The 500,591-nt window shown below is 36.6% G+C and overlaps 2 protein-coding genes, 2 long non-coding RNA genes, 1 other non-coding gene and 1 pseudogene across 17 annotated transcripts; 4 read left to right on the plus strand and 2 right to left on the minus strand.

Moving 5' to 3' along the window:
- Positions 1–15,249: 15,249 nt before the first annotated feature.
- Positions 15,250–360,555, plus strand: LOC123572994 (uncharacterized). 10 transcript variants are annotated; one of them, XR_012433609.1, is made up of 8 exons: positions 15,250–15,612; positions 15,815–15,931; positions 229,723–229,860; positions 307,379–307,505; positions 323,555–332,053; positions 332,883–332,969; positions 336,584–336,683; positions 347,428–360,555. It is a non-coding gene; the product is annotated as an uncharacterized lncRNA (long non-coding RNA). The 10 variants fall into 10 exon arrangements; XR_012433608.1 differs by adding an exon at positions 284,696–284,749 and having other exon boundaries at positions 323,555–336,683; XR_012433607.1 differs by adding an exon at positions 306,107–306,224 and having other exon boundaries at positions 323,555–336,683.
- On the plus strand, positions 40,603–65,038 carry LOC135970571 (small ribosomal subunit protein eS7-like; annotated as a pseudogene).
- On the plus strand, positions 61,775–61,913 carry LOC135970740 (U4 spliceosomal RNA). Its single transcript, XR_010586601.1, has one exon. It is a non-coding gene; the product is annotated as a U4 spliceosomal RNA (small nuclear RNA).
- Positions 87,644–141,791, minus strand: FHL5 (four and a half LIM domains 5). The gene is made up of 6 exons (XM_005552323.5): positions 141,564–141,791; positions 102,406–102,576; positions 101,224–101,398; positions 100,077–100,246; positions 95,396–95,582; positions 87,644–90,635 (listed from the first exon to the last, which is right to left on the minus strand). The coding sequence occupies exons 2-6, from the start codon at positions 102,562–102,564 to the stop codon at positions 90,472–90,474; spliced, it is 855 nt and encodes a 284-aa protein (XP_005552380.1). The 5' UTR covers positions 102,565–102,576; positions 141,564–141,791; the 3' UTR covers positions 87,644–90,471.
- On the minus strand, positions 150,158–182,749 carry UFL1 (UFM1 specific ligase 1). Of its 2 annotated transcripts, none has more exons than XM_045391254.3 (19): positions 182,638–182,749; positions 181,300–181,445; positions 180,186–180,214; positions 179,193–179,290; positions 178,161–178,275; positions 175,951–176,081; positions 170,600–170,658; positions 168,554–168,700; positions 167,408–167,583; positions 166,148–166,327; positions 164,307–164,427; positions 161,998–162,120; positions 156,461–156,578; positions 155,161–155,327; positions 154,940–155,070; positions 152,700–152,780; positions 152,292–152,377; positions 151,550–151,730; positions 150,158–150,936 (listed from the first exon to the last, which is right to left on the minus strand). In XM_045391254.3, the coding sequence occupies exons 1-19, from the start codon at positions 182,712–182,714 to the stop codon at positions 150,721–150,723; spliced, it is 2,382 nt and encodes a 793-aa protein (XP_045247189.1). In that variant the 5' UTR covers positions 182,715–182,749; the 3' UTR covers positions 150,158–150,720. The 2 variants fall into 2 exon arrangements, with proteins under 2 accessions (XP_045247189.1, XP_005552382.1); XM_005552325.4 differs by having other exon boundaries at positions 182,378–182,749.
- Positions 153,261–184,118, plus strand: LOC102129188 (uncharacterized). 3 transcript variants are annotated; one of them, XR_010586316.1, is made up of 7 exons: positions 153,261–153,859; positions 154,400–155,325; positions 174,777–174,947; positions 178,509–178,625; positions 181,692–181,742; positions 182,704–182,940; positions 183,581–184,118. It is a non-coding gene; the product is annotated as an uncharacterized lncRNA (long non-coding RNA). The 3 variants fall into 3 exon arrangements; XR_276317.4 differs by lacking the exons at positions 153,261–153,859; positions 178,509–178,625 and having other exon boundaries at positions 155,205–155,325; XR_012433613.1 differs by lacking the exons at positions 153,261–153,859; positions 174,777–174,947; positions 178,509–178,625 and having other exon boundaries at positions 155,216–155,325.
- Positions 360,556–500,591: the final 140,036 nt, after the last annotated feature.

Consider the following 500,591-nt stretch of genomic DNA (forward strand, 5'->3'; position numbering starts at 1 on the left):
TATTATTATTTAGTTGGATTGTGAATACTGCTTAGAGAGAATTGGACACAAGAAAATCAACTTCCAAAGTTGAAGGAACATATATTCCCACATACCTCGTTACTTAAAAAATTAGTCATCAAATTTTGTAAGTAGTTTGTATAGATTAAAATAACATGGTGAAAAATATTAACTCAGTATCCTGAGCTTTCATATGCCCCTTATGAAAGGTAGCCAGATATGCCATTCAAACACAGTCTGAAAATAAAGGAACCTCCTTTCTTTGTGTCATAGTAGAAGCCAGCTTTAGGAAGCCCTGAACACACTGTCAATACATAATGAGTTGAGAATAAATTGAAAAGCGAAATAAATGACAGCTCATTACTCTCACTGATGAAAACAAATTAATTATAGCAACTGGTTGGCAGAAATAATGCTGTACAAGGCAGGCAAATACAATCTATTTAAGTAGCTCATTGATTGCAAAAGAAATTTAGATCATATGAAATTTCATTAAGGAGCACTAGGTGCTTAGAGTCTTTGTTACCACTGACAGCTTCATACTATGTTCTCATAGTACTTTATATTTTTCCAAATATTTTGCCTTAGTAAAAATTATAGGTTTATAGTGCTTTAAATGCAATCTGTGGACCAACTCTTGTGCTACAAGTCCCCCCACTTCTTGCAACACTCAGCCATCTTAATGATGTCAATTCTTAGCCGTTCAAAGAAAGAAAATAATTTTCGTGATGGACTAGGTGATTTTCTCTTTTCTCAATTAGATAGGCAACCTGTTATTAAACAAATATGTTCACGAGAAAACTTTAATTTTGAAGATACTATCTTAGACAACTTGCAAATGGAAATTAGGGAGGATGCACCAGTGAAATGGATGGATGATTAAATATCAGACTTGATTAAACTCATTCCACCAGACCCCAACATGGGGAGGTGATGATATTGAGGAACAGCTGACCCCCACTCAATGCTTCCCTGTACCCCACACCCCATCAGAACATGGTTACAACTCTAGGGAAATTGACTTATGTTAGGTTTCTGCTTCTTAAAGGAACAGAGATTAAAAATAATAAAGTTTCAGAAAAAATAAAATTTATGTTTTTTTGTTATTTAAGTTTGCAGACCAGTGAGGGAGAGAATAGACAGTTAACAGATTTTACACACACACACACACACACACACACACACGGTATAATGCTACTGAATTTCAGGAGATATCTCTAAATTATGTGAGCGAGAAAGGCCTATCTGAAAAGGTGATATTTAAGAGGAAACAGCCATGTGTTGCTAAATCATGGAGATATATTCTGAGAAATGTGTCCTTAGGTGATTTCTTCATTTTGTGAACATTATGGAGTTTACTTAGACAATCCTAAACCTAGATGGTACAGTCTACTACGTGCCCAGGCTATATGGTATAGCTTATTGCTTCTAGGCTACAAACCTGTATGGTATGTTCCTGTACCGAATACTGTAGGCAACTGTAACACAGTGAGAAGTATTTCAGAATCTAAACATATCTAATATAGAAATGGTACAGTAGAGATACTGTATTATAATCTTATGCAACTACCATACTATCATCATACATGTGGTCTGTTGCTGACTGAACCATCATTATGGTGCATGACTGGATGTCATAAAATTTTTGGAAGAAAGAACACTCTTGGCAGAAGCTACAGTACATGGAAAGCTTTGAGGCAAGACAGACGTTGTGCTTAGAGAATCTGCAAGATGCTTGTGTGTGTGTGTCTGTGTGTGTGCACGTGTGTGTTTGTATCATAGTGAGAGAGGATGTGAGTAGAATAGGATGAGGGGAAACACATTTCCTTCCCAGAATACTCCACCCACCGGTAGCACTGCAGAAGTAAATTTAACTTAACCAGACCCCTGATCCAACTTCAGTCATGTTCTTTCTCTCGGAAATTTGGAATTGGGACACAGATTCTGGGGCAGTCAGGGGTGGTGGGGAGCTGTGCTGCACTGTCACATTGTGTGGGCCAGTGTCAGCTTCAGGGGGAGTTAGAGCCACATGGAAGTCAATGTCATGGAAAGTCAGAAACAGCAGTTTTGAAGAAAAGGCTTTTTTTTTTTTTTTTTTTTTTCCAGAGAGAACAAAGGAGCACATGCTCAAAAAGAAGTAGGAGTGGGAGCGCCTGTGGACCCAGAGACTGACCATCAAAGAAAGTAGTTGCCTGACAATTTTCCAGTTTCTGCATTCCTGCTCTTCATACTCCATTTGAGTCTACGGTGGACTCCTCCCTCCCCATTTTGGTCTGCTTAGCACTCATTTATTTCTTCTGCTACTTATGAACTCTGGTGAGACTGTTAATTGTAGTGTCTCTCTGGCCTTTTGGTCCAGACATGGGCGTGTGACCCAGTGAGGGTTGCTCCTAGATTTGGTATGTGGGCACTGGGAGAAAAAGCTCTCTTTTCTTTTTGAAGCATGAGCTATACGGGATGTAGGTTTCCAAAGGAGCTCCTTTCTGCCATGTGTTGAGAGGTTGCCAATAGTAAAAGGATGAGGCCAAAACACAACAGAAGCCTAGACAAGTAAAGCTGAGTGGTTTGAGAAAGAGACAGAGAACCCATACAACAGTCAGAGATTCAACACACATTAGCCAAAACCTCACCCTTCTACCTGAACTATTTTGAGAGAACCTCTGTTCTTTGCAAATAAATTGTCCTTAATGGAGTACTCTGCAATCATTGAATTCAGTTTTTGTTTTATTTTGCAGATAGGAAAGTTAAGGCCCAGGGTGGCTAAGTGACTTCCTCATGACATTTCAGCATTGACTTGTGGCCTCCCAAACACAAACCTAGGACCCTGTGAATACCAAAATCTGGGGATACTCAAGTCCCTTATATAAAATGGTATAATATTTGCATATAACCCATGCATATAATCTCTAGATTACTTATAATACCTAATACCATGTAAGTGGTATATAAATAGTAGTTATACTTTATTGATTTTTATTTGTATTTTTAGCTGTTGTATTGTTGTTTTTATTGTTTTTTTATTCCGAAATATTTCCCATCTGCCATTGGTTGAATACAGGATGCAGAACTGGAGGATATGAAGGGCTGACTGTAGTTAGTAAATTCATAGATAAGGATCAATCTTATCAAAATCAAATAAATGCATGTTAAAAATGTAATGTCTTAGCTACTAAATTCATTTTCCCTAAAATTAACAATATCTAATACTAGAAGCAGCATCTTCAAAATTGGTTGTTCATCTGGGAGACTGTGGTTAAATTTCTTTTTTAGGCTTGAAGGCGTCATAATGCCCACAATATATTTATTTTCTCTCTTCTTTGGGAAAAGAAAAATTGTGACTTTCCTATTATTCTGAAGTAATTCCCACAAAGACTTCAATACACCTTCCTCGGAAAGACACATTTTGCATCACTGCAACAATAAGTATTCATACATTGTAAGGCTTGCAAACTTCCACTGAGAATGCATTGCTCAAAATATTTGCCAGTTTGAGGTTTAATGACACCTCAAGTGACATTATGTGTTTGCTGTCACTCACATTTCCTAGACGAATTTTTAAGGGATGGAAAGAAATCCTCTAGGTTGTAATAGAACCCCAGTTTTGAGGGGTTATTATTTTGGACCTACAAAAAAATTTATAATCAGATAGCTTAAATCAGTGTGGTAATATTTGCATGCTGTACTGTAATATTGTTTTGCATAAAGAATAAAGGGACAATGAAATAACACTTTGATAGTTTGTTTTAACACTTGAAATTTTAAAGTATTTGTTTCATTGTGTATTTTTCAAAATGCAGACATTAGGCCTGGCTTAAACAGTGATCCTGTTTTGGCAGGCACTCAATAATATTGTACGTGGCACCATTCTTTGGAAAATTTTTTTGTGTATCAATAACTTAAAAATATTATGGTCCGGGTGTGGTGGCTCACGCCTGTAATCCCAACACTTTGGGAGGCCAAGGCGGGCGGATCACCTGAGGTCAGGAGTTTGAGACCAGGCTGGCCAACATGCTGAAACCCCACCTCTACTAAAAATACAAAAAATTAACTGGGCGAGGTGGTGTGTGCCTATAGTCCCAGCTACTTGGGAGGCTAAGGAATGAGAATCGCTTGAACCCGGGAGGTGGAGGGTGCAGTGAGCCGTATATATATTTTTATATATATACACATACGCACACACACATATATATACACACACACATACATACACACACACATATATACACACACATATACACACACATATATACATATATATATATATATATATATATATATATTATGGCCAGCAGTCTATCAAAAAATTAGTATAAATTTTAGAAAATCTTAAATGAATGAACCTGTCCATTGCAGTAGTTTTTATAGTGATGAGCGGTATGTACTGAGATTCATGCACTACGCTGAGGACCCACAAGTGCTACTGCTTACTATAAATAAAGTAGGCACCATGATGGCACTATACACACACACACACACACACACACACACACAGAGAGAGAGAGAGAGACAGAGAGAGACAAAGAGAGAATTTATTTTAAGAAATCAGCTGACATGATTGTAAGGCTAGCGAGTCCAAAATCTGTAGGCTAGACTGGCAGGCTGGAGACCCAGAAAAGAGTTGCAGTTCTTGTGTAATTCTGACAGTCTGATGGCAGAATTTCCTGTGTGCATGTTTGTGTCCTAATACCCTCTTCTAATGAGGACACGGTCATACTGGATTAGGGCTCACTAATTTTGGTGGGCCTTATGGACAGATATGGAGTAAAAGTGATTTGCCATATCAGTAGCTACATACCAGGTACTAGGGGATGAGTCAATTTGTTCAAGTAATGGAACCACATCTGGTACAAAACTGCAATTGAAGTCAACACTTTGTTAAGCTTACAATAAACCACTGTCATCCTCCAAGATCCTGCATGGGCCAAATACACAAATTGAATTGGGGATGCAGAGGGAATCACCACCCCTGCATCCTTAAAGTCCTTGATGGTAGCACTAATTTCTGAAATCCCTCCAAGAATGCAGTATTGTTTTTGGCTAAGTATTTTTCTGGGTAGAGGCAGTTCTATTGGCTTTCACTTGGCCCTTTCCACTATAATAGTTCTCAGTCTACAGGTCAGGGAACAAATGTGAAGATGCTGTCAGCTGCTGAGTATACCTATTCCAATTATGCATTCCAGAACTGAGGAAATAACCACAGGGTGAATTCAGGGACCCAATAGGCCCACTGCAAGATTAACCTGAGTGAAAACTCCATTGATCACCTACCTGACCTCCCTAAGTCCCTACTGTGATTGGTGAGCCAGAATGATATTTTGGGTCTCCTGGAATTAATGTCAGTTCAGAGCCAGTATCAAGTAATTTTCCAAAGCTCTGAATATTTCGTTTTCCTCAATTTACAGTTACCCTGGTTAAAGGCCAGTGGTTCCTTTGGGGAAGTCCGAGAGAAAGAGTAATAGTATAAATTTTTGGTAGTGACCTGTGTCCTTCTTTAAGGGGACCCAGACTCCCCTTTATTTCTAAGGGGCCTTGGGTTTGTAAACTGGCTCAACTCTGGGAATTGATTGAGGAGCTGTGAATCTGTTTTTGTAATTCAGGTTAGACTTTTGTTCACTTCAAGTAATAATTTACTAGAGTTTCTGTCTATTTCATTTCTAGGAAGTCTGTGATAAACCTGCCAAGGTCATAGGTCTGCATGTATAGACTATTCTGATTGCTGCTTTGACTCTGTTGTCCGTTACCTGGACATGTAACCATGTCCATCTTGCTTTGGTGATAGAGTGCTGCCACTTGGCGCCTATGACCCCAGGATCTAATTACTCCCATTGCACTTAGGTTTCCCAATCCAGTGGCTACCGTCCCCATTGTAAAGTCTGGCCTACAGAGAAAAGTGATCACAGGGCTCTTCAAGGATGTTGGGCTCCTCTCACAAATTTGTTTCTCACAGTTGTGAAAAGTATGTCTTCTGGATTCTCCTAGTGTGGGGGCGTAGGTCTTTAATGACAAATTCACTCTAATATTCCAATCTCTCTAAGCTTTTAATCCCTTCCTCTATATTACATGTCTGGCATTTCCAAATCACTCATCTTTTGGTCCATGTTTTATGCAACCAACTGACCAAACTGTTAGAGCCCTTTTTTGACTTTCTGTGCTGCAATATGATATGTAGAACGTCTGTATAGTGTGCTCATTCAACCTAATCCAACTTTATCTTCCTTCAACCATAATTCCACACTCTTAATATCCATTCCCACACATGTTCCTCTGATTTGTGTCCGTAAAAATTAGAAAAATCAAATAGTTATTTTGAAGTCTAGTATGCGTTTTTATGGGTCATACTTTGTATCTCATCTTTAGAGACCTGCTGGCATTTGAGTCTACTTGTAGGTCCAGAAGCAAAGAAAAGTGATGTGGATGGGTCTTGAGGGGAATTAGCATTGTCTTACATGGCAACTGCCTCAGGGGAAGTCATACTGTTTTCTCAGGAAATGTACAGTTAATCCAATCCCCTCATACAGGGGATACCACTAGGGGTAGGGAGACTACTTTCTCTGGCAAAGAAGACTCATCAGAATTTAGGAGCTCAATGTCCCAAGCTTCATTGGGTTCTTCATACATGTCTCCATCCCAACTTATAGAATCCCATATTTTTCCCAGTCAATGCTTTCACTTTAACAGTAGACACCCTGTGAGGTTGGGAGTTCAACTTACATTGTAATTTAGGCAGTCACTGGATGAGATTTTGCATTTGACTTTCAGCAATCTCAACCCTGCAGTTACAGAAGATAAGGCTTTCCTTCAGGGCACCCATAGAAGCCTTTAAGTCATTCATACAGCACTTGAACTGGGAAATTGAATCCCTGAGCTCATCCCATCCTTTCACCACTTTGTCTAGTGACCTTAGGAGTAACCAAACAAGGTCATTATATTTGTTTATTTTCTAAAAATGTTCAAAAGTACATACCCAGTTCCTTGTCTCTTATAAGTGGTTTGTTGGGTATCCAACGCATATATTTTTCATGTCTCTATTATAATTCATGCCATGGACTATCAGTGCACTCTTTACTATTGGAAATAGAGTCATTAGTGTCCTTAAATCTAATCATATAGAGATCCAAACCCAAAACCAATTTAGGCAGCTCATTCTTAAAATTATCTTTCTCTGGAATCATTCTCAGTACTAAAATCTACTAAGGATTCTCCAGAGAAGCAGAGCCAATAGCATCTATCTATCTATCTATGTATCTATATAGATATATACATTTATCAAGAGAGGTATTTATCATAAGTTATTGGCTCATGTGATTATGGAGGTTGAGAAGTCCCGTGATCTGCTGTCTGCAAGCTGGAGATTCAGGAAAGCAGTGGTGTATGAAGGCCTAAGAGCCAGAGGACCAATGATGTAGATTCCAGTCTGTGTCTAAAGGCTTGAGAACGAGAAACATGGATGGCAGGGGAAGATTGACGTCCTAGCTTGAGCAGTCAGACTGAGAATACATTCAAACTTCCCTGTTGTGTTTTGTCCTGTTCAGGCCCTCAGTGGATTGGTTAATGCCCATCTACATTGAGGAAAGCCACATGTTTTACTCAGTTCACCAATTCAAATAGTAATTCTTTCTGGGAATGCCTTCTCGAACACCCAGAAATAATGTTTAAGCAGACATCTGGGCATCCTGTGGGCCAGTCAAGTTGACACATAAAATTAACATCATACTGGATGAATAGAAATGCAAGTTTGCCTACTTTTTCTACTCAAATTAGGAATATGTTATGCTGAGAGGAGCCGGGCACATTCCTCAGCCCCGGGCTCAAAACAAACAAGCCCAATACAAACACATCCCATCCTCCCATCCCACCACATATCGCCATATATCTCTCAAACTTCCTGAGCCCAGTACAAACACCACCTGGAAAAGTCTCCGATAAGGAGGCAGCCGTTCAAAGTTTTACTGAAAGCGCGGGAACCAAAAGAATTCCTTTGTTCCCCTGTAACTTTCGGGCTATAAAAAGCAAACACTCGCATTGTTCGGGGCCCTCTTGTATGCTGTGTAATGGAGGGACCAAGTTCGAACTTGTCATAAAGATCCTTGCCGCTTGGCTTTGACTCTGGACTCTGGTGGTCTTCTTTGGGGAATAGAGGGTCTGGGCATAACAATGCAGTCAATTTTAGCACAGTTGAGGAGTCACAATGCTATGGCAACAGCTTGACCAGGGTCCAACTCCTGGTTTTTTTTTTTTTTTTTTTTTTGAGACGGAGTCTCGCTCTGTCGCCCAGGCTGGAGTGCAGTGGCGCAATCTCGGCTCACTGCAAGCTCCGCCTCCCGGGTTCACGCCATTCTCCTGCCTCAGCCTCCCGAGTAGCTGGGACTACAGGTGCCCGCCCCTGCGCCCGGCTAATTTTTTCTATTTTTAGTAGAGACGGGGTTTCACCATGGTCTTGATCTCCTGACCTTGTGATCCGCCCACCTCAGCCTCAACTCCTGGTTTTAACTGCATGACTTAGGGCAATTTCTGAACCTACCAGCTTACTTTCTATGACATACTATTATTGACTTCATATTTGAAGCTTGAATTAGTTGATGTAGGTAGGACATTTAACACAGTTCCAGGCACATAGCTAGAGTTCAAGCAAATACTGGCTTCATTATTAAGAGGAGGCTCCCCTGGGAACTTTCTCCTGAAAACTTGGTGTAGTAGCCAGAATTACATCTTCCCATCTCCTGAAAAAAATCCACATCCTAATCCCCAGAGCCTGTGGTTATGTCAATTTACATGACAAACGAGAATTTGCATTTTTAATTAAGAACAAATATCTTAAGATGAGAAGAGTAGAGTATCCTGTGTTATTCATGTGGGCCCAATTTAAATATGAGTCTTTAAAATGAAGAAACATTCCTGGCTGGGTCAGAGGGAAATGTGACTATGTAAGAAAAATGAGAAAGGTATTTGACATTCCCGGTTTTGAAGATGGAGAAAGATGGTCACAAGCCAAGGAATGTGGACAGGCTTTAGAAGCTGGAAAAGGGAAAGGGACCTTTTCTTTTAGACCCTCCAGAAAGGAATGCAGTCACTGACAAATCTTTAGCCAAGTGAGACTCATGTTAGACTTCTGACCTAGCTTAGTAGAGAGGTTGTGGAGTGGGGAGTCTAAACATACCATATCGAGTTGAAGGACCTTAGGAGGGCTCCTGACAACTAGCTATTTTGAGTGAAGTGGCTAAATTGACATCTGATGGTATTTTCCGTTTCTGTTCATGAAGTAGGAAGATTCCCAGACTGAGCTCAAGCAGTTTCCAAGACTAAGTTTCAAACACATGTATGCATATCTAAAAACTGGTGGGTTTAACATGGAGGGGATTCGATGTGTGAGAAGAAAGGCAATCAGTGAGGTCAGTCCAGTAAGAAGGCTTGGAATTCAGAGGGGTGGCAGGACTCTGAGCACAGTAGAGCCGACTTCCCAGAATTATCTGAATTCTATAGCCAGCAGGGGGCTAAAGGTAAAACCAAGGAAGTATTTGTTTTTAGCATCAGCAGATAATAAACCAGACGGGGCAGACAGACTTCTCTTCCAGGGTCTCCCAGGTGCCTTTGGAGCTGGGCACTGTCAGGCCCTCCAGGGTTTGGGCAGTGGCAGTGCCTGCTGAGCAACTTCCAGTAGAGTGGAACCAGCAGAGCCTCGTGGACAAGATGGTGTTCAGGTGAGGAAGGCAGAGCAGCAGAGGTGAGAAAAACGTGGGTGACATACAGTAGGTGAAAGGATGTGGCTCTGCCCATAGCTAAGACCTTCTACAGAATCTTTTGAAAATAACTAAGGGCTGGGCACAGTGGCTCACACCTTTAAACCCAGCACATTGGAAGGCCAAGGCAGAAGGCTCACTTGAGACCAGGAGTTTGAGACCACCCGGGAGACAAAGTGAGACTTAATCTCTACAAAAAATTAGCTGGTCATGGTGGTATCTGTCTGTAGTCCTAGCTGCTCAAGAGGTTGAGGTGGGAGAATTGCTGGAGTGCAGGAGTTCGAGGCTGCAGTGAGTCATAATCTATGATTGTGCCAGTGCACTCCATCTTGGACTGAGGGAGACCCTGTCTCAATAAACAAACAAACAAACAAACAAACAAACAAACGGGGAACTTTGGAGAGTAAGAGGGATCATTGAAGAGAGAAGAGAAGTTCTGCAACTTAAAAACAGTTCACATAGGTACCATCTTTAGATGCAATGTTGATTTAAAAATTGATTAGATCTTCTTCCAGGACATCATGTTGAGTGACTGCAACTAGAGAACAGTGGGCTGTCCAGAATGGTACTGTTCGGGCAGGTTAATGACAAAGGAAGTCGGTTGTACCCGAACAGTAGCTTGAACACCCACCCCAGGGTTTAATTGACAAGTTTCATGAACAGCCTAGCAGTGCTCTATTGCTTCATTAAGCAGGCCAGTGAAACTCTCATATTATCAGAATATTATCAGGATTCCTTTAACAGGTACTGAAGAAGTAATTTTCTAGGAAATAAAATTCTAATGGGTGAATAAAAAATCAATGAAACAAATACACATCACCCCTGGACAAATGCCTATTTACCCTTTAGAATCAATGTAATGCAGCTTCCTACAGGTAGTCACTTTTCACTGCGTTATGATGACCAAATAAGTAATTATAAGAAACCAGGCATCTTTGACAGTCCCACTGGTACACTAATGGATTGCCACATAGGTTGTTTACAGACAAATCATCGCAGAGAGAGAATAGATTAAGAAAGAACATTCTAAGAAGACCAGATTTAATCTTGGTTGACAGAGACATTCTTACCTATGATTGGCTAATTAGAGCACATTCAAAATATTAATGTAGCATATACACCTAGGGCATAAAAATTTTCCAGAAAACTTTCCAGACACACACCAACATATTTTTAAATTAATTTTTAATTTTTGTGGTTATATAGTAGATGTATATATTTATGGGTTACATGAGATATTTCGATATGGGCATATAACACATAGTAATCACATCAGGACAAATGTAGTATCCATCACCTTAAGCATTTATCCTTTCATGTTATAGTCTAATTACACTCGTTTACCTATTTAAAAATGTACAATTAAATTATTTTTGACTATAGTAATCCTGTTATGCTGGCAAATACTAGGTCTTATTCATTCTTTCTATTATTCAAACCCATTACCCTTCTCCACTTCCCTGCCACCAACCCACTACCCTTTGCAGGATGGTAATCATCCTTAACACTCTCTATCTCCATGGATTCAATTGTTTTAATTTTTAGCTTCCATAAATAAATGAGAAAATGTGAATTTTGTCTTTCTGTGCCTGGCTTATTTCACTTAACATAATGACCTCCAGTTCCATCTATGTTGTTGAAAATGACAGGTTCTCATTCTTTTTATGGCTGAATACTCCTTTGTGTATATGTGCCATATTTTCTTTATTCCTTCATCTGTTAATGGATGCTTATATTGCTTCCAAATAATGGCTATTGTGAATAGTACTGCAATAAACTCAATAAAGAGTGCCGATATCTCTTATTTCCTTTCCTTTGGGTACATACCTAGGAGTGGGATTGCTGGATCATATGACAGCTCCATTGTTAGTTCTTTGAGGAACCTCCAAACTGTTCTCCATAGTGATTGTAATACTTTACATTTCCATCAACAGTGTACATCCTCACCAGCATTTGTTATTGCCTGTCTTTTGGATAAAAGCCATCTTAAATGGGGTGGGATGATACCTTATTGTAGATTTGATTTCCATTTCTCTGATGAGCAAGGATGTGGAGCACCTTTTCATATACCCATTTTCCATTTGTGTGTCTTCTTTTGAGAAATGTCTATTCAGATCTCTTGCCCATTTTAAAAATTTTCCTATAGAGTTGTTTGAGCTCCTTATATAATCTGGTTTTTATCCCTTGTCAGATAGGTAATTCACAAATATTTTCTCCCATTATGTGGGTTGGTTCTTCACTTTGTTTCCTTTGCTGTGCAGAAGCTTTCTGACTTGATGTGATTGCATTTGTCCCTTTTTGCTTTGGTTGCCTGTACTTGTAGGGTATTACTCAGGAAATCTTTGCCCACTTAAATGTCCTGGAGAGTTTCCTCAATGTTTTCTTGTAGTAGTTTCATAGTCTGAGGTCTTAGATTTAAGTATTTAATCCATTTTGGTTTGATTTTTGTATATGGTGAGAGATAAAGGTCTAGTTTTATTCTTCTGCATATGGATATCCATTTTTTCCCAGCACTATTTATTGAGACATATTCCCCAATGGATGTTCTTAGCACCTTTGTCAAAAATGAGTTCACTAGATGTATGGGTTTATGTCAGGGTTCTCTCTTTTGTTCCGTTGGTCTATGTGTCTGTTTTAATGCTAGTACCATGCCATTTTGGTAACTATAGCTCTCTAATATAATTTAAAGTCAGGTAATATGATTCCCCCAGTTTTGCTCTTTTTCTTTAGGATAACTTTGGCTATTCTAGGTCGTTTGTTATTCCATATAAATTTTAGAATTGTTTTTTCTATTTCTGTGAAGAATGCCATTTATAGTTTGATAGGGATTGCTTTGAATCTATAGATTGTTTTGGGTAGTATGGACATTTTAACAATATTGATTCTTCTAATCCATGAACATAAAATGTCTTTCCATTTTTTGTGTGTGTCCTCTTCAATTTCTTTCATTAGTGTTCTATAATTTTCATTGTAGTGATCCTTCATTTGTTTGGTTAATTCTTCAGTATTTTATTTTATTTGTAGTTTTATAAATGACATTACTTTTTGATTTCTTTTTCAGATTGTTTGCTGTCAATAGAATTGACATATAGAAATGCTACCGATTTTTGTATGTTGATTTTGTGTCCTGCAATTTTACTGAATTTGTTGATCAGTTCTAATAGCTTTTTGGTGGAGTCTTTAGTTTTTTTTCAAATATAAAATCATATTATCTGCCAACAAGGATAATTTGACTTCTTCCTTTCCAATTTGGATGCCTTTTATTTCCTTCTCTTGTCTGATTGCTCTAGCTAAGACTTCCAGTATTATGCTGAATAACTATGATGAAAGTGGGCAACTTTGTCCTCTTCCAGATCTAAGAAGAAAGGCTTTCAGTTTTTTCCCACTCAGTATGATACTAGCTGTTGGTCTGTTATATATGGCTTTTATTATGTTGAGGTATATTACTTCCTTTTTTAGAAAATTTTTTATTTCCATAGGTTATTGGGGAACAGGTGGTGTTTGGTTACATGAATAAGTTCTGTAGTAGTGATTTGTGAAATTTTGGTGCACCTATCACCCAAGCAGTATACACTGTACCCTATTTGTAGTCTTTTATCCCTCACCCCCTTCTCACCCTTTCCCCCTGAATCCCCAAAGTCCATTGTGTCATTCTTTTTCCTTTGCATCCTCATAGCTTAGCTCTCACTTATGAATGAGAACATATGGTGTTTGGTTTTCCATTCCCGAGTTACTTCAATTAGAATAATAGTTTCCACTCTCATCCAGGTCACTGTGAATGCTGTTAATTAATTCCTTTTTATGGCTGAGTAGTAATCCATCATATTTATACCACATTTTACTCAGTCATTGATTGATAGGCATTTGGTTGGTTCTACATTTTTGCAATTGTGAATTGTGCTGCGATAAACATGCATGTGCAAGTATCTTTTTTGTATAATGACTTATTTTCCTCTGGGTAGATATTCAGTAGTGGGATTGCTGGATCAAATAGCAGTTCTACTTTTAGTTCTTTTAGTTCTGATTGGTTTTTCTTTATAGGTTACCTGGTGCTTTGGTCTCACAGTTCTTAAAATTATTTCCTCTGTCTTAACTTTAGATAATCTGATGACAATGTGGCTAGGCATTGATCTTTTTGTGATGAATTTCCCAGATGTTCTTTGTGCTGCTTGTATTTGAACGTCTAGGTCTCTACCAAGGCCAGATAAATTTTCCTCGATTATTCCCAAAATGTTTTTCAAACTTTTAGATTTCTCTTCTTTCTCAAGAACACTGATTATTCTTAGGTTTGGTCATTTAACATAATCCCAGACTTCTTGGAGGCTTAGTTCATATTTTCTTATTCTTTGTCTTTGTTGGATTGGGTTAATTCAAAGACGTTGTGTTTGAGGTCTGAATTTCTTTCTTCTATTTGTTCAATTCTATTGCTGACACTTTCCAGAGCATTTTGCATTTTATAAGTGTGTCAATTGTTTCTTGAAGTTTTGATTGTTTTTTATTCATGCTATCTATTTCCTTGAATATTTCTCCTTTCACTTCTTGTATCTTTTTTTTCTTTTTTTCCCCCACATTGGGCTTCATCTTTCTCTGGTGCCTCCCTGATTAGCTTAATAACAAACCTCCTGATTTCTTTTTCAGGTAAATCAGGGATTTCTTCTTGATTTGGGGTCATTGCTGGTGAGCTACTATGATTTTTTGGGGGATATTAACCTTGTTTTGTCATATTACCAGAGTTGGTTTCTGGTTCTTTCTCATTTGGGCAGGCTCTGTCAGAGGGAAGGTCTGGTGCTAAAGGCTGTTGTTCAGATTCTTTGATCCACAGGATGTTCCCTTGATGTAGTACTCGCCTCCCTTTTCCTATAGTTGTGGCTTCCTGAGATCTGAGCTGGAGTTGCAGTGATTATTATCTGTCTTCTGGACTAGTCACACAGCAAGTCTACCAGCCTCTGGGCTGGTACTGGGGGTTGTCTGCACAGACAACCTGTGATGTGAATTATCTGTGGGTCTCTCAGCCGTGGATACCATCGCCTGTTCTGGGGAAGGTGGCAGCGGGGCAAAATGAACTCTGTGAGGGTTCCTAGCTTTGGCAGTTTAATGCACTATTTTTGTGGTGGTTGGCCTCCTGACAGGAGGTGGCACTTTCCAGAGAGCATCAGCTGTGGTAGTATGGGAGGAACAGATGGTGGGTGGGGCCCTAGAACTCCCAAGAGTATATGCCCTTTTTCTTCAGTACCAGGGTGGGTAGGAAAGGACCACTGGTTGGGGGCAGGGCTAGGCATGTCTGAGCTCAGACTCTCCTTGGGTGGGTCTTGTTGCAGTTGCTGTGGGGATGGGGGTGAGCTTCCCAGGTTAATGCAGTTATGTTCCTAGGAGGATTATGGCTGTCTCTACTGTGTCATGCAGGTTGTCAGGGAAGTGAGGGAAAGCCAGGAGTCACAGCCTCACCCAGCTTCCACACAATCCAAAGGGCTGGTCTCACTCCCACCGTGCCCCCCCTCCACCCAACAGCACTGAGTCTGTTTCCAGGCAGTGAGTAAGCAGGGCTGAGAGCTTTCCTCAGGCTGCCTGCCTCCCCACTGTGAAAGCAAATATGGCTTTCCTTCTTCCCTCACCTGTGGAGACTGCACACCGGATTTACACCCTTCTCTGAGTTCTGGCCAGGAATCTTCTCAACCAGCTCAAATTGTTACAAAGTTCAGCTGGAGGTTTTCTTCTCCCTGTGGCCTTTTCCCAGCACCTCTGGTTGCCCTCCTGAAGGACGACTGTGAGGCCAGGAAAAAAGACTTGCTGGGAGACTCAGTGAGCTCGCAGGGCTTTTCCTGCTGCTTCCTCTACCCTGTATTTCACTCAGCTCTCTAAATTGACTCAACTCCGGGTAAGGTCAAAATCTTCTCCTGTAATGTAGGCCTTCTGTTTCCCCAGTGGGGGTGTGTGTTCCGGGGTGGACGATCTCCCTTCCCACTTCCACAGTTTGGACAGTCACAGTATTTGTGTTGTTTCCTGGGTCCTGCAGGAGAAATCTGCTTCCTTCAGGGGGATCTGTGGGTCCTCTCAGGTTTTCTGATTTATTCCTGCAGTTGTTCTGGAGCAGAAGTTCATGACGAGCCTCCACATCCTGCTCTGTCCATCCGAGTCGGAGCTACAACGCAGTCCTGCCTCCTCTCTGCCGTGATCCTCTAGTTGAAAAAGTCAGGGTATGTTCCTTCTAGCCCCAGTTTTTTGAAGCTTTTTATTATGAAGGGGTGTTGAACACTATCAAATGCTTTTTAAGCATCAATTGAAATAATCATATTGTTTTTGTCCTTCATTCTGTTGATATGATGTACTATATTGATCAACTTGTGCGTATTGAACCATTCTTGCATCCCTGGGATAAATCCCACTTGGTCAGGATGAATGATCTCTTTAATCTGTTGTTCAATTCAGTTTGCCATTATTTCGTTGAGGATTTTTGCATCGATATTCATTGGTGATATTGGCCTATAGTTTTCTTTCTTTTCTTTTTTTTTTTTTTTTTTGCTTCATCTTTGTCTGGTTTTCATATTAGGGTAACAATGGCCTCATAAAATGAAATTGGAAGTATTCTCTCCTCCTCTATTTTTTAGAATAGTTTGAGTAGGATTGATATTCTTTAAATGTTTGGTAGAGTTTAGCAGTGAAGCCATTGGGTCCCTGGATTTTGTTTGCTGTACGAATTTTTTATTATGGCTTTGATTTCATTATTTGTTATTAGCCTGTTCAGGCTTTGGATTTCTTCATGGTTCAATCTTGGTAGCTTATATGTGTCTAGGAATTTATCCATTTCCTCTAGATTTTTCCAATTTATTGGCATATAGTTGCTCCTAGTAACCACTAATGATCCTTTGAATATTTGTGGTGTTGTTTGTAATGTCTTCCTTTTTATCTCTGATTTTATTTATTTGGGTCTTTTCTCTTTCTTTCTTAGTCTGGCTAAAGGTGTGTCAGTTTTGGTTATCTTTTCCAAAGACTAACTTTTGTTTCATTTGTATTATTTTTTTCATTTACATTTCATTTATTTCTGCTCTGATCTTCATTATTTCTCTTCTTCTACTAATTTGGGGTTTGGTTTGCTTTTGTTTTTCTAGTGTTGTAAGGTGCATAATTCGGTTGTATTAAAAGTTTTTCTACTGTTTTGATATGGGTGCTTATAGCTATAAACTTTCCCCTTTCACTGTTCCCATAGGTTTGGCATGTCATATTTTAATTATAATTTGTTTTTAAGAAATTTCTCAATTTCTTTCTTAATTTCTTCATTAACTCACTGATCATTTAGGAGCATATTATTTAATTTTCATGTGTTTGTAGGGTTTCCAAAATGTCTCTTGTTATTGATTTCTAGTTTTGTTCCATTGTGGTCGGAGAAGATACTATTTCAATATTTTGGAATGTTTTAATACTTGTTTGGTGACCTAACATATGGTCTATCCTTGACAATGATCCATGTGCTGAGAAGAATGTACATTCTGTAGCCAGTGGATGAAATATTCTGTAAATATCTATTAGGTCAATTTGGTCTATTTGGTTTCCATTGACATAGAATATCTTTTTCTATCCCTTTATTTTCATTCTATCTGCATCTTTATAGGTGAAGTGTGTTTTTTGTAGGCAACAGATGTTGAGTCTTTTTTTTTTTTTCTCTTTTTAAAATAATCTGTTCAACAACTCTATGTCTTTTGATTGGTGAGTTTAGTCCATTTTCATCCAATGTTATTATTATTAAGGACTTACTTCTGCCATTTTATTGTTTGTTTTCTGGCTGTTTTGTGGTCTTCTTTTCCTTCTTTACTTCCTTCTTGTCTTTCTTTTAGTGAAGGTGATTTTCTCTGGAGGTATAATTTCATTTCTTGCTTTTTATATACCCTGTGTATGTTTTCTGATGAGATTACTATGAGGCTTGCAAATACTCTTATAACTCATTATTTAAAGCTGTTAAGAATGTAACACTACTTGCATGAACAAACTAGCAAAAAGAAAATGAAAAAAAACTACACTTTAACTTTGTCCCCTGCTTTTTAACTTTTTGTTGATTCTATTTATACATTATTGTATTGTTCATGTCTTGAAAAGTTGTTGTAGTTATTATTTTTGACTGGTTCTTCTTGTGCTGTTTCCATTTAGAAAAAGAGTAGTTTATACACCACAGTTATAGTGTTACAATATTCTATGTTTTTCTATGTAGTTACTATTACCAGTGAGTTTTATACCTTCTTGTTGCTCACTAACATCCTTTCATTTCTGATTGAAGTACTCCCTTTAGCACTTCTTGTAGGACCGGTCTGGTGTTGGTAAAATCCTTCAGCTTTTTTTAATCTGGGAAAGTCTTTATTTATCCTTCATATTTGAAGGATATTTTTACCAGATACACTATCCTAGGATAAAAGTATTTTTTCTCCAGTAATTTAAATATGTCATGCTACTGTCTTCTGGCCTGTAAGGTTTCCACTGAAAAGTCTGCTTCCAGACATATTGGAGCTCCATTTTATGTTATTTACTTCTTTCCTCTTGCTGCTTTTAGAATCCTTTCTTTTTTCTTGACCTTTGGGAGTTTGATTATTAAATGCCTTGAGGTAATCTTCTTTGGGTTAAATCTAGTTGGTGTTTATATTAGTCCATTCTCACATTGCTACAAAGAAATACCTGAAACTGGGTAATTTATAAAGAAAAGAAGTTTAATTGGCTCATGGTTCTGCATACTGTACAAAAAGCATAGTAGCTTCTCCTTCTGGGGAGGCCTCAGGGAGCTTTTACTCATGGCAGAAGGCAAAGTGGGAGCAAGCATCGTACATGGCAGAAAGAAGACCGAGAGAGTGAGAGAGGTGCGACACACTTTTAAACAACCAGATCTCATGAGAACTCATTCACTATACCGTAGCAGGGGGATGGTGCTAAACCATTCATGAGAACTCTGCCCCTGTGATTTAGTCACCTCCCACTAGGCCCCATCTCCAACACTGGCGATTACAATTTTACATAAGATTTGGTGGGGACACAGATGAAAACTGTATCAGTGTTTTATAACCTTCTTATCCTTACATAACAGATCAAAACCATATCAGTGTTTTATAACCTTCTTATCCTTACATATTTATATCTTTCTCTAGGTTTGGGAAGTTCTCTGTTATTATCCTTTTGAACAAACTTTCTACCCTTGTCTATTTCTCTACCTCCTCTTCAAGACCAATAACTCTTAAATTTGCCTTTTTGTGGCTATTTTCTAGATCTTGTAGGTGTGCTTCATTGCTTTTTATTCTTTTTACTTTTTTGTTTTCTGACCATGTATATTCAAATAGCTGTCTTCAGGGTCACTAATTCTTCCACTGGATCAATTCTGCTATTAAGAGAACTCTGATGTATTCTTCAGTCTGTCAATTGCATGTGCCAACTCTAGAATTTCTGCTTGATTCTTTTAAATTATTTCAATCTCTTTGTTAAATTTATCTGATATAATTCTGAATTTCTTCTATGTGTTATCTTGAATTTCTTTGAGTTTCCTCAAAACAGCTATTCTGAATTATTGGTCTGATCTCTGTTTCTCCAGGATTGGTTCCCAGTGCCTTATTAAGTTTGTTTGCTAAGGTTGTGTTTTCCTGGGTGGTCTTGATGCTTGTTGATGTTCACCAGTGTCTAGGCATTAAAAAGTTAGGAATTTATTTTAGTCTTCACTGTCTCAGCTTGTTTGTACCTGTTCTTGGGAAGGCTTTCCAGGTATTCAAAAGGACTTGGGTATTGTAATCTAAACTATGTCTGCACTGGGGGAACCACAAGTGCAGTAATGCTGTGCTTCTTGAAGACTCATAGACCTATTGCCTTGATGGTCTTGGATAGGATCCAGAAGAGTTCTCTGGATCACCAGGAAGAGACTTCTTTTTTTCCCTTACTTTCTCCAAAACAAACAGTCTGTCTCTCTTTCTGTGCTGAGCTGCCTGGGGCTGGAGATAGGGTGACACAAGCACCCCTGTGGTCACCACCACTGAGACTGTGCTGGGTCATACCTGAAGCCAGCCCAGTACTGGGTCTCACTCAGTGCCCACGGCGGCCACTGCCTGGTGACTGCCTATATTTGCTCAATGCCCTCAATGCCCTAGTTGTTTACAGTCAGCAACTGGCAATACCAGCCAGGCTTATGTCTTTCCCTTCAGGGTACTGACATCCCCCAGGCCCTGGACAGGTCCAGAGATGCTCTCTGGGAGCTAGGGACTGTGATCAGAAGCCTTATAAGTCTACCTGGTGTTCTAGTCTACTAGCAATACTTTTGTCTTTTTATTATTTGTTTTCTAGCTGTTTTGTGATCTTCTTTTCCTTCTTTACTTCCTTCTTGTCTTTCTTTTAGTGAAGGTGATTTTGATTATGATTGAGTTGGTTGAGCTGGTTCTCAAACCACAAGACCCAGTACTTCTCATTCTTCCCTCCCCTTTCCACAGGCAGAGCAGCCTCTCCTGCCCCCAGTCCCTGGCAAGTATTGCCTGTCTACCACCAGTGTTCCCTTAAGGCCTAAGCATTCTTCAATTGTCTTGTGGTAAATGTTACTACCAGGCCTGGGAGTCACTCTTTAGGGAAGTGGGCTCACCTTTGTGGAACTAGCACATTTCTGGTAGCTCCAGAAATGCCATTCAAGAACCAAGGCCTGGAATTGGGGACCCCAAGAGCCTACTTGTTGCTCTACCCCACTGTGGCCAAGCTGGTACCTAAGGTGAATTCAAAGTCCCCTTTACTTTTCTCTGTACTGTTCTCAAGCAGAAGGAGTCTCTCACCATAGCCATCATGGCTGGGAATGTGGTGGGTCTCACCTGATGCCAGCATGTCTCAGAGTCTCACCCAAGGCCCATAATGTACTGCCTGAGTATCACTGCTTATTATTCAGGGCCCAAGGGCTCTTTAGTCAGCAAGTAATAGATTCTGTGTTGGGTCCTTCTCTTCAGGGCAGCTGGTTCTCTTCTGGTCCAGGGTATATGTAGAAATGTAATCTGGGAGGTAGGGCCTGGAATGGGAGCTTCACGACTCTAATCAGAACCCTATTCTTCTGTGGCTGAGCTGGTATCCAAGTTGCAAGACAAAAGTCCTCTTTACTCTTCCCTCTCCTCTCCTCACGCAGAAGGAAGGGCCCTCTTTTGGAGTTGTGAGTTTTACTGCCTGGGGTTATGGGAGGGATGGTGCAAGCATTCTCTTAGCTGCCCTGGCTGGTGTCTCAGTATGTTACGTGCCCCTAAGTCCACTGGCTCCTAGCTCAGCTTAGCACTAGGACTTGAAATCCTTGTGGCCCAGACTGCCTGCTAAGTTTACTTATTGCCCCAGAGCACTTCAGCCCATAGTGGCAAGTCTCGCTGGAAGTTAACTTCCAATGGCTGGAATGGGCAACTCTCCTCTGGCTAGGGCTGGTCTGAATGCTTCCTCTATAGGCGGGTGTCAACTGAGCTCAGCCTGGTTTTGTTTTCCCCTGTGACAGGGCTGCACTGATTTCCATGCAAAGTCTCACAGTTGCCCCCCTCTCCCTCTCCCAAGTGCAGAGATTTGTCTGTGACATGCAGCCGCTGCAGGAGGATTGGGGTGGTGGTGTTAGCAATTTGATATGGTCTTTTCTACCCTATTCAGTGCCTTTCTCAGCAATATAAAGTTAAAGGCAGGTACTGTTAGTGCTCATCTCATTTTTGGTTCTTAGGAAGTTGCTATTTTTATCTAGCTAGTTGTTGAATTTGGTTTTCCCATAGTGGGGCACAATCTGGGGCCTTCTATTCTGCCATCTTGTTTCCTGCCTTTCTTCCATTCCAACATATTAATAGTGGTAATCTCTGGGAACTCAAATTGTAAGTTACTTTCATTCTTTACACTATCTGTATATTTAAATTTTCATTGCAATGATATATATTTCTTATATAAAAAACTATAAAAACACTTTAATAACAATTTATGGGTTTTAAACTAAAAGCATTTTGAAAATATATTCTCAGCAGACATGCATTCAACAAAATATTTGTTTCTATCATGTGATGGTATGGTGACAGATATGATAACATCACTGGAAAAGAACAAAGGCAAAAATGACCCGTATCCACACTCTGGTGGGACAGATAGAGACATTTGTACATAGGCCAAGTACAATTTTACAGGCCAAGTGCCATAGGAGTACAGCAGAAGGGGAAACAGCTGGGGATTTATGAAAGGGTTTTGGAAAAGATGATTGACACAGACCTTGAGGTATTTCAACAGATGCAGAAGTGAGATGAAAATTAGTCCGAGAAGTAGAACAGTGACAGCTTGAAGTGGTGTTACATGTTCACCAACTGGAGTGCCTGTCCCAAAGAACTTGTAGCAGAGCACTTAGGGATAGGAGAAAAAGAGAGTAGAAAGCGATGCATCCACAAAGACCAGATGGAGAGGCAACATTTCCCACAGGAAAGTATGCAGCTTGCAGACAAAGAGACTGTATTATTAGTCCATTTTCACACTACTGATAAAGACATACCTGGGACTGGGCAATTTACAGAAGAATGAGGTTTATTGGACTTACAGTTCCACATGACTGGGGAGGCCTCACAATTCTGTCGAAAGATGGAAGACATGTCTCACATGGTGGCAGTCAGGAGAAGAGAGTTTGTGCAGGGAAACTCCTCTCTTTTAAACCACCAGATCTTATGAGACTCTTATTCACTATCAAGAGAAGAGCATGGGAAAGAGCTGCTCCCATGATTCAATTACCTCCTACCACATCCCTCCCACAACAGGTGGGAATTCAAGATGAGATTTGGGTGAGGACACAGCAAAACCATATCATTTTGCCCCTAGTCCCTCCCAAATCTCATGTTCTACCATTTCAAAACCAATATGCCTTCCCAACAGTCTCCCAAAGTCTTAACTCATTTCAGCATTAACTCAGAAGTCCACAGTCTAACATCTCATCTGAGACAAGGCAAGTCCCTTCTGCCTATGAGCCTGTAAAATCAAAAGCAAGTTAGTTACTTCCTAGATACAATGGGGGTACAGGCATTGGGTAAATACGGCCATTCCAAATGGGACAAATTGGCCAAAACAAATGGGTCTACAGGCCCCATGCAAGTCAGAAATCCAGAGGGGCAGTCAAATGTTAAAGCTCCAAAATAATCTCCTTTGACTCTATGTCTCATATCCAGGTCACGCTGATGTAAGAAGTGGTTTCCTATGGTCTTGGGCAGCTCCACCCCTGTGGCTTTGCAGGGTACAGTCTCTCTTCTAGCTGCCTTCATGGGCTGGCATTGAGTGTGTGTGGCTTTTCCAGGTGCATGGTGCAAGCTGTCAGTGGATCTACCATTCTGGGGTCTGGAGGATGGTGGTCTGGAGACAATTGCTCTACTAGGCAGTTCCCCAATAGGGACTCTGTGTGGGGGCTCTGAACCCACATTTCCCTTCTGCGTTGCCCTAGCAGAGGTTCTCCATGAGAACCTTGCCCCTGAAGCAAACTTCTGCCTGGGCATCCAGGCATTTCTATACATCTTCTGAAATCTAGGTGGAGGTTCCCAAACCCCAGTTCTTGACTTCTGTGCACTCACAGGCTCAAAACCATGTGAAAGACACCGATGCCTGAGGCTCACACCCTCTGAAGCCACAGCCTGAGCTCTACATTGTCCCCTTTCAGCCACAGCTGGAGTGGCTGGGATGCAGGCCACCAAGTTCCTAGGCTGCACACACCATGGGGACCATGGGCCTAGCCCATGAAACCACATTTTTCTCCTAGTCCTCTGGGCCTGTGATGTGAGGGACTGTCATGAAGAACTCTGACATGTCATGGAGACATTTTCTCCATTGTCTTGGGGATTAACATTCGGTTCCTCATTACTTATGCAAATTTCTGTAGCTGGCTTGAATTTCTCCTCAGAAAGTGGGGTTTTCTTTTCTGTCACATTGTCAGGCTGCAAATTTTCTTAACTTGTATGCTCTGCTTTCCTTATAAAATTAAAGCCTTTAACAGTACCCAAGTCACCTTTTGAATACTTTGCTGCTTAGAAATTTCTTCCACTAGGCCGGGTGTGGTGGCTCACGCCTGTAATCCCAGCACTTTGGTAGGCTGAGGCGGGTGGATCACCTGAGGTCAGGAGTTCAAGACCAGCCTGGCCAACATGGTAAAACCCAATCTCTGCTAAAAAATACAAAAATTAGCTGGGCGGGGTAGCAGGCACCTGTAATCCCAGCTACTTGGGAGGCTGAGGCAGGAGAATCACTTGAACCTGGGAGGTGGAGGTTGCAGTAAGCCAGGCTTGCGCCATTGCACTCCAGCCTGGAGACAGAGCAAGACTCCATCTCAAAACAAACAAACAAACAAACAAAAAAACATTCTTCCACCAGATACCCTAAATCATCTCTTTTAAGTTCAAAGTTCCACAAATCTCTGGGGCAGGGGCAAAATAATGCCAGTCTCTTTGCTAAAACATGTCAAGAGTCACCTTTGCTCCAGTTCCCAAGTTCCTCATCTCCATCTAAGCCTGCCTCAGCCTGGACCTTATTGTTCTTATCATTAGAAGCATTTTTGTCAAAACCATTCAACAAATCTCTAGGAAGTTCCAAACTTTCCCACATTTTCCTATCTTCTTCTGAGCCCTCCAAACTGTTTCAACCTCTGCCTGTTACCCAGTTCCAAAGTCACTTCCACATTTTTGGGTATCTTCTCAGCAGTGCCTGACTCTACTGGTACCAATTTACAGTATTAGTCCGTTTTCACACTGCTGATAAAGACATGCTCAAGACTGGCGATTTACAAAAGAAAGTGGTTTATTGGACTTTCAGTTGCACGTGGCTGGGGAGGCCTCACAATCATGGCAGAAGGTGAACGGCACATCTCACAGGGCAGCAGATAAGAGAAGAGAGTTTGTGCAGGGAAACTTCTCATTTTAAAACCATCAAATCTTGTGAGACTTACTCACTATCATGAGAAGAGCACGGGAAAGATCTGCTCCCATGATTCAATTACCTCCCGCTGAGTCCCTCCCACAACACATGGGAATTTAAGATGAGATTTGGGTGGGGACACAGCCAAACCATATCAGAGACCATGGTTGACATCTTGGGGTTGAACTCTCAAAAGATTATCAAGGAAAGAAACTACAGCCTGGTTCCATCTAAGCCCATGACTGCAATCTGAATGGACACTCACGGAAGCACATTTGGGTATTAATGGCCTCAGAAGATACATTCTATGTTGTCAATGACTCACTGCATATGGGCAGTTTGAGAAAACAGAACAGAAAAACACTGACTTGGCGATTTCTCTAAAATAGTAAGCTTGCGAGTAAGCTTATTTTTCTCTGTGTTGTTTACTACCTAAAATCTTCTGAAACCTCATACTTCTGATGATTTATTTAAAAACTCAATAAAGTTAGAGATCTCCTTTTTTTACTCTTTGCCTGACACATTTTTTTCCTTGTGTAAATCAGATGCTGTTTGCCTGACTCTTTCCTAGTGCAGCCTGCCAACTGGGACTGAGAGACAATTGCAAGCCATGCAGACTGAGAGGCTGCAGAGCTTGGCAAATCCATCCCCAGAGGGGTCTTTTGGCACCTAATAAATGTCTTATGAGATCCAGGCTCACATTTAGGCAGATCAGACATGTCTATTTTTATTTCTAGACCTTTTCCCAGTGGAACTTGCAAAGCCAACCCATAGTTATATGCAAACTAGGGATACAGATCCTGTAAATGAGAACCTACAAACTGAAGGAAAAAAGTTTAAATTTAGATTCAAATTGAAAATAGCTGAAGGACCTTGTATTTGAGATATCCTGAGCCATTCTGTTGAGGAAGATTATTATTTTGCTCTGGCTCAGTCTTTGTCATGGAATCTATAACCTATAAATGTACATACCAATCAAGGAAATAATTTGGAAAGAAGAGTTTAGTTATTTGAATGATTGAAGTGATCACTGGCACCTGGAATGTGCATTTGAAAAGACTGCAGCATCCCAGCATTCCCAGGCACTTGGCTGGGTATTCTCCAAGCAAGCCTGTGAAATCGCTCTTCCAGCCTTTCCCTGGATATCACATCCTCATCAAAACCAATACTTCTTCCTTGAGCCAGTTCCTGTAGTGCCTAATGTCTACACTCCTTGATGAATCTTTCCACCAATGCAGTAGATTCTGCAGGAGGTAGATGAAACTAGGGCGGTTCTAATCTCTAGTTGGCTTAAATCCCTGTGACTTTATTAATAAAGCAAGAAAAAAAAAAAAACCCTTTCCCTATTTCTAAAACGGGGTTTCTCAAATTGTGGTTTTCCCCAGAACTGTATGCATTAGAATTTCCTTGGGAATGCTTGTTAAATGTAGACTCCTGTGTCTTGCCAGACACACCATGTCTCCAAGGTATGGAGATCTGGAACTACATATTTAGAAAGCACTCTAGGCAATTTTTTTTTTTTCAGGCACAGGTATTTAAGAACAATTACTGAGGACTGGGTATGAAGCTACCCTATTTTCTGTCGAAGATTGCCTGGTAGTGAGTTCTTTGTCCATCAAAGTTGCCCTTAAAGTATATGAGAGGGTGGAGAAATGTTTGGGGGCAATTTTAGGGAAGGAGCAAGAAAGTTGGATGAAATAGGCGAAAATTCAAAGTCCCTTTTTCATGATGTCCTCAGGCCTTCAACTGATTGGACAAAGCCCACCCACATCATAGAGGACAATTTGCTTTACTTAAAGTCCACTGATTTAAGTGTTAATCTCATCTAAAACACCTTTCAAGTTAAAACATAAAATTAAGCATCACATGAAGATACTATGAAGGAGGAATCTTGAATTTTGTCCTATTTGATCAAACTTTCTTGTTCCTTCCCTGCCGCCAACCTCCGCATGTTCTTATGCCTTCACACGTCCTTGAACACACCTTTAAGGGGAACTTTGACGGAGAAAGAATTCATTACAAGGCAATCTGAGAGTGAAAATGGTCTCAAACACTGGTACCTGACAAAATTGCCAAGGATGATTTGTTTGTTGTTTATAGAAGAATTATATTTGTTTCAGGTGAAAGTTAGAATAGAGGTTATTGATTGTGTATGTTGTACATATGCTAGGGAATATCAAGATTATCTGCACACACACGGTACATTAATATTCATTTTATTCACATATGCATTACTTATGAGTTCAGTACTTATCCTATGTGAACATTAGGCGTTCAATGAATAATTTGTGAGTGAATACATGCTGTTTGTTATGTTTGTCATTTACTTCATGATGAGTGGTCAATCATGAATATAACCTCCAAATATGTTGCTGAATAGGTGGCGTGGTATAAAGAAAGGGACTCAAACTTTGTAAACAAATGATTGTGGTTAACATGAAACAAGATAGCTTTTAAACCACAAAGCACAGTGCTGTGTGCATAATGAATAAAAAATCAAGTTCGAGTCCCTTAAGCTTTAGTCTTAAGGGAAAAAAATGATTCCCATTGCAACATACACTCTTAAAATGCATCTTGTAGAAAGCAGAGAGCTTAGACAGACTGTGATGAGCTGATCAAAACTTATGTGAATTATAGGGCTATTCCGCCGGATGTACAGATGGCTTGAGGTACACTGGCCTTTGTCAGTAAGTGTAAGGAAGGAAGACAGAAAACCCCCAAGAACCCCCATCTGTGTGCACCCCCATCACTTTTGGGTGCACACAGATGACAAATGATGACAAATGGAACCAAACACACAAGTATTGTGGAAAGAATATACACTTCAGAGACTATCTACATAGGTAATTTTTCCTTTTAACTGTTTACCCTGGGTAACAAACAAATCTTTTATTCAAAAATTCTTTTTCCATTGATTATTGGATAAAGGTCAAAGTAGAAAAACTTTTTAGTAAAGTTATATAGACAAATTGGTAACTAGCATCTAAAAATAATGCTCAAAGAACCTAGACAATTTAATTAGCTGCCTGTTAAGCTTCAGTTCATGTCTGTAAAAACGAGAAGAATAACACTCAAAGGGATTTTGTAACTATTCAGTAAGAAAACGTACATAAAGTGTTTAGCACAAAATAAATGCTTAATAAATAAGAGCCATTTATGTTAAATAGAATAATATGGACTGACTGTGGTAATCAGAAATAAGTTATTAAAATATTGTCCTGAAAGTAAGAACTGAGGGGGAGTTGAGTCAAAATTAACCGGATTTCTTTTGACACACTAGCTATTTCTGCCAAAGCATGTGAGACGGCCTACTGCCCTTTCCTCCTGCGGGCACACAATATTTTAAATGATGAATGAGCTTTTAAACATGGTTCAGGGAAATTTGTGAATACTTGGTCATCCTTCTGAAGTTGCTGTAATAGTACCCATAAACCCCTCAAGCCAGCAATGTTCTCTGATCTGAAGAAATTGCTTTAGTGAATAATGTATAAATTCTCAACAGTAAGCCACACAGAAATTTTGATCAATATAGTTTATGGGAAAAATTGCACTTCTGGATAATGAATCTTTTCCACACAGATGTGCAGTTTGGAACAAAATTTCAGACGATGCTTAGAATTACACAGTTGCTGTGAATCAATTAAACTGGCAGAGATGAAGAAGTGAGTGGGGTCTTACTTCTTTATTTGTTTCAAATCTTGTTGTCTTTGCAAATAAATTACTAAAATATAAGAACTAGGAAAAACATTTTAAGGTATTAGAAATTATATATGCTTGTTTATAATTTGAATAGGTTAAATTCAACTAAATTAATCCATGTGTTTATTGGATTGGCTAATATAGAACAATAAGACATAATTCTTGCTCTCAAGGAGCTGGTAACACAGTACAGGAAAGAAATAATGACACAAGCAATATCTTCAGTAACAAATCAAATGAGATGTGCACAACACCATATGTGAAATAAAAAACATTATGGTGCTGGAGGCGAGAGAATGCTTCATTGAGGAGGTATAGTTGACTTGGGCTTTGGAGGTTCAGTAAAATTTGCGTGCTAGAAGTAGACATTCCACTTGTCAGAAGAGGCATATGCAAAGTCACAGAAAAGGAAACATATGGCAGATTAAGGAAACAAAAATTAGCCAATTTTGGCTAAAGCACAGGGTACAGGGAATCATATGTAATAAATTGAAATGTTAGAGTAAGGCCATATGTAAAGCATCACATCCTTTAAGTCGTAGGCAAATGACTCATTGTACTGAGAGGGGATCGTGAATAGTGACGAGGACAGCAAATAGGTTGAGAGTAACTTCTCTAGTTAATGGAAAAGGATAGCTTTATTCCACAGAAAGCTGATTGCTTCTGAGCAGAGGATTGACGTGATCAGGAAGTTAGGAGACTATTGTAATTCACTAGACAGAAATAAATGAAGGCCAGCATCTTGTAAAATATGCAAGTTAAACCCATGAATAGAACCTCTGTACCCTCCTCAAAGCACACTAAAATGACAGTAAAGGGGCACGTCAGAAAGATGACCAAGTATTCACAAATATCCCTGAACCATGTTTAAAGTATGAACCAATCATAGTTTATTCCGAGGATTTACACAAGTCTTCAGTTTTTCAATACAGACTGTAGACTATAATTTTTAGAGGAAATAGCCTCCCTTCCCCCACTTTTAGGTTTCTTTGGTGGCAAAAATTAAATTGGTTTGCATCAAACATTTTTAAAAAGTATGAACCAACAAGGACAAGGGGAGTGAAAAGAAATTGATAATAAAGATTTGGAAGCTGTCAAAGTAGGTGGATAAACAAAAAATTAACGATCTGGGACGAATGAAGAGTGAAAAATAATTCAAGTTATATGGCACAATTCTTGGCACCAAGTACATGGGTGAATTTGGGGCTATAAACAGAAGAATGAATTGAAAGTTTGTTTAGAAAGAAGATGGTCCCCTCTATTCTTTCTTTTATTGCATCCCCCTCCTTAACCATGCAGAAGAACAGAGATTTATTCTCTGAGAATGGTAAAGCAGAGGGTCTTTGGAATGGAGAGTGGCAGGCAGATTTGATGGCAAGATTACTGGTTGAAAATGGGCCATTAAGTGAAAATTTACTCTGAATCTGAGATGTTTAGTCTTCTTTCTCCTCTCATTTACTATAATGCTGTTAGGGAGGCTTATATCATTCAGGTAAAAATTGGAGATTATTCCCTGGCTGGAATATGACTAGCAAAAGGAAAAATTTTGAAGACATTGATGTCATCAGCTGTCTTCCCCCAAACCTCATCTGGCCTTCTGGAATTACCCTTTATTCAGGTTCCTCACTGACAGCGTCAACTATTCATTCAAGGTTTCCAAACTGCCCATTTGGGGGCCATTCTTAAATATCAGCTGACATAGCACTTTGGGAGGCTGAGGTGGGCAAATGACTTGAGGCCAGGAGTTTGAGACCAGCTTGGCCAATATGGCTGAAACACTGTCTCTACTAAAAATACCAAAATTATACAGGTGTGGTGGTGCACACCTGTAGTCCCAGGTACTCGGGTGGCTGAGGCATGATAATCACTTGAACCGAGGAGGCAGAGGTTGGAGTGAACTGAGATTGCACCACTGTATTCCAGCCTGGGCAACAGAGTGAGATGCTGTCTCAAAAAAAAAAAAAAATTCTGACACCCTAGTATCATCACAAATTTGAACAAAAGCTCTGATATTGAAGATAGAGACCAAAATGAAAACTAGGAGAAACAGACTATACATGGGGAAGAACGCCTCAGAGAAATCAATCATTAATATCTTCTGAGAGACAAAATAAGAGATTGCCTCTAAGAAGTAGGAACAAGTGCTATGGTCAAAAATTTTCAAAAATTAAAAATATAGCAGAAATGAAAAAAATGCCAAGAATGGTCAGAAGTAAAATTAAGAACATCTCCCATAATACAGAGGGAAAACACAGTCCAGGCAGTTTAACATCCAAATATTAGAAAATTTAAAAAGAGAAAGCAGAAAGTGAGGGGGCACAATTTTAAAAAAATATATACAGATCTGTGTACATACATATGTGTATGTATATGTATATTTAAATCTCATTATTAATATACATATCTGTGTACATACATGCGTGTGTATATATATTTAAATCTCATTATTAACAGACATAAGTTTTCACATACAAATAGCTTTCTGAGTGCTCCTCCAAATGATGAAAATAGACCCACACCAAATCACATCATTGTGAAATTTCAGAACACTGGAGACAAGGGAAAAAACCTTCCAGAGAGAAAGAAAAACAGTAGGAGGAGGGGAAGTATATTCATACAAATGATCAAGAATAAAATTGTCACTGACAATAGCAAAGCTGGAGACTGGAAGATATTGCCTCCTAACCTTGAATTCTATACTCATACATACTATCAATCAAACATGAGGGTAGAATAAAAATGTCTCAAAAATTTATGTTTTAAACATTTTTTCTCAGGATGCTACTTTAGGCAAAAGGAGGAGTTATAGCTAGAAAGAAGAAACAGAGGGTCTGGAAAACAGAGATCCAAACCAAGAATTAGGAAAAGGGAATCACTGAGATGATGGCAAAGTGAGAGCTTAATACGACAGTAGTGCAGTTGGCCAGAAAGGGAGGGGACAATCTTCACAGAGCAGATCTGAAGTTCTAGTGAGAGATGTCACTTAGGTGAGATTGAAACATGCTTGAATGTATTGAGAAGATATTGACAACCCAGGGAGAATTTGTGGTTGAATTCCTGATAGAAAATTAAGCAAATGAGACTTCAGGGGAAGCCGTTGAGTAGAGAAAGGAAAGACATCACATTATGCTACATGAATCAATAAGGGAAAGCATTTACTTAATCATAATAACGTAAACACTGATCCAACTAAAATTATAGCATATTTATAGTTGAAGAATGAAGACTATGAAGTATATGGTGAAAGGTAGGGAGAAACAGAACTGAAGCTTTGTCTTCTATTGTGAGAAATCAATAGTTAACACCTCAAATTTACAACTCAAGCAGTAGCAATATACATGTGCTATTTAGAAGTACGGATGTACGCCAAAAGAACAATTTAAAAGAGAAGAAAGTGGTTGGCTCTGGGGATCAGGAAATGGAAGTGGGAGAGTCTAAAATTAGATAAGACTGAGAGATATGGCAGCAGCAGTAAAGAAATAATAGGTAGGACTAGATGAGAGAGATGTGGTAAAATTAAATCAATAGGACTGGGCAATTGGTTGGACAGAGAAAGTAAGAAAAAAATGACAAGGGTTTCAACCAGAGTAGCTGAGAGCACAATGAAGTCACTAACAGAATTAGGAAATCTAAAGAAGACATGTGAATGGAATATAATAGAAATATAATATGATAGACAATGGAATATAATAGAAATATAATGGCTCAGTGTGTAAAGATCTAGCTTCCAGGCCTGATTCTGCCACCTTGTCCATGTGGCCTTGAGCAGACCACCTCACCTCTGTGAGCTGCACTGTCCTTATCTATAGAGCAGGGGAGTCAGGGGAGCATAGTGGTGAAGAACGCAGGCTCTGGAACTAGATTTCCCAGGTGCAAATATCAGCCAATGCCATTCTCTGGCTCTATTTACTAGCCATGTATGTGGTTTAGACCATTCATCTAACTGATGTGTGCCTCAGTTTCCTCACCTGTAAAATGGGGATAATAGTATCCTATTTATCATCATATATTGTTGGGAGAATTAAATGAAAGTGAATTGTATCATTTAACAATAGAAAATAAATAAAAACAAATAAAATAAAACACCTGATCAAGCATACATGGACTAAACTTGAAAAATAAGAAAGAGGCTGATATGGTTTGGCTGTGTCCCCACCCAATCTTATTTTGAATTGTAGTTCCCATAATCCCCACATGTGGTGGGAAGGACTCAGTGGGAGGTATTTGAATCATGGGGGTGGTTTTTCCCATGCTATTATCATGATAGTGAATAAGTTCTCACGAGATCTGATGACGAGATCTGGCTCTCATCCTTCTCCTTCCTGCCACCATGTGAAGAAAGACGTGTTTGCTTCCCCCTTCCACGTGATTGTAAGTTTCCTGAGGCCTCCCCAGCCCTGCAGAACTGTGAGTTAGTTAAATCTCTTTCCTTCATAATTTACTCATTCTCAACGAGTTCTTTGTAGCAGTGTGAGAATGGACTAATACAGAGGCCATGTGGAAGGATCAGTAGAATTTCTCCAGGTAAACACTAGATGCCATAAACAGATCATGGCAAGAACTTGAGCCTTGAACTTGAACAAATCAAGGTTTGAGTCTTAATTCTCAAGCCACGTAAACTGGGGAAATTTGTGTCTCCTACCTAAACCTATTCTTCCTTAGCTAGAAAACCCACAACAGTTATATATAAATTAAAGTACATAATATGCACAACGTGCTCAACACAGTGCATATTATAGAAAAGGCATTTGAAGGCTCCATTGACTAGAGAAGGTTTACACACATAATTGGGGTTGCCTATGACTGTGAGCCTGTGTATACCTCATGCCATCTGAAAGGTGAGCTGTTTCCTTCCAGGGGTCAATCTCTTTCCTAGGTTTCCTCTTCCATCAATCAGGTTTTCATCTCTCTTAGAGTCCCCGTGCAGCCAAAATTTTCTGATAAGTGCCCTTAATCAATGTCTACTCTGTAAGTGAGGTGAACTAACGACCTAGTTCGCAGAGCCATGACCAGGTCCAATGTAATATTTATAAAGTAGGCATAGCATTTTGCATCTGCATACTGGGTTAATGCCAGTGCTATCTTTACACTCTCGGGAGCATGGTTAGATTTGGGAGTCCTTTGGTTTGTTTATTTGAATAATGAAGGAAACTTAAATCCTGCAGAAAATTATAAGCTGACTTTCTATAGTTATATCCAGTAACTAAGAAAGTCCAGAAAACAGTCAGTTTTAATAGGGAAGATATGAAATCACCAGGGGTTGGTTGCACAATTAAGAGGGTAAAAGCAGTACATTTGTTTCATTGAATGCCCAATCTCTTTACAGCGCAAAGCATTGGTCTGTGTGCTAGAAAAAAAGGAAAATGAATTTAAATGACAACAAAATAAAACATAGTCCCTGGGTAAGGTTGATAGGCATAACTAACCACAAGTTAGGATCTGACATTAATTAGTATTATGGCAGAGTCATTATACCATTGTAATCACTATCTTTTCTATTTGAGTATTTCATGCTTCTTCAAAAAATGTTATAATATTTTTACATTTTGAAAAATATGTATGCAAGAAATCTAATGCAACTCACAGAATACCAATTATGCCCTCCAAAGTATCTGTGTAATCATAACTTTGGGCTTTGGAATCATGTCTTTGAAGAAATGGAGAAAACCATGGAAAATTCTTCATGTTCTACAGGATGTCACATTAAGCAAACCAAACTTAGAGGAAGAGAGATGCAGAAAAAGAGAGGTAACTCAAATTGCTTCGTTGTCCACCAAAAACTAAATTCTGCATTTGTCCGTTTCCAGTAAACCACAGTATGATATGAAGCTGTGGGACTTATGCTCCATTTTATGCTTCAAGTTTCACTCTACTGGTAGGAATTCAACTGATTCTAGGTAAATTGATTAGGGTTAAACCAATTCTCATTACATACTAATGATCCTTAACATTTTGTATGTGGAAGAGATGTGGCCCAGCCAAAGCTAGTCAACAGGATCAGAGTGGCCTCCAGTGCTAGAAAATATTTTATGTATAATACAGTTTTCCACAGTAAAAAATGCATTACTTAGATTCAGTAAGACATGTGAGGCATGGAAGGAGCATAGCATTGGTAGTGGAGGTAGATAATTCATGATTTGTGACTTAGGCCAATACTTAAAGTATCAGTTCCCTTACGTGTAAAATGAGGATAATATTACTTTGTGGGGCTATTGTGAAGGCTCTATGATTAAACATATAAAATGTACCCAACCCAGGGTCTGACATATCGTTAGAACTCAAAAAGTTTTCGTTATTTTGTTTATTTGTCTCTGAATGGAAAAGTGAAGCTGGTCCTAGATAAAAGGCTACAAAACTGATTTTGTCAGCCTGAAAGTAGAGAAGGGCTTGTCCCTGTACACATCAGCTCTTTTCCATTCTATTACGGACAGAGAGATGAGCGTCCATTGGCACTGCTAGCTTTAATCTCCACAACTGTTTTAGCAGGGGAGGACTCAGAAAGGCAGCCTTGGTAAAATGCCAGACACTCTTGGATGCTCAATTGATATTAATTAATCCTCAGTAGCAACATTTTGGCAACAGATCTTGACTCATGTGACCTTTCATGCTGGATGGAATTACACTCAGACGATTCTTTTTCTCAGCCAAGCCCTTTAGAACCTTCTTAGACTGTTGGCAGAATTCCATGAGCACTACAGTTCCCTGAGAATTCTGCAGTTGGCACTTTAAATGTGTCAGTGCTAAATAAATAGAAGGTGAGACATTATGTATCCAATTTTGGTGGTAGGAGATAGCCAAGTAAGTGTTATAAAGATGCAAAAATTCTCTGTTGAGTTCTGGTGATGACCAAGAGGATGGATTTATATAGTCTCCAGCCTCCTACTATCAATCATTCCCAAGGCCTGTGGTTATTCAGGATGGCCACTCACCATGACAAGGAATATTGCTGGCAAAACAACTGCTTCTCTCAGAGGATAAGCAGCTTAAATGTAGTGCCTTGGGTAACATCAGATTTACATTAGTTTTTAGTCTCCCCCCCCCGCCCTTACTTTTGCTCCTGCTGTTTATTAAAGGGCTTCTTATGTGATTTTTTTCTGTATTTAAAATGAAGGCAGCAGGAGTTAGTCTCAAAAATGAAACAAGAACTGACACTTCTCGCCCTGCCTGGGCCTCTTTGTGCTGAGACGATAGTGCCCATGCAGTTACTGTGCCTATGGACTCCCACCAGGGATTAGCGCAAACTGCTCTAAACATCTTTTACATCCCTATAACTGTATTTTCTTGTATATGATGTTTAATGTAATGGAAAAATCTACTGTGGAGATGATTCTCAGAAACTTGGTGATAATAGTATTAATTTTGTAATTAGAGATACTGTTACTACTGTTAATGCTATTTCTTTCCTGGAACTACAGCACTTATCATAATATGTTTAAATGGTAAATTTACTTTTCTCTCTCCTCCACCATATTTTAAGATTTTTTTCATTGTATCTCCAGCACTTGGAATTATGACTGGTACAGAGTAAACTGTTCAATAAATATTTGTTGCATGAGTGAATGATGAGGTACTGGAACATGAATGATAGTAATGTAGCCAAGACTTTACAGAGTTAACCTGATTAAAATTAGTATTTTTCACATGTTCAACCCACCTCCAAGCTGCTCTTGGCTAACTCCAATTTATCCTTTAGATAAAAGAGTTTCTCAGGGAAGCCTTCTTTCATGTTCTTCATCTTGCTGGTAAGCATTATGAGTACAAAGACCATGGTGATTTTTGTTTAACATAGTATTCTCAGCACTCAATAGAGAATCTGGCATGTTTTAGACACACAAAAAATATTTGTGAAATAATACTCCATGCTCTGATTTCTCCTCTTTCCTACCCATGCTACCAAATTATCTTGCATTCATCATATTTCATTTAGACCATGTCCATTATCTTCTTGTTGGACTTTCTACAGCTGCCCTTCTCCCTGCTATAATTCGTATTGGATACAGCTGCCAAAATAATTTTCACCAAACTGTGCTCAGGCTAATACTTTCTGTCCTCAAATTGCTTTTAAATTACAGTGATTTATTTATTAAGTTATAAACAACAACGTGTACTCCCCATTTTCTTTTGAAATCTCATTCTTCTATAAAAGTTTTTTGTATTATAGCCATGGTCTGAATGTATGTGATCCTCTAAAATTTATGTGTTGGAACTTAATTCCCAGTGTGACAGAATTTGAAGTGATTAGGCTGTGAGGACAGAGCCCTCATAAATGTTAAGATTAGTGCCCTCACAAAATAGGCTTGAGGGAGACTGCCCTTTTCAACAAGTGAGGACAAAAGAAGGTGCCATCTGTGAGGAATGGACCCTCACCAGATGCTGAATCTCCTGGCACCTTGATCATAAACTTTCTAGCCTCCAGAATTGTGAACAATAGTTCTGTTGTTTATATGGTCTAGTATTTTGTCATAGCAGCCAAAACTGACTAAGACAGCCACTGTACTTTGTCTTTGACTTTATCTATACTTCTGTCTAGCTATACCCAGCTTCTCTTGTCTTTCCCTCAGTCATGAAGTTTCAGGTCTGCAGAACCGTTTATATTGCACATACCATGTGCTTACATGAGTGAAAAAGACTCAGGAATGTTTTACCTCCATGAAAGATGAGCTCCCAATATAAAACAGCAAATTGCATGAGGAAATGAACCAAAGAAAGAAACAGAGAGTTTTGAAATTATTGAATAATATGAATGAAGCTATAAAATAAATATATGTATTAGTCTGTTCTCACGCTGCTAAAAAGACATTCCTGAGACTGGGTAATTTATAAAGAAGAGAGGTTTAATGGACTCACAGTTCCACATGGCTGGGGAGGTGTCACAATCATGGTGAAGGGTGAAGGGGAAGCAAGACATGTCTTACATGGCCGCAGGCAAGAGAGCGTGTGCAGGGGAACTGCCCTTTTTAATATCATCAGGTCTCAGGAGACTTATTCACTATCATAATAGCATGAGAAAGACCCGTCCCCATGATTCAATTACCTCCCACCTTGTCCCTTCCACAATATGTGTGAATTATGGGAGCCACAATTCAAGATGAGATTTTGGTGAAGACACAGCCAAACCCTATCAGTATATTTAAGTGGATTATAGAAATAAAGGGCTTCCTGTGACTCCAGCAAGGAAGAGGGAGCTAAGGAGAAAGCAGGGGTTGGGGGCCCCTACCATGCTGTGTCACTGCTGCTTTGCTGACGCTCTGAGCTGGAATGGGGAGATATAGAGGAGCGAGTCATGGAGATGAGTGGCAGCACCTTGATAGGGGTGGCAGTTGAGTGATAGCAGATCAGGGTAAACTCAGCAATCTTGGCTGCTGGAAGTGAAGGGGCCAGAGCCCCATGAGAATTAAAACAAAAATCAGAGGCCTATGCTTGAAGTCTGAAGAAATCTGTCAGTCAACATAGCTTGAATGCTATTCAAAATATTTGGTGATATTTGTGGTCTATCTATTATATATCTTAAATTTTTATTTTTAAAAAAAATTTTGACCTTTTTTTGAGTATGATGGTTTGCCTTGAAAAACAGCTACTGTTTCTTGAGGAATAGAAGATGGAGAAATACATGTTTCATTTACTAGAGACTATCAGTGTACTGCTGGCCTAAAAAATCCAACTATTCAGGTAGTTTTTTCTTCAGAAAGGAAATTATGAATATCAGTAGCTTATGGATTTTATGATGAATATAAAAGAAGACAAACTATTCAATTATGAAAAATTTCCAGAGTAACTTTTTGTAAGTATAGGTATCATAGATAAGAAATTCTGCTATCATGAAATTTATAATCCCCAAACCTTTAAATATCTATGGAGCAGCTTCAACAAATTGTAGGACCAACTTATATATCAAAGCAAACTCTTTTTTGTGATATTTTGTGAACTGTTCCTAGAAAGATGTCTGAGTCTAGGGTGAAAATGATGAGGAATATCTTTTCTATTTAGCTAAGAACTAGTTGCAAAATATTTCTGTACAAAAGATTTGAACTTACACAGGAAGCTTTTCAGTTGATTAAAGATGGTTATGAATTTCGCCAAACTATTGTGGGGAATTTGATAATTCAGGTGCCATGATAAATGTGAAAGAAATGCTTGTTTCTATTTTTTATGTATTTTTTAAGTTTCAGGAAAAATAAAGCAAAATTTCAGTAGTTTCATAATACCACCAAATGGTATAATCAAACCACAAGTGATAAATAAAAAGGCCAATTTAACACTGCTCAGTTGGGACTTTTATACAAAATGTGTAACTTTCATTTTAAAAACTGATGTATACTAGGTTTTTTTTTGTGCTCCTTTCCACATTTTTCATTTGATAAATGGCAGTTACTGGTTATAACATGCAAATAAAAGATTTTCTCTGTTCTCAAGTATAGCATTTCTTATTAAGTCAAATTCTCTATTCTATTTGTATACAACTTTATTTTCTGAAAAATGACAGCTGTACTCTCCAAGAGGTAAACATATAATTGGTTTTCGTTCATCTTTAAATTCAGCATAACTCATTATTAATTTAAAACTCCTTTTTCCCTAGTTTGTGGATGCTTAATACTAGATTTGTATGTATCAAAAGATACATACATCCTACAAAAACCATGTTAAATGTACTTTTATTCTTTAAAGTTCGTTAAAGTGTGTTTTATGGTCCAACATGTGGTCTATCTTGATGACTATTCTATGTGACTTTGAGAAGAATGTGTATTTTGCTGTTATTTGATGAAACATTCTATAAATGTTAATTATATCCAGTTGATGGATTCAGTTCAGCTGAATCCTCACTGATTTTTTACCTACTGTATTTGTCAATTATTGATAGACAGATGTGGAAATCCAGTTATAATAGTGATTCATCTATTTCTCCTTCAAGTTCTATTATTTTTTGCCTTATATATTTTGATGCAATGTTGTTAGATGCTACACATTAAGGATGATTATGTGTTCTGAATAACTGATATTTTATCATTATGCAATCTCCCTTCTTATCCCTCTTAATTTTCTTCACTCTGGAAGTTTACTTTATCTGAAATTGATGTAACTATTCCAGATTTCTCTTGATAAATGTATAGTAAGGTATGTCTTTCTCCATCCCTTACTTTTTAATCCATGCCTTTGTATTTTAAGTGGTTTTCTTATAGACAACATACAGTTGGATCTTGTTCTTTTAAAATCTATTTTTACATAGCCTTTGTCTTTTAATTGGTATATTTACATCATTCACATTTAAAGTGAGTATTGATATAGTTGGTTTAATATTATCTTATTTGTTACTGTTTTCTATTAAGTGATCTACTCTTTGTTTTTTTCATCTTCCCGTCTTTTCCTTTAATCTCCAGTTTTAATTTAACATTTTATGATTCTATTTTTTCTCCTGTCTTAGCATATAAGTTATAAATTTACAACAAATCTAAGTCCACTTTGAAATAAAACTATAACATTTTATGAGTAATGCATGTACTTCCCTCCATCCCTTATAATATAATTGTCATTAATTTCATGTATCTTCAAGCTATAATCACTGAATATATTGTTGTTATTGTTATTTTGAGAAAATTTTTATGTTAGATCAATTAAGAATAAAAATATTTTATTTTCAATTATTTTTATCTGACACTCTTCCTTTCTTTATGTAGATACAAATTTGACCTATATAATTTTTCTTCTCTCTGAAGAACTTATAAGATTTACTGCAAGGCAGGTATACTGTTGACAAATTTTCTCAATTTTTGCTTCTCTGAGAAAGTTATTTTTTCTTTACTTTTGAAGAGTAATTTTATAGATTCAGTATTCTAGGTAAATGATTTTTTCTTTCAACACATTAAATATTTCATTTCACTCTTTTTTTGCTGCATGATTTCTGAAGATTAATCTGAATGTAATTCTTATGTTTATTCCTTTATAGATTAGGTAATTTTCTTGTTTGGGTTCTTTTCTATCTTGTTTCTTGATCTTTGGTTGTCGAATTTGAATGTAATATGCTTAGATGTAGATATTTTTGTATTTATCCTGCTTAGTGTTCTCTGAGATTTCTGGATCTTTAGTTTTTTGCCTGCCATAAATTTCAGAAAATTATTAGTCATTATTAAACTAGAAAATATCCATGACAGAAAAATATCTTAAAATCAAGGAGAGAGAAAAGATAGCTTATATACAAATAGTGACAACTAGAGAGCAACTTTTCTTATATGAAATAGGTACCTGAATACAATGTGTTTATTAATGAGCTTGGGCTTAATGGATTGCTGGAATAAGATGCAAGGAATAGGAGTGAGTTGAAAATGTTACTGTTACATACAGCTGAGAATCTTTTGATTCATGGAATTATTGTTCCAGATTTCTCATCCTTCCCTATATCCATACCTTTTGATATGGGATTTTGTGGTTTCTCAAAATAGAAGTGGAATATATTTCCATGGCCCGTTGGATGTGTGACTTTGGCCAATAGAATATGAACAAGAATAAAATATGCCCAGTTCCTATGCCAAATCTTAAGAGGCACTGTGTGTTTCCTCTTACCTTCTTGTGCTTCTATCATTGCCAGGAGAAAATTATGCCCTGTGCAGGCTGTTGGTCCCAGAAACATTACAGCAACGTGGAACACACTTAAATCAATCCCACAGTCGGGAGCCAAGTCTAGATGAGTTTGGAAGAGCCATTCAAGCAGCCCTACAAATGTGTGAACGATATAAAAGATGGTTGTTTGAAGACATTGAGTTAGGATCTTTTTGGAGCATTATTACTATAATAGCTAACTGAAACCAAAGGGCTAGACTCTCAGATTAAGGCAAAAGAAAGCATGCTCCTTTTGGCAGATGGAGAAAAAAATTTCTAAAATTTAACAATTATAATGTGATTCTTAGCAAACTAGGAATAGAAGGGAACTTTCTATAGTTGTATAAGGGGTACAAAGAACATCTACAAAATAATAAAAATAAAACTATAGCATATAAGATACTTAAGGGAGAAAAGTTGTAAGAATCTTTTGTATGGTAATAGATAGCACAGGGACAGATGCTCACTACACCACATCTAATCAACATTGAACGACAGGACTGAGTCAAAGGACCCTGAGATCACTCTCAAGCTTGATAATTCACTAGAAGGAATCACAGAACTCAAAAAAACTGTAGTGTTTACAGTTACATTGTACTACAGACAAAGGATACAGGTTAAAATTAGCAAAGGGAAAAAGTAGAAGGGGTGAAGTCCAAGAGAAACTCAATTTCTTCCTGGTAGTTCAGTTCATCCACTTCAGTCATTAGGGTAATTCCCCTTTTTGTTTATTGCTTCTGTGGCATAAGACATGCCAAATGGCCAGGTAAAAGTCTCAGCTTTGATATCAGTGGATTCATTTTTGTGTTCCCAGTGGAACCATTCCCCCAAAACCTGCAGTGCTGATGTTCTGTGGCATATTAGTGAGAAGGTTCATTCTACTTTTCCTCCTAGATTCTCCACATATTTTGAATGCAGGGAGGAAAACACCATGTAATTTCCTCCTGTAAGACAAAGAGGGTGTGGCCTTCCAACTGAAGCTATTTTTAATAAGTCAATCCATCTTTCTTTCAGTCCAATCACTTCTGGAAGATGAAGTATGTTGTATGACCAGTTAAGTCCTTGAGCATAAACCCATTGCTGCAGTTCTTTACCGTATAATAATTTGAAGCAATGCTTTGCCAAATAACATGATGGTGAATAAGGCATTCTGTGAATTCACAGGTGGTGGTGTTGGCAGAAACATTGTGGACAGGGAAAGAAAATCCATCTCCAAAATGTTTGTCTATTCCAGTGAGGATGAATCTCTATCTCTTCATAATAAAAGGGGCCCAATGTAATCAACATGCCACCAAATGGCTGGCTGTTCCTCCCAAGGAAAGGTGACATATTGAGGGCTCAGTGTTGATCTCTGTTGTTGGATTCAACATTCAACAGCAATTGTAGCCAGGTCACCTTTGGCAAAAATACGTCTCTGTTGTTAAGACCACGTATAGTGTCTATTTCTTGCAGTGTGGCTACTTTTTTCTTAGGCCTATTAAGCATGCTCTGGGGTATCTGGGGAAAGGAGTGACTGACAGTCACAGAATGTGTTATTTTGTTCACTTAGTTAGTGATTGCTTCTTTTGCAGTGGATGCCCTTTGGTGAATATTTTTTTAAATGAGACACAGCCATTTTTTCTCTTTGAGGCCATTCTGAGTGGTCTATTCACATAACATTTTCCCAGACTTTTTGTTACTGATATTCCAACCCTGTTCTTTCAAAGTCTCTAATTCATCCATTTAAACAATTAGCAACAACTTATGCACCAGTGTAGATCTTTACTTTTGGCTTTCTTTCAATTCAATGGACAATCAAATGTCCCATTGAAATTCTATAATTTTTTTCTTTTGCCACTGCCCATTAGGTCCAATTCTGTAGTTATCTTTCCCATTTTAAAACCAGGATTAAGTTTTTCTTCCTCAGTCAACTGGTAATAAGAAACTACACATGAGGTTACAGGACTAGATTGAAGGACAGGAGGCAATGAAGTAGTCAGTGTAAAAGGAGATTGATCCACCACTGCCTGAGCCCAGTCCTTTTATATCGTTTTTATTTGATGTAGACTGAAAGCTACAGAAATGTTTGATAAAACATTGACTTGGAGATAAAGTACTTGTAAGAGTCCAGTTAGGAGATTAATATTATAGTAGCAATGATGACAAACAACATTGACCGCAGTGTGTGATAGACTCTATTAGAGTGCACTTGAGTACTTAGAGAAAGATAATAAGCTTGGCTCAAATCACAGTTTGAGAGCCAGAGAATTCCACAGCATTCCTAAAAGATTCCTAATTTCTTGAAGTTACAGGGCAGATACTACTGAAAAATGATCTCTTTCTCCTCAAATTGAGGCTTTTCCCTCAGACACCTTCTATTGGCAGAGCCTAGCATCAAATCAGCTGGCAAAGAAATAAAGGAGTTTATAGAATTTAGATCTAGCGGCCGGGCGCGGTGGCTCAAGCCTGTAATCCCAGCACTTTGGGAGGCCGAGACGGGCGGATCAAGAGGTCAGGAGATCGAGACCATCCTGGCTAACACGGTGAAACCCCGTCTCTACTAAAAAAAAATACAAAAAACTAGCCGGGCGAGGTGGCGGGCGCCTGGAGTCCCAGCTACTCGGGAGGCTGAGGCAGGAGAATGGCGTGAACCCAGGAGGCGGAGCTTGCAGTGAGCTGAGATCCGGCCACTGCACTCCAGCCTGGGCGACAGAGCGAGACTCCGTCTCAAAAAAAAAAAAAAAAAAAAAAAAAAGAATTTAGATCTAGCACCACAAAGTAAGGAAAAGGCAAGTGGGTTCAACCCTGAGAGGCAATAAAATATGGGCTTGAAGCAACCCTATAGCTGGAACAGATAACCAGCTTGAAATTGAAAGAAGTAAATACAATTTACATGGAAAAACATCATAGATTGCTCTGTGATTCATAATAAGAACTTTGACATTTGTGTAGAAAGGGGTAAAAAGAAATTTATGATTTAACTACTTAGCTTTGTAATCATGTTTCTAAGTATAAAAATCATAACCTTAAAATAGTGATAAATGTAGATCACCACTAATTTATGCAATTTCAGAGATGAAAAATGTTTTTTTGTTTGTTTTCTAGTCCCTGTTACTTTTGGTGTGTCTGGATTACAGAATATTTATATTAGTCCACTGAATTCAAGCCAAAATCCTTTATTTTGGGATAATGTGCTTACATGAGAGTAGAATAAGGACTTAAAGAGAGGTTAATTAAGCAAAGTCAATTTTGAAAGAATATTTAGCCACAAGCTTGCTGGGTTTTTATAGGGCAAGTGTACTGACTCCTTGAGCTCTTGGTTGTCTTATCAACAAAAGTTTTAAAGTCTAGTGACTTTATAACTTCAAACCTATGAAAGTACCTCCTAGGATTGTCCTCACTTTGTACTGGAAATAGAAGAGGTATCCGTCAGGTATAGAAGAGTATACCATGGATGACCCTTGAAAACATGCTAACTGAAATAAGCCAGCCAAAAAAAGACAAATATTGTGTAGTTCCACTTGTATGAAGTACCTAAAGTAGTCAAATTCATGGAAACAGAAAGTAGAATAGTAATATAATCAGAACCACATTTCCAGTTACCTGTTTTATCAGTCAAGTGGTAAAGAAGAGAAGAACAAAATTGTCTTTTAAGTAACCCTTGTCACAAACTTTTAATTCTGAGACTATATAGATGCACTAGTGTTTGTGAGTTTTATAGTAATGGACCAGGTTATCCTGTGTAGAGATTTTTCAACTGTCATTTTTAAATGTACGAGAAATGTCACTATAGAAGAATTGGAGAGTATTTAGCTTATTGAAAGGCATAGAAGAATTGGACAGTATTTAGCTCATTAAAAGGCAGAAACAGTAAAATACTAAATATTTTTTTAAAAGATTTAACTGTAGCACTTGTGAATTTCTAAGTTTTCAAACTCAATTATTTTCACATCCATATTCATGATGATGTGGTTTATCTGTAAATGCTACCCACTAGGTTTATTTTGGATGCTCTTGGTAACACCCTTACAAGCACTGAACTTGTAAAGTCATCTTTTCAGTAATATGGAACAAAAGATTTGGTGTGGGGATGGGGATAAGGCAAGAAAAAAAATGATACTGAGGGTAAAGGTCAGATATTAATGTTCACATATCAACAGGAAAAGATTTCAATGGTCAGAAATGAATCAGAAATTTGGGGAAATAAAAATCACAAAATACACTAGTGATTGGGGCACAAAATATTTAATTCACTGTGTTAAATTACCCAGTTATTTCAAAGAAGAAGAAAATTTCCAACTGTATTAGAAATATATTTCTCAAAGATTGTTTGAGATGTTTCTCAAAAATTGAGATATGTTTCTCAAAGATTATACCTTAAAAGGGTGCATTTGCCTCTTTATTTAAAGAAATGGATGTGTCTGAGATCACTGAAGGATTAATAATCATGCCTTTTGACCTAGGACTTTGGTTTTGATTAGTTTATTTTCTCTCATTTCTGTGAAAAGAGAACATTATGATAGAATGATAAAAATATTAAAACATGGAAACTAGATTTTGGTGACTTTTAGGGCAATCTCTTTAGGCACAACTCAATTCAATCAACAAGAGGGCATGGACAAACCTACTCCACTTATTAATTTAATTTCTATTTCTCATGTCACTGTTTTTTCAGCTTTTTCTTTTCAAAATGCTGACATGTGGGATAAATGTTTGTGTATGTGAAAGAAAGAAAAGGAAGAAAGAATCTATCTAATGTTTAAAAGTGATCATAATCTGTAAAATACTTTCTTTTTGCAATTCAATAACATTAGTAACATTTTAAAAAGTACATTCAAATATGTCTAAAAGTAACAATATCAGTTAACAGTTATATCACCAATTTGTTCATTAAATTGGGGAAGTGAGAAGTTTGGATTATTCTTCCATTTTATATTACACTTAACAGAATAGATGGCATGTGTAAACTCTTTCTGTGTTTAATTTTTTTAAGAAGAAAAGTGAATTTTTAAAATGATTAAGAAACAGTTATTACACCAATGTTCATCGTGAAACTGGTCCAATTTTTCCACAGAACTGAAATTTGAGAAACTTAAATTTGTCTTATCTGAGTTCCTTTGATGGCCAGGCCTCCTGGGTGGTATTGGGGAACTGAGGCTTTCCAGATCACCACACCAGACAGTGAGATATACCTGCTGCTTGGTATATCTTGGTATATCTGAAGTAAAAATTCACTTTTCTTCTTAAAAAAATTAAACACAGAAAGAGATATACCTGTTGATTGGCTTGTCTTTCTTACCTCTCCCTAATTTTCATTTTCCACATGTGATTAAAGAGAGATACTAGACCCCCTCATTTGACCACCTGATGCCTGTTGACCAACTCCTGTTCCTTAACCCTACTGTTTTCTTTCCATGCTATATATTAATAAAGCTCCAACTTTAGTCAGGGGAGAGAGACAGATTTGAGACTGCTCTTCCATATCTCTGGCTGACATCACACATCATAATGCCTTTCTTCTCTTACAATTCTCCTTCTTTCAGTTATTGGCTTTCTGTGCAGGTAGTAACAGGACTTAGGCCAAATACCTGGCATTCGGCAGCAATAGCAGCATTATTCATAATAACCAAAAGGTGGGACAGTCCAAATGACCACCAACCGATAAATAAATGACAAAATGTGGTTTATACATACAATGATATATCCAGTCATCAAAAAGAATAAAGTTCTGACACATGGATGACCCTTGAAAACATGCTAACTGAAATAAGCCAGCCAAAAAAAGACAAATATTGTGTGGTTCCACTTGTATGAAGTACCTAAAGTAGTCAAATTCATGGAAACAGAAAGTAGAATAGTGGTTCTCAGGGGCTGGGGGAAGGAGGAATAGGGAGTTATTGGTTAATGGAGTTTTCTGTTTGGGAAGATGAGAAAGTTCTCAAGATGAATGGTGGTGATGGGCGCAACAATGTGAATGTAATTAATGTTACTGAACTCTACACTTAAAAATTGTTAAAATGGTAAATTATATATATATATGTGTGTGTGTATATATATATATATATATACATATATATAGTTTTAAATTTCAGCTTTTATTTTAGATACAGGGGTACACATGTAGGATTGTTACATAGGTATATTGGACCCAATTCATAAGTATGGTACCCAATAGGTAGTTTTTCAACCCATGCCCCCAACCCTCCCTTCTCTAGTAGTCCATGGTGTTTATTATTCCCATGTTTATGACCGTGTGTGCTCAATGTTTGGCTCCCACTTATAAGAAAGAACATGTGGTATTTGGTTTTCTGTTCCTGAGTTAATTCACTTAAGATTATGGCCTCCAGTTCCATTCATATTGCTGCAAAGGACATGATTTCATTATTTCTATGGTTGCACAGTGTTTCATAGTATATATGCACATTTTCTTTATTCAATCCACCATTGTTGGTCACCTAGGTTGATTCTATGTCTTTCTACTGTGAATAGTGTGATGATGAACATATGAGTGCATGGTTCTTTTTGGTATAATGACCTATTTTCCTTTAGGTACATGTCCAGTAATGGGATTACTGCCTGTGTTTTAAGTTCTTTGAGAAACTTCCAAATTTCTTTTCACAGCAGTTGAATTTACATTCCCAACAACAGTGTATAAGCATTCGTTGTTTTTCAGCTTTTTAATATAGCTATTTTGACTGGTATGAGATGGTATTTCATTGTGGTTTTGATTTGCATTTCTCTGATGATTAGTGATGATGAGCATTTTGTAATGTGTTTTTTGGCTATTGTATGTCTTCTCTGAGAAGTGTCTGTTCATGTTCTCTACACATTTTTTTAGTGATTTTTTTTCTTGTTGATTTGTTTAAGTTCCTTATAGATTCTGGATATTATTAGACCTTTGCATAGTTTGTAAATATTTTCTCCCATTCTGTAGGTTGTCTGTTTATTCTGTTGATGGTTTATTTTGCCATGCAGAATAAATGTTAAATTTAAGTTCTTTAGTTTAATTAGGTTCTTTACAACAAAAAATGAAATTGACAAATGGGACCTAATTAAAGAACCGAAATTTGAGGAACTAATTCCCCAAAAGCAATTGCAAAAAAAAAAAAAAAAAAAAAAAAAATGAAATTGGCAAATGGGACCTAATTAAATTAAAGAACTGAAATTTCTCATGAACTAGTTAGTTTCTCATGAACTAGTTTCTCAAATTTCAGTTCTTGAGTTTAATTAGGTAGTATTTGTCAACTGCATTTTTTCTGCTGTTGTTGCAATTGCTTTTGGAGAATTAGCCAAAAATCCTTTGCCAAGACCAATGTCAAGAGTAGTATTTCTATGTTTTCACCTAAGATTTTTGTAGTTCAAGGTCTTACATTTAAGTATTTAATCTATCTTGCTTTAATTTTTGTATATGGTGAAATGTAAGGGTCTAGTTTCATTCTTCTTCATATGGCTAGGCAGCTATCACAGCACCATTTATTTAATAGGGAATCCTTTCCCCATTGCTTGTTTTTGTTGACTGTGTTGAAGATCAGATGGTTGTAGATGTGTGACATTATTTCTAGGCTCTCTATTTTGTTTCATTGGTCTGTGTCTGTTTTTGTAATAGTACCTTGCTCTTTTGGTTACTGTAGCTTTGTAGTATAGTTTGAAGTTGGGTAATGTGATGCCTCCAGCTTTGCTCTGATTGCTTAGGATTGCCTTGCCTATTTGAGCTTTTTTTGGTTCCACATTAATTTTAAAAGTTTTTCTAATTCTGTGAAGAATTTCATTGGTAGTTTGATAGGAAGAGCACTGAGTCTGTGAAATGCTTTGGGCAGTATGACCATTTTAATGGTATTTATTTTTTCAATCCATGAGCATTGCACGTTTTCCCATTTATTTGTGTCACATGCCATTTTTTTAGTAGTGTTTTGTAGTTCTCCCTATATGGATCTTTCACCTCCTTGGTTAGCTGTATTCCTAGGCATTTCATTTTGTTTGTGGCTATTATAAAAGAGACAGTGTTCTGGGCCTGTGGCTCACGCCTGTAGTCCCAGAACTTTGGGAGGCCAAGGCGGGTGGATCACAAAGTCAGGAGATCGAGACTATCTTGGCTAACATGGTGAAACCCCATCTCCACTAAAAAATACAAAAAAATTAGCCTGGCATGGTGGCGGGCTCCTGTAGTCCCAGCTATTCGGGAGGCTAAAGCAGGAGCATGGCGTGAACCTGGGAGGCGGAGCCTGCAGTGAGACGAGATCAGGCCACTGCCCTCCAGCCTGGGCTACAGAGGGAGACTCCGTCTCAAAAAAAAAAAAAAAAAAAAAAAAAGAGAGAGAGAGAGACCGTGTTCTGGATTTGACTCTCAGCCTGGATTTTATCATTCTACAGAGATGCCACTGATTTTTGCACATTGAGTTTGTATCTTGAAACCTTGCTAAAATCGTTTATCAGTTCTGGTAACCTTTTGGCAGTCTTTGGGGTTTTCTAAGTATAGAATAATATCATCAGCAAAGAGAGATCGTTTGACTTATCCTTTTCCTATTTGGATACTTTTTATTTCTTTCTCTTGTCTAAATGTTCTCTCTAGGACTTCCAGTATTGTGATGAATAGGAGTGGTCAAAGTGGGTATTCTTGGTTTCTTTTAGTTCTCAAGGGGAATGGTTCTAGGTTTTGCCTTTTCAGTATGACTTTGGCTGTGAGTTTGTCGTAGACAGCTCTTATTATTTTGAGGTATGTTCCTTCGATGCCTCGTTTATTGAGAGTTTTTTTTTTCTAGAAAGAGATATTGGATTTTACTGAAAGCTTTTTCTGCATCTATTGAGATGATCACATGATTTTTGCTTTTAATTCTGTTTATGTGGTGAATCACATTTATTGATTTGTGTATATCGAACAAACCTTGCATCCCAGGAATAAAGCTTACTTGATCATGGTGAACTAACTTTTTGATGTACTGCTGGATTTGCTTTGCTAGTCTTTTGTTGAGGTAATTTTTAATCTATGTTCTTCAGGTATATTTTCCTGAAGTTTTCTTACCGTGTTGTGTCTCTGCCAGATGTTGGTATTTAGCTGATGCTGGCTTCAAAGAAGGAGTTAGGGAGGAGTTTCTCCTCCGCATTTTTTTTTGGAACAGATTGAGTAGGATCAATAACAGTTATTCTTTGTAAATCTGGTAGAATTAGGCTGTGAATCCATCTGGTCCAAGGCTTTTTTTGGTTGGTAGGTTCTTTATTACCGATTCAATTTCAGAGCTTGATATTGGTCTATTCAGAGTTTCAATCTCTTCCTCATTCAATCTCACAAGGTTTTGTGTTTCCAGGAATTTATCCATTTTCTCTAGGTTTTCTAATTTGTGTGCAAAAAGTTGAATAGTATTCTCTGAGGATCTTTTGTATTTCTGAGGGGTCAACTGTAATGCCATTTTTGTCATTTCTGATCGTACTTATTTGGATCTTCTCTCTCTCTCTTTTTTTTTTTTTTTGGCTCCGTTAATCCAGCTAGCAGTCTGTCAGTCCTGTTTATATTTCTGAAGAACCTATTTATGACTTTACTGATCTTTTTGATTTAAATTTATTTTTTCTTTTCATAGTGTTGGAGTCTTGCTATGTTGCCCAAGCTGGTCTCAAACTCCTAGTTTTAAGCCATCCTCCTACCTCAGCCACCCAAAGTCCTGGGATTACAGGCATGAGCCACCGTACTCAACCTTATAGATCTTTTGTATGCATTTTCCCATCTTAACTTTATTATGTTTTTCTCTAATTTTAGTTATTTATTTTCTTGTGCTTTGGGGTTGGTTTTCTCTTTTGTTTTCTCTCTCTCTCTTTTTTTTTTTTTCTAGTTTGTTTAGGCTCAAAGTTAGTTTCTTAATTTGAGATCTTTCTAACTTCTTGCTGAAAGTCTTCAGGGGTGTAAATTTTCCTCTTACCATTGCTTTGGGTGCATCCTAGGGATTTTATTAAATTGCATCCCTATTTTCATTAATTTCAAAGAATTTTTTGATTTCTGACTTAATTTTAATGCTCATACACAAGCTATTTAAAATCAAATTGTTCAATTTCTATGTATTTGTGTAGTTTTGAGAAATCTTGATATTGAATTCTATTTTTATTTTACTGTGGTCCACAAGTATGCTTGCTATGATTTCAAGTTTTTAATTTATTGAGATTTTCTTCATGATCAGACAGGTGGTTGATTTTAGAATACATTCTGTGTGCAGATGAGGATGTATGTTCTGTGGTTGTTGGGTGGAGTGTTCTATAGATGTCTATTAGGTTCAGTTAGTCAAATGTTAGGATTTAACTCCAGAATTTCTTTGTTAGTTTTCTGCCTTGATGATCTGTCTAATGCTGTCAATGGGGTGTTGAAGTCTCCCGCTATTATTGTATTTTTGGCTAAGCCTTCTTTTTTATGTCAAGAAGAACTTGTTTTATGAATCTGGGTATTCAATTGTTAGGTGCATATATATTTAGGATAGTTAAGGCTTCTTGTTGGATTGGACCCGTTATAATTATGTAATGCCCTTCATTGTCCTTAATTTTTATTGGTTTAAAGCTTGTTTTTCTTTTTCTTTTTTTTTCTAATGTAAGAATAGTGACTGCGGCTCTCTTTTGTTTTCCATTTGCATGGTAGACCTTTTTCTATCCTTTGATTTTGAGCATGTGGGTGCGATTACATGTGAGATGAGTCTCTTGAACAACAGATGGCTGAGTCATTTCTGTTTACCAAGATTGCCACTCTGCGTCTTCTAAATGGGATGTTTAGCCAATTTACATTCAAGGTTACTATTGATATATGTGATTTTGATCCTGTCACCGTGTTGTTAACTGGCTGTTATGTAGACTTAATTGTGTAGTTGCTTTATAGTGCCTGTGGGCTATGTGCATAAGTGTATTTTTGTGGTAGCAGGTGTTCTTTTGATTTCGTGTTTAGTACTCCCTTTAGAACCTCTTATAAGGCTGGTCTAGTTGAAACATATTCCCTCAGCATTTGCTTATTTGGGAAGGATTTCATTTCTCTTTCACTTATGAATTTTAGTTTAGCCAGATATGAAATTCTTGGTTGGAATTTCTTTTCTCTAAGGACACAGAAAATAGGCCCCCAATATGTTTTGGCTTGTAACATTTCTGCTGAGAGGTCTGGTACTAGCCTAATGGGTCTACCTGTACATAACTTAACCTTTCTCTCTAGTTGCCTTTAAGATTTTTTTCTTTTGTGTTGACTTCAGTGAATCTGATGACTATGTGCCTTGGGGATTGGTCCTCTTGTATAATATCTAGGTGGGGTTCTCTGTATTTCTTGAATTTGCCTGTCAATCTCTTAGTGAGATGAGGGAAATTTTCACAAACTCTATCCTCAAGTATATTTTCCAAGTTGCTTATTCTCTCTCCTTCTTGCTCAGGAATGCTAAAGGGTCATAGATTTGGTCTCTTTACATAATCTTACATTTCTCAGAGGTTTTGATCATTTTTCTTAATTCCTTTCTCATTATTTTTGTCTGACTGAGTTGACTCAAAGAACCAGTCTTCAAGCTCTAGATTCTTTCTTCAGCATGGTCTATTCCATTGTTAATACTTCCAATTGTATTACAAAATTATTATAGTGAGTTTTTCAGCTCTAGAAATTCAGTTTGGTTCCTTCTTAAGATTGTTATTTTGCAGCCTGGGTAACATGGCAAAATCCTTTCTCTACAAAAAAATACAAAAAACCAACTGGGTATGGTCACGTGTACCTGAACCTGGCAGGTTGAGGATGCAGTAAGCCCTGATTGTGTGACCACACTCCAGCCTTGGTGACAGAGTGAGACCCTGTCTCAAAGAAAAAATAAAAAATGTTGACTACCTTGTCTTTCAGCCCTTGGGTCACCTTACTGGATTCTGTGGATTCTTTTGATTGGGTTTCAACTTTCTCCTGAATCTTGATGACTTTCCTTGCCATCCAGCTTTTGAATTTTATGCCTGTCATTTCAGCCATTTTATAATGGTTAAGAACCATTGCTAGGGAGCTAGTGGGTTCATTTAGAGGAAAGGGGACACTCTGGCTTTTTAGATTGCCTGAAGTTTCTTGTGCTGATTCTTTCTCATCTGGGAGAATTGGTGTTCCTGTAACTGTGGTTTAAGTTGAGTATATTCAGTTGGCTTCATTTCTGGATGCTTCTAGATGCCCAGGGCTCTGTAAAGGAACTTTATATTTGGGTCAATTCTTGCTCTTGGTTTCACAGGTGTATATATTTAGTGGGACAAATTTTTGGTGTTGTGGGTTGAGTTGGAATCCAGTAGATCACACTTAAGAATAATGGCCAGTAGCTAAGCTAATACCCAGTCACGTGACTCTTTTGTACTACCTTGTATTCACAGGCATGCTCTGTGGTGGCAGGGGAGAGAGACAGCCCCCTCACCAGTCCACTCCTGGGCCTTGGGGGAGCCCCTCTGATGGCTGCTGCTACACCCACATTTTTTGTTAGGTGTTCCATGTGGTGGGGCCCCCCTTGGGCAGAGGCTGTGGTAGGGAGATGTGAACACAGTCTCTGAAATGGCCTTGAGGAGGAAGGCACACTCTGTTCCCTCTCTGTCCCAGGAACCCATGCATCTCACCCTTCTCAGTGTTCTGAGGATGGGGGCTCCTTCTCCACTTAAGTGCCAGCCACAGATCTTGGCTTTGTACTCTTGAGCTGCCCGCTACAGCCCTGGGGGCAACGGGATGTTGGCTTGGGTCTGGGTTCTGGTAGTGGTGAGAGATCCAGTGTGTTCCAGGGTCCTCAGGAAAGTACTTAGGTGCAGTGACTCACTAAGGGTGTGCTGCAGGGACTGCACTGTGCACCCACTCCTGCAGGGAAGCTAGGCATAGACCCTATGAGGGAACAGCAGGCAGAAGAGCTTGCAGAGCAGATGCCTCCAGTCCTGTGGTGAAGCTGGCCCCGCCTCTGCTGGCTTAGAGGTCAGCTGGGGCCTGCACCTCCTGGAGGGGAATGGCGAGCCCTGGGGGATGGGCCTCTGTCCTCACTCTCTGCAGGAGAGTCCAGTGTGCAAAAGCTCCCAGGCTCCATCCGTCCAATGGCCTGTCTCTGACTGCTCCCTAGGGAGATCCCCCGCTAGAAGTCCATGTCCATGGGGGATACAGAGTCCTCTGTAGCTAGGATTCCACAGGTCTGCAGCAAGAGTGGGCTGTCCCTCAGTTCCCCCACTCACCCCTTTCTCAGAAGCCAATTGGAGCTGGAACTAGCCCTGGCATTAGGGTATCCTACACAGGATTCCCAGCTTCATCCCTCTTCCGCCTTGGTTCCTGCATCACTTCTCCATCCACTCTCAGCATTTTCTCTCTGAAGATCTGCCCAAATTATGGTGGTTTACTCGATAATTCAGTCTCTCTCAGTAGGAACGGCATTTTTGGGACTGCATCTAGTTGGTCACTTTGTGTTCAATTTGAAGAATGTTTAGGACATGTTTTGCTGGACAGCTCTTCAAAGCACACTGCTGGGCACTTCTACTGGGCCCATTTTGAGACTGAAATTGTAGAGCTTTTGAGAAAACAAATGCGGGCTAAAAGCTTGAATAGACATTCTCATTTCAATATTTGTCATTTAAAGCATCCCTCATTATTATCAATATAAAGTGAAAATGCCATACCCACAGTCGTGCTGCCAATCATTTTCTCTACGGAGCTAAAGACTCACAGAAATGGGATTTTTATAGTAGCCTCCAGAGACACCGAAGTGACAGTGCTATCTGCATCCAAAATAAGAATGTATCTACCACTGGCAAAATGAATTAGTATGACTAAAACTCATATGAATCTCATTTCTACCCCCTCCTCTCTTTCAGAATACTTATCTTATTTTATTGTAATTGCTTTATAAATTTCCTGCCTTTGACATTGTAAGCTAAGCAAGGGAACAGTCTATATATACATTATTTTACATTGTTTTCACAGTACTTAGTACAATGTCTGGTTCATGGTAAACTGTTAATAAGTAGTTATTGAATGTGTGTGTGTGAATGAATAATAAAATGAATCATACCATGATCTCAGTTGCTAAAATAATGCACAAGTAAATAGAGGGCAAAAATTTTACACTAGAAAACTAAAGCCCACAATATAAATAATCAAGTGATCTACTTTTCAAACAGTGGTCAATGACTGAGCAAACAATATTTAACCTATTGGGAAATTTTAAAGTTTAGCAATTAGTTAATCATCCTTCAAAAGGCACTTATTGAACACCTATTATGTACTAGTTCCTGGGAAAAGCTTTACGCTACTAATTTCTAACAGAAGCAGTACCCAACTCCCACTTCCATCCCCAGTTGTGTTTTGCAATTTATTTGATTTTTCTTTTTGCTATCATGATTTTTGGTGGCCAGGAGCCAAGCATTCTAGGTATCTTACAATTTGTGGGATAGTCCTTCACAATGAAGAATTGTTCCAGGTTCCACAGGATTTTGAAATATTTTGCAAGATATTTAAGTGCCATATTTCACTCAATCTAAGATACCATTGATTTTAAGATGTACTATAATTATATATATAACTGAGAAGGAAGAACACCGCAAATTATACTATGACACAATTCCTTCAGTACAGTTCTGCACAACACACGTGTCAGTCTCAACAGCTCTTGCTCTTCTGAAATTTCTTTTAACTACTCTGAGCGATCTACAAATTCTCCTCCTTTTTGTTACTCAGATGGATCTACAAATTCTTCTGCCTTCTGTTGCACTGAATGGCATATGATAGTTAATCTTTGTATGTATTTCATGATGAAAATGTAAGACGACATTTATTCATGGTGTCTTCTTTTTTTAATAAAAAAAAAATGTGCTTGGCTGGGCGCGGTGGCTCGCGCCTGTAATCCCAGCACTTTGGGAGGCCGAGGTGGGCAGATCACGAGGTCAGGTGATCGAGACCATCCTGGCTAACACGGTGAAACCCCATCTCTACTAAAAGTACAAAAAATATTAGCCAGGCGTGGTGGCGGGTGCCTGTAGTCCCAGCTACTCGGGAGGCTGAGGGAGGAGAATGGCGTGAACTCGGGAGGCAGAGCTTGCAGTGAGCCAAGATTGTACCACTGTACTCCAGCTTGGGTGACAGAGCGAGACTCTGTCTCAAAAAAAAAAAAAAAAAAAAAAAAAAAAAAAAAAAAAAAAAAAAAAAAAATTTCTCTAGCCGTTCGAAGTTCCTCTGGGAAAAATATTGAATGATTGTTATTCTTCCAGTGACGAATGCTTTGTAGTTTCAAAATGATGTCCACTGTCCTGCTTCCATGCTTGTGAATAATTATTTGTATTGATGTTGATTCATAGTATAATGTCTTTAAATGACATTTTATATAGCAATTAAACTCAACACATGCAATACCTGCAAAGCAGATAACCCAACTGAAGTGATGAGAATACAAACAACTCTGATCAAGTTTCCTCATCTTGGCTGCAACTGATTGAAAGAGACTGTAAGAAGCCATTGACTGTAAGATGAATTTTGTAATTTCAAAAAGGTTAAAATGTGTCTAGAGACAATAGATGAAAGATTTGTTTTTGTAGTTATTTGAGTCCAGAGTCTAACTCCATTTAACTCAAATATGCTGAGTTTTTCAAGAATGCAAATATACTATGTAAATCACAATAAGATCACCCTTGGCTTTGTTCAGAACTTACCGAGGTTATTCATCCTTCTGGAAAAGCTATTTGAGATACAGTATTTGAGTTTCTTAGGTCACATACCTATAACTGTGTTACGAGCTACTATATTCAATGTGATTCTTCATATAGTTGCAAACATCTGACTAATTTAAGACTTGTCTTCGTCAATGATTTAGTCTCATTTATTATACATAATTTTCTTATTGCTCTTATACTATGCTGATGGCATTTTGTCAATTTATTCGAGAACAGAATGCTGATTTATAGTATTTATAGAAATATATAAAACATATTTCAAAAGACTATAGCTACATTGCATATTGTGGTTGATAGTATTTAAATGCTGCTATAGTGATATTGTTTGTACAACACTTGAAATTAACACCTTCTTCATACAGATGTAGGTTTGAAATGCATGTATTTTTTGAGGGTAATACACTTTCAATCTTCTTAAGATTCTTAAGAATTTTTACACATTCTTAATCACATTAATAGTATTGTTTTTCTAAAAAGGTGGACCTTTTTTCCTAAAAAAATTATCCCCAGTGGAAGCTGTTCTTAATGATGCATGGTAACTGATAGGATACTAATGGGATTTTGACCTAGTTCTTTTTTCATTTGAAGCACAAACAAAAAACTCACCGGGGCAGACTATCTCCAAAAGACTGATCAAACCCCGAAAATATGCAAAGGCATTTCAGACAAACATTTCTAACTTTAATACTTAGATGAATGCTATAGCTTTCAATCTGAATATCTTCAGCTTTAACATCACTAATTATCTTAACTTTTTGAATGTTCTGAATTTGGAGAAAGGTCTAATTAATTTTCAGTGGCTCAGTGAGATTTAGGTATATATGAGCATTGTCCAAAATACGTACAGTCGCTTGGCTTCAGGTCTGTAATGCATGGGATCATGTGATGCCAAAAGGCACCAGGGCCCCATATTTCCTGACCCCTGGTAAAGTTCACTGTCCGCCATTAAACTGGCAACTGACCTGACACCAGAGCTATCAAAGGGAGATTTTTTTTTTTTGAGTTCTACGTACACTTGATGATTCTTTTGTCATTGTGGTTGGTTTTCATTGTGTCAATAACTTTTGGCAGTTGGTCTACTCCTTAACCTGAATAATCAGGATTCATCTCTTTGCATTCTGTCTCAAATGTCTCCACTGATGTCTTCCATAAGCTGGTTCCAAATCTGCATCTCCTGGTGGGGAATCCCAGACTGCCCCAAAAGATTTTGAGATCCATTGGCATTCCAGATTTTTACTCCCTTGGAGACAATTACTTAGCATCTGTGGATAAATCGTATATGTAACACAGTACTACAGTAACTCCTCCAAACACCTCTGCAGGATACATGTTTGGTTGCCAGCAAAGAAAACTCTTCTGTTCAAGGTACTGCATGCTGAACATGCACAGGGTGCTGGTGAGTCCTCCTCCTGAAGCCAGGGCAAACTGTGCTTGATCTTCCCTGGGCACTGCATTTGGCCTCAGAGATGCAGCCCTGGCTTCTGGTCCAAGAAGGTGAATGCTAAGAATCTGTGCTACATTCTTGCTGCAAAAGACATCAGACCTCTTGATATTTTGAGCATGTTTTTATGTAGGATATATTAACTATGGATTTCACTTTAGGAGAAGAGTAAAAGGACTAAATATATTTATAAATAGGGGGGCTTGGTCTGATAAGATTGAGAACTGCTGAACACAGATATGCTATTCCTGCTAATAGTGTCATTGAAGAGTAGACTTAGACAATTGCAGCAAAATGGGAAAAGTTTGGCGATAGTGGTAAGCACACAGTGCTATAAACGCACACAGGAGGGCACTTAGGATGGACTAGGGAAGGGCCAGGCAGGGTTCCCTAGGAGAGGTGATTTTTGAGCTGGCCTACAGAAATATTTGGAGTTATCCAGGTAAATGAAGGTTATTCTAGTTAGATGAAAAAAATGCCTTGGAGGTATAAGATGGCATAGCATTTATAAAGACCTACAAATGGATGAGGCAGTTGAATCAAGGGAAATAGTAGTGTTTCGATTGAATAAGATGCCAGGTTGTTCATAGGCAATTATTGCTTCTCCCTCCTGAGACTCCATTAAAATGAAATAAATCATTTCCCCTTCTGTCCTACTCCCATGTACAGTCGGTGTAAATCCACAGAGAAAAAGGGAATGAGAGAGGGGATGTTAGTAGATGAAAGATTGTTACAGTTTGTGAATTTAGGAAGTTCATAGAAGCAGAAATGTTATTTAAAATATTTAAAAATAAGTACGATGTGGGGCCCAAGCAATCAGAAAGAACTGCCTGTTGTCGTGCAGAAGAGTTTCCTGGAGACCCTCTGCTGAGCCAGTGGCGGGCTGCACAGTCTCTGTCACCCTTGGCTTCTCTAGATGTACTCTCCACTAAACTTTTAGAGCTGAGAGGACTCCCTTGCTTTTTGACTACCTGATGGTTCAGCTAAAGGAGGCATCAGGGGTATCAGGATCATTATTCTACTCGTTCTTTCCCTGCTGAGCCATGGTTTTGTGTGCCTGCTATCCTCTACCTAGGACCACAGTTTCTGTAGGGTAATCTATTCTATAGCTATAGCTCTGCTTGGTTGCACCAACAGTTTCCTTTCTTGCCTCTTCAGGCTTAGAGGAGGTAATAGCTTTCTAATCTTGATGATTCTGGTGTCTTGTCCCATCCCTTGTTGGTTGGTTTCCCTTAACCCTCTTCATGCCACTGTAAATGGTCTCTTCATTAAATCTTTCAATGATTCCATTTTCTGTGCACCATCTGCTTCCTGTAAAGAGTTCGTGTGGGTGCATGTGGAAAGGGGGTTTCCCAGGGAGAGAATGAGGTGGCAGGGGGTGTGCAAGGGATTCTGGAGAGGTAGCTAATAACCAAGAAGGACAATAGGATTTCTGTTTCATGAACTGTCATGGCTAACCTGGTGAATGTCAGTTAGATATCAGTTCTGGATAGGATACAAACTATGTACTTATCGAAATAGAAGCTTACACAGAATATGAAGGGCTTTGTTTTTGTCCCCTCAAATGCACAAAGGGTCAGGATGGCATATATTTCAGAATATAGAAGTAAAGTACAGAACTAAAAATGGTGCCAACAAAGGAATGCCTTACATGTCTGAATATGGAACTGGAATCTCAGCTATTATTTCTATCCAATAACTAGTTGAACCAATAACTAGATGTGTAGCTTTCAGACAAAAGATTGTAGGTTCTTTCTGTATAGGAATTAAATAGTGAATACTTGAGATTAAGGGAAAATTTAGGAATATTGACTGAAAAGCTGCACTCAAGGATGTTTGTTCTCTATTCCTATAATCCCATCAAGCCTTTGTTGCACATATTCCAGTCAGGAGACTGGAGAACTCTTCTGGAAAATAGAATGGCTTCAGGGAAAAGTTCTTCATATATTGATGTTTAGAAATCACCAGTGAAAATGTGGCTCTCCCCACCTGTCAATCCAAAGTGAAACATGTGAGTTGACATACTTCATCTATATTAGAAAGCTGCCTGTTAGCTTTTTAAGCTTTCATTTTTAATATATACTCAAACCAAAGATCTCTTGGCATAAAAGTAAGCCTCATAAATTAAAAACAAACAAGTAAAATAAACATACAGAGAAAGTGCCCAGACCAAAAAAATGTGTAAATCAGAATTAATCTCTCCCAAATAAGAATTTCACAGCTCCAACTAAAACTTTAAGGTTTGTGAGAACATGTTGTAACTGTTAAAAAGTCCCAGAAAGCAACTTTAAAAATTAACATGCAGGTAAGTTAAAAAATCAGGTGGCTAGAATAAAAAAGGGAAGATTTGGAACATAAAGTCAAGAAAATTTCTCAAAATATAATAAAAACAGAGGTGAAGGCCAGGCATGGCAGCTCACACCTATAATCCCAGCACTTTGGGAGGCTAAGGTGGGTGGATCACCTGAGGTCAGGAGTTTGAAACTAGCCTCTCCAACATGACAAAACCCCATCTCTACTAAAAAAAAAAAAAAAAATAGTTGGGTGTGGTGTGGTGGTGCATGCCTGCAGTCCCAGCTACTTGGGAGGCTGAGGCATGAGATCATGGAGGTGGAGGTGGAGGTTGCCGTGAGCCAAGATCACACCACTGCACTCCAGCCTGGGAGACAGAAAAACAGAGGTAGAAGGCCAGGTGCTGTGGCTCATGTCTGTAATCCCAGCACTTTGGGAGGCTGAGGCTGGCGGATCACAAGGTCAAGAGATCAAGACCATTCTGGCTAACATGGTGAAACCCGATTCTGCTAAAAATACAAAAAATTATCCAGGTGTGGTGGCAGGTGCCTGTAGTCCCAGCTACTCGAGAAGCTGAGGCAGGAGAATCACTTGAACCTGGAGGCAGAGGTTTCAGTGAACTGAGATCACGCTACTGCATGCCAGCCTGGCAGTAGAGCAAGACTCTGTCTCAAAAAAGAAAAAAATAAATAAATAAAACAGAGGTGGAAAATATTAGAAAAAAGAAGATACTTAGAAGATAAATATAGAAAGTTCCACATCTGACTAAGCTCCAAAAAGAAAGAAAAAATAATGAAAATGGAAGGAAGGAAATGATAAAAATAAAATACAATAAAATATTTTACAATCGAAGTGTATTAATATCCAGATATAGAAGCCTTACCAAGTTGCCAGTGCCAAGAATGGAAACGACCCACACGAGGGCACTTCATAGTGAAACTGCAGAGCACAGACGTAAAGACAATTTCAGAACACAGATATAAATACCTTCTGAGTGTCAGAAAAAAAGACACATGTAAAGGACTAGGAATCAGAATAGCGCCAAACATCTCAAAAAAAGTCTAAGAACAACGAGAGAGTAGAAGATGGTTTTCAAAATTATGAGGAAAAACTCACTCTATGTATCTATGTATCTATGTATCTATGTATCTATGTATCTATGTATCTATGTATCTATGTATCTATCTATCTATCTATCTATCTATCTATCTATCTATCTATCTATCTATCTATCTATCTATCTATCTATCTATCTACCTATCCATCCATCCATCCAGCCAGCCAGCCAGCCAGCCATCCATCCAGCCAGCCAACCAGCCAGCCAGCCACCCTCCGTCTTTCTATTGGTCTATCATCTATCATCTGTCTATCTCTATGTTTCTTACTGAGAACTTTATACTTAACAGTGAAAAGGGCAGATGAAGACCTCCTCATGGAACCTTTGTTAAGCAATTAATGGAGGATATGTTCCAGCAAAATACGGGAATAAATCAAGTAAGAGGAAAGCATAAGCTTTGCACAGGGGGAGTATGGTAGCCAGTGAGGTTTATCCCGGGTGCGATTATTGCTAATTGATAACGTTTCCCAATACCCCACGATGACAACTTGAAACATAGTCGGTATTGGCAATTTTTGACAGTCTCTAGTGACCAAGATTTAAAAAAAGAAAAGGAGGCAAACATAGTATCTAGGGAACCATGTCTCTAACAAAGGAGAATAGCAAAAGAAGTACCTGGCCGAAAACCGTTCAGAAGGCCTGCAGAGCAACCATCCTTGTTCAGAGCAGGAGAGTGAAGGTCCCCATGATGCAGAACTCCATCCAGAAAAAAAGTAGACTCAAGGGAATGGATGAAATTGTCAGTGGTAACTTAGAGATGAAGGAAAGTATTAACGATATTTAAATGAAAATTATGCAAGCAAAAAAAAAAAAGAATTTTTTAAAAAATTGACACAATAGTAAACAAAAAACTCCATAGAAAAGAATGTCTTGATCCTCTTCCTAAACCGGTGCTCAGCAAGGAGAAGGCCATGTTCATTTCGGGCGCCAAGATCGTGAAGCTCAATGACAAGAAGCTGGACTAGTTCGAGTCCAGCATCTCCCAGGCTCTTCTGGAGCTGGAGATGAACTCAGACTTCAAGGTTCAGCTCAGGGAGCTTAATATTATGGCAGCCAAGGAAATTGAAGTTGGAGATGGTCGGAAAGCTATCATAATCTTTGTTCCCGCTCCTCAACTGAAATCTTTCCAGAAAATCCAAGTCCAGCTAGTAGCAAATTGGAGAAAAAGTTCAGTGGGAAGCACGTTGTCTTTATTGCCCAGAGGAGAATTCTGCCTAAGCCAACTCGAAAAAGTCATACAAAAAATAAGCAAAAGCATCCCAGGAGCCGTGCTGTGACAGCTGAGCACGACGCAATCCTTGAGGACTTGGTCTTCCCAAGGAAATTGTGGGCAAGAGAATCCGCGTGAAACTGGATGGTAGCCTGCTCGTAAAGGTTCATTTGGACAAAGCACAGCAGAACAATGTGGAACACAAGGTTAAAATTTTTTCTGCATCTTGGCTGGCATAGAGAAACCCTGTCTCTACTAAAAATACAAAACATTAGCCAGGAGTGGTGGCGGACGCCTGTAGTCCCAGCACTTTGGGAGGCTGAGGTGGGCAGATCATGAGGTCAGGACATGGAGACCATCCTGGCTAACACAGTGAAACCGTCTCTACTAAAAATACAAAAAATTAGCCGGACATGGTGGCGAGCACCTGTAGTCCCAGCTACTGAGGAGGCTGAGGCAGGAGAATGGTGTGAACCTGGGAGGTGGAGCTTGTAGTGAGCTGAGATTGCACCACCGCACTCCAGCCTGGGCTACAGAGCCAGACTCTGTCTCAAAAAAAGAAAAAGAAAGAAAGAAAGAAAAAAAAAAATCTGGTGTCTATAAGAAACTCATGGGCAAAGATGTTAATTTTGAATTACCAGAGTTTGAATTGTAAACAAAAATGACTAAATAAAATATTTTCACAGTTTAAAAAAAAAGAAAAAATAATAATGTTTTGATAACTTTTTCTTTGCAGCGAGTTATATTTTCTGAATGAGATTATATTGATTCAACTGAAAGTAGCTTTTAACTATATTTAAGAAATAAGAGAGAGGAGGTGGGAGTATAGGAGTTAAATGCATGTGTGTCATATATGTAAATTTAAAGATAAAGTCTGAAGTATTGATAAATCTAGATAGAGAAGTATAAATCTATGTAGCAGAGACTTCTACAGGTCTCCTAGAGGCTGTCTCCCCTTGTCCAACAGGAGGCTTTGGCACATGGCTGGCCAGTGCAAGCAATACTTCTCTACCCTCCCGGCTGGGATGAAGTTTTGGCTCATGAGTTGTATGTACACGTTTCAAATGACAGCAACTAGAATCCTTCAAAGAACAGCATGCCCATGTGCCTTTGCCCTTTTCTCCATCTTGATGTCTAAAACATAGATTCTACCTCAGACCGTGAGGACAGAGGCCACATTCTAGTGGCAGTGGAATATGAACAGGGAGAAGTCTGGCTCTTTATACTGCAAGTATTTTATGTAAGACAAAAAAAAAAAAAAAAAAACAACAACGCTGTTTCTCTTATTTGAGGCATGGCATTGAACTTGTCAGAGCCAAACCTAAACTCTTTTAGCATAGTATGAGAAATATGGAGGAAATATCCAGAACCAACTGAAATAATAAAAAATGGTTGTCTCTGGAGAGTATATTTGGTGCTAAAGAGGGACAAAGGAAAGAGCTACTGTTTTCCATTATAAACTTCAGCAATAATAAGCCGAATATGAAATTGCTGTTTAGTAGACTGAAATTGGTTGAATATCAGCAATTTACTATGCTTCAATCTAATATATATATTAAACCAGGTGCATGTATTGGTATGATTAAAAAATCTTTGAATACAAAAGAAAGAAAGAGGAGACTGGGTAAGTAGACAGGAATCTAATCTTGAAAGACCTGCTGTGTCATAGTGAGGGTCTGTGGTTTAATGTGATCAGATTGGTGTTTTGAAGATCATTCCCACAGTAAAATGGAGAATATACTTTATAGTATAGCTCCATTATTTAGTAGCTATTATAAATAATTTTAAAAGGTGCCTTTATAAATCAATCAAGACAACAAATAATGAAAACTAAACTAAGGCTGTTGCAGAGAGGATCAGGTTAAGAAACAGGTTATCAATCAGAGAAAGAGAGCAGGAGATGGAAGAGAGACAGTCTGGGAAAGTGGTTAAGAATCTGGATCTGAAGTCCCTTGGACTGTCTGTTACCCTATGTGTGGCTTTGGCAAGGTTCTGTAATCAGGCTGTGCTTCCCGTTCTCATTTACAGAATGGGGATAACAATTGTACCTCCTTTTTAGAGTTGTGGTGAACATTACATGCAAGAGCACATATGAAAACCATACAGAAGTGGTGAGAGTACACGTTCTTGTCTTTTTCCGCTTCTCAAGGGGAATGCTTCCAGCTTCTCCCATTCAGTATGATGCTGGCTGTGAGCTTGTCATAGATGATTCTTGAGTACACATGGACATAAAGATGAGAACAAGAGACACCAGGGACTACTACAGGAGGGAGGGCAGTGGGGAGGCAAGGGTTGAAAGACTAGCTGCCGTGTACTAGATTCACTACCTCAGTAATGGGATTACTCATACACCAAACCCCAGTGGCACACAACTTACCATGTAACAAACCTGCACATGTACCCCCTGAACCTAAAACAAAAGTTGGAAAAAAAGGAAAAGTAACAAACTACCTGGTGCAGAATAAATACTGAATAAATGTGAGCTACTATTATTACTATAGGTTGCTTCATCCATTGGAGGAAGCGCAGGAGAAGGCACAGCCTGGGCGGTGGTAAGATACTAAGCTCTATTCTGGAATGTGGCATTTGAGGTACTGGCTATCTAAGTGGATTTGTCTGATAAAGAAGATTGACAGGACAGAAGTTGTGCTACAAATAGGATTCATTGGGACCCAGGCGGAATTTGAAGCTATGGGAATGAATTCATTCTACATCTAAGAGGAGTATGTAGAGTGAGGAGAGAGAAGAAAAAAATAGAAACACCAATATTTAAGGAAAAGGGAGGCTTCCAAGGAAATTAAGAATAACAAATCAGAGATTTGGGAGAAGGGCCAGTGGAGAACATTGGGAAGTAACAATTTCCAGGAGTGTTTCGCATGCCCAAACTGGAACGGGATGTAGACAGGTCCTTTGACTTTAGCAACTAAGTGGGTGATCACCACGTTGGTGGTCCGAGGAGCTCAGGAGTCAGAGGGCAGAAAGCAGAGGTGCTGCCAAACATGACGAAAGCAAACTGAGCCACTGGGGGCAGAGTCTTCTTTCTAGAAGCTTGTCTGGGAATGAGAAAACTGGAAGAGATTTGAGAGTGTTTGCACATGTAAATAAATAAGACTTCAGAGAGGACGGAAACAAAACAAAACAAAACAAAACACACCACAAAACAAATAGCACACATGAAAAAGCAGGGTCCCTGAGATCTGTTCTCTTCTGATTTTCCATTTTGCCTTCTCAGATAAGTAGAATGTGTGACAACAAAAAGACGAATTATGATTCTTGGTACTTAATTATGTAAGATCTGTTTCAAAGCCTCATGGGAGAGTGTTTTGTCCTGTTACGTATTCTTTTTCTGTATGCTTTCCTAAAAAGTGATAACAACATATGCAAAGAAACACCGAGAGAGAAATCAATCTGAAATGACATTGCATGTCTAGAGATTATTTTCTATGCTCAAACAGAAATAACTCTTTTTGATAGCTTTTCCCATTAACATGCCACTTTAAGGAAGAATAGGAAAGTGCCGAGCTTCACAGTCAGAAAATGCTTTCTATTTTAACTCCTTCAAAAAGGTAATGAGTAATTTCATCTGTCTACAAAACTACATGTGTGTGTATGTGTGTGTTTAAAAAGTCCCGGAGGTCAAAATAAGTCTTTATATAATTAGAAATTTTGTGACCTTTCAATAGAAAATAATCACAAATAATGGAATAAAATATGTTTTTTGATCTCAGGTGTGACAAAGTCATTTCTTATAGCAAGAAGTAAAGGCGTACAGCCACTGGAAGGTGGCTGCTGTGCTGTGGTCTCTGTTCCCACAGCCTTGTTTAGTAGCCACTATAAATAGAAACAGTGCACATAGGAGAACAGATGCACTTTTCCACATCAACATCAGACTGCTCCCAGGCAATGAATGGCCATTGTAGCTGAGCATAAGAACTGAATAATTATTCTTAAATTATTTTCAATGCATATACTGCTCGACATGTAAGGGAATGGTTGTTTACATGTATCACTTTGAGAAAACTGAAGAAAAGCTCAATAAGAAACTGCTCGACATGTAAGGGAATGGTTGTTTGCATGTATCACTTCGAGAAAACTGAAGAAAAGCTCAATAAGAAATTTGCTGCAACGTGGATCGAAGTGGAGGTCATTATGTTAAGTAAAATAAGCCAAGCTCAGTTTATTTGCATGTTCTCACTCATATGTAGGAACTAAAAGAAATGAATTACATAAAGGTAGAGAGTAGAATGGTGGTTACAGAGGCTGGGAAGGGTAGCACGGATGAAGAACACTTGGTTAAGAGGTACAAAAATACAGTAAGCTACAAGGAATAAGTTCTAGTGTTCAATAGCACTGTAGAGAAACTATAGTTAACAATAATTTTTTGTATATTTGAAAATAGATAGAAGAGACAATCAGGAATGTTCCCAATACACACACAAAATAATTGGTTGAGGTGGTGGATATCCCAGTTACCCTAATTTGATCTTTATATATTGTGTGCACATATCTAAAGAAAACCCTCATGTACCTCTCATAGATACAACTATTATGTATCAATTAAAAAATGATCATCATTTGTGATCTGTGTTTCTTGTATGAGTTCTGATTATGCTCCAAATACTATGCTATGCCCTTTAAAAAGTATTTAACATTTTAAATATTTATGATCCTATGCCATAAATACTAGTATTATCCCATTTAGCAGGGGAATAATTTTAGACTCAGTTAAATTACTTCTTATGTTTTGAGATTTGGTATGTGAGATTTAAAGCTACTACTGGAGAGAGCAGTCTTCCTCTAGTTTGAGAATTGAATGATATTTTGGGGGCAAAACAAGTAAGATATGAAGAAAATACTTAGAGGCAATAACCACTTATTAAAAGGGAATTCTTATGTCTAAGAAATTTTCATCTTGACTAAAATACTCAGCAAAGTACTGCTATTCTGACTGTATTTGCAGCCACATACATGCATATATATATACTGCATATATACATATACTGCATATCTATACTGCATATATACATATATATACTGCATATATATACTGCATATATATATCTATATAGATGTTTGACTAACTCTATTAGTATTTTTTGCAATGTCTCTCATTTTATGAAATTGATGTATTCCTCAAGAGTTGCAGGCTATTTATTTATTTATTTTTTGCTAGCTGTTTATAGCTCTATTTGAAAAGGGCCCTAGCTGTGAACACTGGGTAAATAATTGTTTTATATTATCAAGAGGACAAATGATCATTTCCCAAATAAACACACTTACGTTTAACTAGCTGTACAAATAGGGAACTGAGTGCTCCAAACCATGTGACTAAGATACAAACTAAAGAGAGTACTATGGCACATGGTACCACTAGAGATGGGACCACTCTCTGGCAAGAGGATGGAGCCAGCATGTGCCTAGGTTGTTCACAGCCTAAAGGCATGCAATCTCTTGAGTTCTTCTTGCTAAGGATTATTTAGCACAGCGTTGTATGATTCCTGCTATGTTTCCATGATTCCAAACCTTTTAAAAAATATTTTTATATACTTCCTATGGTGTCCTAAGAAAGTTTTTTTTTTTTTTTTTTTTTTTTTTTTTTTTTTTTTTGAGACGGAGTCTGGCCCTCTCGCCCAGGCTGGAGTGCAGTGGCCGGATCGCAGCTCACTGCAAGCTCCGCCTCCCAGGTTCACGCCATTCTCCTGCCTCAGCCTCCCGAGTAGCTGGGACTACAGGCGCCCGCCACCTCGCCCGGCTAGTTTTTTGTATTTTTTTTAGTAGAGACGGGGTTTCACCGTGTTAGCCAGGATGGTCTCGATCTCCTGACCTCGTGATCCACCCGTCTCGGCCTCCCAAAGTGCTGGGATTACAGGCTTGAGCCACCACGCCCGGCCAGGAAAGTTTAATGACTATATTCTCTTTTATTTCTTACGTGTTATTTTCGCATTATTTCAAACTTACAAAAAAGTGAGAACAGCACACAAAATTTCTGTTATATGTACTTTTACCCAGATACACAAATTGCTTAAATATTGACCCCATTTACTCTCTTATTTTAACTTATGCTTTCTAAGTATATGTTTGTATTTTTCTCTGAAACACTTGAGAGTAAATTTTAGACATCATGCTCATTTGTACTAAAGACATCAACGTGTTTTTTCCAGGAACAAGGATATTCTCCTGCATAACCACGATGCAATGATAAAATCAGAAAAGTTAACACTGAAACATTACTATTATCCATGGTCCATATTCAGATTTTATCAATTGTCCCAATGATATTCTGTATAGCTAATTTTTTTCCCAGTCCAGGATCCATTCCAGGATCGTGTATTGAATTTAGTTATATTTTTAAAATCTGGGACTGTTCCTCAGTCCTCCTTTGTGAGTCATATCTTGACATTTTAAAAAGTGCAGGCTAGTTATTTGGTAGAGTGCTCCTCAGTTTGGGTTTGTCTGATGTTAACTCATAATTAGAAATTAGATTATGCCTTTTTACCAAGAATGCCAAACAAATGATGCTGTGTCCTTCTTGGTGGTTTATAGCAGGTGGTTTGAGATTCAGTTGGCTCCATTACTGATGATTTCAACCTTCATCACTCATTGAAGGTGCTGTCTACCAAATTTTTCTTCTGGAAAGTTACCATTTTTGTCTTTGTAATTAAAAAACAATCTGTGGGACATTCACTGTTGACTCTTGCCTTGATGAATTATTACTATGACGTTGCAAAATGACAATTTTCTCTCATAGTTTCTGCAGCTATTAATTGATATTCCATTGCAAGGAAGGACTTCCTTTTCTCTCTCATTGTGCGTGTTTGTATGTATTATGTGTTTATATCAGTTTAGACTCATGATTTTTTATTTTATTCCATAGGTTGTAATATTTTACCATCATTATTTATTTTGATGCCAAATTGCCCCCTTTGTATTTGAATTTTTAAAAATAGCATTAACCAGTTTTGTCATGTACTTTAGTCACGTGACCTGCATTTGATAACTTCTGGCTGATTTCAAAAAATAAATATATTCTCCTGACAAGGAATTTCATTCTATTTAATACAGACGAAATGAATAATGAAAAATAATTTTGAAGAGAACTTTGTTGTAATCAGTATACAACTTCTAAAAAACAATCTACAAATGCTATTTTTTCATTGTTAGTGTTTTATAAAGTTCACTACATTCATAGGATGATGCTGCCTCTTAGATTTTAGGTTTTGGCATATTCACATTTGTTGTATTTTCTGTAAGATTTTTCTGTTTTCTCTGTTTAGACACTCTTTCGACCCAAATGAAGAACAAGCCTGAGGGGTCAGGACTGGATTAAAATATAAAATATATATAAGTTACTCCTAATTATTAATTATTGATTAATATTTTTCTGTGTAGTTTAATTCAATAGGTATTATTCATTTGAGTTCTTCATAAGTCTGTTTTGTTTGGGATATCTTTCTTCAAATCCCCCCCACAAACTGTAGTATTTTCAAGATTGGATCATATTTGCACATCAATGAACTTATGCCCCAAAGTGGAACTGTGACCATAAACTTAAATGTGAACCTATTGCTTCCCATTGCTTCCCATATTGTCATTGAACAAGAATGGCTTGGAAAGGTTTCATTGATATTGTACCCAAAAACTATATGTAAAATTGTTTAGAGACTAAACAAGAAATTTAATAATTGTGAAACTTTCTAGAGAAAAATTACCTGACCTGGAGCAAAATTAGAGTTTGGAAGGACTTCAGTTTATTAGTTTATAGTTTATAAGTACAGAAAATATGAATGCAGCAGTTTTTTGACTAGGCCTCTTTTTGCATTTAGGAAAACTCTCTGAAAGAGTCTACTGGGTGAGGGTGAGAGGCATTGAAATGGGATTAAGGTATCCATTTATTAGGTTATTTAGGGCTTATGTTAGTTTTGTGGCTAGCACAAGTAAAGCATTCTGCTGCTTGGGGAAGCATTTTCTCTAAAATATTCTAAGACCTTATTTTGTTGGTGGCTGCATGAGTGAACATGTTTGTCAAGTTCATTACAAGGGGATTTACTTGAATATGCAAATTGTTATTTTGAATGGTGAAAGCCACATTTATGTAGAACTTCACCATAAATATGGTCTTAGGTAGCACCTACTCTTAATCATATTTAGATACGTCCAATGAAAAAGGATTTTCTGTTCGATTTTAATTTTAGAGGAATGCTACTTATTTAGCAACAGCCCCATTCAACCTGTCTAAAATGTTGGTGTTGGGAACTTGACATTTTATAGTGGATTCACATTTATTTGCTGGAATGGCTGATACAAAAGGTTAAAGATCTCCATGCTACCTAGAGTAATAAATTGAAAATTAAATCAGATGACCTCCATCTATCTCCAGATTCTATGACTTTCATTCTTCTCACACTGATAAAAGCAAGGAAAAAATAAGTCAAATTGCAGTAATTGAAATGGCTTTCCTCTTCAGCCCTGCGAAGCTGGCTGGGGCTCAGTGATAACACGACAGTTCTGCAGTAGAGCACTTCAATATGAGGACGTATTGCTCACTGTAATTTTGCTGAAAAGGTCTGTATACTATTGCTGTCATCCTTTTTTCTTCAGAAGAATATGTGTATTTACTCACAATTGTTTAGTCAGGAATAAAACATCAGATGAGAAGAGGCTGTTTTGTATTATAAACTATGAGTCAATTATTTCTTCATTTTTAATGATCACTAGTTTCAAGTTAGAAGCAAATGCTAATTCACAATAAAGTCCGTTAAACACTTGCAAATGCTAAATGCAGTATAAAAGACATTAAAGCCACATTTCCTGTCCTCTAACAGCTCATAATTTAAGATGGCAAGGTAGTCATATATTCACCCTTCTGCCTTACTTACAAATTAGACCCAAAGGAGAGGGGTAATTAGGCTGCAAAAAAACAATTCATTGCCTAGTCCTTCTGAATGAAGTCAGCTTTTTGTTAAGTAGGTTATATTTGAGAATGTTTTGGGAAGGGGCAGTTGATTACAAGTGGGCACAAGGGAACATTTGGGCGATGGAAGTATCCTATGTGTTGGCTGTGTTGGTGGCTATACGAGTGAATATATTTGTCAAAACCCATCAAACTGCTATTTAAAATGCATGTATTTTAATATATTTAAATAATACTTTATCTTTAATTTAAAAAGCTATCCTAGAAATGAATATAAAGCCCAACTAACTGATAGAATATTGTTCAAAGGATGTGTGCAATCAATTCAGAGAAAAGGAAACACAGATGGCTCTGAAAAAAAATATATGTATAGATGCTAGATTCCTCTCAAAATAAAGCAAATTAAAATAACTTAAGATACATTTTTCATCTATAAATTTGGGGAAATGATTGATAACAAACACATTGTATGGGAAAATAGATACCCTCATATTTGCCTTGTTGAAGTATAAATTGCTACCATTCCTAGGGAAGGCAGTTTAGCAACAATTAACAAAAACAAATACATGTATCTCTGTTGATCCACTAATCCTGCTTTTGGGGAATTCGTCCAACAGATATACTACATGTGGGCAAAATGACATTTGTATAATCTTATTACTTGTAGAATTGTTAGTAATTGCATATGATTCTTTAAGTGTCCAAAAATCGGGGACTGGCTAAATGAATTATGGTACATCCATGTAATGGAATACTGTGTAGCTGTAAAAATGGGAAAGTCTCTATATGGTGACATAGATAACTCTCTTAATTAAGTGAAAAAATAAGGCACAGTTTCCAGGAAGGTAGAGTAGAAGTAATTTCCTCTATTCCTCTCTCTAATTACAAATAAAAATCTTGGACATTATATATGTGTTAAAAACAAAACAAAGAAAATGTAAGAAGACTCTGAAAGGTAGAGAGAAGGTAGCAGACCAGCTACAAATCTCAGGACCCAAGAAAAACAAGGCAGTAAGTGCCGTGGGTTTTCTTTCTGCCTTATATACCCAAGACTTGTTGCTAAAAAAGCTGGCGTCCTGGAAACACCGATGAGAGCAGACAAAACAAAACAAAACAAAACAAACAAAACCCTCAACAAAAGCCTGCTCTCTCTAGCGAACGGGCCAGAAAATGGGCAGGCTAGCATGACAGAAAACTTTTAGACAGTAACTGCTCCAGCAAAACACCACAGAAAAAAATGATGGCCTTACTCCCAACCCTATGAGCAAAGGCTGAGCGTGAAACTAGACTTCCATCCCTCCACTCGCCCCTCCCGGAGCTCTGGTGTCAGAGAACATATACTAAGTAGGAATCCTAAACTTTGATCTACATTTGGGGATAAATTGGACTCAGTCAAAATTTTAAAATTCTCTTTTTGAAAGACGATGTCAGTGGATGAAAAGATAAGCTACAAACTGAAAGAAAATGTTTGTAAGCCACATATCTCACAAGGACTAGTATCTAAAATATATAAAGAACTCTTAAAAGTCAACAGTAACAAACAAACAAACAAAAAATAACAAAAATAAGCAATCCAAATATAAAATAGGAAAAAGACACAGAGACATTTTACCAAAAAGGATATACAGGTGGTAAATAATGCTTGAAAATTTGTTCAACATCATTAGCCATTAGAGAAATGCAAATAAAAACCACTATAAAATATCACTGTACAACTATCAACATAAAAGATAAAATCAAAACTAATGAAAACACCAAATGCTGGTAAAGATATAGAGAAACTGAATTCCTCAAGCATTGCTTATGGGAATGTTAAATGGTAAAGCCACTGTGGAAAATAGTTTGATATTTTCTCATAAAAGTAAACATCACTATCTTATGACCAAACAATTACATCCCTGGGCATTTATCCCAGGGAAATGAAAACTTATGTTCACCCAGAAACTTGTACCTGAAAGTTTGTGGTGGCTTCATTTATAACAGACAAAAATTAGAAACCACCCACTGGGTGAAAACTTAACCGTGGTACATTACTACCTTACTATCATAGAATACTACTCAGCAATAAAAAGTAAGGAACTACTGACATATGCATCGACTTGAAATAACCTTCACAGAATCATGTTGAGTGATGAAAGTCTGTCTCAAAAGATTATATAGTACAGAATTTAATTTATATAATGTTCTTGAAATGACAGAAATTTAGAAATAGGAATACAATTTTGGTTGCCAGGGGTTTGGAGGGAGTGGGAGTGGCTAGAAAGGGGGTGTGGCTATAAAATGAACAGCTTGAAGTATTTTTGCAGTGAAGCCAGAATGTTATCAATGTTATTATCCTGGTTGCGATATTGTACTATAGTTCTGTAAGCTATTGCCATTGGAAGAAACTGGGTAAAAGATACATGGGATCTCTCTGTATTATTTCTTACAACTACATGTGACTCTACAATTATCTCAAAATAGATTTAATTTTTTAAAGTTGATGTGCAGAACAGCAAAACTTACACTACTTTATGTGTGAAATTGTGAGAAAAAATCTGTAATTGTTTTATTCTAAATGAATAATGGAATGCTGGAAAGATACATAAGAAGTTTAAAACTTAAAAATGTGGTCACCTATGGAAGAAGGGATGGAGAAAAATGAAGACAAGAATAGAAAGGAGATCACTGTACACTCTTTTAACTTTCCAATTTGTGTTTGTTTCCATTTTAGATTGTAAACTCCCATGGATCAAGTATGTGTGTTATTTCGACCATACCTGCACAGTGCCCTATGGAATTATTTAGTAATTTGTTTAATGCTTGATAACTAGTCTATAAATATGAAGATTTTCATATGATGATTAGGTGATTTTCCGGAAGGCAAATCTAATTGGATAGAAATATGGAGCATGAAGAATGGATTAAATGGATACCCCATTTGCCACAATGTGTTTTGTATTCATCACATGCCAGTATCAAAACATCTCATGTACCCTGTAAATATATACACCTACTATGCACCCACAAAAATAAACACATTAATGAAATAAATAAAACTGGCAGTTGGGTGGTGATATAGAAGACAGTAAGAAATATAAGAAAGAAACATACTTGTGACCTCTTAACAAATTTAATTATTATTTTTTCACTCTCATTTGATTCATTTGATTAACTTTTATCAGTTTGGAAATGACCTCTTCTGTCAGCTCCAGCTGCTGGGTAACTATAGTTCTTAACTCTTGAATCAATGTCCATTTTCTCTGTCTGCTTTGTTGACTCTACTTTTATCTAATATATAACTGTGTGTGTGGGTGTGTCTGTGTGTTAAGTGGATGGGCAGTAAAGAAGAAGGAAAAATGACATTTTTGTCTTTGGGCTTCTATTCATTTTTCAATTCACTTTCTATCCCAAAGGGCCCCCACATTTAAACATTTACATGCCAGGAACTATGTAAGTGTTTTATGCATTAATATTCGTAACAATGCTAGGAGGAAAGTTGTATTACTATCATACCTGTGATGTGGATAAGGAAAATAAAGCTGAGTGAGGTGAAAAACTTTCCCGAGGTCACATAGCTACTAAGGGATAGAATCAAGATTCAAATTCTGTCTGACGCCAAAGTCAATGCTCTTTACTGCTCTCCTTATTTGAGTAAGGAGTTGTAGTATGAACTTTAGGAGAGCAGATGTGGATGCTGCGAACCACATAGAACATACTTCCAGAGGCGTTAGTAAGGAAAGAGGTAAGAAATGGGTCATAAATTGGCCAGATTATAGTGGTCTATATATGAAATGCTGAGAGCTCATAAGTGCTTAGGTCATCTTGAAGAAAATACATGCTTTGCAGGAAGAATGAGGGATGGAGGAGATGTTGGTCAAAGGTCACAAAATATCAGTTAGAAGGACGAATACATTCAAGAAATCTATTGTACAACTTTGTGACTGTAGTTAAAAAATGTATTATATACTTGAAAATTGTATATTTTAAGTGTTCTCACCACAAATAAATGATAAGTATGTGAGATAATGCATATGTTAATTAGCTTTATTTAGCAATGCCAGAATGTATATATATTTGTAAACATCATGCCCTATGCTATAAATAGATACAATTTTAGATGTCAATTAAAACAAAAAATATGTAAGAATGAGGCAATATCTGCATGGGAATTTCTGGGATGAAAAGTATGTTAAAGGACCCATCTCACAAAATGAAGTCATTTTGTCAAAAAATTGAACGTGGGAGAAAAGAATGAACAAAGGATTTGATGTTTTGTACTGGGGAAAAGAATATGGTTGTACCTATTCATAGGGGAAATGGTAGTAGAGCTATCTTGGTTAAAAAAAATAAGTGCCCTGGCGCGGTGGCTCATGGCTGTAATCCCAGCACTTTGGTAGTCCGAGGTGCGTGTAGCACGAGGTCTGGAGTTCAAGACCAGCCTGGCCAACATGGTGAAACCCCATCTCTACTAAAAAAAAAATACAAAAACTAGCTGGGCTTGGTGGTGGGCACCTGTAATCCCAGCTACTCAGGAGGCTGAGGCAGAGAATTGCTTGAATCTGGGAGGCAGAGGTTGCAGTAAGCCGAGATGGCGCCATTGCACTCCAGCCTTGGTGACAGAGCGGGACTCTATCTCAGAAAAAGAAAAAGAAAAAAAAAAAAAAAAAAGAAAGAAAAAGAAAAAGAAAAAGAAAAGAAAGAAAGCAATACTTCTATCATTGGCTCTGCAAGATGTGTTAGGCTGTTATCCAGACATAAAACAAGGAAGGGGAGTGGCTATTGGACAAAAGAAGAGAAGATGTTGGTGTGAAGTATATATGGAAATCATTACTCAAGACAATTAGAATGGCTAAGAATGCTTTGACAGCATACTTGGAAAGAGAAGGACAGTGCCAGACAAAGATCAGAAAACCAGACTCTAAATTAAAGAAGTAAAGAGAAAGTTGACCATGAATCAGTACAATGATAGATTGATGGATTTGAAATAGGCCTTTGAAAGAAAACATCAGATGTTTACTATCAAATTGTGCAACTGTTTAGGATAGAACTTTTCACTGTGCTAAATTAGATCAGCGCATAATTTTCAGTTAATTTTTGACTGATGGAAATATCACTTTCATGTGGTCTGCTGTATCTGACTTCTCCTCATGTTTGGATTTCTGCTACTGAAAGTGCACTCCAGGGACCAGAGCTATAACCAAGTGCCAAGCCCCATTCCAATAATAAAATTAACCATTACGGCTCTTTAGGAATCTCCAAGATAGTCTTCAATTTTAAATTATCTCCTTTCCCTTCTATACCCCTATGCATGGTGAGGCCAGTATTTATGCCTGGCTTTCCCAGATAATTACTGGGTGGCTGCCAGCGCTAGTTGAGACAATGGTTTAGAAAAAGCCTCTTATTGATTTCAGAAAGTCTACACATACCACAGAAGAAATATTACTTGCTGTGGCCCTTACCTCCAGGACTTCATGGACCAATTGGCTACAGATTTAAAAACTTTGGGGAGACAGACTTAATGCTGATCCAATTTTCTTCGAGAGGGAAAGTCCGAGTCCAAATATCTGTTGTATCTGTTGTCGTGGTTACCTCCTTTTTTTGTGCCCTTCTCCAAAGTCAGTCTCCCTCCATTGTATTGTCCCCAGTTATGATGAAAGTTTCTCTACAGGTTAAAAATTACCACTCAATCTACAGCCTTTGGGACATAGAGGAAACTTCCGTGGCTTGTTAAATCACTATATTTCGGTATTTCACACAGTATATGCTGCTGATATTTAATCAGAAGAAACAACTTTTTTCTGAAACTAAATTGTTACTAAGGAAATTACAACTATTTGACAAGAACAAAACATAGTCTAAAGTTTGGAAAAAGTGCTAAGGGAAAATGGGGTAAACTTTGATGCAGTCACGAGGCCCTTTATACTCTTTTTGATTAAAATTTGCCTGGTAAATCACTTTCTGGAAATAAAATTTAATTCCTCAGTGCCACTCACACTCCTCAGGGTCAGGGCATTCAATAATAAATGCGATCTGGATAAAATGCATTCTTCAAATATAATTATTACTTTAAGTATCATATAATGATAATGATTATCTCGTCTTTAAAAGAGTCTTTTACTTTAAGAGATTCATACCAAAATATTTATAGATTAAATAATATGTCTTGTATTTGCTTCAAAATAATGCTTGTGTGAGTAGGAGGGAATACGTGGAAGTATAGCAAAAAGATTGAGTGGGAGATAATAATGTTTGAATCTGGGTGATGGCTACTTGAGTGTGTATTATACCACTCACTCTACTTTTGAATATGTTTGAAATTTTCCATCATAAAAAGCTCAAAAATAATATAATGGTCACCCTTAGAGTCAGTCAGTTCTCTGAACATTATTACTTTCCTGAAAGGCAAATCACTCAGAACTACGTGGCAACTGTACATTATACTCACTACTCACTTCTGGTCCCCTAGCTCTTCATTTAGCAAGCAGTGTTGGCAAAAAGTTTTAACTTTCCAAGTAAAAGCTTCAGGGAATTCAGTTTGACAGGATGAGTGTAGAAGAATTTATACGAAACTTGTATATGTTTCTGCAGAAGCCCTTCCTGCTGAATCAAGGGACCTATATATTCATATGGCAGAAACAAGGTGGGGCTCTAAAAAGAGCGGAGAGATTATGGACAGAACTTGGTTTTATTAGTCTCTATGAGCCCTGGAGTCAAAATATATGTCAAAAGATGTTTATAAGATTTACTCAATTAGAATTCTCTTGAAAATTCTATTAAGTACATTTTCAGTACTCTCTTTTTTTGCAAAATACCAGAGTTTCTGAGTTCAAGTACAATTTCACTCAGAAAAACAATAGTACTCCCAAATGTACTGATTGTTTTAGAGTTGGTCTTTGTTACATCACTGTTCACAGATATGTTATGCCAATTTTTCAACCAGCTCAGCAGCTACAAGATTAAATAATAAGGTAGAGACCATTATGGTACGTATAGGTATAATTTTAGTTATAGATGGAGAGATGGATACTGTTCATAAGTTGTTCAACTATTTATGGGAATTTTGGCATAATGTTATATATTCAGGCTGTGCTGGGTCAAATCTCAAGTCTTGACGTTCTCTCTTACAGCATAGCCTTGGGCAAGTTATGAAACCTTTCTGCATCTAGTTTTTCCCTAAGGTCTTTCATTGTGTGTAAATTAACTAAATTTATGTTCATAAAGGATCCAGAACAGAATTAGTTCTTGTGCTTATGAAGCTGATAGTAATAAACATGCTGTTAGACTTCAATCCTAGAATGTTAGAGCTTGAAGAAAAGACTATGATTGTGTAGTCTAATTCTCTTATTTTATAGTTGAAAAAGCTTGAAAAAAAATGCCAATGTCCAGGTTCCACCACCAGAGAATTGGGCCTGGGGTAGGGTCCCCAGGCAAATCTAATGTTCTCAAAGGGAAGAAAACCATGACTTACAAGTTACAGGAAACTGTCCTACTGGAGGCTTTTCAGCTTCACTCTAGTATCTGGCATCTGGATAGGTCATTCTATGTGGGCTCTCAGCCCTTCTCCCAACATGTCTGTGCATCTGCTCCTTCTATGTTACAGCAGAATAATACAAACATATAATTAGTATGTTCATACCTAATATTTATAACTGTGAAAACCTCTGATTTTTCTTTCCCAGCTTAAAAATACTGGTGTGTTTTAACATGCCACTTGTGAAAAGGCCAGCATTGCAGGGGTAGAGGTGAAAGCAATTTGCATAACTTCTGGAGCTTAGAAAGGAGACCGGACCAACCCAGTAATAGTGCTTTGGACAGTAACAATTTTCTGCCATCTAGTGGATAATTCGAAGAATAAACCATACCTTTCCTTTTAAAAAAAAAAAAAAAAAATCAGCATTTTCACAAAACTATGACTTCTAAGCATCCTGCCACTTTTTTTTTTTTGTTAGTAAAACAACTACTTTTCCACAAACAGTTCCTGGAATTTATCCTTTCATTGATTTTATTGATTGATTCTTTTAATGTAAAAAGATATTATGCCTCCTTTTAAAATGTTGCTAAAATGGTGGGGCACAGTGGCTCAAGCCTGTAATTCCAGCATTTTGGGAGGCCAAGGAAGATGGGTTGCTTGAGCCCAGGAGTTGGAGAAAATATTGATCAACATGGTGAAACCCCATCTCTACAAAAAACACAAAACTTAGCCAGCCATGGTGGCATGCACCTGTGGTCCTGGCTACTCAGGAGGCTGAGGTGGGAGGATCGCTTGAACCCGGGAGGCAGAGGTTGCAGTGAGCTGAGATAGCACCACTTCACTCCAGCCTGGGTGACAGAGCCAGATCCTGTCTCAAAAAAAAAAAAAAAAAAAAAAAAAAAGTTGCTAAAAAATGTGGACACACAAAATATAAATCCAGCATGCTCCATTTCTAAATGTTTGCCTACTTATAGGCCTGTAATACAGATCAATGTGCTTATATTTAGCTGTTTCTAAAGTTTCTCCTTTCTAATTTTGGAGGTCGTAATGTCCAAGGTTAAGAGCCTGGGCCCTAAAGCCAAAGCTCTTACTTAAAACTCTGGCCTTCTTTTAATAACTGTGGTATCTTGGAGAACTTAACTTCTTTGTGCTCCAGTTTTCCTATCTGGTAATGATAGTATCTACTGCATAAGGCTACTGGAGGGATGAAATTCATGAGGTCCTTGGTGTTCAGTGTTATTAATGCTTTTATCATGATTGTTTACATGTGTATCAATGTTTACCAGTTTTGAGGAAGAAATTCAGAAGTGACTTGTCCTGTGACTCAATTCAATTTTAAAACTCAACATTTATTTAAGTTTATTTTATACTCAACATTATGGAAACAAAGCTGAATGAGACAGTGCCCTATTTTTGAATCAATAGTTTCAGATGACTATAGGATAATTAACTATATAATTCAAAGCAAATATAATGAATATGAGACAAGAATTGTCATAAACAAAATACATATGAGGGGAGTGAATATTTCCCCTTGGAAAGGTTGACTTATGAGTGATAAATGGCTAAATTTTAATAGGGAATTAATTGCATAAATGGCAATGATAGGGAGGGCTACCCAGGTAGGAGACTATTTTGAGCAAAAGAACAAAGTTGAAGAAAATGCAGTATTTATTTTGGGAGCAATAAATAATAAGATATGGCTAAAGCAGAATGTTTCTTCATTCTTTCACCCAACACTTATTTCAGCACCTTCTCTGTACTAGGTTTTGTTCTAGGCAATGAATATTTGATGGTGAATAGAGTAGACAAAGATTCCATCCTCAAAGGTACCTATTCTAGTGGGGAAAAATACTGATAGAGTAGCCTAGGAAGAACGATGAGGCCAGATTTTGGAGGGGACCTAATGGAGAGCCAGTAAAGGCTGCTGAGCAAGATGAAGCAATAATCAGATGCTAATTAAGAAGTATTGATCTATTGATCTGGTGGAGGAAAGGTGTAGGACAGATAAAAGGATGAGACCATGGAGACACAAAAGCATATTTTGATAGGAGGTAATTTAAAGCATCTAGATGAGAACTAATGAAGCTTGAACCATGGAAGTGAAAAGGAGAAAACAGTCTTAACAGACATTTAACAAGTGAAACAGGACCTGGGACCAGCAGGAAGTGGGTATGTGGGAAAGGGGAAATGGTAACACTAGGCTTTCTGCAGAGAGTGGAGGCACCATGTGTTATTAGCGTCACGGATATCATAGACTCTGGAATCAGATCTACACGTATTGTAATGACTGGAGCCAATTATTTTCCCTCTTTTAACCTCAAATTCCTCATCGGTGCAATGAGAATAATTTAAAATACCAGTTTATTAGATTATTGTAGAAAATGAAGGCAAGTCCATGTCACATTCCTAGGGACACGGTGAGTGCTGGAGGTTCTTACTGGGGGAGGTAAAGAAAGCTAAGACAAAGCCACCTATACCTGCCTGCATTTGCTTCAGATGTATTTGAAGGGGAGATTGTTGTCACTTTAAGGTAACAATTATTCACAAAGAAGATAACTAGTTGAAGATTTTCAACAATTATTGTACGTTATGATTACAAACTAAAGGTCCTTAATATTTCTTTTGAGAATCAAAGTAGTTGTGGGTTTTGATATTACTCTCCTCACAAACTGACAAAAGCCTCATATTGGCAGCTAGAAACATATTCCTTATGAGAGATAATAGAAGATTTTATGAAAAACCCAAGAATGAGAATTAAAGTTTCAATATCCAGAGTGTTTTTATTTCTCACAGTTTTAATATCTGTCTCTGAACACTTTCTAGCTGTGGACTTGTATTTCTGTTCTTAGAAGCTATATATTGAGTTTAATATTGGGGCATAAGGCAAGAAAAATGTGGGTGTTAGTTAAGGACCAGGTAAATGGATAAAGAAATGCCTAGATGTTTATTTTCTAGAATTCCATCCAAAGTAATTATGTTAATATCCTAAACTTATATCCACTAGGAATTAGTGCACATTAAGAAAAGGAGAACACTGGAACAGGAGAGGTGAAAGTGTCAAAAAAAAAAAAAAAAAGAAAAAATGCTTAATAAGGAAGAACAAGAGAAATGAAATGCTGTACCATGGGAGGATTGAGGCAGCCTATAAATGCTGTTCTGGTATGATAAAATAATTTAATATGTCCAAAGCTACACATACTCAGCATAGGTTAAAGTAAAATTGGCTGCCTTTTTGAGAAACACAGAGAATGCATTTTGCAATTTAAGCAAAGTAAGTACAACTGCATTTCTAGCTGTCTGTACGCAAATGACACAAAACTTGGACAGATTGACTCCAAATTTGGCAGACATATTTAGGATGGTCTGGCTTAACAAAAAGCTATGCAATGCCTAAAACATCTACTGTGAGGGCCCTAGAGGAAACTTCAAATACAGGCAGTTATTTTCCAAAGCACCTGAAAATTAAGTGTCTCCAGATACCCTGTGACTGTTGGTTGAGAAAGGCATATTCTATAGATTAATAGTATATGGACAGAGGAAACAGTGGTATCAAAATAAAAACGTCAATGAAGATACTTGAAACTACAGGCATTAATTTGCCATCCAGCTGCTTCTTCCATGGGCAACTCTATACAACATGATTGAGGCCAATGGCAAAAGGGATTTACATATTAATGATGATTGTTGATAACTGACACTGGGAGAATATTATAGCAATAATATTTTCACAACTAGAATTTAATTCAGAAAGTATTTATTGGCTGTCTACCAAGTGCCAGACACTTCACTAAGCACAGAGTTTATCAAAGATGAATAAACACATGATCTAGGGTGGAGTGGGGGTGAGAAGGAAGGTGAAGATAATTGACACTTTAATAACTTTATAATATGTTGAATATGTTCCAGGTAGATGTAAAGCAGTTTGCATATATTTCATTTCATATTCACATCAAACTTTTTGAGGTTTATACTGGAAAATTGAGAAACCAAAGTTGAGAGTTCGGTAACTTAACCAATGTCATATAATAAGCTAGTGACAGAGCTGGGATCTGAACCCAGCTTTTCTGACTCCAAAAACCATCTTTTTTAAACAGGTTGTCTATCACTCCTGACTGCAATATAAACCAAGTTGTTTAAATTTCTCACAGAATTATAAAAAATAAGTTGCAGGAAATGATTAAATTTTGCTAAGGGATATTAGTAAAGATTTCACGTAAGAGGCAACTTTGATCTGGGCTTTAGAGGTTGATTAAAATTTTGACAGGCAGGCGAGAGGAAAAGAATCCTAAGCAGAGGAAACAGCATGGGCAGGAGCACATAAAAATTAAAGTGAATGGTATTTTGGGGAAACAAAATAAGTCTGCAAGGGAAAATGAAAAAATTGTGGCTTTTCTTACAGGACTCAGATGTAAGGAATTGGTGAGAGGGAAAAGCCAAGATTAAAAAATACCCAGCTTTATTGAGCTATAGTTTACATATCATACAATTCACTCATTTCAAGTCTATAATTCAATGAGTTTTAGTAATTTTATCAAGGGGTACAATCATTACGATAAATTAGTTTTAGAATATTTTCATTCTCTCCAAAAAGTTTCCTCATGAGCATTTGCAGTTAATTACCATTCATGCCCCTAACCCCAGGAAACTACTAATCGACTTTGTCTCTGTAAATTTGCCTGTTCTGAGCATCTTGTATACATGGAATCATATAGTATGTGGCCTTTTTGTCTGACTCCTTTCACTTAGCATAATATTTCCAACGTTCATTCATGTGGTAGCATGCATCAATACTTCATTCCTTTTTATGGTAGAATAATATTATATGATATGCTGTATCATACTTCCTTCATCTCTTTATCAGTTGAATACTTGGGTTTTTTCAAGTTTGGGCTGTTATGAATAATGCTGCTGTGAACATTTGTGTGGACATATATTTTCATTTCTCTTGGGTAGATATGGGTGAAATTTCTGGGCTTTATGGTAGTTTTATGTTTAGCTTTTTGAGAAACTATCAAACTGTTTTCCAAAGTAGCTGTATCATTTCCTAACATTTTCATTACTACCAGCAATATATGAAAGTTCCTGTTCCTCTACATCCTTAACAATACTTGTTACTGTCTGTCTTACTTATTATAGCCATTCTAGTCTGCGTGAAATGGTATCTCATTGCGATTTTAAGTTGCATTTCCCTAATGACTACTTTTCATGTGCCCAAGACTTGAATTCAAAAAGCTCTATTTGGATGATGCATTAACTAAGATGAGGAACAGAGGACAATAAGTAGAATTTGGAGGAAGGATAATAAAGTTATTTTTAGGTGTCTGCATGACATTGGTTTGAGATGTCCAAAAGGCAATGAGAAACTTGGGTCTGGAACTCAGAAGAGAATTCAAGGCAGAAGATGTATATTTGGAACTCAGCTATCCAGAGAAAGCAATTGAAATCATGGAATTAGATAAATTCAAATTCACCAATAGAGAAAATATAGAGCAAGGAGGTCAAGAATATTTAGGAATATTTGTTTTTAAGAAATTGATAGAAGATGGTGTGCCAGTGAAAGAGGCAGAGATTTAGGAGACATAGGAGAGAATGGTGTCATGGATGCCACTGGCAGAAAGATTTTGAAGAAGCTTGAGGAAGCCAGCAATAGCAAGTGCCTATCTCATAGCAGACAGAAAGTTGAAGAAGCAATCATTGACTTTTGTGGCTACATATTAGTTGGTGGTGTCTAAGACAGTAATTTCCATGGAGGGGAGAAGACTAACTGTAGTCCTTAAGCCCAAAATTTTATCAAACTTTTCCTTTTTTGTTCATATATTTTGCCTCTTGTAACTATCTTGTAGTTTTGGAAAGTTTTTATTACATAGGGAAAACAAAAGTTTTAAAAATTTAATTTTTTATTTTATTTCAGAAATGTCAAAATTTTTATCACCACACTCTTTTTCTCCATTTTTCTTCTATCCATACTCCTTCATTCATTTCCTGTTTGAGAGGTTGGGTTGAAGCTCTCAAATAAACAGACTTATCAGTGATGCTACAGAGGCAAACAAGGGATACGATGTCATTTGTTAAAGAAGGAGTAAGCCTTAAGGATTCAGTGTGTGGAATTCCATAAATATAAAACTTATTGTTTTTATGTGTAGCAGGAATAGCATTTAATGTCACTGTTTGAGTCATTGGATGAATGTCTGCTGAGCTCATTAACGTTCCTCATTTAGAGAACCGTTTACGGACATCCACTCCATAAGTTTGTTAACATTCGTGGGAAAATATTTGACCCAAATACTCTTTGCTCCTCGGTGACACAGATCATAATTCTATCACAGCGAGCTGTTCCCTTTCTCAACCACAGTGATATAAAATCCAGTCATTTCAAATACATGTAAACTCTGTTATTTCTTTTATAGACTCCAACTTTGAGTCTGAATCTCTTGTTTCTTTTCTCTCCTTTTTGATTTCCTCCATATTGAATAGAGTATTTGGTCTAAAGCTTATCAGCCAAAAAAATTCAGAATGATTTTAATTATCATACAAAACTTCTCTAATTCTCTCTGGATGATACAATTTTGGTACCATCTAAGAAGCCACGTGGATGACTTGAGTGGATGGACTCATTTCTAAATTCTTTTGAGATGGATGGTTCAAATGAAGACTTGATATCCTCTCTCCTTGATATCCTTTTTTAAATGTTGACATAACACAATACAGATTCAGTAAATTCTGAGAAGTCATAAGGCCATATCTATCCTGGTGATGTATTTTCCCAAGTCTTGACAGTTCTCCTTTACCTTTCCCTGAAAAGAGGACCTCAAAGTTCCCATACATTTTTTAATGGTGATCCCATTTCAGTCAGTCCTGCAATGTTTCTGGTAGGATAATGAAGATCTAAAGACTTAATACTCCTGGAAGAAGAGGTTTAGGATAAAATTAATACCTAACAACTGTAATTTCTAGTGATATTCTGACTCTTTCATTGAAGAGACACTACTCCAAGACATAAGGTTTATATTGTGGGTCCCCATAAGATCTTTACTTTTCAAAACCATGTGATTTAAAAAGTGAACTAGAAACATTTGATGAGGGTGTTCTTCCAAATATTCTTTGTGGAACAGGTTTGGACGTTAAAAGAATTCAGCATCCAAGATTAATTCTGGAGAGTAACTAACTGATACTAATAATATGGATTAAAGTTTCATGAAGATTTGTGTAATAGACATAAATTTAGCTTTAGATAGAATAAATAAGGGTTTAAAGCCACCAAGAGTTTTAGCAATTCCTTACATATAAAAATAAGAAATTAGCAAAAGACTACCTGCATCAAAGTAGAAAAATTCAATTGAAGTGGGATTTTTTTTTCATAAAATATTTTCAGAATCACAGAAGTAATAGAGGTTTTTTTGTTTTGTTTTGTTTTGTTTTTTAGTTTAGAATATTTTAACATTTTATTACTGTCGGAGCATAGCCATAGATCTCCTAGTTTAACAGAAGAGAGATTTTGTTTGGGCCAGACAATTCTGTTTTATGCCTGAAATGGTATCTGAATATATAGTTACAACTTGAATGTTGTAAAAACAGATGGGTAATAGAAGGTAAAAGTCATCATGTTCCTTTATGTAATAGAAGTAGAAACAATACAGAATTTATTCCACACCTATTTTGTTTACTAAACAGTTAATGTAAAAAATAAATCTTTAAAAATAATATGAGTAATATAGACTATGTAAAATGTAAATTTATTCAGTATAAGAGACTTCTAAAAACCAATGTATAAAATTAGCAAAAACTGTATCATTATCATAATAAATATCTATCTATAGATGTATTACAGGTTATGTGCTTGATTGAATATATGTAGAACACACTGTAACAATCATTTTCTTTTTCTCTTGAGACGAAGTCTCGCTCTGTGGCCCAGGCTGGAGTGCAGTGGCGCGATCTCGGCTCACTGCAAGCTCCGCCTCCCGGGTTTACGCCATTCTCCTGCCTCAGGCTCCCCAGTAGCTGGGACTACAGGCGCCCGCCACCTCGCCCGGCTAGTTTTTTTGTATTTTTAGTAGAGACGGGGTTTCACCGTGTTAGCCAGGCTGGTCTAGATCTCCTGACCTCGTGATCCGCCCGCCTTGGCCTCCCAAACTGCTGGGATTACAGGCTTGAGCCACCGCGCCCGGCCAAACAACCATTTTCTTATTTAAAAAACAATTAACAATATGCCAAGTAGATTAAAATTTTTTTCTTAAATTCAAAAATGGTATTGCTAACATCAAATGTGTTTTTGGATTGACTTTTCATTTGTGATATTAAATTTGGCAGTGATTTTTTTAACCATTTGTGATTAGTGTTATGCATTTTTCATAATGGTAGGCCAATATTTTACTCCAATGAACAATCTAGTGTTCCTTTTTTTTAAGTTATAGCAACGATGTGAGCTTTGAAGCCTGAATTGTAACATAACCACATTTTACTTAACCAGTGGAGCTAGTTTGTCCCAATTTAACACTTATATAAAATGCCAAGTTAAAATTGAACCCTTGGGCATCCTAGTCATTATTATTGAAGCAGAAATATATTTTTGCTTCTTTTGTCATCTTTAATCCCCAACATGACAAAACAAAATATTTTGACTTGTTGACTTTGCCAACAAATATAACTCTTGGCCTTCAATGCCTTTTTCCTCTTTCTTTTCACTTTTGTAGCCATTAACCAAACTTATTACTGCAGTAAGAAAGTTAATCCTTGGAACCTTGCTTTCTTTGGTTCTATTCCACAAAGAATCAATAGCATAATTTCCCTCAAACACTGCAATAATTACTTTCTTCCTTTACTTAAGAACAGTTGGTAACTTTCTATGGCCTGTTATATACACTTTTTATCCTAAGAGTTAATATCTCCCTTCCTCTGACTCTTTCTCTTTTAGCAGTCTTATTCTCTCCTGCTTTTCGGCACAGTCTCTGCTACTTCCAAGCCATCTGGTTGTTATTGGCACGTGGGATTTGCTTTTAACTTCTTTCCTGCCTATGCAGATGTCACCTTTGAATTACTGGGAACCCACTGTTTCCTGAGGCAGTCCATTTCATCTTTGGATAAGTCCATTAAGAGAGTTTTTCTCTTTGTCACATAAACCGTATAAATCAACTATATAATTTTTACATTTATCTTTGTGTGTATTACACAAAGACCTAACGAAGTCTTTTTTCTTAGTTGTTTTGTATATGTGTCCTGTGTCTACAGTGGTGCTTTGTTTAACCTGTAGGCAAGGATCTCTGCATCACGCACTTCTGCGTTTCCATACCCTGATCCATCCTCCTATCACTCCAGAACCACAACAGTGTAAGCTCTAACTTTTGGCATAGTATAGTACATGTTTAATGGATGTTTGATGTGTAGGATACCTTCTAAATGCAGAACTATTCGTATGTAAAAGTACATATATTTATACTTATGAAAGGATAATAAAATATTTAGGAAATGATTCTGTGAATTTTAATTGTAAGGCTAGAATACAAGTCTCATCATGTGCATACTCTCGCCCCCTCCCACACACAGTAAAGTGCCTAAACATTTCCAATTATTTAACTAAGAAAACATTACATGTTGTATACTTATCTATAATTGGTTAACAGAGAACATGTTACATGTTATATATCTATCTAAACCTAAGTGGCTTAGTTTTCACTATGTGTAATGTACTATTATTTTCTATATCATAGATTTAGTTTTACCTGTGAAATTTCATATAATGCAGAAAAAATATTGCTAGTTTTGCCTGTATTTTGCAATGAGAATATGAAAACGTATCTTGGCATTGTTAACCCCAAAATACATTTTTAGTGTTCAAATAGTCTATCTAGCAGAACATTTATTAGTATCTCTAAATTGTTAACATCCCTGAATGTTCTTGCATTTTAAACTATTTCAAATATTGTTTCCATGACAATTTTAATTGAATCTCCTGTGATGCTATTTTGGTAATTGTGATCAGCAGTATCTTATAATTAGATTTTAATCAAAACCTTTAATGCTCTAATCTATAATCTGAGAGAAGACACTTATATATCTATGCGGGCTGCTTCTCCTGACCTCCCTCTACTCCACCCAAGAGATGCTATAACCAATGTGATAACTGATCATGGAGAGCAGAGGTTGCTCTCCATTTGTCCCAAGTAATGTGGAAAATATCCAGGGGCAGCAAGGTAGGGTCACGATCAGTTAAAGTCTGGTATAAAGATAAACCTGGTGCTGGACTTCCAACTAAGGCTGTTTATTTCCTGTGTGATCAATAAACACTGACTGACTTGTAGGACGGTTGCTTAGGGTTAGGAGTGCACCTCCTGGTTATGCAGCAGATTGAAGCTGGGGGCACGATTGACTTGGGGTAAGGTGGGTGGCACAGGTGTGGGGGAAGAGTGGGGAGGGCTCCCCTACAATGCACATTATTGTGCTGCTTTGCAGGTTCGGAATTATCAGCAGTGAATTATTCTTTTTCAGTTTTTATTATTACTAGATTTCTTTAAAGCCCACTTTTATGTCTGCCCATTAATCATCTATGTAATTTTAGAAGGCAAAATGCATGAGGCACAGAGCTAATTATGCATTCTATTATGTCTTTAGATATCTGGATGAAAGTCATGTTCCAACACTCAATCCCTTCCCTAAAACTCATTTCCACAAGTGATGATTTAATGATCTATTTATTTTAAAGGTTTGCCTTTAGGGACAAAGATTATCCTGGTTAACTCCACTTGAAAGAATGACTGTTATTTCATGGAATCTGTAAGCATTTAGAAAAATCACTGTGGACTTTGAAAACACATTTAATACAAAATGTGTTGAAACCCATGGTTTGACTATCCCTAGGTAGAAATGATCCCCTTTATACCTATGCAGATTATGAGAGCCATAAAGTCTTCAATTCTCATATTCCATTGAGTAAACATGGAGCTAGCAAGCTGTGGAAACTGTGTATGAGGACAAATTGTAGCTTTGTTTTTTAATTCTAAAGTCAGTATGTGTGACCAAAAAAAGAATGATTTTTAAATCATAACAATTCTTAAATGTGATAATTGCTGATGAATTTACTTTGATCACTTTTGTTCTTTTACCATTCATAGCTAATTTATCACATTACATATAACCAGGAATGCAAACACTAGTCTCATGCATACCTCTCAGTTTGAGCTCTTAGTTTTTCTTTTACTCTTCAGGTATGAAAAACCTCATTCTTCAGGTATATGTCATATATTTGATTATGAAGAGATATTTTCCTATGTTTCTAACAGCAGAGTGCAGTATTTTGCAAGGAGAGTTGTCTTTGTGATTTAGCATATATTCATTTCTGTTCTACTGTGCTTTTTGTGCCCTTAGAATACAGTTCGATCAAACTGTGTGCAAAAACTTTTCCATTCTAAACTACATTAATATTTTCTAAAACTTAAGTCAGAAATAAGACTGCAACTGAATTCTGGCTTTAGTGACAACAAAGGCAAAGTGGATTTTAGGTGGGAAAGGACTGTCTCCTAGATGTCACTGTCCATCCCGGAGCCACATTTTTGGCAGAAGATTTCCTTGTTCTGGGTCAGGAAGCCTTTACCCACCAAGGAGACAGAGCACTTCCCGCAGTTAAAGCATTCGCTATGCCACTGGCTGTCTTGAAAGCAGATAAACTTGGCACCTGTGAGACCTGTAAAGGAATTGGAGAAAAAGATTAATCTATCCTTTCAAGGAACAGCTTGAGCATTCTATCATATATTCCTCTAGGAAATGGAGATATAGCTGTGAGCAAGACAACATAGAGGCAAGTAACCCAAAAAAGAATGCTGCTTCCTGGGCCTGTGTCCATCTGGACCTATCCGCTGTAGGAAAGTTCCACCTATGCCACCCAACCAGATTCGCAGCCAAATTCTGCCATAATCTACAGAAGAAGGCAGAATGCTGATATGCAAGTCACGTATTTTTGGAAACAGATAAGGATTGTCTAAGCCGGATAAGAAAATACAGTGTAGCGTAGTGGAAAGAAGGTATAGGTTGTAAAGCCAGAGATATCTAAGTATGAATACATTTCCTCTTTTTCTCTATATGACTTTAAGTTTTCTTAGCTGCAAAATTAAGACAAAATGAAATAAATGTGCACTTTCTAGCCTGACGTCCGATGTTGTAACGACTTTTAGTTTTCTTTCCCCTCATTTTTCTGTGCTTAGTTGTACTTAGAATACATCCTGGGGTCATATGGTTTGGGACACTATTTCTAGAAAGCCCAAAATAGAGAATTTTGTCTAATCATTCAGCTCTCCTAACGTGGTGGCCTGATTACCTCGCTCAGAGACAACTTCAGCTTTTGTTGAATCTGACCAATGAAGCCACGTTATCCAGTGATTGGTTTCTAAGGGCTTTGTCAGCCTCCTCCACTTTAACCTGGGCCTCCCTTGAGCCACACAGTTTCTTTTAAAAGTAGTAGAATTTGAATCGTCAGTGACGGTCTGATCTCTCTCTCCCTAATGTGATTCCAGGGTATAGTTCAAGAAACTGATTTTGAGAAATTCCATAAAGGGAGAAAATGTTTAGGGTTTGGGAAGAGGTTGAGATGCCCTAGGCTTGGGTCTATATTTATTTCGTGTTTTCTCCCAGTAATCTTAGTGCTATTATTTGCTTATCATCCATGGAGTGAGGCTAAAAGAGTTATATAATTCATATGTAATTCCAAATACTCCATTTGGAATGGTGATGTGAAAGGGTGAATAGCATTCTATTTCAGATACATTCTTCTTAAATAGGATAGTGAACTTTTGTTTCCATCGTAACAAACTTATTTGATGTCTTCATATATAATTTAGTAGTTTATAGAGAAATTTACATCAAATTCCTCTGCTTTCCTTGATTAAATTTATAGCTCGCTTATCTATGATGCTATCAACATTACTTCCTAATAAATATAAATTAATTATGTACTACTTAATTCCCTTAATGTTATTCAAAACGTTAATAAGCTGACTGCAAGAGTAATGTTCTGTATATACATAAATTATGCTATTCATAAAACTATTACATGTCTAGCATTTTGATACTCATGAGTTTTTCTTAATTTTATTAGTAAGCCTTGTACAAGTGGCAAATATAAAAGCAAATCTTCCAGATTTTATGAAGAAGAAAAACTAGAAGCATCTGATGACTTTAAGAAAGGGCTGAACCAACATGTGAGACATTTGCAAACTGTTCCAAAAAGGATATGTTTACTCCCTTAAGTCATGAGGGTTATTTGCAGTAAGAAAGTCATCCCTGAAGCAGGTCTCTGGCACCTGTTTTATCTGGTTTCATAGGTTTCTGACAAGTCAGTAGAATAACAGCTGGCATTTGTTGAGTGCTTGAATGTGTGCCAATCACTATTCTAAGTCTTTATGTGTGTTACCTTATACAGCCCTCACCTTACCTTCATGGGGGTAGATATTAGCATCAGTTCCACTTTGCAGACAAAAACTGAAAAATGAGAAGTTTAACCACTTGCCCCAGGTCACCCAGCTAGTAAGCAGCAGACCTACTATTTAAGCACAGGCCAGTTGTCTTTAGAGTCTCTGCTTTTAACCTCATGAAACTAAGTTTGAGTTTCTCTTTGGTAAAGAACATGGTCAGGAACATTAGCATCGCTCTCTGAAGAAACCACAACATTTGAAATTCCTTTTCCTTGAAATAAACAGAGATGGAAGAAAGCAAAGCTGCTCAATTGCTTGTTTTATAAATAAGGCAAATGAAGGCCCCCCACCCTGGAAGTGAGTTAGTCACCCATGGTGACACAGCAGTGGGGGCAGGAGGACCAAGTCTTTTGCTCCTCAGTCCAGAGCACTTTTCACTGCATGAAGCTGCTTCATTTATCCCTGATAATTTAAGGGGTTAATCCTATCTTAAAGGAGGAGAAAATATGGCAGCTATACCTGGAGTTTGTTCAAATGAAGCAGTTCAATGTGCTGGGTTTTAAAAATTATACTTGGTGATTTATAGGTAGATTTCTCAGAGCTTTTTTAAAAAATTAATGGATTAATTAATCTTAATTGACAAATACAAATTGTACATATATAATGTGTTGTTTTTGTATATGTATACATTGTGGAATGGCTAAATCAAGGCAATTAACATATCTATTACCTTATCATATACTTTTTTTGCGTGTGGTGAGAACATTTAAAATCTATTCTCTTAGCAATTTTCAAGTATATAATACATAGTTGTTAACTATAGTCACTATGTTGTACAATAGATCTCTTGAAATTATTTCCCCTGTTTAACTGAAATTTTGTATCCTTTGACCAAGAATACCTAGCTTCTTAAAGTGATATAATAATCAGATGAATGCCAATTTTCTGAAGACATGTGACAGTATCAGATTTCCAATGGTACATCAGTTCAAATAGCTCAATTTTAAAGAAGCGGTACTACAGGGTCTATAGATATTTAACAATTAGATCAAGAAATATTAAAGTGAGTTGTAAGTTTTTGCAGGCATTTCAGTCTCTGGTGTCTCAATCAAAAAGTTTAGAAAAGAGATTAAAATAGTTATTAGACATTTCCTGTGGACTGATGAGTCTGAATAAAATATATAATATTGCATTTAGATTACTTTTGGGTCAGATTGTTTGATCATCCTCATATTTTTGTGCAGAACAACGTTGTTTTTCCATCTCAACTTTAAAAGCCTGGGCTCAGTGATCTGGAACAATCTATGAGAAAAATCACTTAGGCACGTGAATCTGTGATATATCAGAATTGAAACTCAAGTTCAGGGCTTGTATAGGCTTTTTGCAGATCAGTATTAGCCATCTGGATGCCCAGAGAATTTTGAAACCTATTTTGAGTTGTTAATTTCCTTATTTTCTCATTGAAGTTCTCCTTTTCTTCTGTCCCGATTCAAGAAAAGTATTGTTATAAAATAAATGGACTGTGATTGCAGATTTTACTAGGGAGATTCTGGAGCTCCAGGTACTGTTGGATATCTGAAAGTCCCATTTTCTAACTAAAATCAGTGGAGATAGTGGCTTGTTCTCTTGGCTATAGGAATTGCCAAATTTGTAGAAGGCAGGAGAGCAGGGTGGTTAAAAGCATGGACCCTGGAGCCCAGTGGTGTGAGACTGCTAAGGCAAGTTCTTGCAAGGGCCAGGGAGGTGATCTAGCTGAGTGATGCAGACAGGGTGCAAGGAACAGAGAGGGCATGCCCAATGCAATTGAACAGCCACTAGTTCCATATGATGGTGACCCTGCTGGTTAATGTGGAGACAGTTTGCTCACCCAATGGTAGGTTCTTCCTCTACTTTTAGCTGCAGAGATGGATTTTACATTTCCAAACATGTTCAGGCCAAACATCACCTGCCTGCTGGCCAGATGTAGCCTGTGGGCCAGTGTGAGATCCTGACACACATGGTGCTCCGTCTAGAGAAATAAGACCATGCTGTTTTTTCTGGTGACGCCCTCCCTTCCCTTGCAAGTCAGTGAAAACCTGCCAAGGTGGGGCTTGCTGTGAAACTTTTTCTTTCGGTTGGAAAGTGCATGAAGACTCAACTTTTATTTTGTTACATATTTGAAGATGAAGAAGGAGGAAAGGGATAGAATCTTTAATTCTATGGTATGTAAACTGAATTAAAAATTGAAATATGATCTAAGAATACTAGGAATAGAAAGTAGATATACAGTTCTGACACATTATTAGGTGACTATAAATTGCCAGAAAGAATACCTGCTGGATTTCTCAAGTGTCATGCTAGTTTCAGTTCCTTTATTATAGGATTAGCATTTTAAAGGTGTCTCTGGGGAAAAGATGTATTTCTTTTTACCTTGAAAACCTCTTTAACATGGATCGATTTATCATTATGTTATTTTCAAATCATGTCACTTTTTTTTCAGTAAAATGCTATCTTGTTTTCTTTCATCTACTCATAAATGCACTTCATAATTGCACGTGAATAGAGAAAAGAGAGTAATACATTTGTTAGAAGCATCTTAAAATGAAGTTTAATTAATTACTGACCTATGTTACCTTAATTATTACAGCTTCAGATGTTCTATACAATAGTGGAATTTAATTAAAACCTTCCTAACTAAAGGATGCTTGGTCCTATTTTGGAATTAAGCAGGATTCTGATTTATGAGTACTCTTTCCTCCCACTCAAATCTTAATGAGGCTGCAAGCAGACCTCCTTGTGAAGGTCTTTTACTTAGAGTCAGTACCATTAGGTTTAGTAGGTAGTTACCTATACCGAGTATAGGCACCCAAATTATGCTTTCCTTGAATAATCCATGTAATATTTATGCTCATATATTTGCACCCACTTGTGTTTATCTCAAAAGGAAACGTAAATGAAAGCTTCCCATCCTTTAATCGTATTTCCTAAATTAACTAGACAGCGTTTCATATAGTCATAACTGTCTCATGGCAAGATCATATTGAACTGAAGAACTCACCACTAATGGGTTTGGAACAGGCTACACACTTGTTGGCATAAAGATGGTTGTAGCAGTCCACGCAGAATGGATAGTCGTCTCTGGACATAAACTGTTCTTCACAGAGATCTTTCCTACAGCCACTACACAGAAAACACTCTTTATGCCATAGCTGGTCACAAAATGTTATTCCACCTGAAGTTATCACCTGCCAAAGACCACAGAAAAGGCAATGACCATGGGAGCCATTACAATTCAGATCATTTCATGATTCTCTTGAGATCCTAGTATCTCTGGGGATTAAAGGAAGCAAAAAGAAAAAAAAAAGATCATTTCATGCCTTCTATGTCCACAACTGGTGCTTTCGGCTACTCTATTTTCATCTTAGGATGTTCTTTTCCTCAAAAAGTCATTAAAAAATTAATCATATGAGAAACCAAAGGTTATAGGAATTAATTAGAAGTAGAAAGAAATAAAAATTATTGTATATTTTTCTGCTACAATGAAATAGAACAGAGGCAGGGCCCTATTGGACTCAGGAAGATCGGGGAGAAAACCACACATGTTCTTTATTTACTTCCTCATACTTCTCTGAATTTTCTTAATTTTGGTTTTTAAAGATCTGCTGTTAGAGCTATTTTCTATACTATGTTCTTATAACTACCTGTCTAACTTTAGGGATGCTTAAAAGAATTTTTCTTTTTCCTGAACTTTTTACACCAGGTACAAGAATATCCAACAGCAGTAACTCTGAAGGGAATTGGTAAGCACCATTATTTGTTGTTAACAACTACCATTTCTTAAGTGTTTTTTCAGTCCTCAGCATCGTGCTAAGGATGACCTCTTCTGAATATTCTCAACACCTCTACATAGTAGAGACTATTATCTTTCCCTCTTTTCCTATGAGCAGCTACTGAGGGTTACAGTCATTAAGTTACTTGCCATCGCCACAGTGAGCTAGGATTCAAACCTGCATGGTCTGACTCCACAGCCTGTGTGCATCACCATTAATACCATACTGAGTCAAGGTTACCTTGCACAGATAAGCAGTTGAAAATCCTTGCTGAATGAATGAATAAATACCAAAGAAAAAAATAGTTGGAAAGCGATTCCAATATTGTATCTAGCAATGGGGCGTTGTGGGAATCAGAACTCAATGGATTGAGCCGTGGTTGTACATTGAGCCTTAAGGTGTTATGTGAAGTGTTTTGCCAGAGATGTAATTAGTTCTGCATAAGATAATTTTTTTCCTAAATGAATTTAATCCATGAATTCTACTTTTTAAAAGGCTGAGAAATCTTTGTTTAGAATCAGATGGATAAATATTGGGCAATTTTTCTCGTGTAACTATTTTTAAGCCATATCACCTTTTGAATTTACAGCTAATGAGCTCTTAGAGTTGCTGCAGATATTGGAATGTGTTTTTGTAAATTTTTGTAATGACTGAAGCAATGGAATATCTGAGGTGGTTCCCACAACCTTTGTATCAAATTAACTAGATAGTAAAACATAGAGCCTATTTTAAGCCACCTCCTTGTTTACAAACTCAAAAATGTTATTTGTCTGTGACATACACTTGTGAAAAAATTATTCTAAATATATTTTTAATCATATAACAAATATCTTAGAAATTAAAGATATTTGATATGAAAGATATTTTCCTAGAGGAAAAAAGCATACTATTCTGAATAAGTAAATGAGAAGCATAATGGTGTGATGGAAGTAAAGCAATTTAAAATACCCCCTACTGACTTCCAATGCCCTACAGCAGACACAGCAGAATTCATGATTCCTTTGATTTGTTTGGTCTAATGATTAGCAGGCAATGCTTAAAAGATCTGAAACTTGAAAAATGTATTCACAGCAAAATAAAACTTGATATATACACCAAAGACTGTTTAATTAGAGACAAGAAACTCTGGAACATTAGAAATAGTTTGCTTGTGATTACATTCCTTTTGAAGAGGTAGGAAGGTTAAGATGAAGTCTAATATCTAAGTTTGGTTTTCACCACTGATTGATCCCAGGATTTAGAACAAGTTTCTTCTCTGAAAAAGTGGAGGCAATAATGATTTTGCACTCAGTAGGTGACAGATGAAGAATTGAAGAAGACGTTTAACTCCTTTTGAACCTTGAGGAGTTTGAATTTGAAGGGCTTGTAGTTTAAAATCATTTGCTTTCTGGTGGAAAATAAATCTTAGTGTAACAAAATAAAATCTATGGATTTTAGAGCTTAAAAGTTCTAAGAGCCTGATTGTCAGGTCGTTTTTTCTTTTTTTTAAGAAAATATTTGGGTTTTGGTTTGGGTTGAAAAAAATTGTTTAGATTGGATCATCTTGATCAAAAACATATCCAGCTTTTTAGAAAAGGACTTGTGGTTTTAAAAACTAAATAAAAAATAATCCGGTATGTCATAATCTGTCTACTACCCAATATAAATATTTTGTAAATGTTTGGTGCCTTCAAATCATATCCTAAATATAGTTACAGCCTCCAATAACCTGGGAAACATTAGCACTTGGCCCAGACAGTGCTCAGCATGGATGTACTAAAGAAGCTTCACTCTTGAATTATTATAGCATTGAAAGAGACTTTATATTGTATCCAATAAATGATTTTAAGATAATTCTCACAAATCTCATTACTGTTTTAGTCTAAGTCTTTAAGAAATGAAGTCTAAAATTGGCTAACTCAGTTGTCTCTCAAAACAGTGAGATGAATCTATTCATTTTGTTTCCAGCATGATTTTAATTTCTTTAATTTTTAAGTTTTGTATATTTTTTAGAGATAGGATCTTGTTGTCACCCAGGCTGGAGTACAGTGGCTCAATCATAGCTCACTGCAGCCTTGAATTTCTGGACTCAAGTGATCCTCCTGCCTCAGCCTCCCAAGTAGCTGGGACTACAGGCACATGTCACCATACTTGGCTAATGTTTAAACTTTTTTTTTTTTTTAAATAGAGACAGGGTCTCACTATGTTGCCCAGGCTGGTCTTGAACTCCTGATCTCAGGCAATCTTCCCACCTTGGCTTTCCAAAGTGTTGGGATTACAGACATGAGCCACCATGCCCAACCTCCAGCATGTTTTTAAATGCTGTCATTGGTAATTCTTTGGAATTCATATGTCACATGGTCATATGGCTTGATTGCTGCTTGTAAAGTCATTTTCTAAGCTAGTGTTTTGGTAGAGTAATGAAGGTCTCAGTCATAAGATTATTTTATATCATGTTGTCATCAATTGCAATTCTCAGCCATCAACATTGTATAATTTAATAATTATAACTTAGTATAGTATATTGCTACCTCTTTAAATGAAGTACTGGTATTGGTTATGCATGTTAAACAATCACTGCATGTGTGTGTGTATGTGCATGTGTGTTCACATATGCGTGTGTAGAAAGTGGTAGTGTGACTTCCAGCTGTCCAGATATACAAACGGGCTTAAGAGTTCTCCCAAAGTGGCCCATAGATAAAAAGTACTTTGAAACCACTATACTAATTCAATGTATTTTCATGATTCAGCTTTCTTATGACAATTTATGGTGTCATTTTAAACTTATGATGCCTCAGAGATCAAGGATTTCTTTGAGAACATCCCATATATATTATATGGAATGCAGACAGGCTTCATCAAGGTGTTAGAGCTACTTTTTCACATAAAAGCTTAGAGGATAAAAAAAGAATTGGATGAAGTTTACTTCAAAAAAATCACTTTTTTTTTCTCTTAGAAAATGTTTTTTGAGTGGGAAGCCAAGTCAGAAGGCTGTACATGATCCTGGAGCTGGAGTGAAGGAACTTGCTGCCCTTAGTCTTCTTTCTGTCTTTTGTCTGCTGAAAGTCCCCCATGATCTTGGCACTCTCTTGAGCTGATTGCTCTACTCAGGAAATACAAAAGCTTCAAATCAAGAAGACATTTGCATTGCTGAGAAAGAATGTGAAGAGTTAAACACCCTGTTTAACTTGGTTCCCTTAGTCACTTTGTGAGGCAAATCCATATTTCTCTGAAACAGTTAATACTGAATGGATCAAAAATTATTTTTTAAGAAACATCTGTATTCAAAGAGAGACCTGTGCTTTCTCTCAGAATATGTGAGATCTTGTATAAAAGCAGTGAATGGGCCAGGTGTGGTGGCTCATGCCTGTAATCCCAGCACTTTGAAAGGCTGAGGCAGGTGGATCACCTGAGGTCAGGAGTTTGAGACCAGCCTGACCAACATGGTGAAACCCTGTGTCCACTAAAAATACAAAAATTAGCTGGATGCAGTGACAAGCACCTGTAATCCCAGATACTCAGAAGACTGAGGCACGAGAATCTCTTGAACCCGGGAGGCAGCGGTTGTAGTGAACTGAGATTGTACCACTGCACTCCAGCATGGGCGACAGAGTGAGAATCCATCTCAGGAAAAAAAAACAAAACAAAACAGCAACAACAACAAAAAACAGTGCAATGAACTGGAATACCAAATCACTTGAGCTGTTTGGAATATTAAATTCTTACTGTGGCTGGAATTTTATGGTTAACAAAAAAGAGATGGTTATCGTCATCATGACAATTAGTGGTTTGGACATGTTGAAAGTCCAAACTACTATGGGTGTGTGATTGCAGATATAGCGTAACAATATCAGTTCATTCCAAATATACGATACAGCTAAAAAGAAATGGTCTGAGTTTCCATAAGCTTCACCCTCTTTAGAAAATTACCTTCTTACAAAAGTTGCAGTAGTGAGCAAACTCCTTCTCAAAACATGGCACACAAAAATTGCCACTCTCTTTGGAGATCAAAGGCTTTGTCCCTATAGGTTGTCGGCAATTCTCACACACAAAACAGGTTTCATGCCAGTAGTTTCCTTTAAATTCCATTTTGCGGGAACCTGTACTCCAAAATTAAGGACCTGTTAGTATAAGTCAAGCATAATACAGATCAAATTACTTTAAGACGTTTTAAGTTAAGATGATAAATGAATTGTCCTTTTAGAAAAATAGCATTTTTTCAGGTTCAAAAAAACCCATTCATCTGAGAAAAAAAAAAAAAAAAAAGAAAAGGTTGGTAAAGTTCAGCCATGGTGATGGAGAATCACTCTTACACTGAAAAGTCTTTCAAGCCCTTCATAACCTATAATCTGGAGATGTAAAAGTACTTCGAATGAAGACTCCTAATCGTTTTACATGGTTTGGATAAATTGGGCCATCAAAATCATTACAGGGGTATTAAAAATGCCCTGAGCACAACTGCTGAGACTACGCTGTGCAGTTATGGCCTTCTAGAAAATCTCTGAATCCATAATAAGAAAATGAGAGAGAAAGAGTGAGACAGTAAGATTGAATTATGTTCTTATGCTGCTGTCCATAGAGATTGAGAAGAAGATCAAAATATAAAGAATTAGTCCTTGCCAAAAGTGGAATGATATACATGAACCCTGTCTTCCCTAAGAGAGAATAACAATGACTGATCCCCAAAACAGTTTGTGTCAAGCTACAAAATGACAGTTGGCCCCAGTCGCCTATGATGAATCACTCTTTCTGATGCCATTCATTATGCCTAGGGCACTGCGTTTAATGTAGTATTATTGCTATAAATTTTTCTTTATTTTATGGGTGAGGTTCTGGTTTGAAATGTTTCAATGAATTAGACTTTATGAAAATACACAGAACACTGTAATTTACCTATTCAAGGATAATGAATGAACAATCTTTTTATTTCTAAGGTACACGGAAGGAGATTGAGAGAGTAAGAAAGGTGTCTTTCTCAAAACCAGGGTTTTGGGAGCTGCAGCACTCCTCATGTGCTGGGACTTAATGAAAAGCATGGCAGCTTCAGTTAGAGACAGGAGCCCCCTTGAGATCCTACCAGGCATGATGGTCCTCTTGCAGTGGAAGCACTTGGAGGAGCATTCATTAGAATAGCACTCCGTGCACAGCAGGCGCTCATCCTTGGCAGCAAAAGGCTTTTCCACCAAAGAGTGATTGCATTTGGTGCACTTGAAGCATCCTTCGTGCCAGTGCCGGTCTTTGTAACAAAGATCCTTTGAGACAGTAAATAAAAGTTAATTAAATGTGGTTGTGACAAAACAGGACATTTTATAAGACAAAACTGAACACTCCTGGGACTCTCATGTCAGTAGGTTGTGCTAGTAGCTTGAGGGAAAGTTGTTACTGAAACTGTTACCCATAGAGAGGAGACTCTCTGGGGTAATTAAGAGCTAGAGCCCAGGGCTTTCTTGGTGGGTCACTTAAGGCAGCTGGGAAAAAACAAATGAATTCTCTGCTGTGTCTTCAAAATTTGCCTATATTCTTTTTATAAACTATGATAGAGGTTTTTCGTGGAATGATTTTTTAAAATTTTGGGGTACAATGTTCTATTACTTTTTGAGACTTATCTAAAAAGCAAACAAAAAAATAATATCACCTAAGTAATGCAAACGCAGAAAGAAAGGAAGAAAGACAGAGAGAGAGAGAAAGACATTTGGAGGATGGAAGGAAGGAAAGAAGAAAGAAAGAAAGAAAAAGAAAGAAAGAAAGAAAGTAAAAGAAAGAAAGAAAGAAAGAAAGAAAGAAAGAAAGAAAAGCATGTCGGAGGAATGGGTGGTAGGAGTGAGAGCTATCAGTAGGGCTTAGTAGAAATAAAGCTGATTTTACGTCAGAAAAGAGATTTTGAATCCTTACAACCTCAATTCTTTATGCATTTATTTATACCCTTGTCATTCCAGAAATAACAAACACACCCAGAGGGTTACCAAGGGCTTGGAAACAGCAGGAAAATTCTAGCTGTGTAACTTTGGACAAATAGCTTAACATCATTAATCTTTAGCATTCTCAGCTACCTTATAAGATCATGTGAGGATTAAGCATATGTTGTATTTCATAGTGCTAAGTGTAGTGGCTAGAGTTTGACTGCTGGTAACTTTTAAGATCCTTGTATATCCAGTAGCAGAGAAATGGTGTTGAAAGTCAACACTAAAGGAAAAGAGGCACTCCAACCCACTTGTTTGCGTTCATATGCAGTAATTCTGTAAATTGTGTTGAGACTTACCTTAGAATCAGATTCAATTGGTTTTTTGCACTCCTCGCAATAGTTAGAAAATACACGATCATAACATGTAACACAGAACAGACTGTCATCCTTTAGTACATATTTCTTCCCAAGAAGTGATGCTGTGCAGTATTGACAGTAAAATTGAGCAGTTGTCATTTTGGTTTGATCCTGTGAATGACAAAGTGATTCATGTATATAAAAGCAGAATTTTGCTTATAGGATAAATGATGAAACCTTAATATAATGTGAGTGAAGCATTCGGATGAATTTATATTTTCTTAAGCAAAAATCCACCAATTTAGGAAAATATGCTTCTAGTCATGGTGACATTTGGAGTGATTTAGGAAAGGTTACTTTCCCATCTTGGCAGTTCTTGTGTGTTTTGCTAAAAAAATGCATAAAACCTGCAGCTAGATTATGAAAAACATCTTGTGTTTATCATAAGCTAATGTGGAATTCAATGAGAATATGGTATCTGTTGAAACAGGATGGTTTTACCTCAAGGATATAAATATAAACTGTTGCTAGGGCTTTTAATAACTCTCATCACTTACTTCTTGCTGGAAAGTTCTAGAGGCAGATTTTGATGGAAAAACAGTCTTTTTTACTGAAATATAAATTAATAATCAATACATTGTCATTCGAGTCTTCACTGAATAAGGGCTCTGCACATTTACCCCAAGGTCTTCCTGTACCACATCCCCTCCTTAGCTGTGACTTCCACCATCCCAAATGTGCTGATGACTCCAAAATCTCTGTTTTCTACTAGCTTTAGATATCTTCATTTAAATATCTTTTACCAAGCTGGCCAAATAAAACTCCTCAGCAGGTAGGATTCTGAACAAGTGCTAGGTCTTTGTGACTATTGTTGAACAATTGCCCAAATGCAGAAGTGCATATAAAATCATCAGTGGTAGAAAACAATAATAGGTTCCTTCAGGCTTTAGGGCCAAAGTAACATGTATAGAGCATGAATAATAGCAGCAGCTATTCCATTATAGCTATGGATAAAATAGCTAGAATTCATCTGCAAGGTGAAAATCATTCTGTAAGGTGAATAAAAAAGCTGATATGAAACCTAAAGCCAGTGGTAGATAAGGATTCTGATTGTCTTGTAAATTTGGAAAGCCATTAAGAAACAACGCATATAGATTTCCAAAGGTTTTAATTAGGCGTTGAACATGAATTCTTTGTTGTTACAAAAAAAAAAAAAAAAAAGTAGTACTGCTTTTCCTCGGAAAATGAGATTTGTCATCTCAGGATTTACTGGAATATATTAGGAGCTTTGAATATTTTCTAATTCTCTCCCAACAGAATTTTTTTTTAATTTTGGCAAAATCAGAGGAGCAATTAACGATGATGATACAACAGCGTTTTTGATACTAGTTTGTACTGACTACATTTGAACTGTTATTCTCATGCGTTTTGCCTTATTCTAGTGATGAAGTTCCCAGCAGAGAGCCTTGCTAAATGCACATGATTATTAATTCTGTACATAGCAGTTTTGCTATATTGTTCTTCACTAACAAGTAGAGAAAAGGCAGAGGATTTGGAATATGTGGGTCTTTTCCCAGGAAAGATGAAATGCAGACTAGAAAGTTCGCAATGGAACATGGCCAAAATCATCTACAAGGAACATTGAATTCTCCATTTGATTAATTCCACAGAAATGTTCCTTCCTAGTGAGTACAAACACACTCAGAGGGTTACTGAAGGCTTGAAAACAGCAGGAAAATAGATCTAATTCCCTTGAAAGGTTTAAAAATAAAAGTTTTATTCACATTTACAGCAATCAAGTATTTATCACTTCATAGAAATAAAGTATGTACCTTTAACTCTCTTCACTTAATATGGAAAACGTCACTTTCATTAATATTTATTTTCGTTTTAGATGTATATAATAGCATCATGAAACATAGCCCCTCAGTGGTTAGGAACTGGCAGTCTACTGCCATTTTGTGAGGCTTTTAGTGTATTATAAAATGAATATATAAAACCACAAAAGGGATTACACCAAATTGATAATATTTCAATTGCTTATTTTAAATGACACTTGAAACATGACAACATCAAAATACCTGTAACTTATTTAGTGATCAGATCAGATGCCTAAATATAAGACAAGATGGTCCTTCTCCCATCCAAGTCCTAATAGGATAATAGGCCTGGATCCACAGAAAATTCCTTACAACATAGACCATATGTCTTAATTTATTTTTATTTATTTATTTATTTTTTTGAGATGGAGTCTTGCTCTGTCACCCAGACTGGAGTGCAGTGGTGCGATCTCTGCTCACTGCAAGCTCTGCCTCCCGGGTTCACGCCATTCTCCTGCCTCAGCATCCTGAGTAGCTGGGATTACAGGCGCCCGCCACCGCGCCTGGCTAGTTTGTTTGTTTGTTTGTTTGTTTTTGTTTTTGTTTCTTCTTGTATTTTTAATAGAGTCGGGGTTTCACCGTGATAGCCAGGATGGTCTCCATCTCCTGACCTTGTGATCCGTCCGCCTAGGCCTCCCAAAGTGCTGGGATTACAGGCGTGAGCCACCGCACCCGGCCTCTTAAAAGAAATTCACTTCTTATTCAATTCTGTTTTGTAAAAGCAACATCAGGAAGTTGGGTAGGGTGAGGACAGAATTGGTCTAATATCTCAAAACCTTGTGATTTTACACTTGTAGGACTATACAGTGGGAGGAGGCATTTGGTCCAGGTCAACACTTCTTAAATATTTACTCAGTGATTTGAACTCCCTGCCCCCTCAAGGAGTCTGGATTCTCTTAGCTTAGCCCCTGTCTTAGTAATAGTGAATGTAATTTGAAGTAAGAGAACAAACTGAATGTTTATTCTTTTCTTCTTGGTTAGAAAAAATACACTAAGAAATTAATTCCTCATTTTCATGAAGTCTATCGTTTAACTATTGATCTTTGAATATATCCAAATAGTGTTTCTTAAAAATAGAGGTATTATAACTATATAAAAGATACACATTCTATTAGAACGATATATAATTCTTAGAGAACCATTATAATAGAAAGGAGAGTGAGGAGAGACCTTTCTAGGAAGACCTTAAGGAAGTTAAGCTGTTGGAAATCTGTTAGGAAGGAAGGAAGATTGGAAGAAAGGAAGGAAGAAAAGAAGGAAGGAAAGAAAGAAGAAAGGAAGGAAAGATCAAACTTTATTGAGGAAGGGAAAAGACAAGTGAGAGAATGGCATAGGAGCTCATTTGAAGTTGGGAAATGTTTAGTCTTGAGAACAAATTTTCACCTGGGTACATTAAGGATGAAGAAGGATCTTGAAACTTGAAAGCTTTTTAAAGTGATTTGAACTTCGAATGCAAGTAGTTCTAACTGGAATGAAGCAGGCAGAACAGGTAAGAGAATGAATTTTTCCAATCTGACCACTTTTTACTATCTTATGCTTTTCTAAACATTATTCTTTACTTTTTCCTCTTTATCACTAACATTAATAGTTTAAAATTCTCAGGGAATAATTCTGTGTCCAGAAGAGCAAGCCAATTAGCTTGTTTTAATCATGCCCTAACAGGTAGAGCTGTAGGAAAGAGGATGAGAACTATGTGATTTTTGTCTCAGGAATCACCACCTGAGGAATAATTTGTCAAAGACATTGGAAAATTTTTGCTTTCAAAGATTAAAAAGTCTTGAACAAAGCTGTTCTTCATTATGAGCTGTAAGAACTATTAATATAAACAATGTACCCCCAATTGGTTAGCATTCAACTTTTCTAGGTGTGAACTCAGCAGTGCTAGTCATTCACTTGGAATGTGTCACTTAGACATTCTTCTCAAACTTCTTTCAAAGTTATTCAGCAACTAACACAACATTTAAGCCCAGAAGTTTTATCTTTGCATATTGGGATTTTAGAAGGTTTATTTAGTGGTACACTGATACATCGAAGAACATAATGAAGACAGATGAGTAGAAGACAGATGAGTAGTTCAGAAATTCAATGGCATCAATGGACTTGGCTTTGTTTTTCTAGTTCCCTCCTTTAGATTTTAGATTTCTCCCTTAAAAAGATGTAAGTTCGGCTGTGCTGTGTCTCGCCTGTAATCCCAGCACTTTGGGAGTCCGAGGTGGGCGGATCACCTGAGGTTGGGAGTTTAAGACCAGCCTGACCAACATGGAGAAACCCCTGCTCTACTAAAAATATAAAATCAGCCAGGTGTGGTGGCGCAAGCCTGTAATTTCAGCTACTTGGGAGGCTGAGGCAGGAAAATCACTTGAACTCAGGAGGTGAAGGTTGCGGTGAACCCGGATAGCACCATTGCACTCCAGCCTGGGCAACAAGAGCAAAAACTCCGTCTCAAAAAAAAAAAAAAGATGTAAGTTCATTGGTAATAGTTTCTGTAGCTGAGAATGTTATTTCTTAGGTGCTATTTTTAAAACCAGAACAATTTTGCGTCAAGTTATATTTTATGGTTGAGTTATTGATAAAAAGCCTAATACTATGAGTAATATATCCACTTAACATTTTTACTATGCTATGCAGAATGAATAGATTCACAAGAAGTGTAGTTGAGAACATTTCACGTGGGAGAGAGGCAAGGACTAGGTGCCATGCCTGGTATCTTTAATATACTATTGTTTGCAAGGCATCACACACCATCTATTTATTAATGCATTTGAAAAACATGTAAAGTACATGTCATTTGCAAAGTAATCTGCTGCAAGTTGTAAAGGATATAAAAATAGATTAGACTCACATACTGTCTGCAGAGAGCTTATGATCTAGCAGGAAGAGTAAGGACATTTCATATATCACTAAACAAAAGTTAGGAAGTGATGAGAATAAATGAAAGGTTACAAGTTTTATAGCAGTAGTTCTAAACATTGGGTACACATTAGAATTTAAAAAATGTCCAAGGTGCATCCCTGTCTCAGATAAATTAGACTTTTTGGGAGTGCACTAAAAATAAGTATTTTTCCGTTCTCAAGTAGCTCTAATACCCAGCGCGGTTGAAAACCACCCCCTTAAAGAAGGAGGAAGGACAATTACTTTCAGCTAGGAAAAATTCAGGAACAACTTGAAGCAGTGGCAACTCAATGACCTTTGTAGCAGATATTATGGATTGGCCTTCCCAAACTTGGTTTTATCCTCTTTCAAGTTGGAGAGATCAAGGAATTAAAAGCATTTCTTGGATCTTCTTACAGTGTGTGTTCAGGATGCAAATTTGTCTCTGCTACAAACACATGGGAAAATCACAGGTGGATATGAAATGAAAGACGTGTTCCTGCTGCTGTTGATGGTGGCAAATCGGCTGGCTGAGATGTGAACAGCTTCTATCCATTCAGAATTCCAGGATTCAGGTTTCCTAACTGGTGTTTTTGCTGGGAGAGACAGTTGTGGTGGTATTCGTGGCAGCAGCAGCAAGTTTATGACCTCTAGATCACCAGCAGAATGGATGTGGAAGTGGGCAAAGGGCAGTCTCTACCACCCTTGGAGTAATTTCAGAAATACTAACCATAATACTTAATACTCCTATATGTTTCCTGAACATATAGGCTGAGTCCTCTGTCAACTACTCTATGTGGATCTTTTTAAATCTTTGCAATGATCCCCTGAGGAGGTCTATTATTATTATGCTCATTTGATGGATGAGCAAACCAAAACTTAGGAGGTCAAGATCACTTGGCTGATAAAAATGCTAGGTCTAGGGTGCAAGTCTACAACTTTTAGAAACTGAAGCCGAGGATCTTAGCCAGTGTAAACCTGTCCTTTCCTTGAGATGTGGAGAAGGGCATTTAGATGCAGCAACAGAATTGGGAAGGGCACTGACACTTGTATATGTGAGGCATGCATGGAAAACAGTAAGTACCGTATTCTAAATGGCTTGCAGAGCATGAGAGGGTAAATATTGGAAGACAAATTTGAAAAGGAAGACTAGAGCAAGATCATCAATGGCTTAAGTTTCATGCTAGTTTTGAACTTTTTTCCATAGAAAAAATATAATCATTGATGATTTAGAACAGGTAAGTGCCATGTTTTGAGCTGAGACTTATGAGAATTAATTTAGAAACAGTGATAGAAGGGATTAAAGGTAGATATACCATAAACAGGAAAACTAATTCGAAACTCATTTTTCAATATGTGGTCTAATCAACAAATATTATGCCTTCTGTACAAAATGTGCTGTTTTTTGTGTTGGGGGGAGGGGATATGGAGAATCAATGAGCTATTTCCCTTAAGGGAAAATTCATTAAATAAACAAATCATAAGAATAAAATTATTAATCAATTTACATGAACAAGTAATTATATATAATATATAATGTTAAACATGTATGTACATATTAAATTATATATTGGCATATATTATATATATAAAGAGAGAGTTGCAGAGACTGTGAGATCAAGTGATAGAAGAATACAACCATGTATGAAGTCTTGGAATTCTGAGAAGCCAAAGACTGAGTCTTGTTTAAAGGGTGAGAATGACGTTGGAAATGAGGAAGGGATGGAAGCATTTGGGGTATCCATGTTGGAGGTAATGATGGCCTGATTTAGAAAAGAGTATTGAGATCATGCGCAAGATGCAGTAGGACTTAAAAAGTGAATGCATTTGGGAGGCAGAGAGAGCAGTTCTGAAATTTCATATACAGTTCCTGGTAGAATTAGTATGCCACATGGGGGGTACACAAAGAGAAACTAGTTGGAAGACAAGATGAACTCAGGTTTAGTTATATTGAATTTGAGGAACTAAACTAGATAGCCATCAAGCTGTATGTCCAAAATATTAGGCATCAAAATGTGTTAGATTAAGAAGTTTAGACTATTTTCCTGGGTGAGCTAATTAGTAGTTGAGGGACTGCAATGGTAACTGAAGTTATGAGACTGAATGAGACCATCAAATAAACCCTAGTATAGAAAAGCGAAAACAGATAAAATACAAACTCATGGATAAATGCATGTTATGTGATGGGAAAGAGATGAAGCAGATGTAGTGAAGGTCACAGTGTTTTGAAAGACAAAAGAAATGAGAACTTCAAGAAGAGAATATATGTTAATAACAATTAAGGAAAGTGTCAACAAGGAGGTAAATGATGCCTTCAGGAGAATAGTTTGGAGACACTAAATTGTCTGATGTCAGATTTCAGAGTTAAAACGTGAGTGAGGAGATGCTTATTGCTGACAGCTTAGAAAACTGCATGTTCAAAAACACACGCCTAAGGAATAAAAAACAAACAAAATAAAATGTGTTGCTGAATTGGCAAGAAAGTAAGGGAAAATCTCAGAGGCTAAAAATAAGAAGAAAGCAGGAAACTAGAAAGGTTAACACTCTCTAAAGGAGCCATCTGTCCTGAGGATGTCTTCTGAGCCATGATGACCTTGTTATCCAAGTATTTACAGCCTGAACTTATACTAACCGTAAGGTCTAAAACTCGTAGCTTTTAGTTTAAAAGGCTTAGTTTAAAATGGAACACAAGAAAATCCTCTATGAAAGAATGTCACATCATCCTAGGTCTAAAAAAATTCATACATATAAATTTTCATTAAACATGAATTCACAGTTAAAGTATTTAAAATAAGAATAAGCAATGAAAACAAGCAGTATAAGTAAAAATCCAGCAAAGAAAATAATTGGATCTCCAACAAAACAATTTAACATGAGAAATAACAGACACAAAATGGAAAATAATTATGTTTAACATATTTAAAGACATAACAGAGGGCATTATATAGAAAAATTCAGGAGAATAAAAATGGCTAGGCAGACTTCCAAGAGAACTGATAGAAATGATAGCGATAAAAATGTATCACTAAAATTAAAACTTAGATTAAGATGTGGATTAAAATCAGTTGAAGGGCCGGGCGCGGTGGCTCAAGCCTGTAATCCCAGCACTTTGGGAGGCCGAGACGGGCGGATCACGAGGTCAGGAGATCGAGACCATCCTGGCTAACCCGGTGAAACCCCGTCTCTACTAAAAAATACAAAAAACTAGCCGGGCGAGGCGGCGGGCGCCTGTAGTCCCAGCTACTCGGGAGGCTGAGGCAGGAGAATGGCGTGAACCCGGGAGGCGGAGCTTGCAGTGAGCTGAGATCCGGCCACTGCACTCCAGCCTGGGCGACAGAGTGAGACTCCGTCTCACAAAAAAAAAAAAAAATCAGTTGAAGGGAAAATTAATAAACTTGGAGATAGAACTAAAGATATACTATATAATGAAGAAAGAAAAAGAGATAGAAAATATATCAGTTAAAAAAAAAGTAGAAGATAGAGTAAAAGGATTTGACCTAAGTCTTTACAGAATTTCAAAAGAAGATAATAGAGAAAATGAGAAATACGCAAAGGTTGCAGATAGAATTGACTTTCCAAGAATTAATGACATAAATGTATAGATGCAGAAAGTAAAACAAATTTCAGGCATCATAAAAACAAACACATCATAATAAAGATGCCATACTCTAGAAACAAAGATGATCTTAAAGACATTCAAAGAGAAAAAAAAATCTAAAACACCAACAATTAGATATGAAAACAACTTCTAAACAGCAACAATAGAAACCAGAAGGAACTGAAATAATACTAAGAGAAAATAAGTAAACCCTATACCTGTATACTCAGTGAAGCTGAATTTAAAGAATAGGATGACATAAAAACATATTTAAGTTGACAAAAGCTATGTTTACTACCAAAAAAACCCTCACTGAAGGTAATTCTGAAGAACGTGGTTTGAAAAAAAGAAAGAAGAAAGGCAACTCTCTAAAGGAAGGTTTAGGAAAATGGAAGACCAAGAGAAAGAATAAGGAGCAAAGACCTTGACTAACATGCAGTTACCTAAAAATAAACATTGACTGTATGAAACAACAATAATAATTTGTGGGGTTCAAAAACACACAATAGTATCAATGTCCTGGGGAAAATAGAATTTAAGTGAGGAAAGAGTTGATTGTTAACCCTTGTATTGTTGGAAAACAATACATTAACTGAGTTACATTAAGATTAAGTATTTCTCATGTTAAAATTTTAATCATAAGCCCTTATATTTGTTAAATTTTAATGGAAAACTCTAAACATAGAAATAGAAATAAGTAAAACAAAATTGTTTCATAGAAAGTAGATATGAAAAAGAAAAATAGAAAACTGAGACATCACAACAGAAGAAGATACATGATACATTTTAAACCCGAATCAAACCAAATGGAGTGGTTAAACTTTCTTGGTTGAAAACCAAAATATTCCAAAGATGATCCAAAAGTAACTACCTACATCTGCAACCAATCTGAGTTCAAATCCCAACAAATTCTTGTCAGCTTCAGTCAAAGATTTGATGAAAGGGAAATACAGTTTTCTTTAATACCATTTGAAACAGAGGTCAGCCTAATTTAATATTTTTGTTAACTGCAACTCAGCACAACACTTGACAGAAACTAAAAGTTCTTCCCCTTGACCTAGCCACGTGACAAGAAAGGAGTGCATCCTCTGGGGGCAAAACAAAACAAAACAAAACAAAAATTGTACATGTGTATTTTGTTCCAATGTTTGGTAGGCAAAAAATTATAAGATATCTCAAGAAGTAAATATATACATTTTTTAAATTCTAATATTTATTTGATCCTTTTCCAGTTCTTTCATTTTTCTGCTGAAATCATTTATACATTCACTCATTATGTTCATTTCCTTCCAAATATTTAACATAAGTATAATAAAGTCCCTATGGGGTCTTATGTTTAAAAATATTTGTAGTAGAGAATTCAATGGATAAGATTATCAGCAGATCAAAAAAAGCAAAAGTAAAAATCAGCAAATTTGAAATGAAACAAACTAATGCATAAAGAGAAAATTCACTAAATGAAGATAGTAGAAATAATTTTTCCCCAAATAAAATTGGTGAAAGACTTCCATTCCAATAATGGTACTCTGTATAATTCAAACCATGAGGCAGCTGTGAACCACCAGAGAAGCTAGAAAAAATATATACTTAAAAAATGTACCTTGGAGGCATCATATAATTAATATCACAGTGAAGAATTAATAGGCAATGTCCAAAAGAAAGAGAAAAACATAGATGAGCTTGATAATTGGCTTTCCACAGAAGAACATGTACATTCAGGAAGATAAAATGAATAGTATGAGAAGCTGTATGGCACTTCTCACAGCCTTGAAAGGATAAGGGGACATAGATTGAGGTCTGTGGACCTTCAATGTAGCAGGCCTGGTAAGCTTATCATTGTGTAGGTGAGATTTCTATGCCCTTGGAGTAAGGCAAATTAGAAGTAAACTAGTATTTCAGAGACTGAAGCCCAGCTTTGAATTACCTCAGTTTCTAAAATTATATTAAGAAAACCTTGGAATTCTGATATCCCTAGGTGAACACCAGAGTAAACACACATCCTGTCTGAAGGAAGAAAACATTATACTAGGCCTCAATTACTTCTACACCAATGTCTAGCACTAAACAAAAATGACCATGTTCAAAAGAAGACAAGGGAACATAAAAAATAGAAACATACACGCAGGAAACCATAGATTTTGGAGTTATAAGACAGAACATAAAACTATTCTTAATATGTTCAAGGAGGTAAATAAAATAAGGAGCAAAAATGTACAGAGAATTAAAAACAATGAAAAAGAATGAAGTGTAAATTATAGTACAGAAATATACAATGATTGAAATTAGGGACATAACAGGAAATTTTAGAAAAGATTGGGTGAAATGAAAAAGATAAAATAGAAAATAAAATTAAGCATGATGATAAAAGGTATGAAAAGTATAATTAAAAAAGTAAGAAACATAGGTGATAGAATGAGAATGATAAAAGAGAAAAATATACAAGTTGTATTTGGAGAAATAATGGCCAGTCTTCCAAAACTGATAAAATACATGTCCCAAATTTTAAAAACCAAGAAACCATGAACCTTAACTGACCTGAAAAACACACTTGGACACATCAGGGTACAACTACTAAAAATCAAAGACAAATGACATATCAAAAATAGATGATAAAGTATTACTTTCAGATTAACAACAAATTGAGAAGATACCTACTTCTTCTAGACAATGGAGAGATATATGCAAATTGCTGAAAAAAATTAGCAACCAACCTAGAAGTCTATGCCCAGGTAAAAGGTCTTTTGACAGTTCAGGTAAAAGCATTTTCAGGCCATCAGAAACTAAATTTATTGATCATCCAGCCACGTTAAAATAAATACCAAAGAGTGTTCTTTGGGCAAAAGTACACATTGGAGCTCACAGGTGCAGAAAAGAGTAGGGAAAAAAATGAAAATTGTAAACATGTAGACGAATCTATGTAAAACTGACTATGTAGAACTACCCTATGTCAAAGAATTAGAAAATTTAGGTAAAATGGAAAAATCTAAAATAAATAAAACTATTAAAATTGATACAAGAAGAAATAAAAAATTATGACAACTATTAGATAAAATGAATTTGTAATTAAAAGCCTACATACAGAGTGAAATAAAGCCAAAGTGGCTTCACCAGTGAATTTTCCAAGCTTTAAAGAAGAAATAACAGCCATCTCATACAAACTAAATCAAATAAGTACAAACAGAGAACATGCTGTGGTTAATTTTGAACTCATTAACACTTTGGTATCAAAATCTAAAATCAGTATGAGAAAGGAAAATTTTAGGTCCATAATACTTCTGGCAATAAATACAAAACCCAACCCCAAATAACAAGCAATGAAATCCAGTGATATATGATGAGATTAGTATATTGTGATCAAGTTGATTTCATTTTAGGAATGCCAAGTTCAGTTTAAAATTCAAGAGAATCACTGTGTTTCAATAATTTTACCAAGAAAAGGGACAGCTGTAAAATTACCTCAGCAGCTGCAGAAAAGGCATTTGATAAAATCTTCAATTTATGATTAAAAACTCTTAGCAAACTAAAAATAAAAGAAACTTCTTCCATGTGGTTTAAAAAAACCTATAGCAAACATTATACTTAATGGTACATGTTGATAACTTTTACTCAGATTATGAATAGGAAAAGAATATCCACAATCACCACTTCTATTCAGCTTTATACTGGAAGCCACAGATTTTGCAGTAAGGTGAGGGAAAAAAAGTGCAAGAGTTAAAAGGAAACAAACTCACTATTTGCTGATGATCTAATTGTGGAGAAAATCCAAAAAATTCTATAATACCTGATTAGAATTTACAAGTTAGTTATTAGAGTTGCTCAATAAAATGTCTATATATAAAAATCAATTTTATTCCTAGCAGTAACAAAGTGAAATGAAAAAAGTCATTTGTGATATCATTTAAATTCCCTGAAACACCTTGCTATAAACCTAATAAGAATGTATGAGATCTCTACATAGAAAACTATAAAACTTTGAAGGAATAGACAGAAAACCAAAATAAATACATGGAAGGATAATACCATGCTTTTAGACTTGAAGACTTACTATTGTGAAGGTATTATTTCCCCTTCAATTGTCCTATAGATGCAAAATAAAATTCTATCAGGTTATTTTTGTTACAAGCTAATTCCATAACTTATAAAGAAATGCAGAGGGCCAGGAATAGTGTAATCACATTTGAACAAGAACAAGATTGGAAGACTTGCTAAGTCAGATATGAAGACATTATAAAGCTACTATAGTGGATGGTATTGTATAAACACAGGATTAAATGCTTAGATCACCAGAACAGAATAGAGAGCTCAAAAGCGAATCTATACATATATAACACACGACCTAAGGAACAGTGAGGGATAACAAATAATAGGAATGGTCTTTTTAGTAAATGGTGTTGGGTCAATTGTATTTGTTTCCATATGAAAAAGAGTGAAACTAGATTACTACTTCACACGACATATAAAGATTTTTTCCAGGTGAACCATAGATCTGTTAGGACAAAGCAATAATCCTTTGAGAATATAAGAGAATGTCATTATAAACTTGTCATCTGAAAGGTTTCAGAAAGAAGCCAGAAAATGTGCTGGCCATGTAGAGAAAATGTAATACACCAGGCTAAATTAAACTTAAGAACTTCTGTTTCTCAAAAAACATAAATAAGAGTAAAGAGAGAGCCAGAGTCAAAGAAGGTATTGCAATTCATTAATTAACAAAGAAGTCATATCCAAAACATGTGAAGAAGTCCAACAAATCAATAAGAAGAAAAATGGACCACCCAATAAAAGTACAAAAGACTTGAACAGATACACAGAGGATGATAACCAGCTGACTAATAAACATGACAATATTCTCAACCTCATTAACAACCACTGAAGGATAATTTAGCAAGTTCCTTGATACAAAATCAATATAAAAATATCAGCAAAATTCCTACACATCAGAAATACAATGTTAAAAACATATAACGTTCAAAAACAATGGAAATTGTACTTGTCTTAAATATAACAAGATGTGTCTAAAACCTTAATATAGTGGAATAATTTGTTGTAAATGATATAAGAACTTGTCATCATTAAGGCAGTCTAGTATTGAAACAGGATAAACCAAAGACCAATGGAGGAGAATAGAGAATCAAATCAGATCTATGCATATATGAAAATGTGATATATCAAAAATGGTATTGGTTATTTACATGGGAAAAAATAAATTGAGTCCATACCTCATACCATACTCAAAACAGTTCCATCATGAATATGAAAGGCAACCTTTAAAATATGGAAGTAAATTTCTATGATCTTATGATCATATGTTAGGAAAAAAATTTTTTAAACCATGAAAAAGACAAACCGTAAATGAAAAGGTTGATAATTTTTTCAAAATTGCTCATTAAGAGACACTTTTTAAAGACTGAAAAGACAAGCCACAATATGACAGATGATATTTGCTACACAAGTAACTGAGAGAGAGTTAGAATACAAAATACATAAAACATTCCTATGAATCAGTAAGTAAATTAAAAACAAGCTAATGGAGATCATTTTTCCATTAGCTTGTTTTAAATTCACTTATTGTGAGCAAATATGTTCTTTTGTAAATGGAAAATATTTATTTTAAAGAAAGCACAACCTACTTTTAATCAGTGAAATTTAAATTGATCTGTTCAACAAACCAAAATAAAATGCATTTATACTCACAAAATATGAAAAAAATGCTGACAATATCAAATGTTGGCGAGGATAAAGAAGTAACGGGAGGCCAGGTGCGGTGGGCTGATGCCTGTAATCCCAGCACTTAGGAGGCTGAGGCAGGTGGACCACCTGAGGTCAGGACCAGCCTGACCAACATGGTGAAACACCATATCTACTAAAAATTCAAAATTAGCCGGGTGTGGTGGCACATGCCTGTAATCCCAGCTACTTGGGAAGCTGAGGCGGGAGAATCTCTTGAACCTGGGAGGCGGAGGTTGCAGTGAGCCGAGATTGTGTCATCAAACTCTAGCCTGGGCAATAGAGGGACACTCTGTCTCAGAAAAAAAAAAAAAAAAAAAGTAACGGGAGCTCTTACACGTTGAAAATAAGAATGCAAAATGAATAGATAAAATCACTTTGAAAAACAATTTTTCATTTTATTGTAAAATTGAACATATACCTGTCACGTAACTCATCAATTTCACCCCTAAGTGTGTAAATTTGAGAGAAACGTTCAGGGATGATGTGGAACAATGCTCACAGTGACATAGTTTATACTAGCCATCCAAAAAAGTCTGAATGTCCATCAAGGGAAAAATGGATAAACAAATAGATATATGGTCACACAACACATTGTCATATGGCCACAAAAACAGATGACTTACAGGTATCTTCCTCAACACAGAAGAACTTTACAACATTGAGTAAACAAGCAAATTGTAGAGAGTAAATATACCAGAATGACATTTATATAAAGTTTAGAACAGCCAAAATTTATTATTAGGAATTATAAATATGTGCTGTTAAAGTTATTTTTAAAAAGCATAGTGATGATTAACACAAAATTCAGGATGCAATATAAGATTATCTAATTTTCATAGTTATAAAAATGGATTGGGATGTTACACAGGGGGTTTCAAATATAAAGGAGATGTTTTGTTAAGCAAATTTGTTATTTCTTACAGTTTGTGTATATATTATGAATATTTTTTTCTATATAAGGAGACTTCAAAAAGTTAATAGAAATGGAATTAAGAGATAAAAAGTAAAAATATAAATTTTATTTCTCAACATAAGCTCCATCAAGTTTGACACTTTTGTAAGTGATGATATCAGCCATATAATCCATTCCTAAAGAACTGAGGGTCCTGGGAATTTAACCATGTCAATGTCTTTTTACATCATTAACTGAAGAAAAATAGGTGCCCTTGAAAGTCTTTTTTAAGATTAGGAAACAAAAAGAAGTCAGAAGGAGCCAAGTCAGGACCATAAGATGGATGCCTAATAATTTTCCATAGAAACTCTCACAAAATTGCTCTTGTTTGGTGAGAGAAATGAGCAGGGGCATTGTGAAGAATTCTCCGGTGAAGCTTTCTTATGCGTTTTTCAGCTAAAGCTTTGGCTAACTTTCTCCAAACACTCTGATAATAAGCAGATGTTATTGTTCTTTGGCCCTCCAGAAAGCCAACAAGCAAAATGCCCTGAGCATCCCAAAAAGCTGTTGCCATGACCTTTGCTCATGAATGTTCTCCTTTTGCTTTGACTGGACCACTTCTGTCTCTTGGAGGCCATTCCTTTGATTGTGCTTTGTCTTCAGGATCAGACTGGCAAAGCCATGTTTCATCTCTTGTTACAATTCTTCAAATAAATGCTTCAAGATCTTGATCTCACTTGTCTAAAATTTCCACTGAAAGCTCTACTCTTGTCTGCAGCTGGTCTGTGCAATAGTTTTGGCACCCAAGTGGAAAGTTTGCTCATCTTATGTTTTTTAGTCAGAATTGTGTAAGCTGACCCAATTGAGATGTTTATGGTGTTGGCTATTGTTTCTGCTGTTAATTATCAGTCCTCTCCAATTAGGGCACAAAGGATTAATTTTTTCCTTGCAAATTTATGTGAATGGTCTGCTGCTGCAGGCTTCATCTTTAACATTATCTCATCCCTTCTTAAGGCAATTTATCCATTTATAAACTGCTAATTTCTTTGGGGGCATTGCCCCTATTATCTTTCCATAAAGTATACATTATTCCACCTTTCTTCCTCCCAAGCTTCACTGTAAATTTGATGTTTGCTCATGCTTCAATTTTAGGAGAATTTATGTTGCTCTGATAGAGACTCCTCAAACTGATGTCTTATCCTTCTTGATGCCTCAAATTAGATCCTTTTCAGACATGTTATAACAAATTAGTATGAGTTTATTTTGGTGTAAAAAATTTTTAAACACATGCTTAGTTTTTAAATAATATGTATTTTCCATGAACTGTTTGAAGTCCTCTCATAGATTCAATGTTTTTTAAAAAATGAGTGGATCATGAATAAGTAATAGTATGTATTAAGCCAGCCTTTATATTTCTACATCTGTTTTGATTATTTTTAATAAAAAAGGAAAGGGCTTTGTGTGCTGATAGTGGTCATGGAAGTTGTGCTCACAGAGAGCTGGAATGCTTGTGGACTGAGCAGACGAGTGAATTGTGAGGAAGACCATTGTACATGCAAGAGAGGGAAGAGAAAGACAGTAAATTTCTCTCTTTTTTTCCCTTCTTCCCTCTCCCCTCTCATTTCTCTTCCCTTTCTCAATACTCAGCTACCACGGAACTGTGCAAAACAAGAATATGTTTCCAATAAGCACAAGTTTCAGTTAACACAGCATTGTGCAAATAAATATATTACTTATATGTGCCTTATTACTTTCCTGCTACAGATTACATGTTTTTGAAGAGGACTTTTACTTTCTTATGGTAAAGTTGAAGTGCACTAGGATATAATTACAGTCTTCTGTTGATGTGTTTTTGAGGAATTTTATTTTTTGTGCTATAATTTGAGGGAGTTGAATTATCATATATTCTTATTCTAAATACCAATTATAAGTTACTACATTGATTTGATTGCAGCTTTTTGTTCCCCATGGAGATAGGTAACACCATACAAAATAATCACATTGACATGTGTCTTAAAATGAGGATATACAGTGGGGGATTTTTAAGATTACTTTTTTCTCTAATATATGATCTGTAAATTTTACTAAATAAATGCAAATAACACCATAATTATTACTTTTGCATATAAGCAAAAGTGCACTGCCCTTTAATGTAAAGTCTGGTGGGCTTTGTGGTTTAATTTTCATCTGGTTATTCAAAGTAGTTTTACCTGTATAAATATATCTATGCTCATCTGGGATTGCTGCATGGCTATCCCAGTTGCCCATTCAGGTCTTTATTTGATTCTGTAAAGTAGATTTTCCTTTAGGGAAGAACTTGGAATAATTTAAATTTAAATGGTGTAAAGAATATTAAAATGCTCTTGGGAAGGGCTAATGCAAACTGTTGAAGTCTTTGAAACTTGTGTGATTGACATGAAAAACTTGAACAGAGACAGAAACTGGATGAAGAATCTAAGTTTAATCTACAATTAACTGGATTTACCTGTGGTCATTTTCTTGTTCAGGATTTTAATCATTTGAATCATTGCTCTTAAGGGCAAGAGATGACTGATGGGCAGTCAGCAGGATTTTTGAAGGCTGATTGAGCAAGGTATACTGCTCTATTCTCTCTAAAGGATTGTAGAAACTATCTGCAGTGCATAGTTATACAATACACCTAGTCTCCTAAGGCAAATGTTTCAATGTTTCATTCTCTTTTCCTCCTTATACACCCCACACATTTATGGGTTACCACATTCTATTGATTCTACCTCAGAAGCATTATTTAAATATTAGTTTAGGCTTTCCTCACATATCTGGTGGACCATATTGGCTTACATTGAACTGAAAATATTACATATTTCTTTATGTAGAGGAACTAAGCACATGTCCATTACGTGACTTTGTTCTCTAACGATAATTAAATCTAAACTCAACTACTTAGCATAGAGATCTTTGACTATCTTCTCATTTCTACTTATCTCACTATCTCCAGCCCTTTCCCAGCCCCAGACTTTCCAACACACACACACACACACACACACACACACACACACACACACACACACACATCCCACCTGTGCTTCAGCCACTTCCAGTGACTCCCTATTCTTCAGATACACTCTGTTCCGTTATGCCTTTCAGTTGTCACACATGACTTTTCTTCTATTTCTAATTCTCTTCTCTTTGCTCCCCATCTACCTGATCCACCCAACCTGATGATTATCCTCATCGGTCAAGGTCCAGTGAAAAATCCTTCTCTCTATAGCATTTTCAGATATTTCAGGGAAGAGTGGTTGTTCTCATTAGTTCATATTTATGTCTATCTTTCTTTTGCCACATTTTGTAACAGTTGTTTTGTCCTATGTGTGTCTTTCTCACACCACTATTAGCTCCTCAAGGCTAAGGATGCTGCTTACTTTATCTCTGTATCTCAGGAGGTATAGCACGATCTCAGTAAATGTTTTAGGACTGAATAATTGAACAAATGGAAACTTCTTGTTCTCTAAGAACTTGGAATCCAAAACAAGCACTAATGAAAACACATATGCAAAGAGAATTCTATCAATAGAAGAAAGGATAAAAACTTAAGTATAAAACAGTTAAGAATTTGCATGTTATATATTCACTTGAATTGTGAATTAATTCATATATGTTATATGTATGGCAAGTATGTCAAAGGACTGAGCATAATGGCTAGGGAACAAAAGTTAAAGCCCTAAGGGCCTGCCACGGCAGGGAGAGTTTTTACTTTTTCTGTGGGGGTGACTGAAGAAGGCAGCCTTTGATATTCAATTGCCCTTTGAATATCAGCCAAGGAAGATATCAAAGAAACAGCAAAAGTAGGTGGTTAATCTGTTGACAAGATTAAAGGGTTTTTCTCTAAACTCGGGGCACCAATGAGCTTCCACTAACAGTTTAAACTGTTTGATCAGATACTTCAATTCTCTGTTGGGAGCCGCATGAGCCTTTCTGGGTCTATGCGTAAAACTTTGGAGACTGCCATATTGTGTCAGGACTGCAAAGTCATTGTCCATTGATATTTATGATGTCAAATGAAATGTTGGTGCAATGAGGGAATAAATTTGACAAAATTTAGGGGAGTTAAAGGAGTTATATGAGAAAAATAAATCCTCCACATTTATTATTAGTCTGTGTAAACTAGGCCAGATGGGATACGTGCACATTCTATAGTAGAAAAATTTTAAATTCACATATTTTAAAACTATGAAAAAGTTAGAATAATTAGTAAATAAACTCTACTTTTTGGATTTCTTTTTCTTTTCTTCCCTTGGTTCTGAGGATCAAGTTGAACAGATCTGTGTGTACTTCCTTATTTGGTTTTTGCTTGAAACCAAAGACATACATACTAAGAAGAGCATTGGGTTAAAAATCAAAAGCTACAGATTCTTGTGCTGGTGGTTTTAGCCCTAGCATATAGTTTGTCCACAGTTAAGAAAGCCATGTAACTTTTCTGGCCCTTTCTTTAACTCTGAAATGAGAACTATATTAGCTGCTTATGATCCCATTCAAGGATCAAGTAAGATGTAAGAATGGAAAAGTCATGGGTAAGTCGGTTGTAGGTATACTTGGCTTGATGGAAAATGTGCAATTAAATTATAACTGTAATTTGCATTTTGAAGAAGGAGGATGTTTCCATTCCCCCTCCCAAATGCTACTTTAAAAAAACTCAACAAACAATCTTAAAAATAGCTTAAGCCATAACTTCAGGCCATCAATCAAAAATAACCTAAAACAAGCATCATAGAATTGTGGTGGAATGTTTGATATTAGTCTCTAGGGACATATTTGCAAGCACAGTTTGTTGGAAGCTGAATGTCTTGTGTGGAATGGTTGAACACAAATTCTCCAGAGAGCTGATGAGTTACTCTCCCATGAAACAAAACAGCTGACTAGAGCTTTCCATTTGGCTAATTTGTTCTGTGGATATTAACCCAGAAAAAAAAGTGCTTCATATGGTTTTCTTGGAGAGTTTACATTTAGAATCATGGAATTATGGCAGCTGTTACTGAAATAGAACTAAAATACAGTTCATAATAGCATATAATAATATTTTATCAAACATTCTTTAAGAAATAAAAAAGAAGGGTTTTTTAAAACTACACAGGTTTAGTATCACCCTTTTTGTTCTCTCTGGGATATAAGAAAATTTTCAAGACTATAAGAGTATTGCCTTTGAAGATAAAATTAGATTATCTAGGACTCTGTCTATCCAGAGCCTAACCTTCTGCTTTTAAATCTATCATTAGTCTTGCTTCTGCAATGTTAATTCCAAAGAAACTGCAACCATTTCAGCAGACATAAGTCTTCCCTTCTACTCCCTTCAAACTTGCTCTGTTATGCATTTTAAAGGTGTTCTGGAAGAGCAGATATAGTTTCTAGGTTGCCGCAGAGTCTCCTCAAAGGCTTGTTCTAGGATCTGATTTAGTGACAAAGCTTAGGATAGATAAGGAGAAAAGCTAAAAAGATGATTTATCTAAAAGTATTTAGCATAGGCTCAGCACATGGTTGGGACAGCGTATTTCTTGTACATGAATCCTCAAATCAACACTGTTTCCTGGAGATTGAGTCTGTAGATGGATGCTATAGATCTAATATAAATCAGCAAGTATTCCCCTCCACCTCTTTATGCTCCTTGGAAAATTCGACAAGTATTTTATAATATTTTTTAAGACGATTAATTGTGCCAGGGTTTTTAAAAAATGTTTTATTTTCATTTGCTTTTTTGGAGATCACCTTCATTATCCTCTGAATTCTGGTAGCTGTTTTCAGCAGTGCAGAGTGGGCCCCTCATTGATTCACCTACTTAACATTGTTTCTACCAGCTTTCACTTGCCATTTGATGGGGAAGTGCTTCCCCTTGCATCAGATGGCAAGTGCAAGCTTATCTAGTAAGAAGTATAATCTGCCATTGCAGAAACTAAGTCTCCTGAGGAAGGACCAAAGCTGTAACACGGGCACCATCTGTAACAAACATTGCTGAGCTGAATAACTCCCACAGGGTCAGGTATTTAGGTAGCAGAAGATAACATAAACATTTTGCCATGGTCTGAAAGAGTGTGTTTTATCAGAAAGAAAGAACAATGGCTTTTGCATCTTTCATTTTCCATTCATGTGTTTAATATCATGATTTACGAAAAGATTGTAAATTGGTTACCATGAAGCCAAGATGGCTATTTTATTTTCCTAGAAATTACAAATTTTAATTTCTGTCAATGAGTGATGAGAAAAATAAATCCTTACTCAATTAAGTCACCTTAAATGGAGGACACATATATTGAATTTAATTCAATGGCTTCAGGGAAGGTTCAGTTAATAACCTGGGTCCAGGAATTTAGAGGAACTCTGCAGAGTGCTCCAATCACCACAGCTAGTCAGTTCATCTTGACCCTATATAATCTTGAAAAACTAAGAGTATACACTCCCTATAATATAGGAGAATCAAAAAATTATTTTCTATGATTTTCTTTAAAACAAATATGTTTTCAAATATAAGCAATAAACAGTGTCTCTTCTAGTAGTACATGGATAGTGTTGGAAACTGTCCAATAAAATGAAGAGTATACTTTATTTGGAAGGTGGCCAATACAAAATGATAGATGGGGTTATATATTCCTTATCTAATAGAGCCTATAAAGCAGTTTAAAAAAATCTGTGATTTACCTAGATAGCAACTCCAGTTAAACAAATTAGTTAGGAAGAGCTTTCAGCTATTCAACTAAGAGCAATAAATAAGATTTCAAAATCAATCACATAATTCTTTTCTGAGATTATGTCAAGACTAACCATATAATATATTGGTTTTCATTTATCCTGGCATTAATGTGTATTATAGATTCTGTTGGTTTATGACCTCCTTAAAATGCATAAAACATAGTGATAAAAGGAGAGTTCATTTCTGGGTCTTTTAAAAGAACAGCCTGTCAACATGTTCTGTTCCACTTCTGGCTTAAACCTTTTTCAAGTCTGAGGTTCATAAGGGCACATTTATAAGTTGTATTATTATGACATGGTTAATGAAAGCCCTTTGTGTTTCTTTTTTTTTTTCTTTTTTTTTTTTTTTTTTTTTTGAGGCGGAGTCTTCACTCTGTCGCCCAGGCTGGAGTGCAGTGGCACCATCTCGGCTCACTGCAAGCTCCGCCTCCCGGGTTCACGCCATTCTCCTGCCTCAGCCTCCCGAGTAGCTGGGACTACAGGCGCCCGCCACCGCGCCCGGCTAATTTTTTGTATTTTAGTAGAGACGGGGTTTCACCGTGTTAGCCAGGATGGTCTCGATCTCCTGACCTCGTGATCCGCCCGCCTCGGCCTCCCAAAGTGCAGGGATTACAGGCGTGAGCCACCGCGCCCGGCCTGTGTTTCTTTAGATACTTTTAATATTCTACCTTCTAATATAAATGTTCTGGAGCTTGTTGTATCCCTTCTAACTGAAATGGAAACTCATTGAGAGCAACCATTATGTCTTACTCATTTCTGTACTTCAATTAGAGCCAAGCAGTAGCCATCATATACTGGGTGATCTCTGAAAAGGTCTTGCATAAAACTGATGATAATTTGTAAAGGATTTCTACTTAAGTGAAAGTGATGATGGCTCAAGGCCAAGAAAACATGCTGCAGCACGAGGTAGAACTTTCTTTTTGGAGACATCATTATGACTTCATAGTAAATACAAGCAGTCTAGGTAAGGGTGTGGTAAGCATCCTTTCCTTGATTTATAAGGAGAAGTCTCCAGATACATTCAGTTTCTTTTCCTCTGAACTGGTGAGCGAGGTTGAAGGATACAAGTATCCTATCTCTTTGCAAGTCTACCAGCAGTTTTACTGGTGGGTGCCTCTTTAAACCTTTTTATTCTGTTTTCAGAAATAGTGGTCCCTGGAGACTTCAGACTCTTAGTGAGTCTGCAGAAGGCTGGGGAGGGAAGGGTTAGACTTTGATAACAGGAGCCCTCTCTGTCCTTTCACAGACCTGGGAAGGCCTCATCCCCAGAAACTTCTGTAGAGCCCTGCAGCCTGTCACTAAGAGTTTGTTATAAAGCATAATGTATCCCTTGTCATATACATGAAGTTTCAAACTTACCTGCCAATTCTTAACTACCAGTTGACAATTTTCTGGTAGTCAAAAATGACTTTTTGGGGATGGGTCACAGTAACAGTTTATAAAACCACTCCATTATTAGCATTATATTAGGCATTATGACAATATCAAAATACACACATGGTACACGGCAAAATCATGACATTTATAATCTACCTTGCAAGGTCAAATGTTGGAAATTATATCCACAGATGGTACCTTAGAGAAAATTAGATAGTACATATTGAAATGTTTTTAAAACTATTGTGAATTATACAAATGTCAACATTATTGACAAAATGTATAGGAAATAAGGATAACTAGAATATACAAAAATATATTATTAAAATTGTTGTGTGTATAATTTGTTATCATAATGGCACTGTAACATTTGGTACTGATCAATACCAAACGTGGCTTCCCATCAACTGATACTGAAAGTAAAAATACCAAGAGTCATTCTTGAAGAAAGTCTATGAAACAGTATGATAAAGAGACAATTAAGGAAGGTAGCAAGATTTCTTTTTTCATCATACAGAATTTGTACCTTTGGAATTTTGTACCAAATGCATGAGTTGCCTATTTCAAATACTAAATAAAATCTTCATAAGAAGACTGAACTTATTCCACTTGAGTCTCCTGTTCTTTATCATAGAATGCAAGAACTAGAAGAAATATGTTAGTTTCAAGTCCTCATTTTACAGATTTGAAAACTAGGTTCCAAAGAAAATACTAATACATTCAGTCTCTCTTTTCAGAAAAAATAGAAAAAATGAAATATATCTACAAAATGAAATTTTGTAAATAGTAGAAAATACTCACATAACTAATCCAAATCAATTTTTTTTTTTTTTTTTTTTTGAGACAGGGTCTCACTCTGTGGCTGAGGCTGGAGTGCAGTGGCGCAATCTTGGCTGACTGCAACCTCCGTCTCCCAGGTTCAAGCGATTCTTGTGTCTCAGCCTCCAGAGTAGCTGGGACTACAGGTGCACGCCACTGTAACTGGCTTAATTTTGTATTTTTTATAGAGATGGGGTTTCGACATGTTGGCCAGGCTAGTCTCAAACTCCTGACCTCAAGTAATTCTCCCACCTCGGCCTCCCAAAGTGCTGGGATTACAGGCGTGAGCCACTGAGCCCGGTGCCAAATCAGTTTTAATAAGCTGCTTTTTAGACTAGATTGCCGGTTTGCAATGATTGACTTAATTAGGACCACGTTGTTAACAGAAGTAAAAGAGAAGATCAGCTAAAATTAGATGTCAGTTTAGTGACTCATTTAAAGACAACTTACATTTATCATTTTGGTTATTTTGTACAATTTGTCTCTCAGCTTTGCTCTTTATGTCCTTATTTTTTAAGAAGAAAAAAAATTAACTTCTACCTTGCAATAAATTAATTGTGCAACCAATGAGTCTTTTCTGTAATAGTTTACTAAAAATCAAATCTCAATCATTGGAATAAGAATAACGAGAAGTAAGGAGGAAGAGGAAAGGAGGGGAAGAGCAGAGAGGAGAATTGTAGGAAAACTCAGAAAAAAGAAATCCCTCATTGGTATGGTGTAAGGTATTTACAGAAAAAGCCTCTTAATGCTGTAGTCATTTTGCTATACTTCCTCCCTATAAAAGCATACTTCTGATCCACGTCCATTTTCGCAGAACCACTAACAGCCTGGAGGGATTTTTGAAATTCTCTAGTTTCATTTACTATTCTAATCTAACAAATGAGAAAAACTGAATTCACAGAGGCGAATTGACTTTTTTCTTTTTTTTTTTTTTAAAGAAAAAGCTGCCAAACTACTTAGTAAAAAAACCTCAACAAGAATTCAGGTTTCCAAGCTTCTCACAGAGCCATTTTTTTGCTTTTCCATATAGAAGTTGGTAAAAAGCTTGTTTAAAATGATAGCTTTAGATAGGCTGTAATTTTTCAAAACATAGAAAAAGATGAAAACTTTCTCTCCTTATTTGCATCTATCCTTCTAAGTTTTAATTGTTGACCAGATCATAGCCTCATAAGCATGAATAGAGAGGTTCATTCCATGCCTAAAACCAAGCTGCTGCTAGCTGTACAAAATGAAACAGCTATCTTCAAAGGCAGTACAAATCCCCTGTAACATTCAGGGCAACTCAAGTTATTATTGGATTACTGTAAAAGTTGGAAAGATAAGCCCAAAATCATATTTGGCTTTATTTTCTGCATTCTCATCTGATAAAATGAGATTAGTGATGTGTGTACATGTGTGGTGTATGTGTATGTGAGTATTTGTGAGAAGGTGTGCTGTGGGGATGGGTGTGTGTGTGTATGTATTTGTGAGAATTTGTACTGTGTGTATATGTGTGTGGGGGGATGTTTGAGACGGGGTTGAGGGGTGGAGGTTGATGTTAACTAGTTTTTCCAGTATCTATAAATGAAGCAAAATAATCTGCCTCTTGCCAGAATGTGATTTTAAAAGGTACAAGGTAAAGCTGTATCCTGTGCTTTGGTGATAACACTAATCAATAATTACAAGCTATTCTTTTGACAGTTTAAAATGTGTTGATGATGTTGGTGGTGGGGGTTGGCCATTTGATGTTTAAAGCCAGCTTTAATTTAATTTAATTTTTATCTGTTCTCCCTCTCAGAGATTTAGGCAAAGTTGATTCTCAGCATCCATCAAAGGAAAATGATTATAGCCAAAATACTCGGAGCTTTCACTTAGCAGTTGTATGTTTGAGGCTTTGGAAGCACAACATGTTGATCTCAGGTTTTTATGCTAATTCTTTATATAAGGAAAGGGGAAAAATCTGTTACCATTTCCTTGGAAACCAAACTGTTCACAGTATTAGTAGCTAAATATTGGTTACAATTTAATGTTAATTTTCATCCCAAACATCACACGTAATATGTGAATTCTTAAGGCATGCCAGTGCATCACACAAAGCAGAGACCGTTCCTGTCCTGTTTAGAGTTGTGCCTGTGGCACCTACAAGAAAGCCTGGCACAAATATGTGCTGAATGAATGCAGAAAGGAAGAAGTCAGATGTTTGGTTCTAGAATCCTGTCTGTCTTTTTCACTTTAAACCCTATGGTATCAAACAGCTCCCTGAATATATATACTTTAGTTCTGTAGGTTTCATAAAAAGCTCTTGAGGGCCAACTCTGGGCCATCCATGGTGCTTGGCAGTAAAGTAAAGGTCTTTACCTATGAAAAGCTTATGCGATGGCCTGGGAGAGAGACATTCTTTTACTCTATCTCTTTACTCCATCTCTACTCCAGTGAAGACATCTCTTTACTCCATCATTGTACAAGATAAGGACCTGGCTGCATGTTCGTATGGTTCTTGATACTTTACCACCCGCAGTATGCTTTATCTCTGGCTAATTGTGTTTCCTGTTCGACAGAAAAGGCAGGGAAGATACTATGCTTGCCAGCAGACTCCTGGTGTCTAGTTTATTACCAGCATATGCTGAAGGCTCAGTAAATATTTGCAGATGGAAGAGACTGAAAGAAGAATGAGAGAGGACCTGTGGGAAAGTGTGAAGGTATGCACAGAGTAGTCTGGGTATTTTAGGAAGTTTCTGGAAAACTTCAGGTAAAGCTTCTTTTAGAGCTGTGCCTTGAAGGTTGAGTTAAAGGCAGTCTCTAAGACAAAGTAGGAGGAGGTTCCTAAGCTGAGGGCCGTCCGCACAGTTGTGGAGGTGATGACGGAGCATGATCAGGGGAGTGGTCTGCAAGCTCACAATCACCACTAGAACTGGAGGGTGGTATCCATACTTGGATAACAAAAAGGTCACATATAAAAACTAGTTCTTTTTACATGTCAGAGCTTTAAAAACTTAACTACACATTGCTATGGATTTATTTGGCCCACTGTTTTCTTTTTGGCCAACTAAAGACCATACTGAAAAGGTAGATCTATGACATAGTCTATTAGCTAAAAGTCTTGGCATTTCAACAATTTTCACTGACATACTAAATTTAAAACAGATCAAGAATTTTTTTTTGAGTTGAAGATCGTAACAGAGAACTTCTCATTCCCCCTGGTTTCTGTGCTTGCCCTTTAAAGGAGTTTCTCTCTTTTAAAGGATTCACTCATTCTGTGTCACTTGAGGAGTGACTTAACTGATAAATAATTGGGCAAAGGGGCACTTCATGTGGAGCCACATTCTTTCCCTTACTCCGCTGGAAGTTGCCAGTGCATGGGCCTATGTTCCCTCTCTGCAGTGAATTAACTCCAACTGCTCAGTCCCAGCTCATGAGGGAGCTCTGTAAGATCCAGGCTCTCTACTCCTTCTGGGAAGAAGCTGAATTCAGGCTGGGAAGGGAAGGGCTTGGTCTCTTACGCACGTTTTGTTTTCTACTCCCGCATTAACAATAATGATGTTAATAATAAATTGATCCGTACGTGATTTCTGTATCTATTTCTCAATTGCTTTAGAACTCTGAAAGGAGACATACATGATTAAGTGGAACTTTCCAGTCTAAACAAATGTTACAGTAAAGCTAGTTTTATCTTGTTCTGTTTGTTGTATGTATGTGTATGCGTATTGAGAGACGGGGAGAGGAGGGGAATGAGAGAGACATACATATATTAACTTTTGTTAACCAGATGTTAAATTAGGCAGCAGGACCTATTCTCTGATGATGCTAGTTATTATAGTTTAAATGAAAATAATCTCTTGGCTCAGTTAAAAAATCAAAAGCAGTAAATATTCCAACTACCTTCACTGAAATAACCATTAATTGTTATTTTAATTGTTATTTTAAATGTTTTTGAAAATTTAACTTGTGACCTATTTTCTCTTTAAAGTTTATTAGCTTTTTGGATTCTGAATATTATTTTCCCAGGTGGAATTCTGATAATAGCATAAATTTATTTCTACTAATCAATGTTTTCCAGATCATTTGGTATCTAAGTGAAGAATATTATAAGTGAAGTACCAGTATGTATTTTAATAAGAAATTATGGTTTATAAAGTGACTTTATATATATTATTTAGAATAGCGATTCTTAATCATTTTATATTTAATAATTATTTAGCATATAATAAAAGCTATTTACCTCTCCTTAAAAATATATACAAATGCATACGTTCACAGAAATTTCTCAAACCCTGGGAAGGCAGGGTTCTCGGAATCAGGCTCTACAGTAGAGATCTGTACTATATAGAGCTCAAGGGCCAAATCTAGCCACTGCCTGTTTTTGTATGGTCTGAAACCTAAGCATCGCTTTTACATTTTTTAATGATAAATAAATACCAAAAGAGGAATATTTTTGACATATGAAATTTAAATATCGGTGTTCATAAGTGAAGTTTTATTGGAACACAGCCACACTCATTCATTATCATACTATCTATGGCTCCTTTCCAGGTACAACAGTAGGCTGAGTAATTTTGAAGACTAAAATATTATCTGGCTCTTTGCAGAAAACATTTTGCTGATCCCTAATCTCAAGTTTCAAAGTACATTTTGTGCTTTTAATTGTATTTTGCTGGGTGTTTGTTAAAGTATGCTTAAGTTTAATTAGAATTTGAAAAGAACTTTCTATACACTACTTAAAAGAATATATATTTACTAAATGGTTTTAAAAATAATACTAGAAGTCATTAACATGGTGTTTGGAAGGGAATTTAATGCCATGGTGAAATGCTTATAATTCTCTAAGTGGGAAAAAAAGTGTGAATAGAATAATCAGTATGACCTCAATTATATACATTTTTGAAAAAGTAGAAACAAGTTTAGAAGAAAATATGCACAAATGTTAAGCTTCTTAATTGAAGCTAAGGAGTATTTAAAATTTTACTTTTCAGTATTTTTCAAATTGTATACTCCAATCTATCACTTCGGTAATAAGGAAACATAAGAAAAATATTGAAAAAATGGGAATATAATTGTTTAATTTTTTAAAAAATTAAAGGTCAAAAATTAGAATATTTTGTGATAGTATAACTATCAACATGTTCAAGGAAACAAGTGAATAAACTAAATATAATTACAAGACCAGAAATCATTTTTATAAATGAAATCTTAATTTAGATAGCATGACAGCTTGGTGTCAGATTTTTTTCAAATGCAAATTATACCATGAATCTACTAAAGAAGTGTTGATGTTTATGTGACAAAAAAGCTTAAACAAAATTGGAAGCATTTTAGTTCTATACTAGGAGGCATTTGGTCAAAATTGATGATAGACAGCTCCTTGTCAATAGGAGCCTCTTTCGTGTTCATTAGCACAATAGAGAATTTCATGATATAAAGAAAATTGAACACCTTGACTCTTTTTCAGTAGGTTTGTACTGGCTTGATCTAACTGATGAATAAATGAATGAAAATATGAATGAATGAATGAATTACATGTATGTATGACTTTTTGTTACTGTCAAAAATAATACATAGTTTGATACCTTGATCAGGAGAACTATTAATCTTCTTTTCAAAAGTATTAAGGGTCAGGGAGATAGCAGCAAGATAGCCAACTAGAAGCCCCTAGTGCTTACGCCCCTCTCAAAGACAGCCAGAACAATGGAAAAGCAGCTGCATTTCCATTGGGTGAGCACAAAACTCAGGATAGCTACATAGAGAATAAGGAAATGCCAGGCCTTCACCATCCCATCCCCGAAGTGGGATCAGCTGGGAGCCAGGAGGAACTTCTTATGGTGAGGAGGTAAGCAGGATGACTCCAACAACCTCCATCAATACCTTGGACACATACAGATCTCCCCACTGGTGTTTTCTGGAGTCTTCTCAGGCACCAAGCCCACCTGGTGAAGCCTGCCTGGAGTCCATATAGCTGTGCTCAGCCAGAGAAGGAGTTGACACTGTGCCCCACCTGCTGTGGCCCATGTGACTACTGTGCTATGGCATCTTGGAACAGGAACTACAGATAGAGTGAGCCTTACTCAAGGAGTAAGTAGTCATGGCTCCCCTTCATCCCTGAGACTAAACCACCCCTGAACCACCCCATCCCAAGAGCCCCACGTCCCCAGTATGTGCTGTTAGCAGTGTTAACACTGTTTCCTGTGAGGTCAAGAGGAGGTGGAATTGCTCTACCAACTCCTCCCCCTGCCCCTGCTGAAGCAGCACTCTGTCTCTTGGGAAAGCAATACCTTGGCTATTCAGACCAGTCACGTCTTCCTGGTGTCTAAGTTGAAGTGGTGCCCTGCATCCTAGGAAATGGTGCCTTGGCCACCCAGAACAGTCATGCACTCCATTACTTAATCTGAATTGATGCCCTGCATACCAAGAAAGCAGTGCTTGTGTAGCCAAGAACAGTCACATCCTTCAAACCTGAGCTGAAGTGGCACATTGTCGCTTGGGGAATTGTTGCTCTGGCTGAGCTGAGCAGAAACTGAGCTGAGACACCCTGCTCTATAAACGGAACAACTTTAGACCTTGATTCCCTGGAGCTGGCCTAGCTCTCTAGAGTCTCAGATGCTGAAGTACCCCTCTATCTAGGGAGTGGAGTCATTGCTGTGTTTTTTCCTACCCACCTGTCACCCAGGGAGCAAGCAACAGCTGTCCTCCACCATTTTGGAGTACTGAAAGCAAATGCACTTGGCCCCGCACATTCTGGGATACTGCTAAGCACCACCATCCCAGGGTCTACAATCACTACTACCCAGTGCCTCATCCCTTGGATCCTGAGTTGACACTGTGCCCTATTGACTCAGGTTCCTGAATTGCAGCCATACCCTGCTCCCCAGGCCAAAGTTCCAGAGCGCTCCTTATTCCCTGGAGTATTGAGGTCATTGCTGTGCCCTGCCCCCAGGGGTAGAATCACAGCTACAACCTGGCACCCTGAGCATGAGCTGCTAGGGGGTGCCTCAAAATCATAGATCCTGGTTCTGTAGGTAACCTACATCAAACCCTGCCACGAGGGGTGAAGCTGTACCCTAAGGCCAAGTTGTCTCAATAGCTTTATGAGATACTGAGCTGAAAACTCCTACTGCACGTAGAACCCTGATCACTGCACTAGAACCCGTGCCACTGCAGTTGCTTGTAGGTCATGTCAGACTTGACATCAAATGGGATCCCCTCAGCTAAGTCTCCTTATTTTAGAGAAAACCAGAATAGGAGGACTCCAGAAGCCCTTAACACAAAGAACATTAAAAACCTATGTTGCCAATGCCATTGCCACAAACCTCTAAGCATAGGCTATGAGGCACCCACAGTTATTTCTGACCTTGAATACAACGGAAGAAGCTGCACAGAGACTGTATCTCTATACCTGTCATGAAACAGAGTCACTATACGTTTTCTAGCTGCACAGTAAAACTCAACTGCAGGATGAAACTTTCTTCATGAAAATCACTCTAGAAAGTTTGAAAAAGGTGATTATTTCACTAGATACACAGACATCAATGCAGGGACACAAGAAACATGAAAAAGCAAGGAAATAAGAGACCAACAAAGGAACATAAAAACTCTTTAGTAATAGACTCCAACGAAAAGGAAATCAATTAATTGCCAAAAAAAAAGAAATGTAAAATAATGATCACAAGGAAACTCAATGAGATACAAGAAAATAAAGATAGACAATTAAATACAATCAGAAAAACAATTCACAATATAAATGAAAAATTCAATGAAGAGATAAAAATCATAAAAAGAACAAAACAAGAATCCTTCAGTTGAAGAATTCAATGAATAAAATATAAAATACAATAGAAAGTTTCAGAAGCAGACTTGATCAAGCAGGAAAAAGAATCTCTGAACTTAAAGTTGGGTCTTTTGAAGTTACCCAGTCAGAGAAAAGCAAAAAGAAATAAGAATGAAAATGAGTGAAGAAATCCTATAAGATTTACTGGAAAACATTACACAAACAAATATTCATATTATGGGATTTCCAGAAGGAGAAGATAAGGAAAAAGGTATAGAAAGCCTGTTTAATAAAATAATAACTGAAAACTTCCCAATTTAGTGGTGGGGGTTGTGGAGGAGGGATATTTGAACATCCAGCTTCAGGAAACTCAAAATTTCCCAAATAGATTCAACCCCAAAAAGGTCCTCTTAGAGGTGCATTATAGGCAAATTGTCATAAGTCAAAGACAGAGTTCTGAAAACAGCAAGAGAAAATTGTCAAGTCACATAAGAGAACTGCCATTAGACTAATAATAAATTTTGCTACAGAAACCTCACAGGCGAGGAGATTATAAAGTTATAAACTCAAAGTGGTGAAAGAAGAAAAAAAAATTGCTAGCTAAGAATACTATACCCAGCAAAGTTACCCTTCAGAAATTAGGAAGAAATAAAGCCTTCTTGATGTAAGAAAAAAGTGAAGGAATTCATCCTCACTTGCTTTGCCTTACCAGAAATGCCTAAGTGATTTCCACTTACATCTGGAAGTGAAAATCACTGCCATGAAAACACACAAAGAGTATAAAGCTCATTTGTAGAGCAAATATATGAGGAGAAAGAGAAAAGAGTTAAACCCTGTCACTGCAGAAAACCACCAAACCACAATGATTAAAATAAGATAAAAAGAAAGGAAAAAAAGATATACAAGAAAACAGGAAAACAACAAAATAGTGGGTGTAAGTCCTCACATGAATAATAACCTTGACTGTAAACAGACTAAATTCCCAACTGAAAAGATATAGACTAGCCGAATGAATTAAAAATAAAAGAGACCCAACTATATACTGCCTAAAAGAAAGTCATTTTGCCTCGAAAGACACATATAGAATAAAAACAAGGGATGGAAAAAAAATCCACACAAATGGAAACCAAAAGCAAAGGAGAATAGCTATACTTATATCAGATAAAGCAGACTTTAAACAAAAAGCCATAAAAAGAGACAAGGTTATTGTCACTTCAGCAAGAAGATGTAACAATTGTAAACATATATACACCCAATACCAAAACACCTAGATTTATAAAGCAAATATAATTTAACACAAAGGAGAAATAGATTTCAGTACAATAATAGTTGGGTACTTCAACACCCCTCAGCATTGGACAGATCATTCAGGCAGAAAATTAACAAAGAAACATTTAATTCAAACTTCACTTTAGACCAAATGGACCTACCAGCCATTTACAGAAAATTTCATTCAACAGCTGCAAAATACATATTCTTTTCATTAGAAAATGGAACATTCTTTAGGATAGAACACATGTTAGGCCACAAAACAAATCTTAACAAATTTAATAGAAGTCATATCAGTTATTTTTTTATGACAATATAATAAAACTAGAAATCAAAATAACAAGAGGAACTTTAAAAATTGTACAAATACATAGAAATTATACAACATGTTCCTGAATAACAAATTGGTCAATGAAGAAATTAAGAGGTAGATTTTAAAATATCTTCAAACAAATGAAAATAGAAACACAAATTACCAAAACATCTGGGATATAGCAAAAGCAGTATTAGAAGGCAAGTGTGTAGCAACAAACACCTATATCAAAAAAGTAGAAAGATATCAAATAAACAAGCTCATAATGCACTTCAAGAAACTGGAAAAGCAAGAGTAAACCAAGGCCAAAATTAATAGATAGAAAGAAATAAAAGCATACATAAATAAAATTAAGACTAAAAAATACAAAATATCAACAAAATGGAAAGTTTAGTTTTTTTTGAAAAGATAAACAATATCAACATTCCATTGGTTTGACTACCCAAGAAAACCGTAAAGCTTCCAATAAAATCAGGAATGAAAAGGAGACATTACAACCAATACCATAGAAATACAAAAAATTATCAGAGACTATTGTAAACAGCTATATACCAAAAACTTTAGAAGACCTGGCAGAAATGGGTAAATTTCTGGACACAAACAACCTATCAAAAGTGAACCAACAAGAAAGAGAATACCTGAACAGATCAATTACAAGTAATGGCATTAAGTCTGTAATAAAGTCTCTTATCAAAAAAAAGCTCAGAATATGATGGCTTCACTCTGGAATTCTACCAAAGATTTATAGAAGAACTAATACCAATTCTCCTCAAATTCTTCCAGAAATTGAAGATAAGGGAATTCTTTCAAACTCATTCTATGAGGCCATGCTACCTTGATACCAAAACTAGTCAAGAATGCAACAACAAAAAAAGGAAACTATAAGCCAATAAACATGATGAGCATAGTGCAAAAATCCTCAGCAAAATACTTGTGAACCAATCTGGCAGCACATTAAAGAGGTTATTCACCATATAGGTCAGATTTACCCCAGGGATGTAATACAGAAACGAATAAATGTGACACCTTGCGTCAACAAAATGAAGGACAAAAACCATTTGATCATCTCAAGAGATACAGAAAACATATTTGAGAAAAATCCAGCATCCCTAACAAATTCTCAACAAGTTAGGTATAGAAGGAATGTACTTCCACATAATTAAAGCCATGTATGACAAATCCACAGCCAATATCACACTGAATGGAGAAAAGTTTAAAGCTTTTCTTCTAAGATCTGGAACAAGACAATGATCTCACTTTCATCACTTTTATTCAAAATAGTACTGGAAGCCCTAGAGAGAGCACTTAGGCTAGAGAAAGACATAAGGAGCATCTAAATTGAAAAGGAGGTCAAATTGTCCTCATTTGCAGATAACAAGAGCTTCTATACAGAAAACCATAAAAGCTCCACCAAAAATCTCAGAACTGATAAGCAGATTCAGTAAAGTTGGAGGATACAAAATAAAAATACAAAAACCAGTAGCTTTTCTATACACCAAAAACAAACTAGTAGAAAAAAAATCAAGAAACAAATTGCATTTATAATAGCTACATAAAAAGCCATGTAGGAATAAATTTAACCAAGGAGGTGAAAGATTTCTACAATAAAAACTACAAAACACTGATGAAAAAAATTGAAGAGGACACACACAAAAAAATCTCATGTTCATGAATTGTAGACATTAATATTGTAAAAATGACAATACTACTAAAAGTGATCTACCAATTCAATGCAATGCTATCAAAATACCAATGACATTCTTCACATAAACAAAAAAAATTTCCTACAATGTATATGAAACCGCAAAAGACCCTGAATAGCCAAAGCAATCCTGAGCAAAATGATCAAGCTGGAGAAATCACATTGTTGAACTTCAAAATATATTTCAAAACTATAGTAACCCAGATAGCATGATATTGGCATATAAATAGACACATAGAACAATGGAACAGAATAGAGAACCCAGAAATAAATTCACATAGTTACAGCCAAATGATTTTCAACAAAGCTGCCAAGAATATTTAATGGAGAAGGAACAATCTTTTTGAAAAATGATGCTGGGAAAACTGAATATTCATATGCAGAAAAATGAAACTGGATTTCTACCTCACATAACATGTAAAAATCAACTCAAAATGGATTAAAAACTTAAATATAAGACCTGAATCTATGAAGCAACTAGAAGCAAACATAGGGGAAATACTTCAGGATGTTGGTGTGAGCAAAGATTTCATGGATAAGATCTCAACAGCACAAACAACCAAAGCAAAAATAAACAAATGAAATTATGTCAAACTGAAAAGCTTCTGCGCAGCAAAGGAAACAGTTAACAGAGTGAAAAGACAACCTGCAGGATAGGAGAAGGTATTTGCAAACTATTCATCTGCCAAGAGTTTAGTATTCATAATATAAAATGAACTCAATAGCAAAAAAAAAATTCACATTAAAAAGTAGGCAAATAAGCTGAATAGACATCTCTCTAAAGAAGACATACAAATGGCCAACAGGCATGTACAAAAAATGGTCAATGTCATTAATCATCAGGGTAATGCAAATAAAAACCACATGAAGATATTATCTCACCCTGGTTAGAATGGCTATCACCAAAGAGACAAAAAAAAAAAAAAAAAAAAAAAAAAAAAAAAAAAAAAAAAAGGGCTAACAAGGATGTGGTGAAAAGCAAACTCTTATATGCTATTTGGAATATACATATATATGTGTGCATATATATATATATATATATCCATTATGGAAAACAGTATGGAGGTTCCTCAAAAAATTAAAATAGAACTACCATATGATCCAACAATCCCATTACTGGGTATATATCCAAAGGAAAGGAAATCAGTATGTTAAAGAGATATCCATACTTCCATGTTTATTGCAGTACTACTCACAAGACATAGCCAAGATATGAAATTACCTAAGTTTCCATCAATAGGTGAATGGATTAAAAAAAGTGCTATATATCCCAATGGAATATTATTTGGTTGTAAAAAAGAACAAATTTCTGCCATTCACGGCAACATGAATGAGCTTAGAGGACATTATTTTAAGTGAAATAAGCTAGAAACAGAAAGATAAATACTGCATGTCCTCATGAATATGCAGAAGCTAAAAAAAGTCAATCTCATAGAAGGAGAGAGCAGAATAGTTCTTACTAGAAGCAAAAAAGGGTAGGGGGAAGAAAGAGATAGCCAAAGGTAGGCTAAGAAATACAAAATACAGCTAGATAGGAGGAATAAGTTCGAGTGTTCTATAGCACTATAGGGTAACTATAATTAGCAATTTATTGTATATTTTCAAATAGCTATAAGAGTAGATTTTAAATATTTCCAACTCAAAGAAATGAAAAATAAAGTTATAAATTTGCTAATTACCCTGATGCGATAATTTGTTGTATACATGTATACAAACATCACATTGTACCCCATAGATATGTACAGTTATATGTCTATAGTAATAATAAAAGCAAAAAAGAAAAAAGAAGAAAATTCTTAGAAGTCATGTGACTTATGACATGTTACTTAAATTGTTTTATGAACAATTGTAAGAAATAATTAAACAGAATCAAACTGGAAAACAAGCCCCAGAAGCATATTTCTCCACTCCACTTCCACACCACCATCTTTAGAGGATTACAATTGCAATGAAATTGTAAAAATACAAAAAGGTATATTTTTAAATGTGAGGAGACAACCTGAATTTATCAAAATAATCTACTCAGGATCCATTTGGTAAATACTCCTTTGACAAAATGAATATGCAAAGGAATAGCTCAAAGCTTTGCTAAAAATCAAGTGAGATAAATTTAAGGTCCATTGGTGCTGGAAATGCAACCGAAGAATTTGAGAAGAAAAAAAATAAAAATGACTACTGTTATTATTATTCTAATATAAAATTCTGTAATACAGCTGTTTTAATTATATCTTTAAGGTAGGGAGGCAAACTCACCTGCTCTCATTCATAGAAAACTCAGCATGAATGACACTTCAAAACCTTGACTGTCTTCTCCACATCACACTATTGCTTTCAAACAGACTCTCTATCTTTATTTATTTAATGAATGTAAACCTTGCTGTTGACATACCCTAGTATGTTCTAATCAGGGTAATTAGCCCGTGTGAAAGTTTAGACATATAGTAAAGATAAGGTAAATCCAAACCCATAAGAATGCTTTACTAGTTCATATAAAATACTAGGGTATATCATCAATAAGCTTATTATTTATTTTTATTTTAAATAGAGTCTCCCTATGTTGCCCCAACTGGTCTTGAACCCCTGGGCTCTAGTGATCCCCACGACTTTGGCCTCCCAAAGCTAGGATTACAGAAGTGAGCCACCATGCCTGGCCTCAAGCTGATTATTTTGCAGGGATTTGAGGCATGTTGGGCAAAAAGGAGTCCTCCTTCTCCTCCTCTTCCTCTACCTCTTTCTTCTCTTCCTCTTCTTCAGTGAGCTTTCAAGGGTACCAAAAAGCAACCAAGAAAAATGATGGTAATTGGAGAGGAAAAAGATAATTACGAGAACAGGGAAATGCAAGCTGGTTTAACTAATATCTGATTCAGAGCTTCCCATGCGGACCCAAGTATTCAGCTTTCATTTCTAAAGAGATCATATCCCCTCAATTGAAAACATAAAAATAAAAACAAATTAAAGCATCTCTAAATATTCTAAACTCTTATTTGTAATATTTTAGTAGAAAAGTACCCAGTCTTGTGTAATAAATACAAATTAATTCAGCTTTACTCAAAATGTTGGCAAGTGTAATGAAAATAAGAGGTAAATTTGTCAGTGAGGTGGTGTTATATTAAAACACAAATCTGCTACTCTTGCTTAGGTAGAACAGTCCCAGATTTGGCAACTAATGATAATGTGAGAATAAATAGAACAAGTGTAGAAAACAGACACCACAGTTTACCTTCCCCTTAAAGCAATTTGGATTATGGCTTTAAGCATATATCATAACACATATGTTAAGAAATATCTTGTATGATACATATGTTTGCAATACTTATGTTAAATTTTAATCCATATGCTTTGCTAATAAAAATGCTAGTATTTACACATGATGGTATTGTGGATACGAAATGAGGGCTAAAAGAGCTCAAGGATTTCCTTACATTTTATGTATAAGAGCTATGCATTTTGTTAATAATTCTTTTTAATTTCCAATTTTCTGAAGTCTGAAATGACAGCCGAGGAGCTACATTTGGTTTTCAAATGAATGATAGGTACCAAAGAGGATAGGACTAAAATAGTGAGAGAGAAAGCATTAACACATATGGCGTGTATGCTTTTTGCCTGAATAACACTACCTCTGTTTCAAGAAGTAGCACTTTAAATTGATAGAGTCTATTATATATTTCTGTGGGCTGGAAACACAGATATTTTAATTTAACCTTAGGAAACCTAAGATTATGAATTTTTGTATGCCCACTTCTGGAAAGTAGGCAGATTTTTCTTGAAAATAGCAGGAATCTCATTAACTCCTTTTACTTAAAACCTGTAAGTGACTTCAAAATGTGCTCTTGAAATATAAATCTAGTCATAAAATATGCTAAGTGATAATATTATTCATTCAAATAAACGAAGGCAAATAAAATCTCAAGAGCCCTCCTCTTCTTCCTCTTTTTACAACAATAAAGCTGTACCCTGCATTAAAACCATTAGAGAAACTCAAGAGACAATTCCAAGGAGTTATCTGGCACTATGTAACCTCCACACGCAAGTTATGAGAATGATAAATCTGAAAAGCTCAGCATATAAAATTTGATAATCTTTAGCTAAAATGGCCAAGAAACTTCAAAAGGCATACACTTTTGCCAAGCAAAATTTTTCTCTTAAGGAGTTACTGGAAAGTTTATAAAAATTTCTCATCCTTAAAAAAAAAAAATTAGAGAAGTCGAAATACCACAAAACAAAACAAAGGAAACATTTGGGGGAAAGAACTCACTTTGTCTTAAAGCCGCTTCTTCCTGTAATTTAAACAATACAAAAGGAGAATATATGTTGATTATTTTTCCTCCAATCCATATGCGTGTTAACTCCCAAAGGAACAGAAAGTCACCAGCACCATCTGAAGATCCTTTCCAACTGCATGTAGCTTTTTCAACTTTGCGGGAGAAAACAGAAGGGTCCCTGCATTTCCTCCAAGTCTTACACCATGTGCATTACTCCTACTGGGCTGAAAAAGCACTACTTGTCAATTTTTACTTGAAACTATGAGTAACAAATTCTCTGCAGGACATCCTTAAAGGGAAATTCTGCCAGGATTAGCATTCGAAGTATCTGGCTAAGCTCCAAAAAGTTTAAAATACACAACGTTCACACAGACACATACACACTTGAGAAATTTCCACTAACTAGGCTAAATTAAGGGCATATTTATAAAAATAATGCTCTAAAAGCATGATGTATTTTCTGTTTCCTCAATCTGTTTTTGGCTTTGTTTTCTTTGTTTTCTGGTGGTGATCAGAACCTTTCTTTTAGGTTGGAAATGTCTGAACTGCTGAGCTTTTCTTTTGGACTGTCTGGAAAGAGATGAGGCCCCATGCTCTTACCTGCAAAGCTATTGGTACCTTGAGAGATGACCCCCTGGGTTGTGGCCTCTATCACTGCCTTCTTGGGAAATTGGGGAAATCTGAGACATAAGTTTGAGTAGAGTACTCAAGGTAGTTCCCTGCTCTCTGGACTTGCAGTGTAGGCCCAGCCTTTCCTGCTCTGCCTGCTTCCTGGTGAGCTGGCCACAATTGTGACATCACATCCATGGCTGTATGACTTCATAAAGCATAAACTCATTGGGTTTTTTGAAATCTTCGAAACACAAAAAGTAGACAGCGATGTCAAGAGTTGGATCTGAAGAAAGTTTTGGATATTAAACCAATCCACAATAAGTATTCTCAGAGGGGCACACTGATTCATAAAGCAAGTGACATTTTCTCTTAGAATCTCCATTTGAGGCCATTTCTTCAGTTTGGAAGGCAGGATGAGAGAAGAAATTCTGCCTTAATTCCAGACCAAACTTAAACTGTCCTTGTTCTAAGTGCTAAAGGAGTGAAATGTTAGTATCTTCTAAGGTCAAACTCGGGTATATACAGTCAAAGAACTTGAGCTAGGGAAACGCAGAGCCAGTTAACTGTGTGTTTTGTTATTCACTTGACTTTACTGATTAAGACATTATGAAAATGAACATATGGTGATTAACAACAATAAATTTGGATTCAGCAAAAGGATATAAGTATATTTCATTAGTAATAGATTTTAATCCTTAGGACACCATTGCTAAGCAGGTACTAGCTGTATTTTCCTTGTTTTATGGGCAAGGAAAGCAGTCTTTGAGATGTAAAAGTGCCTGGGACCATCACCCTCTTCATTTGTTCCCCTGCTTCCTGAGAGGGTAATCTACATTCACCAAGTCATTCCAAATCTACAACATTCTGAGTTTCCTTCTCCCTCCCAACTTATTACAATCTGTCTTTCACTTGAACCACTCCAAAAAAGCTTCATTAAGATCATATACAACCTTGATTAGCAACCCAAAGAGCATGGTCTTTAGTCTTACCGAAAAATTCTCATCTCTGGCCATGTCTATTTCTTTTTGAAATTATCTTTCCTTGGTTTTGCTATGTTACACTCTTCTGATTTTCTGTTTGCTCTTAGCATCTTTAGCCTTCTCTCTATTCACCTCAGTCTTCCCTAGAGCTTTATCCTCTGTTCATTATGCTTCTCTGAAGGTTCTCCATCATGTTCTTCATCGAAACAGTGAACAATTATACAACATGATTCCCAAATGTGTACTTTCATCTGATATCACTCTTCAAGGTTCCAGACCTGTATCCCACTATCTATTAGACAACCGTGTCTAGAAGTCCCCAGACATCTCAAACTCAACAGTCCCGAATAATCCTCTTTGTCTTCTCCCCATTCCAAACTTGTTAGTTTGCTGTATATCCTACTTCAGGGAATGGCACAATCATCCACTCCTTATGTTAGAGTATTCCCTTTCCTCATCTATTCTCCACCATCCCCATCATTGTCCACCTTCTGTAGGTTCTAGTTTGTTAAATGATCTTTCTCAAATTTATCCTCATCCCTGCATTCCATGTCTCACGTTTCTCATTCAGATTATTCTATCAGCCATAAAATAACTGGCATCTGACTCAGCCTGGTCCCTTTCTATCCTTCTCTATAGAACAATATTATTTTTTTAAAAGTTTGTCAAATTATAAAATACATGCTTCTTGTAGATAATCTGGAACAGAAACTGAAAAATATATACTGAAAATGTAAAATGTAAAATGACTTGCAATCCAAGACAGCCCAGATGAAATCTTGGCGTACCTCTTTATACTTTATATTATTCATATATTAATAATAAAGAGAAATACTTACATTTTTTGTAAATATATTTACAAAATGTATTTTGTAAATTTATTTACATTAGATATTTCTCCTAATACTATCCCTCCCCCAGACCCCCATTCTGCAACAGGTCCCGGTGTGTGATGTTCCCCTCCCTGTGTCCATGTGTTTTCATTGTTCGACTCCCCTTTATCAGTGAGAACATGTGGTGTTTTCTCTTCTTGTGTTACTTTGCTGAGAATGACGGATTCCAGCTTCATCCATGTTCCTGCAAAGGACACAAACTTATCCTTTTTTATGGCTGCATAGTATTCCATGGTGTAGATGTGCCACATTTTCTTTATCCAGTTTATCACTGATGGGCAAGTCAATAAAATATTTTTAAAGTGGCTATAAAAAATAGTTGTGATATAATAAAATATATAAAGGAATAGCTCTCTCTTTTCTTTCTCTCTTTTTTCAACACTAAAAGATACACTCAGCATTTATAACATACGAATCACAGGACTGAGATTAAGATTGAAAAGAGGAAAGGAGAAAAATCTAGAACATTGACTTTAAGTACATTTACATTTATTAGGTTGTATTTAAACGACTATATTTTCTAAGTGTCGTATCTTCAAGTTCTTATCCAACTCTGAAGTCTGTATGATAGAATTAGGTTAAAGACTGCATTTTTAGATGAGTAAAGACAGACTCAGTAGTAAAACAGTTTGACAAAGCACTTTTACTTCTTTACACTGAATAACACAAAACATGAGACAACCTTTGAGACTTTTGTCTTAGGTGGACTAATCAGATAAAAGTTTTCTTTGGCAGACTAGTATCTGAATAGACTATTTCAGAGCCAAGATTGACCCGTTTCTGTGCAAGACATGGTGTCCATGTTCCTCTCTACTAGAGGCTGGGAAAAAAAGGCGTATACAGTTTTTAGTCATTTTACTTCTCAGAAAAGGCAGACATTAATTTCATGAATAATATGTACATTTTAAAGAATTTTGGTAAATTGCCAAATTGCTTTCCAGAATGTAATTTTTTTAGAAGACAAATCTAATAATTTAATTTCCCTGGTTAGTTGAACCTTTTAAAGGCTTCTGTGTTTTTGAGATAGTGGTTAAACTTTGTAGCTTAGTGTTTAAGGCATTTCACAACCCCCCATTCTCTCTACTTTATCTTACACTACTTCCCCAGATCAGTTATCATATTTCTCAGACTTCTGGGCCCCCCACATCTCATTCTTTCATTCTAATTAGCATCATAGTACTTCTGTTCCTCCTTTTCTCTGTCCCAATGTGCTCTTCTCTCTTCTCTCATTTTCACCAAGGCTAATCCTTCTTTTTTTCTCTCTGGACTCTTGGTTCAGGTGTTATTTCTAGCCTCCCCATTATGCAACACAGTCTGAATTTCATTTCTTGTCACAACACCCTCTGTGTACTTCTACCAAGACACTATATTTAACTGTAATTGTTGACTCTTGTTATCTCCTTGAAAGTAAAGCATACTTTTAAAGTTTATATGTGTCTTCCTAGTATTTACCTGTCATACAAGATCCAGTAAATTAGGCCAAGTCCATAAATTCACTATGTCCTCCCTTTCTTCTATCTCACCATCAGTGTAATCCTGTTTTTCCTGCTCCTTAAAACAAACACCCATGTTGTCTTACTAGTAATCACTTAAGAGAAATAAAGATGCAACTAGGGGCAAGTTTGATAAAACAAATAATACAACACTGGGAACTTACAAACATTGAATACGTGTTTACAGTGGTTATTCCTTCTTTTTTATGATGTAAGTGGAATACAAATTGTTTTTCTGAAAGCCTGAAAGTCAGAGTTTCATTCTTAGATGGTTTGAAAGAAGTCTCTCCTGGTTGTATTTATTCTGTTGTATGCTTAGTAGGGTCCTCAAGATAGAGCAACTTGTGTGAATTTGTAGGTCATCTAAATAGCCACTTGAACAGTGCTCCCAGATGTGTGTGGAAAATGTACATCCCAGGGGAGTTTTTTTGTGTGCTTTTATTGCATCTCCCATGTATTGGGGAAAATTATTCATTCGTCTTAGTGAAAGAAAGTAAATCTTCCATCCTCATACTCCCTCCCAACTCACATCAGTTAGTTCTTGATAGAAAAAAATTCCATTTGGTTCTGTGAAATGGTTTGGCTGTGCCTTCACCCAAATCTCATCTTGAATTGTAACTCCCACATTTCCCATGTGTCATGGGAGGAATCTGGTGGGAGGTGATTGAAATATGGGAGCAGGTCTTTCCTGTGCTGTTCCCGAGATAGTGAATGAGTCTCACGAGATCTAATAGTTTTAAAAAGGGGTTTCCCTGCACAAATTCTCTTGTCTGCCGCCATGTGAGATGCGCCTTTCACCTTCTGCCGTGATTGTGAGGCTTCCCAAGCCATGTGGAATTGTAAGTCCAATAAACTTCTTTCTTTTGTAAATTGCCCAGTCTTGCGTATGTCTTTATCAGCAGCATGAAAATGGACTAATACAGTAATTTAGTACCAGTAGAGTTGGTGCACCTGAAATGTGGAAGTGACTTTGGAACTGGGTAGCAAGCAGAGGTTGGAACAGTGTGGAGGGCTCAGAAGAAGACAGGAAAATGTGGGAAAGTTTGAAACTTCCTAGAGACTTGAATGGCTTTGCCCAAAATGCTGAGAGCAACATGGACAACAAAGTCCAGGCTCAGGTGATCTCAGATGGAGATGAGGAACTTGTTGGGAACTGGAGCAAAGGTGACTCTTGTTATGTTTTAGCAAAGAAACTGGCAGCATTTCTCCCCTGCCCTAGAGATCTGTGGAACTTTGAACTTGAGAGAAATGATTTAGGGTATCTGGTGGGTGAAATTTCTAAGCAGCAAAGCATTCAAGAGGTGAGTTGGGTGCCATTTAAGACATTCAGTTTTATAAGGGAAGCAGAGCATAAAGGTTTGGAAAATTTGCAGCCTGACAATGTGATAGAAAAGAAAAACCCATTTTCGGAGGAGAAATTCAAGCCAGCTGCAGAAATTTGCATAAGTAACAGGGAACCTAATGTTAAATCACCAAGACAATGGGGAAAATGTCTCCATAGCATGTCAGAGATCTTCACAGCAGCCTCTCCCATCACAGGCCGGGAGGCCTAGGAGAAAATGGTTTCATGGGCTGGGTCAACATGGTGTGTGCAGCCTAGGGACTTGGTGCCCTGCATCCCAACCACTCCAATAGTGGCTTTAGGGGGTGCAAGCCCAAGCCTTGGCAGCTTCCACGTGTTAAGTCTGCGAGTGCACGAAGTCAAGAATTGAGGTTTGGAAATCTCCGCCTATATTTCAGATGTATGGTAACGCCTGGATGTCCTTGCAGATGTTTGCTGCAGGGGTGGGGTCCTCATGGAGAACCTCTGCTGGGGCAGTGCAGAAGGGAAATGTGGGATGGCAGCCCCCACACAGAGTCCCTACTGGGGCACTGCCTAGTGGAGCTCTGAGAAGAGGGCCTCTATCCTCCAGACCCCAGAATAGTAGATCCACTGACAGCTTGCACCATGTGCCTGGAAATGCCACACTCAATGCCAGCCTCTGAAGGCAGCCGGGAGGCTGTACCCTGCAAAGCCACAGAGGGGAAGCTGCCCAAGACCATGGGAACTCACCTCTTGCATCAGTGTGACTCAGATGCAAAACATGGAGTCAAAGGGAGCATTAAGATTTGACTGCCTGCTGGACTTTTGACTTGCATAGGGATTGTAGACCCTTTGTTTTGGCCAATTTCTCCCATTTGGAACGGCTGTATTTTCCCAATGCCTGTACTCCCATTGTGTTTAGGAAGTAACTAACTTGCTTTTGATTATATAGATTCATGGGAGGAAGGGACTTACCTTATTTCAGATGAGACACTGGACTGTGGACTTACGAGTTAATGCTAAAATGAGTTAAGATTTTGGGGGACTGTTGGGAAGGCATGACTGATTGATTTTGAAATGTGAGGACATGAGATTTGGGAGGGGCCAGGGATGGAATATGTTTTGGCTGTGTCCCCACTCAAATCTCATCTTGAATTCTGACTCCCACAATTCCTACGTGTCATGGGAAGAACAGGGTGGGAGGTGATTTAATTATGGGAGCAGGTCTTTTCTGCTCTGTTCTCGTGATAGTCAATGAGTCTCATGAGATCTGATGAATTTAAAAGGGGGAGTTTCCCTGTACAAGCTCCTCTTCCCTTGTCTGGCATCATGTGAGACATTGCCTTTCACCTTCTGCCATGATTGTGAGGCACTCCAGCCACGTGGAAATTTAAGTCCAATAAACCTCTGTCTTTTGTAAATTGCCCAGTCTCAGGTATGTCTTTATTAGCAGTGTGAAAGTGGACTAATACACTCTGGGTCTAGTGTCGTTTCTGAGGAAGGAATGAACTGTTCCTTTTCAATCTGATTCCAGCTTCAGATCACCATTGCACCCTGACCTTATCCTTGGTGCTTTTTGGTCTGACTAAAGCATATTCTCTAATAAGTTCAAGATGGCTCTACATTCAGGTTAAACAACTATTACACTTATTGTCCTAATTTAGCATTAAGGTCTTTTCACAAAATACACTGCGATTTTGATACTATATGCCACTCTTCATTGGATCTTTCTGATGGCCAAGAGTTTCCTTTGACTCCTGAAAAACATGTAAGTCTAGAGCTGGAACACATGAACATGAATACCTAAGCACATTTCCCAATATTTCTACCCCAACTGCAATAGCAGGAATTAGCATATGCAAGAATACAGCTACACATTTGCTGAAATCTAGTTAACCGAGAAATCATTTACTAAGATAAAATGGTTCTAGAATGGCAAACTCTCAAGGAATGAAAGACACTGAGAGCTATGGAACTATTTTTGTGTAAGAAAAATAAAATCCTTTAATAATGTTCAAAATGAGAATTCAAAATATATATACATAAAATATATGCACCAATTAATCTTTGTGTTAATAGAAGCTTCAAAGTACTATAAAATTTAGTAGAATAGGTAACTTTATTTTAAATAACTTTCTTAACCCTGTCTATTAAGATCACAGTAAACATATAATAATTTTTATTAAGGAAATTAATCTTTACACACAAAATCAGCTATGTAATTTTACTTACAAAACAATAAAAACCGTTCTTTACTGTGGCAACAAAAGCAGCATTTTGACAAATGAAAAAAATGCAAACAAATTAAAACAATGCTTTTCTTTTTACTTGCTTGACTGTCTCTATTTTCTATGATCGTTTGACACAAACATGGATTACTTTCATATCTACTGAAACATAAATGATAAGGTTCTTAAAGGTTGAATTAAAAGTCTGGGCGTTCAATATTTTAGAAGCTGAATAAACAAAACGAAATTGGGGTTTGTGATTACAGAGGATTTATCATTTTTCCCTTTCCATATGAAAATATATAATAGAAAATTACCCACGGGAAACATTTTTAAATTTAATGTTGCATTCCTATCAACTTTAATAATAATGCCAAGTCAGCAATTTAATTACTTTCACTAAGGATTAATACTTTGTCTAGAATGGAGTAGAGGTAGACTGATCTTTTTGTATTCAAATATTTTAAAATATAAAGTTTAAAATGTCATAAGGAATTATATAAAATAGTATTTTTAAATATTTGAAATTTAATTTGTAATTACATTAAAAATAATTAAATTCCTTTTTGATAAATAGTAAATTGTTGCCTGAAATTCATTTGGTTGAAATTATTACTCTAAGGACCTTTTTAAGTTATTTTTAACTAATAATCTTCAGAAAACAAAAATACTTATTTTTTAATAAGGGTTTCTAGTTTTGGAAAAAAGCCTGTAATGATTTAAATGCACGTACAGATGTTCCTACCACTGGAAAAGTCATCCTATCTGTTTTTCACACTAGTATTTACAAAGTATTATGTGATAGAGCAGCTACGGAACTAAAAAAATAAAATGTACAAATGCAAACTGGATCAAAGAAAAATCTTTGTATAAAATGCTTATCCAATGTTAAATATGACTTATGCTTACTGGTAATAAATTGCATGTGTTCTCTCTCTTGTTAGTAGCTTGTTTTAGAATAGAACACAACAATGCATGGGCCACTCTAGCGTTTCTTGTGCACCTGTAAAGGCATCCTTGTGCCCCAACCAAAATCAATGTTTATTCTGCCAAAAATAAAGCAAGGGCTTAGTAATAATTTTTCTTTTTTTGTAAATTTCTGTATTTTAGTTTTGAAGTAGTGTTTTCTATTTAAAAATAAAATACGTGATTTATTTTCATTTCTGACACAGAAGTGTTTTTTTGTTTTTTTTTTTTTTTTAAAAAAGACCACATTTTAAATTTCTACTTAAATGTATTTAAAGTATACATTTAAGTATACTGGCACTCACAACAAATGAATCCTTCCCCAGGGATAAATGGATCAGAAAATTTGTTTTTCATTCAACATTTGGAAAGAAAACAAACCTGAAATATGTAATTTTTTAAATTATGTGAAAATAATGTTTATGTGAAAAATTTCATATAGTATTTATGTGAAAATAAGGTGGAAAAAAACTTCCATGAAGAACCCAATTTACAAAAATTCACATCTTTTTAAGATTTACATTTAACACAACACTACTGTTTTAACTGAATTGTGTGTGTATGAGGTGGTTTTTGCGAGGAGAGGGGAGCTGTATAGTGACTACTTTTGTGTGACCACTCACCTCCAATCTTGGGGGAAAATGTTTACTATATGACAAATGTAAATTAAGATCATTACTCTTCTGTCACAGATGATTTCCTAGATTTGAGAACAAGGTCTTTAATGGATGAAGAAAGTTCTTGAAGCTCTTTACGAGTATTGGCAACATCTTCTTGTTCTTTGCCTAATTCATTATTCAAGGGATAATCTCCCTGCCCAGTCTTCTTATTTTGACTGACTAGCTGCTTTACAACCAAACCTTGATACTTTACCAAAAGAGCATGCTGATCCTGTGAAAAAGGAAAGAAAAGTTAACCAACACAATTTAACTCTCTGTGGAACAGATAAAGTAGAATTTCTTTAACTAATACACATTGAAGGTCCTCATCTTTACAAAAAACTGGCCATGTAAGTAGCAAGTCTCATCTAGCAGTTTCTGCTCTCAAGGAGTGTACAATTTAGAAGAGATAAAACATGAATGCAAATCACTTTACCATAAGTTGACCCTGCCTGGTTCTATCACCAAAGATACAGTCAAAGGGATAGGGAAGTTCCCTTTTAGTTGAGGGGTTTTATAGGTAAAAGGGACAGGAAAAGACTTTTGAATGGGTCATTGATGGATAAGTTAAACATAAAGAAGCTGAAATGGGAGATTTGACATAATTGTATCTTTTCTGAAAGCTTAATTTCCAAATTCAGAACATTCTTGAAAGATTCTTGAGCTATGTGGAATTTTTAAAAATTAATCTCCTAATCCTCTGTTCACATTTTTGGAAATGGACTTTGATGTTAATATGTTTTATACCTGAGTGCTGACAATAATTCGTCTCAATCCACTCAAAATATTCAGAATCTAAAACTTTGAAAGTTTTGAAAGTTTCAAGTGTATTGAAAATGTAATACCTCTGGGATTTTACTATTAAGAAAAGCAATGATCTGTGGGACACATCTTCCAGGTGCATGGAGCATGGTGTGGGTTGAAAACTGAAACAACAGGACTGATGTGAGGTGCAGAATAAGAGCAGGGTCTTCCGTGACCTTCAGCTGTTCAGCCAGTGCTTGTCGATGCTGGAACAGTATCTGTCTAAAAAAAAAAAAAAAAAAAAAGGCACACAAATTCATTATCATAATTTAAGAAGTTCTCACCAATTTCAATTCATCCCTTTCTGTTAATTTTTAGCTTCTCTAGTTTATCTAATTCCATAAATATTTTAAGTTAACTTTTCAATAGAGATATATACACATAAAACCTAAATGGCATGGATAGATTAGTATGCTACAAAATTAAAGAAAAAGTTATAGAGTGGGAATACTCAAAGTATGTTTTTTGTTTTGAGTTGCTGGAGGTCAAACAAATTCACACTGATTTAGATGAGGTTTGCTGTAAGGAAAGTCCCCAAGCTAATAAAAAGTTCCTGGGCTTGATGAACTATAGGATAAAGAAACTCGCTACTTGATCCAGAGGGTCAGAGAGAAATATCTAACTATTTTAAGACTTTGAATATCTGGAAGGTCTACAGCCATTTAGATATATTAGACACATTAGATACATATTCTCTGTGTAACAGTCAGACAAATTCAAATTTCAGATATGAAAAGTCCCACATTTAAGAACACTACCAAATATATACTAATTTAATGTTACCTTTCCCTTTTTTTGTCTCCCCTTTTCACCATAATATCACAAGCTTCTGCTGCAGAATCCAGACAAGAAATAAAGTCTTCTATGCTCTGAAAAGGCATTGAATACCATAATTTACTTCTATATATAACTGCCTAAAGAAGTACAGCCATTTAATAACTATGTTGTAATTTTACAACCTAAATACAATTTTTAAAAGGGTCACTTCTCAATAAATTAGAAATTGTGATATAGAACTAAAAATGGTAAAATGCCAGTAGCTTGGTCTTCTCTTCACCTTTCAAAGAGGCAGCTGAGCGCAAAATACTAGTTTTAGATTGGATTTACAATTACTCTGATAAAAAATCTACTCCAAGATCTTTGTAACAAACTGCTAGCCCTGACATGTAAACAGAATAAAACTTTACTTACCTTTTCATTCAGAGAATTATGGAGTTTTGTAAGAGCTACTTTGGTTTCTTCTGATAATTTACTTAAAATTTTTTTTCTTATCTGTAGGGGTAAATAAAAATTCTTTCAGTACTGTGCTTTTGACAGGCAGTGGATACAAGATAAAGTGAAAAAAATACTGTAACAAGTTGCTGAGTGGAATTTATCATATTCTTGAATTTTAGATCTCAAATTAAGAGACAAAAACATTATTAGAGTCAATAGCCAATCAGCCAAACAGGCTAGATACAGCCCTGCTGCTCCCACCTGCTTCATCAATGTAAGAGAAAGACTAGAGTCACTGACCTTGTGAGAAACAGAATATTTGGGTTAAGAGGCTAATTCTTCCATTGGAGCAGGAAGAGAGTGTTTTTCTCTCCCCAGTGACAGCTGTGAAGGGCCCCACTCATAAAGACCAAGGATGCCTAGAAGATGGGAGACTGAGCTCTTGTTCGAGGTTGGATGCTTGTTATGCTCTATGGTGTGAGGATCTTTTCAGCACCTCTCTCTACATGTAAGTGTCCACTGAAGTTTTACGGTATTCTTGATCAGAGTCTTTTAGTTTCTTCTGGCATAAAATTTTGGAGCAGACTTGCTGGAACGGCTTGACAACAGGCTCTGAAGTGTATAATGTCTGGGAAGATTAGGGACTAGTTGCTCCTGTCTAGCCTCCCTGCCCCAATCACACACCAATCCTTCTGTGGCCCTTAAAGGGCATGGAACAGGATCTCCTGTATTTTCCACAGCAGAGGTTGGTACAAGGGCCGGAGACATTAAACTGTCCAGACAATTGGGAATTTGCTGCTCAAGAAGAAGGGAAGGGGGCCAGCACCTTGCTGGGGTAGGAGGAATAACCGTTCCTCTGTTTGAGGGATGGTCCTTACTGTGAGAAGTCACATGAAACTAAACAACATTCCAAGGAAACAACTTATATTGCCTATGAGGCAACGACTAACTACATCACCAAAGACCACAAACATCAGACTGATTTGGTTTGACTGTGATCAAAGCAGTGATATGTAGTCAGTCACATCAAGACACTTCTTCTTCCCTCATTTTTCCTAAATCTCCAACTTGAAGTGGACCTAGAGCGGTGAGGAAGGAGGAGGAAGAATAGGAAAGAGGAAGAGGAGGTAGAGGAGGTGGGAGGAGGATAGAAAGGAGGAGGAAGAATAGGAAAGAGGAAGAGGAGGTAGAGGAGGTGGGAGGAGGATAGAAAGGAGGAGGAAGAATAGGAAAGAGGAAGAGGAGGCAGAGGAGGTGGGAGGAGGATAGAAAGGAGGAGGAAGAATAGGAAAGAGGAAGAGGAGGCAGAGGAGGTGGGAGGAGGATAGAAAGGAGGAGGAAGAATAGGAAAGAGGAAGAGGAGGAAGAGGAGGCAGAGGAGGTGGGAGGAGGATAGAAAGGAGGAGGAAGAATAGGAAAGAGGAAGAGGAGGCAGAGGAGGTGGGAGGAGGATAGAAAGGAGGAGGAAGAATAGGAAAGAGGAAGAGGAGGCAGAGGAGGTGGGAGGAGGATAGAAAGGAGGAGGAAGAATAGGAAAGAGGAAGAGGAGGCAGAGGAGGTGGGAGGAGGATAGAAAGGAGGAGGAAGAATAGGAAAGAGGAAGAGGAGGCAGAGGAGGTGGGAGGAGGATAGAAAGGAGGAGGAAGAATAGGAAAGAGGAAGAGGAGGAAGAGGAGGTGGGAGGAGGACAGAGAAGAAAGAGGACGAGAAGGAGGGGTTGTCATCTTGGGACAGACCGCACCTTTCTTTCTCTATGCAATTGGGAGCCGTTGCTCTACATTACATCGCAGGAAGGGAATAGATGAGCTTTTGAATTTAGTTTGAGATTAGAATTTGAAAAAATTAAATTGGAATTGGTCTAAACATTGAAATGAGATGTCCTTAAAGGAAAAATAACTTCAAAGATATGGAAACGGGTCAGAATGTTATGGGATTTGCCAGTCATTAGGAAGAGGGAATGTGACATAATAATTAGGAAAAAACTGTTTATTCTAAAGTAATAAAGCATCATTATTTTTAACAGACTAGTTATACTGCCAATCCTGCTAGCAACTGTATATATTATTGTACAAAAGTTGAATTTAAAAACTTAGATTTTTTTCCTCAAACCTCTTTTACTGTATTTTATTCTCCTCTTTACTCCAAATAAGATAAGATAAAATGTGTATAGATGCAAAACAGAACACATGAAGAGCGGTAAGCAATCATTAACATACTTCACTTGTAATGGCTGCAGGATCATCTACGGCCATCATTAAATCCGAAGCTAAGAAGTTGAAAATGAGGTTAGTGATATCAGTACACACTGACTTCAGCAAGTGTTTGGTAAGAGCAGCCTGTGTGTCATCTGGAAAATAAAGGAGCTTTATTAAGACTAATTTATTCCCCAAATTATGAAAATCAATGAAAAAATAAGATTAACAAAGATTAAGTATACCTGCAAAAAACTTCATCCCTTTTTCAAATAACCTAATGTTATTGTACAGGTTTGAAACTTCTTCTTGCAAGTCCTTGATTGTGCGTTTTCTGCCCGTCCCAGAAGCAGAAGTTGTTGAAGACATGAATACTGAACGTACCACCTCGAGATAAGTTTTATTAAGAGGTCTGTGCACAAGACAAATATATTTAGTTCACTAAAATGTACTGAGTGTTTATGTAGATAAGGAATTTTGTTTCTATGGAAATAATGCTTAAGAATAGAGATCTCTATTTTTTAAACAAATAAAATTAATTTAGACACAAGTTCACTAACAATTTGTTCCCCAACCCTAGGAATTAAAACAGAAATAGATTAATTTTCTCTATTATAAAGTATTCAACGTTATTGCAATTAAGACACCAAGAACAAAACCCCCATAATTCAAAATTGCTTTTTAAAATTAATTTGGAGAATAGTAGACTATAAATCTGTTCTTCATCTTCAGGAATTCCAACTTAAAATTCTCAATTTCTAAAATATTAAAATATATTTAAAGAAAATCTTTTTATGCCTAACAAAATAATTATTTTAAAAAGCAGTGCAAAATGATTAGTAACTATTTCATTTTTTACATGTGAAAAATATAGTTCTATAATACATTTATGCACAAAAAATACTTATATTAAAAAAATTATCACCACAGAAGTTATATTTCTAAAATCAAAGTTAGATACACTGCTCTCCTGGATTGTATTTATGGAAGCGTACACAGTGAAACTAAGTTGAGGGATGACCAGGTTAGTTAGTTACTAATGGTCAAGTTATACATAATCTTCCTCATTTTTATATAAAAATACCCTTAGCCATTCACAAGGTAGGAGTGCCTAAATTTGTTCTTTTTGAAGTGAATTTGTTACTCTATATTATCCTTAAACAGTTTACTTTCTGCCAAATTAAAATAGAAAATTATCTCTTCTTCCTTTTGAATGTTATTTTTCGTGCTATAGAAGAGACCAGCCAGTGGTTAATGCCGGTGTTTTTCTCCCTAACCAAGATATGACTGTAAGATCAGTGAATGAGGACACTTTCCAGCTCCTGTCTTTTATTTCCCATACTGCTTTGCCCAAAGCACTTAACAAATAATTGTTGAATTAAACTGCTGCTGTAGGCAAACAAAATCTGAAATTTGGTGGCTAGGTTAAAGTCCAAGTTTGAAACAAAAATATCTAATACATTTGCTTTTTATGATCTTGGAAAAAATCTTACTTAACCCACTGAATTTCTATCATAAAACAGAAAAAATACATTTTATACTTGCTTTATTAAGTACTCAGCAAGTTCCGAAATAAACTCCTCGGGGGCATCTTGTATGTGTTTTCTCAAAAAATCTTCAATCTCATCCTGGAACATAAAACTGATCTCCGGCTTCTTCTTTCCTATAACAGACATGAGCAATGGCAAATAAATAAATAACATGCAACCAAATGGCAAATAGGACTCCATTAATATATTTAGTAAGACAACAATTCATTCATTACTCAACTGTTAATGTCAAATAGCAACAACTAGTAAAAACAATTTTGAAATTAGGATATATAATAAAACTTTTAAAAATATTTTATTTTATATTCAGGGGTTTCGTATGCATGTTTGTTACATGAATATAAGACATACTGGTAGGGACTGGGCTTCCACTGTACCCATTAACCAAACTGAACATTGTACCTATTAGGTAATTTTTTTAACCCTTGCCCTGCCCACACACCCTCCACAACTTCCCTCGTTTTGGAGTTCCTTCTATTATTTTCCATGTGTGCCCATTGTTTAGCTCCCATTTGTAAGTGAGAACATGTGGTATTTTGTTTTGTTTCCGAGTTAGTTCACTTAAGAGTAATGAACTAACATCCATGTTGCTGCAAAGGACATGATTTCATTGTTTTTAATGGCTACATTGTATTCCATGGTATATACCACATTTTCTTAACCCAGTCAATCATTGGTGGACACTTAGGCTGGTTCTATGACTTTGCTATCGTGAATAGTGCCTCAATGAATATATGAGTATACGTGTCTTTTCAATATAATAATTTCATTTCCTTTGGGTAGAAACCCAGCAGTGGGATTGCTGGGTCAAATAGCAGTTCTAATTTTAGTTCTTTGAGAAATCTTCATACTGTTTTCCATAGAGGTTGAACTAATTTACATTCTCACCAACTGTGTATAACCATTCCCTTTTCCCCATATCAACACTAACATCTGTTGTTTTTTGACTTTTCAATAATAGCCTGGTGTATCTGACTGGTGTATGATGATATATTGCGGTTTTAGTTTGCGTTTCTCTGATTAGTGATGTTGAGCATTTATTAATGTGTTTGTTGGCTGCTGGTATTTCTTCTTTTGAGAAATAGCTGTTCCTGTCCTCTGTTCAGTTTTCAATGGGTTTTTTCTTGAGTTCTTTGTAGACTCTAGATATTAGTCCTTTGTCAGAAATATAATTTGCAAATATTTTCTCTCATTCTGAAGGCTATTTACTCTGTTGTAATTATTTATTTTGCTGTGCAGAAACTTTTTAGTTTAATTAAGTCCTACGTGTCAATTTTTGGTTTTGTTGCATTTGCTTTTGGGATTTTTATCATAAATTCTTTGCCTAGGCCAATGTCCAGAATATTTTTTCCCAGGTTTTCTTCTAGGATTTTTATAGTTTCATGTGTTACATTCTAAATATTTACTCCATTCTAAATATTTACTCCATCTTGAGTTGATTTTTGTATATGATGAGATGGGATCCAGTTTCGTTCTTCCCAGCACCTTTTATCGAATAGGGTGTCCTTTCCTCATTGTTTATTTTTGTTGACCCTGTCCAAGATCAGTTGGTTGTAGGTATGTGGCTTTATTTCTGGATTGTGTATTCTGTTCCAAATGATCTATGTGTCCAATTTTCTAGCAGTACCATGTTGTTTTGGTTACTATAGCCTTGTAGTATAATTTGAAGTCAGACAATATGATGCCTCCATATTTGTTCTTTTTGCTTAGGATGCTTTGGCTCTTCAGGCTCTCTTTTGGTTCCATATGAACTACAGGAGTATGTCTTTCTAATTCTGTGAAAAATGATGTTCATTTTTGATAAAGATTGCACTGAATCTGTAGATTGCTTTGGGGAGTATGGTCATTTTAACAATATTGATTCTTCTACTCCATGAGCCTGGGATGTCTATTTGTTTGTGTCATCTATGATTTCTTTCATCAGTGTTTTGTAGTTACTCTTGTAGAGATCTTCCATTTCTTTGGTAAAATGTATTCTTAGGTATTTTTTTTTTTGGTAGCTATTAAAAAAAATAATATTTGGTTCTCAGCTTGAAAGGCACTGATTTATAGAAATGCTAATTTTTGTACACTGATTTGGTATCCTGATATTTTACTGAAGTCGTTTATCAAGACCAGGAGTCTTTGGAGGAATCTTTATGGCTTTCTAGGTATATGATCATGTCATCAGAACAGAGATAATCTTACTTCCTCTTTTCCAGTATGGATGCTTTTATTTCTTTCTCTTGCCTGACTGCTCTGGCTAGGATTTCTAGTACTATGTTGAATAGGAGTGGTGAGAGCGGACATCCTTTGCCTTGTTCCAGTTCTTAATGGCTCTACCAACTTTTCTCCACTCAGTATGATGCTGGTTGTGGGTTTGTTGTAAGTAGTTCTTATTATTTTGAGGTATGTTCCTTTGATGCCTAGTTTATTGAAGGTTTTTATCATGAAGTGGTAAAATTTCTTATGTGATCATTTTCTAACTTCATTTAAAAATGATTATTTTCTACAAGTCAATCAGAAAATAATAAAGGGTTTTCCCCTTTGTTAAACCTGGATGATACAAATAGCCAGAAATCAAAACAAGTATTTCAAAACAAATTTTTAAGGAAAGAATAATTTATCTTTGTTCAACAAGGAATATTGGGCAGTTTTTCCTCCTTTATAAAAATATAAATTTATTAGATATTAAATAATCCTTATAATTTAAATAAGATCTTTGGAAAGTCTTTATAATCATGTGAATCACAATTCCAATAATTGTCTAAGCTAAAATTTATCTTTTGGAAAAGGCATAGATAAACGCGGTGGCTCAAGCCTGTAATCCCAGCACTTTGGGAGGCCGAGGCGGGTGGATCACGAGGTCAGGAGATCGAGACTATCCTGGCTCACACGGTGAAACCCCGTCTCTACTAAAAATACAAAAAACTAGCCGGGCGTGGTGGCGGGTGCCTGTAGTCTCAGCTACTCGGGAGGCTGAGGCGGGAGAATGGCATGAACCCGGGAGGCGGAGCTTGCAGTGAGCCGAGATCATGCCACTACACTCCAGCCTGGGAGACACAGCGAGACTCCGTCTCAAAAAAAAAAAAAAAAAAAAAAAAATCTCAAAATTCTGTATTTTTGCTCTCACAAAAATAAGTCTATAGTATGGAAAATTTGTATGCAGCTACTGTAATGAAAATAATTGTTAACTGTGCAAATGTCATGCCTACCCATTTCCTTAGGAAAGCATGGGTTGTAGACAAAAGCAAGCTAACAATATTTCCATTAGAAATTGTAAAGGTATAAAAATGATTATTTCTAGCTTAATTAAGTTATTGATTCTACAAGCAAAAACCTTAGAAATAAAAATAAAATGGCTCAAAAATCAATTTTCACTATAAATAAAAATCTAAGGAGTTAACATCTTAGCTTCAGAGTAGACAGACAGTACTATTATTTTCTGAGATCTGCTGTCCATTCCTGATGTTCACATTAAATGATCTATGATTTCCCTGTTTAATTCCTTTATGCATTTTACAGGTTATTAAATTACATTTTCTTCTAGTAATCTTTCATACTGAGTTGATCCTATATTTTAGCTGAGAACCCAATTTCATCCTCCATTTCAGAGATTACAACACAAATTTTTTTTCAAAAGCACTGAAATTACATTTTTAAAGGTAAGATGGTTTTACTACGTTTATAGCGCCTTTCAATAATAATGTATTCACAAAAGGAGTATCACATGCCTCATTTAACAATTATTTAAGATTACAGATATTAGAGAAGTGTTTTTTTGTAATGCCTCTTCACCCACATGCCTAGTACACCTGGGCAACAGGAACATTCATTTACCAGTGAAAAATTAAAATTCACAATGGATAGTCTTAATCCTATTTAAAATAAGGATAAAGCTAGTAGTTCCTATAAAGATACTTTTCCTTTAATTAACACTGTTTTACATACATGAGGAACAGTAGTTATTTCTACCTATCGCAGAATACTTTAAAGACAAAACTTAAACAACTGTGCTATTACAAACAGCAAGTAGAACATTAATAGCTGCAGGCACATCACTTGATATCTACATCTTCCAGCTATAGCCCGTATGTAATGAATTCTGTGAAAGAGGGAAAACACAAATCTCAACCTATTATCATTTAAATTTTTTTTTTTTTTAATTTTCATTTAGGTGGGGATAAGGAAGAGGGTGGTATCATGGTTTCATTAAGTTTACCTTTTTTAAACAGAAAAATTAAAAATATCTTAATTTTAATTAGAAAAACAAAAGATGTCTCTTGCAGACTTTCTTTGCCAAGCACTAACAAGTCTAGGAAAAGAAAGATGCATATAATTAATTCTCTCTCTTAGATATAAGCAACCAACCTGTTAGGTGTTACTATGAAAGTAAAAGGTACATAAAATTAATGTTTCCTATTTAAATTTGCAAAAGTCTACTTTTCAAAAATACCCTAATACTTGTTTTGCATGGCAGTGGAAGACCATAAAAATGATCAAGGTAAGGTGAAACCATGCAAAGCTTTCTTAATAATCAATGGGAAAAATTACAATTGGTCCGTGGCATTTAAAAATTTCTGGTAAACATTAAAAGCTTTTACTGTTGGTTATAAATGTATAGGAAAATGAAAAGTAAAACTAATGTTTATAATTTAATACGCTGTATTTTAATACATTAGAACATGGAGAATGAAAGTGTTTTATTTCTGTGTAAAATACTTATCAGGAATAGTTTGAACAGTGTTTGCTTTCTTCTTATTATCAATTAACTTGCAGTATGGAGCAAGTAGTTTTCCTATGCCTTATAAATTGTTATACCACTTTCTAACTCTGAATCAGCTTCCAATGTTTTATCCCTTGCCTTTTCAATGTCTTGGAATATCTCCAAGAATTGTAAAGTTTTTGCCCATTTTCACATCTTCTAAGATGTTTTCATCCTTTTTGCCATAACCACTTTCCTCATTTTCTTGAACAATGGCAGTGTCAACATTCCCACAGTCCCTCTATAACTCCATTTATGTTTGATTCCAATTTTATTTTCAGCGTTACCACTTTTCATTTCTTTGCTGCACTTTTATCTCTGTTGGCCAATTCTCTTTATGATTATCCATTTCTGTAAAATATCACAGCGTTTATAACTGGGAGACAATTAGGCAATACAGCTACATGCTTTGTTGTCTGTGCATAAAGAATAACCAATGTGTAGTGACCAATCATTGACAAACTATATAATGAGTGGTGTGACTGTCACAGATCATGATATGCATCTGTTATTTATGTACTGATTTGTGGACTGAAGAGCTAGCAGTGAAATCTGTACTTTATACAATACTCAGTATCAAAGTATCTTTGTATCTAGTATTTAAGATAAACAGTGTTGTTACTGGACTGATATTATTTAACTAAAGTGTGGTAACTGAAATTTGTGCCACTGAAACTGCAAAACAAGGACTTCCTGTATTAGCATATATACCTAATTATATACTTCTTAAGAAAATATGTTAAAAATATCACACATACACCAAGGAAAAGTAAAGAAAAGCTACCTACCAGTGTGGGATGATTGAGTTTCATCATCACTGTCATCATCTTTTCTTCCTTTCTTCTTGACTTTTCTAATTTTGTACTCTCTGGCATTGCCCCCACCTCCTCCTCTCACGCTTCCACTGCCCTCTGGTGGGAAAATGACATTAGTTAGCATTACTTAACTAAATCATCATTTTTAGAAAATAATGATGCTATATTGTTGTATTTAACTTTACAGCAGAAAAAATAAAGGTAAAAGAAACTTTTAGACTCTTTTTAAATTTGGAGTTCCCTTATTAAAAGTTTAGTAAATCTAATAAATAAAAAATAATAAAATATGAAATCTTTTGAGCAATCCACTTAGATAGACTGACTGCTCTAAATGCATTCTCTTTCTCCTTCTCTAATGTCACCTCTTTCCTGTAACTCTCAATATTTTAACAAAAATCCATTCCTTCACTTCCTCTTCTACCTTCCCCAAAAGAAATGTGTCCTCCTTTGCTCATCTGTGTTACCACAGCCTCATCAATAACCTTCTATTACAAGACTTCACAAATTTAATTATTCTTATTTTGCCTTCTTGGTTGAAAGATTATTACCTGTTTTTAGAGGAGACATCCTGACTCATCTGCCACTCAACCAGATTATAAACTTCTGAAGAGTAAGGATCATGTGTCATTAATGTATATATTCTTTACAGAAATGCTTGAAACATAACACGTGCTCCATAAATGTTGACAATGAATATTAATTGGTTAAGTATAAAAGTATCATTACCTATTGACTATAGACTTAAAAAAAATGAAACATTGCAAACACTGTAAATAAAAATAAAAAATACTACTTCAGCATTTCCCTGCTCTTTGATATTTACATGTAAAATATCTACTCTACAAAATGGAATACTGATAATGGGTTTAAACCATTGAACATATTACAACTATATTATATTACTATAAAATAAGTAAAAGATTAGTCTTTTTAATAAAATAATCACTAGATCTTTTTCTAAATTCTAAATAGATTTGCCTTAGATTTCATCATATCCTAGAATTAAACTTCTATTAATTTATTTTCCCATGCTTTGAAAATAAAAAAAATTCTATTTTCAAAAGCATAAGTCTAAAGTGAACATGCTTTTTACATTTGGCAATAAGTTTCCTATGGCGGGGGACATTCATGATTGACATGATTCCACACACTGTAATTAAACAATTATAATACAATAGCATTATCACTGAAAATAAAACAACAAATGACCCTTAACTTTTAATAAGAAATAAAATATTAAATAGACTAGTTATACTGATGTAAGGCAAATTTATAACTGTATCTTCAAATAATATGATTAAATATCCATAGCTACGAATATTATTGTGATTTATTTAAGTAATTTATTAATTTTCCTGGAAGAATAGAGAAATTTCATAATGCTATTGAAAGGTTTTACAGAAAAAGATTTTGGATGAGGAAATAAACTAACTCAAAGAATTAGGAGTGTATTTATTAATGAAAAATGCTGAATACTGAATTTCTTCAGTTCCGATAAAGCACTAATAACACTATTCCTACTATAAAAACTATGGAAATATATGTTACTTTTCCAACGCAAATTACAAGCATACCAGTGATACCTAGAATAATTTCTAGTGACTTTAGAAAAAGAAATATAAAAATATTTCATTGAGAAATTCTTTCATTTAATAAGTATGTTTATAGGACACCTAAAATATATCAAGTGGTGCTTTGGGTATGTAGCAAGAGTACAACAATAAATGAAATCAACACAGTTCCCAAACAATAAAACACAACATGGTGATAAAGTGATGCAAATAAATTGACAAAATGAGGTAGCAGAGAGTGACTGTGGCTACTACTCAGAAGGGTTAGGAGGCCTCCCTAAGGAAGTGGCATTTAAAGTCGAGATCTGAATGAAAGAATAAACCAGCTACTAAAGTTTGGGAGAGGGCATTCTAGGTAAAAAGAACAGTGTAAAAGCTTTGAGGTGAATATGACCCTGGCAAGTTTGAGAATCAAAAAAAATAAAAGGGCTACTGGGCTGGAACGATGGGGAAAAACAAGAGATAAGCATGATGACAAAATTAAGTTTTCACACATACACACAAAAAAACAGAAAACATAATCACCAATATTTCCATTTTAATATATAAAATTTAACACATTGGCAAAATATTTGGTTGGTATTAGCTGTTTAAAGGTAAATCAATAAAATAAAAGGCCTTTCAAAGGGCATAATAAATGTGATAAATGCAAAGTTCACTGCAGCAAATATAAAACTTATCTTTGAATATTCCTTGTTAACAATTTATTACCTGTTGCTTTCCTTCTTCGCTCATCTTTTTTATCCTTTTTACTTGTACTAACGCTTTCTAAAGTGGAGATTTGTTTCAGATCTTCTTCGGTGATTAAATGCACAGGATTATTTTTCATTTCCTAAAATAAAACATGTTTTTTTTTTGGTAGGAAAAACATATAGCATTTCCAAAAGCATAAAAGTTGTTTATATACTCACTGATTATTCTTGTTTGGTTTTGTTGCTTAGAAGAACTCTAGAGCTTTGTTTCAGAGCTGTCACTCTAAGAGAAATGTTTCTCCTTGCCCAAAATAGGTCTCTTCCCTTGCTGCTCTTGACTTTTTTTGTACCCATTATTAACTAATGAGAAATCCTATCCTGTCACTTAACAACTGATTACACAGTGGCAATCAGATGCAATCCTCTCCAACTGTTACTGGCTGGTTTTACCACAGCTTAATCGATGCCCCATGCTCCTTTGCTTTTTGAGACTCCCAATTCCAATGCCACCTGGATACTTGAGATTATTAAAGATAATGAACCCTCCATCCCCTACTCCACCCAAATTACCATATGTGAGTTGCATAGTAAGTCATATAATCTTTTTTTCCCCCCTCTGGACTCATTCTTAATAATCTCTGCTTTCCAAAAGTTTATAACAACGATGAAGTATTTCCAAGTTTGGATACTGATTCTTTCTGACGGGATAGGGTCCTATAATCTCTAGTGACAGAAGTATACATTTATGATAAAAACAATATTATTTCCTTTTTGTTTTTCTAAAGGAAAATGCTTAAAATGTTGACAGTTCACACGAGATAATCACCTTTTTCTGAATTTATTTTTGTGGTTAGAGGGAGGAGCCCAAGGAAAGAAGAAAAGTGATGACCATGTTAAATTTTTACTTGAGTAAAAAATCCCAAATAAAAATAAGAGTCATTTAATAACTGGTAGTTCACATGGAACAGATGTTTTACATATATCCCTTATTTATATTTATTCTTTCCATAGTAGGCATCATAATCATTTCTTTAAAGATAAGGAAACTAGAGTTCTATTTGTCCAAAGTCATACAGAGAATACACATTTTAAATTCAGGTTTGCTGACATCAAACATGTATACTTTTTAATCTTCTCTGCTGCTTATCAGGTTAAATGCAGAAATTTATCTCATTTTTAGACTATTAAAGAGCTTAGAAGGAGAACAGCTAAACAATTTACATATTTAATAAGCCCTCATAAATTTATTAACAGTTTAAAATAAATAGGCCTATTTTACCTATTTGAGAGCAGGCTTAAGGAGGTGACGCTGCCAACTAGAAACATGAACATGAACTAAAGAGTCATTAACACAGACCTGGCAGGACTTCTATTTCAAAATACTTTGACAGTAGTTGCTCTGAGGAACTAATAAATGGTAACAAAATTTCTTTCTTCAGTAATTTACCCTGTCTGTGTACCCCAAATAGGAAAAACTATTGAGACTCTGCTAGATTAATATATTGTGTATTGATTGACAAATACACTGTATATTTGTACATATCTACAGATACTGTTTTTTGTGCATTTTGATGTTTTAAAGTTGGACCAACCTCAGGAAACTTAACTGAAAAGTGTGTAATTTCATTTATGTTATTTTAATTTATAAAGTCAGTTCACCAACTTTTAAGTCATATGTTTTGATGGGAATAAGAGAAAAAACAAATCTGGGAGAGAAAATAAAAAGGAATGATACATTAAAGGGAAATAATAAATGATACCAAGTGTTCACTTTTGCTTATCCCATTTTTCAAAAGACATCAGATGATTCTACATTGAAAATACCATTAAGATTAGCAGATAAAAGGAAATCTGGCATACCTTTTCAGCCTTCTGGTGCATCAGCTCACGGAACAGTTCTGTACAGTCATTTATAAATTTTTCACTGACTACAACAGTGTCGCTAAAGACTACAGCTGAGGCCTGTTTGCTGAATGCCCTCATCACCTGCTGAAGCAATATGGCAGCATCTTCAACTGATAAAGAAGTGGGCAGCAGAGGCTAGAATTACAAACAAAATAAAAATAAAGTATAAATGCAATATAATGCAGTGAAACCATTTGCTATATACATATATGCTCTCTCTAGGTGATCTCATTAAGTCCAGTGGCTTTTGGAACCATATTTATGCCGATTACCTCCAAATTATATTTCTGGTTTCATCACCACTCTGAGCTCTGAAATCATATATCCTATTGCCTACCTTCCCCACTTGTATGCCTAACAGACATCTCCAATTGTTCAAAACAACACCAAAACCTACAAGGCACACATAGTTCGTCTTTCTCACGATGTCACAAGCAGTCCACCAGAATATCCTGATAACCTTCAAAATGTATTTTGTCATAACTCTTCCTCCTATCTGAAATTATCTTACTGTTTTCCTTAACTATCTCTCCCTAATGAAAGTATCCCTCCTAAAGACAGCAAGCTTGTCTGGCTACCATATCCCCAACAAGTATTAATAGAATGGTGCCTGGCACACAGAAGGTAGTTTTGTTAGATGAATAAAAGAACACTTAAATCTGGAATCTTTGGGACTTTCATATCCAAAACAAAGAATTTCTGCTTTATAAAGAGGGTCTGGGCCCGACTAGAAAATAATGGATTGGCCTCATTTATTTATCTTTATCTACACTTATCTTTTTGGCATACTGAAAGGCAAGTCAACATTGAACACTGAAGTAAACACTATCAATGCCAAGGCAGCTTGTGTTAATACGTTAGAAGAGATTAATGGATAAGGAATAAACAAATGCTACACAATGCCTGATGCCAGTACAGCTGTAAATGCTTGGAAAAGATGTGAGAAGTCTCATCAATTCTTTATCACGATTAACAGGAATGTTATACTGTTTGCTTGTTTGTTTTGAGATTTATAGAATTCTGGATGTTGACTGTCCACACGTAGTAGGTCACCCGAAAGACTTTAAGCCTAAAGATTATTTTTGTTATAACAATGATTAGAATTTGCCTCCAAAGCCAAGACCATCTTTGTGTATCCTAATTTCTAAATGGTCAAATATTAGTAAAATATCAGTTGTCATTGTTAAAGAAAAGTGAGGAAAAGATAAAACATACCGCAATATCAACCCATGTTCCAGAGCTGATGGCTTCTTCTACTGATGCTTCCACTTGATCCACAAGTCCCTGACCAACACAAGCTGCTTTCAAAAACAAGAGTTGTGTAGTCTTGTATCTTTTCTTTATGTAGCTTACAGCATCTGGGATTCCAAGTCTGGATAAAGCATCAAATTCTACAAATACATCACAAAGTTGGATTAGAACTGTCAATTACATGTAAGACAAAAGTGAAAAATAAAGACTTAAAAGTTACAGCCAATAAAGTTATTAGAGATATCTACCTTCTTAACTCCTCTAACTCCACCCCAAATAATCATGGTTAAGAAAACTAGTTATAATAAAGTTCTAATCCATGATTATAATTGAAGAAACTGAAAAGTACATTTTAGGAAGTCAAGAAAACATAAGAAAAACCCAGTATTTTATACCATACGTTTAAATTGTTTATATACTAAGGACATACAGGTTTATTACTGAGGAAGGAATCTGTTATGCAGTTTGACTTGGATTATAAAATTGATTAAACTAAGCTATATATATATGTATATATATCTTATATATATGCTAATTGTTTAAATAACTAAATTCAGTCCAATTTATCCAAATGACAGTAGAACTTCAGACACAGAATTTAGAATAATTTCAATATTTCCAAAGTATTAGGTAACCAATAAAAATACCCATTGTAAATCTGATAGTCAACAAAATATTTCTAAGATGATATATCTGAAAAACTGGGCAACTTCACAAAATGTAAGATATAATTACTTATATGAATTAAAAAATACTTTTAAGTTTATAGTGCCATCTTAATAAATGTAACTGGAAGATTGGCAGCAATTAGTACCAGCTTTTAGCCTTTTTACCTTATAATTGTTCAGTAACTATAGAACTAAACTCAGTTCCAAGACCCATAGAAACTCACAGTGTGATTACTTTATACTCGAAGGGAACCATTATAATCTTCTGATCATACAGGACAGTATATGTAGACTCTAGGGTTCCCATTTTAAAATTTTTATTTATTATTATTTTTAATATGACCCACAGATCAAAGGAGAACTCTAGGGTTAGTATAATACTTTTGAAGAATGAGTTTAGTGTTAAAAAGAAATTTTAGTTTTAAAGAAATAAGAAAGTTACCTAGATAGCCATTCTGCCTGAAAAAGGAATCCACCCAAGTACTCTGTGTCCTGGAGTAGATGTCAGGGACAAACACAGCTTTATCCTGTCTCCCACCAACCACAGTGCCTCGTAAGCGTCCACTATTAACAAGTTCCTCAAGCACAGCTTAAAACAAAACCACATGAATACAAATAAATCAGAGCAGGTATAAATCTTAAAAAGTAAAATACTTTATTATGTCATAATTTACTTATTCTTAACCTTTAAAAAACCAACCTGAAGTTTAAATAGCAAAAATAAAGGTAGTATATTTTAGACAAAATTTTCCTGCCATTTATGAGAATATTCAGATTATAAATTCAGGGAAATTTTGCATTTTGGCAACTAGCTAAAGGTGTTGAACTTGTAACTCAAACTAGTTAATATTAACCTGAAATTTTTAGTTTGAGTAATTTTGGGAAAAACATAGCATGCCATTATCTATTTCATGATTCACTAAAAACAGATGATAAAACACTTGAAGAACAGGTAATACACAATTATTAGTGTTAACAAGTTCCATTTTTTAATATTAAAAAAATCAAGACACCTAGACTATATTAGCACCAGCAGTGTGAAATAAAACTATGAGCATTTTAAAGAGTTATTACATTTCCACTGTTTACATTGAAGTAAGACATTTCAGCCCCACCTAAAAGAACAGTATAATGCCTTGGTTAAGAGGATCAATTCTGGAATCAGACTAAGTCTAAACCTCAACTCTGCCACCCACTAGCTATGAAACACTAGACAAGTCACTGTCCTTATTTCTCCATTTTCGTATCTGTGAAATGGGGATAATAACAGTATCATCTTACAGAATTGTTGTATTCAAGTAAATTGCTTGGAACGGTAGCTGGCAGGTAATAAAGACTCAATAATAATTATTAACTAAGTATCACTACCATCACCACCACCACGAAGTGGAAGGTGCTGCCATTAATACCAAATTTATATTTTTATTTAAACCATAACATTTAACATTTTGTTTTAGAAACTAAAATCCTCTAAAAAGGAAAAAGCAGATGGAAGGGAGCTATTTCTAAGTGAATCAGCAAGCACATTCAAAAGATGATTGGCAAAAAGAAAGGCTAATGAAAATTAGTCTGTAACAGAAATAAAAATTAGTTTGTGCATGAATTTTAAAATTGCAATGCTGAGTAAATTAGAATACATCAAAAAAGTCCAGATTTCTCAATAGACTACAACATACAATCCTCAATTTCATGACTGTACAATGTAAATCCATTCTAAATTCTGACCAAAGTTGTGAAGTCACTGTTATGTGAAGAACTTTACATTGTAATGAAATTACACCAACCCCTAATTACATAGATTCCAAAAAATTCAGTTTAATTTTAAATCATCAAACAAAAATTTTTAAGTTCATATTCTGAATAGACAGTGAAAATTAATTTTTGGTTCAATACTTGATATTTCTTTTCCATTTTTCATTTTAGTTCTTACATTTGCACAGATAATCTGAGTTGAAAGACAAAATCATTGCTTTTAAAAATTATTTCAGCAAAGCATTAAAAACCCTCAAAACCTCCCAAGAGCTTCACAAACAACAAAGATAATGAACAAAGATTATTTTCGAGATAATATGTTGTTTCAATGATAAGAATGTACTTTTATTGCTATCAACTCTTGGTAACAATTGTTAGTGAAACACGATTTACCTTCATATTAGATAATGTAGCAAAATCATAAGAAACAAAGTAAAAACTATTCTTAATCTTACAATTTTAAATATCTATATGTACATGTATAATAGAGTGTGTGAGACATATATTTTCATTATAAATGCTTACTTTTTTTCATTATAGTGCTCTAGGGCTAACCAATATTAAATGTGTGGTGAGTATCACAGATAGTTACATATATAAAACTCGATACAGAAACTTTTTTAAACCAGGAAATATTTTAGTTATATTAACAAAGAGGAAAAAGCATTAAAGTTAGTTTTACATTAATAGCCTATTCAGCAGCTAATTAAGTAAATATAATTTAAACCAAACTCACAGTAAAGAAGCTGCTCCTGAAATCCATATTTTGAAATCAAAGAATTCACAGCTGTAGGTCTTTATGGAAAGTTAAAAAAAAAAAAAAAAACTTCTTACTCATTATAGTGTTATAGATTAACGAACTTAAAAAATAGGATAATTAGAATTTAAGAAAAATACTTAAATACTTAAAATTAAAAATAAAGTCAAAAATTACACCAAATTTTAAATCCTTAATTGGAATGTTGTTACTGAAATATCAGGGACATCAACCTGTACTTGCAATCAAGGATCAGTTTACATTCCCATTCCTCTAAATTCTCAGATTTCCATGATACGTAACTATTTGCCTTAGTCTTTAGGTTTTTCTTCAATGTTTTTTCTGTCTGGGAGGCTCGTTCCTTACTTGGGAATATTCAAGTGGATGTCATATGGTTCTATTTTCGAAGAAAAATGAGATCACATGTGCACTGAAAATGTTTGGAATGATATGAGGCTAGATTAGGGTGACTGACTGAGAGGGATCCATTTTAAATTTTTTTTTTTTTTTTTTTTGCTTTTGAGTATTTTCTATTTTCTGCACTGACTATGCATTTCTTTTGTTAACCAGTTTTATTGCAATAAGGTATAATTTAAATTACATGAAGTCTACCCCACAGTAAATGTACAATTCAATGATCTTAACACATTTACAGAGTTGTGCAACCATCGCTACAATCCAGTTTATGTTTTCATCAGCCAAAAAGTTATCTGATAGCTATCTGCAGTTAATTCCTGCTGCCACTACTAAATCTAGACAATTATCTGTTTTCTGCCTCTATAAATTTGCCTTTCTAGCCATTAACATAAATGGAATTAATATGTGCTCTCCTTTCTGTGTTTTTGAGATTCATCCATGATGAAGCATACATCAGTAGTTCATTCCTTCTTATTGATGAACAGCATTCCCTTGTATGAATATACCACATTTTGTTTATATACTCATCAGTTGACAGACGGGTGAACTATTTCCAGTTTGTGGCTATTGTGGATAATGCTCCTATGAACATTTATGTTTTTGACTTTGTATGGATGAATGCTTTCATTTCTTTGGGGTGGACCCCTATGACTGTATCTCATTTATAATACCTATAGTTTTTTTTTTTTAAAGTAAAGGATACAAGAAAATAATCTAGACTTTTTATTCTGATTACAATTTTTTTTTCTATTCATTTTAAGCCAGTATGCCTGTTCTTTCTAGTTAAGGTTGATCTGTTTTCATTTTTAATGCATATAACAAAACGACTTAAGTAATTCTAACATTTCAATCCTCCATTGTTGATGATTTAGGATAATGTAAATATTTTCTACTTCAAACTTGTGAAAGCAGAAACAGTTGTATGAAAATGAATTAACTATTTAAAACTGTGTTTTTGAGTAAATTATTATTTTTACCCAATTCTTAGGATCAATTTGCTTTTTATTAAATTGTTTTACTCAAAATTTTTAGCTATAGTATCTGGAAGCACGGCAGGGGCTTTAGTCAGTTTAGTATTGCTATAACAAAAGCCTTGAGGCTGGGTAATTTACAAAGAGAAAAGGTTTATTTGGCTCATGATTCTGGTGGCTAGAAAGTTCAAGATTGAGCAGCTACATTTTTTGAGGGTTTCAAGCTGTTCCAATTTACATAGTGAAAGAGAAAACAAAGGGGAAAAACCAAGGAAGCCATACTCCTTTAAACAATATACTCTCTAGAGAACTAATGCATTCCCCTGAGAACAAGAATTCACTCACCTGGTGGGAGGGCATTAATCTATTCATGAGAGATCCACTCCTGTGACCCAAACACTTACTAGGCCCTACCTCCCAATTCTGCCACATTGGTGATCAAACTGCAACATAAGGTTTAGTGGGTACAAACCACATCCAAACCATAGCAAACCTCCAAACCAACAAAGTCTAGGTCCTCTGTGAATTTTGCTCTCCTCTGTTTACCTTATAATTATTACAACCTCTCATGTTTTTTTATCTTTTGTTCCCTTCAACCCAAACACATCCTTACAAAAATGTAGAAAGCTCCTTGAAGGACTTCATCTTAAAATGTCTAGGTACCTAACTTATTGTGGGTGTTCAATAAACAATGAATTGAGTTGTGCAAAATTTCTAGCTTTTTTGTATGATGAAACTCTAGCTGAGTTTTTATTTCAATTTGGAATACAACGTATTTAGTATACCTACATATATCGTTCTTCTCACTAACTGCTTCCTGTGCTTCCCTCTGGCTATCCATAATAACAAGAAATATCCATAAAAACAAGAAATATAAACTTTTTAAAAGTCTGAGATGCAGGTGTCTCCTCTGAAGTTAGACTAGAGAAGTGGGATGGTTCCTTATTTTTAAGAGACAAATATGAAGATATGGTGCCTTAAATGGTACTATCTAGAAGCCACACAACCTAGCAACATCTTTTGAGGCTCAAAACTTATTTTCCTCTCATTATTTGATGGTACCTCCATATAGTGAAACTCAGGACTACTATGAATGAGAAAAACAGCTGATTTTGATGAAAATTACCATCACCACAATAATTAGTCAAAGAAAAAAGGTAAATTTTTATAAATAGGAACAAAGATATTTCTAGTTTTTAGTTTTTGACAACGTAATGAACAGGGTACAAAAAAGTTATAAAACTGAAGAATCGCTCTCCATTCCTATCACCCAGCTACCCAGTTTCTCTCCCCAGAAACAACCATCCATTTCTTGTGTTAGGAGGGTGATCTGGTGCAGGCTGTCAGAGCCTACATGGAGTAAAGAGAACACCCACATGAGAAAGGGAGCTGCAGTAGCAATGGGAAACCAGTCACATAAGGGGAATTAATCAAGTAACTAAATACATTAAGGATAATAGGAGTTAGATTTTTCCTAGTCAGTGAAGAAAGCTACAAACATGGAAAATAAGGAAACTAGAATGAAATGAAACTTACAGTATTGGACTAGAATTGGAAGTATCAGCACAAACTCACAGTTTCCAATACACATAGATAAAGATATAGAAATACAGATGTATAGAGAGGTGTATGTACATGTGTATGTGTAACTTCTAGTTCAGTGGTCCCCAACCTTTTTGGCACCAAGGACTGGTTTCATGGAAGACAAATTTTGCATGGACCCAGGTTGTGGGGGATGGTTTCAGGATAAAACTGTTCCACCTCAGATCATCAGGCATTCGGTTCTCATAAGGAGCATGCACCCAACATCCCTTGCACGCACATTTTACAATAGGGTTCACGCTTCTATGAGAATCTAATGCCGCCACTGATCTGACAGGAAGAGCAGCTCAGGCGGTAATGCTGGCTTGCCCACTCTCGCCTGTTGCACAGCCTGGTTCCTAATAGGCTACAGACTGGTACTGGTTGGCAGCCTGGGGACTGGGGGCCCTGTGCTAGCTTGTCTACTCTGAGAGGGCCTGGGAGCAGTGAGAACCCAATAGTGGTAAGTAATGTAGTATCCGGATCTTGGTTTCTAAATCCCATACTCTACTAAAAGAAAGCAGAGATCTCTGGAGAAATGGCTGATTGGAGGTTTGGGACAGGGAAAGTGTGAACTAAGCCTGGAACATCTTAAGCCAGAAAGAAAAGAAAGTTTCAAGAATGATGGGGGCATGTAAAAAGCCAACCTGCAGGCGCTACCACTAGCTACATCAGGGCCAGTATGAACATGTAAATAATGATAGCAGATTATAATCCAATAAATAGCAGACAAGCAACAATGAACATTCTATAAAATAATCGGCCTGTGATCTTCAAAAGTGTCAAGGTCATGAATGTCAAGGAAAAATCAAGTAAGTATTCCAGATTGAAAGTGACTAAGGACTCATATCAATTAAATGCAATCTGTGATCCTGAATTGGATCCTTTTTCTACAAAGAACACTATTACAATAATGAGTAAAATATAAAGGGGATCCAAGGACTAGATGGTAGTAATCAATCAATGTTAGTTTGCTGTTTTTGATGACTATATTATAGCTATATAGGATGATGCCCCTTTCCATAGGAAATACAGATTGTAGTATCTGTGGTGACAGAACATCATGTCAGCAACTCCCTCTCAAACTGGTCAGAAAAAATAGTTCTCCTGCACAGAGGAAGGGAGGGAGGAAATCATTTCATTAGAATACAACCTCTCCTTCTAACCTTCTCCCTTTTGTACCCTAGTGCCTTACATGCATTAGGTGCTCAACAAATGCTTGTTGATTGGTTGAATGACAAAAAGAGAAATCACTGTGGCTGCCATGTGAAATCACCTAAGATGACAGCACAGAACTGGGAAGAAAAGATGGCGTGAAACAACACTTTAAAGGATTGTGAAAGAAAGAGCTAGAGAAGGTAACTTAGAAGATGCAGCCAAAAGAGATAAGAAGAAATTTAAAGTGTTATGTTTAAAAAAAAGAGAATATTTCAAGAAGGAAGTTGTAACTGGACTTAAATGCTGCTGTAAAGCCAAATAAACAGAAAGTATCCATTAGACTTACAGATATTGAGACATGAGTGCTATATATGTAGTAGAAGCTAGATAGGTGGGTTAAGAAGTGACAGAAGGTAACTGAGACACTGAATGTAGATTTCAACTATCCAGAAGGTTCACTTTAAGGGAGGGAACAAACAGCATGATAGATGATATAGAATAAAGGGGTTCAGAGAGATTTGTTTTAAAATGGGAGACTTTTGGACATACTTAAATGCTGGTAGGGCATATAGCCACTGAGATGAAGTTGATGACACAGGACAGAGGAGATAATTAAGAATATAGATTTTCTGAATTCTATGCTGGAGTCTGTTACACAGATTCAAATATTTCAGAAATTTTTATTTTAGAAAAGTCAGTAACTTTGAAAGTAACATTGTTATTCATTACAATTATAGAATGCTATAAAGTAAAAAATGTTATAAAATTCTCTAGCCCCATATGATGCCCAAAGAAGTTAGGTGACTGACTTATCTGCTCAAGGTCATGTGCCTATTCTGTGATAAAGCTATGAACCAAATTCTTCTGACTTTAAATTGCATGTTCTTTCCATGATTCAAGGGTGACACTTATATACTGATCTGGGCAGCAGTTTTTAAACTGCATTCTGCCGAAGTGTATATGGGGTCACAAGGGTGGTGAAGGTAGGGAGAGGAAGGAGATGCGGACTGGAGAGAAAGGCTGCATTCTAGAACTCTGGAATCTCAATTTCTATTTTACAAAAACTGCCCTTTAATCTGTTTAATAAACTGGGGTCCTAAATGAGACTTTATTAAAACAAAGAAAAAGATTCAGCTGCTGGGAAAAAAATGCAAACTATGATCAAAGAAATGTGAAAATATATATTCTTTAAAATATACTTACCGGGTAATGGCACTGAATAGTCCACGGATACGTGCTTTATGTCGAGCTACAAAAGCTTCTGTAAAAATTACTCCTCTATTATCAAGATCAATATGTCCACTGATAATTCTACCAAGTCGCTGAGTTAGTGCCTGTGGGTAAAGATGTAAATTTTTATTAATTTAAAAGAAAATAATTACACATATGCATTTGCATAGTTATACTCAAGTCATGCTGCATGCTGAGGTATCAATCATGTGACCGAGAAATTTCAACAAGCATAAATTATAAGATATATCAACTAAAGTAAAGATTCAGTATCTAGAAAAGTTCACTATCTCATAGCAGAGCCAAGAAATGAGTCAAATTGCTTGCTTACATGTTAAAAGGTTGAGCTGTCGTATTAGCTCTTGTTAATGAGGGCTATTTCTAATATAAAATAAAAATGACTATCAATATGATGATGATTTGATATGATGGTTTCTAGATATGGGCAGCCTCCAATATACAGAGAGCCAAGACATACAAATGGGTCTTGGAGAAGACCCTTTCTGGAGCTTCTAATACTAACAGAAGTATAAGTGTTATTCCAGATTCTGCAGCATAGGGAAATGTAAGACCTCAAAAGTTATTCTCTCTAATGCAAATTTATGCCTGTCCAGAAGATCTATGGCAGATGATCTGATTTCTTGGTAACCTTCTTTCAAGTTCAGCAGAATTTTCTCCACAGCTATACTACGACTGGCATCAGGTACATCAGAAATAAGTTTGGACATATTTCACATTCTAAGTTAAATCTACTCAAGTCAGCTCAGTTCAAATTTTTATGATATAGAAAAATGTTTTTCAAACAACTTAATGAGCTTTTAGAATACTGCTATATTCAGAATGGAACTGAAAAATATTAAAAACTAGATACGTTACTAAAATGTATTCAGAAACAGTTTTATAAGAAATCATTTGGATTTGAGCTGGATACTTTAAAGAAGTATTTTAAAAATACATTTTTTGTCCTGTGATTAACGTATGTTTGCTCATGTAAAATAGAACTTCAGCTCCTGAAATACTATATAAAACAGATCTATACTATAAATGGTATTTTAAATGGAGTTAGGGAAGCTCATTTTCTTAATATGAGCAAGTAAATCTGCTTGTATTATAAATTAATCTCATGCAATTATGGTTTGGCAAATTTTGCAAGTTAGAATTTCTCAAAGTGATAGATACCTAAAGAGAGATTTGGATTTTCCCTTGTTTCAGTAAATATAAAACAGGACTAGCATTATTTAGTTTCTCCATTGTGTTAGATATTTCACTAGATTTCAATGAAGCCTATAAAAAAGACAGTATTTCCTGTTTTACAGATACGTAATGTGAAGCATAAAAGAGATGAAATGATTTTCCTAATGTCAAATAAGAAGTGGTACAGACAGTATTCAAATCAAGGTCTTTTAAAAATCTCAAAAGCTTATGTCCTTTCCGCTCTACCAAATGAATTTCTATGATTCTAAAAAAACAAACAAAAAAAACAGAAAAAAAGTAAACAAGAAAATAGCCTATGTTTTCAGGCAGCATTGTTATTACACATAAGATATTTGAGTACTGACACAAATACCTAAAGTTAAGAGAATGTCACATTCCTTGGTTCTTCTTCCCATCATTCTGACAGTTTAGAAGAGGATAAATGGTGAAATCAAAAGATGTTGGCACTACTGACATTTGGAACAAAAAAACTCTTTGTTGGGGGGATGTCCTGTACATTGTAGGATGTTTAGCAGCATCCCTGACCTTTACTCACAAGATGCCAGTAGTACCCCCTATAAATTATTATCTCTATCAATTATTTCTTGAAATTTAACTGGGCAATCAGAAATTTAATTGTCTGGTTACAGTTTCTATATAGCTGGTATCAAAAGCATTAAATAAATCCATGCACTTATTATACAATTGCTAATTGCATCAAAGCAGCCCTAGAGCTTAGTCTATAAATTAGTTTTAGGATGTCTCTCGGTTCAGGAAGATTACAATCATTTTTAAAGTGTCTCCTCAGAACCATTAATGTACAAGAAGCACCCCACAAATATACTGCTACAACATATATCAAGTCAGACACCCGCAATAAATCAACTGATGGTAAGGAAGTCTCGTTTTTTTCCCCTTCCATTCAAAGTCTTTGTTTAAAATCCTTTGGTAAAAAGACATATTGTATTATTAGGAAAAAAAATACATACCTGTGTCAGAAAGTTTCCAGGAAGATCATAGGTTTTACACAGTTCTGATATGGTGACCTGACCACTTTCTTGCAATTTATCATTTACCTCTTCTGCCAACCGATCCAAGTAATTCCTAATAGTGAAAAAAAGAAAAGAATAGAAAAAAGAATTAGGAATTTTTTTCTGTTGACTCGTTTTATGTTTAATTTCCATTGAAATGAAGTATGCCCCAAAAGTAATGAAATGTGTGTGTACATGAACACCACTCATCACTCATATTTTAAAAAATATTTTTTTCTCATTAGTGTAGCTAAATGTAAGGTTAATCAAACAATAAATTTTTTTTCTTTTTTTTTTGGCATCAAGGTCTCACTCTGTCACCCAGGTTGGAGTGCTATGGCATGATTATGGCTTACAGCGGCCTTGACCTCCTGGGCTCAAGCAATCTTCCTACCTCGGCCTCCTGAGTAGCTGGGACTATAGGTGCGAGTCATCACATCTGGCTGATTTTTTAATTAGTAAACTTAATTAGTGAAATGGGGTTTTGCCATGTTGCCAGGTTGGCATGCTGGGATTTTTTTAAGTGGAGATTTGTATTCGATTTCCATTAACATTTTTGGAACAAATTTGCTTTCAGAGTTAAGATTACATGGGAAAGAATGTAAAAGTTATGTTTTACATTTTCTTCTTAAGAAAAACATAGAAGTCTATATTATTTCTAAGTATTCCATACAATAACACTAATTTTTTTTTTTTTTTTTTTTAATTTGAGACAGGATCTTTGCTGTTACGTAGGCTGGTCTCAAATTCCTGGTCAAGTAATCCTCCAGCCTCCGCCTTCTGAGTAGCTGGGATTACAGGTACATGCCACCACATGTGGCTTAAGCACTTACTCTTAAAGTGAAATAAACCTTACCATGAAAATTAGCACTGTAAGAGTTCTAAATGAAATGTCTAACTGGCCATAATTGGCCTAAATTTAAACACTATTAAAAAAAAAAGAAAGAAAATCAACGAAGTGCTCCTAAATTTGTACTTTATTATACTTACTCATCTATCAGTTGTCCCAACACTAACTGAACATGTTTTTCTGATTTAATAATGTCACCAATTCTATTTTCAATATGAATCAGGTCCACATTAATTACCTGGAAAATAAACACAAATTCTATTAGTGATAAGTTTGCATTGTTTCTTAAGTTTGACAATATACACTTAGAACTATATTTTTAAAGAAATTGCTGGCCAGGCATGGTGACTCATGCCTAGATCCCAGCACTTTGGGAGGATGAGGCGGGAGGATCCCTTCAGTTCAAGAGTTTGAGACCAGCCTGGGCAACACAGGGAGACCCCCATCTCAAAAAAAAAAAAAAAAAAAAGAAAGAAAAAGAAAGAAATTGCTTATTCTTAAATTTTGAATCAATCTGAAATAATACAAAAAGCATTGGCCAAATAAAAAATTAGAGGTGCATTGCTTATTTATTTTTAGTTCTAAAGAATTACACTGTCACTTGCTAGTAAGTTTATATAAAGCAGTAAATTACATATTTATATAACAGACAGCATTTTACAGAAAATTTTCTGGCTTCTTGTTTATAGTGTACCTTGGTAATGACATATATATTTGTATTTTTTGAAAGTAGCTTCTGCTTTTAAAAATATTTCTCTATTAGTTTCATATACTAAAAACATATAAACCTGAAACTGGTGATTTTTCTCCCAAAATTACATAAACTTACATAAGATGATAACTATGACTTCATTTGGTAAAAAATTAATAATAAGAAAGCCAACTGGGGAAGAGTTGGCCAACTCTTTAATAAGGCCAACTTATTAAATAATTTCAATAAATCAAAATTTATTAAATCATTTCAATGTATCAGAACTTATTAAATCAATTCAGTGTATCAGTGAGACTTACATAACTATTTCTTTACAAACACTATACAAAATATGATACCAGCATTAGTGAATACTTTAACAAATTCACAGTATCAAAAAATTGAGAAATTAAAGCAAAAATTTTATAAATTTAAAACTTACCTGTTGTAGATCAACAATGTTTACTCGACCTTTGAAGAAAAGACATCCATTTATTTTAAATGACATATGAGTACACACCAACCCAAAGCTATAAATTCTAACATTTAAGTTTTGGTCAAAGTCCTTCTGCATAGAACAGAAAGCCAGAATAATTAATGTCTTCAAACACACACCATTAGCTGATGGCTGAGTAAGTCTTCATGGCTGAAGCCACAAGCAATAATTTACTTTCCAAAAATTTTTTTTTTTTTAAAATAACATCAGGCCAATTATGAGCACCAACTGGCACACAAATTGGCTATATCTATGGATATATTCATTTCTCTTCACAACTCAGAATTTATCTACTGTGATCAAAGAGATATTGACAGCTAAATTAAGATGAACGTTTTTCAATTATTTGATACTAAACGTTAGGTTTCTACATATCAGCATAAGAATATCTGTTAAGAATTTCAAATTATAACTCATATTTTAAAGGGACTGTGAAAGAAAATTGATAAAAAAAAAACAAAAAACAAAGACCAATGTTACCCTCTGATAATATGAAGAGATGCTTTCATAGTTAATTCTATTTTAATCAAATAGTATTCAAATATGCCTGGTACTCTGTTCAAATTTTAAGAAGACAAAGGAAACTAACTTTGTGTGTGCTTTTAATAGTATTTCATACAATATGATTGGTGTAGTACCACACTGGATTGAGTTATCTAATTTGTAAGTATAAGTAAGCCTTAAAAAGAAATACAGCCTTGATTTTCAAAAACCTATAATCCTGTAAGATACTGTCCCCCTTCACAATTACCACCTAATAACAGGCAGCTGAATACCCTTCCCTGAGTCATGCAATAAATTAAGGAATTGTAAAAAGAAACAATTCACATATAGTACACATAACTCAAAATGATAAACTATTTTGTTAAGTGATAACATTTGAGTTCATTTAAATTATATGACCATGTTTACATGAACCCCCAAAATATTAAGCCTGATTATCAACAATTGAAAAGGATATCTTATAATCTATAATTTAGTATGCAATGACATGTTTACAGGTTTTTGTTTTGCCCCTTCCAAAAATTCAAGAAAAAAAAACCACTAAAGAATTACCTACCACCTCGGAGATGTAGCTCATCTCTCATTTCCTTACTAATTTGGGCTGGAGTAATATATTCCTTTCCATCGAGTGTATGAACTACTTCTAGCTGTTTCTGAGCAATCAACTTATTAACAATCTCAATGCAGTTTCGCTCGGACAACCTGAGGGAAAGAAAAACAGTTAAGTTTCAAAAGTCCACTTGATACACTGGTGCTCAAAACTAACACAGGCTTTTAAAAAGTTTGTGTAGTCACTAATTTCTACATCACAAAATCTATGTTTTTCACTAACTGATTCAATGTTAAAAAAAAAACTTTCAGAGTAAGTAGGTTTACATATGCTTAAATCATTTATTTAATTGGTACACATCCTCCTATCACAAATTTCAAGTCTGTTGTCTCTTACAGGCCTGCTTCCAATCTTCAAATCTGAATAGAAAATTGAAGACATTTGCTGAGGTAGGAAAAAAGAAAAAAGAAAAAACAAACAAAAAGAATGCCCTACTTTAATTTCCAGTTTAATCAGAATTTTCTTTTAAATTAAGTGCATAATTGCCTCACTTACACACATGGTCTACAAGCAGGCAGGGGATGTGGCCTAATGAAATCATAACTGCTACTGGTAAGTTACCCATGCAGTTACGAGTTTGCTATCAGTGGTAGAAAATACAGCATAAGGCGATTGCTGTCTTCCGGCTCAAAATAAAACATCGCAGGTAGGAAGTGGTCAAAGAATAGAAAGGCTTCTATTAGCGTTATTTTAAAAAAGCAGAGTTAGGCTGCTCTGGACACATCCTCCAAAGGTTAGTGGGCTGGTAGAAAATGTCAGTGACCTGAATGACAGATGGGGTCATGGGTCTAGCCCTAGGTCTGTTACGAGAGATAAAAAGGCAAAAAGTTTTAAGGGTCAACATACTATTTGCCAACTACTGTACTGGGGTCGGGGGGCGGGGCGGGGAGGGGAGGAATTAGCCTCTTCTTTGGAGCTCATTCTAGATCAGGAAGTGTGTAACAGCCAAGATGTCACAGTGATTTGATGGCTGGTGGGTAAGGGAGGGTCAGAGGAACTCTCAATAAAGGCAGCTCGAAATCACCTGCCCCGTCCATGGTGGGGCGGGGCGCGCCAGCGTCTCGCTGAGGCTGGGGGGCTCCAGGGCGTCCTAGGCTGCGGACTTGCCGGCCGAGCGTTGGACTTAGAACTGCGATCCAGGCTCGGGGCGGAGGGAGGAGGAGGGAATGGTGACAAGCAGTGAGAAGATCCGGGATGCAGGGCCGCGGGTCTAAAGTCCCAGATACAGGAGTGTCAGCCCACGGCCTAATTTGGGCTCCACAAAAGAGAGGGAGGGTCAGGCACCTCTGCGTGGCCTCGGCGAACTGCGCCCGCTGGAAGTCGGCCGCCAACCGCCTAATCTCTTCCCAGGCGTCCGCCATCACGGCCTGACTCGCAGTAGACGCGGAGGAACTGCAGACACGTCAGCCGACAGGCGGTGGGAGGAAAAGAAAGGCGGAACGGGCCGCGCAGAGGGACAAGAGGCTCCGCCCCAGACGCAGACACACCAAACGTTTGCGCCGCTCGAGGTGCGGAGGCGCGCCGAAGTGCTTTGGTGCTGTCGCGGCGCTGGGGATTCTTCCCGGCTGGTGGGGCCGCCGCGGTTAGGTGGGTGGTGCGCAGCTAGGTGGGTGGCTGAGGGGGTCGTGGGCAGGATGCAGGGCTCAGTTCAGCCGGGCGCGGTGGCTCAAGCCTGTAATCCCAGCACTTTGGGAGGCCGAGGCGGGCGGATCACAAGGTCAGGAGATCGAGACCACAGTGAAACCCCGTCTCTACTAAAAAAAATACAAAAAATTAGCCGGGCGCGGTGGCGGGCGCCTGTAGTCCTAGCTACTCAGGAGGCTGAGGCAGGAGAATGGCGTGAACCCAGGAGGCGGAGCTTGCAGTGAGCCGAGATCGCGCCACTGCACTCCAGCCTGGGCAACAGCATGAGACTCCGTCTCAAAAAAAAAAAAAAAAAAAAAAAAAAAAAAAAAGAAGTTTGTTTTCACTACCCCTAATATTTCCGTAGAGTAATAGTTGTAGTAACTACTATGTTTTTTTTCTTCTGTCCGCCATTTGTTTTGGGGGAGGGTGCGGAGGGATAAGCCTGGGCAAAGACTGGCACCTCTCTTCTCTAGCTGTTAACTCTTAAGAATTCCTGTTTGTATAGGCTTTCGTGTTAATTTTTACATGCACCCAGACGTGTGCCTTTTGGGAGATACATGGGAGACACTACAGAAAGTAATTACTTTTTTTTTTTTTGCAGAGTGAATAAATTCGCATGTCATAAAGGCTGTATAATTGCTTTCCTGTGGAGTTCTAGAGTCTTTCCTAGTTCTTATTTTGATGATTAGCTTCATCAAACAATGAGGAATATAAACATAAGCGCGCATGGCTATCAAGGAAACAGGGGAAGCAAAGAGAACATGTATCCTGCTTCCTTGTTGAGTAGTTATTTACTCAGGTGTACCTTTCTCTTTTGTATCTGTGAATGGAAAATCTTGGGACTCCAAAATCACTAAGCTAAAGGGAAAAGTCAAACTGGGAACTGCTTAGGGCAAATGGGCCTCCCATTCTATTCAAAGTCACCCTTCTGCTTACTAAGATAAATGCAAGTCTTATTTCCTCCTTTGGAAAGGCTCATCAGAGAATGCAACTGTCTCTTACCTACCTATGACATGGAACCCTCCTCCCCACTTGGAGTCCTCCTGCCTTTCCAGCTCAAACCAATGTTTATCTTACATGTATTGATTGCTGTCCCATGTCTCCCTAAAATGTAAATAAACTTTCTGAGTTGATTGGGACCTGGCTCAGATATTTGGAGTTCATATGTCTTAGTCTTTACTATTTAAAAAATATTGTTCCAGTTAGAATAATTTCAACTATTTGATAGCACAACAGCGTGACTGTAGTTGTCAGAGGCGTTTGAACAAGAGCAACTCCATCTTGAGGGGCTGGGTAAAATAAGACTGAAACCTACTGGGCTGCATTCCCAGGAGGTTAGGCATTCTTAGTCACAGGGTGAGATAGGAGGCCCGCAGGGAGAAAATACAGGTCATAAAGACCTTGCTGATAAAACAGGTATCCACCTTTTTATTTATTTATTTATTTATTTATTTTTTGGTGTATCCACCAAAAACCAAGATGGTGAAGAGAGTGACCTCTGGTCATCTTCACTGCTCATTATATGCTAATTATAACTCATTAGCATCTTAAAAGACACTCCCACCAGTGTCATGACAGTGCACAGATGCCATGGCAACATATGGAAGTTACCTTATATGGGTCTAAAAAGGGGAGGAACCCTCAGCGCTGGGAATTGCCCACACCTTTCCTTGGAAAACTTGTGAATAATCTACACCTTGTTTAGCATGTAATCAAGAAATAACTGTAGGTATCTTTAGGCCAGCAGCTCAGGCCGTTGCTCTGCCTATGGAATAGCCATTCTTTCATTTCTTTGCTTAATAAACTTGCTTCACTTTATGGATTTGCTTTCAATTTTTTGTTGTGCAAAATCCAAAAACCTTCTCTTGGAGTCTGGATCGGGACACCTTTCTGGAAGCATAGTCAGTAATAATTCAATTGTACATTTTAAAAAACAAAGTACAAATGGATTGTAACACGAAGGAAATGCTTGAGGTAAGGGATGTTACATTTACCTTGATGTGATAATTACATGCTGTATGCCTGTATCAAAATATTTCATGTACTCCGTAAATATATACACCTACTATGTAGCCACAAAAATTAAAAACTAAAATAAAAATAAAAATATTCCTTTTAATCATATATTGATAGAGTTGGTAAAGGGGAGCTATTTCAATTTCTTTTCCATCTAAGTACATTACTGTGGGCAACTCAAATCCAATGCCATAAACGTATTTGTCTATTAAATTCCCCAGCTTTATTTAAAAGACAGGTCACTCAGTCATAAAACATTTCACTAAGTACTGCTAGAAAATGACAATGGCTACCTGATTATGGACCAAGAGGGAAAACACCAGAAGTCAAAGAGGTAGTTTGGAAGATGGTGGGTAGTGTGGTTCCAGAGAGAATCAAACTTCAAAACAAGCAGAAACGTTCATTCCTAAAACACATTTATTAATTCTCTATCAGATGCCATGGAGCACAATGCGGATAAGGAAGATATGGTCTGGCCGTAACCATTTAGAAATCTAATGAAGCAGATTAAAAAGATAAGTACTTAGAATAAAAGTGTAAAAATTCTAACAGTAGGGGAAGTTTAGGGCAGTATGTGACCACTTGGCAGCCAAACTTCTGGCTTCCAATATAAGACTCTCACAATCAGACGAGCCTACTTTCTGGCAACATCTCTGCTGCTGCACAACACATGGAGAAGAGTCTTCTGTATCCTAGCCTCACGAAGCCCTTTCAGGACCCCCTGTCTTTACTAGAATGCCTGTCCACTTCCTCATGCCCCCCAACCCTCGTCCCTGCATATTATTTTGTAACATATTTCTTCATGGTGTCCCAGCTTAAAAGTCTTCAATGAAACCTTGAAACCTTATTCTATATGTTGTGTTTCCACAATTCTTTATTTAGATGACTTTAATAGCAAGAATTGTAGTTTATATTGTAGTTTATTAACTTATTTACTGCATCTCTCAATATTCTGAGCTCCTAAAGGAACTCCTGAAAGTTCTTCAGCACTTAGCATGACAACTAGTACATAGTACCTGTTGTATTCTGTGAATGTCCTTTATATGAGTAAGTCAGTGTAAATGTTTTGGTGCAGCGGTATACTTTGGCACAATAGTACTATGTTAATGCTACTAACATGTACATTTATTCCTAAGAAAGGAAACCATAAGAATAATTGATGGTTATATTTTCTAGAGACTAGGCTTGTTTCATCCCATGTGTACTCAATAGATGTATGAAGCTATTTAAATGTAAATTAATTAATATTAAATAAAATTGATAATGTGGTCCTTCAGTTGCACTAGGCACATTTCAGATTCTCAGTAGTCATGTGTGCCTCATGGCTATCATATGGGATAGTTTAGAAAAACATCTTCATCTTCACTGAAAGTTTTATTGTACAGCTCTGGTCTAGACCATTGATGGGATGCACAATTTGTTCAGACTCTGAGATCATATAACTTAAATATCTCCACCTGGCAACCATATACTCTAACTACACTTTCAGTTATTTTGAATGGGTAATAAGCATTTGAGTGGAGGATATTTCAGTGTTGGCTAATATCTGATATTAAGTAGAGCTTTAATAAATACAGTTCATGCCTAGAATAATGGTAAGAATCCCAAGTGGCTATTTAATAACAGATGAGAGATTCCTTTGAAGAGCAAGCTTTGTGTAGACTTGGGAAATAGAACTTCCATTCTCGGCCGGGCGCGGTGGCTCAAGCCTGTAATCCCAGCACTTTGGGAGGCCGAGGCAGGTGGATCACGAGGTCAGGAGATCGAGACTATCCTGGCTAACATGGTGAAACCCCGTCTCTACTAAAAATACAAAAAACTAGCCGGGCGTGGTGGCGGGCGCCTGTAGTCTCAGCTACTCGGGAGGCTGAGGCCGGAAAATGGCGTGAACCCGGGAGGCGGAGCTTGCAGTGAGCCAAGATCACGCCACTGCACTCCAGCCTGGGAGACACAGCGAGACTCCGTCTCAAAAAAAAAAAAAAAAAAAAAAAGAACTTCCATTCTCTACAAAATATTCTAATAGTTGTGGTTGTGTCTACAAACTTAAGTTGATTTTTGATATGTAGATGATGGGGGAGGATTGATGGTATCTTCAGCTGCGCTCTGTACATGATTTGTGACACTATCCTTAGACTCACTTTAAAATATGAAGGGCAATAAAGTATTGCCTCATGTATAATTTGAATTGATGGCCACCCTGATAGTTTATCAAGTGTGATCTGGTAAAGTTCCTCCACGATAAACTTAAAAAAATAAAATTTGAAGCATTTTCTCCTTGTCTGTCAGGAAAATACAACTATAAACTTTGAAATACTTTCCCCAGGTCAACTAGGAAAATAAAACTAAGTAACTACAATTGGGTATTGTCAAACAAATCAGTATTCACTGTTTGTCACATAGGGAAATTACGAAGACATAGTGTTAATTGTATCACTGACATTATCCTATTGTAATAAAGATTTAAAAATTATTCTAATCCCATAATCAAAAATGGTAGTGAAAATCTAAACATAGCAAGTATTAGTGCCTTAGGAAAACACTATGATTCATGAGTGGAAGGAGAGGAAAAAGGCCACTGAAAAAGAGGAAAGTAATTAGAGAAGCAAAAAATTATAGAGGAAGGATAGTTAACAATAACTACAGAGTCAAGGAAAAGGAAAATAATTCGGGACCACTGGCTATTACAGCAAAAAGGTTATGCCTTTTACTTTATTTATTTATTTATTTTTAAAAATAGAGATGAGATCTTGCTCTGTTGCCCAGGTGGGTTTCAAACTCCTGGCCTCAAGTGATCCTCCCACCTTGGCCTCTTTAAGTTCTGGGATTACAGGTGTGAGCCATCGTGCCCAGCCAGGGTGTGACTTTTGACAGGGGATTGTTTCTTTTTTTCCTGCCATGGTTGCAATAGAAGTCAGATTGTAGGATCATAAAGAAGCCGTATTAGTGTGGAGACAAAAGTGACTCCACCTGAAATGCTAATCTGCTATAATGATTTTTGAGTATCCTCAGTCCCATGAATGCCTCCTGATTCCTACTTTATTTACTGTCCCTGGAGAAAAAACATGTCAATCTTGATGTTATCCCACATTTTACAGGCTGTGACAAATATATATCTTTGTTGCCTGTTCTGGAGGATTGCCTTTAATTGTCTTGCATAGAGAGCACTTATACCCTTTCACTGTAGTATATAAGCTCTGGGTTGGGAGGTAACAGGTTTAAAGATCTATCTGTCTTGCCGCTGCCCAAGACCACACTTCCATCTGTAAGTTACCTCCGTTACTGACAAACTGGATTTTTCTACCTCATTCTTTGATTTCTCAGCTCCTCTGGCATTTGGGGGGAACTTTGCATATATGGGTGGCCCTTTCACAGAACAGTCAGGGTTCTCCAGAGTAACAGAGAGATTACAGTAATTGGCTCAGGTGATTATGGAGGCTGAGAAGTCCCAGGATCTGACAGCTGGAGAACCATAGAAGCTGGTGGTGTAATTCAGTCTGAGTTTGAAGGCCTGTGAACCAGGAGTGCTGATGTCTGAGAGGAGGAGAAGATGGCTGTTCCAGCTCAAGCAGAAAGCAAATTCACTGTTCTCTGCCTCTTTATTCCATTCAGGCCCTCAATGGATGGTACGATGCCCATCGAAATGTGTGAGAGCATCTTTTTTACTCAGTCTACCAATTCAGATACTAGTCTCTTCTGTAAACACCTTCACAGACATAGCCAGAAATAATGTTTTACCAGGTATCTCGGCATCCGTTAGCCCAGTCAAACTGACACATAAAATTAACTATCACAGAAGGACTACCTCATTAGCAACTAAGAACAATGGGGGCTTAGAAGAAAGATAGACCTCATCAGGTATTAAATTGGAAGAAGATACATTAATGAAAAGAAATGTTATGATACTGTTGAAGATGGAGGCAACAGGACCCTCCAAGGCCATAGAAAAATAGAATACTAAACCCAGAAAGGCTCTTCAAGTTATCTATGCTAGTGTTCTACCTAACACAGGAATAATTTCTTTGCAAAGCCCCTGGCAGATTATTTAGTTTTGCTTGGATCCTTAAGGTGATGAAGTGTTCCGTTTTTAGCAAGGTAAATGAATCTGTTTTTGGACAGATGTAACTCTTAGAAATTTCTTCCTGGTACTGCTAAAGCAAGATCTGTTTCCCATATGGTTTCCTTAAGAGATAAACAGACTGACTGTAATATATCTTTCCTATGACAGCCCTCCAAATATCTGAAGCATGTCCCTCCTACCTGTTTTCTTTTTTTAAGTTAAGCATCCCAGATTCTTCAATTGTATGTCCTGACAAGATTATCAGACCTCTTAATATTCTGGCTGCCCAATCAGAATAAAGTTGTTGAACTCTAGTTTGCCAGTGTCAATTTTAAAAAGTAATGTCCAGAAGGAATTTTGTATTTTACATGTAGTCTGACTGGAACACATAAGAGACAGTGAGATTAATTTTGTTAGATATTTTACCCTTGTTCATTGGACTCTTGGCCTAAATTGAACCAGTAATGAACTGCACCTGTCTGGTATTTATCTAAATTACCATCAAACCAGGTTTAGTCTATTCTGTAGCTGAAAAAATTAATTTTATTTGATAAATTTTACCTTGTTAGTTTTGACCTATTCATTCATTTATTCATTCATTGTTTCAACCAATACTTTTTGAGGTCAGCAGTGGGGCCGTCTTTGTTATGCCCTGAGATTACTGCAAAGTACAAGTTATTCCAATTAGTTGAACAACTTGAGATCATTTCAAAATGTAAATCTAATATTCGACATTGTTATTTCTGCATCACCTATCATCTATAAATTTCATAAATATGATTATATCTTTACTCAATTAATAAGATTGATTAATAAAAAATCAAGGACATATTGTGATAAGGTGGTGATTTTGAATCATTAGGATTCTAGATTTAAAAGTTTTTGGATATAAAGAACATTTAACAGTGTGATGTATTTATTTTATAGAAGAGAGTTAATATATAACTTAGAGTTTGATTGTCTTAAATACCATATTTCTCTTTATGTCCCAGGGGAAGATCACAGAATGCTGCCTTGCTTGTGGAATTATAGAATTCAAATCTATCAGTTTTACAGGGAGTAATTTTTCAAGACTTAAAGGAACTCATACTGATTCCTAATAATCATCATTTTCTTAACCTAAATCCCACAAAGCCATCCATTTAATCATTTGTTTTAGAATGTTTCCTGCTTTCCTATGTATTTCTTTTTCTTCTCACTTTAAAACAAGGTTTAAACATCCCTTTTGATATTTTTAGTTTTTGTCGGGGTGTAGGGAGCAAGGTTCTGCTCACTGTGACCTTTGCCCTGCAGCAATAAAGCAATAACTAGCATCATTTCTGCTTTGTATTGTTTTATCACTTATACATCATGTTTGTAGTCTGACAAATGAAGTCAAATGCATATAAATGCTTTGTAAACTATAAAGTTCTCCATTTATATATATTTCTGCCCCATTTATTTCTCATTAATGTTACTTGTGATTATATTATCAGAATTCCACTGTAGAGCCATGTTTTTGTGAACATTGTGCTGCAAATATATTTATTTATTTTAAAGCGCTAAGTATATTCTTTTGTTCCCAAGAAAGCAAATTCTATATGAGTCCTCTCTGGCTCTGTTTTTTTTTTTTTTTCCCAATCTCTTCACAATATTGTATTTAGAGCCAGATTTATCAGCCCCAGGCATCTCTTGCTTTCTTGTGTCTACTTCTTCACAGTATAGCTCTCAGGCAAAATGACAAAAAGGCAAATTCACAAAGGAAAAAGTGAGTGTTCTTGTCAGTGCTTGGGTTCCATTCTCAGAGGAGCTGAAAATTCTTCTATTTCATCAACAGAATGTGATTTAAAGGGATATATTGCCAGCTTGTATCACTGCTAAACAGTGGTGTGTCACTGTAGAGCAAATAGTCACAAGAACACATTCTAAAGAAATATATAGTTATATCTATGCTTCCTGTCAAGCAAGGAAAAACCCAGACTGGCTCAAATCTCCAGAAGTGACTTGTATCCTTCTTCTTTATCTCTTACTCCAAAAGCGACTTGTATCCCTCTTCTTTATCTCTTGCACCTTTTCTTTTCTTCATCTTCTTTCTTCTTTCTCCATGTCCTCCTCCTGCTTTCACAATTTCCTCCTCCTTCTTATTCTCCTTCTCTTTCACCTCCCCATCTTCTTCTGTATGCATTAATAATTATGCCAGTAAGATGATATGTTGTAAAGAAATGGAATACTTTCAGCAGATACCACACTATAGCCACAGCAGTGACATCTGGAATTTGTGAAGAGCCACAATTGGCATCCCTAAAATTAACCTGCCTGGATTCCATTCTGAGAAGATTGTGTCTGCAGGAAAGCCTGGTCAAGTTCCTAATAGAGGCAAAATCAAGGGTAGTTGGCATCTATCCTAGTTAATGTGAAAGTTAGAATTGTTTTCAGATACTTAGATACATAGATATACAGGCTATGTTATTACAAACTCTCAAGGCAATTCTTATATTCTTATGTATTTATTTGCTTTTTGAATTATAAAACTTATGCTTATATTTTAAGCAGATAGAGTTTGTTTATGAAGAAGCGATTATTGCTGATACCCGTTATTATACATCAGAGTAGTTATATTTCTATGTAATTTTTGCATGGAGTAGGCATTTATGGTCTTGCTCTACATCTGTTTGACCATTGCAATTCCAATTGATTTCACAGGGTCAGCAAATACACAGCACATAAGCTAACACTCTTCCTTCTTGTAACCAGGGTAGACCTCTAATCAATTATGGCATTTGTCTTGCTAAGCCAGGAAACAGCTTCAGAATCCTTCTCAAACAATGTTTCAGACAGCTGTTATTAATATGTCAGAGTTGGCACTTGAGAAATACAGTTGCCATTCCAGAGTAAGGCCACCCTCCCTCCGAAAATAGCCTAATAAAAAGACTTCTGGGCAGTGGCATCAGAAATATAAGGGTCACTGATGGAATATGTCAGGAATGTAAGACAGAGAGAGATCCTAATTTCTCAGGAGCCAATAACTGAGAGTGGATAATTCTGGTTTGGACTTAAGTAGATGTAGGATGGAAGTAAAAAAGAAAACATACTTTGGGACTGGGTCCTTAGATCTATAAATTGTTTATTTGGGTAGCCATTACTCAGATTCCTCTCATTTTATAAAGTGTTTTTTTAAAGTTTCACAGTGGTACCTAATTGACATCATGGGTCTTTCCTATGATTAGTGAACCAATGGAATAATGAAAAGGAAACTATTTCTTTTTGTACAACATAGAGGCATGAGCTCCTTCTTTTAACCCATTGTTTCTCACACTTTGATTTTGAGAAACTTGTGGTCTTAAACCTTCTGAAGACCCCCAAAGGGCTTTTGTTTATATGGCTATATCTATCAATATTGATCATATTTAAATTAAAATGGAAAAAATGTTAGAATAGTTATTGAAAATGAAAATAGTAAATGCCTATTCACCTAAATAATATTTAATCTCACAGATCCCTTGAAAGATTTTGGGGACACCAGAGTTTCCTGATTGGCACTTTGAAAATTGCTGCTTTAACCCATTCTGTGATGACTGCTGACTTGATTTAAGATGAATGCAGAAAGTCTCTTGCTAGGGCTCTCCCTAGCATTGCCTCATTCACAAAATTTCAAACACTATATATATCAATTCAGATAATTCATTTAGTTAAATGTTTATTAAATATATTTTCAGAATTTTTATTGAAATAGAACTAATTATTCTATCAAGGACACATAAAATAATTAGGTATAGAAAAAATGAGAAAGAAAAGAAAATCAAGGTTAGGAAAAAGTAACAATGCAGATATTCAGGCCATATAGTCCTGTAAAGTTTGCTAATGTGTTTACTGAGAACCTGTTCTAGACATAGGAAATGCATGGATGACTACAGTTACTCCAGTTGTTATCTCACTGAGGTTACATTATATTGTAGTTGTAAAATATGCACCCCCACTCATGGCTTTAGGCACAACAAATGACCAAAAACAAAAACTAACCAAACAAATATATGAGTTAAAAGATCCTTGACCAAAATGTTAAATGGAGTACTCTGAAGAAGCAAAGAGTTTTGGAGATATGCAAAATAATTTTCTTATAGTACATTTCCTGATTGACTTTATAAAGCTGTTTCTTATAGTCTTCATTAATGAAAGTTAAAGAGGCATGAGGACAAAGTGCTGCTGAGAATAGTATATCAATTAATTTTTGTGAAAACAAAAGTATAATCAATTTGTTGCCAATATTATCAGACTGTGATTCTAAAGTGAAACTACCTTTCTTTTTTACATCCGTATTTTCATAGTATAAGCCCCTCCTGGTCCATTAAAAATGTAGTACTGCCAACCCAAAGTTAGTCCCAGGGCTTCACCTTATAGCAACAGAGTTGAGAAATGTCAGGGAGCACAGATCATTTGATGAGTAGTAAATGCCTGATATAGCTGGTAGTTTGAAGTAGTAGCTCTTTAGATTATTTTTTTTTCCAGAATGGGGAAGAGTGCTATGTGTTATAGATGGAATTCTGTCCTTCCAAATGTATATGCTGAAGTCCTAACTCCCTGTACCTCAGAATGTGACTATATTTGTAGATAGGGTTTTTAAACAGTAAGTAGGTTAAAATGAAGTCATTAGGGTACTCTAATCAAATATGCCTGTTGTACTTATAAAGAGATATGCTTAAGACACAGATACCTACAGAAGGAAAACCACGTGAAAACACAGGGAGAAGAAAGCTATCTATAAGCCAAGGAGTGAGTAAGACCTCAGAAGAAAGCAAAGCCTGCCAACACCTGGATCTTGGATTCTAGCCTCTGGAATCATAAGAAAATAGATTTCTGTTATTTAAGCTACTCAGTCTGTGGTACTTGGTTACAGTAGCCCTAGCAAACTCATGTGATTCTGTGATGAGGGGAAAGAACTGTTGAAGAGTGAACAATCAAAGATACAAGGAAAAGGGAAAGGGAGGCAGAAGAGAGGTAGGGATCAGAGCAAGAAAATATCAGAGGGGGCAGAAAAGTATGGGGTAAAGTCATAGATAGATGGTATGTATATTAGTCCATTCTTGCATTGATATAAGGAACTACTTGAGACTTGAGTAATTTATAAAGAAAAGAGATTTAATTGGCTCAAAGTTCTGCAGGCTGTACAGGAAGCATGGCTTGGGAGGCCTCAGGAAACTTACAACATGGCAGAAAGTGAAGAGGAAGGAGGCATGTCTCACATGGCTGAAGCAGGGGGAAGAAAGAGGGAAGGGGGAGGTGCTACAGACTTTTAAACAACCAGATCTCTTGAGAGCTAACTTACTACCACAAGAATATAAAGGGGGAAATTCTTCTTCCATGATCCAATCACCTCCCACCAGGCCCTGCCTCCAATACTGGGGATTACAATTCAACATGAGATTTGGGTGGGGACACAAATCCAAACCATATTATTCCACCCCTGACCCCTCCCAAATCCCATGTTCTTCTCACATTGCAAAATACAATCCTCCCTTCTCAACAGTCCCCCAAGTCTTAATTCATTCCAGCATTTACTCAAAAGTCCACCATCCAAAGTCTCATCTGAGACAAGGCATTCCCTTCTGTCTATGATCCTGTAAAACTGAAAGTGAGTTATTTACTTCCAGGATACAACATGAGTGCAGGCATTGGGTATATACACCCATTCCAAGAGTGATAAACCAGCCCAAAACAAAGGCACTGCAGGCCCCATGCAAGTCCAATACCCAGAAGGGTAGTCATTAAATCTTAAAGCTCCAAAATAATCTCCTTTGGCTCCATGTCTCACACCCAGGCCACATTGATGCAAGGGGTGGTCTCCCAAGGTCTTGGACATCTCTGACTCTATCTCTTTGCGGGGTACAGTCCCCTCAGCTGCTTTTACAGGCTGGTGTTGAGTGCCTGTGGTTTTTCCAGGCACATAGTACAAGCTGTTGGTGTATATACCATTCTGGGGTCTGGACGGCACGGCAGTGGCCCTCTTCTCACAGCTCCACTAGGCAGTGCCCAGTGGGGACTCTTGTGTGGGGCCTCCAACTCTACAATTCTCCTCTACACTGCTATAGTAGAGATTCTCCTGAGGGTTCCACCCCTGCAGCAGACTTCTGCCTGGATATCCAGGTGTTTTCATACATCCTATGAAATCTAGGCAGAGGCTCCAAAGCCTCAACTCTTGCCCTCTGTGCACCCACAGGCTTAGCACCACATGGAAGCCACCAAGGCTTGCAGCTTGCCCCCTCTGAAGCAGTGGCCTTATCTATATCTGGGGCCCTTTTAGCCATGATTGGAGCTGGAGTGACTGGAACACAGGGAGCAGTGTCCCAAGGTTGTTCAGGGTATCAAGGCCCTGGGTCTGGTACACAAAACCATTATTTATTCCTAGGCCTCTGGGCCTGTGATGGGAGGGGCTGCCATGAAGTTCTCTGAAATGCCTTTCAGGCATTTTCCCCATTGTCTTGGCTACTAACATTAAGCTCCTCTTTACTTTTGCAAATTTCTGCAGCCAGCTTGAATTACTCCCCTGAAAATGGGTTTTTGTTTTCTATCACTTGGCCACATTACAAATTTTTAAAATGTTTATGCTCTGTTTCCCTTTTAAGTATATGTTCCAACTTCAGACCATCTCTTTGCTCATGAATATGAGCATATGCGTTAGAAGCAGCCAGGATACTTCTTGAACACTTTACTGCTTAGAAATTCTTCTACCAGATACTCTAAATCATCTCTCTCAAGTTCAAAGTTCCACAGATCCCTACAGTGGGGGCACAATGCCACCAGTCTTTGCTACAGCATAGCAAGAGTAACCTTTACTCCAGTTCCCAATAAGTTTCTTATCTCCATCTGAGACCACCTCAGCCTGGACTTCACTGTCACAACAATTTAACAAGTCTCTAGGAAGTTCCAAACTTTTCCTCACATTCCTGTCTTCTTCTGAGCTCTTCAAACTGTTGTAACATCTGCCCATTACCCAGTTCCAAAATTGCTTCCACATTTTCAGGTATCTTTATAGCAATGCCCCACCTCTCTGGTACCAATATTCTGTATTAGTCCATTCTTGCATTGCTATAAAGAACTGCCTGAGACTGAGTAATTTATAAAGAAAAGAGATTTAATTGGCTCAGAGTTCTGTAGGCTGTAGAGGAAGCATGGCTTGGGAGGCCTCAGGAAACTTACAAGCATGGCAGAAGGTGAAGAGGAAGGAGGCATGTCTTACATGGCTGAAGCAAGGGGAAGAGAGAGGGAAGTGTGAAGTGCTACAGACTTTTAAACAATCAGATCTTATGAGAACTCACTCACTATCCTGAGAATAGCAAGGGGAAAATCTAGCCCCATGATCCAATCACCTCCCACCAGGCCCCACCTCCAACACTGGGGATTGCAATTCCACATGAGATTTGGGTGGGGATATGAATCCAAACCATATCAGTGTGGTGGGCTAAAAAATAGCACCAGGCTGGGCATGGTGGCTCACGCCTGTAATTGCAGTACTTTCAGTGGCCAGGGTGGGTGGATTGCTTGAGCTCAGGATTTTGAGACTAGCCTCAGCAACATGGCAAATCCTGTCTCTACAAAAAATACAAATATTAGCTGAGTGTGGGGTTGTATGCCTGTAGCCCCAGCTACTTGGGAGGCTGAGGTGGGAGGATGGCTTGAGCCCAGGTAGCAGAGGTTGCAGTGAGCCAAGATTGTCCCACTGCACTCCAGCCTGGATGACAGAGCCAGATCCTGTCTCAATAAATAAATAAATAAATAAATAAATAAAGCAAAAGCACCAAAAGACATCCATGTCAAATTCCCGAAACTTGTGATTTTTACCTTATATGATAAAGGATGGGATAAAGTCAAGGCTCTGAGAGGAAATGTTTATCCTGGATTATCTGAGTCAGTCCTAAACACAATCATGTGTATCTTTATAAGAAAGGAGGGACAGTTGTAAGACAGACACACAGAGGACAGACACACAGAAGAGGAGAAGGTGATATGATGTTGCCTCAAGCCAGAGAACACTTGGCACCCCCGAAAGCTGAAAGAGGCAAGGAGAGAAGAAATTTCTGTTGTTTTAAGCCACCAAGTTTGTGGTCATTTGTTACAGCAGACACAGAGAACTAATACAGATGGACTGAGCTTGGATATCAGAAAATAAATTTCTTCCTTTCAGACATGGGGTAGAAAAGTAAGGATGTTTACACACTGATTATCTTGGTGGAGGTGGTAGTGGTGATATTGTAGGTAAAGTAATTACAGACTATTCATTTTGTACATAATAATGCATCAAGAACTTTTCTGATTTTGTATTTGTTAGAAAACTCAGAGTTTAGACCAAACCCCGAATATAATAGAAAACATTGAGTTTTTTAAAAAAACTTTTGACCATTTATACCAACCAACTGTAAAGCTTCTTTTACATCTTTAAGCATTTAGCTGTAAATAATGAATCAGGGAACAAAGGGCCAATAATGACATAATGAACTCCTCAAGGTACGCATAATGTTTCATAAGTTAAGTTAGAAATTTCCAATTGCTTTTTCTGAAATGGAAACAACTTTATAACAAGACTGCTTCTTTGAAATATTGTAAGAGTATAATGTTCTAGATTGTGATATACTGCAACATATTAAACCCTAATGGATTTTCCTCATAAAAATCTGTAATACTGCTATGATTGAATACTTCTTCAGAACTTGGTAAACATGTTGCTTTTTAAAAATCTTGTATTTGTCATAGTACTTATTCTGGCAGGTGGGGGGACATTTGGGTGATGCTTGTTGTTAACAGAAGGATAAATTAGTTTTGCAGCATGAATTGGCATTCCATAAAATTCATTCACAAAATAATTGCTTGCTGGGGATTTTCATCATTATAACTGAGAAAGAGGAGGCACATCTGTGCTGTTTTGCAATATGAGACAATCATCTTTCAAACAAATGATACATGCAACAATAGATAGGAATATGGTGGGAAAAAGATTCAGTGGTTCTATTTGAACCCATGATTCCAATACTAGAGGCAGGATTGAGATTCAAGTCTGTAACTGTACTAGGAAAAGTCATAATAAGGGTATAGGGGTTGACACATTTAACTTCTGTCTATAACAGCTTTCTTTGGATAATTTGGTAGAAAAAACCAACATGAAATAAAAACATCTTTAGAAGTCTTAGACGTATTACTGATTATTTGTGGGATTGATTTCAGAAATCTGATACTTTAACATCTTAAACAAAAAAGGAAAGCCAGGTACAGTGGCTCAGACCTGTAATCCCAGCACTTTGAGAGAGCAAGGAGTGCAGATTGCTTAAGGCCAGGAGTTCAAGACAAGCCTGGGCAACATAGTGAGACCCCCATCTTTACAAAAAACAAAACAAAACAAAACAAAAAACCAAAAACCTAGCTGGATATGGATATGGTAACATGTGCCTGTAGTCGTAGCTACAGGAGACTGAGGTGGGAGGATTGCTGGAGCCCAAGGGTTCAAGGCTATAGTAAGCCATGATCAGCCCACTGCACTTCAGCCTGGGTGACAGAGTGAGATCTTGTCTTTAAAGAGAGAGAGAGGGAGAGAGAGAGACAGACAAAATGAGAGAGAGAGGGAAATACTCTCAACAGGCAACATGAAATCATGTTCTAAATCCATACTTTTTTTTTCCTGAAGATATTTGTTCAATAACATATGAGCCAAATAATGGAAACTGACATCGTGTGTGTGTGTGTGTGTGTGTGTGTGTGTGTGTGTGTGTTGGGTAGGGGCTAGGTATGCAGGAGAACCAACCACCAGGGGAATCTCCTAGCACTTCCTGAATCCCAAAGGTTCTTTTCCTCTAGTATCTGACATCTTTCACTTCCTTTCCCTTCTCTTTGCAACCACCAGCAACTTGACTTACATGTTACTTGGGTTTAGATACAATGTCATTAGTTTTTTTGTTTGTTTTGTTTTTCCATGGCGTTCTCTCTTGTTGCCCAGGCTGGGGTGCAATGGCGAGATCTCAGCTCACTGCAACCTCCACCTCCCAGATTCAAGTGATTCTCCTGCCTCTGCCTCCTGAGTAGCTGGGATTACAGGCATGTGCCACCACGCCTGGCTAATTTTGTATTTTTAGTAGAGACGGGATTTCTCCATGTTGGTCAGGCTGCTCTCGAACTCCCGACCTCAGGTGAGCTGCCCACCTCAGCCTCCCAAAGTGCTGGGATTACAGACGTGAGCCATCGTGCTCGGCCAATGTCATTAATTTTTATATCGACAGATATACATAGCCCAGTACCTTGAAGTGAAATATTAAATTGCCACTTTATACATGGATTATTACAATTGCTATTTAACTGTTTTGTGGATTCCAGTTTACATTTTATAATATATTTAAATTAAAACCATAATTATATTGAATGTAATTCAAGTGATGCCAGTTGTGCTTTTAAAATCATTTAAATGTTTTGTGTGTTTTTAAAATGTTAATGACTCTTTAGTGGTCAAATAAATGAAGTGTAGGACTCCGAAAAATATCCTGAAATAGCCCAACCCAATCTATCCCCAAATTAGTCTCCCGATTGCAGCCTAATCTTCTCAGCACCCTTCATGAAGGCTGGCGTTCAGCCACATGCCACATTATTGCCTTTCTGGAAATGTGCCAGATTCTTTCGGAGCTCTGAATATTTGCAAAGAATGTTTTACCTTTCTGAAATACCCTTTCCTTCTTCTTCAGTCCTGGCAAAGTTAGTTTCTTCCTCTTATTTTTTCATTAGGTTTTATCTACTCTCCTCTTAAACAGTGTAAGAATATGGAAAACTTTAACCTTTCCACTTAAATAATTTTTAAACTTTATTCCATTATTTTTTACTCCCCAAATTCACGATAAATTTATCCAAAGTTTAACATCTATTTTCCCCTGAGTTTTACCTTTCATCTACTATTTCTTTCTTTCTTGGTTCCATTTTTTCATTGTAAAAAAATAAGGTGGATTTGATAGTAGTTTTTTCTGCAAAAGGTTAGTAGTAGTAAAACTATTATAGTCTATATTTGTCCAGCATCAAGTCTATCAGAATGGCTAAAATTAAAAAGACTGTCAGAAACAAGTATTGATGAGTATGTGAAACACTGCTGGTGGAAATATAAGTAAATACAACAATTTGGAAACATTATTTGGTATTATTAACTAATGCTGAACATAACAAACATCTTATACCCCAAGGTAAAATCCAACAGAAATGCATACATATTGAGGCAGGTTGAATAATCATCCCCCAGAGATGTCTATATCTTAATACTCATAACCTGTGAATGTTACCTTATATGACAAAATAAAATTTGCAAGTGTGATTAAGTTAAAGATATTGAGATGGGGAGATTATTCTCGATTATCCTATTATCTGAGTGGTGTCAATGTAATCACAGGGATCCTTATAAAAGGGATACAGGGGAAGTCAGAGTTGGAGAGAAAGCAATTGATGACTGAAGCAAGCAGAGCATGTAGTGATGTGGCCACACAGGTCAATGAATACTAAGTCTAAAAGCTGGAAGGGTCAAGGAACAGACTCCTCCTGGAGACTCCAAAAGAAATCAGCCCTGCTGACACCCTTATTTGAATCCCATGAGCTCCATTTCAGGCTCTGACCTCTAGAATTGTGAGAGTGGCAACTTTATTTACTTTCATTAATAGGAGGTACCTATGCCTAGACAGTGTAAGTGCTCAATAAGAATTGTTGAACAATGACAAACTGTGTGAATGAATGAATTAGTGCAAATGTCTTTATTTCACTCTTATTTTGATGAGTAAATTGGCATAGTATAGAATTCTAGTTTGATGACTATTTTTTTCAGCACTTTAGAGAGGTTTCTGGCTTTTCTTTTATTATTTTCCCAGCCATTATCTCTTTGAATATTGTGCCTCCTTCATTTTCTCAATTCTTTCCTTTTGTAACTGTTACTGGACTTTCTAGCCATAGTGTCTTTAAATCTGTCTTTCATTTTATCCATCTCTTTGTTTCCTCGTGTTGCTCTCTGGATATTTTGTTCAGATCACATCCAGTTCATTTACAGTTTTGTTTAACTCATCCACTCAAAGTGCACAAGTCACAAGGGTGAATCTCAACAAACTATTACAAAGTAAACACATGCTGTAACTAGGTCAATAAATAAAATTCTGTCATTGCCAAGAAGTTCCCTCATGCCATCTTCCAATCATTATGACTTTCCTTCTATCTAGAGGTAATCAAATAAAGCCCCAGATGTTTGCCACTTGCCTGTCCTAGGCAGGCAATGAACTCCAATTTTTGTTTCCTTGGCACCATGAATCTGCTCAAAGTTTTGCAAAGCTCCTGATTCTCTCAGGTGCCTCTTCTGGCATGAGCATGGACATCTTTAATGAGTATGGACATTAAAAAAAAAAAAAATGGCACCAGTTGCAGAACTCTTCTGTCTTTTTCATTTTCTCCCCTAAATATCTTGATCTTTTAATTCACCCCTGTCTTTAATGTTCAAATGACGTAGAACAGATTATAAAAAATTATTTTGCAAGCATTAATAGTTGCTCTGAGCCTGAAGCTTGATCTGATTTACTTTGTTTGCAATTACTGGAAGTCAGGAGCAATTGCAAGATATTCACAGCTACAAGTTCTATTCTATTCTTTTAAAAATTTTCTTCTTTTAAAATAGATTCTTCTTCTATTTTTATGTCTTGATTTCTTTCATAGTTCTTCTATTTTTATTCTAACAATAGCTATTTTATACCGTCTGGTCAACATTTATGTTATTGGAGGTTAGAGGATATAACCCTATTGTTTATTTTGGATTTTTTAAAAAGGAGCTCGAAGTGCACATATTAGTTCTATCCCTTAATTTTTATGGCCTTAATCAATTTGCTTATTTTTTTTAAGGTTTAGTTTTCCCCATCTCTCTGAAACGGAAATTGTGTTAAATATAATTTTCATAGTTAACTGTGCGACATAGTTTTATTAACCTGTTGTTTTGATATAAATGGTAAAGAATCCTGGATTAATTTTTTTTCTACCAAAAAATGAATTAAAATATAAATGTCTTATAGGATATGAAACTTGGTATTTTGGAGCTCTCTGTGATCACAGTTATTCATTACAACATTATCTTGACAGACAGTACTCCCATCTCTAATGATAGAGAAACATGGGAATGTCTGCTTCCAGCAATATAAAAAACTAGATCACCTACTATGAGATGTGCTATATATAATTCAACAAATTATTTAAATTCACAAGGGAATTCCCTATTGTCTGAAAAATTTTAAAAAGTAGGAATTTGGTATGGTAAGCCAATACCAGACTTGTGACTGCATGACAGTATTTTATGATGCCAAGAGACTTGTGTTTTCATGATTCATTAATAACCTTATGCCTAACCAAGGTGGTTTATATAGTCAGTTCCTTCAAAGAGATTTTTTTTTTTTTTTGATGGAGTCTTGCTCCGTCACCAGGCTGGAGTGCAGTGGCATGATCTTGGCTCACTGCAACCTCTGACTCCCTGGTTCAAGTGATTCTCCTGCCTCAGCCTCCCGAGTAGCTGGGATTACAGGCATATGCTACCATGCCCAGCTATTTTTTGTATTTTTAGTAGGGACAGGGTTTCACCATGTTGGCCACGATGGTCTCAATCTCCTGATCTTGTAATCTGTCTGCCTCAGCTTCCCAAAGTGCTGGGCTTACAGGTGTGTCTCAACGCACCCAGCCCAAAGGGATATTTCCACAGTGAAAAGACAAACCAGGAAAAAAATAAGTCTACCCAACAGCAAAGACACATGACAAGGTTATTTGTTTGTTCTAGGCCCTGACTCTAGGTAGGACAAATATAATGTATTTCTTGAGTTTATACATATAGCCCTGGCCTTGTATGGAATTGGTATTTGGATTTTTATACTCATAAATCTAAAAATTAATTTAATGTGATAATGAGTATTTGGCAGAAGAGAATACAATTACTCTCCAGAAATATCTACATTTAACTCAGACTCCCTCAATATTTCCATAGATTTAGATTAACTCTAAATTCCAAACTATAAAACTGATGAAACAAGATATCATGAGTGAGAAGTAGCATGAAAAACCAAAAATAGAATTAGAAATGCTGCATGGCGTTATTGTTTGCTTTACTTTGTGTTGTTTTTTAAAGACAAAATAGACTGAAGCATGATTATAGGTCAAGAGGAACACAGATTTGTTAAGGAAGAGCCTGGGGAATAATTGATGGGAATCTTGGAGTAGACCAGAAGAGAGAGGATCAGGAGTAGAGACTGGAGGGAGACAACCCATGCATCCCCTGAGGAAGGGAAGCTGATGTTGAAATGTTAAATTAAAAATGGTCAGGAACGATCTCTGTTCCAAGATGGCTGAGTAGGAACAGCTCTGGTCTGCAGCTCCCAGTGTGATCGATGCAGAAGACAGGTGATTTCTGCATTTCCAACTGAACACCTGGTTCATCTCACTGGGACTGGTTGGACAGTGGATGCAGCCCATGGAGGGTTAGCCAAAGCAGGGTGGGGCATCACCTCACCTGGGAAGCACGAGGGGTTGAGGAATTTCCCTTTCCTAGCCAAGGGATGCGGTGTCAGACTGTACCTGGAAAAATGGGACACTTCAGCTCAAATAGTGCTCTTTTCCCATGGTCTTAGCAACTGCCAGACCAGGAGATTCCCTCCCATGCCTGGCTTGGCAGGTACCGCACCCATGGAGCTTTGCTTACTGCCAGCGCAGCAGTCCGAGATCGACCTGCAAGGCAACAGCCTGCTGGCAGGAGGGGTGTCCGCCATTGCTGAGACTTGAGTAGGTAAACAAAGCAGCCAGAAAGTTCGAACAGAGTGGAGCCCACCACAGCTCAGCAAGGCCTACTGCCTCTATAGACTCCACCTCTGTGGGCAGGGCATAGCTGAACAAAAGGCAGCAGAATCTTCTGCAGACTTAAACGTCCCTGACTGACAGCTCTGAAGAGAGCAGTCGTTCTCCCAGCAAGGCATTTGAACTCTGAGAATGGACAGAGTGCCTCCTCAAGTGGGTCCCTGACCCCCGTGTAGCCTAACTAGGAGACACCTCCCAGTAGGGGCCGACAGACAGCTCATACACATGGGTGCCCCTCTGGGAAGAAGCTTCCAGAGGAAGGATCAGGCAGCAATATTGCTGTTCTGTACCCTCCGCTGGTGATATCTAGGCAAACAGGGTCTGGAGTGGACCTCCAGCAAACTCCAGCGGGGACTAGCAGGTCCCTGCAGCTTAGGGACCTGACTGTTAGAAGGAAAACTAACGAACAGAAAGGGATAGCACCAACATCAACAAAAACGAGATCCACACCAAAACCCCATCTGTAGGTCACCAACATCAAAGACCAAAGGTAGATAAAACCACAAAGCTGGGGAGAAACCAGAGCAGAAAAGCTGAAAATTCCAAAAACAAGAGCACATCTTTTCCTCCAAAGGATCACAGCTCCTCACCAGCAATGGAACAAAGCTAGACAGAGAATGACTTTGATGAGTTGACAGAAGTAGACTTCAGAAGGTCGGTAATAACAAACTTCTCCAAGATAAAGGAGCATGTTATAACCCATTGCAAGGAAGCTAAAAACCTTGAAAAAAGGTTAGACCGAATGACTAACTAAAATAAACAGTGTAGAGAAGACCTTAAATGACCTGATGGAGCAGAAAACCATGGCACGAGAACTTTGTGACACAGGCACAAGCTTCAATAGCCTATTAGATCAAGTGGAAGAAAGGATATCCGTGATTGAAGATCAAATTAATGACATAAAGTGAGAAGACAAGGTTAGAGAAAAAAAAGTAAAAAAAAAACAACGAAAGCCTCCAAGAAATATGGGACTATGCGAAAAGACCAAATCTATGTTTGATTGTTGTACCTGAAAGTGACAGGGAGAAAGGAACCAAGTTGGAAAACACTCTTCAGGATATTATCCAGGAGAACTTCCCCAACTAGCAAGGCAGAACAACATTCAAATTCAGGAAATACAGATAACACCACAAAGATACTCTGTGAGAAGAGCAACCCCAAGACACGTAATTGTCAGATTCACCAAGGTTGAAATGAAGGAAAAAATGTTAAGGGCAGCCAGAGAGAAAGGTTGGGTTACCCACAACTGGAAGCCCATCAGACTAACAGTGGAACTCTCAGCAGAAACATTACAAGCCAGAAGAGAATGGAGGCCAATATTCAACATTCTTAAGGAAAATAATTTTCAACCTAGAATTTTATATCCAGCCAAACTAAGCTTCAAAGTGAAATCCTTTACAGACAAGCGAATGCTGACAGATTTTGTCACCACTAGGACTGCCTTACAAGAGCTCCTGAAGGAAGCACTAAAATGGAAATGAACAGCTGGTACTAGCCACTGCAAAAACATGCCAAATTGTAGAGACTATCAATGCAATGAAGAAACTGCATCAATTAATGGGCAAAATAATCAGCTAACATTATAATGACAGGATCAAATTCATACATAACATATTAACCTTAAATGTAAATGGGCTAAATGCCCCAATTAGAAGACACAGACTGGCAAATTGGATAAAGAGTCAAGACCCATCAGTATGTTGTATTCAGGAGACTCATCTCACATGCAGAGATACACATAGGCTCAAAATAAAGGGATGGAGGAAGATCTACCAAGCAAATGGAAAGCAAAAAAAATCAGAAGTTGCAAACCTAGTCTCTGATAAGCCAGACTTTAAACTAACAAAGATCAAGAGAGACAAAGAAGGCCATCACGTAATGGTAAAGGGATCAATTCAACAAGAAGTTGTCAAAGGCCTTTTCTGCATCTATTGAGATAATCATGTAGTTTTTTTCATTGGTTCTGTTTATGTGATGAATTACGTTTATTGATTTGTATATGTTGAACTATCCTAAATACATATGCACCCAATGCAGGACATCCAGATTCATAAAGCAAGTCCTTAGAGACCTACAAAGAGACTTAGACTCCCACACAATAATAATGGGAGACTTTAACACCCTACTGTGAATATTAGAAAGATCAACGAGACAGAAGATTATCAAGGATATGCAGGACTTGAACTCAACTCTGCACCAAGTGGACCTAATAGACATCTACAAAACTCTCCACCTGAAATCAACAGAATATGCATTCTTCTCAGCACCACATCGCACTTATTCTAAAATTGACCACGTAATTGGAAGTAAAGCACTCCTCAGCAAATGTAAAAGAACAGAAACCACAACAAACTCTCTGAGACCACAATGCAATCAAATTAGAATTCAGGATTAAGAAACTCATTCAAAACCGCACAACTACATGGAAACTGAACAACTTGCCCCTGAAAGACTAGTGGGTAAATAACAAAATGAAGGCAGGAACAAAGATGTTCTTTGAAACCAATGAGAAAAAAGACAAAACGTACCAGAATTTCTGGGACCCATTTAAAGCAGTGTGTAGAGGGAAACTTATAGCACTAAATGCCCACAAGAGAAAGGAGGAAGGATCTAAAATCGACACCCTAACATTACAATAAAAAGAACTAGAGAAGCAAGAGCAAACAAATTGAAAGCTAGCATAAGGCAAGACATAACTAAGATCAGAGCAGAACTGAAGGAAATAGAAACACAAAAAACCCTTCAAAAAAATCAATGAATCTAGGAGCTGTTTTTTTTAAAAAGATCAACAGAATTGATAGACTGCTAGCAAGACTAATAAAGAAGACAAGAGAGAAGAATCAAATAGACGCAATAAAAAATGATAAGGGGAATATCCCCACCGATCCCACAAAACTACAAACTGCCATCAGAGGATACTATAAACACCTCTAAGCAAATAAAGTAGAAAATCTGGAATAAATGAATAAATTCCGGGACACGTACACACTCCCAAGACTAAACCAGGAAGAAGTTGAATCTCTGAATAGACCAGTAACAGGCTCTGAAATTGAGGCAATAATTAATAACCTCCCAACAACAACAAAAAAGTCCCGGACCAGATTAATTCTACCAGAGGTACAAAGAAGAGCTCGTACCATTCCTTCTGAAACTATTGCAATAGATGGAAAAAGAGGGAATCCTCCCTAACTCATTTTATGAGGCCAGCATCATCCTAATACCAAAGCCTGGCAGAGACACAACAAAAAAAGAGAATTTTAGACCAATATCCCTGATGAACATCAATGCAAAAATCCTCAATAAAATACTGGAAAACCGAATCCAGCAGCATATCAAAAAACTTATCAACCATGATCAATTCGGCTTCATCCCTGGGATGCAAGGCTGGTTCAACATACACAAATCAATAAACGTAATTCATCACATAAACAGAACCAATGAAAAAAACCACATGATTATCTCAATAGATGCAGAAAAGGCCTTTGACAAAATTCAACAGCCCTTCATGCTAAAAACTCTCAATAAACAAGTTATTGATTGAACGTATCTGAAAATAATAAGAGCTATTTATTAAAAACCCCACAGCCAGTATCATACTGAATGGGCAAATCCTGGAGGCATTCCCTTTGAAAACAGGCACAAGACAAGGATGCCCTCTCTTAACACTTCTATTCAATATAGTGTTGGAAGTTCTGGCCAAGGTAATCAGGAAAGAGAAAGAAATAAACGTTATTCAACTAGGAAAAGAGGAAGTCAAATTGTCCCTGTTTGCAGATGACATGATTGTATATTTAGAAAACCCCATTGTCTCAGCCCCAAATCTGCTTAAGCTAGTAAGCAACTTCAGCAAAGTCTTAGGATACAAAATCAATGTGCAAAAATCACAAGCATTCTTATACACCAATAACAGACAAACAGAGAGTCAAATCATGAGTGAACTCCCATTCACAATTGCTTCAAAGAGAATAAAATACCCCTAGGAACCCAACTTACAAGGTATGTGAAGGACCTGTTCAAGGAGAACTACAAACCACTACTCAATGAAATAAAAGAGGACACAAACAAATGGAAGATCATTCCATGCTCATGGATACGAAGAATCAATATAGTGGAAATGGCCATACTGCCCAAGGTAATTTATAGACTCAATGCCATCCCCATCAAGCTACCAATGACTTTCTTCACAGAATTGGAAAAAACTACTTTAAAGTACATATGGAACCAAAAAAAAAGAGCCCGCATTGCCAAGACAATCCTCAGCAAAAAGAACAAAGCTGGAGGCATCATGCCACCTGTTTTCAAACTATACTACAAGGCTACAGTAACCAAAACAACATGGCACTGGTACCAAAACAGATATATAGACCAATGGAACGGAACAGAGGCCTCAGAAATAACACCACACATCTACAACCATCTGACCTTTGACAAACCTGACAAAAACAAGAAATGGGGAAAGGATTTCCTATTTAATAAATTGTGCCGGGAAAACTGGCTAGCCATACGTAGAAAGCTGAAACTGGATCCCTTCCTTACACCTTATACAAAAAATAATTCAAGATGGATTAAAGATTTAAATGTTAGACCTAAAACCACAAAAACGCTAGAAGAAAACCTAGGCAATATCATTCAGGACATAGGCATGGGCAAAGACTTCATGACTAAAACACCAAAAGCAATGACAATGAAGCCAAAATATACAAATGGGATCTAATTAACCTAAAGAGCTTCTGTGCAGCAAAAGAAAATTACCATCAGAGTGAACAGGCAACCTACAGAAACGGGGGAGAAAGTTTTTGCAATCTACCCATCCAACATAGGGCTAATATCCAGAATCTACAAGAACTTAAACAAATTTACAAGAAAAAAAACAAACAACCCCATCAAAAAGTGGGCAAAAGATGTGAACAGACACTTCTCAAAAGAAGACATGTATGAAGCCAACAAACATATGAAAAAATGCTCATCATCACTGGTCATCAGAGAAATGCAAATCAAAACTACAATGAGATACCATCTCACACCAGTTAGAATGGCAATCATTAAAAAGTCAGGGAACAACAGATGCTGGAGGGGATGTGGAAAAATAGGAATGCTTTTGCACTGTTGGTGGGAGTGTAAATTAGTTCGACCATTGTGGAAGACAGTGTGGCGATTCCTCAAGGATCTAGAACTAGAAATACCTTTTAACCCAGCCATCCCATTACTGGGTATATACCCAAAGGAGTATAAATCATGCTACTATAAAGACACATGCACATGTATGTTTATTGTGGCACTATTCACAATAGCAAAGGCTTGGAACCAACCCAAATGTCCATCAATGATAGACTGGATTAAGAAAATGTGGCATATATACACCATGGAATACCATGCAGCCATATAAAAAGGATGAGTTCATGTCCTTTGCAGGGACATGGATGCAGGTGGAAACCATCATTCTCAGCAAACTATCACAAAGACAGAAAACCAAACACTGCATGTTCTCACTCATAGGTGGGAATTGAACCATGAGAACACTTGGAAACAGGGCAGGGCACATCACACACCGGGGCCTGTCACGGGAAGGAGGACTGGGGAAGGGACAGCATTAGGAGAAATACCTAATGTAAATGACGAGTTGATGGGTGCAGCAAACCAGCATGGCACATGTATGCCTATGTTACAAACCTGCACCTTCTGCACATGTACCCTGGAACTTAAAGTATAATTAAAAAAAAAAAAAAAAAAAAAAAAACAGACAAGAGCTTTAAAGACTCTTGGCCTAATTTTCTATTTATTTATTTATTTATTTATTTATTTATTTATTTTATGCTTTAACTTTTATTTTAGGTTTGGGGGTACTGTAAATTTTTGTCACATAGGTAAACACATGTCACAAAGGTTTGTTGTACCTATTATTTCATCACCAACCTATTAACCCCAGTACCCAATAGTTATCTTTTCTGCTCCTCTCCCTTTTCCCACCTTCCTCCCTTCTGATAGACCCCAGTGTCTGTTCCTTCTTTGTGTTCCTAAGTTCTTATCATTTAGCTTCCATTTATAAGTGAGAACATGAGGTATTTAGTTTTCTGTTTCTGTGTTAGTTTGCTAAAGATAATATCCTCCAGCTTCATTCGGGTTCCTGAATAAAACATAATGTCATTCTTTTCTATGACAGCATAGTATTCCATGGTGTATATGGGATACTATACATATACACCATGTATATGCATATACCTTTTCTTTATCTAATCTGCCATTGATGGGCATTTAGTTTGATACCTTGTCTCTGCTATTGTGAATAGTGCTGCAATGAACATTCACGTGCATGTATCTTTATGGTAGAATAATTTATATTTGTCTGGATGTATTCCCAGTAATGGGATTGCTGGGACAAATGGTAGTTCTCCTTTCTCAATGTATTAGGTAGTGTAAAGGAAGTGAGAGTGGCTAGTTTAGTTGGAAGCTTGAGGACATGGGTAAAAAGTTTACATTCTGCATGGAGAATCTAAAAGAGATAGATAAGAAAGGACTCTCAGAAAAGACTTCTTCATTCTGCATGTCGAATCAAAGGAAGATTAAACAAGAAAAAGTAGGACAACTGATCAGTGTTGAGAGCACAAGTTATGGACATGATAATTTGAATGATATTCGTTCTGTGAGGTTGTGTGGCATTTCCTGTCAGCTTTGGAAAGATGGAGAAGCTGTTAAAATCCACAATTACAACTGAGGGCACATTTAGAGCAAGAGCAAATATGTAACTGAATTATGTCAAGAAAAAGATGAAATTTCATTCAATATTCAGAGTTTAAGGAAGAATGAATTGCACATGAGAATTCTGAAAACTTTTGTTGAAGTTGAAATGATTAAACATTTTAAAGTTTTCATGCCAGAAAGAATAAACATTAGCTACCAAAAAATTCATTTAAATGGATAAACACTGAATAAATGAACTCTTCCTGGATTTCTTTACCTATTACCTGATTAAATTGATTGGCAAAAAATTTAAATGTTTTTCTTTCTCTCCAAATCTATATGTCAAAGTAAGAAACCAAAAATGATTAATCAACCTTATAACTCATTTAAGCAAAATATTCAGAAATTGTTTAGGTGCTAAGCTTGTTAAATTTGAGCTCCTGACAGCAAAAGAACAAGTGCATGTATGCATTTTAAGTGGTTTCCTATATCATTATTTCAGTGCTACTGGAATGATTCACTGTGTTAGGTGTTCTAATCATTTATTGACCTTCCGGTAACCAGCATAGGAGCTGCAACAAAAGCCCCACCATGTTTCTGTCTAGAATCGCTGCTGCCCCATAGCACCTGCTGTGAAGAAAATTAAGTATGGATGAGCAATCCTTGTTGATTTCACTCCCAGCATGGACAAAAAATAATTTGATTCAGGAGATCCTGAAATAAGAGATAAAATAAAGAGAAATGATGGGTATCTGAAATAATAAAAAGTAAACTGAATTGAAAAAGGTAAACAAGAAAAAGTTTTTTAAAATGGTAAAATTCAGAGACTACGAGGAGAAAGAGAATCTCCAAAAATGGTTTAGGGAGTGAGTTAGGCTTGGGAAGTGCCTCAAGTCAAGGGAAGCAGGAGTTGATCTGATTCCACTGCTCTTGGTATATCTCTTACAGCTCTTTGACAAGCAACACTCCTCTGGAGGCTGCTAACTGCTTAGTACCCCTCGGGGGAGTTTATAAAGAACATTAGATAATATAGAGGCTTGTTTAACTTAGCTGCTGCATTTAGTTTTGGTATTGAGGATTTCATAGGTTGCCAATACTTTCGTTTTGTTATTTTATTATTGTTATTTTTATTATTGTTTATTATTGTTATTTTATTATTGTGGTGTTTGTTTCAAAAGACTGAATGTTAGAATGAAGTATATTTTAGGCCTGACTAAAATGTTATCAGAGCCAAGAAATTTGGTGAGATTTCTTTCAACAAAAATCTCTTATGTTCATTAGTGCAACTCAATTCTAGGAAGCTCAAGAAAGCTACTAGTTTCAACTCATCCAGTTGCCAGATGCTAATCTCTTGATAGCGTGCTGCTTCAGCATTCATTCATCTATTGCTTGCTTTGGTTTCTGCCTTAGAAAAAGGCAGGACTGAATGTAGAGAAACTGAAAATCAAACAGAAGCATACTTGCTGAGAATATAGTTAAAGGAAATAAGGTTTTTATTTATGAATGCGGCAAAGGTTACTGTTTCTTACAAAATAATAGTAATATAAAATAAAAACAACCACTCTGAAAAGAATGCAAAATAAGCATCTCAGTGTTTAAACTCGCATCATAAATCCCATGGGTTTTATTTTATAGGAAACCCCTTAAGTCCTGATTCAGAGCCTACTTACTGTGTTTTATATAAAATTCCTACATGCCTAATTATTGACTTTTTGAGCTTACAGATGGTATATGGAATGTGTATATCTAGGTAATCCTGAGAAAACCACTAGAGTATAAACTCCATGAGAGCAGAGACCATATTTATTTTATTTTATTTTGGATTTCCAGTGTTTAGCCCATTTCTGCTATGTAGTAGCTGGACAAGAAAAATTTAACAAATAAATGAATGATAATTAATTAGAGGTAATCAGGGAATCTAGACCTGTCTTAATGAACCAGATGTGAGATATATCCTCTGAAGCCTGAAAAATCCAAGTGGTGATGCTAACAGTGTTGCCTTTTAGAGATAGTTGGCGTGGAAAAATATTTATTTTTTTCTGAGGTCTGCCAGTTCTGTCTTGAATGACCTAAACCATGAAATTTATACCTCAGAATATTGGGAACTATTTAGATCAAACCAAACTCAACCATATTCAAAAAAGTGACCTTTCAGAGAAGGTTGCTGTTCTTTTATTGACCTCTTAAACCAAACTTATTTTTAATGTGCCCTACATGTTTAAAAGATAGTCTGCATCAAACTTAACTCCAAATTATGATGCATCTGAACCTAAATATTGTCTCAACCGAAAACTGTTGATCAAAATAACAGTGCACTTACTGACTTAGTTCAACATATGGGAGCTGATGTTTCTGAACCCTGCAGGCTAATCCCATGATAGCAATAGTCCTTGAGTAGTGTAGATTCTGTTGCTTCTATTGTTGAAGAAAGGTAATGAATATAAAGGAATATAAACATTGGAGTTCTACTTCATTAAAATGTGGTTTAAAATGAGATGAAAAACTGTCAGAATACTCTTATTATCACATGTTATGAACAGAGTATGCAAGGGAATAATTTATTCATCTAGAGTGAGAGTGCTAACTCTAAAACCCATTGGTTAAAAGCACAGACTCTGAAGCAGTCTAAAGTGCTTAAACCTTGGCTGTGTCACTTACCAGCTATGTTACCTTGGTAAAACTTCATCTTTTTGGGCCTCATTTTTCTCATTTGTGAAATGATGGTAACAATTTTACCTATTTAACAGGCTTGTTGTGAAGATTCAGTGAATTAATATGAAGTTCATAGAAAGTGCCAGGCCTGGTAGCTCACACCTGTAATCCCAGCACTTTGGGATGCCGAGGCAGATGAATCACGAGGTCAGGAGATCTAGACCATCTTGGCTAACACAGTGAAACCCCGTCTCTACTAAAAATACAAAAAATTAGCCAGGGGTGGTGGTGGGTGCCTGTAGTCCCAGCTACTCAGGAGGCTGAGGCAGGAGAATGGTGTGAACCCGGGAGGCAGAGGTTTGCAGTGAGCCGAGATCGCACCATTGCACTTCAGCTTGGGCGACAGAGCAAGACTCCGTCTCAAAAAAAAAAAAAAAAAAAAGAAAGTACCTGGAATATAATAAGTGCTAAGTAAGTGTTTGGTCACCCACTCTTTCTCATAAAGTGACACAAAAATTTTTTTTTTAATTTATTTATTATTATTATACTTTAAGTTGTAGGGTACATGTGCATAACGTGCAGGTTTGTTACATATGTATACTTGTGCCATGGTGGTGTGCTGCACCCATCAACTCGTCATTTACATCAGGTATAACTCCCAATGCAATCCCTCCCCCTCCCCCCTCCCCATGATAGGCCCCGTGTGTGATGTTCCCCTTCCTGAGTCCAAGTGATCTCATTGTTCAGTTCCCACCTATGAGTGAGAACATGCGGTGTTTGGTTTTCTGTTCTTGTGATAGTTTGCTAAGAATGATGGTTTCCAGCTGCATCCATGTCCCTCAAAGGACACAAACTCATCCTTTTTAATGTCTGCATAGTATTCCATGGTGTATATGTGCCACATTTTCTTAATCCAGTCTGTCACTGATGGACATTTGGGTTGATTCCAAGTCTTTGCTATTGTGAATAGTGCTGCAATAAACATACGTGTGCATGGTGACACAAAATTTTAACCATTCTTTGGAGAAAGTTATGTGAAAAGGAAGAGCAGCACACAGTCATAACATTAATTCCATCAATGCCTTGGCTGTCTCTCTGTGCAATTAGGCAATCGTTTTACTGCTAGTCCTGTTCCAAAGTTATTTCACTTCAGTGGGCCTAGAAAGGCTTTAATGCTGACTTCTTTCCCATCATGAGCAGAGTATTGGGTCCTTTGTATACCCTTGGTGTAGCTCACTTGGCTTAAATTAATGTACTCTGTTCAACCAGTCACACCTTCCTCACTCCCAGGACCCCACAGCATCTCTCATTCTTGCCATCACCAAAGCAGCCTGCCAGCTTGTACTCGCCCCTTGAAGTTCCCAGGCAAAAGTCAGAGAAAAGGTTCCCTGTGTCCTTTTAACTCCATGGTATGTGTCGACACTTACATGTGCAGTCCCTCTTTTTCCCTTGACTCACAGCACCCTGGCAACTCTCACCAAAGAAATCCACCTTCCAAATCCTTTCTCCAGTCTTATTGTTAACCCCTTATTACTCACCATATGGGTTTTAGGCTTGTCTAACTAGTTCTCAGCCATACCACTTGGAAAATGTGTAAGTACTACTGGATGTTGTCCCTTAACTCATTTTAATATCTGATGTTACATACCTTGGTGCCTCAGTTAAAATTGCTTATTTTATCTTGTTTTAGAAGCAGTAGCTTGGTTCTATAAAGACATTAATTATATATTTTTAAAAAGGTTTTAATCCAGTCTTTCTGTTCCTACAAATTCCTTTTGTGCAGTGTGTGTTTTTCTCTGCTCTTTATCCTTGATCCTGCACCCTTTTTTCAAGAGTCTGGTGGTCCTCAACTGCCCTTATTTCAGAGAGAGGAACTGAATACTGACTGGAAGCTCTCTCTGCATGTGTTGATTGGACTGTACACTGTGGTCTCTCTGCAGGGTAATCTAATTGGCATTTCCACTGTGGAACACTAGCAAAAATGAATTGGTTAGGTCTTTCATCCAGGGATGATTATCCCAAGAAAGGAATCCTCCAATTTTCTGCTTTTGAAGTATGGGTGGTAGATGGGATCTGGATTGTCAGTTTTCTAATCCAAGGTGAAGGAGACAAGGATTTCACCATTCATAATGTAGACTTGGCTTATTCTCCTGTTTCAAGTATTGCATCTCACTCTTGCCCTCAGCTGTGATGTTATCTCTAAATCATGAACCTCTGTGGGCCAGATCTTTGGATTCTCGTGGTTCTATCTGTCTTGTACCAGCATACAGTGGACCTCTGTGTGTGATGAGTGAAGAAGGGTATAAGAGACTTTCATCCAGTCTTCCTGTGAATAATGTCATTTATAACTTCACTAACAGAGATACTTGACCCTCCAATTCCTAAACATTTCTGCAGGTCTGCAAAGTTTGTTTGCCAGATAAGGTTACTACTCACCCTGGTAACTGAAGACAAAGGGCATATACTCTTGGGAGTTCTGGAACAGGTGCTGGTATCCATGACTGAGAGACCGATAGATGGTTCACATCACAGAACTCTGTGCAGACAGCCCCTAGTACCAGCCTGGAGCCTGGTAGACTTGCTAGGTTGCTAGATCCAGAGGAGAGATAACAATCACTACAGCTCATCTCTCAGGAAGCCACACGCACAGGGAAAAGGGAAGAGTACTACATTAGGGCAACATCCTATGGGACAAAAGAATCTGAACAACAGCCTTCAGCCCTAGGCCCTCCCTCTGACAGAGCCTGCCCAAAGAAGAAGGAACCAGAAAACCAATTCTGGTAATAGGACAAAATGAGGTTCTTTACCACCCCCCCAAAAATCACACTAGCTGACCAGCAATGGATCCAAATGAAGAAGAAATCCCTGATTTACCTGAAAAAGAATTCAGGAGGTCAGTTGTTAAGCTAATTAGGGAGGTACCGGAGAAAAGTGAAGCCCAGTGTAAGGAAATCAAAAAATGATACAAGAGGTGAAGGGAGGAATATTCAGTGAAATAGATAGCATAAATAAAAAACAATAAAAACTTCAGGAAATAATGGACACACTTACAGAAATGCAAAATGCTCTGGGAAGTCTCAGCAATAGAATTGAACAAGTAGAAGAAAGGAATTCAGAGCTCAAAGACAAGGTCTGTGAATTAACCCAATCCAACAAAGATAAAGGAAAAAGAATAAGAAAATATGAACAAAGACTCCAAGAAGTGTGGGATTATGGTAAACAACCAAACCTAAGAATAATCAATATTCCAGAAGAAGAGAGATCTACAAGTTTGGAAAACATATTTGGGGGAATAATTGAGGAAAACTTCCTCAGCCATGCTAGAGACCTAGACATCTAGATATAAAAAACTCAAAGAACATCTGGGAAATTCATCATAAAAAGATAATCGCCTAGGGACATTGTCATTAGATTATCTAAAGTTAAGATGAAGGAAAGAATCTTAAGAGTTGTGAGACAAAAGCACCAGGTAACCTATAAAGGAAAACCTAACAGATTAATAGCAGGTTTCTCAGTAGAAACTGTACAAGCTAGAAGATACTAGGGGCCTATCTTCAGCCTCCTCAAACAAAACAATTATCAGCCAAGAATTTTTTAACCAGTGAAACTAAGCTTCATATATAAAGGAAAGATAAAGTCATTTTCAGACAAACAAATGCTGAGAGAATTTGCCACTACCGAGCCACCACTACAAGAACCACTAAAAGGAGCTCTAAATCTTGAAATAAATTCTGGAAACACATCAAAACACAACCTCTTTAAAGCATAAATCTCACAAGACCTATAAAACAAAAATACAATTTACAAAAACAAAAAGCTAACAATCAAGGGATTCAGGCAACAAATAGCACAATGAATGCAATGGTACTTCACATCTGAACACTAACATTGAATATAAATGACCTAATTGCCACTTAAAAGATACAGAAGGGAGGTTCAAGATGGCTGAATAGGAACAGCTCCAGTCTACAGCTCCCAGCAAGAGTGATGCAGAAGATGGGTGATTTCTGCATTTCTAACTGTGCTTTGAAGAGAGTAGTGATTCTCCCAGCATGGAGTTTGAGATCTGAGAACGGACAGACTGCCTCCTTAAGTGGGTCCCTGACCCCTGAATAGCATAACTGGGAGGCACCTCCCATGAGGGGCCGACTGACACATCACACGGCTGGGTGCCCCTCTGAAACAAAACTTCCAGAGGAACGATCAGGCAGCAACATTTGCTGTTCTGCAATATTCGTTGTTCTGCAGCCTACACTGGTGATACCCAGGCATACAGGGTCTGGAGTGGACCTCCAGCAAACTCCAACAGACCTGCAGCTGAGGGTCCTGACTGTTAGAAGAAAAACTAACAGAAAGGACATCCACACCAAAATCCCATCTGTACGTCACCATCATCAAAGACCAAAGGTAGATAAACCACAAAGATGGGGAGAAAACAGAGCAGAAAAGCTGAAAATTCTAAAAATCAGAGTGCCTCTTCTTCTCCAAAGGAATGCAGCTCCTTGCCAGCAACAGAATAAAGCTGGATGGAGAATGACTTTGACGAGTAGAGAGAAGGCTTCAGATTATCGGTAATAAAAAACTTCTCCGAGCTAATTGAATATGTTCGAACCCATCACAAAAAAGCTAAAAACCTTGAAAAAAGATTAGACGAATGGCTAACTAGAATAACCAGTATAGAGAAGTCCTTAAATGACCTGATGGAGCTGAAAACCATGGCACGAGAACTATGCGATGCACGCACAAGCATCAGGAGCAGATTTGATCAACTGGAAGAAAGGATATCAGTGATTGAAGATCAAATGAATGAATTGAAGCGAGAAGAGAAGTTTAGAGAAAAAAGAGTAAAAAGAAACTAACAAAGCCCCCAAGAAATATGGGACTATGTGAAAAGACCAAACCTATGTCTGATTGATGTACCTGAAAGTGACAGTGAGAATGGAACCAAGTTGGAAAACACTCTTCAGGATATTATTCAGGAGAACTTCCCCAACCTAACAAGGCAGGCCAACATTCAAATTCAGGAAATACAGAGAATGTCACAGGATACTCCTCGAGAAGAGCAATTCCACTGCGCATAATTGTCAGATTCACCAAGGTTGAAATGAAGGAAAAAATGTTAAAGGCAGCCAGAGAGAAAGGTCAGGTTATCCACAAAGGGAAGCCCATCAGACTAACAGTGGATCTCTCAGCAGAAACTCTACAAGCCAGAGAAGAGTGGGGGCCAATATTCAACATTTATGAAGAAAAGAATTTTGAACCCAGAATTTCATATCCAGTCAAACTGAGCTTCATAAGTGAAGGAGAAATAAAATCCTTTAAGACAAGCAAATCCTGGGAGATTTTGTCACCACCAGGCCTGCCTTACAAGAACTCCTGAAGGAAGCACTAAATATGGAAAGGAACAACTGGTACCAGCCACTGCAAAAACATGCCGAATTGTAAAGACCATTGATGCTAGGAAGAAACTGCATCAACTAATGAGCAAAATAACCAGCTAATATCACAATGACAGGATTAAATTCACACATAACAATATTAGCCTTAAATGTAAATAGGCTAAATGCTCCAATTAAAAGACACAGACTGGCAAATTGGATAAAGAGGCAAGACCCATCAGTGTGCTGTCTTCAGGAGACCCATCTCACATGCAGAGACAAACATAGGCTTAAAATAAAGGGATGGAGGAATATCTACCAAGCAAATGGAAAACAAAACAAAGCAGGGATTGCAATCCCAGTCTCTGATAAAACATAATTTAAACCAAAAAAGATCAAAAGAGACAAAGAAGGCCATTACATAATGGTAAAGGGATCAATTTAACAAGAAGACCTAACTATCCTAAATATATATGCACCCAATACAGGAGCACCCAGATTCATAAAGCAAGTCCTTAGAGACTTAGAAAGAGACTTAGACTCCCACACAATAATAACGGGAGACTTTAACACCCCACCGTCAACATTAGAGAGATCAATAAGACAGAAAGTTAACAAGGATATCCAGTAATTGAAATCCGTTCTGCACCAAGTGGACCTAATAGACATCTACAGAACTCTCCACCCCAAATCAACAGAATATACATTCTTCTCAGCACTACATCACACTTTTTCCAAAACTGATCACATAGTTGGAAGTAAAGCACTCCTCAGCAAATGTAAAAGAACAGAAATTATAACAAACAGTCTCTCAGACCACAGTGCAATCAAACTAGAACTCAGGATTAAGAAACTCACTCAAAACGGCTCAACTACATGTAAACTGAACAACCTGCTCCTAAATGACTACTGGGTACATAACAAAATGAAGGCAGGAATAAAGATGTTCTTTGAAACCAATGGGAAAAAAGATACAACATGCCAGAATCTCTGGGACACATTTAAAGCAGTGTGTAGAGGGAAACTTATAGCACTAAATACCCACAAGAGAATGCCGAAAAGATCTTAAATTGACACCTTAACATTACAATTAAAAGAACTAGAGAAGCAAGAGCAAACACATTCAAAAGCTAGCAGAAGGCAAGACATAACTAAGATGAGAGCAGAACTGAAGGAGATAGAGACACCAAAAAACCTTTAAAAAACCAATGAATCCAGGAGTTAGTTTTTTCAAAAGATCAACAAAACTGATAGACCGATAGTAAAACTAACAAAGAAGAGAGAAGAATCAAATACATGCAATAAAAAAATGATAAAGGGGATATCACCACTGACCCCACAGAAATACAAACTACCATCAGAGAATACTATAAACACCTATATGCAAATAAACTAGAAAATCTAGAAGAAATGGACAAATTCCTGGACACATACACCCTCCCAAGACTAAACCAGGAGGAAGTTGAATCCCTGAATAGACCAATAACAGGCTCTGAAATTGAGGCAATAATTAATAGCCTATCAACCCCAAAAAGTCCAGGACCAGACAAATTCACAGCCGAATACTACCAGAGGTACAAGGAGGAGCTGGTACCATTCCTTCTGAAACAACTCCCATCAACAGAAAAAGAAGGAATCCTCCCTAACTCGTTTTATGAGGCCAGCATCATCCTGATACCAAAGCCTGGCAGAGACACAATAAACAAAGAGAATTTTAGACTAATATCCCTGATAAACACTGATGCTAAAATCCTCAATAAAATACTGGAAAACCAAATCCAGCAGTACACAAAAAGCTTATCCACCATGATCAAGTGGGCTTCATCACTGTGATGCAAGGCTGGTTCAATATACACAAATCAATAAACGTAATCCATCGTATAAACAGAACCAAAGACAAAAATCACATGATTATCTCAATAGATGGAGAAAAGACCTTTGACAAAATTCAACAGCCCTTCATGCTAAAAACTCTCAATAAATTAGGTAAAATGGGACATATCTGAAAATAATAAGAGCTACTTATAACAAACCCACAGACAATATCATACTGAATGGGCAAAAATTGGAAGTATTCCCTTTGAAAACTGGCACAAGACAGGGATGCCCTCTCTCACCACTCCTATTCAACATAGTGTTGGAAGTTCTGGCCAAGGCAATCAGGCGAGAGAAAGAAATAAAGCGTATTCAATTAGGGAAAGAGGAAGTTAAATTGTCCCTGTTTGCAGATGACATGATTGTATATTTAGAAAACCCCATCATCTCAGCCCAAAATCTCCTTAAGCTGATAAGCAACTTCAGCAAAGTCTAAGGATACAAAATAAATGTTCAAAAATCACAAACATTCCTATACACCAGTAACAGACAAACAGCCACATCACGAGTGAACTCCCATTCACAATTGCTACAAAGAGAATAAAATACCTAGGAATCCAACTTACAAGGAATGTGAAGGACCTGCTCAAGGAGAACTACAAACCACTGCTCAACAAAATAAAAGAGGATACAAACAAACGGAAGATCATTCCATGCTCATGGATAGAAAGAATCAATATAGTGAAAATGGCCATACTGCCCAAGATAATTTATAGACTCAATGCCATCCCCATCAAGCTACCAATGACTTTCTTCACAGAATTGGAAAAAAAACTGCTTTAAAGTTCATATGGAACCAAAAAAGAGCCCGCATTGCCACGACAATGCTCAGCAAAAAGAACAAACCTGGAGGCATCACGCTACCTGACTTTGATCTACACTACAAGGCTACAGTAACCAAAACAGCATGATACTGGTACCAAAACAGATATATAGACCCAAGGAACAGAGCAGAGCCCTCAGAAATAATACGACACATCTACAACCATCTGATATTTGACAAACCTGACAAAAACAAGAAATGGGGAAAGGATTCCCTATTTAATAAATGGTGCTGGGAAAACTGGCTAGCCATATGCAGAAAACTGAAATTGGATTCCTTCCTTACACCTTATACAAAAATTAATTCACGATATATTAAAGATTTAAATATTAGACCTAAAACCATAAAAACCTAGAAGAAAACCTAGGCAATACCATTCAGGACATATGCATGGGCAAGGACTTCATGTCTAAAACACCAAAAGCAATGGCAACAAAAGCCAAAATTGACAAATGGGATCTAATTAGACTAAAGAGTTTCTGTACAGCAAAACAAACTACTATCAGAGTAAACAGGCAACATACAGAATGGGAGAAGCAATCTACCCATCTGACATAGGGCTAATATCCAGAATCTACAGAGAACTTAAACAAATTTACAAGAAAATATCAAACAACCTCATCAACAAGTGGGTGAAGAATATGAACAGAGACTTCTCAAAAGAAGACATTTATGCAGCCAACAGACGCATGAAAAAATGCTCATCATCACTGGCCATCAGAGAAATGCATATCAAAACCACAATGAGATACCATCTCACACCAGTTAGAATGGCGATCACTAAAAAGTCAGGAAACAACAGGTCTGGAGAGGATGTGGAGAAATAGAAACACTTTTACACTGTTGGTGGCACTGTAAACTAGTTCAACCATTGTGGAAGACAGTGTGGCGATTCCTCAAGGATCTAGAACTAGAAATACCATTTGACCCAGCCATCCCATTACTGGGTATATACCCAAAGGATTATAAGTCATGCTGCTATAAAGACACATGCACACGTATGTTTATTTTGGCACTATTCACAATAGCAAAGACTTGGAACCAACCCAAATGTTCATCAAAGATAGACTGGATTAAGAAAATGTGGCGGCGGATCACGAGGTCAGGAGATCGAGACCATCCTGGCTAACCCAGTGAAACCCCGCCTCTACTAAAAAAAAAAAAATACAAAAAACTAGCCGGAGGAGGTGGCAGGCGCCTGTAGTCCCAGCTACTTGGGAGGCTGAGGCAGGAGAATGGTGTAAACCCGGGAGGCGGAGCTTGCAGTGAGATCCGGCCACTGCACTCCAGCCTGGGCTACAGAGCCAGACTCCGTCTCAAAAAAAAAAAAAAAAAAAAGAAAATGTGGCACGTTGCCAGGCGTGGTGGCTCACTTCTGTAATCCCAGCACTTTGGGAGGCCGAGGCAGGCGGATCACAAGGTCAGGAGATCGAGACCACGGTGAAACCCCATCTCTACTAAAAATACAAAAAATTAGCTGGGCATGGTGGTGGGTGCCTGTAGTCCCAGCTACTCAGGAGGCTGAGGCAGGAGAATGGTGTGAACCTGGGAGGCAGAGCTTGCAGTGAGCCGAGATCACGCCACTGCACTCCAGCTTTGGAAACAGAGCGAGACTCCGTCTCAAAAAAAAAAAAAAGAAAAAAAAAAAAAAGAAAATGTGGCACATATACACCATGGAATACTATGCAGCCATAAAAGAGGATGAGTTCGTGTCCTTTGTAGGGACATGGATGAAGCTAGAAACCATCATTCTGAGCAAACTATCAGAAGGAGAGAAAACCAAACACTGCATGTTCTCACTCATAGGTGGGAACTGAACAATGAGAACACTTGGACACAGGAAGGGGAGCATCACACACCAGGGCCTGTCGTGGGGTAGAGGGAGAGGGGAGGGATAGCATTAGGAGATATACCTAATGTAAATGACGAGTTAATGGGTGCAGCACCCCAACTTGGCACATGTATACATATGTAACAAACCTGCACATTGTGCACATATACCCTAGAAATTGAAGTATAATAAAAAATTAAAAATAAATAAATAAATAAATTCAATTTAAATAAAAAGATACAAAATTAGAGAATTTTAAGAATTCACCAACCAAATATCTGCTAACTTCAAAAGGCTCACCTAACACATAAGGACTTACATACACTTAAGGTAAAGGAGTGAAAAAGACATTTCAGCAAATGGATATCAAAGGTGAGTATGAGTAGCTACTCTTATATCAGACAAAATAAACTTTAAAGCAACAGCAGTTAAAAAAGACAAAGGGACATTATATAGTGAAAAGGGGCCTTGTTTGACAGGAACATATCACATTCATAAATATATATGCACCTAATACTGGAGCTCCCAAATTTATAAAACAATTACTAATAGATCTAAGAAATGAGATGGAAGCAACACAATAATAGTGGGGGATTTCAATACTCCACTGACAGCAGTTGACATGTCATCAAGACAGAAAGTCAACAAGGAAACAATGAATTTAAACTATACCATGGAACAATGGACTTAACAGATATATACAGAACATCTCATCCAACAACCACAGAATATACATTCTATTCAATGGCATATGAAACTTTCTCCTAGATAGACCATATGATAAGCCACAAAACGAGCCCAATAAATTTAAGAAAATTGAAATCATATCAAGCACTCTCTCAGACCATAGTGGAATAAAACTGGAAATCAACTCCAAACCTTCAAAACCATGTAAATACATAGACATTAAGTAATCTTCTCCTGAATGATCATTGGGTCAAAATGGAATCAGGATAGAAATTTAAAAATTCTTCAAACTGACCAGCAATAGTGACACAACCTATCAAAATCTCTTGGATATAGCAAAGGCAGTGCCAAGTGGAAAGTTCATAGCCCTAAAAGCCTAGATCAAAAAGTCTGAAAGAGCACAAACAAACAATCTAATGTCACACTTCAAGGAACTAGAGAAGCAAGAACAAACTAAACCCAAACCCAGCAGAAGAAAGGAAATAACCAAGATCAGAGCAGAACTAAATGAAACTGAAACAAAAAGAAAATTATGAAAGATAAATGAAACCAAAAGGTGGTTCTTTAAAAAGATAAATAAAATTGATAGACCATTAGTAATATTAATCAAGAAAAGAAGAGAGAAAATCCAAATAAGTTCAATAAGAAATGAACTGGAAGATATTACAACTGGCACCACAGAAATGCAAAAGATCATTCAAGGTTACAATGAACACCTTTACATGCATAAACTAGAAAACAGAATAGATGGATAAATTCCCAGAAAGGTGCAACCCTTCTAGCTTAAATCAGGAAGAATTAGATACCCTGAACAGACCAATAACAAGCAGCAAGTTTGAAATGGCAATTAAAAAATTACCAACAAAAAAGTCCAGGACCAGACAGATTCACAGCAGAATTCTACAAGACATTCAAAGAAGAATTGGTACCAATCCTATTGACACTGTTCCACAAGATAGAGAAAGAGGGAATCCTCCCTAAATCATTCTCTGAAGTCAGTATCACCCTAATACCAAAACTGGAAAAAACATAACCAAACAAGAAATCTACAGAACAATATCCCTGACAAACATAGATACTGAAATCCTTAACAAAATACTAGCTAACTGAATCCAAAAACATATCACAATGATAATCCACCATGATCAAGTGGGTTTCATATCAGGAATGCAGGGATGGTTTAGCACATACAAGTCAATAAATGTGATACACTTCACAAATAGAATTGAAAACAAAAATCACATGATTATCTCAATAGAAGCAGAAAAGCATTTGACAAAATCCAGCATCCCTTTATGATTAAAACTCTCAGCAAAACTGGCATACGAGGGACATACCTCGATATCATGAAAGCCATCTATGACAAACTTATAGCCAACATAAAACTGAGTGGGGAAAAGTTGAAATGATTCCCTCTGAGAACTGGAACAAGACAAGGATGCCCACTTTCACCTTTCCTCTTCAGCATAGTACTAGAAGTCCTAGCCAAAGCAATCAGACAAGAGAAAGAAAGAAAGGGCATCCAAATTGGCAAAGAGGAAGTCAGACTGTTGCTGTTTGCTGATGATATGATCATTTACATAGAAAACCCTGAAGGCTCCTCCAGAAAGCTCCTAGAACTGATAAAATAATTCAGTAAAGTTTCTGGATACAAAATTAATATATACAAATCAGCAGCTCTTTTATACACCAATAGTGACTAAGCTGAGAATCAAATTAAGAACACAACCCCTTTTATAATAGCTGCCTAAAAAAAAAAAAAAAAACAAAAACTTAGGAATATACCTAACAAAGGAGGTGAAAGACCTCTACAAGGAAAACTACAAAGCACTTCTGAAAGACATCATAAATGACACAAACAAATGGAAACACATCCCATGCTCATGGATGAGAGAATTAATATTGTAAAAATGATCATATGCCAAAAGCAATATAGAAATTCAATGCAATTTCCATCAAAATACCATTATCATTCTTCACAGAATTAGAAAAACAATTCTAAAATTCATATGGAACCAAGAAAGAGCCCATATAGCCAAAGCAAGAGTAAGCATAAAGAACAAATATGGAAGAATCACATTACGTGATTTCAAACTATACTATAAGATCATAGTCACCAAAGCAGCATGGCATTGGTATAAAAATAGGCACATAGACCAACGGAACAGAATACAGAACCCAGAAATAAACCCAAATGTTTATAGCCATCTGATCTTTGACAAAGCAAACAAAAACATAAAGTGGGGAAAGGACACTCTTTTCAACAAATGGTGCTGGGATAATTGGCTAGTCACATGTAGGAGAAGGAAAGTGGGTCCTCATCTCTCACTTTATACAAAAATCAACTCAAGATGGATTAGTTACTTAAATCTAGGATTTGAAACTAAAAATTCTAGAAGAAAACATTGGAAAAACCCTCCTAGACATTCCCATAGGCAAAGATTTCAAGACCAAAAACCCAAAAGCAAATGCAATAAAAATAAAGATAAATAACTGGAACCTAATTAAACTAAACAGCTTTTGCATAGCAAAAGAGACAGTCAGTAGAGTAAACAGACAACCCACAGAGTGGGAGAAAGTCTTCACAATCTATACATTTCACAAAGAACTAATATCCAGAATCTACAACGAACTCAAACAAATCATCAAGAAAAAAACAAACGACCCCATAAAAAGTGGGCTAAGGACATGAATAGACAATTCTCAAAAGAAAATATACAAATGGCTAACAAACATATGAGAAAATGTTCAACATCACTAACGATCAGGGAAATGCAAATCAAAACCACAATGCGATACCACCTTGCTCCTGCAAGAATGGCTTTAATAAAAAAATTTAAAACTGGTAGATATTGGCATGAATGTGGTAAACAGGGAACACTACTACACTGCTGGTGGGAATATAAACTAGTACAACCACTGTGGAAAGCAGTGTGGAGATTCATTAAAGACCTAAAAGTAGAACTACCATTTGATCCAGCATTTCCACTACTGGTATCTACCCAGAGCAAAAGAACTCATTATATGAAAAAGATATTTGTGCACACATGTTTATAGCAGCACAATTCACAATTGCAAAAATGTGAAACCAACCCAAATGCCTATCAATTAGCGAGTGGATAAAGAAACAGTATATATATACATATATAAAAAATATATATTATATATATATGATGGAATACTATTCAGCCATAAAAAGGAATGAATTAATGGCATTCGTAGTGACCTGGATGAGATTGGAGACCATTATTCTAAGTGCAGTAACTCAGGAATGGAAAACCAAACATCATATGTTCTCACTCATAAGTGGGAGCTAAGTTATGAGGAAGCAAAGGAATAAGAATGACACAATGAACTTTGGGGACTCAGGGGAAAAGGGTGGGAAGTGGGTGAGGGATAAAAGACTACAAATAGGGTGCAGTGTATACTACTCGGGTGGTGGATGCACCAAAATCTTACAAATCACAACTACAGAACTTACTCATGTAATCAAACACTGCCTGTTCCCCAATAACTTATGGAAATAAAAAAAAATTTTAATTAAAACTTAGAAGAAAAACAAAGGATGTAACAGAATGATAGGCTGGTGGTAAAATCTGTCTAATCTTGTTCAGTAGAAGGAATAACTTGTGAAAACTGTCTGATATAATATGGTGTTGCTGTACAGGCATACCTTGTCTTATTGCACTTTGCTTTATTGTGCTTCACGATACTGCATTTTTTACAAGTTGAAGTTTTGTGCCAATTGTGTTTTGAGTAAGTCTATTGGCACCATTTGTTCAACAGCAGGTGCTCACTTTATATCTCTATGTCATGTTCTGGTCATTCTCATATTATTTCAAACTTTTTCATTATTGTTATACCTGTTACAGTGATCTGTGATCAGTGATCTTTGATGTTACTATTGACTTCATTTGGGGGCATTACAAACCACATCCATATAGGATGTCAAACTTAATCAATGAATATTGTATGTGTTCTGACTGCTCCATTGACTGGCCATTCCTTTTTTGGAATGACTCATCCCTTTCCTTTTTTGGGGGGCCTCTATTTCCTGAGACACAAGAATATTAAAGTTAGACCAGTTAATAACCTTACAACGGCCTCTAAGTGTTCAAGTGAAAGAAAGGGTCACAAATCTGTCACTTTAAACCAAAAACTAGAAGTGATTAAGCTGAGTGAGCAAGGCATGTCAAAAGCTGAGATAGGCTGGATGCTAGGCCTTTTGTGCCAAACAGTGAGTCAAGTTGTGAATGCAAAGACAGAGTTCTTTAAAGAAATTAAAAGTGCTACTTCAGGGAACACATGAATGATAAGAAAGCAAAAGAGGCTTATTGCTGATATGGAGAAAGTTTTAGTGACCTGGATAGAAAATCCAACCAGCCTCAACATTCCCTTAAGCCAAAGCCAAATCCAGAGCAAGTCCCCAATTCTCTTCAATTCTATAAAGCTTCAGAGAGTTGAGGAAGCTGCAGAAGAGAAGTTTGAAGTTAGCTGAGGTGAGGTTCATGGGTTTTAAGAAATAAGCCATCTCCATAACGTAAGAAGTTCCAATACTGGTGTAGAAGCTGCAGTAAGTTATTCAGGAGAACTAACTAAGCAAATCAATGCAATTGGCTACTAAACAGCAGATTTCCAATGTAGGCAAAACAGCCTACTATTGGATGAAGATGCCATCTAGGATTTTCATAGCTAGAGAGGAGAAGTCAATGTCTGGCTTTAAAGCTTCAAAGGACACACTGACTCTCTTTTCAGGGAGAATGCAGCTTGTGACTTGAAGTTGAAGCCAATGCCCATTTAGCATTTCAAAAATCCTAGGGTGTCTCTCAGAATGTTTGAGTGAAAAAAAAGAAAAATAATCTGAGTGATCTTAAAAATTATGTTAAATCTGCTCTGACTGTTCTCTATAAATGAAAAAGCAAAGCCTGTATGACAGCATATCTGTTTACAGCATGGCTTACTGAATATCTAAATATTTTATGTCCACCGTTGAGACATACTGCTCAGAAAATTTCTTTCAAAATATTTCTGCTCATTGACAATGCATATGGTCACCCAAGAGTTCTGATAAAATTGTAGAAGATTAATATTGTTTTTGTGCCTGCTATCACAATATTATTCTGTAACCAATGAATCAAGAAGTAATTTTGATTATTCTAAAGAAATGAAATCTTGTTACGTTTCCCAGGCTGGAGTCGAACTCCTGGCCTTAACTGATTCTTCCACCTCGGCCTTCTGTGTAGCTGGGATTGTAAGCATGCACCACCATGCTTGACTTTCAAATCTCATTATTTAAGAAAGATCTTTTGTAAGGCTATAGCTGCCATAGCTAGTGATTCCTCTGATGAATTTGGGCAAAGTAAGTTGGAAACCTTCTGAAAAGAATTTACCATTGTAGATGCCATTTGTGATTCCTGGGAGGAGGTCAAAATATTAACATTAACAGAAGTTTGGAAGAAGTTGATTCCAACCTTTACAGATGACTTTATGGGGTTCAAGATTTCAGCAGACGAAGTAACTGCAGATGTGGAAATAGCAAGAGAACCAAAATTAGAAGAGAAGCCTGAAGATATGACTGAATTGCTGCAATTTCATGATAAACTTTAATGGATGATGAGTTGTTTTTTATAGATGAGCAAAGAAGTGGTTTCTTGAGATGGAATCTACTCCTGGTGAAGATGCTATAAGCATTGTTGAAGTGATAACAAACAGTTTGGAATATTCCATAAACTTTGTTGATAAAGCAGTGGCAGGGTTTGAGAGGATTTACTCCAATATTAAAAGAATTTCTATTGTGGGTCAAATGCTATCAAGCAGTATCACTTGCTACACAGAAATCTTTCATTAAAGGAAAAGTCAATTGATAAAACAAACTTTATTGTTGGCTTATTTTCAGAAATTACAACAGTCACCACAGCCTTCAGCAACTATCACTCTGATCAGTGAGCAACCATCACCATGGTCAGTGAGCAGCCATCAACATCGAGGCAAGACCCTCCACCAGCTAAAAGATTATGACTCGCTGCAGGCTCAGGTGATCATTAGCAATTTTTAGCAATAAAGTATTTTTAAATTAAGGTATCTACATTTTATTTTTGTTGGAATGCTGTTGCACAAGTAATAGACTACAGTATAAGGTAAATACAAATTTTATATGCACTGGAAAACCAAAAAATTGGTATGATCTGCTCTAATGTGATATTTTCTTTATTGTGGTGATCTGAAACCAAACACGCAATATCTTTGAGGTATGCCTGCCTTGTTTATCTTAGAACTTTCAGAGATATATCAGGCCTAACTTAGGATCACAACTAGAACTCAGTATTGTCAATGGTTTACATCGTTTCTGCATTTAGTCGAGACTTAAGCATTCATCCAGATCTTAAATTTTTTTTCTCTCTCTTTTTTGGGGTAATTTACAGTTTGGAAGGCATTGAAATATCTAAAGAATAATGAAAAAGTAGAATTGGATGAGGCCGACACACTCATGGTCATTTATTTCCTGTGTTATTACTTTCTGTGATACCATCCAGCACAAAATAGTATTTATCTATTTTTAATGACATCCAGGGGATAAGATTCCTCTTGGCCACTTGGAGCAATGCTTAGGAGACTCCTCTGAAAAGAAATGTTTCATATGTAGCATGAATCCTTCATGCTGTTCATTGAGTTCTTGTGAGTAAATTCAGAATTAGTTGAGCACCTGCTATGTACAGTACCCATGGTGAGGGCCATGAAGGGCAAAACAATATTTATAAAGTGTCTCTAACCTTATTAAATGTAAATAAGAAGGAAAATATATAAATATTCAAGTAGTTAATTAAAATACTAGGAATATGATAAATACTATGATAAATATTAATTGCTTAACAAAGAAAATAAATGCCATATGAGACTCTAGAAACCATAGACAACTGGGAGATTGGGCGATTAGGGAAAACTTCAAAGAGAACATAACACTTTCACTGAAGCTGGAATTACGGGTAGGGTTTAGGCTGAAGGAGAAAAAATGAGAGTACACTCAAAGTGAAGAAAATTGGGCAACAGTGCTGTGCCATAGCAAATCTCTGCATTGTGCTCAAAAACAAAGGGCAGACAACACCAATTCAGCAGAGGATTTGAGTGGGCATACACCAGGGCCTCAGACAGGAAAGGCAGATGGGCAAGGCTTATGGAAGGCAATAAATGCAGGTTAGGCTGTTTTGAGTATTACTAGGAAATCACTGGGTGTGGTGGAGGGGAAAAGTAACATGGTATAAGTATTTTATGAAAATCAATCTGGCTATAAAGTACTGCCTGGTTTGGAAAGGAGAAGATTCCTTTTATTTTGCCTTTAGTATAACCAGAGAAGGATTTGAATAAAGCAGAGCTATATGAGAGTAAAAGAATAAGTACATTTACTATAATTTACTTTTATAAAGCAGATAAGGTAATGCTAATATTATTAATTATATTATTAAGTAATTACATTAATTGTAATATTCAATGAGAATGTTACATGTTGTCAAGTATCCATGAATTTTTACCTAAAAAGTTTATGTGGCCCTAGTTATGATATTTTAGTAATCATATAGTTATATATTCTAATAGCCTAGTAGTCAATCTGGATGAACTGCACTGGGCACCCAGGAGAAAGCACACAGAATTAAAAGCCTGTCATTGACTTGAATTTATTAGCTCTTCTTTGTTCATAAGAAATGGAAATATTCTATAAAAACCTATTTTTTATTAATGAAAGTTAATAATACCTCTGTAGAGGCATTTTACTCTACATTTCACTCTGGCTTTGGGCTTATTTCAACTTTCTTTATAATAAAGTAGAGGTATATCTTTATCTTTTTTTTTTTAATGAGAGATTTACATAGCTCAGGTACCAAAATATCTAGAGCACCTGCATGACTAGAAACTTTATAGTGCTAATTGGCAATACACTACACAACCAGATAAGCACATCAGATGAAACTCTTAAAAACAAATATTGAGGCTGGCAAGATGGCCAAATAGGAACAGCTCTGGCCTGCAGCTCCCAGCAAGATCAATGCAGAAGGTGGGTGATATTTGCATTTCCAACTGAGGTACTCAGCTCATCTCATTAGGACTGGTTAGGCAGTGGGTGCAGCCCACGGAGGGTGAGCTGAAGTAAGGTGTGGTGTCACCTCACCTGGGAAGCGCAAAGGGTCAGGGAACTGTCCTCAAGCCAAGGAAAGCCTTAAGAGACTGTGCTGTGAGGAATGATACATTCCAGCCCAGATACTATAATTTTCCCACAGTCTTGGCAACCCGCAGACCAGGAGATTCCCTGAGGTGCCACCAGAGCCCTGGGTTGCAAGCACAGAACTGGGCGGTCGTTTGGGCAGACACTGAGCGAGCTGCAAAAGTTTTTTCCATACCCGGTGGCACCTGGAATGCCAGTGAGACAGAACCATTCACTCCTCTGAAAAGGGGGCTGAAGCCAGGGAGCCAAGTGGTCTAGCTCAGCTGATCCCACCCCCACAGAGCTCAGCAAGCTAAGATCCACTGGCTTGAAGTTCTCGCTGCCAGCACAGCAGTCTGAAGTCAACCTGGAACACTCAAGCTTGGTGGGGGGAGGGGCGTTCACCATTACTGAGGCTTGAGTAGGCAATTTTCCCCTCAAAGTGCTGTTGGGAAGTTCAAACTGGGCAGAGCCTACTGCAGCTCGGCAAAGCCACTGTAGCCAGATGGCCTCTCTAGATTCCTCCTCTCTGGGCAGGGCATCTCTGAAAGAAAGGAAGCAGCCCCAGTCAGGGGCTTATAGATAAAACTCCCATCTCCCTGGGACAGAGCACCTGGGGGAAGGGGTGGCTGCGGGCATGCTTCAACCGACTTAAACGTTCCTGCCTGCCAGCTCTGTAGAGAGCAGTGGATCTCCCAGCACAGTGCTCCAGCTCTGCTAAGGGACAGGCTGTCTCCTCAAGTAAGTCCCTAACTTCTGTGACTCCTGACTGGGAGATACCTCCCAGCAGGTGTCGACAGATACCTCACACAGGAAAGCTCTGGCTGGTATCTGGTGGGTGGCCCTCTGGGATGAAGCTTCCAGAGAAAGGAACAGGCAGCAATCTTTGCTGTTCTGCAGACTCTGCTGGTGATACCCAGGGAAACAGGGTCTGAAGTGGACCTCCAGCAAACTCCAGCAGACCTGCGGCAGAGGGGACTGGCTGTTAGAAGGAAAACTAACAAACAACAAAAAGAACATACATACCAAAATCCCATCCAAAGGTCACCAACATCAAAGACTAAATGTAGATAAATCCACAAAGGTGAGGAAAAACCAGCGCAAAAAGGCTGAAAATTCCAAAAACTAGAATGTCTCTTCTCCTCAAAAGGATCACAACTCCTCTCCAGCAAGGGAACAAAACTGGACAGAGAACGAGTTTGACAAATTGACAGAAGTAGGCTTCAGAAGGTGAGTAATAACAAACTCCTCCAGGTTAAAGGAGGATATTCTAGCCCAATACAAGGAAGCTAAGAACCTTGAAAAAAGGTTAGACAAGTTGCTAGCTAGAATAACCAGTTTAGAGAAGAATATAAATGACCTGATGGAACTGAAATATAGCACGAGAACTTCGTGAAGCATATACAAGTATCAATAGCTGAATCGATCAAGTGGAAGAAAGGATATTAGAGATTGAAGATCAACTTAATGAAATAAAGCATGAAGAAAAGATTAGAGAAAAAAGGATGAAAAGGAATAAGCAAAGCCTCCAAGAAATATGGGACTATGTGAAACGATCAAATCTACATTTGATTGGTGTACCTGAAAGTGATGTGGAGAATGGAACCAAGTTGGAAAACACTCTTCAGGTTATTATCCAGGAGAACTTCCCCAACCTAGCAAGACAGGCCAACATTCAAATTCAGGAAATACAGAGAACACCACAAAGATACTCCTCAAGAAGAGCAACCCCAAGACACATAATCATCAGATTCACCAAGATTGAAATGAAGGAAAAAATGTTAAGGGCAGCCAGAGAGAAAGGTTGGGTTACCCACAAAGGGAAGCCCATCAGACTAACAGTGGGTCTTTCTGCAGAAATCCTACAAGCCAGAAGAGAATGGAGGTCAATGTTCAACATTCTTAATTAAAAGAACTTTCAACCTAGAGTTTCTTATGTAGCCAAACTAAGCTTTATAAGTGAAGGAGAAATAAAATCCTTTAGAGACATGCAAATGCTGAGAGATTTTGTCACCACCAAGCCTGCCTTATAAGAGCTCCTGAAGGAAGCACTAAATATGGAAAGGAATAACTGGTACCAGCCTCTGCAAACACATACAAAATTGTAAAGACCATTGACACTATGAAGAAACTGTATCAACTGACAGGCAAAATAACCAGTTAGCATCATAATGACAGGATCAAATTCATACATAACTATATTAACCTTAAATGTAAATGGGCTAAATGCCCCAATTAAAAAACACAGACTGGTAAATTGGATACAGAGTCAAGACCCGTTGGTGTGCTGTATTTAGGAGACCAATCTCATATGCAAAGACACACATAAGCTTAAAATAAAGGGATGGAGGAATATTTCCCAAGCAAATGGAAAGCAAAAAGAAGTAGGGGTTGCAATCCTGGTCTCTGATAAAACAGACTTCAGAAAAAAAGAAAAGAAAGATCAAAAAAGACGAAGATAATCATGTGGTTCTTGTCTTTGGTTATGTTTATATGCTGGATTATGTTTATTGATTTGTGAATGTTGAACCAGCCTTGCATCCCAGGGATGAAGCCCACTTGATCATGGTGGATGAGCTTTTTGATGTGCTGCTGAATCCGGTTTGCCAGTATTTTATTGAGGATTTTTGCATCGATGTTCATCAGGGATATTGGTCTAAAATTCTCTTTTTTTGTTGTGTCTCTGCCAGGCTTTGGTATCAGGATGATGTTGGCCTCATAAAATGAGTTAGGGAGGATTCCCTCTTTTTCTATTGATTGGAATAGTTGCAGAAGGAACGGTACCAGCTCCTCCTTGTACCTCTGGTAGAATTCAGCTGTGAATCCATCTGGTCCTGGACTTTTTTTGGTTGGTAGACTATTAATTATTGCCTCAATTTCAGAGTCTGCTATTGGTCTATTCAGGGATTCAACTTCTTCCTGGTTTAGTCTTGGAAGAGTGTAAGTGTCCAGGAAATTATCCATTTCTTCTAGATTTTCCAGTTTATTTGCGTAGAGGTGTTTATAGTATTCTCTGATGGTAGTTTGTATTTCTGTGGGGGTCGGTGGTGGTATCCCCTTTATCATTTTTTATTGCATCTATTTGATTCTTCTCTCTTTTCTTCTTTATTAGTCTTGCTAGGGGTCTGTCAATTTTGTTGATCTTTTCAAAAAACCAACTCCTGGATTCATTGATTTTTTGGAGAGTTTTTTGTGTCTCTATCTCCTTCAGTTCTGCTCTGATCTTAGTTATTTCTTGCCTTCTGCTAGCTTTTGAATGTGTTTGCTCTTGCTTCTCTAGTTCTTTTAATTGTGATGTTAGAGTGTCAATTTTAGATCTTTCCTGCTTTCTCTTGTGGGCATTTAGTGCTATAAATTTCTCTCTACACACTGCTTTAAATGTGTCCCAGAGATTCTGGTATGTTGTATCTTTGTTCTCATTGGTTTCAAAGAACATCTTTATTTCTGCCTTCATTTCGTTATGTACCCAGTAGTCATTCAGGAGCAGGATGTTCAGTTTCCATGTAGTTGAGCGGCAATGCATGTTCTCACTCATAGGTGGGAACTGAACAATGAGATCACTTGGACTCGGGAAGGGGAACATCACACACCAGGGCCTATCATGGGGAGTGGGGAGGGGGGAGGGATTGCATTGGGAGTTATACCTGATGTAAATGACGAGTTGATGGGTGCTGACGAGTTGATGGGTGCAGCACACCAACATGGCACAAGTATACATATGTAACAAACCTGCACGTTATGCACATGTACCCTACAACTTAAAGTATAATAATAATAATTAATTAATTAATTAATTAAGAAAAAAAGAAAATACATGTAGAGAACTTCAAACAATACCTGGTCCATAGTAAGCAAAAAATAAATGTTAGCCTTTGTATTAGTCCTCTTATTTTATTAGTTGGTTGTTAAATTTTAGTTACTAACTCGCTTATTTTTTGCTTTGATAAGATAAACAGATTTATGAAACTGAAAAAAAAAAAAGACGAAGAAGGGCATTACATAATGGTAAAGGGATCAACACAACAAGAAGAGCTAACTATCCTAAATATATATACTCTCAATAGAGGAGCACCCAGATTCATAAAGCAAGTTCTTAGAGACCTTCAAAGAAACAGACTCCCACACAATAATAGTGGGAGACTTTAACACCCCACTGTCAATATTAGACAGATCAATGGGACAGAAAATTAACAAGGATATTCAGGACTTAAACTCAGCTCTGGACCAAGCAGACTTAACAGACGTCTACAGAGCTCTCCACCCCAAATCAACGGAATATGCATTCTTCTCAGCACCACATCACACTTATTCTAAAATTGACCTCATAATTGGAAGTAAAACATTCCTCAGCAAATGCAAAAAAACAGAAATCAAAACAAAGTCTCTCAGACCACAGTGCAATCAAATTAGCACTCAGGATTAAGAAACTCACTCAAAATCACACAACTACAGGGAAACTGAATAACCTGCTCCTGAATGACTACTGTGTAAATAACATAATTAAGGCAGAAATAAAGAAGTTCTTTGAAACCAGTGAGAACAAAGACACAATGTACCAGAATCTCTGCGACACAGCCAAAGCAGTGTTTACAGGAAAATTTATAGCACTAAATGCTCACAGAAGAAAGTGAGAAAGATCTAAAATCGACACCCTAACATCACAATTAAAAGAACTAGAGAAGCAACAGCAAACAAATTCAAAAGCTAGCAGAAGGCAAGAAATAACTAAGATCAGAGCAGAACTGAAGGACACAGAGACATGAAAAACTCTTCAAAAAATCAATGAATCCAGGAGGTGGCTTTTCGAAAAGGACAAAATAGATAGACCACTAGCCAGACTAATAAAGAAGAAAAGAGAAGAACCAAATAGACTCAAGAAAAAATGATAAAGGGGATATCACCACTGATCCCACAGAAATATAAACTACCGTCAGAGAATACTATAAACACCTCTAAGCAAATAAACTAGAAAATCTAGAAGAAATAAAGAAATTCCTAGACACATATGCTGTCCCAAGACTAAACCAGAAAGAAGTTGAATCCCTGAATAGACCAATAATAAGTTCTGAAATTGAGGCAGCAATTAATAGCCTACCAACCAAAAACAAACAAACAAACGAACAAACGAACAACAACAAAAAACCAGGACCAGACAGATTCACAGCTGAATTCTACCAGAGGTAAAAAGAGGAGCTGGTGCCATTGCTTCTGAAACTATTCCAAACAATACAAATAACTAACTCATTTTATGAGGCCAGCATAATCCTAATACCAAAACCTTGCAGAAACACACCAAAAAAAGAAAATTTCGGGCAATATCCCTGATAAACATTGATGCGAAAATCCCCAATAAAATACTGGCAAATTGAATCCAGCAGTGCATCAAAAACTTATCCACCACGATCAAGTCAGCTTCATCCCTGGGATTCAAGCCTCTTTCAACATACACAAATCAATAAACATAGTCCATCACATAAACAGAACCAATGACAAAAATGGCATGATTACCTCAATTGATGCAGAAAAAGCCTTCGACAAAATTCAACACCGCTTCATGCCAAAAACTCTCAATAAACTAGGTATTGATGGAACGTATCTCAAAATAATAAGAGCTATTTATGACAAACCCACAGCCAATATCATACTGAATGGGCAAATCCTGGAAGCATTCCCTTTGAAAACTGTCACAAGACAAGGATACCCTCTCTCACCACTCCTATTCAACATAGTATTGGAAGTTCTGCCCAGGACAATCAGTCAAGATAAATAAATAAAGGGTATTCAAATAGGAAGAGAAGAAGTCAGATTGTCCCTGTTTGCAGATAACATGATTGTATAATTAGAAAACCCCATCGTCTCAGCCCCAAATCCCCTTAAGCTGATAAGCAACTTCAGCAAAGTCTCAGGATACAAAATCAATGTGCAAAAATCACAAGTATTCCTGTATACCAAAAACAGACAAACAGAGAACCAAACCATGAGTGAACTCCCATTCACGATTGCTAGAAAGAGAATAAAATACCTAGGAATACAACTTACAAGGGAGGTGAAGGACCTGTTAAAGGAGAACTACAAACCACTGCTCAAGAAAATAAGAAAGGACACAAACAAATGGAAAAACATTTCATGCTCATGGATAGGAAGTATCAATATCATGAAAATGGCCATACTGCCCAAAGTAATTTATAGATTCAATGCTATCCCCATCAAGCGACCATTGACTTTCTTTACAGAATTAGAAAAAAATTAATTTAAGTTTCACATGGAACCAAAAAAAAATACCATATAGCCAAGACAATCCTAAGCAAAAAGAACAAAGCTGGAGGCATCATACTACTTGACTTCAAACTATACTATAATGCTATAGTAACCAAAGCAGCATGGTACTGGTACCAAAACAGATACATAGACCAATGGAACAGAACAGAAGCCTCAGAAATAATACCACACATCTACAGCCATCCGATCTTTGACAAGCCTGACAAAAACAAGCAATGGGGGAAGGATTACCTATTTAATAAATGGTGTTGGGAAAACTGGCTAACCATATGCAGAAACTGAAATGAGACCCCCTTCTTACATCTTCTACAAAAATTAACTCAAGATGAATTAAAGGCTTAAATGTAAGACCTAAAACCATAAAAACCCTAGAAGAAAACCTAGGTAAAACCATTGAAGACACAGCCATAGGCAAAGACTTCATGACTAAAACACTAAAAGCAATGGCAACAAAAGCCAAAACTGACAACTGGGATCTAATTAAACTAAAGAGCTTCTGCACAGCAAAAGAAACTATCATCAGAGTGAACAGGCAACCTACAGAATGGGAGAAAATTTTTGCAATCTATCCACCTGACAAAGGGCTAATATCCAGAATCTACAAGGAACTTAAACAAATTTACAAGAAAAAAACAAACAACCCCATCAAAAAATGAACAAGGATATTAGTAGACACTTCACAGAAGAAGACATTTATGCAGCCAAAAAACATGTGAAAAAATGCTCATCATCACGGGTCATTAGAGAAACGCAGACTAAAACCACAATGAGATACCATCTCATGCTAGTTAGAATGGCGATCATTAAAAAGTCAGGAAACAACAGATGCTGGAGAGGATATGGAGAAATAGGACCACTTTTACACTGTTGGTGGGAGTGTAAATTAGTTCAACCATTGTGGAAGACAGTGTGGCGATTCCTCAAGGATCTAGAACCAGAAATACCATTTGACCCATCAATCCCGTTCCTGGGTATATACCGAAAGGATTATAAATCATTCTACTATAAAGACACATGCACATGTATGTTTATTGCAGCACTGTTCATAATAGCAAAGACTTGGAACCAACCCAAATTCCCATCAATGATAGACTGGATAAAGAAAATGTGGCATATATACACCATGGAATACTATGCAATCATAAAAAAGGATGAGTTCGTGTCCTTTGCAGGGACATGGATGAAGTTGGAAACCATCATTCTCAGCAAACTAACATAGGAACAGAAAACAAAACGCCACATGTTCTCACTCATAAGTGGGAGTTGAACAATGAGAACACATGGACACAGGGAGGGGAACATCATACTAGGGGCCTGTCCAGGGGTAGGGGGAGAGGGTAGGGATATCATTAAGAGAAATACCTAATCTAGATGATGAGTTGATGGGTGCAGCAAACCACCATGTCACATGTATACTTTTGTAACAAACCTGCATGTTCTGTACATGGATCCCAGAACTTAAAGTATAATAAAACAAACAAACAAAAAACAAATATCAAAAGCGCCTTTCTTCTAGATTTCTTGATAACAGCTTTTTTTAAAAAAATAAAATGCAGGGGATTTGATTGAGGACTGAATTGAAAAGGAATTGAAGGAGATATTTTAATGTGGAAAAAAACTTTAGAGAAAAATTTATTCCTTTGAGCCTTTTTTTTTTTTGATTGTGTATAATCTGCTCCTATGATGTTAGTGGGCATCATAGTCAACAAAATTTCCTGTGAATTCTATTCTGCCTGACTTATGTCATCTTGGTATATCAAGAAAGCCGTATCTATCAAAGGTGTTCCTGGATGAAGTATGAAATTGGACTTTGCAATTTGATGACAAAATGATGCTACATTTTAGATCATTTCAGGGGAAAAATTGGTCATACTCAGACTGGGTACAGTTTATTGTACTATTATGAATGAAAATACTAGGAATCCACTGAATTCTGATTTCTTTCACTTTTAGCCTTTATGTATTGTTTTGTATCACACATGTTCTTACCTATTGTAACTATTATGATTTTGATGAATAAAGAGATTATCTAATATTGCAAACCCAGTACAATTTAGGTATCTTACTGATGGTTAAATTACTGACTGTTAAATGAATGAGTCATTGAATGCTACAAAGTAATTCTGTATACAGAACAAAATTCAGCAATTTTTAAGGCATAGCTCTTGTATTGTTTTCCTGCTCTTATATAGATCATAACTTTAGAGGAAGCACTAAAACCAATGAGGGAAAATTCCCTTACAAAAAGTCTCCAACTTGTTAGAATCTGAACGAATCCTTGACCAGAGGATTCTTGCCTCAGATAAATTCTAGGATCATTACTTTGGACTCACCTTTAAGGAGTGTGGAGTGAATAGCACAGGTTCTATTTTATCCTCTGTCCTCTTCCTGTTTGGAGGTTTCGCATGAAGCAAATTTTAATTTCCGTGAAATGGAATCTTCCAACTTGCACATAGGATGGATGTATATACAGTTATTCACAAGCTGACATTTGTCTCTTTCGATGGTTCAGTGATGTTTTACTTTGACATGACTCTATTTCTTCTTGTTTTCACATGTGCGTGTGTATGTGTATGTGTATGTGTATGTGTATGTGTATGTGTATGTGTATGTGTATGTGTGCGTGTGTTGAGGGGAGACTGGGTTTCTGATCTCGGAAATTCTTTGCCGGGCTTTCTTATTTTTCCCTTTATTTCAGTTTCACATGGTTTATGAATCCTTTACTCACACATTTTCTTTACCCATTTGAAGTAGAATATCAACAAAAAGCATTCAAAAGAATTACTAATAAAAGGCATTATAAAATAGTTTTAAAAATTCAATTCAGTATGTGGTTTACAAACAAAATGAGAATCTGATTTATATTCTCCTTAAAAGAATGAACTACTCTTGAATTTGACAGTAGCAGAGCAAAACCATGATAAGATAGAGAGAAAAAAATAAAAGGGAAATTTTTCATTACTTCCAGTTTTCTTATCCTTGATCCAGCCTTCCAGAACAAATGTAATGCAATATTATCTTTTTGGTGTGGTCATGTTTCTTCCTAATTGAAATCTACAATTGTATTATGGTTGCATTTAGATAGATTTAATCAAATCCTACCCTGCTTTCAACATTGAGATCCAAGTTTATATCTCAAACCCGTTATGTATTGTATGAGAGTCCAGCCACTAAATAGATGGATTATAGTGATCATGACACTTTTCTTTTTAAACACAGAATATCAGGTCTTCTATTGTTGACACTTCTTGAAGATAATTGGGAAACCGGGTTGCTATTTGGTCCAGTGGGTAATGAAAGGCAAGGTGACTTATCCTCCACAGACTTGCAGGTTTCCAGGTACTTGTTGGACTGTAGCCCCCGAGGGTAGAATTTTTAACATATTTTTTCCTAAATGGAACATTTTCTATCAAATGAGCTAAATTACCTCTAATATCTTCATGACTATTTTATTCCATTCCATTGTAGACTGGACAATTGTAGGTGGCTGTGGAATGACTTTGCCCTTTTGTCAGTAGATGAATGAAAATTAGACCAGACTAAAGAGACATGCTAGTGGGTGTAAACATTCAAAAACAAAAATTGCTTAACAAGAATCAAAGGTAGTAACCATTTTCAAAAGCTGCAATTCAGCAAGAGACATTTGAAGTCTGGAAAGGATGCACTGGTCATATAGTAATGGAAAGTGTACAAAACTTCAACATATTCGTGGTTGGATTCTTCTTCTTTGTGAATAATGCATAGTGTTAGCAAAATATTCTTTCTTGTGTAATGGAAATAACAATTGTCTTCTTCTTCCAATTTTTATAAAATTTCTAATAGTAGCCAAATAACTAGCTATTTATGCCTCATCCTTCACCATGTAGTTTTAATCCCTGGACACAAAAGTATGGTTTACCCAAAGGTGTATGAACAGGAAGAGATTCATATAGTATAGAGACACAGAAAGCCTGTAGATTAGGCTGTAGGTTTTGCATGCACCATCTTGTCTCTGTTCTCTTAAAGATGTGCATGGTTTATCAGGGTTCGGCAGGTGGAACCTCATCACCTGGGTGTGGAGCCAGAAGATAAGATGTTCTCAACACTCATAAATTTCCATTCTGCTCTGAGTGAGGGATGATTCCACATTAAAACGACAGCAGTATATTGCCTGTGATAGACATTTGGTTTAGAAATATTAATTATAATGAGAATTATTTATTTCTGCTCTGAATTATTTTTACTTTTTTGCTTGATAGTATTTGTTTTATACAAAATAGGTACATACTCTGTTTATATTACATGATTTTAAAGTGACATTTAGAATGCATATCCAAGTTCTATTTTAGTGAGCTTTCATGATCACTGTTGTGGTTATAGTTATGAAATTGTAGCCTCTAGGTGGCAGCATTTCAAGTCTTTAAAATACATATTTTCAAGTATACCAAAAATGAGGTGTTTCTGAATGTGGCTAGTGATATTTTAGGGGAAGTGTGGTAAGAAGGCCTAATTTTCTGAGAAAAATCAAGGACTGGTTGAATTTTCAGGACACATTTGTCATCAATAAAAACGAAATTGGCAGGAAACCAACTGACTGCCCACAAATAAAAGAAGTTTGTGTTTTTGTTCACAGCTGGGCTTTGCAAGGATTGACAGTGTGAATCTCCATACACCATACTCTCTAGAGTGCTGGTGGAAAGAAAACCTCCTCCAGTCATTTTTCTCAGAGTGTGTGAGTTCAAAGAGAATTATCTGCTGCAGTGGTCTGTGTGGCTTCCTAAACAGGGACATGGCCCTGGGCTGCATGCCCAGAACAGTATCAGATTGGCTGTCTGTCATTATAAGAAATATTTATTAACTGCTTATTATATGCCAGCTACAGTCTACTTACTTTACATAAACTTATGGATTCATTCTTCATGATAATCTTAAGAAGTAGCTACTGCTATTCTCCATTTTGCAGATGATATACTGAGGCTCAGAGACTTTGCCCAAGGTAACACAACCGGCAAGTGGCAGCACTGGGATTTGAACTCAGCCAGGCTTACTCCACAGATTTTTTCTTATCTACCATGCTAGACTGTAGAGTCCAAGCCAGGGAAAAGGCCTAGATAGAGAGAGCAAAGTACAGCAGCAGGTATAGTGTGGCTTTCTTGGGCTTAGGGGAGAAATGTCTTTATGTTCAAGGTTTTACAAAGAGTTCTTCTGAAGACTTTGAGTCTACTTTCCGACCTGGCGTTTCAGTTCAACTCAGCACACATTAATCGAGTGCCTCTTATGATCTAGAAATCGTGCAAGGCATGAAGCACAGAAAGACAGGTAAGGTACAGATAAGACTTTACCCTAAATCTTAGAAAGATGCTCTTTATTTTACAAATGTCCTTAGATGACAATTCTCTGCCAACATTCTTGAAGCAGCAGAATGAAACAGTGAAGATGCAAAGCTCCAAATGCATGCTTGTTCTGTACTGGAGGTTACACTTCCTTTTTGATCCCCTTTCAAGTCATTCAGTGAATTACAACAGATGCCAATATCAGATGAATCCGATTCATAGTGTCTTCTCTGGCTGTCTGCAGCAGGCTATGGTTGCTGGAAACTGCTTATTACCCTGCTGGCTTAGTGATGAGCTTCTCAGACCACAAATATGCAATAACTTTAAAGAAAGAAAAAAGTAAACTTTCTTCTTTCACTCCTGTATTTTAGATTATTTTTGACTCCTGACCTGTTCTCTAAAATAGCAAACACCATATAGAAAAAGCTATCAGCTGATAAATAGTTACGCAAAAAAAGACGTAGCAAAACTGTATCCCTAGCAATGAAGGCATCATCTGAAATGATATTTACTATCAAATTTCCTAAATTACATGTAACAAATAAATGAAAACCTCATACCTTAACTGTTTAGCAGGAATTGCAACTTGATTCTATGACCATTTTTTTACTAGCAACTAGGAGCAATTGATTAGGGAGCTCAGAAATTAGAAATGTGAAAAGAATATACTTGCGCTTAAACAATTTGTTCATAAAATGGACTTTAAAAAACTTATTATTTCCATGTCTCTAAAAGCCATAGCTAAATAGTAACCTTTCTGGAAGAGATTGCTTGGGGCCACGCCATTGGGGGAAACCCAAGCACTTCATAATAATAATAACCATTGAACTAATATTCAATCAAGCTCTATACTAAGCTCATGCACCATCTCATTTAATCCTGCTAAACATTTATTTTACAAAGAAGGAACTCAGACTCAGAAAAGTTACCTTTCCAAGGTCACATAGCTGGTTGTGATAGAGTAGATTCACCAACCTGGGAGACTTGTCTAACAAACCTATGCTTATGCCTACCTTCCCATCTCTCTGACAAAATCATTTTACATTTACTCATTGACTGTTCTTAGTGCCCATTCATTCAGTATATTGGAACAATAAGCCTTTACTGACTTCTTGAATTTTTGTGGGTTTATTGTGGGAAATAAGTTTATTTCCCAATTTTATACTCTCACTGCTCCAGATACTTTTTTCTTTCATGACTTGTCACGTTGTCATTTTGCAATCATTTGTGTGGTGATTTCATTAGCGTCAGTATTAGCTATTTATTGGTATAGCAAATTACTCCAAAACTTTGTGGCTTAAAGCAATAATAATGACTTATTTTCTCTCGTGGCTTCTATGGGTCAGGAATTCAGATAGGGCATGCAGGGATGCCTTGCTTCTACTCCATGATGACTGAATCCTCAGCTGGGACTGGAATCATCTAGATACTTGCTCACACAAGTGTCTGACAGTTGATGCTGCCTGTCAGCTGGGTGTCTAGCAAAGGCTTTGGTTGGAACATCTATACATAGCCTCAGCATCTGTCCTGGGCTTTCTCACATAATGGCTGTCTCCAAGGGCAGGTACCCAAGACAGAGGTGGAGCACTAAAGAGGAAACTGCATTACCTTGTTTGTGAAAGGGAGGAATGGGATAATTTTATTGAGGTATAATTTGCATACCATATAAGTCACTTATTTTAAGTGTAACATACAATTCAACGTTCCCACTTGTGCCAGATATGATTTTATTTACGCAATTTTGGTAAGCTGGTGCACACGTTTCTTGCAGTTATTTTCTTTCCTGTTGGAACGGCTGTTGACTCATCTGTAGATTTTCTATTGCATGGTTTTCACATTTTTTAATCTTTCATTTGTGGTTTCTCAGTCTTAACTCTGTCTTGTCTTAACACAGAGATTCTACATTTTGCTTGCTCTTGGGTGCTTACTTTTATCCATGGCTTTTGGGTATTTTTCTGTTTTTAATACCTGCCCCACATTGAAACTACCATTCTTATTTGGTCTCTGGCTTCTGATCATTTTTGGGTATAGCACATTCCCTTTGTTGTTTGGCACTCTAGACTCTAGCCTTTTTTCCTTTCACTCTTTGCTTTCATTCCTGCCTCCGTTATAGCTCCAGGTCTTAGAGTTTGTTCTTAAGTGGTATAAAAATGGTAAAGTATACAGGAAAATAAAAGCATAGATATTTTTCAAGGTTTATACCATTGGCATTCATGTGAATGGACACATAATTAAATAAATATCTACTCATGTTAGGATTAACGATAAAATGAAGATAATTCGGTATTCTTGAGGTACTCCGTAAGTCACTTTGACATCTCTGACGATGGGATAGCTTATTTGAAATGGGATCCTTGATTGGAGAAAAAGTATTTTGGGTTCCTGGGCACCATTCTCCTACACACACATATTCTGTATGTTTGTCAAGAACTTTCTTTACACATGTGAGTAACCCAAAAGTAGTCATGCAAAACAACTGATAAATGTGGCTTCTGTTGTTGCAGGGAAAGGAATTTCAGCTGTAGACACTATTGACTCATTGCTCTAAACAATTCCTCCCACTTCATTGCAAACAAAATGCTAAATTCTGATTTTTTTCAGGTATATGACTGAAATGTGAGCAGGAAAGGTGGAGTTAATCTCACACTCCCTAGCTCTAGGGAATAAACAATGAAGTGAAAGCCTACACTCCTCCTTTATCCCTTGGGAAGTGTGGTATGGTGGCATGAGCTTGGAGGTGCTGCAGCTATTTTGTGACCATGAGGGGAGAACCAACGAAGTAGCAGGGAAGCCAACCTAGAGCTCTGTTTTTTTTTTTTTTTTTCTTTTGAGAAGAAACTTTGCTTTTTTTCTCCACCTGATCTCAAACTCTTGGGCTCAAGCAATCCTCCTGCCTCAGCCTCCTGGGCAGCTAAAGTAACCAACTCTGAAACTTCTTCTCCAAGGAGTCTTGGTAAGTGAGACACTAAAGTGTTATTAGTATTTAAGCCACTTTCACATATTTTGTTATTTGAAGCAGAAGTGCTCCTAAATGACACAGTTCCTAACTGTGAAAAGAACAAATCATATTTATCCCTGTTGGCAACAGAATAAATGTATACAACTAGTTGCTCTCATTAACAATCTTGCTATATGCTGTACATTATCCGTAAGATTATTATAATTTATGATTTTTCCTTTGGAAATTCAGAGCTCATAATAGCGTTTGACACTTCTAGACACCTGAGGCCATGATGACTGTGTGTTAAAGAAATATTAAATTAAGATTATACATAAAAATGGTTTACCCAAGTTTTAGAATGTATGCTTTCATATCTTAAAGGAGATAGGGAGAAAACTCTGAAGATCTGAGGAGAGGATTTAGGAAACAGAAATGTTTGGAGTTGGAAACTATAACATATCTCTATGGGAGGAGCACAGACTGCTAGGCTAGGGATCATTTTGTACTGCCCAATTGTGTGCAGGACACTCATTGGAATCAATCAGAGTCATACCCCAAAATCGATGGCAGATCTTGCCCTGAAACTGTAAATGAGGAAAGCTGAAAAATCCGAGCTATTTCTTGATATATGTCAGGGAATGCAGCAGGCTTTGGGGAGGTCAGATGCTTGATGGAAACGAATGTACTTGAAACTCTAATATTGCTGGATAAATTAACAAGAAAGCAAGAATCCTATTCATTGTCTTTCTTTAAACTTGGAATGATTTGCTACTTTTTTAAAAAGGCCTCCAGCACTGCAATTATTATTTTTTCCAGATGGTTGAGTATTTTAATGAATAATACTCAGTCTTTGAAGAAATGGTATGAAATTAGACATTTTTCTTTCCAATAGTCTCAGAAAAAAAATTCTTTTCTTTCAGGCCTAAACTAAACCTGTGCACCAGAGGCTAAATTCTGTGCATGTTCGTTTCTGGAACAGAAATGTTACGTGAATAAGTGCTGTACCAGCCACTTTATGGGGAGTCTCCTTGACTACTAGAAATAGTATAAAGAAGGCAAGGTGGAACATCTGGCAATGTTAAGTGTCAAAAATCCATTTTCAAAGCCTTTTGTCATGGGGGTTCAAGGGAATAAATAAAAACGTTCTTCTAAGTCCTGGTATGATTCTGTACGTTAAGCAGAAGTTGTGATTTATGAAGGAGAAGAAGACTTTAATCAACTAGATAAACGAAACAGAATCTTGCTCAAAGTTGGTGTTTATTAGAAGTTTGTCTTATCGGTTGTAACTGGAGAGGGAATTTTTAAAAATTTTGCTTTCAATCTTTAGTCTGAACCAGGCCAACTCTGTAATTTATAATCTCATCATTTAGGGGGTAAGTGGTTACTGTATTTTTGTTGTCTCTTCCTTGTGCGACACTTTTCATCATTTTTATTAGCATTTTATCACTCCATAGTATGTATTAAGTTAGTATGAGAAATTTACATTATACATTATTTTAGGGTCTACAATATGAGATCTAAGGCAATTCTGAGAAAAAGTAAAAGTATTAAAATGATCTAAAGTTTTTTTGATCACATGAAAGTCATAAGAGATGCTTAGTGGATAAGAGCAAAGGTGTAAACAGTCTAATATTTGTGGATGTAGCCCTCAAGAAATTTGCAGAATGTGTGACTTCTACAGTACTGTGTGGAATCTGGGACTTTAGAGATCATGTATTCAGCTCTTTCTCTTACATATGAAGAACTGGAGGAGCTCAGAAAAAGTCCATTATCTTGTCCAGCACAATACTTTGGGTTAGTGAAACAGGAAGAGAGCCCACATCTTCTGACCCTTGTTCAGAACAGAAGTCTTTAGACTATGTCATAATATTAATCTCAAATGTCTTTAAATTTATCCAATACTCCACTGGAGGTTTATCATTTTATAATTATCTGTAGCCTTGTTTTTCAAGAACATTTGCGGGGTTACGGATTCCATTAAATTAACACATCAGTACACAAAATTTGCATCTGTTATTTTTGTCCTAAAACAGCCTCATTAAAATTTCCAGCTTACTTCTGGTTTCAGTGTTTTGGGATTTAGTAAATTATTGTGCAATATATTTATACTCTTTATAATATTGCTTCTCTCGGTTTCAGCGTGTTTATCAGAAAGTGTTGCTATAATTGATCTCTAAGGTCCAACCCTAGAATTCTATTAATCTATATACAATTTCTATTTATTCTGTGGTTAAACTCTCCCTGGTATTAGTATGTTATTGTGTTTCTTTCATTGGAGGACAAAAGCTTTCTTTGTGTTTACTAACATAATTTTAGACATGAATGGCTAGAAATATTTTTGGCAAGCTTCTGCTTCATCCCTGAGTTAAACTGGGGTTTAAGACTGACCAGGAGAGTAACACCACTATAGTCTTTTAAAATGCCAAGAAGTCTGGATTAAAAGTAAGTTCCCTGAGCTAGCCGCTGTCTTTCATGTTCCTTAGTGCAGGTCTCTCTTTCTGATCTCACGGTCCTTGGATTCTCAAGTGCTAGAGATGCAGAACCATTGCTCATTCTACCTTATCCCACACCCAACCCCCCACCCACCTGCCTGTACTTACTGAACTGCCCTAGGGCATGTAAGCTATGGCCTCATTCTCCAAAGTTCCTAGGGCCTTAAAGTCCTCTGTTGTTCAGAGCTCCTAGACATGTCATTCTAGTGGTACCGGTACCAGATAGATGCTCAAAGACTTCTCAGGTTGTGGTCTTGGGCCTGCACTGATGGGCTATGAACATAAATTATATCAACTGTAGGGCGTGCAGTGGGAATCAGTGCTGCAGGAACTGTGGGCCCTGGTTTTTCTAATGTGTCAGTGTGAAGGTGACTATACTGATGATGAGGGTGAAGAGAACCAAATAGTAAACACTACTGGGGAAAACTTGAAATCTGTGCTGATGAATATAAAACAAGGAGGGGAAAATCAAGGTTTAATTTGGCTATGCAAAAAATACTAATTACTTTTGTGACCTAATTTTAACTTAGGTTTATTTGTTGAGCAGCAAACTAATAATTGTGTACGTAGCTAAATATGTCACATAAATTCTACTGTAAGTTTTATTGATTCCATTTTTCAATTTTACTCTTGTATGCTCATTCCCTAACTCGTGCAATGGGATTGTTTCAGATCTTAACAAAAAGTTAAGTTACATCCTAAGTTAATGGTGAACTTAAAGGATTTGTGTGAATGTTAATGAATGCCCACCTAGTAACTATCAGGTACATACAGGTAGATCTTGTGAAGCATTTTGGAATGGGGGACTTAAATCAAACATTATTCTTTGAAGAATTTTTTTTAATAATAACATTTCTTGTTTGTTCCTACATGTTCATTGATAAAGTAATGAAAAAAAAAAGAGTAGTTCTTTACGCATAATTGCAAGATAGAAAGATAAGCAACAGTAACATTTTGGTGTAAAATTTATGATTCTTTATACACACACACACACACACACACACACACACACACACACACACATTTTTGGGGAGAGCAAAATTGCTCTCAAAATTCTATTTCCTTTGCTTTTACTTTAAGTATTAGCTTTTCTGGGTTAATGAGGGTATTGCCATAACTAATTTCATTCACCCCCAGCTCTATGAATCCTTATTTCATTTTCACTTGTTTTTGTACACCAATATAAAAATTATTTTTAATTCACTATTTCATACCTAACAATGTTTTGTGAAAATTTTCATGTTATTAAATATTACTCAATATTATTTAATGGCTTTGTATTATTCTATTGTGTGTTTATATATATATCATAATATTTTTCCAATCCTTTTTTAAACATTAAAGGCTACTTTAAAATTTTTCCATGGCTATATTTTATGCTGTTATTGTCCTTGTACATAAACTCTTTCACACATGTCTGATGATTCGTGTAGAGTAAGTTCCTAAGTGTGTAATTTATAGGTCAAACAGCCTCCCAAATTTAAGTTTTTATAAATACAATGAAAATGACCTCCAGAAATGATGTACCAGTTTATATACTTCTGAATTTTAGCTTAGCATATTATTAAATATTTATTAATCAAGTTTAATATGATAGCACATTGTTTTAATTTGCATTCCTTCCTTTAATAATGTTTTCATATACTTACTAATCACTTGTACTCTTTTGTACATTTTTGTGATTATTAATCTTCATTATTCATTCCTTTACATATTAACTTTTATTGTAAGTATTACAAATTTATTTTCTTTTGTTTCTTAATATACTAGCTGTGTAATCTTGGGACAGTGATTTATCTTGCCTGTATTTCAGTGTCTTTAAAGTAGGATTGAATAATCTAGAGCACTTCTTAGGTTAATGTGTTCTGAATCTAAAAAGTGGCTCGGATTTGGGAACTGAGTGGAAGTGTAACATTTTGTTGGGCTGACCACCCTCAGTTTCCAGCTCTTCCATTGCTACCTTTTTCTGATTGTAGACATTAAGTAGCACCATTGTTAGTCGCATGTCTGTTTTTCTCCTCAAGGTACAAAGCTCTCTTAAGAAATCCCTGAAAGTCAAAGCCTCTAGATTACCCTCTGACCTTGCCTGTAGTTAAGGTGTTTCTGGTGGCTTAGTATCACTACCTGAACTGTTATTTTTTGTTACAGGGTCCTCTCTTCCCCCACAGACATGAATGAACCCAGCTCTATGACCACCTCTCTCATAACCAGCCCCGGCCGGCAAAGGCAGCCACCACAGAGCTTCTTAGTGATGTATCAGCGCATTCCTGATGGACAGTGTGTTACTTGCTGTTCCATTCTCCCAGTGAAACATAATTCTGTGGTCAGTATTCTGATCTTCCATGTCTTGTCTAGCATTCCCACTTCTCTCAGCCTCTTTCTTCTTTTCTCTACCACCTGTCAGGTGACTGACATTTCCACCTCACTCAGCATGGGCTGTCACTTTCCTCAGATTTCCAAGAGCCACTCTGGCAACAAATGTACCCACTCCGTGAGGTTCCTGCCAGGTGGTTAAATCTTATGTCTGGAGGAATTGATCCAAGTCAATACATCTTTGTTTATGGAGTCGTATATACCAGCCTTCTTGACCAAGTCCCCTGTAAATGCAATACCAGAGGCACTCTCCTGTCTCTCACTGGTAAGAGATAGATATTTCTTGTAGCTTCTTTGGTTTATAGCGTACTTCCTTCTTTATCAGGCTTAACATGTACCCATGCAGGTTATGCTCAGGTTTATTCTAGTTATAAAGCTGCTATCCAGGAGAGAAAGTAAGGACATCTCCCAAGAGGAATACCCGTGTTTTTTGCAGGGGTGGAGCCTCTACAGCATCTCCAGTGAAAGGATTCACGTTTGTGTTTCACAGTTTTCTACCCAGGGCCCTGATCCTAGGGCAACACATCTTCCTCAACTGAGTATTGAATCATCTGTAGGTCTCTGTGATTTAACTTTCCAGATCTGCAATCCGCTGCTCACTAATGTCTTGTCTTCCATTTTGTAAGCTATTAAACAGGCTAATGGCTTTGACACTTAGCCTTTAACTTCACAGCAGCCCTCAGTTTCTTGTTATTCTTTTGTAGTTTATTCCTTTGTAGCAGGAATCTCCAACCTCTGTCGTCTTTACAGACATTGATGCCCTTTATCTTCTAAAGGTCTTCCCAAGGTACCATTGGTGACCTTTAGCAATTCAGCATCCTGATGCCAAGGGCTACCCTGCCTCATATACCACACAGGATGGCACTCTTTTAATGAGGCTGTGGCAGGATGGCACCCTTTTAATGAGGTAGTGAGTGAGCTAGTTCCCACACCCTGTCAAACTGCTTTTCTTGGACCACAAGTGGCAGGCACCATTTGTGTTTGTTCAGATGCTCAAGAGGCAGGCACCAAGAAAGAGCTAGACATGTATTAGTTTCATTTGGCTGCTCTAACAAATGACCACAAATTTAGTAGTTTTAAACAGCACATTTATTTCAGTTCTGGAGGCCAGAACTAAAATCAGTTTCTGTCTGAAATTAGTTTCACTGGTCAAGATAAAGGTGTCAGAAAAGAAGCACTCCCTCCAAAAGCTCTAGGGGAGAATCTTTTCCTTGTCTTTTCCAGCTTCTGCCAGATGCTGGTGTGCCTTTGTATCATGAGAGTCTTAAAATCTCTCTCTCTCTCTCTGTCTCTGCTGGTCCTCACTGTAAACCAAAAATAGAATTCTAAGAGCCACAACCCTCTGAATGGATCCCTCCTCTCGGCCAAGGGCATTCCAAAGCTAACCTGAAAAACTAGCTTAGGCCATGATGGGAAAGGGCAGTGGAATAGCCCTCATACCCTCCTCCCTTTTGGAATTCAGGGTCAACTAGCCAGCATTAACATTAAAATAGAGACCTTAAGACTGATAGAACAGATTCTTTAAATCTGATAAGAAACATTTACAATCTATTCTCTCTGAAGCTTGTTATCTGGAGACTTTATCTCTATGATAACAATCTTGGTCTTCACAGACCCTCATGGTAACCCATACGTTTCTTTTGATTCCAGGTCTTTAGATAATAGCTCAACAATGGCCAATCAGAAAATATTTGAATCTACCCATGACCTGGAAACCACCCACTCCCTCTTCCAGTTGTCCCACCTTTCTAAACTAAACCAATGTACATCTTACATGTATAGATCAATATCTTATGTCTCTCTAAAATGTATAAAACCAAGTTGTTGCTTGAACATGTTAGGCACATGTTCCCAAGATTTCCTGAGGGGTGTGTCACAGGGCATTTGTTAGTCATATTTGGCCTAGAATATCTCTTCAAATATTTTACAGAGTTTGAGTCATTTTGTGGGCATCACATTGCCTTCTCCTTTGTTTATATTTATGTCAAACTTCCCTCTGCCTCTCTCTTATAAGGGTAGTTGTGCTAACTGCCCTTTAGGGCCTGGCCAGATAATTCAGGATAATCTCCTCATCTCAGGATCCTCAACTAATCACATATGCAGAGATCCTTTTCCCAAATAAAATACATTAACAAGTTCTAGGAATTATGACCTGATATCTTTGGGGGCCTACCACAACATGCAAGGGATTTATTGGGGAAAATAGCTCTGAAATAAGGGAGAGAACCAGAGAAGATGGAAAAAGCCTTCAATGCAGTTCTGACATTTCTGAAATGGAGTGACAAGGAAGGGGCAATGTATATAAAGAGTTTCAGACTGCAACAGAATTTCTGAAAAGTTTTGTCCAGTCTGATGAAAAGTCCTTGAGCCAAAGTGTTTCATTTAAAAAGTCTCGTGTCTTCAGGAATGAGCCTGAATCAGTGAGCTCACTGTGTAAAGTCATTGACTAAATGTAGCCCATTGGAAGTGTGGCCTGGGCAGGCTGTGGTGGTGGAGCCAGAAGGGCAAGAGCTTGAGCTGTCAGTCATTTGTACTTTCCACAGCAGTAAAGCTGAGCAATAAATTTTCATGGCCATGACATCCATCCATGTACCTCTCCATCAGATCTTGTTGTCACCAAACTTCACATTTCTAAAGGTCACTAACCAGCTGTCCAACCTATTAGCCATTAACCAATAATTAGTTTAGATTTATACTTTTCTATCTTCCCTTTTATGCTCCATAGATTATGCCTGAAGTTCTGCTCAGTGGATTTCCTTCCACTACTCTCTTTCCTCAAAACCCCTAAGCAGGAAGGACTATGATAAAACAGTGTTAAATTCTTGGCTGGTGACAGAACACCTTGTAGAGTTATCCTTAAGCAAGACCTGTGCTTTTCCCTCCTCTATCTACCTGCTTTAAGGAACTACTTATGAGTCCATAGATGTTGATGAGAGAAAGGTGTCAAGGCAATCAGGGTATGTCCCATGGAGTCTGATTCACTGGCTCATGTGATTTACTTAGACTCTGTAGACCATCTTCAACCTGGTCCTGAGTGTACCATTTCAGGTGAAATGTGCAATGCTGCTACACATCTCCAACTTTACAATTTGGCACATTAAATAAGGTCCAGCTCATGATGGAAGTCCTGGTTCTGTAATTCATGGTGTAAGGGCTAGACACCTTGTGACTATGGAACCATGGATTCCCATCATGATGTCTTGTGCCTCTGTCAGACCCAGTTCCAGGTGGAGATTTGGTTTCAAATGAAGGATAGTTGTTGGAAGAAAACAGCATGTCCTTTTCCCCAAATCCTAAGAGTCTGTGTTGTGATGTTTCTATTAATCCTTCTCTCTACCAAATACACCTCAAGTATCATCCAGTATGCTTGCTCATAAAGCCTAAATGACAAGGCGACTCACCCCACAGCTTTGTGCTCAATGTTGAGCCTTTTCTTGCCTGGGAACCCATTTAAAGCTGGGTGCTTTACATGTTACCTTTCACATGGATTGGGGCAGTGCACCCAAATGTTGTATATATTCTCTACAAAATTTAAAAAGATCTACCAAGCACTGTGCCTCTTTCTTCATAGTGGGATTGCCAAGTGCAGCCAAACTTTCTGTCATTTTAGAGAGGTGATCTTCTATGTGCAAGTCTTCTATATATAAAACGTCTTCTATGTGCAAGTCTCTGACTTTTATGGAATTTATCTCACCTCCCTCTGGCATGCATACATCTTTCAAAAGCATCTATTTTTTGCTACTTCCTGATCACCAGGTCCAATTAGCATATTACCATCAATGTAAAGAACCAGTATGATGCTTGTGGAATATCAAGGCAATCAAAGTCCCTCTAGGATATATTAAGACTGAGAGCTGGAGAGCTGACATAGCTCTGAGTTAAAAGAGTGAGGGCAAATCATTTCTAATTTTCTTTTTTTTTTTTTTTTTTTGAGACGGAGTCTTGCTCTGTCGCCCAGACTGGAGTGCAGTGGCCGGATCTCGGCTCACTGCAAGCTCCGCCTCCCGGGTTCACGCCATTCTCCTGCCTCAGCCTCCCGAGTAGCTGGGACTACAGGCGCCCGCCACCTCGCCCGGCTAGTTTTTTGTATTTTTTAGTAGAGACGGGGTTTCACCGTGTTAGCCAGGATGGTCTTGATCTCCTGACCTCGTGATCCGCCCGTCTCGGCCTCCCAAAGTGCTGGGATTACAGGCTTGAGCCACCGCGCCCGGCCCTCTAATTTTCTTGATTCTTGTTATAGAAAAGAAAATTTTTGCTGGGTCAATGACTGCATAAAAGGTGCCAAGGGCAGTGATGATTTGGTCCAGTGGTGACACCACATTTGAAATAGCAGCTGCAATGGGTGTCACAACCTGATTCAGTTTATGATAATGTATAGACATCCCTGAACATACATCTGTCTTTTGCACATCTAAATAGGGGAGCAAAAAGAGGATATAATAGAAATTTTCACCTCTTCACCTTTCATGACTTTGATGGTGGTATTATTCTCTGCAACATCCAGGGATGGATGTAGCATTGCTTTAAATGAGGTGAGGCTGGGGGATGGGGAAACCAGTAGAGAGCAATGAATCTGGCTTCTTACAGTAACAGCTCTGACACCACTGATTACAGAACCAATGTGCAGAAGAAAATAACCACAGAATGGGTGTACAGTCACAGTGGATCTACTGTGGATGGACTAAAACCAAGACTCCATCTATCACCTGACCTCCACAAGACTCTACTGTTTGACAAGGGTAGCCTTTCTGGTCTTTGTGGGTCAACATCAGGTCAGAGTAGTATCTTTCAACATCTGAATATTTACTTGCCTTTTCTCAGTGTACAGTTACCCTGGTACCCAGCCATGTGTTTCTTTGGAAAAGGCTTGGAAGAAGAGTTTTAGTAAACATCTGTGGCCATGTGCAGGGTCTTCTTCAAGTTCTCCAATTAAGGGACTGGGGGATCTGAGAGCTAGAATTGGCTAAATGGTCTTGTAATCCCATTCCAGTGACTCATATCAAGTTTTTGCCACTAGACTTAGAATTTTTTCACAGACACATGTCAAACAGTATTTTGATAGCTGCCCATTTATTTTATTCCTAGGGATCTTCATACTTAATTAGCTACCACCAGAGATCCTGTTAGGTTAAAACACTTTGATTACTGCTCCGCCCCATTGGCTTATTATGGTAATTGCACACAGCTTGTCGCTGATGATTAAAGACTGACACCTGGTTTCTATCCATCTGGAAATGAAACCAGGGAGCCTAATTTTATGAAGGCATCTGCAACCATCATCTCTAGCCTAAAAAGAACGGCACCATCAAACTTTTTAAGAATGTTGCAGGATGGGTGCAGTGGCTCATGCCTGTAATCTCAGGACTTTGGGTGGCCGAGGCAGGTGGATCACTTGAGGTTTAGGAGTTGGAGACCAGCCTGGACAACGTGGTGAAACCCTATCTCTAATAAAAATACCAAAATTAGCCGGGTGTTGTGGCATGTGGCTGTAATCCCAGCTTCTTGGGAGACTGTCGCTTCAACCCAGGAAGCAGTGTTTGCAGTTAGCTGAGATCACCCCACTGTACTCCAGCCTGGGCGACAGAGTGACTGCATCTCAAAAAAAAAAAAAAAAAAAAAAAAAAATCAGAATGTTGGTCTTCTCCACCCTGGTGCATTTCCTAATATCTTGGTCAAGGGGATGTCCTCCTGATTACCAAGAGGAATGGCTAGATTTGGCTAAGCAGATCGCCCATAGGAGTTTCATTTCAACATTATCTCCCAAAACCTCCACACTCACTCTGTCCTCTGTAGAATGCCAATTTCTGGCATCTATCTTTATCCTCTCTTTGTGTCAGCCACTATTAAGTCCACACTTTAAATTTTATCCAGCATTTCCAGGTATTTTGTATTTGGAAACTTTTATGATTATATATATTTATAAATTGATTTAATATATTTAAACTTTTATGATTATATATATTAACTTAATAGTATATAAATATATAATGTTTTATATATAATTAAACATGTTCATATTTATATTTTAAGATAGGGGGGTCTCACTATTTTTCCCAGTCTGGTCTTGAACTGCTGGCCTCAAGGGATCCTCCCACCTCAGCCTCCCAAGTAGCTGGGATTACAGGCATAAACCACTGTACCCAGATCTTTTCTGGTTATATATTCTGCCATGGTACAAGAAATGCATTATTTCTATGATTTAAGGTTAATATTTGTATTATTTTGAATGCCATCTACAGTTCATTATTTTATATTCCCCCTGACTATAATAAGGGTCTTGTTATGCTTTATCTGTTAAATATTCATTACCATATTTTCAGTATTGTTTAATGTTTCTGAGTATAACCTCCTATTATCAACTCACAAATAAATTTTTATCTTAGTTTCTTTCATGTTTTTATAAACCTCTTTGATTCTGCTCTGCATTCTAATGAGTTTCTTAGTATTGTCAGCCTACTTATTATCATTTCGACTACGTAAACTACTTTATTCCTCATTGGATATTTCACTCCAATTGCTATATTTTATATTTACAGTATCTTGAAATTTACATGTTCTTATTTTGTTTTTGTTTACTAGTCCTCAGTTTTCTGTTTTCTTCTGCTTTTAATTGAAGTGATGCCTTCACTGATCCCGTTGAATATTTGCAATGTATTTTTAAGTCTTTGTTAAACTATTTTATGGGATGAATTTCACCTGGAGTGAATTCCTATACCAGTTATTAATATTGTTGGTTGCCTTTCCTAGTGCTGGTATTTCTATTTTTTTATTGCTGTTTAAAAAGTCACCACAAATGAAATGGCTTAAAATGACACATATTTATTATCCTACACTTTTCATGTTTTAGAAATGCAGGAACATCTAGATCACAATCTAACCAGCTGCAATTAAGGTGTCCAGCAGGGCTGAAGCGTCCTCTGAGACTTGGAGTTCTCTTCCAAGCTCAAGTCACTGTTAGCAGAATTTATGTCCTTGCAGCTGTAAAACTAATGTTGGCTTGTTTCTTCAAGTCCAACAGGACATAGAAGCTTTGACTTCTTTTAAAGAACTCACCTGATTAAGTCAGGCCCATCAAGGATTATCTTTCTTTTCATGATCTCAAGTCAATTGATTTAACTTAATTATATCTGCAAAGTGTTTGCACCTTTGCCATATAATGTAACTTAATCACCAAAGTGCCATTAATCATATTCACAGGTTCTGCCTACACTCAAAAAGAGAGAATTACATAGGATATATCAACCAGGAAGTAGAAATCTTGAGTCATCTTGGAATTCTGCCTACCATAGATGTATCATGGATTATTTTTTGGGGGAATGTGACATTAATTTTCAGTGGGAGATTTTTCTCTTCTTTGCTTTCTTTACCCATCTCTGAGAAATGGTATTGCTGCTGCCTCCACTCTGCCTCTTGATTCCTAATCCAAAACCAGGTCTTGAAATTTTTTAATGCTGATTTTCCACGATGTTTGGAATGCTGTAGACAGAGAAAAGTTGTGGGAGAGAGAAAGGTTGCTGGCCTTATGTCCTGATCAAGTGCTGTTCTAACTCTTCTGCCTCCCTAAATAGAACTACAATCCCAGGTGGCACTCTATAAGATTTTTTTCCTTATTTTAATAATAATAATATTTCTTTATTTTCTAGCTTTCTTTCAGGATTTGCAGCCAAACCCAGACTTTGGCTTCCAAAAAACATGAGCCTGGCACTGGTTTTACATGGAGGATGGCGGTCTTCTAGTTTCCTTTGTTCCCACTGTCAACTTCTGCTGCAGAGCCTACCCGTTCTGTACATTTGGTCTCTATTGATCATTGTGCTTTTCTGTCCATTTCTAGACCATCATAATCTTTAACTGTTAAGTTGTTTAATTTTCTTCTTTTAATATTATTTTCCTGCCATTTGTACATCTTTGGAACAGAGACAGTTTTCAAAGTGTGAACTCATTATGCCATTTTCAGCCAAAAGTCCCTCTGTGTGTGTGTTTTTTTTTTCTTATGAAATGTATTTAGTTGGTTTTTATTTTTGGACTCAAATTAAGCATCTTTGTGCTTTAAAGAGGTCTCAACATAAAATCATGAGGCCTATAAATTTAGAAAAGGTTATATTTATTTCTTAAGAAGGGTTATAACCTGTAGGTTGGGAAGTGGGACTCTGTCAGGGACTGAAAACAAGCACTTCAAGGGAGGAAAGGTGAGACAGGAATTTATGCTGAAGGGGCTGGCTAAATATATATATTAAACAGGCTATAGGGATAATTATTAATATTCATGATCAGGGGAATGTACACAGGAAAGTATGGAAATATGTATGCTATGTATGTCTCATGTTCACTTTGGGGTGGAGACTTAACATTTAAATGTATTACAATTAGGCCTTACACATCAAAAGGTGAAGCAGGGACATGAAGGCACTCAGTGTGCATCTTCTGTAAACTTGCCAGAACCAGTCCGTGGTTGATGACCTCTTATCAGAAGAAAGTTACTGAAATCAGTCTTGTCCAATCAAAGCTGTAGTTATGGCTTGTGGAACAGGGAAGGAGGTCAGTCAGTGTCTGGTGGTGAATAAGTTGTGATTGGTAATATATTGCTTATCTTGAAGCCAGTTTTGTTTAGTCGCTAGAGAAAAAGAGAAACCTTGTGGCAGTTAGCACACAGTTTATTAAGTATGGGGGATGGGAGTGTGACTTAACCCTTGCCTAGCATGAGCTTAGGTCTTGTTTATAATTTGGTATCTTATTGCCACAAGGAGTCTGTTCCATCATCAGTCTTACGATTTCTATTTTAATGTTAATGCTGGTTAGTTGCGTCTAAGCCACAAAGGGGCAGGGGTATAAATGAGGCATGTCTGGCTCCCTGTTAAGTCATGGCTGGGAACTCAGTTTTTAAGGTTTCTTTGGGGACCCATTGGCCAAGAGGGAGTCTATATGGTTGGTTGGGGGCCTTAGGATTTTGTTTTTAGTTCTCAGAGGGAATATAAGCCATTTACACATATTGCATAACAAGTAGATTTAGTCTTTTTGTTATATTAGCTATGCCTGAGAGTTTGTTAGTGGGCGTGAAATGGCAATGAGAAATCTTATTCATGAGTGGTCTGATGACTAGGTTCCATCTCTCTGGATTGTTGTATTTATTTTGCTCCTAGAGAATTTTTGAAATTAAAATACTTCTCCATTACTAGAAGAAAGTTGATTTTAAAAAAAATTAAAACAGAGAATACAAGAAAATGTCTACATGAGATTTAAATGCAGGTTAAATCTTGATCTATGAAGAGTCTGCCTGAAGAGAGGTTAGCTGCTGTCTCTTCTCTAAAGACTTTTGTTGTGTGCAAGACAATGTGACTTATTTTACCTGTTTTCTCCAATTGCTACAAAGGGCTTCAAATTGTCTATTTCTTGGACCTGATGTGTTAAGGGATTATTAAAAAATAAACTTTTAATGTAGAATAATTTTAGATTTAAGGAAAAATTAAATACAAACACAATACAGAGAGATCCTGTTTCCTCTGAAGTTAACACCTTATATTGCCATGGTACATTTGTCAAAAAACTAATGATACTTCACTTTAACTGAATTCTAAACTTCATCCAGATATCACCATTTTTTCTCCTTTACTGTCTCAGGATCCAATTCAGAATGCCAGATTGCATTTAGTCATAATAAAGAGATTTAAAAAATGAAATCACATAGATTCAAATACATTTTATTTGACAAGTCTAAATCAAACTACAGCTGTGTCTAGGATAGATCAGTTCAAAACAGCATCAGTAGCCCCTGATGGAGAAGCTTACTATTAGGGCCATGACAACATCACACTTAAGGAAATAATTTCCACTGGTTGCCCTGATACTGCGGAGGGCATTTAAAGTGGAGAAAAATAAAAACATCAAGGCATTGGTGTTATGTTTAGCTTTGCCTTCCAGTGGGTAAGGATTGGTCACTAATACAGAAAAGAAGTATCAGAAATTGAGGATGGGTCAAGCTGACCCAAAGGAGAGTCTCAAGATGGATAGCAGAGCCTTTAACGCCCCAGAGGGCTGGGCTCTCTAAACTGGTTTCCCTGACTACTGGAAGACTCCTATTCAGTGGGGCTGAATGGCCAATTGTTGAACATTTGGATAAGTGATTGAGGAATGTACTATGTCTTAATACAAGGGTGTGCAGTCACTAAGGAGGCACACTCTGTTCAAAGGCCCATAAGTAAATTAAAGATTTTCATCATAAAGGTACAGCCTTATTTATCTGTGAAATCTTTCCTGCGTCTAATTTTGAGATTCTTATTATTAGTAGCTAGGAGGGGTGGAACGTTTCAATACTAAATGCCCTTACGCTTAACTGAACAAGTACAAGATTCAGTGGACTGCATATAGCAGAACTTCAGCCTGGAGTCGACATTCCATCACATACAGAGTCCGGTGGGGTTGAGGATTTAGGAGTGGCTTCTCTTCCTACTGCTCTCGCTCCTCCAGCTCTTCTGGCTCAGCTCCAAAGCTGCCTTGTGACGCTTCCCCTCTCCTAGTCACTAGGAAATTCAAAGCTCCTTCTTCTTTTGACTTTCTCTGCTTTTTCTTTCTCACCTTTGGTGACCATTGATTACAGTTTTCTCCTCAGCCTCAGAGGAATTATTATTTACTTCCAGCTGTTTCTATTTTAGATAGGGCTGGGATTGTGTGGGGGTGGTTGTATTTTGGATTCTGTGGGGGAGGAAGCTGTAAAGCAATCAGACATACCACATAGATACAGCACAGTGCACGTGTTCTGTGCATTATTATGCTAGGAGCACCTTTGTCTTTTTCTTTAGGTTTAGCTGCAATACCAAATGCCTACTTTTATTCTCCTTGCTTAGATATGCAACGGAAATCAGGAAGGAGCTTGACATTTTCTAGGAATCAGAAATGGAAGGTAGGGGTAGTGGCATGAGGATGAGGAAAAGACTTTCTTCTGTTTTACTTGTTATATGCTTTCTATTCTTCAGACTTCCCAGTTTCTCTTTTTTCTTTCCTGTTTTGCCCATTTGGATTCTCCGTGTGTTGGCTTGTTTTTCTCTTCTGGTGAATTGGGAGGTCTACATTCTATTTTTATTGTACAAGTGGCTATTTTTGACACTTTATACCATATTTGAAGCCCTTTCTCTCTATTAATCAATGTCGAATATGAGAGAATGTTTATTGCAGAGCTGAAATTCAAGCCTAAGCACTTTCATTCTAGCATTGTTGCTCTTAATTATTCAGCTCTTAGATGCACATAATGCTGTTTCAATCATTTTTAAATTTAGGCTTTATTTGTGGCATTTTTTCCTGTCCTTTTAATTCTTTTTAAAATTTGCTTTTTGAGATGGGTTTTCACTATGTTGCCCAGGTGGGAGTGCAGTGGCTATTCACAGACACAAGTATAAGTCACTGCTGTCTCGAACTCCTGGATTCGAGAGCTCCTTATGCTTTAGTGCCCTAGTAGCTGGGATTACAGACAGGCACCACAACACCCAGCTATCTCCTAACCCTTTAAACAAAAATTATGTAGAACAAGATTTCTTGAACAGGGGTTACATACTCTTGAGTTGTAACTTGCCTGTGTCTATTTTAGACAGTAAAGAATAGTTTGTTTTACTGGAATGTCTTTTATCTAGAGACTTGGAAAAGTATTGTTGAATCTTTGTTGAGATTAAATATGTAGAGTATATGCATATATACATCTATATATAATATACATGTGCATATATATGACAAACATATATATATATGGAAATCAGCAGAATTCTAGTTCTAGTTTTTTTGTGTACATCTGTATATATCTGTGTACACTGTATGTGTGTGAAAGAGAAAGAGATATTACTTAAAAAGAAAATATATGCAAAGCATATATGAAAAATTTGGTCTTTTATGTACTCCAGAAAACAACTGATGTTAGATTAGTATACTGGGTAAAACAAAGCGGGACATACCATGATGTTAAAAATCTATGCTCATTCATCCACCCATGGCTTTGGCAAGTCTATTAGACAGAGCAACAGGGCTGGGTAATAGTTTACCAAGTCTGAGGAGGTGCATATGCTGCTTTTTAAATTCTTAAATAAAAGTTACCACTTATAAAACATTACTTCTTTTTCCCACTTTAGCTAACTCTCAACCAACAAAAACTCAGCATTATCCGTTGAATCCATTCAAATTTGTGCTGCAATTGTGCTTTATTAAATGCTTATTTAGAATCATATGACATTGCTTCCTTCCATTTTCAACCAAAGTTACTTTTTCAGATAAATATCCTCAATTATTCATTTTTATTATTTTACTTGTCCTCCTTTACCTTACTCATTTGGCTTTTAAAATAAACATAAAAATCCTATTTCTGATGAGAACCTGAATCTGTGAAGTGCATTCATGAACAGAGTGAAAGTACAAAGCATGGTAAGAAAAATCAGAACAATATGAAATCATCATAGATTATGGTAGATGAAGACATTATCCCTAAGTTTTTCATAATAAACTTGACAATAAAGATGATGATAGCTCTTCCCAAACACAACCACTAAATTGTTACCAAGCAGTAGTTATCAATCTAAAGAAACTTTTGATGTACTCAGATGTCAATTTAGTATATAGGCTTTCATTATTGTAGAGATGCAAATGAAGCTAAATTTTCATGTCTTTTATGTAAGAAAACAATAAGTAATAGCTTCATGAAAAAAATCATTCTTTCTGTACTATTTCCAAAATAAAATGCTTTCATGGAAGGTTTTTCTGTTTTCTTTTTTCCAGTCTCCAAGTTCAGATACTTCATCAGAATATATCTCAATATACATCTTTTAAAATTAATTATGCCTAGAACTCTAAATTTTTAATCTTTTGATTTGCAGACCCATGTTTTTCTTCAGTGAGGAAAAGCTTTCCTTGATTAATTGCTGAACTGTTAATTTCTTCTGTTCATCTTTTCTTTGAATTCCTGTTATGCATAGGTTGAGTATTTCACCTTTGCCTTTTTATCATTTGTATCATCTAAACTTCTCTTTCTTTGGTAGGTGATTTTTCTAACTTTTTGTCCCCTAATTAACATGTTTAGACCTTCTTATACAATACTTTTTGCTACTCTGTGTTCCAAACATTTTTTCCCCTTTATTATCTTTTAACAATAAGCTATTTGAAAGGGTTTCACTTCCAGAAATGGTAAGTTAGCTTATTTGGACCACTGAAGAACATCTAAGCAGTTAGTTGTAAAATGACTAAAATAGTTGGAAAATTATGAACAAAAAATCTGACAAAAGGCACTAGCAGAGCTATCTTGTTAGTGATATGAAAAGAAAGACCAGGGAGGTGTGTGTTAGACACTAGTCTTACCTTTCTCCTTCCATGCACTCGCCAGTTTGAAAAGAGTGACTGAGAGGCTTAGAAGCTATACAGAACTTCTAGGCATCTCATACTATTGGCAAATTCCAAACATTGGAATTAGGGCAATAAGTAAGTGTTCTAGTAAATAAACTAGGCTTTCAGTTGGAACACTGAAAAGCTTTATATTTTGAAAATAAGCATAAATATAACAGAGACTAGATCTCACAAAGCCTGACCTCACCTGAAAATCATTTCCATCTGTGATTAGTTTGAGGGGATATACTTCTGGACTTATTCTTGTCAAAGACAAAATTCATTGTGGATGAAGAAAAAAAAATATTGCATTTTCAAATGATTTCTAGATATTTCCACATATAATGTTGACAGAATAAGAAACAATGAAACACAAAAGTAAAAATAACTGATTAAAAACCAAGGAAAAAACTAAATATATCACAACAAGATGCAGATATTAAAGATAACAGACACAAATGTACAAATTACTGTTATAATATATTTAAGACATTCAATTATAAGTTGACATATTTAATCAGAGGACTAAAAATTTTAGCAAGAATTGAATGAAAATTTAAAACTAAAATAAAATTAAATATTTAACACGGCTTTAATGGCAGATTAGATGCAGTTATAAAGAAAATTAGTGAACTGAAAAATAGTCAAAAGAATATCCAGACTGAAGCAAAGAGAGAAAAAAGGATGGAAAGAGCATACAATACATATGACACACAGTTAAAATGTCTGTACTTGGAATCTTTGGAGGAGAGCAAAGATCCACTAATGGCACAAAACAATGTTGGAAGAAATAGTAGATGAAAATTTAGATTTTTTTCATGCTTCTATTAAGTTTGCTTTGTTCTGCTTTGTTTTTCAAGGTGATAGATTGTTCAAGGTGATAGATACTCAGTATTTCTATCAAAAGTGATTTATAGTCCAGGCATGATGATTCATGCTTGTATTCCACAGTTTGGGAGGCCAAGATGGGAGGATGGCTGGAGGCCAGGAGGTTGTGACCAGCTAGAACAACATCATAAAACCACATCTCTACAAATAAATGAAAAATTTAGTTGGGCACAGTGGTGCTTGCTTGTAGTCTCAGCTACTCAAGAGGCTGAAGTTGGAAAATTGTTTGAACCCAGGAGATCAAAGCTGCAGTGACCCATGATTGTGCCACTGAACTCCAGCCTGAGCAACAACGTGAGACCATGCCTTATCTCTAAAAACTAAACCAAAAAAAACCCAACAATAACAGAAACTATTTAAAATAGAAAGGTTTGTAGGACAAGCTGTACTCCCTGATTGTCTTAGTCATTTCAGGCTGATGTAATGAAATACTGTAAACTGGGTTGCTTAAGCAACAAACATTTGTCACAGCTGTAGTCTTTTATCCCTCACCTTCCTCTTACCCTTTCCCCTAAGTCTCCAATGTCCATTGTATCATTCTTATGCCATTGCATCTTCATAGCTTAGCTACCACTTATGAGTGAGAAAGTACAATGTTTGATTTTCTATTTCTGGGTTACTTCATTTAGAATAGTGGTCTCCAATTCCATCCAGGTTAATGAATGTCATTATTTTGCTCCTTTTTATGACCGAATAGTATTCCATGGTATACTTACCACAATTTCTTTATCCATTCATTGGCTGATGAGCACTTAGGCTGCTTCCATATGAATTGATTTCAAATTTTATTCCACGGTGGTCTGAGGAGTACCTGATATAATTTCAATTTTATTAAATTTATTGAGATTTTTTTGTGGCCGGTCATATCATTTACCTTGGAGAATGTTCCATGTGCAGATGAATAGAATGTATATTCTGCAGTTGTTGGGTAGAATGTTCTGTAAATATCTGTTAAGTCCATTTTTCTAGGGTATACTTGAAATCCATTTTGTTGTTGTTGTTGACTTTCTGTCTTGATGACCTGTCTAGTGCTGTCAGTGAAGTAGTGAAATCCTCCACTACTATTGTGTTGCTGTTATAAATTTGGGAGCTCCAGTGTTAAGTGCATATGTATTTAGGATTGTGATATTTAGGATTATGTTGGACAAATCCTTGTATCATTATATAATGTCCCACTTTGTCATTTTTAGCTGCTGTTGCTTTAATGTTTGTTTTATCTGATATAAGAATAGCTACTCTTTTTGCTTTTTGTGTCCATTGGTATGAAATATCTTTTTCCACTCCTTTACCTTAAGATTATGTGAGTCCTTATGTGTTAGGTGAGTCTCTTGAAGACAGCAGATAGTTGGTTGCTTAATTCTTACCCATTCTGCCATTCTGTATCTTTTAAGTGGAGCATTTAGGCCATTTACATTCAATGTTAGTATTGAGATGTGAGGTACTATTTTATTCATGATGCCATTTGTTGCCTGAATACTTTTTAAAAAAATTTTATTATATTTTTGTTTTATAGGTCTTGTGAGATTTATGCTTTAAGGAGGTTCTGTTTTGGTGTATTTCAAGGATTTTTTTTCACGATTTAGAGCTCCTTTTAGCAGTTCTTGCAGTGCTGACTTGGTAGTAGCAAATTCTTGCAGCATTTGTCTGAAAAGACTATCTTTCCTTCATTTATGAAGCTCAGATTTTGTGGGATACAAAATTTTTGACTGATAGTTGTTTTGTTTAAGGAGGCTGAAGATAGGGCCCCAGTCCTTTCTAGTTTGTAGGCTTTCTTCTGAGAAATCTGCTGTTAATCTGATAGGTTTTCCTTTATAGGTTACCTAGTGCTTTTTCTTCACAGCTCTTAAGATTGTTTCCTTCATCTTGACTTTAGATAACATGATGACTATGTGCCTAGGTGATAATAATTTTGCAATGAATTTTCCAGGTGTTCTTTGAGCTTCTTGTATTTGGCTGTCTAGATCTCTTGCATCTAGCAAGGCTGGTGAAGTTTTCCTCAATTATTCCCTCAAATATGTTTTCCAAACTTTTAGATTTCTCATCTTCCTCAGGAACACAAATTATCCTTAGGTTAAGCTTTGAATACCTTTTAAAAAAATTTATTATGTTTTTGTTTTATAGGTCTTGTGAGATTTATGCTTTAAGGAGATTCTATTTTGGTGTATTTCATATTCCCTAACTTCTTGGAGGCATTGTTCATTTAAAAAAAGAATTTGTTTTCCTTTGTCTTTATTGAGTTGGGTTAATTCACAAACCTTGTCTTTGAGCTCTGAGATTCTTTCTTCTGCCTGCTTGATTCTATTGCTGAGACTTTCCAGTATATTTTGCATTTCTCTAAGTATGTCCTTTATTTCTAGAAGTTGTAATTGCTTTTTATGTTATCTACTTCACTGAAGATTTTTCCCTTCATATCTTGTATCTTTTTTTGATTTGATTAAGTTGGATCTCATCTTTCTCTAGTACCTCCTTGATTAGCTGAATAATTTGCCTACTAAATTCTTTTTCTGGCAATTCAGGGATTTCTTCTTGGTTTGGATCCATTGCTGGTGAGCTGGTGTGATCTTTTGGGAGTGGTAAGGGACCTTATTTTTTCATATTACCAGAATTGTTTTTCTGGTTCCTTCTCATTTGGGTAGACTATGTCAGAGAGAAGATCTGGGCTCAAGGGCTACTCTTCAGACCCTTTTGTTCCACAGGGTGCTCCCTTGATGTAGTACTTTCCCCTCTTTTCCTAGGAATGTGGCTTCCTGGGAGCCAAAATGTAGTGATTGTTATTTCTCTTCTGGGTCAAGTCACCCAGAGGAGCTACTGGGTTCCAGGCTGGTACTGGGGGTTGTCCGCACAGAGTCCTGTGATGTGAATTGTCTTCAGGTCTCTCAGCCGTGGATAGCAGCAGCTGCTGTGATGGAGGTGGCAGGGGAGTAAAATGGACTTTATGAGGGCCCTTCTTTTTAGTTTTGTTTGTTGAACTACTTTTCGGCTGGTTGGCCTCCTGCCAGGAGGTGGCACTTTCAAGAGAGCATCAGCTGTGGTAACATAGAAATGATCAGGTGGTGGGGTGGGGCCCTGAAACTCCCAAGATAATATGTCCTTTTTCTTGGGCTAAAAGGGTTGGTAGAGAAAGACCATCAGGTGGGGGCTGGGTTAGGCATGTCTGAACTCAGACTCTCCTTGGGTGGGGCTTGCTGCTGCTGCTGTGGGAGATGGGGATGTTGTTCCCAGGTCAATGGAGTTATGTTCTCAGGGTGATTATGGCTGCCTCTGCTCTGTTATGCAGGTTTCCAGGGATGTGGGGAAAGCTAGCAGTTACAGGCTTCACACAGCTCTCACACAGCCCCAAAGGCCAGTTTCACTCTTACCATGCTCCCCACAATAGCACCGAGCCTATTTCCAGGCAGTGGGTGAGCAGACCTGAGATCTTGCCCCAGGCAACCAGCCTCCCCTCTGTGAAAGCAAACAAGGATTTCAGGTTTCCTGCCTCTCCACCTGTCCAGGCTTCTGTGCTGTGTCTGCATGCCTGATTCACTCCCTCCCCCAAGTTCTCTCCAGAAAACTTCGAGTTTGGTCAATATTGTTACGAAGTTCAGCTGGAAGTTTCCTACTGCCTGTGGTCTTTTCCCAGTTCCTCTAGCAGCTCTCCTTAAGGACCTCTGTGAGACAAAGTCAAAAACGGCTTTCCTGGAAACTGTGAACCCACAGGGCTCTTCCCACTGCTTCCTGTACCTCTGTATTTCACTCAGTTCTCTAAAATTGTCTCAGCTTCAGGTAAGGTCAAATCTTCCTTCTGTGATCTGGACCTTCAGGTTCCCCAGTGAGGATGTGTGTTCAGGAGTAGATGATCCCCCTTTCACACTTTCACACTATGGGCACTCACAGTTTTTGGGTTGTCTCCTGGGGCTTGTAGTAGTAATTCATTTCCTTAAAATGTCTGTGGTTTATCTCGGCTGGCTTTTCTGCCATGTTCCTGTGGTAGTTTTTGGAGCAAAAGTTCACAGTGTGAGTCTCCACATGCTGCTCTGTCCCTCTGAGTGGGAGTTGCAATTTAGTCCTGCCTCTTATCCACCATTTTCTTAACCTTTCCCTCACCATTCTTGACTATATCTCACAGGGGCTCTCTGGGAAGTCAGCCAACCAACTCATGGAGGAGTCGCAGGTTGAAAGAGGCTCCCAATTACATTTTGTGATATAATTTTGAGTAGGAATGAACTCCCTTGAACAGAATCCGGGGGTGAGCATGAAGTGTGCTGCAGATATGAACCATCGCAGGAGTTGGACACCTGGTCTCATGGGCAAATGGGGAGGAGTATAACCTGAAAGCCTTGCTTGCTGTCTGTGTTGGGAAGCTTATGGCCTGGGGCAGGTCTGAGCTTTGTGCACAGACTGCCTGGATCTAAATGTGGGGCTGAGTGGGGCACTGCAGGAGTGAGACTGGCCTCACCAACTGTGTGGGAGCTGGGTAAGGCCTGATGCTCCTGGCTATTCCCCACTCCTTTTGCAAACTTTTCTGCATAGATGAGGCAGTTACACTTCCCCATTGAATATTACCCCCAGTAGCCTGAGAACCACCCCCCATCCCCAACAGGGGCTACATCAGGCCCTGCCCAAGGAGAGTGTGAACTCAGCCCACGTAAATCTTCCCCAACCTGATTGTGTTTCTTTACCCACCCTGGTAGCTGAACACAAAGGACATCATAAAATTTGCGGAGTTTTATGGCCCCACCCATTGCCTCAGAAACCAGAATACTTCCCATGGACAACTTAGGGCAATCTCAAAATCCCACTGCTACTACCACAACTAGTGATCTCTTGCAGGTGCCAACTCCTGGCTGGAGGTCACCAACTCAGGCCATTACAGCACCTTTTGGCAGAATAACACTGTGCCCAGGAAGGAAAAAACAGCTGCCAACACTACTGCCTGAAACACCCTGGCTAACCAGAGGTACTGAGTCTGTCCATGTGGCAAGTTTGCTGTTATTAGCATAACCAAGTTTGGAGAAAACCAACACACTAGCACATTAAGCCTATCTACAACCAAGGAATTTCAGAGTCTAGGTTACTTCTATGCCACCTCCGTCAGAGCAGGTGTTGGTATCCACTGCTGAGAGACCTGAAGACAAGTCACTTCACTGGATCCTTTGCAGACATTCCCCAGTGCCAATCTAGAGCCTGGTAACCCCACTGGGTGGCTAGACCCAGAGGAGCAATAGTAATCACTGCAGTCTGGCTCTCAGGAAGCCCTATTCCTAGAGAAAGGGGCAGAGCACCACATCAAGGGATCACCCTGTGGGAAAAAATAATCTGAACAGCAGGTCTTGAGTCTCAGATCTTTCTGCTGGTGCGAAGTTTCTCACAGTAGAGACACAATTGCAGTGCTGGGTGCAGTAGAGAAAGTATACCTCTACCCCAACAGATAGGCAGTCTCTATGATCATGAAGGACTATAGAAAAGGGATTCTTGTTCCTCCTGGCACACCACTTCAGACACATCTGGAGCTTCTCACATGGGAACACAGTGTGGATGCACCTATGGACAATCTTCCTGGAAGAGTTCAGGGTGATTGCAGCCCCACAGGAGGAGCACTCCCCAGATTCAGGCCTACATGAGAGGCGGAGTCACAATTCCTCCCTACTTGGAATATCAACATTCCTACAGATGAAAAGAGGTGCCTGTCTCATCTGAATAGCTGGAACACTGTGACAGGAGTGAGGCTGTGAGGCGGATAGCTTTCCTCCTGGCCTGGCAGGGAGCTGAGGTAGCTCCCACTCTTCACCCTGATAAAACCTCAGCACATCTGAGAGCTCCTCCCACCACCTTCATCAAGGCTGGGACCTCTTACCACCACTGGGTATTACATCTACCCACCTGCCTTAGCTACAACCAGTGCCTATTCAGGGATACCGCCCTTATTTGCCTGAAGCATGAATCGTCAACTCCGTAAAAAAATACTGTGGAAAAAAAATGAATAGTACACAATGAGAGAACAAGATAAACTTCAAGTGATCTCAACTATGCCAACCCTATAGGAGACAGTGAACTTGCCTATGCACCAAGTACATAACTACTACAACCAGCATCTGGGAAAGTCAGTGCACAAACACTCTCTATAACTAAGGAAATCATACAGATTCTTCATACTTAAAAGCACCAATAATCAAATTGGGCTAAAATAAGTTATAAACATTAAAATTCAATCATGAAGAAGAAAGTGTTAAAAAAATTAAAAAATCACAGTCCAATCAAAAATAAATTCAAGTACAATTTGAAGAAATAGTCATCCAAATGAGAGGGAACTAGAAAAGTAATTCCAGTAATATGACAAAACAGGGTTCTATAACATCTCTAAAACATCACACTAGCTCCCCAGCAATCAATCCAAACCAGGGAGAAAACTCTGAAATGCCAGATAAAGAATTCAGAAGGTCCATTATTAAGCTACCCAAGAATATATGAGAGAAAGGTTAAAACCAACTTAAAGAAATTTTTAAAAAATACAGGATATGGATGAAAAAGTCTCCAGAGAAATAGATATAATAAAGACAGCACAGTCAGCACTTCTGGAAATGAAAGATTTACTTAGGGAAATACAAAATGCAGTCGAAAATTTCAACAACAGACTAGAAAAAGTAGAAAAAAGAACTTCAGAACTCAAAGACAATCCTTTCAAATTAATCCAAACAAAGACAAAAAGAATTTAAAAAATGAATAAATTCTCCAAGAAATATGAGATTATGTAAAATGGCCAAACCTAAAAATAATTGGTGTTCCTGAGGAAGAAGAGAAGACTAAAAGTTTGGAAAACTTTTTTGAGGGAATAATCGAAGAAAAATTTCCTTGTCCTTGCTAGAGATCTAGACATCCAAATATAAGAAGCTCAAAGAACTTCTGGGAAATTCGTGGCCAAAAGATAGTCACCAAGGCACATGGTCGTTAGGCTATCTAAAGTCAAGATGAAGGAAATAATCTTAAGAGCTGTAATGTAAGACAAAAACAGCAGGTAAACTAGAAAGGAAAACCTATCAGAGTAATAGCAGATTTCTCAGCAGGAACCCTACAAGCCAGAAGAGATTGGGGTTCTAGCTTTAATTTCTTTTCTTTTCTTTTTTTTCTTTTTTGAGACAGTGTCTTGCTCTGTCGCCCAGGCTGGAGTGCAGTGGTGTGATCTCTGCTCACTGCAACCTCTGGCCTCCTGGGTTCACGCTATTCTCCGGCCTCAGTCTCCTGAGTAGGTGGGACTACAGGTGCCCACCACCACGCCTGGCTAATTTTTTGTATATTTAGAGGAGATGGGATTTCACCGTGTTAGCCAGGAGGGTCTTGATCTCCTGACCTCTTGTTCCACCCGCCTCAGCCTCCCAAAGTGCTGAGATTACAGGTGTGAGCCACCATGCCCAGCCTAATTTCTTAAAAAAAATTGTCAATCAAAAATTTTCTATCTAGCAAAACTAGCCTTCACAAATGAAGAAGAGAAAAAGTCTTTTTCAAACAAATGCTAAAAGAATTAGCCACTACCAAACTAGCACTACAAGAAATGGTAAAGGGAACTCTAAATTTTGAAACACAAGCTTGATATACACCAAAATAGAACATCCTTAAAACATAACTGTCACAAGGTCTATAAAACAATAACGCAATGAAAAAACAAAGTATCTGTGGAACAACTAACATGATGAATAGAACAGTAACTCATGTCTCAATATTAATATTGAATGTAAATGGCCTAAATGCTCCATTTAAAAAATACTGAATGGTAGAATGTGTAAAATACTATTAATACCAATCAAATATCTGCTGTCTTCAAGAGATTCACCTAACATAAGAACTCACATAAACTTAAGGTAAAAAGGTGGAAAAGATATTCCACACAAATAGAAACTAAAAGCCAGCAGCGGTAGCTATTCTTATATTAGACAAAACAGACTTGAAAGCAACAAAAATAAAAAAGACAAAGAAGGACATTATATAATGATAAAATAATTAGTCCAACAGGAAGATATTGTAATCCTAAATTTGTATGCACCTAACAGTGGAGATCCCAAATTTATAAAAAAGTTACTACTAGACATAAGAAATAAGATAGATAACAACACAATAATAGTGGACTACTTCAGTACTCCACTGACAGCACTATACTGATAATCAAAACAGAAAGCCAACAAAGAAACAATGGACTTAAACTATACCCCAGAACAAAGGGACTTAACAGATATTTACAGGACATTATTCTCAACAACTGCAGAATATACATTTTTCTCATGAGCACATGGAACATTTTTCCATAATAGAACATATGATAGGCCACAAAACAAGTCTCAATAAATTTAAGCAAATCAATATCATATCAAGTATATTTTCAGATGATAGTGGGATAAAACTGGAAGTCAACTTTAAAAGGAACACTCAAAACCATACAAATACATGAAAATTAAATAATATACACTCAAATGACTTGAGTTAACAATGAAATCAAGATAAAATTTTTAAAATTCTTGGAAATGAATGACAATAGTGTCACAAGTTATCAAAACCTCTGGGACACAGCAAAAGCAAATAAGAATTCATAGCATTAAATGCCCACATCAAAAAGTCTGAAATAGCACAAATAAACAACCTAATGTTATACCTTAAGGAACTAGGCACAAGAACAAAGGAAACTCAAACCCAACAGAAGAAAAGAAATAACAAAGATCAGAGCAGAATTAAATAAAACAGAAACAAACAAAAAACAATACTAAAGATAAATGAAACAAAAAACTGGTTCTTTGAAAGATAAAAAAAATTGTTAGACCATTAGTGAGTTTAACCAATAAAGGAAGAGAGAAGATCCAAATAAGCTCAACTAGAAATGAAACTGGAAATATTACAACCAATACTACAGAAATACAAAAGGTCATTTGAAGCTACATTGAACACCTTTACATGCACTAAATAGAAAATTATGAGGAGACAGATAAAATCTTGGAAATACACAACCTTCATAGATTAAATTAGGAAGAAATATAAATCCCGAACAGACAAATAACAAGCAGCAAGATTGAATCAGTAATTAAGAAATTGACAACAAAAAATATTTTAAGACAAGATGGATTCACAGCTGAATTTTATCAGACATTCCAAAAAGAATTGGTACCAATTTTACTGAGACTATTCTAAAAGATAAAGAAAGAGGGAATCCTCCTAAGTCATTCTATGAAACCAGTATCATCCTATTACCAAAACCAGAAGAGCACATAACAAGAAAAAACACCCCTACAGATCAATATCCCTGATGAACACAGATGCAAAAATTCTCTGAATTCTTTGAATCTGAGAGCATATCAAAGAGATAATACATCCTGATCAGCTGGGTTTCATACCAGTGATGCAGGTATGATTTACCATATCAACAAATGTTACACATCACACAATTAAAAACAAAAATCATGTAAGCATCTCAATAGATGCAGAAGAAGCATTTGATAAAATCCAACATTATTTCATGATTAAAACCCTCAACGAAATAGTCATAATAGGGACATACCTCAAAGTAATAAACACCATATATGACAAACCCACTACCAACATCATATTGAATAAGGAAAAGTGGGAAAGCATCCCCCTGAGAACTGGAACAAGACAAGGATGCCCACTTTTACCGCTTCTATTCAACATAGTAGTGGACGTTCTGGCCACAGACATCAGATAAGAGAAAGAAATAAATGGTATCCAAATTAAAAAAGAAGACAAGCTGTTGCTGTTCATGGATGATATGATTGTACACCTAGAAAACCCTAAAGACTCATTTAAAAAGCTCCTAGATCAGATAAATGAATTCAGTAAAGTCTAGGATACAACCTCTATATACACAAGTCAGTAGCACTGCTATACACCAACAAAGACCAAGCTAAGAATCAAATCAAGAACTCAATACCAAAACTATAAAAACTCTAGAAGGAAATCTAGGCAATACCATTCATAACATAAGCACAGGCAAAGATTTCCTGGTGAAATCACCAAAAGCAATTGCAACAAAAGCAAAATTTTACAAATGGGATCTAATTAAACTAAAGAGCTTCTGCATAGCAAAAGAAACTATCATCAGAGGGAACAGGCAACCTACAGAGTGAGAAAATTTTTGCAATATATCCAAGTCATAATGGTTTAATATCCAGAATCTACAAGGAACTCAAACAAATTTATAAGAAAAAACAAACAACCTCATTAAAAAGTGGGCAAAGAACATGGACAGACACTTCTCAAAAGAAGACATTCATGAGGCAAACAAACATATGAAATAAAGCTCAACATCACCAATCGTTAGAGAAATGCAAATCAAAACCACAAGGAGATACTATCTCATGCCAGTCAGAATGGTGATTATTGGAAAATCACAACACAACAGACGCTGTCATAGCTGGGGAGAAATTGGAAAACTTTTACACTGTTGGTGGGAATGTAAATTAGTACAAGCACTTGGAAGATGGTGTGATGATTCCTCAAACATCCAGAACCAGAATTACCATCTGACCCAGCAATCCCAATACTGGGTGTATACCCGAAGGAATATGAGTCATTCTATTACAAAGATACATGCATGTGTATGTTCATTGCAGTACTATTCACAATAGCAAAGACATGGAATCAACCCAAATGGCCATTAGTGATAGACCAAATAAAGAAAATATGGTACAGATACACCATGGAATAGTATGCAGCCATAAAAAAGAATGAGATTGTGTCCCTTGCAGGGACATGGTTAGAACTGGAAGCCGTTATCCTCAGCAAACTAATGCAAGAACAGAAAACCAAACATGGCATATTCTCACTTATAAGTGAGAACTGAACAATGAGAACAATAGACACAGGGAGGGGAACAACACACACTGGGGTCTGTCGAAGGTTGGGGTGGGTGGGAGGGAGATCATCAGGAAAAATAGCTAATGCATGCTGGGCTTAATAGGTGATGGGTTGATAGGTGCAGCAAATCACCATGGCACACGTTTATCTATGTAACAAACTGTACATCCTGTACCTGTACCCAAGAACTTAAAAAAAAATGAAAATTTAAAAAGGGGGCCTCAATCTCTTTTACAACAGCTGCAAAAAAGCAAACAAAAAAACAAAAAAACAAACAAACAAACTTAGGAATATACTTAACTAAGGAGGCAAAAGATCTCTACAAAGAAAACTACAAAATACTGCTGAAAGAAATCATAGATGAAATAAACAAATAAAAACAACCCCATGCTTATGAATGGGTAGAATCAATATTATGAAAATGACCATACTTCCCCAAGCAATCTACAGATTTAATACAATTCCCATCAAAAAATCATCAACATCTTTCACAGAACTAGGAAAAACAATTCTACAATACACATGAAACCAAAAAAGAACCCAAACAACCAAAGTAATACTAAGCAATAAGACCAAATCTGGAGGCATCACGTTACTTGGCTTCAAATTATATTACAAGGCTGTAGTCACCAAAACGACGTAGTACTTGTATAAAAATAGCATATAAACCAATGGAACAGAATAGAGAACCCAGCAATAAAGCCAAGTACTTGCAGCCAATTCATCTACAAAGCATACAAAAACATAAATTGGGAAAATGACATCCACTTCAAAATGATTCTGGGAAAACTAGCTAACCATATGTAGAAGAATGAAATTGGATTCCTCATCTCTTACCTTATAGCAAAATCAACTCGAGATGAATCAAAGACTTAAATCTAAGACCTAAAACCATAAAACTCTAGAAGACAACATTGGAAAACTTCTTTCAGACATTGACTTATTCAAAAAATTCATAACCAAGACTCCAAAAGCAAAAGCAACAAAAATAAAAATAAATAAATGGGACCTCATTAAACTAAAAAGCTTCCACATAGCAAAAGAAATAATCGACAGAGGAAACAGACAACCCACAAGGTGGGAGAAAATATTCACAAACTATGCATCTGACAAAACATTAATAACCAGAATCTACAAGGAACTCAAACAAAGTGTCAAGAAAAAAAATGTCATCAAAATGTGGGCAAAAGACATAAATAAGCAATCCTTAAAATACAATATACATATAAAAAAAGCTCAACATCATTACTAATTATCAGGGAAATGCAAATTAAAACCACAATGAGATACCACCTTACTCCTGCAAGATTTGCCATAATCAAAAAGTAAAAAAAAATAAATATTGACATAGATGTCATGAAAAGGGAACACTTTTACACTGCTGGTTGGAATGTAAACTAGTACAACCACCACAAAAAACAGTATGGAGAGTCCTTAAAGAACTAAAAGTAGAACCACCATTCAATTCAGCAATCCCACTACTGGGTATGTACCCAAATAAAAAGAAGTCATTATATGAAAAAGGCACATGCACATGTTTATAACAGCTCAATTTCCAATTGCAAAAATATGGAATTAACCTAAATGCCCATTGAACAACAAGTGAATAAAGAAAATGTGGTATATATGTACACCATGGAATACTACTCAGCCATAAAAAAGAAAAAATGTCTTTGCAGCAAGTTGGATGGAGCTGCAATCCATTATTCTAAGTGAAATAACTCAGGAATGGAAAAAGAAATATTATTTGTTCTCACTCATAAGTGCGAGTTAAGCTATGAGGATGCAAAGGCATAAGAACGATATAATGGACTTCGGGAACTCAGGGGGAAGGGTATGAGAGGGGTAAGAGATGAAAGGCTACACATTCGGTACAGTGTAAACTGCTCAGGTGACAGGTGCACCAAAATCTCAGAAATTACCACTAAGAAACTGATCCATGCAACCAAAACCCGGCAGTACCTCAAAAACTACTGAAATAAAAAATAAAAATGTAGCATTTTTATATGCCAAAAGATAATAATTTGAAAAATAAATCAAGAAAATAATCTTGGGCCAGGTGCAGTGGCTCACACCTGTAATCCCAGCACTTTGGGAGGCCAAGGCTGGCAGGTCTTCTAAGGTCAGGAGTTCGAGGCCAGCCTGGCCAACATGATGAAACCTTGTCTCTACTAAAAAAACACAAAAACTAGCCAGGTGTGGTGGTGCATGCTTGTAATCCCAGCTACTCAGGAGGCTGAGGTAGGAAAATTGCTTGAACCCAGGAGGTGGGGATTGCAGTGAGCCGAGATCACGCCACTGCACTCCAACCTGGGCAACAAGAGTAAAACTCCCTAAAAAAAAAAAGAAAGAAAATAATAGCTACAAATAAAATTAAATATTAAGAAATTAACTTAAGCAAACAAGTGAAAGAGCTCTGCAATAAAAATGATAAAACAGATACAAGAAATTGAAGAAGACACAAAAATAGAAAGATATTCTATGTTCATGGATTAGAATTAATATTGTTAAAATGTCCATACTATCCAGAACAATCTATAGATTGTCAAATTCTTTGCAGAAATAGAAAAAAAAAAACCCTAAAATTTATATGGAACCACAAAACACTACAAATATCCAAAGTTATCCTAAGCAAAAACAAACAAAAAAACCAAACAAACAATACAACTGGAGTAATCACATTACTTGATTTCCAATTATATTGCAAAGCTATAGTAACCAAAACGACATGGTACTGGCATAAAGACAGACACATAGACCAGTAGAATGGAATAGAGAATCCAGAAATAAATCCATATGTATACAATGAACTCATTTTTGACAAAGGTGTCGAGAATCTATATCAGGGAAAGACAGTCTCTTCCATAAATGGAGCTGGGAAACAGGATATTCATATGCAGATGAGTGAAACTGGACCCCTATTTCTTCCAGGAATAAAAAATCAAATCAAAATGTATTAAAGACTTAAATATAAGACATCAAACTATGAAAATACTAAAAGAGAAAATTGGGGAACCTCTCCAGGACAGTGGAGTAGGTAAACATTTCTTGAGTAATACTCTACAAGCACAGGCAGCCAAAGAAAAAGTGAAAAAAATGGGATTAAGTAGACTATCTTCTGCAAAGCAAAGAAAATAATTTAAAAAATAAAGAGACAATCCACAGAATGGAAGAAAATATTTACAAACTACTCATCTGACAAGAGATTCAAGCCAGAATATATAGAACTCAAACAACTCTATAGGTAAAAATTTAATAATCTGATTGAAAAATGGGGAAAAGATCTGAATAGACATTTCTCAAAAGAAGACATATAAATGACAAACAGGTATAATGAAAAGGTGTTCAACACCAATGATCATCAGAGAAATGCAAATCAAAATTACAATGAGATATCATCTCACCCCAGTTAAAATGGCTTGTATCCAAAAGTCAGGCAATAACAAATGCTGAGGAGGATGTGGAGAAAAAGGAACTCTTGTCCATTGTAAAGGGAATGTAAACTATATAACCACTATGGAGAACATTAGGAGGTTTCTTTTTTATTATTATTATACTTTAAGTTCTAGGGTACATGTGCAGAGCGTGCAGGTTTGTTACATATGCATACATGTGCCATGTTGGTGTGCTGCACCCATTAACTCATCATTTATATTAGGTATATCTCCTAATGCTATCCCTCCCCTCTCCCCCCTCCCCACAATAGGCCACAGTGTGTGATGTTCCCCTTCCTGTGCCCAAGTGATCTCATTGTTCAATTCCCACCTATGAGTAAGAACATGCGGTGTTGTTTTTCAGTTCTTGTGATAGTTTGCTGAGAATGATGGTTTCCGGCTGCATCCATGTCCCTACAAAGACACAAACTCATCCTTTTTTATGGCTGCATAGTATTCCATGGTGTATATGTGCCACGTTTTCCTAATCCAGTCTGTCACTGATGCACATTTGGGTTGATTCCAAGTCTTTGCTATTGTGAATAGTGCTGCAATAAACATACATGTGCATGTGTCTTTATAGCAGCATGATTTATAATCCTTTGGGTATATACCCAGCAATGGGATGGCTGGGTCAGATGGTATTTCTAGTTCTAAATCCTTGAGGAATCACCACACTGTTTTCCACAATGGTTGAACTAGTTTACAGTCCCACCAACATTGTAGAAGTATTCCTATTTCTCCATATCCTCTCCAGCACCTGTTGTTTCCTGATTTTTTAATCATTGCCATTCTAACTGGTGTGAGATGGTATCTCATTGTGGTTTCTAAAAAAATCTTAAAAAATTTCTAAAAAAAGAAAACCTACCATACAATCCAGCAATCCTACTCTTAGGTATATACCCAAAAGAAAGGAAATTAGTATATTAAAGAGATATCTGCACTCCCATGTTTATTGCAGCACTATTCACAATGGTCAAGATTTTTAAGCAATATAAGTGTCCATTCATCAAGCACATGAATGGTGATATGGTTTGACTGTGTCCTCACTCAAATTTCATCTTGAATTGTAGCTACCATCATCCTCACATGTCTTGGGAGGGACCCGGTGGGAGGTTGCAGGGGTGGGGTTTTCCTGTGCTGTTCTCATGATAGTGAACAAGTCTCATGAGATCTGATGGTTTTACAGAGGATTGTTCCCCTGCTCACGCCCTCTTGCATTCCTCCATGTAATACATGCCTTTGCTCCTCCCTTGCCTTCTGCCATGATTGGGAGGCCTCCCCAGCCATGTGGAACTGTGAGTCTACTAAACTTCTTTTTCTTTATAAATTATCCTGTCTCAGATATTTCTTCATAACAGCATGAAAATGGGCTAATACAGTAAATTGGTACTGGCAGAGCGGGGGTATTTCTATTAAGATACCTGAAAATGTGGAAGTGACTTTGGAACTGTGTAACAGGCAGAAGTTTGAAGAGTTTGGAGGGCACAGAAGAAGACAGGAAGATGTGGGAAAGTTTGGAACTTCCTAGAGACTTGTTAAATGGCTTTGACCAAAATGCTGGTAGTGATATGGACAATAAAGTCCAGGCTGAGGTAGTCTCAGATAGAGATGAGGAACTTGTTGAGAACTGGAGCAAAGGTGACTCTTGTTATGCTTTAGCAAAGAAATAGGAAGCATTTTGCACCTGCCCTAGAGATCTTTGGAACTTTGAACTTAAGAGAGATAATTTAGGGTATCTGGTGGAAGAAATTTCTAAGTGACAAAGCATTCAATAGGAAGCATAGCATAAAAGTTTGGAAAATTTGTAGCCTGACAATGCAATGGAAAAGAAAACCTCATTTCCTGTGGAGAAAATCAAGCCTGCTGCAGAAATTTGCGTTAAGTAACAAGGAACCGAAGGTTAATCCCCAAGACAATGGGGAAATGGGGAAAATGTCTCCAGAGACCTTTGCAGTAGGACCTCTCCTCAGATGACCAGAGGTCTAGGAGGAAAACATGGTTTCATGGGCCAGGCCTAGGGCCCCCCTGCAATATGCAGCCTAGGGAGTTGGTGTCCTGCATCCCAGCTGCTCTAGTCATGGCTAAAAGGGGCCAAGGTAGAGCTTGGGTCATGGCTTCAGAGGGTATAAGCCCCAAGCCTTTGCAGTTCCCAAGTGATGTTGAGCCTGCAGGTACACAGAAATCAAGAATGGGGGTTTGGGAACCTCTGTCTAGATTTCAGAGGTTGTATGGAAATGCCTGGATGTCCAGGCAAAAGCTTGCTGCAGGGGAGGAGCACTCATTGAGAACTTCTGCTAGGGCAACGTGAAAGAGAAATGTGGAGTGGGAACCCCCACACAGAATCCCCACTGGGGCACTGCCTAGTGGAACTGTGAGAACAGGACCACTGTCCTACAGACCCCAGAAAGGTAGACCCACTGACAGCTTGCATTGTGTGCCTGGAAAATCCACAGACACTCAATGTCAGCCCATGAAAGCAGCCAGAAGTGGGGATATACCCTGGAAAGCCACAAGGGCAGGGCTGCCCAAGGCTGTGGGAGCTTATCTCTTGCATTGGTATGACCTGAATGTGAAACATGGCGTCAAAGGAGGTCATTTTGGAACTTTAAGATTTGACTGTCCTGTTGGATTTCAGACTTGCAAGGGGACTGTAGCCTCTTTGTTTTGGTGAATTTTTCCCATTTGGAATGGCTGTATTTACCCGCTGCCTGTACCCCCTTTGTGCCTACGAAGTAACTTGCTTTTGATTTTACAGGCTTATAGGCATAAAGTATTTGCCTTATCTCAGATGAGACTTTGAATTGTGGGCTTTTGAGTTAATCCTGAAATGAGTTAAGGCTTTGGAGAACTGTTGGGAAGGCATGATTGGTTTTGACATGTGAGAACATATATTTGCAAGGGGCCAGGGGTGGAATGATATGGTTTGACTGTGTCCCCACCCAAATCTCATATTGAATTGTAGCTTCCATAATCCCCACATATTGTGGGAGGGACCCAGTGGGAGGTAATTCAATCATGTAGGCAGGTATTTCCCATGCAGTTCTCAAGATAGTGAATGTCTCATGAGATTTGATGGTTTTATAAAGAGCAGCTCATCTGCACACGCCCTCTTGCCAACTGCCATGTAAGACATGCCTTTGCTCTTCCTTCACCTTCTTCCATGATTATAAGGCCCCCCAGCCATATGGAACTGTGAGTCCATTAAACCTCTTTTTCTTTGTAAATTAGTCATGTTGGGTATTTCTTCATAACAGTATAAAAATGAACTAAAACAAATGGATAAAGAAAATGTGGTACATGTACACATGGAGTACTATTCAGCCATTAAAAAGAATGAGATCCTGTCATTTGCATGATTATAGATGAAACTGGAAGTCATTATGTTAAGTGAAATAAGCCATGCACAGAAAGACAAACTTTACATGTTCTCAGTTATTTGTGGTAACTAAAGATGAAAACTATTGAACTCATGGAGATAAAGAATATAACGTTGGTTACCAGAGGCTGGGAAGTGTAGTGAGGGGGTGATGGGAAAGTGAAGATAGTTAATGGGTACAAAAAGGTAGTTAGAAAAAATGAATAATATCTAGTATGCTAACACAACAGGGTGACTACAGTCAAAAATAATTTAATTGCAAAATTTAAAATAACAAAAAAGTATAATTAAATTGTAACACAAAGGATAAAAGACTTAACATGATAGGTACCATTTACTCTGATGTGACTATTATGTATTGTATGCATGTATTGAGACATCTGATGTAACCTTTAAATATGTATGCCTTCTATGTACACACAAAAACTAAAAATAAAAAAAGACAGAAAGAAATGCTGGTGAGGAAGCTGAGAAAGGGGAGCACTCATAAAGCGTTTGTAAAATAGTACAGCCATTTTGAAAAATAATATGGAGGTTCCTCGAAAAACTAAAAATGGAGCTACCAAATGATCTACCAATCCCACTACCAATTATATATCCAAAAGAAAAGAAATCAGTATATTGTAGAGGTATCTGTGTTGCAGCACTATTCACAATAGCGAAGCTATGGAATCAACCTAAGTGTTCATCAATGGATGAATGGATAAAGAAAATGTCATATATAAACACATTATTCAGCCCTAAACAAGAATGAAATTCTGTCTTTTGCAGCAACGTGGATGGAACTGAAGGACATTATGTTAAGTGAAATAAGCCTGGCAAAGAAAGACAAATATCATATGTTCTCACCCATATGTGGGAGCTACAAATGTGGATTTCATGGAGATGGAGATAGAGAGTATAATGGTGGTTATCAGAGGCTGAGAAGGGAAGGGAGAGAAGAGGATGAAGAAAGCTTGGTTAAGTGATAAAACAATACCGTTATAGAGAAGGAATAAGTTCTACTATTTGAACTACTATAGGTGGGAAATTATTATTATTATTTTTAATTTATTTATTATTATTATACTTTAAGTTGTAGGGTACATGTGCATAACGTGCAGGTTTGTTACATATGTATACTTGTGCCTTGTTGGTGTGCTGCACCCATCAACTCGTCATTTACATCAGGTATAACTCCCAATGCAATCCCTTCCCCCTCCCCCCTCCCCCCTCCCCATGATAGGCCCCGGTGTGTGATGTTCCCCTTCCTGAGTCCAAGTGATCTCATTGTTCAGTTCCCACCTATGAGTGAGAACATGCGGTGTTTGGTTTTCTGTTCTTGTGATAGTTTGCTAAGAATGATGGTTTCCAGGTGGGAAATTATTAATAATAATTTATTGTGTATCTTAAAACAGGTAGAAGAGAAGAACTGTAATCTATCTAACATGAAGACAAGATAAATGTTTGAGGTGCTGGATGTCTCAATTACCCTGATTTGATCATTATACTTTGTAAACAGTTATCACGATAACACATGTATTCCCAAAATATGTACAATGACTATATATCAATTTTAAAAAATGGAATTATATGCATGAGCATATATTAATACATATTTTATCAATATCAAGACCTAGAGATTTTGCGCGTGTGTCTGTGTGTGTGAAAGGTGTCTGTGCTTCTGGTTAAATCTATCATATGTTACTTTTGCTAGAATAAACTTTTGATAGGTTTAGCCTGAGAAATGTTGCTGGCTATTATAATTCTCTTCTCAACAATAGGGACCAAAATATGAATGCCTCTTTTACCTTGTATGTAAAGCAGGGATTGTATCCCCATGGAAACGAAATGCGAGATGCTTTTGAAGCCGACTAGAGAGGTTTGCACCGTTCTGTTATAATTAATGCCTTTTCTGGTCTGTGGATTAAGAGGTGTTTATTGCCCTCTGCTCCAAACTGGCATCCTCTCTGATGAATTCACTTTGAACTGTAAAACAAAGAGATTTTTCAAAATATAGACTTTGAAGAGGTGATAGTTTCTAAGAGGGTAACCAGTGTGATGAGAGAAATATTTCCATTCATTATGTAGGTTTTGTTTTACCCGGTGGGACTAGGAAAGGGAAGCGAATGGTTTTGTGCAAAGATCAGTGAAATACCTCTCAGTAGTAGATGAAAGGTTGAATTTTATAATACCAAATTAATTAATACTGATAATAAAAAATTCTCAAAATCAATATTGGCATTAAGTAATTTAAAACCATGAGTAATATCAATACCATCATATGGGTAATTTGAAAAAACTAGAAACTCACCACTTCAGTAATTTTTCCATCTGTACTGACAGAACTATATAAGAGGCCCCGGTGGGCCAGGGGACAGTTGGATCAGGAAATCCCTAAGATATTTGTAAGAGATACTATCCCAATAGAAACCATGTCCCAGTCCCCCTCATTATGGGGTTCCTTAATCTGATGGTTTCTTCTGGTCAGTTCCAGTAGCTCTTCTTGACAATACCTAATGAAACATTTTAAACTCATAACTTTCAGAGAGGCATTGAGTCCACAATGTGGCATAAAGTGTACAGGGTTCACAAAAAGTTAAAGGAAGTTTAAACTGAAATCACCAGTGTAGTTAAGCATTAGAAAGAAAACTCTTCTCCTATTGATGTATCCATCCTGGCATAAGTTGTAACAGTTCTGAAATCACAGAAATGAAGGGAAACAGAGAAGCCAGGTAGTGAATTGGATACAGTATTTAGGACCCATTTTATGCATGTGTGGGAAGGAGCCAAGGCTGACAGAACTGCCATTTTCAGCTGAGAGCTCAGCCAGGGCAATGCTGAAGATTTTGCCAAAACGGAAACCTGGAAAGCAGGTGAGAGAGCAGGAGGTAGAGACGCTGGGTTACCTAAGTTAATTAGGTAGACTGCATCTCTTTCCGGCCTGGGGCTGCCTGTGACAGACTGGCTGGATGTGTGGCATTGGAAACTGCTGACTGGTTAGTACCTGAATAACAGCATACTGCTGAGACTGTAAACATAATTGAGCCCAATAATGCTTCTGAGGCAATTCTTCCTGCATTTATCTTCTGGTTTGCCTTGGTCTCTGCTAATGACTTTACTTTTAAGGCCCATATGCCACGCTCATCTGGTTGCTTCCTCAAATCTAGATAACTGAAATTTTTTAAAATAGGAATTTGAAGCTATCTGTCTAATAGTCAAGTTTTGAAAAGAGTGGAAGCTAACTGAAGCCCAACAAAAAACACCTGGAATATGAGATACTATTGTGTCTTGTGGGAACAGTAGTGTTCTGGTTGAGTGAAGACCCTGAAACAGGCAGATCCTGAAAGGTGGGTGGAGTAAGTAAGCATCAAGGCAAACTCCCTGCGATTTTGTTTTCTTCAAGACATCACTGCTTAATAGTTCATGAAATCACACAGTAAAAAGTGTAAAAAGTCTATCCAGAATAAGTAGTCATCCAGGAATCGTTCCTACTGCATGGATTTGCAGTATAGAATCTTGGATTAGGAAAGCAATTTTATTCATTACGATATGTATTAAGAACAATGGAAAAGGAAGAGGGAAGTGGAAAAGAATGAATGAAATCTGAAAAAACAGCACTGGAGTCAGGCTACGTCCTTAGAGATACATTTCTCCAAATATACGGGGTCTGCATTTGGTGCACTTCGACTGCTTCCATTTCTCATAATGATGTTCACATACCATGCTGGTCTGGTGGCTTCCTGGTATTGCAGCTCATCCCCTCGTGTCTATCATACAGAGTGGCTAAGAGTATGAACTCTGGAGCTAGACTGCATTTTCAACTCTACCAGGTACTAACTTCAGGCAAGTTATGTAACTGTGTTGTGCTTCTTTTACCTTGTATGTAAAGCAGGGATAATAAAAGTATTTACTTTAGAGGTTACTCGTACATAAGGAGCTTGTGCCTGGCACTTGTAAACGTGATAAAAGTACTACCTGCGATTATTACTAATTGCCATAAGCGTCTAGCTGTCTGCAATTGCTCAAAGTTCAGTTTTGAAACTACGAAGTTTTTCTGCCTTAACATGATCAACTGCAATTCACTGATGTACTCATACATTCATTTTTTTTCATTCACTCGAAGAACATGTTTTAGATACCTGCAACATGTCAGACACTATAGCAATGTCTAAAACATAGTTCCTATTGTCAAGTATGAGAGAGAGAGAGAGAGAGAGAGAGAGAGAGAGAGAGAGAGAACTCCACAGATATGAATGACTCCACAGATAATAATGATGGAAATTCAGGCCAGGATGGAGGTGTCAGATGAGATTTCCTAAAAGGAGTGACATGGGAGCTGAGTCCTGACAGTTGAGGGGGAGTTATCCATGGATAAAAGGATTGAGTGGGTTGAGATGTGTGGAGAGGGCTTTCCAGGCAGAGGAAAGGGGCTGGAGATGAGAGAGTACAGCGCATTAGAGAAACTGCAAGTAATTTGATGAGATGCACATATCAAGTAAAGAGAGGATGGTGGCGAGAGATGAAGTTGAAGAAGTAAGAAAGGGTGAGATTTTGAAGTGCCTGTTTTACTGTACTACAGAACTTGGACTTTATCTTTATAACTATGGGGAGCTCAACATATTTTAAATGGTAGGATGTCATGATCAGATTTGTGTCTAAGAAGTCATTCTGGTGCCATTATGAAGGATATTGTATTGAAGGTGAGTAAGGCCAGTGAGGGGAAAGCCAGTTACGAGGCAGTAGTCTGGGAGAGACTTAGTGACCTAAACTGTGATGGAAGAGTGGAACTCAATATAAGCGAATGGATTGGAGAGATATTAAAAAGGTAGAATCAGCCTTTTTGACGGCTCTGTTTTTATTCCTTGTCTATTTGCTACTGCTTAACTCTCTGCAGTGTTGAAAAAATAAGGATGTGTCTTTTTCTTCAGTATATCTCCACTAATGTCTTCTGCAAAAGGCCTCCTATGAAACAATGCCTTTTATGTCTACCTGGGCAAATTTCATATATTCGCATGAGTTTGGGTGGGAAAATACCTTTCAAACACAGCGTTCAGTAGAGGATTCTATTATTCAGAGTATTTCTTTTTGTTATTATTTGCTATCTCGTACCATCAACTCTTCCCCTGGTACTACAGTAGATTTCAAGCTTTTTTATTTTTATTTTTAAAATAAACCCACTGGTTATAGATCATGCTTTTTGCCTGTAGCATTATGTAAGGCTTTCTGGATATTTGTTTTACACTCACTTGTGATAGAAAATATCCTTGAGTCTGAGCCAGTGTCTCTGATGACACTTCAACAGCAAAGTTGATGATTAGCAAACATTTGGGTTTTTAAGAATCCTCGGAGGAGCTGGATCAATAAAAGATTCCTAGGCCCCAGCTTTAGGTACTCTGATTTAGTAGATGTGGGATAAGGCCTAGAATCTTCATTTTTAAAAGTGCTCTAGATGATTCTGAAATGAATCGCCCACTAAAATGCTATGTAGTAATTTTTCTAAATTTGATTGTTTATCATTGACCTGATTTCTCAAATAGAACTTGAGAGAAATCTTTTCCAGTAAACAATAAATAAATTGCCATTATTGTAGTATACTCCTTTTACTATTTTCATAAGCTATAATCAGTTTAAAATAATTATGGTATGGAGCTTCTTGGCTGAATGGTAAAGTATTCCAGGATATTGAAAATGACCTTTCATGGCATTTAGAAATTAGAATATCCTGATTATAGGGTAAGGAGTAGTTGTATGCTGCTGTGAGACACCATGTGCGTTCTATGGTCAGGCAGTATCAGCATCACCCGGGAAGCTTTTAGAAATGCAAATTCTCAGCTCCACCTGAACTACTGAATTAGATATTTGTGGGTGGGGTCCAGCAATCTGTGTTTTAACTAGCCCTCCAGGTGATTCTGATGCTCATGAAAGTGGTCTGGTGCAGTTATGTCTCCACATGGAAATGATATATTTGAGATTTTAAAGTCTAGAAATGTATCTTTTAACTGTGAAGATGTTGCATCACTTGTTTCTGTAGTGTAAATTCACATGCTAAAGCATGTATTAATTGGGATTTGACTCAACCTGAAGTGACCACAAAATAACCATGGATTTAAAAGGGAGAAATAGAGCTATTGCTTTAAAAAATACTTTCAACTTTTATTTTAAATTCAGAGGGTACATATGCAGGTTTCTTACATGGGTATATTGCATGATGCTAAAGTTTGGGATACAAATGATCCTGTATATATATACCCAGGTAATGAGTATAGTATCCAAACGGTAGTTTTTAACTCATTCCTCCCTCCCTTTCTCTCCCCTTTAGTAGTATGCACTGTCCATTGCTTCCATCTTTATACTCATGTGTAGTCAATGTTTAGCTCCCACTTATGAGTGAGAACATGTAGTATTTGATTTTCTGCTCCTGCATTGATTTGCTCAGGATGATGGCCTCCAGCTGCATGCCATGATGCTGCAAAAGACATGATGTCATTCTTTTTATGGCTGTGTAGTATTCTATGTTGTCTATGTACCACATTTTCCTTATCCAATTCACCATTGATGGGCACCTAGGTTGATTCCTATTGCAATAATGTGACAAATATACAAATTCATGTGTCTTTTGGGGGAGATTTATTTTGCTTTGAGTAATGGCATTGTTGAGTTGAATAGGAGCTCCTTTTTAGGTGCGTTGAGAAATCTTCATACTTCTTTCCACGGTGGCTGAAGTATTTACATTCCCACAGTGTATAAATACTCCCATTTCTCTATAGCCTCACCAGCATTTATTATTATTATTATTATCATTTTTTTATGTAATAGCCATTCTGACCAGTATGAAATGATATCTCCTTGTGTGTTTTTGTTTGTTTGTTTTTTGAGACGGAGTTTTGCTCTTGTTGCCCAGGCTGGATGCAATGGCACTATCTCGGCTCACTGTAACCTTCACCTCTGCCTCTGCCTTGAGCCTCTCAGGTTGAAGCCATTCTCCTGCCTCAGCCTCCTGAGTAGCCTGGATTAAAGGTGTGCGCCAACACGCCTGGCTTTTTTTTTTTTTTTTTTTTTTGTATTTTTAGTAGAGGTGGGGGTTTCTCCATATTGGCCGGGCTGGTCTTGAACTCCTGACCTCAGGTGATCCGCCAGCCTCGGCCTCAAAAATTGCTGGGATTATAGGACTCATTGTGGCTTTGATTTGCATTTCTTTTATATTAGAGATATTGAGCATTTTTTCATGTTTGTTTGCTGCTTGTATGTCTTCTTTTGAAAAGTGTTCATTTGTTTTTTCTTGTTGATTAGTTTAATTTTCTTACAGATTGTAGGTATTAAACATTTGTCAGATGCATAGTTGGCAAATATTTTCTCCCATTCTATGGGTTGTAGGTTGTCTGTTTACTATGTTGATAGTTTCTTTTGTTGTGCAAAGCTCTTTAGTTTAATTAGGTCCCACTTGTCGTTTTTTGTTTCTGTTGCAATTGCTTTTGAGGACTTTGTCATAAATTCTTGGCCAAGGCCAATGTCCAAAATGGTATTTCCTTGGTTTTCTAGAATTTTTATAGGTTGAGGTTTGCATTTAAATCTTTAATCCATCTTGAGTTAATTTTTGTACGTGGTGAAAGGTAGGGGTCCAGTTTCATTCTTCTGCATATGGCTAGCCAGCTATTCCACTACCATTTGTTACATAGGGAGTCCTTTTCTCACTGCTTATTTTTGTCAACTTTGTTGAAGATCAGATGGCTGTAGGTGGGCAGCTTTATTTCTGGGTTTTCTAATCTGTTCCATTGGTCTATGTGTCTGTTTCTGTACCAGAGTCATGCTGTTTTGGTTATTGTAGCTTTATAGTACAGTTTGAAGTTAGGTAATATGATGCCTCATGGTTTTTTTCTTTTTGTTTAGGATTACTTTGGCTATTCTGGCTCTTTCTTTTAGTTCCCCATAGAACTTTAGAATAGATTTTTTCTAATTCTGTGAAAAATGGCATTGGCAGTTTGATAGGAATAACATTGAATCTGTAGATTGCTTTGGGCTGTATGGCCATTTTAATGATATTAATTCTTCCAATTCATGAGTATGGCATGTTTTTCCATTTGTTTGTGTCATCTCTGACTTCTTTCAGTAGTGTTTTGTAGTTCTCCTTGTAGAGATCTTTCACCTCCTTGGTTAGATGTATTCTTGGGTATTTGATTTTTTCTGTGGCTATTGTGAATGGGATTTCATTTTCAATTTGGCTCTCAGCTTGAATGTTATTGGTATATAGAAATGCTACTGATTTTTGTACATTGATCTTATATCCTGAGACTTTCCCAAAGGCATTTATCAGATCTAGGAGCCTTTTGGCTGGACTTTAGGATTTTCTGGATATAGAATCATATTGTCAGTCAAGAGAGATAATTTGACTTCTTTTCCTATTTCAACACCTTTTATTTATTTCTCTTGCCTGATTGCTCTGGCTAGGACTTCCTAGATGTCTTTCTGACCACACAAGTCTAGGAAAAGGAATCCAGGACTGGTTTGACTCTCCACAATGTTAGAGACACAGGCTTTTTCATTTTAGTGCTCAGTTTTACAAACACTGTATTCTCAAAATCACCCATGATCTCAAAAGACAGCTCTGGCTGGAGCACATATATCTACTTTCCTGTCAACAGAGGAGAAAGAGAAAGGAATGGACACTTTCCAGATGCACACAACACCTCCACTTTAATTCTATTGTCCAGAAGCAAGCTACTGTACAATTTTAGCTTCATAGAAAGTTGTATCGATTCTGAGATGTAATGTGCCTGGTTAAAATTCAAGAGTTTTATTATTGAAAAGTAATAGGAAAAAAATCTGGGGTGTGAGGAGGGTATTGGTTGTTTCTTGCAAAGTGGGGCTATACACTCATTTGGGAAGTGTATATTTCTGACACGTTTTTCTTTCTCCTGCTCTTCCTCCTCCTTCCTTCCTTCTTTTTCATATAGCTCTTTATTCATGCTATCTGACTCTCCTTTACAGATGTTAATCTTGTTCTTTAGTTATTCTCAGTCATTTAGGGGAGGAAAAGGATCTTTAATCCTACAGAAGATATAATGATAATTCTTGTTGCCTATGTCTCTGTCTCCATCTGTCTCTCTCTATGAATGTGTGCACAATGTTTTCATGCAAACTTTTGTTTCTCTTAAGTGTCGTTATTTGTGTATGTATGTATGAAATATAAGAAAATTCTCATTTTGAAAATAATGCTTCTATTGGTCCACTTTCTCAGACTTTATGAGTTGTCATGTCAAAGAATGATTCCAGAACCTTTAGGGAAATATCAAATTTACATGATAATATCAATGACTTATTTTAGACAGCTTTAAATAATTTGCTCCTCATTTTTTTCAGCTTAAAATTTCCTGACATTTGAACCAGACAATGGCTGAATACAAATGTTTTATGTGCTCTTTAGTGGAGACACCTACTGTAAAATGATTATTAAAAAGCCTATGAATCATCTCTTTCTCTAAAATATTCAGTTCTTCAAGCTGATTGCTATTAGCTGCTCATATTATTTTAATTAGAAAAAAACATGGCTGATGAAAATCAGCCAAAGGTTCTATAAATAAAAGTATCCATCTTGCAGAGTCAAATTTTAATTAACCTTTTAGCATGCCAACCTTTCCACTAGAATTTTTTAGGACTTGCAGCCATTCATTTTGTTCAAAAGCCATATGGGCTATTTTTCATCTCTATGTAATTTAAACCTGTAAGAGAGTGCTCCCGGAATACAAACTCACTGTTCATCAGCTGTCCCTTTAATACCTTTATTTAAGTGAAAAGATATCCAAGTGCAATACAGTTGGTGTGGTAGTGAGGAAAAGACACAAGATAGAATAAAATAACTGTCTATTCTTTTTTTCCCATTTCTCTTCCTTTTCAAGACACCATTTGTATCCTGACCTACTTTAGGCATGTTAGGTTTCTTAGCAATAGATTACTTGTGAATAAAGCAACACCAGGCTGTAATTACTGGGAAGCAGACAGTCCACTTCTTACCACTAGTCATTATCCACATGAAAGGTATTTTCATAAAGTATTTGTTGGAAAATCCATATTTGACATAAATAAGCATTTTCTGCTGATTGATTTTGTATGTTGCTGTAACTGTGTCTGTGGAAGAAATGGCAGATCAAAGTACAGAAGATGGCTGGACCTGGTTACTAGAAAAATCAGTTTTCAGGAAAGTGTTTCTAATTGTCATGCAGTCAAAGAAAGCCATCAAACACAACCATGAAAACCACTGTCAGAATCTGTGCTTGATAAGCAAAAAGGTCTAATATTAACTTAGTTTCTACAGTCATATTCAAAATTAATGTGAAATTTTTCCTATTTAAAATGTGCAACTCTCAAAATTCTGTGTTTATTACAGTAATCAGGCTTCAGCTACATTAAATTTACTAAACTTACTAAAAGAACCAAATGATAATATGCTCCAGTTTGCAAATAATACCCTAGGTCTACAGTGACTGATTTAGTGAATGTAGTTTTAAGTGGAAAACATAAAGCTCTTAATGGTTGACCATTGAATGCTTAAAGCTGCATATTGCACTGTCTCAAAGTTTCTACTTTTCTGACCACTGCTTTTCTGTCTTTTGCTCATATCCTTTCCCGAAACCTCAGTTCTTTAAAGAAAAATGCTTTTTAATCTGTACATACACCAGTATATAGATGTTAGTTATTGCTATTGGGCAGGAGAGAAAATTAGGTAATCAGGCAAATGGTTAAAACCAAGAGTGTAGTAAGTATAGAACTTTATGATAAAGACAACATAAGACCCTAGGGTGTTGGATCAAAGGATACAGAAAGGGATAGCTGTGGATCTGGAATGGGCAAACCATAGAGACAGGGTGGTAGGCAGCTTCTGATGTGGCTCCAAATTTCTGCTTTCCTCCAGCTTCTACAACTGCTCTTCCTCTCCCTCACCCTAAGCATGAAAGGGTGACAGCTCTGAAATGACTCCCAGTGGGCTCCACCCCTTGGTATTCAAACCCTTGTGTAATCCCCTCTTCTTAAGTGTTAACTGGATTTAATGCCTTGTGTCTGGTGAATATAATACACTAAAATTAATTGGATATAATTTCTGTGATGTGATTACAAAACACAGTGATTTCATCTTGCTAGCACACTCTCACTTGCTGGCACTCTTTTGCTTTATAGCTTGCCCACTCTCCTGAAGCAAGCTGACATGTCGTGTTCCAAAATGCTCTTTGGAGAGGTCCATATATTAAAAACTGAGGCAGACCCCGGTCAACAGCTTGTGAGGAATTGAGCTTTCAGTCCAGCAGCTACAAAGAAATGAATCCTGCCAGCAATCACACAATGAGCATCAAAAAGGACCCTTCCCAGCTGAGCCTGGGAGCTAAGTCATGCCTAGACTCGTGACCCACAGAAACATTGAGATAATTGATACCGTTGTTTTAAGCCACCAAGTTTGGGATAATTTTTTACACAGCAATAGATGAATAATACAGAAAGACTGAAACATCTATAAACCCCCACGATGAGGAGGGAAAGCAGGGACAGGGTTGGAGGGTGAAAGGGAATGCTCGTATCAGCATACAGTTAGAGATTAATAACCAAAGACACAGATCAGGGAGGGAAGAAGGGAAAGAGAGTGAGGGAGAGAAAGAGGTAGAGAGGGGAGCATAGAGACTAATCTCACTCTAAGGTCAGTGTTTAAACAAGCGGAAGCAGGACAAGGACAACATGGACACCATCTAAAATTAGGGCAAAAGGGTTGTACCACAGCACAACCAGAGTAGGACCTTGCTAGCAGAGTGCAACATACTGCAAGATTCCCTGCTTCTCCTCACTGGTGACCACAGTTCAAAGGAATCACATTCAAAGGAGCATAATTCGTTATACTCCTGGTAGATCTCTTCATAAGATCTTTGGTTACAAAATTTGAAATACTTATACTGTTTGATATGGTTGGGATATTTGTCCCTACCCAAATTTCACGTTGGGTGGGGACTGGTGGAAGATGTTTGGGTCATGGGGGTGACTCTCTCATGGTTTTGTGCTGTCTTTGCAATAGTGAGTGAGTTCTTGTGAAATCTGGTTGTTTAAAAGTGTATGACACTTCCTCTGCCCCCAACAGTCTCTCTTGCTCTTGTTTTTACCATGTGATGTGCCTGCTTCTGCTTCACCTTCTGCAACTAATGAAAGCTCCTTGAGGCCTCCCCAGAAGCAGATGCCAGAAAAAAGGTTTAATTGGCTCATGGTTCTACAGCCTGCAAAACCATGAGCCAATTAAACTTTTTTCTTATAAAATACTCAGTCTCATGTATCTGTTTACAGCAATGCAAGAACGGCCTAACACATTGTTGTGGGACAAATGGAACTCAGACTTGTGGATCACAAATTCTGTACCCTGTATCTATGTCCCATTATGTTTGATATTTCATATTCAATTATAGCATTGCCTTTTTCCTCTGATTCATGCAGATGTTACAGAATGATGTGATTTGCGTGGGTCTGTGTGTGTATGTGTAATATAATATGAAGAAAGTACACTGCAATGTGCTATCTGAAATCAGTACAACTGTGCCTGCTGAGTTGCCTCTCACTCACCAAGCTTGGTGTTTGCAGAGTATGTCACTCAGAAAAAAAAAAAAGCATGTGTCTCTAGACATCTATGGCATGACTAATAATAGCAAAGAGCTTTCTGCAGTTCTCATCCAACTTGGGGTCCAGATAATTCTCACAGCTCCATTGGGGACTTTGAGAGAACTATTCCAGGAATATAGAGAGTGATAACCTTAGATCTCAGATATAAAAATTCCCCTTAGGTCTTCTGAATTTGAGTTTTGCCACGAAGGCTTGCTTTAGCAGTTTGTGCTTCAGTCCACTGGATAAGAAGCTTCATCTGACTGGTAGGCTCTCAGCACACCCCACCTCTTGTGCCTCTCAGATTTTCCAAACACATTTGGTTAGAGTGTTGGTGGAAATGACACCTATAATCAGGATTAGTCTGTTATTCTTTCTCCCAGCTAGCGATCTGTGCCTCCTGAAGAGGAGGAAATCACCAAGATATCCCTGTTGATACCCTGCTGGACCTACCCATGGGGTGGAGCTGAACCATACTTAGTGCCATATGCTCTAAGTTTTAGCATTTTCTCAATATTTACTCTAGTTCTGCTTTGCTCACATATCTCTACAGCCAATAGGTTAATTGAATCCTACTCTTTCAGAGGCTGACTCACCAGCATTGGCAGTTGGGGTTCCCAGTGTCCCACTTCAAGTGCAGCTTTCTGGGGCCCTTGGCACCACAGATTCCTCCCCATATTTATATTTTGGTGCTAAAATGCACATCCTCTGAAAACTCTCTGTGGTTTTAAAGCATCTCTCTTGATCTGCTCATCTTCTCTTAGAAGAGAAATTCTTCCCTCCTGTGGGAAGGTGGGGAATAGGAACAGACAATTTCTTCGTGTCATTATAGATCCAAACCCCAGTTGTAGGCATATGAAGATATGTTTACTATTTCAAACATGTATAGACATGTTTATTATAGGCATATGAAGATACATTATACAACTATTTTTGAGTATCAATCTCAAACATATCTATAACATTTTCCTAATGGATAAAAAACGTATCTCACTTATACCACTCTTCTTGTCTATTCTTTTCAATACAACTCTATCACCTTTTATTTTCTATTTTGATGACCTTGTAATTTTAAGTAATGGGCTTAAAACTGTCTTTATCCATCACTGAAAGATAGATTGTTTTTCTCCTTTACTATCATAAATGAACTATTATTATTATTATTTTTGTGTGTGTGTGTGTGTGTGTGTATGTGTGACCATAGTTTTGTTATTACTCAAATGAGTCTTCCTGGGCAGTTGGGGATCAGAGTTTTTAAGGATAATTTCGTGGGCGAGGGAAGACCAGTGAGTCAAGAGTGCTGATTGGTTGGGTTGGAGATGGAATCATAGGAAGTGGAAGCTGTCCTCTGGCACTAAGTCAGTTACTGGGTAGGCGACCACAGTATCAGATGAGCTAGTTTATCAGTCTGGGTGTGGCAGCTGATCAATCAAGTGCAGTGTAAATAATTTCCAAGTTCTGGAGAAATCACGTAGAGAAATGAACATGCTCCAAATTTTGTTCACAGAAGTATATTTTACTCAATTTTAAAAGTTGTAAATGGCTCAAAAAAAGTTTTCTTGGCTCTGGAAAACAAAAAAGATCAGCAATGGTTTAAGCAAAATAGTCAAAAAATATTCCTTCAGTTTTCTATTAGTTCAGTCCATTCAGATAAATCCTGTTCTGCTTGATATTCATGAACATTTCAGCTCTCCATGGGAGTCCTGTATGTGTTTTTCCTTTATTCTAATGTCATAAACTCCAAAGTTATCAGAAACTTCCATTCAAAAACACCTGTCAAAGTTTAATAGCTGATTATAAGACCACCATGTGAAGAGGGTCACAATAAGAAAATTGTCTATGAATGACAAAAAGCCTTAGGGCAACCACAGTTAAAGACACAATAAGAAAATCTGCTACTTCTGTGGCACACAATAACTTAGCATAACAATTATAATGATTACTGATAACATATACTAAATCATGTCAGAATTATGAATTTCACATAATTTTGGAATATATACAAACAACACATTTACACAAATATAGTCCAAGAAAGCCAAACACCTTTCATATTTGACAATGCTTCCTGTATGATTTCTACACCAAATAAGCCAAATGTCATTTTTAGACTTTAGAGGACCTAATATTGAACAGATTAGGTTAGAAATAGACATAATTTATAAGTTGATTTTGGAAAGTTTGTCAAATATGAAAAGTTTAAGACACTGGATATTACAAAATAAAATCTCAGGTCACTATAAGTCATTTATTTGGCCAAAATGACAACTCAAAATTTTTTAAAAAATAAAAACCTTTACTCTGATAGAGGACTTAACTTTCCAAACAGCAAGACCTGATGACAATAGCATGAGGCCAGCTGAATCTGTCTCTTCTTTTTCTCCTTTCCCCATTTTTTGTAGTTTACTTAAAAGGCAAACAAAAATATTTCATTGTCTTTCAACATTACATAAAAATCTTTTTCAAAAGGGAAAACCAAATTCCATGTTTACAATACTGCATCTTTAGTAATAATGCTGGTTTTTAATAAAATTTTATGTATATCCAGTTTTAATTAGTTTGACCATAAGATAAGATTTTCATAAACTTTTTAGAACTCTTTACAATTTTCCAATAAACAGCAGAAACAAACCCTGTTCCTTAGAAAATTGATGGGTTCAGACACATGGGCCCAGATTCTGGCCCCCATCAGCATGAGTTTAATGTTTTAACAAATGGAGAAAAGCTAAATAATCTCTTTCAAATCTTAGCCAAGTTGTTTATACCCTCAAAACTTTTTTTGTTTTTACAAGATCAACCCGTTACAAATCCTTTCAACTTGCTTAAACCTTCAGTTTTGTCCCATTATTCTTTCAGGTTAAGAGAATCTATAAAAACCCTCTGAACTAGACAAAATTACATTATCTGTAACAAAAACCATATTCCCATACCTTCTTATAATCTCCCACCAAGATTACATTCTACTTTCCTTCTATACCTTGCAACCTTATACACAAAACTGTTTCTCCAGTAGTCTCAATTACATGTTAGAATGTTAACTATTACCATCCTTTATTTTTTGTGAAAAACCTGATAAGTAAGTGATTTTAGTTATGTACTGGGTGTGGAGCCTAGGACATCACACAGAAGTGCAGATAATGTCTGATTCTTTTTAGCATAGCTAGGGGGCATGGCTCTCCATATGTCCCCAGGCTTTATCTATAATCTAATACTCCAAAGTAGATACATTGAATAATTTTCAAAAGTCAAAGAAGCAATTTATGACCTTAAAGCATTTAGAAAATCTGATATCTAACCTTAAATTTAGACCAAATGTCTACATTTTGAAGACATTTTTATTTTACCAATGATCTTTAAAACTGTCTTTATTTACAAAAGATTATTAAAGTAATATGAATGAAAAGGCATTAAAGTTTCTATTATTCTGACAAAATATTTGATTTAAATGCTTATTTTTCTGAGCCAATTAATCAACTTTTAAAATATAAACATCACACATACAACACAAATAAATACATAGACAGACAGACAGAAGATTCAGCACTTGAAGTTTTTTTATTTGCTAGTTTCTTAATAGGATTACTGGCTTCAGGGTGGAGCCCTTGGAGGAGCAGGGCCAGGAATACATGCAGTTTCTAGGGCCTAATAAGTAAGCACACCTGGAAGGCAAAGACAGATTCCCCAAAATTAAGGGTGCCATTTTGTACTGAATCCTGGATCCCTCAAAAGGAGGGGAATACTATGGGAGAAGATAGTGCAATGCTTCTATCATGCATTTAATTGCAAGGCAACCCAAAGACAATCAGCCCATTTTTTAATTAGCCCATCCCCCATGGGAGTCTCTTCTCTCAGTGGGGTTTGGGGATGTTTCTGTATCTTCCAGGTGGTCAAGAGCAAGGTTCTCTGATCCAAGCATGCAAAGATCTAAGTATCTCTTTATAACAGATACTAGCCATTTCTTAGAGTATATATATATTTTTACCTAGCTATTACACACCAAGACTAAATCTCTCCCATAATGCAAAGTAATTTTTGATGCCCCCCAAAGTAAAAAAAAAAAAAAAAAAAAAAAATCACATAATGCAGTGCAAAGCAGAACAGAGCCTTAGATTTTGAGAGGGACCTATTTTTGTTTTTAATTCCTGGGGTTCCATGAAGAAAATAGGTTTTGTTGTTGTTGTTGTTGTTGTTGTTGTTGTTTTTCCCAAGAATGGGGTCTGTGTAGACTCCTCTGCTTTTTGTCAGAAGTCCCCAAGCTGTTAGAATTTATCATAAGTTCTCTCGTGTTGACATCAAGAGTGGCAAGATGACAAAATGCAGAAAATCAATTCAGTCCACTGAGAGGAAAAGTTTTTTACAGGAAAGCATGATTCAAGAAGAGAGAAAAGATAAAGGCCTCTTAAATACATGTAGCTTGGATATCTGTTTTAAATTAAGCCAATTTTAACCATAGAGTTCTGATATGGTTTGGCTGTGTCCCCACCCAAATCTCATCTTGAACTGTAGCTCCCATAATTCCCATGTGTCATGGGAGGGATGTGGTGGGAGGTAATTGAATCATGGAGGTAGATCTTTCCAATGTTGTTCTCATGATAATGAATAAGTCTCAGGAGATCTGATGGTTTTATAAAAGAAGAGTTCCCTGCACATGTTCTCTTGCCTGCTGCCATGTAAGATGTGACTTTGCTCCTCTTTTACCATCTGCCACGATTGTGAGGCCTCCCCAGCCATGTGGAACTGTGAGTCAATTAAACCTTTTTTTCCCCATAAATTACTCAGTATCAGGTATGTCTTTTTTAGCAGTGTGAGAATAAACTAATACAAGCTTTTTTAAAAAATCTTTTAAAATCTCTTATTACCAGACTCTAGCTAGGACAGACAGTTAATATTTCTAGCTTTTTAAGTTTACCACAAAACACCTCCCAAGTGAAATTAGTAAGTTTTAACTAAGGCTATGACTTAACCATGGATGCATAAACTGTCTCAAATAGATGGTAAGCAGTTTTATTTTCTTTACAAGAATTAGAATATCCCCAAAGGTAGTTCAGAGGAAGGAAAACCCAAGACAGGAAATCAGAAGCTATTCATGGTGGGGGTGGGCGAGGGGAACCCTCAATAAATGGCAAAGTTACATAAATAACAAACCAGAAAGGAATTATGCTGGAAGCTAGGACTTTAACCTAGCCTACCATTGCTAAAAAACAAAGCCTTAGCTACTGAGCTACACAGCATTGAGCAGTTTCTATTGCTATTCCCACAAGAAGTCTAGAACGGCCAATTTCAAGCTTGCAGAGGCTCTTAACTATTCAAGATAATTTTTAGGGTTAATTATGACATGTGCCCTGAAATTTCTGTCCTCTGGATGGCAGAAATCAAGAGATAGTATCCCCACATGATTACAAGGTTAAGCTCTTAAGGCCACAAAACAGGGCAGAAAAAATTTCATTTGGTATTGGTTTCAGGGACCTGCAGCAAAGTTTATAACTGACCAGTCTGCTGGGCTGGCTTGAAAAGCAGGCTTATAAGGGTCCTAACTCCTCATTCTATCCTGTGATAACTCTCTCTCCATTACAGAAAGACAAATTTTTAGCACAAAGTGCACTAGATTTGCTACAGCCTAAAACTAGTCTCACAAATTATGTTTTCTTCAATCAAATCCTTGCAGAGGAGACAAACAGTAACATTTACCATTTACACACACACACCCACACACACACAGAGACACACACACAAACAGAGACAGAGAGAGAGAATGAGAGAGAGAGAGAGAGAGAGAAAGACCAGAAACTTGGGTGGTAAAAATGTTTTACCCTTTTTGCTGGCATTCCAGGTTTCCAGGTTCCCTTTCTCTGCAACTCCCAGAACAGATGACCCTGCTTGCTATGCCAGAGCTATGGGGGTCAAGCCACTTTACAAAAGAAAATTATCCTTTTTGTTTCATGGAACCATAGGCAAAAGATTCTTAATTTTGCAAGATGCTGCCCAATGCATGGGGAACTGAATTAACATTTTCCATCCCAGCAAAATACACATAACAAAACAGACACTAGTCACTGTGTTCAGCACCCAGTATTCAACTTCACAAAGCTTGGACTTTCTCCCATTAATCCCTGTTGTCTTTGATCCACTCCATGTGGGGAGGGATGGCCTCCAAACAGTAATTCACAATGGATGGTCTCTGGCCAAAGCAAAGAGCAGATAGTCATCCCAAGAACTTTCTTGGCATGTTGAGCTTTCTTCAGGGCTCACTGAATGTGACCATACAAGTAAGGAGGATTCTCTGAGTTAGGGGTGCTGGACTTTTGTCAGCAATTCCTTCTTATATCCCCTCCACATATAGAAACACAACAAAACAAAGATGAGATGGACAGAAGGCCTTCCAAATGAAGATCCCTAACTAAGAATTCCAAGAGTATCCCTTCCAAACTATACTCCTATTGTTCATCTGATAAATCTCCCTAAAATCTTCTTGATTGAGGGGAAGTCTCCTGAACCAAGAGTCTTCCTACTACTTAGGGAGAGCCAAGTTAGACCCCACAAAGGAGCTGCACTGAGACAGAAACACCATGGTGGAACTACAAACAGACATCCACCATGGGTCTACAGAACAAGTCAGGAGAAGAAAGGAGACATTGATAAAACCTAGAATGCTCACCAACCCAGATACCCTGCAATGGGAGTGCAGACAGACATGATGTGATAGGGCTACAGTTAAGGCATGTCTCCCCAGGAATACTTTTCTATTGCAATTAAATCCATGCATATTGGGTCAGCAGTGTCCCACCAATAGAGAGAGTACCAGAATTATCCCCCAGTTCAAGAAAACTAGGCAGCCACTTGACCTGGCCTCCGGATCCATCACCAGAGAGGGGCTACCAAACCACAGGGCAATCCTGGACAAGCCTCCAAATTTGTAACTGCCCAGTGGGTTCACCCTGACCGCTGCCTAGACAGAGCCTATTTATCAAGACAGCGGAATTGTAGTAGAGAAAGAGTAATTCACGCAGGGCCAGCCATGCAGGAGACTGGACTTTTGTTATTACTCAAATAAGCTTCCTATTATTTAAGTTGTAAGGAAACAGTTGATTTGCAAGATTCTGGCACTAAGGCCTGTATGGAATGTTTTTTCTATTCTGTACATCTTCCTGGCAGCTAAGAAGGGGAGAAAAATTTTGTGACTCTTTGCATGCCTGAAAGTATTTTTATTGTATTCTCCTTTGTAAATGAGAAAATTCTGGGTTAAAAATCATTTTCTCTCTGAATCAGCAAGTGCTGTTGATGAAAAGCCCAGTGTTGTTCCGATTTTCCTCCTTTGGATGTGACGCCTCTCTCCTTCTTTAATTGTTTGGGTTTGCCTCTTTGGCTGACATAGTACTCTGAAATATGACAATATGCTTTGTTTTAGATATTCAAAACATTAAATGTGCTGGTACTTTTTGAATTCTTTCAATTTGGAAATGTGTACTATAGTTCTGAAAAAGGCTCTTTTAAAAAGATATCTTTATCTCCATGACTTCCCTTCTATTCTCTTTATAGAATTCAGATTAATTAGTTATTTGAGCACTTGGTTTGATGCTCTCAGTTTTTAGCTTTTATCTCACATTTTTTATCTTCTTGACATTTTGTTTACTTCTAAGCTTCTGTAGATAGAAATCTTTGTTTCAACTATGTTATTTTAACTACTAAGAATTCTTCCTTATAAATATCATCCATTTTTATTGATGCAAAAACTTCCATCTCCCTGATGCCTTCATTTGCATTTTGGTTTTAATTTTGAAATGCTCTTGCATTTCCTGCATTATCTTTCCTCTGGATTTATTTTCCTTGGTTTGCTTACTGACTTCACCCTTTCTCATTTAACACTGAAGCCCTCAAATTTTTACTGGAAGTTCTGTGATTGCTGGTACTTGCAAATGGCACACCTTACTCTTGTAAAATTGGTCTGAATGATGGCTGATCACACAGGCCCCAAATGTCAGTACAGGGAGGTATGGTTTAATTTTTTCAGAAAAAGTAAATTCTACAGTCTTCTACCATTGGCTTTCAGTAATTTGTGCAGGGTGGGGTAGAGGTACTGGGATCAGTCTGTTTTGCAGAATGGCTCAATAATTACTCTCATTTTCAATTGTGTGCTTCATTTTTACCCTACCATGTGCCTTGTTTTAGTCAATTCTCACAGTTCTGTAAAGACACACCTGAAGCTGGGCAATTCATAAAGAAAAGAGCTTTAATCAGCTCATGGTTCTGTGGGCTGTATGGGTTCTGCTTCTGGGGAGGCCTCAGGAAACTTACAATCATGACAGAAGGACAAAGGGGAAGCAAGCACATCTTCACAAGGCCAGCAGGAGAGAGAGAGAGAAGGGGGCGGTGCTACACACTTTCAAACAACCAGATCTCATTAGAATTCTATCACAAGAACAGCAAAGGAGATGTCTGCCCCTATGATTCAATCACCTTCCACCAGACCTCTCCTATAACACCAGGAATTTCAATTTGATGAGATTTTGGTGGGGACACAGAGCCAAACTGTATCATGCTTCATAATGATCTTGTCTTCATCTATTCAATATTTCTAGAGAACAAACCTCCAGTTCTTGGCCCTTAGGGTTGGGGTACTTAGATATTTGTATTCAGTGTGTGGAAGTGAAGGAGAAAAATTGAGAGTTCTGAACAAAGAATTTCAGTCTATTGTGCATATTCTTCCTCTACTCACCCCACCCCAATAAACACTCACACCTGTTTTCTTCTTTAGTTTTCTGCCCTTCTCTGCATCAAATGCTGCTAAGCCCTGGGCTTGGCTAGGGTTCTATAGGGGCTGGTGGTGGAAGCCTGCTCATTTTTTGTTAGCATCCTTCTCTGCATGCCACTAGCCTGGAGTTCTATCGGTTAACATGTTTTTGCTGCACTATTGTCTCAAAGTTTTCTGAGATATTTTATTTCTTAATCTCTGAGTGGATAAACATGAGTTCAATATGGTATTTTTAATTTGAACCTTTATAATATAAGATAATCTATATTTATGAATATCATCTTTTGAGCACTTATGTGCCAGACACTGTACTAAGCACTTTATATATGTTAGTTCATTTAACATTCACCATTTCCATTTTAAATGAGCAATCTGAGATCAGAGAGATAAAAGATAATTATAAGGTGTCTAATAAAAACAAATTCTTAATGTAATGAGAATTAACTGCTTTGCTTTAAAAATCTTTAATCAACAATAAAAACATAGATTTTGAGTGAGAGTGTCTTTCATCCCACCAGGCACTAGCCTGAGCTAATGGCATGACAATGTATGTGTCTTGCTACAATAAGTTTATATATTAGACATTTTCTCTCTTGTGAATGACAGAAAGTATCACTTCTAGCAAGTATAAAAAATTTGAAGAAGAATGATAATTTACTATTATGATTTTTTTCAGTTACTGAGAGCACAACTGAAAGATACATTTCATTCCCAATGCAACTTTATTTTAAATACTGCCTTTAAGGGTTGATTTTAATTAGGATTTATTAGTGGCTAAAAAAATTTCTGTAACATCACATAAAGGCTGTGAACCACAATATGTAAATAAAAGACAAAATACTTTGGCAAGGGAAAGGATACAAATGTCCTGGGATCCCACACCCAGCAAACTCAGTCCCTTCTCTTCTCAAACAAAAAGAATCTCTTGATCTCTCTAAACAGAATGCTTAAACCTCACGCAGTTAATAAAAGACAGTGCTCAAAATGCTGTGTGCATTTTGAGTCTTCAGAATAGCTCTAGGCTTACAAATACCTAGCTACCTTAGAAAAATTTTCTTTATAATTTATAAAAAATGAATCAAAATATTTCAGCAACAATAAAAGATTTTTCCCCTGAGGCAAAAGAATAATCAACCTGATTCTTGCTTCCCTACCCTTATTCTTGCAATCAAACAAGATAGAATCAGGTTATCACATGCTGTGAGATGAAGGCATGTATTACCTTTGGGACTTTTCCTAGTCAGGTAAAGAGGAGCTTTCTTCCATGCTATGTTTAGAAACAATCCCCCAAAGATTATGGAGCCAAAAATATTATAATCCAGTACTATTCTTTTTTTACTCACTAGTCCCCTGTGTATGGCCTTTTTTAGGTGTCGGTGGGATGGGGATCTGACTTTTATTTATGTATTTGTAACTTTTTATTTTAGTATACTTTTTTTTTTTTTTTTTGAGACAGAGTCTCGTTCTGTCACTGAGGCTGGAGTACAGTGGTATGATCTCGACTCACTGCAACCTCCGCCTCCCGGGTTCAAGCAATTCTCCTGCTTCAGGCTCCTGAGTAGCTGGGATTACAGGTGTGTGCCACCACGTCTGGCTAATTTTTTTTTTTTTTGTAGTTTTAGTAGACACAGGGTTTCACCATGTTGGTCAGGCTGGTCTCAAACTCCTAACCTCGTGATCCGCCTGCCTTGGGCTCCCAAAGTTCTGGGATTGCAGGCATGAGCCACCATGCCCGGCGTATTTTGATGTACTTTCAAAGTTACAGAAAAGACTCAAGAATAGCCCAGGGAACTAGGAATACCCATGTAACCTATATTCAGACTCATCAATTGTTTACATTTTTCACACTTTTTCTCTATGTACTTGCAAATTATTTTTTCTGAATCATTTGAAAGTAAATTGGAAACATCATGAATTTTTACCCTTAAATAATTTACTGTGTGTTTCCTAATAACCTGTTAATTATCTTATGTATTGACAGTATAATTATCAAAATTAGGACATTTTCTTGTTTTGTCCCTATTCAAAATCAAAACCAAGAGCATAGATTGCATTTACTTTTCAAGTCTTTTTGGTATCCTTTAACTCAGAGAAGATCTTCCATCATACTTAGTCTTTTGGCTTTAAATTTTTGAAGAGTATAGATCAGTTATTTCATAGAATGTCCCTCAACTGATCTGCTGTTTCATCATTGTTAGTTTCAGGTTATGGATTTTTGTCAGCGGTTCCACTGAGTGACATTTTATCCTTCTCAGTGACTCATACCGGAGTGCACATGATTCAGACTGCACTAACACTATTAATATGAGTTTTGATCACTCGAGTGAAGTAGTGTCCATGAGGTTTCTCTATGGTGGCAGAACCATCATTTTCCCTTCCTAATTATTAGGTACTTGTGGAGAGATACTTTGAGGCTACATAAATATCCTCTTCATTAAACTTTTATCTACTAAATGTGATATCCACACATTGATTTCTAACTCCATCATTTTTTGTTCATTTTTCTTATCATTTGCATTCCACCTTAGGGAGTGCACTCCCCTTCTCCCATTTATTTATTTATTCATCTATTTCTTTATGTCAACATGGAGTTATGGATTATTTTTCTTTTTAAAGAATGTTTCTTTCCTCATTGGGCGCTAATAGGCCAATAGAGAAATACAATGATATAGGTAAATGTAAGCTTGTTTCTTATAAGATTAATCATAAACTGTTTTTTTTTTTTCAGCCAATAGAAGTGTTTGAGAAAAAAAACACCTTTCAAAGTGAACATGTATTACGTTACTGGAATATTTTTAAAAAATCTATTAACCTCTAAGAGGCCAAGAACAGAAATTCAGCAATAAAAGGTAAATGTAAGTATGCTTTTAAAAAAAATAGATTCATGGGGGGACATGTGCTGGTTTGTTAGACAAATATATCGTGTAAGGCTGGGGTTTAGGCTTCTACTGAACCTATCACCAAAATAATGAAGTAGTACCCAGTAGTTTTTCAACCCTTGACCCTTTCCTTCCCCATTTTGGAGTCTCCATTGTCTATTGTTTCCATTTTCATGTCTGTTTCTACCCATTGTTTAGTTACCATTTATAAGTGAAAACATGTGGCAATTGATTTTCTGTTTCTGTATTAATCCACTTAGAATAACAGCTTCCAGTTGCATCCATGTTGCTGCAAAGGACATCATTTCATTCTTTTTAATGGCTGCATAGTATTCCATGGTGTAGATGTACCACATTTCCTTTATTTGTCCACTATTGACAGGAACCTAGGTTGATTCTATGTCTATGTTATTGCAAATAGCGTTGTGACATACTAGTGCAGGTGTCTTTTTGGTAGAAGGATTTCTTTTCCCATGGATAGATACTGAGTAGTGGGATTGCTGGGTTTGAATAGTAGTTCTATTTTTAGTTCTCTGAGAAATCTCCACACTGCTATTCATAGAGCCTAAACCAGTTTACATTTCTACCAACTGTGTATGAGAATTCCTTTTTTCTTCACATTCTCACTTGCATCTGTTATTTTTTTGACATTTTAATAATAGTCATTCTGACTGGTGTGAAATGGCACATCACTGTGATTTTAATTCGCATTTTTCTGATGATTAGTGAGGTTCAGCGTCTTTTGAGTAGTGTCTGTTCATGTCCTCTGTGCACTTTTTAATGAGGTTGTCTTTTTTCTCGTTGATTTGTTTTAGTTTCTTGTGGATTCTGGATATTAGTCCTTTGTCAGAGGCATAGTTTGCAAATATTTTCTACCATTCTGTAGGTTGTCTGTTTACTCTGTTGATAGTTTCTTTTGCTGTACAGATATCTTTATTTTAATTAAGTCTTAATTGTCAATTTGTTTTTACTGCATTTGCTTTTAAGGTCTTAGCCACAAATTCTTTGCCCAGGTCAAAATTCAGAATTTTATTCATCAGGTGATAACCTGGTGAATGTCACAAGGTAATAATCTATTACAATCAATATTTACTTGTGTGTTAAAATTGTCCCAAATTTGGCCAGTGAAAGTCTTTTTAAGGTGACTTATTTATTTAAAATGTCCCCTTATTCCTTACTTCCTTGCTTTCTGTCACAAGGAGAGTTTCCAAGTTTACCTTGGATATCCCCTGACCCAGCGCTAGTATCAACTATTTATCTTAGGAATTCTGGTTTCCTTTAGTGGAAAATAGTCTTTAGAGACCAAGATCTGGGGAGTAGGCAGGAAATTGCTGCTGGTGTATCATTGCCTCTACACCCTCTCAGAGAATAGGACTTGAAAATATATATGTATGTGTGTATAAATGACAAACCTCACTGCTATTACCTTCAATATATTTGTTCATTTGGTCAAGTTAGACTACACAAAAGGAAGTATCAGAATTGATAAGCTACAAAAACATACCTACTAACTAGAGTTTGATACTTGTTAAAGTTTTATTTTTGAGATAAAATGCACATAAATTAAAATGTATAGATCATAAGGATACAATTCAATATCTGAAAAATGCACACACCCATGTAGCTCTTCCCTAACAAGTTAGAGAATGTATCCTTTACCAGAAAGTTTTCTAATCTCCCTTCTCAGGAAGAAAACCCTTCAAAATCCTAAGGAAATGACTCTTCTGATTTTTTTCACCTTACATTTGTTTTGCCTATTCAAGAACTTTATGTAATTAGAATCATGTGACACACACACACACACACACCCCACACACACACAGGTTCTTTTTCTCTGTCTCTTTCATAAGTATGTTTGAGATTCATACGTTGTTGCATGTATCAGTAATTTGTGCCTTTTTATGATTTACAGTATTCCATTGTATGAAATACCAGTTTATTGATTCCTTCTCTTAATGATGGTCAATTAGGTTGTTTCCAATGTTAGGCTATTGTGCATAAAGCTGCTGTGAACATTTGTGTAAAAATCTTTGTGTAACAAATATTTTCATTTATCTCTGGGTAAACACCTAGGAGTAGAATTGCTGGGTAATATGGTAAGTGTGTGTTAACTTTGTATAAAAGTGCCAAACTATTGTCCATAGTGGCTATATCACAACATTCCCATCACAACACTATGAGAGTTCCAATTCCTCTACATCCCCACTAGCATTTGGTATGGTTAGTCTTTTTAATTTTAGCCATTTTGGTGAATGTGTAGTGGTAGCTTATTGTGGTTTTCACTTGAATTTTCCTAACAACTAATGATATTGGGCACTTTTTCATATGCTTAGTAAATATTTTTCTTTATGATTTGTTTGTCTCATCAATTACTAACTTAGTGAATACGTTTTAAAAACTTATGAATGGGCCTGGCATGGTGGCTTATGCCTGTAATCACCGTACTTTGAGATACCAAAGTGGAAGGACAGCTTGAGGCCAGAAGTTTGAGACCAGCCTGGACAAGATGGTGAGACACTGTCTCTACAAAGAAAACAACAAGAACTTAGTCAAGCATGGTGGTGGCTGTCTTTGGTCCCCAGCTACTTAGGAGGATGAGGATCCGCTGAGCCTGGAATTTGAGGATGCAGTTAGCTGTGACTGGCCACTACACTGTAGACTGGGAAAGGGAGCAAGGCCCCTTAAAAAAAGGTCTCTTAAAAAAAAAAGAATTATGAATGGTTGTTGACTTTTGTAAAATAGTCTACGAGATGATTTTGTCTCATTTTGTGTTCAGTTAATATGATTAATTACATTAATGAATATTTTCTAAAACCAATTTTGGGGCCTTTAAAATTATCCACATTGTTTGCTTTCTATTTTATAGTCCTCTCCTCTTAATTTTTAAAATTTTCTTTGTTCTACTAATTAGCTCTTTTATAGGATTCCTGAAATGGAAACAAATTTATGGTTTTAAATTATTCTTATTTCCTAGTGTAACTATTTGAAATTATAAAATTCCCTCTAACTTCTGCTTTACTTACATCCCATAAATATTGATATGTTGTAAATCTGTTGCTATTCATTAAAAATAATGTCAAATTTGTAGTCATCAAATCTTTTACCCATCAAGTCAAACTATTTTGGCAACTGTAATTCATTGCTTATGTGTAAGGCTCTTAGTGTATATTTTCATGACCTGTCTTGGTCACAGTTATCAAAATGACAAAACAGAAATTTTACCTGATCCCAGAGTTCATTATTCCAAATTAACTAATGATAATTTTGTGCGTGGTTCATATTTGAAGTTGATTCTACAAATTCATTATCAATAGGATGTATACCCCCTCCGCAACCTCCACTAATGAATAGAGTTATCACTCTTTTCACATGTGTAGTGCCAGGTAGAGGTGGGGAGTGGTAAAAATATGCCTTCTTTATGGCTGTCAGTCTTCCAAACTCATTTTGTATTTTAAGGAATATTCCACTCCTAGAATCTTGTTGGAATCCAGAACTCCAGCTCCTAGGGTAGAAGCCAAAGGAGGAGGAACTTTCCTTCCCCCAGCCCACGGCATTCGAGGTGTATGGGCAGGTGATATTGGCTCGGCAGATTGAATGCTGCTGTAAGAGATGTTAATTTGGGTTATGAATATAAAGCTAACGGGACAGTTTCAAATTTAGTCCATGTTGTAGTGGACAGCAGTGAATGCAATGACATCTAGTGATTCCTGCAGTAATGCACAGTGGCATTGGTGTCTCACAGTGCTGTGGTCAGTGGAGTTAATGGCTGCTATGACCAGACTGATCCTGCAAAGTAACCTCACTTGAGGCTCTGGTCCTTTTCTGCCTGTCTTTGCTTGGTTCCTGCCTGTTTGGGAAGCCTGACCTCCAGTTTTCCTGAACAACTTTGAGTAGTACTACATCCCTATAGTAAAATTCACTTCTGCTTAAATTAACCAAAATTGATTTCTTATCTTTTACTCGAGGAACCTGATTTCTCTTCTTTGTAACAGTAACCGTAATAGTTACAAGATCAGTTACAATGTCATAGCGACAGTTTGAGGCCAGTAAATAGAATTGTCAGTAAATGAAAAGCTAATGTATCTCTCAGTCTCTTAACTAGGTAGCAATAGCACCAAATTTTTAATCAACTTGAAACAGTAATCCAGGCAAGTACATCTAACTGAGAATAGTCTAGAGCTTATTCTGTTCTTAGGCACAGAATGATTAAATTTGCGTATGATTGCAAATGGTATGTGGTGGTATATGACAAAAGATATATTCAAATCCTTTTGTACAAATTACCAATTTTCATTATTAACAGTACAGGTAGAAAAATTTTATTTCTTTCATGTGATGATATAATAATACACACCTACTGAAAATTCCATCAGAGGCTGGACGTGGTGGCTCACGCCTGTAATCCCAGCATTTTGGGAGGTAGCGGTGGGTGGATCACCTGAGATCAGGAGTTTGAGACCAGCCTGCCCAACATGGCGAAACCCCATCTCTACTAAAAGTACAAACAATTAGCCAGGCATAGTGGCATGCACCTGTAATCCCAGCTACTCAGGAGGCTGAGGCAGGAGAATCGCTTGAACCCGAGAGGCGGAGGTTGCAGTCAGCCGAGATCGCGCCACTGCACTCCAGCCTGGGTGACAGAGCGATACTCTGTCTCAAACAAACAAACGAACACACAACCATCAGAAAATAATACTACACATTAAGAAAATGTGTATGTGGTTTTAAGGCAAAAATGACTGCTTATTTTTTTCATCAACTCTGTGTGTACTATTGCTGATATAACCAAAACATTACCCTCTTCCTCTAGTTACCAAAACGTAACTTGGCGGTGGGCTAACAGTAAGGGCTAACATTTGCTTTCCTTCTTGTATTTCCACGTAGTTTAGAATATTTTTCATTAACATTAATCAGTTCCTTAACTTTTTTAGCGCATTAAATATTAAGATGCAGTATTAGAATGGAAGGCTGCAGGAACAGGAATAGAGAGAGACACAGGTGTTGGGAAAAGCCACTAGGCACACATAACATTAAACGCTGCTCATTTTTTCTGCAACACTGCACTAGTCTCCTAAAGTCCATCTCCCAGAAAATAAGACAACTTTAAAACTTTTCAACCAATATTACCTTAGAAGTCGATGTGCACATACTGATGCTGTTTCACACAGAATTGACTCAGATGTGGAATCAAAATCATAGCTTTGGTGAAAGAAGGGGAGTGGAAATCAGTGCTTTCAAAAAGCTCCCTAGGTAATTCTAATGTGCAGACCAGATTAAGAACCTGTGGGCTAACCCATAGCCTCAGGAGCTCACCTTCTATCTTAAATTTCTTTTCCCCAAAGGAGTTATGGTGCCAGGCTTTAACGTAAAAGAAAATAAATTATCTTCCAGTATAATTTTGTAAATGAAAACTTACCAAAAAATCCTATTCAGTAATAGATTATTATAGAAACACTGGATAATTGTATAGCTACTAACAATAATAGAAGACTGCCTTGGAGAAGTCAATGCGGAGAATGAAAAACGTATTTACTCCTCAACTTTGGAGGTGGAGTAGGGAGATGAATAAAATATGTGTGTGTATATTCATATATGTATATCCATTATTCATATTTCAGTAAAATACAACAGAATAAAAGAATGAGGTCAACAAGGTCCTATAGAAAGGTGTAAAAATAATTGTACTTACTGGTAGTGAATAAAACTGAAATAAATTTATATAATTTGTGTAACCTGAAAAGTTTGAACATTATACATTTTTTTTGTTTTATATTTAGAATCTCATCTGAAGGAAAGTTCCCAATGAACACTAAATATGTTCGATCTATGCCACCAAAATTAGAACTCAAAATTTTAATGCTGTGCTGAGTGACAGTGCAAGGACCGGAATCCGCCACTGTAAATGCTGACTTCAGTGCTTTGTTTCTGACTGCTATGCGGGTATCTGCCCAATTTCCACTCACATTTTACTGTTTGACCTTGAAAGAGCCAGACTATTTGAGAATTACTCATTAAGTGTCTATTTAAAAACTGTGTATTTTCTAGCAAAGGCTAAAATTCACACAAAGATGTATATTGCAATACTTTGCATTTTAGGAGTGGGCTGTACAAATATTTTTGGAAAGCCCTCACCATTTTTTATACGAAATCCCTTGTAGGTACTGTTCACATTTCCACTAAAATAGCCAGGTAAAATTTCCAGAATAACTTCAATCCCCAGGTACTTAAGTAAAAACAGACTATTTTCATAGTCATCTTTTTCAAATTCTCTTTTCATCATGAATACACTTTGTTAGTCCTTGTATTATCAGAAAGCAAACCTAATTTAAAAATAATGGGGAGATGTAAGCAATGTCCCTGGTTTTCAGAATTTATCAATTTGGAGCAAAAGATTTAAAGTGATTTCTTCTCCCCTCTATACAACGTCAGAATACCAAGCCTGCAGCCTGTTATTTTCAGGGTGGCACCCAGAGGAGGAGGAGGGGGAGGGGAGGAAAAAGCATCCTTAATTACTGAGGCATTAGAAACCTCCCACCCTGCTTGGAGTGCCTTTCCAAAGTGAAGCTAGAGGAGGCTTTCTCAAGCCTCTGTTTCTCATGGGGAGCTTTGGCCCTTGCAAGGTAACTCTTCTCTCTGATTTCACTTTAACGAAGCAGGTGAAAGGCCGTTTGGCACCAGAGGGTTCGTTTTACTCCAGCTGCCTGTGAAGAGCGCGGTTGCCAGGCAACCAAGTCTCCCGCTTTGTGCCTGTCTCACGCTAGGAAATTTGGAGGGTTTTGAGGCTGTTGTCTATTGCAGACAACTTACACTGAAATGCCTTGGGGTTTTTAGAACTATTTTTTTGTATTGCTTACAGTAAAACTACGTTATCTTTCCCAATTTTCTCTCTTTTGGGGAAGAGAGACTATTTAGAGGGTATATGGCTACATTTCCACAGGAAAATATCCAGACCTTGACTTCAAAATCAGAAGTAATTTACATTTTAAAAGAAGAACAAATGAGCATCACAGCTGCATTTCATCTGTTTCTTCCTGTCAGCTTAATTTCTTTTACTTTCTTTACCCACCCCTTCTTTCGCTTTAAAAACTTTGCTTTCCTCTTTTCTTTATTCTACCCCACTTCCATGTTTCTTTTATCTTTGTCTTCCTCTTAGCAGTGATATTAACTGCTATCTATGCATTCGTCTTCAATCAATTGCTCATACATTAGGACAATGAATTCAAAATGAATCAAGCTTCACTTTCCAACCTCAATGGCTGATATATTTTTATTCTTACTTCTGAATTCTTTTTATTTTTGTTTTCTCTTGTGGCTAGGTAGGATTATGGGGAAATAAGTGACAAAATATTCTCAGTTATTTGGATTTCTCTTGTTCCTGACAGAAAACCCATTGCTTTCTGAGCCTTTCAGTGTGTTCATTCTTTTCGTATTGTGGTCCTCTTGGCACGTTCCACTACGTTCGAAGCCATAGAGGTGTGTAAGTTATTTTGGTCCCATATCAATGTAGGACATTTTCTTACATAATGTAATGAAGATATTTCATTGATATTTCATTCAATTTCAAAGGCACAAAAAAGGATACGCTTCCTTTTGTTCTTTGTTTCTGAGTCTGGCAATGAGTCATAAAATAAATGAGAGCAAATTGGTCTGGTTATGCTTTCATTACCAGTGATGGACTCTGGTGCTGCAAGGGGAAACCACCTAGTAATGATCAAAGAAGATAGGTTGAAATTCTCCTGGAAAGATGTGCATATAAGACAACAGTGCATAACACCCTCTGGTGGACCCTTTTCCTCCCTCAAAAAAACACGCTGATACTTATTCATCACTGCAAGGTAACAAGTAGTACACAGATCTATCTTCTCACCAAGGATTTGTTACAATATGGAAGCAGAACAATTTAACATCATTATTCGAAAATCCACCGTGGAAGATGAATTCATGTGTCAAAACTGCTAAAATGGATAATGGGCATAATTGTTAATACACTAACTGTTGTGATTTTTTAGTTCGTAGATATGTAACCATTCACGCATCTTTCTGTAACTGATAAGTAAAAATCTCTCCCTTTATGACTCAGTATTGTGATTTTCCATGCTTGCTATGAAAAACAGAATAGAAATATGATATGATAAAATCAGAGTGCTATACTATAGTGACCAGAAAACAGCAGATATGGATTTTAATGTGAGTTCTACCCCTAGCTAGCTCTTTTACTTTGGTCATTCCCTTAGTCGTGGTCTCAATGCCCTCTTCTGTAAAGTTGTGAGGTTTGAGATATTCTGTGAGATACATTCTGCTGTTAAAATTCTGTTACTGAATTTGAAAACCACTAAACCTTTCAGTGAGGGTAATTTGGAAAAAGAATGGTATATATTTTTTTAGCTGACAAAGTTTTTAAGTGAAAAAAGTATTTAAACTTCTTTGTATTTGTTAATTGAGCTTTTTTTTTATTTAGACATATGAGTTCAAAATTTATAGCTGTTTTTGACACTATAGCCAGTGGTTAAAAAGCAGTCTTTGGAGGCTGCCTGTGCTTGAATCTAGTTTCATCATTTACTAGTTGTAAAACATGGGAAAGTTTTTAAAATGTCTTTGTGCTCAGTTTACTCCTCTGTCGATGGGGAATAATTTCAGCACTCTTCTTGAAGAGATATCGTGAGGAGTAAGCGAGAGGATTTGCATAACCCCTTAGCAAATGATTAAAGCATTAACATATTCTTGATAGATATGAGTTTTTACAATTACTCTTATGTCATCAGCTCTCCCAGGCTATTATCATTCCATACTTTATTACTGTAATAATAGCCACCTAGTTTAAAAGTCTGTTTGTTTCAAATCTATCCTATACATTTCTTCCAGCAAAAACTGCCCCAAACATAATTGTCTTCAATGCCTTCTGATAAAAACTGTAACAACAGACTTCAATGATTTCCATACCCAGGAGAATTTAGTATATATTGTGCTGGCATTTAAGACTCTCACTAATATTGGTTCAAGTTATTTTTCCAGCTTCACTCCATTACTCCCTCCTATATGCATGCTCTAGCTGAATGGAACTCTCCAAGTATCCCTGAGAACTCGCACTCTGCTCTTCTGTGTTAAGCTCTTAAGGGCAGAGACTGTGATAAGTCTTCATATACCAGTATAAAGTCCAGGACCTGGCACACAGTAAGCATTCAATATTTGCTGAAATGAATAGCCTTTGCTTGCACTATTTTCCTCTCAGAAATCCTCTCTTCTTATCTTTACCTATATAACACCTATCCTTCAAGGTCCCAGCTAAATATCATGAATTACCACCATTCATAGGCTAACTACTTCCTTCATATTATTATCATGTATTTACTGTCTGGCATTTATATTCCACTGTGATTATAATTATTTTTGTTACCTTATGCCCTAATTTTCGAATGGTGTTGAGAGCAGTGTACTATGTCTTAATCAATTTTATTTCCTACAATGCCTAGCATTTTTCTTTGACTATGTTAATTGCCAGTGGCTAGTTATTGAATGAATCAGTATGACTAATAGGATCCTATTTATTATCCATTGTTTTTTGACCATTAAAGAAAACCCATCCTACTTCAATAGAACAAAATCTTCACCCCTTGCCAGGCTCCTTAGTCTCTCCAAGGTCCAGTCACATCCTCCCTGCCTAACATGACTTTGGGTAGTTACTGAAGCCCTGCTAGCTTTTCATTATTCCCTGGACATGCCATATACATTCTTAACCATGTTCCTTTGCTGATGTTTACTTTGCTCGAGGGCAATACTGTCTTTGTTTCAGCTATCCAAGCCTGACTTAAGGTCTCATTCCACACTTTATTACTGTAATAATAGCCAACTAGTTTAAAAGTCTCTTCCTTTCAAATCTAACCTATATATTTCTTCCAGTGAAGACTGCCCCAAACACAACTGTCTTTATTTTCTTCTCCCAAATTCATCATGAGCACTTCTCTAGACTTCCACAATGCTTTTTCTCTTTCATCACAGGAAAGAGAAATTTAGGTTCTTAATTTAGTACTTAATCATACAATTTAATCATACACACACCCTAGAACAATGAAACAATAAAAGTAGGAGACAATTTAAAAGGGCTTTACTACAGAAATTCTCATAATGAAACTTGAAAGGGACTAGTTCCATATTAACCCACTCTCTGTAATTCCTTTCCTCCTCCTCCCTGGGTTACCTCTTATATTAGCTGTACAGATATCATTCTTGACAACTTGTTTCTAAGATATTTAAGGAATTTGCATTCCTCTCAATCACTTCTAGCTAATAATACAATCTTACACATTGTGTTGACTATATTTTAATTCAATAAAAATATGGTTTAAATTTGTATCCTAAATTTTCATGTGTTTTTTTGTTTTTATAACTCAATTAAATATCATGTCGTTGGAGACAGAGGTCATATTTGGAATTTCCTGTGAATTTCCCATATTAGGAAGCATAATGCTGATCACACTGTAGATTTTCAATGCATGCATGAACAACGTTCATTGTTAGATGAAACCTACCTGCCAAAATGTTCTCCTTAAATGCATTTTATAATATTTGACACGCTAACTTCATTCCATTTTTTATGGTCTATTGGTTCTAAGTTATTGTCATGTTTATAGTTTTTTCCTGGTCCATTGACTTCTAATTTACTGTCATACTTACTGGACCACTCAGTAACTAAGGCAACTAAAGCTATATCTTTGGAGAAGACATACACAGATACACCCTAGGGTTAGATAAACTGGTGTGATAGGATTTGCTTTCTATAGTGCATCAGTATTGTTTTACCTTATGCCTGAAGATGAAAATGGGAAGTATGGTAAATATTTGGTGAATAGCCTACAGAAAATACATTATACTTCATGTTTATAAATACCATCTAATTTTATCTTCCTGATAACCCTATGTAGTTGATGGTACTAAGCTGTTCTTATAGACATGACAACTAAACCTATTAGGTTGGTAGAAAAGTAATTGTGGTTTTCCACATTACTTAAAAAAAGTGGCCAAAACCTCAATTACTTTTGCACCAACCTGATAAGAAAGAAGTAATTTACTCAAGGCTTTATCTCTAAACTTGTCTCAGGCCCATCTGATTCCAAGGTCCTTAACAAATGGGGATAAGTCCATGGATCTCCAACTTCAGTGTGCAAAAGAATCACTCAAGGAACTTCTTCAAATACATATTACTAGGATCTACTCAAAAGATTATAATTTGTTACACTTATGATGAGACCCAAGAATCTTCATTTTAACGAACACATTAAAGCATTCATGTGGGAAAAAATGAGCTAAGGAAGAGTTAAGATAGTAATAGTAATTATAACAATAACAACTATGTAACACATGAATCAACACCACACTACCCACCATTTGCTGCATCACCTTACTGTTGGTCAGACACTATGTTGCAAAGCACTTTATAACGTATTTTGTCATGTAATTCTTACAACCACCTTATGAAATATATATTATTATCATCTTTCTTTTACATGAGGAAAGAATTAAAGTCATATAGGCTACATAGTTGGTAATCAGTGGGAATAGTCGAACTCTAAATGTCATGCTCACAACTCTATTAAAGAGGCAACAAAATGAAAGATAAGCTCCTTAGCAAGGTCAATGTGAATAGGAAACAAGCAGAACTTGGGGGGTTAAATAATAAATGGAAGATGTGAAAAGTAGAGAGCTTAAATTATTATTTTGTGAGTTTTTTCAACAAATAGTAAGGGGAATAAGGCGTTGTCTTAGGGATTGATATAAATTTGGTGAGGACTTTTGTTTTAATATGCAACAGCCATGAAGATATTAAGGGGAAAGAACAATGGAGAAAGAGAGGTTGATAAGGATGAAAGAGATAAAATCAAAGGAAAAAAATATTAGGGAATATGGGATAAATCCATTAGCTTTGTAGAGAAGCATTTATTTTTTTCTGGAATGGAGGTAATTGGAAAGTATGAACACAGCTGTGATTACAGGTATAAGTATTTGACTAGAGATGTAGACACAGACATTTATGTGTAGGGAGATGGAGAGTTAAAGTAGCTTTTATGTGATGAATTTTACTTTATGTGCTGAGAAAATTAATGGGGCCTGGTATTAGTCCATTTGCACACCGCTATAAATACCTGGGACTGGGTAATTTATAAAGAAAAGAGGTTTAATTGACTCACAGTTCTGCATGGCTGAGGAGGCCTCAGGAAACTTACAAACATGGTGGAAGGGGAAGCAGGCACATTCTCTACAAGGTGGCAAGAGAAAGAGTGGGCGAAGGAGGAACTTGTCAAACACATATAAAACCAGCATATCTCGTGAGAACTAGCTCACTATCATGAGAACAGCATAAGGGAATCTGCCCCCATTATCCAATCACCTGCCACCAGGTTTCTCCCTCACATGGGGATAATAATTCAATATGAGATTTGGGTGAGGACACAAAGCCTAACCATATCAGGCCTTCAACCAAACTGATAAAGATTTGGGATAGCTACTGAAAGGAAGAAGATACAAAGTTGACCAGAAATATGTAAAATAATTGCTATGGGGTTAAAAGCCCAGTTGAGGGGAAAGATCATATATTGCAGGAGCATCAGTATGTATGATTGTGTGGTTTTTGTTTAGTGGTGTTCAGTACAGCAGAGAAGTAGGCACCAGAGTTGGGTTCATCTTTGTTTAGGGGTTTTAGGGAAACAAATGGTGTGGGCAACAGTGAAACGTACTTGAGTGTGTTGACAATAGGCTTGTGAAAGGAAAGACTCTGGTTAGGCAGCTATGGGAAGACTGTGAAGCTAGTAGAGTCTTACAGACATGGGGAAAAAAGTAATCAATATATTAGGTTTTAAAGAGCTGCTAGAGTAGTAAATGGTAAAAATAGTGAAAGAGCTGGAAGAGTGGGCAGGTGTGGACTGGAAATGGAATGAATGGGAGCTAATGTATTTCAGTGTATTTGGTAGGAACCTAAAAGTAATGTGAGGTGTTTTTTTTTAGCTGTCATAATCTAAATCTACTTTTTTTTTTTTGAGATGAGGTCTTGCTATGCTGCCCAGACTCATCTTGAATTCCTGGACTCAAGTGATCCTCCCAGCTCTGGCTCACAAAGAACTGGGATTATAGGTGTGAGTCACCAAGCCCAGTATCTAAATCTATTTTTTCTTGTACCTTTTAAGAAACCCAAATTCCTAAAGGCTGAGGTCAAACTTTGACCTGATTTCTTCTTGGGCTTTATGACTACCTAGACCTTTATTCCAAGTCTCCATCACTGTGAATCCTGCCATCAAGTACTCATTGTTAGTCAAATTAGGACAGAGAAGTATTTATTCCTCTCATTTTTAGAATGATGATTGCAGTATGCAGGCCATGCATCAGGATCACCTGGGGAGTGTGTTAAAAATTTACATTTCTGGCCTTTACACCAGACCCACTTAATCAGAATCTCTGTGGGGGTAGATCCCAATCTATATTTTTAATATGTTCCACAGGAGATTCAGACTCACATGATTATTTTAAGAGATGGCAATTTCAGAGAGGCAGAGCTTATTAGGTTTTTCTCTTTTAATTTACCATTCCATACTCAGTACATTGGCTCCTATTTGTGGGGCAATACGCTGCTGCTGGTGGGCTTCGAGATGGAGGTGGAGATGAAAGAAAACAACAAATCAGTCTTGGAATTTGTACCTTTCCTAAATTTCTTTCTTACACACAAGCTCATGTTATATGCATAACACATCCCCATCCACTCTTAATAAGAACACTGTACACAGTTGAAAAAACAAGACGAGAAGCAAGATCAAAGTGGAAAAGATTACAGAATCAAAAACTTGACAGAAAAAACAGTAGAGATGATTGCAAGCAAAAGGTTATTTTGGAGAATGGGTGGGTGTTGAGAGTGGATAGGTGAGTAAAAGTTACAATTCAGAAAGGGATAGAGATGTGTTGATGGTGACTACAGATGTACTGTGCTGCTTTTAGTTGAATTAGGTATCTGGTGTTGTTCATATATTTGAAATCTACTGCCACAGCTACATTTTGCTTTTTGAGTAGTTCTGTGATCAATTAATAATCAATGGTTTCTCTTGCCACTGAACCCTTAAGCTGTTGGATCTCTCACATAGAGAAATTTCAGTTTACACACAAGAAGGAATCTTATTTTTGGTATCCTGGTACCTAAAGGCAAATAGAGCACATATTATTTTCTTCAGTATCTGCTGACAGTTTTTAAGGAACAAAGGCACAGTGCTGCATCTAAAATCTCCCCTCAGTGACACAGAAGCCAGGCTTCTGTATATTAGAGTTATGAATCATATAACAATCAACATGCTTAAGGATGAAAACAATTTACAAAGAATTTTTATCACTTGATAATATTCTATTTGGTGATATCCTACCTAATCCAGAAGCAATGAAAATAATTTTGGGAGTATCCTTCTGAGAAGGAAATATATCTTACGGACATTTTCTTTATACCTGCATATTGTGCTTCTCTTACATTTGTATTGTTAATGACTTGTTTGACTTAGTTTAAAAGACTGCCCCTTACACACACACACACACACACACACACACACATACACACACATATTTTCTTCCTGCATCCCCCACACCCTCCCCTAACCCACTCTTCTCTTTATTTCTCTGTGTGTCTTCTAGACTTATTGATATATTTGGTCATGTTAGAGATCTTACAACAGAAAACATTTCTACATTAAGAATGAAAAAATTCAAAATTGCATAATCTGAATATGCTTTAGAATATGGACCAAATCTTTCTTTGATTAAAAAAATGACTGGCTGCCAAAAAACATGCAAACTATTTATCACTGGATAGAAATTCATGAATTAAGTTGTAAAACAAACGTTTTAAGTTTCACCTCCCTGAAGTAATTCCTCATTCCCTTGTTCCTTCTGCTTCCAGTACCGGTGCTCAGATTTATGGACTGTCTATGTTCAATGTGAAATGTGTGACAATAAGAAAACACGACTATTCCATTGTTTCTGCAAACACCACTTTGAATTGTCCCTACTACATAATGAGAAAAATTATCTTAGGTTAGGGCCAACATTTGGTCCAATATACTCACTTAATACATTTTGTTCAACACTAGCTGTGTTATAAATGAATTTATGCCCTCTCTATTCTAAAATCTACAATCTTGACAGTCTATTGGTTTGGCTACTGATACTCATATCCTGCCTATGAGCTGTGTCTCCTGAATTTGTTTGCCTTTGGGAATCACGCCCGTATCTGTGGTAATCAGTGACCTTGATCTTTATTTCATTTTCAGATTCCAGCCTTTAATCCAACTTGATGTTTTTTTATTATTCTGGTCCTAGTCTTCCCTGATCAGAATTCTGGGGCCATGAACTAAATAAACCCTGACCAGGCTGCTCTTTGTTTTCACTGCAGTGCATTTGACTTGGTACTCAGTATGTTGTCCTTTACAGCACCACAGTCATCCACCTTCATTTAGAAGTAATTATTTCATGCCTTGATAATTGAAAAATTCTCCTAAATTGCCTATATGATACTTCTCAAATCCATTATTTGTACTACTGCCAAATTAATTATCCTAAAAGTATACTTTCACTATGATATCTTCTCTAGTAAAAAATTTTAATAACTCTACAATGCTCACAACAATAAATTGAGATTGCTTAGTTCACCATTTTATGTCTTCATCCACAGTATGTTCTCTATCTAGTTACCAAGCCTTATATATAGTTATTTTCCTACATATACAGTAGTCCCTCCTTATCTACAATTCTTGTTTCCATAGTTTCAATTACCCCGCAGTCAACCATTGTCTAAAAATATTGCATAGAAGTTTCAAATTGCGGCTATCCTAAATAGCATGATAAAATCTCACGCTGTCCTGCTCTGACTTGCCTAGGCCATGAACACTTGTCCAACATATTCATGCTGTATACCCTGCCCACCTATCAGTCACTTAGTAGCTGTCTCAGTTATCAGATCAGTGTTACTATGTTTGTATTTAAATAACCCTTATTTTACTTAAAAGGGGCTCCAAAGTGCAAGAGTAGTGATGCTGGAAATTCAGATATGCCAAAGAGAAGCCATCAACTTCTTCCTTTAAGTAAAAAGGTAAAAGCTCTTGACTTAGTACGGAAAGGAAAAATATCATTTGCTGATGTTGTAAAGATCTACAGTACAATAAAATATTTTGAGAAAGAGAAAGACCATGTTGCCACAACTTTTATTTTAGTATGTTGTTATAATTGTCCAATTTTATTATTAGTTATTGTTGCTAATCTCTTACTGTGCCTAATATGTAAATTAAACTTTATTAAAGGTATGAAGATATAGGAAAAAACATAGTATATATAGAGTTGGGTACCATTCAAATTTTCAGCCATCCCCTGGGGCTGTTGGAATGTAAGCAGGGGACTAATGTAGCTTTTACTCTGGCTTTCTAAATATTGCTTGATTATAGCTTTTACCTTTTATATTTATTATATTTTCTCCCTGAAATACCTTCCCTCTCTAAATCAGTTACGAAAATCATACTCATTTTCTAAGGTTCACTCAAATCCTACTTCTTCCATGAGATTTTCCTGATTGCACTTGTGGGAAGTTCTCTCTCTTCTCTGAATTCCAACAGTATTGTTTTCCTCATTTGGTGCTCATCAGATATTGCTGTAGCTATTTCAAAACATAACATATCTGCTCAACCAGATAACAAACCTTGAAAAACAGAAACTGTTTTTTTTTTTTTTAAATTTTTTTGTATACCAAACAAAAGCTTGAGCCTAATAGGTACATGGAAAGTATTTTTAATGAACAGTAAAGACTAACACATCAAAGTACAATACTCCCATAAGATATTAAATATTAATTTTTAAGATAATGACAATCATCCTTAAAGCATGAGGATGAAATTTATAGGCCTAAAAGGCTATTTTCATGATGCCCTTGTAATCTCAGTAGGGCATATTTAACTTCGAAAACTATTTCCAACCATCATATCATAAATTTTAAATAGAGTTCACAAAAGGGCGTAATGACTCACTAGATTTATATAGAAAGTGATGCTAGAGTGCCCTAGGATTAATCACTTACTAGATCTCAACCTTAGCTTTATTTTATTTGTTTAAAAAAGTAGATAATATTTGGCTAATGGAGTCATTATTTATTCATTTATCTAAAAATATTTATTGAACATTGATTATGTGAAAGCTACTGAACTAGGAACTGGAGATATAATGGTAAACTCTTCCCCGATCTATGCTGAATTGGGGAAAAATTAAGGTTATCAATTACTATTGTCATACGAGGGGAAAAGAACATTTATATTTCAAAGACAGACAAATGACCATGGAAAATAAATGACATGTTATCAAATTTTATAAATTCTTCCAAAAAAAAAAAAAAGTAGGCATCCACTATGTACCATGTACCATAGTGTGTGAAGGGCAGCTATTCTAGGCTTTATTACTGTTCAACAGATTATATTCCTGTCCCCAGCAGAATGGGCAGAATATATTTCACCCTCATTGATTTTGGGCTTGTTCATGGGATTGCTTTGACTAGTGAAATGTGTGAAGACGAGACAGTGTGATTATTCTTAAATGAGGCTTAAGAAGTGTCATGAGTTTCTCTTTCCTCTTGCATTATTGCCATTTGCCAAAATACCATTCCTCATGCAATCACTGTTTCTGTAGTCTTAGTTCCAGAATGAAAACTATGTGGAGAAGATCTGAACTCAACCAGAAGCCTGGTGTCATAATTAGTCAAGCCAGCTGAATGTTGGGTTGACATAAAATCTTAACAAGAAATAAATTTGTTATTCTAAGACTCCCAGAAGTTTGATTTTTTGTTACTGTAACAAAAACTAAATCATACAGCAGTAAATGGGATATTGTGTCTGGTGGAGAAGAAAGACACTATTAAGCAGGTAATTATCAATGCTCTGTGTGTTTGGGAGAAATGGAGCATTTCTAGAAATGTGTATAGCAGGTGGACTTACATTATATTGAGCAAAGAGAAAAGCTTTCTGAGGTGGCTACTACCTTATACAGATTAATTTATCTTCTAGTAATTTTTTTAGTATATTCCATACCAACTTCCATTAGGGAATAGACATACCCTTGGGAAACTACATTTCAGGATAATCAGTTGCTATATTCAAAGCCAAAGCAAATTCTATTTTCATTTCATGTATTAGTTCTACACAGTTATGGATTATTTTGGTAAAGGACTAAAGGGATCCTTCATCAAAATTTAATGCCAATATTCCTGTAGCTTCTGTATGACACGTAACCTCTACAGGTATAGGCTTACTTTATAGTAATTGAGAGTATGTCTCTCAGGTTTTAGAACAAGAAATTCTTTAGCTTGATGTAGTCTTTGAGGTGACCTGATCCAACACCTTCATTTTGCATGCAAAGCAACAGAAGCCCATAGAGGTAAAGTTACTTACCTAAGTCCCCTGTAGGAATTCAGGGAGGTTCAGAAATGGAGTTCAGGTATTCTGATTTTTGGGTCACAAAGCATGCAACATTGAAAACAAAGTTTTCTCCAAGTTACTGTCCTTTGATGAATTTTAGAGAAATAGTTGATTATAAATATTGTAACTTCATGTGGTGGTTTAACTTACATGCAAAAGGTAAATTTTAGAGGCTGAAATTTTTTATTAGCTGTGGGGCAAAAGGATCATTATGCTATCGACCAATGTTTCCTACATTTACCTGCCATCCCTGGATGTATTATATACTTTTATTTATGATATCTTTCACAGTTTTTAATTAAACAATTATTTCTGTGATTATTCAATTAACATACATCTTTCCTTCTATACTCTAAGATGGCAGAGTAACGAGTGCAGTGCTTGACACGTGGTAAGTACTGAATAGGTTTTGTAGAACTAATTAATGTTTTATTTCATTTTATTTTTCTCAAACAAGTAGAATGATTATGGTTCACCATATGGTGTGAAGAGTGTCCCAGGCTAATTGACCCCTTGTTGGCAAATTGTCAACAAAACATATCAATTTTTCATGGAGTCTAAAATAAATGAATTAATTACTTACCTTCATAATATTTTTTATTAACAGATTACACAGTGAATATAACATTAAATTACAGCTTTAATGATAATATATAAACTGACATATAATTATTCCATTAAAATTATTTTATTTAAGAAAAAAGTTGAGTGCACAATGACTCATGAAATGAAGATCTATTCTAGTGGAATTAATAGAATTACTAATAAAAGACTACAAAATTATGTGAATGGCTAATGCTTAAGATATAGCAAACTAGAAATGCAACAGTGCTTCTAATATACTATCTTAATATTAAGAAGAAATATCCGTTAGAGTAGGATGGTCTCATTGCCTAATTTGTAATGCTGCATCACTGAGACATGTAAAAACTAAAGTTTTAAGGAGAGTAATAAAAGTCCCCGATACTTATTTTGCCCATTTTATTTTTTGGCATTTTAGAGCAAAAAGGATATGAGGAAAGGAAAGTCCTATGTATAACTCAATAATCGCATTTATGGTCCTGATGTATAGACATTCCAGAGCCCCAAAAAAGCTGCACTCTGCTTTCTTTGTTGTTTGACCTGCTGCATTCTCCAAGAAATTACCATGGGCCATTTAGGAATAGTATGATGCCCTCTGGCCTTGAAAATTAGGGCTATGGACACCAAAACTTGAACTAACAATAATGCTTTATTACTGAGTAAAAATTATCCATGTGTACCTATGATTGTGAAAGAATCATGAATTATTAGGGTTTCTGAGGAGGCCACCAAAAAATATCATTCCTCTTTCTCAAGTTATTGTTAAATTATTTGAGCCATAAAACAAAAGAGTAAATATATGAACCAAAATATAATCCTTATCCCTGCCAGATGCCAAGAAGGGTAACGTGGCTTTAGGTCCATTAGCAGAATGGGCTTGCTACCTGAATCCCAGAATTAGAAAGATTTCATCCAGTTGTGGAAAACTCTGGACATGGGGCAGGTCTCCTCTCAACAGACTCTGGCACAACTTGTAGCATGAAAAGACAAGGGAGGGCTAATGGTCTCTGTTGGAGGCTGGTATCAACAGAAAACAGGAAGGTGAGGAAGATTTTGTTCTTCTCACATTTCCAATCAGAAAAGTCATTCTATCTTCTCAAGGAGAAAGTAAATTTTAAAAAATTCCAGAAGTACATTAATTGAACTCTGTACACACAAAGAAAATTAAAGTAGAGGAAAGTTTGCCCCAGTTATGCTTGATGAAAATATTTTTACTGGCAAGATACTAAAGTTGGATTGCATAAAGAAAATGTGGTACATATACACCATGGGATACTACATAGTCATTAGAAAGAATAAAATCATGTCCTTTGCAGCTACATAGGTGGAGCTAGAGGCCATAATCCTAAGTAAATTCATGCAGGAACAGAAAACCAAATACTGCATTTCTCACTTACAAGTGGGAACTAAACATTGAGCACACATGGACATAAACATGGGAAATAGAGACACTGGGGCCTACTGGAGGAGTGTGGGTTGAAAAACTACCTCTTGGATACTAAGCTCACTACCTGGGTGCAATATACCCATATAACAAACCTGGATAAACCCATATCTACAAAAGTTGAAATTTTAAAACAAAGATACTAAAAGTTTCTATCCCTTAAAAAGTAGGAACAAAATTGGGTCTCACATCATCTCCTTTCAAGAATAGAAAGATCTCAGTTGCAAGTAAGAGGTAAGAACAATTTTTGGAAAGATGTTTATCCTGATGTGGGCAAAAAACTAGGTATGTTTCTATAAAAGAATACTGAATAATTGAAGATCAGTTGAAAATCATTAAAAAGGCAACTTAATGTACTTTTTAACATGAGAAATACATATAAAATGTGTTTACCTAATTTTTAGAGTTACTACTTTATCATAAAGAAATATGTGTTTATTGTAAAAATATTTAGAAAGCAGGAAATAGATAAAGGGAATATGTCTTTCTTATTCGTAATTTTCAGAATCAATTTTTCTTTACATGTTCATTGTTTCTCTACAAGATTTTGGATATCTTTTCATACTAGGTCATACAGACAATGCAGTCTTAAAATTAAGAAATTCACACACATCTCAGTCTGGTTATGAAATTCCCTAAGAAAGTTTAAATGAAGAAACTTTCGTGAAGGGATTCCACATGGAATTGTGGTTGGAGATCAGGAACAAATGAGGGTTGTTGGGTATCCGATGCCAGCAACTACAGGAAGTTATAGGGCCCAAGAGGCAAAAAACCGACATATTGTTTTTTGGAAACTCAGTAGGAACTGATGTGGCTAAGAAAGGGCAGCTTCATGGCAACTGTGGCTTTAAAGAGACACAGGTTCTGCTGGAGAAGCTGTCCAATAGCAGAGAGGGATCAGGAAAAAATCCACTGATCTCTCCCCCTTTGTACCCTTTGATCTCCTGCCAGTGACCCTTATAGGCCAAAGCCAATTGAAAGCCCAGAAGGCAGGGAAACCATAGGATGCAGCCTGCGGTAGTCAGCCTGCCAGAAAACAGGTCAGAGAAGGGAACGGAAGGTACTGGATCAGGAAGGTGGGGAACAAAAGGAGAATAATTGTGTACAACTAATTAAAAATTACTTATGAGTAGATTTCGATGGCTGTGTAATAGTGCAATATAACCAGACCATCTATTACAACCACTACTTGTTGATTAACTGTTTAGATTGTGTTCAATCTTTTTGCTTATAAACCCCATTTTCAATGCATAGCTTTCTCCATTTCTACAGTTTTCTTAGAGTACATTCTTAGAGGTTGAATTATTACATTAAAATGTACAAATATTCTTAGGCTGCTTAAAACTTGCTGACAATGTTTTTAAACTCTGCATACTAGCCTTCCACCAGCAGTGTAAGAGTGTACTTATTTTACTGAATATTTTTGAGCATTGCATATTCTCATAAAAAATTATTTGGTGAGAATTTGTCCACAAAAACAAATTTATATATATATTTTAAAAGAAACTCTTAAAAATGCATCTCTCTAATTGTGTGACAAATCTTTTTCCATATGCCTTCCTAACTACATTGTTTCAGCATTGTGAGGTAACAGTGTGTTGTTGCTGTTGCTATTGCTGCTGCTGTACCAGCATCATTGATTTAATAATTCTGTCTCTGCAAATGCTGATTTGGGTTGCTTCTTTTATCATTTGGTGCATTATTGTATACAATGATGTGTGTTTTCTGAGCTATCTGATTTATTTCATATTTCAGTCAATTTTTGTGCGATGTGGCAGAAACAGCAACTCTGTCATGCTAAGCCATTCTGTGAAATATTTTGACAAGGCAATGCAACGAAAGATAGGGTCTAGGCTTCCTAAACATATTAGGAGATTCTCCATCTCCTTCTTTAGTTTTCAGCAGCTGGTGATCAACTTTAATGATAACAACAACAACAACAACAACAACAACAACAACAACAACAAAACGAAATGACAGCAGCATTCAACACCATGTGCCAGGTATTGTGAAGAACTACTGCAACACCTCAGACCACAGCCACAGTGCCTCTCTTCCAAGTCAGGAATGAATTTTGGGGAGGATTAAGTATTTTCCTTAAATAATTTATTGATTCTGTTTTCTAAATATTTAAATTTCTCCACTTCTTTCTACTCTCATTGCCACTGCACTATTGAAGTCATCGTCTCTTTTGTTAGATTAATGCAGAATTTTCTGTTCTTATCTGGTTTGAACTTTCAGTAGCCTGCTGTTTAACTTATCTGTTAATTTTTTTTATTTCAAGGACTATTTTTATTTCCAGAATCCCCATTTGGTCCTTTTTCAAATACATGAATTTTTTTCCTTCATAAAATCCTTATTCTTGATGGATTCTCTTGCTTCCTTGATCTCTCTGAATATTTTAAACCTACTTATTTGAAAAGGTCTTTTGAATCTCTTTGATCTCTATTTCCTGAGTATGAAGTATCTCATTCTGGCTTTTGCTGTGCTTGTCTCCAGTGGGAGATTTTTCCCCAAAGACCTGGACATTCCTCAGATTTTGCAAATCCCTGTGTTGCAATTTCAATGTTACCAGGACCCTATTGGATCACCCAGTTTGGCACTATGTTTAATACTAGCTTCTTGTTCAAGGTTTTTGAACCGTATGGATATTGTGAAGTTGGGTTGCACCCTCATGCAAGATAAAGGCTTGGATCCTGTTGCGTTGAGAATGATTCTTTTTACTCATGGCCCAGGCAAGGTGTCTGTCGCTAAATCAGAGGTTGTAGCTTTTACAGTCTCCATGTGTATATAGTTTTAAAAATCAACTGAGTAAGTACCTTTGGAGAGCAATTGCTGGATTGTGTGATAAGACTGTTCACCTTTGTAAAAAAATTTGTTTATCCATTCATCTGTCAGTAGACAATTGGGTTGTTTATACTCTTTGATTATTGTGAATAACATTACTAGGAACACACCGAGAGGTTGAACTGTTGGATCATATGATAGTTCTATTTTTAATTCTTTGAGGAACTTCCATACTGTTTTTAATTTCTTTTTCATTTTTTTCTCTTTTTTTTTGAGACAGAGTCTTGCTCTGTCGCCCAGGCTGGAGTGCAGTGGTGCAATCTCAGCTCACTGCAACCTCCGCCTCCTGGGTTCAAGCAATTTTCTTGCCTCCAGCCTTCCAAGTAGCTGAGACTACAGGCATGAGCCACCATGCCTGGCTAATTTTGCTTTGTATTTTTAGTAGAGATGAGGTTTCACCATGTTGGCCAGGCTGGCCTCAAAGTCCCGACCTCGTGATCCTCCCGCCTCGGCCTCCCAAAGTGCTGGGATTACAGGCGTGAGCCACCACGCCTGGCAGGAACTTTCATACTGTTTTTCACAGTGACTGCACCATTTTGCTTTTCTGCCAACTGTGCAGAAAAGTTCCAGTTTCTCTCCATCCTCACCAATTTTCTGGGAATTTATTTCAAAACAACCATCCTAATGGGTATGAGGTTATATCTCATTGTGGTTTCAATTGGCATTTCCCTAATGATTGATGATGTTAAATATCTTTTCATGCAGTTATTGGTGAATTGGTCATGTGTATGTCTTCTTTGGAGAAATGTCTATTCAAATCCTTTACCCATTTAAAAATATCCTTTTGGTTTTCTGTTGTTGAGTTGTAGAAAATCTTTTTGTATTCTAGATACTAATCTTTTACCAAATATATGATTTGCAGATATTTTCTCCCATTTCTTGGATTGTATTTTGCTTCTGTATGAATATTTGTATCCCCCCAGAGTTCATATATTTAGATCCTAACTCCCAAGGTGATGGTATTAAGAGCCAAGGCCTTTGAGAGATGATCTTCGTAAGATCTTACAGATCTTAAGGGCCCTCAAATGGTATTTGTGCCGTTATATAAGAGGCTGCGGAGAGCTATCTGGCCTTTCCCATCATGTGAGAACATAGCAAGAAGTCGCCATCTATGAGGAGGAAGATCTTCACCGACCCAAATTTGCTAGACCTTGACCTTGGACTTCCCAGCCTTCAGAACTGTAAGAAATAAATTTTTGTTGTTTCTAAGCTACCCAGTTTCTGGTATTTTGTTATAGCAGCCTGAACAGACTATGACATCTTTTGACTCTGCAATGTAGTTCTCTTAAGCTAAAAACATTTTTACATTTTTATGAAGTCCAATTTACCAATTTTTTTTCTTTCACGGATCATGCTTTTAGTGTCCAATTAAAAACTTATCACTAAACTCAAGGTTATGTAGATTTTCTCCTGTTTGCTTCAAGAAGTGTTCCAGTTTGCATTTTACATTTACATTTATGATCTGTTTTTAGTTAATTTTTGTAAAAAGTATAAGGCCTGCATCTGAGTTTATTGTTTTGCATATGGGTGTTCAAATATTCCAGCCATTTGTTGAAAAATACAATTCCTTCTCCATTCAGTTCCTTTTTTATCTTTGTCAAAAATTAATTTATTATATTTGCGAGGGTCTGTTTATGGACTCCCTGTTCCATTGATCTATGTGCCCATTCTTTAGGTAGTACCATAATCTTGATCATCACAGTTTTTTAGTAAATCTTGAGACAGTGAAGTGTGAGCACTACAATTGTTTTGTGCTTCTTCAGTATTATATTAGCTATTCTAGGTCTTTTGCCTTTCTATATAAACTTTTGAATCAATTTGTTAGTATTTACAAAATAGCTTAATGGGATTTTTATTGAGATTGCATTTAATCTATATATTAAATTGGGAAGAACTGACATCTTAGCAATATTAAGTTTTGCAATTCATGAACACAGACTATGTCTTTGTTTGGTCTCTATGCAAAGATGGAAAAATACTTGTTTAGCTCTTAAGTTTTTTCTTTTCCAGAAAGCTCAGTTCCAGGTCCTTTACCAGGCCTGGACCTTATGGCCTTCAGTCTAATTCACACACTGTGCTAAAATCCATGTCTCTAAGGTATGTATAATGTCCTGCATACTTCCTAAACCACAGCTTCTTTCAGCAGACTAGATTTATTTGATTTGATTTAAGGTACTTTAGAGGCTTTCTCTCTGGGTTTTTAAAATGCTGTTCCTCTCCCTGGGATCTCTGCTCTTCTCTAGATACTTATCTCTAAATCTGAGTTTAGACACCATAATCTCAGTGAGGCTTCACTGACTTTCTGACTAGGTTGAAATTTCCTACTTTTGCACTCTCTCCATTCTAGTGCTTATAAACCAGGCAGTAGAAACAGAGGTAATTTCAAATAAATACAAATCCTTTACTTCATTTACTAATTTACTTTATAAAAGGCACACAAAATCACCAACAATCCTTCTGAATATCTTTTTTAAATTTCCTTTTCCATCCTCTGTCAACACAAACTCTATTTTTTTTTTTCATGGCCTCTTTTCACAGAACCATGAAAACAAATTCCTTTGTGCTCCAAGGACTATTAGTTCTATAGCCAATATTTTCTGTTCCTAGTTTTCAATATGTAATGAACTTACCTACCATTCCTTAATCCTTCTCCATTTCCTCTCCTGCCAATTTTCTGAATTCCCATCGAAGAGCCAAAAAAAAAAAAAAAAATTCTGGAAAAACAAATTATCTTTGAAGGGTTAGAGAGGAGATCCTGTGTGGTCACACCCACACTCTGCTTTTCAAGTCATGGCTCTATCTGCTTTCTTCATTTCCTGTTTCCAGCACCCAGAAAAATTATCTGCAACAAAGCAAGCATTCAACAAATGAATAAATGTCTGCCTTTCTTTATATATCACACTTAAATGTAGACATTTTCCCAAATGTGCATTTCTTGGTTGAAGCTGTTATTCTGGATATTTTAGTTTTTATGCATTTAAACATATGCACCTTTTTCTATTAAAAAATTAACAAAAATTAAGGTTGGGTGTGGTGGTTCATGCCTTTAATCTCAGTGCTTTGGGAGGCTGAAGTGGGTGGATTGCTTGAGCCTGGGAGTTTGAGGCCAACTTGGTGAAACTCCATCTCTACAGAAAATACAAAAATTAGCCTATCGTGGTGGCACATCCCTGTTGTCACAGCTACTCAGGAGGCAGAAGTGTGAGGATCGCTTGTGCCCAGGATAGCTTGAGGCTGCCATGAGCTGTGATTGCACCACTGCAATCCAGCCTGGGCAATAAAGAGAGACCCGGTCTCAAATAAACAATAAAGCGAGACCCGGTCTCAAATAAATAAATAAATAAATAAATAAATAAATAAAATAAAAATAATATAGTTCATGATGTTTTGTATGCTTGTTTTCCCTGGTCCATTATTATCATCTTCAACATCTTATTATGTCAATAAAAATAAATTACAGAGTTATTTTAATGACTATATTTATTACAATTCTCATTTCCATTTAACCAATTCTTAATTTTTTCTAAGATAGATCATTTGTAATTTTTTACTATTAATTATAAACTATGCTCTAATTCATAATTAATATGTAATTATATGTAAATTTTTTGCTATTAATTATAAACCATGCTATTTTGAATGACATTTTATATGCATTTTTGTACTTGTTTAAGAATTTCCTGAAGATAAGTTCCTAGAAATTAAAGTTCTGATAAAGCATATGCACAATTTAAATTATTTTGCATTTTCCAGACTGTCCTCCAAAAAATGTATGTAAGTTTGCTCTCTCACTATCAGTACTATCAGTTTCTTTTTCTTCACACTCTTGATAACCGAAGATATCCTCCAAAACATCATCTTTGCCAATCTGATAAGGTGAAAAAAAGTTACCTTAGTTTTAATTTTACTTGCATTTCTTTATGTGATTGGGAAATTAATATTTTTTTCATGCACTTGTTAGCTATTTGTAATTTTTGTTTTCTTAATGCACTTTAATTTCTATCTGGTATTCATCACTTTCTCACTAATTTTTAAGAATCTTAAAAAAATTATGCGTATTAACCTTTTCTTTTTCCTATATGCTAAATTATATAAACATTTACTCATGTTCATTTTCCTTTAAGTATTTTTTTTCATTAAAATAGTAAGTGAGAGGCCGGGCGCGGTGGCTCACGCCTGTAATCCCAGTACTTTGGGAGGCCGAGGTGTGCAGATCACGAGGTCAGAAGATCAAGACCATCTTGGCTAACATGGTGAAACCCCGTCTCTACTAAAAATACAAAAAATTAGCTGGGCGTGGTGGTGGGCGCCTGTAGTCCCAGCTACTCGGGAGGCTGAGGCAGGAGAATGACGTGAACTCAGGAGGCGGAGCTTGCAGTGAGCAGAGATGGCGCCACTGCACTCCTGCCTGGGCAACAGCGCGAGACTCCATCTCAAAAAAAAAAAAAAAAAAAACCAAAAAAATAGTAAGTGAGAAAGCTCAAGTAGCCACACAGAGAAGTCATGTGTAGGTATTGTGACCGGCAGACCTAGATGAAGTCCCAGCCCATAGCCAGCATCAACTGCAAGTCATGTGAGTGAAAAGCCTTCAGAGAATTCCAGCCCCTAGCCATTGCATTATTCTCAGGCACCATGTCTTCCCGACTGAGACTTCAAACATAATGTAATAGAAAGAAGCTGTTCCTATAGCATCCTACCTGAATTTCTGACTCATAGAAGATGTGAACATAATAAATGGTTGTTTTACGTCACTAAGTTTGAGGTGGCTTCTTACGCAGCAATGATTAATGGAAAAAGCCTTTCGTATTTTCATCCACGTCCAAATTTCAGTGGTCATCATCTGCTACTGTCCTTCTGAGGAACATGTCAGTCTGACATATACATTTCCGAGCCATTCCGTTTTCAAAGAAACTACTCTCACTCAAATACTCTTCACATAACAGTACAGCTCAGTTTTCTGGGCCTTGAACAGCTGAAAAAATTGGGGAGAGAGTCACTTCTCTCAAACTGAACTTAATTAGAATATTTACCTGGGTATTTGAAATAGGGATGATGAGAGCCTGAATTAATTGGCAGGGGAATAGAAAAAAGAAACACGGGGAAGAAAATTTCACTTATGAATAACAGAAGTTTTGAAAATTCTACAACTGCCACGTTTTTTTGTTCTAGATGTTTAAATTTTTCTTTGATTCAAAAGCATATGTATAATTAAAATGCTTATAGTCACTAGCCTAGGAGGCTTTTGTTTTCTTGCTAGAAACCATCCTTGACTTTACTCAGATGGTATACATCAGTCGTTCAGAACTGATTTTACTCATATTGTTCTCCCTCTCTGGAATGCAAACTTCAATGCTCAAATCTTAGCTTCTTTTGGAAATAGTCTTGAGTTTCTGAGGTGCAATTTATGATTTTATCTGTAGTGATTTACTTTTCACTCTACTTGCACCGTTAGAACCAACTCTCCCACTGGATTTTAATCATTTGTGTACATTTTTTGTTCCCCCACTGGATTGAACACAAACAGAATGAGCAGCACTCATTATCATATACAGTAGCGTAGCATAAGGAATTTATCCTTATCCCATGACCTTTTATGTTGCATATGATTTGTATAATTCTACCAAAAATGATCAGTCCTAAGAGACAGGATGCATTTTAGTCTTTACTCAGAATAGATGGGAAATTAACATTTATTATGTTCTATGTTCCAGGTACTCTCAGAAACCACCTCTGGCCTGAAAAGTGGCCGACTGAAACATATAACTATTTGAAGATCCCTGACACACAGATACAGCAGAAGAAGCCCAAATGGTAAGATACTCATGACTGTGTCATGGATGGGCCATGCTGAAACCAGATTAACCATTCCAAGAAAGGAGAGTAATTTACCTTCAATTACTTGATAGAATTGGTTATAATCCCAATAGCTAAATATTTATAAAATGTATACCGCCACTTACTTTTTCCAGTAGCTACTATATAAATACCAATTGGATAATTTTTTAAGCACTGAGAGTTATAAAATGAAAGATGCTATAGTAATACCTAGAATTATTATCTCCTTGAAAAATAAAACAGGTAGGATATAGATTCATAAAATTTGCTGATGACAGAAAACTATCATGGATCCTTCACAGCAATGAGAGAAAAGAATGAATCTTATACAAATAATTGGACTGAGTTTATTAAATGAGTAAAATGAAATGAAATGAAATACCTTAGAAAGTCAAACTAAGTACTTAGGAAAAAAGGGAATGTGCTAACATTAAACAGCAAGGAAAATTATACTTCAGGGAACATAAAAATAAGCACAGTTCATAGTGAAGGTGAAATTAGAATATGCATAATGTGAAATAAAAAGAAAAATGTAATTTGGGTTAAATTATCTGAGCAGCTAACTGAACTTTTCAGGTGACAGTTCCTTTCCATTCTGCAGTGAAATGACACAGCAGGAGGTATGACTTTTCTGTTTTCTTAGCATTTTTGCCATTTAGAAATGGAATATGTGAGGGGATTTATTCTATTTAAAACAAAAAAATGGAACTTTAAACATGGTATCATAAAGCTAGATTTGAAATACTAATAACCTGATTTACATTCTACCTCTCTGGAAAAACGTAAGCAACAGAACTTCCGTGAAGCTCTAGGGGTTTGAAATTAGCTTAGAATGCCACTAGGGCAGGGCATATTACTACAAAATATTTGAAGATTGTAAGCACCAAGATGGGAAGGAGAACGTTGTCTGATCCAAAAGGGAATAATGAAAAGAAATAGGAGGAAATTGAGCAAAAGAAACTTTATGCCACTATCCAAAAAATTGCTCAACAGTGACAGTGAAACAGAACCCCAAGGAAGTGCTAAAAGATTGATGACATGGAGAATTTGAACCAGTCTACATCTCTCTCTCTCTCTCTTTCTTTTTTTCTTTTTTTTGAGACAGAGCCTTGCTCTGTTGCCCAGGCTGGAGTGCAGTGGTGCCATCTCAGCTCACTGCAATCTCTGCCTCCCAGGTTTAAGTGATTCATGTGCCTCAGCCTCCAGAGTAGCTGGGATTACAGGCATGCACCACCACACCCAGCTAATTTTTGTATTTTTAGTAGAGATGGAGTTTCGCCATGTTGGTCAGGCTGTTCTTGAACTCCTGGCCTCAAGTGATCCACTCTACTTGGCCTCCCTAAGTTCTGGGATTACAAGCATGAGCCACCGCACCCTGCCCCAGTCTACATCTCACTGAAAAAATTCTGTTTAACATCATTCAAAACACGCTGCCTAGGCTTGGTGGGAGAGGCCACATATAGCAAGCATTATTTTTCTCTCATTTGTAGCAGCCCTAGTTGATCAGGTTCGCATATATTGTGCGCTTATCACTTCTGGATCTGGAAATTACGAATGTGCATGCAACATAGGAAAAAGCAAAGGAGAATCAATCATTGAAAAATTGTGAAGCTGGCCGGGAGCTCACGCCTGTAATCCCAGCACTTTGTGAGGCCCCAGGCGGTCAGATCACGAGGTCAAGACCATCCTGACCAACATGGTGAAACCCCGTCTCTACTAAAAATAGAAAAATTAGCTGAGTGTGATAGCGTGCACCTCTGGTCCCAGCTACTCAGGAGGCTGAGGCAGGAGAATTGCTTCAACCCGGGAGGCGAAGGTTGCAGTGAGCCGAGATCTCACCACTGCACTCCAGCCTGGACAACAGAGTGAGACTCTGTCTCAAAAAAAAAAAAAAAAAAAAAAATTGTAAAGCTGAGAGACACTAAAGAGACAATATGATCCAGCTTATTTATTTTACAAATTAAACCACCACCACCACCACCACCAAGGAAACAAGTCCCAAACCTAATGCCCAAGATTAAGTGATTAATTGAAGAGCGTATAATTAGGCTGTGACAAAGCCAAAACTAGGACCCACATTTCCTGACACAAACAAAAAATCTAGTTCCCTTTCTACTCATACTCTCTTGGCCAATCAAGAGCTTTCATAACTGCTTAGTAACTGGATGCCAAGGAGGCTTAGACCTCCTATCTTCCTGAATTTAATGTATATAATACAGCAAGTCTCCATAACCTGAGCTTCTTAGCAGATTGGAACAGGGGCCAAAAACTCAAATAGTATTGGGACAAGACTGGTAATAGAAATTATCCAAACAAATAAATGTTTCCATATTAAGTGAATAGAAATAATTCTCATTTTCCACATATGTACCCATTGTTTTCCTTTTTGACAAATAAACTTTGGGTATATTTAAGGCATACAATGTGACGATTTACGTATACCTTGTGAAATGATTACCACAACCAACATAATTAACACATCCAACACCTCACATTACCATTTGTGTTGTGTGTGTGTTTGTGTGTGGTGAAAACAGTTAAAGATCTATTCTCTTAGGAAATTTCAGGTCCATAATAAGAGTATTTTTAACTACAGTCAGCATACTATAGATTACACCTTCAGAACTTACTCATCTTATAACTGAAAGTTTGTATACTTTGATTAACATCTATCCATCCAACCTTGGCAACCACCATTCCACTTCCATGGATTCAAATTGTTTAGATACCATATATGTGAATTTATAAAGTAGCTTTTTCTGTGTGAGTTATTTCATTAAGCACAATGTCCTCCAGGTTCATCAATGTTGTTTCAAATAGCAGGATTTCTTTCTTTTTTATGGCTAAATAATAGTTCATTATGTGTATTTACCATATTTAAATAATCTATTCATCCATTGGCAGACACTTTGGTTGATTCCATATCTTGGCTTTTGTGATTAATGTTGCAATGAACATGGGAGTGCAGATATCTCTTTGAGATACTGATTTATTTCCTTTGGATATATATCCAGAAGTGAAATTTCTGGATCATATGGTAGTTCTATCTGATTTTTTGAGAAAACGCCATACTGTTTTCCATAAGGACTAAACCAGTTCACATTCCTTCTAACAATGTGCTAGGATTCCCATATTCCTGCCAACACATTTCTTTTTTGTAATAGCTATTCCAACGTGTATGAGGTAATATATCATTGTGCTTTTGATTTGCATTTCCCTGATAATTAGTGATGTTGAGCACCTTTTCATATACCTGTTGACCAGTTGTATTAATATATCTTCTTTGAAAAAAGTCTATTCCGATCCTTTGCCCATTTTAAAAAATATGGCTATTATTATTTTTTTGCTATTAAGTTGTATAACTCTTATACATTTTTGTATCTTAACCCATTATTAGATATATGGTTTGTAAATATTGTCTCCCATTCCATAGGTTGCCTTTCAATTTCGTCGATTGCTACCTTTTTTGTACTGGATCTTTTTATATAGTCCCACTCATTTATTTTTGCTTTTTAACTTTTGGCTAGTTTTGTTTATTTTTACCCGTTTATTTTTTGTTGTTTGTGCTTTTGTGGTCATATTGAAAAAAATACTTGCCAAGACCAACGTCAAGAAGCTTTTTTCCTATACAGATGCTCCTTGACTTATAATGGGATATGTTCCAATAAACCCATCATAAGTTGAAAATAAGGTAAGTTGGAAATGCATTTAACACATCACCAATTTAAAAAATCATGGTAAGTCATGGACCATCTGTATTTTCTTCTAGGAATTTTGTGATTTCAGGTCTGAGATTTAAGTCTTTAATTCATTTTGAGTTAATTTTTGTGGATGGGATAAGATATGGGTCCCATTTCATTCTTTTGCATGTCAATATTCAGTTTTTCCAATACTAGTTATTGAAGAAACTGTCCTTTCCCTATTATGTGTTCTTAGCACCCTTGTTTATTTCTGGGCTCTATATTCCATTCCATTGGGCTATGTCTGTTGTCATGCCAATACCATGCTGTTTTGATTACTATAACTTGGTAATATAATTTGAAATCAGGAAATGTGATGGCTCTAGCTTTGTTCTTCTTTATCAGGATTGCTTTGGCTATTTGAGGTCTTTTGTGATTCCATATGAATTTTAGGACTGTTTTTTCTATTTCTGTGAAAAATGTCTTTGAAATTTTGATTACATTGAATCTATAGATAGCTTTAGGTAGTATGGACGTCTTAATAATATTACTTCTAATCTATGAACATGAGTTTTCATTTACTTGTGTTTTCTTCAGTTTCTTTCATTAATGTCTTATAGTTTTGAGTGGATATACAGATCTTTTACTTCCTTGATTAAATTTTTTCCTGACTATTTTATTCTTTCTGATGCTATTGTGAATGGGGTTGTTTTCCTAATTTACTTTTTGAAGAGTTCATTGTTAGTGTGTAGGAACACAACTGATTTTTGTATGTTGATTTTGTATCCTACATCTTTACTAAATTTACTTATTAATTCTCGCAGGTTTCTGTGGAGTCTTTTGGAATTTTTTATATAAAAGGTCATATCATTTGCAAATAAATAGTTTTAATTCTTTATTTCCCATTTGGATACATTTTATTTCTTTTTCTTTCTTAATCCCTCTGGCTGGAACTTCCAGTCATATATTTAATATTAGTGGTAAGGCTGGGCACCACTGTGCTGTTCCTAATCTTAGAGAGAAAGCTTTCAGCATTTCATCATTGAATATGATGTTAACTGTGGGTTTGTCATCTATGGACCTTATTATGTTGAAGCAGATTTCTTCTACATCTAATTTAAAAGTTTTTTTTTTAAATCATGAATAAATATTGAATTTTGTCAAATGCTTTCTCTGCAACTATTGAAATAATATTTCATTATTATTATTAATAACAGAATGAAATTATTTTCTATTCTGTTAAGGTGGTATAGCAAATTTATTGATTTGCATTTATAGAACCATCCTTGCATCCCTGGGATAAATTCCACTTCATTGTAATAAATGAATACTTTAAATGTGCTATTGAAATCAATTTGTTAGGTTTTTTAATTGAGGATTTTTATATCTGTATTCATTTTCTTTTCTTGTGGTGTCCTTATGGGCTTTAGTATGAGGATAATACTGGTTTTGTAAAATGAGTTTAGAAATGTTGACTCTTTTTCAATTTTTGGAAGTTTTGAGAAGCATTGGTATTAGTTATTCTTTAAAAGTTTGGTACAATTCACCCATGAAGTCATTTGGCTCTGGACTTTTCCTTGTTGGGGAGTTTCTGATTACTGATTCAATCTCATTACTTATTATTGATCTGTTTAGACTCTCCATTTCTTCATAATTCAGTCTTGGTAGGTTGTGTTTGTCTAGCAATGTATCCATTTCTTCTAGGTTATCTAATTTGTTAGTGTATAATTGTTCACAGTAGTCTCATGATCTTTTGTATTTCTGTGGTATCAGTTGCATTGTCTCCTCCTTCATGTATGGTTTTATTTATTTTAGTCTTCCTTATTTTATTTTATTTTTTGGTTAACCTAGCTGAAGATTTGCCAGTTTTGTTTATCTTAAGATGCCAACTCTTAGTTTTGTTGATTTTTTCAATTGTCTTTCTATTTTCTATTTCATTTATTTCTCCTCTAATTTGTATTACTTCATTTTTTCTACTAGCTTTGTGCTTAGTGTTTTTCTTTTTTTAGGCAATTTGACATCTTCTTTTTTTTTTTTTTTCCTTATTGAGATGGAATCTCACTCTGTGGCCTGGGCTGGAGTGTAGTGGTACTATCTCAGCTCACTGCAACCTCTGCCTCCCGGGTTCAAAATATTCTACTGCCTCAGTGTCCCCAGTAGCTGGGATTACAGGCACCCACGACCAGGCCTGGCTAATTTTTGTATTTTTAATAGAGACAGAGTTTCACCATGTTGGCCAAGCTGATCTCAAGCTCCTGACCTTGGCTGATTCGTCCACCTTGGCCTCCCAAAGTGCTGGGATTACAGGCATGACCCAGCGAGACCAGCCTATATTTTCTCAATATGGGCATTTATTGCTGTAAACTTCTTTCTTAGAACTGATTTTGCTGCATCTCATAAATTTTGGTATGCTGTGTTTTTATTATCATTTGTCTCAAAATACTTTTTGATTTCCTTTTATCTTTGACCAGTCGTGTTGGTTGTTCAGGAGTGTAATTTCCACACATTTGTAAGTTTTCCAGTTTTCTTCCTGTTACTTGTTTCATATGATTGTGGTCATAACAAAAAATTTAATATGATTTCAAACTTCTTAAATTGTTGGACTTATTTGTGGCCTAACATATGATTTATCCTGGAGAATGTTCCGTGTGCATTCAAGAAAAATGTGTATTCTGCTGCTGTTGGGTAGAATGTTCTGTACATGACTGTTAGGTCTACTTGGTTACAGCATTATATAAGTCTGTTATTTCCTTATTGATTTTCTGTCTGGATGATCTATCCATTGTTGAAACGGGGGAATTTAAGTTCCCTACTATTACAGTATTACTGTCTGTTTCTTCTTCCAGTTCTGTTCATATTTGCTTTCTAATCTATACATATTTATAATTATTATATCCTCTTGATGAATTGAACCATTTATAATGTCTTTCTTTGTCTCTTATGAAAGATTTTGACTGAAAGTCTATTTTGTCCTATATAAGCATAGCCAACTCCACTTTCTTTCAGTTATCATTTTTGTATTAGAGTTCTCCAGAGAAACATAATTAATAGAATATATATAGATATATAGATTAGATATAGATAAATAGATGGATAGATAGATAAGACTTATTATGGGAATTGATTCATGTGATTATGAGCACCAAAAACTCCTCAAATGTGTTGTCTACAAGTTGAAGAACCAGAAAACCTGGTGGTATAATTACTCTGAGTCTAAAGGCCTGAGAACCAGGATATCTAATGATACAATATTTAGTCAAAGGTGAAAGGTATGAGAACAAGGGTAGGGGAATTGGGTGAGCCCTAGTATTAGCCTTGTACTCTTAAGGCCTGAAATCTGGGGTTTTCATGTCCAAGAGGAGGAGAATATGGACATATCAGCTCCAGAAGATAAAGCAAATTCACTCTTCCTTTACCCTTTGTTTCATCTGGGCCTTCAATGGCTTGGATGAGGCCTGCCCACATTGGTGAGGGTAACTCTTCTTTACTCAGTCTACTGATTCAAATGATAATCTATTTTAAAAACACCCTAGCAGACACACCCAGGGGAAAAAAAAAAAAAAAAAAAACCCTCTACCTGTGTTTTGTGCATCTCTTAACCCAGTCAAGTTAACACATAAAATTAACCATCATAATCTGCACTATCTTTTTCCATCCCTTCACTTTAAGCCTAGGTGTATTCTTAAAACTAAAATTAGGCTTTTGTAGGTAGCATATTGGTCAATTTTGATTTTTTAAAAATCTATTTAGCCACCCTGTGTCTTCTGTGTAGACAATTTAAACCATTTACATTTAAAGTAATTATTGATAAGTAAGGACTTACTTTTTCCATTTTGTTGTTTTTTATTTTATAGTTCTTTTTATCCTTTTTTCCTCCTATTTCTGTCTTCCTTTGTGATTTATTGATTTTTTTGTACTGGTATAATTTGGTTAATTTCTCTTTCTATTTTTATTATTTTTTAAAATATGTCACCATCCTAACTGTCTTTTATTTTATTTTATTTTATTTTATTTGACGGAGCCCTGCTCTGTTGTCCAGGCTGGAGTGCAGTGGCGAGATCTTGGCTCACTGCAACCTCCGCCTCCCAGGTTTAAGCAATTCTCATGCCTCAGCCTTCTAAGTAGCTGGGACTAAAGATGTGCGCCACCATGCCCGCCTCATTTTTATATTTTTTGCATGTTGACCAGGCTGGTATCAAACTCATGACCTCAAGCAAGCCACCCACCTCAGCCTCCCAAAGTTCTGAGATTCAGATGTGAGCCACTATGCCTGGCCCTAATTGTCTTTTGCTTTAATACTTTTTACTAGATTCATATAATTATTCAGTAAACATTTAAGGCAGAAGCAAGGTTAATATGTTTGAGTAACTGTGGAAGGCCAGTGTGGCTAGAAAAGAGTGAGCAAAGCAAAGAGTGATTGGACATGACATACAAGAGAATGGCAGGCTCTAGATCATGTTTAGACTTAGTGAATAGTAGGGATTTTTATTTTATTTTATGTATGTTACAGATGAGGTGATTAACTGTTTCAGTTTGCTTGGGACCAATAATGTTCCTAGAACCTGGAACTTTTATGTTAAATCTAGGAAAGGGCCAGGCACAGTGAGACAAGTTGGTCACCCTAGTGATGGGAAACCATCTGATGGTTTTAATCACAGTACATAACATGATTTGTTTTAACATTTATGAAGATCACAATGACAGAGAACTGGCTAGAAATTTGGGAGTAAGACAGGGAGGCTCGTTAGGTAACTATTATGGTAGTCTTAGTGAACAATGAGGGTAGTCTTTACTAGAGTTTTTGTGATGGCCAGTAGTGAGCTGTGGTCAGATTTAGACAACTATCTTGAAGAAAGTGTCAGTAGACTTGTCGAGAGATTATACATCAAGAGTGATGAAAGAAAAAGAATCATGAAATAGTAACTGGATAAATTATGTTCTTTTCACTGAGATAGGGAAAGCTGGAGTAAAAGCAAGACTGAAGAAGAAAATCAAGAGTTTAGGTTCAGATATGTACGATTGAGAGCCCAATTTGTATTCAAGTGGTGATATTTAGTTGGCATGTTCATAAGAGTGCGGAGTTCAGAATATTTGGGCGTACAGAATTCTGAGAGTAATTGGTACATGGAAAAATATTTAAAGCCTAGTGCATGTGTATGGTCAGAGTATGGTAAGAGATGTGACAAGTAAGATATCATGCATAAAACATGAATGGGATATTAAGGAGTGGGATGCACATAAGATGAGGATAGCCCTTCAAGTAAGCCTAAAAAGAGTCAGTCAATCAGCTAGGAGGAAAAACATGGAAACATAATATCATAGAAACTAACAGAAGAAACCATTTCAAGCAAGGGTTATTGAAGAACTTTTCAAATGCTGTTGTAATGTCTAGTTAAGGTAACCGCGAAGAGTTAATTTTAGGATTTAGCAAGATAGAAGTTATTGGTAAGTTTGACAAGAGTAGTTTCAGTAGAGGAGAGGGAATAAGAGCCTGATTGCAATGATTAGAAAAAGGAAAAGAAGTGAAGGAGGAGAGTTATTCATGCATTGACTATTCGGGATTTTGCTATAAAAGAGAAATGAGGTAGTAGTTTGATTTGGGATGTTAAAAACAACAGAGTATTTCAAAGTTGGAAGATATTACTGCATTTTTGCATGCTGATGAGCAAAAATCAGTTAAGAGAAAAAACTGATAGTGCAGAAAAATGCAAAATCTTTGAGTATGCAAAAATAGAATGGGATTCAAAACACAAGTAGAAGGGTTGCCAATAGACAGAAGCCTGACATTTTTCTCATTTTAGTATTAAGTAAGGACTTGGGAACAGATGTAGGTTAGTTGAGTACAAGGAATATATCCGCAACAAAAGAAATAGAAGAGCACAGTCACACATAAAAATTATCAAGAGTCAATTTACCTTATGGTGGAGAGTCCCTGAGGTAAATTGAAGTGCCCATGCCATCTAGAAGAAAAGCAGCTGCCACTTGGCTGTACACAAGCATTTGTTGCCTGATCTTCTGATAGTTCAAGAGATACTTGACATGTGAGTTTTAATGGAAAATCTCCCAACTTTTAAATGTTGCCTCGAATTAAGTAAAATAAAGCAATCAACAGCAGCAACAACAAAAAAAACACCATAGAGGACAAGCAATGACTTCTGACATCTAAATCTAAGCTAGGGATGATGAGTTGAGATCTTCTGTTCTAGAGGTTTAAAATCTGGTCTCACACCTATGAGGGAAGTTAGCATTTGTTCATTGCTTCTGAGGAACTGAAAATTAGGCGAATACCAGTATATATTAACCCACAGTCTTACTTCCAACCTAAGAGAAGAAATTTGATTTCCTAGGAAGTCACTGGTTTCCTCGAGACTTACCTGATCAATCCAAGAGGGATTTGTGTAGAAACTGTGTATAATGCACATAACCTGGAGATTTCTTTTATTCATAACTAGGCAAATGGGGAAAATAAACATAGAAACTAAGAAAGAATTAAGTGATGCAGGAAAAGGGAGCAGAGTCCTGAGACTCAGAGAAAATAACATCCAGAACATCCAGGAGAACTACAACCTGGAGCCCAGAGAATTTTTATTAATCTGCTGATATTTTCAATAAGTATTAGTTATTACAAAATGGTAGTAGCAGTATTAGTAGCAGTAGTAGTAGCAGCAGCTGCTGCTGCTAAAATTTACTGAATCCTTAGTATAGGCCAGGCATTGTTCTAAGTGTTTAATAGGTATTAATTCATTTGAAATTCACACCAAACATGTAAGGTAATTAGTATTATTATCCCCATTTTAGAGAGAGAAACTGAAGCACATAGAGAGTAAGTAAATATCTCCAGGATGCAAAGTGTTAACTATAAAATGATCTAGCAAACATTTTTACATTGCTTTAATTTACCATAAAATATTTCAGCATAGAAGCTGCCATGTGCATGTTAATTTTTTGATTTATATAAACTCCCAGTGTGGTTAAAATGGGGTGGTGGGAGAGAGATTTATCAGAATTTATTTGAAGTCTTTTTTTTTTTTTTTTGACAGGGTCTTTCTGTGTTGCCCAAGCTGGAGTGCAGTGGTACTTGTCTCACTGTAACCTCCACGTCCCAGGCTCAAGTCATCCTCCCAGCTCTGCCTCTCAAATAGCTGGAACCACAGACATGCACCCCCATGCTTGGCTAAGTTTTGTATTTTCATAAAGACAATATTTCACCATGTTGCCCAAGCTGGTCATGAACTCCCGGACTCAAAGGATCCACCCACCGTGCCTTTCAAAATGCTGGGATAGGAGGCGTGAGCCACTCTTTAAAGACCCTAAATGCAGCAGCTACAAACAAGTCAGCTTTCGTCATCTCTGTGTAGAACTGGTATAAAGGATGTGATAAATTATTTTTATTGATGAAATTAATGATGTTTAAAATTGTTTAATTGGGTAGAGGTATTAATCAAGCACCAGTGTGGTTGCATAAACAAAGTTTACAATCCAGAAGCTCATTCCCCTTGGACATTCAGAGGACTAGATTCATTCCAGCCCTGAAATGAACCACAAAACAGAGAATTCTGTTGCCTGATTCTGATTAAAACCTGGCTGGATTCAACCACTAGAAAACTGTTACATCTGTCTCAAATGGATCTTCTTGCAAGGTACCCTAGAGAATTTAAAAAGATGGGGCTGAGACTTCATCATTCTTCAGGTGAACAAACCATATGACTATTGTTGTACCATTTGCTGCAATCCAGTCAGAAGTGGCAGGGTTGAGACCAACCCCTACCTTCACTGGAACATTCAGCCTGTTACTGGGTAGTGAGGTACAACCTGTAGTTCTTTTCTGCCTTTAACTACATTAGGCTGCTGCTATCTGCATCTGAAGAATCTAACAATTATTGGCTTAATTCATCGCAAATATATTAATTAAGCCAAGTTGGCTTAATTTGTAGCAAATATATCAATTTAATAAAATAGATATGGAATTTTAGAATATTTTTCAGGGAAAGCTATTTTAAATGCAAACCAAATAAGGTTGGATAAGGAAGGTCATTTCATGTTAATGAAAAGTACAATTAGGAATAAAGATATAATAACCTGTTTGATAATAAATCTAATAATAATATCCACAATTTATTATATCCTGGGTACTGTTGAATGTGCAGAACTCTTTAGATACATGATCCTGCTTCACGCTCATTTTGTGATGATAGGAAATTTTTAAAATCTGTTTTCCAGATGAGGAAGCTGAGTATCGGAAACATTACCTAACTTTCTCGAGGAAGGATTTCTATAGAAAATGGCAGAGAAAGACTCAAAATCAAAATTTTCTTCCTCTAAAACTGATGCTCTTAAGCACTATATTGTATTGTTTGGTGTGCTTTGCATAGTACCTTCTATTCACTCATTTATTAAATAAATATTTAGTGAGTGTCTACTACTACGTCTCAGGTGTTGAAACTGCTAGTGGAAGTACAACAAATAAATAAGACAGACACAATCCATGCCTGCATGGAGCCTGTATTGTGACTTTGAACTAGTAATTATACTAATAACTGCAAAAGTGCAATTCTGGTGCCAAGAAAAAGTGATACAGAATGAATGTACAGAGCTCTGAGAACATATACAAACGAGACCTACACCGAGTGGCACAAAGTACAGAGTTGTTGAACAAAACTTCCCTGGGGGAGAGACTAAAACTTAGGTGTCCTGTTGTCCTCCAAGAAATACAGATGCAGCAGATCTGAGAGGTGCCTGTCGTATTATTAAATAGAATGCTTAACACAACATAAATACTTTATAATTAAACATATACATTAGTGGGTGAAATTATTCACATCCACAGTGAATTCCTCACACCACAAAAAAATTACAGAATCCCCTTATGTAGGACCTTGTCAAGTGTTTGTTCACAGATTATTAAATTCATACAGAGAGAGAATCAAAAAGTTCAAGGGTTCCACAGCATCTGCTGCATAAGCATAAACTAGAAGTTTTAACAACATGAATATCGGCTATCATAGAAAGTACTATTGCTTGTGCAGTGATTTTTATTTTCATTTTAACCATAAGAAGTTGAAATACTCAATCCTTTGTTTCAATTCCAGATATGCTTTACATGTGTTGAATCATTCATTCCAACCCAAAAAGATACATACTATTACTTGTGCCTTTTTATGTTGGGGAACCTGATCATAACATATAAAATAACTTGCCAAAGCGTCCAGGTTTAGTAACTGGAATTCAAACCCCAGTATTCAAACACAAGCACTCTGACTCTAGAGTCCTGTTCTTAACACCAAGTTAGACATTATAGGCTCTCATGTTAAGTGCTAGTATATTTAGAAAATGTCTGTATACATATATACTCCTAAGAGTTGATATATGTATGAAATGCATACATGTATATATGTTTTAATTTCCAAATTTTTCTTCCGCAGAAAGTAGAAAATAACAGAAGAAAAACTTGAGAAATTCATAAAAAATAAAACTCTGCTGAGTACTCTGTGAATTGAATGCCTTATTGGTAAATTCCCTTGAACTTTTCTGGCATAGATAATTTGTATACCATATCCAAAATTTCATAGTATCCTTGCAGTATAGGTGGGCCATACTCCCATATTATTTCATAAAGTGAACACAGCTCTAAAACTCAAATGGAAAAATATGGCACAAAATACTATAAACAAATATAGTTTTCCCTAGATTGCAAACAGCTAAATATTACTGTATTAATCAATGCATCAAATTAATATCATTTTTGTTGGCAGTTAATGTTGTAGGTATTGGGGTACATGAGTGTATAAAGGAAGGATCCTTGCACATATGGAGTTTATCTACCAGTAAAGAGAAAGACACACATTTAAAAACTCCAGTAAATAATTAAATCACGTTGTATAATAGAAAGTTGATAAATTTTATGGAAGTGAATAGAAAAAAAGGAGCAAAATAATGGAGGTTAGGAACACTAGATGGGGTAGGAAAGATGATTATAATTTCAAATAAGGTGGTCACAGTAGACCTCGTTGCAAGTGTGACATTTGAGCAGACTTGACCAAGGTGACAATCTGTTCTACAGTTACCTTGGGGGAGTCCAGGGTAGGCAGAGGAAACAGCTTGTTCTGGAATTTACCTGACACAGTTGAAAAAGAACAGGGAGGCTGTTGTGTCTAGTGTGGAGTGCACAGAAGGAAATGTAGTAGGAGATGAGGTCAGAACATATGGAGACATGGGTCCTCATTGGAAATGGAGAGCCACATTGGGTTTTGAGCATAGCAGTCATAGTACTTGAGATATGTTCTAAAAGGATCCCTCGGGCCACTCTATTTGAGAGTATACTGCAAGGCAATAGAGAGATGAGATAGGAGCCAGAGAAGTAATTTGGGCCAGACATGAGAGTAATGTAATGAATATAGGTCAGATTCTGGCTCAGTTTTAAGGATAGACCTAACAGGATGTTGGTGCATTGGATGTAGGGTGAGAGAAAAAGAATGGGGTCAGAAATACCTGTAAGATTTTTTGCATGAACATCTGGAAGGGGAAGATAGCTGGTGGCAGTGTAAGTCAGGAATGTTGAAGGGGCATAATCAGGAGACTAGTTTAAAATATGCTGAATCTGAGAAGTGTCCTAAGCACTGAAGTAGGCATGTCAAATAGGCAATTCTGAGTGTAGGTGAGATTTCTTGGCTAGGGATAGTAACCTGGGATTCATCTGTATAAGGATGGCATTTAATGCCCTGAGCATGGAAGAGATCCCCAAGAGTGAGCATAGAGAGAGAAGCAGCCCACCACAGACTGAACTCTGGGACCTTCCAATGTTAAGAAGTGATGGAGTACAAGATAAACCAGCAAAGAAGACTGAGAAATGAAAAACAGTGAGGTGGTGTTTAATATTGTCCAATTAAATAAACGGTGGTTCCTGTCTTTGTTATCTTCACAGATGGGAAATGTGCTTTATTATAATAGTTGTGAAAGTGGGGATACTATTTATAGTTGCAGGCACCTTTCTTTCTTGTAATGACAGTTGGAAGTCATAGCAGAGCATGAATACCGCTCAGAGCTTTATGAAATTTGTATCTACTTGCCCTTGTTTATAAGCAGTTACCAAGTCTGTCTGAGTCTGTCTCTGCAGCAAGTCTCCTCCCCTCCCCTTCACATCTTTTTCTCTCTCGCTGAACACTGTTCAGATAATGCCCTTCTTGCTTTACAGTGGCCACAGCTACTAGTTTTGTACAGTGACATTTCCCAAGATGGTATTTCTCAGTACCCTGGTTTATAAGATGTTACTGGTTCTTAATAAGTGTGCTGGGAAGCGTTATCCTCTTTGACACCCAGTTCTCTTACTCATCCTTCAAGGTCCAGTTCAAAAGCCACTTCCTTTGGTCATTCTTCCCTGATCCTGCTCCTCCGAAGCAGGAAGGAACCTCTTTTCTTCTGCACTTCCATAACTCTTCATGTCCTCCCAATTTATGGGTGCTTGTAACTGTTATCTTGCGTCACAGTAACTCTCTCTTAGACTCTAGGTCTTTTGATGTCAGTGTCTACATCCCCCACAAAATATAGCACTAGTCTTACCTCTAAATATAAATAACACAGCTATTTGAAAGCTAGAAATGAAAATACAATAGTCATCTAATTCTATCCTGTTGTTATTTTCCTTTCCAGAACAAATCCAATTCTGAAAGAAGTTATAACTGTCAATTAGATCTATGTGAATGCTTTTAAAAATTATTATTAAAGACTAGTTCAGGCATTCAAAAATCTTACACAATACTCTTATTGATTGATTCTAATTGACTTTTAAAACCTGCTATGATATATCATGAATATATGTTTTCGAATACACAAAGCTAATGATTTAGAACAGATTTTCCTTCCTTAGAAATTACCTAGTGAAACATAAAAATGAAGCTTTATGGAGATATAAAGGAATAAGTATAAAAGTATTATAAGTGAGGTATCTGAGGTATTGCCTATCATTAGTTTTCTATTAGCAAGGGTATACGATAGTTTCATTTGTTTTAGGAAGATATATTATGTAAGGGAATGAAATCCCACACACAGAAGGGAATGTACATTGATTTCTTTGAAAATGATTTATGATTTAGGCTCTAGTGGGAAATCATTTTTTTTTTATTTTACATCTCACTTGAAAACATTCACTTAATTTGGTCTAAAAAAGTTCCTTTTCTCCTAAAAAAAGTCTACTGTTAAATGAAAACTTCTGTAAAAGTTCTACATTTTCTGATTGTTTTAGAGTTCAAAGTTTAAAGAAAATAACATGGACCTTGAATTCCTCTTTAATTATATTAAGGACTTAGATCAATGACAGCTTAGTGACACACTGGAAAATAGTCTAAGTGATGGGGAGCTGGATCAAGGTCAAGTTGGCTATTCTAAAGTAGTGTGTTGAAAAGTCTGTTTTATCCATATGATTTATATGAGGAAAGATTTCACTCTATAGATTTTAATTGTCTAAACATTTCTGTTTTATTAAGAATGATCTAAACTTCGTTGCTCATAGCATATTTAATATTACATCATTATTACCAAGAAAGTAATGATATTTTGTGAATCTGATAGTAGAGAGAAGATAATTAAAACTTACAAACTTTCTTGAAAGTTTTAGAAAGCATAATATAATTTCTTGCACATAAAAGAGAACATCATACCTATGCAAATCAATAAATTAAAATGTTGGTAATTAAATGCATAATTTGATTAGCATGTGGTAAATTTAAGACATAATGAGAGATCTATGATTCTTTATGATCTTTTTTACATATTCACATTAGAATTATTTCTACTTGATAACAATCAGATTGATTGAAGAGTTATTTATGAAAGAATTGCACACAAACATTGTATACAAGTTTAGTTTTGATGGTTTAATTTTTAACAAAATTGAATAATATAATAGAAAAGATTAGTGTTAAAATTTTCCCAATTCTTCAAATATGTATATGTGAACAAGTTAGGAAATTATATCAATTCGAATTGTCTTGAACATTCTTCTTTATATATTAAATAAAACAAAAAACTTGAAATTCCCCACATATATGATGAGTTGATTATATCACACCCATTTTTCTTTTAAACTTTGGATATCTTCTACTAATTGTTAGTGACTTGCTGCTTCTTTCTGTCATGTAAATGAGTCCACTTGCCTGATAGTAGTTGGAGTCTCACCAACACGTTATAATTCAAGTTCCTGGGGGTGAAAAAATAATTTCACATACAATTTATAATCTGAAGACAGAACCAAATGTAACTATTTATTTTGTAATTTTTATCCCGAATTTCGGTTGGCAGGGTTAGGGAGAGGTGTTAGAAGGAGATGGTATTCAAGAACGCAGAGTTCCCTAAACATATTTTGGCAAAGTAAGGAGAAGAAGAGGTATGGAAGTAGGAAACTTCAAGAAAGAAATTAATTTAGGGAAAACATATTTCATTTTAGGCTTAAAATTCCTGGGTCAGTAACAGTGCAGTGTTTTAACTGCGCATTATTCAGAATGTACATATATTAATAGAATTCTCTATTGTAAACCATAAACACTTGTGGAAAGTTTATCTTTATTGCACAGTACTGACTCTTTTCCTGACTTGAGCAATAAAAACTATAACCTTGTACTTGGGCTTGAATGGATATCTTCAAGAGCTGCTTGAAAGGAGACGATGAATAATACGGTTCATGTAGCTCATTCCACATATTGTTTTCACAAAGTGCTAAACAACACTAAGAATAGCACGGCAAACAGAGAAATCAATAAAATCAACATGATTTTAATGAAGGGTAGTATTTGTTCTCTAAGTATAATGAAGAAATGCTGACATTTTGCAGTGTTGAAAATCTAGAGACAGGCACTATTTTGTTTGAAAAGTGAAGTTTCATTATAGAAACATTAGGTCTACAATGGTCTAATTGGCATGGTTGCAATTTCTTAGTGCTTCAAAGACAGTTTTATGAATGTCATAGGTTAAAGGGAGAAAATGCAACATCAATTTGATTAATATTCTGAGCTAATGGAAAAAGAATGATTGATTTTAATTTCCTTCACTACAACAAGCATACCTGTATAATGATGTGCCAGAAAATGAAGAAAAGAATTGATGTGGTACTTGTAGAGGTAATACTATTAAAAAGGTTAAGAGCTCAGGCTCCACAGTTTGACAACTCATATTCTAATTCTGGAAAATGCCTGTATCCACATAGGTTTATTGAGGATTAAATAGATACTGCACATAGAGCACCTAAAATAGTGCCTGGTACAACAGTGTGATACCTCTACGAACCCACTAGAGTGCCTAAAATAAAAACATTCAAATGATAGTAATGTGGAAAAAGAATGTGGAACACCTAAAACTCATATATTATTACATGCAGGTAATAGAACCTCAATAAAGAAGTACATAAAACATTAGAAAATATGTTAGCAGTCACTGGTAACATCAGGACATGTCTAAATTCATATTACAATTATCATGTCACTTTTTTTCAGCCTTGTTGAAGCCTATTCAGGACAGTATATCTCACTAATGCTGGGAGATAACATACTTCTAATAAATTGTTATTAATTAAAGTTGTTTTTTAAATACTTTATAAAGACAATGAAAATTTGGAGCAGATAATATAGCTTTAATATTTCTTTTAATTTAATTAAGAAATGGTTTATGTCAACAGATAAAAATGATATAACTGGGCCAGGCTAGGTGGCTAATGCCTGTAATCCCAGCACTGTGGGAGGCTGAGGTGGGTGGATCACCTGAGGTCAGGAGTTCGAGACCAGTCTGACCAACATAATGAAATGCCATCTCTACTAAAAATACAGAATTAGTGAGGTGTGGTGGTGCCTACCTGTAATCCCAGCTACTTGGCAGGCTGAGGCAGGAGAATCGCTTGAACCTGGGAGGTGGAGGTTGCAATGAGCCGAGATGGCGCCATTGTACTCCAACCTGGGCAACAAGAGTGAAACTCTGTCTCAAAAAAAAAAAAAAAAAAAGAAAAAGACATAACTTAAGGAAGCAAAAGTTATGTGTGTGCCATAGTCAATATGATCCCCTTCCCCCAAAAAACCCTGTATTTCTCACATGAATAAGAACAATAAAGAAATTCCAAGATAAATTCACTCTCTATTCCTCACTCTGATTCAAAAACTTCTTTTAACTTTTACCACACACACACGAACATAGGTATGTATTCTGAGCATATACATGTATATATTCTGAGCTTAGATTAAAAAGATATACTAAATTGTCATTATTTTTTGTATTTAAAATTATTTGTAGCAGTGAACTGATTCACCTCATAATTTACTTATCTTATTTTTTGATGTTTAGGGTAGATTTTAGTTTTATTTTTAATTACGATTTCCTTAGGATTACTAGGTCAAAGGTATACACTTGGTTGAAATTCTTGGTTAAACATTTTCATTTTGCTTTTCACAAAAATGCTAATGTACACATTTTCACACTATACATCACAAGTATAGCCAAGTTTAATCACATTCTGGTTATTAAATGACATGCTGGTCAGTATAAAATATCACCAAAGAAGTTAACTGCTGTTACAAGCTTATCATATAATAAATGTGTGATTTTTTAACTTTCGTTATTTTGATCAATAATGTAGTTGTATATTTCTCAGATGGTTACTCAATATTTGGATTGCCTCTTCTTTTGAATAATCTCTGTAAATCCTTTGTCCACCTTATTGTGTGAATCCTGATGCTTGCTGCATAATTGATATAATCTATACAATGTTGGGGTTAGCCTTTACCTGCTATAGTTGTCAAATTTCATTTATTTATTTATTTATTTATTTATTTATTTATTTGAGATGGAGTCTCGCTCTGTTGCCCAGGCTGGAGTGCAGTGGCGCGATCTCAGCTCATGGCAAGCTCGGCCTCCTGGATTCACGCCATTCTCTTGCCTCAGCCTCCTCAGTAGCTGGGACTACAGGCGCCCACCACCAGGCTGGCTAATTTTTTTTTTTTTTTTTTGTATTTTTAGTAGAGACAAGTTATCTTTTTTCAATTTATAATAACCAATGTTATATATGTTTTCTTATTGTGGTCAACTTGTTTTTGCACAAAGGACATAATTTTTAAAATTTCTTCTGCACAGCAGTGCCATTATCTTGTTAGTTTTCTCTATCTTAATATTTTACATTTGACTCTTTAAATATCCTAAAGTGTATTTCCATTTGGTATTTGGTGTGATTGAAATAATTTTCCTTAATGGTTTTGCTTTACTGCATATCACAAAATAAACTAATGTAAGCCTTCCTAGAGATGGGCGTCATCTCTGACTTTGAAAAGAGCCAAATATGATACAGATGTTAAATGAAATTGAAAGGCAAGCATTCCCTTGTGTTAGGATTTTTACACTCATGATTCGTGCTAGTATAACTGAGATGTCAACTACGGTCGTGACACCTTTTGAGAATAAATATCTACTGAGTTAAATTTTGATCACAAAAAAGTTGAGACTAATATTTTCCTTAATTATCAGGAATGCTTGTAGGAGGTGGACTTGCATTTTAGAATTCTGTAATTTATCCAATTCTTGTGCCAAGATTCTGCTTCCATTGAATTCTCTATCTTATCAATTCTCTCCTCCTGGGGTTGTTCTCCTTTCCCTGCTTCAGGCATGAAATAGAAACCGTATAACTGCGTTTCTAATGATACCATGTGTCCCGGGCATTTAGGTGTGTAACAAATTTTGGTGTTACTTTTTCTAATTTTAATATTTTTTCCCTGACTCAATAATGAGGGTATTGTTAGCACATAAGAGAAATTAAAAGTAAATGTTATTGTTCCCAGAAGATTTTAGACACTCCATCATTAACATTTTTCACTTTTATTCTTATTGTTCAACATCTTACTATGTTATTTGGACTCATTTCTTCCTATGAAATAAAAATAAATCTGCTAGTGAATTTAATCTGACTCTTTGTGGCAAAAGAGACTCCAGAAAAATGTTAAAAACTAGATTCTAGAGCTTCGGCAAGGCAAGAAGTTGGTCAGGCTTCAACACTCCCCTACCTTATTAACCCCCTCAAGACTTTCCTACATTAAACATAAATCAGTTCCTAAAAATCTAGGTCTGGAAGATTTTTCCCTTGACCTTAATAGACTACCTGTTGTAGTGACCAACCTCCCATGACTTAATGTGTTTTCCCCGTGACAACCAACCAGCCTTAAAAAGCATTCCATCCTGATAACTGACCATCAGCTTCAAAGTGGTTCTGACTGGTCCACAGAGGCTGTGCACAAGATGCTTTCATGCCCTGTGTTTCGCCTTCTTATGTAAAGAGGCAAGTTTTACCTTATTTTAACATTAAATCTCCACCCCAAATTGATCAAGTGATCATGGGACATAAGTAACATATATGTTTACTCAGTATGCATGCATTAGGGTTCCCTCATAAATATCCATAAGATTATTCTATAGTCTACTATATATGTATGCATAGCCAATCTCAAGAATACATCTCAATCTCTCTCCCTTTTGTCTCCGAAGCACCTGCTTTCGATTTCTGCCAGAAGTTCTGTTTTCCAACTTACAGGTTATACTTTTTTACAAGAAACAAAGCTCTCCTTTTCTACTTTTATAGATCTGATTGTTTTGAACTGACATTTCTTATACACAAGCTCTTTCTTCAAATTTCTGTTAAATGGCTATGTAGAGCAATATTACTATTTTTTCACTTGGTGTTTCCATATAGAACATGGTCCTAAGGCCTTGGTGCTTTTCCTCCTCACATTTCTATCAAGGTATTTTCTAAGCCAAGAGAAATACCTTCTTTTTGGAAATTCAGAGCCAGCTGTAAAAATAGAAATTATTTCTCTTCAACCCACCTTCTCATTTGACCAAAACAGAATGATATTTTTTTTCTCTTTCTCTTTTTTCTCATTTTCCTATGGATGATGAAAGAAATTTAATTGTGTGGGATAAGTCAGGATTTCAACTCTAAGTTTAGTTTTTGTCCTCTAAATCTGACACCTGTTAAGATGAGCAAATGGAGAATGGCCTGTAGTAGGTTAGCTACCTTTATGCAAGACTACAAATCATTTTGTACTAAATAGTTAGTATTTCTGTGATAAGCCTACAGTCATACTGGACTGAGGAAGAGGAGACCTAAGCCCTATTTCCAGCCACCCTACTCTCTTCATGATTTGGGGAAAGGCATTTTGTCTATTTGGTGAAAGTTGTTCTCATTTGTAAGATGAATATATTTGACATCTTTCTAAAGTAATAATGTTGACCTATTTAAAAGATATTTTTTAAAATACATACTCTTGCTTCCAAGTTCATGACTTTTTGGTTTACCAAAGATAGTATATGCCTCTATATATTCAATAGCTTCTTGGCTATTTTAAAAATAACATTTTGTTTTTTAAAATTATAGAATACTTCAGCTGTGTGGGGGGAAAAAGCCTTCTAATTATAGGAGAATATCAATATCTACCACAAAGAGCTTAATACAGAACAATCACATTTTCCTATTTAGTTCACAGACTTAATTCATACAACTTAGGAAACTGGAAGATACTGAAGAAAAATTTATGAAATGAAAATTACAGAGAATCAATCACAGAGAGAGAATATTGAAATACTGTTATATAGTTTTTAATACATTCTGTTCTTTTTTCTAATGTTTTCCTAGGGCATTTAACACAGCCCTCTCCTTTGTTTACAATTAGAGTAAATGTAAAATTTAATACTTAAAATATTAATTATCTGTTAGTAATCATAAATATTTTCAATATTGAATAATATTATGGTCCTTATTTTTAGGTTTTTAGGCAAATAGCTAATCACTTGATGCTTAAGGAAAAGGGTTCCTTCTTTCTCAAGGAACTTTTTCATGTTTTTTCTATGTAACTAGTAGAAACATTGCAAAGACTTCAATATTTAGGTCTGATAATTTTGTGTGATTGTAGGTAGGCAGTCTTGGGTGTGGTGATAAGGTGAAGAAGATACAGCTGTGGTTGGTAACTAGCACTTTAGCTTTGGCATCAAAATGCATAAATTCCCTGAGAAGAGTACTGGACTTCTCATTGGGCTATCTTCAGGAAAAAATGAGATCCTTACCAAATACAATGTACTATAAACAATGTCAGGAACCAGCATGAGTAGATTGCTATGATGACTTTTCCAGAAACATCTTGTTCCATAGGTCCTGCCTGCAACACCAGGTTTCCTCTGGGGCCTGTAGTTCCTGTGTTTGGAGGTGCATGGATAGATGAATAAGCAGGATCTTTTCTTCACTTGCACTGTTATAAACACAAACACCAGATACAATCTCCTAACTTCTCAAATGAGTGATATACTCTGAATAAATAGGTGATAAGACTCTAGTGTTACAAAGAAGACTAGGCCAGGATTTTAAAAATAGTATCTCAAAAGCACAGGCAACCAAAGCAAAACTGGACAAATGCAAATATATCAAACCAAAGTCTTCTGCACAGTAAAGGAAACAAACATTAAAATGAAGAGAAAACCTATAGAACAATAGGAAATGTTTGCAAATTAAGCATCTGACAAAGGGTTAAAACCCAGAATATGTAAGGAACTCAAACAACTTGATAGCAAGAAAACAGATAATCCAATTAAAAATGGGCAAAAGACCTGAATGACCTTTCTTTAAAAAGGCATACAAATGGCCCATAGATATGTAAAAAAATGCTTGACATCAGTAATCATCAGAGAAATGCAAATCGAAACCACAGTGAGATATCACCTTTCTCTCGTTTGAATGGCTGCTATAGAAAAGACACAGAAGAATACTGGTGAGTATGCAGAGAAAAGGGAACTTTGACATACTGTTGGTGGGAATGTAAATTAGTACAGCCTTTATGGAAAAAGGTATGGTGATTTCTCAAAAAATTAAAAATAGAACTACAATATGATCCATCAATCCCATTACTGGATATATACCCCAAAGAAATGAAAGCAGTATGTCAAAGAGACATGTGCATGTTTATTGCAGCACTCTTCACAAGACAAGATATGGAATCAACCTAATGCTTATCAGCAGATGAACGACTAAAGAAAATGTGGTATGTATATATACACAGTGGAATAAAATTCAGCCATAAAGCAGAATGAAATCCTGTCATTTGTGGCAACATGGATGAAACCTGAGGGCATTAAGTGGAATAAACCAGGCATGAAAAGAAAAATACCACTTGTTCTCACTCATATGTAGAATCTTAAAAAGTTGATTTTATAGAAATAGTAGCAGAGTTGTTACCAGAGGCTGGGGAAGGTGGTGGTAGAGGAGCCGAAGTTAGTTAGTGAGTACAAAGTTATAATCAGGAAGAAAAAGGTTTGGTGTTCTATGACACAGTAGGGTGACTATAGCAAATAACAATGTAATGCATATTTCAAAATGGCCAAAAGATCTTAAATGTTGAACCACAAAGAAATAATAAATGTTGAAAAGTGATGAATATGGTAATTAACTTAATTTGATCATTATGCTATGTATACATGTATTGAAATATCACATTGTACCTCATAAATACATGCAATTATTGTGTGTCAGTTATAACTAAAAAATTAAGTTAAAAAATAATCAGACACATAAGTAGACTGCTGCTGGCAAACACGGGAGGTGTGGAGGTTGTCTCATTTCAGGAAGTGTGAAGATCTAATAGCTCTTTCAAGACTTTGCTGAGTTCTATGGGAGAGCATGGGGGTGGGAAGAGGTAAAGGGTCTTTCATTCCCAAGTCCCTTTTGACTGATTCCTGCTTCTAGAAAAAGTCCTTTATCCTTTCCCTGGGGTTGATCTAAGGGTAAAAACAGCTTCTGCTTTGGGATTGTAACACTCCAAAGCACCATGGGTAAAAGGAAATTACATGCAGCAGTTTTTTACTCAAGCTTTATTTACTAAGGGATCCTCTTGCTGACCTCGCAATAACTTAAAATCACATGGTTTATGTCCCACCTGGAGACCAGGTGTTCTACCTGGTTTATGTCCTACCCTGATAGCACACTGGCCTACTGCCAGCTTGCTTACTCTCCTCTTGACCTTCATCTTGTTTTTTCCTCATTCCTCTATCACTGTTATGTAGGGTAACATTTATCTTTAGTTCCTGGCCCAAACTTGCAAGTCCGTATCCATACAAATGCTCAGTGTACAAATTAACAATATCCCTGCTCCTTTGGAGACTTTTATGTTTATATATAACCACTATTTTTCTGTTAAGCTTGTGTAGCATATTCTATCTGTAAACATTTTTATACTGTTATTCATTGGCTTATACAAAGTTGAGATACAAACTACTATTGGGATCACCTGATAAACATAAGTGCATCCAGACTTTCTGTAAAAGTGACAATTAGAGTGGGATTCTTCTCTGGCTGTACCTTGAAGGGTAGTTTGGAGGTTACTTTTTGAACTCTCCTCAAACAATGTTGGAGTTTCTTAGACATTTTTTTCCCAAGTGTCATGCCCACACTCTGAATTTTTCTTCTTGTCAATTTGTGTAGAGACACGACTTGTAAATGCCATGCTGTAGTTTTTCTTTCTTATAGAACTGTTGATAAAAGCCTAATGAAATTCATTCCTTGTGTTGTTGACCTTTATTTAAATAAAGTATGTTTTAGCATTTGAACAGCTGAGCCATTAACATTTGCAAAACATCTGTTGTAGTATTCGTAATTAGATTTTGAATGATTTTTTAAAATCACCCTATGCTCTGATATTATAGTGATTTCTAATCTATACTTTGGTAACATAAGGACTCACCTATTTCCATATCTATGGCATCACTGCAAATCATAATACTTTTTGGGCTGAGTAAAGACAGTCTAATCTTAGCAATATTCTCAAGTATATTTAAAGGATATTTTCAAATGTCAGCTGAGAGTTCAAAGATGTAGAGAGCTGGAATGGACATTGTTTCCACACTTACTACAAGAAAAAATCTGTACAAACTGCAAATTAAGGAATTGTATTGAACTCATCAGAGAACTGCAGTTGCAGAGAAAAGAACTAATGCAAAAGTGGGGAAAGACAGGAGCCTGGAATTTGCATACTTGAGCCTAGACACAATATAAGCCAGTAAGAACATGTAGCTATTTTTTTTAAAAGAAATTGCTAAAAGCCGAGTATAGGTTATGATATGGTTTGGCTCTGTGTCCCCACCCAAATCTCATCTTGAATCATATTTCCATAATTCTTATATGTTGTGGGAGGGACCTAGTGGGAGATAATTTGAATCATGGGGATAGTTTTCCCCACACTTGTGATAGTGAATAAGTCTCACGAGATCTGATGGTTTTATCAGGGATTTCCACTTTTGCGTCTTTCTCATTTTCTCTTACTGCCACCAAATAATAAGTGCCTTTTGCCTCCCGCCATGATTCTGAGGCCTCCCCATCCATGTGGAACTGTAAGTCCAATTAAACCTCTTTTCCTTCCCAGTCTCAGATATGTCTTTATCAGCAGTGTGAAAATGGATTAATACAGCATATTGGTACCAGTAGAGTGGGACATTGCTGAAAAGATACCCGAAAATGTGGAAGCAACTTTGGAACTGGGTAACAGGCAGAGGTTGGAACAATTTGGAGGGCTAAAAAAAAAAAGACAGAAAAATGTGGAAAACTTTGGGACTTTCTAGAGACTTGTTGAATGGCTTTGACCAAAAGCCTGATAGCAATATGGACAATAAGATCAAGGCTGAGGTGGTCTCAGATGGAGATGAGGAACTTGTTGAGAACTGGAGTAAAGATGACTCTTGTTATTTAGCAAAGAGACTGGTGGCATTTTGCCCCTACCCTAGAGATTTTTGGAACTTTGAACTTGGGAGAGATGATTTAGGGTGTCTGACGGAAGACATTTCTAAGCAGAAAAACATTCAAGAGGTGATTTGGGTGCTGTTAAAGGCATTCAGTTTTATAAGGGAAGCAGAGCATACAAGTTCAGCAAATTTGCAGCCTGACAATGTGATAGAAAAAGAACATTTTCTAGGGAGCAATTCAAGCTCACTACGAAAAATTGCATAAATAATGAGAAGCTGAATGTTAATCCCCAAGACAATGGGAAAATGTCTCCAGGGCAAGTCAGAAGTCTTAGCAGCAGTCCCTCTCATTACAAGTTTGGAGACCCAGGAGAGAAAAATGGTTTTGTGGGCCAGGACCAGGGTCCCCATGCTGTGTGCAGCCCAGGGACTTGGTGCCCTGCATCCTAGCTGCTCCAGCAGTGGCTAAAAGGGGCCAACATACAGCTCAGGTTGTGGCCTCAGAAGGTGCAAGCCCCAGATCTTGGCAGCTTCCACGTGGTGTTGAGCCTGTGGGTGCACAGAAGTCAAGAATTGGGGTTTGGAAACCTTTGCCCAGATTTCAAAAGATGTGTGGAAATGCCTGAAGGCCTAGGTGGAAGTTTTCTGCAGGAGTGGGGCACTCATGGAGAACCTCTACTAGGGCAGTGCAGAAAGAAAATGTGGGGTTGGAGCCCCCACACAGAGTCCCTACCAGGGCACTGCCTAGTGGAGCTATGAGAAGAGGGCCACCATCCTCTAGAAACCAGAATACTAGATCCACTGACGACTTTCACCGTTCAGCTGGAAAAGCTGCAGACACTCAATACCAGCTCATGAAAACAACTGGGAAGGAGGCTGTACCCTGCAAAGCCACAGGGGCAGAGCTGCTCTAGACCATGAGAACCCACTTCTTGCATCAATATGACCTGGATGTGAGACCTCGAGTCAAAGGAGATCATTTTGAAGCTTTAACATTTGACTGTCTCATTGGATTTTGGACTTGCATGGGCCCTGTAACCCCTTTGTTTTGGACAATTTCTCCCATTTGGAATAGCTGTATTTACCCAATACTTGTACGCCTATTGTATCTAGGAAGTAACTAGATGCTTTTGATTTTACAGGCTCATAAGTGGAAGGGACTTGCCTTGTCTCAGATGAGACTTTGGACTGTGGACTTTTGGATTAATGTTGAAATGAGTTAAGACTTTGGAGGACTCTTGGGAAGGTGTGATTGTTTTTTAAATGTGAGGATATAAGATTTGGAGGGGCCAGGGGCAGAATGATATGGTTTAGCTCCATGTCCCCACCCAAATCTCATCTTGAATTGTATTCCCGTAATTCCCATGTGTTGTGGGAGGGACCTGGTGGGAGTTAATTTGAATCATGGAGGCAGTTTTTTCCTTACTGTTCTCATGGTAGTGAATAAATCTCTTGAGATCTAACTGTTTTATCACAGGTTTCCACTTTTTCATCCTTCTAATTTTCTTTTGCCACCACTATATAATAAGTACCTTTCAGCCCTGTCATGACACTGAAGCTTTCACAGCCATGTGAAATTGTACATGTAATTAAACCTCTTCTTCTTCCCAGTCTCAGATATGTCTTTATCAGCAGTGTGAAAATGGACTAGGCTAGGAGAGTATGAAGCCTTGAGGAGGTCCTAGACCAAGGGGGTTTGTATTGTCTTACAGGCCTCTTCTCCATGAAAGCCAGAAAATGCCCATAGGGAAGATTATTGAGAATACTGAGAAATATTTATTCTGGTTCTGGCTGGGAAAAGTGAACAGTAGTCATTGTCAAAACACTACCCAAATCTATTTCTGCTGTGCAACAAAAGTGTTAATATGCATAGAGAGAACAACAAAAACTATTGCCTTAGATTGTTGGTGGAAATCCTTTGCAGCTAGGGGCTAGCTGTGCCTCTGGGGAGGGGCAGGAATACATGCTAGACCCAACATTAGAGCTGAAGAAAGAGCAGAAACAACTGTGGAAGACATAACACATAAATTCAGCCTGGAGCCTGCTTAAGAATGAGGTTTAATCAGAACATCAGAGAATGCCCCTCTTCCCAGATCCTCCTTCTCCAGGCTAACAAGAATAGTTTTAAAAAACAAATGGTGGAATGAATGTAGGACAGATCCTTTCTAGGGAGCATTGAAAAAAGGAGACCCAAAGCCAAGCAGGGAGCAGATTTGAGAAACACCCTCTGGCAAACTACCCACAACCTAAGCACAAGGCATGTGGTAGAGGAATTTGAAACCTATAATATGTGTGCATAACTATAGCAGCACACCTCAAATATAGGCTTTCTACTAACTAGGCTAAGAAAACCCCTCACTAAAAACTCACCAGAAGAAAAGGTATGCTTATCTCTAAGCATAAATATATTTACTACAATATTAACTGTGCTAGACATATGTATGATGTCAACAAAAACTATGCAGTATATAGCAAAGCCAGAAACAAAAAAAAAAACACTCTGAAGGGAGAAAGTGCTCATCAGAACCACATTCAGATATGACACAGAATGTGTTAATGACCAGAGCAGAAACTTATTTAATAGTATGCTAGAAGTTCTAATGCAGTGGTTGTTAACTGGAGAAAGTTTTGCTGCTTAGTAGATATTTGGTTGTCTGTATTTGGTTGTCACAAGTGTAGGGATTTGTTCTTATCAGCATCTAACAAATGTGACCAGGGATCCTGCTAAATATTCTGTAATATAGCCCCCCATAATAAAAAAATTGTGTGACCCCAAATGTTCACACTGTCAAGGTTGATTAACCCTGATGCGTTGAAAACAATGTGCAACATACAAGACAAGATGGTAATTTCATCACTAGAGATAGAAACTGTAATGAAGAATAAAATGAAATGCTAGAAGTAAAAAATAGTAACAGAAATGAAGCATGTTTTGATGTACTCATCAACAGACTTGACACAGCCGACAATTCAGTGAACCCAAAGATAGTACAATAGAAACTACCAAATTAGAAGTACAAATAGTTAACAAATGAACAAAACAAACAGAATAGACTTGTGGAAAAATGTCGAATCGTCCAATATACACGCAATCAGAATTTTAGAGAGAAGAGAATAAAAGAGGCAGAAAAAATATTTAGAGCAATGACTACGGATTTTAAAATTAATGACAGACATCAAATAGTATATGCAAGAAATTTAGAGAACACCAATAAGGATATATTATCATATTAAAAATGCTTTAAAAAAGATGAAGATAAATGTTGAAGATGGACAGAGAAAAAAAAAGACATACTATTAACGAGAAACAAGTGTAAGAGTTATAGCATACTCTCAGAAACTTGGATATATACAAAGAACTGAATAGCACAGGAGATGGAATAAATGAAGGTAAAATAAATTTCCATTTTCTTGTTTTTAATTTCTCAAATATATAATAAAGAAAAAATATATCAACATATGGTGCATTTCTATATATGTAAGAGTAAAATACATGATCACAATAGCACAAAGGATGAGAGGGAAGAATTATTGTAAGGTTCTACTACTATATGTGGAATAATGTAATAGAACTTGAAAGTAGTCAGATTATTCTAAGATGTATATTGCAAACCATAATGCAACCACTAAAACACGTTTAAAAAAGGAATAAATAATAAATGAATACAGAGGAGAAAATGGAATCACAGGCTCAGATAGACTGAGAGAAAGCAGAAGGAAAAAAAAAGCAAATAGAACAGGTAGCAAAACAAGAGATTCTAATTCAATGTACTTTGAATTTGAATTCTATAAGCCAGGAATTGGTAAACATTTTTTGGTAAAGAGCCAGAAGGTGAATATTTTAGACTTTACTGACCATAATTTCTGTCACAACTACTCAACAGTGGCAAACCTGTAGTGAGAAACAGCTGTGGACAAAATATAAATGAATGATCTTGACTGTGCTGCAAACAACTTTATTCAAATTTCATATAATTTAAAATTTAAATTCCCTAAAATTTAAATTTTATGTAATTTTTATACATCACAAAATATTATTTAATTACTGAGGTTTTATAATTTTTTTTTTTTTTTGAGAATCTCACTCTGTTGCCCAGACTGGAATGCAATGATGTGATCTCTGCTCACTGCAACCTCCACCTCCTGGGTTCAGGCAGTTCTTCTGCCTCAGCCTCCTAAGTGGCTAGGATTCCGGGTGCCTACAACCATGCCTGTTTAAATTTATTTTTTAAATTTTTAGTAGAGATAGGCTGGTCAGGCTGCTCTCAAACTCCTGACCTGAAGTGATCTTCCCTCCTCAGCCTCCCAAAGTGCTGGGATTACAGGTGTGAGTCGCTGTGCCCGTCCTCAATTCTTAGAAATACGACACCTATGCTTAACTTGTGTGCCATGCCAAAAAAAGAGCATTGGGCTGAATTTGGCCCATAAACATTATGTGTCAATTCCTGGCTTAAACACATCAATTAAAAGGCCGATTTTCAGATTATATAAAAATCCAGGTGCATTTGTATGCTCTCTATAAAAAATTAATTTTAATTATAAAACAAAAACATGTTAAAAAATTAAAATATTAAAGAATTTTTAAAAACGTTTCAAGGAAACACTAACCAAAAAAAAAGTTGGAGGAACTATATTAATTTTATACAAAGTTGACTTTAGGACAAATAATACTAAGAGATAAAGAGGGACATTAAATAATGATAAGGCTTCAAGACTCCAGAAAGCCATAACAATCTTAAATAAGTATGCACCTAAAAACAAAATTTCAAAATACATCAAGCAGGAGCTGACAGATGAAAATGGAGAAATAAAAAAATACAGAATTATAGCTGTAGACTTCAACACTCATATATCAGGAATTGATGAAACAAGTTGGGGCAAAATCGGTAAGGATGTAGAATACCCAAACAACATTATCAACAAAATTTACCTAATTGGCATTTATAGAACACTCCATTCAACAACAGAATACACATTGTTCTAGAGCACATGAAACATTCACAGAAATAGATCTGACTGGCAAGTTTGCAAGATATATGATCAATATTCAAAAGCCAATTATATTTCTACCAACAATGAACAACTGCAATTTGAAATTTAAAAATATAACTTAAAATTGCTCAAAAATAAGATGTTTATTAGGTATAAATCAAACAAACATGTGCAGGTTTTCAATGCTAAATACTGCAAAACCCTGGTGAAAGAAATAGAAGAATATCTAAATAAATGAAGAAATATACCATGTGTTCAAGGATTAGAAGACTCAATGTTAAGACACCAATTATTCCCAATTTGATCTATAGATTTAATGCAATTCCAATTAAAACTCCAGAAACTTTTTAAAAGCTATCAATAAGCTAATTCTGAAATGTATGTGGAAAGTCAAAGGAATTAGAAGAGCTAAACCAATATTGAAAAAGGAGGATTAATTCAGAAGATATACTATCTGATTCAACACTTACTGTAAAGCAACAGTAACAATTCAGTATTGTATTGGTGAAAACAAAGATATATATCAATGAAACCTGATTGAGAGTACAGAAGTTGGCCCACACAAATGTTGACCACTATGTTAGTCAACTGGTTTTGACAAAGATACAAAGGAAACCAAATAGAGAAAGGGTAGTCTTCTCAACCAATGAGAATGGAACATTAGAAAAGTCACATGCAAAACAACAATAACAACAAAAACTTCAACACATACTTAATATCTTATACAAACAGTAACTAAAATTATAAAGCTTATAGAATATGGGAGCTAATCTGCATAAACTTGGGTTTGGCAATGAGTGTTTGGATACGATACCAAAAATATGAACTATATTAGTCCATTTTCATGTTGCTGATAAAAACATACCTGAGACTAGGTAATTTAAAAAGAAAAAGAGATTTAATGGACTCACAGTCCCACGTGACTGAGGAGGCCTCACAATCACAGCAGAAGGTAAAAGACACATCTTATGTGGTGGCAGGCAAGAGAGAGTGAGAGACAAGCAAACAGGGAAACCTCTTATAAAACCATCAGATCTTGTAGTATTCATTCACTACCATGAGAACAAGTACGGGGGAAACCACCCCCATGATTCAATTATCCCTCACTGAATCCCTCCCAGAACATGTGAGAGTTATAGGAGATACAGTTCAAGATGAGATTTGGGTGGAGATACAGTCAAACCATATCATTCCATACCTGGCCCCTCCCAAATCTCACATTCTCACATTTAAAAACCAATCATGTCTTCCCAACAGTCCCCCAAAGTCTTAACTCATTTCAGCATTAACTCAAAAGTCCACTGTCCAACATCTCATCTGAGACAAGAAAATTCTCTTCTGCCTATGAGCCTGTAGAATCAAAAGCAAGCTAGTTATTTCCTAGATACAATAGGGTACAGGTGTTGGGTAAAGACAACCATTCCAAATGGAGAAATTAGCCAAAATGAAGGAGCTATAGTCCCCATATGAGTCAGAAATCCAGCAGGGCAGTCAAATCTTAAAGCTCCAAAATGATCTTCTTTGACTCCATGTCTCACATCCAAATCATGATGATGCAAGAAATTGGTTCCCATAGTATTGGGCAGTTGCATCCTTGTGGTTTTTCAGAGTACAGCCTCCCTCCCGGCTGCTTTCACAAGCTGGTGTTAAGTGTCTGTGGCTTTCCAGGTGCATGGTGCAAGCTGTTGGTTTGTCTACCATTCTGGGATCTGGAGGACTGTGGCCTTCTCCTCACAGCTTCATTAGGCAGTGCCACAGTGGGGACTCAGTGTGGTGGCTCTGACCCCACATTTCCCTTCCACACTGCCTTAACAGAAGTTCTTCATGAGGGCCCTGCCCCCTGCAGCAAATGTCTACCTGGACATCCAGGTGTTTCTATACATACTCTGATATCTAGGCAGAGGTTCTCAAACCTCAATTCTTGGCTTCTGTGCACCTGCAGGCTCAACACCACTTGGGAGCTGCCAAGGCTTGGGGTTTGCACACTCTGAAGCCATGGCCTGAGCTGTACTGTGGCCCGTTTTTTTGCTATGGCTACAGTAGCTGGGACTCAAGGCACCTACTACCTAGGCTGCACCCAGGAGAGGAGTCCTAGGCCCTTCCCACAAAATTATTTTTTTCTTAGGCCTCCAGGACTGTGATGGGAGGGGCTCTGATATGCCCTGAAGATATTTTCCCCATTGTCTTAGTGATTAATATTTGGCTCCTCATTACTTATGCAAATTTCTGCAGCTGGCTTGAATTTCTCCTCAGAAAGTGGGTTTTTCTTTTCTATCCCATCGTCAGGCTGCAGATTTTCTGAACTTTTGTGCTCTGTTTCCCTTTTAAAACTGAATGCTTTTGATAGCACCCAAGGCATCTCTTGAATGCTTTGCTGCTTAGAAATTTCTTCTGCCAGATACCCTAAATATCTCTCTGAAGCTCAAAGTTCCACAAATCTCTAGGGCAGGGGCAAAATGCCACCAGTCTCTTTGCTAAAACCTACCCAGGGTTATCTTTACTCCAGTTCCCAATAAGTTCCTCATCTCCATCTGAGACCTCGCCAGCCTGGACGTTATTGTCCATATCGCTATTAGCCTTTTGGTCAAAGCCATTCAACAAGTCTCTACGAAGTTCCAAACTTTTCCACATTTTTCTGTCTTCTTCTGAGCCCTCCACACTGTTCCAACCTCTGCCTGTTACCCAGTTCCAAATTGCTTTGACCATTTTGGGTATCTTTTCAGCAGTGCCCCACTCTACTTGTACCAATTTACTGGATTAGTACGTTTTCACGCTGCTGATAAAGACACACCCGTGACTGGGTAATTTATAAAGAAAAAGAGGTTTAATGGACTCACAATCCCATGTTGCTGAGGAGGCCTCACAATCATCATGGAAGGTGAAAGGCACATCTTACACGGTGGTAGGCAAGATAGATTGAGAGCCAAGTGAAATGGGTAACCTCTTATAAAACCATCAGATCTTGTGACACTCACTACCATGAGTACAGTATGAGGGAACTGCCCCCATGGTTCAACTATCTCCCGTCAGGTCCCTCCTACAATACATGGGAATTATGGGAGCTACAATTCAAGATGAGATTTTGGTGGGGACACAGCCAAACTGTATTATGAACCATAACAGAAAAATTGATGTGTTATTCTTTATTAAAATTAAAAGTTTGCTCTTCAAATGTTGTTAAGAAAATGAATTGACAAACCACAGACCGAAAGGAAATATTTACAAACAATATGTCTAATAAATGGCTTATTTCCATAATACATAAGGAATTATTAAAATTTCATAAGAAAAATAAAACAAATGGGGAAAGAATTTTAATAGACGCTTCAGTAAAGAAGATATACAAATGGCAAATAAGCATACAGGAAGGTGCTCAATATCACTATTTATTAGGGAAATGAAAACGAAAACCACAATGTAATAACACTACCTATTAGAATGAGTAACATCAAAAAAGCTGACGATATCAAGTGCTGATGAGAGCACGAAGCAGTAAGAACTCTTCATTGCTGGTGGAAATGGAAAATAGTGCAATCACTTTGGAAAACAAAGTATCTTACGGAGTTAAACACACAGCTAGCAGAGAACCTGGTGATTTTATGTATAGATCTTTACCCAAGAATATTGAAAACATGTTCATACAAAAAACTTTCTGTAAATATTTATAGTCTCCAAAATTTGGAAACAATCCAGGTATTTTTCTACAGGTAAGCAGATAAAACTGTAGCACATCCATCCAAGGAAATATTACTCACAATAAAAAGGAATGAGCCAGTGATTCACGCAACAGTGAGAATGAATGACTCTTAAATGCCTTTTGCCTAATGAAAGAAAATGGACTCAAAAGACCACATAATATATGATTTTATTTATAAGGTACTCTGTTAAACCATAGAGGTGATTGCCAGGGATTGAAGATGATAGTAAGGGTTGACACAAAGGAGTTGCATAAAAGAATTTTTAGGGTGGTTGATCTGTTTTGTAGAGTACTGTGGGAATGGTTACAAGATTCCATTTATTCGTCAAAAGCCATAGAATATTAAACAATTAAGGGTGCTTTAACAGTAAATGACAAAGAATAACTTTCATTATATGTAAATTTTAAAATTAACCAAGATTTGGGGAAGTCTAGAATAAAATGCAGACTTGAAAATATAAATCCTAACTATATAATATAACATATAATATATCCTCACTGAAGGTGATGGGGAGAAAATAACTTACTTAATTTTTTTTGTTTCATCTAAATACTATAAAGCCAAAAATTAAAAATTGTGCACAAAAATTTGTATTCTAGTGAATCAATTTGTTTTTCATAAGGGTATGTTTTTGTTACCCTTAAACTACTTTATGAATGTAAACTAGGATTGAACACATAAGTAAATATACTGTGTATGATAACAGCCAGGTTTCTCACTGTCAAAGAAAGAAATTAAGAATAAGCAAGGCAGGGGAGGCTAGAATAAAACTTGTGGTGCCAGATTAAAATTGGTATCAATACGAATTCCTGTTTCTTTTAATATACATTCAAAGAGGTATAAACGGAAATAAATACTATAGTGGCTAGATTTAGCAACTAAAAATACAGGACAACCAGGTAAATGTGAATTTCAGATAAACAAAAGGTAATTTTTTTTTTTTTGAGACGGAGTCTCGCTCTGTCAGCCCATGCTGGAGTGCTGTGGCGGGATCTCGGCTTACTGCAAGCTCTGCCTCCCAGGTTCAGGCCATTCTCCTGCCTCAGCCTCCAGCCTCCCGAATGGCTGGCACTACAGGCGCCTGCCACCGCGCCAGGCTAATTTTTTGTGTTTTTAGTAGAGACGGGGTTGCACCGTGTTAGCCAGGATCATCTCAATCTCCTGACCTCGTGATCCACCCGCCTCGGCCTCCCAAAGTGCTGGGATTACAGGCGTGAGCCACCGTGCCTGGCCAAGAGATAAATTTTTAGTATAAGCATGCCCCATGCAATATTTTGGGCATACATATACTAAAAAAAAAAAAAAAAAAAAAAATTCATTGCTTATTTGAAATTCACATTTAACTAGCAGTCCTATATTTTACTTGGCAATCCTAAATTATAGATATATGTGTATGTAAATAGGTAAATATACATATTTAAATGTCCTAGCTCTCTTTGCTAAGACGGCCTGAAAGTATGAAACCCCAGTAGCAACAGGAGCAAGGAACACCCAGATCTTGGTCTGTGAATGTTATTCTCCAATAAAATGAACAAGGGTTCCTTGAGGGAATAGCTGATTCAAGATTTGGGACAGAAAAATAAAGATGAGCCTTGGGTGCTTTCTAATTCCAGAAAGTTAGGAAGTGTTTAAATCAAAACAAATTAAAAAGAAGTAATAGAAAGATGAGGGTATGCCAAAATACACCGGAGCTCTCCTGAAAGAGCTCCCAGCAGCCAAAGATGCAAAATTTAATCAACAAAATAAATAACATTAGTATGGGATTATAAAACAAAGAATAAAATAAATATCTAAAGGTGCACACTGGTATAAATAATGATTGAATAAATGAATGAATACATAAGTAAATAAACAGAGACAAATGACAAACATTTTTTACAGAAGAATTCAAAGTAATAAATGTAGAAGAAATGAAGGAAATAGAAAATAATTACTAGTACATTGCTGTAGTAATTATTATAGACAAGAGACTGATGCTTGCTAAAATCAGTGGACAAAATATTAAGTAGTAACAGGATGTTGGCAGAGCCTCACAGTTTCTCCACATAAATATTTATTGATTACTGTGACGTTTTAGCACAAATTCTTTGATAGTTTTCCTACCAGGAGGTGGAGCTTAGTTCCCCTCTCCTTGAGGGCACTGGAGTTAGAGATTTGCTTTTATCAACTAGAGTTTAGAAGGAAAAAATAATTTCTACACTGGAAAAAATGTCAAATACTACCTTAACCAAATGATGATAGATAGTTAATATCACCAGAATAAGTCATGCTGAAATTATGCACACCAGATATGATCCTATAAGGAATAAATATCATCTCTTTAATAGTCTTTCAAAAAATTCATAACCTCCATATAATCATCCAACAACATAAGTCAAAGCTAAATTGAGGGATATTCTACAGAATGTCTGGTCAGTACTCTTCTCAAGTATGAAGTTCATGAAAGATAAGAAAAAACTAAAAAACCATTACAGATTGAAGGAGACCAAAGAGATATGACTATACAGTAAGCTGAACTGAATTCTGGAACAGAAAAAAAAATACATCAGTGCCAAAATTGGTAATATCTGAATAAAGCTTACAGTTTAGAGTAAGGATTGGCAAACTATAACCCATGGGCCAAATTTAGCCCATCACGGGTTGTTGTACAGTTTTAGTAGAACAGAGCTGTGCCTGTGCTACATATTATCTATAACTGCTTTCACACTACAATGTCAGAGTCGAGTAATTGCAACTGAGGCCATCTGGCCTGCAAAGCCTAAAATATTTACTATCTGACCCCTTTACAGAAAAAAATCTTGCAAACCCTTGGTATGTGGGAACATCTGTGTACTATTTTTTGTCAGTCTTCCATAAGTCTAAAATAATTTCAATTTAAGAAATTTAAAAATGTCATTTGAGTTACATCACCAGTACATTTTTAGCTACCATTGTTTGAGAGCGTTCTATTTTTGAAACACTTTTTGCCAAGTGTTTGTTATGCCCTATCCTAATTAATTCTCTCAGCTGCACTTTATAGCTCATCTTGTTATTAGCCTCATTTTACACCTAAGGAAACTAATGTTAATTAAGTCAAGTGACTTACTGAAGGGTATAGAGTTACTGAAGGGTATAGAGTTTACATGGTTAAAATGCAGAACCAGGGTTTAAACCAGAGTCAGGCTGAGACTAAAGTTCATATAACCCTTTTCTATCAGTTTTATTCCTAGGTCAACTGCAGAGATCCAGTATCACCTTCAGAGAAGGCTCAAAAGTCATTTATCCAATGCATTGAAGACCTATCAGTGCCAGCTACTGTACATGTATGAGATCAACATGCCCAATACAATTTTCTGAGATCCGTGGAATGATAATTCTACTACTCACAGCACCTCCTGAGCTTGTTCTTACTCTTTGAAAGCTCTGATTAGATTTACAATTATGTGTATCTCTTACCTTCCCAGTTACACTGCCTATACAAGCATAAATTATATGCCAAAGAGTAAATTTACATGCCTTTCCCTTCCCCTTGTATTTTAGTCTGTTTTCTGCTGTTATGACAGAATACCACAGCATAATTTATAAAGAATAGAAAATGACTGGGCTTATGTTTCCAGAGGTTGGGAAGTCCAAGAGCATGGCACTGACATCTTGTGAAGGTCATTCCACGATGGAAGTTGGAAAGCAGAAGCAAGTGCAAGAAACAGAGTAAGGCACTGGGGCCAGACTTGCTTTATAACAACATACTCTGATTGTAAATAAACCAGTTCTGCAATAATGATGTTAATCCATTCATGAGGGCTCTGCCCAAATTAACTGATCACATCTTATTAGGCCCCATCTCCTGACATTGTTGCATTGGGGATTAAATTTTCAACACATGAACTTTTGAGGGACACATTCAAACTCAAATTGTTACACAATTACACAATTGTGAAACATTGTTACCTACTTTATCAGTCCGTGGTAGCCTCTGTGTCTGCTGTTTGCCACCTGTGACATCAGCAGCAGCATTTGTGCTTGATTATTTCTAACTTTGTATTAAAAAATAGACACATTCCAGACTTTACTTCAATCTTATCTGTAGTCCAATTTTCTCAAAAATTCTTGAAGTGACAAGTTAGCTTTTTTTCAGGCCTAAAATGATCTATCATGCCTGTAATCCCAGCACTTTGGGAGGCTGAGGTGGGTGGATCACAAGGTCAAGAGATCGAGACCATCCCAGCCAACTTGGTGAAAACCATTCTCTACTAAAAATACAACAATTAGCTGAGCATGGTGCGGCACACCTGTAGTCCCAGCTACTCAGGAGGCTGAGGCAGGAGAATCACTTGAACCCAGGAGGCGGAGGTTGCAGTGAGCTGAGATCATACCACTGCACTCCAGCCTGGTGACAGAGTGAGACTCTGTCTCAAAAAAATTGATTTTAAACACCGGTTTCTTAAGTTTCTTGGTTACACACATTCCCAATAAATTCAAGTTCACTGTACTTATTGCTTCTAATTATTAAATATTACTAATAATTTATAAGTACATCCCTTGAAAACTCCTCTTGGAAAAACAAATTTCTTTGATATGTACTAATACCGAAGAATATTTCTGGATACTGCAGTTTCCATTAGTTAAAAGGGAGAAAGAAAACAATCTCTTCGTTCCCTGTGGATAACTTATGGTTGGGTAATGGGGGAACTTTTCCTTTGAAGGCTTGTAGTGCATTTTAGTAGAAGTTTACCTCTGCTTGACAGTATATTTTTAATGTGAAGATAAATGACTGACAAAACATTAAGCCCCTTGAACACAGTTAAGCATTCTTGTTATCTGAGCCCTGGTTTGACATGAGCAGAGAATGATTTTATTTGAGCCATACTTAGCATTCATGACAGGTTCACTTTTAAACACCAGATCTCTGATGGCACTGCTGCCTTTACATGATGCTTCAAGTCCCTTTTAAGAAGATTCAATACCTGTCTGAGTTTGACAAGTAAAGCTCAAGTTTTAATAACTCCAAAGGTATGCCATAGCTGGAAAGGACCTGATGAGAGGTTTAAAAGAATTATTTGAAAGAAGCCTTATTACTTTCATATTAGAACACACTTAAATAAAAAGCAGCTAGTGTTATTACTGTCAAGAAGCACATTTTCTAACTATACATTTCTATGGCAACATCTCTATCTATAGCAACACTTCACTGTTTAATTTGAGATGTAGACTATGTGAGGGACATGTTTCATTCGTCTATTCTGCAGGCAACTCCTAAACCTGCTTAGGAGTGATAACAGCATAGAGACAGGATTAAGAAGCCTAACATGACATTTTGTTGAGTGGAGGATAAATAATTGTAGCTGCTAAAGTGATTTATGGGTTACTACTAAGAAATAAACCCAGATTTGGTATTTGAAGGCCTCCTCAGAAAGTCCTCCACATATAAATGATTTCCCCAAATTCCTTGGGGTACCTTGTTGTCAGTATCTCTTTAATACTCAACATCCTCTTTCTCTACCTATGAAGTATATTGAACCTTTATTGAGATTTTTGTGACTCCCCAGGGGCCATATACTTTCATTTTTTAAACTTTTATTTTAGGTTTGGGGGTAAATGTGAAGGTGTTTTACACAGGTAAACTTGTGTCACCGGGATTTGTTGTACTGATTATTTCACCATCCAAATATTAAGCCCAGTGCCCAATAGTTATCTTTTCTGCTCCTCTCCCTTCTCCCACCCTCAAGCAGACCCAGTGTTTCCTTGTGTTTATAAGTTCTCATCACTTAGCTCCCAGTTATAAGTGAGAGCATGCATTATTGGTTTTCTGTTTATGTGTTGGTTTGCTAAAGATAATAGCCTCTAGCTCCATCCATGTTCTTGCAAAAGACATGATCTCATACTTCTTAGTGGCTGCATAGTATTCCATGTTGTATATGTAACAAATTTTCTTTATCCAATCTGTCATTTATGGGCATTTAGGTTGATTACATGTCTTTAATATTGTGAATAGTGTTGCAATGAGCATTCACTTGCATGTGTCTTTATGATAGAATGATTTATATTCCTCTGGGTACATACCCAGTAATGGGGTTACTGGGTTGAATAGTAGTTCTGCTTTTAGCTCTTTGAGGAATCACTGTCCACAATGGTCGAACTAATTTACACTCCCACAAACAGTGTATAAGTGTTCCCCTTTCTCCACAAACTCATCAGCATCTGTATTTTATTTGTTTATTTTTTAATAATAACCATTCTGACTGGTGTGAGAAGGTATCTCATTGTGGTTTTCATTTGTGTTTCTCTAAATGATCAGTGATGTTTAGCTATTTTTCATATGCTTGTTGGCCACATGTATGTCTTCTTTCGTAAATTGTCTGTTCATGCCTTTTGCCCACTTTTTAATGGGGTTATTTGTTTTTCTCTTGTAAATTCAAGTTCCTTATAGATGCTGGATATTAGACCTTAGTCAGATGCATAGTTTGCAAAAATTTCCTCCCATTCTGTAGGTTTTCTATTTACTCTGTTGATATCAAGTTTCTTTTGCTGTGTCAAAGCTCTTTAGTTTTATTTTATCCCACTTGTCCATTTTTGCTTTTCTTGCAATTGCTTTTGATGTCTTTGTCTTGAAATCTTTGTCTGTTCCTATGTCCTGAATGGTATTGCCTAGGTTGTCTTCTAGCTTTTATGGTTTTGGGTTTTAAGTCTGTAATTCATGTTGAGTTGATTTTTGTATATGGTGTAAGGAAGGCGTCCAGGTTCAATTTTCTGCATATGGTAGCCAATTATCCCAGCACTATTTATTAAATAGAAAATCTTTTCCCCATTGCTTGTTTTTGTCAGGTTTGTCAAAGATCAGATGGTTGTAGGTGTGCAGTTTTATTTCTGGGTTCTTTATTCTGTTCCATTGATCTGTGTCTGTTCTTGTACCAATACCATGCTGTTTTGGTTACCATAGCCCTGTAGTATAGTTGGAGTCAGGTAATGTGACACCTCCAGTTTTGTTCTTTTTGTGTAGGATTGCCTTGGCTATTCAGGCTCTTTTTTGGTTCCATAAGAATAAGTTCCAGTTTACTGCTTTTTTCCTTTAAAATATGTTTTTTTTTTTTTCTGTCATGTTTGTATTGTACCTGGTGCATGACATGATCTGAATGTGAAATTTAGCATCTTTCCTTAAATTTTCCAAATAAACAACTCATACAAAGATATTTGAGTAGGTGAATTTGGTCAAGGTGTGGTATGATGAAGGAAAGTGACAGCAGTATAGGAGAGTAGATCCTAAGTGTTCTTACCAGAAAAAGCAAAGAAAAAAGGTAACCATGTGAGATAATGGATATATTAATTAGCTTTATTTTGCCAATCATTTCATACTGTATGTATATATAAAATCATCAAGTTGTATACCTTAAATGTATACAATTAAAATTTTTTAAAAAAAGTAAATTAATCCTGTTTTTAGAAGTCCCTTGGCTATCTCAGTAACGAGCTTCCATTTGCCAGTTACACTACTTTACCTTCTCTTTTCCTTCATCACTCTTTTGCAAATTCTGTACCTTCCTCTTGACTACCCACTCACTGCCCCAAGCCAACTTCATCTGAGTTTCAGATATTTGTAGCAAATACAGGCCCCTTAGTAGAAAGAATTTTGGTGATAGCTTTTAAGATATTTACTCCATTATACTTGGATATCAGAACAGTTTCATTTAAAGGGAAGGTGGTCATCAATATATTTTGCTTCATCATCATAAACCCATTGGCAGTCTGAGTCAAATTCTAGCTCACCTAATTATTACATATGCCATTTCTGATCTGCCTTGAATGGGAAGATTACCTCCCTCATATTCTGACTGTATAATTAAAAGATAAGTGCTTAATACATGCTAAGTTCATTTCCACCCTTTCCCTACACATTTCATGGGCTCAAAATTTGATCATTAATCAGGAAAGTTATCTTCTCTAAGCCAATACCATCTCCTCTTGGCTTCCATAATGTTCATGTTCGTCTTCCTGTCTACGTTGGCACACCTGACAGGGGCAATTTTTCTACTTGGTTTTCCCATTCTCAAACTTGGTTTTGCCACTTGCTCTGGTATTGGGTTTGGATTGAATACCTTACCTGTCTGTAGTGAATTATTTCTCTGTGACTGTTCCTTTCTTAGCACTGGTATAATGTCAGATTCTGTAGCAGTCTAGTTAGGCCGCATTGCTATATGCCAGGTGGTGTCTCAGTGGCTAATGCTGGGATAGGACAGACCCACAACATTAAGTTGGCCCTTGGGACTCTGCTGAATGTAGATTATTGACTGTGATAGATGCTGGTTTTCTGCTTTCTTGAGTCTACTACTCCTTTGTCCCTAGCTAGTATCTCTAGCAGTCATTCCTGCCATAGGAAGGAATATAATTTTTGATTATGTATTGTCAAAGTGTCTCCTTTTTATTCACTCTTTTACTTTTATCTCATGGTGTCATGAAGTCTCCTAACAAAATAATATAGTAAAATTATGGTGTACTTGAGCACAATTCCAAAATCTACATAGGCTCCAGAAATGTGCCAGCGGGTATTTACCTTGGGGTAGACCAGGTAAATTGCAGATGCTATCATAGTGTAAACTTGTTATATTGTTGAAGTTAAAAAAAAGATGAAGTTTAGTGTTACAGATTGCCGCTTCGGTTTTTAGTGCCTTGTATTGAGAGGGGAAAGATTTAGTGTGGAGAAATGTATTTATAGCTACTTGTATTAAAATCTAAAATTTTAATACATTGAATTTAAAAACAACTCTTTAAGCCCAACTTAATCAATCTTATTTTTTAAAAATATTATTTTTCTGCTTAAATTAAAATACTCATCTTATTTTTCTTCTATTAACATTCAATTTGCTTACAGATTTACCTGACTAAATTTTCTAGATTTTAATACAATTTTAAAACTTGATTAATGAATACTTTTAACTATTTCACACCAAAATCTTAAATCTAATGTATCTATTTTTCTTAAGAGCACTAAATATAGAACAAGACAGATTTATGATGAATAAAAAGTACTTTATAAACACTTAAATATATTTTATGACCCTAAAAATATATACATGTGGGCTAAATAAATTATATTTTATTTAGCTTTTCATTACTGTTTTAAATAAAAAGTATGTATTTTACATAAATATCATAACTATAAACAGCTCAAATTATCTTAAAATATTTAAAATAAAAAAGGTAAGCATAATATGATAATAGTCAAGATTCAGTTTAGAATCTAGAACTACTCTGGGTATTTTTATACAAAAAAGGATCAAATATATAGAAAATCTTTGAAAGGGCTGAGTAGCATGCCCCTGGAATTACTGAGTTTAAAAACAAACCACAATCAGCTGTCTAAGAGCCAGAGGTTCTCATACTACCCCAACCTGGTCTCAACACCTGAGAAAAGGATGACTAGAAGGAAGTGAGTTTAGCTGCCGCTGTTTCTTTCTACCCTTATGTTTCTACAATACTTCTTGTCAGGAGAATACAGTGACAGAAATGTTTTCTACCTCACTTTTACCTTCCACATCTCCTGAGATTATATCTAACTAGTGGAAATTATTTCATATTCAGAGTCCTAGCTGCAAGGGCACCTGAGAGATATGGTTTTTATCTCTTGTGTCTACATGGAAAGGTAGAATGCAGCCTAGTGAACCAAATCAATCGTGTCCCCTAGAAGCCCATCAAATTCCCTAAATGCTAACGTTACAAATTCAGGTTATGGGTTCTGGCCATTGGTTCAGAGTTCTAGACCACAATTTCAGGAAGATTATACTCAACAATACTTATTTATTACTTAGATCCATTTTTGTAGTTTGGCTTTATCTGCGGTATCAACAAGGGACCTCAAACCCAAGACTTTCTCCTAAGATTTAATGTAAGTTTTAAACTCAGGCAATAAGGATCCCCAACCCAATTTTATGATAACCTTATAGTGATTGCTTTCCCAAGTTCTAACATCTGACATTACATATTTGAACTCTAACCCTTCCCACCGATCGCATTACATTTTTTATGGCCTAATACAAAAGAAATAATTTTGCCAGCAGTAAAATGTAATCTCTGTTATAGTGAAAGACTTTGTAACAGGATTTTACTGAATAATGTTCCTTTTGCTTATGAGTTAAGAATTCTCTTTAGGAATTTGAGATTTAATTCTTGAAAACTATTCTGTTTCACTTATGATAATAGACTTCTGGTTCATAACTGTAAAGTCCATATTATCCTGGAAAGTTGGATTTGAATTTTATAGTCATTATGGTAAGATATTGACTTAAGCAATAATTGCTTCTTTGCAATTGGGTTTGATCTTTTACTAATATAACTGATCACTTTCAGTTGTTTATTGGCTGTTTGTTAATGTGTTTACAACTCAACTTGACTCTAAGTGTCTTCAGGACAAACTCTCATCTTTTGTCCTTACAGCATCCAACAGAAATGCTATGTACATTGTATATTAGTCCTTTCTAGACATTTTTCAATTTTTTAATTTTATTGATATAAAAAATTCACTTCTTGAATATTATTTAAAATTGCAAAATAAACTAAATGTGTGGCTCATAATTTTTAAAAATGGTCATTTCTGAAGAAAAACATTTTAATCTTAAAGGCTATACACAGTTGGCCATTCGTATCTGCCAGTTCTGCATCTGTGGGTTGAACAACTACATCAAAAATATTCAGAAAAATATAAAAATAACAATACAAAAATAAAATAAAAAATAATACGAATAAAAATGATACACTATAATGACTACTTACATAGCGTTTACATTGTATTTGGTATAAGTAATCTAGAAACGATTAAAGTATATGAGAGGAGACGTAGATTATATACAAATACTATGACATTTTATACAAGGTACTTAAACATCTACAAATTTTGGTATCCTTGTGGGTGGGGAGAGGATTCCTGGAACCAATTCCCTCCTGATACTGAGGGTCAACTGTAGATCCTTTTATGTTAATTTTGCACTCACCCCCAATACATAGATCCTCTATTAACTGAGGATATATTGATTTCATCAAAAATCATTTTACTGTATTTGAGTGAGTCTATTTCTGGGCTCTCTATTCTGTTCTATAGATTTGTTTATTTTTCACCAATACCATGCTATTCTGTTTACTGTAGCTTTATAATAATTCTTGACACTGTGAAGTTTGAGTCCTCCAACTTTGTTCTTTTCTTCCTTATTGTGTTGGCTATTCTAGGTTGTCTTTTTATACACATTTTTAAATAAGATTGTTGATATCTAAAAAATACCTTGCTGGCCCTTTGATTGGAGTTCTGATAAGTCTATAAATACATTTATGAATAATTTACATCTTAACCATATTTAGTCTTCCAATTTATGAGCATGGAATAACTCTCAAGTAATTTTTGTAAATATATATTTTGTCAGTTTTTTGTAGTTTTCCACGTAAAGACCCTGTCCATATTTTATTAGATTTTTACTTAAATATTTTATTTTGGGGGTGCTGTTGTAAATGATATGTGTGTGTGTTTAAATTTCAAATTTGAATTGCTTATTGTTAGTATATAGAAAAGCAATTGAGATTTGTATGTTGACCTGGTATACTGTGACATAGCTATACTTGTTTATTAATTCTGGGAGGTTTTTTGTTTTGTTTTGTTTTGTTTGCATATTCTTTGGTGTTTTCTACATAGATAATATGCCATGTGTGAGCAAAGACAGTTTTATTTCTTCTTTTTGAATTTATTTATATTATATATATATATATATTTAGTTTTATTAGAGTGGCTAAGATTTTATAAGTATGATGCTGAAATGGAGTGATGCGAAAGAACATTCTTGGCTTTGTCATAATATTTAAGGGAGAGATGTGCCCCTTAATTTTTATGTTAGCTGTGAATTTTTTCTAGATGTTTTTTATCATGTTGAAGAAGCTTCTCTCATTCCTACTTTGCTAGAAGTTTTCATCATGAGTAGATGTTGGATTTTGTCAAATGCTTTTTCCTAAGTCAATTAATATGATCGTATCATTTTTTTCTTTACGGTGTTGATGTGGTGGACCACATTGACTGATTTTTTTAAAAAACCATAACCACCATTCCATTATCATACTTGAAACAAAAAATAATTTATTAATATGATTTCCTATATTGTGTTCAAATTTCTCTGATAGTTCCAATTTCTTTTTAAACATTTAGTTATTCAGAATGAGAATCCAGACAAGGTCCACACATTACATTTGTTGATACATACATTCACTTAGAGGATATTAACGTCTTCTAACTAAATTAGTCACCCCAACTTTCAAAAGTACTGCTGTTAAGAAACTGCCATGGTGTCATTTAACGATTTTTTATCCTTCTGTTTTCTGTAAACAGATAGACAGCAGTGCTTGATCAGATTCAGGTTCAGTTTTTTGGCAAGAATATCTTATGGATGTTTGTGTACTCTTCTTACTGCAGCAAATCAGGAGGCACGTTATATCACCAACAGCTTTTCTCTCTTGTGTGATGTTAAGGTTGTTCTGTGGTTTTAAGTATAGAAAGTCTAATCCATCTATTTTAAAGTTCCCCATCAGCAAATGGTTTTAGCAACTGTTAATTATCATTAGATAGAGCAATGATTTTATATAGATTCTATTATTATTTCTATGTTTGTTAGATGTAATTCTCTAAAGAAGGATTTTTCTTCATTTTTGCCAAGATACGGTGCATACAACAGACTTTTTAAAAAAACCATATTGGTTATTTTTTAATGTCGAACCAGCCTTGCATACTTGGAATATATCTGTTAGTTGAAGTGCACTTTTTTTTTACATTGTTGGATTGTTTGTTATTTTTTTGTGGATTACAATGGGAAATACACGAAGATTCTTTGTACTATCTGGAACAAAGAAATTTTTGAAAATGCAAATTTCCTGACATAGAGCAAATGCTTGCTAGGGCCATCAGAATTTGTGAAGTATAGAAAATGTGATTTATTTTATATCACTGACTCGCAAAACCTGTAGATTTGATTTCATCTTAGTTCAATCTAACGAGATTGGTAAATGTTTGTCATTTCTCAGCTTAGGATGCTGACTACAGTTGAGGAAGAATATAAGCAAATTTCTTAACTCTGTTTTGAACCCAGGTTTTCCATGCCTTAAAATCCATGCTTTTTTTTTTTCACCACAATAGCCAGCTTTGCTAAGAGTAGAGGAAGTGGAAGGTTGATACATTAAAAGCCACAAAGCGAGTCAGTAGTAAAGTTTGAAAACGAAGTATGTATTTTTGATATCTGCATGCAAAATATCAGTCTAAGGTATTTAATCAAGATAATATATGTATTTGTGTATATACACACACACATACACTAAGAACTGAAAACAAACTTTCTAAGCCATTTTCTTGTGATACTGAATTCTGTGCTTTCGTTTAGATGATACATTCAGAGTAGAGAAAATGGGGATTGGCACAGGCTTGTTTACTATGAAAAGCTGATATGCAGTCTATACAACTCCTCAATACTCACTATGTTTCCTTTAAAACTATGAAAAAGTGTTTTGTTTCCCTGAACCTCAAACTCATTTTCTCTGACACTGTGTTCTGTCATTTAATAGTGTCTTTTGAGAAAATTATCAATGTAACACTATTAATCATTTAGCAGCTGGTAAAAGAAAGAGCTTTTAGGAGACTTCAGTTGCAGGAATAATTATTTGCTCACTATGCAGCATGAGATGTGCTTCATGCAATGAACCAGAGATTCATTCTCTTTTTTTTTTTTTTTTTTTTTGCCCTTATGATTTCTGAAACTGGAATGTTCAGTGTATGTTTTAAAATAGACTTTATCATATTTATAATTTAGTACAATGAGAAAAATATGTGACATTTTCTGATGAAAAGGGAAGGAGAATGTGAAGAAAAGAATACCTTTGAATTCTCTTGAGGTGGTTCATTTTTTACAAATTCATTTTACTATGTAGCAGTGAAATATTCAACTGAATTTTACAAAAAAAGTGGATGTTTTATAAATTTTCTATAAAAAGTTTCAGAATGTATATGATGTTAAGTCCTATCACTGAATTTGTGAGCAGAAAATTGACATAGTTAAATTTTATTTTGCTATCATTAGGTACTATGTTTTATTGTGTGATCAAAGCTTATTAGCCAATTAACTAAATGGCTCTTAAGAATTTTTGTAAGTGTTGACTTTTTAATTATAGTATATGTTCATTTTAGAAACTTTATATAATAAAGATGAGCATGTAGTAAAAATTAAGTTAATTAGAATATACCATCTATAAATAATTTTTTTAGCATTTTGTCATATAATCTTTGTTTATGTATTTTGCTATAATTCACATATGTGTATATATAGCAAATGCATAATTATAAAATGACTGAAAACATATTGTGAATGCTTTATAATAAACTGTATACTATTTATTAAACATTAAAGTGATGAAATTTTATAAGACAAAACTCAAAGTGATAACAAAGGATTTAGCCATATGGGCTAACAGCTATAATTTGATTTGACTGTATCCCCACCCAAGTGTCATCTTGTTCTCATGATAGCAAATAAGTCTCATGAGATCTGATGATTTTAAAAAGAAGAGAGTTCCCCTGCACAAGCTCTCTCTCTTTGCCTGCTGCCATTCATGTAAGATGTGACTTGCTCCTCCTTGCCTTCCACCTTGATTATGAGGCCTTTCTAACCATGTGGAACTGTAAGTCCATTAAATCTCTTTCTTTTGTAAATTGCCCAGTCTTGGGCATGTCTTTATCAGCAGAGTGAAAATGGACTAATACAGTCAATTGGTAACAGTAGAGTGGATTGTTACTGAAAAGATACCTGAAAATGTGAAAGCAACTTTACAACTGAGCAACAGGCAGAGACTGGAACAGTTTGGAGGACTCAGAAGAAGACAGGAAAATGTGGAAAAATTTGGAACTTCCTAGAAACTTATTGAAAGGCTTAGACGAAAATGTTGATAATGATATGGACAATGAAATCCAGGCTGAGATGGTCTCAGATGGAGATGAGGAACTTGTTGAGAAATGGAGCAAAGGGGACTTTCGTTATGTTTGAGAAAAGAGACTGGTGGCATTTTGCCCCTGGTCTGGAGATTTGTGGAACTTTGAACTTGAGAGAGATGATTTAGTGTATCTAGCAGAAGAAATTTCTAAGCAGCAAACCATTCAAGAGGTGACTTGGGTGCTGCTAATGGAATTCAGCTTTATAAGGGAAGTAGAGCCTAAAACTTCAGAAAATTTGCAGCCTGACAATGTGATAGAAAAGAAAATCCTGTTTTCTGAGGAGAATATCAAGCTGGCTGCTGATATTTGCATAAGTAATGAGGAGTCAAATGTTAATCACCGAGACAATGGGGGAAATGTCTCCAGGGAAGGTCAGAGATCTTTGTGGCAGCCCCTCCCATCAAGGCCTTGAGACCTAGGGGGAAAAATGGTTTTGTATGCCAGGTCCAGAGTCTCTTTGCTATATGCAGTCTATGGACTTGGTGCCCTGCATCCCAGCCGCTCCATCATGACTAAAAGGAGCCAAGATACAGCTTAGGCCTGTATATAGCCAAGATATGGCTTCAGAAGATTCAAATCCCAAAACTTGGCAGCTACCACATGGTGTTGAGCCTGTGGGTGCATGGAAGTTAATCAATGGGGCTTGGGAACCTCTGCCTAGGTTTCAGAGGATGTATGGAAATGCCTGAATGTCTTGGCAAAAGTTTCCTGCAGGGGCAGGGTGCTCACGGAGAATCTCTGCTAGGGCAGTGTGGAAGGGAAATGTGGGGCTGAAACCCCCACACACAGTCCCCTTTGGGGCACTGCCTAGTGGAGCTGTGAGAAGAGGTCTACTGTCTTCCAGACTGCAGAATGGTAGATCCACAACAGCTTGCACTGTGCACCCAGAAAAACCATAGACCCTCAACACTAGCCTGTGAAAGCAGCTAGGAGGGAGGCTGTACTATAAAGCCACAGGGGCAGAGCTTCACAAGAGCTTGGGAATCTACTTCTTGCATCAGTGTGACCTGGATGTGAGACATGGAGTGAAAGGAGATCATTTTGGAGCTTTAAGATTTGCTTGCTCCGTGCGATTTTGGACTTGCATGGGGCCTGTAGCCCCTTTATTTTGGCCAATTTTTCCTATTTGGAATGGCTGTATTTACTGAGTGCCTACATCCCCATTGTATCTAGGAAATAACTCATTTGCTTTTGATTTTACCAGCTCATAGGCAGAAGGGACTTGCTTTGTCTCAGATGAGATGTTGGACTGTGGATTTCTGAGTTAATGCTGAAATGAGTTAAGACTTTGGGCGACTGTTGGGAAGGCATGATTTGTTTTGAAATGTGAAGACATGAGATTTGGGAGGGGCCGGGGTGAAATAATATGGTTTGACTGTGTCCCTATCCATATCTCCTCTTGAATTCTCATGTGTTGTGGGAGGGACCTGATGGAGGGTAATGAAATCATGAAAGCTGGTCTTTCTTGTGCTGTTCTCATGATAGTTAATAAGTCTCAGGAGATCTGTTGGTTTTAAAAAGAGGCGCTCCCCTCCACAAACTCTTTCTTTGCCTGCTACCATCCATGTAAGATGTGACTCACTCCTCCTTGCCTTCCACCATGGTTGTGAAGCCTCCCCAACCATGTGGAACTGTAAGTCCATTAAACCTCTTTCTTTTGTAAACTGCCCAGTCTCAGGTATGTCTATATTAGCAGTGTGAAAACAGACTAATACAAACTGAATGCTAGGAGGGATCCAAAGAACATGAAACAGAGAAAGGAGGACCAAAAGGTGTCCAATCGAAATGCTATCTAAGACAGAAATAGAGGGTAACAGAAGGCAAAAACATGTACATTTGTTTTAGAGGTAGTCCTCTGGCCTCTAGATCCCGCATCATGTCTTAGCGACAGAAGAGTAGCAAGAAAAACTGCGAGGATTATTTACACACAAAATCTTTGTGAGATTTGGGTGGTCAAAGAAGCTTCTTTGAGGACAATGAGATTGTGTTTGTATATGTGTATGTAGCAAGGTGGACAGTGGATCCAACTTAATTTTTGATTATTCTTTTAAAATGTGATAAATGGAGGTTGATATTTGCAGAGACAGAATTGGGGAACATTTCATAAGGAGCTTGGTTTCTTTTGGAGACACAAAGGATAGAAATCCTAAACTTCCCTGAGATTAAAAGTTATTAAAACTCGTTGTATAGACAGAGCCAGGTTTGATCAAGGCTTGTAAACAGAAAAGACCAGAGAAGTCCTTGATAGTCCCATCACGAGGTGTTTGAAAGTAGATCGGAGCTGTGAACTGGTCTTGGCACATGCATAGCAGTCCTGGAGTAAGTATGAGCTGACAGCAAAATTAATTCATGTCTAGCCCTTTTAAACCAGAGGAGATAAAACGTTAGCAAATCTAAAGTGTTATACTTCTGGGAGCTTAAAGAGTTACTTTGACTGAGCATGGTTATGCAGAGGAAGGCAGCCATGTAGGGGAAACATTCTCCCATGAAACTTGAAGAATGACAGCATCCAAGATAAGCACCTGTGGCCTAAAACTGGGGCAGGAGGTCTTGCCTTTAGCCACATAGCCTTAGACAGGACTGGAGGAGTGTGCCAGCCTTTTTTGCAAACCAAGGATTGCTTGCATGTTTTGGATGTTACACAGATGTCTGGTTGCCCACAGGGGCTGGGTTGGAAGCAAACTGAATGTATGCTGTTTGATTGTAGTATCTCCCAGTTTAAGGGGTTAAATGAAGTCTGTAAAGCAGGAACAAGTAGGTCTGACTAATTGGAAATGAGAAAGCACTCTGGAGATTCTGAGGATTATCATGGGAATGGGGACCCTGTGGAAAAAGCATTAAAGAACATTAAAAATTGATGCAATAGTAGCCAAATTCCATACCAATAAGTGAGAGCCCTTATGCATGGAGAGGAAATTCTCTCTATTTTAGCCCAGAAGCCTCAACACGTTGTGGCTTTTATGTGGTATGGCACGGTATGGTCATCGACAGAGAGTGGCTTTGTTTCCTGTTGCTGCTGTAACAAATGATGACAAACTTAACTGTTGAAAATAACACAAATTCATTATCTTATGTTCTGAATGAAAGATTTCTAAAATGTGCAAGTAGGGCTATATTCCCCCTGAATGTTCCAGAGGAGTATCCTTCTCCTTGCTTTTTCTAATTTATAGCCCACATTCCCTGGCTCATTGCCCTGCATTACTCTGGCCTCTGCTTCCACTGTCACATCTGCTTCTCTGATTGTCCTCTCCTTGCTTCCTTCTTCACTTATAAGCATACTTGTGATTACATTGGGCATGCTTGGATATCCAGGATGATCTCTGCATTGAGACCCTTAAATTTAATCACATCTGCAAAGTACTTTTTGCCGCATAAAGTAACATATTCGCAGCTTCTGTGAATAATGACATATTTGGCGGGCCTGTCATTTAGCCCACCCCAATGAGCAATGCAAGACCGGTCACTGACACCCACATCTGTGGCAGGGGCTTGTCCTCTAGACCCAGGAATTTTGCATTAGATAAGTTGCTATTTACTAAAATGCCATGGTTAGGTTATGTAGAGTTCTCCAAAAAATATTGCATGTGTACCCTTGAAAGTTTTATGGAAGCCATATATTAGTCAAGTGGGAGATAAATCAAAGTTGAAAACACAATAATAGGTCATTAAATGAAAACAAAACCAGGTTGTGTACATCAAAAACAGTATTTCAGGTCAATCTAAATTATTATTGTAAATATTGTTTGTTAAACTAAATGCAATCAATATTTTCAAAAGAAATGGTGTATTAACCAGTTTTGTGTTTCTGTAAAGGAATGCCTGAGACTGGGTAATTTATAAAGAGAAGAAGTTTATTTGGCTCATGGTTCTGCGGGCTGTATAAGCATGACACCAGCATCAGCTCCGCTTCTGGTGAAGCCTCGGAAAGCTTTTACTCACAGTGGAAGGCAAATAGGGAGCAGGCGTTTCGTATAGTGAGAGAGGAAGTAAGCGGGAGGCCAGGCTTTTGTAAACAATGCTCTCCATGAGTGACACTGGGAGTTTCACAGTTCCATCATTACCTCCTGGTTTTCAAGACTGTGGACTCAGACTAGAATTAAACCACTGGCTTTCCTGGTTCTCTATATTGTAGATGCCAGATTCTAGAACTTTTCAGCCTCCATAATTGCATGAGTTAATTTTTCATAATAAATCTTTATATATATATTCATGTGTGTGCATATGTATATATATATGTGTGTGTTTATTTGTGTATATATGCATATATTTATATCTATCTATCTATCTATCATCTATCTATCTATATATCTACAAATGAAATTGGTTCTGTTTCTCTGGAGAACCTTGACTAATACAATTAAAGAAATAAATAGAAACAGAAAAATGTAAAACTACTTCTTCCAGAAAATAAAGCATAAAACAAACTGACAGAAGTAAGGAAAAGCATGACAATTTTGTCAACAAATATAAAGCATTCTACTGAACATAAACATTGGCAATTTGAGTGTAATGAGCAAAATAATCTAATTATCTACGTCTACATGAATCAGAATTATTGAAAATAAATGGATGGACAGCATTCCTCAAATTTGAAAAAGAAAGCTTCGGTTGCAATTTTAATTTCAGACAAAGTTGAGAATTCATTGCAAGAATAATTGAATGGGCTAAAACCTGTTATTTATATTTAAATAAAAATATAATACTCATGGGCTCTTTTAGCTATGCTTAATAATGTATCAATATATATAATTCAAAGACAAATCCTTAAAAAAGAAATGGCTGGGTTCTGTAGCTGACACCCATAATCCCAAAACTTTGGGAGGGTGAGGTGGGAGGACTGCTTGAGTCCAGGAGTACAAGACCAGCCTGGGCAATGTAGTGAGACCTCATCTCTACAGAAAATAAAGAAAAAATTAGCCAGCCATGGTGGTTCTTGTGTTTAGTCCCAGCCACTTGGGAGGCTGTGGTGGAAGAATCACTTGAGCCCAGGAGGTAGAGGCTGCAGTGAGCCTTGATTACACGGCTGCACTCCAGCCTGAGTGAGACCTTGTCTCAAAAAAAAAAAAAGAAAAGAAATGGAAAGATACATGATCTAAGATAACTGCTGTTGCCTTCGACTGGTTGAGTCCAAATATCTAAATAAGACATACAAAATTAGAATAACATAGCTTATAAAACTTAATTATTAATTTATATGTAAAGTTTGTTATCCTAAAAGAGATATCAAAACTTATTTTTTAATTTTTATAAAATCTTCCCCCACTCCATTAAATATTAGGCTAAAAAGTAAATTTAGAATAGCCTAAATGACAGAAATGATTCAAGATAGATTTTTTTTTCTGTCCAAACTGCTGTAAAATATGAAATTTATAATTAAAAGTTATAAGTAAACAAATCACCCACACATTTGTTCATTAATGCAAGCCTCCCTGGTTACAAGAGAGTTAAAGAAAATCCCTGTAAGACAAAGTTTTGGGGATGTCTAAAGTGGTGACAAAATCAAATCATAGTCATATGTTTCTATTATTAAATACTTAAAATAAAAATCTATTTGTAGCCAATAAAAAATTATACTTTAATAAGCACATCTACACATAGTATCTTCAAATGGGTTCCTAGACATGGAATTATTGTGTTAAATGATATACATTTGATTTGTATTACCACTGTATATTCCAGAAATGTTGAAAAAGTAAAAATAAAATCTCTTGTATCTTAGTAGAACATTATAAGAATTAACTGAACAGTTATCAATCATATTTGTACATGATTTTACTCACAAACCATAATCCCAGCATAATCCCACAAGCCAAATAATAATCCCATACCAAAAATCCCAAATGATTTTAATCACAACCTATATTATCTCTATTTTTGAGCTGGCATTATGCAACAGTGTAAGCTATATGGTTTATTTGACTGTAGTAAACTTGGTTAGATAATTTTATTATTTTATTTATTTACTTTTCTGAGATGGAGTCTCGCTCTGTTGCCCAGGCTGGAGTGCAGTGGTATGATCTCAGATCACTGCAACCTCTGTCTCCCGGGTTCAAGCGATTCTCCTGCCTCACTCTCCCAAGTAGCTGGGACTACAGTTGCGCACCACCACGCCCAGCATTTTGTGGGTGTGTGTGTATTTTTAGTAGAGATGGGGTTTTACCATGTTGGCCAGGCTGGTCTTGAACTCCTGACCTCAAATAATCCACCTGTCTTGGCATCCCAAAATGCTGAGATAACAGGCGTGAGTCACTGCACTCAGCCAGAGAACTTTAAAGTCACAATCATAGTTTAATTATCAAGTGTCACCAGCTAGGTCACAAAGCTCTGTGGGCTCCAGCTGCTTGTGTCCTCCCCCAACTGGCCTGTGGAGCTAGTGCTACCCCATAGCTGATTCTGTCATGTGGCCCACGTGGGGACCCAGCTGGGCACCCGCCTCACTGCCAGCCATGAGGGATTCTAGAGAAGAGGTCTACCAAGTGTGAGCCCAAAAGTCCCCACTGATATAGGCTCAATTCTCTGCCAAGCTGTTCCTTAAAGGTGGCAGCCAGCCATTTCCTTCCCCTGCCCCTTTACCTTTCGTGGCTGGCTTATGGCCCATTTTTGGAGAAAAGACACGCAATCTTGCACATTTGTGAAAATATTTAAGCATTCCCTCATACCCTTTCAACTGTACCACTATATGTATGTTGTGTTTTAGATATGTGTGTGTGTTACATGCATATTGCTACTTGCTCATTTGAGTTTATTTTTCCTTTGCATAAGTTGGCTGAGCATCAGTTGCCATGAGAGATTCAGATGAGAAATTTTCACCATCTTCAAGTCACAAATTGCAAGAGAAATTCTTCTGGGGATGGGGACAATCAGGACTGAAGAACATGTCATTTTCCCTAGAAACAGCTCTCATCCTCCTAAGAGATTTGCGTCTTTTTCTTTCTGTTTTTATTTATGAAGTCACTTCTGGTAGTTGGAGGAGACAAAACCAGCTCTTTTAGTTTCTTCATGGTTATATTCTTACATCTGCAAGATATTATAGAGTTTAACTATATGTAATTTGGGGATTGTCCTCTGCAAACAAAGGCGGGGGTGGTTGCAGAGGAAGAAAAGATGTTCTAGAACTGGTAGTTGATATATGGAGATACTGTAATGAAATAATCCCACATGTTACTCTATCAGAGTTCTAACAGTTTATAGGGTAGTACTGACAAAATAATGTGCAGAAAAATGGAATGGAATATGCATTGATGTATCTCTGAACTAAGTATATGCTAATAGAAGAATTACAAACTGACACTGAAGGGATATCTTTACTTAATAAATGGCATGGGGAGAAAGTTATTACTAGATGAAATAAAGACTTAAATGAAAAAAATACTGAAGGTGAAGAATTTTGAGTGTAGAATTTTTCAAATAGACTAATATTTAGCTACGAAAGTGAAATATCTTTATTTTCTGATGCTCAGCTCAATGAACTTCAGAAAATTTGCCACACAAAAATGACTTTTGAAATTACTCTTGGAGACAGAATTCTAGCAAAAAAGAGAAATAAATCTAAGAAGAAGTAACACTGTGGAGTTATAGCTTAGCAATACTATTATCTTAATAAACAAAAATATAACCAAACAGATACAAACAAATTAAACAAATGAACCCCATAACATTCCAGAATTAAAATTCTTGGTGATTCTAAAATAATGGGGATATAAGGAGTGCTGGAGACCAGTGTGGGCTGAGAGTAATTGTCCAGTTCAAGAAAAATATGTACACAGTAATAAATTTAAGAAATTTATAGTTGCAAATAAAACAACTCTAAATTTTAATTAGACAGAATTAAAAATAGTATGTCTGCTGTGTTACATAGAGTTTAAGATGCCATCAGTTGTAAAATGTGCCATCATTTCATTTACCATGATGAAGGATGGATCCAATTATGACACTATGTGCTTTCTTATCAGATAGAATATTTATTTATATTCAAAGAGTTTTTTAGACATCATCATTTTATGAAAACACAGAAAGAAGAAATGAAGTAAAATCAGATAAGATATTATTAAAACTTCTTTACAAGAGTCCAACTCTTCTAAGCTACTTCTTAACTTAGCATCATTGATATTTGTATTTTTCTGGACAAAATAATTCACTGTACCATAAAGAGTGATGATGTCATATTTTTAAAAGAATTTATAGAAGAAGTAAAACTACTCTGTTTTGCAGTTAGAGGAGGTCTACTTTAGGCTTCGTTTAGGGATGTTGCTACAGTTCTCCAGTTCACCACCTCTGTCAACTTCTTTCCGCATATCATTTCATTTCTAGGGGTTAAAAATACTCTACTCTTCAATATTTTCTCTGGGATTTTCTTCAGACTGCTGACACTAATTCTGTGGGTTTTGATGCTCAAACTTTTGATATTTCTACGTGTTCAGGAAGTGGCAACTATGTCACAATTACCACCTGGCCAGTAATGATCATACAATGCCATACACTTCAAACCATTCTGGTTTTCAAGACATTAAACTATAAAACACACACATCTTAGAAAGCATAAATTTTAACTTTCAGTCAACTGAAAAACAGTAACCTTCCTAATATCTAAAGTAGGAATGGAAAAAAATGAAAAAAATTAAGATATGGTAATATAGAACACTAAGCTTTACACACAAGAAAACCTAAATTATAAGAGTAATATTAATTACTGTGAGTTAAAATATAGAGACAGAGATTGAATTAAAAATAAGATTTAATGATATGTTGTTTTTATTAGTCAAAATTCCTATCAAGGAAAAAACTCAAGATATTTAAAGGAAATTCAGGTAATTGGTCACACAGGTGTTGAATGAGCAAAATGCAGACGATGATCAGCAGAAGCAAAAAAAAATTAAAAAAAGATGGGGTGATAGCCAAAGAACAGAAACTTTGACAAGTTGACAATTCTGGGCTAAAGTCCAGGTTTCTATACCTGTCAATAAATTGATGGAGCTGCTGTAACATCCTATTCAGAGTGCACCAAAGACTTTCCTTTTTGGCCAGGGATAGACCCATAACCTACACTGTAACAAATACCAGTGCTGTCCTCTGTGTCTATGCTGTAGCTCTGTTGTTCTGTCACTGCTGCTGCTGCCCCTGAAGACTGTCACAAACTGAAAACAGGTGAGAGATATTTTTTCCCTCCTCCAACTTACGAATTCCTATTAGGATTCCCGTTAGCAGAACTTGACAGGAAGCCAGTTGGCATGAGATCCTAGGAAATGTCACTTGCAGGCTTTCAGTCCCCTTAACACATAGCAGAATACAGAAACATGGGAATAGGGGCTTAAAACAAACATGCAAATAACTGAAATCACTGTCTACAAGATATACATGTAAAAAAGAGGGATATGGAAGTGTTTATTCATTCAACAAATATTTATGGAAAGCCTTCTAGGTGTTGAGCTCCTCTTCCAACTGTGATGTTACAGCAGAGAGCAAAACAGATGAAATATCTGTTTAGTGTATTTTCTGAGTTAAACTCAGGGAAGACAGACAACAAACTACATGAGTAGTTACATTCTGTCTTTGTTGACACTTGAAAAATACTATAGTGGAAAGTAAAGCAGGGAGAGGGGTAAGGAGGGTAGGGTGTTGCAATTTGATAAAACAGAGGCCTGGAAGTTACCTGAGTAAATCCACACAGGGACAGTTTAGCCAGCATACAGGGAGACAGGAAAGAACATGGTAGGAGAAGGCAACAAATACATGATGAGGTGACATCATTTGGTCTGAGCAGGACTGAAAGCTGTCTTTTACTGTTTATATAATATTTATACTTTTAAGAAATTTCATAATGCACCCCCATCTAGTCTTCAGATTAGTCCAGATTTCAAGATCACATTGATTTAATGACTTTGGCCTCAGTTTTTTTAAACCTTCTAAAGACTTCCTAATAATTATAAATAAGTTAGCATCCACTATAAGTGATTTGTCCTCAAGGACTCTCAGATGGAAATATATCTTACTACCCACACTCTGTGTAGAAACTGCAAGAAACTTTCTATGACACCTGAAAGATTAAACTGTCCCCACAGTCAATTCACTTCTGAATCTTTGTAGTCATGGAGAGAAGTTGTCAGAATGCTTGGGTGCTGTTGCTTAGTGGAAGACAGAATTAAAGAAATTTCCCCATCAAAACCAAGACATAGCACAAGAAAACAAAATATCTCTCTCATTTGGGAATATAATCATATAATCCCTACTTAGTAAAAATATATGGTTGGCTATAGAATAAAATGAACTATCTGAATTCAAGCTATTGCCTCTTTATGGTTTAATTAACCTAAGTCCTTCAGAAGGAAGCCCCATTTATTGTTACCGAAGGAAATCAAGAACAAATACAAACTGAGATAACTACTCACACACGTGTGCATGCATACATGACTGAGTGTGTTCGTTTGAATATGAATAAGCATTCATGGGCAGAAAACAAACAAATAAGCCAGAGACCTGGAAAGGCCTCTTTGAAAATGTGGCGTTTAAACAACGATATGAAGGAGGAAAAGTAAATCTGAGTGAAATCTGAGATAATTACTCTAATAATGCACCAAGTAGACATTAAGGTGAAAGTATAGTAGGAATAATGAAATATATAATTTACTGGTAAAAGAAATATTAGCTCAAGAAGGTATGATGATCATGCATGTAATTTGCAGAATATCAGTGCAACTGAAATGGGCCCAGTTGTCCCACAGACATGAGGTTATGGTTTCTTTTGAATAAACATAGAAATTGCCCCTCCCAATCTCAAAGCTTGAGAATGTTACATTTGTCTTATACGAGTTCCTTTCTCAGAACACCAATCATCAGTCCTCCCAAATAATGTCAAGGGACTGAAACTTATGAGGCTATTGCATCTGAACAATAAGACACCAGCGCCCTCATCCCTCATGATTGCCTATTCAACCATCTGCTTCCTTTTCACCACCTCCTCTTCTTCACTATTCCCTAATGCCTGTTTTCTTACACATAGTTACATTTCTTCCCCATTATATTAACTTCTAATTTTAATCAGTTGAGAAGATGGATTTGAGACTGATCTCCTATCTTCTGGACTACAACCCCCACGTAAAGCCTTCTTCCCTGGCAATGCTCATTGCCTCAGTGATTGGCTTTCTGTGTAGTGAGAAGCAGGATCTAGACCAAACCTCTGGTGTTTCAGTAACACAGCCCTAAAACATGTAACACAACAATGCTCAGGAAAAATAGATATATCAAAAGTTGTGGTTTAAGCTGAGAGATCTAGAAGACAAACCTATTAATATATTAGATTTAAGTAACACATTAAAAACATGTTAACTGTATGTAGAAATATATACCCAACGACAACAATAAGTATTCTTTTAGTCAATTCATGGGAGATACCATAGACAAGGCCACAACAGAAGCATTAATAAATCCTGAAGAATTGGCATTGTGTTATGACTATGTTCTTTGACCATAATTCAGTGAAGTGAGAAATTCATAACAAAAGGACAGCTTTAAAAAAATCTCTTATATTTGGAACCTGTGATAAATATTTCTTTTATTGTAGAGGAACTCTTAGGAAATTATGAAGTACTGAATGAAGTAAAAACACTACTTATTGGTATTTGTAAGACTCAATCAAAGTGTTACAGGTAGTTAGACAGGCATGAGTGGGGCAGGAGACGGCTCTTCCCCCACTCACTAGGAATGTCAGGTGCCAGGGACATGCAACTTCCTGAATATGTGCATGAAGAGACAAAATGGCAGAATACGACCTTCTGGGGGAACACTGCTGGAAAAGGGAAGAAAGTCTCAGATGGGCATGCATACAACTTCCTAAACACACTAAGCATGCTCACTTCCCAAGGACAAGGAATCCTGGCCACATCTAAGGGCCATGAATAACAGATTACAATGGTATTGGTTAAGGAAAATCTTGGTTTTACCACTCTCCATCTACCTTCTTTCCCTCATCACTGGAACAGCCAGTGGTAAAAGTTAAAGACTAAGTCAGACCTTAGCTGAGTGAGGCAGCAAGTTTCAAATGAAATGAGAGACTTGCACTTGACTTTAACTTTTAATATGTGAGTGTGGCAAGAAAGAAAATGCAAAACCTCATTTAGAACAGTGACAAATTATTCAGAAGATTGCATAAAGGCAATGGTCAAGAAAAGATCACGTTTCTTTTTTGCACCTTGCCAGGTCCAACTTACTCAATAAACCAAATATACCTACATCAAATAAATATATTTACTAAAAAAAACCTCTTACGTGTTGTAGTATGTGTCAGAATTTCAACCCATTTTAAGGCTGAATAATCCATTGTATGCACATACTATATTTTCTTTAACCATTTCTTCTTTGATGGACATTTGGGTTGCTTCCCCCTGTTGGATATTGCGAATAATGCTGTGAGCAAATGGATGCACAAATATCTCTTTACGACCCTGCTTTCAATTCTTTTGAATATATCACCAGAAATGAAATTACTGGATCATATGGTAATCCTATTTTTAATTTTTGAGAAACTGTCATACTGCTTTCTATAGCAGCTGTACTGTTTTACATTCTCAACAACAGTATAGAGGGTTTCCAATTTCTCCACATTCTTCCTAACACTTGTTATTTTCTCTTTTATTTTTAATAGTAGTCATCCTAAAAGTGTGAGTTTACAGTTACTTGTGGTTTTGAATTGCATTTCCCTAATGATTAGTGATGCCAAGCATCTTTCCATATGCTTCTTGGCTGTAAAATATTTCTGATTATCAAAATCCCTATAAACAAATATTTCTCTATATCATTTAAAAAAGATGTCATATTGTTGTTATAAAATATATTACACAACAATAAGGATAACATTAGCATCTCAAAATAAACAGAATTCACATAAAAAGAACTCAAGATAGTCTTTAAAGACACTTTAGGCCAGGCGCGGTGGCTCACACCCGTAATCCCAGCACTTCAGGATGTCAAGGCAGGCAGATCACAAGGTCAGGAGTTCGAGATCAGCCTGGCCAATATGGTGAAACCCCATCTCTACTAAAAATACAAAAATTAGCCATGCGTGGTGGTGTGCCCCTATCGTCCCAGCTACTTGGAGACTGAGTCAGGAGAATGACTTGAACCCGGGAGGCAGAGGTTGCAGTGAGCTGAGATCGTGCCACTGAACTCCAGCCTGGGCGACAGAGTGAGACTCTGTCTCAAACAAACAAAAAAACGACTTCAGTTATTTTAATATAAATGAAAATGTAATTTAAAACATCAAGTCTTTAAAAATATCAAATTGACAAAAATTAAAAGAAATATTAATATTTAATATAACTGAGGGTATTAAGACATTAGTATTCTTAAAATGATGCCATTGTTTTGATCCTTCTGAAATGAAGTTATCTGTCTATTCATCTGTCTCTCTCTCTCTTGCATATATCACATCTATCTTAAATTAACAAAAATAAAATATTTTTGACCCTTCAATAAAGTCATGATAAAATACAAATCATAAAGAAAAAAATGCATAAATTTAACTCTATCAAAATAGAAAATTCTAAAGACCATCAGCAAAATTAAGACAAGAAATAGACCTGCAGAAGGTTTTTGTAACAGAGATAACAAATGATAAATGTCTAAGATAAATTAAGAATTTCCATACAATAATATGAAAAAGACAAACCCACAGAAAATAAGGCTAATAAATATGTGTATAAGATCTATAGATTTATTAATAATAACTTACACAGTAAATTACAGTGAAATATCTTTCTGTTGCATCAGCTTGATAAAAATATTATGACTATATCTAGCATTGACAAGCAAAAAAGAAAACTATTGTTCATCGATGATGAGATTATTAATGATACCAAAATGTTAAAACTACTTTGGCAGTATGTATTAAATCTGCATATGTGCATATATTAGTACCAAAAATTCCATTTTAGGTATGTATTATTATGGAACAAGGCCACACATTAAGAATTTCACTTTAAAAAATAATAATGGAAATGCAGGGAGGAGGGTGACTCACAGCTCGAGCTAGCAATGACCATAACGCATTTTTTTTAACATATCAAAATTCGAAGCTTTACACAAAATGACTGAGTAAATTCAAGGTATTTCTTCCTTCTCTCTACATGCAAGTACATGAATTCAGGAAGTCCTTGGTAGTCAGCAGGATAGGGAAGGCATATACTGGAAACAAACAAACTTTGAAAGAGGAAGTTGAAGATACACATTCGAAAAATCAATCATATACATTTGTAAACAAGGTGACTCACAATATTTATTCAGAATGAAAGTGAATGTGATGTTGAGGAACTGTAAAGGGGTTAGAGGTAATTGTTTACCAGAGCAAAACATTCCTGTTAGCTGAGTAGTTAACTGAATAACTGACACACATTTCTTTTGATTGTGTTGGGGCTGACTTTGCCATGATGCCCTTCTGTACACAGGGTGACAAAACAATAGTTTTCAACGTGGTAAAATCTGTACTAATAATAAGAAAAAAATTAAAACAACCCCAAATATCCATCAACAAGTGAATAGAGAAATAAATTTTAGACAATTCTTATAATGGAATATTATACAGCATATAGAATAAACTAGAGCTTAGCAAATAGAGACCAATGCTTGAGCGTGGAATGGAAGATTTTGTTCCCAGACAGGGCCCAATCTAGCACAGCATCTAAATATTGATGAATGAGGTGCCAGGGAAGAAAAATGTGGTAGGTCTCTTAAAGCTGAGGAATAAATCAAACCATTTCTGCCCCATATTACAAAAGCACAGCCTCAGACTGCAGTTGATCAGCAAGCAATAACTATGATGGTTCGGAAGGTTTCAGGTGGCAAATATCACTTTAGTACTTTCTTCAGGGTTTCAGCGTCTGGCTATCTTTGCTGTGCAGGTAAGTTTCTTAGTTTGGAATTATAATACCCAGATATTTTTTAGCAAAGTTGGTGTGCCCTGCTGTCAGCATACTGGACGACCAGGTTAAGAGCAAGTAGTAACGTGGGCAGATCTCAGAGATGATAGTAAATGCAAAAAGCATATTGCTGAACCATTGAGCAGTCAGAATTATTTATGTAAATTATGTACATTTTAAAACACACTAAGGGGTTTATATTTTGTTATTTTGAGCATATTTAAGAAGAATATTCTCGGGATGATTATTAGCTGCTTATAGATTGTGTTTGCTTAATTATCCTAGACACTGAAATCAGAAAAGAAAATACTGAGTACATTTGGCTAAATGGGTTTACTTACCATTCCATCAAAACTAAAATAAATGATGTCTGGCTTTAAAAATAAAAATAGCTGCTTTTCTCTTACAGCAACTATGAGCTGGAACCACCAGGCACAGCTCCTTGGATAATGTGTGGAGTCAGAGGTTTGAAATTTTAGTGTTGTAAAATACTGTCCTTATATGCCTTACCAATACCTTGTGAATTGACAGTGTAGAAATGGTGGCTCTCACCTTCCTTTCAGTGTTTTCAGACTACAGAGTAGTCAGTGCAGACTAATAGAGACATGATGCTCTATGTCAGAGCTAGGCAAACTTCTCTGGAGGAGCCATTGTTTTTCAGGGATTTCTTGGGTGAGCTCTAAACATCAATATTTCCTTTTCATCTAGTGGCAATAACTCAAAGACCAGGGGAATCACTTAAATATTTATAGGAGCTACCTGCCGATGCTCATGCCTGGGCTGTCATCAGATTCAAGGAAAGGCATGAGCCCTGTCATCAGAGGCAGGTACTTTCAAAGAAAAAACAGCACACACTCTCATATATCTTTAATGGAAAAACAAATCATACTTCTATGGAAAGTGTTGGTGTTGATGTGATGGAATGTTGAAATTTATTCATAGATGTGAAAATTCTTCCACGTCAGAAAAAAATGACATGGAGCTTGACCAAGCTTCACATTAAAGCTGTACCCCTGACTTCCCTCACTAATTAGTCTTTCCACCTAGAAAGCCACTGGAAAAAGGTCCTCAGATCGGCATCGCTGTAGCTGCTTGAGCCTCACCAGGTGGTAAGATCACAGGCAGCTATTTTCCTTGCCCTAACCCAAACCTGCAAACCTCTGGCACAGCAATTCAACTGCAGAAAATGTGCCCCTTTGCTGTTTTGAAAGATCCTTCTCTTTGTCTTCTAATAATGTAGGCTCTATTTTTCCCATGTTATTTATTTTGTCTTTAGATTTAATCAGGATTGTAAAACGTTTTTATTTTTACAGCCAGACATCATAAATTCTGTGACAAGCTCTTCAATGGACCATTTGAGCTTATGTGACCTGCTTTCTATTTCTTTTTCATCCCTCTAACTTTTATAACTTATTACCTACTTTCTGTTACTTTAGCAGTGCGATTTAGAACAGGATTAAACACATTTCCACATGGTTTGCAAGTAGGCTTTTAAACTGGGTCTTTTAAAATATGCTTTTGAGTCAGAGTTTTACTAGAGTACAATAATTATTCTTTCATCCTTGCTCCATTTTTATACTGGTGGGTAAATAAAGCAACAACTGTACAGAATGTTTATTGGTGATATAATTACCTATTGCCAGTAGCCAAACACCTGGTGAAAGCCACAAATTCCCCAAACGTATATTAATTTACTTAATAGATGTGCCAGTTCATAGATGTATTAAATAAACACTAGCTTTTTGATTGGTTGATTCAGACTATATTTGTTTGCACATATGTTTGTCCAAAAACTTTCCTAGTCAGTTTAATCAGCCAACCAATTAGGTCAGTTGGCAAAACTACCAACTGATATGATTGCATATTTTGACTCACTGCTTTGTCAAATTCATGCTATTAAAACAATAGGCTTTTTATCTTATATTTGTCTTCCCCACCATGATAATAGCTCCATACTTAATTCAACCATGGCTGGATGTCCTTGGAGCTATTCAGTCCTCCTCCAACTTGATTCTGAGCAATTGAAAAACCAATCATTATAATTAATTCTAAATCTTCTTGTCAATTCACCATCTCATACTTCATATTATTTCTTTCTTACTGCAGTTGTTTCTGTATCTATTTTATGGAGTTTAACATTTCCATCTTCAGATTCAGGTCCTAATTAATCTCCTGCAGAAGACTTAAAAACTTTTGCCTTCATTTGTAATGATCTATGTGCTTTAGACTTACTCATTCACAGATTAAAACCTTTTTTTTTTATTGTGGTCAGATTTTCACATTTCTAACACCGTGATTTCTGCATTTAGCATCCTTTTGTCCTCTCTTTCATTTAATTAACTGAATTAATTAATTCAATTTTAATAGTTATTACTTCTTCCATGTGTCCAATATTATGTTAAACAAATGAAAGAAATGAAAAAGACAATTCTTTTCCTTGTGGAATTTGTGCTCTGGTTAGAGAGAGATGTGGGAAAAAAAACAAAACAAAGCAAAACAACAACCACTCACACAGATAATTCCAACACAAAGCAGTAAAATCTATCAAAGCAGAATCCCAGAGCGCAGGCAGAGGGGCAGTGTGCCAAGATAGTCAAGAACACTGACTCTCACATCCTACTGTCTGCTCCTGTAATGACGTCACCACTTGGAAATCTTGTGGCTGTGGCGGAAATTCCTTTCCTTTTTCAGGCCTCGGGTTCCTTTTATTTTAATTTAGGATACCTACAGGACTTCCTTCATTGACTTGTCGTGAGAAGGTAATGAAATGATACATATTCAATACTTAGGCTAATTCCTGACACATATAACGTAGTCAATACATGGTGTTGTTATTAAAATATGATTATTGTTACTAGGTGCCCCAACTTCAGAAGGTAGAGAGAAAAGAGGGTTTGGCATAACTGGCTGACTGCCATTTGGGTAAATGATAATAAGGCTGGGAGCTATGAGATGTGGTTTGTTTTCTGGATCTGCCACTAAAAACCTGTAGTCTCTCCACCTTTGGAAACTCAAAATTGTTTTAAGTGACGTTGTTACAGACCACAGGTTCTTGAGCTCTCTATGCAACAGAAATTGACACAGGCCAAAAGAGTTTTCCAAATAAGACTTAATTCTTAATTGGAGGTTACGCCCAGACTTAAGCGAGGCAGCGAGAGAGAGAGAGAGAGAGAGAGAGAGAGAGAGAGAGAGAAAGAGAATTCCTTGACTGAGTCCCTGAAAAGAGCTAGAGGTAGAGCTTTTTTTTTTTTTTTTAAGCATGGGAATTGACATCACGGTAGGGTGTGCAGGTTGAGCTAGTCAAAGTATGTGAGGGGTGAGGCATATGGGCCGGCATTATCTGGTTGTGATGGTTATCTTGAGTAATGGGCCACCTGATGGTCTGGTCTGTGAGCAAAAAGGCTATAAATCAATTGTTCAGCATTCCTGCCTGAAGTGGGACACTCTGCAACCTTGGTTATCTCTTAAGGCCACTTCCTGGAATTCTTTCAGTAAAAGGCATGGTTAAACATTATGGCATTAGTGAGGTAGTGGTGTGAGTTCTGTGATCAGTGGGAATGCATGAAAGAATGCTCTAGTGGGAACGAGTTGCCACCGAGTCCTGTTCCTACTCTGTCTCAAAATGAACAGATTTAAATAGTTTCTCTCCCTCACCAAATTCAGATTAGTTTAGACCTTTAAAACTATGCTCTCACAGATCTCAGTATTTATTATTATTATTTTTTGAGACAGAGTCTCTCTCTGTCACTTAGGCTGGAGTGTACTGGTGTGATCTCGGCCCATTGCAACCTCTGTCTCCCAGGTTCAAGCAATTCTCCTGCCTCAACCACCCAAGTAGCTGGGATTACAGGTGCCTGCCACCATGTCCAGCTAATGTTTGTATTTTTATTAGAGATGGGGTTTCGCCATGTTGCCCAGGCTAGCCTTGAACTCCTGGCCTCAAGTGATCCGTCTGCCTCAGCCTCCCAAAGTGCTAGGATTACAAGTGTAAGCCACTGCATCTGACTGTATTATTTGTGTTATAATGTTACTACTATTATTTAGATAAGTACAATCATAAAGCAATATAAATCTTTAACACTTATTAAACTATAAAATGAAAATCAAAGCAAATATCCCTTTTTGGGGCCTGATTTGTTTTGATTTGCCGTGATTTAATTTTATTTGAGTCTACAGAGTGCAAACAGATAGCTTCATTCTATTTTTTACAATTGCCTTTATTATAAACAGACCACATGGGATTTTTTCACTCAGTCCTTTGATGGCATAGTGGGGCTAATTTTTTCAGTCACTTTCAGGTGTTGAAATAATTTTATTTTTTACTTACTAGAAAATCCATTGTGACCTTAATCAAATAACCAAAGATAACATCACAGTAATGGGACAAAATGAAATTGTGTGCCACAGTTACAGTAGGTAGCTAGTCAGACATGAGCAGAACTGGAGAGGGCTCCCCTACTCTCTGCCACCAGGAATGTTAGGCAACCACCAGGTGACAGGCAGGCGGTTGTTACACTGTTTCTGTAAAATAATAATTGGTCGCAGCCTGCACCAGGGAAAGGCAGTCTCCCAATATATAGAAAAAACCTGAAACTGGTGATCAGCAGTTTCCCAATAAGATCTCGTGAGTTAGGCAAGTGGGCTCAAACATGTGCATTAAGAGGCAAAATGGTGGAGTTTAACTGGTATATGACCTTCTAGGGACATTTGACTGGTAAGGAAAGACACCTCAAGTGAGCATGTGTACAACTCCAGTAAACACACTGTGCTTGCAGCACCTTCCAAGTGCTGGCAGGCCACTGTGCATGCAGACAGTCCACTCCGCAAGGGAAGAATCAAGGAAGAAGGAGCACAAGACCTGGAAGCAGGCCAACGTACAAAACCCCAAGTCAAAAAGTCAAACTATGCACTTGATCTCTCAAGTCACCCACTTGGTCCTCTTCCAGGTGTACTTTATTTCCTTTCATTCCTGCTCTAAAGTTTTCATTAATCTTTCACTTCTGCTCTAACACTTGCCTCTGCCTCTCCTTATGCCTTATGCCCCTCAGTTGAATTCTTTCTTCTGAGGAGGCAAGTATTGAGGTTGCTGCGGACCTATATGGATTCATCGCCGCCGGTAACACCACCTTAGGCAAACTAAGAAAAATATAGTGTCTCTTCCATGATATTCTTGCCAAAGATACATAACTTGGATCATATCGCTAGGAAGCATGAGACAAATCTAAATTGCTGGGCAATCTATAGAATAACTGGCCTATAATTTTCAAAAGAATTAGGATGTGGGAGTCAAGGTAGACTAAGAAACTCTTCCAGATTGAAGGGAATTAGAGAAACATGACAGCTAAATGCAATTTGCATTCCTGGGTTAAATCTTTTTGCTATAAAGGATGTTATCGGGACAACCACAAAAATTAAGTGGAATGTGAGGATTTGATGCTAGCAATGTGTCAGTATTTGTATTCTGATTTTGATGGCTGCGTTATACTTATATATAAAAAGTCCTTGTTTATAAAAATAGCATGCTGAAGTATTACAAGGTGATGATTGCATTAACACTATTTTCAAATAATTTAGGAAAAAATGACTTGTACTTGCAACTTTTCTGTAATTTCAAAATTAATTAAAACTATTTAAAAATAATTTGAACATGTTGTTTTTCAATGAGTCTGAAAGGAAATATATGTACCTTATATTTATGCTATGTATAAATCCAATTCACAGCAAAATAAAAACTCCAGTCTCTTACTTAATATTTTGCTTCCTTCTCTAGTTGAATCCTGAACTTCAATACTGTAAACCCCATAGAGAAGGCAGTGCATTCTGTGCTATCTTTCCCTGCTTCATAGCCTGATCCTCACCTCTGCTGCTCCTATTTCTTCTGGGTCTGGGACATGGGAAAAAGTATTTAGGAGGAAAGGACAGCCTTACCTGACTGGTTCTCTTGAAATCTGATCATAGCATCTGTTATGGCAGAAACCGCATGTTTTTAATTTCTCCTGTGGGTCACTTTATAAACCTTTGGGGATATACCACAGAGACCTACATAGTAGCATTCCCTGATGCTGATAATGTGTACTCCAAAGAAGCCCAAACCACACTCTTAGGAACTACACCTCTGGAGTGTTTTTTACCAGGATTTGTTCAATGTCATCCTAACTTCTTTTTTTTTTTTTTTAATTATACTTTAAGTTCTAGGGTACATGTGCACAACATGCAGGTTTGTTACATATGTATACATGTGCCATATGGGTGTGCTGCACCCATTAACTCATCATTTACATTAGGTATATCTCCTAATGCTGTCCCTCCCCCCTACCCCCACCCCACCACAGGCCCCGGTGTGTGATGTTCCCCTTCCTGTGTCCATTGAGTCCCGGGAAAATTCATCACTAAACTCTGTCAAATGCGAATGTCTGTAATCCCAGCTACTCTGGAGACTGAGACATGAGAATCACTTGAACCCGGGAGGCAAAGGTGGTAGTGAGCCGAGATCATGCCACTGTACTCCAGCATGGGTGACACAGACAGACTCTGTCTCAAAAAAATTTAAAAAAAAAAAAAAACTTAAAAAAAATTGGGGCAAAAATGGAGAGGGAACAGGGAGGATATGGTAATTCACATATTGCAAGAGAAAAGGAGCAGGTAGGGAATAGTCAGTTATGTATTTGTCTCATACTTTACATAAGATATGGAAATACTTAACTTTTATCTATAGCTATTTAACTTGTGGAAATATTTAACTTTTTATCTATAGCTATCTGCTTAGGAACAAAAGGAAAGGCAGCTTCTTGCATGACTCAGCTTTCACCTTAACATTTTTCTTTTGGCATAGTGAATTGGGGTCCCAAGTTTTTATTTTACTTTCACAAGGTCTATATTGCATTCTGGAAAATATTGCCATCATTATCACAATGGGACTGTATCACTGTCTTGTTATTTTTTACCTCTATGATTCCATTTATTTGACAATATTTCACAGGCAAAACAACAAAGAAAACAGATCAGTGGTTGTCAGGGTGTAGGGATTAGAGGAGAGATTGACCACAAAGAAGCAGGGAGAAATTTTTGGGAGTGGTGGGACTATTCTGGTTACATAACTGTGTATGGTTACACAACTGTGTATGTTAATAAAACCCACAGAACTGTATACTAAAAGGATAAATTTTATTATATGTAATTGATCCTTAATTTCTAAAATGAAAAAAAAAATCAACCAATTCAAAAAAGGAGGAAATTTAGAACGTGTAATGAGGAATTAATTTAAATGCCAAATGCTGGGCAATACAAACCTCCACCTCTGTTTCCCCTAGAAAATATCAAATGAATTCTATGTTGAACATTATGGTTTTTAAAATGTTTCTCTTTAAAGGAGATTTGTAAATAAATTTTGAGTGCTATCTTTAAGGTTGGTACAAGGAAAAAAAGAGGCTGACCACAGGGGACAACCAATATATAGACAAGGTAGTTCATTTTAAAATGCAAATTAAAATGTATTATCATTTCTCCACTATCATACTGGCAATTTCAATATTATCTGTAGAGTAAGACTGAGCCAAAAGACAATGGATTGATATTTTCAAAATTCAGAGGAAATTTTTAAATACTATTTTTTTTATTTCAATAGCTTTTGGGGCACAAGTGGTTTTTGCATACATGGATGAATTGTTTAGGGGTGAAGTCTGAGATTTTAGTGTACCTATCACCAAAATAATGTACACTGTGCCCACTATGTAGTGTTTTATCCCTCACTGCCCCTCACATTCTCCCTCTTCTGAGTCTCCATAGCCCATTATATCACTCTGTATGCCTTTGTGTTTCCATAGCTTAGCTCACATTTGTAAGTGAGAACATACGTTATTTGGTGTTTCATTCCTAAGTTACTTCACTAAGAATAATGACCTCCAGCTCCATCCCTCCAAGTTGCTGCAAAATATACTATTTAGTTCATTTTAAAGGCTGAGCAGTATTCCATGGTGTATATACACCGCATTTTCTTCATCCACTCATTGGTCAATGGCCATTTAGGTTGGTTCTATATGTTTGCTACTATGAATTGTGCTGCAATAAACATGCACGTGCAGATGCCTTTTGGTGTAATGACTTTTCCTTTGGTAGACACCCAACAGTAGGATTGTTGCGTTGGATGTTAGATAGTAGATTTACTTTTAGTTCTTTAAGAAATCTCCTTACTGTTTTCCATAGAGGCTGTACTAGCTTACGCTCCCACCAGCAGTGTATAAGTGTTCCCTTTTCACCACATCCGCACCAATGTCTATTTTTTTTGACTCTTTAACAATGGCCAGTCTTGAAGGAGTAAGGTGGTATTGCATTGTGGTTTTAATTTGCATTTCCCTGATTAGTGCTGCTGAGCATTTTTCATATGTTTGTTGGACATTTGTATATCTTTTTATTGAGACATGTCAATTCATGTCCTTTGCCCACTTTTTGATGGGATTTCTTTTCTTGCTGATTTGTTTGAGTTCCTTGTATATTCTGGATATTAGTCCTTTGTTGGATTGATAGTTTGCAAATATTTTTTTCCTTGTTGTGCTTTGTCTGTTTACTCTGATGATTATTTGTTTTGCTGTACAGAACCTTTTAGTTTTATTAGGTCCTATTTATTTATTTTTATTATTGCTGTATTTGCTTTTGGAGGTCTTAGTCATTAATTCTTTTCCTATGCCAATGTCCAGAAGAGTTTTTTTCTAGGTTATCTTCTAGAGTTTGTATGGTTTCAGGTCATAGATTTAAGTCTTTGATCCATCTTGAGTTTATTTTTGTGTAAGGTGAGAGACAGGGATCCAGTTTCATTCTTCTACATGTGGCTAGCCAATTTTCCCTGCACGATTTATTAAATAAAGTGTCCTGTCCCCACTTTTCTTGTTTGCTTTGTTGGAGATCAGTTGGTGGTAACTATTTGGATTTGTGTGTTCCCTATTTAGTTCTATTGATCTGTGTGTCTACTTTCATACCAGTACCATGCTGCCTTGTAGTATAATTTGAAGTCCAGTAATGTGATGCCTCTGAATTTGTTCTTTTTGTGTAGGATTGCTTTGGCTATTTGGGTATTTTTTTTTTTGTTCCATATGAATTTTATAACTGTTTTCTCTAATTCTGTGAAATACAATATCGGTATTTTGACAGGAATTGCATTAAATCTGTGGACTGCTTTGGGGAATATGGTCATTTTCACAATATTGATTCTTCCAATCCCTGAACATGGGATGTGTTTCCATTTGTTTGTGTCATCTATGATTTATTTTAGCAGTGTTTTGTGTTCTTCTTGTATAGATTTTTCATCTCCTTGTAAAAGGGTATTTTATTTTTTTTGAAGCTCTTGTAAAAGGGATTGAGTTCTTAATTTGATACTCAGCTTTGCTATTGTTAGTGTTTAACCGTGGTACTAATTTGTGTAAATCAATTCTGTAACCTGAGACTTTACTAAATTTGTTTATCAAATCTAGGAGCCTTTTGGATGGGTCTTTAGGGTTTTCCAGGTATATGATCATATCACTGGTGAACAATGATAATTTTTGACTTCCCCTTTTTCAATTTGAATGCACTTTCTTTCTCTTGCCTGATTGCTCTGCCTAATACTTCAGTACTATGCTGAATAGAAGTGGTGAAAGTGAGCATCTTTGTCTTGTTCCAGTTCTCAGGGGGAATGCTTTCAACTTTTCCCTACTCAGTATAATGTAGGCTGTGGGATTGCCATATGTAGATTTTATTATTTTGAGGTAAGCACCTTCTATGCCTAGTTTTTTGAGTGTATCATAAAGAAATGCTGAATTTTATAGAATACTTTTTCTGCATAGATTGAAATCATCATATGGTTTTTGTTTTTAGTTCTTTTTATGTGATGTGCTACATTTATTGACTTGCATATGTCAGACCATCCCTACATTCCTGGGATGAAACCTACTTGATCATGGTATATTATCTTTTTGAGATACTGTTGAATTCAGTTAGCTAGTACTTTATTGAGCATTTTTGTATATATGTTCATCAGGGGTGTTGGTCTGTAGTTTTCTTTCGTCGTTATGTGCTTTTCTGGTGTTGGTATCAGGTTGATACCAACTTCATAGAATGAGTTAGGGAGGACTCTCTCTTTCTCAATCATTTGGAATAATTTCAGTAGAATTGGCACCAGTTATTCTTTGAATGTCTGGAAGAATTCAGCTTTGAATCCAGCTGGCCCTGGGCTTTGTTTTGTTGTTGTTGGGAATTTTTAAATTACTGATTCAATCTCACTGCTTCTTATTGGTCTGCTCAGAGTTTCTATTTATTCCTGATTTAATCTAGGTGGGTTGTATATTTCCAGGAATTTATCCATTTCCTCTAAATTTTCTAGTTTATGTGCATAGAGGTGTTGATAGTAGTCTCAAATGATGTTTTGTGTTTGTGTGTTGTTGCTTGTAATGTCTCCATTTGCATTTCCAATTGAGATTACTTTAATCTTCTATCTTTTCTTGGTTAACCTTGGCTAATGGTCTATCAAATTTGTTCAACTTTTCAAAGAACCATCTTTTTGTTTAATTTATCATCTGATCTTCTTTTTCTTTATTTCAATTTCATTTAGTTCTGCTCTGATCTTTTTTTTTTTTTTCTTCTGCTAGCTATGGATCCAGTTTGTTGTTGTTTCTCTAGTTCCTTGGGGAGTGGCATTAGGTTATTTGTAACCTTTCAGACTTTTTAAAACTTTCAATAGTTTTTTGAGAATAGGGGGTTTTTGGTTACATGAATAAGTTCTTTAGTGGTGATTTCTGAGGTTTTGGTGTACCCATCACCCATAAAGTATACACTGTACCCAATATATAGTCTTTTATCCCTCATCACCCTCCCAAATTCTCTCTGAATCCCCAAAGTCAATTTTGTCATTCTTATGCCTTTGCATCCTCATAGCTTAACTCTCATTTATGAGTGGGAACATATGCCATTGCTATTTGGTTTTTCATTCCTGAGTTACTTAACTTAGAACAATCACCTCCAAATCCATCCAAGTTGCTGCAATTGCCGTTACTTCATTCCTTATTATGGCTGAGTAGTATTCCATGGTGTGTATATACCACATTTTCTTTATTCATTCATTGGGCATTTAGGCTGCTTTCACGTTTTTGCAGTTGCAAATTGTGCTGCTATAAGCATGTGTATGCAAGAGTCTTTTTCATATAATGACTTCTTTTGTTGTGGAGTAGATACCCAGTAGTGAGATTGCTGGATTAAAAGGTAGTTCTACTTTTAGTTCTTTAAGGAATCTCCATACTGTTTCCCATAGTGGTTGTGCTAGTTTGCATTCCCACCAGCAGTGTAAAATTGTTTCTTTTCTTACCACACCCACACTGACATCTAGGTTTTTTTTTAAATTATGGCCATTTTTGCAAGAATAAGTTGGTATCTCACTGTGGTTTTAATTTGTATTTCCCTGATAATTAGTGATGTTGAGCAGTTTTTCATATGTTTGTTGGTCATTTGTATATCTTCTTTTGAGAATTATCTATTTATATCTTTCGTCTGCTTTTTGATTGGATCTTTGTCCTTGATTTGTCTTTTCCTTGATTTTCCTGATTTGTCTGAGTTACTTATAGATACTGGATATTAATCCTTTGTCAGATGCATAGTTTCTAAATATTTTCTCCCACTCTGTAGGTTGTCTGTTTACTCTGCTGATTATTTCTTTTAGTGTGCAGGAGAATTTTAGTTTAATTTGGTCTCATCTATTTAGTTTTGTTTTTGTTGCATTTCCTTTTGGGTTCTTGGTCATGAACTCTTTGCCTAAGCCAAAGTCTAGAAGAGTTTTTCTAATGTTGTTTTCTACAGTTGTTATGGTTTCAGGTGTTAGATGTAAGTCTTTGATCCATCTGAAGTTGATTTTTGTATAAGGTGAGAGATGAGGATCCAGTTTCATTCTTCTCCATGTGACTTGCCAATTATCCAAACATCATTTATTGAATAGGGTACCCTTTCCCCAGTTTGTAATTTTGTTTGCTTTGTCAAAGATCAGTTGGCTGTATTTGGCTTCATTTGTAGGTTCTCAAATCTGTTCCATTTGTCTATGTGCCTATTTTTATACCAGTGCCATCCCATTTTGGTAACTATATAGTCTTGTAGTATAGTTTGAAGTCAGGCAATGTGATGCCTCCAGATTTGTTCTTTTTGATTATTCTTGGTTTTGCTATGCAGGCTCTTTATTGGTTTCATACAAATTTTAGGACTGTTTTATCTAGTTCTGTGAATAATGGTGATAACATTTTGATGGGAATTGCATTGAATCTGTAGGTTGCTCTGGGCAGTATGCTCATTTTCACAATACCGATTCTACCCATCCATGAGCATGGAATATGTTTCCCTTTGTTTGCGTCATCAATCATTTCTTTCAGCAGTGTGTTGTAATTTTCCTTGTAGAAATCTTTAACCTCCTTGGTTATGTTATTCCTATGTATTTTATTTTATTTTTTGCTGCTGTTGTAAAAGGGATTGAGTTTTTGATTCAATTCTGAGCTTCATCGTTGTTGGTGTAGAGCAATGCTACTGATTTGCGTATATTGATTTTGCATCCTGAGACTTTATTAAATTTGTTTATCCGATCCAGGAGCTTTCTGGGAAAGTCTTTTGGGTTTTCTAAGAATATGACTATATCATTGGTGAACAACAGTGGTTTGACTTCCTCTTCACCAATTTGAATGCCCTTTATTTCTTTCTCCTGTCTCATAGCTCTGACTAGGACTTTCAGTATTATGTTGAATAGAAGTCATGAAGGTGGGTGTCCTTGTTCCAGCTCTTGGGGTGAATGCTTTCAACTTTTTCCCATCCAATATAATTTCGGCTGTGGGTTTGTCATAGATAGATTTTATTACCTCGAGGTATTTCACTTCTATGCCAGTTTTGTGAGGGTTTTAATCTTAAAGGGATGCTGGATTTTGTCAAATGCTTTTCTGTGTCTATTGACATGATAATATAATTTTTATTTTTAATTTTGTTTATGTGATGTATCACATTTATTGATGAGCATGTTAAATCATCCTGCCTCCCTGGTATGAAACCCACTTGGTCCTGATGTGTTTCTTGGTTGTTTCTTCTTTTTTTCTTTGTTGTTGTTGTTTTGGTTTTTGGTTTTTTTGATATGCTGTTGGATTTGGTTAGCTATTATTTTGTTGAGAAGTTTTGGATCTATGTTCATCAGGATATTGGTCTGTAATTTCCTTTTTTCATTATGTCCTTTCCTTGTTTTGATATTAGGATGACACTGGGTTCACAAAACGATTCAGACAAGATTCCATATTTTTCTATCTTTTGAAATACTTACAGTAGGACTGGTACCACTTCTTTGAATGAATGTTTGTTAAAATTGAGCTGTGTATTCATCTGGTCCTGGATTTTTTTATGTTGGCAATTTTTTTATTACTGTTTCAATCATGCTACTTGTTATTGGTCTGTTCAGAGTTTATATTTCTTTCTAATTTAATCTAGCAGGATTGTATATTTCCAGAAATTTATCCATATCCTCTAGATTTTCTAGTCTGTGTGCACACAGGTGTTCATAGTAGCCTTGAATGATCTATGATCTTTTGTATTTCTGTGGTATTGATTATAATATCTCCCATTTCATTTCTAATTGAACTTACTTGGATTTTCTCTCTTCTTCTTTTTTTTTTTTTTTTTGGTTAATCTCACTAATGGTCTATCAGTTTTGTTTTGTTTATCATTTCAAAGAACCCGCTTTTTCTTCCTTTTTTCGTTTTTTAAAAAATTATTTAGTTTTGCTCTGATTTTTTAATTCATTTTCTTTTTCTGGGTTTGGGTTGTTCTTCTTTCTCTAGTTCCTTGAGGTGTGACATTAGATTGTCCACTTGTGCTCTTTCAGGTGTTTTAGTGCAGGCACATAATGCTATGAACTTTCGTCTTAGCACTGCTTTTGCTGTATCTCGGAGGTTCTGATAAATTTTGTTGCTATATCTTTCAGTTCAAATAATTTTTGAATTTCCATTTTGATTTGATGTTGACCCGGAGATCATTCAAGAGCAGATTATTTGATGTTCATGTATTTGTGTAATTGTGAGCGCTCCGTTTTGAGTCAATTTCCAGTTTTAGTTCAATGTGGTCTTAGAGGATGCTTGATATGATTTTGATTTTTTAAAATTTATTGAGACTTGGTTTGTGGCCTGTCATATGATCTATCTTGGAAAATGTTTCATGTGCTAATGAGAAGAATGTGTTTTCTGAAGTTCTTGAATACAATATTCTGTAAATATCTGTTAGGTCCATTTGTTCTAGAGCATAGTTGAAGTCATTGTTTCTTTGCTGACTTTCTGTCTCAATAACCATTCTAGTCCTGTCAGTGGAGAGTTGAATCATTGACTATTATTGTGTTACCTTCTATCTCATTTATTAGGGCTCATAGCAATTGTTTTATAAATTTGGGAGCTCCAGTGTTAGGAGCATATAAATTCAAGATGGTAATATCTTCTTATTGGATTGATTCTTTTATCATTATACAGAGGCCTTCTTTGCCCTTTTTATTTCCTGCTGTTGCTTTAAAGTGTGTTTTATCTGATATGAGAATATCTACTCCTGCTAGCTTTTGGTTTCCATTTGAATGGAATATCTTTTCATATCCCTTTACTTTTAGTTTATATGAATCTTTACATGTTAGGTGAGTCTCTTGAAGACAACAGATATTTGGTATGCATTTTTAAAAATCCATTTGGTTAATCTGTATCTTTTAAGTGGGGTGTTTAGGCCATTTATATTCAATTTTCATACTGAGAAGTGAGTTACTGCTTCAGTCATTATCTTAATCATTACCTAGACACTTTTTTTTTCTTTATTGTGTTATTGTTTATAGGCCCTGTGAGTTTACGCTTTCAAGAGTTTCTATTCAGGTGAATATCTTAAGTTTCAGGATTTAGAATTCCTTTTTAGCATTTTCTTAGGGCTGGTCTAGTAGTGACAAATACCTCCTAGCATTTATTTGTCTGAAAAGTGGGTTTATTTTTTCCTCATTTAGGAGACTTAGTTTTGCTGGACCCAAAATTCTTGGCTGACATTAATTCTGTTTAAGGAGGCTAAAGATATGGCCACAATCCCTACTGGCTTATAAGGTTTCTTGTGAGAAATCCACTGTTAGTCTGATAAGTTTTCCTTTAATGGTTACCTGGTGCTTTTGTCTCACTACTCTCAGAATTCTTTCCTTTACATTGAATTTAGATATCCTGATGACTATGTTCATTGGTGAAGTCTTTTTTGTGATGAATCTCCCGGGAGTTCTTTGAGCTTGTTGTATTTGGATATCTAAATCTCTATCAAGGCCAGTGAAGATTTCCTCAATTATTCTCTCAAATAAATTTTACCAAATTTCGCTTTCTCTTCTCCCCTCAGGAACACCAGTTATTCTTAGGTTTGGAAATTTTATATAATCCCATATTTCTTGGATATTTTGTTTAATTCTTTTTATTCTTTTTTTCTTTATTTTTGTTTGACTGAGTTAATTCAAAAGCCATGTCTTAGAGCTCTGAATTTTTTCTTCTGCGTGTTCTAGTCTATTGTTGAAACTTTTCACTGCATTTTGTAATTCCTTAAATGTGTCTTTTATTTTCAAAAGTTCTACTTGGATTTTCTTTAAAATATCAAATTAGAAAATTTTTCATTAATATCTTGAATTTTTAAAAATGTATGTTGGTTTTCTCTTTTCTTTGGTATCTCCTTGAGTAGTTTAACAATCAACCTTTTGAATTCTTTATCTTGCATCAAAAGTTTCATGTTGGTTTAGATCCATTACTGGAAAGCTAGTGTGATCTTTTTGGGGTAGTATAGAACTCTGTTTTGTCAGATTACCAGAATGATTTTTCTGGGTCCTAATCATTTGGGAAAACTATTTCTTCTAATTATTCTTGAATTTATTTTTTATTTGACTGTGTTGTTTCCCCTTTAAGGATGTAAATTTAATTTTTAGTTTATTGTAGCTTAATTCAGTTTTTTATGTTTTCAGGGGTGAAGACTGTATGAATTTCTTGATTATAGAGCACGAGGCTGGTGCTGGGGAATGTCTGCAAGGGATCCAATGATGTGACCTAATCTCAAGTCTCCCAGCAGGACCTATTTTGATAAGGGTGGCAGGGGAGTGATGTAGACTCTGAGATTCCTTGGTTATAAATAGCCTTTGGCTTTCTCAAATGCCAGTTGTAGTAGTAATAAGATGGTCAGGACCTCCTGGTTAGTCAGGGTAGTGCAGGCAATGGTGATAGCTGAGGTTTTCCACAAGTTTTCTCATTCCTGGACGCAGATTATTCTACCTATAGATGCTATAATGAACTGTGTCAGTTCTTCTTCAGTCAGGAGGTGGGACTTGCAAAAGAGTACTAGCTGCAGTAGTAGTGGTGGTATTCATGTTTGCCTTATGTTACCCATGGGAGGTACTCTGGTTTCTCAAGTGATGGGCGGGGCCGCTGGGCTCCCAAACGTTTCTGTCCGTTGTGTTAAGCTACCCGGGTGGGTTGAAAGGCAAAGCCAGGTGGGGGCTGAATCAGGCAGGTCTGAACTCTGGCTCTCTACATGCAGGGCAAGCAGAGGCTCCTTTGGGAATTGAGGGACTGTTCTCTGGTCTCTAGGGTAATGTTCTAGGAAGGGGTGCAGCTGCCTCTGCAACAAAGAACAGTTTGTACAGGGAGTGGGAAATAGCAGGTGGCAGTAAGTCTCACCCATATCCCATGCACTTGGCAAGGCAAGTTTCTCATGAAAGTGTTGCAGTGTTTGCTAGGAGCAGCTAGCTAAATTCCAGGCAGTCTACACTCAGAATTCTGGAGATACCAAGTCATATGCTTTCTCCACAGACACAGGAACCATTGCTTTCAGGTCATGCCCCTCCCTGTTGCCCAAACAGCCAGGGTTCCCAGCTCCTGTGCCCATGGTTGCAGCACACTTCCCACTCACCCCCTGGTTCTGGCCAAGGGAGTTCCTTCCTACTCGAGATTATATTAGGAATTTCAGTTGGGAGCTTCTTTTCACCTACCACCACTCCCTGAGGTAGTTGGCTAACTTCTGCGAGGTGCCTTGTGATGTGGAATCAGGAATGGCTTCCCTCAGTCTGCACTGAAGACTGGGAATGCCTGCAAGGCTCTTCCTGCTGTCCCTCCTACTTTTCGATTCCCCATCACTTCCTATATGACCTTCAGCACTGAGTAGGGTTAAGACCTTCCCCCATGGGCTGAATTGTTATGTTCCCCAGAAGGAGTGTATATCTTGGAGGCAGTCTCCCCATTTCTCACATGCTAGAGACTTACAATTTTTTTCCCTGCTCATGGTGTAGGCTATACCCTGTTGCTTCTTTCAAAGGGTCTGTGTTTTCTTTCAATTTTCCTGTTAAGTTCCTGCATTGCTTCTTGGAAAAAAGTTCACAGTGTGAATCTCTGGTCACTACTTTGTCTTTCCAAGTTGGAGAGGCATGTTAACACTGCCTCTAATTTGCCATCTTGGAAAACACACACACACACATACACACACACACACACACACTCACACAGTGAGACTCTCTTAATACACACACACACACACACACAGAGTGAGACTCTCTTAATACCCTTTTTACCTGTACTAGAGGAATGTCATAAAATAGAAACACTAAAGCATTCTCTAAACCTGCATATTTCCTTTGAAAATCTTCTCTCATCAATAAATTCTCAGATGTGTGATGGGTGATTCTCTAAAAGTTTCTTGGGTTTTTGATGCCTCAGATTTATTTATATAATTTCATATTATAAGAAGTCATATAATTGTGCTGAAACTAAGTTGCTGTAAGCAACATAAATATGGTACTGATGATTAATGCAATAATTGTTTTGATTTTTACGCTATCTGTATTGTATACCTATTCAATTCTCCCATTTCCTTTCTCTATACAAACTGCTAGGTATCCTGATGTTTTTAGACATTAAATAAACTGACATGGTTCTCTTAGTATTGGCTCCAAAAATTAAAATAATAGTTTTTGACCTTTACATGATTGAAAACACAACTGTAATTTAAGATTTTTCAAGTCCAACGCCATTATAATGTGCTCATTCATATGGTTAAGAAAATTTTTGTTTTCAAATTATCATTGAATTATAGATGTGCAATATGCAGGTAAACCCTAATTTTAGAAACATTGATATAAACCAAGTAATTTTATGTTATTTCAAATATATAGTCACAATGACTCTAAGAGTATAAAAGATTTCCTTGTGATTGGTCTTTTATATGGTTGAGGATGATCCGATGTTGTCAAAATTAAACTGGACCTTTAAAAGTACTAGATCTATATGTTTTTTATAGGAAGCTATCATTTCCCAACCTTTTTTCTTAAAAATGGTATAGAAAACTTGCTGGTAGATATCTGTGAGATGTGCTATTTTTGTCTACTAGAGATATTTATAAAAGGAACATGTTGGAGTTCAGAACCCAATACCCCAAAATATGTCATGTTAACATGCTGATCTGAAGAAGAAATCTCAGTGTCTCTTTGATCTTCCCCTCCTCCCCACAGTCTTTCCAAAAGAAGCTGAAATTCTTTTATTTGCTTAAAATCCAGACCTATCAAAGGAAAAAAGTTTTCTTATCTTCCCTATAAGATCAAAGCTGTAGCCACACTTCAACAGATCTTTTTTCAAAATAATGACCATCTCCAAATATCAATTGTTTAAATTCCAAAGAGAACTATTTACAAGTTCCCTGATATAATCATTTTCACCAATAACCACTTATTGCCCCTCAATAGAATTCCTCCACTCTCTCTCTCAATAGAACTCCTATTCTCCCCTTCCCATAACCTGTTTTACCAGAATCCAAGACCCCATTCCTTCTGTAACCTCAAGAGGGTATCAATATATAAGCTTCCGTAACCTTATCAGAAAGTTGGGTCTTCATTTTGAAGGCTCCTGTGTATACAAGTTAAATAAGTTTTTATGTTTTTTCTTGTGTAAATCAATCTGCCACATGTCACTGATTTTTCAATGAACTTTTAGGGGTCTAAGAGCCTATGTTTCCCACATAAACCCTCAAACTCCATACTTGTGTTAGAAACAGAAGGTGAGGTTAGTTATCACTGGGTATCTTGTCACAGTGTCCAGAAGTTTTTAAAAGTGTTCTTGAAATATTTTCATATATTGTTAAAGTCAGTAAAGTGGCTGACCTTAGAGTGTGTCTTTCCAACTCTCAGGGTTGTAGAAGTATGTGGAAGAAAAGAAAACAAAAAGGCAAATACAACCTCCATGTCCCCTGGCAGTTGCTACTTTATCAGTTGGTGCTCTCAAATGCTCTGGCACCAGATGAAGATTTAACTGAGTATATCAAGGTTCCCTGGGACCACATTTTCTATTTCACTGTATTCTTCACAGTTTCACACATTGATGCATATGTAGAAGTCTAGTAGACTCATGATGTTCAGATAAATCCTGAATATGGCTCATCAAGTTACTGAGGGAATAAGAAGGAAATTTTCTGTGAAATCCTGGTTCAAATTTTGGTGAGTATAATAAATAAACAATGAAAAGAATACTGAATAATCTCAACTGAATTTATTGCTTGTTTTTCTGAACCTCACATGGAAAAGTTTGTCCAGAAGATATAATTTATAATTTATTCAAACCAATAGGTAAACACAGGTTTCTCTCTCAGCAACATAACTCAGGGTATAGGATCTTTTGATTTAAATCTCTTGGGCTATACACCAAGGTGCCATAGCGTTTTAGTTGCAATCTGCATCTTGATTTTGACAGTCTATGATTTGTAACCACGCTGTGCAGGATGCAATAACACTGTCTACCTCTTATCTTCAAGGGTGCAAAGAGAGAAAATGACTGTTTACTAGTATGTTGACCTCAAGAATTTGTAAATATTTTAATAATATCATCATCATCAAAATTTCCAGGAAATACCTTGTATGTTTGCTGTAGTGTATTTCCTGTTTTTCCTAGCTGGAAATTTAGAAATAAACTCTACCAGAAATAAGAGTATAGCTCTTTTTAAAATTTTAATGTGCTTATTACTACTTAAAAATAAATTGCATTTGTACTATTTTCAGATAGGAAATTTTAGTAAGAAAATTGTTTTAAATAGTTGCTTATTAAGGTTAGCATTTGCAAATTTCCTGGTTTATATTTGCATTTGAAAATGATCATGAAGAAATGTTTAGATACATCTGGCAATAAAAAATTTACATAATAGCTGGGCCAGTGAAACTCATTAGCTTCCAAAATAATGTATATGTTATTTATATAAAAGCTAGGAATTATGTTTGATTTTAAAATCTTCATTCAGATTAATAATTAGGCAGTTTTAGGAATTAACTGATTAATGGGATAAGGCGTCATTACTTTGCAGTTTAGAATAGGAGGGGTAATTCAATTACTATAAGGCAAATGTTTGGCTAATCTGAGCTTGCTTTTTTAATTAAAATCAATACTCACTATCATATCAATTTTCCAAAGTAAACTATCAAGATATATATTGTATGCTATGTCTATACTATGCACTATAAACATAAAGGAAAACTATCATTGAAATGAGAATTATGTAAGTAAAATGAGTATCATTAAACCAGTGGATAAAAATAACTGAATCACATAAAGCCACTTATCAAAATCGAAGGAGAAAAACATTCTTAGCGTTATTCTGATTTTTTCTTGGTAATTGGTTTTCTTTCTTCATACCTTACTTCATATTTCTTTCTTCATACCCTTTGGAATTAGAGGAGACCTACTAATGGAAGAAAAAAAACACACTGTGGAAATGAAAACTTGACAGACTCACAGGATTAACACCCGGCTTCCTTTCCAGATTTGTTATTGATAGACTTTCTCACAATCCCTCTAACTCTAGGAAGTATTATTAGTTGGCAACCCATATTTAGGATTCCTTGTATTTGCATCAGATCATGTATATCTGACTTGTTTTTCTTTTTTGCATTTTCCTTTTTATGTCAGTTTGAAATATTACCATTGGAAGGCAAATACTGAAATAAAAGTTATCTTCCCTTAGCCTTTTAAAAGCTAGAAAAACTTTATTTATTTATTAGTATTTTATTTTTTTCAGAGACAGAGTTCACTATGTTGCCCAGGCTGGAGTGCAGTGGCTATTCACAGGCACAATCCTACTACTGATCAGCAATGAAGTTTTGACCTACCCCATTTCTGACTAGGGCTGGTTCTCCCCTCCTTTGACAACCTGGTGGTTCCCTGCTGCCAGGAGGTCACCATATTGATGCCAAACTTAGTGTAGACGCCCAATCAACATAGCTCACTACAACTCAGAACACCTAGGCTTGAACGATGCTCCTGCCTCAGCCTCCTGAGTAGCTGGGACTAAAGGCATACACCACTGCACTGGTGCTAGAGAAACTTAAAAATTAGGGTAGGAAAAGTTCAGGTATTCAGAACAGTGGAGCAGAAATGTCTTTGTACAAGTAATCTGGTCAATTCCTTTGTCTCTAGTATAAAACTTTTCCTCAATTATTCCTGAAAGATAAGAGTGAAGCCTTCATCTCTGAATCCCGGAGGAAATACCACAATTCTCTCAAGTATTATAATTAGAATGCCTCTTATTTCACTTCTCAAATTAAATCTCTTATTATTGGCTGGGCATGGTGGCTCACGCCTTTAATCCCAGCGCTTTGGGAGGCCAAGGCAGGCAGATCACAAGGTCAGGAGTTCAAGACCAGCCTGGCCAATGTGGTGAAACCCTGTCTCTAACAAAGATACAAAAAAAATTAGCTGGGCATGGTGGTGAGTGCCTGTAGTCCCAGCTACTCAGGAGGCTGAGGGAGGAGAATCACTTGAACCCAGGAGGCAGAAGTTGCAGTGAGCCGAGATCCTGCCACTGCACTTCAGCCTGGGTGACTTTTTGAGAGTGAGAATCCATCTCAAAAAACAAAACAAAACAAAACAAACAAAAAAAAAAAAACAAAAAAACCACAATTGTATTATTATTGTACTGCTACAGTAAGGTGTGATACTGAAGTAATATGTGTAATATGGGAGTCTTCAGACATGAATACTGAAAGACTCAGGGAAAACAGTCTATTTTTATGCTTGGGTTTGTTGAAGAATGTGCAGCCTTGCAGAAATGTGATTGGACTAAAAGGTAAAACTAAGAGTAATAAACTGAGAGGGGAAACTCAGCAAGTTCTATCTATTCAGATTTATCTTGTCCTCTTTGGGTACCATTCATTCCTCCCAGGCTTGGGGAAGAACCCTTCTGGAGAGAGAGTCTTCAAGGGAGAAGAGAGAAGGAAGAGAGTGACCTTTTTTTTTTTGATTTTATGGGTTGCTTTGGGGCAAATGGATTCAAGTTTCTATGACCAAACTTGGGGAAGAGAAATTCTGCTTTCTATGACTTGGTTGAGATCATAGATCCTTTTGGTATTGCCTAACCATGTTAAAGTGTTTTTATTCTTTTTTTTTATGTAGCCACTATATTTGTCTCATATATATACCAAATATTGCTACCAGCTTATAGTTTTCACATTAGTTTTATAAATGATGTTTTTGAGATAATTTTACTTCTTGTAGTGAAACTATCAATTTTTCTCTTTTTTAATTATTATCTGATTTTTATAGCTTTTTTATATCATGGCTATGCATCCTTAGAGTGTGAATTGGGAACTATTCATATTTTTTTATTCTCTGTAATAATTTGCATAGTAAGGAAGTGATCTCTTCCAATGTAGTTTGAACTATTGGTCATTTGGAATTGCTTGTTTATGACAACTTTCTTGAAATTTAGCTTTCGACAATTTTTTCAAAATCACCCAATACTATTATTGTTAAGATTAGGATTCATCTACTTTGAGTCAGTTTTCTTTTCCAGAATATCACCTACTTTATTTTATTGCTTGGTTATGACAACTTTCTTGGAATTTAGCTTCTGATAATTTTTTCAAAATCACCCAATACTATTATTGTTAAGATTAGGATTCATCTACTTTGAGTCAGTTTTCTTTTCCAGAATATCATCTACTTTATTGAAATTTTATAATTTACTAACATAAAATTGTGCCTATTATTTTAATTTCCTTTGGTAACCTCCTTTTTATTTATTAACGAGTTTTTCTATCTTCTCTCTTTTTTTGTTAACTTTAATAGCATGTGGTTTATTTAGTTCATAAAATTCTTCAAGTTTTTTGTTTCATTACATAATGTGAATGTCTTCATTTCTTAGGTTCTCTGACTGTCAGGAACACCTTGTATACCAGGAAAGGCATGTTTCCTTGTCCTTTAGAGTATTTAACATTTTATCTTCAGTGTATAGAACAGTATAGTAGATTCTCGATAAATGCTCCTTGAATAGGTTATTAGAAAGTGGAGATCAAGGTGGGGGCATGGAGGGAAGAAAATAGAGTAAATATGAAAAGCATACATTTAAGGAAAATGAACAAAGAGAGAATTGAGAAAACATTGTTATATTCATAAGAATTTATTCTCTGCTTTATATCCTAAATTACACCACTTTTAGCTTAGGGATTATAGATAGTACAGATTCTCAAGTATGTGTCTGTTTATTCACTGCTATAAATAACTACCTGATACTGGGTAATGTATGAAAAAAAGAGGTTTAATTGATTCACAGTTCTGCATGCTTAACAGGAACATGACTGAGGGAGCCTCAGGAAACTTACAATTGTGGCAGAAGGGCAAAGGGGATGCAAGTATGTCTTACAGTGGTAGAGTAAGAGACAGAGAGCACAAAGGGGAAGTGCCATACACTTTCAAACAACTCTTGTGAGAACTCAGTATCACAGAAACAGCAAGGGGGAAGTGTGCCCCTACGATTCAATCATCTCCTGGAAGCCCCTCCACTGACATGTGTGGATTACAATTCGAGGTGATATTTGGGTGGGGACACAGAGCCAGATTATATCAGTCTGTATTAGTCTGTTCTCACACTGTTATGAAGAACTATCTGAGACTGGGTAACTTATGAAGGAAAGAGGTTTAATTGACTCACAGTTCTGCAGGCTGTACAGGAGGCATGGCTAGGGAGGCCTCAGGGAACATGCAATCATGGAGGAAGGTGGAGGGGAAGAAAGAACCTTTTTCACATGGTGACAGGAGAGAGCAAAGGGGGAAGTGCCATACCCTTTTAAAAAAATCAGACCTCATCAAAACTCACCCACTATTATGAGAACAGCAGAGGGGATATTCACCCCATGATCCAATCTCCTCCCACCAGGTCCCTCCCGCAACACTGGGAATAGTGATTCAACATGAGATTTGGGCGGGGAGACAGAGCCAAACCATATCAGGGTCTGAGGCCTGATTGCTGGAAATGGAAGAAAGTATGCTAAGGTCATCTGACCAGAAGCTGTCTTAATTTATTTACACTGTGATTATTTTGTTTGGGATTGAAATATCCCCTTTCCCTGCATTCATCATATGTATGTTATCCTGTCATCCTGCACTATGAGCATCTGATTTGAAGGTATTTGGGGTTGCTTCATACAATTCCATCACTTTGTGGAACAACAGCAAGATGTCTGGCAATAGTTTTTGGACAATTAGATATGGTCAGCTTGAGATATTGTAAGAGGTTGAAGTTTGATTCAGTTTTGTGAAGGAAAACATGGATATCTTTTAAAGGATTTCTTAGATTTACTCTCAAGAGATTAATCTCATTTCATATTCTTCCTTGAACCACCTAAATTTCTTCTATATACCACAGGACCTTTACCAGAAGCATTGGTAACCATGGCTCTCTTTTTTCCCGTGGACATATGTTTTCTTATCTTGTGAGTTATTAGCTCTATCCAGTGAATCAGGGAGAACACAGAAGTGCGTTCAATTAATTTCTTAGCTCAAAGGCATCAATCTGCAGTTTCTCACATCCATTACATATGTCGGTTGTGCCTTTTATGAAGGCTGACTGCTATTTCTGAGACAGCACAAATTTAACCTGAGTGCTTGGACAGGTTTTCTTGATGACATGGTTGATTTCCAAGGGGATTTTATTTTGAGCAAGAACATGATTTTGAGAAATGGTAGAAGAGGTATTTTGGAGTAGATTTACTTTACAAACTCCTTCAAAATCCATTTTTATTTCAGTCTAAGTTTCAAAGCAAATGTCACTTTACATAGTAACAGAACTCTTCCAGTGTGTAAAACATTTTTGTGATTAATGTTCTTAAATTATGATTAATTCAACATACATTGTTGATTACATACTATGTGCCAGATACTACGCTAGACACTGAAGTTCCAAAATAAAATGGGTGCTCTTGCCTCAGAGATGAGAGTGTGTATAGTAGGGTGACTGATTATCAAACCAGTATAATAAAATAAGGTACATGTTATGTGTTGCTATGAGACTGTGTTCAAAGGGCACTGAGAAAAGAACAAATGGCATACATCTTTAATGTTATGTTCTTTTGTTATGGAAGAAGATAAAAATAAGCAATGGCTAGGATTAGTGACAAGATAGCAATTGTGAAATAAAATAGGTGGCACAGTTACACCAGAAGCAGAATGATAATTTAGTACTCAATTGATAAAATGACTGCACTTTCACAATGGATTATCTACTTTCAACCAAACCCAGGTCACTTACATTGCGGGGAAAAAGTCTCCATCAAAATAAAGTTCACTCATACTATTTGCTTTTAGTATTAACTATGTTTATTTTTTGATAGTTGATAAATAGCTGTGTTTTGAATATATTGCTCTTGATTCACAGGGAATATATAGGTATATATATTACGTGTAGACACACACACACACACACACACACACACACACATGCTGAATAATTTTCTTAACTCTTCTTCCAGATCTTTCACTAGATCTTTTTCAGACATATGCTTCTTTTAAGTCTCCAAATGCTTATTCTTCTACTTTACTATGTGGTACTTTTTTTCTTTCATGTTCCATGGCATTGAATATTATGAGATTTATTAAAACACAGATTTTGTTAGATTATGAGACAGGAGGATCACTTGAGCCCAAGAGTTTAAGATGAGCCTTGGCAATAAAGTAAATCCCCATCTCTCTCAAAAAATCCCCATCTCTCTCAAAAAAAAAAAAAAAAAAAAAATAGCCAGTGTGGTGGTGTGCACCTGTAGTTCAGCTCTACTCAGAAGGATGAGGTGGGAGGATAACTTGAGCCCAGGAGTTTGAGGCTGCAGTGAGCTATGATTGTGCCATTGCACTCCAGCCTGGGCAACAGAATGAGACCCTGTTTCTCTCCCACCCCCACAAAAAGAAAAGAAAAGAAAAGAAAAAGAATACTGGATGAATGATTGCTCTTGATCTTTCTCCTGTTTATGAGTGGGAGTTAGTTTTTTTCCATAGGTTCACAAGGAGCAGGTTAAGTCAGTTCATTCTTTCTAGTTCATATTTCAAAACCTGTTCAGTGTTTTCAGGCACATCTCTGCAGTATTGCAGGTTTATCTTCCTTCTACCCGTGTCTATTGGTTGTCTGTTTCTCTCAGCAGTCACTAATCTGTGAAAAACTGCACTTTTCAATATGCATGATTACCAGCATTCTTCCAATTTCTACTTCCACTATAGTAATCTTGTTTTCTGATTTATGTAGGACTTGGGTCTTTTGGTTAGAAAAGAGATTTAAGAGGATGTAAGAAATATACTGCTACAAGTTTTAGGCATTCTCTTCCAAAGAGGTAAAACTGCGAACAAATGCAAAGTTTCCTCATTATTCCCTATCATTTCTTTTCACTAAAACACATTTCCAACTTAGGACATGGGAAAAGATCACTTGGGCTGCTAAGCAAGACCCCACAGACTTGAAAGAATGGTGGGATTTTATAGGTGGAGAACATTCCATGCAGAAGAAAAACCGAGAGTCTGGTTAAGATTATGACCCCAAATTATATCCAGTATGTTCAGGGGATAATTGTTATTTGCTAATATGGTAGTGCAACTAGGAGAATGAGCATTTGTAAATAACCAATGAGAGAGAAATTTGTAAAGATAATTTGGGTCTAGATTCTGGAAGAGATTAAGTGTTTTTGTTTTGTTTTGTTTTTCCTTTGTAAATGAAGTTGACATCATATTTTGTTATTACCTTGACTAAAGAAGTTGAGTTTTATAAGAGATGGTTAGCGTCTTTTCATCTATTTTAAACCTTTGTCACAAATGCTACATGAGTTGGGATATGTTGACTTTCAATGCATATTCAGATCTGATTACTTTTCATCAGCTCCACCTCAGTTAGTTGGACTTCCCAATATATCTCATTTAGATTATTACCTTGGCATTCTTGTAAGTAGTTAATATGGCTTGGTTCTGTGTCCCCACCCAAATCTCATGTTGAATTGCAATTCCCAATGCTGGAGGTGGGGCCTTTTGGGAGGTGACTAGATCATAGGAGTGGTTTCTAATGGTTTAGCACCATTCTCCTAGTGCTGTCTTATGATTGCCTTCTTACGAGATCTGGTGGTTGAAAAGTGTGTAGCACTCCCCATTTCACTTTCTCCTGCTTTGCTATGTGAAAATTATACCTGCTTCCCTTTTGCATTCTGTCATAATTGTAAGTTTCCTGAGGCCTCCCCAGCCATGCTTCCTGTACAGTCTGCAGAACTTTGAGCCAATTAAACCTCTTTTCTTTATAAATTACCCAGTCTCAGGTAGTTCTTTATAGCAGTGTGAGAATGGACTAATACAGAACGTGGGTATCATGGAAGTAGGGTATTGCTATAAAGATACCTGAAAATGAGGAAACAACTTTGGAACTGGGTAATGGGCAAAGGTTGGAACAGTTTGGGGGACCAAAGAAGACAGGAAGATAAGGGAAAATTTGGAACTTCCTAGAGACTTGTTGAATGGTTGTGGCCACAATGCTGATGTGATATGGACAGTGAAGTCAAGGTTGAGGTGGTCTCAGGTGGAGATGGGGAACTTATGGGGAACTGGAGCAAAGGTCACTCTTGCTATGCTTTAGGATAAAGACTGGCAGTATTGTGCCCCTTCCCTAGAGATCTGTGGAAATTTGAACTTGAGAGAGATGAGAGAGATAATTTAGTGCATCTGGTGTAAGAAATTTCTAAGCAGAAAAGGGTTCAAGAAGTGGCCTGGTCACTTCTAAATACCTATGATTATTTGCAAAAACAAAGAAATAACCTGAAACTAGAACTTATATTTAAAAGGAAAGCAGAGAATAAAAGTTTGGGAAATTTACAGTTTGACCATGTGATAGAAAAGAAAAACCCATTTTCTGGGGAGAGAACCAAGGCTGCAGAAATGTGCATAAGTAAAGAGGAGATGAATCTTAATAGCCAAGACAATGGGGGAAAGTGTCTTCAGGGCATTTCAGAGACCTTCATGGCAGCCCTTCCCATCACAAGTCTCAAGGCCTAAGAGGGAAAAAAGGTTTCATGGGCCAGGCCCAGGGCCTTGCTGCTCTGTGAAGCCTCAGGACATGGTGCCCTCTGTTTCAGTTGCTCCAGCTCCAGCCATGGATAAAAGAGGTCAAGGCACAGCTCGGGCCATTACTTTAGAGGATGCAAGCCCCAAGCCTTGGCAGCTTCCATGAAGTGTTGGGTCTGTGGGTGTACAGAAGACAAGAATTGAGGCTTGTAACCTCTGCTTATATTTCAGAGGATGTATGGAAATACCTGGATATCCAGGCAGAAGTCTGATGCAGAGGCAGAGCCCTCATAGAGAACCTCTATGAGGGCAAAGCAGAGTGGAAATGTGGAGTTGGAGCTCCCACACAGAATCTCCACTGGGGCACTGCCTAGTGGAGCTGTGAGAAGAGAGCCACTGTCCTCTAAACCTCAGAATAGTAGATCCATTTATGGCTTGCACCTTGTGTCTGGAAAAGCCACAGGTATTCAATGCTGGCCCATGAAAGCACCTGAAGGCATTGGGAGACCACCCCTTGCATTAGTATAGCCTGGATATGAGACATGGACTCAAAGGAGATTATCTTGTAGCTTTAAGATTTAATGACTGCCCTGCTAAGTTTCAGACTTGTATGGGGCCTGTAACCCTTTGTTTTGGCCAATTTCTCCCTTTCAGAATGGAAACATTTACCCGATGCCTGTTGTCTTCATCATATGGATATTCATTTTCCTAAGCACTACTTGTTGAAAAGACTGACCACTCCCCAAGTTACATTCTTGATGTCTTTGTCAAAAATGATATCATTTTAGATGTATGAATTTGTTTAAGGGTTCTCTATTCTGTTACATTACTCTATATGTCTGTTTTTATGCCAGTACCAATCTGTATTGGTTACTATAGCTCTGCAGTATAATTTGAAGTCAGGTAATGTGATCCCTGTAGTTTTGTTGTTTCTGGTCAGGAGAGCTTTGGCTATTCTGAGTCTTTAGTGGTTCCATATACATTGCAGGATTTTTTTTTTTCTATTTCTGTGAAGAATGTCACTGGTATTTTGATATGGATTGCATTTAAAAGTAAATTGCTGAGAATATTATGGACATTTTAATGATATCGATTCTTCCAATCCATCAAATATCTTTCCATTTTTTGGTGTTCTTTTCAACTTTCTGTAATAGTGTTTTATAATTTTCATTGTAGAGATCTTTCTCTTTGTTTAAGTTAATTCTGAGGTATTTTATTTTACTAGTTTTTTGAGGTTGTTATTGTGATGGGATGTTGAATTTTTATCAAATTTTTTTAACATAAATTGAAATGCTCACATAGGTTGATTTGTGGGTGTTGAACTGCCACACTTAGTCATGATGAATTATCCTTTTAATGTGTTGTTGAATTTAATAGTATTTTGTTGAGGACTTTTGAATCAATGTTCATCAGGGATGGTTTTAGATTTCTTTATGGTTCAATCTTCTGGCCTGTATGTGCCTAGGAATTTATCCATTTATTTGAGATTTTCCAATTTATTGGCATATAGTTGCTCATAGTGGTCATTAATGGTCTTTTGTGTTTCTGCAATATCAGTTGTAATGTCTCCTTTTTCATCTCTGATTTTATCTATTTATGTCTGGTTTCTTTTTATCTTAGTTAGTCTAGCTAAAGCTTTCTCAATTTTAAAGGCTTGTCAATGTTTAATTTTTCAAAAAAACAACCTTTTTGTTTTGTTAATCTTTTGTATTGTTTTTTTCATTTCAATTTATTTATTTTTAATCTTTATTATTTCTTTCCTTCTGCTGTTTCAGATTTGGTTTACTCTTACATTTTTAGTTAAGATGTGTCATTAGGTTGTTTATTTGACTTTTTTTCTTCTTTATTGATATAGGCACTTATAGCTATAAACCTCCTTCTTAATAGCTTTCACTGTATCACACAGGTTTTTGTATGTTGTTTCCATTATCATTTGTTCCAAGATATTTTCCCTTCTTAATGCCATCAAAATTTCCTTATTAATGTCATACTTGACCCACTGGTTATTCAGGAGTGTATTGTTTAATTTCCATGTGATTGTATAGTTTCCAAAATTGCTCTTGTTATTGATTTCCAGTTTTATTCCATTGCGGTCAGAAAATACGCTTGATATTATTTCAATATTTTAAATGTTTTAAGACTTGTTTTGTGACCTAAAACATGGTCTATTCTTGAGAATGATTTATGTGCTGAGAAAAAGAATATGTATGGTGTAGTGGTTGAATAAAATATTATGTAGATTTTTGCCTATAATGTAGATTAAGTTTGATACTTCTATAGTGTAGATTAATGTCAATGTTTCTTTGTTGATTTTGTCTGAAAGATCTGTCCAATGCTGAAAATGAGGTGTTGAAGTCTCTGGCTATTATCGTATTGGGGCCAATCTTTCTGTTTAACTGTAATAATAGTTGTTTATATATCTGAGTGCTCCAGTGTTGGATGCATATATAGCTACAAATGCTATATCCTCTTGTTAAATTGACCCCTTCATCATTATATAGTGGCCTTTTGGCTCTTCTTATAGTTTTTATCTTGAAATCTGTTTCTGTGTGATGTAACTATCACTACTCCTTTTCTTGCTTTCAGTTGGCATAAAATATCTTTTTCCATCACTTTATTTTAAGTCTATGTGAGTTTTTATAGGTGAAGTATATTTCTTGTAGGCAATAGATGAACAAGTCTTATTTTTTAATCCACTCAAGCAGTCTATATATTTTTATTGGAGAGTTTAGTTCATTTCCATTCAATGTTATTACCGAAAAGCAAGGACTTACTCCTGCTATTTTGTTATTTGTTTTCTGGTTGTTTTGTGGTCTTCTTTTCTTTCTTTCCTCCCTTGTTGTCTTCCGTTTAGTGAAAGTGAATTTTTTTTCTGGTGGTATGTTTTAATTTCTTACCCTTTATTTTTTGTATATCTATTTTATGTTTTTTGGTTTAAGGTTACCATGAGGCATGCAAATGTTGTCTTGTAATTCATTATTTTAAGCTGATAAGCAACTTAATACTGTTTGTAAAGCAAACAAACAAGCAAAAAAAAAAAAAAAACCTAATAAAACTCTACACTTTAAATTTGTCCTCCTGCTTTTTAACTTTGTATTCTTTCTACTTACATCTTATTGTACTCTCTGTGTCTTGGGACGTTGTTGTTGCAATTATTTTGGATCGGTTTATCTTTTAGTGTTTCTACTTAAGAGTAGTTACACACCACAGTTACAGTGTTATAATAAAGTCTTTGTTTATTCTTCATGTTTGAATAATATTTTCACTGAATTTACTATACCAGGATGTAAGATTTTTCCTTCACAACTTAAAATGTGTCATGCCATGTTCTCTCCTGGTCTGTAAGGTTTTCACTGAAAAGTCTGCTGTCAGATGTATTGGAGCTCCAGTTTTACTCTTCTATATGTGGCTAGCCAGTTATCCCAGCACCATTTGTTGAATAGGGTGTCCTTTCCCCACTTTATGTTTTTATTTGCTTTGTTGAAAGTTAGTTGGCTGTAAGTATTTGGTTTTATTTCTGGGTTCTCTATTCTGTTCCATTGGTGTGTGGCCTATTTTTATACCAGTACCATACTGTTTTGGTGACTATGGCTTTATAGTATAGTTTGAAGTCGGGTAATGTGATGCTTCCAGGTTTGTTCTTTTTGCTTAGTCTTGCTTTGGCTATGTAGGCTCTTTTTTGGTTCTGTATAAATTTTAGGATTATTTTTTCTAGTTCTGTGAAGAATAATGGTGGTATTTTGATGGGAATTGCAATGAATTTGTAGATTGCTTTTGGCTAGGTGGTCATTTTCACAATATTGATTCTACCCATTCATAAGCATAGAATGTGTTTCTGTTTGATTGTGTCATCTATGATTTCTTTCAGCAGTGTTTTGTAGTTTTTCTTGTAGAGGCCTTTCACCTCCTTGGTTAGGTATATTCCTAAGTATAATTTTTTTGGCAGCTATTGTAAAAGGGGTTGAGTTCTTGATTTTGTTCTCAACTTTTTCACTGTTGGTGTATAACAGAGCTACCAAATTGTGTACATAAAGTTTGTTAAATTCATATATCAGTTCTAGGAGCTTTTTGGATGAGTCTTTAGGGTTTTCTAGGTCTATAATCATATCATCAGCAAACAGCAACACTTTCTTTTCCTCTTTTACTGATTTGGATGCCCTTGATATCTTTGTCTTGTCTGACTGATCTGGCTATAACTTGCAGTACTATGTTGAATCAAAGTGATGAAAGTAGGCATCCTTTTCTGGATCCTTATCTCTCACCTTATACAAATATCAACTCCAGATGGATCAAAGACTTAAATATAAGACCTGAAACCATAAAAATTCTAGAAGACAACATGAGGAAAACCCTTCTGGACAATGACTTAGGCAAAGACTTCATGACCAAGAACACAAAAGCAAATGCAACAATAACAAAGATAAATAGGTTAGACTTAATTAGACTAAAAAGCTTCTGCACAGCAAAAGAAATAATCACTGCACAGCAAAAAAAAATAATCAATCAGCAGAGTTAACAGACAAATTATAGAGTGGAATAAACTCTTCATAGTCTATATATCTGACAAAAGACTCATATCCAGAGTATACATATATAGACATGAATAGACAATTCTCAAAAGATAAACAAACGACCAACAAGCGTATGGAAAAATGTTCAACATCACTAAGTATCAGGGAAATAGGAATCAAAACCACAATGTGATACCACATTTCTCCTGAAAGAATGTCCATAAATCTTCGAGAAATTCTTATTATACCTTTGAATAAACTTCCTACTCCCCCACCTCCTCTTTAAGGCCAATAAGTTTTACATTTCTCATTCTGAGGTTATTTTCTAAATCTTGTAGATATGCTTCATTCCTTTTTCTCCTCTGACTGTGTATTTTCTTCTCTGACTGTATTTTCAAACAGCCTATCTTCAAACCCATAATTATTTCTTCTGCTTGATCAATTCTGCCATTATGAGACTGTGATGCATTCTTCAGTATGTCAATTGCATTTTTCAACTCCAGAATTACTGCTTAATTCTTTTTAATTATCTCAATCTCTTAGTCAAATTTATCTGATAGAATTCTGAGTTTCTTCTCTGTGTTATCTTGAATTTTGTTGAGTTTTCTCAAAGCAGCTATTCTGAGTTATCTTGTCTGAAAGGTCACATATTTCTGTCTCTCCAGAATTTGTCCCTGGTGCCTTATTTAGGTTTTTTTGTTTTGTTTTGTTTTGTTTTTTTGTGAGGTCATTTTCCTGGATGGTCTTGATACTTGTGGTGGTTCATCATTTTCTGGGCATTGAAGAGGTAGGTATTTATTGTAGTCTTCACATTCTGGGAAGTTTGTACCCAAACTTCTTGGGAAAGCTTTCAGACATTTAAAAGGACTTGATTGTTTTTGGTCATTGCATTCTTATCTGCATTTGAGGGCACCCCAAGTCCAGTAATGCTGTGGCTCTTGCAGACTCATATAAGTACTACCTTGGTGATCTTGGGTAAGATATGAAAAAATTTCTTGCATTACCAGGTGGAGACTCTTGTTCCCTTACTTTCTCTCAAATAATGGAGTCTCTCTTTGCTGAGCTGCCTGGAGCTGGGGGAGGGGTGACACAAATACCTCTATGCCCACCACCACTGGAACTGTTCTGGGTCAGACCTGAAACCAGCACAGCACTGGGTCTTGCCCAAGGCCCATGGTAACCACTGCCAGGCTATCACTTATATTTGCTTAAGGTTCTAGGACTCTACAATCAACAGGTGGTAAAGCTCTCCTTAGGCTCTCATCCTTCCCTTCAAAGCATTGACCTTCCCCCAGCCTTGGGCAGGTTTCAACATGCCATCTAAGAGCCAGAACCTGGAGTAAGAAATTTTAGGAATCTATCTGGTGCTCTATTCTACTCTGGCTAAGCTGGCACACACGCCACAGGGCAAAGTTTTTCCCACTCTTCCACCTCCCCTCTTGATACTGGCAGAAGAACCTTTCCCCATCACTGCTTCAGGGCTACATCAAGTACTGCCTGGCTACTACTGGTGCTCACTCAAGGTCCAAGACCTCTTCAGTCAGCTTGTGGTAAATGCCTCCAGGCCTAGGATTCTCCTTTCAAGGCAGTGGGCTCCTCTCTGTCCCAGAGAAGGTACAGAAATGCTGTCCAAGAGCTCAGACCTGAAATCAGGTACCCAAAAAGCCTGTTTGGTGCTCTACCCCACTGTGACTGAGCTAGATCCTAAGCTGAAAGACAAAATCCTCTTTACTCTTGCCTCTCCTTTTCTCAAGCAGAAGGGGGTCTCTCCCTGTAGCCACTTGAGCTGGGAATGTGCTGGTTCACATCTGAAGCTAGCGCATCTCTGAGTCTCACTCAATGACCCTGGTGAGTACTGCTTGGCTACTATCACTGATTATTCCTGACCCAAGGGATCTTTATTCAGCAGATAATGAATCCTGCCAGAATTGGGTCCTTCCCTTCAAGGGAGTGGGTTACCTTCCTGCTAAGGATGTATATAGAAATGTCATCCAGAAGTTAGGGGCTGGAGTGGGGGTCTCAGGATGCTGCCTATCCTACTGATTGCCCTAGCCTACAGTGACTGAGCTGGTATCCAAGTTGCAAAGCAAAGTGCTCTTAATTCTCCCCTCACCTCTCTTTAGGTAGAAGGAAGAATCTGTCTCGGAGATGTTTTCTAGGGTTGGGGGAGGGATGACAAAAGCACTCCCTTTGCCACCCCACCTGGTGTCTCACTGGATCATATACATCTTAAATCCACTGATTCCAAGCCCAGCACAGTTCTAGAACTTGTCCAGGAATTGCAGTCCTCGTGGCCTAGACTGCCTTTCCCATTTATTTAGAACCCCAGAGCACTTTAGTCTGCAGTGGTAGGGATTGCTGTAACTCAGATTCCAACCACTGGGATGGTCAATTTTCCTCTGGCTAGGGCTGGTCTAAATGCCCTGCCTGTGAGCTCCAACAAGTTCTGCCTGGTGTTGCTTTCACCTGTGACAGACAGCACTGAGTTCCAATAAAAAGTCTCACAATCATTGTGTTTTCCTCCCTCAAATGCACAAATTACTTCTTTGCATGTGGCTGCCACTAAAGAACTGGGAAGAAGTGGCATGGGCAATTCAAGACTGTTTTTCCTACTCTCTTTGGTGCATTTTTCAGTAATATAAAGTTAAAACCAGGTACTGTGTGCACACACCTGATTTTTGGTTCTTATGAGGGTGCATTTTTTGTGAGGATAGTTGTTCAATTTGATGTTCCTTTGGGGAGGACAATTAGTGGAGGATTCTATTCAGCCATCTTGCTCTGCCTCCTCCCTCATTGCACTTCTTATCTTCTTTACCCAGCTTTACTTTTCTCCCTAGAGCATATTACCACCTAATATATTGTGTACTTGCTTGTTTATAGTCTCTCTTTCCCCTTTATGAGGATAAGGACTTTGATTTTGTTTATTCACCTCTATATCCCCAGGGCTTAAAAGAGAGCTCTTCATGAAGTAGATGCTCAATATATTTGTAGAATAAATGGCATGAAGTGATACATGCAAGGTGAATGGGTAGAGTATAGCAGTTTCATTTTAAAGAAGCAATTAAGGAAGAGCTTTCTCAGGATGAGACACTTGAGCAGAGGCTAGGGAAGGAGTGGGCCCTGTGAACATCTGGGGGAGTGTCATAGGCACAGAAAGAGAAAGGGAATGTGTTCTGGGAAAGAAACATGCTTGGAGACCAGTGATTTATCTTGGTGATGATAATGAGTAATAACAAATCTTCTATTTTAATTAATGTTATCCTCTTGTTATTTATTTTAATATAGAATTCTAAGTCAGAAGTTGAAAGTGAGTGACCATTGAGCCAAATACAGCCAAAAGATACATTTCTTTTGACACACATAATTTTTTTAAAGGACAAAATTATTTGCTAGCATTTAAAATGGAAAGATTCACTTCTGGTTCTTTTAGACTTTTTGGTTTCTCCTGAACAATCAACATATTAAAAAGCTGGTGTCAGCAAGCAGTTGGAACTGAGCAGTGGTGGTCTCTATAAATGAGACTCAGTCTATTTAGTTTTATTTCTCATCTTGCTCTACTGTCCTCAATCTACTTGCTGCATTCACTAATGTTATCTGCCCCAACCAGAAGGCATTCGTTGTAGTCATACTCTGGGGTGCACTTAAAAAAGATAATTTTTATACATTGAAAGAGTATAAGTGCAATTTTCTTACATGAATATATTGTGTACTGCTGAAGTCTGGGTTTTTAGTGTACCCATCACTTGAATAGTGAACATTGTACCGAACAACCAGTTTTTTTCAATCCTCATCCCACTCCCTCCCTCCCTTCCACCTTTTGCAGTCTCCAATGTCGATTTTTCCAATTTGTATGTCCACATAGGATGACATGAATATTCTTTCTATGAATATTCTTTCAAAAAGTGTCTGTGAAAGTTCACCTGAAAATTGCATGTGCACTTTTGTAAGTAAAGCTTAATGACTGTTTAGAGGCTTTTATAATACATTAGAGGCTCCTGACAAAAATTATATGAAGAAAAGATTATTTTTTAAACTGCTCTTTGTTCACAAACTTTCCAACTGAAATATAGAAATGCATAATTTACTGAAAATAACATGACTTTTAGCTGTCAAAATGTTTAAGTTATGTCACAGTTAATATTTTATTAGATATATTTCATCGAAGGCAGACACAGCTTGTCATGCTGTAACTTAATTGTTTTTTACAAAGATCATAGGGAGAAGTTGTTCCGAAATTTCCTCTTGTCTTGCACTGAGAGAGAGGATCATAGAAAGGGCACTCATTGAATTCTAATTATCTAACATCTAAGGTGCCCACTTCCTCAGGCTTTCCAATATTTGACTGAAATTAAGCTTGTCTTCATTAAGCCCTTTTAAGGGCTATTTGGCTATAGGAGCACAAGAACAGGTGATGTGAGTCTGCCCTATGTCTTAATCTCTATGAATTTATTCTAATTGGATATAACTGTACTGTTGTGAGATGCCTGGATATCTTTGAATAAAATGTAAAGACTGAAATGTGTGAAGTAAATCATTTTATATGCTGCTCACACAGGTGATCAATGTGATAGTGTGATTCAATGAATGAGTCATTAGACTTTTAGTTTTCAGTAAGTGCTATTTAAAAGTAAAAGGATTCCTAGCTGTCTGAACTTAAGTTAGCAGAAACACCTGTGCAAATCTAGGAGCCTGTACTTTAACTGAGCTTGAAGCTTTATTATAGGCACAATTAAACTAATTATACAACCAAATGTTCTCAATGTGATAAACTTCTCTGTACATTCATGTAAGAGCTTTTTGCAATTTTGCATTTTCTACTTTGTACATACCAATTTACTAGGAGAGGCATGCAAATTTTAATACATTTTAGAAATATTTTCATACTATAACTAAAATAGCAAATGAAATATAGTGTTTTTTAGGTCTGTAGAAGAAAGTGTTGCACTTAAAACTCTTTAAGTGTACAAAAAATAATGTACACATTGGCAGCTACCATGTCACAATTTGTAGCTCATTTGGGCTGCTATAACACAATGTTTTTTATGAGGAAAAAAATTCGTCCATTGGGGCTGCTATAACACAGTTCCTTAAAATGAGTAATTTATATCTCTGGAACACAGCTAAAGCAGTGTTTAGAGGGAAATTTATAGCACTAAATGCCCGCAGGAGAAAGCAGGAAAGATCTAAAATTGACACCCTAACATCACAATTAAATAAACTAGATAAGCAAGAGCAAACAAATTCAAAAGCTAGCAGAAGACAAGAAATAACCGAGATCAGAGCAGAACTGAAGGAGGTAGAGACACAAAAAACCCTTCAAAAAATCAATGAATTCAGGAGCTGGTTTTTCAAAAGATTAACAAAATAGATAAACCACTAGCCAGACTAATAAAGAAGAGAGAAGAATCAAATAGACACAATAAAAAATTATAAAGGGGATGTCACCACTGATCCCACAGAAATACAAACTACCATCAGAGAATACCATAAATACCTCTATGCAAATAAACTAGAAAATCTAGAAGAAATAGATAAATTCCTGGACACATACACCCTCCCAGGACTAAACCAGGAAAAATTCGAATCCCTGCATAGACCAATAAAATGTTCTTAAATTGAGGCAGTAATAGACTACCGACCATAAAAAGCCCAGGACCAGAGAGATTCACAGCCGAATTCTACCAGAGGTACAAAGAGAAGCTGGTACTATTCATTCTGAAACTATTTCAAACAATAGAAAAAGAGGGAATCTTCCCTAACTCATTTTATAAGGCCAGCATCATCCTGATACCAAAACCTAGAAGAGACAAAACAAAAAAAGATTTCAGGCCAATATCCTGAATGAACATCAATGTGAAAATCCCCAATAAAATACTGGCAAACCGAATCCAGCAGCACGTCAAAAAGCTTATCCATCATGATCAAGATGGCTTCATCCCTGGAATGCAAGCCTGGTTCAACATATGCAAATCAATATATGTAACCCATCACATAAACAGAACCAATGACAAAACTCACATGATTATCTCAATAGACTTCAATAAAATTCAACACCTCTTCATGCAAAAAGCTCTCAATAAACTAGATATTGATGGAATGTATCTCAAAATAATAAGAGTTATTTATGACAGACCCACAGCCAATATCATACTGAATGGGCAAAAGCCAAAAGTATTCCCTTTGAAAACCGGCATAAGACAAGAATGCCCTCTCTCACCACTCCTATTCAACATAGTATTGGAAGTTCTGGCCAGGGCAATCAGATGAGAGAATGAAAGAAACATATTCAAATAGGAAGAGAGGAAGTCATATTGTCTCTATCTGCAGATGACATGGCTGTATATTTAGAAAAGCCCATAGTCTCAGTCGAAAATCTCCTTAAGATGATAAGCAACTTCCACAAAGTCTCAGGATACAAATCAATGTGCAAAAATCACAAGCATTCCTATACACCAATAATAGACAAACAGCCAAATCATGACTGAGTTCCCATTCACAACTGCTGAAAAGATAATAAAATACCTAGGAATACAGCTTACAAGGGACGTGAAGGACCTGTTCAAGGATAACTACAAACCACTGCTCAAAGAAATAAGACAGAACACAAACAAATAGAAAAACATTCCATGCTCATGTATCGGAAGAATCAATATTGTATAAATGACAATACTGCTCAAAGTAATTTATAGATTTGATACTATCCCCATGAAGCTACCATTGATTTTCTTCACAGAATTAGAAAAAAAAAGACTTTAAATTTCATATGGAACCAAAAAAGAACCTGCATACCCAAGACAATCCTATGCAAAAAGAACAAAGCAGGAGACATCACGCTACCTGACTTCAAACTATACTAAAAGGCTATAGTAACCAAAACAGCATGGTACTGGTACCAAAACAGATATATAGACCAATGGAAAAGATCAGAGGCCTCAGAAATAACACATCTACAATCATTGGATCTTTGTCAAACCTGACAAAAACAACCCATAAGGAAAGGATTCTCTATTTAATAAATGGTGTTGAGAAAACTGGCTAGCTATATGCAGAAAACTGAAATTGGACCCCTTCTTTACACCTTATGCAAAAATTAACTCAAGATGGATTAAAGGCTCAAACATAAGACCTAAAACTTTAAGAACCCTAGAAGAAAATCTAGGCAATGCCATTCAGGGCATAGCCATGGGCAAAGGCTTCATGACTAAAACACCAAAAGTAATCGCAACAAAAGGCAAAACTGACAAATGAGATCTAATTAAATTAAAGAGTTTCTGCACAGCAAAAGAAACTATCACCAGAGTGAACAGGCAACCTACAGAATGAGAGAAAATTGTTGCAATCTCTTCAGCTGACAAAGGGCTAATATCCAGAAGCTACAAGGAACTTAAACAAATTTACAAGAAAAAAACAAACAGCCCCATCAAAAAGTAGGCAAAGGATATGAACAGAAATTTCTCAAAAGAAGACATTTATGCAGCCAACAAACATATGAAAGAAAGCTCATCATCACTGATCATTAGAGAAAGGCAAATCAAAACCACAATGAGATACCAGCTCATACCAGTCAGAATGGTGATCATTAAAAAGTCAGAAAACAACAGATGCTGGAGAGGATGTGGAGAAATAGAAATGCTTTTACACTGTTGGTGGGAATGTAAATTAGTTCAACCATTGTGGAAGACAGCGTGGCGATTCCTCAAGGATCTAGAACAAGAAATACTATTTGATCTGGCAATCCCATTACTGGGTTTGTACCCTAAGGACTACAAATCATTCTACTATAAAGACACATGCACACATATGTTTATTGCAGCACTATTCATAATAGCAGAAACTTGGAACCAACCCAAATTCCCATCAATGATAGACTGGATAAAGAAAATGTGGTACATATACACCATGGAATAGTATGCAGACATAAAAAAGGATGAGTTCATGTCCTTTGGAGGGACATGGATGAAACTGGAAACCATCATTCTCAACAAACTAACACAGTAACAGAAAACCAAACACCACATGTTCTCACTCGTAAGTGGGAGTTGAACAATGAGAACACGTGCACACAGGGAGGGGAACATCACACACCAGCACCTATTGTGGGATGGGGGGCTAGGGGAAGAATGGCATTAGGAGAAATACCTAATCTAGATGATGAGTTGATGGGTGCAGCAAACGACCATGGCATGTGTATACCTATGTAACAAACGTGCACGTTCTGCACATGTATTCCAAAACTTAAATTTATAATAATAATAAAGTAATTCTCATTCATTGCTTGTGGGAATATAAAATGGTAAAAAAATGAGTAATTTATAAACAATAGAAATGTATTGTTAACAGCTCTGGACACTACACCACTGACAGATTTGTTGTCTGGTAAGGGCTTGCTCTCTGCTTCAAAGATGGAAACTTCTTGCCATGTCCTCATATGGCAGAAGAGGTGGAAAAGGGGCAAACAGGTTCCCCCATGCCCTTTTATAAGGGCACTAATCCCACTCATTAGGGCAGAGCCCTCAAGATCTAATCACCTCCCAAAGGCCCCACCTTTTAATGTTTCGACATATGAATTTTGGAGGGACACAAACATTCAGACCATAGCACAGTTACATGTGTTAAGGTAAATTAAGAGAACAAGCCTAAAGAATCACTGAGCAAACAAGGCCAGTTAGGCCTCATAAGTGACCTTAACCTTCCTTGATTTACAAACAGAAGCAAAACTTAATTTGAGCTATTTCTTGTTAATGCCTGTATCAAAGAAAAACAGAACTTAAGCTCAACCAATCAGAAATAACCAACTAACATATAATTATATAACTAGAGACTTTCCAACAGGATAGACCAAATAAAGCAACTGTAAAACTGTAATCAATCAAATATTGTCTTTGTTTTGCCTCCATGTTTGTCCTATAAATCTCCCTCTTTTCCTTCCCTTAGTGGAGCTCCTGAATCACTAATGGTTTGGAGCTGCCCCAAACAGAAATTACTGTTTGCTCAAATAAACTCTTTAAAGTTTTATGGTGCTTCAATTTACTCTTTCATATGTGAAAGTAAAGTCACTTTAAAATTGCTTCTAGTTGTAAATGAGTATTTTTGTTTGAATTACAGCCTGTCACTTTAAATAAAAAAAGAAATGGTCAGCTATTTCATACAATCATTAAAGGTATTTCCTAATGATAAAGAAAATGGAAGATAGAGTATAATAAAAAATATATTAATTATGGAAATAATTTCCTTACCAAAACATGTGAGTCTTACATAATTTCCCCAAAGTTTGAATCTGACTCTCTTGCGGGAAAATATCTCATTAAAAATCAGAATATAATTTGCATATCTGTTAAAAATATCGGATTTATGTTTATGTACACACATAATTTCAATTTGGCTTATTGCAGCTCATTTAGTGACTAATTCAAAAATTCTAGTGATTGGAAGTGTTCAAAAGTCCCTAGGTTTCTGTGAATCTTTACTGCAAGTGAACCATCTTAACATCTTTACAAATGTAGTCACTATAATCAGATAGAATTCAAAAGGTCATTTTACCAGTGGTGCCAAAAGCGAGATTACTGAAGCAATCCATTAGGATTTGCTAACATTTAATTAAACACTTGACCCTGGCACCCTCAACAGGCACGTATGTCATATAGTAGCCTATGGGGAGTTATCCTGAGGGAGGTGAAGATATCCTAAAACAAAGATGTTTACATAGCTCTTCGTGTATTCATTCGATTTCAGCATATTGTGATTATTGAAATTTATTTCTGCCTAATTAGGTAAATTTGCAGATTATATTAATCAGTTTTGATGAAACTAGACCTCAAAGTGAGCAAATGGTTTAAAAAATATTTCTGCGAAGAAATCCTAGCTTGAAGATATTACTGATAATGCAAGTGTAAATAATCAACAAGTAAATGGCAGAATTAACACTTCTGAAGCTAGCATTTGCTCTTTTGCCACATGGTGGACTCAAATCAATAACCTAATAAGATTTGAGATATTGGTTAAAAAATATATAAAATTATCAGGATGAGGCTTTTTGAAATTTGAATTGCATCCAACATCATTAAGGACAAATCTTGTCCTAAGTGTTTATTTAGCCCTAAGATGTTAGCTAATCATAGTAGAAAACCATTATGAGAACAAGACATTGAAAAGCTAAGCACTGGGAAGCAAAAGACTATTCTTTCAATACTACTTAGAATTATTGATAATGTATTACCTTGTAAAAGCTTAGTCAAATATAATAATTGTATAGATGATCAATTTGAGGTTTCTTAATTGTAAAAGATGAAATGCCATGTACTGTTAGGGAAACATTTGTTCTTGCTCTGGTTAAAAAGTAGCTGAAATGCTACATAGGAATTAACATAAAAACAAACTCAAAGCACATTTCTTCTCAGAAAATGCTATTGAAAGATGCATAAGAAACACTACTAAAGAAATAATAAAAAGTGATAAAATATATTTCATGTATTTAGGGCAGGCAGGTTTACTATATAGCTCGATGAATGTACACGGTTTTCCAACATTTGGGCTATGGTACTTGCTAGGTTATGTTTCCTTTTGTAAGCAACCAAAATAAGATGTCCCATAAAGAATATGTTCTCAATATAAATAATTTCATTAAACAAAAAGTATTTTATTGACTAAGTCTATACATGTAACCACTGATAAAGCTGCTGATTGGTTTGTATAATAAAAATGTTCCTGGTCATGATTATAGAGATATATCTTCAAAATGGAAATTTATTCATTGTATTATTTGTAGAAAATAAATTGAAAATGAAATGACATCATTTTCAAATGTTATGAATATAGCTAATTTTGTAAAAAGAAGACTATTCAATAGAAGAACTCTTTGTATGTTATTTTTAACACAATACAAGTGACCATAAAAGTCTTTGTTAAGTACTGCAATTTGCTGGTACTTAAAGGAGGTGGCAACTTAAAAAAAGATATAATTTTTCTTTTAAAAAAGACAAGTTTCCTAAATTTGCTGACATTTTCAGGAATGAAGAAATGTACTACCTGGAAAATATATGTGTGTGTGTGTGTGTGTGTGTGTGTGTGTGTGTGTGTGTATATATATATATAATTTTATATAAAATTATATATATATTTAAAAAATTTAAAAATAAAACATAATCTATTTCTTCAAGTTAAAATTGAGATGTTAACAAAGAGTGAGAAAATGAATATTTGTTCAAAGAAACTTATGTTATGACAAGAGAACATTGAGAATAGATACTTGGAAATATTCCCATAGTAATGTGGTTTTGTTGACAAAAACAATTCTAAGCATTTCACCTATAAACTCTAGTCTGCATATCTGAAATCAGAATTTTCTAGTCTGTAAAATCTCCCAAATGAAGAGCTTTTTTTTAGGTTTTAAATATATTTTAAATATAAAATATACTTCTTATTTTGTAAGATTTGAATGCCATCAGAAAAGGTAAAAATTTACTAGCAGCTTCATAATTATTTATACTGATAGATGGGATTGAAAAAATGTATCATGATTTAGTAGGAGCTGCAATGACTCACTTTTTGTATTTGGGCTTATATAGTTTTCTAGGGCATCCTTTTTAGATATATATGGCCACTCAGACAAATATGAACATAATTTATAAACCAGACATTAAAATTAGCATCTCACAGAATGTTATGCAAATATTAATAAAATAAATTCTAAATAGTGTATACTTGGGGTATGTATTTACATTTTCCTTTTTTCTGTTTGAGTTTAGGATGAAAATATCCAGGTACTATTGATGTAAGCACACCTGCTGCTACAAGGTGCCCCAGACTTGAGTTGCCCAGTTACATGAGCCTTAGTCCTAGTATAAAGTCCTCACCATTGGAAGTGTCTACAATAGCTTGTTTTAAGACAGAATGTGAAACATTTTCTTTATAATATTATTTCTCTGTATTTTTTTTCATTTAGTCTAGAAAAAAGCCTTATTCTCACTTGTTTTTTAAATTGAAGTGTTACATAGTGACATTTGACTGTGTTTTCTTCTCATTCGAGTTAAAGCCTTGGATCCCTTGCCTGGATCCAAGGCACCACTTGGGAGTTACCACCACTCCCCACCTTCCCCTCTTCATTTTCTTTCTTTCTCTTTTCAAACATTATTAATTCTTTCCTGTTTTGAAAACAAAACTAACAAAAACAAACTTTCACTTATACTCTAGTTGTTATCTATTTTGTATTTCCTTATTGCCAAAGCATAAACAAATAGGAAATCTATTCTCTGGTCCAATTTCATCTTCACTCACTCCTTCCTTTTTCATACCTTGGAAAAGGTTGGAAAGACTCCATTATTTATAGTTGAAAATTTTCTGTTTTCAAAAAACAAAACAAAAAAAAACAAAAACAAAATGTTAAAATAGAATATTATAAGATTTTTTAAAATGGCCACCGTTCTTTCCCTCAATAAGACTCTTAAGCATGCTCTTTTCCATCTTGTAAGCCCACTCTCCCTAATACTAAGTTACTTCTGATATATTAAATAGAAGTGATTATCACAGTTACAATTTTCTTCCTATTTTGAGTTTTCCTTATATAATTGAGTTGGTTTTGTGAATACAAAGCTCTTCATTCTTTTTCTCCTGTTCATATGCAAAGCCACTTTCATTTTGTATTATTCATTTTCTGTCTCAAATTTTCTATCCAATATAATGTGAATAGTTAAGCAAGTTATTTTACTTTGTGTTTGTCTTTATCTACTTCCTCCAAATTGTGTTTTATCTACAATACTTTGTATATTTTCATCCGCCTCACCATTTTAAGAATCCAGGTGAATAAACACACAAACCCACACACATTGAATTTTCTGCTGGAATTGGAAATCTTTGGCAAACAATCCAGGAGTTTATTGAATTATCTGGGTCGTGCTCTTGTTATTGGGACTTAATAGTACTTGTTTGAGGAGTATTTTTTCACTATTTTAATGGAATTTAAAAATACTGTAATAACAATTACAAATGTATTGTTTATTACAGTTGTGGTTATGTTTTACAGATTATTTAATTGTAAAATTCCTACTACAAATCCACAAACTATTGCAGCCAGTTTTGATTCATAATTCAGAATTGCTCAGCTTTTTAAAATATTTAAGTATGTGTATGCCAAATATTGCATAAACACCCTGTAGAGTCTGAAGTATCAGTCTATAATCAACACATTACTATTCCTGTAGCAAAACATGAAAAGTTACTCTAAAATGTATTGATATTGAGTTTTATCAATATTTAAAATATCAATATAAATATCTCACCTCAGTGTAGTAAGCACGCCAAGTGAGTGCTGCATATTTACAAAACTCAGTTTTCAGAACTTTTGTGTTTTAGAATTTCAGATAGCTATGTGATTTTAAATGTTTCATGGAAGACATTTAATACTTATAGATTAATGTTTCCCATTTATAAGCATGTAAGCACTAGAGTATTGTTTTTGTTTTCCTTTGCTGTTCTTGATGAGTAGTTCATGAATGTGTATTAATAATTAGGCTTTTTTCTCATAAACTTTTTATAATACTAAAAAAAAAAAAAAGAAAAAAGAAAATTTTCTGTTTTCAAAGTCACTAATGACGAATTGATAATCGAATGCCCCTTTTCTATTCGTCTCTGTGGCTTCTCTGAAGCGTTTCACACCATTGTCTAAAATCCTCATCATACCTCTTTTTTGTCACTTCTCTGATGTTACACTATCATACCCTCTTCCCTAGGATAGCTGTTCACTCTTTGTTCGTGTCCCTGAATTACCAAGTATCTATATTCATCACTGTTTAGTCCCCGACACTCTGGATCAAGGAGGAATATATTCTTTATATAGGAACCTTTTTGTATTTTCCCCAAATAATTTTTTCCCATCATCTAATTCAGTCATGATACTGTCAGGAAACTAAATTGACCCCCAGATTATTCAAATGAAGAGACTTAAATAAAAGGATTACAGACTTGCAGGCAGAGTGAAGGGCTTAAGAAAAAAAGGATGGTGAGGTGCTTAGAAAAGAATAATATTGGGAAATTATCTCCACTTCAAGGGCTAAAGAAAAACAGAGACTCAAACTTACAAGAGCCCAGCGAGGCCTGAAACCTGGCGGGAGGAGCTGTTAAGGTGGAGCTGTAATGGTGGCGGGAAACAGTTACTGTCAGAAATCAGACTTGAAGCCAGGAGGGAGCAGAGAAGAAACGCCCTGACTGCTTTCTCCTCCTACCAACCCCTCCAATTCCCTGTCCCTGCCTCCTATGGCCCAACCCAACCCGTAGCCAGCTGGTGAGTGAGGCTGGAAAGGCAGCCTATGGAGATCAGCCTCCCGAGGAACAGAGTGGACAGAGAGTGAAGACAGCCAGTCAGTACATCACCTCTTTGCAAATAACTACATTTTTTTTTTCCAGTTGGACCTCTCACATAAACCTTATTTCTAGGTCAACCATCTATTAGCTATTTCCACATGATTTTCTTTCTGTTCCTTCAAATACAGTATGTCTAAAGGCAAGTACCATCTCCTTTTTCCAAACCTGACCCTGAACTAGCCTTACCTTTCAACTCATGCCATGCATGCTTCGAGATTTTCTCTGACCTGTATCCTAGTTCCACTCTGTAATTCTGGGACCATATTCGACTTTACCTGAATCTTGGGACTCATTCTCTACTTTGAACCACACTGACAGAAATCTAATGCCTTATTTGTTTCCAGTGTCTATCTCATCTTGCTCTTCCTATTATCCCATATCCTTGGGGAATGAAGTTTTGTCCTAGTGGCTGAAATCTGGCAGTTTACAGATGGTCTTCTGAGCAGCTGTGGTCCATCTGATCTGCCTGGGTCTCTGAAGGGACCCTATTCTTAAAGGCTCAGCTGTCTTGCTCTGCCTATCTTTTAGTGCACCTTTTGGGTGAGATTTTCCCCATTCTGACTTCCTGTCGGGGTGCCTTCTGGGTTAGTATTAGTCTCCAGGTTTACTGTTGTGTTTGCTATACTAGATTTTCTTTTTAAAACTTATATGCAAATCTGTGATCCCTAGTGCCTGCCTCCTCTGACAGGCAAGTATAGTTCTAGGTGCTAGTCCTTCCCAAGTGGAGGAGTTACTACTACTGGGTTGTTCCGAGTCATGGAGCTACTGTGATCAAGTTGAATAAGTCAGAAACTTCTTATTTTTATTTTTTTTTTTTGAGACTGGGTTTCACTCCTGTCGCCCAGGCTGGAGTGCAACGGCGTGATCTTGGCTCACCGCAACCTCCATCTCCCAGGTTCAAGCGATTCTCCCGCCTTAGCCTCCTGAGTAGTTGAGATTACAGGCACCCGCCACCACGACTGCCTACTTTTTGTATTCTTAGTAGAGTCAGGGTTTCACCTTGTTAGCCAGGCTGGTCTCGAATTCCTGATCTCAGGTGATCTACTGACTTCGACCTCCCAAAGTGCTAAGATTACAGGCGAGAGCCACCACTCCCAGCCCTTTTAACCTTTGTTTTTTCTGATCTAAAAAACATGCCGACAAACTATAAAAATATAAGAAAATACAAAAAAGCATTGCAAGCAAATAAAATCCACCTATGTTTCTAATGTCAACATCCTGAAATAAAAACTAATAATATTGGGGGATATTTCTATTTCAAATATATATGGATACATATGTGCATATATGTGTGTGTGTGTGTGTGTGGTAATAAATACATACTTTAAAATGCATATATCGATAATGTTTATATAATTTTTCACATCTTTTATTTTTATTTATTTATTTTAGACTAGTTCTTACTCTGTCTCCCAGACAGGAGTGCAGCGGTGCAATCACAATTCACTGCAGCCTCAACCTCCTGGGCTCAAGTGACCCTCCCACCTCAGCCTCCTGAGTAGCTAGGACCACAGGCATGTGCCACCACACCCAAGTAATTTCAAAATTTTTATTGTAGAGTGGGGGCCTCCCTATGTTGCCTAGGCTTGTCTTGAACTCCTGGACTCACACTTCAGCCTCCCACAGTACTGAGATTACAGGCATGAGCAACTGCATCTGGCTCATATCTCTGTCAAAAATAATATATGTATATGCACAACATATTTACGAATAAATATATGAATAAAATATGTATGAAAATATATGTATAGATATGTGTACGTAGTTTTATAGCCCATCTTTTTAACTTAATATTTTTCATGAAAAAATAAGTTCCTAAATATTTTTGGAAACTATTTTACTGGCTAAATAATATTGTGTGTAAGGATGTGCCATGAGGCATTCTGTCACCCACTTTGTTGAATCCCTTTATTTGCTTCCAGCTTGTATCTTTGTAGAGCATCATATTTTTTTGCTTTAGGACAGAGTCTGCAAAGTAGAATTACTGAGTCAAAGGGAATCAGATTTATTAAAGGCTCTTGAAACACACTGTGAAGTTGCTGTCTAAACAAAATAAAGCAACATGTGCCTCTCCCAGAAGTGTTTGTGCACACAGGTACCAATGTCCCTTTTTGCCACATTCTTCTTACAGGGAATATTTTTCTTAAATATTATTAATTTTAATTTTGTGGGTATATAGTATATATATATACGATATATATATTATATATATATATTGTGTGTGTGTGTGTGTATATATATATATGGGGTGCATGAGATGTTTTATACAGGCATACAATGTGAAATAATCACATCATGGAGAATGGGGTATGTATCCCGTCAGGCCTTTATTCTTTGAGTTACAAACAATACAGTTACACTCTTTTAGTTATTTTAAAATGTACAATTAAGTTATTGTTGACTGTATTCACTCTGCTGTGCTATCAAATAGTAGGTCTTATTCATTCCTTCTGTTTGTTTCCAACCCATTAACTATCTCTCCCTGCCCCACAGCGCCTACTACCTGTCCAAGCCTTTAGTAACCATCATTATACTCTCTATCTCCATGAGTTCAATTGTTTTGATTATTACATCCCTCAAATAAGTGAGAACAGGCAAAATTTGTCTTCCTGTGCCTGGCTTATTTCACTGAACATAATGATTTCCATTTCAATCTATGTTTTTGCAAATGACAGGATCTCATTCTTTTTATAGCTGAATAGTACTCCACTGTGTATATGTACTACATTTTCTGTATCCATTCATTTATTGACGAACATTTAGATTGCTTTCAAATCAGCTACTGTGAACAGTGCTGCAACAAACATGAATGTGTGGGTATTGCCTCGATAAACTGATTTCCTTATTTTGGTATATACCCAGCAGTGGGATTGCTGGATCATATGATAGCTCAATTTTTAGTTTTTTGAGGAGCCTCCAGACTGCTCTTCATAGGGGCTGTGCTAATTTACATTCCCACCAACAGTGTACAAAGATTCCCTTTTCTCCACATTCTCACCAGCATTTGTTATTGCCTGCCTTTTGGATAGAAGCCATTTTAACTGAGGTGAGATGATATGTCAATGTAGTTTTGATTTGCATTCCTCTGATGATCCATGATGTTGAGTGGCTTTTTATAGCCTGTTTCATTTGTGTATCTTCTTTTGAGAAATGCCCATTCAAACCTTTTTGCCCATTTTCTAATCAGATTATTATATTTTTTCCCTATAGAGTTGTTTGAGTTCCTTATGTATTCTGGCTCTTAATCCCTTGTCAGATGGGTAATTTGCAAACATTTTCTGCCATTGTGTGGGTTGTCTCCTCACTTTGTTGATTGTTTCCATTGGTGTGCAGGAGCTTGTTAACTTGATGTGATTCCATTTGTCCATTTTTGCTTTGGTTGCCTGTTGTGGGGTATTGCTCAAGAAATTTTTGCCGAGACCAATGTCCTAGAGATTTCCCCTAACGTTTCCTGGTGGTAGTTTCATAGCTTGAGGTGTTAGATTTAAGGCTTTAATCCATTCTGATTTGATTTTTTTTTTTGTATCTGTTGAGAGATGGGGGTTATTTTCATTTTTCTGCATATAGATACCCAGCTTTCCCAGCATCATTTATTGAAGAGGCTGTCTTTTTCCCAGCATATGTTCTTGGCACCTTTGTCGAAAATGAGTTCACTATAGGTGTCTGGATTTATTTCTAGGCTCTTTATTCTCTTCCACTGGTCTATGTCAGTACACATCATTTTGGTTACTATAGCTGGGCACTATAATTTGAAGTCTGGTAATGTGATTACTCAATTTTTTTTTTTCCTTAGGATACCTTTAGGTATTCTGGATCTTTTGTGATCCCATATAAATTTTAGGATTTTGTTTCTATTTTTGTGAAGAATGTTATTGGTATTTTGATAGAGATTGGATTGAAATGTACATTGCTTTGGGTAGTGTGGACACTCAGACCACAAGATGCGGTCTTTCCAGCTCTTCTCCCCTCTTTCCAAAGGCAAAGGAGTTTTCCATGGTACCACTGCCTCCACAGGCCATGTCCCTTAAGGCCCAAGGGCTCTTACATCAGCTTGTGGTGAATGCTGCCTAGCCTAGGACTCACCCTTCAGGGCAGCGGGCTCCGCTCTGACCCAGGGCAGGCTTAGAAATTGCTGTCCAAGAGTCAAGTCATGAAATCAGGGACCCCAAGAACATACTTGCTGCTCTGCTGCCCTGTGGTCATGCTGGTGCCTGAAGCCAGAAACTCTGAGAAGCTCACCCAAGGCCCTCGACGTAGTACCTGTGTATCACTGCTGGTTATTCAAGGTCCAGTGACTCTTCCATTAGCAGGTGATAAATGCTGCCAGGACTGGGTCCTTCTCTTCAAGGCAGTGGGTTCACTTCTGGCCAGGTTGTGTCTAGAAATGTCGTTTGCAGCCAGGGTCTGGAATGGGGTCCTCACGACCCTGACCAGTGCTTTATCCTGCTGTGGCTTGGCTGGTATCCAAGATGCAAGACAAAGTCCTCCCTGCTCTTCCCTCTCCTCTCCTCAAGTGGAAGGCAATGGTCACTTTTGCATTCAGGAAATATGCAGCCTGGGGTTTGGGGAGGGGTGATGCCAGCACTCCCTTTGCTGCCCTAGCTGGTGTCTCACTAGGTCATATTTCCCCACACAGCGCACTGTCTCTAGGCCTACTTCTGCACTAGGACTTGCCTAAGAGTTGCAGTACTTATGACCTAGACTGCTTCTCACGTTTATTTAGAAACACAGAGTACTGTAGCTCTTCCTGGAGAGGTTTGCAGAAAGCCATGTTCAGACCACTGGGATTTGTGATTCTCCTCTGGCTAGGGCTGATTTAAATGCTCCCTCCATGGTGGGAAGTGGGGTGTCAGCTGAGTTTGGTACAGTGTTCCTTTCTGCTCTAACAGGACAGCGCTGAGTTTAATGCCTCACAATTGCTATGCACTCTCTCTCTCTCTCCCCCAGCATCCAGAGATGCTCTCCACACCACACTGTCACGTGGGGAAGGGGAAGAGAATCCTCCACAATTAGGACTGGTTTTTTTCTGTCTCTTCAGTGCAGTTTTCAGTGACATGAAACTGAAGACTAAAGACAGATACTATGGGTGCTCACCTGGTAACTGGTTCTTATGAAGGTGTTTTTCTGTGTAGGTAGTTGTTAATTGGTGTCCTTGTTGAAGGGACGATGGGTGAAGCATTCTATTCCTCTGTTTTGCTATGCCTCCTCCCTCTCGAGTATTTTTATATTAAAAAAATTCTCGACTTGTGTGGCCCAAATTTCCTTAGTGTTTAAATGATGTTTCTTTTACTGCATCATGATAAGCAGAGAACATTTTGAAGAAACTGGACTCCTTATTGTCTCACAGTAAAAACAAAATGGAGGACACCTTCCCTTATCTTTGTGTCCTCCCCAGCTTATTTTCCATTGGATGTGCTCTGTTTACTTGTGTCCCAAGGAGCCAGGGAAATTTGTACTTATCTATAAGAAGGACGGTAAATGAAAACTAGCCAGGAATCCCTTCCTGGATGAATGTACAGGGCACTCAGAAGGTAACGGTGCATTCCAAGGTTAGAGGTCTCGACTGGAGGCTATATCGGATGAAAATTTGACTCAAAACTCTGAAACAATAAAGACAGTTTCAATTTCTTTTTGTGGCCTTTAAAAAACTGTATTGTTCCTCCCTTCCTGCTCCCACTTCTTTTTGGTAAGTGTGATACTTGTTGATTAAAATGTAAAGAAAATGCACCATATGAGGTTCTGTGGTACTTTTCTTAATTTCGAGAACTGAAGTGTGAAATTCTCAATGCTGTCTTGTTTTGAGAATTAGCTCAGTAAACCTATCTCCAATGTTGCCCATAAAAAAGAGAAGCCATTCTCTTCAGTTTGTTCTATGAGGCTTTACTTCCATTTATCAGCCATTCCCTCTACAAGCAGAAGAGGATCTTGAAGATATATATATGCGTGTGTGTGTGTGTGTATGGATTGTTATTTCACTATATTAAAAACAATGAATCTTTCAGGTGAGAGTTTATAAGATAAGCTATATTGTCTCCATGACAAATGAAAGGTAAGATAAAGCAGCAAATATTTGTCTTAGTCAAAATAAGAGCTCAAAAATATTCTTGTGTTGTTAATTTTCATTTTTCCCTGTCATTAGCTTTGTACTATTTCTTGTCAATTTCACAAAGGGAACTAGTGCAAAACAAATGGAAAAGAGTTTCTGGCCTCCTCTCTCTTTTAAAAAAATAAAAAAAGAAATAAAAAGAAAAAGAGAAATCCCACATTTAAATCAAGCTTATCGTCACACATTTTGATATCAAAAAATGTTTTGCCAGTTAGAGACTGAAAACATGGATCTAATCAAAAGCTTCTTTTCTCATTAATTTCAATTTTCTTTTAGAGGCATTTATTTGCTACTTTTCAAAGGTGAGCTAATAATTTCCCTTAAGTCTGAGAACTCATCTTGAACAAAAATATCATAGAAAGAATCTATACATAGCACTTAAATCTTTTTTATCAGTCTTTTGCACCATGTGTAGTGAATTATGTCCTTCTTGAATTCATAATTAGAGGAGGGAGCAGATGGCTGGGACTTATTGTAAAATTTTATGCCTATTAAACAGTAAGTTATGCATTCTCAGTAACTATTCTTTGTTGTGAGATAAGCCAAATATTTAAATGATTTTAAAGGATGAAACAAAATACATTTTCTCCTGTAGATTAATGTGCTATATACATCAGAATCACTTGACAGTTAAGTTTTGAATTACTATGTGCTGACTGTATGGAATCTTTGTTCTAAATCCTTTTCATAGATACTGTGATACCGACACTTTTGGAACAAGGGTTCTTATAATGCAACCAGCAATTTTATCCCTTTCCACTGTATTTTCAAGCCCTTCCTTTATGATGATTATTTTCAAAAGTATTTGACCTACATCAAAGCTATCTTACTTTTTCTTTTTATAAAGATACATTTGAGCATGGGGGCTATGGGTAGAGACAGATGATTGAGCCCATCATTTTCTGATTTTGTTCTAATTGTACCCAGAAGAGGTGCTGAGAGTAGGCAGCTGCCAGAGGTATGCCTATATATCCTAGTGTTACCCACACACTCACAACCCCAGTTCAGTGATGCATGCACTCATTCTTTCTTACAAGCACATGCACATCACACACTACTTGAACACTTGTGCTTACCAAGAACTTCCTACTTTCTCTTTATGTACATTTTGATTACCTCCTGCTTGCTGTAGCTGAAAAAAAGCATTTTAATTTTATGAGAAATAAAATATGAGGATAGTCAAGTACAGTGCTTTTGAGGACAACATCATTACACCTTAAACATTCAACTGTCAGTTGGCAGAATTGTTAAGCTTAAAGCATAGCAGTGGCATTAGAGAGGCTATACTGTTGGAACAAAGCTTTTGGAGTGATTTCTATTCTGTCTAAACAGATTTTTATAGGTATTTTAGCTCTCCTTTTTCTCTGCTTAAAATAGTCTTTCAGAAAAACTATAGGACCACACTTGCTGACTGAGGAGGGCAGGAATTAAAAAATGAATTCATTTTTTCATTTCTGCTCTGTGTTTCATGTTTATTAATGAATAATTGTACTTTTTGCCTACAATTACATGGAAATTCTAGAAATCTCTGCCTTGGCATTTAGTAAAATGAATATACAGACACATAATCTTATGTCAAAAATCATGTTAACAAAAAGGGATTGCTCAAAATGCTGGTGGGCATAGTTAATGTTTTCTTGAGCAAGAAACTACACATTGTTTGCAAAGATTTTAAAAAATATATTACATGTGTTTTGTTGAGAGAAAGGTATTTCCAGATACTTTTATGCAGATGATGAAAGGAATACAAAGAAAGGAGTGATATTATGTTTTCAATAAAGCCTGGCTGGGCCTCACTGGTATTCTTAGTTGTAAGAATTCTCGTATTTTTAGGATCAACTTCAATGGATCAGCTCTGAAAGCAGATATACCTGGATGGTCTCCAAACTGGTCTCAGTCCAGAACTTCATTGGCCTGTCTTATTCTAGAGCTTTTTCATTATCTTTGAGGATTCCAGTGTTAAAAAAAAAAAAAAACCAAAAGTCAAGGAGCTATGGACACTAATAGGGTTAGTATCCTGCTATGTATTTAATTCAGGTTCAGAATCTTAAACTGGGACCAGTTTCAAATATCTGGGTTGACCACACCATTCACCTAGGATTTGGGTTGCTCCTAGGGAATGTTTTAGGATTTTAGATCAGGAGTCTCTGCTCTCAGACTTCTGAGGGTCCCCTTTTTAATAAAGTATATAACAGGACACTTTAGTACAAATGGCACATCTTTTTGTTGATTCTTCCAATTGGTTACTCTTCTTATGAGAAGTATACACCTCATAATGATACAGCTTTTGCATTTGATACATAGGATTTGGTCCATGAGTTAAAAGGATCGTTGAATGCCATGAAGAACGAGGGTGGCACCCTAAAGACCAGCAACAATGACTGGTGTCCGTGTGGACATGTGAATAAGTTTAAAAAGTCAACAGTGATTGATATTGTGTTGGCTTTGTGCAGGCAGAGACTTTTCATTAGTTATTGCAGTATGTGAGAATGTTACATATATATGTGTGTGTGTGTATATACATATATATGCACCAATATAATAGATAATATAGGCTCTTCAATTCTAATCACCCTTGCACTCATGCATTGTAATCAAAATATTGTATGCCTTACAATAGTGAAGTAGTATTTTGAACTTTTAAATTTGACTCACTACCCTTCCTTAAGATTCTGTGATTTTTCTCTTTGGCTTTTATATGTGCATATATGTATATATACATAGATACACACACACACACACACACACAAACTCCAGATAATTCATAGAGAAATGGAATTAAAAGATAAAAGTAAAAAACATAAGCTTTATTTCTCAACATAAGTTCCATCAAGTTGAATACACCTTTGTAAGCAGTGACACCAGTTGTTTAGTCTATCCTTAAAGAACTAAAGTTCTTGTGAATTTAACCGTGTTGATGCAGTATTTTTAACATTATTAACTGAGGAAAAATAGGTGCCCTTTACAGATTTTTTGTAAGAATAGTGATATGGCTTGGCTGTGTCCCGCCCAAATCTCATCTTGAATTGTAGTTCCCATGACCCCCACATGTCTTTGGAGGAACGCAGTGAGAAGTGATTGAAGCATGGGGGTGGTTTCCCCCATGCTGCTCTCATGATAGTGAGTGAGTACTCACAAGATCTGATGGTTTTATAAGTGTCTGGCATTTCCCCTGCTGGCCCTTCACTTTCCTGCTGCCTTGTGAAGAAGCTGCCTTTCTTCCCCTTCACCTTCCACCACGATTGTGTTTCCTGAGGCCCAGCCAGCCATGAAGAACTGTGAGTCAATTAAACCTATTTTCTTTATAAATTACCCAATCTCAGGTATTTCTTCATAGCATTGTGAAAATGGACTAATACAATTGGGAAACAAAAAGGAGTCAGAATGAGCCAATTCAGGACCGAAAGTGGATGCCTAATAAGTTTCCACTGAAACTAACAGAATTACTCTTATTTAATGAAAGAAATGACCAGGAGCATTATGGTGGAGAAAGACTCCCTGTTAAAGCTTTCTGGGGTATTTTTATGCTACAGCTTTGGCTTTCTTAAAAACAACAACAAACAAACAAACAAACAAACAAAACTCTCTCATAATAAGAAGATGTCACTGTTCTTTGGCTCCCCAGAAAGACAACAAGCAAAATACCTTACCTTGAGCACCCCAAAAAACTGTTGCCATATTCTTTGCTCTTGAGTGGTCTGCTTCTGCTTTGACTGGATCGCTTTCATCTCGTGGTAGGCATTGCTTTGATTGTGTTTTGTTTTCAGGATCATACTAGTAAAGCCATGTTTTATCTTGTTACAATACTTGAAGAAATACTTCAAGATCTTGATCTCAATTGTGTAAAATTTCCACTGAAAGCTCTGCTCTTTTCTACATCTGATCTAGGCGCAATGGTTTTGGCACCTATCAAGAGGTAACTTTGCTCAACCTTAACTTTTCAGTCAGAATTGCGTAAGTTGAACCAACTGAGAAGTCTATAGTGTTGGCTATTGTTTCTGTAGTTAATCATTGGTCCTCCTAAATTAGGGTATGGGCAAGATTAATTTTTTTCCTCAGAAATTGATGTGGATAACCTGCCACTGCAGGCTTCATCTTCAATATGCTCTTGTCCCTTCTTAAAGTGAGTTATCTCTTTGTAAACCGCTGATTTCTTATGGGGCATTTTTCCCATAAACTTTCCATAAAGCATCAGTGATCTCACTATTCCTCAGCTAAGCTTCACCATAAATTTGATGTTTTACTTCAGTGTTAGCAGAATTTATGTTGCTCTGATAGGGACTCTTTTCAAACTGTTGTCTTATCCTTCGTAGTGCCCCAAGCTAGATCCTGTCCAGACATGTTAAGAAGTTAGGAAGCTTTTATTTTGGCACAAAACATTTTTAAAATTCATGGATTATTTAATAATATCCATTTCCCATGATTTTTTTTATGAGACAGGGTCTTGTTCTGTGGCCCAGGCTGGAGTGCAGTGGCATGATCATAACTCCATGTAGTCTCCAACTCCTGGACTCAGATGATCCTCCCACTTTAGTCTCCTGAGTATCTAGGACTACAGGTGCACGCCACCATACCTGGCTAATTATTTTAATTGTATTTTGTAGGACAAGATATTGCTCTGTTGCCCAGACTGGTCTTGAACTCCCAGCCTCAAGTTATTCTTCTAAAGAGCTGAAATTACAGGCATAACCTACCATGCCAGGCCTCCATGAACATTTTTAAAACCCTTTCTGTATCTCCAAAAATTTCTCAATCATTCAGAAATTGATGCTATCTTTTCCTCATGTCTATTGCCTCTAATCAACTACAACTATTATAGTAAATTAGCCAATATATAACTAGATTTTATCTTCCCTTTTTAATTCTTTTGAAATTGCTCTGGGAATTCATGAAAATTCTAATCTAGGATAAATAGTATACAGTAAAAACATTCAGTGTGAAGTATCAGTGTGAACAGGAGTTTTTCTCTCCCGATAGCTAAAACATTAAATTTGTCTGAAATATTGTTGAATACTGGGGAGGCTAATTTAATACTAGTCTCACGAGAAGTAACCTGGAATTTAGACATCATTTAAATCACCTTCCATTAGAAGCAAATTAGAATGTTCAGGTAAAACAGAAAAAGAACTGTATCTAGAGATTGATTTTTAAAATAGGAGCATGTGCATTATCGTTTGTCAGTGCTATGTCCTCAGTTGGTGTATTCATCATATAATACTCGTTTCTGTTAAATCTGTCATTAGTGCGTGAGACTACAGATTTTCTAGTACACACTTGACTTTATATAGGTTAAGGTAAGAGATTATCCACTTCTATTGTGCTAGAAGATACGGATTTGTAGAAAACATTTATTTTAAGAAGTAAGTCTCTATTAGATACAAACTATTAAAAATAACTGCCTAAACTAAGATTTTGCTTTCTCCCTGGGAATTCCTGACTTTCTGGATTTCTCAGGATGCAGCAGAAATCCCATTTCTGGGTTCTCTTCTTGTGCTGGGCATTATTTCAGAAAAATCAGAAGTATGTCTTAGATTTCCCCCCTTGATGTCCACATCCAAAACTGTGAGGTTCAAAGCCTGTCTTATCTGTCTTGCTTTCAGTTTCAGAACTTACGTATTCTTTGGAACATGTTTATTCAAGTATTAAAGAGTATCAAATTACATGACAGTTTTAATTTTTTTTTTTTTTTTTTTTTTTTTTTTTTTTTTTTTTTTTTTTTTGAGACAGAGTTTCCTCTCTCGCCCAGGCTGGAGTGCAGTGGCGCCATCTCGGCTCACTGCAAGCTCCGCCTCCCAAGTTCGCGCCATTCTCCTGCCTCACGCTCCCGAGTAACTGAGACCACAAGCGCCCGACACCACGCCCAGCTAGTTTTTTATATTTTTGGTAGAGACGCGGTTTCACTATGTTGGCCAGTCTGGTCATGAACTCTTTACCTCATGTGGTCCACACGCCTCAGCCTCCCAAAGTCGCGGCCTTTTAAAAAAAATATAGATGAAATCCAGAGGATATTTACAAAATGCATGCAAAATTTTAAAAATAGTGTACAGTAACATAAATAGACCACACAACTCAGAAAACACCTGTGTTCCTCTCTGAGTCCCTGCCCTGCTTCATTCACCGTCAGATGTAACCATCATAATGAATTTTGGATTTATTATTATTTTGCTTTTCTATACAGCTTAATTTTGTTTGTATTCCGAATAATATATCATTAGATTAACGAATTATTGAAATGTATGTGATTGAATTTGAATTATATCGTAAGTATTCTTCTACAATTTTTTGCCACTCAAAATTATTTTCTCAAGATCCATTCATGTTGTTGTATCTAGCTGTAATTCATCTATTTTCTCTGTGGTATCAGATTTCATTTACAGCCATTTGCAACCATTTATTTACAAATTCAACTGCTGATAGATGCATGGGATTTTTACGAGGTAATTTTGATGTCCAGTTTTTTATATAGGAAATGTTTTCATTTTCATTTATTTCATATATCCAAACACAAAGTGATTGACTTTTGAATATTTTAAAAATTTCAATTTAACTGCCCTCTCTAATATCACACCTTCCCTGATTCCCTTCTGTCCTGAGCCTTTTTCACTCCGGACATACACTTTATCTCACCTCTCTACATATTGCTGTGAGCAATGATGTAAAAGAAGATTGAGCTTAAAGGAAAGATTACTAGTCAGGAATGAGTTTGGACAATCAGTTGGTAATAACTTTTAAGAGAGTAAAATTTCATACTTATCAAAATGTTCTGCTTTTTTAGTTTCATCACATCGTGTTTTTAAATAAATAAAATGCCTTGCTGATAAACCATTACAACTCACTTAGGCTGATGTCCTTTTCATATATAAACACACAGAGTTTAGAGATTACCATGTGATTTACTATATAATTTCCTGCTGGTTGATACGCCTGGCTGGGAGTATCTGAATTTTGTTCTTTGTATCACTCCTATTTAATGGAGAAAAAGTTGCTATTGCCACCAAAAGAGAAGGACAATCAACAGCCTTTCCTTCTCTATTTTCAATGATTTTCTGAAAATGGAGTTAATTCCCCTAGGATAATACTTTATAAAATGTGTAAGAGCTTATTGTGGTTCAGGGAAATGCAGTGCTGTCTCAGGAAGAAAGTGAAGGAAATTTATACGGGAGATTAGAAGAGGGGTTGAGATCGTAGCCAAAAATTAATTAACTTCACAGGAGAGATAGCATGGCTCATATCTTAAGGCCTTATTGGGAATTTGTTATTTTTCCTCAATGATTGATTTAGTGCATTGTGTAAGTCAGAAATAAATACACGAAGCTTAACATGAAAATTTCTTACATTGTACATTGAGTAATTTTAATTAACACTTTTATACTACTTATGCTTTAAAAGCAAAAGTTAAAGCTTATGTTAGGGAATCAAAGGCTATCAAAACACACTCTATGAATGTATACCATATAGATTTTACTTCTGCAGTCATTCACACTTCACTGTAAGAAAATGAACAAGGGAACATTTTGATGATTTTCAGGAGAAACACTAGCCTGTTTTCTCCAACCACTTCTGTTATCTTCCTTTTATGGCATTACGTCTGTTAAAATGTAATACCTTTTAATGATTAAAAAAAAACAAAAAACCTTCTAGCCTTCTTTCTGACATACGACATACTGGCAAATTTCCCTCTCTTTGAAATTTAGAATGTTGTATTGGAAAGTATAGACTTGAAAATATAGTTAATGTATTACCTTCTCATAAATGAAGAACTTACAATTAATAAATATTCAATCTGAAGTATAATCCATGTTAGTTTGCTAAATTTATACACAAGTAGGCAATGGGGCTCATTCACATTCTCAGGAGGGAACTAAAGCTGAAATAGGAAGGAGGCATTTATCATCAGTGAAAATGCCTTTGGTTGGACAACAGGCCTGAGCAACATGCAGAGGGACAGTATTGTGCAAACCACATTGATAAGACGTGTGGTTGTGGAAACACCCTGGCCCTACAGCTATGCCACTCTACCAACTAGGTTACATTCACCTTGGATTAATAATAACCTCTTTCTTTTATTTCCTCATCTGAAAAGTGCTGAAATCTATGCCTAACCTGTCTACTTCACAGTATTATCGTAATAATGAAATAGAGAAATATGTATGAAAGATGTATGAATTTTTAAGTATTATATTCATTTAAAAAATAATAATATTGTGTTCACTTGCTCCTCACAGTGGTAGAAAGTATAGTTCACATGTTTCTTAGATGGAGGTGCATCTTAGAAAGTCTCTAACTTGTCAAATGCCACATGTAATAACACTATTAATATATTTGGGATTTCATTACAGGGTACTTCTTATGGCCTCTATTTTAAAGATGTTTAAGAATAGAGCAGGTTTTTTGTTTTCTTTGGTTTTTATGTAGAGGACTTCGTTGGTGATAATATTTTAGGTTAAACTTGATTTTGACTGCCAGTGACAGAATGCAAAACATCGTAGTTTATGAGATAAAATAAAAAGGATTGTATATATGTTTATACAACTGCAGCAGTCAACTTCAAATGATTATCCCAATGCTCCCCTGGCCCTGGCATTTAAAGCGTTGCATAGGCCCCTCCCACATTGTGTCAGGATTGATCTGCGTGACCAATAGATTACAGCAGAAGTGATGATATGTGACTTCTGAGGCTAAGTTATGAAGGACATTGTAGCTTCTACCGTAATCTTTCTTGAATTGTTAGTCTAGGATGAGTGAGCTCCCTGCTGTGTCTTGAAGACATTCAAGCAGCTCTAAGGAGAAATCCATGTGATGAGGAACTGCACACTGTTGGTAAAAGTCACTGGAAAACTGAGGCCTCTGGCCAACAGCCATGTGAGTGAGCCATCATGAAAAGGGTCCTTCATTCCCAGTGTAGCCTTCAGATGATGGACCCCCCAGCTGACATCTCTTCTTCAATCTCATGAGAAACATTAAGTCAGAGCTGCCCATCAGATCTATTCTTGTATTCCTGACTCTCAAAAACTATGAGAGTTAATACATGTTTGTTGTTTCAAGCTGCAATGTTTGGACTAATTTGTCATAAATAAATAAATACCTAATACAACAATGGAGGAATCCTATGGTAGAACTTGTTGAGGTACGTGTGAATTGAAAATTGTGGTCAGAGCTATTTTCGACTTAATCTCGTGCCTGTACATTTCTCTATGTTTTTTTTTTTTATTTTCAGACTCTTTCTATGTCATAGACATAGACCACCAGGAGATTCTGGCTCACATCAAATTTACACCTTTCAATTTTCAATGAAAAGTAAAATCTTATTTTTCTTTCCACGTTGATAAATATACCTTATAGAGGACTCTGAATAGTGCACCTTGAGACACATGTCACCTTTTAGATCAATCATTTTGGGCAGTGAGTCATTCTAGGCTACTCCATGTGGCCTTTATATTACCATATGCACCATGGTTGGCCAGACACATGTCATGGGGCATATTCACTACCACTGAGGAAAAGAAGTATGTTATAGGCAGTCCCATAGAAATCATATTGAATATGGATAGGGATCTTCTGCAAAGAATAGGGTATTGGCTAGGAAAACAACACACATTCATCATAGGATAGGTAGGTGTCACTCCACAGGAAAGAAAGAGTACTTTATTTTGCTTCCCTTTACACTTTCATTAGGGTAAGGAAAACCAGATGGAACACCTATTTGTCAGATTGCGGGGTTACTATTATTTTCTCTAAAGGTTGGCCTACTATGTGCTACAGATAAGAAAAGGGCAACACAATTTTTATTTTAATGAAGACACCGGATATTTTTTTTTGTTAGAATATCAAAATTCATTTGAAAAAAAATTATAAGTTGGTAGACAATTGAATCAATGTTATGTTAGGAATGAAGTGGTGGAATACATTATCTGGATATAAGGGTGACCCAAGGAACTCCCTAAGCCTCTTTACTACTCCCCTCCCTTTGGCCTCAACATAATCCAGAGTGGAGTTATCAGAGGTCCCGCAGCCTTGTGCACTCTGGCTAACACCAGGTCTCGATGCTCATCTCTGCTCTTGTTGAATATTTTCTGAATTATTTTCACATAATTGCTTAAGCAAAGAAATCTCTCAAAGAAGAGGCTGTAATTGGAATTGTTAATCCACCTGCTTTTAGAAGATCCTTAGAAATCATTCTATTATGCTTGGCATCTCAGTTTACCTCAGTCCGCACCAGAGGTGCAATCCTCCCAGGGATTCAGCTCCTTTGTACGTAACGCTTGGTACATCCTTGGTTTCAAGGCTCCACAACAATCTGTTAGCAAAACCTATTGGCTCTACCTTCAAAATATTGTATATCATAAATCCAACAACTTCTCACCACTGTTATTCAGCACTGTAGTCTAAGCCATCATCATCTCTATCCTGGGCCAGGGTGATGGTTACTTGACAGCTTGTCCTCTTCCCCAAAATCAACTCTCCATTTAACAGCTGGGCTGGAATGAACCTTTAAGCACATAAATCAAATACTTTGATTTCCTTTACCAAAACCCTCTAATTGTTTTATGTTATAACCAGAAAAAAAATCTAAGGTCCTCACCATGGCCTGCAAAATCCTACATGATCTGCCCACGTGTGTGTCTCTGGCTCTACATCCTACCACTCTCCACTTTCTTACTCTGTTCTAGCTACAATGGCTTTTTGGTGTTTCCTAAACTCACCGTGTTAAAAATTCTCATCTCAGGTTCTTTGCATTTGCTGTTTCCCCTTTATTTAATGCTCTTTTACCAGAACTGCATGTATCCCAATATCTTACTTTACTCAGGTCTCTGCTCAGATGTCACCTGAAGTGGGATTTGCTTGATCTTCCTAACTAAAATAGCTCCCATGTCCACCATTCTGCTTATTATCCAAGATGATTTTGTAGGTTTAATATACAGACAAGTAAAGAGCAGTGATTATATATCTCATTATATAAGAAACTGGCATGAATGACTAGAGTAGAAAATGTACAGAGCTGAAGTCTATGTTAGAATAATAGAGTAAAAATCATAGGCTCGAAGTAGACCATGGACAGCCCCTGGGAGAACAGCATCTCTAGCCAGAGAATACATATGAAGAGGCAGTGAGTATCTGCAACATGAAAACTTTCTAGAGCCAGATACAGGAATCTCCGCTTATTCGCAGTTTCACTTTCTGTGGTTTCAGTTGCCTGTGGTCAACTGCAATCCAAAAATAGATGAGTACTGTACAATAAGATATTTTGAGAAAGAGAGACCATATTCATTTAACTTTTATTTCATACATTGTTATAAATGTTTTACCTTATGATTAGTTATTGTTGTTAATCTCTTACTGTGCTTTGTTTGTAAATTAAACTTTATCATAGGTATGCATGCATAGGAGAAAATATAGAGTTAAGTACTATCTGCAGTTTCAGGAATCCACCTGGGTCTTGGAACATATCCCCTGTGGATAAGACGGACTACTATACCAAGGAATTTCATTAGAACTTAAGCAACTGTATTGACATTGTATAAATAGATTAGGGGAATATATATTCAACAGGATGAGCCAGCAAAGTCTCTAAGAACACACACCAGATGGTTTGCTCATGGTATTTCTCCCTCTTTGGTACAAATGTATAAGAATATTGCAGAATGTAAGGAACAATGGCTTTGCCAATTTTTGCCTAGTACAACAAAATAATATAAAATTCTTTATTTCCGTAAGAAGAAAAAATATTATATGGTGTTGGAGGGAATTTCAGGCCATATAGGGAGACTTTTCTGATGAACCCTCTAATAATAATATAAATGATCATTGCCTTATCATTGGAAAGTTTACTTATTTTCTGGTTTTCACTATAAAATAATTCTGCAATGTAAATGCAATGAAAATGCAATTCTTCTTTAAAAGTCCTTTTTGTACATTGGTGGGAAAATTTGTAAAATAAATTTCTAAAAGTGAAAATATTAAATCAAAAGCCATCACAAATTACCTTACAAGAAGTTATATATCAGTTTATACCAGTATAAAAAATATAGGACAGTGAACATTCCCCTTCTTTTGATAACACTGGATTTTATCACACAGATTTTCCCTAAAACCAATTTTGAAAAATAGTATCTCATTCTTCTTTTAATTCACATTTTCCTGATTACTGCTGAGAGTGACTGTCCATATATTTGTCATTTACATTTTTTATTCTGTGACTTGCCTCCTCATATTCCTTCCTGTTTTTTTCTTTTTGCATCTTTTTTCTTTCTATTTAGGATTCTTAAAAGTCTTTATGTATTTTCTACATTAATCTTTTGTCCACCACATGAACAATGATTTTTCCAGTACATTTCTTATCTTTTAGTTTTCTTCTACTACCATCTATCATTCCAGTTTTAAACACTTAAATCATTATCTGGTGCTTCCCATTTCAGTAAAACAACCATGCATTCAGTTACTAAAACTAAAAACCTTGATGCCATCTTGACCCTCTTTTAAAATATTCCATTTTACATCAGCAACTCTTTTTAACTCATCACTCATATACTTCCCTATATTGATCCTTGCTTCCACTGTCCGCTCTACCATGCCTTCTTGAGCCATCACCATCTTCTGCCTATACAACTGTATGGCCTTTAGACTGGTAGACTGTTTGCACTTGTACTCTCTACTCTCCATGTCTCAGCCAGTGACACGTTTATTTTTGTTACCTTTTTATTATAAAATAATAAATAAAATATTATAAAAATTATATTTTATTGGCACTATATATACATTTTAAATAACAAAAATTAATTAAAGTATACACTCAGGTGCCCACCAGCTAGCTTGAGGAATAGAATATTTCCAAAATATCTGAAGGCTCTGTGTGTCCCTTTTGTTTATATCATCATTTTTCCACCACAGAGACAACTGCTATTCCGAGTTTTATGTTAGACATTGTTTTACTTTTCTTAAATGTTTTTCCATATACATGTGCATTATTAAACAATACATTTTTTTATTTTGCCTGATATTGAACTTGTTTCTATGAAACATATTGTGAAGTTTTTCATTGTTGGTGTTTACTGCTATAATTTATTCATTTAACTGGTATATGTTATTCCATTGTAAGAATATGCTGTTTATAGAGTATAACATTTTGGTTCTGTTTATCTATTTATTGATTTATTTCTCATTAGGAACAATGGTTCTATGGATATCTTTGCACATACTTCCTGATGTACATGTGTAAGAGTTTCTCTAGGATAATTTAGGAGTGGAAAGGTTGAGCTATCAGGGATATGCATCTTCAACTTACACCATATTTTGAACATGCCATTCTTTCCCCACTAACTTTCAATGTCATCTGCATCATTCAACAAATATATATGTGCACATATCTGTCTCCAGTTTCCTCCCTTTGTTCTTTTGTTTCATTGTATTTTTCTGTGCCAATGACAATGCATCTTAGCTATTAAAGATTCTTAATAAATTTTGAAAATCTGTACATACTATAGAGTATATCTCCTCTTCTGGTTTTACTTTCGAGGGTCTTAGCTATTCTTGACCCTTCATTTGTTGGCATAAATTTTAGAAACAGCTCGTCATGTGACATGAAAAATTCTATTTGCTTTTTTGTTAAAATGTCATTGAATGTTTTCTTGCTAATCATGAATGATTTATTTTTCCTTTCTTAGGTCTTTTCTCATTTTAATAAACTTCATGACTTTCTTCATAAAACCTTATATATATTTGGGTAGATATATTCCTAGTAAATTTCACCTTATGATTATTTTTTAATAAAATGCCACTGCATTTTGTGTCTGATCTTATATTCAGCAACCTTTACATATTATATTATTTAATCTAATAATTATCTTTTAAGTATTGTGAGGGATTTCTGTATAGGCAAAAATGTCATCTGCAAATAATTACAGATCTTTCTTTGTTTCCAATACTTATGTCTTTTTAAAATAGTTGCACTAGTTAGCATCTTTAATACAATATTAAATGAAATTTGTGATGGTAGGAGTTCTAATTTAAAAGAAAATGATTTTGGTTATTAATATTGAAATATGGTAGATGTGTTGTTTTTTATAGATATCATTTATCAAAATAAGGAAGTTCCTTATAGTTATATTTCTGAGATTTGGTTTTCTTCTTAAATTATAAATATTTTTGATTTTTAATGATTTTTCTACATTTGTACAGATGATAATTTATTTTCCTCTAATCTGTTAATATGGTGAAATAAATTATTTGACTTCCTATTATTGATCTATTGTTGAGATGAAACAAACTTGTTGATTATATAGTAAATGTACATTTTTCTTTTTCTTTCCTTTTTTTTTTTTGAGACAGATTCTCCCTGTTGCCCAGGCTGGAGTACAGCTGTACAATCTCTGCTCACTGCAACCTCTGCTTCCTGGCTCAGGCGATCCTCCTACCTCAGCCTCCGGAGTAACTGAACTACAGGCATGCACCACCACACACGGATGTTATGTATTTCTTGTAGAGACAGGGTTTCACCATGTTGCCCAGGCTGGTCTCCAACTAGTGAGCTCAAGCGATCTGCCCACCTTGGGCTCTCAAAGTGCTGGGATTACAGGCACGAGCCACTTTGCCCAGCTGTAAGTGTATTTTGGAATTTAATTTTTTTCATTTTTATTTCTACAGTAATGAGAAATATTGATCTACAGTAGTTCTTTCTCATATTTTTCTTACTTAATTTTAGAATCAAGATTATACCAGGTTTTTAAAATGAGTCCAGGAGTATTGCATCTTCTATTTTCACACAATATCCTATAAATTAGAATAAGCTGTTTCTTGAAAAATTGGTAGCATTTGACTGGAAAAAATGTTTAGTCTGGTATTTTCTTTATGGAAAGATTTTTAAACTGATCCAGTTTCTTTACTAAGACAGTTCAGACTTTCTGTTTATTCTTGAGACAATGTTGTTAATTATATTTGAGATGAATTTCTTTTCATTTAAATTTTCAAATATACTGACCTAAATTTGTCCGTAAAACTCTTTTATTATGTTTTAATTTTGCCTGAATTTAGAATTATGTTCTCCTTTTTTTTTTTTTTTGAGATGAAATTTTACTCTTTTTGCCCAGGTTGGAGTGCAATGGTGCAATCTTGGCTCACTGCAACCTTCTCCCGATTTCAAGTGATTCTCCTGCCTCAGCCTCCCAAGTAGCTGAAATTACAGGTGTGCACCACCACGACAGTCTAATTTTGCATTTTGTTTTTGTTTTTGTTTTTTAGTAGAGACAGGGTTTCACCGTGATGGCCAGGCTGGTCTCAAACTCCTGACCTCAGGTGATCTGCCCACCTTAGCTTCCCAAGGTGCTGGGATTACAGGAGTGAGCCACCACACCCGGCCCATGTTCTCTTTTCTATTTTAATATGTCTTCTTCCTTTTTGCAAAATATTAAGCAATTTTATTAGTCTTAATATTAGCCAAATTTTGCTTGCCTGTCATCTCTATTGTAGTTTTAAAGTTTTATATTTCTTTAATTTTTTTCTCATGTATATTAATTCTATATTTTCTTTTCAAATGTCTTATGTGCTTCATTAATTTTCAGCTTTATTTCTTTTCCAAAATGAATTTACTTAAGAATAAAATTTTCCTATGTTTTGATTTAGTGGTATCCTAAAAAGTTAAAATAAGTTTTATTATCATATAGTTCTAATTGTTTTCTAATTTCAATTACAATTTCATCTTTAATCCATAAATTATTAAGGACTTAAAAAATTTTTTACTAAATATGTTGTTTTTAACTTATTTTTATTTCCTAACCTAATTGACTTGTAGCCCAGTAATACCAGCTTTATGATATAGATTTTATTACATATGTCCAAAAAATTTACACAGTCAATTGTCAGTATTTTTTAATGTTCTGTATGCTTAGTAAAGAATGTTCTCCAGTTGCTGGCTGTTGTGGTTCAATATATGCCAATTAAGTAAAGTGAATTGATTGTGATTTAAAAAAACTTTTAAAATCATTTTTATTTTCTCTACTTCGTCAATTATTGATAGAAATGTGTACATTTTTTCTCATTAACTTGACATATCCATCAATTTCTTCTTGAAGTCTATAAACATTTGCTTTATGTATTTTGGATCCTTGTTATTAGGTTCACAAAGATTTAGAATTTTATCATCCTGTGAACTGAAACATTACAATATAACTCTATCCTTAGTAAGGCCTTTTTGCCAGGAAGTCAATTTTGTCTACACTGATTTAGGAGGTTAATACTTCCAGTATATATGATTTTTCTTTTTTTAAAATTTTTATGTTTATTTTCTATATAGCAAGAGTATTATAATTTTAATAGTGTAGTCAATACTTGGATAGCTTTATTGCCCAATTTCCTATTTTTCTTTGCTCATCATGTTTTTTTTTAATCTTGCACATATTTTCTTGATCATTTTCTTTCCTTCTTAAGTAGATTCCTTGGAAATAATTTTTATAAAGTAGTTGTAGTAAAATTCCTTTTTTAACAGGATCTGAAAATATCTGTATTTCAATCTTGCTATTGAAAGATTGTTTGTCAGTACAGAATTCTACTTTGATGATTACTTTCTCTCATATCTGAAAATAGCATTCTTCCATTTTCTATTATAGGCATTGATAAATTAGCTATCAGTTTAATTATATTTACTTTGTTTATGATATATTTAAAAATTGATAGTTGCTCATACTACATTGTTTTCTTTTGTGTTTTGCATTTTTAGTATATTTCTTGGTATGGATTTCTTTTTAATTTTTCTCACTTAGGTTTCATTGGAGTTTCTGAATTTGCAAATTGAACTGTTTCTTCATTTCTGAAAAAATTCTTGACCATTACCTTTTACTATTCTTTCCTTCTGGCACTACAGTTAGTCTTATATTAGACCTTCAGTTACTCTTATATTAGGCCTTCACACTCTTCTTTCATAATTTCTTTCTTATCTGTTTATCTTTGTGTTGCCTCGTAATTTTTTTAGATGTGTTTTCCAGTTTACTTCCAGCACTTTCTCGTCTGCAGTTAATCCATGATATTGTTTTTGTTAGTATATTTGTGTCCAACAGTTCTGTTTTGTTCTGTTTCTTTCAAACCTACCTGCCAATTTTGTTACTCTTCTGCTTTCATCATGCTTTCATTGCTCCCCTTATTTGTTTGTACATAGTAAGAATGTTTACTTTATATTTAGTACTGGATAATTCCAATATCTTTTTTTTAATGTGGCGCAGATTCTGTAGTTTGATTTTGTTACTGATGGTTGTAATGTTGGCTTGTTTCCTTACATCTTAGTAAATGTTCATTGTGAGCTCACATTTTTTGAAACTCTGGAAATTATTTGAATTCTGAGTTCTATGTGTCTTCATTTATTTGCTTCAGACTGATGTATGGAAAAGTTAGAAACATGGTGATAAATGTGCAGCTTGTGCTTTTTGGGCCCATTAGACTAGTATGAAATCAGAGTTAAACCTGTGTGAATGTGAGCTTGTAATCTCAATGAGTAATTTTTTGTTTCTTTGTTGCCAAATTCAGGTCTTGGTCTTGACTGGATAGTCTCTTTTTTTGAGGCTTTATTTTCTGGCCGAGCCATTGAGTAAGCTACACTCCTGTGCCTCTAATGTTATCAGTGATCTCCAATTAGACTTCCTCAGTTTTTTGTCTTGTCCTCAGCACACTCAGTTTGTTAAAGCCCAAGCTCTAATCTACCAGAGATGGAGAGCCAATTTGAGAGTAAGTGCAGCTCCAAAACACAGAGTATAGATTTTTATTATTTCTGACATTTGTAGATTTCTTTTACTTTACACCTAGCTTTCTTTTAAAAAAGTGTATTGTACCTGAATGTATTTCTCTTTATATCTTTTCTGCCATTATATTAGAAATGGAAGACACTGGTGATTCTTTAACACATAAATTAGGTCATGTCACTCTACTGCTGAAAACAGTCTATTATGACCCATCATACTTAGAATGAAATTTAAAACCTTTCATCTTGTCTGTACAACTTTACATGGTTGGGCCTCTGGTTACTTCTTCTCATTTCTTATGACTGATGCCCACTTGTTCTCTGCACTTCAGCCTGTGTTTCTCTTCCACAATAGGACTGCTTGATTTTCCTCCAAAATACTAAACTCACACCAGTCTTGGGGTTTTAATCTGCTTTTCTCTTGAATTTGAATGCTTTCACCCAAGCCATGACTTGCTTCCTTAATTCATTCCGGACAGATATTTTGTGTGCAAATGTCACCTTACATAATTTTCTCTATCTAATGTAATAGAGCACCTTCTACCACTGTCCCTTTAACCTGGTTGTTATATTTTTATGCATTGTATTCATCACCATTTGCACACACACAGGTACACATTTCTGTTTCATATTAGAATGTAAATTTTGTGGAGCCAATACAGAATGCCTGGCACCAATTCCTGGCACAAAACAGTCATTCAATAATTACTTGTTGAATTAATAAGTGAATGTCTTCAATTATGTTAATTTTATCTTATGTGACTTCTTAGTATCTCATGTTAAGGTGGTCTGCTGTATTTTCTCCTTATTTGTTTTATAATTTTATTTAGCAAACTTTTATTGAGTTCTTGTGCTAAGTTAAACATGCACATGTATTATCTCATTAATCTGAAAACCAACCCTGCATTGTGGATTATCATTCTTATTTCACAAATGAGGAATCTGAAGTTCGTGGAAGTCAATAAGTTCCCTAATGTCATACACGGCCAACATGAATTAAAATAAAAATTAATGCCAGTCCAAATTATACTTGTCTGACTCTATATCTATACTCTTTACCAAATCAGTGCATTGTATTTTTCTTCCCAATTGACCACTATGGTGGTGATCAGTCGATTTTAATGGAAAACTTGTGAAAATCAAATAAAGCCTGAAGTTTTGCTAATTTTTTTAAAATGAACTACTAATGTAAGCAATGGCATAGATAAATCTTACAAAAAATGTTCTACATGAAAAAAGTCAAACAAAGTACATTCACATGATTCCATTTATATGAAAGTTGGAAACAAGCAAAAACTACTCTACAATGACAGAAGGCTAATGAGTGGTCACTTAGACTCAGAAAGTGGAGTGGTATCGACTGAAAATGGGCCTGATGAAATGTTTTGGTGAGAGTAAAATGCTCTCTAAAAGTGAGCGGCTTACATTTTCAAAACTTTTAGAAATGTAAAATTAAATTAGATATAAGTTATATAACATAAATTATATCTCAATACAGTTGTTTTCTTTTTTTCCCAGAAAAATAAATATGGGTTGAGTGCAGTGGCTCATACCTGTAATTCCAGCATATTGAGAGGCCTAAGCAGGCAGCTCCGTTGAGTCCAGGAGTTGAAACCAGCCTAGGCAACATGGTGAAACCCTATCTCTACTAAAAATGCAAAAAATTAGCATGGCGTGCTGACACAGACCTGTAGCCCCAGCTACTTGGGAGTTTGTGGTTGCAGTGATGATTGTACCACTGCACTCCAGCCTGGGCTATAGAGTGAGATCCTGTCCTAAAACAAAACAAAACAAAACAAAACAAAACAAAGTGTGTGTGTGTATATATACATACTTAAACCAAATATTTCTGAATTGTGAACTATTTTCTTGAGTTGTTGAAGTCAACATGTTATATTTTACAAATATCAGACCTTTTAGGGCAGCAGACTGGAAGTCAGGACTCCTGATTTCATCATTGAATAAGAGGCACTTTTCTGTGTTCTGACTTTGGTTTTATCGTCTATGAAGCTAAGAGGCTATCCCACAGTGCCCAAGGTTCCTATCGGCTCTGAAGTATTTGAATACAATGTTGTAAAGATGATTTTGTTTTGTGTTTCAAGTACTTTTAGAGAATTGTTGGGTTTCTAATCTCTATTCCACAAGTAAACAAACAACTTAGTCAACAATCCGGAGAGACAGACAGAAGTATGAACATGTGAGTGTGCCTATAATCTAGACAGCAGTCTAGTTTGACTAAAGTTTAATGTTTTAAATGTTTTTTGAGGTGTGTGTGCATGTGTGTGTCTGTGTGTATATATATTCAGAATTTAGGGTAGGTTAAAAGCACTTTTGTAGGCACTATGGGAAGACAATAAAGAATTTAGCTATCCTCAAGATAACTATATTATAATTTTCAACATGATAGATTGTAACTCCAAAGTCATGTACATAAGACATACAGTTATAAACAAGAAGGCAAATGTGTGGCTGTATAGAATTAGATCATTAAGATAGAAAAGTCTACAAGTCAACAAATATAGTCTTAGTACACTAAGTGCAGTTAGTACACTTCCCTGTGTTGAGGGAAGGTGGGAAAGTACCTTTCGTGACCTTCAGGAATTTTTTATACAGTGAATAGAGGAGATAGGATACATTTCCAGTACATCACTCAGGAATAAGTGAAATAGTAAAGATAGAAAAAGTCTCATGGGAGTGTAGGGAGGAAAAATAACTCGTAGGACATCTGGGAAGCTTCCTAAAATATTCATCATTTACACTGGACCTTAAGGAATGAGGAAACTTTTCAGAAATAGCTATAAGAAACAAGGTCATTTCAGTGAAAGTATTAATCTGGAGGCTGACAGGTCAGTAGAAGAGTCTCCAGAGGGGTTCAAACAACGAGTCTGAAGCAGCTTAGGTCATGATCCCAGCACTCCTGTTATGTGCTTTAGAAGGCATTTTGCACAACGAAGCACAAGTTTTCTTGCAAGGAATTTTTATACAAGTGTAGGATATGGGTCTGGTGTAAACACTTTTATGTTAGTTTTATGAGATACTAGAAATCTCCATATAAATGCGCCACATTTCCTAGATCAAACTTACTTCTATTGCAAGGAGAAATGAATGTATTCCAGCAGATGCACAGTTGCACTATCTCACTTGGAAATATTTGCAGCTACATCTACTCTTACTGACATAGTTACTTGGCATTTGTTTGGATTCCTAGTCTGCAACAATTTGAGAGAACTCCAGTGAAACTGTCAGCATTCCCTGGAACTGAGGTGATTTGAATGAATCGAATGAATCTTTCTTTTTTTTTTTTTAAATTATACTTTAAGTTCTAGGGTACATGTGCACAACATGCAGGTTTGTTGAATATGTATACATGTGCCATGTTGGTGTGCTGCACCCATTAACTCATCATTTACATTAGGTATATTTCCTAATGCTATCCCTTCCCGCTCCTCCCACCCCATGACAGGCCCCAGTGTGTGATGTTCCCCTTCCTGTGTCCAAGTGTTCTCACTGTTCAATTCCCACCTATAAGTGAGAACAGGTGGTGTTTGGTTTTCTGTCCTTGTGATAGTTTTCTCAGAATGATGGTTTCCAGCTTCATCCATGTCCCTACAAAGAATGTGAACTCATCCTTTTTTATGGCTGCATAGTGCTCCATGGTATATATATGCCACATTTTCTTAATCCAGTCTATCATTGATGGACATTTGGGTTGGTTCCAAGTCTTTGCTGTTGTGAATAGTGCCACAATAAACATACATGTGCATGTGTCTTTATAGCAGCATGACTTCTAATCCTTTGGGTATATACCCAGTAATGGGATGGCTGGGTCAAATGGTATTTCTAGTTCTAGATCCTTGAGGAATCGTCACACTGTCTTCCACAATGGTTGAACTAGTTTACTGTCCACACCAACAGTGTAAAAGTGTTGCTATTTCTCCACATCCTCTTCAGCACCTGTTGTTTCCTTTTTAATGATCACCATTCGAATTGGTATGAGATGGTATCTCATTGTGGTTGGATTTGCATTTCTCTGATGGTGAGTGATGATGAGCATTTTTTCATGTGTCTGTTGGCTGCATCAATGTCTTCTTTTGATAAGTGTCTGTTCATGTCATTTGCCCACTTTTTGATGGAGTTGTTTGATTTTTTCTTGTAAATTTGTTTAAGTTCTTTGTAGATTCTAGATATTAGCCCTTTGTCAGATGCATAGATTGTAAAAATTTTCTCCTATTCTGTAGGTTGCCTGTTCACTCTGATGGTAGTTTCTTTTGCTGTGCACAAGTTCTTTAGTTTAATTAGATCCCATTTGTCTATTATGGCTTTTGTTACCATTGCTTTTGAAGTGTTTTACTCATGAAGTCCTTGCCCATGCCTATGTCCTGAATGGCATTGCCCAAGTTTTCTTCTAGGATTTTTATGGTTTTATGTCTAACATTTAAGTTTCTAATCCATCTTGAATTAATTTTTGTGGAAGATGTAAGGAAGGGATCCAGTTTCAGCTTTCTACATATGGCTAGCCAGTTTTCCCAACACCATTTATTAAATAGGGAATCCTTTCCCCATTTCTTGTTTTTGTCAGGTTTGTCAAAGATTAGATGGTTGTAGATGTGTGGTATTATTTCTGAAGGTTCTGTTCTGTTCCATTGTTCTATATCTCTGTTTTGGTACCAGTACCATGTGTTTTGGTTGCTGTAACCTTGTGGTATAGTTTGAAGTTAGGTAGCATGATGCTTCCAGCTTTGTTCTTTTGGCTTCGGATTGTCCTGGCAATGTGGGCTCTTTTTTGATTGCATTTGAACTTTAAAGTAGTTTTCTTCGAATTCTTTGAAGAAGGTCATTGGTAGCTTGATGGGGATGGCAATGAATCTATAAATTACCTTGGGCAGTATGGCCATTTTCACGACATTGATTCTTCCTATCCATGAGCATGGAATGCTCTTCCATTTGTTTGTGTTCTCTTTTATTTAGTTGAGCAGTGGTTTGTAGTTCTCCTTGAACAGGTCCTTCACATCCCTTGTAAGTTGGATTCTTAGGTATTTTATTCTGTTTGAAGCAATTGTGAATGGGAATTCACTCATGATTTAGCTCTCTGTTTGTCCATTATTGGTGTGTAGGAATGCTTGTGATTTTTGCACATTGATTTTGTATCCTGAGACTTTGCTGAAGTTGCTTATCAGCTTAAGGAGATTTTGGGCTGAGACGATGGGGTTTTCTAAATATACGATCATGTCATCTGCAAACTGGGACAATTTGACTTCCTTTTTTCCTAATTGAATACCCTTTATTTCTTTCTCCTGCCTGATTGCCCTGGCTAGAATTTCCAACACTGTGTTGAACAGGAGTGGTGAGAGAGGGCATCCCTGTCTTGTGCCAGTTTTCAAAAGAAATGCTTCCAGTTTTTGCCCATTCAGTATGATATTGACTGTGGGTTTGTCATAAATAGCTCTTATTATTTTGAAATACATCCCATCAGTACCTACTTTAATGAGAGTTTTTAGCATGAAGGGCTGTTGAATTTTGTTGAAGGCCTTTTCTGCATCTATTGACATAATGATGTGGTTTTTGTCTTTGGTTCTGTTTATATGATGGATTACATTGATTGATTTGCATATGTTGAACCAGTCTTGCATCCCAGGGATGAAGCCAACTTGATCATGGTAGGTAAGTTTTTTGATGTGCTGCTGGATTTGGTTTGCCAGCATTTTATTGAGGTTTTTGCATCAATGTTCATCAGGGATATTGGTCTAAAATTCTGGTTTTTTGTTGTGTCTCTGCCCGGTTTTGGTATCAGGATGATGCTGGCCTCAGAAAATGAGTTACGGAGGATTCCCTCTTTTTCTATTGATTGCAATAGTTTCAGAAGTAATGACACCAGCTCATATTTGTACCTCTGGTAGAATTTGACTGAATCTGACTTGTTTTGGACTTTTTATGGTTGGCAGGCTGTTAATTATTGCCTCAATTTCAGATCCTGTTATTGGTCTATTCAGGAATTCAGCTTCTTCCTGGTTTAGTCTTGGAAGAGTCTATGTGTCCAGGAAATTGTCCATTTCTTCTAGATTTTCTAGTTTATTAGCATAGAGGTGTCTGATGGTAGTTTGTACTTCTGTGGTTTCGGTGGTGATATCCCCTTTATCATTTTTTGTTGCACCTATTTGATTCTTCTCTCTTTTCTTCTTCATTAGTCTTGCTAGTGGTCTATCAATTTTGTTGATCTTTTGAAAAAAACAGCTCCTGGAGTTGTTGATTTTTTGAGGGTTTTTGGGTCTTATCTCCTTCAGTTCTGCTCTGATCTTAGTTATTTCTTGCCTTCTGCTAGCTTTTGAACGTGTTTGCTCTTGCTTCTCCAGTTCTTTTAATTGTGATGTTAGAGTGTCAATTTTAGATCTTTCCAGCTTTCTCTTGTGGGCATTTAGTGCTATAAATTTCCCTCTACACACTGCTTTAAATGTGTCCTGGAGATGTTGTGTCTTTTTTCTCATTCATTTCAAAGAACATCTTTATTTCTGCCTTCATTTCGTTATGTACCCAGTAGTCATTCAGGAGCAGGTTGTTTAGTTTCCATGTAGTTGAGTGGTTTTGAGTAAGTTTCTTAATCCTGTGTTCTAGTTTGATTGTATTGTGGTTCTTTTATATTTGCTAAGGAGTGCTTTACTTCCAACTATGTGGTCAATTTTGGAATAAGTGTGATGCAGTGCTGAGAAGAATGTATATTCTGTTGATTTTGGGTGGAGAGTTCTGTAGATGTCTATTAGGTTCACTTGGTGTAGAGCTGAGTTCAATTACTGGATATCCTTGTTAACTTTCTGTCTCATTGATCTGTCTAATGTTTACAGTGGTGTGATGAAGTCTCCCACTACTATTGTGTGGGAGTCTAAGTCTCTTTGTAGGTCTCTAAGGACTTGCTTTATAAATCTGGGTGCTCCTGTATTGGGTGCATATATGCTTAGGATAGTTAGCTCTTCTTGTCAAATTGATCCCTTTACCATTATGCAATGGCCTTCTTTGTCTCTTTTGAACTTTATTGGTTTAAAGTCTGTTTTATCAGAGACTAAGATTGCAACCCTTGCTTTTTTTGTTTTCCATTTGCTTGGTAGATCTTCCTCCATCCCTTTATTTTGAGCCTATGTGTGTCGCTGCATGTGAGATGGGTCTCCTGAATACAGCACACTGATGAGTCTTGACTCTTTATCCAATTTGCAAGTCTGTATCTTTTAATTGGAGCATTTAGCCCATTTACATTTAAAGTTAATATTGTAATGTGTGAATTTGATCCTTTCATTATGATCTTAGCTGGTTATTTTGCTTGTTAGTTGATGCAGTTTCTTCTTAGTATCAATGGTCTTTACAATTTGGCATGTTTTTGCAGTGGCTGGTACTGGTTATTCCTTTCCATGTTCAGTGCTTCCTTCAGGAGCTCTTGTAAGGCAGGCCTGGTGGTGACAAAAATCTCTCAGCATCTGCTTGTCTGTAAAGGATTTTATTTCTCCTTCACTTATGAAGCTTAGTTTGGCTGGATATGAAATTCTGTGCTGAAAATTCTTTTGTTTAAGAATGTTGAACGTAGGCCCCCACTCTCTTCTGGCCTGTAGAGTTTCTGCAGCAAGATCCACTGTTAGTCTGATGGGCTTCCCTGTGTGGGTAATGTAAGCTTTCTCTCTGACTGTCCTTAATATTTTTTCCTTCATTTCATCTTTGGTGAATCTGACAATTATGTGTCTTGGAGTTACTCTTCTTGAGGAGTATCTTTGTGGCATTCTCTGTATTTCCTGAATTTGAATGTTGGCCTGGCTCACTAGGTTGGGGAAGTTCTACTAGATAATATCCTGCAGAGTGTTTTCCAACTTGGTTCCATTCTTCCTGTCACTTTGAGGTACACCAATCAGACATAGATATGGTCTTTTCACATAGTCCCATATTTTTTGGAGGCTTTGTTTGTTTCTTTTTACACTTTTTTCTCTAAACTTCTCTTCTTGCTTCATTTCATTCATTTGATCTTCAATCACTGATACCCTTTCTTCCACTTGATCGAATTGGCTACTGAAACTTGTGCATGCATCACATAGTTCTTGTGCCATGGTTTTCAGCTCCATCAGGTCATTTAAGGTCTTTTCTATGCTCTTTATTCTAGTTAGCCATTTGTCTAATCTTTTTTCAAGGTTTTTAGCTTCTTTGTGATGGGTTTGAACATCCTCCTTTAGCTTGGAGAAGTTTGTTATTACTGATTGTCTGATGCCTTCTTCTCTCAACTCGTCAGAGTCATTCTCCATCCAGCTTTGTTCAGTTGCTGGTGAGGAGCTGCATTTCTTTGGAGGAGAAGAGGTGCTCTGATTTTTAGAATTTTCAGCTTTTCTGCTCTGGTTTCTCCCCATCTTTGTGCTTTTATCTACCTTGGGTCTTTGATGATGGTGATGTACAGATGGGGTTTTGGTGTGGATGCCCTTTCTGTTTGTTAGTTTTCCTTCTAACGGTTGGGACCCTCAGCTGCAGGTCTGTTGGAGTTTGCTGGAGGTCCACTCCAGACCCTGTTTGCCTGGGTATCACCAGTGGCGGCTGTAGAACAGCAAATATTGCAGAACGGTAAATATTGCTGCCTGGTCCTTCCTCTGGAAGCTTTGTGTCAGAGGGGCACCTGGCTGTATGAGGTGTCAGTTGGCCCCTATTGGGAGGTGACTCCCAGTTAGACTATTCAGGGGTCAGGGACCCACTTGAGGAGGCAGTCTCTATGTTCTCAGATTTGGAGAACCACTAATCTCTTCAAAGCTGTCAGACGGGGACGTTTAAGTCTGAAGAAGTTTCTGCTGCCTTTTGTTTGGCTATGTCCTGCCCCCAGAGGTAGAGTCTACACAGGCAGGCAGGCCTACTTGAGCTGCAGTGGGTTCCACCCAGTTTGAGCGTCCCAGCTGCTTTGTTTACCTACTCAAGCCTCAGCAATGGTGGATGCTCCTCCCCCAGCCTCACTGCCACCTTGCAGTTCGATCTCAGACTGCTGTGCTAGCTGTGAGCAAGGCTCTGTGGGCATGGGACCCTCTGAGCCAGGCGCGAGATATAATCTCCTGGCATACCATTTGCTAAGACCATTGGAAAAGTGCAGTAGTAGGGTGGGAGTGTCCCAATTTTCTAGGTACCATCTGTCATGGCTTCCTTTGGCTAGGAAAGGGAATTCCCCGACCCCTTGTGCTTCCTGGGTGAGGCAATCCCCTGCCCTGCTTTAGCTCATGCTCCATGGGCTGCACCCACTCTCCGACAAGCCCCAGTGAGATGAACCTGGTACCTAAGTTGGAAATGCAGAAATCACCTGTCTTCTGTGTCACTCACTCTGGGAGCTGTAGACTGGAGCTGTTCCTATTCAGCCGTCTTGGAACCTCTCTCTGAACAAATCTTTCAAAAGTGTGCATTGAGTTGAAGTTTAGAAAGAAAAAAGAGGAGGCAAGGATTGATATGTTTATCAAATTCACATCCAAGTGTTATTTCACATCAGTGATACTTTTGAAAAATGATTTTCACTTTTAATAGATCTCTCATCCTTTTGCTCCTCTCATTTCAAGAGATTTTTCAGTGGAACCTTGTCACAAAGTTCTTAATCAGTTTTGAAAAGTTTTAGCTGATGGTCACCTATGTGTGTTTGTCTAAAACAGCTTGCCTAAAAGGCAAATTCTGAGGCAATGTAGCGTGGTGACAACATGTCTACTTTCAGGTGAAGCAGTCTCCAATTTAACTCAGCCCTCTGCTTCCTGGCTCTGGGACTTGATAGTCATTGTAATTTCCATCTCCACCTGGGTAAGAGGAGGCCAATAATTTATCCTTCTAAACACAATCATGAGAGTTAATGGTATGAGTTTATGTTAGCAGCCTGAGCTTCTGATTCATAGCAGGGCTCCGTTTGCTCCCATGCCATGGCCTTCTCTATTCTTGACCACATACATGATTTTGCTCTGTCTCATCTTGTCCCAGCCTAGTTTTGGCCACTGAGCCTTTTCCATTCGTTGAAAATACCTTTCACCCCACTGCTCCAGAGATATTGCAAATACCTCTCTTCCTGATAAATACATACTCTTTTTACATAGCACTTGTCACAGCTGGCAATTTCTATTTATTTGTGTGATTATGGGTTGGTAAACTTCACTAGGGTAGGAGTCAGGTCTGTTTTTCTCTTCATTGCATCACCTGTCTCTACTTCTTACCTGGCACTTAGGAATCTCAGAAAATACTTGAATGTATAACTGAATGAAGTGGAGAAACAGAGTTCTTAAATTCTAATATAAGATACTTCAAAACTTTTGTGGACAGAGTCAGCATTGTTGAATAGACAGGATGCTATCTTTGGAGTCAGATGAATCTGGGTTCTGTTCTGTCAGTCAATGAACCAATTATCTTTAGACAACCTCTCTGAAACTCAGTTTCTACCTCTGGAAAATGGGGCTAAAATATTCAGCATAGAGTTTTGTCTTTTGAGTATTAAGCAGGATAATGTAAATGAAAGACCTACTTTAGTACATGTATTTGGTATTCATACAATAAATGATAGTGTTAAATACACATAGTAATAATTATAATAATATATACATTAAATAAATAATTGTCCATATCATATATAAAATCTTCATTCTATGTTAAAGTTAAATGTAATCTGCTTATAATCATTAAAATTTAATAAGGAGCAATGGCATATTTTTTCCTCTAGAGTAGCTAGAAAGAATGGCAACAGCATTTTTATCTGAATAATTCAAGAGAATGCAGCCTAGGAGTATGCTTTGAGCAAGTTACCAGTAGAGCCAACAAGTAAAACACGTTAGTAGTTGACAGAGCATGATGTCTTAAGGATTTTTGGAGCAAAGAGTATTCGAAGAAAATAACTGAGTTATTAGTTTAGGGTGAAAGACACAAGTAGTAATTCCATTTTACTAAAGGTGCTTCTGATAAATTGAAAGGCAGATTAGAGATACATTTGAGAGCTGAAGACAGACTTGTTCCTTCTCCATATGACCCTGCTTTATGTAGGTTTATGAAGCTTTAAGTGCTTAGAAAGGATTAATCTATTTGATACTTTTGTCTCTATATAAGAGTCTCCTTCCTGTATAAGAAGGAGCCGTTGATCAATTTTCTCCTTCTACTGACTTCCATCATCACAGGTGGAGTGCTGTGGCTGACAAAGGGGGCCTTTGAAATTTATAAATAGGTCCACGAGAACTTTTAATAACAGAAAGGCTGTGGGCTGGGCAAGATGTCACTAGCAGAAAGCATCACTTAAAAGCTACATGGGAAATCTTTAGTCATGTTGTGGCTTTGGGTTACCCATACAAGAGGCGGAATATGCATGGAACATGAGTTAGTGACTAACTCCCTAATGAGGAAAAACTCATTGTGGAAAAGCTGCAGGCCAGAGAACACTTTATTACTACTTGGTATGCAGCATGCTTTACAGTCTTCCAATGGCAGAGGAGCCACTTTAGAATTTATTATATACATTAATTTGATTGTACAGTGATGTATTTGTTAGACAAATTACCGCAGGTCTAATTAAAGACGGTCCTAAAGCCACCTGATTACTGATTTACATTACATTATTTGATTCCAATGTATTTGTGGAGACAAATTAGATGTAATTTCCAGGTAATAAAACTTAAGTGGTGTAAAATCTCAAGGTTACTAGATAAAACATGAATTGAGAACCTCAGCCACATCACTGAATAATGTGAGCCACTGAATGAGGTATTGTGTATCAGTATTATCATATGCAATGTAGGGGAGTCAGAAGACTGCTTCTTTTTTCCTTTTATTTTTAGTCGACACATAATAATTGTACACATTTATGGGATTAATTGTATGATTTCAAAGGCTAGAAAAGTGGATTTTGAATGTCCACAACACAAAGAAGATTGTTTTAAATTTATTTATGTTGTTGATTTGTGGGGCCCTCTAGTTAGAGGCCACAGTTTTTTCATCTGAAAATCAGTTGTTTGGATTTACTCACCATGGTTGCTTTTAGAAAAACTAGTAAGATGGGAAGACATTCAGTTTTCAGTGTTGTGCAATGAATGATAGATGATGGAAGCTATTTCTCGTGATGATCCTGAGCCCAAGAAGAAACAATCCACGACCTCAGAGTGTAGGTATTTCTATGTTGTTTATCCTGTAACCTGTATGTGAAGACAATATGTATGTATATTAATTATAATTTGCCATAATACCATTGAACATCTGGCCAGAATATGTGTTTATTAACTCTAGGCCAATAATTAAACTCGTAGGAAAAGGCCCTACTACTTATATATCTGAAAACAGATTCATTTCCAGTTATTCCAAATTTAATAATCCTTAGATTCTAATATTAAATACTCTTTATTTGAAGTTACAAAGATGGCTTTGGTGGCCAGATGGATCTCTCTCAATATTTGCTATCTTTTTTTCATTTGGGCCCATTAGTGAAGTTTACTGCTTCACTTATTTTAATTATGTGACACTAATAGTTTTAAACTAATCTACTAGAACAGGACAGATTTTTAGAATCCTAACCCACTAGTCCATGAAGGGGTACATGGAGATGGAATCAGGAAGAGGCCTGGATTAGAAGAACGTAGATGGTGACTGTTAGGAGCTCTAGAAACAGGAGCCCATCCTAGGGAACTGATTCATCATTAGGAATGAGAATGTGTGCAATGTCTCTGCCCACGGCCCTCCTCCTCTTTTCAAATTGTGTATGCGTGTGTGTGGGGAGGAGGCTGTGTGTGTGCGCGTATCTGCATGTGTGCATGTGCGTGTATGTGTGAGTTACTAACCCAAGGTGTTTATAGAGGACTTTTCCCCTCATTTTATTCTACCTATGGTGGTGGGAGCCCTAGGTGTATGGGAAGTCCTATGCTTGCTGATTTTGCCATCTGACATTTGAGCCAAACATGACTTTCCTTATCTTTTATTAAAGATGTCTTTTTATTCTTATATCTCTTTCCCACCAGAACCTACAGGCTAATTATATGTATGAAAGAAGATTCTTCCTCTGTCAGTGGTTAAGTATGCCTTTGTTTTTTGTTTCTAGTAAATTATGCTTCTTGAGCTTCTTTGTAATCTATTATAACCATCCACCTTCATGATGTATTTATTCCTTCTCAAAAATGGCACTTCTATTTTTTGCACATTAAGCTTCTTTAATAGAATTATTTTTTCGTATCTTCCTGTTTTTACCATTGCTTTCTGTTTTATTTCAATCATTGGGTTTGTTCTTTCTTCTTGGATGGGACCTGGCTTGTGACATATAAAGCAAATTCAATAAGTTCAGTTTTTAAGGTGGAAAGCTGAGATAAGCTTGACTGCAAATGTCTAAGATCCTATTTTATTTATTACATGTTCTAAAGGTAGATTAGAATTGAAAACTCTATCAATAGAATCATTCTGGGCTTATAGTCATGCAGTTATCAACTTGAGAACCCAATCCTGGGGCTTTACATTTTTAGATACATAACTTAAGATATATTCAACCATCTCAGGAAAGAATAAGCAAGACACAAGAAGCGTATTTCTGTTCTTGCCATCAAAGCCTTACAGCTGTGCATAATCTGTGTGTTACAGTTTCTTCTTTAATGAAGACACTGAAACTCAATAATTCATATAATCTCTTCTAGTTCTAAAAAAAGATAGTTGGATTAATGCTTTTAGCTTATCACTTTATTTTTCAGTTTCTACTGAAGGCATTTTTGCAATTAAGAATTAAATAAATATTACCTAATTAAATGAGTGTGATTTTTGCCCATACTTCCATATGTAATACAAATGTAAGACCTCTTGCTAATTAATAACCAAAAGATGGAAGATTAGTGAAGATGAATTAAAACATTGTGTTGATTGAAATACCAAATGTTTAAAAATAAATGCTATAGTTTGGATATTTGTCCCGACATAAATCTCAGGTTGCACTGTAATCCCCAGTGCTAGAGGTGGGACCTGGTGGGAGGTGTTTGGCTTATGGAGGCATATCCCTCATGGCTTGGTGCCATCTTCGCAATAGTGAGTGAGTTCTCATGAGATCTGGCCCTTTAAAAGTGTGTGGCCACCATTCCTTTGCTTGCTCCTGCATTCACCATGTGACATGCCTGTTCCCCTTTTGGTTTCTGCCATGATTGGAAGTTTCCTGAGGCTTCTCCAGAAGCGGATGCTGCTATGCTTCCTGTACAGCCTGCAGAGCCATGAGCCAACTAAATCTCCTTTCGTATAAAGTATCCAGTCTCAGGCATTTCTTTATAGAAATTTGGTAATTTATGCCTTCTTTCTTTTTTCCATGGTCAGTCTAGCCAAAAATTGATCAATTTTATTAATCATTTCTAAGAATCAGTTTTTGGTTTCATTGATTTTCTCTATAGAAATTTCTATAAAGAAATGCAAGAACGGTCCAGTACAATAATTATTTACAGTGTTATTTTCTTGTTACAATTACATTCATGTGGAAATTTTGGCTGAATCTTGGTTTGATGAGCAAGAAGAATAGTGGTGGTCAACATGTAATAAATAAATAAATAAATATTTATTCACTTTGTCTCTGCTTGCATGTTTGTTTCATGATAACTTTTGAAGGAGAGGAGTTAGTGAACATTGAAGTATTCCTTAAGTGTGCCAAGAATTTCCCTAGATTCCATTGTAGTATAGACTCCATTCTTGACTCTAAATTAAAATTGAGCAATTTTTTCTAAGTTTTTTGTATTCTTAAATTGGCTTTTAGCTCATTTGAATAATAATTTTTGAATCATAACTTTGTGTCAGGCACTAAAAAGTAAGCAATCATGTTAGCATTAGTTTAGAGTCAACACATTCTCCTCAAAAGTAAACTTCTTTCAAATACTGAAAAAAATGATTTGGGGTTAAATATTATATTTCACACAAGCGCAAATTTAATAATGTTGGCAATCAAAATATAAATTCATAATACAGTGTTTTCCATCTTGTTTCCATATGCAACATGTGTTTAAAATAGCTACTTAGATGTGATATGTTTGGTTTCCCTAGAAATTTATCTTTCCATTACAGAAGCTAAACATCTTGATCCAGTTAAAATCATTTTCTTACACTATGATAAAAGCAAGTTTATTGGAAACATAAATATCAATTTATTTATGACAGCTGATACATACACACATATATCTCATACATTACTACAATGTAGTAAGTCCTCACTTTGTTGATAGGTTCTTGAAAACTATGTCTTTAAAAGCAAAAAGACATGTAGCAGATCCCGAATAAAGTTGTTTCATTCAATGTACTTTTGTTATAATGTAGATGAGAAAATAAATGGTTTTGTTATATGTCATTCTGATTAAAGTTGCAATTTCCAAGAAATTACTGAGGACATGTATTTCCGTATTACTTTCCATATGGGTAAAAAAGCTTATGATTCCACCAGCACTATCAAATATAAAATTCTTATCACAATTTTCTCAGCATTTATTTGATCTTTTAAAATTTGGTGGGAGGTATAAAATAATTTTTCATTATTATTTTATTTGCATTTTCTTAATAAATGTTGGATGTATTCCTATGGGAACTGTCCACTGCTTATTTACTGGAAGCATATTTTTTAAAAACCTTTTTAAACAGATTATTGAGGTATAACTGACATATATTTACAGTATATAATTTCATAAGTTTTGATATATGTATACACTTGTGAAGCCATCATTGCACTAAAGACAATAAACATATCCTGTTGAATTTCTGAAAATGTTTGTTGAGTTTGCCAGTAAGTCATCAGGCCTGGAAATGTCTTTGTGGGAATATTTTACACTACAAACTTAAAATTTGAAAACAGATATTGGGTTATTCAGATTATTTTTTTATTTTGAATGAGCCTTGGTAGTTTGTGTCTTTGAAAATTTTTTCCATTTCATCTAAGTTGTCAAATTTATTGGCATAGAGTAGTCCATAATATTCCCTCATTTGCTTTTTAATAACTCTAGAATATGTAGTTCTATAACTTCTCTCACTTCTGGTGTTGGTAATTTATGTCTTCTTTCTTTTTTCCATGGCCAGTCTAGCCAAAAATTGATCAATTTTATTAATCATTTCTAAGAATCAGTTTTTGGTTTCACTGATTTTCTCTATAAAGTTTCCATTTTCTGTTTTGTTAGTATCTGTCCTCATTTTTATTATTTACTTTCTCCTACTTAATTTGAATTTAATTTTTGACTTGATGCCAGACATTAAATATTTTATCTTGTTGAATAATATATACATTTTAAGTCTGTAAATGTGTTTGAACTCTGGTTTGGACACAGTTAAAGTACTTGGAGATGGTTTTGTTCTGTTAAGAATTGCTTTTAAGCTTTGTCAGGCAGAATCAGAGCAGCCCGTGCTCAAGGGTTAATATTTCCTCCTACCGAGGCAATATATTTTGAATCCTTTACTGAAAGTCCTGTTAATTTCAAGGTTTTCCTTTACTCACTGGTAGGAACACAAACTAGTCTCAGCCTTGTATTATTTCCAAGGATTGCACACATGAATCCTTTGAGGTTGTTCTTTCCCTGGCCTCAGATAATTTCCCCACATACATGTTTTAAAGAGCATCAGCTGATTTCTCAGCTGAATACGGGAACCCTCTGCAGAACTTCAGATCTCAATCTCTCTCTCTCTCTCTCTCTCTCTCTCTCTCTCTTTCTCTCTCTCTCTCTGTCTCCATCTCTGTCTCTGTCTCTCCTGCTATTTGGTACTGTGCTTTGAAAATACGACTGGTTGCCTTTGCCTCTCCAGACTACCAACTCTGTGTCCTCAACTCAGGGATCTTTTTAATCTATTTCTGTTGACGTTTCGGAAGTAGTTTTACTTGTTTTTCACCCATAATTAATTTCCTCATTTTCCTATTTATTTTTGCATAATAGACAATGTCTTAAGAAGATAATTTATAGAAAACAATCAGGAGCTCAGGATGACTTACCATCCTTTAAAGAAGATTTTTTTTGCTTCTACTGGATACCTGAGATCACTATTAGACCACATAACTTGAAACTGTGCTTGGGGCATGAGGTTTCCTGTTCTACCCACATGATCTGACTGCATTCTGTACAAGAGCAGTTCCTTCTTTCCTCCTAATACTGCAATGTGGTTCTTTGGACCCCAGCTCAAAGCAGACAGTGAAGTGTGGCAGGATTACGTTGTTTATTGGTCCTAAGTCCTGACTTTTGCCACCCAAGACTTGTGATGATGTTAGAAATGCCTGAAATAAAAAGCAGCTCAGCTTTTAGTGGTGAACAATTATGATTAGATAATAATGCAGAGTAAAATATTCCCAATTGTCAAGTTAAAATCACTGGATTCACATTCTTTCCAGTGCCTTGGCCTTTTAATTCTTTTTCATCAAGCTATTTGTTTTCAGAAGATGATCGTTACAGTTCATTCAGCATCTTAATGTTCAACAGAAAAGTTTTTCTGAAACATTTAGTCCACTGATTTCAGAAATGAAAGTCATGCTATTTTTCCCTTTAAATATCAGTAAGCAGTGTGTTGTAGCTATAATGTCACTGTCTTAAATATTAAATGTAGTATTACTTTGGATCTTCTAAATTATCACAATATTAAATATTAAATAATATATTAGTTATGACAACTAAAAATGTCTCCAGAATTTGCTAAATATCCCACGGGGAGCAAAATTACTCCTAGTGAGAACCGTTGCTACTGGAAGCAGGAAGGCATTTTCCAGTCTTTGCAGCCCATGCTCATAACCATGATACTGCACCGTCTACTTGGTACTTTCTGCCCTGGGGAATACACTCGTTTCCACTAACTCTCTATCCCACTGCTTATTTCTCATTTTACAGACAAAAAACTATAATTAATCTGAATTATTTCTTTTTCTTCTCTGTATTTTACACTTCCTTCCTTCCTTCTTTCCTTCCTTCCTCCCTCCCTCCCTCCCTCCCTCCCTCCTTTCTTTCTTTCTTTCTTTCTTTCTTTCTTTCTTTCTTTCTTTCTTTCTTTCTTTCTTTCTTTCTTTCTTTCTTTTTTCTTTCTTTCTTTCTTTCTTTTCTTTCTTTCCTTCCTTCTTTCTGTCTCTCTCTCTTTCTCTCTTTCTCTCTCTCTTTCTTTCTTTCTCTCTCTCTCTTTCTTTCTTTCTTTCTTTCTTTCTTTCTTTCTTTCTTTCTTTCTTTCTTTCTTTCTTTCTTTTTTCTTTCTTCTTTCTTTCTTCTTTCTTTCTTTCTTTTTGACAGAGTCTTGCTCTGTCACCAGGATGGAGTGCAATGGCACAATCTTGGCTCACTGCAACCTCGGCCTCCTGGGTTCAAGTGATTCTCCTGCCTCAGCCTCCCAAGTAGCTGGGACTACAGGTGCACCCACCAAGCCCAGCTAATTATTGTATTTTTAGTAGAGACAGGGTTTCACTGCATTGGACAGGATGGTCTTGATCTCTTGACTTCATGATTTGAAAGCCCACATCAGCTTTCCAAAGTACTGGGATTGCAGGTGTGAGCCACTGTGCCTGGCCCTGTATTTTACCTTTTCTACATGTCATCGGGTTCCCTTTCCTTACAATTCACTTATTTCTTGTCCTAATACCTGCCCTGTCCATCCTGTCCAGTTTAAATGCCATGTACTTTCTAAAGCCTTTCCTCATCATCTCATGTGCATTTCTCTCTCCTTTGAATGCGGTTTCTCCCCTGAGTGTGTGAGTTTTATATATATATATAAAGATATATCATGAAAGATGTGAGGACAAAATTCACTGTATTCATGCGTTGTCTTCTAAAAATACATCAGAGTTCCCTGAGTCCAGTAGGGACCAAGTAAATGTTTGTTAAATGAGTTAACTGCTGTTTTGTGAGAGGGGAAACTGATTGTCTTTCCTAAACTTCTTCTCGAAAGGAACTGCTTCTTTAGATTCCATTATGGACTCGTTATACATTTATCATCCAAGAATTCAACTGAATTATACTCTTCCTAAGTTACTATTTCTGTGAACTACAAATTCTTGAAGCATTATGTCCCATATAGGGACTAGTTAACATTTTGCTTCCAGTTATTTGTCTGAAAAATGAGCTTCTTTCCTTCTTTACTCTTGATTTGTTTGAATAATTTTAGGAGTTGGGTTGTTTGCACAAAATTTGATTTTTCTGCCAGTGTTGAAATATTCATTAATTTTAGAATCTATGAGAAGAGAATTCTATAACTAATTAAAATTAAACCTGAAAAGAAATATACTCAATTTTTGTTCAGTTTTCCTTATGACACAATTGTTTCTTATGTATTACTTTATTAACTCAGAAATAAAAGCAAATTATAGCCATATTTCAGAAGGAATCATCTACTAGTGCCTTTCAGTAGTTCATAAAAATACAAATGAATTAAAACGATTATATACATTTTGGAAACTTTATGGTATATCCTGCTCTGAGAAAGTCGTAATTCACTGTAACATATTAAAGGTCATAAGAAATCCTACAGCAAAAATTAATCAATGAGATATTGGTTCAACCTCATTTAATCCAGCGTTTCCAAACAGTAGAATTTAGTGGTTGAGCATTGACGTCCTGGAGGCAGATGACCTGCTCTCACATTCCAGCTCTCACACTTTGTAGCTGTGTAAAGTTGGGTGAATTTCCCAACTTTTTGGTTAGGAAAAAAAGAGGTAATGCTAGAACTGTAGTGTTGGGAGGATTAAATGAAATAATACTTGTAAAGTACTTAGAATACAACCTTGCCCTCTGAAAACTCTCAGTCTATATTTACTATTATAATCATTTATATATGACCAGGATTTTTTTCTTTATTTTGGAGAAAGAACTATTGGAATCACTGTGGTATACAAACTTTGCGAGGACTGTTACAAAGATTTTGATGCAGTAGCCAATAGAAGGAAGTCTGCCCAGATAAATTACTTCCTGTCTCTGAGTGCTTACCTGGGGGAAAGATAACTGACCTAAGCAGGGAACAGTTAATGCCTGTATGTGACTGGAAACAAGTTGCAAACTCAGAATTATGGAGCTGAGTTTTCGTCTACCCCCATGGACACTGAGAAACATAACAGTTCTATATCCAGAGAAAAGAATAAGGCATGAAGATGAGAAAAATTAAAGAAGTTAACACCCTTCACCCGTGCACAACACAGACACACACAATTACACATGAGCATGTGCACGTGCACACACAAACACACACACACACACCAACCCACACATCAAAACACATGTGTAGAAATCCAAACTTGTTCACATAAGTCATACTCATACCTGTAGAGCACTGCGGAGATTCCTGCAGGCTTCCCTGTTCCAAGTCCAGGACTCTCAGAAGGCCTGGCACCTTGAGTTCTCTAAGCCACTTAAGAATAATATCATTAAGCCCCCTTTTTGGCTTATTTTAGCTCATGTTAATATATCTTATTAGCATTTTTTTCAGAAATACCTGAATCACAAATTTCATTACAACAAAAGAACTTGGTAAAACCTCAAATTATTCTCAAATTTCAAAAGTAGAGATCAATAAATCAATATAAACATGCGATTTCTTATAACTGGATTAAACAAATGGTTTTGAGCTTTAAAAAAACTCATCTTTACCCCACAGGCACAGACAACCGAAGCAACAATGGACAAATAGAATCACATTAAGTTAAAAGTTTCTGCACAGCAAATGAAACAATAAAGTGAAGAGACAATGCCCAGAATGGGGGAAAATATTTGCAAACCACCCATCTGCCAAAGGATTAAAAACCAGAATATATCAGAAACTCAAACAACTCTGTAGGAGTTGTAACTCCCACAGAGCAGCAATAACAAATACTGGTGAGGATATGGAGAAAAGGAAACCCTCATGCACTGTTGGTGGGAATGTAAATTAGTACAACCACTATGGGGAACACTTTGGAGGTTCCTCAAAGAACTAAAAATAGAGCTACGCTATGATCCCTTTCCTAGATAATTACCCAAAAGAAAGGAAATCAGTAGAGTGAAGAGATATCTTCACTCCCATGTTTATTAGAGCACCATTCACAGTAGCCAAGATTTGCTTGTTTTTTTTTTTTTAATCTATTATTTTTTGAGACAGGGTCACATTCTGTCACCCAGGTTGGAATGCTGTGTCATGATCGACTTCTGAAATGGATCCACTCACCTCAGCCTCTTGAGTAGCTGGGACTACAGGAATTCACCACTATGCCTGGCTAATTTTTTTTATTTTTATTTTGTTTTTTATTTTTTTATTTTTATTATTATTATTTTTTGGTAGCCGTAGGGTTTGCTCTGTTGCCCAGGCTGGTCTCAAGTTCCTAACCACAAGTAATCCATCTGCTTTGGCCTCCCAAAGTGCTGGGATTATAGGCATGAGCCACCACACCAGGCCCACAATAGCCAAGATTTGGAAGCAACCTAGGCATTCATCAGCAGATGAATGGATAAAGAAAATGGCATACATATACACAATGAAGTACTATTCAACCATAAGACAGAATGAGATCTTGGTATTTGCAAAAACATGGGTGGAACTGGAGATCATTATGTTAAATGAAATAAGTCAGACAGAGAAGACAAACTTTGCATATTCTCACTTATTTGGGGGAGCTAAAAGTTAAAATAATTGAACTCATGGAGATCATGGAAGGATGGTTACCAGAGGCTGGGAAGAGTGGAGGGGTCTGGGGAGGACAAGTGGGGATGGTTAATGGGTACCAAATATAGAAAGAATAAGAATTAGTATTTGCTAGCACAACAGGGTGACTATAGTAAAAATAATTTAATTGTACAATTAAAAATAACGAAAATAGTACACAATTGGATTGTTTGTAACACAAAGGATAAATACTTGAGGTGATGGATACCCTATTGACCTTGATGTGATTATTAAACATTGCATACCTGTATCAAAATATCTCATGCATTCTGTAAATACATACACTTACTATGAACCCATAGAAATTCAAAGTTTGAAAAATCCTTTATTTAGAGGTTTAGATAGAAACATGACACACTTATGTATCATGTATAAAAGTTGGAAATCAGAAAGTAGTTTAGTAACAAAACTAAAGATAGTGTCAACAGAGATTATTAATATGCTTGCTTAATTATCTTAATGAAATCATGATTTTTTAAATTTTACTTTAAAATTTTATAAATAAATTAATGATTTGGCCCATAAGGACATAATTAGAAAATTTTGACTGATTGATACAAATTAAATAAGAAGATTCTGAGGTGAATTTTGTGAGTTAGAAAACTCACATGAAATCACATTCCCAGCAAAACTGGAAATACTTTGCCATCAAATTAAGTGACTGTAAATAAAGCATCTCTTATGAAATAATCCAAACATGAATCCATAGGTGATTAACTGCATAAAGTTTTCTGAATAATTCAGGTGAAATAAATGATATAACATAAAATCAATGTCTTCTCCTACTTTTAGGTAGAATAAAGATTTTCATCTGCATATTTCCTGTTATTAAGTAACTATTGAGGGTCTAGGGTGCCAATATCAGAGAATTTTGGGTTTCGGACTTGTTGAAAAATATCTTATTGTGTCTTAATTCATTGGCAACTCTAAACAATGATTCTACTCTTTTTCTAAGACACCTAGTGAGAAGTACGTTAACGTTTTTGTTTCTGGATCTGATTGAAGATACAACATTTGCTGATTTACCATTTTAGAAAGTAGACTTAGATGAGACCAGGCGTGGTCCTATACTCCTGTAGTCCCAGCTATTCATTAGGCTGATTTTGGAAGATCTCTTGAGCCCAGGTTTTAAGGTCAGCCTGGGCAAAATAGCAAAACCTCACCTATAATAAATAAATAAATAAATAAATAGATTTGAATGACTACTTTACAAGCTGTAAAGTTGTAAAATTCCTTACAATTTGAATGTGAATTCTCTTCAGCGTCTGTGGTTTCCTGACTTTTTAATGATCGCCATTCTAACAGGCGCAAGATAATATCTCATTGTGGTTTTGGTTTGCATTTCTCTAACGACCAGTGATGATGAGCTTTTTTTCATATGTTTGTTAGCTGCATAAATGTCTTCTTTTGATAAGTGTCCATTCATATCCTTCGTCCACTTTTTGATGTGGTTTTTTTTTTTCTTTTAAATTTGTTTAAGTTCCTTGTAGATTCTGGATATTAGTCCCTTGTCAGATGGATAGATTGCAAAATTTTTCTCCAATGCTGTAGGTTGCCTGTTCAATCTGATGATAGTTTCTTTTGCTGTGCAGAAGCTAAATAGGAATGCTTTTACACTGTTGGTGGGAGTGTAAATTAGTTCAATCATTGTGGAAGACAGTATGGCGATTCCTCAAGGATCTAGAACCAGAAATACCATTTGACTCAGCAATGTCATTACTGGGTATATACCCAAAGGATTATAAATTATTCTACTATAACGGCACATGCATATGTATGTTTATTGCAGCACTATTAACAATAGCAAAAACTTGGAACAAACCGAAATGCCCATCAATGATAGACCGGGTTAAGAAAATGTGGCACACATACGCTATGGAATACTATGCAGTTATAAAAAAGAATGAGTTCATGTCCTTTGCAGGGACATGGATGAAACTGGAAACCATCCTTCTCAACAAACTAACACATGCACAGAAAACCAAACACCACATGTTCTCACTCATAAGTGGGAGTTGAACAATGAGAACACATGGACACAGGGAGGGGAACATCACACACTGGGACCTGTTGGGGGGTGGAGGGCAAGGAGGGGGATAGCATTAGAAGAAATACTTACTCCATGCAGGGCATTAAATCCTAGATGATGGGTTGATGAGTGCAGCAAACTATCATGGCACATGTATACCTATGTAACAAACCGGCACGTTCTGCACATATATCCCAGCACTTGAAGTACAATAAAAAAAGAAAAGAAAAGTAATATTCTACAAAATAACTTGCTAGTATGCTTCTAAAGTATCAGTCATAAAAGAGAAAGGACTGTGGAAGTATCTCAGAATGGAAGAAATTAAGGAGACATGACAACTAAATTCTATGTGTGAACTTGGATTAGATCCTGATCCTGATAAGAGTCATTTGTGGGGCAACTGGTAAAATTCAGGTTATGTCTATAGATTAATTAATGATATTGTACAAACTTTTTGTTTTTGATCTTTAAACTATGTTAACATTTGACAAGATGTTAATAGTTAAGGAACACACATAATTAATAGTTGGATGAGGGTTATAGCAGAACCCTGCAAAAATTTTTAATTTTTTTTATAATTCTTTAGTTCTTATAAAATGGAAAGTTAAAACATTAAAAAATGTGGAAATACAATTCTTAAAGACTTAATGAATAAACTAGCACTATCTTGTGTCACTTGAGTTCTAAACTGACACACACACACATTCACACATACACACATTCACACATACACACATTCACACATACACACATTCACACACACACACATTCACACACACACACATTCACACATACACAGAGACACGCACATAGAACAGATATAGTTTTATTTTATGGTTAGAGTTCATTTCTACACTAAAATGATCATTGCTATTTTGATCCTAGTAAGGATCGAAAGGGTGCTTTTTCCTACTTATAAAGTAAGGACAACAGTTATCTTCTTAATTGTTTTTCTTGCTTAGTCCGAAGCTATCTTTTTTTTTTTTATTTTTTTTTTATTTACGTATTTTGAGACAGAGCCTCACTCTGCTGCCCAGGATGGAGTGCAGTGGCACAATCTTGGCTCACTGCACCCTCCAGCTCCTGGGTTCAAAGGATTCTCCTACCTCAGCCTCCAAATTGGCTGGGATTACAGGCGTCTGCCACTACGCCCAGCTAATTTTTCTATTTTTAACAGAGACGAGATCTCACCATGTTGGCCAGGCAGGTCTTGAACTCCTGACCTCAAATGATACACCCACCTCTGCCTCCCAAAGTGCTAGGACTATAGGCATGAGCCACCGCACCTGGCCTGAGGTGATCTTTTAAAAATAGACATCCTAAAGTGTAGTTAGCACAGAATATAAAACGTATATGTCTGTAGTATCCACATCTGCACTTGGTGAGCCTTCTCTCAGATGAATGGGATCCCAGCCACTCCCTCTCCCCTCCTTTTCTTCTTCCTGACATCTGTTCCTACCTTCTATGCCATGTTCTGCTACCGTTTTTTGCTACTGCAAAATATATATATATATAAAATATATGCATTTGTTTCTCTTTTCTATCTTATTCTAATCACTTGTCTGTACCTGGAATATCATTTGCTGTCTGTTTCCCTAACTTGTGAAATCACATTAATCCTTAACTTTCTAGAATAAACTTTCTTTTAGCACCTATAGCTTGGGTCTACCTCTCTAGTACCTACCCTGCTTCACTTGGCAAAAGTAATTCTAGGTCACAGATTCTAGTTTGTCCTGTTTCACTACGCTCAACTAGGTCATGTTGTAAAGGCACTTGAGCCTGGAGATGATTAGGTTGAGGGCAAGGAGAAAGAAGTAAGATAAAAAACATTGGCACTAGCATAATTTGGGACATAGACTTAAGGGACACCTTTTGATGCAGTATTCAGTCTGAGTGATCATTTGCAAACATGGTCATTTACTAAACTAAGTAACATGTGTTGACAAATTTAATAAATGGCCAAATGGCCATACAAATATTTTCTTGTAATTCTAAACTCTTATACTCTAAAATTAGAATTTTGGCTTGATATAATTTGGCTTTGAATAATTAAAATCCTGAGTTTTAGATCTGCCTCTGGCTTTGGGGCATAATATTTAACATTTTGGTAGAATCTGGCAATCCCAAATGGACATTGAATCTTCGAGAATAATCCATTTGGTCTCTTTTGCCAGATTGTATGTTATAGGTATTTGTGTCCTTGCTGGTTTTGGGTAATTGGGCATATTTTTCTCCTGAATTATAGCGAGCAATCTGTTGATAAAGGTATTCCAATTTTTAAAAAATCCTTTTTACAGTATAAGATAGAGTGAAAACAAAAGACAAGGAGGGCAAAACTCCATCATCCATCTGGAAAGGAGTTTCAGTTTCTTTCAAGCCAGTTCTATGCTCAAAAAAGGTTGTTGGACTGCTTACAATATGAGAAATTCTGAATTATCACTATTGCCAGCTTACTTCAGATGTAATTCCCAAATCAGAATGTGTTCAGTGTGGAGTTTTTTTTCAGAGTACCTAACTACTGAGCATAGGCTATCAAATATTTATATTCCTCCTGTTTGTAGGAAGCATCCAGTCATGTTCTAGGACTCTTCTCTGTGATGAAAACTACCTTCTGTCTAGAATAGACAGAATAGAGCAGTAACTTGAAGATCTATGTTTTGTTTTGTTTTGACAAAACAAAGTGATAGAGTGACTGGGTCTCACTGTATCACTAAGGCTGGAGTGCAGTGGCACAATAATCACAGCTTAGTGAAACCGCGAACTCCTGGACTCAAACTGTCCTCCTGCCTAAGCCTCCTGAGTAGTTAGTACTCCAGGTACATGCCACCATGCTAGGCCTGAAGATCTATGTTTTTAACAAGAACAACAAAAATATGTTAAAAGACAATGATTTAATAGTGACCGGTGGAACTGAAGTAAAGGTGTATTGTAAAAATGTTTGTGTTCCTTTTAAAATAATAGCTGAGATATTGAGTGCTTGTAGTGCCAGATAATGTTCTAAATAATGTATGTGCATTAACTCATTTAATCTTTACAACAATTTAGGAGAAAGTGTCATTATTCCTGCTTTTCATACAAGAAAATTAAGGTGAAGAGGGGTGAAATAACTTCCCCAAGGCCACACCACTGGAAGTGGAAGGGCTGTAGAATGTGAGCAGTCCAGCCTCAGAACCCAAACACTTAGAGCCACGATATCACATGGTTTCTCTCAGCCAAAGGGAGACATTGTCCACTGAAACACCTTGGAACCGGCCATGAGGGTGGATAAGATGTTATGATGCTAGTTTATATTTTTTAATGATTTAGAGTTTTAAAAAGATACATTTCACGGCTTTGCACACACCCATACATCTGCTCATAATTATTCAGTGACTTTAAATCATGCAGCGGTATGAACCGAATCAAACTAACTCAATGCAAATCAACCAACCTAGTTTACATTTATCAGTTTGAGTGTCAAGCTCCAAGTATTCTGACCTTTTCATTTTTAAATCACTAATGCTTTATCTAACACTATTCTTCTTCATGAATGTACAAATAAAATGAGCCATTTTTATTCATTCTATGCTGTTCCCAAGACCTTGTTCATGTCCTCATTGGAAGGTCTATCCACATGTCCTCTCTGCTTGTTTAACTAAATTCTTCTTTCAAGGACAGTCTCACAACTCATTTCTTCCAGGATGTTGCTAATAACCTTACTTGCCTCTTAGGCTTTGAACACATCTGAAATATCTTTTGCATCTGAAATGTATTTTGCATCACAACGAATATGACCCTGGACTATAATCTTAAGGATGCTGAGAATTCACTGGGCAGAAAAGCTGTCTGAGCCCTGGGAGGTGTGAGAGGTATCACAGATGATGAAACGTCATAGGGTAACACAAGGGAGCGAAAAAGAGCTTAGAAAATTTAATATAAGTCAAATGTTAATGGACAGTATATGATCCGCTCCCAAATAAAGAATTCGTCCTAAAAACTATGAGGAACCAATGAAAAAATCGTAATCAGTATGTGACTTTGGGGAAAAAAACTACTGGTTAATCAACATTTTAAGCTGAATTCTCTCTGTATCACTTTTCCTCTGTTTTTTTCCAGCGGTGGCAGTGTCGAGTGTAGATTTTTTGAGACTTAAGAAGTTACTGCTTTGCCCCAGGTAAGAAATATTGAAGGCCCTATTGACTGAATGAAGCCATGCAGTGGATCAGAAGAAAATGACATATTTGAGAGAAATTTCATAGTCAATTCAATGTGGGGAAAA

This window comes from Macaca fascicularis, chromosome 4 (assembly GCF_037993035.2).
Source record: "Macaca fascicularis isolate 582-1 chromosome 4, T2T-MFA8v1.1".
NCBI classification, from domain to species: domain Eukaryota; kingdom Metazoa; phylum Chordata; class Mammalia; order Primates; family Cercopithecidae; genus Macaca; species Macaca fascicularis.

Bases quoted from the DNA above. Each gene is read 5' to 3' on its own strand.
- UFL1 (XM_045391254.3), bottom strand. From the start codon at position 182,714: ATGGCGGACGCCTGGGAAGAGATTAGGCGGTTGGCGGCCGACTTCCAG. The intron at 162,121-164,306 runs GTAATAAATTGT...TTTTCCCACCAG, and splicing joins GCGAAGAAGGAAAGCAACAG to AGGGCAGTGGAAGCGTGAGA. The intron at 155,071-155,160 runs GTATACTTAATC...TTTATTTTCCAG, and splicing joins AGGGATGAAGTTTTTTGCAG to ATGACACACAGGCTGCTCTT.
- FHL5 (XM_005552323.5), bottom strand. From the start codon at position 102,564: ATGACAACTGCTCAATTTTACTGTCAATACTGCACAGCATCACTTCTT. The intron at 101,399-102,405 runs GTAAGTCTCAAC...ACTGTCTCAAAG, and splicing joins CAATTGAATCTGATTCTAAG to GATCTTTGTTACAAAGACCG. The intron at 95,583-100,076 runs GTAATTTTCTAA...GGTCTTTGGCAG, and splicing joins ACTGCAACTTTTGTAAGAAG to GTGATAACTTCAGGTGGAAT.